The 521,465-nt window shown below is 41.6% G+C and overlaps 9 protein-coding genes and 2 non-coding genes across 19 annotated transcripts; 4 read left to right on the top strand and 7 right to left on the bottom strand.

Annotated features, from left to right (window-relative positions):
* Positions 1-15,257: 15,257 nt before the first annotated feature.
* Positions 15,258-42,867, bottom strand: DPP8 (dipeptidyl peptidase 8). 3 transcript variants are annotated; one of them, XM_068410145.1, is made up of 20 exons: positions 42,831-42,867; positions 40,450-40,719; positions 38,750-38,862; positions 37,641-37,814; positions 36,576-36,744; positions 35,230-35,340; positions 34,729-34,857; positions 32,672-32,733; positions 31,540-31,640; positions 30,230-30,407; positions 28,754-28,913; positions 27,209-27,288; positions 26,154-26,306; positions 25,726-25,861; positions 24,821-24,966; positions 23,829-23,975; positions 23,360-23,512; positions 21,132-21,274; positions 20,281-20,392; positions 15,258-19,685 (listed from the first exon to the last, which is right to left on the bottom strand). In XM_068410145.1, exons 2-20 carry the CDS (start codon positions 40,706-40,708, stop codon positions 19,563-19,565), a joined length of 2,649 nt encoding a protein of 882 aa, XP_068266246.1. In that variant the 5' UTR covers positions 40,709-40,719; positions 42,831-42,867; the 3' UTR covers positions 15,258-19,562. The 3 variants fall into 3 exon arrangements, with proteins under 3 accessions (XP_068266246.1, XP_068266248.1, XP_068266247.1); XM_068410146.1 differs by having other exon boundaries at positions 19,597-19,685; positions 23,376-23,512; XM_068410147.1 differs by lacking the exons at positions 30,230-30,407; positions 31,540-31,640.
* Positions 42,868-44,916: 2,049 nt separating this feature from the next.
* On the top strand, positions 44,917-53,575 carry HACD3 (3-hydroxyacyl-CoA dehydratase 3). The gene is made up of 11 exons (XM_068410144.1): positions 44,917-45,030; positions 45,113-45,155; positions 46,342-46,415; positions 48,071-48,235; positions 49,215-49,266; positions 49,658-49,768; positions 50,396-50,523; positions 50,676-50,788; positions 51,350-51,456; positions 52,250-52,381; positions 53,178-53,575. The coding sequence occupies exons 1-11, from the start codon at positions 44,944-44,946 to the stop codon at positions 53,252-53,254; spliced, it is 1,089 nt and encodes a 362-aa protein (XP_068266245.1). The 5' UTR covers positions 44,917-44,943; the 3' UTR covers positions 53,255-53,575.
* Positions 53,576-55,131: 1,556 nt separating this feature from the next.
* On the bottom strand, positions 55,132-68,159 carry INTS14 (integrator complex subunit 14). 2 transcript variants are annotated; one of them, XM_068410142.1, is made up of 12 exons: positions 68,132-68,159; positions 67,122-67,388; positions 65,638-65,745; positions 63,670-63,825; positions 62,219-62,337; positions 61,625-61,767; positions 59,590-59,682; positions 58,361-58,505; positions 57,976-58,109; positions 57,747-57,865; positions 57,299-57,364; positions 55,132-56,336 (listed from the first exon to the last, which is right to left on the bottom strand). In XM_068410142.1, the coding sequence occupies exons 2-12, from the start codon at positions 67,341-67,343 to the stop codon at positions 56,085-56,087; spliced, it is 1,557 nt and encodes a 518-aa protein (XP_068266243.1). In that variant the 5' UTR covers positions 67,344-67,388; positions 68,132-68,159; the 3' UTR covers positions 55,132-56,084. The 2 variants fall into 2 exon arrangements, with proteins under 2 accessions (XP_068266243.1, XP_068266244.1); XM_068410143.1 differs by lacking the exon at positions 68,132-68,159 and adding an exon at positions 67,828-68,093.
* A 2,972-nt stretch (positions 68,160-71,131) lies between these two features.
* On the top strand, positions 71,132-86,757 carry SLC24A1 (solute carrier family 24 member 1). Its single transcript, XM_068410141.1, has 10 exons — positions 71,132-71,305; positions 71,498-72,232; positions 74,323-74,385; positions 75,417-75,525; positions 81,330-81,416; positions 83,281-83,387; positions 84,055-84,261; positions 84,636-84,725; positions 85,591-85,757; positions 86,508-86,757. Exons 1-10 carry the CDS (start codon positions 71,132-71,134, stop codon positions 86,755-86,757), a joined length of 1,989 nt encoding a protein of 662 aa, XP_068266242.1.
* Positions 86,758-88,899: 2,142 nt separating this feature from the next.
* On the bottom strand, positions 88,900-142,714 carry DENND4A (DENN domain containing 4A). Of its 2 annotated transcripts, XM_068410974.1 has the most exons (33): positions 142,480-142,714; positions 133,888-133,973; positions 128,514-128,843; positions 127,643-127,892; positions 126,865-126,934; positions 125,114-125,283; positions 124,170-124,411; positions 121,833-121,899; positions 118,477-118,535; positions 117,649-117,793; positions 116,880-117,055; positions 114,921-115,021; positions 113,417-113,635; positions 113,025-113,170; positions 107,858-107,991; positions 106,852-106,987; positions 106,031-106,237; positions 105,797-105,925; positions 105,375-105,519; positions 103,133-103,252; positions 102,184-102,324; positions 100,199-101,292; positions 99,300-99,510; positions 98,094-98,188; positions 96,889-97,064; positions 96,638-96,784; positions 95,980-96,187; positions 95,475-95,729; positions 94,829-94,946; positions 94,654-94,680; positions 93,997-94,159; positions 92,977-93,041; positions 88,900-92,745 (listed from the first exon to the last, which is right to left on the bottom strand). In XM_068410974.1, exons 3-33 carry the CDS (start codon positions 128,819-128,821, stop codon positions 92,609-92,611), a joined length of 5,661 nt encoding a protein of 1,886 aa, XP_068267075.1. In that variant the 5' UTR covers positions 128,822-128,843; positions 133,888-133,973; positions 142,480-142,714; the 3' UTR covers positions 88,900-92,608. The 2 variants fall into 2 exon arrangements, with proteins under 2 accessions (XP_068267075.1, XP_068267076.1); XM_068410975.1 differs by lacking the exon at positions 94,654-94,680.
* Positions 142,715-161,440: 18,726 nt separating this feature from the next.
* Positions 161,441-161,512, bottom strand: TRNAQ-CUG (transfer RNA glutamine (anticodon CUG)). Its single transcript has one exon. It is a non-coding gene; the product is annotated as a tRNA-Gln (tRNA).
* Positions 161,513-161,778: 266 nt separating this feature from the next.
* On the top strand, positions 161,779-181,701 carry RAB11A (RAB11A, member RAS oncogene family). Its single transcript, XM_068409944.1, has 5 exons — positions 161,779-161,906; positions 170,181-170,376; positions 171,323-171,516; positions 172,491-172,571; positions 179,955-181,701. The coding sequence occupies exons 1-5, from the start codon at positions 161,867-161,869 to the stop codon at positions 180,092-180,094; spliced, it is 651 nt and encodes a 216-aa protein (XP_068266045.1). The 5' UTR covers positions 161,779-161,866; the 3' UTR covers positions 180,095-181,701.
* Positions 181,702-185,984: 4,283 nt separating this feature from the next.
* On the bottom strand, positions 185,985-397,842 carry MEGF11 (multiple EGF like domains 11). 2 transcript variants are annotated; one of them, XM_068409942.1, is made up of 24 exons: positions 397,736-397,842; positions 395,755-395,856; positions 394,098-394,198; positions 373,644-373,736; positions 291,283-291,529; positions 289,588-289,708; positions 284,767-284,903; positions 279,027-279,239; positions 270,873-271,047; positions 250,691-250,811; positions 248,946-249,109; positions 248,445-248,547; positions 233,618-233,764; positions 230,825-230,959; positions 226,555-226,683; positions 224,117-224,245; positions 223,272-223,400; positions 220,674-220,802; positions 220,309-220,542; positions 213,571-213,689; positions 199,659-199,725; positions 192,989-193,045; positions 186,680-186,886; positions 185,985-186,145 (listed from the first exon to the last, which is right to left on the bottom strand). In XM_068409942.1, exons 1-24 carry the CDS (start codon positions 397,837-397,839, stop codon positions 185,985-185,987), a joined length of 3,324 nt encoding a protein of 1,107 aa, XP_068266043.1. In that variant the 5' UTR covers positions 397,840-397,842. The 2 variants fall into 2 exon arrangements, with proteins under 2 accessions (XP_068266043.1, XP_068266044.1); XM_068409943.1 differs by lacking the exons at positions 199,659-199,725; positions 213,571-213,689 and having other exon boundaries at positions 397,736-397,788.
* A 92,025-nt stretch (positions 397,843-489,867) lies between these two features.
* DIS3L (DIS3 like exosome 3'-5' exoribonuclease) lies at positions 489,868-506,648 on the top strand. Of its 3 annotated transcripts, none has more exons than XM_068409937.1 (17): positions 489,868-490,033; positions 492,658-492,811; positions 493,438-493,566; positions 494,198-494,333; positions 495,339-495,515; positions 496,419-496,497; positions 497,448-497,627; positions 498,639-498,808; positions 499,605-499,766; positions 500,480-500,727; positions 501,041-501,133; positions 501,859-502,392; positions 503,231-503,385; positions 503,496-503,674; positions 504,155-504,300; positions 505,875-506,049; positions 506,129-506,648. In XM_068409937.1, exons 1-17 carry the CDS (start codon positions 489,904-489,906, stop codon positions 506,438-506,440), a joined length of 3,159 nt encoding a protein of 1,052 aa, XP_068266038.1. In that variant the 5' UTR covers positions 489,868-489,903; the 3' UTR covers positions 506,441-506,648. The 3 variants fall into 3 exon arrangements, with proteins under 3 accessions (XP_068266038.1, XP_068266039.1, XP_068266040.1); XM_068409938.1 differs by having other exon boundaries at positions 497,448-497,609; XM_068409939.1 differs by having other exon boundaries at positions 489,875-489,921.
* A 589-nt stretch (positions 506,649-507,237) lies between these two features.
* Positions 507,238-515,358, bottom strand: TIPIN (TIMELESS interacting protein). Of its 2 annotated transcripts, none has more exons than XM_068409941.1 (8): positions 514,848-515,358; positions 514,317-514,475; positions 512,981-513,074; positions 512,060-512,135; positions 510,907-511,029; positions 510,279-510,342; positions 508,272-508,469; positions 507,238-507,907 (listed from the first exon to the last, which is right to left on the bottom strand). In XM_068409941.1, exons 2-8 carry the CDS (start codon positions 514,447-514,449, stop codon positions 507,732-507,734), a joined length of 864 nt encoding a protein of 287 aa, XP_068266042.1. In that variant the 5' UTR covers positions 514,450-514,475; positions 514,848-515,358; the 3' UTR covers positions 507,238-507,731. The 2 variants fall into 2 exon arrangements, with proteins under 2 accessions (XP_068266042.1, XP_068266041.1); XM_068409940.1 differs by having other exon boundaries at positions 507,238-507,910.
* On the bottom strand, positions 509,273-509,409 carry LOC137669081 (small Cajal body-specific RNA 14). Its single transcript, XR_011049046.1, has one exon. It is a non-coding gene; the product is annotated as a small Cajal body-specific RNA 14 (non-coding RNA).
* Positions 515,359-521,465: the final 6,107 nt, after the last annotated feature.

Here is a 521,465-nt window from a genome sequence, read left to right on the forward strand (position 1 = left end):
ATGCTTAGGTTCTTTCTTTCCCAGGCAGGATTAAACCTCTCAGTCTCAAATACAGCCTTGCTCTGGTTTCTGACCATCTCTGACTCCAGATAGGTCTGCAACACCGAGGCTGTCATTTTATGATGGATTTAAGCTGTTCTAATTACCAGAAGAGCTGGCTGCTCTTTCCTTTGTGCCAGCATTAGTGCTTGAATGAACCTGGAGCTGCACAGAGGAAAAGATGGTGCTGAAAACTTAATTGTCAACAATAACAACAAAATCAGTCCTCTACTCCAGCTCTCCCTGCAATCACCCAAGAGTTAGTGCCAGCACAAGGAAAGCAATGGGAATATACAGACAGAGGCACGAGGAAGCGTTCAATGGCAGCACAAAGCTGGATCATCTCAAACTCACTGCAAAACTGCAACCTCGGTCTTCCCAGCAAAGGAGTCGCTCAGGGACCTTTACCACCAGGACTCGCTTCGTTGCCAGACTCCTTCTGGTCTGGCAGCAACTTCGGCACTAGAGAGAACGCTGACTTCCAGACGAGCAAAGTGACGGTAGCCTCCCGCTCCGTATGTGCGAGCAATGCCAAACAGGAGCAGCTGGTTGCACATAATAACATGCATTGTGTAAGTGAGCAACACAATAAGCAATTTGCTCGACAACCCAGGGACATCAGGACAGTTCTGTATAACAGAGAAGAAAGGAAAGAGGAAAAAAACATGTGATGACCAAGCCCTAAGGGAGCCTCAGTATAGTACACATTCATTTCATTACACTTGCTCTTATAAATATTTATTACACAGCCTATCTCATCATTCTTCCAGGAATGGGTGTTGTGTTATTGTTATACCCAGGGAGGGCTTTCCCTCTTCTTCTGGTCCTGCTGCAGGCACTCAGCAGTAGCCAAAGATAGATAGGGAGCAAGAGTGGGACATTAACTATGGAAAAGGCTACTTAAAATGAGGCTCGGGGGCAGATATTGGCAGGTGCATTGTTAGGAGGAAAACGAATGGAAGAGGAAAAGACAGCAAGTAATGAGATTCGGAAGCTTGTATTTAAAATATGTTCACGGCAAAGGGGATTTCTGCAAACAAGGGCCCTGGCCCTGCAGCCAGAGCCACGAGTGAGCAGAGACTCTCGCACCCTGCAGAAAGCTGCACGGATCCAGGATGGGGGAGTTTTGATTTAGCTGAGCACCAGGCTACGAAACAGCAGTGAGGCGAAGGGGTATTCTGAGTATCAACATCATCTGTCTGTCCACACGAGGAAAGCTGTCACGTTAAAGTAACATTAACAAATTCTAGCCTTTATAAAGCTTTGCACATAAAACTTGAATTGTTTTTTTTTTTTTTGTCTCTTCAACTTGTGTTGCTACCTGGATGTCCCCTGTGCCCCGTTCCTTGCTCTTACTGGGACTTGTCACCCAAGTGAGGCTTTGCAAAATCAAATGCTAACTTGCCTTACACAGAGACACGTCGACTGATGCATTATTTGAGATGAGTGACTTGGGTCGTGTTACTGACATTCTGATTTAGAAAAACACGCTGCGACAATCCAGGCTGGGTAGATTTTAGATGAAATGAATCTGTTTCATTTAAGCTAACCTCCCTTGCTGTCACGTGAGTCTTTTTTATACATATTTGTTAACTGGCTTGTTCACCGTCAGCTATAATCAAATAAAGACCCACTAGAAACATCCTGATGTGTTATAAAGCAGTTGCATAAGAACATCACTCTTGTAAACATGCATGACTATGAAAAATAATATTTGCTCATAAACAACATCTGCAGACTTCTCCCTACAGCAGTTACCAAGTACCAATAAAAGTTCTGATCCCTAAATAGTCTAAATTTTATACGCTGCTACAGTACCTACTAACCAAGGTTGGTTTTAGGCATAAAGAACACATGTAACATCAAGGAACACTGCGCAGTCGGGGCTGCCTTCAGAAACACCCGTCAGGCTCCTTTGTAGGGGGAAATGTGTTCACGTGCCAAAAATAAGGCTCTGTTCTGAAGTTTTATTAGATCTACAGAGCCGGCTATAAAATGCCACGCTAGAAGCAAACCAGCCGAAGCAGGAAGGCTGCCTGGTGCACATCATCCTGCCACCCTCTTGTGGCTAACGCCAGAAAATATAGCGGTGTGTGCCCAAGGACGCGGCGTAAATGCCACCGGGTTATTTTCGGAGTGCCTTGATCCACGTTGATGAGCACTCTGCCTGCGCAACCAGCAACGTCCACCTTTTAGCTTGGTGTCGGTTGAAGCTAGCTCAGGAGCAAAAAGCAAGGTTTGAATAATACCATTGCTGCACTTTGGAAAGTTTGGGATCTGGAACTGATCTGAGAATGGGATTTCATTCCAGTCCCACACACTGAAGGTCTGCAGATGTTCACGGTGGACAGATGTTTGACTTCTATGTCTCTGGCTATTCTCTACTCAGAAACTAAAACCATATACCTGCCTCTTTAGATAGTTTTAGCTATAAAATTCTGTCCTTTGCTAATATTTCACACAGAGAACCTGATGCTTTTATGCATTTCTATTCCTGCATCGAGAACCCTCGTTGCCCTTTACCCTCCAGAGAGCCCCACAGATGGGCACTAGGAAGGTGGCTGGGCAGCTCTCACACCCTCTGTGAACACAAGAGTTTTAATGCTGTTACTGTTTTACAGTTGGACTCTATGATCTTAAAGGTCTTTTCCAACCTAAATGATTCGATGATTCTATACTCAGAAATGGCCATTTTGCACCCAAAGCAGGTGCTGGCTTTCACAGCGTCCTCATTGCCCTCGTTGTATAATTCAGGCTATTCCCATCCATCCGACAGTTCTGCAAACCTAAATAGATGATGTATTTATTTATGGATTACTGACCACAAGAAAGAGCAGCTTTGCACTATTGTCAACCGTACAGCATTCGGTCTGCTATAAATAATGCATCATTGTTCGGTGTTGGTTTATGGTTTAAGTTCCAATGAGCAGCGCGGACCAGCAGACTCAGCAAAGATGAAGGCAGCACAGGGTATTAGTAAGAGAAATAGTACCATCGGACGAAGAGTATTAGAAAAACAAAGCAAAAATGTAATGTTCTCAGAGTTATTTTAATGTCAGCTTCAGCAGCCAAAGACCTGCTTTTACCTCTAGTTGAGAATCCCACAAATCTCTGATTATCCTCTGATTTCCACTCTGCTTTCTCCCAATTGCGAGCTAATTCAATTTCAGATAAACACTAATTAACACAAGAGGTCACCGCCGTGGCCAGCGGGCACCATTGCAACGTGGCATTCAAAGACACCAAGAGATCAAAAGAGCCTCCGCTGCTTCCTTTGAACTACCCAATTAAAATTTTCCCAAATAAAGCTATTGTTTTACATCTGCTTCATCCAGGAGGGAGAGAGGGCAGAGAGCTAAGAGATCATTGCCTCTAATTGGGCTGTTTCCCCTCTCTTCTTCAGGTTTCCTCTGTGTGGGTTTTTTTTCTCTGGACTGGTAGAAGAAAAGGATGTCCAGGCCACTTGTGATGCAGCGATTACACTGCAAGGCTACAGCAGGCTGAAAGCAAAGCCGTGGGGAATCTGATTTCCCTCTTGGGAGCAAAAAGGGCATCAATGCCTTTCTTGGAAAGTTTGATTGATAGCCTTTGAGAAGGACTCATAAAATGTGTCTCTCTCTGGCTATTTAGGCAATTCCCTTTTGAAGATGAAGGAGAATATTAGATTAATCCAACTGCTATAACAGCATTATCTCGTGCTTTTAAAGAAAACATGTTTTATAGTGTCTGTACCCTATCAGAAACAACCTGTGGCTGCACAAGCCCCGGGCTGGTGCTCTGCTGCTGAACGTGCTGTGATCTCCTTGGAAAGGGTTTTCATCCAGCTTCTGGTGTAGATACCAGACTTGTGCCACCATCCCACTTGGACTGCTGGTGGGCAACAGAGAAACCGAGGCTAGGGTGGACCACGGGGTCTGAATTCCACTCTTATCCATAGGAGAGCTCACTTAAACTTGGGATTAAGGCAAATTAGCAGGAGCACGGCAGCTGTCTGGGCTGTACAGACAGGGAACATCAATCTTGAGAGCTGTCAGCCCAGAGCATTCTGGAAAAAACTAGATGGAAACACGGGTCGAGTATCTGGTGTTATCTGTCTGGCAAAGGTTTAGTAACCTTCAACACCGGGCAGCAGATGGGTGCATCCCTGCAAGAACATATCCCCCAGGAGGGTGCAGTCAGCCCTCTATGCAGGCAAGGCATGAGAAAATCCTCACTACCATGATCCAGAATCCCGAAACATCATCACAGAATCAACCAGGTTGGAAGAGCCCTCTGGGACCATCGAGTCCAACCATTGCCCTGACACCACCATGGCAACTAGACCATGGCACTAAGGGCCATGTCCAGTCTTTTCTTAAACCCCTCCAGAGATGGTGACTCCACCACCTCCCTGGGCAGCCCCTTCCAATGGCTAATGACCCTTGCTGAGAAGAAATGCTTCCTAATGTCCAACCTGAATCTCAGAGGAGAAATCCTCTTGCTGGGAATGGAATTGTGGAGCGGGTATGTCTTGGATGGGGCACACCAACTTACCTCCACGTCAGCCCACTCCGTTCACCCGCCCTGGTCTGCTTGTTGACAGCGCCCTGGGGAACAAGGCAGGAAAAAATCAAGCTGGTGACCACAAAGGAGATCAGGCTGTGGGTTGTGCTCACTGATGGCTTAAACTCACCTTCTGGGGAATTCATTCGTTGGTGCCAAACCGTGAAAGAAGATCAGGACTCCCCAAAATCAGAGCAGTTGCTGTGAGTTTGTGAAGTTCAGCTGCTCGCCTGGCCCCGAAGCTGCGATGAGCTTTGCCTGGCTGCCAGGCCTCAGGGCAGAGCCAGAGAGCGGCTGCACCGCGCCTGCCTTTCGCACCGAGCCCCGGCGAGCGGCCTGGCTTCATGATGTTCGAAAGCCACCTGGGTTTGCATGTCCAGCGTCTCGTCTCGCACGCTGCGCTGGTTTTTGGGTTGTATCTTCTGCAGCTCCACTCTTGTACCTCGATTCACCAGCTGAGCCAACCTGAGCCGCCGACGAAGAAGCTGCGTTACCTTAAAATATTCCTTTTCCCTGTAACGTGCTCCTCGATGCTGCAAACAGTACACTGCTTGTCCCAGGGTTTAATCAGATTAATTAAGCCGCACTTGTATTAATTTCATTTACAAGTATCTAAGGGCTCAGCCAAATCAAGTGATTTATGGGCCATATCAATCTAATTAATACCACCAACTCTTAAAATAAAAGCCTAATAAATGAGTTTATTATACAGATGTAAGATCGACTTATTAGCTTTGGGTCTTTAGTGACACGGCCGATTTGATGGAAGTTTTATATCCTTGTATCTTCCACAGGGCAGGGAGAGGGAGAAACAACACAAGCTCAGTTATCAAAACACCAGCCAAGCCACGAGGTCCCCAAAGTCTTGCTGTACACAAATTGTGTGGCTTTTATAACTGGAAGTGCCCACAGGAGGATAGTTTTATCTGGCTTCTTGCAGGCAGAGCCCGCCCTGGTCCGCGTACTCACTGCTCAGCAGTCTGAAACAGTCGTCAGCCAGGGGATGGGAACAGAAGGGGAACGGGGAGAGAATTAACAGCTTCTCAGAAGCAAATCTGCGGCCAAGCGTGCCGTTTGAGGGAAGGAGCGGGGCTGCCTTGGGAAGTGCCTCTGTGCTCTCAGCAAGGTGACTTTGTCGGCCCTCGGCACCTCGGTTCTGCACTCACTGGCTTTTCAGCGAGATGCTTTTGCTTTAGTCCCGGAGTTCACGCTCGATTTCCTGAGCTGTAAGATTGTTTCCCTCGCTTTGCAAATCCCCCCTTGAAGCAAACAGCCGTGCATTGGAAAAAGGAGCGGGCTCCATCTCTTTACCCTTTGCTTACAAAATAAGTTTGTCCTATTGTGGTCAGGACAACAACCTGCTCCAGCAAAGAAAAGGGAAGGAACTGGGAGGGCTTTCTAGGGGAGAAAATGGGGCAATTTATGGAATAATTACATAAAGACACCACCATCCTGTGTGTCTGTCGCCGTGATTTATTATAGTTACACAGAAAACTGGCTGATTGGACCATAAAAGATGTCTGTGGGCAAACCTGAACCCCTTTGCTCTCCCGTTTTCAAGTGAAAGCCCAAGTTAATCCAGGAACGGTGTTAAAAGGTGTAAAATGGCTGGATGGCACAGAAACGTTTACATTTGTCCTTTGCTAAATGTTAATGGAGAAACTGCGTAATACAACCAGCCTCCTGCAGAAGGATCAGGGCTGGCCAATAAAGGGCTGAGAAATCAAAACTAGTTTTGTAGAAAGATAAAAAGCAACTTTTCCTTCAGTACTGGAAAGAGTTGGGTTTCCTTCTTGGACTTATATTAAAAAAAAAAAAAAAAGACAAAGCATTTTTACTTAGTGCAAGTTCATAGTCTGGCTGCCAGGAAAACTAAACCTCGGTGTAAATATAACGATGAGATTGGGATTATTGAAAACAATAATCATGAAAATCACGTCTGAAAGCAAAGGCAGCCCAAGGGGCTGATGCTCTCACAGCCAGTTTCGGGAGCAAATTGTCCCCCTGGGATACTTTGCACCCCGTTTTTTCAGATCTGCAGTGATCTCAGGTGCGTTTGCACACGCGTGTGGGCATGAAGCTGCTCCGGTCAGAACAGATGAGACAACCCAAGATGGAAAGGAGACGGGGCTGGGAGCCTTCCGGGGCTGGAGACGGTGCCCTGCTGGGACGGCGAGGCTCCGGGAAGGGGTTTACAGCGCAGGACCAGCAGCAGGGCCGTGCTGCCTCCCCCAGTCCCCGCTGCTGCCGTATCCAGCGCACAGCTGCGGCGCGGGACTGGAAATTCCTCCCGACCCGGCGAGCGCACAGCGGGGAAGAGCATAATCTCCGTGATTTACAGGCTGCGGCTCTAGTTTAAAATACATTAGACTCCAACGATTTAATTACTGGGCACTACCAAATCACGGAGACAGAGGAGTCAGTCACGTCTGCTAATGCCAACATTTATCATCCTATTTATCTGCTCCAGCTTCTGAGACCCATATCGAATCGCTTTCCTGTATTAGCTAATAACGTATGAGTTTATTCCTCGTACCTCTGGGCGGCCCTCGATGGATATTATAGCACTGCTGGCAGCACACATCCACCTAGGGAGAGATAAACTGGTTTAGAGCATATAAAGGATTGTAATCACCAGCCAAAACTGAAATCCAAATCAAAGGCTTTTTCTCGGCTGTCTCCTGCCCCCAGATACTAATTCACACCGGAGAGTAAATGCAAGCAGCGCTCAGGCTCTCTGTCCGGCCTCCTGCTATTTCTGAGAAATCAGGAAATATCAATATTTTATGGTTGCAGAAGGGCGTAGGAAAATTAAGCGGCTTTCTGGGAGCTGGGGAGAGGGACAGGGCGCTCTCAGGGCAGCAGTTCGCATCCCTCCAGTGACGTGCCGCCATCCTGCTCACACCGTCAGGGAGGGTAAAAAGGAGCTGGTACGAACACGGAGATGGCACCGGCTCTCGCAGGACCGTCAGGCACCGACTCAGCTGCACAGACACACAAGAAATTTAGTAGGTGAAGCAAATTTATCCATGGAAACATATTGGGTGTGTAGTGAAGTCCCAGTAAACCCAGCGTGGTCTTCCTCTGCCTGCTTTTCCCACTGAACACGATACGCCTTTTATTCTGCTTGCTTATGCTGCTTTCAATAAGGAAAATGATTTTAATTGCTCTATTTGGAAACTTTCAAGCAATCTCATTTTCAGAAGAAACACTTGGCATCCTCACAGCTTTGCACGTGTGTCTGGCCTCAAGCTGGCATTAAGAAGGAAAAAAAGAGGTTTCCCTCTTCCTTTCCCTTGCAAAAGAGCACGATAAAGCAAATGGCTTTTTATTCCATGGCAGGTTTTTCTGCTGGTGCCTTTTACTTCCATCTCTATGATGGTTATCTCATTATTGCTTATATATTACAGCCTGCCATATACATACATATATATATATATTAAAAATATATTAGAAATCTGGTGATTTATTATTAACCCTTATCACCCTCTATCTAATTCTATTTCCCAAGCAGGTGATCCTGCCTTTGAGACTGGTAACGCTTAGAAAGCCCAAACACCCCAAGCTCTGACCGAGCAGCCGTTACCAAAAAGGCAGCTCGGTAACAAACGGAGCATTTCAGGGAAATTATCTCTGGATCTTCACAAAGTCCTTCTGGAAGAGTTCAGACACGAAGCTGCCTTAATTGATAGCGCGGCCACTTAGGGGAGCAGTATCCATAGAAACTCAGGGGCCGTGACAAGATGACAAACAACGCTGTGAGGGCTTAATAATAGCAGAAATAATGAGGTGTGGCCAAAAAAAAAACCCAACAACAACAAGCGAGGCGTCTCGTGGTATCGAAGGGGTGGGCCCAGCCTAATGAAAGCCTGGCAGAGAACGGTGACGGCAGAAGGAAGGCGAAGCACAACTGGAGGGGGGAAAAAAAGAGCCGCTGAAGCTGGATGGGATTTCTGTCCTGGGGAAAAGCCCCGTGGCAGATGGTGCTCTTGGGGACACGGCTACAGGGCTATGCTCTCTGTATACGGCCATAAATCAGGAGCAACATCACCAGGAGCATCTCAAGAGCGCGGCAACGCCAGCGCAGGAGCCTGGTCGTGTTTTGGAAGAGTCACTCCATAGCACGGCCCTGGGGACAGCGCTTTGGCTGCCGGGGACGTCCAGCCAGGCTGGGACCCGGGGAGCCCTTGGGAACTGCAGTGGGGTGGTCTCAGCCCCTTTTCAGAGCCTCTCGTCGGGCTTTAATCCCCACTCGACCCAAGGAGGGCTCTTTCTGCTCGGCGCGGGCAGAGCGATGCCGCTCGCGGCACAACTTTCCCACGCGCCGCGGCGTGCGAGCCCATCGCCCGCCGGTTTGGGGCTGCGTCGCAACGGTGCTCCCCGGGCTCATTGTAGCACCGTAACTCATTGTTCGGGGAGACCTGACCTTTTTCTTAATTAGCTTAAAACTGCACAATAAAAAAAAAAAAGGAAGAAAAAGGGGGGGGGAAAAAGGAAAAACTACTCTGTAAAAGCCAGTCGCTAATCAAAGGAGGCAACAGGGAGAGCAAGCAATGTGTCACCACAAGTGTCCGAGTCAATGGAAACCTTGTTAGGTGGGGAACAAGGGTCTCCGCTAACAAGCTCTTATCTGTGTTTTTGTTTTCTATTGAAGGTGCATGTCATTAGGAGGAGTGTTAACAAGAGCTCTCAATAGCTTCATATGGCCAATGGCCTCTGAATATTCATGAAGGTGTGAACAGAATGTGGGAAAAGGGAGGAAGAAAAGGCGAAAAAAGCAGCAAGAGGGGTCGATTGTGCTGGGAAGAAAAGGACTTGGGGCTCTGTGGGAAAAAAAAGGGATCCTGAATCCCTCGAACAAGAGCGTATTCCCCAGGCAAACCCTGTCCTTCAAGCTGCGCGGATGGTATTGATGGAGCGAAAGACGGGGGATTTTTCTGAGCGGCGCTGGCAGACAACCAGCTTCTGTCATTTTAGGCGACAGCGGCCAGGTTTGGGGTTTTTTTAAACTAAAATCACTAAACTAAATCAGCCGCTGTGATTTTAGTTTAAAAAAAAACCCAAACCTGGACATCTGAGTCAGTATAAAACCCAGACATATTTCCCAGCCCTACTTCCATCCGTACAGCGATGCAAAGCACCTCTTACCCTGCACGTCCCATCAATCCTCCTGGGGATGAGCATCGACGCCCCGAGACCTGCTGCAACCTCAGCCATGGACGTTGCGACCTCACGGATGTTGCAACCTCGATATCCAGCGTTATCCCTGATATTAATGCACAAAACCCAGCAACCAGGCTGGGAGAGATGTTCTTCCTGCAGATGCCCATTGCTTCTCCCTGGGGATGAAGCAAGAACTTATTTTTGGAGCTGTGCAACCCTCTCTCCAGGTTATTGGGTCCCAGGAGGGATCCAGAGGGGAATTTTTGCTGGATTTTTGAAGTGGGGATGTGCTCGCACGGAATGGGAAAGATGGGAGGGCAAGGAGCACGTCTGGATTTTTTTGTGGACTTTTGCAGTCTACAACTACCTGAAGGGAGGTTGTAGCGCAGTGGGAGTCGGCCTCTTCTCCCAGGCAACCAGCGACAGGACAAGAGGACACAGCCTCAAGCTTCACCAGGGGAGGGTCAGGTTGGACATTAGGAAGCATTTCTTCTCAGCAAGGGTCATTAGCCATTGGAAGGGGCTGCCCAGGGAGGTGGTGGAGTCACCATCTCTGGAGGGGTTTAAGACAAGACTGGACATGGCCCTTAGTGCCATGGTCTAGTTGCCATGGTGGTGTCAGGGCAATGGCTGGACTCGATGATCCCAGAGGGCTCTTCCAACCTCATTGATTCTGTGATTCTGTGGATGCTGCTCCAGCATCGCTGTGCTCCCCACGCAGAGGGGAACGACTTGTCTGCACCCACACAACCTGCTGCCCAGCCCCTGCCTCCCCACCCACACCTCCCCGCATCCCCATCCCTAGAACCCCCTAATTTGCCTCCGTGAGGCTGAGCAGGGAAAGGAAAGATGCTTTTCCTATAAAACGCCTCTGTAGGTTTTGCAGCCGCTGCTTCTGCACGATCACAGGGCGAGGGATTTGGGCTGGGCTGTGTCAACGCGGAGCTCTTGCTCTGCTTGTTTCGGAGCAAAATTACACCGCAGAGTTGCCTCTTCTTGAAAGGCTCCAATCTCGCGTGTCAGTCCTGGATAAATAGTTTTCATTCAACAAATCAATGAAGAGAAACAAAGTAAGGCAAAATAATGTCAAGTCATTTCACTGATAACGACAGCTGCTGGGCTGCACTGGAGAAAGGGAGAAGCAGGAGGGGGGCGCGGGGGAATAGATTAAAAAATGTAAAAAGCAATGAATCACAGCTGGGGGGAAAATCGTAAAGCCACAGGCCACCGCTGCTCCCACCCAAACGTACACGGTATTTACTCATCTATTTCTAATGAAATCTAAAGTAGAATAGAAAAGGAGAAGGGAGGGGGGAACGGTGCAAGCAAATCGTCGAAACCATCCTCAGTAGAAAAGCAAATGGGCTTTTTTCTGGTGCAAAGACCCGATGCAGAACGCAAAGTAGCGCGGCACCGAGTGTGGAGCGAGTGGGATGCTGCCCCGGGCCCGAGCCCCGGCCCCACACCACCGCCCCTTCCTCCTGCACGTTCCTAACTTTTGGGGCATCGTTTGTTGGTTTTCCTTATTAGATGAGCTCTGTAGTGCTCATGGCTTTGTTGATGGGAAAAGAAGCTGGGGAAAAAACCCAGGCTGAAAAGGGTTTTGCAAGTCGGGAGGAATCACAGAATCACAGAATCTACCTTGTGTAGGGACAGGGCTCTGGCCGGACCGTGCTGGGTGTGATACTGAAAGCAGTCACCTGGGGAGGGAAGCAGCTGTTCCAGAGCAAATATCCCAACACCACGAACCCCAAACCAGGACCCTTTGTGCTCTTACACAGGGGGATTCACCTTGTGCCAGCCAGAGCGAGCGAAGGTGCCCTCTTGCCCTAAGGACCAATTTGAGCGTCGCATCACAGGCCGGCCACGACCGCAGCATGGCTATTAGCCGCCTGGTACAGGCTTTCAGGGTTGCCGCCGTGCCGTGGCCACGTGAAGCTCAACAGCAGCGCAGGGAAAGCCTCGCCGTGCCCAGGGCCGGCGCGGTGCAGGGCAGAAGCGAGAGCTTTCCCCAACACCCGGCGTATTTTCTAGCTCCCTCCAGCAGTGAGCAACAGAAACCACACATGCCCGCCAGCTCGCCAAACTGCAGATAAAACCCCCTCTTAAAATTTGGTGGAAAACATGTTTTGTTGCAGCCTGAAAAGGCTGCGAAGTGCTCGGGCTCCAGCTGCACCGATGCGGCGGGAGGGACGAGTCTCCATGGGAACCATGTGGTTATTCATCTCGAACAGGCGAGTGAGCGGCCTCGTCGGGTGCCACGGCTGACACCTCGCCAGGGGTGGGGAAAAACCGGCGCCGAAAAGCCCGACAGGGGCCCACGGCTGAAGGGCAATGCCATGGCCGTTTGCACCCGTGGTTCCTCGCCCGGCGGCCGAGGGGCTGGGACCAACTGAGCAGTGATGGGAAACATGTTTCCCTCTTCCAAGAAACAGGAAAAAATTTTAGAAGATTCCTAGAATCTCAGAGGAAAAGAAATTAAGCAAGGAAAGGGCTCTGCCTGCATCCCTGTTCACAGCTGGGCTGCTGCTGGAGCCAGAGTGTGAGCATACGCCAGGCATCTCAGAGCATTTTGGGGGCCACAGGCAAGCCAAATGCCCTGAAAATGATGCCCATGAAAGCTGGGATGGATCTTTCTACCTGGAACATGTGGACACCTCCCCATCGATGATGCCAGCGTGACATTAGAGCTACAGGCACACAAAGTGGGCACAGGCACCCACTGTGCCTGGCCAGACCCCGCTGCCCCGCACCAGCCTCACAGCAGGTCCCACCCAAAGCACCCGGCGGTGGTGGGGCACTGTTATTTATGTTGGTGTTCAGATGGGCAAAGACAGGACAAGCAGAGCTCACCGCCAGCAAAGTCTGCGATTTAAGTTAAAACCTCCTGGGCTGGTAGATCCAAAGGGATTTTTGCTCTTTTCCTGCTGAGCTCCTTTTGCAAACACCGAAGAGCTCCCAGTGATGCTGAACATCTTCCCGCAGGCTTGAGAAGGCAGTCAGAAACAGTCCAGCTCCTTTGGTGGCTCCTTTGGTGCACGAGAGGGCACGATAGTGGCTTTTATGTCCCTCCCTGCAAAATTAATTCAAAGCACACCAAGCCACACACCTTCCCCGAAAGCCACGACTGCTTTTTGGTCTAACAGGGGCCTTTCTTGTGTTTTAAAATCAAAGCGTGAGGGTTTTCACGGGTGTTTGCTCCTGTGCAAGGGGTGGCTAGAGACAGGGAGATGCAGAACTCAACAGGAGCCATTCAACCCACCTGCTGAAATACGCCGAGAGCGGTTAAACTCACCCGGGTCCTTGCATCGGGTTTCTGGCAGGAATTTAGTCTTTTATATAAAGCTGGAGTCTGAGCACTATCTCTTAGCTCATCAGAAGAAAACAATCACCGTGTGTTTCGGCACCGAGGCCGCCGCGTGTTGCAAAGGAGACCGGGTGCTGCAGCTCGTGTTTCTCTTGATGGGAGTGTTTTGGACTCCGGGAACGCTCGGTTTCACATCCCTTGTGCTTGGAGAGAAGCGATGGGGAGGGCAAAGAGAAGGGCCAGGTCCCTGCACCAGCTCTGCCCCATGCAGGGCTGAGCTGCTCCAATCACCTCCATTGCCCGTGAGCAAGGCACCCGATCCCAGAGCCCACCGGGGAGCGATGGAAGGTCAGAGGCAGCTCTGCCCAAATACCCGGGGTGGGCTGGGCAGGGAATTACCTTTTCTGTGGGGATTAAAGGGATTTATTACTGCCCTTCAGCTTGCAGGGATGGGAACGGGAGACAACGACCGTGTTGAGACAGGTAAAGCCGCAGTGGCCTGGAGCAGCTCGTCCCTCCCAGCCAGGTCACCTCTCCCCCATCCCACTGGCCTCTGCCCCTCTGCACGTCCTTCCTCCGCCGGATCCCTCCGTGCTGATCCAGCACTGCCCATGCAGAGCATCCAACATGGGGCTCGGCCTCCCACGCTTGGCAGAATCATAGCTGGAAAATAATCACCACCCAAAGGAGGATACTTGGCCGCAGCAGAAGGCTGTGGGTGCCTCGCCTGATGCAAAGCCAGAGCTTAAGAAACCGGTGGCTGTGTTAAGGCGGAGAGCGGGAGTGCCTAATGGCTCGAGGAATTGGTTTCCTCCTCTTCTGTGAACACAGGTTGATAAATGGTTACTTAAAAGACCACAACTTGTTTTCCAAAGTCATTTAGAATTAGAGGGATGGCACAAACGCTCGTTTGTGAGCGTGACGGGGAAACGCCGCAAGCTACTAAGTCGTCGAGCCCAACCTGAGGAACATGCCCCTGCTCACAGCGCCCGCGCCAGAGCACGAGCTGTCCCCTCTGCAGGAGAGCTGCTCACTCCTGGAGCTGCTCCGGGTCCCTGGCACAGCCCACGGGTGAGACCACGCAGCCTCAGACCTGTCCCACCTCCAGCCCAGCCCCAGAGGGCTGTGCCAGTGTGAGCCAGGCTCTCCGCTCTTGCGGAGCAGGAACATTTCATAAACCAGCAGGACAGCACAGACGGAAAATGAGTTTACAGTATTAACATTTCCAGGATTAAGACCCACTGGTGTTTCTAACTAGCACATAAAACTGTCAGAGTTTATATTAAATGATACTGCTGGAAGCTTGCCTTGATTCCTCCGTCTCCGGTGACTGTGGAAGGGGCAGCTGCAGGGCGGTTATAGCTCTCCTTGCTTATCCCACCTCAAACTGCAGGACATGGCGAGGCCTTAGGGCACCTGGAAGAGGACAGAAATGCTTTGCCATAACAAAATCCTCCAGGCACAACAGCACGTGGTGAAACCTCCCTCCCTGCTCTCTGGTGATGAAGACACAGCTACACATCTCGCTCAAAGGCACCAGCAGGTCCCACCACCAGCCACAACCCAAAAGCCCGTGGCCAGTTGCTGGTGTGACACTTGTGTCCTGGCTTGCATTGCACAAGGCTGCTGAAGGCTCCTGGGGAAGCTTTGAACTTGGGTGAAAAATCAGGAATGAATGAGTGAAAATGTGAATTGTTACTGCCCTGAGCGCCCCCAGCCCTTTTGGGGCAGCACTATGCAGAACCGGGGTGCCTGCAAAACCCACGCTGCTCACAAAGACACCCGTGAGGTGAAGCAGAAGAAGAGACATCTCTTCTCTTGGCAGAGCCCGTCTGCTACACACAGGTCCCTCTGTCCTCCTGCCTTGGCGCTGGGCCCAGCTTGGCCAGCGAAGCCACTGACGTGCTGTGCCCGGTGCGACAGCTCCGGCTGGTGGCTGCCCGGGGCTGCTGACAGCATTTGCATGGAAACATTGAGGAGAGGGAACATCGTTATGCCAAGCAAACGCCTGATCTTCCTGTTTGTATCAATCTACCTAAGCACAAGGGACAGGAAAAATCTCAGATGCTTTTGCTAAACACCCAACATGTACATAAAACGCACTCGCACATTTTCCATCATTGCTGTTTTCCACAGCGCAACGAGAGAAGAGATTTAATTACCCACAAACTCTACTAAATCAAGAAGAGAGACAGTTGAAAATAGGGGGGAAAAAACCATTTAATTCAATTTATTTAGCAGCATCTTTATTGCAACAAAGGTTTTGTAATAAAACGCAGCAAAACTAACGTCTCCACTTTACATGATTAAAAGCCATGTAGCCAGAAAGGTGGGGAGGGAGGGAGACCAATAAACCCACTGGAGTGAGACATGCAATTTCGTTAACGCAAACAGCAGGCACTTCATGTTCTAAAATTAAACACCTGAACTTCTACTGTGCAGAACAGCCAAGTAAAAACCGCACAAAGATCTCTCTTCCCCTTCCAAAGGAGCGGCCCGGCGAACCGTGAGGGGCACACAGAAAGTCTTTACAGGGTTCTGGTACTCAAGTAAACAGGCAATTCAAGGCAGTGTCCTAATCTGGCTGATTATTTATTTATACTCTATTATTGCCTCTTCAAAAGCTGAGTGTCACACCAGCAGCAGAACAACCTGCCTTCCACACGGACACACACAGCAGAAACACAACCCGCTTCTCCTGGCAGGGAATAAGAGTTGGGACCCCCAGGCTCAGAGTTTGTGAATTCTCTGCCATCTGCCACACCGGCTCAGAGCACAGTGCTCCAGGGTTAAAGCATCACTACGCCATCCCACTCACAAAGTATTTCCATAGCCTATTCCCACATGCCACTAGAAGTGGGGAATGCATTTTCCATTCTAATATAATGAAGTTAGCTGATTTTCAAAGCTTTACTTGGTGCTTTGAACTCGTTATTTCATTAACAAGTTAACTGAGTTTATAAAAATTCAGCAGTTCTGGGTAGTTACTAATTCTCCTTTGTTCTGAATAAAAAGAGATAATTGAAAACAAAGGGGTGGGGTAGGGGGTGCAACCCAGCAGCTTTGAGCAGCGCACACTCAGGAGGAGCTACTGGAAGCTGCCATAAAACGGGGCGAAAGAACCTCCTTCCACCAGAAACAAGCACAATCAGTTCCAGCCACTGCAAACGACAAGAAACTGCTGGCATCAACAATCAACACTCAACAACTCCAGTATCTCATCGCTCAGATCCCCATATTTCATATATTTTTTAAAATAGACAAAACATTCATCTCAAAGACACCTGTGCAACTCATTTCCACCATGCAGTGAAGGCTCAATCCTGCTCCTGCTCAGAGCAGGTCTCTGCTGAAGGGGGGACATACCAATGTCTGCTTTGGGATCGACAGGGACAGTTCCTCCTCACATTTTTGCTCCACAGACAACCTCCCTTGCACGTGTTCCCCCAGCATCTCACCAGTGCTGCTCAAAACTCACATTGACCAAGATAGTTTTTAACACGCAGGAAGCGACAAAGTATAATCCCAACTATCAAACAGGCTGGAAACCTCTTCTGGAGTGACAATACCATCTCCTGGACTGTAAGGTACCACTTTGTCCTGGAGCAGCCCACTCCAGCAGCACAGAGCAGGGCAAAGCCACCACTCTCCGTGCCAGCTCTGGTCCAGTGCCAGACCAACATTTGCCACACGAGGTGCAGGACTACTACTCCCCCCAAAAATACTGACACACGGTCCTCAGCACTGACACATTCCTACCTCTGCAGTCCCAATTGCAGCGGGCTTTGCCCTTCTTCCCTTGTCCCTGGGAATTTGGTCGTTGACTGCGTAGGGCTGGATCAGACCTCGTGTAAGGCATCTCTCACACCTTCCCCTACAAGCAGGCGTCTTTTGCAAGAACTACAAAAAACTCTGATGCTAAATCCTCCCAGCATTTCCACAGGGTAAGAGAGCATGTGGTCTTAAAGTGCTTAACTACTGTAAAAAGAAAAAAAAAATTGTAGGAAAGAAGGAAATACATAATTTATGTTGCAAAATAGACTACTTACAGTACGTTGTACTTGAATAGCTTTGATATATATATATTTAAAACAACAGAAGGATGCATTATTAAAAAGTTATATGTCAGCACGTATAATCACATCCTATGCTAAATCAAAACCTAGCCTGGTTTACTTGCATAACATTTAGTTCTTCAGTTCCCAAAAAAGCACTGTTTGATGAAGGCCATTTTTGTTCTGTTGTTTTAAACAAAAGGATCAATTTCATCTTAAAAAACAGATACATTTACATCCAAGGGTAATCACCTCTAGAAAAAGAACAAAAACACCCCAAAAAAGCAAGTTAATTTAATCTTGAACAAAATATAAACAACCTTGGAAAAGGTGATACTATCCACGTGTAGTTTTATACATATATGTATATATGAACAGATATAGATATATGTATATATAATACAGCATAAGGAACACAACAGAATCTATAGTAACAGCTTATACGTGTCTCTACTCACTGCCCTGACGTCCTAGTTCAAAGGCTTCAGCACACTGATCCATCTCGACGCCGACTATAGCACACGCCGTAGGGATGCTGCGGTGGCTTCAGTCACAACCATTAACTACTAAGAGAAGACATTACTGGAGCTGGGCTCCTTCCCTGCCACGCTCTTCCCCAAATAAAACTGTGAGCCTTTTATTGACCTGCTAATGGTATTTTAAGTGATCCACTTAAAAATCACTGTGAGCTGAAAAGCAGAAAATAGCCCGAACATCCCCACCTCGGAGGAAATTTGCGTTTTCTGCGTGCCTGTTTGCTTTGGCTGTCTTTTGTGTAACCCAAAAACCACATCCCCTTCTCCCACATGGATTTTACAACCGTGTAACCACACCAGCTCCGATAGCTTTGGTGCATACGCCCAGCAGCCTGACTGAAAACGACGCGGTTTGATACAATACAGCCAGATTGTGTTAAATCCCCGAGTTTCAGGATCAAGCTGAACAATACAACAGAGAGGAAAATACAAAGTTACAACATGTGGAGTATGGAGAGCGTAAACACTGAGAGTGATTCCAGATTTTTAGAAGATGAAAAGAAAACCATGCTCTGCTTCTCTCTAGCACCAAAACAGAAAGAAAAGGAAGTTCTTAGGTTTCTAAGAAAACCATTAAAACTTATAGGAGTCTCAGAGGCAAGCCCCAAGGGGAGAATTTCCTGGATTAAAGAGAATCATTTTGCTATGGATTTCTATCCTAAATGACCTGTTGCAAGTTAAAAGTGACTTCACACACTTACGATGCTTTTTAGCCAATCCTGCTGCTTAGTTAAAACCTCACTAGCAAAAACACAACTGAGATTGCATATCCTTTAGGCTTAGCAGGGTTACCTTAAGCTGTACAGAAGGGGGTTTCTCAAATACAGCATCATAATTATGCTAACCTGGAAAATAGTCCCTCAAATAAAGCATGAAATTCAATGAAACAGTTCATATTGCCTCACACGGAGTGTTTGTAAGGTCTCTCCTCACCAAATCCTCCGTAGACCTTTGAATTAGAGTACTGAATTTTAAAATCCTAACAGAATGCACATACCTATATCATGCTGATGTGATGACGGTAAGAAAACAGGATTGCAAAAGCAGCTCCAGAATGAACATGAGGCAAGAATGTCAATGAGAAACGGGCTGCACTTTTAAGCTTGTTTTAAAATTTACAAAGTTTCAGCGCTTTGACTTAAGTTAGTTTGCATCTCAGAATAAGAGATTGTTATGCCCATATCACAGTAAAATATCATTTCGTTTCCCCACTGAAATCAAGTACAATCAGGATAGGATCTCAAGCTGCTGAAAAAAAAGAAGAGTGTGATTTATCCTGGGGAGAGAAGAAATAATTGAAAAGAACCTGGCATCAACTCAACTGAATCCAAAATTTAAACTCTTTAGGAGGCAGCTTAAAAGTCTTTCTTCTTAAAAAACAACATCTAGATAGGTGATGTGCCTAACTTGTGACCAGCTTCTAAGGAGTAAGACACATCCCTTTCATGAAGCGTAAAAGCTATATGATAGCATTTAAAATACAAGTTGTAATACAAGTTGTAACCATTCAGGTAAACTCTTGCTGTGTAGTGAGTAAATCATCCAGTATTATGTAGTAAGATACCAAGGAACACACTGTAAAAATACATCAATTATGTCATAATGCTTTTAAAAAGTGAAGATCTGGTGCTGTAGAAGTACATTATTTTCAGTTTCAGCTCCTCCCCCAAGAGAGCACCCATTGTACTGCATTATACCACAAACATTTGATTTTATTTACATCTTCAGCTTTAAAGTTCCTAGGTCACTGTACTTTAATTTCCTGTATGGCACCAAATTTACTTTTAAAAAAGTGTCTCTGTGTGTGTGTGTGTACATGTGGCAGGCACCAAAATGCAACGTTCCATCCTATTTTCTCTAGTTTCCTACATCTCCTCGTTGGGTAAAGCAGCCAGTGGAGCAGAGCTCTGCAGAGGTCAGTTACACTGCCTTCAGGGCAGCAATGTGAGAGCCCAGATTCTCTTGCAGGTAATACAGTAGATGGAGTTCATAGTGCTCTCCCGACTCGGGTACCCTTATACTGTGTCTCTCCTGAGGGTAGATCTAAAATATAAAATAAAGTCATAAGTATCCACAAGAGTTGCAGGCATCAACATTTAAACCGGTCCCCAGAGCCACATTCAAAATGTTCATGTAATCTCCCTTCATTAACTCTGCACTTGAGCTAATGCACCCCACCCTCCATCGCCTGCACCCAGAGACAACCCACTGCACCCTCTAATCCAGCTACTGCTGTGCTGGAGGTGATCAGCCTGGCTGAACAGAGGCAGATCCTGTCCAGAGCCACCACGTAAATGAGCATGCTCCCAGCATGGTGTGGGATACCTGGGCTACATCTGCACAGAACCAGCAGGGTTTAATTAAATGCAGAACTGTTCCACACTGAACCAACACTGCTGTACTGCCTCCAAACCGCAGATCTCCTTGGGAGCAGCCTTCACTGCTCATAACTGCTCATTTGCCTAATATGTTTTGTTTACTCACAAAAACTTCCTTTTAAAAAAAAATGTTAGGCTCAAATACTACAGTTTTATCCTAGAATTCCAAGCTGCCCAGCACAGACATGTTACAAGTTCCAGTTTTGGACACCTCAGTCAAAGACAGACACGTTACCTTTCCATCCTGGTCCTGGCCTTACCTGTAAGTCATACGGTTTCCCAGCTCTCACTAAAAAGCTGAGCAAAATACTAGTGTGTGCAAAGTGAACATTCTCATCCAAGAATCCATGTAGCAGCAGCAAACGGTTTGGTCTGCGAAAAGCAAAAGACAAACATTTCTAGACAGCATCCCAGAACCTGCTGGTCATTCCACAGTCCACACACACCCCTTCAAAAACACTCAACAGAAAAAATATTTGCATTGAAGACAGTGATTTCATTATCATAAATCGCTCTGGATGGACATGTCTCCCTAACCTATTCTCTCCTCCTCTACAAGTTCTTCCTGCATATGCACATCATGGTCAGACCTTTTATCTGTGTATCTTCTTTACTCTCAGAAGTATTTCCTAGCTTGGACAATACAACAGCTAAACACTTGCTCAGAATCACTGCTGATTTTCTGCTCTTTGGCAAAAAAGCCCATGGTCTCAGCCTGCTCTGCAGACAACTCTGTGCTGGTACAGCCTTCGAGCATGCAGAGAGCATCCTGATCAACTAATTTTTGTCTAGTTTAGTGTGGGTCTAATGTGCTAATCATATGATTGAAGATACGTTTGTCATTTCTTCAGACATAAAAGATAGTATTTAATTACAGCTAGGATAAAAGGGATTACATGGAACGGCCTGTAATTATGCAAATGTTCATTCAAGTCTATTAAGTTTATTAGTGTTGGGTTTTGGTCTTTTTTTTTAAAAAAAATTATTATTTAATACTAGCATTTGTGATTCTAGGATTCAATTGCCAAGAACAAGGAGATAAAAATGTGTCTGTGGGGCGTGAACTTTCCTGGCAGGAAAAGTAGAAGGCAAGAGCCAGGACCAAACTTACTCAGAAGGAAACTTCTCAGCTTGCATGGCCACCGAACCGAGGTAATACCCCTGCTCGTTGTGATCCGGGTGGCCCATGTAACGCTCTGTGTAACCAGTGTCATAGAAAATCCACAGTGTGACAGGGGCTCCGGCAATGGCAACCTGCAAGTTCAACAGGGCTCTCAGCACGGGGAGGGGAATGACAACTCCTGACCCCCCGATCTGGGCCTGTCCCTCCCTCCCACAGCTCCATCCCAGTGCAACTAGAATTGTCCAAAACACACTGGTAAGTTTCCAGTCCACAGGCTGCAGTGGAAAAAGAAAAGCAATCCTCACTCTCCCTCCCACAGTTCATACATATCAGCACTGTTCAGCTACGACCTACACGTGCTGAAAACTAGGAAGATCCTACAGACAAATCAGAAGCAACATTAAACATATCACCTGCAAGGCCTGCTGAGGGAAGTGGATTTTGTCCAAAATTCAGAGTGCTCTGCTTTTGGGTTGCAAAACCTTTGCTCACTTGAATGTCTAATGGAAACTGGGATCGATAGCTCCTTAGGACTCAGCAAACTACCTTGCATAGCTACCACCAGCTTGCAGAAAGGCTTGTGAAAAAAAGACCAATGAGAAAAAAAACCACCAAAAAATCCTTTGCAAAGCAGGTATTTTTAAAAGTAAAAATGTAACAGTCCTTAAGGACTTGAGACAAGTAATTATTAAACCTCCCAGGAATATTCAGGTTGGACTTAGACAAAGCAAGAGCAGCCACAAAGAACAAAACACATCCCCAGAGCAATATCCAGCTCTTACTACATCTCTGCCTCTGAGAATTGCCCAACAGCAGTCTGACCATTTCTTACAGTGGTCTGAAGTCACGTAATCACAAGAACCTCTTTTCAGTACCTGTCCCCATCCCCAGGCTGCCCTCCTGGCTGCTTCAGAACACACAGCTATGAAGCAGCATGGGCAATTTGATCTGGGAATAGATCAGTCTGTAAAGGAACTATTCTCTCAGGGCAGGAGAGAGGGGAGGAGGAAGAGAAGGAGGTGTCATTTTTCAGCAGGATCATTTCCCTTAGTTGGTTCACAGCCCACAGAGCTCGGCTGACACAAAGCGGGCAACAGCTGAGACTATATAAGGTACCTTCAGCGTAGGTGACCCAAGACTGCTCTACCAGCACAGTTAAGTCATTGCAAGCTCAACAGTCCAACAGTTTAAAGCTCTCTGACACAGTTCCAGAGGGAATATCCTTCTGTGCACAGCTGAGTGAACAGTTGCTCCTCCTCACCCCAGCTCACGAGAACAGACTCTCAGATAATCCAGTAGAACTGGCCTACCTGAACAGCCCCGCACTCCTCTTCTTGAGAAGCACTGCCAGGCTTCTTGGATGGCAAGCGTGTTCTGCCCAAAAGCATCCTGCTTGCATTAATGCAGGAAGCCTCACGGACAACACCGCACCGTCACATCAGGTCAAGATTATGTCTGGCTCATGTGGAAGCAAGCACAGTGATGGTGCAGTCCCACCATACTCTTTGGAGTGGTTACACTTAACCAAGAACACCACACTGTCCTGGGGAGAAAAGCTGCACATTTGTGTGGAGACGGAGGACAGCGCAGCACTTAATTGCACAAATGCAATTTTCTGATTTGAGGCATCTCTGTTAGTATTAATTATTGGGGCTGTACCGGTATCACTGCCTCTGGAAAGCTGAGTCCCACAGCCGTACCAGTACAGACTCAATGCAAATACCAGTCCCAGACACCTCTCACAGCCCAACAGTGACAACAGGCTTACAGAAGAAGAGCATCTCACCCCCATGCTTCACACAGAAACACAAGTGGAGACAACTGAGGAGACAACCCAAGGTCACACAACAACTTCTAACTGCTCTTGCAATACCCCTCAAATGCTGGTTTTAAATGGGACTCTGGCTTGTTAGCATGCACCGGCTTTAAAGAGTGAATAGATTTTCAGATCTGTTGTCTGCAAAGTATCAAAAAAATAACCAAAGCCTGGAAGCCTAATTAGAAATACCGTGGGAGAAATGTCTGCTAGAAAACCAGCTTCTCTCTGAAGTCACCCAAATAGAAGAGTCTTGAGGAAAACAGCCAGAACACTGTGTCCTCACTTGTCTTGAGCAAGCCTAGAAGTCTTTGTGCTGTGAACACCCTTGGGAGGTTACAAGATTAAGGGAAAAATTCTGTCTGCACCACCAGAATAAGTACTCAATGTATGAACATACCCTGAAGATATCTGACCTCTGCATTAAAGCCATAAGAGAGAGGTAGCCTCCATAGGACCAGCCATGAATGCCAACACGATCCAAATCAATGAAGTCATACTGGGATGCTAAATACTGCAGCCCTTCCACCTGGTCATCAATTTCTATTTGCCCCTGGGAGGGGAGAGGAAAAAGGTTAAGTTTTGTTAGTTCCAGACAAAAGTTACATTCTCAGGATTTCCAAAGGTAACCACCTTCAGACCTTTGCTGCTTCTGCTTCTTCTTTAAAACCCTGACATTGTATCTTTCCCACAACAAGTGTCTTTCCTCCCTCAAATCCACACTGCTCAGCTTCCCTCCCCAAACCTAGGCAGCATCACACTGGCAATGCTGAGCATCTGCACCAAATCAGTGCTTCAGCTCAGGTAACACTGGGACTCAAACCCATCTCTGGCTGAAAACAAAGAGCCTGACTCGGAGTTCCACTTACCATTTTGTATTTAAAGGCTCCTTCAAACTTCAGCCCTCGGTGGCAGGACCCCCTGTTGTCAATGACAACAACGACGTAGCCTAAAGAGGCCAAAGTGTTCAAACGGAAATACTTGATTCCTTTAAACCGATTGTTCACGAGCTGTACCTGGGATAGAAGAGCAATGACACAACCACACATGTAACGGAATCCAGAGGTCACCTCTTGATTCAATTCCAGATTTTATTTATATTTACCTTCCTTTAAAATGTAAAGTTTTCAAGACCCTGCTCTCTGCTGCAGGATTCCCTCTCCCTGCTTGTGCTCTGCTATCAAATAAACTCTTTCCCCAGTAACAAGCCATTCTGCATCACAGATATGAAGAGCTGAACTGAGCTTTGCTGCAGCACCAATGGGCACGGAGCAAGAGGGGTGGCTCTGACTGCAGAACCCAACTCTGAGCCTGCAGCTCTGCTCTCCAATCTGTTCTTTCCCAAGAGAAAAATCTTTCCCTTCACCAAGTCTCACCCCAGCTGCCCTGGACCACAGCAGGGCACAGTAGAGTTGGGGGAACCAAAGCAGGGCTATGAGGCTCACCTTCTGTTCACCAGTGGGAAAAGGAGGACTGGGGAGCAAGCTCTGCTACGCACACCCTGGTAATGGCCAATGCTAACAGAGAGCTCCCCTCACATACACATGGGGGAAATGGAAACAAAGAAGAGGAGCCCCTACAGAGGAGGGGGAGAGAGAACAGGGAACAGGGACTATCTGCACTCCCCTTTCTCCCAGTTCCAGCTCTGCTACTCCATACCTGTTCTCAGACAAGAAGCACTGCTTTGATCTATGACCTGGAAATCATGACTGCTTACTGCACCCTCAGCCAAGCAGCTGCTCACCAAACAGGCAAATCGCTGCCCGCCATCCTCAGCACAGGGCAGGAACTGTTCACCCAGGAGAGCAGCGGAGCGATCCTGGCCAGCCCACCCCACTGCTCGCCAACATGCTGCACTCACCTGAGGACCTCCGTAGATGAAGAGCACAGTAGGGTACTTCTTTCCAGGTTGCAGATTGTGAGGTTTGTACATCATCCCGTAGAGCGTAAACCCCGTGGAGCTCTCGAAGGAGAACACTTCTGGGGGAATGTAATCAGGAAGAGGGCCTGCAACAGGAGGGAACAGAAAGTCTGGTTTAACAGGGAATGGATGAATAACACAGCTCTGCTCCAGCCCTGCCCCATCACCAATCTTGCTGCAATCCCAATGGGGCTCTCCCACGCTTTCCAGTGGATATGGAAGGGGCCAGGCAGAGACTGGGAATGCCCTGGCCCTAGGGGAGCTTTCTCAGTCCTACCACGTTCCCATCCCTGCTCTGCTCTGAACAGTAGTAACTCTTCTCCCCTGACACAGCCATTGCAGGTATCCCACCCCATCCCAACCCTGCTTAGGACTCACTACATCAATACATGGAAAGCATAGGATATGGAGTATGCCTGAGGGAAGGGGAGATGAAAGGGAATGGAAACACAATGGGAAAACAAAAGGCCAAGAGCTGTTATAAAAATAAAAGCCCAGGAACCCAGAAGCATTATATATGCTCATTAGCAGGCATATAGCACAAGGTAAATGACCACACTTAAACCCCTCCCCTGATGCTAAAACTGGCTTTCTACAGTTTCTGCTGGCTGTGGCAGTAAAAACTTCATCATTTCAACTCTTAATTCCTTCAGAGCCAGTGTATAGCCGTTTGTTGCTGAGCTGAAAATGTCACTCCTGTACGTCCAAGAACTCCTCACATAAGCATGAGTTTCAGAGACAAGTCTAGGCACCCACAACAGCAAATCTCAAGCAAGCATATTCTGGGATATCTTTCACTCTGTGATCCTAGTTGTCCTTTCCCAGTTCCTCATCCAGGCCGCTACCTGCTGAATCTAAAACAGTAGCCCAGAATTCCTTTGTCCTGTGAGCTGCATCATCTTCAGGTCCTGTCAGCCGGTAAAGCGACACACAGTGCGGGTTCTTCTGATTACTGTACTTGCTGATGAACATGTCACAATCCTAGGGAGAAAGAGAACATTACCTTGAACTCCTCAGTGCAGAGGCACAAGCGAAAGTGATCATTTCTTTCTGCATTTAGATCTTTCAGAAGATGCTTATGGACCAAATTAAACCAGGAAGTCTGAGCACTTGTGATAACAGCAGATAGACTCTGAGAAGCTACAGTCCTTAGCGAGACTCAGATATTAACACTCCAAAGCCAAAAATATACCTGCAAAACCAACAGTGGCATGAGGACCTTGTCACACATCCTCTGCCCTGCCTATACAGGGCCTCAGAGGCAAACAGGTACCTGGCTGACACAGCAGGCGTGAGAGTAACCACGTTCTGTCAGCCTCTTTGCTTCTCCAGGATTCTCGTAGTTAACAACATACAAGTGATGCTCTAAAGGCGAGTCTTTCGTGCCTTGGAAGTACACCAGCCTTTTGGCTTCATCAACATAGATCTGTCAAAACCAAAACAAACGACACATCCCTCAATACTGTTTCTTGCCAAAACAATACCCAGTTCTACTGCCTCCAAGTCTCTCTCCCCATCCCCCCTGCCCCAATTCCATAAAGCTGAGTTAGAGCCCAACAATCTGCAAGGAATAAGCCAAATGACTGGTCTTACTGTCCACAACTGTCAGTTACGATCCGCACTTCACACCTTGTTGCTCAGCTCTCTCATGCAGGTCCTTTACTCTCCCCACTCTCCCCTATTTGCCATGCTAAGTAACCCCCATTCTTTGGCACATCCCCACTCTTCAGACCCTTTCCCAAATCACATGTGATATAAACCATCCCAGAAGGAAGCCAATGCAGCAGTTGACTGTAAACCACTGCCATGTTAAATATTCCTCAGTTGTCCCTTCTTTTTGAGCAGGCAGAACAGATTCAAATGCAGGTCAACTTGCACACCTCATTCCCTAACCCCATTTCTAACTACCATTTCGGAAGGATTTCAAAGACCTTACAAACTCTAAACCAGTCAAACAGTTCTCCTTGAACTGCTGTTTGATTCAAACGATCAAAGAATTCATTCAGCTCAGAGCTAGAAGAGCAGCAGTTTGGGGAGCATTCCCTCCCTCCTTGTGCAAGCTCACAGGCTACAGGGAACATGAACACTGTGTATTGTGGCTAAAAAGAGACAGGGATACTAGATCTCTGCTGATCCCTCCAATGAGTGTGCAAGCACACTGCAGACCAAAAAAACCCATGTGACACATATGCTCAAACTCAATACCAGGGAGTGGCAAGGTCCACTCTTCTCAGGGAGCAGAGTCTCTGATTTGTGAGGCCCCAGAGACTGTCTCCCCACAGCGTGTGTTGCTTGCAGGATACCCATGCAGCAAGAGCAGAGACTTACATTGGATCCATGTCTGCCAAGCACTTCCCATTCTCCACTGGTAATGGCTATCTCCTCTTTGATGGGGCACTTGAAGTCACCTGCAAATAACCAACACACAGAGATTTTATACTTCTACATTTTACAAAACACGTGGTCACAAAAATACTTCTTCCTTACAAGCTTTTTTACTAGACTAAACCCAAGAGCAATGTGCTTTCGCAGAAGACCCACACCTCTGCCAGCTCCCCAGGTCTAGTCCTGTTTAACATTCTGTGAAATATATGTTAAAGGACTCACAGGATTCAACCTGAGGCCTGGACAGCTTGTTTGCCTTTTTGGTTTTTTGGGGGTTTTTTTAAAAGTATTTTGTCACTTGCACAGAAATAGAGGCTTTATACTGAAAAAATGGGTGTGCAAAGGGAGTCTCAGGTGTCAAAACCGGTGAATTTTGCAACAGGGTGGGCAACAACTCTGCTTTTATAAGACGGCTTAATTTCCATTAGAATGAGGGAGATTTAGCAAGAAAAAGAAGTTGGATGCATTCAGAGAAATTTAATCAACCCAGGATATAATGTTATCTGGAAGAAAAAACCAACAGCTGTATGAAACTAGGACCTCTAGTAAAATTAGGTGTATTTTTTTGTGCACGCAGAGCTCAGTAAGTGCTTTCAACACACACCAAGTAAATTAAGTATCACAGCATGAAACTGTAAATTAAAGAATACATGCTGTGGAAAAACCACTCCGGGAGCTTTGCACACAGCTATGTCATGCATCTTGGCAAGACCAAACCTTGACTGCAGCCCAGAAGCACATGGTCCTTGAATTTTTTTGCTTGAAATGATTCTTACTGCGTTTCCATTTGCAACAGCTGCCAGTAATTTTCTCCTACTAACACCACTGTCTATACAGCAACACCAGGATTGTTTTTAAGAGCAGAGAGGAATTCTCTGAATAGTTGTCATATTATGGGCTTTGCTGCCAAGCACACATGTTCATTTTAAAGGGACTCACATGTGGGCTCGCTCGGACAGGGAGGCCCTCTATGGACCTTTTCACAGTGTGTTCAAACTGTGCTCTCTGCCAGCCTCTCTGCTACCAATCTCCTTGTAAAGGCTGACTATGTTGGTTCTTCTTGCAAACCCAAGTCTTGAACCAATGTGCATCTATTAGATACATTGGACCCTGCACAGAGGTAGCCACGATGATTAACGTCTATAATGATTAACCTCTGGCAAAGTCAGCACACAAACAGCCCCGACATTGACAAGGAAAAGCCAACCAAGTGCATTTCACAGTATCACAGGGAGCTTGTTTCCCATCTGATTTTTTGCAACATTTCCCTCTAGTCCACGAGGAAGAATCAGGGTTAAAACCAAGGTATGCCAAATACAGAATAACCCCTGTACAATTTCAAGAGGAATGACTGTACAGTGAAGTGCTTTCCTGGACAACAGCAGGAGTTTCCAATAAGACAATGATTTATGTCACCTGGAAAGACATTTATTTCCTCACTAGTCAGCAGCAAATGCCCAATTAAAGCAAGAGAATAATTTCACTTACTTGGAGCAGGGAGGCCTCCACACGACCTTTTATACTTGCTCTCCTTCAAAACCGAGATGACTTTGTACAGGTGCCGGAATCCTGTTTTACACTCAGAGGCAAAAATGAACTCGATCTCATCTTCATGGGTTTGAGGGAAAACATAGAAGATATCATGGATCTATGGAGACAGAGCAGTGGGTCATTGTTATCAGCAGGACTTTGGCACTGAAGTCACACAGACTAAGCTCCTCTTACTGCTCAACACAAACAACACAGTTCACGCCAACAGGCTGCAGCACTGTCCCTCACTGGGAGAACCAGTCAAGCTTCTGAGCCAGGGGGTGTCTGCAGACAGTAGCCACATATGCTGCACAGCTCCAGGCTTTTTCCTAGTCTAAATTTTGGCCAACAAACTAATTAAATGAGTTTTTCTGCACCTGCCTTTCTAGCTTAGATACAGAGGTTGGTCCAGCTGTGCAGACAGCATATGAGAGCCACGCAGAGAAGCCAGACTTCAGTGGCCTCCTCTGTCCTGTGCTGTCTAGAAGCCCACAAGTGAAGGATTATTTAAAGAAAGATGAGCTGACATAGTCTTCCCACTCATGAAGATGCCAACTCTTGCTTCAAGGGACGATCTTTTGAGGGACTCAGGAGCATTTATCTGCACAGTATGAGCTTCCAGTCAAAAAACACTCCACCCAGTAAAAGTAATGGAGAAAGGACAACTCACTGCACCATCCTGAAACCATGCACTCTACTACTGAGGAGAAACCATGGTATCGTAGAGAGCACTCGCTGTACAGAGACCATACTGGAAGGCTTTGTGCAAATGCCCTCTGCTGAAAGGTCCAACTACCTGTCAGTGACTGATGTTCCCAGGCCGTCCTGCACCCTGGCACACCTCCAACGGGGTGTTATTTTAGAGACATCGATCTTTATCTGCAGAAGTGTGAACAGCACTTGTTTTTACATCATTAGACCAGGTGTCTGGTTTCACAGCACAGGCCCTAGGGCACACCTCTGAGAACATTACACACAAATCTATTTCACCAGACCATACGTAGTTAAGGAGGGATTTTAGTGACTGTTAGCAGACTCTCAGGACATCACCTAGATAGATCTTTGTTGGCTGAAGAATACTCCACCTGTTGGCACTGCTGTTGCTGAACAACTGGCATCAAGAACGCGGAGGGTGTCAGTGGTTAACACTGTGGGCAAGGGGCTGCCCTGGAATGCCAAAGCCCTGGGCTCTGCTCCTGGCTCTGTCTCTGACCACTGTGCAGTCTCAAGCAAAGCAGCTCTGCCTTCACATCCCAAATCTCTCTGTTTTCTGCATACTGTGAACTCTTTACAGCAGGAAAGACAGAATACGCACAGAACTTGTACAATGGGAAAATTCTCCTCTGCAGCACATCAACACTAACGTTGCTCAAGTGCTACAAATAGGGTCTGGAACAACAAATTGTCAGAGAAGGCTGAAATTCCAATTCTTACATTTATCCAGATGTCTGTTGTTTCTTCATAAATAATGAAAGGTGTAACAGAATCTGGCACAGCATCGATAAGTTTCTGTCTTTCCATTGCATCATCTTCTGTGGGGATGAATAATGCAGGAGGGATCAAGACTATCTGAAGCCGAGTTTGGGAGCGATCCAGTAAGATGGACCAGATGCTGTTGAGGAGACAGATATTAGAGAAAATAACATGCAGCCATGAGCATTAGACAGGTCTGAGAATCTCAACAGACACTCATTAGCACTAGGCATTTTGAGGGAGTCAAGAATGCTCAATTTCAGCTTAAGCACAAAGCCACATGTAAAACTTCACCCACATAAACAAATATCTTCCACAACACAAGAACTTATTTCACTTCATTTCAATATTGCATAAGCGCTGCCTGTTCAAAAGTTTAATTAATTCTATTCTCCCAGATCCCAGATTTTAACCGTGCTTTAGGGGAGAAAGAGAATAGAAAAATCAGCGGGAATAATGAAGTAGAAAAATTTCAATTGAAATTTCAGGATACTTGTGAAAATACTGATGTTTTAAATCTGTACCTGGCAGAGAATAATACTGGCACCTAAATGGACTGGCAGCAGACCCTGCCATACTTCTGATGACTTCACATGTAGCTCTAACAACAATCCCTCAAAAAGCAAGATAATGGAGCAAATGTGTCCCTGCATTTCTTCTGAATTTAGGGGCGAAAAAAAATAAATTAACAAGGTGAAAGCCATCTTTAGATTCAAGAAATGGAGAAGTGCAATTCTGGAGAAGCTTCTGGTGAGTTAGAAACGCTGTACTACATCATCTACAGGGTTAAAAATGACATGCAAATGTAAGTAGCACTTACAGCAGGTTTTCTGATCAGTAAGTCTGGTCAGCAAGGATGGTCCAGTGGTTAGGGCGCTAGCCTAGGGCCTGGGGGACCTGGGCTCATTTCTCTCCTCAGCCACAGACTTCCTGTGTGACCATGGCAAGTCACTTAGCCTCTCTGGGCTTCAGTTCCCCATCTGTAAAATGGGGACAATAGCACTGCACACTCTCTCACAGGGATGCTGAGAGGACACATACATCAAAGGCCGTGAGCGCCCAATACCAAAGCAGTAGGGCCAGGTACCAGAGAAAGAGACAAGGAGAACTCCGTTTTGGTTTTGGAAAAATTGTCCCCTTTGCACAAATAAGTTTGTAGAAATGTAAAAATGAAAGCAGGCTTAAGCTTGAAGAAGATGGAGACCACTACATTCTGCTTCTACCTGTATTGCCCCAAACCCTCTAAGCAGAGACAGGATTAACATACGCACTATTTTCCTTCTGGCGTCCACCCAGCTCTAGCAATGTACTCTACTCCTTCAAAGAGGATCTCGAAGGGCTGAACTAGCTCTTTGTCCACAACATCTGCAATCTGTTGACAAAGCAGCAATTCAGTGACACTGAGATGAACCCCCACAACCATTTTTCATGCACAATGAGAGTCTGGACACAGAAGACTTCTTCTGCGCAGCTCATGCACTTGAGATTGTTCAGCCTTTGTAATACAGGGGATTCAACCCCGTCTGTTGCCAGACACCAGAATAGTAGGAGAGCTGCACACTACCAGCACAGCCAGGGCTGGGACTTGAGAAATCTGGATGCTGCTCACAAATCCATTGCTCATCTCAGACAAGTCACTTGAACACTCAGTTCCCCCACATAAAGAGGAGGTGATCTGTACTGAGCTATTCTGTAAGGTGTTTTCATCGGTAGATGTTGAACATCCGGCATAACATCCAGTTATCAACGTGGTTCTAACTCATGATATGCAGTTCTGCAGTCTGTCCCTGCTGGGACTGGGAACAAGGCACAGTGGTACCCCAAGGGCCATGACGGCTTTCCCTGCCTTTGCTGGCTGATGTCAGCATCGCTATCCCTGCAGGTGACTGTTGATCAAGAGTAGAGAGAATCCCAACAATGTATGGCTGTTACTGTATCTGTTTGGGAAGATTAATTTCCCAACTGGCCGAAGATCTTGGACTGGGCTATGGACATTTCTGCATCTGTTAAAAAATCCCAGGGTGAAAGCAAAGTTCATCTCTTTCCATATGTTCATGCTTTTGTAAGGTGATATATTCTCTTTGCAATCAATTTTCCCCAATATCTGCAGCCAAGCAGAGATCTGTCACATAAAAAGGTCTAACCATCCACACCTAAAATATTCTGCTCTGCAGCTGAGTTCATAAACCAGTGGCAGGGAAGGAAAGCACAGCCTTGAGAAATACTGCTGCACACAAAGACACCAAGTATCTGCATAGGAATGAGCCAAGTGCACAGCCTTCAGAGAAGCCACTAAGCTATCACAACGAAGGAAGTTTACTACTGAACTGGAAAATGAATTTTACCAAAAAAGAATCACAGAAATAATATTTATTTGGAAAACAAGCAGAACATAGAACTTACTCTGCCTTCCGCATTGATTGTCACTTCAGATATCTTGAAAGTGACCTTTGGATTTGCTGTACCTATAAAAACAGATGTTAGCAGTCAGGTACCAATTGCTTGCTTCCAAGAGAGCAGACCTGAACTTATTGTGGTGTTATTCATACAGAACTGGAAAAGGCAAACAGCAGAAGGCTCTTTGACCAAACAGCCTACTTGCATGTGTGAGAGACAGCGGAGAACCAGGCAGGGAAAAAAGAAAGTGCAAACTTTTGAGGGAGAGTCAGTGGATGTAATCCTGCAAACAGATGTGATCAAGAGCCATGCTACTGTCACAGGCAGTTTTCTCTCCCACAGTCAAAGGATGCACGTTGGAAGTAAATGCTCAGGAGAAATCAGGATAGCAAACCAAGCTGTGGATTACTCTTTGGCTATTATTCTCAAGGTGGCACATAGGAAGTGATGCAGTACTAAAAAGCACCTGTGAAAATTAAACACTTAAAACCCTATTGCCATGACTAGTGAGGTTAAGATAATAAAGCTACATATCTGTGTTGAACACTGAAAACCTGAAGTTAACTCGTTACACAAAGCCTGCACAAAGCAACTCATCCTGCTGTGCAGCACCTGCAGTGCTAAATGCTAGGGCCTGCTCCACAGCAAGAAAAGGTAGACTATAAAAAATAAAGCCACTGCCAGCTGATCCACAAGAAGCCACATGTGGCAAATTCCATGTACTCTGATTATTCTCAACGCTGCTGTGAAGTACTCCCACTTCATCAACCTGGTTTATACACAAAAACTGACACACTGAGGTGGAATGACTTGCCTTGGGCCACAGTGCTGGCCTATTTAAGTACTTATCTTCTCCCTGGCAACACACTACCTCAACCTTTGCCCTCATAACAACCCACAGAAAAGGGCTACTGCCCCTGCAGCTCAGACTGGAAATTGATGCCCAGAGATTAAACCCTAGAATTTTTGTTTGTTTTAAAGGATTTAGGCTATGGTCGGCTCGTTTGCCTAAACTGCTGAGACTTAACACTGAACAGAGTTATGACAAAATACCCTCAGAAATCTGGGTGTACACAAACGACTAAAAAACACGAGGAGTCATCCCTCGCTGCCCAGGCTAATGCTGAGCCCTTCTTGCTCCTTGAAACAAGAAGTCAATCAGGATCACAAGTAGAAACTTTTGCCAGGAGATCAGGGAATCTGCAAGATTTAAAATGAGTTCTGTAACATGGGAAGGTCAGCCAAACAGAAGATATTTCTCCAAAAAATGCAGATTTGGGGAGTGACGAAAGGGAGTGAATCACTTAGTTAACTGTGAGCAACATTCCCTGCTGAAACAGCAAGGAAATCTCAGAGGAACAAGGGTCAAACTGTTCAAACTTGCCCCATGCACCTGCCAGTGAATCAGCCCTTTGGAAGGAAATGGAAGTCCCATTTCCCTGCTTCCAAAGGCACTCCACTTAATATGCTTCAAGCCTGCCCTCACCCCTTTACCTCTGAAGCCTCCAGATCATTTACTGTTCAAAAATATGACAACAGGAGGTTTTCCTGGTAGTCTGTAAACATGCAGAGTTTGTTGTTCAAAGTTCAAGAGCAATCATGGAGACCAGAGTCCTTCAGAACTTGAACTACCAGGGCACTGCCAGCAGCTAAACAGAACCCCACCCCCAAAAAATCAAAAGGCCATAATTCTGCAGCTATTCCCTCAGAGACACAGAGCTGTAATGAAAATCAACTCCTCAACAACTCAGATCTGCCAGGATCTGAGACAGCAGCTCCAAAATAGTGACAATCAGATAGGGTTTCTGCCAACTCCTGAGAGACCCAGCCTCAGAGCTCCTGGTAACCACATGGCTGGAATACCAGCACAGTCACCAGTGACTAATCTAACCTTCACAGCAACAGTTTCCCCAAACACATTTCCACCACTTGGACACCAACTCAAAGACTACTTGACTCCTCTCCAACAACCCCCTGCTCTGGGCTAGGAGAGTCACTGCTGTCAGGCACGTGCAATAAAATGTGTCCCCCAGGAACGGCGATGTAAGGTATCAGGGTCTCACCAGTTTTTGGGTACCGGAAGGAATCTGTTCTTCTTGTCTCCAGCATGGGCGATGTGACATGAATAATTTCCACCTCTGACTCGTCATTTTCTTCATAAAGAATTCGAAGAACTTTACCCCCATTCAGTGCTGTAAATGAATTAACGTTTCCTGGTCAGAACAGCTCTAATTATCAGTTATTGCAGGTATCGATATTCTCTCAGGAGCACAAGCAGTTTGGAAGGATGAAGAAAAATCCAACAAAGTCTGTGATTTGTGTTTGATTAAGCAAAACACTCTCAGACTCTTACAACTCCTACCACTGTTGTGAGAAGGAAAATCTCTTCCCCCAGTAACACCTGCTCATAAGGCCACTGTAACTTGCCCACTGCTGCAGATAGTTCAAAAGGAGCTACGAGTATAAGGTTCCCATCGTGCATAAATGCAAGTAACAGAATAAATAACTCTGCGCTGGACAGCACAGCACGGGGGCTACTACTTATGCCTGTCAGGCACACTTACTTGGCTGTGCCTTCGGGCTCCACCAGTAGCCAGTGTATCTGTCAAACTCCTCCTGCAGCACAAAAGTAGCCACACCAGCAGATTTTGGATCCTCCTCAACATTGGCCAGTTCTAAAAAAAGACACAAAAGAATTAGTTCATGTTGTACTGCAGAATCAAACCAGTTCTGCATTATCCCAAACACGGCCCAAGTTCACCCTCCAGGAACAATTACACAATAATAAATCTGACTTCTCAGCAGATTTGTTTTCTGCTTCCACCCTGCTCTGTTGATTTATTTAGGGAGGATCTAATCCTCTCTGACATGGCAGCTTCTTTGCTGCCATGACAAGCCATCCTCCCTTCTTACACCTACCCAATTAAGTCTCTCAATTTTCTATGTACTAGTCGAAGAAAGAAAATGTTCTCTACCTGAGCTCAGTGAATTAGAACCATAACTTTTAAGAAAATCAAAAGAAAAAAAACCCAAATCCAACCTTTCTGAACAACTGAAACTGAAAATATCAACATTCAGAAAAAGGAAAGCATCAGGATTTCATTCACTGTACAAACCAAAAGTAACAGACTTACATAACATCTCAACATGATGACATATCCATAGGGCTTCAATATTTTTCCTGTTACCCTGGAGGTAACTTAGCAGCACTCCATAAATAATTATCATCTGAGAAGGAGTCATTGCTACAGTTTATTTTTAATGTACTTACATAATATTTTAATATTTAACATTTAAATAAGCTAAAGCATTATTATAAAGTGTCAGAAATTTTAATTTCACTAAAATTTAAATTATATATTTTAAATACGAAGTGTGATTTAAATACAAAACGCAATCTATTTCTAAAAAGTGCTTTATCCACAATTTCTCATTTCCCTTCCTCCAGGACACATGTCTAAAACAGAACGGGAGAGGGTAAGCGAGGACCTAAGCTACTGTGTATGAGGGACCAGCAGAAGTCACAGTGCTATTCAGAAACTGTTGATATTGTTTCTAAAAGCCCCTGCAGCCTGATTTCACTGACAGAAACTTTCCTCCAGCTCTGTTCCACCCACAGCTCCTCCACACAAACAAGGCTGTTCCAGTAAAAAGGAGTGTGCCGTGTTTCAGGAGAAGAGCCCTTCCATATGTATTCAACAAATAACTCACTTCGCTACATTCCACAGTGCAGGGAAAAGAATCGTCCCACAGTATCTGCACTAGAGGAAACACGAAGAACGTGACAAAAGGTGGAATAAACAGTGGCCACTCCCCCAGATTTCAGAAGAACCCCTAGTGCCACTGCTTAACTCAGTCTAGCAAGAACAAGAGCAGAGGAGGCGCAGAGCTTTTAATTAGGATGCATTACCATTGTGCACAAACGTTAGCCTCCTTTCTTCTCTGGTTTCTATATTAGATATCCAGATGTCATTGCTGTGGATAAATGCAATCCAATTTGGATCAGCTGGACAAAGCTTGGGATCCATCCGGATATTTGGACAACTGGTCTCTACCAGAATGGGTCTTAAAGGCTGTTGCTGTTTGAAAGGAAAAAAAAAAAAGCCCAGTAAACAATGATAACACACGGACACTTACAGAAACTAAACTGGACTATCAGAAGGACCACAGTATTGTGGACACTGACCTCAAGTACACAAGTTTATAACAGAGGAATCTATCAATTTTAAACACAGAAAAATACTATGCAGATATTTTATAAAGTTCTACCATGTAGTTGTGCAGATCCCACCAGGGCCTCTTCCACCAGTGCTGAGGATTAGCCACAAAACAGAAGGCAGCTTGCCTAGAGAAGCCTGGCACACTCTTAAAAGCTGCACCCTAAAAAGGGGCTGGCAGAACATACAATCTTGTCCTCCAAAAGCAACTCAGGGTACAGTCAATTCCCCCTGACAACAAGGTTAGACATCAGGCATTTGTTATAATAATAAGATATGATTTCAGCTCTGAAGTCCAGCTTCAGCACCAGCAGAGTAAAGGCTGCTTGTTCTGAAAGTTACACAGCCAAACCTTCTAACACACACAGCGCTGACTGCTGAGCAGTGACCTCTAAACCACAGCCTGGGAACAAAAGCTGCCTCTGATGTGCCTTCTGACTACATGAAAGAGCACGGAGCACCACAGCCTTTGTGTTGCTTTTTATTGGCATTGCTACTTGTGAAAAATCCACAAAATCTGGTGTCCTGCCTTGCTGCCGTGGTTTCTACCATTTCTTGTAATTCTCCACCTGAGTTTCTACAACCACGGAAATGTATCCCTATGGAGGACTGCTCTGCATTTCAAGGGTTGTTAAGGCTACTTGCCGTGCTAGTAGAGCAATAACTGATGATCATGCTCTGCCTTTGCCCTAAGCCAACGGAGCTCCGAGCCAGAGGAAAGTAATACTGCAGAAAACAGGAGAGATGAGTAAACTCACAGTGAATCCATGAGGGCCTCCATCTTTTACGTGATAAATTCCACTCCCAGCCTGAAACAGAAATGTGCCACTTTCTCGGTGGTAGTCATAAGAGGCAATCCCAACGGTGCCAATTCGCTTCCTCTCCCGTAGCAACTCCTCTTCACGAGAGTACATCCCATAGTCCAGGATGGCCTGAATATGGGCAGAGAAGCACAATCAACACCTCTGCTCTGCACGTCTTACTACACTGTCAGAGCGCCTCTGCATGCCAAGCTTCCAGGAGCAGATGGCTGTGCAGACACCCTCCTCCTCCAGAATCCTGCTGGCGGCTAGAAGCCCGCTCCTGCTTGTGCCTCTGCCATCAGCACTTGTAGGTGCAGGCCATGATCAGATCCTACACAACCACAAACCTGACAGCCACTTCTCCTGTCGCAAGGCTGGCATTATTTCCAGTATTTACTGGTATAAGGAAGATCAGACTGAAGGTCTGTTATTTCTAGAACAAGCAGGAGAGTCTTTGCTAACTTTTGCAGAGATACACAGTGACTGGTCTGGTGGGAGGAGAGCACAGCATGAATGTTATGTCTGGCTGACAGCCTCAGGAAATAACATGGGAAAAAACACACCTAATTCCACATGGGGTTTGGCCCACCTCCTCCAGCCTGCCATGGTGCATGGGGTGGGACTGGTGCAGAGGTGAAAAAGGGACACACATCCCAGTGAGTGGGAAAGGGACCCTCTGCTCCAGCATGAGTCACAGAGCCACTGACTGATCCTCAGGGGGACTCATCACTTCCCCCTGCAAGACAATGATTATTGGAGACTACAGGCTCCTTCAGAAATCCCCAGGATCTCACAGCAGAGAACTGGATGCAAATTAGCACTTGCAATCTCTGCCGGCAAAGGAGGAATCATCCAGCACACACAGTTTTTATGACGCACAAAGCTTTAACTCCAAACACTGATGAGAAAGCTGTGCTTGTTTTTGAGATGGCGGCAGAGTTAGCCAAGTACAAGAAGAATCTTAAAATGTTTAAGATCAAACCTTAATGATGGCTTATAGGTGCAACCCCAAAGCCTGTGTACTTGCTACGCTGCCAAGAAGCAAGAAGGAAATCAGGACCCACCGGAAAAAGATCCAAAAGAGGCTTCCAGGAAAGCAACAGGACGGCAGCTTTGTTTATGGTTTTGGGAATTTCAGAGTAGAAGAGCGTGTTCTCCCTGTTCTCCCCAGACATTGCTATCGTGAAAGTGAGAAGAAAAAGAAAGTGTATTAGCTTTCTGTTAATAAACCAGACACTCTCAAAGGATACCAAGGAACAGTTTCACGGGCCCTTCCTACCACAGAAAGCACTGATGGTCTCTGCACTGCAGCCTTGCTCTGGGAATTCCCTGCTCCACAGAAATGCAAGTCACGAAGGCAGAGAACAAGGAACTGCACCCAGGCTTACCCCACACTGCCTGAAGCGTATCTGTGTCTTCCTGAAGGCTGGGGGCCCTTTTATTTTATAAGCTTTTAAAATCAAGGAGGGCCTTTCTGCTAATTCCTCTGGTTGGAACACAGCACGATGCAGCTTGTGTTTCAAAGATAATGCGCCTTTAGGAAGGTTTGAACGTCCCTTTCCTGCTCCTCTCCCTCAGTGCTGTTCAGGTTTCTGAAAGCTCCTGCCAACGCACATGGGGGTCAGCCCAGAGGGAGACAGATGTGCCCCAGGGAAGGCCAAGTCTGACCAATAGCTCAGGAAGTGGCACATAGGAAACCAGAGCTGAACCCAGCTGGGGTCAGCCTTAACCCACCCTCAACGTGTTTGAACTCAGCATCATTCAAGGATTATGACCCCCATCCTCTGAAAAGGGGAAAAAGAGACAGAGCAGCAGCTTTCTGACTATGTCACTGCACAGCACATGCAAAGACTCTGTGAATCACAAATCAGAGCTTAAGCAACTAGCCTGAGCAGCAAGCAATGGGGCTAGAATACAGTTCTGGCTCCTAGACCTTTGCTCCGGCCATTGCTTCTCCTCCAACCCAGCTCTTCATGGACTTATGTTCAGCTAGTGCAGCTTTTGACAAAAGTGTTCCTCTACCACAAAGCCTGCTCTGAAAAGCCACCCAGAAGGTTGCTCACAGTATCACTTACAGTGCCAAATCACTTCAACCGCAGCTGCAATTTAGAAATGCAGATATATCAGGTGAACACTTATCAGTAAAACAATGTAGAAGTGAGGCACTGAGGCCAAGAACAATAAATTACATTAAGTTCTTCATTATCAAGACAAAAAACGTTGAGAAAAAACAGTTACTCTTTAAGCTGCTCCTGCCCTACACTGCTATTTATTCCCTCCAGAATCCCTGGAAAAACTGCTCCATCAGTAGCTGAGGCACAAAGGACTTTCAAAATTCCATTTATAATCTCGGTTTTGGAAGAAAACTTTGAAGGAGAAAAAGGTTCTGCCCACTAGCTGAAAGGAGATCAAACTGACATAGCTTTTGGAGAGGGGATATCGTGCTTGGAGTGAGAGAAAACAGACCAAATAGACTTAACCCGTCCTCCCAGCTAGGGAACATGCCCCAAAGGACACTTCACAGTTCTTTTCCAGCTCCAAGAGACCTAACAGGTCACCTCCAACCACACCATTTCTGTGGCAGATTACATCACAAGTTTTATTGAGACATTACGATCACGATCATGACATTTGACCAGCCAATCTGGCCTGAAATCCGTTATGATTTAACTGCCAGAAACATCCAGCTCTCAAGAACAGTCAAACCCGAGCCGCCTCTGCAGTGACTGTTCAGTCAAGGCGCAGGCTGTCGCAGCAAGCTTACCCAGATAGTAGATCCTATCAGAATGAGGTCCTTCAGGATCATTTTTCTTCACAAACGTGAAGTCGTGAGGGGCTTTTGCCATCATGTACCCATGATACTTCCGCGTATCTGTGAGCAGTTTCCGCAGCTGGCTCCAGGAATGTCTCTCTACATAGAAAGGTTCCAGTTTTGGCTGCTCCTCTCTCTGGACCTGCTCCTCACGGCCCGCAGTTTCAAAGATTTCAAGGCCCGGCTGTTCAGTTTCCATGGCTGCTGCCATGTTGCATGTTTCTGGAAGAACAGAATAGCAGAGGTTCAGCCTTGCCTTCCAGCAGCCCAGCAGAGATTCACTTCAGACTCCCAAAACACACCACAGCACAAGTGCTATAAGAAAACCACCATTTCATGTGGGGAAAAAAAAAAACACAGCAGAATGAAGAGGACTAGGAAAAAGATTTCTGCTGTGGAAAACAGGCTGCCATCACTCAGCCTTTCAGAATGGGGCTAAGAACTTTGTAGAGCCACACAGATTTATTGTTGTTTGCCTTTGCCAACCCCCCTACTTATCAACTACTCATTCCGGTTCATGAAGTGGATAAATTCTTCCCTGTTGAGCTCCTACCTCCTTCTTCCTCCCTGTGAACTGCATGAATATCACCTCGCCACACTGGTAAGAGAATGGGGGATGATTAGGAATGTAGCAAGACCTGGGACAACCAACTGCTTAGGAGAAACAATACTGGTAGTTGATCTGGAACCACCAGGCCATACGCAACCATGGGCCCTTATTCCCTTTAGTTTCCTGTAATTTCTTGGGTTTGTTTGTATCTCCTTTCAAACAAAGCTCAGGAGGGTCTAGCAACAATCATCACTATTATATCATCTCAGGGATATAATTACACATATTGTCTGGATGACACTTTTCCAGAAGAGTCGGGTGATAACAGAAGAAAGGGGACACAGTGCAAAAAGCATTTTCCAAATAGATTTATCTGCAGCATAAGTCTTATCCTCCCAGACTGTTAATTTAGCTGATACCTACTCCTACAGTCAGCTGTGCTTTACAAAGCAGATCTGAGCTGGAATAAACAGCCCAGATGTCTGTCAAGAGGAAACCGAGTCTTTCCACTGTAAATCCCAGATCTGAGGGCAGCTCCAAAAGGATGCAAGCTATAAACTCCTGCCACGTAGCTCATTACCAGAGAGACCAAGGTGTAAGGATTGTCAGTCCTCAAAAGGAGAGGTTTGTTCTATATATAGAATGGAAAGGCTGCACAACTGTTCTGCACACTGCTAGGGCCGAGCTTGGTGGCCTGAGCCTGACAAAACACTAATACAGACCAAATAAAGCATTCCTATGGAGCAAACAGGCACTAAAGGACCACCAAATCTCAAGGTATGGGCTTGGCAGCACAGCTGCCCGAGGCTAAGTTCCCTGATGGTCTGGCTCTCCTGCTGCTCTACACAGCAGCTGAGATACCTCATCATGGAGGAGTGAAAAAGAGAGGAGCTACACCTTGGACCAAACCCATTTTAACACAAACTGCTAAAAGCAAAGCAGAACAAGTCTGGATTAAAAGTTTGGTTCCACCTTTGACAATACAAACACCGGTCTTTCTTTTGTGTGAGCTATTTACAACACAAAAATACAGCACGAGTTAAACAGCTCTGTAAAACTAGGAGAGTGCAAACCCATACACAGAACGGTGCTCTCAGACACTGTCAGAAACTTCAAGCCCGAATCAGAAAACTCTCACCTAATCTGCAGAATTCCAACAAAGAAAAAAAATCTCCTTTCCTCACCTAGACGCAGATGTTGGTATGTCTTGACCCGACCTACTTCTCACACTCCCATCCCAAGAAAAGCGAGAAAAAACGAAGAGCAGCAGACTTTAACGATCAAACAAGAGTGAGAACTGCCACCCGGCGAGGCGATGCGAGACCAGGGCAAGGCGAGGATCTGCCTCCCCGGAGATCACTGCGGGATCTCTACCGCAGCCGCCTTCTGCTACGTGAAGCATTTTATTTCCACCTTCCCGCAGCCAACAAAGAGAGACCGCCCCATCCCTCCCTCCAGCACTACAACGCCGTAGGACGTCTCGTATCCGCAGGGCCAGGTCGGGGTGAACGGCCACGGGCCTGCCCTTGCCGCCGAGGTCGGAGGAAGTGGGCAGACCCCAGGAGGGGCCCTGCACCGCGGGGGCAGCGGGCAAGCCTGGCCGGGGGCGGAAAGCCAGGTCGCCCCGGGGCAAGCGCCCTCCTCCTCCCACCCCACGGGGTCCCAGCAGCTCCCCCCAGGACGGAGGCGGCGGCCCCGCTCCCGGGAGGCCACCGCTCCCGGGAGGCCACCTCCCCCGGGAGCCCCGGGCCCCAGGAGGGTCCTCACCCACCCCGGTACTCACGGCGCTCCGCGGCGGCGACGCTGCCGAGCCGCCCCGCCGGGCCGCTTCCGCTTCCGCCAGGAGGGGCCTCCGGGCCGCCAGGCGAGGCGGCGCCACCTGCAGGCGGGGAGGAAGCGGCGCCAGCCGCGCCGAGCACCGCGCGGTACGGGCGAGGGCGCCGCCTGCCGGCCAGGAGGACCGGGCTGCGCGGAGCCCGGCGGTGGGACGTGCAACGCTCCCCCGCGCACCGGCACACGCGCGTTGCCCCGCGCACGGGGACCCGACACACACAGTACCCCGCGCACGGGGACCCGACACACACAGTACCCCGTGCGCGGGGACCTGGGACACACACGCACTACCCCATGCACGCGGGTCAGGTCGTGCAAACCCCCATGCACGGGGAGCCTTCAGTTTCAAAAATTGGCTTTTTTTCCCCCAAAACCCTACCACAGAGTCACAGAATCAATCAGGTTGGAAGAGACCTCTGGGATCATCGAGTCCAACCATTGCCCTGACACCACCATGGCAACTAGACCATGGCACTAAGTGCCATGTCCAGGCTTTTCTTAAACCCCTCCAGAGATGGTGACTCCACCACCTCCCTGGGCAGCCCCTTCCAATGGCTAATGACCCTTGCTGAGAAGAAATGCTTCCTAATGTCCAACCTGACCCTCCCCTGGCCAAGCTTGAGGCTGTGTCCTCTTGTCCTATCGCTAGTTGCCTGGGAGAAGAGGCCGACTCCCACTCCACTACAACCTCCCTTCAGGTAATTGTAGACTGCAACCACTTCCACACCGACAGGCTTCCCACCACAAAAAAACCCCAAAACCCAACTCCCAGCCACTGATGACACATGTTCAGCCCAGTGCACCCACAGGTTCCAGTGCAGTGAGACCACAGCTGAGTGCTTCTATACATTCGAATTTCCCTTTGCAAAGCCAAGCCACTTTTTGTAAAGCAAAGTCTTTTTTGATCCACTATAAACCAGAAAAAATAACGTTGCTGCAGGTGTCGCCTCATAAATGCATGCACAAGTAAAAGCCCCAGATCACGCATGGACCTGACGGCTGTTTTTCCCACACCGGCTGCTCGGTGCCGTCCCCCACACTGGGTTTACGTTCCAGAATAAAGCACCCCAGAAAGTACCACTGCAGCTCGGGGCTGGCAGAGGTTGGAAAGCCTCTGCTCCGAGGCAGGCTGAGGCACGGAGCTGGTGTCTCTTACCAACACGACACAGAGATTCACACAGAAAACCCTTTGCAGGAGCATGAGAAAGCCCCCTAAGCTGGGAGGGAGAGGTCGTGCTGAGCTGGGATGGAGGGGAGGATGGACTTTGCAGCAGTGTGTGGAAGGCCATGGGCCGGGTGCCCTTGGGTGAGCTGCTGAGGGAGCGAGGGGCGGCCTTTCTGAAAGCATCACCAAAATCAGAACTGTCCTTTTTAAGCGTTATTATAGCAGCAAGGTCTTGGGGCACGTAATAATTACGACATCAGCATTTTAAAACGTTGGGGCACGTGGTCACGGGGCAGGCTACAGATTTTCTGTATTTTTATCAGCCCCCGTGGTCACGGCTGAAGCGGTGAGCAGCGACCCGCGCCCTCGCAGGCAGCCACCCCTCGGCGAAGGCCTGTGGCGCGGAGGGAGCAGCACGGGGGTCAACACCAAGGCAAACTCCCCGCGGGTTCCAGCGGCAGCAGGATATGCCGGAGGGATTTGACGCCCATGCGGCAGAAAGCTGCTGAGGGGCGCTGGAAGGCAGCGGTGCCCGCACAGGCGGCACAGCTCAGTGAAACACCTGACGCCTTCCCTCACCCAGGCCGCTGCCACCGCGGCCAACGCAGCCGGCGCCGCTGCGGCGGCAACAGGAGGCCGCACATGGACTGGGGGGGACACGCAACGCCCAGAGGGGCCGAAGGGGAGAGTGGAGGCGCACCGGGGCCCACCGGAGGATCCCCGGGCCGCAGCTGGGTGCTCGCGCCCCGCGGCGGCCATGACGGCACCGCTCGCCGCTGCGCGCAGGCGTGGTAGGCCCCGCCCACGGCCGCCGGGGGGGGACGGTGCGCGCTGTGCGCAGGCGCGCGCGGAGCCCCCTGCTGGCGGGGGAGGGCAGCGGCGCGGGGCGGCGCGCGCCATGGCGGGCCCCAGCCTGCGGCCGCACGTGCACTGGGCGCAGCGGCACCGCGAGCTGTACCTGCGCGTGGAGCTGAGCGACGTGCAGGTACCGGGGGGGGAAGGGGGCGGGCACGGTGGGGGGGGAGCTGCGTGCGAGGGGCCGCCTAACGCTCCCTCTGCTCCCGCAGAGCCCCGACATCGCCATCACCGACAACGTGCTGCACTTCAAAGGTAGGGCTCGGCCTGCGGGGGGCGAGGGGGGGGCTCCTGCAAAGCCCCGGGTGTCCCGGGGGTAGAGCGCGGTGTGCCCGCACCGCCGGGTGCCCGGTCCCCATCGCCACCCCTGGTGGCAGCAGCAGCAGCGATCCGTGCTGGGCGCCGGGCATGTCCGGGTGCATCATGACCCGCACCCACCTCCGCAGCGTTGTGTCCCAGCCCTACTAACGACAGCAGGTGGTATCTTATCTAATACGAAAAAAACACCTCCTCACATTTACATACCGGTGACATTTCCATGTGTCGTTGCTGCCCTGTGTCAGCCGAACCCCGGCGATAACTCGCAGCAATTTTTCCTTTCGCAAAGACCCTGTTTGCAACCGTTATCAAACCTCCGCATCGGGAACTAGCGCTGCATTTGAAAGGTAAAGCAGATCTCTTCCTACAAGGTGGGTTTGTGTCAGCCGAGCTGGTTGGCTCGTCCAGGGAGCACTGAGGATACGCTGTAGCTGGTTTTATTTGGCCTTTCTCATTTATGTGGTGCTTTTCTTTAAGATGCGTTGTCTAGGAAGCGCTGCCTCCCTGGTGAGCCACAGCCAGGGCCATTCGATAGGGTGTCGTTTGTCGTTGCACATCGTGTTCACTTCAGGATCAGTTTACGGCGTGGAAGGGTGGAAGTTAAACTCAGCACGCAGGTTTTCGGAGCCCTTCCAGGGACAAAACCTGTGTTTGCAGGAAATGAGAGATGAACGCACCCTCCTGCCGTCCGGAGGGGACTCCCCACGTCACGCTCCTACGGACCCACCAGACACTGGCCTTCCTGGGTGCTCCTCATCAGTCTGGAGGCTGGATCCCCCACAGGCACAGGGGATTTCCAGTCGGATTCAAGCCAGCCGTGAGCAGCCTTTTGGGCCCCTCTTTTTGGGAAGCTCCTATGCTGCCTTCCTGCAAGGGAGGACCCTTTTCCAGCGCCATGCAGAGTTGCAGCAGCTTTCGCTGCCAGCTCCAGTGACAGCACCTCCAAGCAACATTTTGGGCTGTTTGTGTCTTCCCTGTTATCGTGTGGCTTCCTCTTGCCTCCCAGCAAGGCAGGGGGAAGCAATGACTGCTGCATATTTCCATGTATAAAGCATCTTTTGCAGGTGGGGTGTGCAGAGCTGGCTGCAACCTTCACGCTGACTTGTTAATTCTTGTCTTTTAGCTCAGGGTCATGGTGCCAAAGGAGACAACATCTATGAATTTCAGATCGAGTTCCTGGAACCGGTTGAGCCTAAAGTAGGTATTTTTACTTTTTGAACTAACTCCTGCAAAGAAAAAGTAATTTTTGAAAATCTTGAAGGGAAAATGGCTGTGCATGAAGTCCATAATATGCCGTTTATATTTTCCTGGTGACTCTGTAATTGCTGCAAACTAAAAGGCGTCTGTGGCAGACCTCTGTCGTGGTGCTCAGCCACCATCCTGCCTTAATGCAACTCACCTCACTGGTGATAGTGCTCACAAGGGTGTGCTTTAATAGAAACAGGCCTTACATGTATCAGTTGTTAAACAGTAGTTGTAAATTTTTTTAAGGATTTAAAGAAGCAAAATAATGAGAGAACCTGGCAATGTGTTGTCTGATAGAACCTTGACTGGAGAGCAGGGGAACGCTGTGCTCCGAAGTGTCAGTGTGATGTCTCCTGGCTGCTTTTGCAGCCCGACAAAATAAAGTCATGAGAACTCGTGCTTCTGGCTTGTGCAGATTTCTTAGGTTGCCAGTACAGATACGCTGCGGCTCCTGTTGCAAAATCTTTTCTGAATTGCTGTTGTAGTCCAGCAGGAGAGAGCTTGGCTGGAAGAGCAGCCCCTCCGCGTTACTCGCAGGTGGCTGTAAAGTCTGTCTGTACCTCTTGAAGCTGTTAGGGGCACAGGAAAACTCTGGGCTCTGCTCCCAGGGCAGGATTTGTGCTGCTCATTCCTGGCTGCCTGTTGGGGATAGCTGCAGTCGGACTGGGAGCCACCCTTCACCTCTGCTGCTTCAGCGAGGGAGGAGACTGCCGGAGGGTGAATTTGCAGGGTCTGGCAGCAGGCAGGTTCCTTGTGTGGCTCCTACCAGGTATTGAGTGGCAGACAATGAACATCCCTTGGTTCCAGGATCTGGTCACCTGTTTGTCATCTGTCCTGTAAAGCAGCGGCTGCCTGGTCCACAGCGTGCGGAGAGGTGCCCACCACTGCCCGCGCTTGTCCCCTGTGCTGGCAGAGACGGGCTGTGCTGTGAGCCAGGCCTGGAAGGCAAGCCCTTGCCTCTGCAGAGCAGCCTCCTTCCAAAAGTCTAGTCACTCTGAGTCACTGTGGAGGGGCTGGAGGAGAACTGACTCCTTGAAATCTGTGTAACTGCAGATGGTCAGGACTAGGAAGTATTGCAGTCCAGGGTTTTCTCTTTTAGCTTTGATGTGCACCATGAGTGCTGCTTGCTGGTGCCAGGCTGGCCACCAGCGAGAGATGGAGCTTCCAACAGGCAAGCACGGGTGTCGGTAGCTGTAAATTACAGCTACAGCCTTCAAGTGTCCCAGGAGCATCCAGACAGCCTTGAGAGAGCAGTGCTGGTGTAACGTGCACAGTTAAGAGCGCAGTTCATGGCTCTTCTGCATCACTTTCAGCTGGTTTGAGAGGCAGTCCCATGCAGAGCACTCTGGCGTAGGCTTGAGGGATGGAGGGATGCAATAGTGGCAATGGTGCTGTGCGCTTCAGGCAGGCTTTCAAGCTGCTTATCAAGTCCTGCAGCGATCGCAGTTGCCATCTTCAACTGGGCTGCCCTTTGCTTCCATGCCTTGGGCAGCAGAGAGATGCTTGTGCTACAGCAGTCCCTGTCATCCCTGCCTCGAGTATCAACGCAGTCTCAGAGCTTCTTTCTTAGGACTTTTGCTGATGTATGCTCCTGTGTCTGCCCTCAGCCTGTATGCAGGGTGACTCAAAGGCAGCTGAACATCACTGTGCAGAAAAAAGAGAGTAACTGGTGGGAGAGACTCACCAAGCAAGAGAAGCGCCCGCTCTTCCTAGCTCCAGACTTCGACCGCTGGTTAGATGAATCGGATGCTGAAATGGAACTGAAGGAGAAGGTCAGTCCTGTGGGCACGTGCGGCTTATGCTGCCAGCTACAAAGCAAGGGTAGCTGTTCCCCTGCACGTGAACTTGTGTTCATTTTCCTGGGTTTGTCTGGCATGCTGATTGTTATGCTATTTCATACAGATCCCACATAGAACTGGTTAAACGGCTCAAACTGTAAGCAGGAGTTCAGAAATAGGCACACTGCTGGCTAGAGAGAGCAGCAGCACGACTTGGAGCTGGTGGCCGTGCGCTAGCTCAGCGCTGGCCAGGGTCTGCAGCCGAGGGTGTGCACCCCTTGCGTGACACCTTCACAGCCCTGTGTCCTGATCCGTGTGAAGATCATGTCAATGTGCCACAGAGAGCCCAGAGACACCAGTCCCAGGCATTGCTTGTCTGGAGAGTAGGGATTTCTGAGGCTCCTTCCTGAGCCACTCGGCATTCCCACCGTCTGGTAGGGTCGAGCAGCTCTCTGCAGCGGGGCGGTGCAAGACCGTCTTGGAAAAGACTTTCTGCCAATTTTTTTTACAACAAATGCTGCCCCGTTCCCCTCCACAGTGCAGAGGAGAAAGCGCCGCTGCAGTGGCAGAAGCCGGAAAGCAGTGGTGAAGGGCTGGCGGAGAGCCTGGGCTGGGTGTTCTCAGTTCCCTTCAGGGGGGAACTGGTGCGTCATGAAATGTTTTAAGGAACAGCTCTAAGTAACAGCAATAACAGAGAGTTAACACAGAAAACAGCAGGCTTTTTCAGCAAAAGTATCTAATTATGAGAATAGAATACACAGCGAGGGCAGGATAACTGCTGAACACCCTCTAGCTTTTACTGTACCATAATTTCTGGATAATGAATATGCTGTTTTATGCAGGTGAAAATTTAAACCATCTAGCAACTGGCAGCTTAGCTGAGTTTTAAACCCACTAGCTTTGCAACAGTATAGTTAACAAATCACTTGCTAATTACAGTAACAGTCTTTAAAACCTTATTCTTCATCTTAAGGAAGAAGAAAAGATCAACAAAATGAAAATAGAATCCAGAGTCCCAAAAGACCGTAAGTAACCGTAACTTTTTAGCGTGTAAGGTGGGGTTTAGAGAGCTTCCGTCACTTATGTGTGAACCTCAACTCTTATGGAGCAATTTTGACTTGCTTGGTGCGTCTTGGAGGGGGATCTTTGTATACTGAGCTATTTAGAAATGTAATAAAAATGGACTGCAGTTTCCAAGGAATTTAACAAATCTGACTATTAAGAATTGAATTCTAGCAGATGATGGTAAAGGCTGGCAGAACCCACAGTGCACAGAGCAACCCTTTTATCACAATCAATAGTTTCCCTTTTTCTTGTAAGCTTTAGTCTCACAGAAAGCCTGGTTTGCGGCTGTACTCTTTGCAGAAGCGTTACCGTTGTACTCTGCTCACCTGATGTGTTTATTATTGATTTTAGCTTTCAAACACCTGAAGAAGGGATACTTAGTCATGTATAATCTTGTACAGTTTTTGGGATTCTCTTGGATTTTTGTGAACATGACAGTACGACTGTTCATCTTGGGAAAAGGCAAGTAATAAGCGCTATTTTATTTACACTGGGGGGTTTATTTTGGTTTTTTAGTGTTGTTTTTAATACTTTCTAAATAGGGAAATATAAAGGAAGACATATTTAAGAAACAAAACCACAAACGCATCACCGGAGTGCACAACAAAAGCCTCTCCAAAGCCATCACAGTGTCAAGGATAGGAAAATACTGTCCTCTTGTAAATCATGACTGCGTATTCTGATGAATGATACTTGTACTCTGCCAAGATTGCTTGTAAAGAAATCAGTTGGAGCAAAATGTCTCGCTCACTGCAATGTTAGTATTGTTGAAACTGAGCCGGGCAGAATATTTTGCTTTTGAAGCGAGAACGATTCATTCTATTGAGGTGTACAGCGCTAGCCCTTTTTTTGTAAAGCAATTACTGAAATAGCTCTTGATCCTTCTGTTTGTGAAAAAGAGCACTTGAGCAGTGTTTCTGGCCTAAGTGCTGTGACTTCAAGATAAGGCCTATAAAGAAGTTACATAATTACACATAATGTTTCTTTCAAATACAACTAGAATCCTGTTATCACAAGCTGTGCTGCTGCGCCGGCCTCCTGAAGGTGGAAATTCATTTGTTCTCTAAACCAATTTCCTGTATCTTACAGATTCCTTCTACGATACATTTCACACTATTGCTGACATGATGTATTTCTGTCAGACCCTGGCATTAATGGAGATCATGAATTCACTAATAGGACTAGTCAAATCACCGCTGATACCTGCTGTAGTGCAGGTAATATTTTAAGATTCTTCTCCTTGCTCTTCCCATGTTTAAAGTAAATCTTTCTCTTACACAAGTGTTGAGACTGTGGTTTTGACAGCAAGGACTTGCTCTTTCTTTTAATGAAAAGTGTGACTGTTCCTTACTTTGTTTTTCTCAAACAGATATTTGGAAGAAACTTTATTTTGTTTGTTGTCCTCGGAAGCTTAGAGGAAGTGCAGAGCAAACCTGTGGTGTTCTTCATATTTTATTTCTGGAGTATCATTGAGCTGTTCAGGTTTGTGGGATTTTTCCTCTGGCAGGTGTACACAGAACAATGTGGTTGTTCCCAAGAACTCTTTAAGGAACATTTTGATCGTTGTACCTTCTGGAAGAGTGGCTGTAGTGCCTTGGCCACAGAGAATAACATCTCCTTTAGACATGGACTAGCACAGCCTTCCTAGGTTGCTCCACCTGCCAAAAGCTGGGACAAGGCTGGAGTCCAAACATAATACTGCCCTGAACCTAGGGAAACCTGCTGCTTTTTTCCTTGAAGGTTCTGTTGCTTTGAATTTCCATTGTTAAGTGAGCTGCACTATGCTCTGTTTCTCTTTCAAAAGAAGTATTTTGAAAGGTTTATTAGGCATCCAGGAAGTTACATCCATCCATATGGTCAGAATAATAGCATTAGTTCTGTAAACTGCCAAATCATCATGACCCATAGGAACAATTTTTTTAATATTCCTGTGTCATTTGGGAATTACGTTGACTATACAGCATATACATATGCAAGACTAATTCTAGTAGCAGCTGCCATTTTAAACAGTGTCTGTTTCTTCTCACACTGAATTGGCTTTAGGTATCCATATTACATGCTTTCATGCATCGGTATTGAATGGAAACCACTAACCTGGCTCCGGTACACTGCCTGGATCCCTCTTTTCCCCTTAGGAACCTTGGCAGAAGGTATGGCCAAAAAAGTTTCATCAATAATGAATTCAAGTCTGGGGAAATATTTTTTTTTTCTTTGGCTGCTGGACTTAAAAATAATAGAATAGAACAACAGATAAATAGACATGTGCTTTGAGCTGAACCAAATGTTAGCATTTTTGTCTTTCTTACTGAATGAAATATTTTTTTCAATTTGATGTGAAAAGAAGTCTTCCTTTTGGGCACTGGAGAGGAAAGTAAAGGCAACAAAAGGTTACCTCTCTGCTTGGAGGGTGACTTCTCTGGGGAAGAAGCAGGCTCCTAGCCTTGCTGTACCCCCTCTAGAGTGGGGGGGCTTTACCATGAACTTTTCTGTCTTAACAGGTCTGGATTATTTTTAATTTTTATTTATTTAAGCAGCATATCGCCGCTCAGCTTCTAGCTGTAAGAAATGTGTTGTAATTGTACCTGGCAGAACCTGTTCGAGGCAGGAGTAGGCTTGGGCATTGCCCAACTCCAAGCACAGGAAAGATTATGGGTATTTCATTGCTGTGCCTATTTTGGCATGGTAAATAATACTGCTGGCGTGGGCCCTGCAGGCTACAGCTGTGTGCGAGAACAGTGTCTCACCAGGCGAGTTCACTTTTACAGCTAAACTGTGATACTGTCTGAGCTAGCTGCCTTCCATCATACTGCATGTTCTAAAAAAACAGCTTTATGTTGGTATAATTAATGAGAGCAAGCAAATAAGAAGGGAAAAAGTTGGTGTGGGCTGGGCAGTTGTATATTTTATCCATGTTTGATAACAATGCTGGCCTTCTGCTTTCAGCTGTCTGTATCGTTCAATCCATTCCAATCTTCAATGAAACAGGGAAATTTAGTCTGGGATTGCCAAATCCACTGAACGTCACAATCCAGTTTTCATTTTTGCTTCAAATATACCTTATAGCCTTGTTTTTAGGTAAGATATTTAATTGTGTTTCTCACTATTGAAATAAAAAAGCCAGTTTCCTCTGAATAAGTATTATTTTTCAAAGAAAATTAAATTCCTGCATCTTGGGGATCATGGCACCACAAAATTGCTTGAGGTTAAGCATTATCCTTGTTGCCTGTTTATGTAAATTTTCAGTAATGGAGGGGAACACACCTAATTAGCCCTGGTTAGTCCCCCAAGAAGGAGACCTTGGTAACAAGTTAGCATTATTATCTACTGATCACTTGGGTTAAAAGAATAATTTTTACATGTATTTATAACCTCAGTATACTTAGTTTCACCTTTTACATGGTATTTGAGCTTTGGAATGATTTAGTGGAAATCTAAACATAATTTCAAATTAAAGCAACATTTAATTAAACTGCATTATAATCACTAATGCAACATGAAGTCATGTTTTTCCAGGAACTAGAATTTTAACCTGAACTTTCCCTAGATTTCTCCCTTTCACAGATTAAATACCTTTAATTGAGTTTCACTCTGAAAAACCTGTTTGAGCCTTCCCCAGCTCTGCACAGCCAGTGTTGCAACTTTTAAAAGTCACAAACCAACCTGAGCAGCCCCGTCCCAAACAGCCTGTGCAGCAACTCCTGCCTCACCCAGCAAGAAAACACTTGCCTTATCTTTCAGTGCTATACACACCCTTAAAACATTGCTTTTTGGGGTGGTGGTTTGTTTGGTTGTTTGTTTGTTTTAATTTGGAACAGCCATCTAGCATTAAAAAGATGCAATAATGTCCTACCTCAACACTTCTCTTTTTCAGGGCTATTTGTAAACTTCCGTCATCTCTACAAGCAAAGGAAACAGCACCTCGGACCAAAGAAGAGAAAGATGAAGTAAAGGAGGACTGCAATGCTTTCTTATCTAGCTTCTCTCAATGACAAGATAAGCCTCTAATTCTTACGGTTTTACCCACTGTAATGTAAAGAATTTTGTAAAATTAAATGATCACGCTAGATTTCATGATTTCCTAGTGAATTCAGGTAACATTCCCATACACTGTATTTTGTTCCCTTTCAATCATGTATGCATGGCATTTACCACTGAACAGTACCATTTAAACTCGTATCCTGTCAACTACCATATTAGAAAGAAATCCTGTTATCTGCATATTATAAACAGTGGAGCAGCACTAAATAGAAATAGCGTTTTATCCTTTAATTGGGTATTTGCTCTTTCAATATTGCATGCAGATAGGGCTTCTGATGTCGGGATATACTATGAGCTGGCCCATGCTGTTCCCAGGGTGCATCTTGATGGCAAGAGGAGCACAGTCTGAGACCACTGTGAGCAGTGTTTGGGTGGTATTAACGGTTGGGGTAAACTTGCTCAGCACACACACCCCCCTTTTCTTCTGCAGCATTAAACTGGAAGTAGCTAATGTCGATTTAAATGCTACCAACTTCTGTTTCTAGGTTAGTCTTCACAGAATAGTAGCGCTGTGTGGATCCTGTAGTGACACATCCTTATCCAGTCATTAGGGAAAGGAAGCTGCCACTCTGTGACATGCTCAGAGACGCTTTCCTGATTGGTAATGCAAGCACTGAAACATAACAAACCATGGAAACATAGGTACCAGCTTTCTCCTAGCATGGGAACAAACCCCAGCAGAACTCCATCCCACCCAGGCAAAGGGAAAACGTGGAACTGTCAGGGGAGACCGGGCTCCTCTCATCATTCCTGGCAGGGCTGTAGCTCCTGTATTTAGAGCCTTCAGAAAGGCAGTAAAGATTGCTGTTCTACTTAAACTGAGGGGTGCAGCTGAGAGTTTGGTGTGTATGCTTTGTTGGCTGGCCCCTGGTGGGGTGGAGTAGTGAGTCAAAATAACCTGTGTTATTTTGATAGCATCTGTCAAATCTCAGTAAGGGAGATCCCACACAGGGTTGGAAGAGACCTTTCCCTCTCCCCTTGCTTCAAACAACAACAAAAAATTCCAGGTCATTTCCTCTCTCACCTGGAAGCCTTTGTTTCAGTTGACTTAATTTCACAATGCCCTTCTTCACACCTAGCCTCCTGTAGTTAATTGCAGATCCCTCTGGCCTCCTTAATCCAGTTTAAAAAAATGTACAAAAAGTTTGCTCCAAACCATATCATGATTATGAACAGGTTGCTTCACAGTAACTGCCACTGCTCCCAGGGCAATGCCAGCAATGCAGAACAGGCACTGAAGTTGAGATTAGCTTAGTGCCATGTTACTACTTATCTTTTTCTACTGTAAAACAATATGAATCCTCCAGAAAATTATTTTATATATTAAAGGTAACAAACAGTTTACTGTTGGCAATAGGGACCCAGTGATTGTTACTGTAAAGGAAGGGAAATAGCGTTATAAGGAGATTTTAACAAGGAACTGGTACAAGCTCCACGCTGCATTTCACAAATTGTGCTCTGTCAACAAGAGGCATGATGCAACTTCTCTTTAGGGATACTTGAGAATCCCGCTCAAAGGAGAGGGCAGCTTACCTTACTCAGGAGAGTTGAGCATTATTTACACACTTAATCACAGAATCACAGTCTGGTTGGGGTTGGAAGGGACCTCTGGAGATCATCATCTAGTCCGACCCCCTGCCAAAGCAGGGTCACCCAGATCCAGTGCTCTGTCACCCTCAAAGTAAAGAAGTTCCTCCTCATATTGAGACGAAATATTTCACTATAGCACATCCTGTCTTTGAAGTATGGCAAAGGATTGAGTTATCCGAGTAATGGAACAGCAAGGATCACTTTCATACTTTACTTTAATTTCTCCACTGGACATTTAAACTTCTATTATGAAATCCATATATATTCATACATTGTATTTCTCAGTGAAATTGTGGTACCTAGTGCAAGCTGTCATGGATCTTACACTACTGAATTTTAGTCCTTCAGGAAAGAATGTGTTTCTATTAATAAAGATTTACAACCACATGCTTTAGTTCAGCTGTTTGTTCTTTCCCTTTATGCGAGAAGTTGTATAATTTATTATTTAACTCTTGTGATGAACAGCTGGGAGCTGAGCCTTCACCAGGTCAACGTTTTAGGCCACACAGCCTAGTTGCTATGAAAATGGCACAAATCCAACTTAAATTTTCATGAAGAATTACTCTTTATTAATATTACACAAATAAAAAAACGTCTCAAGATTAAGTTACTTTCACAAGCACAAGCGCTGCAATGCAAATGATAACTCATTACGGCAGTGCAGACTGGCTTTCAAGTCGGACATAAAATTAGTGCCAACACCCTGAATTACCTGTGTATCTGATCTTGCACAGCGATTCTCACACGTGTTCTTTAGACTAATCAAGTAGGTGAATAAAGTATAGTAGCTGCCTTTTAGGATACTTTTACCTGTGAGTTCCATTATGTAGTAACCCCATTTTGGGGTTAAAAGCCATGAGCAGTCTGCTGCCTATGGTATTTTCTTTCTCTCTTAACATGTACTGAATAACTTCCACCCATCATCCAACACAGTAACTGAATTTGGGACGCTTTCCACAGTTTCCAGGTCTGACTAAAACCACCACAAACTAGCTAGATTTATTTCGAGAGCACTGATGCAGGTAAGGGACCCTGTTTGGACAGGAATAAGTTCTCCAAAGTGTAATTAAACAGGCCCTAGAAAGTAAAAAAGACAAGAAAATTTGAACCACTTGAGCCTTCATCTATAGAAGTTCCCAAAATGGAGACTTCACATTCTTTCAGTGCTGCTACTGGAAAAGTCTGTCTGCAGTGGAGCAATGTTATGATCATAGGCAGCATATTCTGATGCTCCTGTACTTGCCACTTTAAGCTGTTGAGCAGCGTGTGTGAGCTGAAACGCTGCATCAGGATGAGCCGTGTCAGGCAGCAGGGTGCACTCCCGCTCCAGCATGTCTGCCACGCCTTTCAAGAGGTCCAAAAACCCAAAGGCCAGAGCTGCCTTTCGTAAACGATTAAGTTCCTGCAAAGAAGGAAAATTCCTTTTAAAGCCACTGTAAACCTTTACATAAAACATGGTTTTCGTCTTTTTTTTAAAGGCAAGCTTATTCACTTAAAGGAAAATAACCTGAGTGATCAGTACAGCTGCTGGAAACTGCCCAGCTGCTCGTGAGATTAAAAATGCTTCAGGGCTGAAGATGATAGTGGCACAACTGAACAGTTGGTTTTCCCTTGATCCCTTCCTATAAATCTCCACTTCTTCCTTTTCCCTTTTGTGCACTCAGCTATTGTACCTGCCTGTTTTGTCTGTGTCCCAGCTGGGAGTGGCCTCCAATTTAGGCTTCACTGACTGCTGCCTTTAACCACAGTGTCCAGCAAAATGTATATATATTGATTTTTCTTCACTATAAACTGACGAGCGCTTATGTGCCTTTAGGCAGGGCATTATTTCTTGAAGCCTCTGGGGGCTACAATAACAAATTGCTTCAGCACTAAGCTTACAAAAGGAACAACAATTACCTCCAGCTACAGTCTAGATTATGGATTATTATGATGTGGCCAAATGTGCCTGGAATTTTGTCTTTCTCTGCTTCAGTTGTAGAAAAAATGTAGGAGACATTTTCTGACTCAGAACAACATCTGTGTTCCTACTCCTCTCTGATCCTTCAGTTTATTTCTCCCTGGACAACAGCATAAAATTTGCAAAGGAGTTCACTGTGGAAGTAGCAGGGATCATGAGGGGCACCTCATGAGGTCTGTCCCACCCTGCCAGAGAACGTGGTGGCAGAGAAATCAGACCTGCTTGTCTCACCTTAACCAGTCTGTAAAATAGACCCAGGATGTCTCCTTCTTTACAGAACCACGTATGTTTTTGCAAAGCCTTACAAGACTGCACAGAACATCCCACAGACAACAGACAGTGTATGTTCCTCTGTTGTACTATCACTATGGATCAAACTTGGGCCGGCCTGAAATGTTACTCACTTTATAGAAGGTTTGGGTTTTTTCTGGGAGTTTCCTTGCATTTCTCAAGATCTTCTGTACATCTGTCTGCAGAAAAAGAAAATAAAAATAAAAAATCTTGGCAACTGCTGGGGAAGCTGCAGAAAAAAATCCTCAACTATTTATTGTTAAATTATCCTGACGATTGACAAGCCTGCAGCTCACAAAGGCTGAAACATAAACGGTAATTATACTAAATCCAATAAACTAAGCCAGATGCTACACTGGAGACACAGCTTTCATGAAACAAGCTATGCTTTCTGATTGCATTTTAATCATGACATTTTAAAGAGCCAGTGTTTATAAAAACGAAAGAAAAGCAATAAAGCAATTACATTAAACGGACAGGACACACACAGGCTCCACTTTGCTGGTAAGATGGCTACTGCTGATCAAAGTCAAGCATCAAGTCCAAAACCTGTATCATTACCTGGAGGCCACTTGGTTTGATCCATACGGTAACGTTCTGTGCGTAACTGCGCTTGTTCTTGGGTTGCAAGGGGAAAGGGCTCTTATTGTCATCCTCTCCGTAAGGATTTTCTTTCGCATCTGGAGGGGGAAAGAAAATAAAAAGAACTTAACAACTAAGACTTGGCAAGGTCATTCACACAAGAAAACACTGAATGTGTAAGAGTTATTCAAATGAGCGTGAACAGTACCTGAAATAGGTCCAAGCTGTGCCATCTTCCCCAGCCACGGAAGGGGCTCAGGACCAGGTTCAAAGAGCGACATCATGAGGTTTGATTTCTTCTTGCTATCAGCTTGTGAATAGAGCATTCCATACCACTCTGGCCTATTGGAAAGAGCGAATCCCAAAGGCTGAAAACCTTCCACCCCTCTTTGCCTAGAATTTGCCCCCCTCACACTGTGTGGAGGCTCACTATTTGCAGTTTATACTGGCAGAAACATATCCACAATTAAAACTCCACAGCTTACTCGAGCAGTGCAGCATTCTGTGCAACTACAGATATAAATAAGCATAATTTATAAACAAAGCATAAAAGAGCAAAGTAAGATTTTTCAGGCAGACATCCAGCTCCATACCCCAACTGGACGACAGCCACCATGCCTTCCACTTTCAGGCTGCCATGTAATAAAACACAGAAGTTGGGGATTTTCCCGGCAATCTGATTAGCTGAATTCTCATCTTCGGTGTCATCTGTAATCCCAGGTCCCACCTCATCACCTTCTAGGGAAGAATGAATGCAAACAAAGAGACAACATAAGAATAAATTCAAACACATGAGTTCTGTTTCTGTGACAGCACCCTCTGTATCCTCTGCCATGCAAGAGTCAATTAATACTTTTGCAGAACGAAATGCTGCTAAATGAACTGTTTGGGCAAAGAGGCACTATAATGTTATATAAATATTCCACTGCATCCTACTCACAAAACCGAGTTACCAAAAAAACTGCAAATAAAACTTCAGCTTTGAAGAAACCAAAAGTGAAATGAAACGGCACCAAGAGTCTGGCAATGAATACACGTCTGCTTCTGCACCAAAAGCATCCTGGATTTCGAGTCCTTCTCTCCTATGCAATTTGTGGTCATCATGAGAAACTTACTACGTTTCAGCAGCTGGAATACAGCTGTGATTTAACTGTTAATATCTGCTCCGGTGAAAGGCCTAGCAGGGTAAGAGTGTTAACAGAGAGATTAAAGCGTATCTGGAGCTTTCATTCTTCTTTACCAAGAGAAATCTCACTTCCTCTTTGCTTCACTCCAAGGCCATGACAAAAGGAAAGGGGAAGTCCTCCTTATCACAGGCTGATGCACACAAGTAGCTGCAAGTCAGTAATACTTTAACCATCCTCAAAGCCTACACCAGTCACTGTATAGATACATATATATTTTGCCCCAATGAGCAGCAACTAATGCTCAAGTGCAACTGAGCAATCTAGTTGTGATTAAGATCAGATTTTTTACAAAACAAATAATTCCAAGAACCAATTAGATGCGGGCATTAAATATTCATCTTGCACCACATATTTCATGGCCCATAACTATTTTTACCTTTATGTTTAGCATGTTCTGTTAATAATGATGCTGTAAGAACACTGTTCCCTCTATTAACTTTCTAAAGGACACAGTATTCAAAAAAAGTAGGAGCTTGTGTTCAAGGTTTTAATTTTAATGTTACCACACAAACATGTCTTTAGAGACATTTGGCATTTTGATAAAGCGTGAAACTTCTGCATTTAGTCTAAACCACAACAGACATTACAAGGGAAGCTTAAAGCAGTTTTTGCTAAAAGAAACAAAACTTGCTCACCTCTGTTAAGTGCAATGGGCAGTACCAAGTGTCTGGATAAGACAGGAGGGCTAGAAATGTCAGCTATATCTACAAACCCAACAATTTCTAGATCTGTGGGGAGACAACAGGTTTAAGTTAGATTTGGAAATAGCTGAAATGTATTCAGAGTCAATTTAACATTACCACTTTTTACACCACTAAGTTTTCTGAAGCAGTGACAACAGGTAGCACATGAGAGCCCCAACCTTGACTGTGGTGTCTAGGTGTTAATAAGATACAAAAATTCATAGATAGCACCACGACACTCTTAAGATTAGAACATAACTTCCATCACACACATACTGCTGTCCACGAACTGAGCCTTTGACCAGCTCTACACTGGCAGAGGTGTAGAGAGTACCTGCTTTGTAAACTCTTCTCTACGCAATGCATGGTGACACATGGTGTGCTCTAGCTATGGACACAAACGCACTGAATTTCTAATTCAATGCGTTTCCAACCTGTACTGCAGCTGGAACCAGGGAGCAGAGTCTTCTCCTTGACAGCCCAGGCACTGGACCTGGCCCAAAGGCAATTCAATTGTTTTTTCTCATAGCTGAACAACGAACACTTGATTAAAGCCATGGAGGAATTCAGGGGCTGAGCACACCATACGCTGCATTTTAATGCACACAGAACAAAATTTTCTTCATGCCAAATTCCCATCTTTGGAATGACAGGAGGAACTCTAAGACTGAATGCAACACAAAGCCTCCCTCATGAAGACACACTGCATGCTCTTTGCTTTTGCTATTTCAGTACAGACACACTCATTCCTATTTAAACAGTTTGCAGCTGCAAATAAGAAGTGATCACACCCCAAATGAGAAATGTTTTTTCTCTTGCAGATTTAAAAAAACCCAAACAAATCAAGGCAATCTTGGTGGCAGTAATTTATGGGTTGCTGTTCACTTCCTTGCAAAATTTTACCACTATTATGTCCTTATTCACATGCAAACTGTGCACATTTTGTTGATGAACACAGTAAAAAAGGAAGTCTACAGGAGAGATCCTGGAAATGAAATTGCCCGTAGAGCTAGAAACTCACAAAAAAGAAACCATTTGATAGGACACCCGGGCACACGATCTAACCACCAAGTCACTCTCTTTGCACTTCCCAAATAGCACAAAGCCAGTAGGAACTCCCATCACCTCCCTTGCAGAGTTAGCCACGTTGGGGTGTCACTGAGGGTGCCAACCTTTAGTTCAAGAGCCACAGCACTCTACTGTCTGATTGGAAAGAACAACAAAATGCACGTGGCCAAGTGCACTGCTAAGGAGCTGAGAGCAATTTTGATACTCCAGCTCAAACCTAATTCTTAATCCAAAGCAGTGAAGTTCTGTGTATTCACTCCAAGAAGTGTGCCTAGCCACTTGCAAGTCACAGGCATGGGCTATCTACAGACTACCTGCAGTCCACTAACGGGAGAGCTGAGAAAGGTTTTCCTTGCACAGTTGTTTTTAAAAATAACCTAGTATTGGTAAGAAGTGCCAGGACAACAAACTATAAAGACAGAGATTACATAAATCTCAACCTTTACTTGTGCTGCCCCACCAATTCTTCTCGGCTCCACTCCTAGTGGATTCCTTGAAGAAACCTCCAGAAAGCTGCTAGTTTGTCTCACCTGATAATACAGAGTCTTTCTGACAGAGGCAACTCTAATACAAAATGCAGCCCCTTCGCCAACACACCTCCCCTATCCTCCATGAAGCTTATGAAGGTATTCATGGACAGGAGCCTGTGGCTGTCTTCCATAGTCCTTGCCACTAGAAATTGGCACCCTGAGCTTTGAAAGTGCCTCTACCCTACTCCAGCCCTTTCACCAGGTACACACGGCTGAAACGGGATGAGGTTCTTGTCCCCTGGTGCCACATATACCAAAAAATTACACAGCCAGCAACTGATCCTTGCAGAGAGAAAGTGGATGAAACAGTAACTACACAGGGTAAGAGGTGGTAGTGAAAAGGTAGAAATCAAATGGATTTAAGTAAAAGGCAATCAAAGATTTGTTACCTGTATTAATTGCTTTGGGGATGGGGTCTATTTCTTCATCTATAATGAAAGGTTCTGGTCTGGGAAATACTTGCACATCAGACGTTAAGTGGCCACACTTGAGAACAGCATGGAATGGTGTATAAGCCAGGTCTATCAGCTTTCTAAAACACAATCAGTTATTAAGGAAAACATAATACATATCAAATGAAAACAGTTTGTCTAAAGCACACTAACTAAGCTCCCCCAAATTTTTTTTTTACTACAATTAATTCAATAGTTCTAGCATTGCTAAATTACAAAACAAAGCAGCATGTTATCTCACTGGTGGCAAACTAACAATAATTCTGGATTATTAGTAAATTATTAGAAATTAGTATCTTCTATCTGCTAATCGTAAAGAGATGCTATGGTTTGTTACAGAATGATTAAAGTAACTATTGACCTTAACCAGGGAAGGTCAAGACAAAAATACAGTTAACAAGACTATTAACTAAACCAAAAAAAGGTTAATTACAACACTCCATATAATCAGATTTCTTGTTATATTTGTTTTCTTTAACAGATACTAACTGGAAACCTTCACAAACGCATATTATCTACAAGTCTACTAACCCAAACATAGATTGTACATTCTTCAGGCAAAGGGGTCCATCAATGGTGAAAATCTGCCCTTCCCCGTTGTTTAAATCTATGAGCCTTTCCAGGCAGTCTAAGGAATCTGTGCTTTGAAGCTGTAAAAAATAAAGTGGAATGTTTTTGTTAAGTTTTCTGTTTACTCTCTTTTTATTAACCAGAAAATACACACAACACAGCAAAAAGCATCTGACTGGATGCTATAATGATTTTTTGTTATCTCACTCTTTTCTGAATAAACCAACATTTTTGGTCTCCCAGGAAATTTACTCCTTATGTTGCATTTATATTAGGCCAGATGCAGCATTTGGCCTAGTAACAAATAATCACAGACTATCTATCTCGAGTTGGAAGGGACCCATAAGGATCATCGAGTCCAACTCCCAATACACTGTTTTATCCTGTTAGGTTCTGCTCCGAAAGCAGGTTCAAGCAACCAAAAATCCCAGAAGCTCTCAGTCTTCAAGCGCACAGGAATGCCTTAACTAGTGTAACATTTTATTGGTAATCTAACTTTCAGCTCCTTCAGGATAATATAATTTTTAAGAGGGAAGGCAGATATAATTCTTTTTGAGAAGTTCTTAGAGAATGCCTGTGAAAGCATCTAAACTTATCAGTAATAGAAGATTTATTTTAAACATTTTCCCAGTTATTCTGATGTGTAAACAATGCTTCAATCCATCAGCTTAATCAAGAGGATCATCCTTGATAGAGACCTTGAAGCTGAAATATCTATTGCATGCCTAAGCAGAAAATCCTTCTGTGATGGACAGAAGAATACAGGTGTCAATTCAAAAGCAATGCGATTAATAAAACCTAATCTGAGGAACTTCAGTCTATATAGGCTTCTTTTTAAACATTTTTTATTCAATAGAATTGTAACTACTGTGAAGACTTTTAAAGCTGGTACTGAGATTTACAAAGGTACTTGAAGAGAAAGAAAACAGTCACCTTTCCTTCAAAACTAAGGGAAGTTGGTTTGAACACTGGCTTGGAGACTTCAGGATTTTGCTCACTCACATTTCCACATAAAGCTATTGTTGTTTTAAGTGTTGAGCATCTTTGCAACAGAAGTAATCTATTCAAGAACTTAATTGTAGATTAAGAAAAGCCCCCAAAGCATTCAATGTAATTAATGTAGTAAAGGGAATAACATAAACAGAGAAATAAAAATCGCATAGTATTCCCCAGGGAGAAACCGACATGATTTATAAAGATTATGACAATAATAGTGCAATAATAAACTTTAAAAAAGATACTACAGTTAAATTTCACCAAATAACTAGCACTAAGCACCAGAATGTCAACTAAAGTTTAAAACTAAGCACAAGAACATCAAAGTATGCTTTGTGCTGACCTGATCGTTAGTTCAGAGAAGAACAAAAATTATCCAACGCAACAAAGAAGAAGGTATGTGTTAAAGACATCACCTCTTCGAGATTTGCCATGCACATGACATACAGCTTGGATGGGAACGGGAAAGGCAATGGAAACCGGTTGCTTTCACTTCGCTGGTTGTGAGTAGCTAGTGAGTGCCGCAGGGAGCCCCTGCCGATCCCCAGGCAGCCATCAGTGACAAGGACAACCTTAAATCAAAGAGGATTCATCAGCATTTCCACGACAAGACACATTTCTATCTGCAGAGGGCAACTACAAACCAACACATTTCAGTAGCCTTCCTAGCAGCATGTGCTTTTATACTGAAAATCCCTGCTCACACGGGGATTTCCTCTACTGAGCTGGGGAAAGAATTGTGAGTACAATTTCCAGGTACATAAATGAGAAATTGAAGATTTAACCATTGCAGTTTAAAATATGTACGTGGTAAACACACATTTTGTTCTAATCAGGCAATTGCACTAAAATATAAATTTCATAGCCAGGAAGACACCATGCTGTGCATAAACATGGCCATATTTAAGCGTACACTAGAAGAACAGTGACTATACAGCCAAAAAAAACCAGCCTGCTGCTGCTGGACTCAAGAACTTCAGGTTGATTTTCAGATGGAAGATAAACCCCATTTCTTCTGCAGAATCTGGAGGGCAACCCAACTCTCACTACAAGCCACAGAAGCCATACAGAATGTAGTATTAATTACCCTAATTCTTTGCAAACAAATGTAGCTGCAGTATGCTCACAATTTGCAGCAGAACTATTAAAAAAAATATATGCATTTTTCCACTCAGTTGCATGTCCAAAGTCACTCCTTGTAGGAACCTGCACTAATAGGTTATGCTAAATAATGGAACTATTTACACTCAGCTGAGACCCACTCATTTCCAGAGTAGTAAAATAGCTGCTCTTTCAACACTGCACAGCAACAGCGGGCATTATTTTTGGCTGAGAGGTAAGGAAAATCAAATCCAATTGAAACTCGATGTATATCTCCTACATCCAGATTTGTATTCTCCCTTCATCCTTAATCTCTTCTGCAGTCTCTTCAGTTACCATCTGAACTGTTGCTCACCTGTAACGTTTTTCACTATTACAAGATTCTGCACAGTACATTCCCCACTACCTTTCATCACCCCATCACCTGAAGTTCCAGTAAAATGAGCCAGGACACAAATGAGAGACCAAATTCTTGAGGTCTAATCTATGCTCGGTTTTCACATCTTTCTAGTTCTCTGCTTTGAATGTCTGCTTTTCCAAGGTGTCTTTTATCCTTATTAGATTATGAAGCATTGCCAAGGCAATAAACCACTACACTTTTTCTCCTTAAGGAATATTGCTCTGAGAGATCTTCCTAGTTCACCAAGCTGCAAAATTACTGAACTTAAATCTCAACCCAAAGAGCAACAGGCTCTTAAGTGTCTCAGAAAACCGGGGGCTAAAAGCAGACTTTGCCATAAGAGGCAGCAAATTCAGAAGGCTGAAAGCTGCAAGGGCTGAGCTGGAGTGTGTGAGCAGACGCATGCCAAACGACTCATTAGGGAAAGAAGACAGATGAAAACACACTCAGTAGTAGTCCCATGCTGTTGCTTGAGACCTGGAACTGTTACAAGCCCTGGAAACCATCAGGTACTGGAGGAGAGAGGTTACTGTGTGTGTGACTATACCCTTTTCAAACCAACTGAGCTCCTGGGACAGAAAATTGCATCCAGATCAAATGCCAAGCCTCCAAAACAGTACTCTTGGGTCAGATGTTATAATCCACTCCACTACAGTAACACATTGGACAGGAAGCAGTCTAGTTCTTTGCTGCTGACTATTTTAATAAAGATCACCTTCTGTTCATATTCCAGATATATCCAAAACAGTAATTCTTTGTCTTTCTGTAGCACCAGCATGCCCGAGAGTATTCAGATTTCAAATTGCATTTACATTTCCTTCTGCAGCTTACAGGGAGTACCAGGTATACACAAGATTCTAAGAATAATGAATATCAGTCATACCTGGCAAGGAATTGCTGCACCCCACTCCTGCTGGACAATATTGCAAACCCCCAGCAGCGCTGACTCTAAACAGGTTTTGTCATAATCATCCATATTACTTAGGGCTTCCTGTAAAGACAAACACCACTGTCATTGCTGGGTGACATATCACTACCAGGAAACAGAGAAAAGTTATCCACAGCTCTGTGGTAAGTCAGTATGTTTGGTTTGCTTTGCATTGTAACACAATGCAAAGTGCTGTGTTCTTATATATGACCTGCAAAGTTTAAAAAAAAAGAGAAAAAAGAAAGAGATAAGAAATAGTGAACAGTATCATGAGGCAACAATGAAAGCAGACTATGAAGAAACTATAGTATCATAAACACAGCTCTTTGAGAGGAAAAGAATCCTTTGCCATGTCTCAAAGAAACAGTAAAATCAAAATTTGAAGCAATGTCTAACACAAAACATTAAGCTTAGAAAACCCTCCCAGGTGTCAGAGCAACTTTAACTTCTTAGAGACTCAGAAAGCAGGCCACGAGGAGCTTGTCTCACAAAAATCTTTGGCAGAGAGAGTAACAGAATCCAAAACTCATATTCACATCCTGTTTCTATAATCATAAACCAGCTCTTCATAAAATGAAAACTTCACACAGCATCATAAGAAGGGTGCAGCTCTAAAACTAACATGCTAGAGGAGCTTGGCTGGATTCTTGGCTTTCAAAAATTCCTCAAACAAATTCTTAGGGAGGGGAAAATAAATCAAAGAGAACACACTGGCTTTCACCTGCTAAAATGCAAACATAACAGAGAATATCTTTCAAAATCGCTATGTCCCACAACTGACAAACTTAACACATGGTGCCCTGTAACAGTGACGTATCATTTCGTCCTGATATTATATATGATAACCAGATACATATGTACAAATTTTACTGGATTCAGAGACTTTCAGTGCCTTACTGCATTCATATGAAATTTCCTTCTTGGACTTCCTCCTTTCCATTTTCTCCCAACATCCCATCACATTTGCAGGGCCTAAAATCACTTTATTCTCATTCTCGCCCTGCTTCAACTGGTACATACTCTTAAAAGCACCTTCTCTCTACCAAATCACTTGACTCAAAACCTTTCTAAACGCTCCTGTCTGCTGCATCATTTATCAAGAGCAAATCAAAAACTACAGACAAAAATGTCAACGTCACAGAACCACTAGCATTTTTAAGAGCTTCATCAGGCAGCCCTCTCCTCCATCTCCACTTTTAACTTAATTAACCACACTCCAGAGGTTACCTGCAAAGGTATGATTTGTGAAGTAGCAAAATGTTTCAAATACATTGATTTCATCTATCCTTAAAATAAGGATAAAACACTCAATTCAGGACGTTGTGCACAGGATGATATGAAATCACACAATTTCACCATGATTTGGAAACATGTGAGGGGTTTTGTTGGGTTTTTTTTATTGTTGACCGCTTACTGCTTTTGTGTTTCACGCACCCTACCTGCAGTGTGTTGTAATCTCTCGTAAAGGGCACCATCAGCTCCCAGAGCGACGAAAAAACCACCAAGGCCGTGAACTCCAGCTTGTAGTTTGTTGCCATGTGCTCAAAGAGCATGGTCAGGCCATGGACCGCCAAGTGTTTCCGCTGGTACTCCTCCGAGCCCTCCACTGACACCGGCCGTGTCATGGAGAGCGACACGTCCATCACCACCACGGTCGGCATGATGAGCTGCTCCTCTCTGCTACCGTCGTGGAGAACAGTGATCCCCTGCATGGAGCGGGAAGAAAAAGGCCACACATAGAATCACAGAATCACAGAATGGTTTAGGTTGGAAGGGACCTTAAAGATCATCTAGTTCCAACCCCCCTGCCATGGGCAGGGTCACCTTCCACCAGACCAGGTTGCTCCCAGCCCCATCCAGCCTGGCCTTGAACACTGCCAGGGAGGGGGCAGCCACAGCTTCTCTGGGCAACCTGGGCCAGTGTCTCACTACCCTCACAGTAAAGAATTTCTTCCTAATATCTAATCTAAATCTCCCCTCTTTCAGTTTAAAACCATTCCCCCTCGTCCTGTCACTACTGGCCCGTGTAAAAAGCCCCTCTCCCGCTTTCCTGCAGGCACACGATTATTGAAGCTGCAGTTATGAGGCGATGTGCCTCGCTCCCTCACACTGACCCCACCGTGCGGCAGAGGAAGCGACAATTACCCTTTCGCCTCCCAAAACGTGGGATTTAGCACCGATTAAGCCAAGAGATCTGCTCCTGAACCACACATAGCGTCTCCAAGCGGCTGTAAAGGCCTGGAAACGGCGAGCGCGGCCAGGGCTGAGCCTCGATGGGGGAAAAGAAGCAGCAGGCGCACGCCGATGGCCGAGGGGAGCCCCCAGCAGGGAGCCAGCCCTCCCTCCCAAGCCCTCCTCCTCAGCGGGGCCTGAGAGACGGCCCCCGGGGGCAGCTCGAGGGGTCCGCGGTGAGTGAGGCCAGAGGGGGAAGGGAAATGGTGTCGCTCACCCGCAGCCCGCCGTGCCGCCATGGGTCCGTCGCACAAAGCGTCCCCCCGGAACGCGGCGGCCGAGGCGGGAAGGGGCCGGGCCGGGGCCGCGGGGCCGCCACACACAGCCGCGGCGGGCCCTGCCGCCCGGGGCCCTCCCGCCCGGGGCGAGGGGAAAACAGTGTTTTCCTCAGTAAAAAAGCAGGAGGAGCGTGTAATACTGCGTGCGTTAGGGAAAGAAGTTCAGTTAGATGGCAGTGGTGTGGAAAAGCACTGCCAGGGTAAAGACAGGCTGCTGTGCAGGGAGAAGACCTGATGAACAAGCGTCCCAGGTGGCCGCCGGGACTGTCGCCCTGCTCTGTGCCTGGGGATGAGGGTGGGGGCTGCAAAGCTTGGATATGCCCCTGCAAAACCGTCCATTCAGACCACAGTTTGCTTTAAAATCATCAAATCGTCTTTTTCTAATTCCCCTGCAATAGATCTGCTGATGGGATTTTTACGACCATGAACTCTTTGGCCAGGACTGTTGTTATTTCTGCCTTTGTGGAGCTGCACCTCACCACTGCCGCTCCCTACAAAACAGTTACCAACACCATCCTCAGGTTGCTCTGCCAGCGAGAGCCTGGGGCCCTGCAGCGTCCCTCTTCCTCCACGATCATGGTGCAGGAGCTGAGGGGTTTTTCCAGAAGAGAGGAGAGAGCTCCCGCTGGCATTGTAAAGTAGGTTCATCTTGTGGCAAAGGCCAGCAGAGCTGCTTGTCTGGCCTGTGAGCTGTACAAGATACCTCAAAATGAAGCTACGTGCAAGTTGTCTTGTTTAAGTGACCACTGCTCCATGCAGAGGAGCGGTGTGATTTACCTCAGTTGCTCCCTTCCATAGCTGCCACGAGAATGAGACATGTCTCACAGTTGGTGCTTTCCTCTGGTAGTTTGTAATGGAGATAATCATCGCCTGGCCTCATACTGAGAATAACCTGTAGTAGCAGACAAAGATATTGGCTTCAGAGATAGATCCAAATCTATGCAATACTATTTAATCTTCTTAGGGACTGCAGGTATTAAACTGGATTGGCTATTCCACCAGTAATATGTCCTTCACGCCTGACCCTCTCTTGTATTAGAACTCTGCTGGCAGAGGCATTGTGAAAATGGGATCATTTTCATCTGCGTTTCTGTGCAACAGCATCTCCCATCTGGCTGTTAAGTATCAAAGAAGCCTCCAGCACTACGCTCAACCTCTGGTACTCGTCTTCCTCTTGGACAGCATCTTTGGAAGGTAAGCTGTGGAGGTTTGTTTGATTGCTTCGGATGTCTTATGGCTGAGACAGTCCAACCAGTGAGAAAGGAGCTGATCAGGGGTTGACCTTGTAAGAGGCAATGCACTCTGGAAAAGAACTGCTAAACTTACAAGACTAGAGAAACACAGAGGCTGGTGGTCAGGTGTTGTGAAAGGCTGGAGAGCTCTTACCATTGATTCTAGCTTTGGATATGTTTCTGCTTGCAAAAGGTCTTTTAGGCAGCTCATTTTGGAGAGGAGTGGCTAAATGGGGGTGTGTACATACATCTTCTGTTCTCTCTGTGTCATTCTTTTTACTCTCTTTATTAGGAAGAGTTATTTTTCTAATAGTGTGCAATTTGTTATACATATTATATTATGCAGTTCTGCCATATGCATGTTCATGTTCTTTTTACATATGAAAAGCAGAGCTTATATCATCTATTCATCTAGGTACTCCCATGACCCTCTATTACTGTTGCCTTAGTGATCCTCCCAACTATTTAAAAGAAGATAATAATGCCTGTCTTGCAAGATATTTAGGCTGATTACTTCACTGGGTGTTATGCAAGAGGGTAAGTGTGTGCTAACTTGCATGAAGAGCTTATGTGAGAATGGCTTACAAAACTGTGCTTCACATCCAGCTCAAACATAACGTAACATTCCCACTCTGGGGAAAAGAAAAATAATCCGTGCAGAGTGATCTTCTGAGGTAAAACATTCAACCACTGCTGAAGGGTAAATTCTGTCCAGCCCCAAATCACTGTCTCCATACTGTCACAGCTGCAGGCTCTGTCACTCTGGCATTTACAATTTCTGTCCTTTTCTAAATGCTGTTCAAATAATTATGCAAGATATGCTAATTACCCCCTAATGAAAGGTATGATTACAATTCCACTTTGCCAGTTCTGATTTTGACAGAAAGGCTTGAAAAGATGTAGTCATAGAAACAAATGGATATTCAGCACCCTTGGTTTTACTAGAACCAAGTCTTCCTCCTGCTCTTCTCAAACTGGAAGACTAAAAGCTCGCCATTGCTTGGTTTGTATTCTGTGGGAGCACAAGGCTGGAGAGCCACGGAGCAGCAGAGCTGGGAACTACCAAGCAGTTTTCATCCTCCTGTTGAGGTTACTTAGGTGAACAACTGGTCTGTTTGGAGGCAGGTGTTAACACCCTGATCTTGTCTTCAGAGCATCATCTTTTCTAGCAATTTAAAGCAGGTTCCTTGACAGAAGCCGTATCCTCTCCTCCTGCAGAACACTGACCCGATTGTTAATGTGACAGAACAACAACTGGACTCAAGTAAAAACACAAACCTTAATAGCTTGTGGATATGGGCATTAGGAGGAATCAGAATTCAGCTCAGATTGGACTTTCTCGGCCAACTCCTCTCTGTATTAAGCCAAACCTATGATTATTAATCAGCGTAGCCTACAGTCATTAAAAAAAAAAAAAAAGAAGACTGAAGCCTGAATCTAGGTCTGACTTTACTCATTTAAATCAATTTCTTTTTATTGAAAAATAGAAAAGCAGTCGGTAAAGTAATGTTACCCAAATAAGTTGCAGTACTTTATTTTTTACACTAGACTTTCTTTTGCAGGATTCTACACTTCGTGTCATGCAGTTTCACTCCTGATGCTTAAGATCAGCTAGAAACTCCAATGGTGGATATAAGTGCAAACTGCTGATCAAGAGAAGTCTTCAGTGGCTTCTGGACACAGCTCTGGTTTTTGAACGTTTAGGAAATGCATTTACCACGGAGAAGGCGGCTACAACGGAACCGAATCCTTTTCTTTCTTGCCATAGTGTTGGTCCTCTCTGTCTATCAGCTCCAGTTGAGCCCCTCTGCCCTTCCACCACCACGCACAGAACCCCAACCCATGGACCCTGTCAGAGTGACCTCCAGGGACCCTGTCAGAGTGACCTCCAGGGACCCTGTCAGAGTGACTTCCAGGGACCCTGTCAGAGTGACCTCCAGGGACCCTGTCAGAGTGACCTCCAGGGACACTGTCAAAGTGACCTCCACGGATGCTGTCAAAGTGACCTCCAGGGACCCTGTCAAAGTGACCTCCACGGACCCTGTCAAAGTGACCTCCACGGACCTCCCCAGCAACAAGACTGCCGTAACAAACAAAGTCACAGCAGCACCCAAAATAAGGCACTGTGTGTATGTGGATCCTGAGCCAACTGTGCCCATCACTACATCAGTGGCTACAACACCACAGCAAGAAGATGTTGGTGAAAAGCCACCACACGAATCCAAAGGAGAATATCCCCAGGACCTATTCAGTGTGGAAGAACGCAGGCAAGGGTGGGTTGTACTTCACGTCTTTGGCATGATGTATGTATTTGTGGCCTTGGCCATAGTGTGTGATGAGTATTTTGTCCCTGCTTTGGGAGTGATCACAGAGAAGTTGCAGATCTCTGAAGATGTGGCTGGAGCCACCTTCATGGCAGCAGGTGGATCAGCACCAGAACTCTTCACCTCCCTCATAGGTGTCTTCATCTCCCACAGCAATGTGGGCATCGGTACCATTGTGGGCTCAGCAGTGTTTAATATCCTCTTTGTCATTGGCACCTGTGCCCTCTTCTCAAGGGAGATACTCCACCTGACATGGTGGCCCTTATTTAGAGACATCTCATTCTACATTGTAGACTTACTGATGCTCATCGTGTTTTTCCTAGACAGTATCATTGATTGGTGGGAAAGCCTCCTTTTACTGACTGCTTATGCCACATATGTATTCACTATGAAATACAACGTGTACCTAGAACAATGGGTGAAGGAGGAGCTCAACAAGAAGCTAAATGCTGTGCAGGCAGCATCAGCAGAGCATATACGGAAGGTTGGTGTCCTTATTGTTCAGAGGGCAAGTTGGAAATAATTCGTTCTAGCATAAACCACAAAGAAAAACTGCATCTCCTTCACAAAGTGCATATTCAAACAAAACCTCAGAATACAGGTACTGGTCAATAATTATGGTTATAAATGAGGGAAATGCAATCTAGAGAGTAGAGATTCTAAGCAGTTAGAGAACACCACTAAGAGGGAGTTCTACCCTTGCAATTAGTAAAGGTATCAGTTGTGGTCGCTTATCTACTTTCAAAGACGTGTAGGATTTTGCTCACTCGGTTGTTGTAAAGGAGTTTTAAAAAAACCACTTACAAGAACACATTGTTAGTCTGGGAAGATGATGGGACAATTCTGTGTTAAACCGAGGAAAAAAGGCTTCTGGTAAGAGGCACTGTCCAAGCCTCTTTGCAGATGAGAGATGTTGAAGGAAATTCTCTTTTCCCATTCTGAAGTTGGGTGTGTTGCTGGGACGCTGGTGATATCACTTGTTACCCAGTCTGCATCACAGAATGGGGTCTGGCAGCCTTTAGCAGCCACTGCCACCTCTCCCAAGCAGTATTTGGCAACAAGATTCAAGTGCCCCAATCCCATTTCCATGCAGTGACCACAGCTGTGTGTGCTCAGAGACACAGTTCTGTATGCCGCTGCTGCTCTGACAGGGAGGTTTTGCGGGGGTAACTACACACTCCAGATCTGAGACCAGGGCCCTTCACTCATTGCCTTTTGAAGGAAGAGTTGACTGAAAGTGTCCCCAGAGCCCATTCCCTTTTCAGACTAGCAGATCTGGCCAGGACATGGTCTCCAGAACACTTGGGGATTTGTCTTCTTGAGTGTGCCTGCCCACTTCTTCCTCCCCTGTCCCTCCCCAACTCTCATGCTGCCTCTTTGTCCTCTTGACCTGTGCTACTGCCAACTGTTGAGCAGAGACCATTAGATTTCAAATTGTCCTCTGGCATTGGCATGCTTTACTGGTCAGATGTGTGTCACTGGCACTCAAGCATGCTTTGCCCCTTCTGGTCTCAGCACTCCTTTCGTATAATTTAAGGAAAGAAAGGAAGAGGGGTGAGGATAGTTGAAGTGGTGCAGAACTGAGAAAGTGCTTTTCTTTCCTCCTCCTGGTCTGTCTTTCAGCCAGGGCTTGAGGCTGGGAGTCCTGAAAGCTCACGTGTTACATTCCAGTGGGGTACATGTGCAAGATACTGCAGCTATACCCATACGTCACTGTGGGCATCACCAATCATCACAAATTGAATTCAACCCTTCAGACTGAAGGGAAAAAAAAAACCCTGCACAGTGAGAGTTCACAGAGAACTCTCACTAGCGTATGGTAGCATGACAGAGAGCTGCTGGACGTAATCCTTGGGAAAAATAAATTACCTATATGGAAAGTAATGCTGATCACTACACCTTCACTCTGCCTCTGCTGGAAAATGAGTAAGGATAGAGATGTTTGGGGATGAAGTCTGGGGCTGCCTATATCGACAGGAATCAGATGGTAGAGGCTGTTTGAGTCCACCTCCGGGTACCTGCATCCTCACTGAGGAGCCATAGGTAGAATCCTGTTTCTTTTGGAGGCCACGTGGTTTTAAGGACAGTCTACAACTACCTGAAGGGAGGTTGTAGTGGAGTGGGAGTTAGCCTCTTCTCCCAGGCAACTAGCGACAGGACAAGAGGACACAGCCTCAAGCTTGGCCAGGGGAGGTTCAGGTTGGACATTAGGAAGCATTTCTTCTCAGCAAGGGTCATTAGCCATTGGAAGGGGCTGCCCAGGGAGGTGGTGGAGTCACCATCTCTGGAAGGGTTTAAGAAAAGCCTGGACATGGCCCTTAGTGCCATGGTCTAGTTGACATGGTGGTGTCAGGGCAACGGTTGGACTCGATGATCCCAGAGGGCTCTTCTAACCTGATTGATTCTGTGATTCTGTGATATGGCTTTGGCTCTTCCACTAGCATCCATGCACAGACATTCGTATTAGCTGTTCCATTTTCTCACAGACAGTAGCCTGAAGAGCTATCATTGTGTCCTGAAAAGCAGGTGAAGTGGGAGTGGTGTTCAATCGTTTTTGTTCTTGCTTGCATGCAGAAAAGCAGTGCGGCAACTGCAGATGATGGAGCAAAGAAGCCAGAAGATGGGAGGAAGCTGCAGGTAGGTCCAAGCAACTTTACAGGGATCTGAACTAGTATTTTGAACCCCTCCCCATGTCAGGTCGTGAATAAAGGTGTCAACTTCTGTGTCAAGAAACCTGGACCAAATCCTACGTTGTGCAAAGAACCAGCCATGCTTGGCACAATATCCACAGCTTACTTAAGAGGACATCTGGCTGAGTTGTGTCCTCAAGGGAATTTTTATAAAAATTAAGAGACAGCTCAGGCTTCCCAAGAGGATTTGACTAGCAGAGTGCTATTCATTCTACACTTTACACAGGCATAGAAAAATTCAGAGCATGACTTTTCTTACCTGGTTTCATGGCCAGTTTTCCTCCTGAGCTCCCAAAGCAGAGGCTGGTAGGGTCTGTCCTTCCCCATAGCGAACACTGAAGAGCTCATTCCTCTGCTCCTGGTTAAATTGTCTTCCCCATGGCTGGCCAGCCATTGCACGGAGAGGCCTATCTGCTGTAGTGGCTGCACATGTCCATAACATCCCAGGTGTTAGCTTCCTCATATGGATGCTGCTTGTTCCTCTGTGCACTTAACCTACCCGTGCTAATTAATGTTCAGTCAAAAGCTCATTAGGACGCTGGTGTTGACTATAAGAACAGAGCACCAGAGCTTTCGAGTTAAGTCAGGACACTTGGCATGACTGTAGCATTACCTTTTAGCAGCATATAAATGTAGACAGTTATTAACAAGTTTATGACTAAAAGCACTGCATGCGTTGATTACTATAATTTATAATAACATTGTGTTGATGTTGAGTCTGTGTGAGCCCATTGCATTTATCTAAGGACGGGTTGGCCTGCTGTCTCAAGAGCATGTCTCTTGCTGTGAACGGTCGGTACTGACAGCCATCCTGGGAACTTAAATGCAGAGGCTGTTTAAAAATCCATGCTGAGGCTGCTCCTTGGGTTGGGGAGATCAGCCTCCATATAAATGCATCCCCAGGGCAGAGGTGACCCAACGGTGGAGATGTTTTGAGGAGGAAACTGCTATTGACTGCTGCATTGTACCTTTCCATAGCCTGCATCAGCCTTACAGCGAGGCAGCAGCTCAGCCTCCCTACACAACACTCAAATGCGCAACACCATCTTCCAGCTCATGATCCACACCCTGGACCCCCTGGCAGATGGTGAGTGAATGCTCCATGTCTGAGGGACTCGGGTTTGCAGCCCTGAGGGCAGAGCAGTTTGACTGGGAATACAGCCTTTATATGTCGGGGTGTTGGGGAGCCTTGGAATGCAGCTGAGCGTCACAGATGATGTTAGGTGGAGGGAGCTCTGCAGCAGTGGGATGTACCCCTTCTGATCACGAGGATACCAAGGACAAACACCTCACACTTTGGCCCTGCTATATCTGCTTTGCCTGTGCCAAACTGGTTGCTGCTGTGGTGGCAGCTGTGCTGCTTCTTGAGGGAGGATGAGGGCATACAGAGCGGCTGTTCTTGCTGGGGTCCCTGCAAGCAGGTGCAGCGAACACGAGTTACAGGCTTCCTCCATCTCATAGCATGTCACATCTTCCTTCCTCTTCTTAGCTCAGCCTTGGAACCGCAGCATTCAAGGCTGACTACGTTTTTAAGAAAGAGCTGCTCAACTTATACCAGCCTCATTTATAATGGGAAAATGAACACAGGGAGAGCTCATGACCTATACACCTCCCCAGCTGTGCACACAGCCCCTCACAAGGCATAAACCTGAAAAGGAAAAATAAGTTAAAACCCTTGGAAGAATTATCCTTTTGACAGTGATTGAAATCCCAGCTGAGATCTAAAACACACAGCAGGTTCCAATTATGATGGTTAAGCCAATCTGTATGTGATTTAGACCAACACTGAGCACCTCTAAAAGCCCACCTGCACCACTGCAGTATCATCGCTGCCGTGGTGGACTGTGCCCACAGCATTTTGCAGCCAATGGGCCAACTCCCCAGGGCCAAGGGCTGATCAGCTCAGGACTAAGAGACACCTTTTAAACTGCCCAGGGTGCAGAGAAGCCACATCCCCAGACAGACCCAGGGTCTTGTTACATAAAGTTTTAACACGCTGCTTTGTATCAACTTTAATCTTTTCCAGGAAATAGCAAAGCATGTTTAAAAAAGACCATTTTTTTTTAGGTTTTCTTTCCTAGCTCAGCACATGCCCCGCCCTTCCACTGCCCTACTTGTTCTAAAGAGATTATCTGTTGTCCATTCAAAGAGAGATTGAAGCTAAGCAGATCAACGCCTCTCGTGTCTCTCACAGAGGTTACAGAAAGGACTCTCCAGCTCAGAATCCCAGCTGCACAAACTGATCGAGGGAACAAAGGAGGCTTGATAAGGACAGCAAGACAGATAAGGGTCTGCTTTGATAGATTTTTAGTGAAAGCAGCCATCATATTACTAACAGCAGCCTAACAAGAGCCAGACTCATCAGAGTTTGCTCTACTGCCCTTGCCTCCTGTCCCCTCTCCAAAGGTGTTATCAACAGCACAAGGATAAACCCAAAAACTTAGAGGAAGACATGCCATTGCCTTTAGCATCAAAAAGTACCAGACCTGAGGGACTGCTGCCACTCAGAGACCCTCCAGCACCCTCTCATCCTTCCTGCACCCCTAAATGTCTTTGTGCAGCACCTGCTCACCCTAGGCCAACACACACTTCTGGTCCAGGCTGGCGTCCTCAGCTTGGTGAAACCCTGGGACCTCAGTAGAAGTTGTAGGGGCCTGAGGATGCCAACCCAGGCCAAGGCGAGCGCTCCAGTGCTGCCCCAGCCAGCGCAGCCCAGAATACACTGCTGGGGGGTTCAATTCAGCTGTAAGCCACTGGCCTTGCTAAAGAGGCTATTATCACGATTTGTGAATATAGAATAAATGGGACTCGGGAGGCACTTTGGATCTTCTCAAAGACAACCTTCCCTCTCATTTCAGCCAGGCAGACTTGGAGTTACTCTCTCTGTATGCGGCAGCCACTAGATGGGAGTGTGACCATATGAACTTAAGCAAGTCTAATATTCACAACAGGGACGATGAGAGGATGCACTACAGTCTTTCAAAAACGTTGTTATTTCTTAGACTCTTTGCTATAACAATGCCACTGAGTTAAGGGCAAAACCTCTGCCCCAGGTCCATGCCTGTTCCACTCAACACTGCCGAAACAGAGGCAGCTCCTTAGAAAAGATAACGATAAAGAAAGTTACTGAGATTACAGCAGCACAGCACTCAAAATCCAGGAGCCAGTGTCCCAGGTGCTGTGTATCTAGTAGCAGACACTCCTTACCCTGATAAATTCACACCTAAAGAAAAGGGAGTCTGGAGAAAAGGAATCATTTATGAATAGACTGAGAAACCGAAGTGCCTTGAGGATCTTGGCCAAAAAGGTGACGTGACTTCCCCAGGATGACTCTGAAAAAGGATTTGAAGCTGAAAGGCATCTCAGGACTGCAAGCTCAGCCTTTGTGTTAATAGTACTGCAGCCCTTCGGTACCCTCAGGACAGCTGGCTGCCCAGTTCCCATTGATCACCGCCAAAGTCCTCCTCTTTGCAGAGTGTGCAGCACTGGCTGTACTGGACATGTTTCTGTAATTAGGTTGCAACATAAAAGATGATCCCAAAGCAATTTATCTTTCCTCAAGGGTCCTTGCTCCTCCTTGCCAATGCCTGTAGCATCAGCACTTAGAGGCTGTGGTAAAGAAAACCCTACAAAAGGTTGCCAACTATTGCTCAGCAGTTCCTAACTTAACCTACTGAAATTAGGATCTCTGTGGGGTTTCCTTCTTTATGCCGCAGTTGCGTTTTATTTGGGCACCACAGAAGCAGCTTCAGGGCAGCAAGAGTCCAAAATGTGGAAAAACTGCTGGCATTGGGCCTCCGAAACCTCCTGACAGAGGCAGAAGTCTTAGACATAAAGTATAAGTCCGAAATATAAACTTTGTTTCACTGTTCCTAATGCAACTACCCTTGTGTGAAACAAAATTTCTCCTTTGAGCAGTGGGTTAAGTTCAGAATGTTCCTATTTTCTTTTAGTATTAGCAAGGGATCATTACTTAAGTCCTTTTCTCTGTCTACAGGAGACTAGTGTTTTACTTTAGAAGTTCTAACATTTACAGTGCATCCTGAATTATATTTTTGATAGAAGCATTTATTTTCAAAGTGCCTTTTTTTTTTAAATGAGGGATTTCTACCAACTTTGGTCTTCCCCACTTTCTCTGAAAGTGCGTAGAAGCAGGGCAGGAGATCTTTTCAAGATCTTCCAGCTGTACACCAGACAGAACTGTTAGGGAATTAAAGGGAACAAGGATTTTGGAAAGATTGAGGAACCCTCTCATTTCTGAACCTCCAGTCTTACCCTTGGATAATTCTTTAAACTCTAATCATACAGAGAAGAAGACAGAAGCCTGCTTTTACTTTTGAATGAATGAAAAGGCTCCAGCAGCAAGGTTGTCAGAGCTGTCTACTCTCAGTATGCCCCAGTTAACAAGCTAATGATTTTGGAAATTAGACCAGAATAGAGCAGCAGGCAATGTTGCAGGCTAGCGTTGAGATAGAAGACTGAAGGCAGCTATAGTTTCTCCTTGCTTCATTACCCTTCAATCACTTGCTTTAAGCGAATCATGTTACAAAGGGGCAAAAGGAATAATGAGATTTTTTTTTTACTTGCACTTTTAGACAGCAGAATCTCCAAATCCTCCACAATCATGTCAAATTCTAAAGAAAAAGATCCTTCCCGCTGTTCACGTTGTAAGTTAGTCCTGTTAGATTAAATATTAAAGCCAAAGAATTAATTAAACATAAGAGCCAAACTCAAGGCAGAACCTCAGCTGCCACCTTAAGTCCAGCCTGGATGCTGTCAATCCATAGGACAGGAATCTTCCTGAAGAGCATCTCGGGGTCCCTGGACAGAGGCATGTCCCTGGTGAGGGGCTCTCAGACCTGGGGGCAGAGCGTTGGGGACCGCAGTCCTCTGTGAGAGGGCAGCCCAGCGCAGCACCGCACACCCCACCAGCTGAGCACGCTGCCCTGCTCAGCTAATCCCCAGCACTAGCAAGGGCCGAGCTGACAGGTATCCTTCCTCCCCACGCTGACCTGCGGATCTGGCCAGCTTATAGCCAGCTCTTCCTCCAATCTCAGTCCATCCTGCATGAAACGCGTGTCAGAGGAATTAACACCTTTTAAAATGAGGCTGATCTCATGAGAACGGGATAGTGGCCTGGACCTAATCTGTTTATCCTGACAGCGAGACGCTCACAGGCTCCGCTCGGTGCTTACAGCCCGCAGCCTAGGTGAGGGCAGGAAGCCAGGAGCTTGAATTTATATAATCTCTTTCAGGCTGAGCCTGACCGCCCTGACCCTGCTGACAGAAGCTTTTGCAACAGCTTCTGGGAAAAGCTGAACAGAAAGGCACGTTGCCCAGTGGTTAGAGGAGACTGGGAGCAAAAGGTCACCTCTTCGTAGCCCTGCACCGAGGGGTATGCTTGTGCTTAGCATCAGCAGAGGGGGAATGAAGCAAAGTGCTTCACATCCCCTCTGGCAGGCTTCAGTATTGACAAGCAGCACGGAAGAGTCAGGGTCTTTAGTGCCAGCCAGCATTTCAAAGGAGAAGAGCTCATCGTTCCATCTCTGTCCAGCCATTCCAGTGCTCAGTGGAAATCCCAGGTGGTGAAAAATGTTCTGTCAGATGGTAACAGGAATCACACCAGAACAGGACTCACCCCCAGAAGCCTTAACGTCCGAGCCAGTCCCAGGTACTGGATGTATACCAGAGTCTACTGATTTTCACGAGGTTCAGCTCACAACGGTAGATCTGCCTGCACGGCTGAGGGCCTCAGACCTGCTATTTCTATTAACTCAGTATCACGGTGATGAATAAAGTGTCAGAGCCCTGTCCTTGAGGCAAATGACAACAGCAGGTTCTGGTTGCACACTCATCAGTACAGCAGATTAAATCAGCGTGATAAAACTTTCAGAGGAAATTAATTTACAGCCTTGCACACAAGCCAAGCCAAGCATGGCCAATTTCTTGTGGCTACTGTCCATGTGCAAACCCCGTGACCCTCAGCTTAGCCATTGGGTAGGCAGCTCAGCAGAGGATATAGATTACAGCAACATGAGGCTTTTCTTTGAGCCGATGACTTGCTCGCTTTCAATGAGAGTAGGGGTTAAGATATTTGAGCACAACACCTAACTAGGGGGACACACAGATTCACAGTTCATTGTAAAACAATGACAAAGCAGCTCAGCTGAGCAGAGCATGGTTTAAAGTGCAAGAAGTCCTCAGCAGCCCCAGAAATACAGCACTGGACACTGCACTGCTGAGGATGATCTCTTGGGTAGCCTGGGCCATGTTGAACCTGGGTACCAGGAATTTAGATCAACTCCAGCAGAGGAGACACCCACGTATACTTAGAGAAATCAATCATTTTGCAGATAACTGGAACATAAAAGGTTTTTATTTTCCCTTACCATCGGGTCGCCAGGCTGCAAGCAGCACAGTAAAGCCTGTTCATCAGCCACGTGGCAGAGGGAGGTGTCATTTTTAGCCTGCACATAATCTAGCCTGAAAAAAATCATCAGTCTTTTGGGAACAAAATGATATTGCATCGAAACTCCTTCTCTGCTCTTTCTGCATTTGCTTTCTATGAAGTACAGATATCCCCTGTAGTACTGGACTGGAAAGGATCTCTCTTCCCCCCTAGATTCTCTTTTAAATAGGAAAGTATTAGTTACATGTCAAATTGCTGGCATAATTGCCATAGTACTAAGGATTTAAATATAACAGCTACGACCAACTAGCAGCAGCCAAAACGTAGGGCCACAGCCAGAAAGACAACTCACAAGCCAGTGCTGACTGCAATCCGTGCAAGAGGAACGGGGCAAGAGAGCGTGTGTGTGGTGGGGGGAGGCAGGTAAAGGGGGGCTCTGCACAGCTGACAGCTGCTGAGGAGTGTGTCTTTCTCATCCACAGCAAAATTTAAAGACAGGGTTGACATCCTCAGCAACATAGCCAAGGCCAAAGTAGAGACTCCGGCTGGCCAAGAATCAAAACCAGAAGGTGAGTGCGAGAAGAGTCAGTGCTGTTTGCCACGTTTTGCACTGCAGTCCCTCACCTTCCCAGCACTCAACACCCAAGGGCTGGCAAAGAAAGACTATGGTCTAACACAAAATTTCTGTTATTACTGGTCACAGATGGCTGCTATAATAATGCAGCAGAAATCAATCGATGTATGCTCACAGCGGGCAATAAAAGCCATCCCCACGGGAGTCCAGAAGAGGTTAGTGAGGTAGGATCCAAACAGAAAGTACTACAAGGATGTAGTGTGAATTGCCACCAGAAGGGTGGAAGAAGGGAAATTAGGCCATTCCAGACAGCAGCTGGGTGCTGCTGTGCTGCTGGTCTTTGGTAGACCCTGCAAATGAGATGTTCGTTAAAACAAAGTACTTTCATTTTAGCCAGGAAATTTAGCACGTTTGCAGAAGATCACGGAAGATTCCTCCAGAGAGAAAAGCTGCACTGACTTTGTCTCTATCATTCTAAGGGTCTGTGCATCCTCCCTTTTAATAGTTCGTGCTTTTTCTGTGTCACTACTGACACACAGGCTTTCTGAGCTGACCCAGAGACAGCAGCTGGCCTGTGCTACAACACGGGTCTGTCTGTCAGTAAGGCTGGAGATCTTTAAAAACAAGCCAACCTTTGTGTGGAAGGTCCCACCTCCACAAGCACCCTGCTGCAGTATGGTGGTCACCCGAGCACCTCACAACATGGGGCCTCACCTGTGGGAATGGGACAAAACTTGAGGAAAATACTGTTTAAGAAACAAGTAAATTCTCAGTGCGAGTTATCAACACCGCATTGACTTCACTGAACGAGGAATTTTCACGCCGGGACATGTTCCACAAACTTCATTGGTGCAGAGATAGAGCTGTGCACGTTCCAAAAGCAGGACCGCTCTGTCTCCTACTTGGGGCTGAAAGTGTCTCGTGTGAACTCTCTCAAGGCCTGGTTTCAGAAATCCCAATGGCACTCACTGAAAACACGCATTCCTGGAAATCTCCCCTCTAGCCTTGCTCCCTGCTGCAGTTGTGAGGCACTGTACCGGATCAGCACACCCAGGTCAGGCTAAGATACCCTGCAATGCCCCATCCTGGTACACGATCCTACTGACTCGATAGGCTTGAGTATATGGAGGGGATCCCTTAACCTAAATTGCAGCCATCTGAAAAGGGCCCTGGCTATGAGCAAGCAGAGAGCCAGGCACTCCCTCTCACCTCTGCTCTGCTTTAGCCACATTTCTTCACTATTCTGCACAGAGGTTTCTGTGTTCCTCTTGGCTACGCAGGTTAACACAGCACAGAGGACACTGCAGTTATTTCCTTGTATGTGTCAGCACTTTCCTATTTGCATTTGAATACCTACCAAATGATTATGGATTAAAGTCTGGCAGCACATAACAGTCCTTTCTCAGAGGCCTCGAAGAATATCAGTTCCCTGGAGAATGTTGCGCTCTGCTAGAAAAAAAGGGGAAGCAAAGTTTTACATCCTTTCTGGCTTTTAAGGATGGCTTTAGTAAGATCTTCAGAATTTGGACTGAAACCAAGAAACACTCATCAGTTGTAGATCAGATAATTAGCATTTCCCTATTGTTACACGTGTGCCTCTTACAGCAGTTTCAGATAGGAGGTCATAGGAGTATCAAGGTATCACTCTGTGCCAGGCGGGCCAGAGTCCACCCGGCTTTTACTGGTCACAATCCACAGAAGACAGAGAGGACAAACAGAAAACCTAGTCAGTCAGACTGGGTTCAACATGAGATGCCACACATCCTTGTAGGAAGCTCACACCTCCCTGCTGATCAAGGGGAAGGTGGCCACCTGATGCTAAGATGACTGAAACCAGTATTCCTTCTTATCGCTTTTAGCAGAAGAGGAAAAGAAGGCACCAAGCAACAACGTTCAGGTAACTCCTGCCAGTGACTCTGAACCCAGCAAAGACAAACAGAAGGCAGACGCACCGCAAGACGGGGAGGTATTTAAATGAACATCAGAGACAAGAAGCGCTCAGTCCAGCCCAGGCTTCACATGTGCTTTCCTTCTTCCCTCTCTAGAGCTTTGGGGAGGGGACCCAACCCATTTCCCGTAACTGGCAACTGTAAATAGACTGTGTGCGTAGTGATGAGATATACTAAGGTGTTAGCTGAAACGTTTCAGCTTACCAACACAGATCAGGTCCAAAATCTGACACCAGCTGATACTGTATAGTATTTTCTCCTCAAATGACTCTTCTGAGGTCAGAGGGGTACTCCAAGAGAAGGGAAGGTAGGAGTAGCTGTCTGTCCTCTGTTCATCAGCACACGTTTGTTTTGTTTCCCTAATCCCTCCTTTCAGTTGATGGAATTTGGCTGTTCTGACAAGGAAAAGTTTTCAAAGAGACAGTAAATGTTTCATTTGTCTCAAAACCCCCTCTAAAAGTTGGTTCTAGTTAACCAATAGAAATCAGTTAACATAATACACAGGCACTGAGGCAGGGTACGCCTGGGTTTTGTCCCACAGTAGCAAGATGTGGGCTGTGGCTGCCCTCAGCTGTGACACAAATGGGATCTCTGCCCAAGCAAGGCCATGGTGAATAAATGCTGTGCAGCTCCTTGTTGGTGGGAAAATGGATTGGCTTTTTTTTTTTTCCCCCCGATCTACAGCCCTCTTCAGGCAGCGATACCTCAGAAGAGAGCAGCTCCGGGAGTGAGGAAGACAGCGATGAAGACAGCACAGATGAGGATGATGATGAAAACGACGAGCCATTATCTCTTGAATGGCCAGAAACTAGGAAAAAACAAGCAATTTACCTTTTCCTCTTTCCCATCATCTTCCCTCTCTGGAGCACTATGCCTGATGTTAGAAACCCGGTAAGAACCCATCTTCCTTCTGCTACTGAATTCATTAACTGGGCTGTACATTTCTTCTCGGCAAGAGTCCCCAATTCTATTTTTCCATGTCCAGAGTCTTTACATACTTGAAGTGCTGATAACGCTGCAGGGACTGGGACAGGAGCCTCAGCTGCAGCCTAGCATAGTTCCAGGGACTTCATTTAATAATCCACAAAAGACGAGCAACCATCGGTCATCTAATCAAGCTGACAAAGCCAAATACAATTAGAGAGACCAGGGTCCATGTTAAAGCAATTGATTGCAGTGAAGCGTCTCAGGTGAATAATTTTCTTTGGGGATTGTTAACTTTCCTGAAATTTCTCCATGTTTTTTCTTTTCCAACTTGATTTTAGGACTCCAAAAAATTCTTTGTCATCACGTTTTTCGGAGCCATCATCTGGATTGCTGTATTTTCTTACCTCATGGTGTGGTGGGCTCACCAGGTGAGGGGTTTATTTTCTCTCTGCAAAAAGACCATTTCAGAACAAGGAGAGAGAGGGAAGAGTGTCACTGTGGCATTTTATCTGATGAATTACAGCTGCAGTCATCCATCAAAACAGTAGAAACTTTGTTCTGTTAGAACCCAAAAGGGAATTTTAAATTTCATTCTTTTCGATTTGACAAGGAATCATTCTTTTTCGAGGGCTTGCATGGGAATTTGTGCATCAGTGAAAGGAAAAGTGTCATCAAGATTTATCTTAATACTGCCTTTTCATTGATGAATGCTTCTGTGCAGAACATAATTATCCCTTACCTAATTACAATTCTAGGAAAATACAGGTTCTGATTCTGGAAGATGCTAAATGATCTCAGCTCCCATTGCCTTAATGTTCACCTGGTATTCTGGGAAATAATCTTTGTATCTTGCAGAATCAGACCCACAATTTGTATTTAGTGATATATTGCACATTCACAGTATAGCTGATCAAGCCATAAATCCAAAGTCTGTCATTTCCCAAAGCTCTTGGATCATCCATAGCTGATGTTAAATTTGGAGAGGGAGAGGTAGAAGCCATCCAGAAGAGGTGAACTTAGGACAGAAGAAGGAGTTGCACTGCAACTGACTTGACCTTGCTTGGCCTTGGCAACACTGTGATCAGATGCCCTATGCTACAGAGCAAATCTGAGATCAACATACACTATGAAACGTCACTTTTTATCCTACAGAGCAGAAATAATGCTACCATATTTAAGGGAATTAAAATATTTAAACTCAAATACAGCATGAAACCTAAAAGACTGCACAGAGCAATTAAATTCCATGTTCCAAAACTAACAGCCCTACCCCACTTTCTTTGTGTTTATTAGGTTGGTGAAACAATTGGGATATCGGAGGAAATTATGGGGTTAACCATACTGGCAGCAGGAACATCAATCCCTGACCTCATCACCAGTGTCATAGTTGCACGGAAAGGCTTAGGTGACATGGCTGTCTCCAGTTCTGTAGGCAGCAATATCTTCGATATCACTGTCGGGTGAGTATTAGTTCAAGGCTAAAAGATGCATTTCTTCTGAAATACAAAGCAAGCTGGTTTTATTCCAAACAGGCTCTTAATTAATTTCATTTAATTTCAAATTAATTTCATTTAATTTCACTAAATGAAAGGCAGCTGGACAACCAGTTACCTTTCCTTTTTTTTTTAAACCTAACCTAGTCAGGAAAGACCGATTTTTATACCTTAGTGCAGCAGAGTGAACATTAAGTTGCATAGTTCAGGTCATTGTTCTGCAGCTTAAAATAACGGTACGTAGCTGAAAGCAGAAGCACCACCATCTTCACCTAATTCTGAATCAACAGAAAAGTACTGATTTTTCAAGACAAAAATGCAACAAATCTTTGGCTAACACCAAAGATTTACAGCCAGGATACTTACCCAGTCAGACATTCAGATCCTATGCAATCAAGGCTCACTATCTGTGCTTGTATCACCCATCAACAAAGCATCAGGCCTCACTTCTTTATGATAGCATGCTGAGACACTTAATTCATAGGCATTATTTTAAAAACTCTTTTTAGCTTCTTGTATTGCATGATGATAGTGCAAGTATTATTATCCAAATGCAGGTTTTGACACAAACAGCATCAATTTCAGATTTATGCTGAGCTACACTGAATGCAATCATGCTTTTTTTTTCTGCAACTGTTTAGAAAAATTGCTTAGTTATGACGCAGAAAATGAACTGCCTTAAAACATTTATTTCAATTCCTTTTCCTTTACTTGCAGTTTGCCAGTTCCTTGGTTGCTTTACTCCGTCTTCAATGGCCTCGGTCCAGTTGCAGTCAGTAGCAATGGTTTGTTTTGTGCAATTGTTCTCCTTTTTCTCATGCTCCTATTTGTAATTATCTCAATCGCTTCATGTAAATGGAAAATGAACAAACTCCTGGGGTTCACTATGTTTGCTCTTTACTTTGTGTTTTTGGTCATCAGTGTGATGTTAGAAGACAGGATAATATCCTGCCCAGTATCTGTATGACATTTGGAAGCTTCAACATGTATGTTAAGCATACATCAAAATCAAAAGAGGTTTAAGGTAGCAATTGTTCTACTGAAAAAAAGCAACCAGAATTATAACAAACTTACTGAGAATAAAATATCTTTAACTTACTAAAAAAAAATAAAATCTCAATTGGTATGTCAGCCTCTGCTGTTTCTTCTTTAGGATCAGAAAAGATCAGATAATGAAGATACCAGTATCAAATAACATACACATTGAGGCATTCATGGAAAGGCCGATATGATATAGATGCATGAAGTTTATAGTATGGCTGATCCCCTCAATTAAACTGATTTTCAGCACAGAATGTTTACTCATTATAGTAATATTTGCAGGAACACACCCTAAGTTACTTAGTAAACTGCTCGAACTCACTGAAATCAATTAACTTTACTTCAGTGGGAATAGAATCAGCCATTTACTGCATACCTGTCCTGGTCTGGCCTAAACCAGGCCAATTTTCCTTTCAGTGATTTTTACTTTCAGCTAAGTCTCTTCTAAGTAACTGCACTTTCTGAAAGTAACTGCACGTTTTGCAGACAGTGTCTGCTTCTAGGACTGATGATAACGCTCGAAGTTTGTAGTTATCGCTGAGGCACCGGTAGGGATGTTATGCAGAAAGGCTCTTGCTGTACTTGTTCTTAGAGAAACCACGGTCACTGCTAAATTCCTCACTGCTTACGAGTGAAGAGCCGAAGGGGGGTCACACCTGCAGGGAGGAGCGGACAGGGCAGGTGACCCAAAATTGACCAACGAAGGTATTCCATCCCATACACGTCATTCTCAGTATAAAGCAGTGGGATCACGAGGGCCTCGGCCTGCTGTTTTTGAGGGCCTCGGCCTGCTGTTTTTGGGGGCCTCGGCCTGCTTGGGCTGCTTCTGCTGCTTCGGGCTGCTTCTGCTGCTTGAGCCTTTGGCCAGTGTCCAAGGAGGACTCTGTCTGTTTTCCTGCTGCCCCCGATCCCGATCTGTGCATCCCTGAATCCAGCTCTCGACCATCGCTGGGCCCAGCCTGGGCCTTCCCGGAGCCTGCCCTGCAGTGCCGGTGGTGACGTGGCCGACATCCGGGGAGCTCAATCTTGTTTTTGTACATATTTGTATATATTTGATTATTCCAATATTATTATTGTACTCTTTTTCATTATTATAGTGTATTAAAACTGTTTTAACTTTCCAACCCATAAGTCTCTCTCCCTTTTCCCTTTCGGGGCAGGGGGGAGGGTTAACAGAGAGCGTCTGCCACAGGTTTAAGAGCCGGCCCAGCTTTAAACCGTGACAGTACCCTTAATAGAACTACTCTGCTTAAAATCATTCCGTGGACACACATTCTGTGTCTCAGAAGTGAACTCCCTCAAACTGCATAAAAGCCACGAGCGCGGTGGTGCCTGAGGTTTGTGCTGCAGCGAGTTCACCGTGACTTCCCTGGGCAGAGGTAGTTTTCATCCTTTCATGAATGCCACCATAAAGCATCCACACCCCGTACTCTACACATACCTCCAGGAGAGGGTACACAGAACACATGATGCACTTCAGAGGAAATGCTTTTTCCTGGCCCTGTTAAGACTGTGGGAATAGTGAGGTTTTCAGGGAAAAAGCAAAGCAGTAAGAGAGATTTCTGCATGCAGAAGAACACAGGATTTGAGAGCTGCACAGCACTCCTGAAATCTCTCCACATGGCTCCTTTTAAATCTGTATCTGATCTTGCAATACAATCCCTCAAATTTACAGTAACTGCCACCAATACAAGTGTGATGCCATATAGATTTACATCTTATTGTAACACGACTAAATGGATCTGGGATTAGAATACCACATTACCACTAATAAAAATTAAAACCAGGAAATAAGAAATACACCAAGAAGTTGAACTGCTTGAGTTTTGTTTTCATCTTGACACTAATCTCTGAAATTTGCAGATTATTGTATCCAGCACTAATTCTTGTTGTTAGCACTGTCTTCTACATAACCACTACAAAAAAAAATGCCACTGACATCAACTATCTACAAACCTGAAAGGTTTATTGTTAACAATGCTTCACGTGAGCAAACAACATAGTTAAGAGTTGCAGACTTTTCTGTCATTCTAATCCATCTAATAAAATGTTAATGAAAATAACCAGAAAGATTTTAAGCTTTTTATTGACTCACTGTAAAACTTCTTTTTTGGATGAGACAGAAAAAAAAACCTTAACATTGTGAACACTGACTTGCATATTTTAAAGGAACTACAAACCAAAGCAAACATCCAACATACTGGTTTTTGGTAAATAAAATTTAAACATTACATATTTACAAATCTACAACCATTCATTTAAAAAGTGCTGCTTGCAGACTAACAAAGTACCATTTTTAAATCCCAGTGAGATAATATCCAGAAATACCCCTCTCTGTTATTACTATTTGCATCTCCCATTTGTTATACAAAGATTTTACACGCAGGAATTTCCTCTTTCTTGGGGCACAAATCATTTAATTTGTCAGTGGAAGTCTAATTGATCAGGCTGTAGCTGTACCAACAGCAAACCTTCTCAAAATGGGAAACAGTTAGCAGTGTCAGAGAAACAGCACAAGTTCTATTCACATTTCAGTAATTCATCTCCAATAATTATTCCAGTGGAACCATAAGTAAAGCAAAATATATATTGCACTGCAAATGTACAACTTTTGTTTAAGGTTTTTGACATAAGCATTATTTAGTACACAAAAGGAGAAAATTCCGTTCATACAAAATTTTAAATTGAAAATATGTCTCAAATATTTTATTTACCCATCTTTGCGGTATTGGAAAATATACTCAAATTGCTTTTCTAATAAAGGACAGTGAGATTTGAAAACTGTTTCAACATTGAATTGCATGATGCTTAAAAATTACCCACCTCAGGACCTACATTTTGAACATTACTATGACTCGAATAAGGAAAATTTCCCACTTAGAGTATATCACTATTCCAACTATGTTTTATTATAGTATTTCTACAGTGGACTGACTTGCAACAGACTTTATGGAACAATTCATTAAGTATAATGATTTCACTTGATGAACTACTACATGATACAGTAATTTAAGAGCACACCCAAATAAACATCAGCAATGCTTCAGGAGTGCTGCTCTGAGGATGCAAGGACAGTCAGATTGTTTGTCTGAAGGATGCATGTACAGTCCTTTTCATGGTACAGTATATTCTATTCTGATAACACTGGCCAGACTGTAGGTATTTGAATGATGTGGCAAACTTGTTGACTTTATGAGTCTGAAGACAGTTGGAAGTACTTACAGCTAAGCTGGGACTCGAACGGAGAAAGTGGGCACCATATTAGACGTGTGGCAGCTATTCCTGTGCTAGCACACGCCGTTTGCGGTGTTACGTCCTAGTAAGTGAGAGGTGGTTAGAGACCGGGCTCAGTCGCTTCTGCCAGACTATAACAGGACGCGTGAAGCTTCCTTCATAGCTCAGTACCTCTAACACACCACGGCAGCTCTGGAAAAAGCACTTGCCCTCCTTCATGGCTTGAAGGTCCTATAGAACAGTGGCTGCCCCGAGTGGTAAATGACATGGGAAACAGAACTGCAGAGAGCTGGGAACACTACCTTATACACAGCACAAACATGTAGGAGTTTATATACACAGCAACTACTGTCTGCAGCTTTTCCTTGGTAAATACAGTGTACCTACTGTACAGAGCAGAGCATACATGCACACTAATAGGTACTTACAATGAATATGTTAAAAAATAACCTGGTCTTTTTCACAATAGTTCAGAAGGAGGAAGGGGGTATGTATCCACCCTACACTAATACACTGTTTACCATCTACCTGGGTGAAAAAAAGTAGCTCTATTTCATGCATGAGGAATACTTTACGAGTGTGGCAGTACAAAAGAGAGCATCACAAATTGTTAAAATAAATTACATGTGAAAAATGTTGGTAAGTGTAGCATTGCTAGCTCCACCTCAGGGTGGGGGGATACTTTCAAAAAGGTCAGCTACATAATTAGCAGCAAATTAGAGAAGAGGTATTACCCAATGAAAGCTGTATCCAACAAGACTGCGTCTTGCAATTAGCATCAGCATATACCTGCAGCTCTACAAATTTTACATCTGTTCTCCTTAGGGCAGGCATCTTCTTACTACTCTACAGAGGTCTGGGAGGAGGTTACATAGAGCTTCATAGCAGCATTACTTCTCATTTAAGCCTCCAAGAGGCTCACTCTATTTCATTTAATAAAGTAAATGTGAGCTTTAAAGTTCATCTCCTTTCTGCCAACTAAATATTGCTGTATTATTACAGTTGCAAACTAAAGAGATTTTAAAAAATACCTGCTGGTAGGCAGACCGAAAGATAAAATCTAATGTAACAGCTGAATATTTAGAAGTATTATAACAGCAACAACTAAAGGAAATTAGAATTGGAAAACCATTAAGATTACTTAAAATAAAGCTCGTTGTTAAAGCATGGTTTAATTTGTTTAGGGTGTTTTATAAAATTCAATGCCTGTTTTCCCACCGCCATACAAGACCTGTGATATTTTCTCTGTAGCCTACCTTCTGGTGAGGAGCTGGATGTGACTGAGAGCACAGAACACTCTTTTTTAAATCTCTAGAACAAGAAAACATGAGTCAAAAGCCATGACTCCACCACAAGGACTGACATAACGTTTTTCTTCACAGAAAAAAAAAATGGTTTGCCTGTGAAATAGAGACCAAACACTCCAAGTACATTTAACTATGCACAATATGCCCCAATAAGTTACATTCCTTGTATATTCCCTGTAGCAAGTTTGCTGTATCTACTTGAGTTAAAAGCTTTGGATTAGCATTATGTACGTGCCATATTTAGTGTGTTTCAAACACATCCACCGAGACTCTGAACTTTGCATGTTTATGAAGAACCTCTTGCAGGCTGTCATTTGATTTGTAATGAGGTCACATTAATGACCTCACCGTAATGAGGTCACATTAACAAATGCTGACAGCTGAGATGGACTGATTCCATAACATAACCTGTAGGACTCTTCAATATGCTTTCTCTTTACTAGGGAGTGGGTAGTGAAGGGAACAGGAGAGGAAGAGATTTCTACAGAAGTGTCTTACAGAGACATCAGTGGGTTCATTAGTAGAGTTTTACAGAAGTTTACCATACCTTCCTTCTGATTGCTGTGGTAACACGTTTTCCACGTGTGCATGAAAGAAATCCTGTATCTAGAGTACTCTCTAGGTGAAGGTTAACGTTTTCTATTCTGCTTTAAAAACAAATTCTTCAAAAAGTAACTGGACAAGTTACTATAAATAGCAGTGTACTGCAAAAAAAATAAGCACTGTATTGCTTATGCAGCAAGTCCATTTAAAATTCACTCCAGTAATTTAAAAAAATTAAAAAAATATCAACTTACTATAAACAATTTAAAATATGTATAATACAACTTTGTATGCTCTTCATAACATCATGACTATTCTATGTAAACAATAGATTCTGAAGAATTTACTTCGCTCACATTAGTTTCAGTGCATTGTTTCTGTCCACCTGGTATTTAATTTTTAAGAAGGGAACTGTAATATGTTGTCCCAAGTTAAAGAACTCATTTTGTTTAGAATCTTCCTTTCTACACATTGATTTGCAGAAAGGACAAGGGACAGGGAAATAATATTTGGCCCATTTTTCACTCTGTCCATTTCTACAGCTGTAGATAGGCCTGGTTTTTCCAAGGCCTTCTGCCACAGTACATTCGTACGTACGCTCTTGAACGCTGAAGACTGAGATGTTCCTTGTGACTGAAGTGGTTATTTTACACAGGTATACATCATAGATATCACCTCTTTATCTAGGTATATTTAAAGATATGGTTCTCCAAAAATCTTTCTGCATTCCATCACTCCAGTACTTGGTGGTCTATCACAATTATGAGTATTCTTCACTTGATTAGCTGTGAGACGATCATAGGCCATTTTGTACTCTCTGTCAAAAGCATCTGCAGAAAGAGAAAAACAACTTCTATAAACCATGCCCAAAACCACAGCCCAAATACAATGACAGCTAGTATGCTTACCAGCAGAAAATAACTGCAAAGTCCTTTCTATTCAGCATTTACCATAGAATGGCACACATCTTATCTACAGGTTTGGGGTTTTTTTTGGAAGCTGAATAACTAGTTTGCATATATTCATCACCTATGCTTATTTGAATAATTTATAAAACTTACCTATATCAATGTTATCTCTTCCTAGGGCAACAAGTGAAAGAAATAGTATTTCTCTGTAAAGGCTCCTGAAATTGTAAAAAGAAATGTCAATTTATATACTGCAATAATGTACCACAAAACAATCTAAATTAAAACCAGACTGAAGCATTTAAAGGTAACTTATTTTTAAAAAGTCGCATTTTGAACATAATTCCTGCTTGCCACCTCCAAAATGTTGTCATTTCTGACCTCTGGACCCCCCACATCCACACATCACTCGTGGTAGGTCCTTAAGGCATCCACTGACGTGCTGGAAGTTGCACCAAGCGCACGCAGAGGGGAGCACACACTTAAGGCACTCAGCCAAACTCCACCAAATTTCACAAAAAGGAGGTTGCTTTTCTTCATTTCTACATTATCTCGAAAAAGCAAGCAGACAAGCAGCTAAACACTTTGTCAATGCTCCAGCTGTTGAAAAGACTCCTATGTATCCTATTATAAATAAAAATAAGTAAATTCAGGCAAGAAATATAAATTCATAGGAAATAATTTTCACTAATTCCACTGCTAATGGAAAAAAACTTCCTAAATGTGAGACTTAACCTCTCTTCTTAGCTCCTCTTCTGTTCTCTACTGGAAACTTGAAAAACAAAGAAAAAAATCCACCCATGCACCCTAGGAACAAGTGTAGGCTTTTTTATTTAAAAAAAAAGCCCCACTAATATATAAATAGCATTTAATAATGAAATATATACACATATACACACTCCCTACTTGATTTCCCATCATCCAGAGGTAAAAAGAAAAAGAGGTGGCTGTAAAGGGGAGCGGAAAAAGTGAAAATTCTCTAATTTTTTTCTAAAGTTTGTGAAAGTTATAACAAAAAAGAAGAATATTTACCAGACCGAGGGATAAATTTGCAAACACTGCTGCAAAACAGTGTTTTTTTATTAAAAAAACACACTAGGAAAATATAATTCATATTACAATAGCCTTATTGTTGTCCAACTTTGCTCCAGTTTGGCATGTTCGTATTCTTACCGCTGTCTTTTAATATGTGGCCATTTGTTCAATCTCTCCAATATTTGACTCATTGGTCCGTACACATCATTCATCTTAATGCTTTTCACCATACTTTTCAAGAGCTCCTGATTAAAAGAGTCATCATCTTTTTGCAATAAATGGACCATTGGGTACTTCTGGGCTGAAATACATTAGAAATGCTGTAAGAATAAATATATTCTTCATGCAGCAAGTAGAAATTGTTAAAAAAAAGGTGGGAGGCTACTGTGAAAACATTGACAAAGAACAATAAACATCAAGTCAAAATAATATCAACATAAGAAACACAAAAAGCACATAGGAGAAAACTCAGCAGCTGTAATGGGTCATGAGCTATTTTCAGGCGTGTGATCCAACACTAGCAACAAAATTCTTAGTAAGCAAATTCTAAAAATAAGAAAACAAGCTAAGTGGATGAACTGTCAATGTAAGTTCAGTCTATCACTGAAACGTATTCCCTCTTATTCCTCCCTTCCCAATGAAGAAAAAGCCACTGGAGGTACTGGTCAATGATTTGAAACAGATATGCTGGAAAACTGATGTTCAAGCAGCTTCCTGCTAAACATACAACCACCCTCCTCCCTCCCCAAACAAGTCACACAAACTTAGAATAGCAACACCAAACTTAACACTCACTCTCAAACAAAAGAGTACGATTTTGACCTGCAAGACAAAAAGCAGTATGATCAAAAATCAGTTATGTATCTTGCGTGAACTATCCACAAAGACATCTTTTTTCAAAACACATTCTTCAGTTGCTCAAAATGAAAATGGTTCTTTAAAAAAAAAAGCCACAAGAAACAAAGCTTACTCTGAGCATTCCACAAAATATACAGAGGCTGCCTTGGATCCTGATGCAATTTCATATTGTCCCACAGCATCTGAATAAGAACGTATTTGCTGTCCTCTGACATACAGTTTCGTGGAATCTGAACAGGAGAATGCATACATAAAGATATTTTATTACAAAGCCAAGACAGACGACTTTGTATTTAAAATATATCTTCACATCTATAGGCCTCATGGTAAAAAGCTTTAATATTAAAACTGCTGTAAAACCAGGGGAAGCTAAATCTGACTGGGATGTCAGTGACAGAGCAAATGAGTATTTTACGTATCTTCCTACAGTCCTAAAATCATAACTTCCTCTTCCTTCTACTGCTTAACTAGTCATCAAACTGCAATAAAACCAACTAGAAACTTATCTTCTTTGTAACTGAGGATCACAAATTACAGTGTGACTACTAAGAGCTAAACATCCCACACAAGTACCGCTGAGCCCAAGTTCCTCTTTTTCCACGCTTATTTCCCTTCAATTGACTCATTCTTTACCAATTCAGGACTGGGCTCAGCATATTGTAAGACACATTTCTAAGAGTTACTGAATTATCTAATGATTTCCTATATGGGAAAACAAGCATTCCTCATATGCCAATGTTTCCTATCTGATTCCATACCTTGGAGTTTTTATTACAGTGCTCGGAAGAAAGTATTAATCCTGGTAAGTTGCTGGGCAAGTCCAAGCGTCTGAAATACCACACCAAATTCCAGAACACAATAGGATGATGATCTACAAAGTCTGCCACTGTTATTGCATGATCCCCTTCATTTTCAAGTAAGCTCTCAAGCTCTTTCCATACCACTAGAGGACTGAGATAAGGAACCGTTATAGGATCAGGACTCGGTAAGCGCCATTCTAGGCCCAAGGAATCCTACAGTAAAAAAAAGAAAAAATGCCATTAGTTGTAAAGTAACTATCTTTACAAAGTCTTATGAACACTTTTGTTCCCTATGAGACACACTAACATCTCAAAGCTACAACTAATATTAGTTTAAAAAATAAAACCTAGTATTTATTGTAATTTGGGATGGGTAACTGTTCTCCCAATTAATGCTGTTTCATACTGCTCTAATCTATCGCACACTTAAAAAAATGACAGTTAAGGTAGAAAAACTACACACTGTTGGTCCTTGCAAAGTAGCAGGCAGGCTACCAGTAGGAATGATATGGCTGATCTTCTGGTTTTCTTTCTCTTCTTCCAATGGACCAAAAGTACTGATACTCCTTGCTACAGGGTGACTTGTACATTCTGACCCAGAGGTATTTTGTCTTCTTCCTGAGGGGATCTGGATGCTTCTGGCACAAATATTGTCATGCTGCTTAGATTTGCTGGGAGAAAGAAAAAAGTTAAGAATCTCAGGTTTTTGTTTTACTCTGAGTGCTCAAACGTGTACACAAATAGACAGAAATAAACTGGAAATAATCGACCTGACAACACAAATTCTACCTTGTCATTCACGACACTCATTCATACTACAGTGCAAGCTTTATTCCCCCTTGCACTGATAATGAACACAAACACCCTAAAAGGGCTCATAAAATTTGCAGAATTACAGATATCTACATGAATTTTTATATTAGGGATGAAATGGTAAACACCATGCTGAAAAAGCATGACATGGCCAACTCAGAGATAAGGGAGAGGCTGCAAGGAGATCCTCTCTCAAATCAATTTCTCCTCTCCAGACAGTATCTTATTAAATTTATTTCTGTTGATAAGGAATACATGCATATCCACAGAGAACCTGAGTAATTTCTATGCAGAAAATGCAGGTTTACCTATTTGAATTTATATCCTCTTGAACAGACATTAGGGATGTAGCAAGGCCAACAGTAGCTGCAGTGTTACAGGACTTGCTGCTCTGATTTGCAAAAAGTGATGGGAACTGCATGTTTTCTGTAGAAGGGCTGGGCTTCAGAAAATAACTGCAGAGAAAGCAAAAGTTTAATACTATCTAAAAAAACCAAAAACCAACCGCTACACAATTACAAGCATTCAAAATTGAGGAAAATTCAAAGAAGGTTATTACCGTCCAGGTCGCCGAAGATCTCTGATTTCTATGCTTAAAAAAGGCAGAAATAAATTGCCACAGAATGGACACGTGGTATTGAGATTTGAATCATCTGCTGTCCAACCTGCCATGATTTCTTCGTCATGAACCAAACAGTCACAAGTTCGACATCGTGAACAGCTTGAGATGAGGACCTGCATGCAGCAGATAACAGAACTCCACTGTAACACATCTCAAAACGATCCTTCTTTTACAAAGCAGTTAAAACTAGAGCCAAAATCTTTGCGCTTAGATGAATTCTGCTCACCACTTGCATACAAGTTCAGCCACATACCTGTTCCCCAGGCTTTAGGCTGGAACATTTGGGTTTAAACTTATGTACTTCAGAACTATTAAATATTAAATACAAACTGCATTAGCAGCCAGCTGATATGGTAAATGACTAGAATAAACATTGTCTGAAGAATTTATTATATACAGGTCTTTGTTCTATTGTAGCAAGTAGACTGGGATCTGGAACTATGCTCATAAAATAAATATACTTTAGCTAAGTGGGTCAGGTGATGCTTTTATGGCTTCCCAGATAAAACCAGCCAGTTATTCAATAATATTTTTCTTAGCAATAACATGTCATTTGTAATCTGTTTGCAAACATAATAGTACAGGAATATTTATGCAGCTACATAAATTATTCTTAGAATTTAAACATTCTTCTGTAGTGACTACCAGTATAATAGAAATTAGGGGAAAATAGGTGAGAATGACCAGTCATTAATCCAAGTTTACTGAGGGTGGGGTGGGGGTGGAGAAAAAAAGAGCCACCAAAACCCAGTGTAACAGTGAAAAGCAAAATGATCTTACTAGAAGCTACAACAAGAAACAGCTAGGTATCTACTCTGTATTTTTAAATGTATAGTACTATTTAAGGCTTGGTATTTTCACTTTACAAATTTAGCTGCGCAAGGGATTTAGATGCCTGAATTCAATGGCATCCTATTCTCAAACTCTTGAGAACTGCAGCTTTAAGGACCAAAGGATGTGACTGCAATAAAGACATTTCTAGAGTAGGATTTGAAATGAAACCTGCTCTGTCACAGAAATATTTATCTATCTTCCAGTGGATTAGTTTTAAGCTTTGAACTTTAACAGACATTCAGACAGCATTTATATTTAAAGACATATGCTTTTAGCGTATCAATTAAAATCAATAAATCATCCTGTACCTCCATAGCGTAGTTCTGGAACACACTGGTACTACTTGTGCTGCAAGAAGATATCAACTCTGATTTGTCAGGTAAAGGGAACTTTGAAAGAGAACCTATTAACAGAAGAAACCCAAAGTATTAGTTATTCAGAATATGCATTTTTTTAGTAAACTGTTTTTCTGGTCAAATAATACTGCAGTTATAAAATGTGTGATGGAAGATGCAAGAAAGCAGATAGATAGAAAGAAATGTGAAGCTGGAGCGTGAGGCTGCCATCTGTCCAGCACCAATACGGCAAAAATAAAATCTACCAATGTAGAATTTCCATATGTTCAGTTTTTTTCTTTATACAACAGTTGGTAGCTTGGAAACAAGTTTTACAGATTAAGTAATTTATACCCACACTTTCTGTCTGGACAAAAACTAGGGAAGCATAAGAGGTGCTGCTTGTGACTGCGGATGTCCCTGACCCTTCTCTTTGCCACACCAAACGAGCCAGGCTCCCCTCAGCCTCAGGATGTCCCAGCCCCTGGCCATGATGGCAGCCTCCACTGCCCCTCTCCAGTTCCTCCACATCTCACAAACCTGGGATCCAGATCTGGGCATGCTCTTCCAGGTGCTAAGTGGAGGGATCTAAGTAGACAGAGCATCCTTTCATCCTGATTCTGCTTAACACTGTACTCCATAATGACAGTTGCACAGAAATTGATATAACAGTCACTACCAATTATCCGGTGCAGATTAGGAAAAAAAATTACAGTGTCTGATAATCAGCTTCCACAGTGGCTTATAGAAAATGATAGCAATTTTCCAAAAACGACTTTTACTACTTTTAGAAAACAAAATCAGACCAATAAAGTTACCATTTAGAAGTTTTTATAGAAGTTTTCTGGAGCTGTACAGCTTACACAAATAAGATGATTACACGAATACTGATGGGCCCAAAGAGTCTCTTTTTGCGTAGCTGTAGCACCCAGAAACTTACTCAGGGACAGGATGCTACTGTACAAGTTATTCCACAAGAAAGAACACCCAAAACAAGGTTCTACAATACAAATATCCATATGAACAATAGTTTGCAGGTAGGAAAAGAAAAATTTACTTCTTCCACAAAAGGGACCAAGGACTAGAATGATCCCAAGCTGAGAATTATGAAAGAACAACTTCTAAAACTGGAATATTTTTGTTCAGATTGATCAATACAGTGCAAAAGCTGTCTCTTACCACACTGGTCAAATTGTTTTGATGAGCCATCGTGGGAGGCTGAGCTTTCTAGGCTTGTCCTGCTGAGGCCAATTCTCTTTATTTCTGATGTGGCATTCTCCTGAGGAGAAGCACTTTCAAAATCATTGCAGACATCTTCATCAGTTAGAGAAGTAGATTCTGAGTCCAGAGCTCCAAGAGATGAAACACTTGCTCGGTCTGAATTTTGATCCTGAGAGAAGAAAAGAAACTCCACTGAGAAAAAGAAAGTAAAAATATTTCTGAAAATAAGAGGCAGCCTTCATCATCTCAGTAAATTCAAGGCATGAACTTCCCTCCTTGAAAAGTCACTCAATTCACATCTGTATTCAGAACAAATGTGAAACAAGGTGAGTTTCGCTCAGGGTTAAATAGCTACACAAGGATTCTTTTTAAAGGTTTGCCAAATAAAAAGATCTAAATGAAAACTTAAACATTTTAATCCTTTTAACTTTTTCTCACCATTGCTAGAGCAGTTATTAGCAGCCATAGGAATGCATTAGGATAGGCAAGGCACCGTTGATACTTTAGTTAATTAGTCTCGGATTATTGTTTAAGTATTTTTTCTTTAGGTAAATGATGGAAGGCAGAGCAATCTTCTCTGCTCTGTCGACACACTACCATATACTTAGGTTTTCCCATGAAATATACTTTGAACCATGCAAAACCAAAATTTTCTTTGATTCAGGACAATAAAATTAGGGTCCTGGAAATTCAAACATGATTAAAACAACTTAATGCACACAGTCTACCATGATGCATGTCATTCAAATAGAGGATTCATCACGTAGGAGTCAGCGATTAAACCTTTACAAAGTTTTTTCCTTTATTTACAGGAACTTAAGTTTTGTGGAGGAAAAAAAAAAATTATCAAAATTTACCTTTGAGGATGCAGCATACATTGTAAATTTTGAGTACCACTTGCTAGCTTTCTCTGCAACTCCTTTTCCAGCAGAAAACATGCTGCTTTTTAGAACATCAAGCTTGGGTGTTAACAGCGTATCCAAGTTGAATGATGGTGAAGACACAAGTGTTAACGCACTAGTTGCATCCTGGGGTTGTTCCTTTGCTGGACTGTTTGGGGAATAAGCTGGAGAGGACCAAAGCCTGTCTCTTGGCCTTTCTTCATTTTTTCCATGATAACTCTTGGATTTGGTAAGACTGGATGGCCTTGGGGAGTTTGGGGGAAGGCTGGACCTCCTACAAGGTTGGATTACCGTTGGGCTCTTTTTATTAGCATTTCTGTCATCGTAGGGTTTTTGCAACTCAATGCTCGGGGCACGACTTGACAAAGGGCTGCTCATGTTGTTCATGTACATCACTATTTCTTCAGCTAAATCTCGCCTTGCAGATGGAGTAGAAACACTTCTATCATCATCCTCCTCCTCATCCTCTTTCTGCTGTTCTGTCTCAGCAACCAGCAGGGACAGTGGATCAAATCCAGTTTCAACATCTGTCTTTTCAACTGGCTTGACTGGAAAGGTGCTCTTTCTTTGCAGCCTTCTGGATTTTTCACTGGATGATTTCACTGCTGTAGATGATTCAGGTTCTGCATCCAGGTCTTCCAGATCAAAGATAACAGGGGACTCTGTTTTATCCGTAAAACTGCAATCAAAAGCTGCATCTTCATCACTAGATTCTTTCTCCAGACTTTCTCTCTTAGATCCTAAAGAGGAAGTTCTGATATTAAGAGTTTTTGGCCTTATGCTTTTCTGTAATGCACTAGATAGGATTTTGGCATCAGCTCCTAGTTTTTCAACAATTTCTCCAGGGTTTGCTTCCTGATTTATTCTATTTATCATGAGTCCCACTAAGCCATCTCCACTCAGCTTACGGTTCCTGCTTTCCCATGGTATCTCCCTTAAGTCAGCTTCTACTGCGCTTTTATGTCTCTTTCTTAAGGATTTACTTTTTATAACTTCTGCTTCACTGGCGTCCTCAAAAGATGATGTAAACAGCAATCCTACAGAACTCTCTGAAAAACAGATGAAACACGGTGCTTTATTTCTTGCTATGCAAGAAAACTAAACAAAATGAAAAAAGAATACACATTTGTGTCATCTTTCAAACAGTTTACAACACAGAGATGGAATTCACTCTGTATTGTGATAGTGGTTGAAAAGCTGAGTTGACCACGGTCATAACTTTTAGGAAGGGTCAGACAATAAACCATGTAAAAGGGAGTAAAATCATACAACTCAAGAGTACTTTGAGAAACACCATCAAGAAAAGTCTCAGATGTACTTAGTTTCCTCTTCTGGAGACATACGACATTATTAAGAGGTTTGAAAGCTAGGGACAGCAAAGTTATCTAGGAAATGGCAAAAAAGTGGACACAATTTCTAACTTATGAAATAGAAGTAGAGCCAACAAAAGGAGTTATTGTCAGAGAAGTCTCCATTGTTTTGCCAGAGCATAAAGATGCAGACTTTATAACCAGATTTGACATTACTGAAGACTTGGGAAAATGCCTGAAAGTTTCTTTTAATTGTACTGCGTAGAAACCTCTTGTCCATCCTGAAGGAATTTAGTTGTTGTTGGAGGTTATAATTAAAAAACAAGACCTGGGATTTTGTAAGCAGATGTTAACTATATCAAAAAAAAAGGAAACAAGAAAAAACACCTGGAAATGCAGAATATTCAGACACATCTCCCTGACACAGCATATGCAGACTCTACCCTAAACTCACTCCCACAAAGTTGCTCCAACAAATTTCATCGGCCACTGTCATTACACCAAAAAAATACTGTAAGTTTTGCGGACAACAGAACACAGGCACACTACTTAAAGAGTTCTTGTTAGAAATGGAATATATATATAGACAAAACTGCACAAGAATGAAAATCTATTTTCTCTTCCACTCACCCGTGCTAGCTTCTGCTACGGTATTGTCAACTGTACCGTTGAGCCGCACTATGCTAGAAGCTGCTTTGGCGTTACTTGAGTTCTGATAATTTAGTTTAGGTAGGCACTCACCACTCCCTTTTGTGCTCTCCACTTCGGACACTGTATATAGAAAAAGGACAGACAGTTCTTTAGAATCAAAGCAACTTGATTTAAATCACATTTTCTATTACCTGTTAGATGTTTTATGCAGGATTAAGTGACAGCATGTTATACATATCCCATGATGCATAGGCCAATATCTACTTGGGCAGAGGTTTTCAAGCTGGAACAATTGAACTATGGATATTTAATTCCCAATATTACTTTTATAACTGGAAGTTCCATAAGCTTCTGTGCACAGAGTCTAAGTAACCAGTACTTGCATATCAACATTTGTGGTGGTTGTGGAGACTAAGACCACCCTTGTTAACTTGCAAATGACAGGTGCAAGAGGTCCACAACAAACCCAAAGTCCTTCTCCTTTCTGATGCATCTCCTCAGTTTTGAGAATTCCAGGGAGCTGAGTAATTTAGACCTGCTCTCACAGACCTGTAAAAATTCAGCTGTTCTCCTCTTATGGGATTTATAAAGAAAACAGACTGGTAGAAAAGACTTTCCTGTAGATTATGCCTATAAAGCAATTTAATTTTTTTAAAAGACAAAAACATGAAGCTGTAATTATCATTAAGCCTTTGTATTACCATTATCACTTATTTGAAACAGAGGAGGGGAAAAAAACCTCTAACTTTAAAAGTTAAACCATTAGACATCCAGAAAATTACATTAGAGAAAAGAACTTCAGGCCTGTGCATAAACTGGCATTATCACATACACTCACTGTAAAAAAAATCAGCTGCCCCACTTAGTTTTTGCTGAAATCCCTGTTTACCCACAATGAACTAGATATCTGTATTCACAAGATACTTACGAGAACTGGAGTCACTCTCTCTCTTGTCCTCTTTTTGTTCTTGTATATCTTGAAGACAAGTTTTCCCTTGCCTGGCTTCTTCTTTGAACGATGTGTTATTGCCCAAGTCTGAAAGTCCCCCTATCATAATAGGGCAGTGACAGAATAAAGACAATTATGGTATTTAATAGCGTGACATTGTTAAACAGAATAAATTGAATATCCATGGTAATTCAAAGGCCTCTTATCAAGTACATTCCAATTAACAGGGAACATTTTACCACAAAAAAAGAAGTGAGAAAAATGATTGGCTTACTTTTACAGTATAAACATTGAAGCGATGCTCTACAGGATGAAATTAAAGGGGCAATTTGCAACATTTATTTTTAAATACTGTACTAAAGCACTGCTTGTCTTTGATTCTGTTGTCTGGTTTATTTGATCAAAATGTCACATCTTTTCATGAACTCTAAGAGGCACCTAAACATGGTTTCATTTTAGTGTAGTATGTTTCTCAGGGTTAATGCATGTAATTCTCATGGTTTTACTCTAGGAAGTAAAAAAATTGAAACAATGCAGCAAACTGAAACCATGAATTTGTTTGCAAAATAAGATTAAAATAAAAAGAACCAACACCACGCAAAAAAAACCCCTGCAAACATTCAAGCCACTATCTGGTCATTTTAAAGACAAAACACTGCCCCAAATTAACTAATATAGTCTGATTGATTGATTTCAAGAACCAAATTTAGTTAACACTAACATGGTTGTTCCTCCTCCAGGCTGTTATAAAGCAGCTGCACCAAAATAAAGCAAATTAATGAAGCAGATAAGAAAGTTTCTGCTCACTATAGATACTAAGTGAGCACTTCAATCACACACATTCCATGTCCTTTGTCCAGGTCAACCTGAAGTCTCCAGCAGTCCCACAGCATCTTTAGGGGTTTACTCTCATGCAGTTTAGGAGATAACAGTAAGCACCTGTCCAGGATCAAGAGGGTGTAACACGGCTGAAAATCAGCTGCTTTCCCTCTTTTCCCTGAAGATGCTGTACTGAATCTCTACAGAGAGGGTAAAAACCTTGTTGCTATTGTAGAGATAAAATAATCTGGAATTTATGGAAAAGTTTTGGGATTACCTGAAGAGTCAGAATGCATTCTAGCTATTCTCTAAAAATCAGATGATGTCAAAAGCAAATACCATTAATTATATAAATGACAGTTACTTAGTAAAGGCCTAATTACACTTCCTTAGTTTACATGGTCTGAGTTGCGACCAACATTGCCAAGCTCTTACATAGAGCTTTGCACAGATGGGTTTCAAAGAAGTGGTTTATCAGGAAGGTCAGCTTCATGAAGAACAGACAGAAATAAAGTAAATTTCTTCAAGGTCATCCAGAAGGCTAGTGACAGAGCCAGAAATAGGACTGTAGTCTCCCGAGTCTAGGAGAAGTACTCTAGCCATAAGGCCATCATATCTATTCTATTTGTCAGGGCAAAGATTTAATTATACATATTTGGAAACATAGAATAGCCCTGATTGGAAGGGACCTCAACAGATGATTCAGATGATCTGATCATACATTTGCATATGTGTATTTGTAAAGGTCTGCCAAGGTCAAGTACAGCTAAACTAACTATATTGCTGGTATTTTAAAAATGTACTATCTTGCCTTACTAGTAGTAAATTATAAATACTGTTCAAAGTAGTATCTACAGAAAACCACAAGCTCCAGGTAATCACCAGTATGGTAATATAGCCATTTTAATATCACCTAAATATTTACTGGAAAGAAAAAGAAAGAAAACCAAAATTTACAGCCTCAAATATCATACTTATATTCTAGATAAAAATAAATATGATCATTGCAGTTGGTACACAGAACTTGCAAACAGTACTACAAATTCAAGGACTAGTTCCACTTGCCTCTTGACTAACATCAAAAAACAGGGAAAACAAAAAAAAAAAAGCAAGGCTAGACAGAAGTTTCTGCCAGTTATGAGACTGGTTATTGTATGAACAAGGATAATCATCACAGTGATTTCAGGTTCATATTTCGTCTCCATGAAGAGCTGATACAATAAATAAAGAGCAGATTATTTTGGATTCAAAGACAAAAAAAAGCTGGTTTTAAAAAATTATGCAAGAACTTAATTTCTTTTCCTGTAAAACACTTTTATCATCAAATTCACAACAGAAAGCTTTTTGAAGTCATTTTCTTATCAGCATGAAAATAAAAAAGAAAAGGATGTGAATACTCTACCAGGAATGGCTGTATGTGAGGTACTTGCTGGTAGCTTTTTCAATGCTTTTTTAAACTGTGCTATTCCTAAAACAACGTTTCGTATTTTCATCCATAGGAAATAGCCACCTCGATTGCTTGAAGGCCAGGTACTTTCCAGAACGGCCTATTTTGGAAATAACAAAGTCAAATACAGCCATCTCAACGAACAGTCAGGTGTGAAATGATTAACTTAAATTTCAAATTGGGTTACATTGGCAGTTATAAAGTAGACTTCTAAACCTACAAAAACAAAGACAACACAATTATTCTGTCTTGTATTTCTTACAGTTACTAGAAATGACAGAATTACATCTGAACTGCTCCCTTATTTTGCTCGCTTCTATTTGCCTGGATAAAAAAAAAGCGTTTTTCTTCCCCCCTCCTCTTTCAAAAATACTTACCTTATTGTAGTAGCCATAAGTAATGGCATTAGGGTCAATGCCAGCTTTCTGCATTTCAAAAAGCACTCTCACTGCTAGCACAGGCTGACCATACTGTCCACACAGTTGCATGAGTACTCGGTAGCATACCTGAAAATACACACCAGTTAGTATTGTGCTTTTATAGTCAAACACATAATGCATTCAATAAAAGCCACAGGCTATTACTGGAACTCTGGGGTTGACTTATTTTACCTCATCGGGTGGATCTATCTTTTTGGTATGCATTTTTTGTAGCACATCATAGGCAGTTCTCAGAGCCCTGACTTTTGAGTGGCACACTTTCACATACGCAGGAAGGCAGATAAACCAAAGACCATAGCAGTGACGTAACAAACACCTGGACCACATCTGTGGTATAGATGAGTACTTCTTAGCAATTTTATGTGCAGATTTAATTTCCTGTAAAGAATCATAAAGATTATTTGTGTATATATTTTACATACACATTACACAAACCTACATGTTAAAAACTGAACTTGTATCATTGCACCTACAGAAACTGCAACATTAATATAAACAACACACAAAGTAGGAAAGAAAATGAAAGCAGAGCGAGTGATATCAAAACCAGCTGCTGTACAATACTCTCCTCCTAAAAACTTGCATTTCTTTAAATTTATGTCTATTACTTTTGATCTGCATTTTTTGTAAGAAGCATTTGAAAGTCAGAGCCCCTCTTAAAGCCCTGGACAGTGAAAAGAAATCAAAAAGTAGATGTGGAAGCCCAACAGCTTATGCTCATGGAGAACAGTGTGAAGAATGTGGAAGGTATAGGGATAGCCCAGCAAATGATAATCTGTGTACAGGGGCCCTGTACGATATGGTGTAGGCAAGAAGCACAGGTAAATATCCAAACAACAATTAGCATGACTACCCTATAGTTACTGTATCAGTGAAGAACTGTTAGTTAGGCTGCAGCCACTGCCAGTCAGTCTTTATAGCCAAACTGAAGATGAAGGCAGCAAGCTGTCACTTTCCAAAGCGCCTCACACTACAAGAATACCTGCAAGTACCTGTTTAGTTCTTCTGAACATTGGCGACGGGCTGTTGGGACTACTGGCTTTTGAGGACAGTTTGTTATTTGGTGCTGTGAGAAATCCTTCAGGTCGCTCAAACAAATCTAGTTTTAATACTGGAAATCCATTATAGCTGTAAAAGAAATGTGTCACAACTCCTGTAAGGCAGCTCCAAAGTAAACATGTCACATAATAGCAAATGACATCAATTACACAGTTGCGCTAGAAGCTACATAGGAAACAGAAAATACAAAAGTAAACCTTTAAAGACACCATTGACAAAATGGTTTAGTAAATCATCTGCATGATTTCACAAGCCTGCACAAATAGTCTCTTAACCTGTTATTTCAGTGTAAGCAACATAAATTGATAAATACATTTGCTTTCATAGCATTTTCTTTAATGTGCCAAATGCATTAGTATTGATTCTAGTTAATCAAAAAAATAATCTGTGTGGCTTAGTCCCTGGTGAGCATCACATGACAGAGGTTTATAAAAATCAATATGAACAATATGAAACTATCTAAAAGATTAAATTAGATCAGATTTAAAAATGTTTCTCAGAATTAATGAAGAAACCAATAGACAAATTCATTTGACATAATTACTGAATTAGTAACACCGGTTTTCAGTGATTCTTTGAAATGTACTCTTTCCAAAGAGGATCTGCAGCTTGTATCGTTATCAGTAGTAGCAGCAGGCCAACAGACTAGGTCCATTAATTTCAATTCTAACCTTAAAAAGTGTCAATAGTGAGCACAATGTAATGTGAACACACAGCCAGCTTTATTAAGTATTACTGCTTCTGTGTGTACACACCCCAAATCATTAAAACTTCAAGAGAGCTGGCACGCTGGGCATTCTGCATACCCATTTCTACTTGAGCAACACAAAGGGACAGAAAAAATCTGCATTTTGTGGCTATCACCACAACCTAGAAACTGAACTCTACAAAGGCAGCAGTTAGGATTTTGGCTAGCATCCTACCGTGTCCTCAGGTTACCTGTATTGGAGAGGGTGCTCTTCACCGTTTGGCAGATGAGGGATCTCAGGGGGTGTTATGAAAACCGTATGCTCGCTCTTGTATGACTCATCCAGCTCTATAAGTCGTGTTTCCCCAGTTTTGTCCATATCTACCTGGAGAAGTTATGTTAAAAGTAGTTACTAGTGTTGTACCAGGCAGGGCAAAGTCTGCATCAGCATCAAAGGATTGCATCTTAAAAGTAAGGATGCCTTGCAAAGTTATAATGAGATTATTAAGTGTTGCATCATTTTTGTAAACTTTACCCCAACACAATAATTGATGTTTAATGATATACTATGAATTGACTGTTTTCAGGTAAATATTATAAGCAGTTGTACAAAGAGGTTAACCTTTCTGAATGCAACCATGATCCCCGAGGTCTCTTCCAACCTGGTTGATTCTGTGATTCTGTGATTCCTGGAACTGTGTTTCCAAGTGTAGCAGTGACTTGAGATTTATTTTTAAATATGAAAATAAGAGCTATTTTTTTCCTCTATTTTAACCACTTAAAACAATAACAAACTTTATCCAATTGTTTGATGTATACAGAATCTACAAACAACACTATCTAACAATTTCAGTGACTTACATAGTCATTAAGGTCACAGTAGTTTGCAGAGATTGCAAAAATACACATGCATTCAAGAGATAATGGAATAAAAAGGTGTGACATTACTAAAATTAAAAGAGGATAGAAGTAACTTTGTTTTTCTAAAAAAGCAGTAATCTGAAAAGTGAAGGGTGGCTTCATGATTTTTTTCTCTTTCAGATAATTCAACAGTTGTACGTGTGACAATACAGCACATATTGAGTGGTCCTGTCCTCTCATAGCTAGGATAGAAATTCAGTTCATGGATAACAAAGGCAACTTGTAATAATACCATAATTAAGCATAAATTACAGTTGCACCTGTTTTGTTTTCAGCTTTGCAATGGCAACTTGACTGTAAATCTTTGCTTTGCTAGCCTGGCTGTTGCAGAGAGGAGGAGAAATGTACACTTCCCAAATTAATGCCCCTGCTTTCAAGACAGCAGCAGAGACATACTCCAAGGCTCCAGGCAAATTTCAAAGCATCAAACTGCAGGATCAAGTGGGAGAAAACTGTCCAACGATTTTACTGAAAGAATTTCATTCCATTGCTTGAGACAAAAGTAAAGAACCAAAGCAAAACTCAGCCACCCTAAACAAGATATTGGGTAACTATGAACTGTTTCCCTCCGAGAAAAAGAACAGACAAGCCTTTAACTTACAAGCTTCCTACTGCTACTGTTCACATTACAGAAACCACTAGGAACAGAGCAAATATAACATGTATTACATTCCACCTGAGGGCCTTTACTTGATATTTGTACTGATAGCTGTATTGCTTTGTCTCTGATCTTCTGTCACCAATTGTGTCTCCTCCAATCCCTCGTCAGCGCTGCTTCTGCTTGTGGCACGAGACGCGTCTCCATCTCAAAGCGTTAGCGCTATCGAAAACTATTTACTTCCTAGCACACAGAACCTGCTTTTTATTCACATATTGATAGCCTCCGTGTTCAGCTCAAATACTGTTACAGTTTACATTTAATGCCATTATTTAAATGGTTTAAATTACAACCAAATTACAGCCAAATGGTACGTTATTTCAAAGAAACGAATTAGCAACCTGTAGACCCCAAGGAAGCATGTTCTTCATGCCTTAAGAGTCTAGCAATAGAGAATTCATGTACAAAAAGAAGCATATTCCACAGTTCTCTCCCTCTGGTGAGGTGGAAATACATCAAGTAGTTTCAGTAGAATTCCTGAATATTTATAACTTGATAAACATACAAAGAGGTGTTCTTAATTACACATTTTACTGCATGAGACAGATGGAAAGTATTAGCAAATCGAACCAGCCAAGCAGCAAGCACATACGACTTGTGAAAAGTAGAAATAAATGAAACCTTACTTGCAATTTAAATACTTCTAAGGATGTAAAAACCCCACAGTTACAAGTTGCACCACTGAAACACAATAAAGCCAGTAGCTTAAACAAGTGTTGAATTGAGATGATTTTTGAATTCCTGGAAAAATGAAAACTTGTGAGACAATTACACCGTATCTTCCAGTAGACAAAATGGGTAATCAATTCCAATCTCTTCTGCTGCTGCTGTCTAGGATAAAATAACCTGTAGAAGTTTAGTGAACCTGTCTTCAGCTTAAACTATTCTTATAAATTATTTGAGGTAGGGCTTAGATTATATTTTATAGATAAATTTTATGTACCGTGAAATTAGTTATCTCAACCCAGTGGCTTATAACAACCCATCAGAAAGTGTTGTATCATCTTTCAACCTATGACATCACTCTTTAATGCATAACCTTTCAGGTACTGGTTCACCTAGTGAACGACATCAATACATAAATAAATATTCACTTTATTAGAATCATCCAAATTTGATATCTGGTCGAAGTAGAGCATATTGGCTAAAGCTCTAGCTCGTACAGCAGTCCTTGGTATACTTCAGTATTTTGACTTTGTATGTTACCGCTAAGCGCAGTAGCAGAAATGAGACAAATCAAGAGAAGCAGGAAAGAGAAGATGAGGCAAAAATATCATTATTCAAAGAAATCCTACATGGGAACGCACTCTCTCATGTCAACGAAAACCTAGTTTCACAAGCAATTCTAAAGCCACGGCAACTCCTAAATGCATAGTAATTCCAGTGCCTCAGTTTCCCCACAATTATCACTGGCATAGAAGTAGTTGTTGCATTAATAAAACCGAATTAAATCCTCACTGACAGAAATAGAGGTTGGAGAAGTACAATGTTTTCTGTAAAAGTTATTCTCATGTCACTGTCATAAGCATTTTTTTTATAGTGGAAAGAAGCTGCCCACAGCATCAACTAGCAAAATAACTGGCATTAGAACAGACGAGTCTCTGCTTCAGCTGTACGAGCAGCTACTTAAACCTTTTAGAAAAGGCGAAAGCTCCAATAGCTTCACAGATTACGTGCAGGCTGACAGTGGCATCACCAACCTAAGCATTACTTTTTCAGAAGAGCTGTTTGAATTCCCAGGCAAGATAACTTTAGCTAGGGCATCAACCTCAGTGCCCTCACAAACCATTCTATAAAATGAAATATAATAGAATTTGACACTTAGTCATTGCATTCTGAATAAAAATCCTATTTAACATCAGAGAACTAACTTGCAACACAATGGAAACGAAAGTACTGCTCCATAGTGTTTAGTCACTGGGGTATATTCCTGTTTTTAACCACTAACTGGCACACAGCAAAGCAAGTGCTACGTGTTGAAGGCTTTTTAACTGAACTATAGGATAATCGAGTGAGCATTACAGAAACATTTGTAATTAAATCAATTTACAACCCACGAATACCTGCAACTCATGCTGTAGAACTGTGAAGCACACTTTTGAGAACTACTACTAATAAAATATTGAGACTAGCAAAAGCTATAAAGAGCATTAAATACCATCAGACCGTGCTTTTATACTTCTCTCAAACCTAAACTTAACTGCTTTCAGATTTGGTTTCGAAATAACAACTCCTTTTAGCTCTTCTGCACTTTCATAGCAGAAATAGCCATAAATTGAAACTGTAAATAGCAGTTTTCATAGTCTTCAGTATTAATTCCTGTGAAACAATCAGCAGGTGACCTACTTCACAGGATATCTTAGACCACATGCGCATTACTTAAACATCGGTGTCCCAGAATAGAGTGTTATTGGTAGCCAGTAAGATGACAAGTAGGTGCAGAATTTCTTATAATAGTCATAAAAATCTCTTTCGTGTTACAATAGAAACAAACAGGGATATAAGATTGTAGGTTTCAGTTCAGTTCTTCTGAAAATAAAAACTAATGTGAAAAAAATTTCAAGCAGTCTCAAAACACTTTTGTAGATCCTCTTTGGAAAGACGATGGATTTTCAAAAGCTAGTACACCTGTACTTTTTAGAAAATTAGTTCTTCACAGTGCTCAACATTATACTAACATGGACCTTTCCTATAAATATCTTAGGATTTTTAAAAATCTGAGTGATACTTCCATTGAAGACTAGAAAAAAAAAAAAGAACTTTGAACTGGGAAATCCATCATTCTGTGAGCTCCAGTCCAGCAGAAACTCTAAGCTTATTTCAAGGAAAACACCAATTGTGATCGTGTTGTACTTTCACACTCCTTGCCACATAACACTTAACAATTGCCTCTCCTTCTCATTACAAACGAGAGAATAGCACAGCAACAGATAGCATGGTATTCCTTTACTGCAACACAAACATGACAGTAGAGTAACAGAACCCACAAAAAACATCACCTTACTCAAAGCTTATATGTGATGCACCATAATAAGTCTTGCTTACTTTAAGAAACCCATACATATCATGTCCATCAATATTTGGTAACAAGGTCATTAGAAAATATTCTTACCCAAGAGAAGAGTATCAATACAAGCAATGCATTTAAAATATTCACATCAGCAAGCTGGTTTTGAATTGGGGGGAGCAAGTGACAGCAGTATGAATGAAAGAAGAATTGATACAGATTTGTTTTAGTTATTTACTTTTAGTACAAGCCTTCTAAAAATTTTCTAAGAGTAACTAGAGAATTACTATGAGAAAGAACTGGCCAGCACATTGTTTAAAAAAACCTCAAGGAACCTTCTATTTATAATGATCAAAAAATAACGAGACTGCCTTATATCTTTTAGTGTGCTGCTCGTCAATCCCAGTCCTCAATAGCTGCATGAAGTATTACACAATCTATAAAAATTCTTGTAGTTTTACCTAAGGAATATAATTCTCTGATAAAGAACCTCAAAGTTGCTACTTTACAATCAGAATATTACACTTCTTACTATGGGCCAGTATTTCAGAAGCTTACACACACATGAAAACTAGCACTTCAGAAGCTTACATACATATGAAAATTAGCACAATTCGTTCTCACGATATTTTATTTATACTTTCAAGACTTTGAGGCAGAAAATGAAACAAAGCCCAAGAAAAAAGGAAAATGGAAGGCTGCAGTGCCTAGAAAAAAAGGAAGTAAAAGAAAAAATAGAAATAAACTTGCACTTCAAATATATTCTGCTTGTACTATATCGGACAATGTGAGCAACAGCAGAAGTTAAAAAAACACATGAAGACATGCTTACTTTATCTACGCAGTCATCAAAAAATGCAAGGCTTGCGTCCTTATCACTGACAAAAGAACACTCCTCAATGAAGCGAATAAACATCTGAGTTTTGGTCATCAGTGTGTAGAACTTCTGATGTGAACGATCTCGACTTTTGAGGAAACCTATGAAGTGAGATCAGAAGCATGTAAGAATGCCTAAAACAAACAAGCCCTCACTAAGAGCCAGCACACGTTCTACCAATGAGCACTAACCTTTCTGGAACCTTTGCCTCTACTATGCAATTTTTTCTGCACTTACATTTCTACCATCATTCACAACACTCACACTGCAAATGTGTTTATTCTTCAAATAAAAGAGAATCTAAAAGAATAAATTAATATACATAAAACAAGTTTATGACTCTTCACCTTGTAGTTCAAAGAGAGAACTTGCATCTGTGGCTGTTTCAGAGGGTGCCTCTGTTATTGGCCTGAGGTAAGACCTGTAACCTTTTAGTATTGAGGCCATGAAACACAGAAATGCTTCCTGGATCTCCAAATCTAACAGATGCAATTTCTTCCCAGAATTAAAGTCATAGTCATTCATTGCTAATTCCATTAATGCATCTTCTCTTGGTCTCTGTTGCACTGTGAACAAAAACAACATTATAACATTTTACTTTTTTTTTTTCCCCAATATTGGTAAAAAAAAAATTCTCTTTATCTATTAGATTCACTAATTACTGAGCTCCATTACGTTTGGAACAGATTAAAATATATGTAATTAAATTCAAACATGACACACGACAACGGATTCAGCTTGACCTTATACAGCTCTTGTACCTCTGGATAATACCAAAAGATACATTTACCTTTTCAGCTCATTAGTCACTACGGCAACAGAGAGAACCAATAGGGACAGAGCTTTAAAAACCCTCAAAGCAAGCTGTTTGTAAAAACATGTGAAAAATTTATATAAGAGCTGATTAAAGCAGCATATTTTAGGGACAAACACATAGATGGGATGTGTATATTACTCTTTTTTTAACAGTGCTTTTCATTTTAAAGTATTCCCAAAAAGCAGACTATATATATTAAGTACCTACATAAACAGAAAAACACCACTCAGATGCAAAGTGGTGGCAAATCAAAACATGACACAATGCAAAAGGCTGATACAGAGAGAATGCAGGCATTTTTTTTTAAATATCTAGCAAAATCCTTATTCTTAAAGCAGATACTTGTATCAACATTTTAAAGCCATCAGAACTCTAGCTAAGACTTCACTGCTACACACACAAAGTATGGCAACATTCTAATAAAGTCTCAAACATTTAGAAACCTAATGTTTATAAAACATTTGTTATTTCCATCTTAAAACGTTAGGTACTTCCCTTCATCAGTCTACCACATTCAAATATCCTCAAGACAAACCTGTAGCTACAAAAATCCTAGTATAGCCTTTTGGTTATTCTTTGTAAAGTAAAGGCTGGAAAACAAATATGGTGTAAAATTATTTACATGAATAAAGCAACACAGAATCAGAACAAAAAGTAGTATTAGCTTGCGTGTCAAAGTTGTCAAGACATCAGCAGACTTGAGAGCAGGCTTTGAAGAGAAAGCAAAGGTCTTTATTAGGTCCTGGCCTACTCTGCTTTGCTATTCCCTTCTCATAAAAGCTCTGCATTTGTTTTTTTGGTATCTATTAAGTTTCTATTAAGAACTGCCTTATACATATGGAAGTCTCCTCTACCCCAAAAGGCCCTAAATGGGTTCTAATCTCTAGACTTAAAGCACAGATTTTGCTGTTCTGTACTAAAACATTATATTTAGTGTAACGAGTGACTTAAGAACATATTTAATTAGCTATATTTATCTGTTAATGTGGCACACTATATCCAATGTAATTCTTACTCTCTACTTTCCCACTCACATTCTGCCAGTTGCTGATATAAGTTACTTAAAGTGTTCATCAGATTTTTACAAGGTTTCTTTGGTAAGATCTTCCATGCAATAGCTTTCTTATCTCCAGTTCTGGAAGAAAAAAAAAAAAAAGTATGAGTATACACTGGAATACGTGTGTATATAGGACTGTATTCAGAGGATTTTTCTATCCCACCAGAGAAATGGGAGAACATATACAACTTGCTCCACTAAAAGAGGACTGAGAAGGATTGAAAACCACCCAAGTCAAACTTGATTTACTATATGGAGATTTAATCGCAGTCATCCAACCAGTGCCCCCTATTTCAGGATGACTATTATGCAGCCACTCTCTTTGGCACTGAAATCAATCCACTTAGAACTCATGAAAGATGGATTAATAGTTTTAAGCACCTACCATCGCACAAGCAACCACCACACTTGCTATGTTCTGAGCTGTAATTACTTAAACTAGGATGGAGATAATGACTGGAATGCTCATAGTAACCAGAAATCAACTTGATATGGTAACTGCTTTGTGTTTAGTTTACATAGATTTGGACTTAACTGTACATTATCATGATGAAAAAAAATTACAACATTCTTTTGTCAACAGAGGGCACCAGCAAGCCTCAGAACCCTACCGGTCACAGTGTTCGACACATTTTTCCGTAGGACGAAACGGAATTAATCTAAGAAAATGCATAAAAAAATCAGCTAAAAGTAGAATGAAAACAAATAACTGGAAATAAATTATTTGCCATTAATAAATATGTAGCTAATTAGGCAAATACCAGAAGAAATGTACAAACATGTTCCTCTTAACCAAAATTAACAAAACCAAAACCGAAGTTACCGCAGCCTAGTTTGAACTAGTTCCTAAAAACTTTAGAGAGAATTGCTATACAAACTTGGTATCAGCATAAAATCCATAACAAAAACTTCTGTTTATAATACTTAACACATGTAAGCTTTTCTAAATCCACATACAACTACTGAAGTGAAAAGAAACCCACAAATAAGAAAATTTAGAAAGAAAAAACTTCAGTTAGGCTCAGTAATGCTGAAAGACTGCTACCAACAGGAGCGTGACACAAAAGAACACTGACCAAAGACTTTGGGAAGTTACACTATGCATATACTGAGTATATTAAACATTATACTGAAATAAAAGTTTAATTCTGAAACAGAAGATTAATTAATTTTTTTGTGTTTTAGAATCTTGAATTAGAAGCCTTACCCTCTTCTGTGAATTTTGCATCACATCTTCACAAGGAAATAAATAATTCTTTGTTTTGAATGTCATAACAATATGGACTGTTTCCCAATGGCTTTAACAGTGCACTGCTATCCCTTGCTAGTATTTTAGATACTGGGTTATTAGTATTACAGAAAAAATGCAGTACTCTACACAGTTCTGAAGGAGAAATAGTATAATACTGTTATTTCATTTTGTTAATAATGGCATGATTCTAAGTCTTATTTAAGACTCTCTCACCCATGAAAGTTCACATCTCAATCTCAACATGAAGTTCCTACTTCATATTGATATGGAGTATGATTTAATTGTTACAATTTTCAAGCAGATGCTCATATGAAGGTACTAGAATTTCTTCAACACTAAGAAAGCTGATCATGAAAAATGAAAATGACTATTCTCCTCCAGGGACAATGAAGTGAGACACAATATGGTTAATCCAGGAAACATGCCAATGTATGCAGTAAGATTTTAATGTAATAAAATAAAAGGCAATAATGTTCCATGAGGATTGTACCACCACTCTGCTGTGTCGAACAGGAGATATCATTTCTAGCATCCTCATTTCAAGAAGGATGATATATTAGAAAGTTCAGAGGTTTATAACAAACAAACCCCCCCCAAAGTTTTGCCAAAAAACTAGATTTTTGCCTTTCAAAACAGGAAGCAAAAAAAATTAACACAGAAGAAGAACTGTTAATATGTACTTACTGAGAAATTGTGTTGGTATCTAGGTCAACACAGCTAACATCTGGTGGAGGGTCATAGAGATCAAAGTATCTTGAATCAATTCCCACTATGAATGGGCATGGTGCACTTAATACATCTGCCAGTGCCAAGGGACAAAGAGGAATATATGGGCAAGGCCAGTGGAAGGGAAATATCATCTTTGAAAATATGCAGAGACAAAAACATGGGTTAAACATGTATAATAATACAGTCTATGCAAGTGTAAACCACACTTCACTAACTGCCACTTCAAAATTATTCAACACGGCAGATAATTACTACTGAAAATCTAGATGCAGATTATTAAATGAAAAATGCACTAATTTCTCTATAATTCAATGTGTTTAATTTGTAGGAAAAAAGCTCTTCAGTATAATAGACTGTATATAGTAGAGGTAGCAAAACAATGCTTAGTGAAGAGAGGCAGGAAAATAACATGCATTTAAAATTCTTCTGCAAGTGAGAATACAGAGCTATTTCAGAAAATCAGGAACTCTTATTCAGTGCATTGTGATGACTAAACAGCATGTTTATTTACAATATTTACACACAAAGAACCAACAACAGTTATTCCTCTTCTGTCTTTGTGGGATATCATTAGCAACATAATTTTTCTCTCTAATTATCTTTATTTTTATTCTTATTTTTAAGTAACCTTTAAGCTTAATAGCACTACTACTAATCTTAGATTTTATCTAAAAAACATTCTTCTTTCCATTTACAGGTGTATGATTAAAAGAATGTTACTTACAGAGACTAATGCCTCTGTCACACTAGTAAGGACAGAAGGTCGCAATGAATGGATGAGAATTTTATGTTCTGTCACAGCAAACACAAGTAGAGTTACTGCGTTTTCAGGTCCTAAATTCTGAAGTAGTGTAGAAAACTTGCCCCCACTGTTACAGAATAGAAACACACTGGTGAGTTACAAGGGACCATTAAAAAAAAAACCAAAAAAAACAAAAAAAAGTTGTTCAATAACAAAATAGAAAACAAGGCATCAGAGTAAGGCATTTTATAGACTTAAATATGCAAATCTTTGGTTTAAAAAAGATTGCAAGGCAGACTACTTGGTACACTTCACTGTTCAGAGAAGAACGGTTACTTCCCAATAGTAACCATGATTCCTTGAGACCCTTCAATCAGTCTAGACTATTTTCAGGACATGTGCATGATGATTTTTCTTTTGGAGAAGCAATTTACAGGGAGACAACATGCATTTCTTTAATCATTCTCCTGCACAGAGACACAAAAGTTAAGACAGTCACAGAACTCCCTCGATTACCTTGCAATACAAAAGCTGCACTATCTTGGGAGCCCAGGTACCAGCTCCTGGAAAGGGGATCTAACAATCTATATACTGCCTCAAGAACCACTAAAATTATTTGGAAAAACACAGATATTGTTCATTAAGTATGTATCCTTGTCAAGGCACAGGTCTAATAACAAACTTCAGACACACTATCTACAAAAGGCACCAGACAAGATAAGTTAATTCACACAATTACAACTCAAAGTAACAAATCTTTTCTGCAACGTAAGTCAGAATACATTTCACAAACAGAAGACTGTTACTTGCCTCAGTGGAAGGGGTGATGACACAGGTTGGCTAAGAATCAGGTTATCATGTGGAGAGAGCTGGAAAAAGATTTTAAAATACATCCTTTTTATTCTGAACTTTGGAAATATTTATTAGAAATTACACAACTATAACAAAGAGCACCTAAAAATAAAATTGAAACCAAGCTGAACCTTACACAGCCCAGTTGTACAGCACTGTAAGAAGTGGGGTGCAATGCTACACGTCGGTATCTTTTAGTAAAAAGCAGGCAAAGCACACTCCCTCCTTAGTCAGAACTGAATACATTGCATATTCATAAAGAGGAATTTAAACTAGCTAATACTGCAAAAAATTAAACATATTAACTGCTGAAAAAAATGAAGCTTTCTGTATTTTACGGGAAGTGAGGACCCACAGTTCATACACAGCTTTCAGGGGCTGGGGGGGGAATCTTTTTGGATTTAGGGGAAAAGAGATGGATAACATATATGATGGGGAGAGATGGCAGACCATAATATAAAGTAATACTTTCTCCAGAAGATGTAAGAATTAGGCTCTTAGCTGGTAGAAACAGCTCAGCTTTGATAGAATCTTTATAATTTGCATTAGTTGAAGATCCAAGACAAAGATCTTATTAATTCACTTCACTTTCTTACAATGATATGACATTAAATCATTCATATATTCAGCATGAATAGGAGGATTCAAATGAGTACAAGAATACAGATATACAATCAATTTATCAAAGCTCAGCTGACATTTTCAGCCACAGTAAATCCAAGGTAACAAGATACCAGTTAGCTTAATCCTCCCTGCTAAGCAGTCATGCAAGTTCAGACAACTTTTAGTACCATTTCATTTTTGAGTGTGTTTCACCTTAGCCCCCACTGCAGATGACCAGACAATAGAGTCAGAAGAATAGGTGAATTGGTAATACAAATGCTGAAGCACTAAGTCACCTAACGCTGTGCCTGGACAGACACACAAACTCAGGATGGTTCACACCAGCCTACGCAGTACTGCCTCCTCACATATTTCACATAACAGAGCTTTTGAAGGCTCATGCCACATTTAGCTTCAAAGACAAATGAGGATGGCCACACCACTCTACATGCTAGATTTGTCTTCAAGTAAGTCACCTTGTGACAACAACCACCATTAGCTTGTTCAGTGAAAGAATTCAGCGAACTCATTTTTCCAGCCTGAGGTAACCTTCATAAACTACCCCCTGAAAGGAAGCATCAGCCTAATCTCCTGTGACTTTTATGTTTCAGCAAAAGCAGATAAACACAATCAAGCATCTACTCAAAGAGCACATCTCCCTCAGGCAGAAGGGGCACTGACTGCCCCCACTCTTCACGTCTTACTCAATGTGCTCTTGAAGTTTGCAGGTTAGAACAGAAACATCTGTGTAATAAGGGGATGCAGGACATGGAGAACAGAATCTAGCAGATTTCAGATCAGAAACAACCTAGCAACAATGGCAGCTGGAAACTGGCAATCAGGAACACTCCTGAACGCTTTACTAAGGGCTATAATTTCTTTGAAACTTAAAAGTCAGACACATGCCATGTTCTCTCTCACTTGTAACAGATGCTAAGAAGGATTGAAGAACGGGTTACACATCCAGACTGGCGTACATGCAGTTACTAAAACATACCAGGTCTCATTTGCAGAAAGCATATAGGCACTTGCAAGACTTTCTACAGCAGCACATATTCAGAAGGATTTGCTATACTAATTATTTAGCAAAAGACTACCATGTTTTAAATTAACAAGCTTCAGAGAGAAATTACAATTTCTTCAATGAAATGGAATCCTGTTTTGAAGAATACAGGCATTTCTCACACTATTTTTGGGAAAACATCTTAGATGCAGTCACCTGTGATTTTATTCAGTGCAGTATCAAACACAACTCAACAGACCCTGAAAGCAGCTTGAAGGAAATACTTACTCATAGACCTCAACTACCACTGCCTACTTTAAAAGCATCTGCACTATCAGCTACTAAAGTTGTACTAACTTGACATAAACAGCACTTTGAAAATAAGGTGTAACATGTAATTTCACATCACTTACACCTAGGTCCTCAGACTTTGTGCTGGGATATACCCATGTATCCTTTGACAGAGTTGCCTAAAAGTTCAGCCTAAAAAAATAAATGTTTTTCTCTAAACTCACTTACAGTTCTCTGTAAATGTGTGTTTAGTGTTCCCTAGCACAAATATTTTATTGAAGGTGAATACAAAAAAAAAAAGATGTAAAAATACAGGAGTTTGAACTGAATTTTAAAATCATAATAAAAGTGACAGAAGTGTCAGATACAGTTTCAGTATAACTGTTCTCCAACCTCTTTTCAGTAACAGTAATAAATGTCACTTCTTTAGAATATCCAAGTACACTATGGAGGATCTTTGATGTTCAATACATTCAATAAAGACATAACCCAAGATTGTATTTACTCTGAAAGCCTTCACTAGCATATGGGCTACTACATTAACACTGAAAACTGTGCAGGGCTCTCCATATTTTATTTCTACAAGTAGTAACAGAGTAATATCATTTTGTAACAACTTGTTCAACACCACAGGATTAGTAGAATAACTACAACCAGAAAAGAGCTGCCTTTTCTCAGCAATAAAATTTTAACATGTCTCTACCTGTTTCACCTCTTAGGATGGAAAAAAACATGAAGATTTAATATCCCTTCCCTACAGAAACCTTTGAGATAGGGATTTCCTCTCTCCTACCAACAGTGACACAGGTGAAATTTCAAATAACAGGTAACCTAACCCTAGCAATTACACCATTTCACTCACACACAGTAAATTATGCTAAGTCTTGCAGGTAGGACAGAATAAGGGTCATATTTGATAAAGTGTGTCTCTGTTGAATGTGCGTGGCTCTTGCAGTTTTCAGTAAGAGCCATCCATTATGTAGAAGATGAAGAGCATGAAGCCCTTTGGGAAAACAGGTAACCATAAATATATTCTTCACATCTGGTTTTAATTTTATTTATTTATTTATTTTACATTCAGCTTTCATACAGTAGCAAGAAGCAAGCAGTTCAAAAGCTATTGCAAAAATCAAATCAGATGCCGACTTTGAGTAGTTCTTCATTAATTTCCATATACTCTGGAAAAAAAAATTAAGTTCTAAGCTCACTAAACAGTATCTTGTGATCTCTCATTAAAGTCCTTAACTAAACTGGAAACAACAGTGAGAAATCTGTAAAAATTAAGTGTATGAATGTAGGAAAAAAATCCTGAACAAAAAATTTGAACACAAAAATTACATTTTCCATTTACTAACCTGTTCAACAGCTGTTTTGTCTTCACTTAAGACATAGCTATTAAGAAGAAATTTACACTTACCTGAACTAGGATTCTTGGCCTCTGAGGGGATGGAAAAGGAACTTTATGCATGAAATGGGAAATATGTCTAGAGGAAAAGAAAAATACTGATTTAGTAGAAGTTATAAGCTTAAACTGCTTTACCTCAAGACAAAATTATTGCCAGTAAGAGAAATTATTATATAAAAAATGTCACATACTTATTCAGAAGACAAAGAGCAAAAAAAACCCCACAGTTCCCAAATCCTATAGGGATATTCTGACCTTGAAAACCTATTTTTCTATTACTGACAACCAAAATGGCAGGCCAGATTACCTTTCAGACTACAAGCTTGGTTTGTGAGACTGAAAAATTACAAGCAGCTTTTTTTTTTTTTCCTTAAAAAAAGGTAAAGTAGAAATATTGATGTTTGAGTATCACAGTACCATTTTACAATCCTGCTTCTGAGACTGGCTTGAAATAGCACTACACCTCAGCAACTAGCACTGGTTATTTGCAAAAAAATATTCACAGCTGAGCATCAAGGAGAGTCATTAAGTTCATTCCTTTTCTTCACATCCATTTTCTTCACTTCCAAACACAAAATGCTACGTAAGATTTCTGATGAAAAAAGTATTAGTTTTTCCATATACTACAAATACAGAAAAATGAATTTTAAATTTGAATAAGTTATCAGTTTTAGAAATTGAATAAAGTTACACAAGTTCTGAAAGTGTAGGAGTTCTACATAACACACACTTTCACATTAAAAGAAACTACATGCAATCAGTAGAAACTCAGGAAGAAACAAGTAATCCATCACAAACTGCATGCTACAGCACATACTTTACTGTGATTTCTGCAACTTTTATCATTATTATGACATAGAAAACCACCCAATTTTGAAGAAATTCAGAGAAACCCACAAATAAGCACTGATTTATACAGAAGACTCATGTTACATTTCTGATTTAAAGCTATATATTTCAAACATATATTTCAATGTAGCTGCATATTATGCCATTAAATGCATGCAAACCCCCCCATTTTTACTGTGTTTTTAATTTTGTGTACTCGTGCTAGGCTTAACTGTTTGTTGCAGCTCTATAATCACATAACCGCTATTAACCAGAAGCAGTCTTGTGCCTCCTCTTTGCCTCTCAATTGACCTCCCTTGTGTCAGCATCGATGTCTGTGCAGCCACGTGGCAATGGGAACAGGAAAGGAATCAGGCTGACAACGGATTTGGGGTTTCGTCTTTATTACCAGTGTATGAAGACGGTGGCAGAAATATGGAGCATACAGCAAACATCAAGGGAAAAGCCTGCTGCTTGCAGAAGCAGGGCTGACTAAAAACGTTCAAATATACATCTATGGCACAGGCAACCTTCATTATCATTAAAATAGCCAAAGAAACTAGGCTAGATACTATATTAATTTCATGCAAGACAGTGTAGCTATATTTAAATTATCCACAGTAAATTGACCAGTGAGTTTACAAACCAGAGAAATCAGAATAAGCAAATAAATATGTAAAATCGAAATTAATAAAACATTTATTATATTTAGTTATCATTTTATTCATTCCTGAAACTCAAAAACCAAGAATAGTTCTCAGCTTAAAAAAAAATAAAAATCTTTTCATTATCGGAAGTTTACACTATCAGAATTTTAAAACAAAGTAGAGCAGATACAAAGTGGAATAATGAAGTGGATAAACAATCACAAAAAATTCTTAATCCACCAAGTCAAAGTCTCATAAAAGTTAATATTGAAGTTTACTCAGAAAAAAGACTGATGTATAATAAAATAAAAAAAACAAATACTGCACTGAAATCTGATGCATTAAAAAGTTACGTTAGCCTAGAAATGTTAAATGCTATTACATATCAATTACAGATAGCAACCACTTCATGGATGTATTTCCTCTGCATTTTAAAAATGTTAAATCCTTTATGTAAGAAGGAAATTAAGTTTATTTATCACAAATAGAGGAGGATTACTAGTGCAAAAAAATTCAATCTGCTTTATTATCTCTCATTACACAGCAAATAGGCATTTGAAAACACGCAAAACTACATATTTCATTCTCCTAACTCAATGTATGCAACATTAAGAAAGGATTTATAATCTTGCTCCTCCTAATCATTATGTTAAAGGATGCAAAGCTAATTAAAAAAGGCTTTGAGATATCTTTGCAGGCACTTAAATCACAAATAAAAATCTAATTTTTTTCAGGAAGTAGGTAAAGATACATTTAATCAATGGAGAAAAGTGTTTATATTTATATATATTAAATTATATTTAATGTTTGATGACCAAAGTCAAAAGAGCCCCATCAACTGAAATTACTGTTATGAATTTTTGAAATTACTTACTTCTCAATGGGTAGGACATGTGGACCAGAAATGGAGTAACGATACAGAAAGGTAAGAAACTTCTTGAAAGCATCAAAGAAAGGCCAGTGAGAGAGCAGACAGATGCATTTATTTGTTTGAACTGTTCTGCATGTGTCTGACTTTCCATCAACAGCAGCTGCTAATCCCAGGTGAGATTTTTGTTTCTCTGTGAGATTCTCTTCAGGATACAGTTCATAAAACTGAATAGCAGCACCATACACCTGCACACAACACAGTTGATCTGAAGTCAATAAATCTGCCTCAACCTTCAAAGCAATCTAACAAACCCCAAACATGCAAGGAAAATCAAGTCTATGTTACGGTTTGAAAAGTTACATTAATGCACCAACTTTTGAAGCAATCTATTCCAGAATATTCTTATGGCTGTGAAAATCCAGACTGTCTATTATTTATTTAAAACACTTAATGTCATATGAGAAAGAGTAATTTATGAAACGATTTAAGTGAGAGAAAAGTAATGACTATACAGAATGCAACTACAGCCAACTGCTCCTACAATTACCTTTAGAGCTATTTTAGGAATCCTTTTATAAGCAACTCAAAGCAGTATTCCTCTGACATCCAACTTACTTTTTAGAACAAGTATACACATGCAAGGTTGTTTCCATGCTTGCAATAAAAATAGTACACTTGCATGTATATGCAGTCAGAATTTTTATAGCGCTCTAGTTTCAAAGGCTAACATGATTGGAAAGCAAAGGAGTACAGGTTTATATGATCAACAGTCCAGCAGTGAAATAAATGCAAGTCACTCTGTAAAGTAGTCTTTGAATTAAGCCCAAATGAATAGATTCAAGTTTGTCTATGAAAATACGCATTATCATCATCCTGAACAGATAAACAACCAAATTCTTTAACTTAAATTATTAAGAATGGGGTTTTTTTTTAAGCTTTCAAAATACCTTTTCTGCAGAAGCTCCAGTTAGTACAAATGTAGAAAAAACTGGGAGAGGGTATTTACTGTTAGGTGGCCAACACTCAATCGTTGCACCCATAGGTAGACAAAAAAGAGGCACAGATTCAGGTAATGGGAATGATTCATAATCTTCTTCGGGATATCTGCATATTAAACCTATAAAGGCAATTTGTAAAGAGGCAGTTATGTAAGGAATAGCAGAAATATATTTGTAATAGCTCATTCCATAAAAAAAATGCCCAGAAAAATCATATATGAGCATACACTAACTTCAAAAGTTCAGCAAAGAGAAGTTGTAAATAATCAGGCACAGCATGCTTCCAAGGCCTAAGGAGGAATAACTTACTAAAACATTGGACTGAAGACCTACTTAGTACTCCAGACACTATTCATAACTAATTATCTTTTTCTGTTTGCAGGTTGTGTGCATCTCGGCTATTATCATAATAGTTCACATTCATCACTAGTATGAGTAAAGATTTAAAATTTAGTTTAAAAAATGGTAACCTGAATAATTGAGAAATAAGACTGATGTTTTCAATTATGAAAGCAATTAATTCTTGCCAACAAAAGTTTCCTGAAAAATCTGATATGTTGGATATTAGATTATTTTTTAATATCAATAGAATTGAACCAATTCATTATGCTGATCGACATCAGCTGATGATGCAGCTAATGTGCTATAAGACTAACACATTTAGACTTCATTTTAAACATAGCTGTAAACCACAAAGTTCTCAAGCAGAGGCTCTTAACATACAGGTCTTCAATTACATCAGACAGCTGTAGCAATCTATCCTTTCTTATTGCCTACCTAGGGGACTCCCAACTGAGAACAAATATCGTGTGAAGGGATTTAGAATTTCTCTGCATTAGAAAACACAATCACTACACATTCTTTTCTAATATTCAGTGAAATATTAATAAGCAATAAAAACTGGTAATCGAGAAGGGCAGTGGTTTTTTGCCCCCCCAAAGAACAAAATTTTGTGCAAGCTACCACCAGATGTGGGGCCTTTTAAAATTTTTATTTATTTACAAATTTTTTGTCCACCTTTTAGTTAGCCCTAAACTACTGTTGTTTACAGAAAGCAGCATCTCAAAGGGATGTAAGTGAATTAAAGCTTAAGTCTGAATCATGCTCATGACTTGCACTCAAACAAAATCAGGGGGATAAAAAAAAAAACCCAAAACCAACACATTTCATCAGAGCCATAGAAAATCTAATTCTGTCTTATAAATAAAACAACAAACTAAAGATGATACACAATCCAAAAATACTTAAAGAGCTCAATGCCACTGATGTTCGCAGCAGTGTGGAAGTCTGCAGTATTTTTCAAAAGGTGTCTTAAAGAAAGTGATCATGAAAATGCATCAAATAATTTTTGCAGTATTTTCTTCTGCATTTATATATATACACACACACACATCCTTAATATACAGTTATCAGCAATAAAAACAGAGGTGGGAGACACACAGGTTTGTAGAAACCTATCAAAACACAACCAAGCTTCCAATTAAAAGTAAAATTTAAACCAAAGGGTCATGATACATAATTCTAAGGCTTATTTTAGGACATTATTTTAAAAGAATTCTTCAGGGAAAGACTCCTTTTTGGATAATGCCAAGACAGTGTCTTTGTCACATAATTCTTCAATAAAAATATGTATTACATTACAAATAAGCCTGTACATCCTGAATTGAAGACAAAAATGCTAAATAGTAGTAGTTACATACCAGCTTTATATGATATGGTGTTGGTTTTTGCCACAGACTTTTTATAACATAAATATACTGCTGAGCCCCACTGTAAAACAAAAGAAATTATTGGATTACGTGATGAAGCATAAAAAAAGGATGTAACAGAAAAGAGCGGAGGAAAACCTCCTCTTCCTTGTTTACAAAGAACCATAATTACTCATAAAACCATAGAGCATCAAGATATCAGTATTTTGGGCCTGTTCTGCAAAACAAAGTGCTGTGACACCTGTGTATTTTAGCAGGTCTAGCTTTGGAACCATAGCAAGCATTTAAACAGGCTTACAGTCAACAGCATCCAACATCACTTCTATGTAACTTTCTTCAGAGAAAAAGTCTGTGAAACTACTGAGAATGACACATAAAATAGCATGGCAGGTAACGGAAGAGTTTAAAAACAAAATAGAAGGTGGTTGTTAGATACAGAACTCCCATCACAACAGCAAAATCAGTGTCAGAAACAGCCACATCTGTAAAACCTCCAGTTACACACATGGTGACACAACAGGTTCTAAGGACTAATCCAAAATTGCTGAAGTCAGCATTCTAAAGAGACTATTTGCTCCAAGACTTCCAAAAAGACTTTGTTCCAAGCAGGAACAAAGAAACATAATCGTCCAACCCTTCCAAGATTTGATTTATCTTTGGAGAGGGCTTATCAAAATTTTTCACCAGGTACTCTGAGAGCTGTCACAAACACTCCACAAACATTACATCATAGACTATCAAGTGTTCAAAATCCAATTTTGAATCTTACCATACTATTATTAAGATTCTTGTCAACCTTGCAGAATGTATGTGGAGGCGTTTCTCCTTTACTTGGTATGATTATACATATATCCGTAACAGCCAGCGTGTTCTGTGTCATGTTTTCGGACGCTCTTCGGTAAGTGATGTACACTCTTTGTGATGAGGCACTGCCACTAATATTAGCAGGCCGACCATATGGAGTAGTTTGAATTATTTCACAACCTTGCTTTACTCTTTCTTTCCCATCATATAAAACCCTAGTTAAAATAGAATGAGCAAAAGTCAGAAGGCACATAATTTTTTTAAAATACTTTGAATACTAACACTATACTAAGAATTATTACTGAATAGTACTAGTTTAACAGCAGCTCTTGTCTCATCTCCGACCAAAACACTTTTACTGACAAGTTCAGGTCACATTATATCAAACTGCATTCCGACAGAAAAGCTTCATGATGAAACTATACTAGTTTTCCTCACATGTAATTGCTTTTAAGTGTTTTGTTTACTGCAAAAGTGTTATTTCCAATTCTATTACAGGTTCATTGCCTGATCCTAAGAATGTCATACAAGTCCCCTCTTTTCAATCTGTATTAAATATTTAAGCATCTTATCTCAACAAAAAATATATACATTGAAAATTATAAATGGCTTTGAAAACTCCAAAATGCAAAGGATTGCAGTTGTCACTAAAATCCACTCAGCATGCATTTTTCCGTACCATACTGGGTTATGGTATGCTCAAGACAACAAATATCTTCCTGTTTAGAGTTTTGCCTTATATTTTAGAAGTATGATATTTCAATAAACCTGCTTTATTTGCACATTAGTCAAATAAAACTGCCAAAATCACCTATAGGAACAGAAAAACAACTCACCCCAGATCAGTAAGTGGAGGCTTATCCCTTCCTCGGCGATAACAAAGGTATATTTGCGGTCCCACAAGACTGCCATTATTGAGATCTGCAGACAGTCCTGAGGGGGTAACATCTATACATTTATATCCCTGAGGAACTTCCTCCCCCAGAGATTTATTAATTACTGTTACATCTGTAATAGGTTCTTTTGGTTTAGCAATTTTATGGCAAGCATCATTGAAGTGGATTTCCTCCTCTAGTGGTTTTGAAATATCTGTTAAACCTGCGACAACAAAGTAGTCAGCAACACGAGCCCCTTTGTCTTCCATCTTCCATTACAAGATGTTATATCTGGCAAGAAAGAAATATATATCAGTGTTTTTGAAGGAACTTATAAGATATCAGAAATAATAAAGTTATATTTATTTTTAAAAACAGAAAATTTGCAATAATATAAATGAAAACGCAATAGAAGAATACAAAAGGAAGAGATCCATCATCAGATCATGTAACATTTTTCTTTTGTAATCACAATCTTTCCAATTTGGAATTCTGAGCCACAATCATGAGAGTTAATTGTTAAATCTTGGAATGGAAAACCCAAGTGGCCTCTTTTTGTTAACTTACACACTGGAGTAGCTGAACCAACAGGAACAATAACAGCAAAATACTGTGCAAAGTTCTGCAAATATTTTACTACTTAAAGCTCATGGCTGAGCCAAAAAAGTAGTTCTCATGTATTTTGCATATAGTCTATTACTGCACTCTGTTCACCATGACAATGGATCTTCTAAGGTATGATCTGCAATTAATTTGCTTCCTGAATATTAAACATCTATGCAAAGTCTGTCTTGATTATTCTAAAGATACAACTACAGTATTTGCAGCCATCTCACCCTATGGGATTTTACATCAGATACCAAGGCCAGATCTTCTTGGAGTATTTTTGCAGGCTAAAAGTTGATACCATTTTTTTTTTTTACAGTGTTTTGGGGCTCAGATCCTTGATATGCAACCCATCCACAGCCAGCAATATACCAGCTTTTATCCAAAACATTTAAAATGAGTCAACTTCAATGGACTACAGACCACTGGGAAACAAAAACATTCAAGACCACATGAAGTTTTGCATAATGAGAAGGAATACAGGCCTGCTGCTCCAGCCAAATTGTGCTGGGAAATTACATTCTTTCTTCTGGGAACATATTGATAAAAAAAATTCTTTACATATGAATTTTTTCTGCATAGTGTTTTTCTGCAGTGTTTGCTACCAATGTTGTAAATTAACTTCAGCACAGGACAAAGTAATATCTGTAGGATGAAAAGATGGCCTTGCAAACAATGCAGTGCACTACGTATCAGGAGATTCAGTTTCTCTTTGTCAGAGACTCTTGAATACCTCTACAAGTCACCTAAACCCCATGTCTTATTTAATAGCTTGATTCTGCAAACAAAAACTACTTTCTGCTCTTTCATGGCACACTGAGAAATGGGCTAAAAATGTTTATCTAAGTCACCAATATGTGCTGGAGCCTCACTACAGTAGCTTCAGGAAGTTTACTGTCATCAAGTTCCAGACTTTTAAAGCCAGACAAGTTATTTAAGACTCCCTTTTGTTGAATTAATTTTGTTTGGGTGTAAAATTTTATTGCAAGAGAAACTGTTACAACACTGGAGTTTCAAGAGCTTGCTAACATTCAGAAACTCAACAAACAGAATTTAAAACAGTTTGAATGGTTGGTACAAGACTTTAGTCTTCGGTTGCTTTACCTCCCTTTATTTTTTTGCTCTAGGTAGCAGGTATGAAGCCTTATCAAACTTCATACCGTCATGATTTACCAACAAATCTTCTTAAAACAAGTAAAATAAATTTGGATATCTCTCACTGGTAATTGGGGAAATTATATCCTAAGTTGAAATTGTGCATTTAATCACATTGTTCCAAGCTGACCTCAGGTTTCCAGCACCAGTCCCTGCTCAAGAAGGAAGAATGTCAGCCTGTGCCTGATCACCCCTATCAACCTCATCCACCAGTGTAAGAAAGGCAATTCCATCTTCCTGCACTTTTGTATGTTGGTTGTATTTTGCTGGAGTAACTGACTTGACCAGCTTCTGAAGTTGCAAGGAAATGAGTAACATTTTTTATTGTAGGTTTATTTACATTATTCAAGAAAATGCCAAGACAAACCCCCAAACTATCCAACCTTTATTTCTTTCTACATGGTTAATAAGCAATATGGGACACTTTAGAACACATGATTACTGGGAAACAATCCTCAATATACAGCAGTGTAACCATTTGTAAATAATCTTCAGCTTGTTTTCTGAGAGGAGACAGAATGCAGTTACAAAACTAAGCTTAATCTAAATTCAGTTATTTCAAAACATCTGGAATATGTTACTCAATTAGAAGTATATGAGAGTAATAACTACAAACTCAAGCTTCTCCTTGAGTGATACATCCAAAGACACACAAATTTCACTGGACATCTGGCTTCAGCAAATCCAGAATAGGCTAGCAACAAAGGCATAGCAAGATAAAGAAGTTTCATAAAGTATCTTTAAACTCTAACATAAGACCAAACACTAACATCTTTTAGCTAGCACAACTGAAGTTCTAAATATTTTGTAACATTAACAATTCTCCCTAAAACTTGACTATGGTATACTACATTTTAACTATCATGAAAACTTTCTATCTTTATCAACCAGCACTCACTCTAAACCAATGGATAAGCTGTAACAATTTTTTTAAAGCTACAATACACTGGGCAAGCATTTGCTTTTAAGTGAAGGGAAAAAAAAATATATATCAGCGTGTAAGCAGTTGCTTTTAAAAAGCATCATTTGAAAATGCATCAAGAAATATAGAAAGAAGAAAATTAATACTTCATAACATAGATCAGAAAAGAGCTATGGTCAAAGACTTCTCAGGAGATAGAGGGGGTTATATATATATATATATATATATATATATATATATATATATAAAGATAAAACCTGAAATATTCCTCAAGAACTGCTGAGGAAGAAAGGGCTGGCTAAGTAAAAGCTACCAACCAAGCAATTTAACCTCAACGCTTACCCCATCACGAGCTCTGCTGAAAAAGTTTTCCATTAAAAGAGTTTCGAAGAGAGAAGGTAGACCGAAAGCTGGCAAAGTCTTGCACTGTTGTGTATGAAAAATGCTCCATAACCACAGGCTCAGTACAAATCAGCAGAAACACTACAGAACTGAACTTTGCCTTAAAGAGTTTGAGTTAGAAAAATATTGTTTTATTTTGTTCCTTTTCTCATTAGCATTATTTCACAAAACTACACCAGTTTCTGGAGTGCTTCACAATGCCTTTTAAGTTGAAAAGAAAATAATATTTTAGTAATCAAAAATTATACAAACTATGACTGTTAAAATTGCAAGTAAGCCTCATAACTTCAGTGTATTAGCAGCACATTATTCCAGTTTAATTAGCCAAGACAGCATTGCATTACGAATAAACACAAAGATATATATATACATTATACTGAAGAATCATATCTATCTCACAATTTAAGCCCCACTATTAATTTTTTCATATTAAATTTATACCAAAAGTCTTAAATTCAAACATTCATTTATTCCCAAAAGCACTTTCAAGAAAAACTGGGACAAGCTCTCCTCATTTGGAGCCAGTTAAAATTAGAATCCCTTGCATACAAACACCTGCTATCACACAAATTTGCTTCCTAAGGTTATAGCAAGTAATACACAAGTCAGCAAGACTTTCACAATTTAATGCAGCTTTTACAGAAGGGAGGAAAAAAGGCCTAGCTGATGATGCATCATCCCTTCAGATCTCTGCCTTCTGATACAAAGAAACAATCAAGATAATCCTGCCACAGATGCACAAACTATTAGCTTGATTACTTTGCTGAAAGACAAAGGGTAAACTTAGTTTCACTGTTTATACAATCTAATTTTTTAATATAATCGTATTTCTTCATAAACATTTAGGAAATACTAATTAATAATTTTCGCTGTCACTGCTGTTGTAATTCATAGATGCTGCCATTTTAGCAACAGTGCAAAATAAATTAATCTGAAAAATCAGCTTTGTGATCTAACGCTATAGATCTATTGCTAGTGTTAAAAGAGAACCAGTCTGCTGCAAAGTGCAAAATAATCTGCTATTACAAGAAAGATGATCAAGATGTTTCCAGGAGTTCCACGTGGCCAATGCTTTTGTGATAAATAATGTGCCACATATTCCATCTGTGCAGCAGCAACAGGCATGATGCTTCATGAAGTACAGAGTTTACTATAGATGCACTACACCGTTTCCAAGGAAAAAAAAACTAATATAATTCATACAACCTGCTTCTACCCACAGACTTTTGTAGCGGTAACTTGTAAGTAGGCTGTAGACCAGGAGAACTGCTCTAGCAATGCCAGCTTCCTTCCAGGAGCCAGCCTTCCCAGACAGCAAAAAGGGTTTACCTGTATGCTTTTTGCAGGTGCAAGAGATACACAACCCGTGAAGGATAGCAGTAAGGACCACCTGACTCCATTAGAACAGTTTTGCCAGTCCACCTCTGGCAGACACACACACAACTGCTTTGTAATCTTTTCATCTTCTTTGTCTTCATTCCCATTCCTTCCTGCATTTTCCTTTGAGAGTATTAAATCGCTTATTAATTTGAGTTCCTTATTAGGTCCATTAGCTGTCTAAAGCAGGTGACATTTTACTTTGTTAGCCTGACTCCAAAGAGTTCTGTTTGTAAATAAGGAACAAATGTCTCCTAGGGTAGGCTGGAAACCAGTGCAGGGCTCTGCAACATACCTTTTTTAAAACAGTTCAAAGTTTTATTAAAAATGGCGATTTTTTTTTTTTAAAAGCATTCGTCATATAATCACATTCCAAGAACTTCCTTCCTTTGAAGGCGCGTGAAGAGTAGATGAATAGACAGACAAATCAATGACCAATTTTTAAAAATTGCTAGTAAAGTTCTAACAGCCCCCAGCATTTCAGTCTCATAGGTGTACTGCTGCATTACCCTGTTGAAGTATGCTGCCAACACACAGAAATGTGGCAGCTAGTCATGCAAGAGCAAAGTGAAGTTAACTGCATCAGTCAGTCCTGCTATGGCTACTCTGAACCATTTCTCAGCCATGACACCGCACACATCACATGAGAGCTCAACAGTCTAGACAACACGTGAATAACTGCAGTTACCCAGGGAAAAACCTTCACCTGCACTTCCAAAGTTGCCCGGCAAGTGACAGACAAGCCTTTTTCCCCCCAGTATTTTCTTCACAGCAAGCAAACAATTCTGAGAACAAAGCATAAGCACCTCAAATATCAGAGGAATTCAAGTCAGAACACAAGCTTTTCGAAAACTCTTTCAATGTGTTCCCTACCTTTTCATCAGGGCATTGCTTCTACACTTTGCCTCTCTTGCTGTTAGCCAGGCTTTAACATAGACTTCTTATTAAAGTTTCATTCCCTATGGAAACAGTAAAAACAAAAATTAAACAATGTATATATTTGTTGAAACTTACTTACTGCACACTCCCCTGCACCAGTCACATTAAATGAACATTGCGAATTGTAGGAGTCCCTTGCGAAGACAAGGTTACATCACAATTGTTAAAAAAGTACATGAAACCAGATTTTAAACTTAAGAAGCAAAATATCAAGTTTTACGCTGCATTGATATTTTAAGAAAGTAAACAACATAATACATTTAATGCTTTAAAGAAACAAAATCAAAGAATGGTTGAGCCAGCCACTTCAAATTTATTTCAACTCTTCCACTGTATCCTGATAATAATTGCCTTCCATGCCTATTCATAGAAGGTGTTAGCCAGCTATGAAAGTGCTCTTCTACCTCAATAACCTTTCAAAGTCTACTTTAAAACACTGTTCCTCTTTGCAAGAGTCTGATATGTAAGCAGATCCTTCTCACTCCACAATCAGCAATACACATGGACTCTTCCATCTAGCCACCTTATGCCAGTTCCCCACTCTTGCAGATACAGTCTCCTTGCCTTTTACTGTCACAATTCACTGTTTTTTTCAGATATGGTATACTTAGCTTGTAAATACTAGTAAGACCACTTTTAAACATTGGTATGACCACAGACAGCTTGAGCTTGTGTTTTACACCGAGGCACGTGCGAGCCAGGCAGCCTGTGCTACAGTTAAGCATTTTGAAGCAACAGCCTTCCACCATGGGACTGAGGAGAGTACCTCACTGGAGACACTCTCAGACGTCACTCTCCCAGAATGTCTCATTAGCATCAGCAACGCTGTAGTCAAAAATAAACTTTGTCTAAACGAGGCTTGTATTTGCCAAGACTTGGAGAACACTCTTAGAAGATTACTGTGAGAAGACTTCAGAAAACAAAGTGCAACATAAGCAAGACTTGGAAGAAACACATCTCAGGAGGGTTTATGCAAACCATGACTTGCTTCCATGCCTGAAGTGGAAAAATTTGGGGAAAAAACCCTACACTACATTATCAGAATTATATTTTTGGGAGCACAAAGTTCAAGGTTCTATTCATCACCCAAAAGTACAAGACAATGTATTTCAGACCATGCAGAAGCAATCAGCACTGTTAGTTCATTACTCCTACAGCAAAGAGTGGGGGGTGACAGCCTAGAGAGTGAACTCAGCCCCTGGTGCAAGTCTTTCTAATCCATACACCACTGTGGACAAATACCAGTTAAAGTCAGTTACTCTCCAGTAACTGACTTTAAACATTTTTACACCAGACTACAAAGTAAAAGAGCATGCAGCAGTAGCACTACACATTTTTGTCTAATGACTTGATCTGTACTACAAAGTCCAGGAGTGTTAGAAATTATAATTTTAGAGATCACCTGCAGACCTCAAGCACAGCTGCAAAAGGTCTAAGAAATAAGCAGCATTAACACATAAATAATTTCCCCATGGACCTTTCAAAAAAACATCTTTCCTAGTCAACTATTTGGAAAGACAATGAGGAGAGTTAAAGAAAAAGAAAAATACACATTTATGCATCACAATGAACACAGAACAGCTGCCAGTGTACTTGCAGCTCTATTTCATAGTACTTGCAGCTTGCAGAATGTATTTACAAGTAGTTTGTTGTCCTCCATCTATCAAGTAAAAGATCTACTTGTTCAAGAAACAAGGTGCAAAGGACCTATGCTATTACCCCAATACAACCAGAACTTCTCATAGCATTTTTGTTTCTTAGTAGGACATTGCCTATACTTTTTCTTCACATTTCCTATGACTACAGTTAAACAAATGACAGCAACAGAGAAAGTTGCTCAGAAATAGGGCTAAAGTGATCAACTGCGTTACTTTTCAGACCCGATTGCATACATCTGCACTCAATAACGTTAGACAACGCAGTAACTAACAAGCAGCCACCAGCCTCCACTAAGCTCCCTTTGGTGCTGCATCAATAGTAGTATTAGTAGCTAAGAAACATACTAGCATATAAAAAAAAACAAAACAAGAAAAAAACCAACATTGTTCTGGCCCTACATCAGTGGACTGGAATTGCCATCAAGTGTTTTGCAGACCCATTTACAACCATCTGTACCAACTCATGGTTAACATACTCTCATCCACACAGCAGAGGAGATAAATCAAGAGAGCTCAGCAAACTTGGTAACAAAGGATCTCTAAGAGATGCCCAGGAAACAGAAGAGTGCTGGATAAGAGTGCAGGTACAGAACACAAGGCTATGAGTTTGAGAGCAGAAAAGAGGAATGCAGGCCAAAAACAGAGGGACAAGCAGATTCGTTCAGCAACGCCTAGGAAGAAAGAAAAATTAGGCGTAAATCCATAAGCTAACCTAGCTTCAGTGGGATGGCTGCAGTCAGTGAGCAAGAACTAGCTGTCTAGAGAAGCAAAGCTCAGATGAAGAAGCAAAGTAACTGGCAGAGAGAAGGGAGGAAGGAGCAGACTTCACCCTGAGGGAGAGAGCAGGCATTTTCTACATCTTCTATACTTTCCACATCACTCAAACCATTTACTAAGAGGGTCTAACAAGGCACAGGCTGCTTCGGTGTTCATTACAGTTGTGCCACAGCAAAATCCCACAATATTCAACCCTGACTACAAAAATTCAAGGAAGTGATGTTCAAGTATCCCACGAGATTCACGACAGACAAATCTTAACAAGGCTGGTTTTAAAGCTTCCACTTTTCTCTCTAGATTATAGCATTTATGGTCAAAAAGCACAAAGAATGGAAATAATTTCTGAAGTACAACTGTGTTTGTAGGAAGGGATGCAGAAAAAATTTATAGTAAAGGAGGGGAAGGAAAGCCAAGGTAAGCACTATAAAATGTAAATATTACTTCATCCAAAGCACAGTTCAGGAGGGCAGCTAGTCCATGTTTTTTGTACAACTACTTATTATACAACAACTTTTTAAAAGGAGAAGTCCCCCAAACAGAGTGTTCTGTTTTCCTTGGCACAGCAGATAAAGGCAAATGAAAGCAGCAAATCTTCCAATATTGAGCTTCAAACCCAAAATCTGTCACTGAAAATGTCAAAGTGCATCAACCAAGACCGACAGAAGTGGCCTGCTTTCACCCATCCGTGTTTGGACACACATGCCAACCTCAGTTCAGTTTTGAAGCTCTTCTGTACTCAAAATTTTGAATTCATGGTGTGGTGAAGGGAAAGACAGGTGGGAATTGTTTCTAACATGTTTTGCTAGATCTAAAAATGTACTTTAATTGTGACTTAGAACACTGGACTTTCCTTTTTCCTCTGGCCAGCAAAAATGTCCTGTAAGCAAGAAAACTGGACCCAGCCATGCTGCAAATTATAGACATGGGGTGGATGACCCGCATAGATGGCAACTGCAGGGCTTTACAGCTCTTTGCAGATGATCTACACCACACTGGAAAGGTTTAATGGTGAGATAACACTGACTAATACCTCCCTCATCTACTAAATATCTACATCCAGTTAGCAAAATGTTCATCATCTACCCCACAGAAAAATAGGTGTGAATGTACTGCTACCAGCTCAGCTACAAATATATCTATCAAGTAACATGTGTTGCTGTGACAGTTTCCTAGCTAGGTTAGCTAGCAAAGCAATAAAAAGCAACATTAGGGTAGTGTTCCCCCCATTAATCACAGTAAATTAGCTGAAATGTAATGATATGCTAATGTAACTACTGCTTCAGGATTCCAGAGCCAGCTCAAAGTAGCTCTTTGTAACATAGAACAGACACATCTTAAACCCCCTTCCCCATCTTTTGGACCAAAATTATTAAATAACCACACCCTTAACAGAAAGGCTGAAGCATAGTGAGTCAGAGAGAGTCACCTTATGTGCTAAATATTATGGGAAAAGTACTCACAGAAGGGTTTGCCCCTGGTGCTCTATGTAACGAAGTCTCCCTGTCCTGAACAGGACTTCAGCATACGAGGTAACCACGAAGTTGTTAGAATGCTGCTCCTGTACCGGGATTTAACTGACTAATTTTATCAGTCAAAATATCATGCAGACAAACTCGCTGACATGCAGAAGCTACAGGAGCTGGACCAGATCCTGATGTTGCTTGTACAACTGAGAATAATTCCTTAGGCCCACAATTTTCTTCTGAAGCTCAAGACAAAACCAAGAGTCCGGCCCTCCTCTCTGTTTGCATAACACTTGCACACAAAAAAAGTGGCGATTTCCTCTTGGGACTTCTTCATTTGCATATATGTACATACAACCTATACAACACACTTACTGTTTGCCCACTTTTATTTCAGATAGCTAAACTGAAATAATTTGATTAATTAGTATTAATGATTTTTTCCTGACCCAATTTTTTAAAACTCAAATTTTAAAGTAAAAATTAAATAGTGAGGCTATAATTGGCTAACTTCTATCACTCCTCCTTACTCCTCGCATCCTATTTTTGTACCATAGTTCCTTCTTCTTTCACTCCCCCCTCTGTTATTGCTTACTTCAATTTCACTCTATTTTGGCCTCTGCAGTAACCCTGTATCTAACACATGAAAGTACACTTTGAACAGGTAAAAACATGCCATTTAAGAGAGTAGGGCAAACATTTTCTGAAGTCTTTCGTTTCCACTTCTCCTCCACAATTTCTTCCTGGTACCGTTTCTGAGCTCTTTCGGGAACTACCAATGACTACTTCTGCGTCATAGACTGCTACTAAAATGACTGCTATAGATCAAACCTCTCAGCATCCCTGCCTCACACAGCCTTCACTGTACGTTTTAATTTTGACTCTGTAGTCTGTGGGGGCACTGTATAAGCACACATACATCAGCAGAGTATTTCCAGATCAGCCATAGACCAAGCTTCCAGACCAGGCATGGACTAAGCCTGAACTGAAGGATAGCAGAAAACGTTCAAGGCTTATTATGCAATATACCAAAGAACCTCATTCACTTTAAATAATTACTTGGTCAGTACCACTGTTAAAAATAGCTGATTTTAAACAGTTGAACAGTGATGATGCATTCACTGTTTATACATATTCATCTCCCACCTGTTAGCTACCCTCAATTAAAGCAAGGCATAACTGGCTTTACCTTGCAGAGGATTTCCAAGGATTTGCTGTTTCAGTATAGCATAAAATTTCTATCATGATTTGTGCCCACAGTAGCAAATATTATTTGTATACAGAATTGATATATAAGGGAACAGATGCAGGGCCTTTTCTGTGCTCTTGCCCAAGACCACCCAGCAAGACTACAGCAGAAGGGTAAGTACAACTCAGCCCTCTAAACCATACCTCCACCCTCCTTTTTGCACAAGCTCATCCTAGACTTCCTTCAAAGGTGCTAAATCTTTACAGGGTTTGGTTTTAGGGGGGGATTATGAAGGAGGGAGCAGGCTGGTGGGTTTGGGGTTTTTTTTGGAGAGTCAGCATAAAAAAAATTTGAAATTTCAATACACCACAGAGAAGCCTGATTTAAATACTTTAACAAACAAGAGGATCACACTGGAAATACACCAATCCACATACATTGCGTCATGTTTTGTTAAGGCACTTAAATTGAAATGATTTTGGTGTCTTTTTTTTGGTCCTTTCCCCCTCCTTTTAAGAAGTATTACAGTTCTTTCCAGGAAACCTCAGAACAAATACCTTAAATCCACAGCTACAGAGGTATCAAAACCTGAGCTACTGGAACCCTCTGTCAGACAGCAAGATACTTGGAAATCACCAATACCTCAAACATTATATTTGAACAAAGTTACAAGGTTACAGCAACCTTTTCTTTTTTTTTTTTTTCAATCCAGTATAAATTGTGCAACATTTTAGCCTCCAACTTTCTGGTCATGCTGACACCATAGTTAAAAACTAAGGTCAAAGTTGAGTAAAGGACAATGAATGGAAAGAAGGCTTCCTACAAGTCTTCATTTCCAGGGATATTTAAGACTGAGAAAGGTTTTGGCTAAGTAGCTATTATACTATTCCCTTTCCACAACCTGCTGGCGTTTGACCATGAGTGCAACTGTACAGCCGCTGTTATAAAAAGCATTTCAACCTACTATGACTTGCAAAATGAACTCAATTCAGTTGCTAGGAAGTATGATGGAAATCGAAAAGGGATGTTGAATATTTAAGTGACGCTGCAAATTTCTTTTTCTAGTTTTAAAACCTCAAGATTTATAAATCCCATTACCATTCTTCAGCTTGATCTAGATATTGTCTTCCTCTATTGAAGAGTCACAAGACAGTTTTCTCTAGCTATCACACACTACAGCAGGAATTTACCTAGAAATTGGTTAACTCTTCAATGCAAAATCCTGCAGATTAAAAATTGCCAGACTGCTTCTGAACAGCAGTGCCCACAGCTCCTTTGTAAGAGTGACACAGAACAGGAGGATTAGTTAGACACCTTCCTGAGACAACCCCATTCTCTTTAGAGCACCAGCTAGGCTCTACTCTCTACCTTGTTACTTTCCCTTTGAAGCACATATCTTAACTAGGACCAGGTTATTTACATTGTTCCTAATGCTTGACCTGAATGAGCTACGCTCACCTGCGCCCTATAGTATGTGCCAGGCTATGTCAATATTTATACTTTTACTAACTAATAATTAACTCTGGCTATGTAACTACAAAATTGCTAATATTGCCATTAATGCATATAGAAATGCCATTAACCTCCATACCAGCGTTATACCCAAGTAAAGCGTGTAGAACAAGTCATTCACCAGAAATGTGGACCTGCAACCACACTGCTACAAAAGGTATGAAAACTCAAGCACATGAACATCCTTCATACTGGAAAAACTTTTCTAAGTAAACCTGTCTTTTAAAAAATGGTCCTAGTGCCTTTTGGCTTACTGCTTGCAGAACCAAATCTTATCTTCTGCACTAGTTTCTATTAAATTCACTATTTAGAAGAGACCATTGGGTAAAGGCTGTTCAGTTCCAAAGGCGAAGCAGCTACCCATAAACTTGAGGAAAGGTCCTCATCCAGCTGGACCCTAATATTTCTAGAATAAGGAAAACGTGTTCATCACACAAGCTCTTAAGGCTGTAGAGAAGCTTAATATTTTTTGTTCTGTCTTTAAGGCTCCATGCAATTTTCCCCTTCCCCAAAAGCTAACCACAAAAACTCTAATACTATATTTTTGATAATTAAACAATTTCAATGCCAAGTCACAATTACCCCTAGAAAACTCAGCTTCATTTACCGGAGATGCAGTTCCACTTTAATGTTCACTTTAAATGAGCTTACAGACTCCTCAAATACTCTAAAAGCAAGATCAAGTTTCACCAATACTCTAAATATATGAATTTTTTAAAAAGAAAAGAGAAAGGGAAGACTCTTAACAAAGTAAGACTTGTATGCTAGACACGCAAACCAGAAATAATCCATTTACTCCCCCTCGACCTTCCTTGGCTAGACTAACTCAATTAGTTTTCCTAAACCACCACAGATACATGCCAAGATTAAATATTTGTGTTTAATCATTCAGAAAGTGAAAGATTATGTACTGTAATGTAACGTAACACTCTTTACGGAAACCTCTAGTTGAGCAACAGTTCCAGAAAAAATTGTGAAATGAAGTAAAAAGCTGTCCAGAACACCACGCTTCTACTCAGTTAATTCAAAAAAATTAAACTTCAGAACTGAGCGCCAAGTCAAGACCTCATTTGTAGCAAATCAACATTCTCGGAGGCGGCACGTTTTTAAATGCAGCCCGTTTGAAATTACTCCAGAACAACCATCGCTAGGAAGTTATTAAATGTTATCATCCCCTGGCCAGCAACTTATGCTACATGTAGACATCATGAGAGAACAAAGATAAAAATATGAGGGCTAATTTTTATTATCGTATTCAGCGTGTGGCATTAATCCAGGTACACGGTAACCCAGGCTGTGGGAGCCAAAGGGAAAGTGGCCATAAAGATACGCAGGCACAAGGCTGAACTACCTGTGCCATTCCAGCTGACGCAGCGCACGCTGCATGGAAAAACCGCACATGTATTCGGGGAACACACACACACCCCGGCCGGTTCCGCCCCGAGCAGCTCCCCGAGCCGCCAGCGCGCCCCTGCCCTGCCTTTGTAACATGGCAGGTCAGCAGGCAGCGCCCGGCCGAGGCGCAGGCAGCTCCCCGCCCCGAGCAGCGCCGGGCCCCGCAAGCCGGGCCGGGGCTGCGCTCCTCCGGCCCGGCCGCCGCCGCGGCGGGGGGGCTGGCAGGAAGCGTCGGGCCGACGGGGAAAAGGAGAAAGTTTTCCCCGTCTCCCACCGCGGCCCAGCGGAAAGTTACCGCCGCCCCTGCGCTCCCCTCAGCCCCTCGCCCGGCCTCCCGCCGGGCCCCCTCGCCGCCGCTCGGCACGGACAGCCCAGAGCCGCCGGCCCCGCCGCGGGCGGGCGGACGCCCCCTCCCCGCCGGCCCAGGCTCGCGATAGCGCCCGCCCCGCGATACCTCCTCAGAGAAACACCCCCCCGGCGCCCCACCGCGCTGACAGCCCGGCGCGCTCCCTCGCCGCCCCGCAGCCCTCACCTCAGGAGGGGGCCGCGCTCCCCGGGACAGGGGGAACGGCCGCCGGCGCCTCCTGCCCCCGGCGCCGAGGAGCGGGAGGGTGAAGGGGGGTGGGGGGGGGCAGCGCGCTCGGTCCCCGCGCCCTTATCTCATCCTAGCGGAGCCCGACTCGCCTTCGCCGCCTCCCCGCCGTGTGGGCGTCTCAGGCGGGATCCCCCCTCCCCTCCGCGCCGCCTCTTCGCGCCGCCATCTTGGCTGTCACGGGGCGGGGGGGTGTGTGTTGAGGGGGAAGGCGGGCGCCGACTCGTGACCGCGGCAGGGAGGGCGCGGGAGGGCGCCCGCCGGGTCCTGCTGCTCGGCGGCGGGAGGCAGCCGCGCCGCGCCTGAGGCGGGCCCGCCGCCACCGCGCTGCGTAACGGCCGCCTGCGACCGCCCCGGCGCCCAGCTCGCCTCTGCGGACTCCCTCTGACAGAGCGGGCCTGGCGGCGAGCGGCCTCGGCCCGGCGGCTCCCGCCTTCCCCCCTCAGGGGGCGGCGAGGCGGCGGCGGCTCCGAACCGTGAGGGGGGAGCGGGACGCCCTCAGTGAAACCCCCTCAGCACAGCCTAAAACGACGCGTAGACCATGGGCTCCATTCTCTGTGTGTGTGTCCCCATTCCCCTCAGCGTCTCCCGCCCTCCGGTAGCACCTTGAATTTAAATAGAAATTAAATTTCCGGCCCAAATACGCCAGTTTTTCGCTCACCTGCGGCGCCCGTCAGCAGGACCCGGAGGAGGTGCCGGCTGTCTGGAAAACAAGGGAAGAGAAAACGAGGGATTTTCTGCAGGCTTGATGTAACCCGCACCAGGTTGTTGCATCAAAGACTAGAAAAGAACCCGAGACAAAAATAATCTTTTAAGAGCGTGCAGCTAAGATTAGTGCAGCGTGTCAAGATGTTGCTGAGCACAACAAAAGGAGTCCCTCCTGCTCGTACCGACACACAGAAATACTACTTTTCTGGCACCTTGTGTGCTGCAACCCTGGGTTTCAAAATTTTATACCAAAGTGCTATTTTTGAAGTGATGTTTAGGGATAGGCTCCAACCATACAATTTTGGCTTTGAATTCAAGCTTCTCTCAGTTCTGGATGCTTGGCTTGAGGGTTTAGATGTGGCTCATTATAAAGACAGAAAATTCATATGAAGTTCTGAATTTGGACTGTAAACACATATGTGCAAACCTACTGTATTGGTTTACCTCATCCCTCTGAAAAACCTGACCAAATAGGAGAATATTTTGTGCAAAAAGCACAAAATAAGACTTTTTTTCCCCACATGCTTTTATTAATATGACTGTTTATAGCAGAAATGCTGTTCCTCCTACCCCCCATGTAGGAAACAGCGGCCAACACAAGCCAGTCTCTACCCAGGCAGAAGCACCCATGCACAAGCCTGCACATGCAGACACAGCTTTGCGCTGCCAGGTTTGATATTTGTGAGCTGAGTCTCTCCTTTTTTTTCTCAACAGACAGCGTACTGACTAAGGAATGTGTCAAACCCCTACCCCAGGCAGGGACTACAAGAACAACATTGACCATTCCTTGTATTTCTACATAAAATGCATTTCTAGCCACACCCATAAAGATGTTTTCTCTCTCAACGATATACAGTGGAGTAAGTGAGAGATCAAGAACCCAGAACCTCAGTATTTTTTGCAGCAAGCTGGTCTGCGTTCTGTAGTGAGCCCTTAAACTATGTAGTGTGCTGGTAGAAATTTTTCTAAATCCTTTGACAGTTTCTGCTATATTTTAATCCTGGAAAAGTTTTTCAAATAAATAGCAATAATGAAGTCCATCTTCTGGCTCGTGTTAGTGATTTTGATATTCAAACTATTCTGTGCTCTCTGCCCTTGCTCATTTTTCATGTAGGCATAAGTTTTAGGCTTCAGCATTAATGTCCAAGATTAATGGGTCTGTTCCTACTTCTAAGAGTATTGTTTCAGCTGCCTGTATACGGAGGCAAAATCACTGCCTTGATGTATAAATAGCTCACCTCTCAGAGTTTAGGTTCATAAGCATTAAAATATTCTTGACTATTTCTAATGGAAACTTCGGTTCTACAGAAACCTAATTCTTAAACATTCTGTGGCAGTTTTCATAGTTTTCAGCTCATTTCATACGTAAAACTTTGCATAGACATCTTTGATTTGCAGTTAATTTGTAGCCTGACCTGGTTATTTCCCTCCACCATTTCTGTCCTTCTAGGACTTATCTGCATTTAATGACATATTGTGTCATTGCGTCAGGGACGCCCATCTCACCATGCAAGGCCTGATACAAACACCAAACAAATAGTTTCTGCCCAATCCTACCATCACAGCTAACACCATGCTTATCTCTGTCCTGTCCTTCTTGTTCTTACATCTCCCCCTCCTTCCCACCCTATTCCATCAAGCCTCCTCTGCTTTCTCTCCATGACCGACCTGCTGCTCACTTGCTCTCTTGACTGTGGCACGCTTTCTTCCCCACCAGCACATTTAATTGCAATGTTCCATTTCATTATTAGCTTGTCACCACCTCTATCAAGTCACCTTTCCTAACATATCTAGCCGGGAAGGTTTCCTTCATAGCTTGTCATCGATTTTCCACATTAAGATTTGTGCGAAAGGCTTTATGAAAAATGACTGTAGTGCTGTATTTATTTCTGAATAAAGAGCAGCATCAGTGAATAGTGTTACTGTACAGGCAGAGACAGACGTACTGAGTGCCCAGCTCCTGCAGGCTCATTGCACAGAAACGTATCTGTGTGTCAGTCAGACAAAGCCTTTCCCTTCGTGGGGACATTAGCGATCTCTAGGCAGTGCTCTCTGCACACATACGGAGACTGACCCCAAGATCATGAAGTCAACAGAAGTCTTCCTATTAATTCCACTTAGTGTTGGATCAGATTCTTGTTGTGCATAGGAAGCTAATTAAACAAGTTAACAACTGCACGTACTGCAGGTGGGCAGGCATCAAGCATGCTTAATGTGGTATTCCGCTGCCTCTCAAGTGCAGGGTGGAGCACCCTCAGCCAGATTTAGCCTCCTCACGAGTGTGGCCAGGGAGATGCTCAGGGTTTCTATGGACTGGCAACCACAGAACTATTTTTTTCCATGTTGCAACCCCAAATTTCTAACTTGAAAAAGTCATTTTCAAAGGATGGTTTAGCTTATTTTAAGTGCATTTTACACATGGGTAAACTCAAGCAAGGCAGAGGACAAGTGGCAGATGGTCAGTGACAGAGCCAGGAATGGAACGGAGAACTTCCCTGTCTCAGGACATGGTTTTAACAGACTTTGTCCCAAGATTGTGAGATTTGACTACTTAAAATTCATGAGGCTTCAGCAATGCTCAAAAAAAAAAAAAAAAGGCAAAAAAAAAAAAGAGCAGCTATTACTATTCACAGTATTTCCTGGCAGAGGCTGGCTTCCAGAGGCAAAACTATTTCAGTTTCTTAAGTAGGCAATTTGGGGCTTGATCTGTTCACTTTCTTACCAATTTTATTCCTTCTGTGCTACGTGCACTGCTCATTTACGTCTACAGGGGGGAAGAATGAGGCTCCAAAAGAACCTAACAGAACATCTTTCAGAGACACATCATATCTGTAACCTTGGTAAAAATAACTATAAAGATAACGATAATGGATAATTATAAACCATGTAACTGGCAAAACAACACTCTGCATTTCAGAGGGTGAATTGCCTTACCCTGTCCAGTAACCCACTTTATGGTGCAGTAATGGATCTATATCCGGAAGCTTATGCAGTGAAATGGAGCCTTTGGCAAGCTGGAATCATACTGAAAATGAAGGAACACCTTTGTGGGTTTTTAAATATATGAATATTTGAAAATCTGGAACTTATCCCCTTTGACATAAAGAGACCGTCCCTGCTTGGAATGATTAAATTCTAGGAGAGATTATGAAATAATAAAGTATTTAAATATTGTGATGCAGCAGTACAACAGTGCAGTTACCCTTCCTTTTACTGCTTCAAGTATAGTATTTCTGAAAAGCTTTTTGTACTCCAGGGAAACTACTGATTATAAACTATAAAAGAGGCAATAGAATATCATGCATGTATAAAAAAAAAAAAAAAGAGGTTTCAGACCCTTCTCTAGGTAAAGAATTTACTGAAGCAGCTAAAAATATGGGGAAATGAAGTGAATACAGGGCCTGATCCAAAGGCCACTGAACTCAGCAGCAGCACTGCAGGGGGGTTCATTAGGCATCAGTGTCTTGTATGTCATGAATTACAATTCACAAAATGCAAATAAAGAATGTTATTGTATATGAGTAAGGATAAAATCTATTGAAATGTCTAGGCATTCTTCTTCGATAAAGTGAGCAGATTTTTCTCCAGCAGGTAGACTTTCTCAGCAAGGATATTTTGCCAATATTTATGTGAGAGTTTGTAGTCCCAAAAGCACAGAAATGCTGGGAAACAAAACGGAAAGAAAACGTATCTGAAGAGGAGACCCAAATGTTTCCAAGTCATTTCTATAAATAAAAATCTGATGCAAACTCATTATCATTTCACTTTTCAGTCCTGATTTGCTTCCTCAGGATTTCAGAGTGTGCATCTGAGGATTTAGACTGTGCGTCATAAAGTTTCCCTCAGCAAATGCTAAAACTATTCACAAAGCATTGCAGCAACTATCAAATATTGAATGATAAGAGACCCACTGGATGGCCTTTGGTAATAATCAGCGAGAAAACATTAACGTTGTGCTTTGCTGTCTTGCTGGGGGTAGGGGTATCAAGCAAGTGAAGCCATACCTCTTCTCCTGTTGTTAGTAGGCAAATAAATATGTACAGCTGGAGCATATTTCTGGAATGGCTCTTCCCGTAGATACTGGAAGCTCCAAAACAAATATTTGCAGCAGATTTTTTGAGAACAGGGCAGTAGAAGGGTTGCTTGAGGATGGTCCAAGTCCTAATGCACGTACCAAAACCAACCTGTTGTCTGTTCCAGCACTAACCCGTTTTAAGTATTGCCCTCATCAGTAAAGCAAGATAACAAAAGCTTCTCTTTGTGGAGTAATATCAGGAAGGAAATTATGCATGCACATTCGCCAGCAAAAAGTATCACTCTCAGGCTGTAAATGTACACACTGGTACTGCTGGGTTGTTCCTATTTTCAGCAGCCCCTGTATCCTCAGGGGTGAGAGTAAGGGCTGAACTGCTACCGCTCCTGCTCATGCATCAGCCTTGAAGGTCCCATCTGGACTCACACTCTTTGGCCCATCTGGAGGTGATCTCTGCAAACAGCAGTCTTTTCTCTGAATCAGTCCAATTCATCATCCAGAGTCACACCACGTGATACTGTGGTGCTGTGGGTATCTTCTCTCACATCAGATATAAAACCACTTTCCTTCACGAGAGATCTCAGTTCCTTATTATTTGCACTTTTATTTACCTTCAAATCATGCCTAGGCCAAGTAATTGTATTCCACGTATCTAAACGTTGCCCTCAGTTTTGTCTGGCTAAGATACTTCAGGCTCTAAACTCGTGTGTAGTCCTGCTGTTTAAAGTTTTTGTACTTTGTTCTAGAGATCACTTATATCGTGATGGGTTAAGGGAAGTATATCTATCAGTTAACCATTTCTCAGGAGTACTATTAGGCTTAATTAATATTAGTAGAACACTATTGAGATTTTCAAGAGAAGCAGCAATAGAAGTGCAAAGGATTATAATTAATTTAAAACTACCTCATTTTTTGAGTAAATGGCTAAAAACACTTAAGCTGAGATTCTCCAAGTAAAACTAATTTATTTGATTCTTAGACAAAAACATTCTGAAACCTGGGTTTGCATTTACTACTACCACTGTACGATGCATTTTGATTTTTGTTGTCCTTTGATATCCTTTGATATATCCAGGCACATAACATAGCTTGCTTTAGTTCAGGAAACACTGTCCAACATACGTAAATCAGGTTAAAATAAAACAAACCACCAAAATAACTAAATTAATAAAATCAAAGACAATCCACATCGTCATTTGCCTTTAATATATTAAGTATTTGAACCATGAAGCCTGTAATTAATATTATGGAATAATTTCCATAATTATTTATAAGGCACCTCATTTACATAAATAGTCATTATCTGGAAATAAATCCAGATCATTAAAATTCAGAAAACTGACAAGCCAGATTTAGATCAGTCAAGATGTACCAAAGAGATTTGCTAGACTCCCTGTTTGAAACTGCTCTGAGGGAAAAATCTCTGCTCCTGAACAGGCTTAAACAGGACACTGCTTTGGAAATACAAGGAGTGCTTCATCCACATGACATCACCGAACAGAGCAGTTATTTTGTACGGTGAGAAAACATTGGGCCACTCTTCTCACTAACTGTCGTGGAGGGTTTCCAAGAAAATGCATCTGACACATCTGCACTGAAAATCTGACCCAGATTATAGCTGATGTTCTCATAACGCAGCTTTTCTGCTTTTCTGAAACTTCACAGCATTTCAAAATACTTTTCAGAACACTTCTTACTTTCAAAATACTTTCAATACTTCACAGTACTTTACTTTTCAATACAGTACTTCCAATACTTTCAAAATTTTGTGCCCAGTCAGATAACACATTATGCAGAAAAGGAAAAGACGAAAAAAAATGGCACTTCCATGTTTCTATTTGCAAGCTAGATTAATCACTCCTCAACTATTAGCTAGAGAGTCACGGGTATTTACAAATATGTCCTAGCTGACTAAAAGAATGCATCTCAGGCCCTGCTGGCAGTGCTTTTGCCATTCAAGATCCACAGTGTTCATTATTAGAATTTTTTCTAGGTAGAAACAAAATCACCGATTTTTAAAAAGCTACAGCTACAGAAAATATGAAAAAAAAATTGCATTTGCCCTGTTAAGTCAGACCTATGTCTATCCTTTTTCAGCATAAGATACTTCTTTGACGTGTAAGTGTAAGCCCACCAGAGTAAGGTGATACACCACCATCCACCCTGTTTGGACGATTTTCTTACTAATTCCTAGAGAATGAAGGTTGGCTCAAGTACTGAGTCATGAGGATTTCATCTCAATATAGATATTTTTAGTATCTGTTCTTTTATCTTGGGTCATTTTAAAATCTGTATCACTGCCCAGCTCCTCTCCTAATTATCTGAAATTCTTTTCTTCTGTAACTGCTTTGGAATGTTCCCTTACATTATTACAAATACTGGCCTTATATTGAATCCTAATTTTACTCATCTATCGATTCAGTTAGGTAAGAGTGTACTTGTTTAAAATGTGAGCAACTGCTGAGAAACAGGCAAAACAAAGTAACAACATTAAACCTCACCGGTGAGTCACCGTGAATATAGGTCAGATCAAGCTTCTGCCCTTTTCTGAGCTCTCCGAGGATTTGGTCCAGCTTACCCAAAGGAGCCCCTAACCTCAACAGGCCCCTCGTGCAGTCAGAACTCAAACTTATGTTTGTATTCCTTTCCCATAACAGCACTGCCACTTCAACGGGAAAGTTTAGAGGAGACAAATGTTTTCTTAGCAACTGGTCCACAACCTGGAGCTGACAATGGAGATGAGAGTGAATACAAACAAAAGCACCCTGAGAGTAAAATACGAAACCTATTTCTTTAACCCAAGCTGCTCCAAAGAGTACTATGGATCGGCTCAATCTCATCCACTTAAGTCTCAAAATCAATGTGCTAACAACAGGAGAGGGAGAATGACATATCTGATCTGATTGATAGCTGAGGGAGGCCCTCTGCTGCAACAGTCTATATAACGAGGCAGGCAGAGAGAACTGTGGATTAATTAAACTGCTTGATCACCTCCTTGAAAAAAGTATGACCAAATGTTGATACAATGGAAGTAATTCACGTAACCGAGTTTGAATTTGACTCATAATGACAGTACAAAACTATCTTGACGTACAGCAAATTTTTAAAATCACAGTCTGACTCTTAATACAAAAAGGAATACTTCCAGTGTAAATAATGAGATTGGAGGAAATGTCCTTGGCAAGTCAATTTGTTCCATGCTGCTGATGGTTCCTGTTGGTGACAAGGATTTTTTTCAAGAAGGAAACAATGGGAAACAGATGCAAAAGCATTTACCAGAAGGCCAGGCAATGGCAGCTTTTCCAAAATGTCAAGTGTGCAGAGTAGAGTCAATTTAAAAGATAATTAATTATTTAAACTGAATTAATTTGACTACAATGAAGCCCTGTTATGCCATCTCATCCATTCTGCTTCCTACTGTGCAACCCCTTACAGTCTAAGTCTAAATACCGACCTCTATTTTCAAATACTTGAACTGAAAAATCCCTTACCCAGTCACAGTACCAATATGTTGCTTTTGTAATATATTTACTGCAGCGGTTCCAGGAACTCACCCAAAGAATTGTGCTCACCTCTTCCACATTCCCAACTCATACGAGTTTAATCCCTGGATCCACTTTTTTCCCCTTTTCCTCTTTCAGCTTTGTACTTCTCGTGGTGTTTTCCCAGATGCTTCAGGCAGTTTCCATCACTGCATTCATCAAATCCATCTTTTACCTGCAAATCTGTCCTTTGCATAAAGTCCCTCATACCTTCATTTTCAATAACTTTTCTCTTTTGCTTCATGCATTGCCTTGTCATTTCTTGCCTTCGAGGAAAGGAAGGTGACGGAATTTCAGGTCTACAGCTTTCATATGGAAGCTCATTTTCTCAAAAGAATATCCATACCTACTTCCCCTGGTACCACTCATCCCAAAGTACTTCATTTCCTTCGAGGACGTGGGCCTTAATGTTGTAATACAACAGACTGTCACCCGTAGAAGGAGTCCTCACTGTGCCCACTATTTGCATTCTCCAGGTCACCACAGATTTGCACTTCTACCAACATTTTGAAAGTGGCAACAATGGTACCTACTGCTCTTCTTCCTTGATAATGTTATACGAAATGTGACAAACACCAGCAGAGCCACCGCTGCTCTGAAACCTTTTGTTTCCCAGCGAATATCCATAACCATGTCTACTGCTGATAGGCCAAAGCTGTCACTTTTGGCTTCCAGTTGCAACAGGGGCAGAGGAACCATTCCAAAACCATCCTTTTCTGCTACTGTTAAAAACTTAAAGCAAAAACATCTGTGCTGAGATTCACGTAAAGTAAATTTCTTTATTTCTTCTATTTAGCAGAGGAAAAAGGACTCCTGCCTATTAGGCAATAAGCCAAATTGCTCTGGGTTTTGCCTGTAGTGGGAATGTGTATCAACTTAAATGCATCCGTGTGAAAATCAGTCTCATTAAACTAGCTCAAAGCCCTAAAATAGAGAGAATACTGTTTTAACGCTTGCATGTAGTCATTCATATTAAAGCTATCATTACCAGGAGCTCATAATGAATATAAATAGGAATTAAAACAGCTGAGGTGCACCTAGATTACTCAACAAAAAATGTTTCATGTAACTGATTTTTAAACTGACAGTTAAGAACTCTCTTCTGTAGCATATTCAAGGCCTCAGAGGAATACAGTCGGTTGGGATATACCACTCCTCATTTCATGGTGTGCTAGAAACAACATACAAAATGTGAACACACTGAGACCAAACTAACACCTTCACTCTGCCCATTGTACAAAGGGATGTGAACTGAAGTCAGTGAAGAATTTCACCACAGAAATGTAACCCAGCAGATGCTAATTCACTTTTTTTTTTTAACCTAAACCCTGCAACTACCATCAAACACGGCATGTAACCGTTGTTCAGTTGGTGTAACACAAATGCGTTGCATTCACTCCCCTCTGACAACTCTCCCAAGCAAAGGGGCAGGTCAAACTGGAAAGGATCCTATGGATGGTCCAATGAGCAACAATTCATTAATGATATTTAAATTAATCTTTACAAAGCTGCAGTAATGTAGTATTTCTTAAATTATTTTGTACACTGCTGTTTTCTTGTCTTGCGAGGGCAATGACTAATGTACATATGGAAAAATTTGAGAGAGTTCTTACAAACCATAATGTTTTGCTTGATCATTCATAACCAAATACGTAAAGAACTGTTCACCGTATCGCTATTGCGCAGCTTGTATTAGATCTCCATAGTTACACTTGGCATAACAAGTACAAAAATGAAGTGTCTTTGCAGGGCTGATAAGCAGACAGGAAACGAGCGAACATCTGCTACAGCTTTAGATGGCTTTGCCTTCAGCGACCGCTGAAAAACTTCAGGCTCTGCATTCCACGTACCGCTTGCTTGGCCTTTGACACTAGCAGCTGTTGAACAGGAGATGTAAAATGTTATACCTACAGACAAGGAGGTGCATTATTTTCTAAAGGAGTATTGGGATATTTCATGGGATTTTTTTCTTTCCATTTTCTGGTCACTAGAAACGCTGGATAGCAGACACTGCAGATGGAGTTACCTCCTGAAGGTCAACCACTTCCTATTTTACAACTATTTTTTTCTAATGTTCTGTTTTCCTTTCCAAAACGGTTTGTTTTGGTTTGTTTTGTTCTGTTTAAACATCAAAAACAATTGCACCATATACTGAATAGTAATTATAATCATCATAATCATTGTAAGGAAACCATGTGCTTCCCTGAATCAGGGCTGGGGCTTCCAGACCAGGCAATCTGTCTTCTTGTAGCATAATAATACTTCTGTAGTACAGACAGCCAAGGAACAGAGTTACACAAAATAAATAACAAACAATTTTGAGCAAACTATGTCTTTGTTTAAAGAAAAAGCTGTTGAACATGATGTTTTAAAAATGAGCTCAGCCATACAGTGTAGATTCTCTGCTTGTGTATACGGAGGAAATCTCTGCTCCAGCCAGTTCAGCAGTTCTCCACTTACATCATATTTTTATTTCCATGGAAAACTGCTAACAGAGAACAACTGACAGCAGCGTGTTTCTCAGAGTATTGAGGCCCATGTACTGTAAATGCGTCTTTATGTACTTCCTCGGAGATTGTAAGTTTGCCTACGGAATTACAACAGTTGTGATGAAATCTGATCTAGCCATATATGGTGGATCCTTTGGGTCTGACACAATGCAATCAAAATGGGTTTCAGAGTAACAAGGAGAAAGAGGAAGACACTGCTTTGGAGTTATATAAGTGTAACTGAGAAGAGAATTTTGCCCAGAAATTCTGTGTTCTGTGCTTTGGAGTCTTATGCAGTTTTTTATATGTTCTATTCTTAAACTGCAGATGGATGCTGTTTGCCAAAAAATAAATGAAATACAAAGATGACTTCAAACATTTGCAGGAGCCATGCTGACACTCAAATAAAGAAACATCAAGTAACTTTCCTAGTGAGATCATAAAAGCAGAGACACGGTGATCAAAGCAAGAAAATACACGACACTTACTCCATCCCTAATGCAAGATGCTTTCTCTGTCTAGGACCAGGAGCTTACCTGGCATGGAGATGTTCTGGTAGTCTACAAGTACAGTATATGAGGCGAATACTTTGGCAGTATTTAATCAGTTAAATATGCAAATATCCAAATATTGTTAAATATGCAAAGACAGTCGATTTTAACCCTTGAGACTTGGCACATGACTGACTCAGGTTATTATTTAATAATAATATTAATAATAATAATAATAGTGATGGCAGTAACATATTCATTTTGGGAGAGCCCTACCATAATCCTGAATACTCTACACAGAGGAGCAGATTGCATTTGCTCTGAAGAGCGTACTCTCAAACAGGCAAGAAAAACAAGATGAAAAGTACTGAATGAATTTGTACTAGTGGCAAATATCTTAATAATTCTGTGATTTTGGAGGGGCTTCACTGTATTAAGCCAAAAGGAGTAGCTGGGCATGAAAACGGGCTATATAAAGCAGGAATGGCTGCATTATTTGCATGATCAGTTTGTTATTATCTTATGGATTTCACGGGGAACCGAATTTTTTAAACTGCATTCATATTAGAATAATTAAATATCTGTCTTGAGCTGTGTGCACACTGCATCTGACCAGCTTGGAAACAGGCCAAAACTTGAAGCAATCTTTAGGAGAACTGCAGAATCAATACATCAATTCCCATTAATTCAGTGTCAGAGGAAACAAACGTGTACCTGCCTGAAGCGTGTGAGTTCCCTGCAGAGATGTACTAAAATAAGCATCTTCTGTCTGCCTGCCTTCCCTGTGTCCTCCAAACATCAGAAACCAGGGTCAGAATGGGGGAAACCTGGTCTGGCTCCAAAATCTAATTAAGCCAGTTTTAGTAACCCAGTATCCTGGCCAAGTTATGCACAAACTCTTGGCCAGGTCCAAGCCATCAAAAACTCTACCCCAGCCACTGCACCGAGTTCCTTGTTGCTCCCCTGGTGCCCTAATCCCTCCAAAACACATCTCCACGCCAGGGCTGAGAACATCTAGGCAAGATGAGATGGGGCTCCTTTCTGTCTATCAAAGGCATAAGCTGTAATTCTGCACAGTGGTGAGACAATGTTAATGATTAATCATAACTGAGAGTGCCTTTTAAACCAGCCAGGGTTCTTGATCAATCCAAGCTCCATAAAATGTGCCGTGCTCCAAACATCTTGCACATCTTGCTCACTGCACAGCTGGCTACTGAGAAAAATCTTGTCCCAGAAGGTTTGCTGAAGCACATGAAACACATTTTTAGCATCCCAAAGGTGTGTGTACTCACAGAGCTGAGAGTGCAACCTGTCTGACAGAAGCTTTCCAGAGGAAGGGGCAGGAAAGAGATGATGGGGGATGAGATTAGCCCCCATGGAAGGAGACTCCTGCTTGGAATATCAACACATATTTTCAGTCTCTCTCATTGTGACTGTTTGTGCTTTTATCAAATTTTCAGTTTGCTTCTTAAGCTACGGGACCAGATGGCTCCCATGCATAATGCACTGAATCATGGCAAGGCTTGAGGTATTTGTTACGTGTAACAGCAAACACGTGCGCTGGACCAGGTTAAACTCTTTCACAGTTAGCATATGGTGCATACTGCACATGGATGGTACTACAGCAGGTATCTATATATACATACAGTCGGAAGATTGGAGTATCTTTTCTTCTTGCAGGTTGTCGGGGAAATGACTGTCATACCTTCAACACAAATAGGAAGAAATAGAGGCTGTGCAGTAACACATGGCATGGGACAGATGCTAGGCACTTCCCGTGATGCGCGATGCCTGATGGCAAGGAATCCTGATGGGCCAAGGACAGGAGGCTCCTGTTCCCCCTCTGATTTCCTCTTGCAGCTTGTGATTAACCTGGTGCTGACACTTTGCCCGGCGCCTGTTTGCACAGCCAATAGCCGTGGGCAGTATTTCTGGCCATGAAGCACCTAGTGAAAAGGAGATAACCTCATTGTTTGAGAGCATCTTTGCCTCCCGCATTTTTTAAATGGAAAACAGACCTGGTTTTCTCCTCACTTGCCTCACATAGATCTGGAGTAAATTCAAGACGTGGCACCCCTGTGAAACTAGAGTGAATGAGAAGAGAGTTTGTAAATGCAACAATCACTGCTCGGCGGAGGGTAAGACTACCGGGTTTGTACAGAATGTGATTTGTGCTTCAGTGACAACACCATAAAAATCATCCCTCACTCACATATTGCAAATACTAATTTCTGAGCACGGACAGACATCAGAATAATGAAAGGTGTTTTCTAGATACCAGGAGACAGCTGTTTCAGAGAAGTCTAGATTGCCATGCTGGGACACAGTGCAAGTAACAGATCCCAAGGCGGTTGAGGGATGTCCCAAATAGCACGACCTGATACAGTGTGTGTGCTCTGGGTCGCACAGCGAAGGAGCAACCAAGCAGCTGGCCACTCCCCGATGGCCACTCTCCACCCCAAGCATTTTCTGGGACAAAAAAATTATCCTTTGGCTATTTATCAGTCTGCTTTTCTTAGTACGTATTTGACATGCCCGCTGTGTTTGGAGTGACAGGACACCTCGTGAGCGGGTGCTGTGCTGGCCTTTGCAGACAGGCACGAGCAGCGGGATGCCCACCGGGGATGGGAACAGAGACCAGGAATGTCAAAACTGCAGCCTGTGCAGAGTAGCTCTGATGAATGTTAACGCATGTTGCCACCACCTGTGAGGTCAGCATTGGGCTCACTTTAGCAGTCCTATAAATAGATGCCCAAGGTTGACTGAGAAGAGGATTTGGCTCTGATGGATCTTCTTTAGCATTCCCGAGAGAGGGAGGAAGATTCTTGTCCTTTGTCTCTTCCACCCTCTAACCTTGAGTCGGTCTCTGTGGGAAACATTAGTGGCATTTGCCAAAAGAGCTGCCACCGTGAGCCAGATGTACTGCTGTGTCACGCAAACCCTGCGTACGCGTTTCTTCAACCTGCAAATCCAGACCTAATTCCACTAAAGACTCAAACTAATTCCTCACTGGCAAAACTAGGAAAAAACCCCAAACAAACCTGGAGCCTAATTGCCTGAAAACAGTAGGACACCTAGTGGATTTATAGGGAATATCGTTGGGATTATGAGCATCATTTTGTCATTTTCTTGGCAAAACCAACTCTGAACATATTTATAGAGGAATGACTGAAATATCAGGGTTTCTATTTAATAAATTAATCTTGTTATAGCTGTTACAGCCACCAGTTTGCCTGAAGAAGTTATTGCGCCCTATAAAAAAACAATGAGTATTGTTTGAATGAGTTGAAAAAAAAATTAATTATGGGGAACTGGATGGTTCCCAAGGCTTGGGAACAGGAGGAAGGGTATTCTGCCAGATCAAAGCCATCCCAGTTGTTCCATCTGACAGCTCCCTAATGATCTTAACGAGCAGTTTTATAGTCTCACCGTGGCTCCCTGGATAATAGTACAGCTTCACAAGAACCATGGCCGTGCTGAGCACAGCCAGCCAGCTCCGTTGGTTGTTTCAGCAATGAATGAATTGGTTGCAGAAATTAAACTGCCTTCTTCATTCCCCAGGGCTGATCTTTTGAATCCAAATTTGAAGATGATGGGACATGTGATAGTGCTTGAACTGCTGTCGTTGACATTGTACTTGTCTGGTAGCGACACTCATATTAAATACACCAACATCAGGGAGATTTTAGCCCTAGATAGGAAACAAAACCCTGTGGCAGGGTCTAGTAGGAGGAAGAAGATTTTGAGCCATGTCTCAGAAATTATATCTTGGCCGGCAATTATTCTGGAGCTGCCAGTATTATGTTGCTAATATGTCTCTGGAGGCAGCAGACCCAGACAACGAGATGTGTGTCGAGTCCAAAATGGATGCAGGAAACTGATGACTTCATTTTGACAGTTATCACAAGAAACACAAAGTCATCGAGTATCTTGCGTTTGATTCCTGTTCCCAAAGTGTGCTGAAAATCCACCTTCCTTTCTGCTTACCATAATATGGGACTAGCAAAAAAAATGGCTCCAGAAGATGGTTAATTTTTCTAGAGCTGCTGCCTTCCCACTCTCTTCAGTGCCGCAGAGATCCCTAGAGAACAGCAAAACCAGGATGAGGTTTGATTTTGGACAGGTCCTCGTTCAGATCCAGGTCCTTTTTCTATTCCAACTCCAGGGTTCGGAAAGAAAAGGCTGATTTATAGAAAATAATTTTGATTTGGTCCATTTCTTCTCATATATTCTTTTCTTTTTAGAACTGTAGAACTAGAAAAAGAATATAGTGGATGCTGGAATTCAAGTGAGTTATCAACAGAAAAATTCCTACCAACTCCATGCATTTTCATTGCTCCTACCTCTGTCATGGAATTACCTGAAAAACAGAACTCCTTCTACATCGTAGACCCTTTAATTTCATCCAGGGTTTTAAAAAGAGTTGTTTTTTTTTTTTATTTCAGTGCATGGATTTTATACTTCAAGTTTTTTTTCTGGCTGACATGTCAAGCTGGGGGTAGTGAGTGCTAAGAGTATGCTTTTCTCCAATTTAGCAACTGGATTGGAACGCTTGAATTACCTCTGCATAATTGCAATGATTCATGGATTGTTAGAAAATTGCAAAGTATTGATTGGATTTCCCCCTTAGGAAATATTTCTCCTCTGATAGAACAGAGTAGGTTCTGGCGCTTCGCTTTCGTCCTTCCTGCCTTCTGCCCCGGGGAAGCCAGTGGCTCCTTTCATCTGGGAAACAACAATTTGGGTCAACAGCCATGAAGGACAATTTTGAATTATTGCAATTTCCAAATCTTTCCCTGAGCATTGCAAAGTGATGGGCTTTGCAAAGTGTGAACAGAGATTTCAGAGCCAGAGAAGCTGGGACCAGCAGCAAATACTGGCCATCCCTGTTTCACATTCTCCAATTTCCATGTCAAACACCACTGGTGTATTCTGCAAAGACGCCTTGACCTTGTTGTGGGAATGCTACAACCATCAAAGTTGGTGGTAAATTTTCCCCTTTATTAGCCCAGGATTTCTCTCGGGGTCTCAGGAGTCGGTGGGAGGAGGGAAGTGGGAGAACGAAGTGAGAATCAGGCGTGGGGAGAGCCTGATGCACAGAGCCTGGGGCTGAGCAGCTCGGAGCTGATAGCTCTGACACACATCTGCACATTAATGGTGCTGCCGAGGCAAAAGCTGGGGCCTTTTTGGCAGCTGCTGTATGAATTTCCAGAGCAGAACCATAAATACGCAGTTATGAGCGTGACCTCTGCTTCTTTTCTTCGCTAAATTGAACACCCAAGGGCCAGCTGAGTGTCATTCCTTGTCTCTGCTCCAGTTGCTTGGAACGTGCTGCCTCCGCAAATGGTTGTGCCTAAGTACGAGCTGAAGAATTACAAGAGCGCGCTAATTCAAGGTTTGCAATGAATTTAGTGTCCCCGCAAGGATGACACTAATGGCAATTAATGCAGCAGAAATGCCAGTGCTGAATGACTGTTCTCGCATTAAAAGCTATCAGTCCCTGAGCACACAGTGCTCTGTTATTTCAGGCCTGACCTCTGCTTTTTGGCCACGTTTCATACGCACGGGAGGTGTCCCAGGCCATCCTGTAGCTACAGCAGCACGCTCTGGGAGGGGACACAAAGGAAGAGCAGAGCAGCCAAACCAGTCTTTGCTGACAGCGAGATTTCCTGACGTTTTCTATAGTCCCATCTGGGGCCTGCCTGAACAGGAACAAAATTAACCCAGGACTGAACAGAATACAAGACCTCATCTCTGGAGCTCCTTGTTAGTCCAGTGCTGTCTTCATGCCCTGCTGTCAGTCGACTCCTGTTTAGGTGCAAAGTTCTTTCTGCTGTTTCAGTTTTGCCTCTCTACACCATGAAGACCTGATTATAAACGATCAAAAGCATTTAAACAGGCTCGGCTAGGAATAATCCCTGCTGCTGCTCATATACATGGCAATTTCCAGAAATTTTCATGCTATAATGCATCATTAGTAAAAATGCTTTGTAATGTCTTAAGTTCAACAAGTGATAGCGGTACAGCAGTGTAGGGACCATGATTTTTAGCTCAGCCAGAAAAGGCATTGTCCTCACTTTGTGCCCTCAAGTCTTGCAGAGGACCAGTCAGTTCCAAATGAGGAACATCTGCAATTTGGTGCAAGAGGAAGTAACGCTTACGCAGAAGAAAAATGTAAATAAAGGGTGTTTCCAGGCTCACAAACACAAAATCCAAAACACAAAAAGGAGAACAGCTCTTACAGGAGGATAACTAAAAATACTTCATCTGTGTTATTTTTATTTTTTTAGAACTAATAGCATTTCTGGAGGATGAAACCAGGCCTGAGAAGTGTCAAGTGAAAATTAATAGCTTTTTAACAACAAAGTTCAATGGATAATTGCAAATAGGATGTGACACGGAAACCTTAACTACAGAGTTATAAACATACCCCAGCCTCTACACATACAAGTATCCATTATCAATTTTAATGCACTATTGAATGCAGTAGGTTTGAGAAGGGTGGCAGGAGCAGGACGAGCATTTTCAGACTCAAGATTTTGGGTGTTCTGAGTTCATCTGGAGGTAAAAAGGATGAATGCAAAGACGACGCAGACTCCTACAGCCCTCGCCGCTACACAGCCCGAGTGCTTTCTGCTCCTGCGAGGTCTGGCCTTGCAATGCCCTTACGGACCTGGCACATGCAATTATTCCCATGGGACACGTGGAACGGGGTCCTGGGGATGCGAAGCCCCAAATGCTCGGTGGGTTTTGTGCACCTGGAGGTGCATGGTCTGCCAGGGCACGCCAGAGGCTGGCGGCAGGACATGGGGTGAGCCCAGACCCTGATGCTCCAACCTCATCCTGGGCTCCCGCAGAGCCTCCACAGCCGCGCCGTACTCCTGTGGTGTGACACAGGTGATCACACGTCGTGTGTCTTTGTTATTAATGCTTTGTTTTCCCTGCTCAGAAGCTCTGAGGCAGCGTGAACTATTTATTTATAATCATGGAGGATCACGTTATGGGTCGTTATCGTTCCAGCAGCCGGTAACTGATGCCCAGCATCGCCGCCGATGCCCGGGGGTTACTTTCCACACACAGAAATGATAACACAGCCGCTGACTGCAGAGATGGTGAACGTACTGCTGCTGCTAACGGCAAGCTGGTGGAAAAAGGGCAGTTTTAAGAGCTTTGGTTTAATCATCTGGACGCAAGCGCTATTTTTATCCTCTTCTATTTAGGTCTCAAGCCTGCGCCAAGGGAAGCCGATGACAAAGCTGGTGTCTCCCACAGCGCAGGGGGAGCAGCTTTTGGGAAGGGAGAAGCGGGGTGGGCAGCAGTGGGGAAGGTGCCCGTGCTCATGGCCTCTTGGAGCCTTGTGAGCTGAAAAGAGCTCGTTGGCATCTCTGACACCTCCACCACGACCTCCATCGGCTTCACACGCTGCCCTAGGCCCGGTTCACAGGAGGGATCTGTGAGACCTGGGGCAGGAGGAGGGCACCCACACTGCGGCTGGTGGGCATCAGCCGAGAGGTGAGATGAGGTGTGGCCGGTGCACCTCTGTGTGTGAAGGAGCCGGGGGGGAGCGAGGAGCGTGTCTGGGCTTAATTTGGGCAGAGAAGGTCGGGAAAAAAAGAGGAAAAAAAAGGAAAAAATGTCAGGTTCCACCGAGATTTGAACTCGGATCGCTGGATTCAGAGTCCAGAGTGCTAACCATTACACCATGGAACCGCCGTGTTCAACTTTCCTCCCGGCGGGGGCTAAGCTGTTCCCCCCCACCACCCGCTCTCCCGCCACAGCCCGTCGCCGCAGCCGTGACAGTGACCGCGGCCGCCGCGTGGGCGATGTGGGATGTCCTCGTGGGCTCTGCGGGCGGACCACCCGCCCCGCCCAGCGGCGCCGTCCCTTTAAGGCCGGGGTGCGCGGGGCGGTGGCTCTGCCCCGGAAGCAGTTTTGCGGCACCGCGGCGCTGCCCCGGAACAACCTGTCCGTGGGCGGGCAGAGCGCGGGGGGCGGAAGCGCTGCGGCGGCTGCAGGGAGGGGTCCGGCTGCCGCTCCCACTGCTCGGCCTCGGCGCACCCCACCATGGGCACCCGCGACGACGAGTACGACTATCTCTTCAAAGGTAACGGCCGCGCCGCCTCGGCCCATGGTCGCCTTCTGGAGGGGGTCCTGGCTTTGGCTGGGGGTGGGGAGCGGCCTCCTGACGGCGCGACCCTCCGGCGGGGGGGCCGCTCCCCGCCTCAGCCGGCCGCCGCCCCGCCGCTTCCCTCACAGCCCCCGGGAACGGGCCTGGGCCCACAGGAGGGTCCTGGTGCCGCTGCCCTGCCGCGGCCGGGAGAGCTGCGGGGCGGGGGCGACCTACTCCGGCCAGCCCCGTGTCGGCCTTGCCCGTGCGAGGCGGGGGCTGCGGTTCCGCGGGCATGGCCTGGCCCTGCTCGGGTGTTTCTGGAGCCTGGCGGCTGAGGGTGTGCTGGGCGTCGCTGCCTCACCCCAAAATGTCAGGTGCGGGCAGGTTTCCGTAGCGGTGATCTGGTGTGTCTGCGTCTTGTCCGGGGCTTCTGCTCCGTGAAGAGGCTGAGGCGGTGGCCAGCCTGCTAGGGTGGCGAGCAAAGGTCATCAGGGAGGATGCCCAGGGTTGATAAGGGCTACTTCCTTTTCCAGTTATTAAATAGGACTGAGCTATATCCTCAGCGTGGCTGGATGATGCAGCTAATTTAATAAAGTAGTATTTGCTACCTTCTGTATTCTGAGCCCTTCATGAGGAGTGAACATAGCTGCTGTTTCACACCCAGAGATCTCCCATCCTGTCCTGGCACCTCCTGCGGGCACCCAGCAGAGAAGGGCAGGAATACTTTGTTTTCCAGGACGATGCCCCTCCACTCAGCCACGCAGGAGCAAGCTGGGTTAAAATGTTTCAGGTTGTAGTTAACTACTCAGTTCTCACTCCCTGTGGAGTGAAATACCAGCCTGTTGTTACAGGTTCATAAAGCATGCTGTGAACCGTGTACAGAAATGCTGATGTTCTGAAGTTGACTATCCAATTTTTTAAATCCTACTGCAAAAGCAAGCAAAGTATTGCAAAAAATAGCTGTTTATTGTGATATGGTATTGTAAATTTGAATTTAGGATTTAGAGTATTGCTTGTTATGTGGTAATGGTGAGAGACCCAGTGCTTCTCATCATGAAACTTGGGTAAGGGAAAACATCAGTGTTTTTTTTCTGTATCCTTAAGCTTCTGTAATAACTTTGAGGAATAACATTTTTTATCTAATTGCCATGTGGAAAGTGGCACTATTTCTACCTATATTCATCTGTACTGCTATTAAAATCAAGTCGGGAAGTACCAGAAGCACCTCTTGCCTCAGCTTGCAGCATTGGCAAGGGCCTTGCTGACCACTAGTTAATTGCATCAAGCAATCTTATTGTAGGTACTTATGTGTACAAGTTATCAAAACCATTGCATTACTTTTACTTCTTCATACAGTTCTGTCAGTTTGCTTATAATTAATGTTTTGGCTGTGAAGGCCTGGGAATATCAGTGATGCAGAGTTATTTGGGAGAGGTCGTATTTTTTATTAGACTTTCGTCCTTATATAGTTGGGAAATAATAAAGTTACAATCCTTTTATATAAAAAACTTCAAAGCTAGTTTAATTGCTTGCCCCTCCTAAAGCTTTTTGTGTTTAGGCTAGTTTATAGGAGCTGTTAGGAGTGCAGGGAATGCTGTGAAAATGGTGGTGCGAAGATGAGTGATTCAGGCTTTGCAAAGCTAAAGCAGACTGCAGGAAGTTGATGCAATGTCACATAACAGGGATTACTGTGGCAGCTGAAATAACATTAACAAATGCAGAGTAGTACAAATCGTGGAAACTTTTGTAATTTGGTGATGGTGGTTTTAAACAAGCTGTCATCGCTTTGGAATTAATGCGAGTAGGTCTCTGAAGTGAATGTCTCATTACCAGGTACTGGTCAAACAGGCAAGAGATAGGTAAAAACTCTTGGAAAAGGAAATGAGGACTCGGGGGGAACATTAGGCTGATGTTTGAATCTGAGACATGAGCATCTTGGGGAGATGTAGGTGGAACGGTGCCCTGGTTTCATTGGGATTTTGTTTCAGTTTGTGGCCAGCCATGGTGATCAGGGCCATTAGCAGCTGAATCCAGGGCAGCTGCCCCAGGCTGGCCCACAGGTGTGTTCTGTATCATTAACATCAAGTTCACTACAAAAGGGAGGGCTTGCTGGGGAGAGGTGGGGGTTGGTTTTGCTCTCCTCTCTTCTGTCCTCCCTTTTTCCTCGTTGCTGATGATGGGTAATCCTGGACAAGCTGCTGCAACTCTGTAGCTAAGTATACTTTTGTGTGTTTTGTGTTAAAGTTTATATTGGTTTCTTTATTTTATTAAATCCGTTTAATTTTAACCCACGAGTCTCCCTCTTTTTCCCAATTTCCTTCCTCGGTTGGGGAAGAGGCATTGGGTGAGCAAAAAACTGTTATTGTTTAGCCCTGGGTGCAGGCTAAACAAAGACAGACGGGCATACCCATTTTGAAAGGGATATTGTAGAATTAAAAAGATGGAGCAGGGCATCAAAATAATCAGAAGAGAGACCTAATGGATTCATATCCCTTATACTGAAGTGATGTACAACTTATCAAAATTAAAACAGTGAGTGATATGGGCAAATAAGGGAAGTATCTACCATTTGTCATAATTTCTCTGGATATCCATAATGCTTCTTTTATTGAGCAGCAGCTGAAAGCAAAAGGACATAAAGTCTCGCAGAATGTTTATGCAAATTTTGGAGTGGTGCATTGCCATAAGTACTATAAATGGATTTGAAAGACTGCATAAATTTATAAAGGAAGAAAAATGTCTGTTGGGGTGTTTCAGTGTGATGGTTACAGTGGCAAGTCTGAAGGTATTGCTTGTTCGAAGATGCAAGGGCTTGCTCGGACAAAGATTAGCTTGTTTGTTCTGCTACACGTAATGTTTTTCAGACCTCAGTTCCTGACAGGCAGACTGGGTGTTGGTCTCTAGGGACAGTTAATCCAGTAGGACAGTTCTTCTGGGTTTATGAGTTTGAAGGGACGCGGTGGGTTGGTTGGACTCAGTTCAGAGTTTGACTTGGTTTAAAATATTTGGGTGATATTCCCTAATCTAGCTGTCTTTTACTACACTTGAGTTAAACTTCGTGTCTGTTTATGTGAGACCTCTGGATTTGTCCTGTCAGCCTCTTGACTGCAGCTGTATGTCACAATCTGGCTGACCGTGCGGGTGGGTGTAAGCTGAGCCCACCTCTGCTGCTGTACAATTAAATCACAGTACCTGTTACAAAATACACCTCTCCTGTCTGTGTTGCAACGCTTCAGCATGTGCTGAAGCCTAAGCCCAGCTTGTAAAAAGACAATTTCAGGTAAATTCTTGTCCAGCTACACATGTCTTTGTATTCTTCCATACTCTTTGGGTTTAGTTGAGAGCAGTGCCTACTGTTCCCAGCAGTGCACTTGAGGAAACGCAAGACTGATGAAGTCCAGTTTGTAGAAATCTTGCTCTAATTTTAATGGAAGGAAAAGATAATGGTGATATAAGGATATTACTTTATTACTTAATAAATTAAGCCTGGCTTAAATGCAGGAACTTTTTACTCTTTTTGATTAAAGTAATGTACTGGCAGTAGATGAATAGTTATCAAAGTAGCCCTCACTTGTAGAAGATATCTTCTGTGTTTTTTATGGACAGAGCTTGAGAGGATTATGTCTGCACCTTGACCATGTGGAACTCTGGGTTTGGGGTCAGACTTCTCATTTCTGAACGTGGACCCGACTTGGGTGATATTCAGCTTGTCGTTAGGAAAAACTCCAGTTTCAGCTATCTGCTTCCTACTTTGCATCATGTTCATTTCTCCAACTTTTCCCTTTGATATTGAGGAAATGCTCTGAAACTGAACAAACTGGTTGGTTTGGGTTTTAGAAAACATTTTTTTCTTGTGTGTTTTGTTTAGAGAAATTTGGAGGGAAAAGTGGTTGCATGACAGCTGTTGGTTTGTACAATGGTAGCAAGCCCTGTGCCTTCACTGCGTTAGATGTGGAGGCACTTTTGTGCTGTAACAAACCTGCCGGCGTAGACATTTTACTACAGAGGCGTCTGGAGGCCCAGCTCTGTGTTACGCATTGTACGTACATGTAATGAACGACCCCTACCCAAAAGTGCCTTTGAGACACCAGTTTTATTTATGAACAGGAGTGGGTGAATAAAACAGGGGGGACAGGTGAGGAGGGAGACTGATGTAAGACATGATTGTTACATTTATCACCTACTACCTACAAGGTGTAGGATCAGGTTGTCTTCTTATTTACTTGAAACTCCAACTGAAGTGGGCAGGAAGAGGTGTTCATCAGCAGGTTCTTCTGGGGGTCATGAAGATGTGTCTGGGCTCTTTATTTATATGCCTTTTAATAGCAGAGCTCAATGCAGAGACAAGAGTTTTCAGACGTTGTAATGCCTTAGTGCTTGTGTACTAATTTTAAATTGTGGAATATGCAACTCGTGTAATAACTTTTACCGTAGACAATACAAGCTTGTGGTTCTGGACTTCCTATTTTCAACCTGATTAGGTGGTCAATAATATATTTCATGAGATAAGAGTATTTTCTGAAAATTGCAACTAAGAAGTTGTAGCAGAAATAAAAATTCGGTGAGTGAGCTGGAATGTTGGTGAAAAATTAATAATCCTTTCTTGACGTAGTTCTCTAAATTGCTTTTCATGCACCTTAGGAAATTGAATTCTTATTTTGGTCTTCTGTAGAAATAAAACTGGAATTACAGAATGAAATTTATACAGTAGCGTGGACTTCATACTTCCCCTGCCCCCCAAATGCTTGTCTTAAACCTTTGGGGTGATAAATGCTGTAGACAGTCAAATGCATTTATTTAAAGCACGTGGCTGCAAGTATTGAAGTGGCACATCACTAAACCAGTAAGAGCGACCTGCCGAGTAGTAGTCACCTGGGGCAGGGAGATCACTTTCATGACTTTCAGGATGTGCCAATACAAATCTCCCCTGACTGTGAAGCTTTCTAAGGTGCTGCTCCTGTCAGGAAAGTGCTGGTCTGCAGAAGGTTATTGATGGAGGTTTTCAAGAATAGGTCTTGTGGCTGAACTTGCTTAAATCTTTCCTCCAGATGTTCCTCCTTCCAGTGCTGATGTAGTAAAGGAATTTGCTGATGGCGTGAAGTTGGGTGGTACAGGAGTTGGAGCGCAGCACTGGAAGGGCTGCATGTTGGTGAGGACTGCAGTCCTCCAAATGGAGTGGGGTTCTGAATGTAAGGTTTTACGCCTGGGGACTCAGGAATTTGGTAAAGTAAGAGCTTGCCAACTAAAAGTGAGAAGAATTTAGGTCTGATCACAGGCAGGCTGAGCCATCAAGGTGATATGATGAGGAAGAGGTAATTCCAGCTCCAGGTATGCCCAGTAGAGATGGAAATATTAAAGTCCATGTACACATCACAGGGAGATCTCACCTAGAATGGCGTGTGCAGTTCTTGCTGTGTGGAAAAGAAATTGAAAGACTTGTAGAGAAGATGTTTTGGGAAATAGACAGTCTGTTTATAAGGAAACACTGGAGAGGTTGGCTTGTCTGGCTGATAGAACAAAGCTGAGAGAAGATGCAGTTGCTTTCTGTAAATATCCCACCGTAAACACCACTGGGAGAAGAAACTAATAAGCTAGTGGACAATGCTGGCACATGAACACCACCATCAGCTGACTGCTAATTTCTTCTGAAAATTAGAAGGCATTTTCTAACCATTAAGAGTGGGTTTCTGGAAGAAAAGCCCAATAAAAGTGTGTGTGCAGGAACAATTAGCTTTAACATGGAAATAGATAATGTCATTTCCCTCCCAGAAACTGTTGGCCTGGAATAGTTAGAATGGGACTCAGCCATGCAGGGTCATTCCTACTGTATTTCTATGCTAAGAATATACTACGTGGGAACGTTGTGTGGTATAAAATATCAGACTGAGGTGGTTTGATAAAGAAAGCAAAATGAAAATTAATAATACACTGAGTGGCTGTTTTGGCTTTAAAAAGAGTGGTGTTTGCTCAGACTGGCAGAAATGCAGAAAACGTGAGGAGCCTTAGGCGCCTGCTGACATTGCAAGCTGTTCTTGTGTCTGTGTTCAAGACGAGCTGCAATGGCCCAATTAAATAGAGGAAATAGCTGGCTTCAAGGAGGAAAGTCTAATATTTTCCCCTTTTAATTGGGACATATTAATCTGGTGCTGGAAACCATTCAGAACATAAGCAGCATGGGATTCAGGCATGGTAAAGAAAAAAAACCTGGCAAAGAAATTAAAATGATCTGTCTGTTGTTAAAGCTGTGCTTTGAAATATGCACTGAGCAACAAAAATATGTTTGAAGGGAATACTTTACAGGTATGTGATGCATCCTGAAAAGGAAATTATGTATGTAGATTGGTTTTCTGGTTTAGAGAAGTTTCCAGGCGCTGCCAGAGCTGGGTGATAGCGGGGCTGAGGTGTGCGAAGGGAGTTGACAACTTTTGCCTCCTGGGAACTTGTTTGTAACACGTCCCAGTGAACACACATATGATGTCATCTAAAACTGTGGCCTAAACTTGCCAGAATAGTACTGAAGAACTTATTTGCCAACGAAAGAGGAAAGCTATGGCAGTTTGCCTGGGGGTGATGATGCAATTAGGTGCCCTGTCCCCTGCACTAAGTTTTTTATGGGTTAAGCGTCTTCTGTGCCAGCAAAGCTGTTCAGCTGTGTCAGGGCAGCTGACACGGAACAGTGCTGACCTGTCACGTAGGAAAGCAGAATCCTATTTGCATTCAGCATGTGGGCTTGCCACCTACCTGTGCTTGTGATCTTCATAACCAGAAGTGGTTACCAGAGCCACTCTGTGCTTTGTGCAACTTGTGTAGCTTGGCCCGCTGCGTGCTGAGTCAGCTGGCAGAGGAAGCTGGGAAGATGTTTATTTTGATGAAGTGTTCTCCACAAGGCCACGTTGTAAGCTAGCGTTTGCTGCAATTTTCATTTTATGGAGGGTGTTTAAAAGGTGCTGCTCTGCCCTTGCAGTCAAGAGAAAATCCCATTTGGCAGAATTGTTTTGCATTGTTTTGCATTATTTAAATAGAAGAGTGCTGCTGTGTGGTGCAGCAGCAGATGGGAGTGTTTGCGCTGCTAGACTAAGACTCAGTGGGGGGTTTCTCATGTGATTGAAGTGTGTTTGGTGGACTCATTCCTCTGTTGTACCACACAGAATCTTTAACACTGTGTTGCAGTGTCTTCACCATTAAATGATGTATGTTACTGAGCAAGTATTTCCACTTTTTCAAAACAAGCATAGCCACAACATCATTTTTTTGTCACCTAAGCATGCACTTTTTGCTTTGACTGGCCTTGATTCCCTGCTGAACTTTAAGGTTATTTGCCATTCTTAAGGACCTTACTCGTCCTCATTTTCCTCCATTTCCTTCTATTACCAGTTCAGTACCTTATCTTCTTTAACGGCACCCTGAGAGGCTCCTGTTGGTGTGACTCAGGGGCGTGAATGTGGTTCATCCAGTGGCCTGCATCTTGGTAGTGAGTTTTAAGTTACACTTAAACTTGCACCTTTCAACCCTGCATTACAGGATATTGCAGCGAATCCTCGTGACGCTTTTCTTCCTGTATGAACTGGACTTTAAACCTCCTGTCAGTCTCTTGTCAAGCGTAGATGAAGCTTTCCAATTAGTTTGCCTGGCACTGGTGCTGTGATGAGTCAAGCTGAGCCAGGGGGAGTGGATGGTGGTTCTAATTCTGAGGCCCAGCAATACCCTGGCAGCATTTTCGAGCAGTTTCAGTGGCCAGGAATCTCGGCAGCAGTGAGGGACTGTGGAAGGGCAGAGTGCTGTGGCTCAGCTAACATTTTAAACTGTCCATCAGGGTGATGGTGGTCTTGTGGTTTTTTGGGTTTGGTTCTTCCCATTCACAAATTATTCTGCCCTAGTGGGGAATCTCTTCTGCAAAGGTATGAAGGAGTGTAAGATGAAGGCAGTCTGCTGCTTGCCCTGCATTTGGACTTCTTCAGCAAAACAGGTTTCAGTTGCAAGGTGTGGGGTTTTTGTTTTGTTTTGTTTTGTTTTTTTTTTGTTCTAGTGTTGTTACAAGGGTGTGAAATCCAAATGGTCCTCGACTTTTGCACTGACAGCCATGTCAGTGTGGCAGCTCTCATTCTCTAGAAATATCAAGACTTGAACAGTAGACCCATGACAAGGGTGGTGGTTTTGCCATTCTTTTTCCTTCATGCTTCATTCCAGAAAATAAATGTTTATTGCAGGTGATTGTTCATGTATTATCTACATCTGGAATCTGATTCTCATGTCATTTTTGTCTTGTAGTTGTACTTATTGGCGACTCTGGAGTAGGCAAGAGTAACCTTCTGTCTCGATTCACTCGCAATGAGTTTAACTTGGAAAGCAAAAGCACCATTGGAGTAGAGTTTGCAACAAGAAGCATTCAAGTTGATGGGAAGACAATAAAGGCTCAGATATGGGACACAGCAGGGCAGGAGCGATACCGAGCTATAACATCAGCGTAAGTGACAGCTTGTGTGGCTGAAGAGAAGCTTTTGCTGAGGAGGGTAATTTTGGACCCTTCTGATTCTTCAGAAACTGCAAACAGGGGGTGTTTGTATTTTGTTGTGTAATATCCACAACCTATGGTGGAAGGAAGCTTAAATATTATTCAGCCCAGAAACTTGATACAGTGTGTCCCTGCACAAACTGATGTACTTCCCAGTGCTCTCATGGTATGTGACTGGGCATTTCAAGCCTGTAATGCAAGAGCTTTGAGAGACTCATTCAAATGCAAGTGATTGATAAAGTAATATCAGTGTTCATGGAGGTTTTATCAGTGGTAACCTAAGACCAGAAACCCTCCTGTATCGGCAAGGAAAACTGCTCACTTTCATGCTTATTTAATTGGAAAAAAACAGCATAGCAAAAGCTGGATTTAAGTAAAGCTGGAGGTAATTGTGGGGTGGGAGAACACAGCCTGTTTCTTTTTGAATGTGTTACTGTGCCTCTCTGGTCTGAAAGGAGACCAGCTGGGGCCTTTTGTAAAGGGAATAGATCAGGTTGACATTTTTATGATCCAGTGACTCATTCTAAAGTCTATCACTATGGGCTGTGCCCATACTGCACCCACAGTGATGGGTGGGGGAGACTTTCAGGAGTGGATCAGAGGTTGAAGGTGACAGTAGCTCCCCACCAATTCTAGAGCTTTATTTTTGGGATGCAACGTTCTCCCCACAACCATGGGGTTTGTCTCTGAGCTGTCCTGGCTGCTCTGATGGTCCTGTGGCATAACCCTAGTCTGGATGCCTTACTTCACTACTGCTTTGAGTCCCACATAGCCTGCTTCTGGATATTTTTTGGTGTAGCTGTCTTAGTAATAGCTATTTCCCATTATTGCATGTTAACTTGTCACTTTAAATCATGATGTTTCTTGCAGGTTCTCTGACATGTCTCTTCACCCACAGGTACTATCGTGGAGCTGTAGGGGCATTATTGGTGTATGACATTGCTAAGCACCTTACTTATGAGAATGTAGAGCGATGGTTGAAAGAGCTGCGGGACCATGCTGACAGCAATATTGTAATCATGCTTGTGGGAAACAAGAGTGACTTGCGCCACCTGAGAGCAGTCCCTACAGATGAGGCCAGAGCTTTTGCAGGTTGGTGAACTCAAAATGATTTCCTAATGCTAATTGTCTGGGGATCTGCCTGTCTGGTCTTAGATACACGAGTGTGCTGGTAGGAGGAAAGAGTGCTGCTGGTGATGTTCCTCAGTGTCACATACTGGTGTTTGCTTGTTTTTAATTCAAAAGGAAGCCTTGTAGAACATGCATCCTGATGTGGTTTCAGGAAGCAGCCAGGGGCACTTGGAGATCTAAAATCTGATTTATTCTCTTGCCTGTGCATTGCTTCTCTCACAGAAACTGTGCCAGTGGCTTTACGTTTGAGTTTCTTGTATGGTGGTAGCTTTGCACCTGTATATTGCCTTCTTTGTACCCACTGATCTGGAGCCCTACACAGATGCCCATGGCTGAACAGACTTTCATTAAACCAGCTGTCTGACTCTTGTTATATAATTAAGATCTGTGAAAAATAATTCTAATTTCTGTAATTCTTGCCTTGTTTTAGGCCAAATTTCTCTCATCCAGGAGTGTTGCTAGGTTTCTTACATTAAGGCTTGCTGTAGCTGCATTTGCAGAGTTTATGGCCAGCGAGGAGCCCTGCCTGCAGGTGGAGGACTGCCATCCCCCCAGACAGGGCTAGCCCTGTTAAATAAGCTGCCATGACATAGCAGCAGGTGGGAGGTGGAGAAACTGGATGAGATTAGGGAAGCTTCCTCACACAATTCTTGAAAGTGCAACAAATTCTCACTTCCAGTGATGCAGGAAGATGTGCCTCAAAGTAACAGCACTGGACTGATCCTGGTGCTTGCGGAGGAGTGTAAATTCTAATGTTGGTGTTGGGTGGTGTTGCTTTCAGATCACGGTAGTGGGGAAAAACCCACAACTTTTTATACATGATACCCGTGCGCCTCATCAGGAACACCAGAAATATAATCTGGTACAGAAGTTCTTCCAGATGGGAAACAGATATGTGATGTACCCCTCTAATTATAGTATTTCTGTCCTCACAGAGAAGAATGGTTTGTCATTTATCGAGACGTCTGCTTTAGACTCTACAAATGTGGAAGCAGCTTTCCAGACTATTCTGACAGGTGAGTCATCTAGTGCTTTGTGTTTCAAGGGGGAAGGGCAGAAGGCTGCTCCGATATGATGCAAATAGGCATTTCTTTGCCTATAAAGTGTTTAAAATTTTGCTATTTAATCATTCTTCACAGCCATAAGATTTGGAGTCTGGTTTTGAAGTGTCACAGTTGAAAGGCCAGCCTTGAACTCAGGAATGAATGCTTGTTCACTTTGTTCTGCCCCAGGTTTCTAGTCAGCCTGCTTCATGTTCCAGTTTCCCCTTTGTGTATGGTATAGGGAGTGCCTATGGGTGGGAATTCTCTCATGCAAGTGTCAAGTTAAAACAGCCATTGTTTATCAGAGGAGAAGTCGGTCTGGTTTGTTTCCATCTTTAATGGTGACCATAGCAGTTGCCAAGGGAAGAGGGATGAAAGAGTAGAGATTCTTCCTTTGAACAATACTGGTAGTCTGAGACGTAGTGACTCCTGAGCTGCAGGGTAGTCACTGTTGCTGCATTTAATAGTCCTGGCTGGACTTTTGGCCTCTGTAACACGTGATGGCAATGAGCGCTGCATTTTTTTATGCTCTGAGGATAAAGTACTTCCTTTTTGTTTAAGCCTTTTTTTAGATAGGCAAAGCTTGTTAAGAGTCTGAGACATTCAACTACAGCTACATGGGGGACCTGAACTTAACCATGGCTTATAGGGGATAGGGTAGGAATTCACAAATTGCTGTGGAAATCACTAGCTATCCTGAGACTTCTGTATTGCTGTGTACCCCGTCAGCTGTAGCCAGGCCATAGTGGGACAGCAGGAGTGTGTGTGTGGTTTTTGAGCTTTTATCATTCCCAGCTTTGGCAGATGCCTCTCCAAATCTCTAGTCTGGGTCTTCAAAGCATCTGAGAGACTCCTCTCTCTTTTGATATGTCTCTCTCTTCTAGCTGCACCAGGCAATCTCTGTTTCTTCCAAGTGCCTCCAACATGTTTCCCAGTTGCAAATTTAAACTCCTTCCTTCCCAGTGTGGCACGTGCCAGGCTACATGATCTGCTTGGTATGAGCAGCGGCCTCACTTCTAAACTATGTGTCTCTGTTGATCAGATCTCATTGCTGTGACATTGGCACCTAGTTAGTTTCTAATTTTTTTTCCTCTTTGTCAGCTAATTTAGATGTTCTTTTAAAAACACACCAAAAAGCACTTGTTGGCCATACTGGAACGTGCAGGTGAGGAGGCAGCTAGGAAGTTATTTACTGTAATAAAAGAATAAATTCTGCAACATTTTCTTGAGTTGTTTGAAATGCTTGATGAACAGAGGGCTGGAGCACCTCTCCTGTGAAGACAGGCTGAGAGACTTGGGGCTGTTCAGCCTGGAGAAGAGAAGGCTCTGGGGAGACCTTCTAGCACCTTCCAGTACCTGAAGGGGGCCTACAGGAAAGCGGGAGAGGGGCTTTTTACAAGGGCAGGTAGTGACAGGATGAGGGGGAATGGTTTTAAACTGAAAGAGGGGAGATTTAGATTAGATATTAGGAAGAAATTCTTTCCTGTGAGGGTGGTGAGACACTGGCCCAGGTTGCCCAGGGAAGCTGTGGCTGCCCCCTCCCTGGCAGTGTTCAAGGCCAGGCTGGATGGGGCTTGGAGCAACCTGGTCTGGTGGAAGGTGTCCCTGCCCGTGGCAGGGGGGTTGGAACTAGATGATCTTTAAGGTCCCTTCCAACCCAAACCAGTCTGTGAGTCTATGAACACCCTAGCAGTGCAGAGAGAGAGTTGTTAGGCTGCTGGAGTATTACCTGCCTGTGTCCATCTGTTTCTTGTCTTATCCTTAGTTGTAAAAGGCCTCCGATAGGTTCTGGTTCTACTGTGTTTTTTACAGTGGGTTCCTAAGCAGTAGTGCTCCTGTCCATACACTAGCAAAAAAGTGTGTCCATATTAGATGAATAAACAGCTCATGGGGATGCTTGTCATCTCGCTGCTTCGTGCAATGCTGGGACTAGAACTTGAGTTTATTTCCTCTTTAGCTGAACCATGTGGTTCCCTTTTAACTTCAGTGTAGTCATTTGTTGTAATTCAACATCGCACAAATTAAAAAAAAAAAGGAGAAATTATGTTAGTTTATACATTTACTCCCTACATGACTAACTGCTAATGCCATCAGAGGGTGGATGGCTGAGGAGTGGATGAATGCGATGGTATGTGGGATGCCTGCTGGGCTTCCTGTTTTCTTCACCTACCTAAAGGCAAAAATGTTCATGAATTTGGGCATGGATTTTTCAGGAGGAAGATATTTTTACTGCTGACTTGTAACTGCTAAAACCTGAAACTTCTTCCTTTATGCATGTGTCCTTGGTAGCCCCTCTCAGGAGCACCTAGACTGAACTTTGAGGTCAGATTCTGGCCAAACGGGCTGTGGGTAATGTAGAACAGCCTTGCTGCCTGCGCTGTCAGTTTTCAGAGGGGATCAGGGCTCTCGGATAAAGGTTAGTTAATTAACTTTCATACTTGTTCAGCACCAGCACTAATAAAACAGAACTGGAAATATATCAGACATTGTTTATCCCCTACCAAGGTGGCTGTCAGGCTGTCGTAGCCAATATAAACTGGTCCCCTAATTGCCCCCATCTTCTGTTGGACCGTTCTGGTCTCTAACAGTGACGGCTAAAGAGGTGGAAAGTTTGCTGCGTGCCCTGGGCTGCTGCCTGACTTCCCCAGAGCTGTGTGACACTCTGACGATATACTGCTGTTGCCATGGGGAAGCAGTTCACCTCCTGGGCACAGGCTAGGCTGTTTCTTTATCTCTCCTCACATGCTTCCAACAGTACCTTTTATTCCAGAAGTTATTTTGGATTCTAATTTGTGGAGGTTTGATTTTTTTTTTTAAGTTTTTCTGTAGGGGAGAGCAGTCTCTAATGGGAGAACAAGCGATTAAAACTTGCCCTCTGTGGACTCTGACAGGTAGTTGAGGCGGCTGCTTTTTTACAAACATCAACGTTCCCTGCGTGTTGCTCTGACAGTGTTTTGGGTAAAGAGCTCTTGGGTATGTGGACAGGATCCTTGTTCAGGAGGGGCTGGTTCAACTGTGCTGGAAGAAATGCTTCTGCTGATTAGTGGGCATGTGGCTCGCTCCAGACAGGAGCTCCTGTTTCAGGGAGATAAAGATGAAGTAAATAATGCATTAGCAGCAGGTTGGCTCCATCTCGGCTGTGACTGGCATGCTAAGGACGAGTGTTCTGCCAATAAACTTCTCGATAACACTTCACAGCTGGCTTTTTCTGTTAATGATTTGCTTTGAAGGAAAGAGGGGAGCAGTCATCTGAGGAATGTGGTTTTCAGAGTGACCCTGCAGAATCGTGGAGAGTCTGTATTTGGCAAGGCTGCCTCCAAGCACAGTGCCTGCAGGGGGAATGCTCGCTGCCCTTTGAAGGAGGTTGGTAAAGCCCCCGGGCTTTGCCACAGGCTTCGAGCGGAGGTGGCTGACAGAAGAAGGGGCAGGACATGCTGCTGCACCAGCTCTGCTGGTATTTGTGGTGCTGGGAACTGCACTGCAGAGACATCCCAGGCTGCTCCCAATACCTTTCGCACAGCTGCTTAGATCTTTCCTGAACAGGGTGTCATGACTAAGGTCTGTAGCAACACTCCTTTCTTTTCTAGCCCTACTGAAGCTGGTCTGGTTGGGACAGCGCTGGAAACTCGTAAGAGTACTTCCCTTGGAGGTGTAGCAGGGTCCATGTGAAGCTCACCCACATCGAGATTCTCAGATTAAGCCGCTTTGAATAGATGGCTTTGGGCATGGGAGATAATGAATCCATTATAGTCAGCACAGCCTAAGTGAGTATGTGATCTGCTGTTGTTACAGGTGGAAGAAGGGGAGGAAAACTTTTCTTTCCTCTCCCTGTATTATAGAGGACTTTTAGAGGGGAGTATATCTTAAATCTAATGGGCTTCCTGTGCTGCTGTGGATTCCAGATGAGGTTTTGGGGACCTTTTCCTTCTGTGGCTGAGAGTAATGTGGTCCCTATCCAAATCCTTCTGTTGCAAGATGTCTAGACTTCAAGGGCTGATTGTTGTGCACACAAAGCTGCTTTGTATCATCTGGCAAATAGGAGAGGCTGGTATTATAATCCTAGCCACTCTGAGCATTCACAGTAGGATAAAGCATCCTTAAAGTAAACTGGAGTCTCTCTCCGTTCCCTGCCCGGCTCTGTGCTGTCTCTGTTCCCGTGCTGCATTCTGCTGCGGCTTCATCTCTAAGGAATCCCATCTCCAAGGAAACAACATCACAGAGCATTAACGTCAAAAAATCTAGAGATTTGCTTTTTTCTTAGCTACGTACACCTGAAAATGAATGAAACACTAGTGCAGGCTGAGCAGACAAGGACTGGACAAGCTCCTCCTAGGCAGCACTGTCGCTTTTTCCCAGCCCTCTTACAGTGCAAGGCCTGTCTCACACAGTTACCAATTATGCAGTGATGTGTTCTGCTGAATGCGCCCTTAATAAGGTCTCATTCAGTTACTGAGCAGAGCAAGTGTAGTGTCTTCATTAAAAAGCTCACGTCTTCATTAGCCTGGCGTTCCTCGGTGCAGACTAGTTTTAGTGTGGGTTTTGCTGCTGGGCATTTTGCCCTGGTGAGAGCAGGTTTAAGCTGTTCCCACCTCCCCTCTCACACCAGCACAGCTGTGTGTGGGGAAAGTGTGCAGCTGATCCAGGGAAAGGCAGGTTTTAGGCATCTAGGCTTTCATCTAGGGCAGTACGCTGTGGCTGCACGAAGGTTTGCGCTGCAGGGGGGGAGAAGGGGCAGTGAGCAACAAACTCGGGGCTGCTGCGAGTTGATTCAGGCACCACAGCTGCTAGATGTCCTTGCAGGATTGCTGGGGAGCCTGTGGAAGTGGGGATAATGAAAATAAGTTCCCTGAGTCAGAAAAGATGGACCCTTTATCAGCAGAGAAATCAATGCTGTTAAGATTGTTTTTAAGGCTTCAAGGCTGTTTACCAAAGATCTTTGCTGTAAGATGAGGGTATTATACAGAGGGCACCCTGCTGCGAGTCCTTGCTGACAGGGGTGGAGGAAGCGTGTGACAACTTTGGTTAGAGACTAGCATGGACTTGTTTAGGGAGTTCTCTGGAAAACTGAGAATTGCTGCTGCTGAAGGTGCTTTCAGAGAGTTTCCAGTAACGAAGGTGGCAAGAGCCTTCTCCTGTTGAATAGGAACGGGCAGCGTTCTGCACTTGGAGGTAAACTGGCTGTCTGCCCTGAGCTGGGGCAGGGTAGTGGAGCAGAAAACTTGTCCTGAAGAATGCAGAGCAGATCTCTTCCAGCTGCTCTCCTCCCACCTCCGCACACAGGCACTCTAAGCATCGCTGAGTGGCCTGCCACGGGGCGAGGCTGATCTTTATCTGCAAATTCCCACATGGGGTTGCAGGTGGCTTTAAAGGTCTGATTTTGTGGGATTCACTTAACTTGTGAAGTTGCTTATGTGTAAGACTGTTGGAAAGAAGAGTGAACTCAGGAAAGGGTGAAATCAGAAAATCCTTTTACGTGTGCAGCTCTTGTTTGGTTGCCTCAGTGACTTGATCTGTAACTGAATGTGTCTGTAAAATCCATTTTTCTGAACACTTTATCCCTATCTGAGCCTGAGCTGTCAGTTTGGAGGCCCAACAGGCAGATTCCTTCAAAGTGCCTCTTGCAAAGGTTAATGTTACTCGTACAGACCATAGATACAGCGCAGTGGCTACGTGAGAGGTTTTTATTTTGCCAGCAGCCCTGCTCTTACTCTTCCTGGGGAGCGCTTGGCCTCTGTTTGGGTTGGCAGCTTAAATCAGTGCGGCCTTGTTGCATCAAGGGCAAGGTTTTCAAGCCGTGTTTGTCAGGGATTCTTTTTAGCTCCTCAATGCCATCTCTTCCCGTTGTCATAAAAGCAGGCATAGCTGTGTGGTCAGCCCTTGGCAGCGAAGAGGACCTCTCTGCACAAGGTTGCTCAATTTCCAGTACTGAAATGATGTCAGGATGTGCACTAAGCAGCAGCTCATTAACATTCTGAACAAAGGCTACTCGCTAATGGCAGATTTCTGGGGGAAAAGACTTGTCTTGGTTTGGGGTCAGGCGAGGTGTGTGTTTGGACAGCCATTACCCAGCTGATAAAAGACTTCAGACCTCCAAAAGAACTTGGACTTTTGCGTTGGTTCACCAGAGTTGTTAGAGAGCTGTGCTCTTCCTAGCTTTGCTCTGCAGGAGGAGTGCAGTGCAGACACCCTCGTCTTCTACAGCCTGGGCTTACCTAAACCTGACAGCAGGGCAGTGAGCTGGAGCGTGCAGAGTGGTGTGGGCATCAACTCCCTTCTCGGGGGGGCTCTGCTGTTCGTTGCCAGCGCGCTTTTCTGTTGTGCAAGGTGGAAGATGTGATCTTGTCATTTCAGGGTCACCTTTTTGCTCAATCAGAAACACTTTCAGACTTTTTAGTTAAACTGAGGTTTAACAAGCTTTGCTTTTTTTTTTTTTTTTTTTTAACTAATGGTTTTAAAACTCAAATTTGCAAGTGAGTTCCCCATGCTCTATTTTTGGTATCCTTTATTTCCTTTCTGGGGGTGAAGTGCTACACATGCCCTACTCTTTCTTCTGTGCAGCTGAAGTAACTGCTCTTGTAGCTGCTCTGAGTTTATGTACAGCACATGCCATCGGCCACTAGCGAATCCCAGGAAACTGGGCAAGGCTTTTGGTGCAGGTGTGCAGCGTGCTGGGGAAGGCACAGGAGTTTAACCCGTGCTCTCGGATTTGTGCTGGAATGTCTTTGTCTGGAGTCCATATTTCTTCTCCATCGTTTTGCAGTTTAGCAGCACCGACACAGCGAATTTTGTAAAGGGTTTGTGTGCTGCTTAAGGGACTGGGTCTCCCCTTTTGGGCCCTGATCAACCTCTTCTGAAGATTTAAAACTGCTTGGACAATGGGCTGGGTATCGTACGTGATGGGCACGCTGAGAGAGAAGAAATTGCCCTTGCAGTCCTATCAGGGAGAGCAAGTTTGTGTGGTTCTTTTTAATCCTGCTGTTGTATGTGGATATGTTGGCAAACAGGCAACTGCTGTCCTCAGAGCCTTAGGAACCATCAGAAGGAATTGATGGGGCACATAGTTTCTGATTCCTGGCAAAAAAAATCGGTGAATTCTGTCCATTTACTAACTCTTATCTCTAGGGGAGTAAAACTTGTTAAAAAATTAATTTCTTTTGCAAAAATATAAATATTTCATTTTCTGACCATAGAAAGCATCACAATTGAACTCCTTGTGAATGCTTCTGTGCATTACCTGTATAGTTCCAAAACTATGGGAAATCTTTATATATTTCATGCCTGGTTTCCCCCAGGCTTAACTTTCTGAGGATGTTTTGCTGGTGCACGCGTACTCACTGGCTCTTTCTCACCTTCTAGAGATCTATCGTATTGTTTCCCAGAAGCAAATGTCTGACAGACGTGAAAACGATATGTCTCCAAGCAACAACGTGGTTCCCATTCACGTCCCTCCGACCACTGAAAACAAACCAAAGATGCAGTGCTGTCAGAATATATAGAATTGTTCATTCTTTCCTAAAAGGCTGTGTATATTCCCCAGGTCCAAGATTTAAATATATTTGTAATTCTGGTGGTTACTTTCTTGTGTTTAGTTACTGCTTACTCCTTCTGAATTTCTCCATGTCTTAAACACTTTGATTTCAGTGTTTATAAATCTGTTGCTTCTATGTGGCTGCAGTATTTTCCCAACACCGACTTGTCGGTTTGGGTTCAGTCAGTTGTTTGGAACTGATCTGATCTCTTTCCAACACGATGCCTGCTAGTCAGAGCACAGACACCTTTAGTGAGCACTTGAAGATGTTATTCTGCTCCTCGCAAAACAATTACTGTCAGGTTTACTGGGAAAATATCTCTGGGCAGGATAATCTTTCCTTCTCTTAAGGTGGTGTATACTGCATCTAAAGCTTGATGAAATGCCCGTTGCTCTGAAGTGCAATTTTAATGTAAGTTAAATGTTTTTGGCTACATCTTCAGATTGTCAAGTTGAGGATTTTTTTTTTTAATAGAATATTATGGAGGAGAAAAGAGAACTTCTTGCAAACAAGCAGCAGGGTTCTTACTACCTGTGAATGAGGTTTTGTGGTTTGGCACCTGCTGCAGAGGAGGGTGTGATGTGAGGCAGAGCTGCCAGGCGGCCGGCCGGGGAGACACTGGTGGGACTCTGTTTGAGGTGCCTCTTGTGAAGAAAGCAGAAGCATGAACTGATGAAGGGTCATGCTAATGCTGGAACTTGCAGCAGGTTTTTGTGCTGCCCGAGGCTTGGCCTTCACAGTGCTGGTGGTATCAGGATTCGAGGATGCCTGTTTTCTCTCATGGCACACAGACTTGAAGGGGTTGTCACGTATTACGTATCACATTTATTAATACATGCCACATATATTAATATATTCAAGTGCTTGAGTTGATGAATCACTAACTTCCACAGCCTGGTCTTATTTTCAGTTCTGCTTCATCAGGTATTTTTAAATTATTCCAGTGGTTTGGGATATCTTCTTTAATAAGAACATCTGGAGTAGTTTTTTTACTGGCTGTGTTTTTTCTGTGGTCTGTGGCTCAGTACAAATCATCTCTTCGATTAGCTTGTTCCGGGCTACATGAACCGTGCCTTCTGTCGCTGCACTCCCTGCGTGTCCCTCAGGATGTGCCATTCCCAGACACGTCGTTAATGCTGAGATTGGGGGGGCTGTAGGCACTGAATTCCTACGGTGTTTAAAAACCTGTGTGTTGTATAAATGCCTGCGGTTATTTATACAATTACGGGGAAGTAATTGATTGGAGGCGACACTTCTCAAACTCTGATATGACCCACTTGGAACATCCAAATCGGGGTGGGCACTTCTAGCTGCGTTTCGTACCCAACCTTTCTGTCTCGCGGTGCTCATGATGTGTAAGGCACACGGAAGGCATTGCTGTAGTCGGTCACTTGGTTTTTTTCTTTTTCAAATCCATTTCTCCTCCTAGTATTAGTTCTGAAGATGCTGGTTTGATCTGTTTGTAAATTACTTTGTATTTTATGCATGTACTGTACCTTGATTCATTATTTTTTTAGATTGATTTAAAATATATTCATCCATGATTCTAATAAAGAATTACAGGGGACGACTCAGTATGGTGTTGGGTGCACTTTTTGGGACAACTGGGATTTCACCTGGAGGTTTTTACTTACTGGGAGCTCCTGAGCTGCTTGGAACGGGCTGTGAGGAGATGCCGAAGTGGAAGTACCCCAGAAAAGGAACTGAAGGGGCCGTGTAACACAGTTGCCTTTTTCACTCAGCCCAGGCCTGCAGCTTTTTGAGACTGCTGCAGTGGATGCCAGGACACTCAGGCAGCTTCAGGAAGCTTTTATGGTCTGAAAAGTCTGTGGGTTCATTCCAGTCAAACCCCCGAATAGCTTTTACAAACCTGATTTTTTTTTCTCCACGTTGCCACCAGTCAGAAAATCCTGTGGGAGAGCAAGCTGCTGCCTAACAGCAAATAGTGTTCAGTTTTTGATCCCAGTCTGGTGTCCTGCTGAAGATGGGGTGCACAGGAGCCGAACTGCCCATGAGTGTGGTGGCCCTGGCTGGGGCAGCGCCAGGGGCTCTGGGGACAAAGGCAGCTTGGGGCCTTCTAGCGTTGGGGGAGTCTGAGGTGTAAGACTGGGCCCTTGCTGACTGTGGGAGCTGTTCTCACGGTGCTTTCTCTTGCCAGGCGGGAGGAGCATGTTTTGGAATTAACCAGATTACCGGGGCAGCCAAGTTCTAAATCTGTCAGCTGGAAATGCAGGATGAGTTTCACTTCCGTTTCCTTTGCTGGTTCACCTACGCAGGCAGCTCGACTCAGCTGGCACGTCAGCTGTGGGTTTGACATGGTTTGGTGCATGGTGCTTCCTTCTGCAGCAGATGCAAAGGCAAGGAGGGCTGTGGGAGCACTGTGGCGTTGCTTCTGGGCTGAAATGTGTCTTCTCTGCTCATAGGAGACAACCGATTATCACAGATCCTGCTGCTGGGCCCTGAAACGAGCTGAGTTTCTGGGAACTCTGTATAACGCTGCAAAATTGGCTTTACTTGCCAAAAGCTTTTGTTATCGTTTACATATTTGAAAGTCCCAACCTTAATTATGGAGCCATTCAGAGCATCGGTGGTTCTTGTGTCTGGTGGGAGTTGAGGTTCTGACTCTTATGCAGAAAGGACATGGAGCTGTTCTGATTTAAAGACATTTTTATTAAACTAGAATTACTTATTCTATCAGTTCAAACCTGATGAATTTCCAGCCTTAGCTTATCGAGGGTGGCTTGTCAAAGAAGATTACATGCTGGGCTTTAAGTTAACAAGATTTTTAGAAATATGAAGCACAAATATTGAAAAAGCTTCAACATGTAGCAGTCCGCTGCGTTGCCTGGGAGTCATTAATTCTGCAGGTGTTTCTGCTGCAAATCTCTGCTCGTGATTTATTGATTAGGCTCTGGGAGCACCGTCAAACTGCTGAGACGGCTGCCACGTGTCCTGTCCCATCCCTGCTGGGTGCATACAGTGACTGCTGGCCTGTGTCCCCCAACGCCCCCCTGAAGGCACGACAACCCGCTGGTGGCACCGAGCGCTGTCACGACATGTCCTGAAATGCATCGTGTGAAAATCGGAGCCCTGGTGTTGGCTCTCGCCCCAGATTGCTCTTTGCAGGTGTGCGGGAACGTGTCCGGCTGGGTTTGTGCGTCACCGGGGCCTCTCACTCAGACCCACTGAGGTGAAAGGGCTGGGGAACGAGAGCTGCCGGAGGAGCTGTGAGAAAGGTACGTACAGTGCCGGTTATGTTTTGTTTTAAAGCTGGGTCTTACTCAAAATTCGCTCCAAATTACAGCCTGAATCACAGCATTGTGTTTTCTGAGAAATCCTGCAACTTCTGGCTAATAAGCCTGGTGCCTGTGGGTTTTTTTTCGTTGAGGGGGACAGCCCCTTCGTGACCAACCCCATCGCCTGGAGAACTCGGACCTGAACGTGGGCTGGAAGTTTTAGTCTGCGAATGAGTACGTTTGAGAAATGCACACTGAGAGAAATTCAATTTATTTTGTACAAGGTAGGCTGCCTTTGCACAGTGAACAAATATATTACAAATCTGTCTTGCCTTAAAAAAGTATTGCCGTTTTGGTGCCTATTTCCTAAGCTAATGCTAATATACAAGAAGGTACTTTTTTTTTTGTTGTTGTTGGTTTTGTTTGTTTCCTGTTAAGCTCTATGCACATCCTTGCATTTGGTTTGAAAATCCAGCTTTGAAAAAAAAAAAAACCCACTGAGCACACCTCTGCTCTCTGGAGTCTCGCTGCAAACTTCACAGCAACACCCACACAACCCTTGGTCAGGCCAGCAGCTGAGGCTGCTTGTTGCTAGGTGGCAAGATCGGCTCTAACAAGAGTATTCCTTATCAAACTGCCTTTCTCTTGATATTTTTGAGGTAAGTCTTTCTATTCATGTACATAAAATAGATTCCTACTGGCCCTACAAAATAATTGTCTAGTTACATCTCAAATAAGGCTTTCCTGGAAAGTAAAATCCCTATTGCTGATCAGTCGTTGCCCCCATGCACGCATGCAGCATTCATGGAACTACTTATGCATTATTCTGCAACATGAAAATCTGCTGCTCTGGGAGCCGGGGGGTCTCTGGGCTCAGCTCGGCTGTCTCGCTGCACACTCTGGGTTTGCACAGAGGGGCTCAGAGGCAACCCGGCCACCCAGCGGGGTCCCGGCTCCTCCAGCAGCGCGTCGCCGGGGCTCCCCACACCCTGATATGAGCGTACTGCAGCAGCGAGCCCAGGGGTGCTGTGCCGGCTGCCAGTGCCTCTGTACCACTGTGCCAGGGGCTTTGATCCCCGAGGCGAGGGCTGAGCCCACAGGGACACGGGCTGGGTGCTCCGAGTGATCCAACGCCTGGTCTGAGTCGGAGCCGGGATCAAGCCGCTGCTGCCGAGCTGGAAGGCTCCTCTCACCAGTCCTCCAGACCAGCAGGTTACACGAGTGATCGTGCTTTGAGCAAACTGATGGTGCTGGTTTCGGTCTCTTCTACTCCCATCAGACTGGCAAATGTGCAACAGAACTTTTTTTTTATATTTAAGAGGCAATCAACTTGCTACTTCCACGTTTGCCTAATAAAATTACATACTTAGAATCAATACTATTTCATGCTGAAAATCTACAAGGAACTGCTTAACGGCAAGTATTCTACGTTCTAGGTCAATAAAGATTACCAAAAAGAAAAAAAATCATGGTGGCTTAGTCCAAAACTTTACCATGGGCCAAATCCTTGATAATTACTTCACAAACAGCTGCTGAAAAAGAAAACCCAGTTTCAGCTCACTTTAATGACATTTCAGGTAGAATCATCAAAGGATAAAGTTGCACTACATGGTAATGCACATCAAATTAAAGGGGGTCGTAAATGGCATGCTCTTAAGGGAGTCACGATGAGATGGTTTGTAAAGATGGTCTGGAGAAGCCGATGTGTCTTAGCTTGAGGAAAGGGAACCAAACCAGGGTTAGTCTGTGCAAACCTGCAGCGTCCCGGGGAAGCAAATGAAGGTGCATCAGTTTGCAGTGCCTGACAGATCTGGTGGGTTTATCAAACAAAACAGCTGTGTAAGGAAAATTAAAGCCTCTCTGTGCCAATCAGAGTATTTTATAGCTTGTTAAAAGTGTGATAAGCTGTATGTGAGAGACATTGTTGAAACTCAAGTCATTAGCAAAGATCAGCGGACATTGCCCGAGATGTTACATTTTAAAGACTGCACAGAATGTGTCTGTGTTAATATTCCTCAACTCAAATACCCTGGTACTGAAATAAAGATGAACATCTCAGTGCTAATACCAAGCATGATCTGCACAGGTTGCACATGGTGATGGCAGTAAATGAGGTTTCCAGACAGTGAAATGACAAGTTTCCCTGCTTTCGTTCAGAAAAATGTCCATTTCCATGACAAAGATGCAAAATACATTCCAGCGTATGCCTAGTCACCTTGTTCCTAACAGTAAAAGGCTTCATGATGCAGTTGGTAGAAATGTACATCTCTAAGTCCTTCTACTCAGCATGTTTTTGTGTTTTATTTTACAGCAAAGCCAGGGTTAGAATATACGCCACGGAGAGTTTTTGCCTGGAGCACGTAGACACCTTCCTGGGGTGACATACTCCAGTCAGCCGTGGAGGAGGCTCTCGTTAGTTCCCCTTACCCATATAAAAAAAGTCTTTATAAATAACATCATGCAGCAGCAGTTGGCCCAAGCTGATGTTGTGTTACGCCAGGTCCTTGCGTAAGACACTCTGAAGTCCCGTCAGTGTCCTGCAGCACAGAAAAGGATTGTCTTCTCTTTCGCTTCCTCCACGTTTGTGTTTGCAGCACAGTGCCCCAGTGAAGTTCATCCCTTTAAGACTGCTTGTCCCAAGAGGGCCCGTGCGTCGGGCTGTGCCTTACGGGGAGGAGGTCATAGTGACTAGGAATGTGACTGTTCCTAGGCAGGTCGTATGGATTTTGGAGGTAACTGGCACTCCGACCGCGGGCGTCTTGGACCACGCTGACAGTGGGCTCTGGGGAAGCAAGGAGAACTGGGTTAGGGTAACTAGCAGCCCTCCCAAAACTAGTTACTCTAGTCGTGTATGTTGTCACAAGCACAGAGCATCAGCTTCCCAAACCACCTCTTCCTCTTCCAGCTTTACTGGCAGCACATGGGGCAGCCAGGGAGAAAAACACCAACAGATCCAAGGGCAGGTGGTCCCAAAGCCCTGCAGATAATGTCTTCAAAAGACCAGCACTTCCACCCTTTCAAAGCCTTGCAGCTGGGCTTTGCAGCAGTTTAAATCAAGAGCATAAAGAGGGGACTGCAGCCTCCGCCGGGGCTGGAGGAGCAATTCGGTGCCGTACCATGCTCACATCCCCCATGGCAGCAGAGGCCCCCACTCCCCAAATCAACCTGCTCATGCACAGGCCATCCCCCCCCCAGCCAGTGCCTCCCTGCACTGTCCCGAGGCCACGCTACTTGTGTGGGGAAAGGAAAAAGAAATCAGCATCTCCAATCAAACCCCAACTGTTGGAACAGACCTTCTGCTGCCCGCCTCGCTTACCAACTTCGTAGATGTTTTTATTGGCTGTGGATGAAGTTGGCATTTCTGAGTACGGGGACTCCCTGTGACCAGGTGATTTCATTTCCATGTAGCTGCTCTCGGAGTGTTTGCATGTTAAAATGGGAGGGTCTTTAATGGTGGCATATGGGTTTTCACTGCTGTTCAGAGAACAAGTGCTGGAGCTGCACACAGATTCTTTCATATAATCTGCAAAACAAGAGCAGAGTGGGCATGTTAGAGTTGTTAGCTTGCTTGGGTTAATTAAAACTGAACCGTTGCAGGAAGGGTGGGGGGACAAGGGGGCAGGGGGTAAGGAAGATCCTTGAAGCATCCAGCACAGACACCCGACACTTGTGCTCTGAGTGTGTCCAGGCCATTGCATCCACACCTCACTAGCAGGAAAGAAAGAAAAACCTGCTCGATACCAAAGGTTTTCCTGTGAAAGGTTCTAGTTGTCATTTACTGCAATATTTAATTGTAGGTGGCAATCATTTCCCTCCCTCCCCCTAATTCCTACGGAGCTGCGTTTTAATCCCACTCTGCCAATCCATGCACATGGCCATGGTGGGTTGGCTCTGCAGGCGGGACCTTCTGCTGGCACTTGGCCTTGCTGGGCCAGCTACAGGGTCAGCGTCCCGGCAGCTTTGGGCAACAGCAAACGTTTGAATGCTAAACATTTCCAGCAGGCTCAGCACTGCATCAGTGCAGCGTATGCGCGTGTGTCCCCTGAGAGCTCCAGTTTCTGGGGTGTCCAGCACCAGGAGAAACTGACTTCTCCATATTCCCTCTGCCATTAAGACTGGGAGGAGGCTGCTGCTGCTAGCGGGGAACGCTTGGGTTTCTGCAGGGGGGACGAGCCTCTATCTAACCTCCCTTTTGCTTTGCTTCCCCCCTCCTTGCTGTAGACATCTGCTCCTCTCCCCTGGGCTGGAGAGGAGACAGTGACAGAGAAGGTGCTACATGGGGAGAACAAGGTTGGCGTGAGAGTTGTAACCACCAGTCTCCCCTGTTGGTGACCCTGGCTGGGGTATGCCAGCCTGCTGCAAGGTACAGTGCCAGTCTTACTTTAAAAATAATAATTAAAAAAAAAAAAACACAATAGAGAATAAATAGGTCTTAACATTGACATTCAAGAACGTGCCATTGCTGCTGTGTGCATCCTGCTGGGCAGTGCCATTAATTTAGAATTAGAGCGATGCAATGAAAGATGAGGCATTTTCTTGTGCTGGGTTACAGTACAAAGGCAGATCCTGGTATATATGAAATACTCCCGGTGAAATAGTGGGACTTGCAAAATAGCTGCAATCCCAGCTGCCCCCGCTGTCTAGTATGGGAGACAAAAAGAGAAATTCAGGTTAAGAAATAGACAGACAACAAGATATCGCTTCTCCTTTACAAACCTCGGCCCTGTGCCTGTCCGCCCCGGCCTGCCGACTCACTTGTCAGCTCTGCTTCGCCCCCTCCATCAGCTCTGGGCTGTGTCTGCGTGTGTGTCCGTCAGCCCCGGGGCTGCTGCCCCTCATCTTGGCTCAGCTGGGGACAGCACTGAGCAGGCGCCCAGAGCAAGGTGTCAGGTCGTGCCCTGTGGCCTCCCGCAAGCTCTTGTGTTTCTGCGCTCCAATTTCAGCGATACGAGCAAATCTGGAGAGGCCTCAGCTCTCAGGGTTAGTGAAACCAGCTTGGTAGGAAGCTCCACTGCAAAGCAAACCAGCTGGACCATGCTGGGACTGGCAGGGACAGGAGGGCTGGCAGGGGCCCTGGCACCAGTGCAATGTTTATTTAGTAATAAAATTATGAAGCTCCTTGCCTGACTTCAGCCTGGGCGAGGTTAACAATGCCTTTGCTTCAAAGGGGAAACACTTCTGGTTTGGTACCTCCCAGGAGACAGGAACCAAAGCAACACAAACATTCCCCAGGTGCTGGCAGCAGGGTTTGGCCCCCCCCCCAGCTTTACCAGCCCCATCCCAGTACAGGTGAGAAGCTGCCCCGTCCTGCCCGTCCCACGAGCCGTGGAGCAGCCCTGCAGGACCAAAGGCTTCTGCCCATGAGCGAGCTCCATGCTATTGGCTTGTGCCATGTCTATGGCTTAAATTAAGGTGCCGCGCGGTCTAGGATCCGTTAGCGTTTGAAGGTGAGGAGACAACAGACAATGCCTGACAAATCCTATAATAAAATGAAAATATTTGGGCTTAAAATACCTGTGCTATATGGAGTGGGCCCCATTCTTCAGTCACTGGGAAGGTTGTACGTGGGTGAACTGTCCCACGTGGGCAAGGAGCTGAGAGCTCCGGGCGCTGCCCAAGCTGACACCGGTGCAGGAGCACTCACCACTTCAGGGACATGGCCTCGATGAGGGGGAGAGCCTCAGCCCTGAGGCTTTTATGTCATTCTTAGCCATAAAAAGGCTCAGCTCCACCTGCCAGCAAGTTACAGCTTCTGGTGTCGACCAGGAGTACGTAGTGCTCCTCAGGAGAGCCTTTAATAAGCCAGCTCTAAATTTTGGGCCAAGAGGGCAGAAAGACTGTCCCAAACCTGCTTCTCCACCTCAAGCCCCGCTGCTGAGCAGATGCTCACAGGGCGAAAGGCAGGAGCTCACAGACGTGGGCAGCGCGCATGGGTGCGGGCGGCTGGCGGAGCCCGCGAGGCCGGGAGGGCAAAGCAAGCTCCACGCGAGAGCACGAGCTGCCAGCGCCCACCACAAAGCAGTCCCTGTCGGGAGCAAAACAAACCAGAGCTGGGTTTAGAGCTGTAAAATGTGGATTATAAAAGACAGCTGGGTGCTACAGCGGAAAAGGGGGGGAGAGCGAGCGGTCCTGCCCTGCGGTGCTGTGGCACGCAGGTAAGCTGAGTGGGTCGGTGCTGGTTTGTTTATGGAAGTGGGCACATCAGAGCTGGCACAGGCAAACAGCCCAGCACAGCAGCTATTTTATTAAGTCCAGCTCAGCTACTTTTACCTTCCTCAGCTAAAATTCCCCTGTACAGCTGCTAGCGCTGACACCACCTCCCAGGCCGGTGTCCCTTGGGCTGCAGCCGCAGCAGCAGCCCTTCCCTTCCTGGGGAGGACCAGGGAAATCCCGTTGGGCTGCCCAGACTCATCGGGCCTCTCCCAGGAATCGCCTTTTCCCAGAAGATGTTGAGAAACAGCACGCTTGGGAGCCGATTCCCGCTGACGTAAATGGGAGCCCTGGGTCTGGCTCGGGATTAGCCTCTGCTCTGGATACAATATAATTTACGGAGCACCAGCGTCTGTGGGGTAACGTGTTATACGCTGGGGAGCCATTATCCCACAGGACACGCTGTGCACAAGATCGCAGAGTATTTAACTCTAAAGGACGTGGAAGCGTCTGAGTTAGTTTGTTATTAAGGTAATTTGGGGATAATTAAAAAGTCTGGCATCAATTGTCAAATTTCATTTCATGAATTAATTTAACCCAGAAGAAATGCGTTTAGAAATTCTCAGGCCAGTCACCCCGTGGGCCATGGGTGAGCTCTGGCGATGCTGCCTTGGCATCCTCCCACATACCCAAGGGTTGGGCTCTCGTGGAGGTGCAAAGCTCAGCCTGGCCCGAGGCACAGCCCCCCCACAGTGCTGGGACTCGCTGTAAGCACTTGGTCAGCTGGACACACTAGAGAAATACAGGAATATACTGTAATTCTGCAGGCCCTGGCTGCTGTGGTGCCTGGATACCAAGCACCAGCCCTTTGAAGGAGGTTTTATTTTTGTTACCAGGGACTGGACATGTCCGTGTCCCTTCCCCAGACCATGGTCCTTCTTTGGCCCTGAATATCCTCTGGCGTACTAACGACAAGCCTCAGTACCTGCTGCCACGTTCGAAGGGCTAAGGAAATACGATGTACCTGGGTACAACACGCTCTCCTACTGGTCAATCCCATTTATGGCTGGCGTTTGGTGCAGTGGGCCTTTCTGTCTGCCTTCATTAACCTGGCTAACCTGCACTGCTGGGACCGTAGCGATAGCTTAGTGCTGCTTTTTCAGGGTGACACAGTCATGGGGACACGTTCCTGTACAACAAACAAATGACCCACACTAAGCCAAGCCCCAGGTCCCTGAGGGAAGTGCATTGGTGTTTCTAACTGCTGGGATTTTGCTGGGCATGGTGCAAAGCATAGGGGCTTTTTCCTTAAAATATTAGTGCCTGAGGTCACGTTATTCCACCATCAGCATTCATTAAAAAAAAAAAAACAAACCCACCAAACCCTAAACCCCAGAAAAGGACTCAGGTGCAAGGAAAAGCTTGGGAATGGTATCACTGAACACCACGCACAGGAGAGAAACTGCTTGGAAAGCCTTGTGACTGGTCAGCCACTGTCACTGCGTGCCACAGGGCTCAGAGCTGGCTCCTCGCTGCCCTGAAGGATTCCTGCCGCTTTGCCAGCGCAAGGAGCTGTCGGACACGGCAGCATGAGCTGGGCTCATCCCTGGGCGACTCCAGCAAACACAAACCGGCCGTCCCTAACCCCCTGTGCCTCCTCTAGCAGCACGGCCACTGCATTTCTAGTGGCAGGTTGCAAAAGGGCCTGATTTTCAATTCATAAGGAGATAAACATGTCAAGAAAATGGGTCAGTTCCTAAATAATAAACGAAACATAGCAGCAGCAAATACATTTCACAGCTCACTGTTACTGTCATTCTTTCTCTCGCGTTCACGCTGGTACCCCACTCTCCTCATGACTGTGTGTATGGATGGGAATCCCTACTGCGTGTGTTCAAAGCAGCTTTTTAATTTTGTAAACACAGTAATTTAGTTTAATCCTGAAATTAATAGTTCCAAGTAAAAAGAACAACGAACGATACTATAAGATATTTTTTTTTCTGAAAAAGGGAATAATTGAAGTAGCTGAAACCAGTGGATTGAGCCAAATATAAATACATAACCCGGTTAATATTTTAAATTTAGCTTTATCAAGAAAGACTTGGTCATGGATTATCAGTTTCCTTTGGTGATTCTGCGTGGTAAGGTGATGTTTTAGCAAATATGATATCACTTGATTTTGTAAACAGCAGTTACAAAGTGATTAGTGTTCTCTAGGCCTGGCTGTAACGCGATCGTTGGTTTTTATGTGGACCAGCTTTCAATATTCCGTGTTAGTTCAGATCTAAAGGTCTTGCTCTGTGGCACCTTGGCCATAGCAGACCAGTGGGCGCCTTGAAACCAGCTCTGTGGGAAGGTGCCACTTGCCCCATTACTGAGCTGACACCAGCTCAAGGAACGAGGCCGTGCAGTATTTACCTCCCCGACCGATGGAGGGACAGCCCAGCTGGTGTGTACAGCCACAACAGCTCAGCAAGGGTCATTAGACATTGGAAGGGGCTGCCCAGGGAGGTGGTGGAGTCACCATCTCTGGAGGTGTTTAAGACAAGACTGGACATGGCACTTAGTGCCATGGTCTAGTTGACATGGTGGTGTCAGGGCAATGGTTGGACTTGATGGTCCCAGAGGGCTCTTCCAACCTGATTGATTCTGTGATTAAGTCAGATGAAGGACCTCAGCCTGCAACCTGCCTGTTCCCGAGGAGACAGACTCCTTGCTCCCTATCCTGCACCACAAGTTGAGTGGTGCCAAACCCCAGCCCAGTCCCTCAGAAGCCTGTGGGGCCCACTGTGCCCAGTGTCTTGTAGGCCATATGGAACTGGAGGATTTTCAATGTAAACCTGGAGGACAACTGCAATGTAAAATCGCTGGGCCTTGTGCTCGTGACTCAGCTGTGAGCCCTTTTTAGACCTGCCCTGGGGTCAACGCCCGTTAATTGCTTCGTGCCAGCATGGCTGGCTCATGTAGTGCGTGAGGGCTTTTCTCAGGCTCTGCTATCAGTCTCCTTCGTTGAGGGCCACATAGCAGGGTCAGCTTGTTTCCCAGGGGCTTTATTTAAGCTCAGGATGGCTGAGAGCCGTACGGAGCCGCAACTCAGCAGGCAAATGCACCAGTCTCTCATCAGCAAGTGCCACCAGAAAGCCTTTGTAGGATGGCTGACAGGTCCTAAAAGAGCTTCCCTGGCCAGACAGCTCCACCTGCACCCCCGGCCCCACAGCAAAGCCCTCCCTTTGTGTCTGACGCTGCTTTGCCGAGGCAGGAGCCTACGGCCTTGTGAAGACTTGTGTCCATAACTCTTGGGCCCAGACATCTGGCTCGGGGTCAGGAGTGCTGCCAGCTGAGCCAGGCATGTGCTGTCGGGGATTGCTCAGGCCCTTTCTGTCTCTGCGCGGGCGCTCAGGGCTCCTATCTCACCTCTTCTACGACACCCTCCTCAACCTCTTTGCCAGGTGGCTGCAGGCACTGGATACCATACCTTTGAAGCTTTTTTCCATTATGTATGTGTTCTGACGTCTATCCATCCCACAAGCACCTGCATAAAAATGATATATAATGGAAAACAAATAAATATTTATGTAAATTGGATCGCTTTGACTACTGAGCAGCATATATTCTTTCCTCTAAATCGTACGTCAAGGCCCTCATTTAGGGAGGCTCTTAAGCACATCCTCAGCTGTAAGCGTGCACTCAGCTTCAGGGGGGATTCTGTGTACGCCTAAAATTATGCATATACTTAAGAGCTTCCCTGGAAGGGAGGGCTTTCCTGAAGCAGGGTGCGGCTCGTTACCAAGAACAGCTATCCGTCAGGAGAACAGGAAAAAAAAAATCATCTGCTGACAGGTTCATTAGTGAAATGCTGGGCTGGATTAATAAAAGAAGCCTAAAATATATCCTTTCAAATTTGGGTCTGCAGGTTATGTTACATTATGCCTAATTTTAGGCTTTGTTTCATTTGTGGCTAGTATGTTATTTAATTCACAGTCTGTGTACAATCTTTCTAAATTACCTTATATGACTTTGCATATAAATTTGCACAGTTCAATAACTGATGTGACAACAGTCCCTAAGTGGCTGCAGTGGTCTGAAAGTGCAGTAACCGAGAGCAAAGAGCTGACAGCAAAAAGAAAGACCACTGCCTTGTGCAACTCCATAAGTATTTGCTATTCCTTCCAGAGGCAGAGGTAGAAGGGGATGGGAACCTTTTCTGTTTTCATTACTGCAAATTATCCTCGATATCAATCAAAAGGAAAATCTAATGTAAGCCTTTAAATCTTTTAAACTATAGACTTTTAAACTATAGACTTATAAACTATATTATTGACTAGCAAAATCAACACAGATTTGGTTACTGAGCTAGAAATGGCTTTGTGGCTTATGGGATTCCCAATCAAGTAACTACGTTATGCTGGTAAAAGAGCCCTGCAAAGTGAATGTCCCAGAGGTCTCCCAGCTGTTTGTCCTTGCACGTCCTCTGGTCTGTCTGCTTGTGCTACATTAACGGTTGGACTTGATGATCTGAAAGGTCTTTCCCAACCAAAATGATTCTATCATTCTATGATTCTCTACAGAGAAAGCTGTCACCACCACTGGCAATGCCACCCCAGTCCCTTCTTCATGACAGCTTTAGTTTTCTGCTAAATACGGAAACCCCACTGAATTAGCCAATAAATGTGTTACTGGCACATGAAAGACAAAGCCCTTTGCTCTGATTTTCAGCGTGTCCATCCCTGAGCACGGGGAAAGGGCTGGTGGCACACGGCTGCTTCTCTGTGATGGGGCTCTTTCCCTTCTGGCCAAGCGTGAGCCCTTCAAACCGTTTGAGCACCTTCTACCTTGTTTTCCACCACTTGTCCTGAGCCACTTCCCAGACTCACCCCACCAAAAGACGATGCAGAGGGCAAGGCTGCTGGGGCGGTTTGGGCAGAGTGGGGAAGCTCTTTCACAAATGGTATTAGCTGTGTGCTTCTGTTCTCTCCTGTATTTTGCTAGAGCAGAGTCCTGAGTGAAGAGGATGGAGCTCATTCAACCCTTGGCTCACATCCCCAGGGCTGGTGCTCCCTTTCCCAGCCACGGGGCTCCCAAAGGCCATCCCTCGTGATCACACGTCCTCCTGGCAGGGCTGAGCAAGCCCCAGGGGCAGGAACACTCAAGCAGGATTTGGGCCAGCAGCGCGGGCGAGCGCAGGGTGCCTCCAGCAAGCAGCAGCTCACACCACACAGAGCAAGGCTGGCATGTAAGAAGCTGGTGAGCACACAACTGGGGTTACACGGTGAAGGGAGCCGTACCCACAAAGAGAGGGCAGCCACAGGGAAGGGAAGGAAAGGACACCCAGGCTGACCCATGGGGAGGTGCAGTGGACACAGCATTGCTCACATTGTGCAACAGCAACACTGGAAGAGCCTCTGGCTTCAGAAGCCTGGGATGAACAACTTTGCTCAGGACTATGATCTAGTCCTCCCCAGTAACTTTAAAATATTGACCAGCCATGTTGGAGTTAAGAGGCAAAGCAAACAGCAAAAACCACAGGAGTGATCCTGTAGGACAGTGTCCTCATAACTGCTGGGGATTAATTATATGGTTAGAATAAGGACCATGAAGCATAAGTGACTTATCGAAACAGGTTACCCAGGGAGCGGTTAGCAGAGTCCATCCTTGTCCAAGAATGTTGCATCTGTTCTGAGCATCCTCCTCAGATCCTTACAGAAATGTTCCCATTGAGACTATGAAGACCTGAATGAAGGCTGGAGCCTTGCGGCTGCTGCGAGGATGCACCAATATCAGCTGGCACCTTCGGAGGCTCCGAGGGGAAGGACTCCACCTTCTGAGCATATTTCCTCAGCTCAGCTCCATGTGAGCTCCTGCCAGTCCATTGGAAACGTCAGGCGCGTCTGGAAGGGCCTCTGCAGCAGCAGAGATCACTGTGCCTGCTCTGAGTAAGCCCAGACTTGCTGTGGGACCCTCCCGGAGGGCAGACTGCCAGATCAACACAGGGTTTGTCTGAGCGAACCTGACTTCTGGTTCAGAATCGGGTAGCAGGCAGGCAGTCCTTGCCCACGCTGAGCTGCAAGATAGCACATCACCACGCTTGAGCTCAGTGCTCACTTACTCCAGTGGAGCTGTAGAAAACAGAATCCTTCTTACGGGAGGATGGCTAAGAAAAGGTGGGATACACCTGCTAGGAAAGACACAGGTAGGGTTGGTGCTGCCTTGGGAGGGCTACACAACCCCTCAAAGCCCTTCCCAACCTATTCCCTGTAATTCTGCCTTTAGTCTTCTTTTATGTCTGTTATAATTCCGTGGGTTTTATGACCCATTTTTGTGTATTCATTGCATTCCCTGGGAGGTGACATGGATGATGGATACACTATTTTTTAAACTGCAAAAGTAGTTAATGTGGAAAAGCCCTAAACAGGCCAGGAATGTGGCACTTCAGGAAAGTCTAGGTTTAAGTTTGAAGCTAAATTGTCTGCCGGGGTGAAATCAGAGTCTCAGCTGGAAATATTTTTCCAACCTCTTGGCTTTGAGAAAAATGCAAAGTCAGCTCTGAATTAAACTTTGTGGCTTTCATCCTCTGGCATAAATGCAGCTTTGAGTCACTCAAGATGTGCTGCAAATCACACTTCAGTCTCTGCGTTGAGGACTGCTGTTAAAAAAACATTACAGATGATAAACCCATTTTTGTCTGCAGCCCGCTGTGCCCAGTACTCAAGCTAACGAGCATAATGACCTTTTCTGAACTCAGGAGGTGGTTTAGGCCCTTTGACTTGCTTGGAACAGGAGCTATAAGCTGGACTCTGCAATTGCTTAATGCAGACTGGACTAGAGCAAGAGCGATTAGTCACAGGGCAAACTGTTCTGGTTCTGCAACACGAGACAACAAGGAGAAAATGCAAAGACAAACCATTCCTGGAAACTAGTAGGACTAGGCTGCACTGAAGAGGTAGTGACACGCAGCAAAGGTCTTCTTGACACCACAGAGTCCCCACACTCTGATCTCTCAAGCACACGTCCATGAGAATTACTGGTGCAAATGTGCTCATCACTAGACCCCAACTCCATGTAACATCTATGATTACCTCTCTGAAAAAGCCTGACAAACTGATATTTGAAGCCCACAAGCAAATGTGCCAGCAGTAAAAACCCAGCCTTTGTTCTGCTCCTTGCATTTCCCAGTTGGGAAGCACACAAACCTGGCAACTGAAGTCCTGCAAAACAGGCAAAATACCCACAGTCTGTTAAGATCCATCATATGTGTAGGTACAGTGGATATACATACGTATACTTTTATATATATATAATATATGCATAGACATGCATACACATACATAAGACTCACGTTTCCCTACACAATTTTTTCCTGTCAGGCTCAAAGAGACCCCCATTGATATCAGAGGGAACATATACATTGACTTACAGAGGAGTTACATTGGGTCCTCAATCAAGACTAAATAGTTTTTCTTAGCAAACAACCTCTGGGCACGTGCCCCGCACTCTTCCCAGGGAGCTGGTGCTGGGTCAGGCTGATTCACTCTCCCGCTTCCTTGTCAAGTTTGCTCTGTATCTCCTTGATCTGAGCTGCTGTGGCAGTGCCTGGGACATGCCTCTGAAATAAGGACCATGGCAGACTCTGAAAAGGGCTGTTCCTTTGGCCCTGAGCCCCCTTGGTATGAACAGCCCTTCCTCTGCTCCCTCAGAGAGCAACTTTCTTTCTTTCCCTTTCCAAATAAAATGTCTGAGGAACGACTCCTGGCTCGACAAAGGCTGGTGATGAAAACTGTGAGCAATCAAAAGGTGTTTTCCAAATCTGTAAGACTGCAGCCTGCAAGAGTGAGAGCAACGAGGGGTCAATTAAAGCACTCATGTGCCCATTACCCGTGTGATTACCTTTATGGGATACACAAGCAAATGGAAAGTACATGGCATTCCCAGAAAGCATTCTGTTGATCCTCTTTTAGACACAGATATAGAGATATATCGCTCGGAAGTGAGGAGCTGTGGTGCCAAGCACACAGGAAAGGGCATGATACCAGCGATCAGCGGAGCAGTCGTGCTCTGCTTCTGCTAGGAACAGTCTCCTGGCTGCTCCTGAGCCGCCAGCTCCTGCTCCTGAGTAAGGCATCTTCTCCTTGGGAGCAGCTGCTTCTCCTGCTCTCCCTGAGCTGTGAGATCGAAGGGGAGTCTGAGCCCTGATCCCATGTGGTATCAAGCAGCAAAGTTTTCCCCATCAGAAGAGTCCCTGAATCCTTACATTCAGTCTGAGCCCAGCCATGACCCTGAAAGTGATGCTATGCTGCAGTTCAAATACAAAAGGTGTCAGCCTGGGACACGTCTGGATTGCATCCAACTCTGAGCACAGTATTTGAGCAGAAATGTATTTCATAGGTCAAAAAGAAAAAAAAAGAGTTAAGAAAACTCCTTATGATTGCAGGTTTTAGAAGATGAGAGTCTGAGTTAATTTTCATGTGGATATTCTTATGATTTCCTTTCCCCCAACTCTCATTCATATTTACGACACTTGCAATTCCTAACAAGCCTACAGACGTTCTTGTGAGCCTGATGCTGTTTCCCATCTGGTTGGCCCGAAGAGCCTGTTTGCTGGCTGAAGAACCAGGGAGGTGACCAGAAGAGCTGAGGGGTTTCCATCCATTCCAAATTTCTCTTCAATTTCCTTTTGAGTCCTCTTCCCCGCCTCTAGCTCTCTTACACATCTGCTGTCTATAATATTTCACAGGGTCACAACAGAGGAGTTGTCCACTTCTATTTTAACTATTTTTAACTGACTCCAGCCATTGGCTGCTATTCCAACACGTGAGCTAGAGCACCTGTGCCATAAAAGCTGAGGCTAATAGTGGGATGAGAAGGTGAGACCTCTCTTTACCTCTTCAGTACTTCCATGCATGATGTGGTTTCATTTTTGTGACTGTTTTGCTGGAGACCACTTAGCTAAAGTATTTATCATCACTTCTACATTATTCTTACTGCCAAGGCATTTAGCATCGCTTCTGCTAGTAAAATAAAATGCATGAATGCAGGACAAATGTGGCACACAGGGAGTCCAGGACACCGCAAGATAAAACCAAATACAGCCAGTGAGCAAAGCAGTAAAATAGTAAAAGGAAAATCAACTTGATTTGAGGAGCATTTGGAAATCCTCACCACCCCCAACTCTCCATGCAGATAAGCACAACAGTGGTTCTGCAGCTTATAATAGAGAAGAAAACATTAATGGCTGATAACGGTGGAAAAGGCTTTGCATTGAAGCTCGACAGTTTTGTGATTTTCCTGATGCAGGAAAGAGTTGGTCTTTGGAGCAAGGCATGGTGTGTGACCAAAAGAGCAGTGACAAGATGTGATGCCTGGTGGTACCCTATTCCTTTTCCACCTGAGCTGTGAGACAGTTGACCTTAAAAATCCTGTCATACCACTTAATACTGCACTTTCCCTTGTACTGCATATTTTCAGTGAGATATTAGTAATCCCACTAAAGGAAAGGGCAAATGCTTTCTGCCATTGACAAGCTGAACTCCAAGTGCTTCGATAGGAAAACAAATAGCATCCAAAGCACTAAATCTGGAGAGATGTTGAGATAAGAGCTGTTGAAAACACTGTTAAAACTGAAGCCAGAGAAAATAAACTCAGAAAGGGCAATTAGACTTCACTCTTGGCTTGTTTGCACTGGCTTTTGGTTCAAAATTGCCTGAAAAATGGCCACTGTGTGATTAACTGGGAAATAAGAGAGTCTATCACACACTCCAGCTCCCACCAGAGGCTCCACAGTTTTACCAAGATGCCAGTATTTAGTCCTAAACTTTATTAAGCATGAAAGAAAAAAAAATCCCAAATTTGAATTTTTAATGTTCTAAGTTGGTCTTTAAAAAAAACCATTTATAGATTAGACAGTGATTCAACTGAGCAATCTAGGAGGGGATACTAGAACGAATATTGACTCTGCTTTCCCAGTCTGTGGTTTGTGGTAAAGGAAACAACTTTCAATTCTCCATCTTTCACTACTGGCAATTCTGCTTGTGAAATAAAGACAACACCAATATTCTTCATTATTGTTAATGCCTTTCTGAAAGGCTGATTTGGATTTGGAATTGCTCTAAAGTCTACTAAAGTGATTAAATTGTTTAAAAATTACTGACCTAGTTCATTCAGATAGCTGTAGGGTCTCCAGTCTGCAGTTTCTCTGTCAAGGATTTTGTTACTGAGCTGTTCAAAAAGTATGATAATGGGTTAATGCTGAGATAAACAGACAGTTCCCACCCAAGACTTCAGCCCAATGATGACATGAATAAAAATGGGAGATGACTATTACTCTGGCCTCACCATTTCAGGTCTTTATCTGTATGAATTTGACAGTTGTTCACTAGCATTAGGGAAAATCACAAAGGAAAGTCACTTCACCAAGCAATGAACACAAGCATGCTGGAAAATACAGGGTTCCCTGGAGCAGCCAGTAATCACGACTCGAATGCCTGTGTACATGGAGTGACATGCTGGCAGCTGCAAAATAACTGATGAAGATGGATGGATCAAAACCACCTACATAAGCATGCAGACAGGAGCTGTTGGGAACAAAGGAGGTTGCTAATACATCCATATATTTAGTCAAAAGAGGTGTAACGGTGTCCTGGTTTGGCCTAAACCAGGCCGATTTTCCTTTCAGTGATTTTTACTTTCAGCTAAGTCTCCTCTAAATAACTGCACTTTCTGAAACTAACTGCATGTTTTTGCAGACAGTGTCTGCTTCCAGGACTGATAACGCTCGAAGTTTGTAGTTATCGCTGAGGCACCGGTAGGGATGTTGTGCAGTAAGGCTCTTGCTGTACTTTTTCTTAGAGAAACCAAGGTCACTGCTGATTCCTCACTGCTTACAAGTGAAAAGCCGAAGGGGGGAGCAGACAGGGCAGGTGACCCAAAATTGACCAACGAGGGTATTCCATCCCATACACGTCATTCTCGGTATAAAGCGGGGGGATCGCGAGGGTCTCGCTCTTGCTCTTCTTGCTCGCTCTTGCTCTTTCTGCTATGGCCGGTGTCCAAGGAGGACTCCGACTGTTTTCCTGCTGCCCCCGATCCCGATCCGTGCATCCCTGAATCCAGCTCTCGACCGTTGCTAGGCCCAGCCTGGGCCTTCCCGGAGCCTGCCCTGCAGTGCCGGTGGTGACGTTGCCGACATCGGGGGAGCTCGATCTTGGTTTTGTATATATATTTGTATATATTTGATTATTCCAATATTATTATTATACTCTTTTTCATTATTATAGGTTTATTAAAACTGTTTTAACTTTCCAACCCGTAAGTCTCTCTCCCTTTTCCCTTTCCCTTTCCCTTCGGGTGGGGGGGGAGGGTTAACAGAGAGCGTCTGCTGCAGGTTTAATCGCCAGCCCAGCTTTAAACCGTGACAGATTTATTGGCGCCCAACGTGGGGCTCGAGAGAAGCTCCAACAGGTTCCTCTGATAAGTCGAATCCCAGCTCCGGCGGGAGGAGACCCGGAGAGCTCAGCTGAGAGAGTATCAGATTTCTTCCTTTGAGATTTACGAGGGGTTGGAAATTAAAACAGATAGCGAAGATGCTGATGTCATTTTTGAATGCTGTGTTATCTCATCTCTTTATAAAGCCTTTTACAGAGTTAAGTGTAATGATACCTTACTTGCCGTATGCGCTGTTTGTTACTGTTTATGTGCAGTTTATCACTGCTGGGCACTGGTCAATGTGCATTGTTTTGTTATGGCGTTTCATACTGATTTATGTCGTGATAAACTGGGCTGTTACTATTCTGACCGCGGTAGCAGCGATTTTATCTGCGGGCTCCGGGCGTCCTTTAGCTGATTATGTTAATGATTACACTTCCAATTTTACTTCGGGAAATAGTACCTTCTCCTTTTCTGCCAAGCTGATTCCTCTAGATTTTGTGAAATTCGGATGGTGCTGTCTAGGTGGCATGCTTTTATTTTCGTTTGTCCTGAATGTGTTTCTGATGTGGGATAAGATTAAATATCGGTGCAGGGACAGTTGTAGATGTTGTGCAGCCACCTCAGATCCTACAGCGTGTGCTGCCGCTACAGCCACTAAATCCACTGAAACCTCGGCAGCCTGTACCACAGCTGCTACACCCCCCAAGATGGCCACTGCAGCTACTCAGACTCTAACGAGTCTCAGCACTCCCACGACAGCCACTGCATCTACTCAGAGTCCAGCATCTAACGAATCTGTACCAATTGCTCCTGTAACCAGGAAGAAATACAGAAAGAAATCAGCTCGTGAAGAGGAGGATGATGACTCAGAGCCTTCTAAGGCAGAGCCATCACAGGACCCAGGTGAGGGCCCTTCTCAGGCAGAGTCAGGGCCTGACACAGATGGGGGTTCCCTTGATCGTCATTTTAAAGCAGACCCATCACAGAAGAAAGGTCGTTCTAAAGCAGAACTATCACAGGAGGAGGACTCGGATGTAGAGATAACCTACCACTCCTTATCCCTGAAGGACCTGAGAAATATAAGGAAAGATTTCAGCCGTTATGATGGTGAGCCAATTATTACCTGGCTGCTCCGATGCTGGGATAATGGGGCAGATAGCATGCAATTAGATGGCAGAGAAGCCAGACAGTTGGGATCCCTGTCCAGAGATGGTGGTATTGATAAGGCACTTGCAAGAAAGTCAAACACTATCAGTCTCTGGAGGCGACTCTTGTCAGCTGTAAAGAGCAGGTATCCCTATAAAGATGATGTTATGAGCCACCTGAGCAAATGGACCACTATAGAAAAAGGTATTAACTACCTTAGACAACTAGCTGTGCAAGAGATCATTTATAGACACCCACGGGAAATTGTAGATCCTGTAGATCCTGATGAAGTGGAATGCAACCGATCCATGTTCCGGAAGGTTGTGAAGAATGCTCCACCGACATATACCCATACATTGTCAATATTAGTCTGGGGAGAAAATGCTATGGCACGACCTAGTGTGGATGAAATGGCTAACTGTATGCGACAGTATGAAGATAGTATTTCTTCCCCACTGCAGGCCCGTGTCTCGGCTGTGGAAAAACTGACAAAGGAAAACAAGGACTCATTTAAACAACTGTCAGACAAACTGTCCAGGATAGAGAATAAACTTGACTCTCTACCTACACAGGCACGCGTTGCAGCTGTTAAGAGAAAACGCCCTCCTACAGGACCAGCTCAAAGGAAACGGAACACATCACGAGGTATCCTGTGGTTTGCCCTGCGTGGTTATGGGGAGGACATGAACAGATGGCATGGACAACCTACCAGTACCCTACAGGCACGAGTACGTGAGTTGCAAGCTAAAAGAAATACCAGAGAGAATTTTTCTAGGAGGATGGCTGCTCCAGTTACCAGTGAGCAGGACCCCAGTCAGGGTAGATGGGCCTCAAATTCCTTTTTCCAAAGTGTGAATAGGAGAAATGAAGGTCCAGTCCCTGTGAGCAGCACAAATCCATTTCTTGATTAGGGGGGCCCTGCCTCCAGCCAGGTGGAGGAAAGGGACAACCGAGTTTATTGGACTGTGTGGATTCGATGGCCTGGCACATCAAAACCACAAAGGTATCGAGCCTTGGTAGACACTGGTGCACAGTGCACCCTAATGCCATCGGATCATAAAGGGGCAGAACCTATCAGTATTTCAGGAGTAACAGGAGGATCTCAAGTGTTATCTGTATTGGAGGCTGAAGTGAGCCTAACTAAAAATGAATGGAAAAAGCACCCCATTGTGACTGGCCCAGATGCTCCATGCATCCTTGGCATAGACTACCTCAAGAGAGGGTATTTTAAGGACCCAAAAGGGTATAGATGGGCCTTTGGTGTAGCAGCTGTAGAGACTGAGGACATTAAACAGCTGTCTACCTTGCCTGGCCTCTCAGAGGATCCTTCTGTTGTGGGGTTGCTGAAGGTTGAAGAACAACAGGTGCCAATTGCTACTACCACGGTGCACCGACGACAATATCGCACCAATCGAGACTCCCTGATCCCCATTCATAAACTGATTAGACAATTAGAAAATCAAGGAGTGATTAGTAAGACTCGCTCACCCTTTAATAGTCCTATATGGCCAGTGCGAAAGTCTGATGGAGAATGGAGATTAACTGTGGACTATCGTGGCCTAAATGAAGTTACGCCACCGCTGAGTGCTGCTGTGCCAGACATGCTAGAACTTCAATACGAACTGGAGTCAAAGGCAGCCAAGTGGTACGCCACCATAGACATTGCTAATGCATTTTTCTCTATTCCTTTGGCACCAAAGTGCAGGCCACAGTTTGCTTTTACCTGGAGAGGTATCCAGTACACCTGGAATCGACTGCCCCAGGGGTGGAAACACAGTCCTACTATTTGCCATGGACTGATCCAGACTGCACTAGAAAAGGGTGGAGCTCCAGAACATTTGCAATACATTGATGACATCATTGTGTGGGGTGATACAGCAGCAGAAGTTTTTGACAAAGGGGAGAAAATAATCCAAATTCTTCTGAAAGCTGGTTTTGCCATAAAAAGAGGCAAGGTCAAGGGACCTGCCCGGGAGATCCAGTTTTTAGGGATTAAATGGCAAGATGGGCGTCGCCAGATCCCGATAGAGGTGATCAACAAAATAACAGCAATGTCCGCACCAACTAACAAAAAGGAAACACAAGCCTTCTTAGGCGTTGTGGGTTTCTGGAGAATGCATATTCCAGATTACAGCCAGATTGTACGCCCTCTTTATCAAGTGACCAGAAAGAAGAATGATTTTCAGTGGGGCCCTGAACAACGACAGGCTTTTGAACAGATTAAACAAGAGATTGTGCATGCAGTAGCCCTTGGACCAGTCCGTACGGGACAAGATGTTAAAAATGTGCTCTACACCTCAGCTGGGGACAATGGTCCTACCTGGAGCCTCTGGCAGAAAGTACCAGGGGAGACTCGAGGTCGACCCCTAGGATTTTGGAGTCGAGGATACAAGGGTTCCGAGGCCAATTACACCCCAACTGAAAAAGAGATACTGGCAGCATATGAAGGAGTTAGAGCTGCTTCAGAGGTAATTGGTACTGAGGCACAACTTCTCCTGGCACCTCGATTACCAGTACTAGGCTGGATGTTCAAGGGTAAGGTTCCCACTACCCATCATGCAACTGATGCTACATGGAGTAAATGGATTGCATTAATTACACAGAGGGCTCGAATAGGAAACCCTAATCGCCCAGGAATCTTAGAAGTGATCATGGACTGGCCAGAAGGCAAAGACTTCGGAATGCCACCAGAAAAGGAGGTGACACGTGCTGAAGAAGCCCCACCATATAATGAACTACCAGAGGATGAGAAGCAGTATGCCCTGTTCACCGATGGATCCTGCCGTCTTGTAGGAAAGCATCGGAAGTGGAAAGCTGCTGTATGGAGTCCCATACGACGAGTCACGGAAGCCACAGAAGGACAAGGTGAATCAAGTCAATTTGCAGAGGTAAAAGCCATCCAGCTGGCTCTAGACATTGCTGAACGAGAAAAGTGGCCAAGGCTGTATCTTTATACTGACTCACGGATGGTGGCAAATGCCTTGTGGGGGTGGTTAAAGCAGTGGAAGCGAAACAACTGGCAGCGTAAAGGTAAACCTATTTGGGCTGCTGAACTGTGGCAAGATATTGCTACTCGGCTAGAGAAACTAGTCGTGAAGGTACGTCATGTAGATGCTCACGTACCTAAAAGTCGGGCAACTGAGGAACATCGAAACAACCAACAAGCAGATCAGGCTGCTAAAGTGTTCCAAATAGATTTGGACTGGGAACATAAAGGTGAACTATTTTTAGCTCGGTGGGCTCATGACACTTCAGGTCATCAAGGAAGAGATGCAACATACAGATGGGCTCGTGACCGAGGGGTGGACTTAACTATGGACTCTATTGCACAGGTTATCCATGATTGTGAAACATGCGCCGCAATTAAGCAAGCCAAACGGTTAAAACCTTTGTGGTATGGGGGGCGGTGGTTGAAATATAAATATGGGGAGGCCTGGCAAATTGACTATATCACACTCCCTCAAACCCGCCAGGGTAAACACTATGTGCTTACCATGGTGGAGGCAACCACCGGATGGCTGGAAACATACTCTGTGCCCCATGCCACTGCCCGGAACACTATTCTGGGCCTTGAAAAGCAAATCTTGTGGCGACATGGCACGCCAGAGAGAATTGAGTCGGACAATGGGACTCATTTCAAAAACAGTCTCATAGATAACTGGGCCAAAGAGCATGGCATCGAATGGGTATATCATATCCCCTATCATGCACCAGCATCTGGGAAAATTGAACGATACAATGGGCTGTTAAAAACTACCCTAAAAGCAATGGGGGGTGGAACCTTTAAAACTGGGATAAGCATTTGGCACAAGCTACCTGGCTAGTTAACACCAGAGGATCTATCAACCGAGCTGGCCCTGCTCAGTCAGATCTTTTACATACAGTAGAAGGGGATAAAGTCCCTGTGGTGCATGAAAGGAATCTGTTGGGAAAAACTGTCTGGGTTCTTCCTGCTACGGGCAAAGGTAAACCCATTCATGGGATTGCTTTTGCTCAAGGACCTGGATGTACTTGGTGGGTGATGCTGCAGGATGGTGGAGTCCGATGTGTCCCTGAAGGTGATCTGATCTTGGGTGAGAATACTTAATTCTGAACTGCATGATGTTAATTGCTGCATAATACTAACAGTGTTCATAAGTGTCTTTCAGGTTGAAGCAGTGGTGATGGGAATAGAGCTAGCTGCAAGTGGTGTCCAGTAACCTCCTCGAGACTGACATCTTTAACCTGCAACCCGTGGGCATGAACCGTGACAAAACTCATACCATGTCTCCTGCCCTGAGAGACTCCTAGCCAGATGGAAACCCACAATCCTGAACTAAATGAACTTGATGAACTTTTTTTTTTTTTCTGTATAGAGATGAATCATAAACTAATGTTATCTGTATATATTTTAAAATGAAAAGTTAGTGGTGATCTGAGTATGACGTGAATGGTATGGAATAAGGGGTGGAATGTCCTGGTTTGGCCTAAACCAGGCCGATTTTCCTTTCAGTGATTTTTACTTTCAGCTAAGTCTCCTCTAAATAACTGCACTTTCTGAAACTAACTGCATGTTTTTGCAGACAGTGTCTGCTTCCAGGACTGATAACGCTCGAAGTTTGTAGTTATCGCTGAGGCACCGGTAGGGATGTTGTGCAGTAAGGCTCTTGCTGTACTTTTTCTTAGAGAAACCAAGGTCACTGCTGATTCCTCACTGCTTACAAGTGAAAAGCCGAAGGGGGGAGCAGACAGGGCAGGTGACCCAAAATTGACCAACGAGGGTATTCCATCCCATACACGTCATTCTCGGTATAAAGCGGGGGGATCGCGAGGGTCTCGCTCTTGCTCTTCTTGCTCGCTCTTGCTCTTTCTGCTATGGCCGGTGTCCAAGGAGGACTCCGACTGTTTTCCTGCTGCCCCCGATCCCGATCCGTGCATCCCTGAATCCAGCTCTCGACCGTTGCTAGGCCCAGCCTGGGCCTTCCCGGAGCCTGCCCTGCAGTGCCGGTGGTGACGTTGCCGACATCGGGGGAGCTCGATCTTGGTTTTGTATATATATTTGTATATATTTGATTATTCCAATATTATTATTATACTCTTTTTCATTATTATAGGTTTATTAAAACTGTTTTAACTTTCCAACCCGTAAGTCTCTCTCCCTTTTCCCTTTCCCTTTCCCTTCGGGTGGGGGGGGAGGGTTAACAGAGAGCGTCTGCTGCAGGTTTAATCGCCAGCCCAGCTTTAAACCGTGACAAACGGCTACAAGATTCCTCTCAATTCAAGGAAAATAACATTGGCAATAACGAAGCGTAAAGCCCTGTGCAGGTCTGCCAGCAAAAGCGGAGAGGAGTCCAGGGCTGCCATCCAGATGCTACTGTTGGAAAAACACCTCTTGTAGCACAGCAGCTGGGACCCTCCGTGTGCTCAGGGCACTGCCAGGACACTGCGTGTGCCCAGGGCACAGCCAGGACCCTCCGTGTGCCCAGGGTGCAGCTGGGACCCTCCGTGTGCCCAGGGCACAGCCAGCTCCTGTGCCAGCGTGGCTGGAGAGGGGCAGATGGGCAGAGCCTGTGCTGCCGGGGTGGTACCATCTGGAGAAGGCTGCTATTGTGTTAAGCACACGTGTCAATATGCTCTTGATTTTTCTGCCATCGGTAGAAGTCTCACTTGAGCTAGGTGATGCTCAAGTGTCTGCAGCACCTGGCCCTCATTGCCTGAATCCTGCTGGTGGAATTCCATTGATTCAGGATGTAGAAGGTGGTCTGATGTGTTTTTACACCAAATATAATCTTCCCTGGCTTAAGCAGGCACAGGAGAGAGCATGGTGCAAGCACTGCAGAGAGGCACAGGAGCCAGCACGGACAGAAAAGGCTGTGCACGCACACACAAAATGGGGGGGTCTGCCTACAAGCAACTGCACAGCATTTTTAGAGCTATTCAGCTGAAGCTTTTACACAAATAGGTTGCATCATTTGCAAAGCACGTAACTGTGCCCCAAATGGGCAGAACTCTAGCCTGGAAGAAAGATTCAGGGCACACAATAGTGAAAATACACCACCCCCCCACACACAGATGCGTATGTGTATATATATATATATTAAAGAATACACACAGGCACACACAAAGATAGATTAATGCCAGCACATCAAAAGGAGCCCATTTCAAACCCATCTGAAAGCCAGGCTCTGGCTGAAAGAGACCCTGCTGCTGAGCCACCAGCACTGACCTTGAGCCAGGCATCAATTCAGGGTGGGCCTGTGCCCTGCGCTGCGCGGGAGGTGAAGCCAGATGATCACAACGGTCCCTTGTGGCCCCACAGCCCATGAATCTCCCACCAGACAGCACCAGCAGCGCAGCCATAGCTCTATCTATTGCCTCATCCTGTTCCTTCTCGCTTTCTGTGTCTCTATATTCCCACCGAGGTGACGTGTCACCAGCTCATTAGGCACCTTTGCACCAGCCGCTCTCCTCGAGGACATGCCCGGGGCATGCTGATAAAGCTGGTTGCAATATTTCCAGAGCAATCACTGCCCGAGAGCAGCGGCTGTGACTGCACATCCTTGCTCCTGGCCCGGGCTGCGCATCTGGTGATTCCCAGTTGCCAACACACGAGTCATTTCTTTATCATTCAGTTCCTTGTACTGCCCCAAAACAGGGCACAGAACCACTGACAGCAGGTACGCGGTACGGACGGACGGGGCAGTCGGAGCAAACAAGCAAGGTGATGGAAAGCAGATTGGTTTATAATGTGGTCACAGAGGAAGGACGCTGACGTGCCCCGGCACTGTCGGGTTTCATTAGGGGGGCCCACAGCTATTTTCTTCATTTTAAAACTTGCAGAAATAACAGAAATGCTGATTTTCAATCCAGCTGCACCGCTTAGATCACATTTATTAAAGTCTTTGTGTTTCTATTAAAAGCTGTGTTTTTGCAGGATTCATAAATCAGCCCACAAACCTAAAATTTGGCATGAAGAGCTATGGGCTAGAATTGATTTTATTTAATGAAATGATTTGGGGACATTTCGAAGTTTTTCAGAATGCAGTAATTACAAAGAAATGTGATTATAGCTGTCTCTTTGAGCTACTATCATTTCTTAACACACTATAATTTGTTAACTTTTTTTTTTATTTGAGATAGAAGATACTTCAATTTTTAGTGTGAAGCAAAATTGCTTTTCTGGAGGAAAAAATACTTCATAGTAAATTTATCCACTGAAAATCCTAGCTTGTAATTTTAGCAATTTGGTTAAAACTGCCTCATATCTGGCAACTTCCCTTTAAGATCGAGACACTGGCATGAGTAAAGCAAAGTCATTATCTGCCCATCTGGATTGATCACAGTGGCAAGTTGATCCCCAACACGCCCTTTGTTAATGCTCAGGTTTTCTAAGAAGTCCACGGTGATTAAGCAAATAAGTGCTGGCAAGAACCCATCGTACTTTGTCCTCCAAGGTAGCAATTGAGAAGAGTTTCGCCGTTACCTTCCCTGCCTACTGCCTCCAGGTTGCCGTGCTCCAAGCCCGTGTTTCTCAGTTGTAGATGGCCATCCTGAACACCCTGCATTTGCAATCTTCCTTTTCCTTGGGCAAGTTTTAGTCAAAGGCACTTTAACGATGCTTTCTGTGGTTGAATTCCTTTATATTAGCTGGGTGACATGCAGTCAGACCATTTCCAGTGACCTCTGTTTTGCAGTTTCTAATTTTATGTGAAGTCTTCGGTAGAATTTAGAACTTCCTTTAATAGATGTGAATCTGCTGGCTTTAAAAATTCAGGACACCTAATAGCAATTGATTTTTATGTCTGTAGAAACCAGCAACGCCTGGGCTCTAGCTGAGATGCTGTTCTTCTTTGGTAGAGAGTGAGGGGGGAATTAAGAGCTCTGCAAAAGAGCAAGGTGAGGATCCTCCATTTGCTTGTGACACCAGTGTAGCAGCCTCATGCTTTATGCAGACTATTCTTCACACGCTTCTGCAGCCTTTTGTAAAGGTGAGATATAGTCCTGCCATGCACCATTCAAAAATTCAAATACACAGCTGGCGTTGAAGCACCGAGAGTGGTTCTGTGAACAGTCACACCGAAATCCCTCTGAGCAAAATAGGTCCTCAGCGTCTGAAAACCTGGTCTCAGGCAATGAGAGCTCTGATGTGAAGGCACAGTATGGAGGTAAGCGTGTATCTCTGTTTATCTGCTTTGGAAAATTTTGGTGCAGGAATTCTGTGGCACAATTTCACTTCAGTTCATGTACGATGCTCCTTGGTAACTTGCAGCATCATTATTTGCTGCTGCACATCAGAATAATGGCAAAACCTACTTGTAGGAACGAAGGTCACACTTTGGCTTCACTTAAACTGATAGTAAAATATCTGTTGACTTGAATGGGGCCAGCGTTTCAGCCATGCTGACTTTGCAAGCTCCCTCACATGGGATGAGCATTTACGTGTAGCAAAGTGCTGGTAGTTAAAAACTTGCACTGGGCTGCACTCTGCCTCCTCCTTCACCCCAGAGATGCAGAGCCGTTCTCCTGGACCTGGCACAGGGACACAGCTCAGCCCTACCAGCTCCCAGGCGTGAGGGACACAGGGCTTTGATACCGAGTCCCTGAATCCAGCCACCTTTTACTGCAACCCCCCAGGCACATAATCCCTTAGATAGCTGATCAAGCTCCATTTTAACAGTAATCAGATTTCTTTGTCCCATTCATCTTACTGGGAAGCTATTCCAAAATCTCACTGATCTGATGGTAGAAATCTCATTTCCAGCCTCGATGCATTCATGGCCAGTTCATCCTCATTTGTTCTCGTGCCAGCTCTGTCATCTAACTTAAATAGCTCTTCTCCCTCCTAGTGTTTACCCTGTTGTATTTATAGATGGCAATCATACTCCCTCTCAGCATTCATTTTGCTAGATAAAAGAAGCCAAGCCTTTTTTTTAGTCTCTTCTCAGATGCTCCCCCTTATCCTCCCACTTGATTTCCCTGCCTGTGTTCCAGTCTGAGCACTCCACTCGCACAGCTAACCAGTCCTGGATACACCAGGAGGATTTTAACACCTCCACTCGCACTTGTCTCTCAGCAACGTCAAAGTTTTTACCTTCAGGACATGCATAGGGTCCTGAGCAGTGGCCAAATGTCTGCCTGGCAGAGGGGAAATGGGGAGGTGAGATACCTTCCCCCTGGTCCTAGGGGAGATGCAGGAAGGCTTGGCACTGCTCCCCTCCTATGAAGACAGACCTGTCTCACAAACTGCAGTCCTGGGGGCAATGCTGGACCTTTCAGCTTCTGCTGTCAGCCATCCCTGCCCACTTGCTTCCCCAGTGAAGTACCCAGGGGGGTCAGTAAATGCAGTGGACAGCATAGAACAGCTATGTCCTATATATACATCCTATAGTGCTCGGTGCCCTGCAGCCAGACTGACCCTTGCTGAGCTGGCACAGGGCTAGGAGAGGAAAGCAGAGACAGCAGGAAGGAAAGCTGAAAGCATACATGTATGGCTGGGTGAGAAAAGAGAAGAGGAAAATGGATATGGGAGGAAATGGGAAAGATAATTGAGAGAACGCCAAGGGAAGAGGAGAGAAAAGGCAAAATAAGACCCAGAAAGAGAGAAGGGGACAAGAGGGGCAGGGGGGGCACACGAGAGAGACAAAGCCTTCTCAAACTGGAGCGGGGCTGCATCTCCCTGCTGCCCTGCCTTGTCCCTTTGCCCTGGCTGTCTCTGAAAGCAGTGACAGAGGGATGGCTCCAGTCCATCGCCTCCAGGCACCATCGCCTTTGAGCACAGGATAACGCAGCCAGGGCTCTGGCTCAGCACCTCAGAGATTCCGCTGCCTTTTTTTTTTTTTCGTTTTGCATCTGTGCGAGTTCCTTTGTGACCCCAGCTGGCACTATAAAGAAATGAATCCTCCAAGTACAACTTGTGCAGATTTCCCTGCAGAAAGTGGGAATGGCACCAGACAAACTGATTTGGAAATGAAACTCGTTAGGGCAGCCATTGGGGGCTGTATATGCTCTTTTGTCGCACTTGGCTGGAGAACTGCATAAACAGAAGCAGCATATTTTTGGCTGTCCTCAGCTATTCAGCACTGCAAAGCATTCTCATGAATAAGTAAGATAGTGAGAGATCTAAAGGAAATATCAGGCCATATATTTTGATAAGTGCCCTGAAAATACCAGATCCATTGTTCTTTCTTTTTTGAATATCAGGACAACCTGCTGACTGATTACTGATAGCCCGTGACACAGCAGGGTGAACAGCTTCCAGGCTCGCCCAAAGGCATCGCTTGGGTTTCAAACCTTTTTGGCAGCTTAATATTTGAAATAACTCTGTGACAAGGTGGCACTGCAGGCTGGGAAATCAGGATAGGTGCTTGCTTTGACCTTTTCTCAATTCATTTAAATTACTGCAACAGGATTTGTCCAGACCCACGCTCATGGTGTTCATCCTAAATTTGACATTATGAGCGTTTACACTTTCAATTTGGGGAGCAGAAATGCATCATGCAAGGGGACCATCTACATCAGAAAACATATTTACACATCTGGCTAAACTTTTCTCCGAGAAATCTCTGGAGCCAGCCTTTTTATTACATTTTTAATGAGATTTTCTTTTAATAACCAAGAAATGACTTACAGGAGCACATGTAGAAATATTTTTGCACACCCTGTCTCGTACAATAGTGTCTTTCTTGCATTACTCTTGTTCTCATGGCTTTCCAGTTAGCAGAGTGACATTTGGATTAAGGTGACACAGCCTGCAAGTACCACCATTTTTAAAGCTGACAGCCTTGATGAAATCAGTTGCATTTCCTTTTTCCTCTGCTCCCTACCCTTTGCCCTACCTTGGCTCATTAAGGCTCTAACGGAAGAGCTGTCTTACCACTTACCATACCTAAATCTAATGGTAACGTGGTGAATTGAGCAATAGTGTAGTCCATGAGTGGTCCTAGGGAATCAATAGCAAAATGTGATAAGTAAGGGACTCCTGGATGCTCAAGCAATACGGTGTGAATAGCTCTGCTGGAGAGCTGTAAGTAAGAGCAGAGCTCTCAGAATGCCCTGGACGAGAACAGTGCTCAAATACCTTCCTGCATCTATGTGCTTGTCTGTGTCAGCAGGAAATTTGTGCGTCTACTGATCTGGGAAACAATGATATAGCAAAGTTAGATCGCTGACTTAATGCTTCATTGATTTACTTTCGTTATATTAATGGATAATTACAATTATCTAGTTATTTATCTTTTCGGAGACGCAAACATACCTTATAGTTGCTAAGACACCGAGACTTACTGACCCAGACAGCCATGTCCTGAAACTCCGGTTACCACACAGGGAGATTATGAAGATGCACACGGGGGAAAGCAGAGCTCTTTGTGTCTGTTAGAGCTCCGATGTCAGGAACTGCTAGTCTGGATTTTTAAATACTGCTGGCAGACAACAGGATCCAACAGGCATTGCTTTGGTTGATTTCCTTGAACTGATAAGAACATTGCCAGAGTGGGGTGGGATAATATCTACCTTACTGGAGCTGTTTCCATCCAGATTACTGGTAAAGAAGCGTGAAGTCACACCACATGAGAGAGTGTGGTAGCTTGGATTGGAAAAACAATGTACACTGCCGCTACCTTGAGATATATCTGGGAAGAAAACAAGTCATCACAAAATGCTTTGGAAGCCATAACGATTCTTAAGAAACTGCAAACATGCTAGAGATGATCAAGTTTAGAAAACTGTTAGAGTACTGGGTGTTATAGAGCATCTCCAGATGAAATCTATCCTGTATTATCATGGTGTGAAGCTCTTGAGTATTTGCATTAAATACAAGATAAAAAAGCAAAATATTTAATTAATACAGTGTTATCTTTTTGAAGATCTTCAAAAAGTAATTCCTAACAGTCCAGCTGCTTTGCAGGTGAAGGAAGAAATGCAAAACTCGGGAAATGCACGGTCTGCAATACAGTTTCTTCCTTAGTTTAAACACATGTAAGAGCTACTGATGAGAATAACCCTTGTAGTTATGAAACAATTAATAAATTTTTTTTTTGTTACAAAAAAAGGTAGTTAATGTTAGAAATCAAGGTGCTATAACCGTACCGAGGAGTCCAAAACATTTTACATAATTTTTTGTGCAAAAGCTTAGAAAAACAGAGAGCTGCAGCTCTGAAAGGCAAACTTGGGCACTCACATTGTTACGCTCAGAGACATTTTATCTATTTCCTTATTTTAACTTATGAACACATTTACCAAACAGAATAATTTACCAAGTAAGGCATCATATTCATACTGGCAGTTCTAATGAAAACATCAATCCCAACATGGTTCCAGCTTAATAATAAATTGATAAATATTTCAAAGTACCATCAGAAGAAAGGATGAAAAATTTAAACCGAAACAGCATCGTTTAAAGAGCCAAGCCCTGTAAGAAGTAAATGAATGGGTTAGATTTAATAACTTAAATGGTAGGCAGAAAGGTTAGTTGTAGGAAACCCCTTCACATGGAAAGGGGAGTGAAGTGCTGGGGTGGCTGCTTGGCCCCAGCGCCAAAGATGAGGGTACCCCGTCACCATCCCTCATCTCTCCTTGCCCTCTGCGTTTGCATCCCTGTGAACATGCACTTTGCTTTGCTGACATCTTGTGGAGATCTAGATTTGGCTTAATTTACTGCAAAATATCCCGTTTCAAGTCAGTGGCTTTATCTGCAGGGTGTCTGTTCCGTAAGCGCTGTGGCACGCAGCTGAGAGAGGAACTGCACACACACGTGTAGCTGACCGAGCAGTTGTTTTCTGCTGAAACATGCAGAGCAATTTTTGAGGTCAGCTCTATTTTCTAGTAAGTGCAGAGCCTTTTAGTTCTAGCTATTTTCTGTGGTTATTGCTAACAAAGTATCTCAGATCAGGGTGTGATTCCTGAAATAAAGTCTTGGCATTTAATTTCTTTCAGCCCCTGCCCAGCGCAGCAGCCAGGCTGCCAGGACGTTGCCATCTCCCCTACCTATAACTCCGTGATATTTGCAGAGGAATTAACAAGAAACAGATACCTCTGGGGGTGTGGAGATGAGAACCGGGGCTGGAAGCCAAGCACGGCGATCAGTGTACGCCCATCCCAAACACGGCTGCTCACATATAGCCTTGAACCTGCTAATGAGGGGTTGGCAGCTCAGCGGGGGAGCAGAGCTCAGCCACCCTGCTCACAACCTGCTGTCCCAGTTAAATATAGACCCTTGAATCCACGGCTTTCTGCTCTGTAGGTGAGTGTTGATGGCTGAGTCACACCAGCCCCCAGCTCTGCCTTCCCCCTTCCCTTATCTGTCGTGCCCTCGCTCAGCTGCGGGCAAGAAGGGCCAGCTCGAGGGAGAAGAGGCACGGTCCATGGCCTTTGCTGGGAGATAAGAGGGCACATAACGACGGTTACCGTTAGCCAGCTGACACATTACAAGTTCACACCCATCTTACGTGGCTGTAGGTTGTTTCGTGCACCCGAAATGAGCTGAAGGAGAAGTCTACCAGACTGCCCTACTACTTAGCACAGTGCTGAATTAATCAATCTGAGCTCGTACACAAGTCTGCATCACCAAAAGTCTTTTCTTCCCTCATTGCATGCAGCACCATGTGCTCAGAATTACTGCTTTTACACAGTTCCATTTGGTCGATACTTAAGTACCCACCCAGGCTGATTTACCTTGATAGCACAGTCCATTTTCTACACATTTATTCATGAAGCTCTTATAACTGCTGGCTGGAAATACATCAAATTCAAATCTAATGCTATCCCAGTTAAAAAAAAAACAAAACCCAAAACACAACCCACAAAAAAACCCTCTTCACAAAGACGAGAATTTTATTATTCTGCTCTGAACAGTAAGCAAAGACTTAAATGCCTAAAAGAAAGGGAATGAGTTAAATTAAAACAAACCAAAAAAACTCCAAAGGTTATGTTAATGTTAACGTGGGGAGATCAGCCCTGTGAAGGGATTCCTGATGGCAGAGTCCTGCCGGGAGCCCTTCAAGCCTGAGGCTGTGCTCCAGTGGAAGACCCAGGAGGTCTGGACGAAGGCCAGAACACTCTGTCACTTGAAAGACTGAGCTTCTGCTCGAGGCAGGGCTATGAGGTGACACAAAGAGCACTGGGCCCCATCCCGCAGCAGCAGTGGGACAGTGTAGTGTGGAGACTGGGCACAAGGCCAACCACGACAAGAGGGAATGAGCACTCTGCAGTAAATACAAACCCAGCTCTCTCAAGCTGCAAAATGGAATGGTTTTCTTCTTTCTGTGTGGATCTTCTCCACCCATACAGAGTGTCAGTGGGGTGGTGGCAGACTCCAAGCAGGAGGCTTCACTCTGCCACCTCCCACTACACATCGTCTGCAGAGCAGCTCTGTGAGTGTCTTGTCTAGGCTGCAGGACCCACGATGCTCTATTTGTATCGAGCTTTGCTTACATTTTGGCTCTCAGCATAGGATTCACCCATATCAGAAAGTTTGTTAAGCCCTTGGTAAGACCTCAAGCATCACTTGAGCCCACAACCAAGTCTTCGTGAAAGTCCTGAAAAGAAATCTCTGCTGCTCTCCAGCACTACCACGTAGTTTCCCCTTCTGTCCCCTTGAATTAATCAACCTGCACTTTAAAACCTTTTGTTGGATGCAATGTACCGTTCTCATGCTGGGAGCACCATTTTGATTTCAGGCTTATTTGGGCAAGTCTGCTCTCAGATCCATGTGCTGTGGTTAAGCTCTCCCAGCACGGGTGGTTTTCTGTCCCACTGGCTGCTGGGCAGAGCGTGTGTTTTGCTGCCACATCCTTCATCCACAAATGCAAAAGAGTCTCAGGGCTGCCCAGGGGGTTCCCCTTCCTATAATCTCTCTCACACACACGCACGGATTATCAGCATCAGAAGGGCTGAAGACGTGAAGACCAAAAACATCCTCCAGAAATAAATTAATGTGCTGGAAGAAATTACTGCCTCCAGGAACTAGGGATCTGCATATGTGACTCTATTCAGAAACACCACCACCACTACCCTAACAAGAGTAAACAAGCAAAATAACAACAGTGGTGATTCAGGGTAGCCATAATGTTACGACCCATACAGGGCTGGATACTGCAGTCACCGTTCAGAGGGAATTCCTGCCAAAGTCCATGGGTTTACATGGGATTATGTTAATTGGACAAGTACACCTGCGTAGTATTCTGCCCTTAATCCACGTACAAAACTCCAAGTGAAGGCTGAAATCCCTGTTACCCTTAGCTAATACTGCTGCCGTCCTTCAGCGTCCTCTGTAACGCGCACATGCACTCACGTACACACCGGTTGTTCTTGCCATCCAGCCATGCTACGAGCCTCTATTTCTTATTTGTGATCTTGTCTCAGTATCCATCTCCCCATTTTCTGCTGGGGAAGATGCACGTCAGCACCTTTTGCCGTTTCTGCTCTACGGAACTGAAAGGCTGCAAACAGCATTGGTAAGGCCAAAGCTGGGAAGGTTACTGACGGGTAGAAAGTTTCAGGAGGAGAATGTACTGGAGGACAGTCAGAATTTGGCAGGGAGCTTTCAGAAAGCCCTTGTCTAGAATTTGTAAATGCCCTTCTAAAACAGAGACCAAAACTTGAAACAATGCTGATACCTGCAGGCAATTTGTAATGAGATGAAGATGGAGCAGTGTAATTTCTAACGTCTTGGTCCTCCTCTGCAAGCCCAGATAGAAGAGTTTTTCAAGGGGGAGGCAGGAAGAAAACTGTTTCTCGTGACCTCCAGAAAGAGATGGCTGAGCCCACTCAGCTGCAGCTTCCTAAGTGATAAAATTTATATTGCTATAAGGACTGCACAAAGAAAGAAAGAAGAAAGAATGAAGAAACGGCCCAGTCTCTGCATCCCCATCACTGACTGAGATGAACAGCAAGGAAACATTATCTAATGTCTTTCTAGAGAAGCCCATCCAACACCACTGAGCTGGTGCTGTTTGGGATTGCGAGGACCTGGTGCTTCAGGTTTTTTACAAACTGAGCTGACCCAGAGCAGCAATGCCACATGGGCAAGAATTAAATTCACTGTCGTTGCCCAAGGACCAGAAGAGATCCCAGGTTCCATGCAGCTGATGGGTGTGATCCCTCAGATATTTATGATTTATTCAGGGATTCTGCCACCCCCAAAATATTTTTTTTCCTCAGGTACTTAAGTATCATGAGGCTTCAGGAGCTCTGGGATAGTTGGTTGCATCTGAAAGGAATATGAAGAACATTGTATAGGGAGATGCAACGCCCACAAAGACGTAACCTGCAAGGACAGTCCTGGGCTACCAACGTCTGCAGACGTAATGGCTTTCTCCCTGTGGCTGAGGAGGAAAGTCATCCGTCTGTGTTAACTCTGAAGGGTCAGAGTATCCTTTCTCAGTATTAGCCTTTTTTCAGACTTCTTGTAGAGTGTCAGACTGGGATACCATCAGGTCGATTAGGAAGTCTCCATTCGTGGTAAAATACGGAGAAAAAACAACCGAGGGATTTTTGTTCCCTTGTCTGAAAGGAGAAGCTCAATTACTCCAGTCAGGAACTCCCAACCTCAGCAATATTCCTCTCCTTATTTTGAAATTTGTAAGCTGTGCCATTTAAGCATGCTGGGTTACACATATATTAACTAGAAAAGCACAGAAATAAATGAGATATAGCAGGCTTTGTAAATGAATGGATAAAGTGCCAGTATGAAGAAATGGATCGCTGAAAAGTTCAGAACATTTTTCCATGCCAGCGGCTGTGATCTGCTCTCTCTGAACTCAGAGCCTCGCTGGTGCTGAGACGTGTCACAGTTTGCATGTTCATGGTCTGGCTCTTCAAATGATGTTGAAATGACAAATTTCAGGCCAAATTGTGCTGGCAACTAGCCAAGGATCAGACGAGCCCTCTCTGGCAACACTTTCATACATTTCTTACCCAAATAGGCAGCTTAAGCTAGAGCCCGCAAAGCTAAAATTCAAAACTAAGAGGCAACGGGAGGAGGTCCAAGGCTGATTTTTTTTCCCCATCCTGTAGCTATCAGAAGAAGGAATGCTCTAGTGTAGGCCTGAGTGGTCTAAATATGAGTCTAGGCAACGGTGTTCAGCAGACAGCCCCTGATAGCAGGAAACCATGCCCCTGACGTAAGGACTGAAGTCATGGTGCCATGGCAGAAGCTCCGTGATGAAGTCGTAGCTGTAGCCAGGCACTAATAGCGTTGGCTCCGTGGGAGAGGCTCCTTCCAGGTGCATCCTGGTCAGGGAAGTCTAGAAGGAAGCTTCCAGCCGTGACACCCCGAGACAGCACAGAAGCCAAATCAGAGCCAGTAACAAGTGGCTGGGCCTCGTGCACTTAGACCAGAAAGCAGAAAGCAAAAGGCAACGTAGGACTGGAGCCAACCTCTGCCTGTTTCAGGAGCTGGTATTTACAGTTTCAGCCATTTAAAGGGAAGTGAAGAAGTGAAGTGCAGTCAGAGGGCAGCAGCCCCGGAGGAGATCCCCACTAGAGACAGATCGGAGGAAACAAGAAGGAAGTAAAGCCATCTCCTGTCTGGCATCCTATCTGATACTGGCCATAGAGGGATGGAGAATGACAGCATTAAACAGGAGATCACATCCTCCAAAGTTAAGCCAATCTGTCAAAAAAAGCTGTCCTCCATAGCAGTAGCAGAAGATAGAAAGAAGCAAGGAATGTGATCTCAGTATGGCTTTTTTTTAATCTTAAACAGCCTTCCTCTTCCTCTTCTCTGCTTTCGTCAGCTCCTGTGAAGAAAATCCACCCCAGCTGTCTAGATGATGGGGATTGGTCTGCACACAGAAGAAAGTGACAACAAATAGGAGGCCTCAAATCACAAACTGCAACACAGACAAAAAAAACCCCTTATGATTGACCCAGTCAACCCCATTCCTCAAGAAAAAAAAAATCTTCTTCTAAAGGTTTCACAAAAGTAAAACTTATCTGTACTGCAACAGGAATGCAGCCGATGACTGAAAAAACATGGAGTTGATGTATTCCATACAGCATGTTTCTTGCCTAGGTATATCCCGTATCTTGTTGGGTAAACTTTCACATATAAAGCAGCTTACATCAGTTTTAAGTCATATTTGCTCTCCTGTCCCTGTTAAGTGTTAAAAGGTCATGGTATTCAGGGGAAGAATGGAAGTGCCATTACTTTTGAGGCTCAATAACGCATGTTATACATCACAGAAGCTTATATTTCCCCAACATACAGGCATATGAGTCTATATTTGATTAACATAAAAAGACCCTTACCAGAAAGTGAGTAATCTGTATTAGTCATCCTCATGGCTGGAGTATAAGATACACTTGGCATGTCATGGCCCTTCTCCTTCTGTTTCCGTCGATACCACACAAACAGTGCCAGCAAGACCATAATAATTAGAAGGAGAATAATAATTCCAATGATTGCTCCCACTGAGTGCCTCTCTGATCCAAGAGCAGGGCTAATTTTAGTATAGGGGTTTAATTCCTCCATCATAAGAGCCGCTGTTAAAAGTAATTCATAACACACTGTAAATTGAATTGTGCATTTCATTTTTGAAATACTGTTTTTTTAAAGCAAGTACATCATTGGAGGGGGGAGAGAGAGATTTTAGAGATATAGAATTTCACTGTACCTTGATCACATCGGATTCCTTTGAAGCCTGGGCTGCAGTAGCAAGTACCTGTGACATGGTCACACGTAGCATTATTCATGCATTCACATAGTTGTTTGCAACCATAACCAAACGTTCCTGGTGAGCACTCTGGGAAGCCAAAGAAAAAGATTGGAAAGAATTCTCCTTTTTTGGGGCATGGGTGAAATGCTTGCCATGGAAAATTCAGCAGAAAAGTTTCCCTGGTTTCAGTGTCTCTAGGACAACACCCTGGTGTTAGATTATTATTTTAAAGCAGGAGATGAATGTATTTCATGTACAATTTGGGGTATTACTTATTAAGCTGTAACTTTCTGGAAGAGTCATACAATACTTCACAAGGATGAAACCAATAATACATACAGAGACTTTAAAATCTTGCTATATATTACGGGTGTACAGAATTTAACAGGGCACAAGATGTAGGCAACATCTGGAAAGAGCATAGCATTCTCCATCACCTCTGCATGTTTTTTTTTTTCATGGGAGTAGTTGCAAAGAAAAGTTTAATGTACCTTTATATGAACACAATAGACTTTTACCAAACAAATCCCGCATGCTTTCCTACTTGCCCATACTAGTGCTAGAAGATGAATATAACTTTGTAGGTGGAATTACAGAATTGAGCATCTGAATGGTTTGATTTGCTCTGCTTCTGTATTAGGATTCCTAATATAGAAGGAATTTCTACGCTGTCTTTGTATTTCTATCAAAGAGAAAATGAGTGAATGTCCAGCTGAGAAATTTATTCATACAATTACCGTGATGGGCTATTACAGTAAAGCTGTAGGCAGCTTACTATACTTCTTGAGGCACTATTCAATAATAGATTGAAAGAAACAACTTCTGTCAAAGCCAACTTGTTTCTGTAGAGAAGACGCATTATTGAATGCATGTGCACTTGCTGTGATTCTTTAGAATACGTATTGCTTGTTTTGAGATGTGTCTTCTTGTGTGTCACTGCAAATGTTTTGCCTAGCATGACGATACCTTCCCAATGTCAGTCTCTAAGTAACTTCTAGTAGCTAAAATGTAATATTAATTAATGAACAGTAGCCAGTATCTGGATAATGATTTGCAGTGCATATTAAAGTTGTATCTCTCTTTTTCATCTGCAGGTCCCCAAACAAGGAAAAATTAATGCTCATTCTGATCCTTAAAATGAATAAGGCCTTAATTTTTGGACTGCACTGCAGAAACGATGTCTGCATTTAGGCATTTCATCTGCAATGCGGTGTGACTGCCCATCCAGCAGGATTCTGAGAAGGAGGGAGTCAATGAAGAGATATTTTCAGATTAAATAGCAGGAAAATAAACAAATACATACATTCGTAGTTTGGATGGATAGAAAAGAAAGCCTCAGGCTTTGTACGGAGGTCAAATTATAAATGTAGCTGCTTGTACAAAATCTGCTGTGATGCAGTTCTACTCTGGAACTTTTTAGTTTCCTATTTATGGTTGCAACAAGGATGTACACAAATTCACAGTAAGTTGGCCACTTAGAGAGTTGCAGTGGTGCCATGTGTACTCCCCACGTGAGCATGCAAATTTGGTCGTGAGATACATACTTTGCTGAATGCAAGTATGTGCAAAAAGAAAAGATGTTCATGAATTTAGTTACATGTACAAATACTTTCATGAAGATCCATGTAGTAAGCTACAGTTGGGAGGATTTGAGGCAGGCCTTTCACTTGCAAATCTAGCAGGAATGTTACTGTATTACCTTACTGCCAAAAAAAAAAAAAAAGGAAAGAAATCCTGTGGAATTGATGCCTTGGTAAGGTAAGACGGATTTCACCCTGCATTTAGAATCCAAGTAACTGTGTGAGAATTTTCATTTGATTTACTATACTGGACAAACAAGTAATTATTCAACTACAGCACATACAGTTTCCACTACCCTAATTCTTTGTTCTTAAAAGAAGCCATTTGGCACAGTGTGCTAAAGGTGCCAGCAAGACACTGACAGTAAGAAATGCCAGTACTCTTGCAAGGTAATTGAAGTTCATTGTTAAACACTTGCTCACTACTGAAGTTAAACGCAGATCCTTCCAAAAATGGCAAACAACTTTTTTTTCCCTTGATCTATTTTCACTGTAAAGATGAATCTTTGGTCCACATCTCTAGCACAACAGGCAAGGAAACCCCAGTATTCCTTGGAAGGCAAAGAGCAGAAAGGACTTCTTTCCTTTAACTCTTCCTTCATGCCTAGGGAAACCTGGTGCTGTTGCTCTCCACAGCGTTAGCAAGGTGTGATGCAGCTTGTGTTTTGTCATTAATTAGGTACAAGTTGTTCAGGAAGGCGACATCCAGTCAGCACTGAGTGCAGTGACTTGCTTTTATCTGACCTAACTTTAGGCTGGGAATGGAAAGGCCTGCTTTGCAGAGGATTCACTGTACTTCTCCTTAAGCAGACCAGCCAGCTTTCCAAAGATGCCGCCTTCTCCCTATGGATTATATAAGCTGCCTGGGGTTACTGTCTTGCTCAGACACTTCATTTAAGATCCTATTTCTGCAAAGAATTCTGAACTACACCCCCACCCTGGAGAGACAGAAAAATGAAGTCATGTTGCTACTTACTTTGCTCGCATTGTTTGCCTGTAAATCCAGTCCTGCACGTGCACTGGCCAGTGATGTGGTCGCAGTCGGCTCCGTTCTGACACTGACAAACATTGGCACAGTTTTTTCCATAAAAAGCAGCTGGGCAACCTTTCAGGAATCAGAATAAGGAAAGACTAAGAAATAAGCTGAAACACCAACTCTGATGCGTTATCAGCACAAAATATGTAGGCCTATAAATCGATGGGTTTTCAGCCTCTGTATATTTAATAACATTTATTTGATCATCTAAATGCAGAGATACTACGACAGCCAATTTTCTTGAAGTAGTGTTTCTCATCTCTTACAGAATTGCCTCTTAAGTGTTTTAGAGGAACGAAAACTTGACCCATCTATACAAAGTACATTTTTAAGAAGTGAAACAAGTTGGCTAAACAGAAACTTTCTAAAAGGCCAGAGATCAATCAATTACTTCCAAGTGAAAGGGCCTTCTTAAAAGGCTCACCAGAATTTGATCTCCTGTTTCGTACAGTGCTGATTGTTTGGTGCTAGAAGGATGAGAAATCTCAAACATTTTCCTAAATCAGACCACACACACTGAGGCTTTAACAAGCAGGGACACAGACTGTGCAAATTCTGACAATGAATCAATAATCTTAATGATCGGTCCCTCCTTTATCGAGTGCCAAAGGCATTAAAAAAACCTTGAAAAGCTTCAGGACTATTTTCTTCGGGGTGATGTGAAGTTATCACAAGTAAGAAGCAAGTGGTTTAACAGGGAAGAGTGCAGTACTTGGAAGAGACACGAGGTAGCAGCACATACTTTGACAGATTCCCTGGCCCAACAGTGTCTCTGAAAGGCTTACGCTGAGTGCAGTAGAGCCCCGTCCAACCATGAGTACATCTACATTCTCCATCGTAAGGGCTGCACATTGCTCCGTTGTGGCAGTTGCATGAATGAAAGCAATCAGGGCCCCAAAAACCAGTGGGACAAGCTATGAAAATAAAAAAGATTTGTCAGCTGACAAAAAAAAAACAATGATACTGCGTTAGTGCTGCGGAGGAACGGCGATAAAGGGAGAACCTGTGAGACACCAGCAAGGGCAGAACTTCGCATTGCAGAGCTTGGCATCGCTGCAGCGACTCCCCGACAAGGACCAGCTCTTCCGAGGCAGCGATCACTTTGCAAACCCAACCTGCAACCTCACCCATGCTGCCAAGCCCTGGCAGAAGGGATTTCTTCCCCGTGCACGTCAGGTTTTTGCTGCAGATGTGTGCTGAGACCCACTGGAACAGCGACCCTCGACACCACATTACTCTAAGTGCTCTAGCCACTCTCCCTGCCTTACCAGCATCATCTCTGCAGACAATTTAGACAGGGTTTTAAGATATGAAGGTAATTTAATGTTCTTTTTGATATTCTGGAATTCTTCCCTAATGAAGCACAGCTATTCATGGTTTGCTTTGCTATGCCATCAACTACTAAAATTACCACCTTCATTTGAAGCATAGAGTGCTACTGAAATTACGTAAAAATGTAAAGAAAACTTCTTACAGTATGAATTCCCATCCACAAAACCAGATTGCTTTTGTTGATGGGGCTAATATGAAATTAAAATCTCCAGGTCTATTATATATTTCAACAAGTATAATATTAATACATTTTCAAAAGTTATTGTAAGCCTCCCTCCAAAAATGAATGCAGTAAGTTACAGTTATTAGTGCCGGACTAAAAGATCCAAAATGATGATAACCCTTCAATATAACAACTATATTTTTACTTTAAAAAGCACTTTCCATTGCTTCCTATTAAAGACGTGAATTAATAAGGCATGGTTCCCAGGAAACCCGAAAGTACAGAAACCGTGCCTATTTCCATGTATGCCATTGGCTCCAATTCTGACGATAAATGCAAGTTTCTGGCAGATGACGGATGTCTCTAAAGCCAGAATGAATAGCAAAAAAACCCCTGCCATGACGTAAATCAAACAAAAAGTCACTGAACTCACACAATGTAAAGCTGAAGAGGATTTGGCCTAAAGTATTCGTGCTATAAGCAACCAGAAATACTTGTACAACGCCTTCGTAAGCCAGAGCTGCAGGGTCTGTTAGTGTCTCCAGAACTGGCTCTGGAGCTGGAGCTAAAATTATCTCCTGTGCAGCTCCGTCTCTCGGTCATTCCAGGTTAACCGGTGTGGAGGGAGGGCTGGCTGAAATAGCCCAGTGCCGGCCTGGGGTACGCGAGGCCAGGTTCCCACAGGAGCCTGGTGCGAGGCCAGGTTCACCTTGGGGGATTTACACTGTCTTTACAAGGAGGTAACGGAGGGAACAAAGAGGTTCCCACTTTGTTCATCCAAAATACAAGGTAGGTGTTGCCAGGTCCTTCTGCCTGCTAAACTGGGAATTGTTGCTGCTGAACTGGCCTGCCTCACTCTGTAAGAAAAAAATATCTTTTTTCAAAGTTAACAGAAACTAGCAGTAATTTCCCAATTACATGGCTAAAAATAACGAGGAATCTGTGGAGCTTTCTGTCTTTTTTTCTTTTTCTTTCTATTTTGAGTGACAGCAATATTCTGCCTGTGGAAGATACACAATAAAAGCAAAATTACAGCCGTCTGTTTTTATCCGATTCCTACTTTATCACTTGAAGTTTAATATATTTTACTCTGGAATGCTGTCTAATATGCTAGTTGTATCCTGAATATGAAGTAACATTTCTGAATGATAGGATATTGCTTCCCTCTGTGATCTACCTTCAATTAAGGGATGCTCTCAGGAAATGACACTTTGGGATCAGCAAATGCCAATCTTCTACCTGGGCAATTTTCAAGAAGAAATCCTCCATCCCTCCAAGCCCACACTGACTTTTACAATTAAATTACATTTAATAGAAATATTTGAGCTGCCTAATTTCTCAATTCTAGGGGCTTGGTACATGAAAACATTTACTGGTTAATACTTTCTAATGTGATAGCGGAAAGAAAATTATTTCAAAAAATAAATAAAAGGGAATTCAGCTAGAAATTAAAAGGGAGCATGGAGCTTTCTTTTCTGATAAGAGCTTGTGACGTCCCTTTCCTGTAATAGAAGCTAGTAACAGCTTCTGAAAATTCCAAATGCAGAAACTAATTCAAGCCAAAGCTAACTAAGATTAATTAAAAGAAATAAGCTATAAAGAGAGTAAGGCAGTGGCTGCTGTAGTACTTCAGGGATTTCCCGAGAATCTGTCTTTAACTTTCAGAAAAGACTAAACAGGAAAACATGTTATTTTAAAGCGGAGGTGGAAAAATAACACTTTGCTTACTCTGAGAGCAGTCCGTCCCTATCCAGCCCGGAAAACACTGACACGATCCATCAATGGGGTTGCACGTCCCGTTCTCGGTGCACTGACAGACCTCGGCACAGTTCTTCCCGTATTTTCCACTGGGACAGACTGTGAAAATATGAGGCAGTTTACTGAAGGCTCTTCTTAATGAATATGGGGAAGTCATAGGACTTAACATTTAGCAATTAGAGATAAAAGTAATTATAACATTTTTCTTTGCTGAAGACAAATGGGCAAAATTCTTGTGGAGAGAAGGAAAAGGCAGAATGTATTCCAAGTCCATTTTGTTTGCTTACATCCCAGGCATAAAAACAACAGGAAAAAGTCATCCCAAAATCCATTTTTCTTCTGGAAAAATGAATCTAATATAGCTAGATGATTACAATTATTGAAGGGCATTATGGAAGGATGAAAAGAGGAGAGACAAAACAGAGAAAAGGGGTTATGGGAGAGGAAGAGAAGAGTGAAGCTGAGGACAATTCAAAGAGTAGTATCAAACACAAGTAAGTGGCTGGAAGGGATTGATCTGGGGACTTGGCCAAGGGGGTCCCTTGGTACCAACCTTGACATAGGGTTCTGAGCTGGCTCAGAGGATTACAACCTCAATAATAAGAACAACAAAAGTAGGAAAGGAACATTTTAGGTTAAATATCAGCCTAGTGAAGAAGTCTCAAGAAGATGAAGAGCAATGGGGACTCTTACTTTCAGGTCTGTCACTAGAACCTGACTCCTTTGTATTGTACGACTGATAATGGTGGTAATAATGGACCAAGAGCTGCAAACCTTACCACCTGGTATGATGGTCATGGGTATACTAGCCATGGGTGTAGTACTAGGAGGCCAGTGCCCATGAAATGGCTAATGGCAGATAAGCCTGCAAGAAGAGGCTGAAAGAGCTGTAGTCCTCTCCCCTGCTATCCCCCTAGCACCACAAAACGCATCACGCACCATGCGGCGCTGCAATCGGGTACGCTGGAGTACCTACCTCATCACTGTCCTGAGGTTTTGGATCAAAGAGTGGTGAGAGAGGATGATGCCTTTGCTACTAAATACACTAGGCTTTGCTGAAGGTCAACTTTCAGCAGTGTTGGTGAGAAGCAGGCTCTCAGCATCTCACAGATCCAAACCATGCAAGCGGAGAGCAAACCAGGAGCAAGACTGCCACTTCCATGAGTACTTTCACCATATAAGTCTGGTGGAAGACTACACCCACCATAAAGCACATATCCAATTGCTGAAATGTCATGCTTTTGGCATCCGTCCACCCATTCCTCTCCAGTACCCCTTGCTGTAGTAAATGTTCAATTAGATTCCAAGGATTATATTTATGTTTGACTGAGACCCGTTAAACAGATGTGCTGCGTCCTAACAAAATCAGCATCTATTCCTGTTCATCCACCTAGCTTACTCCTGAAGTTGGAAGAAAAGAAACTCTAAATTTTTTTCAGAGTCATCTTATAACAGCCTAAGCACAGTGACATAAGACTAATAGACATGTAGATCTTCAGCCAAATTATTGGAAATCTTTAACGTTAAAGTTGATGGAAAGCTTTGCTCAGCAATGAATGAAATGTTTAATTTCTGTGCTCTTATTGGCCGTGTTCCCTGACAAAAACAGATGTATTTTCAAAACAAGATAAAACATACAGTCCATCTTTGCAAAGAATGTAACAAATGGAACTGGACTTGTATCCTGGTAAATAATAGTGATGTCAAAAAAGTGATTAAGGCACTTCCCTGAATTATGCAACTGTTTCACCACTTCAGCCACTCTCACTTTCTCATATGTAGTCTCTGCAGGTGACCTCAATCTATCCTGACTGTGAATCAGCCACAGATTGAAATCTTGAGCTGTGATTCATTTGCTTTTATACAATGTGCCATCCTCTACCCTTACTATGGCAGAAAGCTAAGAGTGTGCGTACTATTGTTTTCTGCATGCATTTCTATACGCTGCGGACTTATCTGTAGGAGTGGAGAAAGTTGGTTTTGGCTTTCAAATTATGTGCTAAACAGAATAGTTCTCTAACAGAAAAGCGATAAAACTAAACACAATATACAGATACAATGAAAAGAACAACACACAGACACAAAGAGAAGAGAGAGAAGGAAAGAAAAGCCCTCGTATCACAGAAAGAGCAAAACCAAAAATGATCTGTCAGCCTAGGTTCTCATACATGCTACCCCATTATTCAGCTCCAACGCTCTATGTAGAGCCGTTCAATGCAATATTTGTATTCATCTTTAAGATGGAGATAGATAACATCACTTAAATGAAGGCTGGATTTTGTATATGATGTATGAAAAAATAGTTCTCAAAAGACTTACTTAAAATAGGAGCTGACTTGCACTGCAACGTGGAATACTAATGAACCAGGAAAAGGTTTGTGATCCAAACACCAACGCTGACAAAGGCAACAGGTCATACTTTATAAAAGAAAAGCTTCGGTTCCACACAGTGAGAGCTAGCAGAGGGGTTCCTACTGTGTGAGCACCTCTTGTCACAGTGAAATAGCATGATGCCCTCCAGAATGTCAACACAGAAGGATGACAAAACCAATCCTGCCAAAATGGTTGTTCTCATTAGTTGAAGTCACCTGGCTGTGGATTGACACAGTGAAATAGAAACACTTTTTCAAGTGTCTCAAACGTTTTTAGACAAAACTGTAAAGTAAGGACTGATACTGCTTTCTTCAGGAGCAATCTGATTGTACAATGCAGATAGCGATGTTAATTAGCTATAAAAGCCCTGAAGTGGGATTCCAAAAGTCCCTGTGGGATGTCAGGTGTGTTCTAGCAGCAATAACAAGTTATTATCAATCCATCTTGCTACATGATTGTGAAAGATATTCATAAAACAGATGCTTAGTTGTTTGCTGCTCAGAAACCTTAGCACAACCAAGTCAACCTGTGCAATTTCAGAGGTTACACAGCTCCTCACACGCATGTGCTGCTGATGGAAGAATGTTCCCACCACCAGAAAAGAAATGGCACAAGACGAAAATTCAGAAGTGAAATCTTCGTTTCACATTTTTCTAATGGAAAACATTAATTAGCATTTTTCTTTCTACAAAATAAAGTTACATGCTAACTCATTATGACAAACTGCAACACAAATTGGTTTTAATTAGGACATGAATATTTTAAAATTAATTTGCTGGATAGATCAACATTTCAAAGTAAAACCAGAAGTGCTGAACATCTGAGCAAAAATAAAATAGTTTTCTTAAGAGGATAATTAGTCCTGGTTACGCTTTGAAATCTGGCTAACTTTTCACATAAAATGGACAAATTCATTGAAATATGTTCATTTTAATAAATTAATTGGTATAATGTTTAGTTGACTATACAGCACAGGAAAAAGAAAACATGGTTATACTTAATCTATGTTTAATGATTTTGCATAAGCGCTGTCTGCAATTTCTAACTTACTGAAAAGCAGGTCATTAAAAAGTGTCAGTTCAATTTTTACAGGGATGGTGACTTCACGAGGGCAGTAGCCATTACGAATAATCTCTTTTAAATCTGTACGTAGAAAACACCCCCAGTAGTATGCAATAAATGAGACTCTGCAGAACGCTGTAGCAATTTTGCAGGCACTTTTAGGATAAGACTGAAAAATGGAAGCTATGGTTAAAAGTGGACTAACCTTCAAAGGTACAGAAAGGTGACGGACATTAGGGGGAGTTGAAGCTACTCTTCACCTGTGAAAATTAATTCACTTTCTCTGCCTCATTGCAAATTTTTCTGTCTCCTGCACTTGCGTTTGGATGTGCATGATTTTAGCTATTCCCAGTCAGGTCCTAGACAGCATAAATAAGGTTCCATGCACTAACTGGGTGTTTGGGCTTGCGTACCTGAGCTGGCCTTTACCTTAACTGGTATCTACACCTCCTGCTGAAAAAGAGGGCATGAAGGTGCCATCGACATTTAGGATATGACAGGCTTAGCAGAAAGGAAAATGAAACCATTGGATGGCTGATATATTCACAGCAGGCGTCTCATTCCATATTCATTTTGAAACAGAGCTGCAGACCTGTTCTATTTACGAAAGCAGGAGCACATCATATTTACAAAAGGGTGACTAAGTACCTATTTGCATTTTACCTCTGAAGTGAAGAATTTCTTGTGATCTAAACTGCTGAAACAAGGAAAAAAAAGGCAGGAACCTTGTGATCGGTCTTGCTGCAAAGTCACAGACACAGAAACTTAGGAAAGGAGGTGGCACGTGGGGGTCTTGGGCTCTTACCTTGGTTGCAGAGAGCGCCGAAGAATCCAGGCAAGCAGTCGCAGTGTCCTGACACGTGGTGACAAGGCCCGCTGCTGTGCACACACTGAGGGCACGGCTGGCTGCAGTGGTGTCCATAAAAGCCCGGGGGGCAAACTGAAAACAAAACAAAATAAGCTGTCACAGCTTTTCAGAAGATTTCTCATTGCTGAGAGCTTTAGATTTCTCTCTCTGTCTTAACCCCAAAGCAGTATTTCCTAATTTAGAAAAACACAGTTTTGTGAAGAGCTGAAGTTATGAAGCCTGTTGGATTATTCCATGTCTAATAAAGTGCAAACTCTGAGTAAAACTGCTCCTGTGGTTCAAATATTCACACCATCCTACCTCATGTCAGTCCTTGCCTGTTTAATAATCCAGCTGAGCCCTCTCAGCAGCCTCTCTCTCTCAAGACACTAATTTGAATCTCTCTAGCCTGCCCCAGCTAAACTCTTTTACAAAACATGGGAGTTTAAGATGGTTGAGACCTCACAGCCCACTGGCAGGTGTGGTTAATACCTGATAACATATTCCAGCACTTTTAAGATAGGCAGGAAGAGAAACACTCGCACACATGCACAGACAACAGAAAGTCAAAATGCCATTTCCTCAGGAAATTAAGGTAAGGAATCAGAGAAGGTGTATTAGGAAACGCTCAATATTTTATGTCTAAACAACTAGGTCAAAAGCTGATTTCTAAACATATTAGGTGCAATACCTGTGTTCAATTGAGACAGTCAGTTTATACATGCCATTGCAGGAGCAGCGCCCATCAGTGATGAACAGAATCTAAAAATGCTAATTACGGGAACAGCATACAAAATCATCTAATTTGCATCAGTAATCATACCGGATAGCTGAGTAAACTTGTCATGAACTGTATGGTTGATTTGCTTAAAACCTGGATTGAAATTATTATAGAATTTGTCCATAGGGTATAGGGTGAAGATTATGGCTCACTATCTCTCATAAATGCGTATTGTTGCTTCTAAGCACATGTAGAATGAAAAACCATCCACTGCCCAAACATCCACTGCTACAGATCAGCACAAAGAAATGTTAAATTGCAGTAAGTAACTGTAAAAATGACTTTATATGTTTTTAGTTTTACTCCTGTGATTCTCTGTTATATAGTTCTGGCTCAGTGGTTACTATATCATGTCCGTTCTATTTTTTCACCGAATGAGAATTTTTCTCTCGGTCTGTACGTTCTCAGGGGGTGTCAGGTTCTTACACTACCGGAGATTTCCAGCTGGAACTTAGCTGACAGGTTTGTTGATGATGCACTGGCTATAAAACAACCTGGATCATTCCTGGAGACATTTCTACAAGCCTAAGAGCAGTAAACTATCCCGGTGTCTCATGTAATCCTGATTACACAGACAGAACAAGCTGGCTGAGTATCATCTTCAGTACTGCCCTTTACAGGCTAAATGCTGTTTCTAAATTAATTCCTAAGAGAAAAATGGCAATAATTCTGAGAGTAGACTTAGCAGGCTAAAGCTACCTTCACCTCTTCACAAAGTGGTATTGAGCCTGAATCCCACAGAAGAAGTGGGACCAAGCTGAATTCCCTGGACGTGTATTCACAGAGAGGCACTTCAGCAACACGAGGCAGTAGCAGAAGCATCAACAGAACCTCTCTGCTGTCACCCCAGTGGGGAGGAAAATTTGATCCCATTAGGTCCTCAGCAAATGTCCTCAGGGAGCAGCCTGATCACTCGAGTTGCAAGCTGGGGACATGGTTTGCCTCTTGTAGCCTACATGCCATCAGCTGATAAAACGAAGCTGGTTTTTTTTCATCTCAGAAAGGTCAGAAACTATTAACTTCTGGAAGTTTGGCACTCTTAGGGTTTCAAGTTTGTAAAACAATTTCTTTCCCAATTCCCTGAAGCTCTGAGTACCACATTTTAGCCTTGGAGAGAGGTTTTACAGCTACATAGATATGCTGAAGCACCTGGAAATTGGGGTTTATAATGGAAATGCTTATAGGCCATTAACTACAGCAGTGCTACAGGTCATCGTTATAATGGCTTTAAATAAAAACTGTCAGCTATAAATTATTTTGAGAGATGAGTGTGTTCTAGTGTCAAGTGTAACTGGTGAAATCAAAGGGGATATATGAACTGGGCATGCAGAATGTCTTATAGGAAGAAGAGTTGCTGCAGAAAAGAGACAAATCCATTTCTTGTTTACACAGGAAGATGGTTGCGTGTAGTTTGGATCAGTGAATAAGGGTCCCTAAGGGGCAAATGCAGCTTCCCAGGTAAAGCAAATGAGAGGATTTTTATCTCCTCGGCACATTTTAATATGTAGCAGCAGAGCATCAGACAGGAGCTATTTCAGGCTGCTGTGTTGCTTTTTCTGGCATATAAGAAAACATTGTCCTGTTATTTTGATAGCCAACGCTCATCACTTGTCATTATGTGACGGGCTGTAGCGGACTCTGCTTAATAGGTATCCTATAATTTACCATCACTTATCTAAATCTGGTTTTGCCCAGATCCTGCCAAGTTTGGTATGTAAAGGCGTTGCTCCTTGTTTCAGGTCACCTGTGACCTCCAGGTGCTGTGGAAGGCCAGAAGAAGAAACACAAGGCACGACTCAATGCAGCAGAGTCTTGACTTCTCAGTCAAGAAGCATCTTTTAGGCTAGCTTTTGCCCTTAGGAAGTCATGAGCTAAAGCAGGTCAGAAACCTGTGGCTCCGTCTGTCCAGTATCATAAATGAGCATTTTTAACCGCTTTGCTTCTGCCACCACAACTGTGGAAAATCTTACTTCTCTGGCACAAGGGTCCCCTGTATCCTGGTGCACAGTCACAGGTGCCGTCTTCTGGGGAGCAGGATCCCCCGTTCTCACAGTTACAGGAGATGGAGCAGTTTGGTCCCCAGCGGCCCTGCGTGCAGATGTTGTCACAGTGGATGCCTAAAGACGCAAAGACACACGTTAGGTTTCACACAGCTTACTCTGTTCAGCGATCAAAGAAATGTTTGGCTGGACAGATATCTCACAGTACATCACAGAGCAAACAAGGGAGCCTAGAAAGGAAATAGCTATCCTTTTATCTGCTTAATAAAGTGAAAATTAAGGAAATGTCGAAGAGGTGAATTCTGTAGGTGTTAGTGGGCTCCTGTTCAGTCCTTAGCACCATTAAAGAAACTCTGCATGTAATCTGAGAGATGAAGGTCAGGAATTGCTTTAAAGTCACAAAATATCTCAAATAACTGGTCTGGAAATAGGCAGTTGTTTGAAGCCTGATTACTTAACTGCTGAGAACTGGAAGACCAAAAGAAGAAAAATCAGGGTTCTGCAAAAACATGTCCAGTATTTGGATTCTTGAAGATATGTAAACTCAGTTCCACGCTGTGCATCGTTCAGTTCCTGGCTTAAAGCACTGTGCTCTGGGTTATTATGCACATACCCCACATCCACCCAGAGCTCCCAGAGTTCTGTGTTAATGAACCAAGTCCTGATCTAGCAAGCGGCCATATGTGGGCACAGGCTGATCATTTGCATGTTAAAAGGAGACTGAGACCTGCCAATCCAGCTCCCATTGATTCCCAGGGTTGTTGTTTGATATTTATTATTATGAAAAGCAAAGCTTGGAAGCACTGCAAGACGCACACAGCCAGAAAGCTTAACATGAGGCTGCTGGCATAGTTTCAACTGGTTTTGTTTTAACTGGTAACTTGTAAAAACAACCTCGTGCCATGGCTTGTCACATAGAAATGTAACCTAAGGATTGATCCTGCACACCACTGCTTGTCCGAGAGGCTCTTACTCCACTGGGATAAGACAGTACCAATACCTGCAATTAGCAGAGCTATTTGCATGATCAAGGGCTCCTGGGTTTGAAAAAGGTTTGTGGGATCAGGAAGTAAGAGAGACGTTCAGCACTGCCCGCTGCAGGGAGTGGCATTAGCAGCAGCGCGCTGTGGGTACCGATAACAACAGGAAAAATGAATCACAGGCTGGCTTGAAAATTTTCCTAACAACATTACCACACCGGGTGCCTTACAACTGTACCACCAAGATTTGATGGCATACACACGCCCTAGCTAGATTTCGACATGGAGACGTCCTTTATCATCCATGCACATGTCCCCCCTGCATAATGGGATCAATGCAGACAAGGGCTCCGAGAGCCCCAGCCGCAGCCAGAGGTTGGATTAGTGCATCGCTAAGGAGAAACACAATCCCAAGCCTCCGCCTCTGATAACTTCATCTGGATGCTACAGGTAATGGACTGTATTTGTGAAGCTGTGATCTGTACAGTCACCAAACTTTGAGGATTATTAAATCAGCTAAAAGTCATTATAAACACACTTACAGTGCAGTTTCAAGTTGGTTTTATAAATCTCTGAAGTTAATACAGTAAGAAATACTGCAGAGCCAAAATTTCCCTTTTCTGAAGATTAATCACACAATTATAATGTCCCTTCCTAGAAAATCTTAACCAAGCCTGGCAAAAGTACAGTTTGAAATGGGGTTTCTAGTAATACATGATCATAGCTTTATTTATAAAGAGGCACGGTCCAAGCTGTAGAGCTTAATAAAAACCACATTAAAATACAGTAAAAACATAATACAAGCTCAATCCTTTAACGTCTAAGTAAATAAATCTGAAAAAAAAGGAATGTAAAAAGAGGCAAGGAACATTTGTATTACTAAAATCAAGAAAAACAATTATTTTAGTACAGTCTTCCCTACTCCCTTTGAAATCAAATATACCCTTGGATTACTGAAACAATAAACGTTTTGTCTGTGCATTTATGTAATACATCTACAGTACTCTGTAATTAAGAAGTCATACAATAAATCCTAAATAAATAAATAAATGCACTTCATATTTATACACACATATATATGTTCATTTAATGTTTTGAGAGTCTCAGCGCAAGCTCCCAGAAATGAAATTCAGACACAAACGTAGAAAAATGTGTATCTTCTCCTCCTGACTGCAGTATTGAAAATACAATTCTCTCATTGTGAATGGGCTATTTATAAAGGGAGACAATTAAACAGCATTATTTCTTGTCTCTTTTGGCAAAGTTTGGGGAAGGCTGACATTGCCTCCTTTCTCTTGAAAGGTAGCTGAATTAGAATGCCACGGCTGTTCTTTGCAGCAGCAAAGACCTTCCTTTAGTAATGAATAATGAGGGATGTCTTCCCGCTCCTAACGAAGGCAATGAGTCATTGTGAAGCTGGTTGTTGTAGGGAAATGTAAAGGGGGAAAAGGAAACCTTCTAGAAGACACCGATACCCATTACAGCAGTCAGTTATTTATAAATTTTCACAAAACAACTGAGAAGCTGCAGTAATCAATTTTTATTACTTTATATTACTCTAAGTTAATTGTCATGGAAGACTTCACTTTTGGAGGCTCCTACACACATTGAATTGCAAATGTAAATGAGAAGTTAAAATTGCATCTGGACATGCACGTCTTATGGAATTGTGCTAAAAAAAGCACCTTAATTTTACAATTGCCTAACTTGACAGCATATGAAGGAGGAGTCCATCCCTCCCAGCTACTTCACAATCAGAGCCAGCGAAGCAGCAAGCTTCTTTAACGTAGAACTTTAATATTTACTTAGGAACTTGCTGATGAACATTTCTGATTGATAAGCAATTAGTTTTCAATTTCCAGAAATAGAAAAAACGCTGAAGTTGACACATCTCTCTATTCTCTCACGTTACAACCACAGATTCCTAATTTATGAACAAATTCCTTGTTTCACAAGCATGATGCAGAAATTAGAAAGACAACCATCAGAAGTCCTTGAAGCAGCAGGAAGGCGTTCTATACATAAACTCTATTGCCTAGATACCAGGAAATTATCTTACTGCCTGAGGCTGTAGTTCACAATTGCAGATACTGGTATGAAATTACACTTCCAAGACCTTCTTAAACAATGTTCTGGGGGTGAATTATAAATGAAATTCACATAACTTACTGACATAAAATTATAGTTATCCACTGTATGTGGGCAAAGGACATCTGCACTCTCATGCAGTAAGCCAGAGTCAAGGTAAGAGCAGAGTCTGCTGTGAAACAAGAGCCGCCAAACCTCTGTGTCCTGGCGTGGACTCAGGGTGCTGGATTTCTGCAGCCGCTGTCTGCTCTGCAGTAGGATTTCCACTGCTGTCCTTTGGACTGCCCCTTACATCGAATTTAGCTGACTGTCCCAGGAGTGGCTTCACTCCCCCTTCCCCACACCATCTTCCTTTGCACACACAGTGGGTAGGAAAAACAGGACCAAGTGCCTGAATTGCTGTTGTGTATGTTGTAAAAAACACAATCTGGAATGACTTAACCCACCAGAGCAGCCAGGACTGCACTCTTTTAAGGGACAACGACATGGGAGAGCTGTTTCTCCTTAAGCTCTTTCTCCTTAAGGGCCCTTCCAGGATAGTTTACTACCAAGTGGCAAAACAGCAGCTGTCTGGGACATGGGGAGTATCTGGCGTATCTCAAGCACAGGCTTCCTGAGGGTAAAGCAGTAGGGTTGTGTGGGGATCTTCCAGTGAAAATCTGAAGACAGCATCTTAGTAAAGGAAAGTGGCAGGGATAGAGGTATAGAATCATAGAATCATAGACTGGTTTGGGTTGGAAGGGACCTTAAAGATCATCTAGTTCCAACCCCCCTGCCACAGGCAGGGACACCTTTCCTCTAGACCAGGTTGCTCAAAGCCTCATCCAACCTGGCCTTGAACACTGCCAGGGAGGGGGCAGCCACAGCTTCTCTGGGCAACCTGGGCCAGTGTCTCACTACCCTCATGGTAAAGAATTTCTTCCTAATATCTAATCTAAATCTCCCCTCTTTCAGTTTAAAACCATTCCACCTTGTCCTGTCACTACTGTGTCTGGCAAGAGCATTGGCTGACGGAAAATCATCAAGTCACCTATGTTGTATGACAATAATATATATCATATATTGTAGTCCAGCTCTGCTGCATAGTGGCTAGAGAAGTGTGTGTCTGGTGGCTTGATATGATACAAGCTTGTGTCTGGCTTACATGGAGCAGCCTAAATTTTTACCAGATTTAGGTGGTCCTTTGTATTAAAATTTACAAATCGGGCTGTGACAAATTCAACTAGCATCCACACAACGAGCATGAAAAGGAACAGGAAAAAGAAAAAGGAAAAAAAATAAACCAAGCCATACAACTGGGATGTAAGGCATCTATTGAAGAGCTACTTCATATACTGCTTCCATTAATAATCTTCAACAGCTTCAATGAAAATTTGTCAAAGTAATGTGGATTTAGTACTGCCTGTAACTACATCACACTGAAGGACTTCAGAGGGTGAATTCCTGAAAGCCAGACATAAGTAGAATTCCCTTTTTTCCCTCTCCAGCTTACTTGTGCAATTGCACTCGGGCTTGGGGATTACGTCTCTAGCTCTTAATAAAGCCTGCCATAGTTTTTCTGCCTTGTCTCTAGATGATAGTTGGAAACTAATACTCCAGACACAATAGAAGCGCAAAAATGGATAGAATATATGAGAACCAGTCGCCTGTTTTCGACCACTGCCATCCCCTTGACAGTAGCCCCTGCAGCAGGGCCTGCATGCTGCCCAGCATCTAATTATTTTTCAGGAACGTAGGAATTTGATAAATTATAGGATGTGGCTCCCTTCCCCCCATGTACTTTAATTTTATATCTACCAGTGTACAAGTGTAATTATTTCTCTGAATAAGATCTTCAGCTTTTTTTTTTTTTCAATAGTCCCAATCTAAAGACAGATGCAACATCAATTAGCAATGACAGGAATGATTTCAGCAGACATCTGAATCCAACACAAACATCGTGCTCTCCTCCACCTGTCTTTCAACATGACATGAAGTCATAATAATCTCTTATTTCTGGCATTTGAATAGCTTTGGAAAGAACTGCTTTTTATGCAGAAATAGGCATTGGATTTATGCAGGCAATGCAGCGGGGCCTGACGTTTGGTGAGTCACGCTTGGCTTTGATCTGGGATGCCTGGTAGCTTTTCTCTCTGGCACTACTAATTCTTAATGGTGGTTTGTCTACCTGGTGACACAGCACGTAGTGGCAAAACCACAACAGCAGCAATATTGCTTCAACGGCAGAAAATAGCCTAATGATTACAGCTGCAAGGCTATTTTAGATAAGTTATTGCAGAAAGTGGGCCAGCAAGCACTTGATGGTACTGAAAAGAGGTATGGGAATGTATCACTGCATGTGGTCTCTAGAACGGACTGCTCCTTCGTGCAATACCACCCCTCTGGTCTCCATCACACAGGACGGTCCTGCCTGCAGCAGTAGCACATCTCCCACCCAGCCGTCACCCCGGAGGGGTTCCTGGGCACGTGGCTGTCCTGCCAGGGTCAGAGCCAGGGTCCGCTGGGGTCACCTGGAAGTCTTGCCTTGCCCTCCTAACTCGTGCATTTATTTCTGATAATGATTTCTATAATCATACGTTCACGTTTTCTTTAACCTCATTGTCTTCTCTTTCCCCAGTAGTCTCATTGCTGTTACACTTATGTTTTCCCTATAAATTCTATTTAAATCAGCTTTGTTCAGAAGGTGTTATGACAGCATACGAACAAGGGTTCACAAAGAATACTTGATGCTTTTCTATCACTTTTTGCATCTTCATGTTTAATCCTACCTGAGGCAGACCCTGAAGTATTTGATTCAGATCCAATGTCACAGCACAATTCGTGACAGCTCAGCATTTAAGGATGCTGAAGAATGAGAAAATCTGCTTGGGGAGGGCAGCAGATGGAAGAAAACATAAAGGGATCTCTCATAAAATTAAATGGAAACGTTAAGAATTGATGACTGCTCATCCAGTCTGCAAATAAGATATTTTTTGTTTTTATACGGTGAAACTATTCAACAGAGAGAACAGCAGCCACATTCACACTACCTATGAACTTTTGTGGTGCTTTCAAAATGCTTTTCTAACTGTGAATTTTTTTCAGATTGATGTGGTAGAGCCCTTACTTACCTGGTTAAGCATCATTCACCGGTGGGCTTCAGAGGGGTGACTCCTGTGTGTAACAGCCCATCAGTCTAAATGAAAGCTCCATGATCTGGTCCTAAATAATGAAGAATAAGCCTTTCCCTGCAGCCAGTGAAAAATTCTAAATTGTCTCTCCTCTCATCATTGCATGGGCGATTTATGCACCCATTAATGTAAGTGTTTTTCTGAAAGTAATATACTTACAGCCTAATACACCTCTGTGGAGCACTAATCGTACCCCTATTTTTAATTATCTAGAGAAAACTCCAGATATGAATCATCCAACTCAGGGAATTGATGCAATAAAAGCTTTTGAGGCAAGAGACCTACCTCACAAGAAATTGAGTAAGTCAAAATGTTTGCTACAATTAAGGATCATCCAGTTCCCTTTGCTACAGGATATTCCCTAGGGTGCCCTACTGCAGGAAGAAAAGTTGCCACTAGCAGAAAGGGCAGATCTGGAAGAAAACAGCACTAAAGGGAGTCAAGTCCTGTGGAGTCCTCCTTCACCTTTAGGATGTCCAACTAGCGATAGGACAAGAGGACACAGACTGAAGCTTCACCAGGGGAGGTTCAGGTTGGACATTAGGAAGAATTTCTTTTCAGAAAGGGTTATTAGACATTGGAAGGGGCTGCCCAGGGGGGTGGTGGAGTCACCATCTCTGGAGGGGTTGAAGAAAAGACTGGACATGGCCCTTAGTGCCCTGGTCTAGTTGCCATGGTGGTGTCAGGGCAATGGTTGGACTCGATGATCCCAGAGGTCTCTTCCAACCTGTGATTCTGTGATTCTGTAATTCTGTGATTCTGTGATGCTTCCTTCATGCTACTTCTCAAACTCTGGATATGGTTTCAGGCCAGGAAGGAAGAGAAACCTGGGAAAGATCCAAGCAGACCATCAGAAGGTGATGGACGGGCTTCTAAGTGGGAAAAAATATATGGCTTTCCTGACTTTCAAACGTTCAAGCCCCCAAGCTAAGCCATGAGCTAAGAACGCAGCTGTTGTACAACAGAACGTGTGCAAGCCTTTCGTGGTTCCTAACATTGACTGAAATTCAACCTTTTCTCCTTTGTGTACAATGGGAAGGAAGATGTTTACAACATTTGTCGCTGCAAACACTTTCACCAAAAACATATATATATATACACACCACATTTTAGCTTGCTGGCTGTTTATTGAATGATCTTTTGTGTTTCTTCTTTCACACACAGCACGCCAGCATCCAGTATTTAGTCTGCTGAAATGTTCATAAATAATTTTTCACTGCTTCTCGCCTACATTTATTTATAGGTGAATGCATTGTACACACAGCCAAGCTTATATATAGAATGCTTCCATATTAAAATGGAAAATTGTTAATATCTCTAGCACCAAGTTTCATTTTTTTAGAACCCGTTAAATTAGCATAATCCAGGACGCCATCCAAGCTATATCTTTTCACATAAATTTAAAAGCTGTCCTCTAATAAGTGAAAATAAACCCCCAAATAAGTACGAAGATAAGTGAACTCGTAACTCTTCTGTGTTTATAAGACTAATACTACAATCATTTGCATGCATGCTTAAGTTTAGAGGTAGGCTTACTGCAAATTCTAATTATAGTTTAAGGGTCTGGTCCAACTCCCACTGAATGAGTGGCAAAAATCCAATTGATTTCACGAAAGGTGAAACATATGCTAAATCTGGTGCAGGACAAACACAACTAAACCTCACTTAGATGAGAATCTGGAGCCCCCTAGATATCTGCCAAGGAATGCACAGACATAATTAATGTCAGGACATCAATGAAGTCTTTGATATAACTTCATAATTCATATTTTTTAAAATTAGCCCTATATCAGCAGGAGCCATACTTAAAGGTTCCTGTCAAAGAGAGAATTTTTAAGCACAGCCTAACATTAAAATCTTATCAACTCACTTGAAATTAAGTCAATGAAAAATTAAAGCTAATTTCTAATAAGCTTATGTTACATTCATAGACTAAAGGGCACTTGTCGAATCCAGGGAGTAAGCATACCTACTCATTTAGAGAAGATTTCCACATTCAAAAGGCAGAGGCCAGAAGAGAGGCTAAAATGCACCATTTTAGACTGACTCTAAAAATGTCTAGTTTTTCTGTCTGTTTAAAGCTAATGTAAGGATACAGAATAATCACAGAAATAAATTATTAATTTAAAAATCTGGGATAAGACTGCCAACAGTGATAAGCGCAAAATATGGTTTAGATAATGGGATTAGACATCTAGAAAATGCATGTTCAGTAGGAACTTACTATTGCTCCATTCTGATATTTTAGGCTTTGTATTAGAAACCATGAGAGTACGAAACAGTCTGACTTCAAAAAAAAGCCAATCCACGACATTATGAATTCTAAAATACTGTGGATCTCTTCAGCTAAAAACCTGTAGGTGCATGAAACAAGTCCTAGATTTTTTCTGGTTTTAAAGATGCATGGAAAAGTCACCAACGATTATATCCACATGCTCTTGGGAGTTGATCTATTAATGACAATAGAATTATTTTGGCTTCAACTTAGCACAGCTGAGGGCAGGATCTGGCGCTAAGGTTATAAACTGGATACTGCTGGAATGGAAGAAAAGTCATATTAATACAAATAAAATGCATTTTATGGAAAGCCAGATGGAAAGGTTCTTTTTTTTTTCTTCAAAGATATACCATCTTCTTGCAAAGAACTCAGAAAAATCGAAGTTAAAAATACCTTAGAGCTCAACTCCAAAGTGGTCACTGTTTCTTTAAAATTCAAAAAGGCCGTCCCTTGAGTAACAGCCTTATCAGTTTTCCTGAATTAATGTGTCCACAGGAGGGAAGAAACATGTTTCTGTGTTTGAGTGACAGTGCAGATGTCACTCGCAGCCTGCAAATTCTCACAAATGTGAAGTCTCATTCCTCAAAGCTCACCTTGTCTGTGACCAGCCGACGCCTCCTGACCCCATTAACTCGCTTACACAATCACACGCGGAAATCCCGACAACTCGAGACTGCCACAACTACTGTACAATATTTCTGGCCATGATAGGAGACAATTAGGGTTGATGTTGCTGGCAACGTATGAAAGTTATTGAGGTTGTACAGGACAGTGAAATATATATTTTTATTTCCCATATGTAACAGCAAAGAGAGAGGCTGCTCCTATGAGACATGAATGAAGCCTGAAGGTGAAAAGTACCAACGCAATGACAAGATATTTCTTCCTTACCACCACATATCATTTTCATACCTGTATTTGCCATCTGATTGATTAACTCAGGAAAATCTCTGAGGGGTTCTTTTATAATTAACTATGAGATGCACACTTCTATGTTTTCCATCTTACATCTACAGTACCATTCCCTTCTCCCCACACATTTTTGGGATGTTAAAATCTACTGAACAAACTTCAGCTTCGGATGTTCAGAAAAGCTACTGAGTGAACTACTTCAGTGGGTAACTGAGATAGCATCGCAATGGCAGCGTTCTCTGCAAACCAGAGCACGATACAAAAAAAAAGGAAAGACAGAGCCAAGATTTGGATAAGACAGTGTTTCAGATTAAAGGAATTCAGATAAACAGGATTTTAACTGACCTTAACATTTAAAGGAACGCAATACATCCCCCTGCAGATCGCTTCCTATTTTATCCCGCTGTAATATCTGAAAGGCTAACAAAATACACGCTGCCACAATTAACTTGAAGCACCTTGACTCGTTACAGGGAGGAAACGAGCTTGCTGTGAGCATCAGCCAGGCCTGTGGCTTTCCTTTCTGTAATCCGTTTGTGAGTGGGATGTCGGACGGACTCGGGTCTTAGAGACGGGCTGAGTGCTGGCTGCATCTGGCTTCCCAGGGACTGCAGCTACCCTGGCTCAGGCCAAGCACGAAGGCAGCACCTCCAGAAATTAGAGGACAGACCAGCAGCTATGACCAATTTAATTACTGAGGGTTGTACAGAGTGAACCAACCAAAGTCTGTGTAGTAACAACTAGTTGGTATCTGTGAGGCAGCCATTTCGGGTACGGCACATGCTGCCGGCAGCCACCCTGAGGAGAGAGGGCCGAGCTGGTGGAGTTTGAAGTTCAGCTTGCAAAACCCTGGATCTGTGCTTTCCAGAACCACGCAGCGTTACACCTAACACAGCAACGTTGCCTCCCCATGTTCTCCCTAGCTTCTGACTACCAGGGCAGCCAGTCCTTTTCTGTCCAGTTTCAGGTTATTTATTAAGAGGAGCCTAATTGAAATTTATGACCTTATCACTGTCCCTGAGCATCCAGGAGAGGCTGCATCTGAGTGAGAGACTGATGCCTGCTCCTCTAGGACCTGTTTGCTTGCAAAGGACCCCCAGGAAAAGCTCCACCACGCAGCTTTTCTGTGCTTCCATTCTCTCTGAGGACTCAGTGTGTGCAAGATCCCTAATTAACCAAAAGCAATTAGCACCAAAGCACTCCATTTTCAAGCATTTTCATTTTAACCTGAATGTACACAAAATACACCTCTTCCACAAATGACTAGTATGTTGGAAGCTTTAAGGTATCTGTGTGCACACATCCACACAGACATAGAGCTGCGAGCACAGAAGCGATGTGTATCTGAAATGTGTGGCAGATGTGGAGTAAGAGACACCCTTATTAATCTTTAGAAAACAATCAGTCAAGGCTTGATCCTGCTGGGGGCTACGCTTTTCCTTTTTGACCTAGCAAGAGATATGAACACATCTCCTTTTGATTTTAAGGGTACTATTTATGTATGTGAGGTTATGCATATGCAGTACTGGTGCAAGGTGGAGAACTCACAGAATCACAGAATCAATCAGGTTGGAAGAGACCTCTGGGGTCATCGAGTCCAACCATTGCCCTGACACCACCATGGCAACTAGACCATGGCACTAAGGGCCATGTCCAGTCTTTTCTTAAACTCCTCCAGAGATGGTGACTCCACCACCTCCCTGGGCAGCCCCTTCCAATGGCTAATGGCCCCTTCTGAGAAGAAATTCTTCCTAATGTCCAACCTGAACCTCCCCTGACAAAGCTTGAGGCTGTGTCCTCTTGTCCTATCGCTAGTTGCCTGGGAGAAGAGACCGACTCCCACTTCACTACAACCTCCCTTCAGGTACAACTCCATTCAACGCAGGGCTGAGCCCTTGTTGTTATTGCATCTGACATTTCCTTCACGTGGAGAAAAGTTCAGCTCTGCATTGCGTCAGCAGGTCACAGATCCGATTTTGGCTCATATTTGAACAAGTTTCACTTTGCTTGTATCACATGAGAGCCCTTTGCCACTGTGGTTTTAGTTTTTTAATACAGATGTTACGCTTGCCAGGCTATCTGCAGAGCCATTTGTGGCACAATGTGCTCGTGTACCTGGCTGGGTGATTCTCACCAATAACAACAGGGCACAATCATCTTTAGATCTGATCTAACTTCAGCCTTTGGCTGCACACGTGCAATTCCCCACTGAGCTTAACGGAACCTGTGCATGCACGTCTCTGAGCAGCTTGTTGCCACTGTGCTTATTTATGCATACAGCTGGTTTGCACAGCTTTGTGATCTCCTGGCTGATACGTGGGAATCTCTTCATCGTCTTCCCCTCTGCCAGGTACACTCAGCTCCTGAAAATTACCTTCCCCCAGCTGGTACCCATGGAAGGGCACTGTCCTGAATAACAGTCTTCATGGGTGGCAATCATAACATAATAAAAGGGTGGTAGACTGCTATTAACTTACATTGTATGCTACTCTTTACATGCCTTTTTTCTTCTTTTCCAGTCTTCCTCCATGCTCCTATCAGTCTCTGAAGGTTTATATCAGTAACATCTTGAAAACCACTTTAAAGAAAATGGGTTCAATCTTCCCATTGATCTTTACATAGAACACTGACATCAAGAGGGAGTCCCACGTGTGGGATGAACATACAGAATATGCTGTTTCAGATGAAGTTTTGTGGCTATTAGGATCAGAAAGCCACATGAATTCTCTGTCTGGTGTGAGTGGGCAGGAAAACCTTCAGATGTTCCATGATCCTGAACTTTTCTGATCTTTTTCAGGCCAGGCCTAATTAGTACCAAATTCAGAAAGCAAAAATTTAAGCCTGAATTATTTATCACGCTGTATTTATAAAATGCACTGCAATACACATCATGGCCCAGTTCACAACAACTACAGATAAGATTAATCTTTCACTGATGCCATACTCCTTAATATGAAAATATAATTATCTAGCTGAAGAGTTGCTTAAATTACATACCTGCAAACTAGTATGAGCAGAATTCATCCTTGTGTCTGGTGCTAAGCCAAGTGGAAAAAACATTGGAAGCAGAATTGACAAAACACACGCTGGCTCTGTCTATCAACATTTCCAGTGCACACCTTACATGGCCCTGTCAACATCTGAACCCCAGCCTGGTCTCAAATACTAACATAATATTTTCCTCAAATGTGATCCTGAAGAAGAAAGTTCCAGAACTGCAGGGGCACATTGAAGGATATACTGCTTAGTTTGCAGTAAGTCCTCTGCAAGTTAATATACATTTATCTTGCCCAACATGGAAATTAAAAAAAGAAGGATATCAGAAATTATTCTTACCTTTACTTGGAGTAATTTGTATCTGCATTTGATGTACATTTACAGATGTGCATGGGAGTAAGTACAGAGAATTTGTTGCAAATGCCTTTGAGAAAAAGCCGCCACCTTTAGTCTGCATTGTCTGCAAAGTACATTTTCTGCAGCTTCCTCTGAAATGCTACATCCAGAAAGATGTGTAATAAACTTTCAGAGTAAGTGTGTATAAATACATCTTTTTAATTTACTGTCCTTTTGAAAAACATTTTCTCCCTTCAAGAAACTCATAATGACCACAGGAAAGCCTACCAACTCTTTCTCTGATGATCGTCAATACTGCACAGTAGAGTTTTAAAGCCTGATAGATGGATATATTGATGGCAAAGAGGCTCAAAGAAAGATGAATGCAGTCCAGTGAGTGAAGAATGCAAGCTGGAGGAGGGGATAGTAGTGAGCTCACAAAATGGATTTTCTTGTGGGAAAAATGCCCTTTTCAGAGATGCTTGCACAGTACCTTTGAAAAGTAGCTTTGTTGTAAGCGGTGTGTAGAACTTCTATTTTTGCATTTTACTTAATTCTTAAACGATTTTTTCCATTGTATGTTCTAGGTATAATTTCATTGCTTTTGCTACATGCTTCTAGTAGCATCTGGTGATGTTCTCTCCCTTAGAAATAGAAGGCATGCCTTGGTTTCAAGCATAAATGAAGGGGTAAGGTGAGAGTGTCCCAAATGCTGACTCCCTGATCAGCCTGCCTTGCTCCATACATTCTTCCATTTCTTTGAAAAACAATTACATTTTCCAAATGAATTGCTGTTAATACAAATGCATTTTGATTGTCAGTGCCACTGGTGGTTCTGCAGTTATGGGCAAGAATATGAGTTTATTTCTCTCCAGGGCCTCTACAGAGAGCTGAGGAAGATTAACCAGTATTTTAGGCAGCTAAGTGTGAAATATGGGTTGAGTCAATAACTGGCCCCCTGCTGCTGTTGTGCTAGCTCGCAAAAGCTGGCAAAGACATATCAGTATGGAGGCAAGTGCAGGTCTGATTGTACCAAGATTTCCAGCCTGGACTCTCAGATGTCACTGAATATTCCTCTCTGCCTCTGTGTGATCATGAGAACTCATGTCAAACCACCCTTCGTCTGCTCTCCATAACTACCCTTCTGCGTGACAAGAAGCATGGGAAAAGCATAAAGACAACGTTTTGTGACAAATCTGGGTTTTGTATGATGGAGCAGCTGTAATGACTCAGCATTCAGAAAACACCTGTCTGCGTCCCCAGATATGATTGTCCCAGGATCCACCGCACCACAACTGCAACCCTGTGGAAAGGGCCATTCAAGGAGAAAAACTCGGCAGGATTTCCAGATGATCTGCATCCCTCCTGATGATTCTTTTCACAGAAGGCTAACATCTGGCTCCAGGTTTGGAGCCATCTTCAACTAATCTGAATACAAATTTAATGAGTGCCAATTATTGTCACCGTCATGAGTGATTTAAATATCATAGAATCATAGACTGGTTTGGGTTGGAAGGGGCCTTTAAAGGTCATCTAGTCCAATCCCTGCAGTCAGCAGTGACATCTTCAACTAGACCAGCTTGCTTAGAGCCCTGTCCAACCTGACCTTGGATGTTTCCACGGATGAGGCGTCCACCACCTCTCTGGGCAACCTGTGCCGGTGACTCACCACCCTCATCGTAAAACATTTCTTCCTTATATCTAGTCTAAATCTACCCTCTTTTAGTTTAAAACCGTCACCTCTTGTACTATTGCAACAGACCCTGCTAAAATATCACAGAATCACAGAATCAACCATGTTGGAAGAGACCTCAGGGATCATCGAGTCCAACCGCTGCCCCTACACCACCCTGTCAACTAGACCATATGGGTAAGTTCAGCTGATCTTGTCTCAGTCTATTATTTAAAAGTTTGCAGTCACAAGTCCAGTGCTATAACTGATGCAATAGTAAAGCAAAACAACCCACCAAAAACCCACAAAAAAACCCCAAAACAATAAAACACCCAAAGTTTACAAAGGTAATTGCTGATTTTACCTGTCCAGCCTGCAAGACAGCAGCAGTAACCGGTGACGGGATCACACCCATCTGCGTGGCTGCAGTCACAACGTTCACTGCAATTAAGACCATATGTTCCATCCTTCCAAAAATATAAACAAAAAAGTCTCTCAGTAATCAGTTTTTCATTCTAAAATGCACAAAATCATCTATCATGTCCCTCTTAATGCTGAGTCGCATTTTTAAAATGAACAGATAAGATAGAAACAACTCGGTGCCTAACATTTCTATATAGAACCAAATGAGGAATCGCTTTAAAAAATGTTGTTCAAGAAAATGTAGATAACACGGCAATAGCTCTGGTAAAATATAATGCAAAGCATAATACGTCTACTTGACTGCTAGAACCCCAATCTGTTATTTACATGATTTCCTTCAGATATCCACAGACAAAATGAGATACTGACCTACTGTATGTTTAGAAGAGCTACACGGACTATGGTTTGCAAGGGGATGCAAGACCATCCCAGTTGTACTTACAGGACACGGCTGGTCACAGTAGTCCCCTTGCCATCCAGGTGAGCAGAGACAAAAGCCATCAGCCGGCCTGCAGGCTGCTCCGTTGGTGCAGTAACATGTCTGGTTACAGTTAAGACCCCAGCTTCCACTTGAACATGGAATAGAGCAATCCACTCCTTGCCACCCTAAAGAAACATATGAGAGAAACAGCATTTGGGATGTTTTCACCAAAAAAAAGCAAGGTGGAAACAGCAAGAAAGGCAGCTTGCAAACTGCAGCTTTTTGATTCTAGGGCCAGTTTCCTCCTGATCTTGGTTTAAATTAAGACTACCTTGGGTCAAAGATTGTCCCTTTAATTATGACCTCCCAACTGTACATACAGAAGGGCGGCACAGGTATCACTGTGTTGGCTGTTTACCAGTTTAAGGTGTCTGATGCCTCTCTGGGAACTGCTCGGGCAGCAAGAGAGTGCAGCAACGCCTGCCAGGCTGCAGACCTGCTCATCAGCGAGAATGCAAGAAACTTGCCATTCGGTGCTGCCTGTTACTTCCCTCATATTTTTTTGAGAATGGTCTTTAATATAAAGAAGCTATTATACCTAAAAAAAGACCAAGGCCATCATTTCCAACCATTAAGGCTCAAATCTTAACTACCAGCCGCACAATGGCTTTCATTACACTGCAGCTGTATGTAATGGAGTTGAGCAGTAACTCACGGTTTATACACCCTCATTAAATGGGGTTCTACAGTGATCCATTAATTCATGTTTGAAATGCCAGATTTTATCGTTATTTGCCTCACTTCTGTTTTAGAGCTTACGTATGCCATACAGGCATAGCTCATGGTGCTGTTCTGGGGGAAGGCACTGCTACACAGGGAATGTAAGAAGTATGGTGCTGTGGGGCGGTACAAGATTTCTCAAGTGATTCCTGGATACATGGGTTATGCTCACTACCAGGCACATAAGGAAATTATGGACACGTGTGGGAAGAAAAGACAGCCTCCGGAGCAGGCAAGACTTCTCGTTTCTCCAGAGAAAGGACAGATGCATCCTGCAACCCCATGCCAGCTCAGGGGACAAAGGATACCTGCACACAGCTGGGGTGTCACAGTGTCAGGGTACAGCGAGGACAGGGAGCTGAGGAAGGCAACAAGGGCAGACAGCCAGAGCCCACCCCGCAGTCCCAAGCGTAGGGTTGGCAGGTGGGATCGGCCAGAATCGCAGCCCACCAGGAAAGCTGATGGGAATAAGCCCAGTCCAAGGTGGAGACAGGCAGGCAGTCTGCAGGTCAGGGGCAGGTCTGGTGAGGATAACCACGGCCGAGCACAGCCCAGTGCAATGGGCTAAAGAAAGGACAGGCAGGAGGCTGCCTCTGCTCCCTTGCCTGGTTGTGTCGCTCTGGGCATGGGGAGGAGAACAGGGGCTTTTGAGTCGTGGAAAAATGGGGCAGCAAAGTGATAGAGAAAAATCCCCAACAGTCTGGGGATTGCTTTGCATTTCCTTCAGAGAGGAGCTGTGGCTCTGCCAGCACGCTCAGTTCTGTGACCTGTTCTTGCAGCAGAGCAGCTAAGTCTGGCCCCTGTTCAGGGCAGAGACAAAACATACAGTCAAGCCCCTGTTGAGTTTTGATACTTGGGCAGACTGTTGGATTACCGACAGGCACAAGAAAATAGTGGAGTTACTGACTGCACAGCTGTGCCACTTTAAAAGGGGAGAAGCATTGATGCCAAATTGCAGACAATTGTTAAATCTGAATTTTGTTTACCTTCTTTGCAATAGCACAGACCATCCACGGGGGAACACGCACCATCGTTTTTGCAATTACAAACTGATGAGCAATTGGTTCCGTAGGTTCCTGCCACGCAGGTAACGGTGCAGTCGTCTCCCTGCAAAGCAAAAAAAGTCAGAGTCAGCTAAAGGAATCTGAATCGCAGGAAATTCCCATCTCTGCACAGGGAGGCTTTCTCTTTTGAAACAGTGAACAGAGTGTTATGAGTTGATTGCTGAGTCTTCAGCACTTCGGCAGTCACCGCTGCTTCCCATGATTATGATGCAATTAGTGCTTTGATTGACTTGGAGGAAAGGGACAAGTTTCTGGCGTTCATTCAGCAGGAGGTGGGGAAGTTACAAAAACAAACCTCCTAGAACAGATGTTAGATCATTAAGCAAAATATCACTCACGAAACACTAATCACAAAATATACAGTCTGAAACGGTGCAAAGATTGCTCTGCATTTCTTGGAAAACATATTCTAAGAATAGGGTTGTTAAAAAGCTAAAAGATCTCGTACGTGCTCATCTTCCACAGGCTGGCAGAGAGGAAAACTACATGGCAGGTGCATCAGACCTTTCTGATGTGTAGCTGGTACCTGCATTTGTTTTCAATTAATTCGCATGAGATCGTGCCTTTAGGAAGGACGCTGAACAAGGAGTGATGCGTGTGTCAGAGAGAGGAGGCACACAGAGCAGAACACAGAAACAGTCTCTGTCCTATTTCTGCCTTAGGTGTGGGGAAAGTGAGGGAAAGGAGAGTAAATACTTATCTGTTATAGAAATATAGTGTATTTCAACAGTAAACTATACACTGTATGCACTGGTTAGCTTGTGTGACTAAAAGCAGAGACACAGTTCTTAATAATGTTGTTCATCTGATGCAACAAGAGAGTTAAAATGTGAGCATGATCCCTTTGAACCTAATTACTAAGTCCCATAATCTGGTCAACATATGTTAGCACATACAAGGTATTTTTGCTCCTTTTTCTTCTATGTGTAGTCCTGACTTTCACATCACAAATTAGCTCCTAAATTTACTTCTTCAGTGAGTCAAACTTTAATAATTTAGCTCCATGTCAGAGAAACCTATCCTACTCCTAAGTTAAATAGAAACTCCATTGCACAGTATGACCTATACCATAGCTCAACGGAAAAGATATTGGTCAAAATGTATTTTTGCAGGTGAGAGGATTCACTGTTTGATAGGAGGATCCATTTATCAGGAGATAAATGCACAAAATGTCAGCTTCCCTATGCCATGGCAAGTACCTCCAGGAGCCTGTATATCACAGCATCAGACACTGATGCAGTAAAAGGAAATATGAACAGATTTCTGAGCACCATAAACGCCCATATGCTTGCTGTAGCAGTTCTGCCTAGCACCAGTATGACTCATCCTATTTTACACTAAAAACTTTGTTTTAGGAGGAAGTAAAAGGAACGGTTAAAATACGTACTGCTCAGAAGTAAATCCTACAAGCCTCTGCTTTTTGAGTGAAAGCAGTGTTTGTAAAAGATGCTATCTTTGACCTTGGTGGAGTAAAACAAGTTCCTCTGAAAAGGCCTGGCAGTAAAAGGTGCTGTCTTGACAGCCAGAAAATCCAGAGCATGCTGCCCCTCATTACCCTGCCAGCATGCCTACAGAACGAGCTACAGGAGCCCAGAGCGAGCAGGATGGCAGAGGGGCATTCAGTCTCCACGCCTAATCAATCCTCTGCCTTTCTCCTGAGTGTGACAATTAGACAGCCAATTAGTGTCACCTAGAAAGCCGTATCTCGTGTGAATGAAACTCCCAACTCATTTCATGTGCAACACAGAACTGCTGGTACTGCTAATAATTTCTATGACAACTGACCTTATCTGGATTTGAACTAGTGATCTAGAAGTAAAATAAAATTCCTTTGAAAAGGAAAATAGAACAGAGTGATGTGGAGCTAAAATAACCCCTTGGGAACCAGATTAGCTAAGACAGCATCTGGGCCACACGTAGAAGCAGAAGGTGGATTTTTGCGAGTCCAATGAAGGGCAACGAAGCTGGTGAAGGGTCTGGAGAACAAGTCTTATGAGGAGCGGCTGAGGGAACTGGGGGTGTTTAGTCTGGAGAAAAGGAGGCTCAGGGGAGACCTTATCACCCTCTACAACTACCTGAGAGGAGGTTGTAGCGAGGTGGGTGTTGGTCTCTTCTCCCAAGTAACAAGCAATAGGATGAGAGGAAATGGCCTCAAGTTGTGCCAGGGGAGGTTTAGATTGGGTATCGGGAACAACTTCTTCATGGAAAGGGTTATCAAGCACTGGAACAGGCTGCCCAGGGCAGTGGGGGAGTCACCATCCCTGGAGGGATTTAAAAGCCGTGTAGATGTGATGCTGAGGGACGTGGTTTAGTGGTGGGCTTGGCAGTGCTGGGTTAATGGTTGGACTCGATGATCTTAAAGGTCCTTTCCAACCAAAACGATTCTGTGATTCTATGATTTCCAGTTCTTCAGCTGACTCCATCACTAAGTTCTCCCTGGCCATGTGCACAGTAGGCTGGTGCACATTCACGGGTTTTCTGTAGACTTACTCAGCGTGGAGGGCAGTCAGACACAGGCTTTCTGGGTATCCCAGAGAAAACGTGCTGTATACAAGCTAAACATCAGGCTATTTCATCTTTATTCAACATGCCTTTGAGTTTTGGCATTTACTTTAATATACTAGACTTTATGGACTAACAGAGGTTGGTCATTCTGGCTGTCCACCTTCTGTGCACGCACTTTGCACGCAAACTTTAACTGAAAAAATAACTGGCTTAATGAGGTTTCTGTCCCTGGGTTTGACAAGTGAGACCTTCAGATCTCTCTGAGTGACAACTGCCAAATACACTTAACTTCTTAATTACATAAGAGGAAAATGCACTTGAACTATAGCACCGGCTCCAAGATTTTATTAATTATAAATGCACACCCCGTTATTAACATTTTGAACTTGATTTGGGAGAATGACCTATGATGCATCCAGGTACTGTTAAAGATATGTAAATTCCACCTCCTTCTCACCACCTGCCCAAGTGAATAATGCCGTGGTACATGTCTATCCAGTTGTTAATGAGTTATATATTCTAGTAAACTGATTTCAAATGGTGTGTATTGAATCTTCACTCTTGCAATATGGTACTTTATATTTCTATCCTATTTAGTAAAATTAATCGACAGCTGTGCTCCTTATGTTGATTATTCTTTTTTTTTATTAAGATCAGGAGGTTAATGAGAGTAGTGAAATGCGTGGATGTGGTATACAGGATAGGAAGGAGTAGCTAATTCAATCAAACACATACTCCTGAAAATGTTAAAGCTATATTAAGAAATCTAGCTATAAATAACTTGGTATTTTACATCTCTCTTTTCCAAGTCAGAATGATCCATATGGACATCACAAACTTTCAGAAGTGCTTCATTTTCTTCATCACTTTCACTTAGAAGGCCCAGTTTATCAAAATGAACCCCTGAAATCGATCCAATGTATTATTTCCTAATTTCAGGGGTCAAATCTGACTCTAACATAATCAATGGAAAAACTCTGGCAGTAATGGAACTAACACCACCTATATGACCTTCCATACCTTTAAGGACTTCAGAAATACTAACTGTTGCTGAAACTAAATGACAGACCTTTCTAGCACCACGAGAGGTCTGGGCATACAGTTCTTGTTATTGCTAATTCTCCCCTGTGTATTGAGGGTTAGGTCCGAGGAACCAAACTCCATTAATAACTCAGGCCGCCAGCTCACATCCATCAGCATCAAATATTAATAGACTCACGAGGGCCGGAGCATACATCTTTCCGGACGGCAGTCAATAATATGTCCTGTTTCTGTCCAGGGAGAGGGGAAGATTTTCTTCCACAAAAATTATTATTGTACAGTATTAGTAGAGCTTAAAGCCACACTGCTGCCGGAGGTGGTAGCTGTGTTAACAAGCTCTGGGCACTTCAGAAAGTGTTTTCCCTGGATTAATGTTGCCCTAACAGATTAGATTTCTTGTTTCTGTTAAAAATACATTCCTGCTGTAAACATTGACCAACTCCCTTTAAAATTCTTTTCTGATGTTCAATACAAAGATTTGTATTTATTCCTGTATATTTTGGATCAGGCCTTTAAATCGCTGAAATGCATTTTCAAAGGGAAAAAAAATGGTATCCTAGACCATAAGGGGAGTTAATAACCCAGCAATGGTCAACAACACCCAGCAAAGTCTGCACCCATACCTGGCCTGTCTCAAAGTTTGACTATTTAAGGACATGAAATTAAGAATTTCAGAAGTAGCTACCATCTACAGGAATAAATATGCATTGGAGGGCTAAAGCCTGGTTCCACTAAAGTCACTGGCAAAACAGAAAATCAATTTTTCAAGGCCTCTGCAATGCAGAAGACTTAACAGGGCTGTTATTGAACTTGGCCACAAGTTTGCATGATAAAGACCTATGTGACAGGTTTGTTTGAGTGTTCTTAAGGTTTAATCTGTCAAGGTGCTGAAAATCCTCAACTCCCGTGCAGGGGGGACTGACAACACTGCAAGGCAACATATTTGAACCTTTGGTAATCTGCAATGTGACTCCAACTAATCTGAGAGTTTTAACACGGCCTCTGATTCCCTCCCTCTCCCCCTCCTCGCCTGTTCTTGTGCCAGATGAATTAGAGGTGCAACACCTGCCACCAGCACCAGGGAGGCTGGATGCTCGGCTCTCAGAGCTCAGTGCGGGTATTAAATAGAAAGGTGGGCACGGTGCAGTGCCATATGTATGTAATGATAAACAGATCAGAAAGACAAAATGCAGGTGCTGTTTGTACCTGAGGTCTGTGTGTCTAGATAAGCTGATTGATATGGATTTGGTACATAAAAGTACATATTTATATGTACACACATTACGTGGCACACCAGTGTGCAGTACACGGTGTCTGTGCGCTGATGCAGATCACAGATACAGTTCTGTATATTTACTTATTTAATTGTGACATTTACAATTAACCCAAAGTGGTTCTCCACAAACATTCCCTCAAGGTAAACATATGGTATCCAGCAGCACAAACTGTCAGAACAAACTAATTTCCCTAATGGTATTCCAGTGGAAATTAATGTGCTCTTCATAAGCATATTAGCAGCAGTAGGAAACTTTGTACTTTTACCGGTCTTCTCCTCCACCTTAGACTCAAGCATTTATTCATGACCTTACCACACAGCATCTTTAGTTTTCCAGACATAATGATGTCCTCTGGCAGAATTCCTTTCCCCTCTGGGTGTTACTAATTACTCCCTGCAGACGCTATTATTGGTGCTAATGATAAAATGCAGAAAAAAGGTTGGGGAAGGATCTTGTGCCCCGAACAAGCCAAGCATTCAGTTTGCAGGTAATCACCGTTACTAAGAACTGACAAATCTTCCTTTACTCTGTAGCATTATATGGTGTAGCTATGCTAGAGTTTGATATACATCTGGAATGGCACAATGAAACCACTGATGACCTTATTCAGTCTCCTTTGCCCTTTCCGTGGGAGAAGATGGGGCAAGGCGGAAAGGATGGGAAAGAGCTTTCTTATGTTTAAAAAGTGACCTTACAGCTCGTGACTCATCCAAAGACACAACCATTGGCGGTCCCCAATGCCAAAAAGTCTTTCATTAAATCCCAAAGCACTTCCAACAGCCATCTGCAAAGCTTTCCCCAATCTGCACCTCTGTGGCATCACAGTCCTCTGAGTGTACTGTAAAACCTGGACACGCCATACGGACCGAGCACAGCTACCTTTGGGAGTGGGAAAACCTATCGCTTTGCTTCCTATCATCTTACAAGGATTTACAAACATTTATAAAGGGATGTCAGCACTTTATTTCACCTCTGAATTTGTGCTAATATGCTAATTCAAACAGTAAATTTCACTGTAAATGCCAAGTTCAAAGTTAGTCATCCTGATAATAATTCTTAAATTTGGTGTTTGATCCAAAGTATTCAGCAAAACATGCACACAAACAAAATGGAAACTTTATCTGTTATAAAGAGATTAGTAAGTAAAATTATTATAAATAATGTTAATTTTAAGTACTTATAGAACTTAAATAGTATTTAATTTCATTTTACAGGTTATAGCCAAAGCCTTTGTTACACAAAAGCAAAACTGGGAGCACGGACTGTGAGGGGAGTAAAAGTTACCACAAAGTAACTGTGGTTTGTTATTTTCCAAATTGTACAAAATCTGGCTGAACTTTGTGGATTCCTATTCCAGAAACCCAAACATGTTTGCTGTGGCCTGCTACAGGCTGCTCCTGGCGTAACACGCATTACTCCCTCAGTAAGGCCACAAAAGAACCTGGGCCAGATTCTCGTTTCCGGCCTGTTGGGCCCCTAGAGCCTCTCATTGCCCCATCTGGGTTTTTGTGTTTCCCTTTGCACAGCCTCACAACTGATCCGAGATACATTAACAGTGTATTGGGTTAATTTTATTTCCAAAGAAGGAGTACTCAGCCTGTGGTCCCAGGGCTGTATGGGTTTCAGAGCAACAATTATCCATCCGTCTTCCCAGAAGGGCCCTTCCCCATCACATTGACCAGGCGCCTTGGGAAGCCTTTGGCCACAGCTTAGGAAAGCCTTGAACTAGGACTTGGCTACCTGAAGAATAAATTGTACCTATCAAGATTGGAGAACTTATGCAGCCTTTCTGTCTGGACACCAGGTATGCACATGTAGAGCTGGAATTAACTGCACAGAGCTCATGGCTTCCAGCACAGTAAATCCAAAAGGAACAATGCTCTGGCACAATAAAACTGGTGATGAAGTGAAGCAGTACTCTGTAAGAATAAAGGCAGCAAATTCTAGCTTTATGAGGGTTTTTTTTGCCTCCATGAAATCAAGTGAAAACAAACACAAATAAAACTTTGATTAAAAAAATTGGATTTTGCATACTAAGACTCGTCAAACCTGAGTTGGGTTTCTGTCAGGGAGCACTATAATGCCCCTCACCACCAGCGAATAGTTTCCTAGTTTGCACTAAAAATATGCCCCAAATCAGTCAGTTATCTGCAATTAAAAAAATCCATTCCTACTGTTCAAGCCACCTAAATATGAGCATTAAAAAAAAAGAAAGAGAATTCAATAAAGAGAGCAGGCAAGAGATAGCACCCTCCTCCCTGCTTCCCATAACTCAGTGCAGCACTGTTGCTGGCAAAAAAATCTAGACTAACTTTACAACACTTGAATATCTGCCTGGTTTAGTATTTAGCCCTTAACTGCAGAGCACTTTAGTGTCAGCAAGGCAATGAATACAGCATCATATAATTAAATGTATTCACAAGGAAAGCAGTGTGGAGAGTGAAAAAGATTATCATCAACCTCTGAACAAGGTTTTTTTTATACAGTCAGCACTTTTCACCTAATAAAATATAACAAAACACATTTATCCAGAAGGGACCTCTCCAAAAATAGGCGATTGGATTTAGACTGGGTAAAACAACTCCTACATCATTTCCTCGGGACATTTCACCTGGTGAGACGGCGCATCATACCTGAGAGGACAGCCTCCCACGGGCAGCCTGTAATGGAGTACAAGCTACACAGCCATGCACGGTGCAGCAAACATGATGGAGGTCAGCGTTCAGCTACGCTGGATGGGTGTGCAGAACACGGCCAGCCCCAGCAGCCGGCTACGTGAGGGCAAGATACAGAAACAAACTCCTACTGCTACTCGCAGTGGAGCTGGGGAGATTGTTTATGGAGCAGATATTTCAGATGGAAATGAAAACATCTATAATACATGGGTTTAGATTTAGTTAATGGGAAGATATATTATCAAGGCAGGTCAATCGTCTCTATATCAGGAGGATTACTAATACACATTATGGGGCCAGCTGGATGACCAAGTCCTCTGTTTAGTTAAAGCAATTTAAATGTGGAATAGGGCTACTTCAGCTTTATTCAGGTGACGCAGGGAGTAGACTTTCACAATATTTTAAACTTAACTCTGGGGAAGCTATAAAGAGTCAAACATCTGTGGGGCTCCTTGCTGTTACTATAATCAACTTTGATCAAAAAAACATGGCCATATCACAATTAAATGTCCCAAAAGGTAAAATGGCCCAGGCATAATGTGCATTATTTCCAGTTAGTGGAAAGTATTTACATGCCTGAGACCTATATACTTGGTACTTGTGCTCTTCATGATGTACTCAACAAGCTACTCGTGTCCAAACTGTGGGAGAGAAGCTAGCTAAGTTTGTCAAAATACTAAATCACAGTCCTTGAATACTACTGGTAAAGACAAAAAAAGCTGTTTTCTTCTGCTTTTTTGAATGGAGGCATCTGAACTGGAGTTATCACTGTGGTAAAGGAAAGATTTTAACACACTGTGTGCAGTTCCATCATTTTCTTTCCCAGATTTAGAATAGATTAGTGGCTACCAGAAACCTAAACCACTTGGAAACATGGAGAAGCATTTCAGTGCAGTGAATTGTACTTCAGAGTGAGAATTCAGAGCTGGCTATGAAATTCTGCACCAGCTGTTTTATGGGAGTATCTTTGTCTGGAAATTAGAGATGGTTTCTGCTCTGTCCACGTAGCCTGAGCAGCAAACACCAAGATCTCCCTTGTAGAACAATTGTGGCCTCCTGACTTTTTTGCAATAATAAATTTGGGCGCTCACTGACAAGTCTGAACAGTTCTGCAAAAAAGGACATTAGCAAAAGCAGGAAATAAAAGGTATCATTTATACTTCCAGCCTCTCTGACATCCTCTGGCAAGAAGATCCACAGTTTAATTATAAATACAAAGGAGAAAAATTATCTTTATTTGTTTGCTTCAAATCCACTGCCTGATTTTTAATTGGGAAACTTCTTATACCGTGATAAATAGCAAACATGCATTCCTTCTTTCCCTCCCCTCATGGTATAAGAGACCTCTCACATATCTACCCTCGGTGACCCCCTTTCTAAGCAAAATCATCCCACTCTTTTATTCTCACTTTATGGGAGCCATTTCACAATTTAATTACGCATTCTGTGAAAAGCACTATCTTTGTCTTCAGACCTGCTGTGCAATCATTTAATTGGTTGCCCCTTGTTCCTGTGTTATTAGAAATAGTAAATAACCATTCCTTGTTCATGTTCTATGCACCATCCCCAGTTTCATAGATCTCTATCGTACCCCTCCTCAGGCATCTGTTTTCTGAGCTGAGTTCTAGCTTATCGAGTCACTCTTTGTATAGAAGCTCTTCCATATAAAAGATGATCTTTGTCACCATTCGCTACTTCCATTATATCCTTTGTAAGAAGGAACCAGACAAACTGTACGCAGTAATCCGAGATTTAGATATATTATGGATTTATACAATACCACAAAAATGACTTTTCCATCCTGTTTTGTTCTCTTCCTGATCATTCTAATGATTCTATCTGGTGCTCTGGGTTCATTTGGTTTTTGACTGGTGCTGAGCACTCATTTGAGTTTTTCAGGAAACTATCCACTGTGACTGCCTGATCTCTTTCCCTGAAAGGTAGGAATTAAATTAGAACTCCTCTTTTGTGTATTTACTTAACGTTATTTTCCCGTTGTTTCTGCATTTTTGAACACTGAATTTCAACCTACCCAGTCATTCAGTAACACCAAACCTTTCCTCAAATGCGTTACTAGCTTTATATTTGACAATCCCAATAGTTTTGCATTATTTGCAAATTTTCTTTTAGAATTCTTCTGCAGCTGTACTATACAATTAAGGATAATGTCCAAGCATAGCCTCGAATCTAAACTTCCCTACGACGCACACTGCCTGCACTCACCAGCGTGGTCACCAGCTGAGACCTGCATCTTTCTGTAGCAGAAGCTGCCAAACAAGTTCAGTACCTCAGTGCATGCCTGAACTCTCGTTCACACAGACTGGATGGACTGAGTCCAGGAGGAGTGAAACGTGCTGTACGCAGCAGGTATCCTCAGCTGGTCTCTTGCTAAGAGCACTGAAGCCCCAGAAGCAGCAATGTGCATGGAAAATAGGCAGGTATGGGGCTGATGATGCTAACACCTGGGGTTCACCTTGGTTCTGAGCTGCATGAGCACATGTGAAAGGATCAAAGCGAAAAAAAGAAAGCATCTAAAAATAAAAGCTATTTTATGGGATGGAATGAATAACATTCAGTGTCAACTTTAAGCTAATGGGGTTTGCAATGTATCTTCTGAAAAGCTGGTAAGTATCCTGGCAATCATACACAGGCAGATAAACAGGTAACCCCTTCAAACTTTCTCAGATCTCCCTAAAACCAAAAACCTGAAGCAAGAGAGTCCCAGATCTGGTAAAATTTCAGTTCCTCTTTGGCATAAGAAAACACACCAGGTATTTCCATTTATACATGCTTGATTGTAAAGGATAAAGTCTTTTCCTTTGACAGTATAGTTAGACAGAAAATAAAATGAAAAACTAACCTGTGACTTAAATCCTTTACTTAGGTGGTTTTAATGAAGTCAGTTTGTAATTTGAACTACCAGGAGAGTCAGCTGCCAACACTTCTATGCGTAGATCCACAGATAGTGTGGATAAAGATACATACATTTAGAAGCTTAATAGATGAAAGGAGACACTGCTATTGGCAAGCAGTTTATTCCTCTGCAAAATTCAGATCAAATAACTCAGTCTGAACAGAATATTGAGCTCCACTGTTTCTGAATGAGGCTACAGGAACGGAAATGCAATTTGACATAGCCACGTTGCCAATTAAGGATAAAACACGGGAAATATGTCAACTAGCAACAAAGGCAGAGGCATTCAGGCTTTCTACATGAAGTTGGTTCCTTTGGACCCACTTATGAAAACTTTAGAGTTATTCAGGTAAATAAAACTGCAGCAGAGCCCAGAAGTAAAAGTAAATATAAGAAGAAAGAGGAGGAGACATGGGACTTGCTCACAGTTCTTATCAAGTGATAGACACCGTGTGTGACTGAAAAAGTTCTCATTAGTAGAGGCAGTCACTGAGACAAACTCCACTCTTGTATATCTGGGACAATCCTACCGAAGCTAGCAGTTGTGTTCAGGTAAACTTGGGTTGACAAAGTAGAGTTTGAGTTGTCACAGACAATTTCTGGAGCTCGTACATTGATAAGAGAGCGAGCAAACAAAATGAAATAGAAATAGTTCATAAAAGGGTCTGAAAATTTCCATTGAATTCAAAGAAAGGGATGCAGTTTCCCCAACGGAGAGAGACCCGCTGTGTCTTGTGCATCCAGTGACCTTGTTAAATACTCCAGTACAATAGTTCACCTGCTAAAAAGCGTACAACAAATGCCCTGAAGTGAGAGAAGACCCTTCATTATGGCTCATGCAGCCAGGCGCTGACACGAACACTGTCAGGGTTTAGGAAAACACAGGCTCCTAAATGCTGTGGCTGCTGCCGCTCCCACAGAAATGTCTAATTGGTCAATAGGAGCTCCAGGGGAGACCACCAACAGGCCTAATAGGCACCAAGTACCTGGGTCACTGATAGAAAAATCAATAGGGAAGCAGCTTAGTCTGAAAGCCTGGGAATACACAGGTGGCCATCCCATAATGATCTTCCCTGTTGGGATATGAACATAGGATATCTTCTCCTGTAATACAGCAGAGCCAGAAGAATCCATTTGTGCTTTGTTATTGACATCCTGGGTTTAGCCCGCATACGGTGTCTTTGCATTGAGGTGATGTTCATCGCTTTCTAGCCTACACGCGGCAGGGCCACCTCAGCCGTGGAGGGACTTTTCAGAAGGTCACCTGCCATTTAAGAGAGATGCAGTACAATCCGTGTGCCTTGCAATGCTTAGGAAGGGTGCTGTTCCGAAAGCTCTGAGTACCTGTGCTGTTTGTCCCCAGAAACAGTCCTACAGGGCCTTTGAAATGGATCACACAGCCACGCCACCAAGCTTGACCTGAAGCAATGGTTTGTGAAGGTAAAATGGTGAAATGGCTCAGCCTGCCAGCAAATTTGCCAGTCACTGCTGATAGAAATGGGGTTGGTGATGTACATACTGATCCACACGGAGCTGGACTGAGACCAAAGTCATTTCATGCAGGCCACTGCACAGCCAAGAGAAGATAATTTTCAATCTGTACTGACCTGGCCTGGATCAGACCTAGTAGCCTAGGGATGCAAAACTTTATAGTCTGTTATTAGTCCCAATGGCCCACAAAAAAATAAAAGTACAGCCATTTTACCCACATAAATACGTACTTCTGTATGCATAGAGAAGTGGGTAAGAAAATTCAGAGGTTATCAATGAAAAGGGACAGCAAGATGCAATTCAGAGGTAGTTTTCTTCTGGTCTATGAATATGCAAAAATCCTGATAGGTACAAATTATTTCTAACCAGCTCTATTTATGTGAGGAAAGTACCAAAACTTTGGGCAGGAGATTTTTTGATTTATGTTAATAAACTCAGACCTACCAACATGCAGCCCAGCTGACAGAAAAACTTCTGTACAACCAGAAAGTGAGATTTCTTTGATTTCAAGAACAATTTTCCAGCTCATTCTTAATTAGGCTGTATGGAACAGAGTGTTTTTTGTTGCCCACTTCTTGTTCCACATCCACTTGTGAAGTAATTTGCAAGCTTAGAAAAAATTATCAATCAGATGAGTTTTTAGACTTATCTCCATCTAGAACAGACCAAGAAAATGCAAGTTTGAAGGAGAATGCATTCCTTAGAGACCAGAAGCAAGAAAGGGGGATCTAGGATGCAGCCATAGTCAGTCTAGAGGACCTGATTGTGTTATTGTGACTGATTGTCTCATAATTAATAGCATTTTCATCTTTATCCACTTTTCAAGCACCATGTGAATATAATTTTTAACTTTTCCCATCGTGGTTTCCCAGGGCACAGTTACATCTTCCATTTTTTAAGTTATTTTAGTTGAATTTCCCATATCCCTGTCTTCCATTTTACCCCAAGACCTAAAACTCACATCGATATCTGTTATCACAGAGACTGCATTTCCTTCTTGATGACTTTGACAAAATGATCTTCTCAAAACACTTCGAAACTGCCAGGTCCTTTTGCCGTTTGTTCATCTGCATCCCGCTACTCTCTTTGTATCCCAGCAGGGACTTGCCCTCTTGCACTTCTTCTTGGACCACCAGTAATAGTCCTCCTGGGTTGGTTTTGCCTTTCCAAACATCTTAAAATGAAGTCTACTAAGAACTTCTGAATAACTGAGAGGAAACAAAGGAAAAACCAATAGATAGGACAGAGTTCAAAGGCTGGGAACATGGGAATCAGTTTCTTCCACGTCATGACTTTATATTCAGGCAAAATCCTTTCCTTTTTAGGGAATGTGATAGTACTTTTAACCTGTTTATGCAGGGAGAGGATTACGTGAATTTGAGGTCCATGAGCCCATCTGGGTGTCCTTTGCTAGTTAAAGTGTCACAGGAGACCTGACAGAGAGATGGTGTTACTGCAGTGGGGTAGGAAAGGCCAGGGGATTAAGGATAGAGATCTGTGGAAAACAAGGCTCTTTTAGCTCCACTACTTATAGGCCAACTTGTTTTACTCTTATTATTAATTAATAATTCACTCATTGCCAGCCACAGCCTGTGCTCCAACCCACCTGCACAGTATGGATGCCTTTTTGTGTACCCATTGCCACTGCTGCCGGCCATTCACAATGGTTTTGAGACACTGGATTATGAATACAAATAGGAAACCAGTGAGAAGAAAATGCATCTTCCTTGTGCATCTAGGTAATTCATGAAACGAGACTGGGCAAACTATTTCTGTTGCCTGTAATACTCCGGTTAATTGGACAACTGCTGTGCCAGAAAAACCTTCTCCCCACCTACAGCAAGTAAAATTTATAATGGTGGTTGGTAACAAGAACACCTTGATAAAATGGTTGAATTTATTTTATACCTATAAATGAAAAGAGCTCTTAACAAAGGGGGGTAACTGATATGCTCGGTAAATCAAGGATAAAAGGACAGAGGCTCTATTGAAGATTTTTTGCCCTCGTCTTTTCTTTTTAAACCTTTTGATGAGGTGCCCTGTTGCTCTGAGATGAGCTTCCACTGAAGTACTTTTGGAATTATCTCAAAGAGAAACAGATCATTTAAATGAGTCAAAGTCCCCAAAACAGATCCACTGTCTCCAACCTTAGGTTCATTTTTTTTATATTAACAATTTTGTGAAATTTATAAAATAACTTTACTACTGAACCAGGGGCTTGTAAGAAAAACTAGTCTCATTTATTTTTTCCTGATTCTTTCTGAAGTGGTGAAGGATGATACATTTAGAATAAAGATGAAAGCAAATATGTAGAAGAGAGGGATTATTCTGATAAATTTGTATTTATCAACCTTGAGTGTATAGAAAACACCTACAGGCAATGAGTCTTCAAGTTCCTCCAGACCTACCTGGGATTTTGGTCCTTCAGGGAAAATTCAACAGAAGATAAGATAAGGTGTTCCTTTCTATTTACTTTTTTTTTTCTTTAGACAACAGAGAGAATTTTAAAGGTGTAGGACAGGAGAGCAGGCTTCATTTTTTTTTTTTTTATTATAGAGGGAAAGATTGTTTTTTCTCTCCTGTATGTTTTCTTCAGGGAACAAGAGAAACTGTGTGTGCCCGAAGGAAGCCAGTCATGGTTGGAATACTCAACAGACTGGACCTGTGAGTTCCTTATGACCTCTAAAGGTAACACAAAATTATGGTCCTCCTCATTTCTGTGGAAGGGTAAATTGCTCATTTTACTCATTAGGTAGGCATGGGGCAGACTAAGACTGGCCTGAGACTCTGTGTGGGGGTGTTTTTTTATGGAGAGATTATCCGTTACAAAGTTTGTTATACATTTGCTAGGCATTTGAATAGGTTTATAGCACTATAATATACATTTATTTTTACTAAGTGCTCAAGCTATTGTTTATTGTGTGTTACAGGGGCTGACTTTTACTCCAATGATGTAAAACTTGGAAGCAATTTGTACCCCGGTGGTAGAGAAAGCATTATGTCGAGAAACTCTGGCATACTAGACAAAATTAGGGACTCATAGACCCAGATTAAGCCTATGTTTCAGTCCTTAAGTGCACAGATTCCAACTGAGCTCAGCCAGAGATACATACACATAAGCACTTATATAAGGATATATTTGAAAGACATTATTTTATTATGTTTTTAAAACGCAATTTTGATGCAACGTCAACAGAAGATGCAAATGGCTATAGATGCACAGTACTGGGACATATCTTGGAAAGTCTTAGGGAATCCAAGTGACATTCTAAAAGCTGAAAAACCTTCGAGTAAAGAGGTCATCACTCCTATAGTTTCCATACTTTCCTGTACTGTGATTGGCTTGTATGGGATCTACCAATATAGTCAAGGAATAGAAAAATGTCAAAATGAATTCTTTCATTTTGGTGATGAAGTGCTAGCTTTGCTTGCCAGCATGCAGGGTTCAATAAAAGCAGACAGGTCTTCAAAAAATTGCAGCATAAATAGATGAACTCTTTAAAGTAATATAAGTTCTGTCATCTAGATGTGAAATATAGACCTAAGTGCCCGCTGAAGTAAAAGCTGACCACACATTCCATAGATAAGCGTTAAAGTTTTCTCAGAGTGTCTTGGGCTGAGAAATATTTTAACTATATATATCTCCTTGCCACAATAGACAGAATGAAAGCATTGGAAGTTAAATCCATTTTTCAAAGGAAGAAAACAAAGCATCCATAAAGAAACAAAGGCATATCACAGGATGGGGTCTCTAGATAGCTACTGTTTTTAAGAAAGTTGCAATTAGCTGTGCAATGGAGAAGGTGAACTTAGTTGTATTTCAATAGCATTTATAATGATTTCAGTAGCTGGAACACTGATAGGTACGTGCAGGGGGTTGGTTTCAAGATTTCCTTGTGAGACAGAAGGTCAGGATTCCTGTGGTCTCCTGTCATGTTTAATTCATATCCTCTGGCCTTCTTCACCACATTTATTGAATTATAGGAATGAAATTCAATGAACCAAAAACAAAAGAAGAGAGGACAGGGCAAATCCTGATTTCTTTTACATCCCTACTGCTCAACTGACTTCAGTGGGCTTGTAAGAGAGCATCTTAAAGCAGAATGGAAGAAGGGGAGGTACAAGTTAGTATAACCCCTCTGACCACCCCCATAATTGCATCCAAGTAATTTATTGCAAGGAATGTCTATTTGCATGTGGGAGTAAGGATCCAATTTCTACCAGTCAAGAATCTCCCTGTATAATTTTTAAGGCTAATCTTTGTGTACTCCCTGTGTTTGTGTTTAGCAGATTCCTTCTTGCCACAAATGTGGTGGCAGTAGAATGGCTTTTCAAAACTATTCTGCAGAAAACCATCACTGGCAATTCATTACATGAGTACTGAGGGGCAATCCTCAAGTATGTTAAAAATACCAGTTTCAGGGATTCCCTGCAATCATCTTAATTAAATTGATACCACCTTTATCCTCCCTTCACAAGTGAGATGCAATAAGCATTTCCAACAGGCCTGCAGTGTGGACTGTACTGCTGCAGCGTGTGGGGAGTAGCTCTAGAGATGCTTTTGGGGAAGAAGATTTGGTTGTGCCTCCTCTGCTCCTTTTATACTGTTTTTATTGTCCTGTATGCTGCTTCCAAGAACTAGGCTGTTTTGGGTATAACTGTGGATCACTCAGATTTCTCAGCTATTTCTTCAGTCAAATCTACACCCCGTGTCTGCACTCTGGTTTAGACAACCATACAGTTAAAATCGTGCAACCCCCCAGTATGAGCACAGTCTTATCAGTACCTCATACAAATAATCTGTACCAGTACCCAATAACACCTTTACAACAGTGCAATTTCTTTTTAGAGCGAGGTATGTGCAAATCTGGTAGTTGAGTCTGACCCAAAATATTCATCAAAAGAAAGACGACATAAAATGTTTTGAAATTCTATCCAAAACTGCAAGCTCACCAATATTTAGCTTTGGCATTTGAATTTTTGGAAATGTAACAGCTAATACATAATGTACTATTTTCTGAGCTACATGTACATTTTTTTAAAACTTGAATCTGCTTAACTTCCAAAAATTAAGTGCTCTGCTCACGTACATGTCAACCTATGGGATGGCTGCCTTTCCACTTAATACATTTAATAAAGGTGACCAGATGCTTTGTGTTTTTAATGGCTTGTTCTGCCTCCCAACAAAATGTCCCTGTTTTGGCTGCGATTGCAGATGATTCATTCTGAAACCCTGCCCAGCTGCCCTGACACAGCCGAGGCAGGGCGCAGTTAAAAAACAAGCCATCTGTGCAAGAGAAGTGGGCTGGAGGAGCGCTTTGTCAGGAAAAGACTGTCGTTTCTTGGTCACTATGTTTTCTAGGCATCCAGTAACCAGAAGTCCTATGGGTCCAACCTCTGCCTTTGCAGTTAGATTTTGCAATTATATCCCATGTCCCGTCATATTCTCCTCCTTCCCCCCTTGCTTCGAAACCCTTCAGCCTGCTCTGCTATGTAAGATCCTGTGTAGATCAAACGTTTCTGTGAAATGTCAGATGTTGATCCCACTTTCATTCTTTCCAATCGTATGGCAAAATTCCTGACCCTGTAGCTGCAGCAGCCAAGCCTCACGCTAGAAAAAGCAAACGGGATTAATTTATGGTTTTTCTGAATAATTAGCTCTGCCCAGTTCTGTGTTAGCATCACTCTAGCGTCAGCGCTGCCAAAGGAGACATCCTGCATTCACCAACAGGCGCGCCGCTCGCTTGCAGGCTAGCCAAATTCAAGGGCAAAATTCTACCCACAGGCAAAGCTCCCCGTTGCCTCAGCGAGAGGCAGGCGTGCGTATTTGAAGGCAAAGTCTGGTCTTCAGTGTGTCATTGAGATAAACCACTGCAAGCCTTGAGAGGGTTCTGGCCCCACAGCATCTTCCACAGGATCTGCAGCGCTGACACCTTCTCCCTGCCCAGCCCGTGGAGCCTGCAGCGGAGCAGCTCGGCAGGACCCCTCCGGGCCAGGGTATGCAGTCAAGGGTCCTCTCAAGCCTTCTTTACAGCCTGTGCTCTCTAGCATTTGAAAGAACCAGTGCAACTCAAGTCATCTGGCATGCATACGAATGACAAATATGCTTCAGAGGCAATAAATTAGCAATTTCAAGGCTTTACTTCCCCTCATGGACTAATTGCCAGAGATTATAGTATATTATGAGAGAGCAATGATACTAATGCCTAAATATGCTTCAGTGATTATAGAGCTATCCTCAATAACCAAGCTGTTTAAATGTCAATGCAAGAAAGCTCTTTATTATGAGATTAAATATTATTTTGAAGCTATGCAATAGGAACTTCCCAGGCTTCACGCCTGCAATAATACTGTCTTGGAGCAGCATATATTGGACAAACGATGCTTTTTACAAAATGTGTACAGTAAAGGATCCCAAAATATTTTTGTGCTGCCAACTTGAACAACCCGGAGAAGAAAGAGGATCTTGGTATCTTTTTATTTTGCATTTGTTACTAACATGCTGCTTCCTTCATTCTTTCCTCTACTTTGTATTAGTACTTGTGTATCACCACTGTATAGAGAAGATAAATTCTTGTTTTCTGTTAGTGTGAGTGGGGATTCAAAACTCAAAGCCCTTTTCTTCTTTTTTTTCCATCTCTAAATACTACTGTCTTGCACAGATGCTTTTGACATGCCTAAATAAATCTGTTTATACCCAGCATTGCGAGAACCCCTGGAAATTAGATGGAAGCTCCAATTTTCAAGTTCAGCTGTTGACATGAAGCAGAGAACAAAACTGTCTTTAAGCCATAACTCCACAGTTCCAGAGATGACAGTTGGTGAACACAAGCTCAGGTGTGAATTTAAAAGGGGGGGAGGCTAAAACGGCTTTAGCATCCCACTAATCTCATCTAGGACTCCCATACTATGTGATCTTGTCACACAGCTGTGCAGCCTTCCCTTACAGATGACAGTGGCATCTGACCCTGCAGAATACTGCAATGTTTTTTTCAAGAAAACCCCAAACACTGCAGTGGGCACTGATGGGAGGACGTGGCTGCTCTGCTGTCCGGATCCAACATGCCATTCCTCTACCATTGCTTATAAAGCTACCTGGTACGATGTCCATCATGTTTCATAAATGCAAATCAAAAGAGCTACAACATAGTCAAAGATCACATCTCCTGTTCCCTAGTATTTGAAGCTATTTATTGATCTCATTTTGAAGTTGTAACTTAAAACAATAGAGGGTAAAACTCATCTAGGAGGCTGCACATTTTAGTTGGCTGCTAAATGTCAGTGGAAGTTCTAAACATATTGGGAATGCTTTTGAATCTGAAGCTTGATTTCTAATAAACTTAATAATTATAACTAATAATTAATATAATAGTATAGAAAACATATAGATAGGCCTGTGGGGACAGATCACTTAAAATTAAGGACACAAATTACAGAAAGACAACTGCTAATGAAGTTGTGGTGGAATTGTCTCTTGAAAATAATATTTTTCTTTAGGAAGTATTGTTTCTTAAACATAGCCTGCAGATCTCTTCCATGGTGTGCTCCTGAAGTAAAGAGGTACTTCATATGTGGATGACCAGGGAACTTACTAGCAAGAGTTCCATTATGCCCAGCTGTAGCAGGACTGAACACCTGGATCCACGTCTGAATACTTTCTGCTGCAACCTGGCAATTGTTAATTCTGAAATTTTTTTGTTTCATCTTGGCTGATTTCTTCAGCCATTTTATATCTCATCTATAAAATGTAATGCTTGTTTACCTCAGAATGTCTGAAGCTCTTTCTGATGCTCAGGTAAAAGACACCTGCCATATATGCTCAGAAGAGACATAAATTGCTCTATCATTTGTAACATTTTAAAAGATCTTCATCTATTAAAATCACAGTGTGACTGACAAGGAACATGCTGAAAGGCCATGAGAATTCTTTTTCTGCTCTTCCAGGCAGACAATAATCTGACAACTTTTTTGTTATGTCTTAACTTAGAATATACGATGGGAAACCATGTCTTTATCCTTGTAACAGTAATAAACTTACAATCCTGATGTTGAGTAAATAACCAGAACTAATAACTAACACTGCTCAAAGGAGAATTATGTGGACTTATAATAGAATGGGGAAAAATTACCTGCATTTGTCCACATTTATGCAAATATTATTTGAAAACAGATTAAAATCCCCTTTAATTTCTCTCACTTACCATATATCCCGGTGCACACGTACACTTCCCTGTGATGCTGTCACAGTCTGCACCGTTCTGGCAGGGGCAGGTCAGCTGGCAGCCTTCTCCGTAGTACCCAGGGGGACAGGTTTCATTGCAGTAGAGTCCAGCCCAGCCAATTTTGCAGCTACATTCTCCAGACAATGGATGGCAACTAATGAAGACAGACAGACGTTAATGAGGTGTGGACATGAAAGAAAAATACAGTCTGTAAACAGCACTAGAACGTTTTACAGGCAATGCCAGCAGGAGTCACACTAAGAACAGAACAAACCTGAAAACTTTAAAGGACGGTGAACATGAGCAGCCATATAACTTAGGAAGTGAACAGGGAATATGGTGCTAAATACCAGCCTGGCACGCCACTTCCAGACATCTGGGAACAGCCACAGCACTGGTAATTTTATACCTTGGAAGTTTATGCTTTTAATTCTCAAATCAACGTGACTTGGATTACTGACATTAACCACAACACGATTAATCCATACTGTTGTATGACATATACATGCCATACTATCTGGCTGTAATACAGTCAAAGATGTTCAGGGTTAGGGGAAATTCCAATGGATGGAGAAATGCAATCAAGAGAGTTGTGAAGATAAATCTGAGTCCTGTGGCACAAATATTCTATGCTATGCTATGCTATGCTATGCTATTCTATGTTTTAAAAGTGAGTGCCACCTCAGCAGAACTTTTCAGCAGGGAGAGATAGAAAGGAAAGTGCTTTGGAAGGGAAAAATCTCCATGGAAAAAGAGTTTTGCAGGGAATATTCAGCCACAGAACTGATCACTACCCGAAGCCTTGGGATTTATTTGGGGCAGGAGTCAACAGGAGCCCTGGGACTACATCTCAGCTGTGCAGGGAATGAGTCAAGTTCTTTTATGCTGAATAATGAGCATTGCTGCCCAACATAGTCCTCTGGCTTTCATTTCTATTGAGACAATTCCACACTGTTGTGAGAGCACACAGAGAGAAAAGTAGAAAGGAGAATCAAGCCCCAAAGACCGGAAAATGGCTGGTCCTTCTGCATCTGGTGGGAAGACTTAACCCTTGGTTCCTCCTGCTATGAAACAGTTTATTCACCATTTTCTCTTCTACAAACAGAAAGAGCATCTCCCCGGTTTCCTCAGGGCACTGACTTCCCCCAGCAGGGGAGCCACGCTGGGGCTGTGGTTGGGGGCTAGGGAAGGAGGGGAAGGCTGGAGATGTGTTAGGTCCTGGTTTGAAGAGATGAGGCTTCAGGGGGACTGGAAGGGAGAGCACAGGGGGTTGTCTAGTTTGGGAGATGAGGTGGTCAAAAGAGAGAGCAGGGGGTGGAGAGGGAATCTGATCCTTGGAAAAGGACCCCATGTTGTCTGAGGCCAGCTGGGAGTGTATGGCTTCACTTGAGAGCTCAGTATGCTCTGGGGGCCTCTGCACCACAAGACTGTACCATAACAGCACTGTCCAGCCCTCAGTGAGAAAGATGAGAAATAATATTGCTACAAATCAGATTTTCTTTGTTATTCTCAGAACAAGAAAGAATAGAGTTCTGCAAGGTGGCCCCTCTGTATGGACCTGGCTCCATTTTTTTTTTGCCTCATAGAAGCTATTTATTTTCCTTTATGATCATTTATTGCTATAGTTTAAAATAGCAGACATGACTGAATGCATTTCTTTACACCTATAAAATTAATATCGTATATGTTAATTTTCAAGGTAGCCTCACAAAAAGTAATTTCCAAGTATGTTTCTGGCAATTGCTGGTAGAAGAGGTTAGTCACATACTGTTGTGCCTAAGAATGATCAGATTTTGTGAGTGTCATATGTTTCATCATAAATAGCGTTTTACTGACTAATTAAAACAATTCATCAGCTTAACAAACTGCCATCCATGAAATTCTTCTGACAAAGCAGTCCCTGAAATTATGGTTGTTCACAAAGCACCTCTTAACATTCAGATGAAAATAATAAAAGCTCGTTTTTCTCCCCTCTGCGTCTATTAATCATTACCTAATAGGAGCAGAAAGCTAAACATTAAAGAAATATTTTAAAGTGGATTTTTTGTTTCTCTGTTTTTCACTACTACTGCATGTATCATATGGTTCCACGAGAACTGCATCTGTTGGCTAAATTAAATCTTTCAAACGTAATATATGATCATGGCAGTTTGAATCAGTCTGTAACAATTCAATTGAAAATACTATAGTCAGTAAGAATTTCTACTCCAAGGTTGGCTCCTTCATCAAAATGGACAGCTCTTTTGCATGGGATGCAGGCTACATATTAAGGACTAAAAATCATCCTAACAGGCACTAAAATAAGAAGCAAGAACCAAACAGGCTTTGCAGAGGAGTATGTGGGAGACAGGGGCTTGGACTCCAAAACAAGGTCAAGTAGAAGACTAAGATCGTATTCTGCCCCCCTAAAGCCTTTTTCCACTCTTTCATGAGGCTATGACCTACGAAAAGCCCAATGCAGATGTTTGGGTCCCTGCATCCATATAATCTTCTTGTTGAAGGCAGAATGATTTTATTATCAGCCTGAGCATATCAGAGTGTTGTTTTTCTCCTAGGCCAATAACTTGTAGTCCTTCCATGCTTTGAAATACTTGTGTTTTGTTGTCTATAGGGTGCTGGCATTGTAGGGTTAGGAAAAATCCTCCACATTAAATTCCAGAGTTGTGGTACCCATAACAATAGTTCTGGGTAGGTAGCAACGGCTGGTGAATAGACTGTACAGCAAGGGAAGGGAAACTTCTCCTTGACAGTAACAGAATAAATCTTTCCAAAGCTTTTGGCAAGCCAAACATTAACACACACCCCATAGTGTTATAGGAAAAGGACCTCAAACCTACATAGGCACGTCTGAAATGAGGTTACAGGCTGTGTCTGGCCAGGGGACACAGGAGACTTGTCTCAGACGCAAAGAATGCAACGCCCTGAATCACAAACGCTTGTTTGACAATTAAGGTGCCCTGGTGCAGTGTTAACCTGAAGATGGCTGTGATTGAGATGCTTAACCAAAATTCAGAAGACAGCTGTTCTCTTCCCAATCCTGCCAGTGAATCTTGGCCATGTAACTTACTCTTTCTGCATTTCATCTTTCCCACCTGTAAAATGATGCTTTCTTCCTTTGGAAACCCTTTAAAGATCTGCAACTGATATCACTAAATAGTCCTAACTTTTTATTATTAATTGGTTTTTCTATTCTGGCATGTATGAACTATTCCAGTAATTGAAGTCATCAGAGTTACATACTAAATATCTCAGCAGATGTAGAAATAGTATATGTATGCATGTATGTGTGAGTTAAGAATACTTCTCTCTTATTATATTGGTATTCTGTAAAATTTCATATATAACTGGACATATAACTATAGCTAGGAAACTCATCTGTCATCCATCCAGCCATCTATGCATCCAGTCTATCCAGTGAACTACATGCTAGCTGCATTGAAGTTGAAAAGTTTGAGGCACTTAATGGCGAATGTGTGAAGGCACAGAACAGGAAACACAGTTAGCAATGGGAATTGCTCATATAATCCCTCCCTTCCTCTTCTGAATGAACCTTTCAAGGTCATGAGTCCAGGTAACATTTTGCCAGGATGAGGTGCAGCATGTGTAAGACACTTCATGCCACCAACAAACTGAAATTAAGAAAGAAAAACAATTTCTCTAGAGAAGGATCACTGAATGGGTGGGTAAGAGAATGTGAGGCCTACAAAAGGATCCCAGAAGGCAACCCCACCAACATTTGCTTTCCAACTGCTTGCTGGGAGCAGGAAGAGAACCTTGAGCTTGCCAGTGTAATACATTAGTATTTTGCATTGAATCTCAACAACTTTTATTTCTTCAAATCTCTCACATAACAGGAAGGAATGGTGTAGAAAACCCAGAGTGAATGCAAGCGGCCAAGGGTTTCTCTGGCGCTAGGCCAAGCAGAGGTGGAAACTGGAAGCTGTCCACAGCGCACAACATGGCATGAGAAGGAAACTGTTCCCTCACTCTTGCTGCAGTTTGGAAGCTGCTGCATGCTCCCTGGATTTTGAGCCACATTTACAGCAATAAAAGATTTATTTTTTTTAAATTTACTAGTGGAACAGAAAAACAGAAAGTAATTTTTGACCTTTACATTTTTTAAGCATCTCATTTTGAGGAAATCTGAGGAAATCAGGTATTTAATGTTCTTAAGGCAAATTGGGAAAAGAAATGCTTTAGACAGCACAGTCTGTTCCAAATTCTGAATTTATTCTCGACACATCTTTCAGCCAAAACAACTTCTTCCCAGTGAATTTCCTGGCTTTCTGTTTATACACTAGCAGCAGTCATCTCATCTTAATTAACAACAGCCCTAATCGTTATTTAACAGTATTTTCTGGGGTTTGGTGGCCATACTACATTCAGTCTCCCTTACTGAAATGCTCTCTTGCTTTTAGAGAAGTAGCCACAATGACACTGTAAGGCCTTCAGTCCAGGCCAACGACACTTCAGTCCAGCACGTCTTCAAAGCCAGCCTCATTCAAGTGCATTATTAATTTAGGTCAAGGCAAAACTTCATGTAAGGTTCATGGTGTTTGGTCCTTCCAAACTTTCCAGTGTTGAGGCAGTAATTAGAGCCTCTGGAGATCTATCCATTTCATTAGACTTTGTCACAGTAGGAAAGTGTCAAGGTTTAAGAGGTCTCTGTGTCTTCCTACGCTTCTCATGTCTCTGACCTGGGAAAGACATTACTAAAGGCATATGGCCCCACACGCTGACTCCACACCAGTGTTCAGAAAAGGTGGGTTGCTGACACTAGTCCAGCGATTCACTTCCCTCTCTGCTTTTCAGAGGAGAAAGCCAGGATTATGCATTTCTGACTATTATAGACTGTCTCAACATGGGCTTTTTGCATGGGGGAATTTTTTACAGGTGTATCCTTCCCCGTAGAAGGACAGTCCAAGTCACCAGTGCATTCTAAATACTTAATTTTGAGGTTGTTTAAAAGTCCTGTACAAAGTGCCTTTCAGCGTGCTTTGATGCAGAAATTATTGGATGATGTTCTTCAGTCGTTATTATGCAGAAGGTTAGACTAGATGATTGCACTGGTCTTTTCAGATATTAAAATAGATCTATGAAAACAGAAAAGCTGATTGTGTATTTCTTAGTGTTCCTCCCCAACCTGCTCCTCAAAGCCCCCAGAACTTTCCGTTCCAGCAAGCTCTCCAATAACCAGATCAAATGAGTCAAAACCACTCAGAAATAAACAAGCTTCCCTCACCTTCTTTCAAGTGTTTGTGTAATTATCCTACAGACTTAAGTATCGCAACAAGTAGCCAACAGTTTCAACTCTTTCTGGGGACAATAGATGGCTGTCAGTAAATGAATCACTTTGGAAGACCACAGTTCCAGTAATGATAAAAATTCAGGGGAGGAATGGGAGGAGGTGGGTGGGAAGACAAGTATGCTGTATGGGACTGGTTAAACAATCAGCAAAAAGGTTTGTTCTGAATATGGAGTGCCTTTGGAGAAGGGCATTTTCCATCAACTCTGACACTGCTCGGCTCAGAAATTGACAGCACTTTGAGAAGCTCATTGAAAAGTGGAAAGCTGAAATGCCATGGATGAATGAAAGAACATTTAGAGATCTACAGCTTGCTGGTACCTCTTTGTTCCATAACAGCAGTGATAAGATGTAGGAAAAGGGAGATTTTATCAATGGAGAGACTAGACTCATTTATTAAGGAAACGGAGATACCATCTTAGCAGAGGATGCTGCAAGTGAAGCTGACGGAGCAGTGATGCGAGAGAAGGCATAAGATGTGTCTGTCAGACAGCAGCCAGGTACAGGGCAGGTACACGGTGTGTAGGAATAACCACATGTCCAGAAAAGAGCTGTGAAAGGATTCAATCCTCCACATTTCTGAGCTCTCTCAAACTTGAGACCTCACCTTTCTTCACACCTGGATGGAGCTAGTCTGTTCTTTCAGGAAGGATCTTCTGGCAAACCCAGGTCATCCTTTGAGTAACCAGGATGAACTCTCCCACCCTCAAACCCACAGTCTTCCCCCACTTAAAAGACTCTTAATGAATTGAGCAGTTAGCTGAGAAACAGCAGCCAAGCTCAGCCTTGCCCATGGCCTGCAGTCCTTCCACTCTATTTACACCTTTATGGGAAAATGGGCACACAAACAGGTTTCTGCAGGCTAGGAGAGGGGGTGAGGACACACTGTGTCAGCTGCTGTCCAAGAGCCTATTCTCACCCTCCAGTACACATGAAGAACAGCTTTCACTGAGGAGCAGTTTACCTTATATTTACCACAGGTTTAAGTCACGCACACTGGCAGGTACTGCAGAGTAGTGTGACATGCAGGAATTTATACCTTAGCTCACTCTGCAGTAATTCTTGAGACATCCCCTACCCTCAGTACAACACAACGTTAACCTTTTGTGTATAATGCTCAGCTCATGTCTTAGGGATGTTATTTTTTGCAGTGATTTTATGATACGCAAAATAATCAGAAACGATAGAAGCCTGTTGTACAGAGCTACCTTTGAGGTGTCGAACACTTTGGATCCTCGCTGTCAAACCCAGTAGAGCTAGAGGTGTCTTTCTGTACAGGACTCACATCATCAGAATTACAAGGTTTTTAAATAATCCATTGTGAGCTCTGACTTTCAGTTAAGCAAAACCTCACCACCCACAGTTGAACTTGAATTCACAAGAAAGATCACCTGTTTATTTCCAAGACCGAGACAAATAGAGTCTATCTCAAGCACACAAACAGATTTGCCTGAAGTGTTTGTGTGTGTGTGTGTGTGTGTGTGTGTGTGCGTGCACACAAATTAGGTGGTACTGCTTGCATATGTAATTGAGGAGAGTGTTTATATTTTAGCAGGCTGCAAGATGGCAAGGTAGGTTTGTCATCATCAGCAAGACAGTCAGGTCCCTACCTGTCTGGTTTAAAATTGAAAAATGTCCGTATCAAGGGCATATTTGCTTGGGCATCCATTATCCCCACCTCCCTCTGAAGCCTACACAATCCTGAATTGGCTATGAATGATTAACAGTAATGGACAGAAAAAGGAGGAAACCAAGTGGGAGCTGAGGGGCTCAGTGTCTTGCAGGCGTGGTAAGGAAATGTGGGCACTCTAGTCCATCAGAATAGCTCAGGCCAGGGTGTTTTCGCTGTCCAGGCTCCCTTTACTGTATGTGAGGGAGTGAGGAACCTCCAAATAGCAATTTTTGCAGTTAGTAAACAAGACAAGGAGTTACAGAAGGTAACAAAGAAGATAATAGGGAAGAGTCTTAAATTCTTTCTTTTTTTCAGGGTTTAGAAAACTTATTCAAGCCTGCAACGGGAGAGTAAATTCTACCTATCCCATGTTAGCTGCTCAAGTCTGTGGCTCTAACTCTTAGTGATGAGAACCTCAAGAATCAGTTCCTAACAAAAGCAAAAAGGAATAAGACATTGAAAGCTGACCTTCTAAGTGAGGCTTATTCCATTTTAGGTATATGTCCCTGATATTTATTTTCCTGAATATTTCACGCATACACATACTGAATGAAGAGCAAAAATAGGCACACATGAGAAGAGAGATCTATTTTGACAATGTTGACTTCGTTACAGTTCCATAGACTGACTTGGGGATATTGATTTCAGTCTATTTATACATCTGCCTCAAGTGTTTTCAACAAGGTAATTTGCCACGAGACATAAACTGAAGCAAATTAGGTTTCATTTTGAAAGTCCCCTTGCTGTCTATAGATTTAACAAGAAAACCCATGTCATAAAAAGAGCCAAAATGATGGATTTGAGTAAATATATCTATATTTTTTAAACTTCAGTGGGCTATTATACATACATATGGGCATCATATGATAGTTCTTATGCCTAAAAGACTGCAGTTACAGCATAAGGCCATATGTCAGATTGTTTCAGATTTTAGCAGAACTGTTTAAATAGTTAACAGACACATGCTTAGTAGCTGGCTGGACTGAAGCTTACGGTTCCCAGCCTGAGCTTGTTTAAATCAAAGGTTGCAATCCAGAGGAACTGTGTTCTTAATTAAAACTACAGAGAAAAAGGGAGTAGGTGTAGCTAATTGAATTTTTTCCCAATGCTTTTATTTGACCAGTCCCTGCACTAGTTTATAATATGATGTACATACCTGAGCGTGTTGGTAATATTGCAAGGACATCTCTTGTTGCATTTGAGGCCATAAAATCCTTCTGGACACATTCTTTCTTGGCAATAAATCCCTTTAAATCCAGGGTCACACATGCATGCTCCATTTACATGGTAACACTTGGCACCATTTTGGCAGTCGCATCTTTGTGTGCACTGAAAGCCATACGTCCCGATAGGACACTCTTCTTGACACCTGCAATGAAATACGTGAGACAGGATCCAATCGAGTGCTATAGTCTAGTCTGCTTACGACTAGTACATGGGAATGTTTTTGTTAATGAATTAAGTATAAAATCATTGTCATTTATTTAAGTAACATACTGTGAACTGATGATATCATTGAGTGATGTGGTATCTTGGGCATGTAAGTTGCTGTTACCTGAAAGTGCATTAATCTCTGTCCAATTATATCCTGCAAAATTTGCATTAGTTAATATTACGTTAGTTAACAAAGTGCATTCTTGTTTCCTGGACCTTGACAATTCCATTCATCAACCATAAAAAACTGATACAGGATAAGATACTTCATAAAAAAACCTCATCTGTTTGCTTTCCCTTTATTACAGAAGGATTGTGCACCTCCTTTGAAAGCATACTCTCCTCTTAGTGATAACAAGGATTGAAAGGAAATGTGGTCTATTAAACACTATTGAGCAAAGTGTTCTCCAGCAACATATAGTTTTACTTTCCCTCTATGCTGTCATTGCACCAGCTTTACACCAACTAGGGGAAAATATACTCCTTGGTCTTTTGTGTGTGTTCTGAGTAACTAAACCTCAAATTTGCTTTTCATCTCTTACTCCAGTGATGTTCAGTGGTATAGATTCTCAAGATAAATCACTTTCATACTCAGTGTAGTATCTTCTCCAAAATTGCCAACATTTTTAATACTTGATACACATAAAAATGTAACCTACAAACACAATACACTGATTGTTTTAAATTGCACCTTCCGTGCACTGCTTAAAACATTTCCCTACTGGATACATTATGAAATCTGCCAAAAAGTCTGTTTCATTGTCCTGCACAACCAGTTTAAGTGCTCATAGTATTTCCTACTTTGAAAAGCTCAACTAAGGTCCTAAGGAAATCAACTAATTCTGTGCTTGACATAATTCAGTGGTTTCAAAATTCTGCAATAAGTCAGTACTACAGTTTACATGATCCACCGTGAAATACAGATAGGCCTTTTCAGTTAATAAAAAAAGAAAAAGAAGCCCAGAAAAGCCCAATTCCCTTATCACATGGATGCCAGATATTGGAAATTGCCTATCAGCATTATTTTAATCCTGAGCATTGATTAAAGTGTATACTGTAAACTCAGTGGATAGAGGCAATTGTTAAATATCTTTCTGCAGGTCATCTCACAGCTGGCAGGTGAGAGTTAATATAATGATCAGTAATAAAAGATTAATGTGTGATGCAAGCCAGGCAAAACTGCAATGAACACAGTCAGTATATAAGAAGAGCATCACTTTTGCAGCCTCAGATTATCACGTTTTACTAAAAATAAATGAACAAGGCAAAAGGCCTAGCCAGTGATTTAATTGCAGCAAGCACCAACACAGTTACTAGTTACACAATCCAAGTTCAGGAGTTCATGTGAGACCCAAAGAGAGAGGAGCTGGTGACGAACAGGACGGGAAAGAGCGCAGAGAATCACCAGCAGTGCTGGCTGCCAGCCCTGCAGCTCTCAGGGTAGCTCAGCTGCAACAGAAATAACCAGCAAAGAGTGGGTAACATCAGGACCGAAACACTTCAAGCAAATGAAATGTAATGAAGAACAGATTAAGATGCCTTGTGTCTCCATTGCTGTACTCAGCTCTACTAGTTAGCAGGAGAGCACTGTACTCAACGAGATGAATACTTAGTCAATAGTGCACTATATAATTCTATATTTATAGAAGATGAAGCATTACCTAGCAGGGAGAAAAGCATCTGGAAATGAAATATTGACGACCTAATCCATTTACATAATTAGCCTTTTTCTACTAACAATTTAACCAACTTATTTATTTGGAGATCAAGCAGCTACCACTAATGAATTTTATACAAAGAATACTAATAATGACTCCTCTGGAACATAAGAATAATCACAGCAGGAATTAGCTTTCTACTTAAACATCTTTCCTTTGCAACATATCAATCTAATGTGTCCATAGCACCATTAACAACCAGATACATTGTTCAATTAAATTACAAAATGAGCTGCTAAGCCCTAGTTATGTTTCTTGTTTAATTTACATTGCTTTCTGCCTATCTGGGGAGATTCGTATTATAATATCCACTGAACTTTAATATGTACTATAATTATTTGGGTTGGGATAGGATAATATGGCTGTCACCTGTAGAATTAATGGAAGCAATTTCACAAAATATTAAACATAAGACAGCCTGCTTAACAGATGAACTTGGTACATACACCTACATTTTTTCCAGAAAAATTTTTTTCATGGAATAATGCTGTAAAGTTTTTCGTGCTTTTCTGTTTGTTTGCTTTTGAAACAGTGATCACACTTAAATAGCACAGACAAATATTAAAAGCCATCCAAAATACACTAACCTGGAGATCGTAATTCTGTTGATAAAAGATACAGGCACAACCACAACAACAAGAGAATAAGTCTGCTCGTATTGTTATAACAAATGTGGTACTTTGTTGAGATTCAGCCTTTAGGTTTAATGGCAATAGAGAAAACAAAGCTAAAACAGTACGTTCACTTTTCCTGTCAGCCACTGCATTCCTAGACACCCCATCCCAGCTCCTAATGGTGCTTCTGCTATTACTCCTCTCCAGTTTGCAAAACATACTTTTACGTGACGTATCCCGTCATTCCAGCAGAGCACAAAGCTGCCTGGAGCTCTGACCAGTGCTCGGCAATCTCCTACGTACCCAGTGCAGTGCCACTGCCTGGCAAACAGGCAGGGAACAAGGTCCAGCCATTACTCTTACATAGACCTTTATGACCATTTCGTCTCCACAAATATTTATCTAACCATATGTTATCTTCTGCACGAGACAAAGAACTGTGGTATAGAGCACTTATTGACAACTAAAGATGATAGTAGAGACAGTGTGTTTACATTTTTATAGTTGTTATTCATAATAACTGTTATTATTCAGAAAATTTTTTCAGTGCCTTGTAAAATTTTAAAGAAAACACTATTTTGTTGTGCAGCAGCATTCTCCTGCTCTACTTGCAATCATACTCTAACACTGCAACAGTTGCATGAGATCCAGACAGTAAAACAGGCTTCAAGCCAAAATGATGCCAACTAATCTGTCCCACTGTCCATGCTCTATGAACACACAACCAAGGGAAGAGATTTAGACTTTTTAAAGACCTTGTGCCTGCTCCTGCCCTCACTGAAATCAACAGGCAACCTACCATTAGCTCAGTGCAGTGAAGAGCAAGGCGAGGGGTGTGTGCTGGCTCAGAACAGGGCATCACAGGCGATGATGTGCTGTCCTGGCCCAAGAGAGGCAGAACTGCCATGGAATGTAACGGGCCTAAGGTTTCACTTCCCTTACTGAAGGCTGATTAAAGGCTCGTAGATAAACGTGTTTCAACCTTCTGAGAACCCATTTCAAAGGTGCTCATTTCTAGGCTGGTACAGTTTTTCCCTGTTGCTAGAAGGGCTTCCTGCACTGCCTGTTTACCTAACTTTCTCCTCTTCTCATTCATCCTTCCACACACCTGCATTTCTGCACTTCTGCCTCTCCCTTTGCTGTCTGTCTTTTACTTCCCTGCTCCAGGGTGGGGCAGGTGAGCCTTTCCTAAGGGCTTTTCTTGGGTGCAGGTCCACAGTGAGACCATCCCTTGGATTCTTTTCCACCTCTTCCAGCTGATCATGCCTTATTTTCTCCCTCCCTGCTTCTGTCTTCCCAAGCCACATCTCTCTCTCGAGTCCAAATCTCTGTCACTTTTCTCCACGTAGAGATCTGAAGAGCCCACACCCCCACTTTGCTCAAGGACAATTCTTGTGATGTCTTGTCAGGCCTGCCCTGTAGTGCCTCCTCTGATTCAGTTTCTCCTCGAGCCACCTTTGTCAGCCTCTCTCTAAGGGGCATCAGCAGCAAACACCTCTGCTTTTGACAGCAGGAAGAACTAGGTCTTCTGCTTTCTACTTGCCATCTCCTTTCCTCGTCCCCAAAGGTCCTTTCTCTACTCTTACTGCTGCAGTGTGTGGGTGTTGCAGGCAGTTCAGCATCTCCATTGCTGTTCTTTCCCTGTGCCACATGCCTGTAGCAGCCCCAGCTCTCCTGCTGCTTGTCCTCCCTCATGGTTGGGGGCTGTATTGGCAGCTGAGCAAAGAAGCTCGCTCAGCTGCAGGCTGAGCTGGGAGCTCCCGACAGCTCTAACGCTGTTGATTCACCTACAGCCAGAAATCAGTCTAGGTCTGCAACAACCAAATGAGGAGACCTAGAGACAGAGGGCCTCTGTCAGCCTTCCCGAGCATGGCCAGGACTGGGGACGGCTTGCGACTGAAGTGTGGTCACCAGTGCAAGCGTCCAGGCAGCACAGTTGCTTCCTTTAGTGAAATGGTCTCCAAAAGAAGAGAAAGAGAAAGCTGTGGTCAGCAACAGCAATTATATGGTACCTTGTGGCTGAAATCACTGTCTCCAGATGGAAGATGGGGGAAGAGAGACACACTGATATCTTCTCCACTAAATTAATTTGAAATAATTAGTATTTCCACCATATTCAACCACATGCAAATCCTGACACAATCTCCAGAGCCCCCTCCAATTACCACTGTTGATAAAAAGGAAACAAGGAACTTCCACATTTAATGGGAAAGAGCATGGTGTTCTGAACCGCAGCACAGTGTCGGAGGTTGGTCTGTTGGTGTGCTGTAAAGACTTGCTGATTGTACAATGAAGCAAGAAATGAGAAATTCCAATGAGCTTTGCTGCACAAAAGTGTAACTGTAGCACATGTCAGTATACTCATACTAGCTTGTTCTAGCTAATAAAAAAAAAAGGAAGATATAGGAGAAAGGGCTTTAGCATAGCACACACTAGTGAGCTGTGCTCACAGTCTCTGGAAATCCTGGTGACACAGTCCAACCCCTAGTGAAACCTGCCTATGAAGCTTGTTCCACTGCAGCTTCCCCACCATTGTCAGCCTCGCCGGCAGGATTAGCTGGAGGGCTAAGCCAACGTGTGTTACAATCCCACCTCGACTTTGCTGCGTAGTCATTTTGCTAAATCCATGACACCTTCGTAAAACAATGTTATCATCTTCTCTGATCGATTTACGGGTGAGGGCTCTCGTTTATAGATTTTGAGGATTTATCACCTTTTGTTGGTGTCTGAGATGGATCAGTGCTGCAGCAGCACAGAGGGGCTGAGGGAAACATTAAACTGCTGCATTGCTTACTCTTGAGGATATTAATTTGTATAAATATAGTTCATTTACATATCTTGTAAACATGTAATGCTCTCTATTAAATTTATCACCGTAAATATCTAAATTAAATTTAATCCATTAAATTTTAAAAGTTATATTAAAAAAAACCCTTTAAATCCAGAGCATTGCCAATAAAAAGTAATAGCATTGCCACATTTATAATGCTCGAAGTACTTCAGAAGGATGAACCTAATTGGAGCAACAGAAACATAACACCATTTTTCAGAGAGCAAGATTCTCCTAGAAGGAATATAAATATTGCCAACCCATGGTTAAAATGAAAAGCTTTGGTGTTTTGATTTTTACCTGTCTCCTATATAGCCAGCTGTACAGATGCATTTTCCTGTCACGGGATCACAGTGTCCTCCGTTGTGGCATGGACAGTCCTGGCTGCAGTTAATTCCAAATGTTCCAGGAGGACATGGCTGTGCACACACCAGTCCCTGGTAAGGTTACACAAAGAGCAATATTTCAGTCAACATTCATAATGCAATAAATTTCTATATGCAGCTTGGATATTTATTGTCCTTCTTGCTAAAACTAGGCCTAAGTGTAGCAGCAATATTTTTTCTGTTTAAGATGGGCTAAAGACAGTCTCAAAATTCTGCTACCAGAGTAAATCCCTGTCTATCCTACCTCCAGGAGGGATTTTTCTCACCACTGTGCAGGCACTGGCAATTCTCTTCTTTGGATCTCCCCCTTAAACTGCAGTTGGGGTGGTAGGATATTCACAGCCCATTGAATAGACACAGGAAGGCTTGGGAGTGGTTAAAGGCAACCAGAGAAGGTTACAAAGCTGCATATGTGCTGGTGGGGTTTTTTTTGTGAACTAGAGTCAGAAAAGTTGTTGGACCTACTCTGGGTAAGTGTCACAAAGTGAACATTTGGGAAGAGGGGGATTGTTGGAAAGGCTGTGCTGGGAGGATGAAGTTCTGCTTGTTGTGATAGTCTATGATGATCTCCTCTATGATGATCTCCTCTGCTCAGGCAGCTCCACTTCATCCCTAGAAGACCAAACCCAACTGCTGGAGAAGTCCTCTACTACTCTTCACATCCTACTTCGTTCCCTCCACCCTTATCCAGCCCCCACACTCATCTCTTCAGGTAGTACAGAATGGCATCTACCAGTGCTTTGCCTAAGCCATGGAGGAGGCAGGATGGGAACAAAAGACTGGGACAGTTGCAGAAAGCCACCACTGATGACATAAAAGCAACCTAACTCTTCATACCAGCAGTGCAGCAGCCTTTTGGCCAGAAAAAAGTGCTTTTGCAATAGAAAATCTGCCTAATCCCTGAACACTGGCTGGAAGCATCATCCAACATCCTCCTAGCTCCTTATCCCCAACCTTGGAGATGTATCTCAGTCCCTGGCCTGCCTCAAATCCACATCTTGTTGGCTATCTCCTTCCCCTATTTTATGCTCCCAGCCATCTGCTTTATTTCAAATCCTCGTTGCAGACTCCCCTTTAGTTCTCTCCTTCATTTGGACCCAAATCCCCATGTCTGAGTCGTTTCCTCCTTCCCCTCCCTGCTTAACCATCCCTGAAAATGAAGAAATGACAGACTGTCGTTCTTGGTTGTGCACCCTGGCACTGCTCATCAGGATTGCTGGGCAATCCTTGTTCCAGCTGTTCAGCCCAGGGCAGAGAATGCTTACCAGGGGTTGTGTCTTTGGAGAATTTCTCTGCCAAACTCAGGTGGTTTTCCCCCAAGTATCACATAATGTCCCCTGCCAAGCATCAAGGCCTTACAAGGATTTCCCTAGACTTTCTTAGAAGTTGTATGAATGTTTTTTTATGTGAGCAAACATAAAATCTGAGGCTGGCATCCAGCTGAGTAACTTCAGCCAAAACCAGTCTGGCAGGGCTGTGATCTGAAGATGGGGTCCTGTAATGGAATATGTTTGGCAACGGTAGCAAGTGGTGCTGCTGCCAGTGCCATGCACAGCGCACCGTGCTTGACAGAAATGGTGGTTTTCTGTCCCTATTATCATTTCATTTTAATCCCTCAGAAGTCTTATTTCCCTGAGCAAGCCCCAGGGGCTCGGAGTTTTGAACAAGGCATATATTAGACAAAACTTACACAAAACATAAAAAAAAAGAAGATAATGGCTGTTTTCCCTCCTTGGGGTTCTTGTTCAACAGTTTGGGAAGTTTAGCAATATAAACAACCCCAAAGTGGAGAGGCTGCTCTTCAGTGTAATCATAAACCAGATAGATACTTCAAACCTTTCCTCACCAGTGATAGGTGGCTCCTTGGCTGTACAATAAACAGGTTGGCCTCAGTTCAAGAACATTCAGATTACAGTGTTAAAAACCTGGTGTCTCTGGACTTGAGTAATGCACAACACTATATATCAGAAATGTAAGTATCCATTTATCTTGATAATAAATACTTTCTCTCCTCACGTCTCAAAAGGAACAGGATTTCTATCAACAAATGATGAGAAAGCAATACTCTGTGATGCATCCCCCCCCGGAGCCCAGAGAATCTTTAGGCACACTTTTTTGCATTAATATGTACTAAGGGACTCCAAACCATCCCTCTCTGGAGGATCAAATGTCAGACCAATGTTTTCTGCTGCTTACACATCTAATCAGAAAAGTTCACCCCATCAGCACCTTTTTTAAGGCCCTGATCTCATCAGCTTCTGCTTTTGACAATATTTGCTATATTATTACCATTTTGTAGTATAGAAAAATTTTTTTCTGCTCCATTTTCTCCCACATCCCCATGTTTAAAATCCACAACAGAAAGAAAAATAGACAAAAATACAAATGGTAGTTGCTTCATAAAGCCCAGAGGCAACGAGAAAGACGTAATTAGCAGAATGTGTTGCATTAACATGGCATCATGATGCAGAGCCTTGAGATTGGGATCTGGGACCAAACAGGGTGTGTTGCCAGTGACAAATGTTCTGTCATGTAAGGAAAGATTGCTGCTTTCCTGAGCACGGAGAGCTAGTCCTTCAAGTGTTTCTGAGAAGCATTGTAAATGCTAAATTTAACTTCTCTCCCCACTTGCTGAGACTTCTTGGAGAATTTAATACTGCAAATGAGAAAGATGTATAGAATTAAACCTGTAAATTGTTAATGAGGCCCTAAAGCAACCACCCACTAACTCCCACAAAGACACAGAAGTCGAAAAAGCCCAACATCGTAATATGCTGGAAGCCACATTTTGTTGACTAGCTCAACAATATATGCTGTTAGCCATCATCCTCTTGCTGAAAAACCCATGGGACAGTGAAATCTCACAGGACACAGTTCATATAACTTGTTGTGCTTCCAGGAGAGTCTGCTTGGGGTGGGAGGATGCAGGAGGAAAGAAATATTACAAGTAAGAAAAGAACCAGGCTTTGAAGATGGCAGATCCAAGGAAGAACCTAACCCTAGAATTTCCCCCTGTTCAACTTATTGCCTCCCCTTGTATATACCACATGAAACCAAGCCCCTAAGGGAGCCGAGCTGCTGGTAATAAGCTACCCTACGAAAGGATAAAAGTCTCAGCTCATCCAGCAGCAATAAAATCCAAGTGGATTTGTGCTTGTATAAATCCAGGGAGAATTCTCTCCTTCCAACATGATGGTATATTCAATACATACGTGCGGTCTGAAGCCTCAAAATCAGCAAGTAAAATTCCTGATGTCAAAGAAAGACTGTCCATGGTGTGAAATAAAATGAATGCTGTCTAGCAATCCCATCTCGCTTGCTCGTTTACAGCCCACTCATGCCTCACTTTCCAAACCATTCCAACCACCAATAGTTAAAAATATAGCATGAAAAAAATATATTTTCTCTCTCTGTGTACTGAATTACAAGCTTTTCATTAAAACCCTGGAGACACTCTTTATACTTAAAATCTCAACTTCTACAAGCTGAGTGCTTTTACTTATAATTTCAGTTTCTTTCCCTGGAATACTTGATCTCTCTCTTCAATTTTCAGTTATGCTTGTTTCAAACACCAATTGTTAACTCTAGGGATTCTCTGGGGACAGAGCAGCCAACAACACAGTTTTCAGGGAAGTCTCACTGGGCCACTAAAAATGCAGAGAAGAAACTCCAAGCTGTAAGGAACAGGGCAGAAGTGGGCCAGAATACACGACCACAGATGCTGTGCAGCCCCAGTGCTGTGGTTCTTCTTTAGGGTCTATGCTGCATCCTAAAAGACCTCTAAAAACTTTCTGCTCTATTCTGATATTCTTATATCTCTTTAGTGATTTTTTAACTTTGCAAAAAAAGAAAAAACTAATAAAATACAGGTAAGGAAGAGTACAGCAAAACAACTCAGATCCTCAGAAATATGGGTGTGCAGAAGATAAGGGGAGGCGAAAAAAAGACCCTAAAAGTAACTTTTTTATGTTAATCACATTATCAATCACTTCTCAGGGGTAGTGCCAGAATGGACTGATAGGCCCTCAAAAGTATTTGAATTGCTTCCTTTATGCTTTAGCTCCAGCACTCTTTAGGAAAGAACCTTTTCTTTGTCTCCACCAAATGCCAGTTGAGGGTAAGGTGCCATATTCTTATTAAGTTTCCAAAAAGTTTTGCCTCTTTTGTCATTTGAAATGGAATAACATCATCACCACCTTTGCCATGGCTGGCCAAGTTAGAGAGAGACTAACTCTCCAGTTAGAGAGAGTCTAACTCTCCAGTTAGAGAGATTTTCTGTACCCCACTTCCACCAAAAATGTGCAGCAACGTTCTTCTCCCATGTTGCTGCCTGACAGCCACCCGCATCTGTTGGTGCTCTCTAACCAAAAGCAGCTGTGTGGTCAAATGGAGGCAGCATTTGCTGTACTAATCTGAAGGAACATAAACATCTCACTCAGCCCTTAGATGTTTCAACAGGTATAAGGTCCACATCAGAAGCCATAGTTGTATGATGATCTTCAGGGTCTTCCACGTGTTAAAATAAAAAGTAGCTACCAGTCATAGACTGGTGGCCTGTCTAAATGCTGTGCACAGGTAACAAAGGTGGTCTCAGTTTCAGAGTTGTTGGAGCCTCGTGACAAGAAACAGCAGATAGGCATCACGAGCACACATGGTAGGGGTCTGCTGAGACAGTGAACAATAAACCTCCTATTCCAACCTCTAAATGAAGGATGAGTATGAACAAACTACCCACCATCCATCCAGGAGGACAGGAGCACTCTCCAGTGATGTGGTGGCAGACTCCGCCGTTCTGGCAAGGGCAGCGCAATTCACACTGGGCTCCGTGACTGCCTGGGGGACAGCGTTCTTCACAACTTTGTGGAGAGAAAAGAAACAAAAACCAAAGAGATCATTTAAAAGAACTCACAGGAAACAGTAAATGAGGAAAATCCACAACACAGGTCATCATGGGAGTCCTTATGCAATTTATGGAACCTCCAGTGAGCCTCAGCTGGCATTACCAATTAGCCAAGATCTCTTTTATTTCTCCTGGGGTTATTTATGTGCCATGGATCCAGTCCTGTGAGGCTGATGCATGTGTGTAATCTTTATGCATGTACCAAATTCCACCCATCTCAACAGGACAACTCATAGCCATTAAAATAGCCCATGAAAGCACAAGTTGCAGGATGAAGCCCTCAATGTGAATTATGTGACATGGCAATAAAAGAAGCTGCAAATAGAATAGAAGTATGGGATTAAAATGCTTGAAATTTCTCCAGTCATTACTAAATGTTAAAATTTGCAGTGCATAAAGGACTGGCAAGAACTCAGCATCATTTAAAAGCTATTTAAGTCATTGGGTCTCTCTCAGTACTCATGGGGGGCCAGAGTGAGGCTAGTCCCTGCAAAAAACAGCGTCTCCTACATTTGCACATTGGTGCTTTTCAGCATCGCTTCTTTCTCTAATCCCAGGTTCTGAAACTACAGTAGGTTCTTCCCCTAACAGACACCCCTCTGATGAGGAGGTTCATACAACACATTGGTGGATGGCCCTGCTGAGAACTGCCATACTAGTATCAATGGGACCACTCCTAATAGTAAGCAGAGTCTTTAGCAGTGAGTGCTTCCAGGGCTGAGGTCACAAGTCTATGAGGAAATCAGGTACCAAATAAAATATTCAAAAGACATATCTCTTATTTATGAGGGTTAATATTGTCTTTATTTTTTTACCTTCCCCTTCATGCAGGTCAACAAATAATACTAGGCTGCAAAAGTATTAAGTCACCTGTAATAGATCTCCAACGGAATTCAGTGACTAAATTCTCTTTTCCCCTTAAATTATTTTGAAAAACTTAATTACTTCTGAAACTACTGAAAGATCTCTAATGAGAACTGATGTTACACTGTGGGCAATTTTAAACAAGGAATTATTGCTTGCTGTCCTAAAATTAATATGCAGATTTTGTGAATCCTACTGGTAAACTTTCAGTGTGGTGGATGGGGATTTAGCTACATGATTCTCGTTAAAGTTAATAGGAGTCACACCGCTAAATCCCTGCTCACTATGCTTAAAATTTACCCCCTAGATAGTAAGCTGATATAGTTAACAGTAATGCTTCCTCAGTTAGATTGAAAGTCAAATAAATTGGGGATGGTAAGTCCCATTTGATACTGCTCTGAACTCTAATGAGCAGAATGTCCAATTGCTTATAAAAACTCAACTGTAATTTGGATTGTATTCACATACTGAAATTAGGAACAGGTACAGTTGTTGTACAAGCTGGAAAAGATAATGGATTTTTCAGTTCATTTTACATGACTCCTACAAAGGAAAATGTGTAATATATAGATTGTGTAAATTTTGCCAATCACTCATTGCATTAAAAGCGGTCAAAGCAAGGCTGTTAAATGATGCGGAGTAAAATACACTTATCATTGCACTTACAATACCCCCGTGTACCCGGGAGCACAGTGACATTCTCCCGTTTTATGGTCGCAGGTAGCTCCGTTGTGACACTGGCATTTAAACTGGCAGGCCTTGCCGTAGCTCCCTGGGTCACAGAGCTCTTCGCAGCGCCATCCTCGGTACCCGTCCGCGCAGACACAGGCGCCCGTGATGGGGTTGCAGAGAGCGTCGTTCTGACACTGGCAGCGGTTGCTGCAGTGGGGTCCCCAGTGCTCGCTGTCGCAACCTGGAGAACACACGGGCGTTTACCACGATGATTAGGGAAGAACATCTCAAGCATCTCTCCCCAGCCTCTTCTGCTTTGCTTGGCCAGCAGGCAGAGACACTGTCAACACCAGGAGCTTTCTAAAGGGCCCTCAGACTTTCTGAAACTACCCTCCCCTGCCCCAGCAACGTACTTCAGCATGCAAGGAGACAACAGCACTAGTTATATACCTAAATTTGAGGACTTGTTTAACACTTTATTGGATCAGGACCTAAATCTTTTAATATCCTGTTTCTTAGTGCTTTTAGGTAGCTGGAAGGAATGAATTTATAGTGGAATTAGATGCAGAGGATCACATCCTGACTGCAGTGTAGTTAATGGCAGGTAGCATTGCCAAGCAAATCCTGCAGGTTTAATAATGTCATCAAAAATTGTTTCTTAGCACTGTTCCCATAAGATAATAAATATGATCATCTAAAGAAGGCTTTCTCCTTCGATGTTGGGTTGTGGGTTTTGTTTTTTTTGTTTGTTTTTTTTTTTTCTGGAGTAAAGAGATGGTAGGGAAGTAAATAACACTGAAGATGGGATTCCATGAGGCTGACCAAGCTTAGGGATGAAGGTATGGAGTGTGCATGTCAGGTAATTTCTGTGCTAGTAACAGTATGTACTGGCATTAGAGAAGGGCCCCAAACCCTAGGGCCATTGACACGGAAGGGAGGTTCCCTACAGAATGCACAGTGAGAACCCTTCACATGACAGTCCTGCCTGATCCCTTCTCCTTGTTTGTGGACCATATGCAGGATGAGGGAGGGAAGTCAGCATTACAGCAACACCTTGATCCTGATTTACTATAGAAACAGCAATCAGCCCCTGCAAAACACCCGTTTAATATGTACGCACGCTAAACCGACAGTTCAAAGCAAACACGCAGATGTTAAGGTTTCCTCAGGAAATGGTCAGCAGAAAACCAAGGATTTCTTCAGTAGTCCTACCCTCTGCTTAGCAGCCTTTCAATATTGCTATGTCAAGGGTGAAGAAAAGCACCATTCTATTCAGAATAGAGCTGCTGACAAAATCCCTGGTAAAGACGCAGTTACAGATCATTTTCCAGGTACAGTTGGTTGGGCTCAGAGAGCTGGTTTCAATTACACCAATTGAAGTGTAGAAGAGTTCTTCTGCCAGTGTAAAAATCCACTGCCATGCAGGGATCAAGTGTGTCAGCCCAGCAGCAGAGCTGTCTTCACAAACTCTTCTATTTGCGAACACGTAAACTAATCCGCAGGCGACGCTCGCTGCTTCTCAGGCCTGGATCTCCGTTTCCAGACTTAGCAAGGTAAATGTAAAGCCCACTTAAGCCTGAAGCTCTTGTCCTAGAAATTTCACAGCCCTCTCCTACGGTACATGGCTACAAACCAACACTGGATGACTAGATCTAGCAGTTGATTTTGGCAATGTTTTTGTCCTTCTCATTGGTCAGTCTGAGGATACTCAGCAGAAAGAGACTTGACTCAACTAGCATTGCTGACTACCAATTTACAAACTTGTGTTTCTTGAGCAACAGTGTTAAAGGCCAAAATAAACCCATGAGAAGATAATTCCAGGGTCTCCGGAAGGATCTGCAGGGTCTTACAGGATGCCCATGCGGAGAGATGGTTTCATGTCCTGCAGCAGGCAGAGTGTGCACACACCCCTGTGCGTAGTCCTGCCTGGGCCTCACACAAGGTATTTTATTGCTTTGCCTCATTTTTCCCACAGCTGTAAAGAGGGATGATAGTTCCTCACTAACACCACTGGGAGCCGAGCAAACAAAATCTTACTCTTTATAACTCTTAAATTATTACTGAGAATCTGTGGAAAGAGATGATCTGTCTCTATTTCACACAGACGCGCGCTAAGCCTCTGTAAGCCTTCTGGGGCAGGGAGCAAATCTGCTGGAGCTGATGGAGTTTCCCAGCAATTTCCATTCCAGAAACACTGATTTGTTTTCTGCAGAACTTGAACATCAAGGGATGCAGTCCCACACCTCCACAAAGGGTACACATCTGAACCACACAAGCATAGCCGATAGCCCTTTGCTTGGGGAAGTGGGATGCAGGAATCAAACATAACCCTGCCTGCCTCAGGGACTTCATTCCCACCTCACACTGAAGTCCTGACTGCCAGATTGTGGGTTGCTCTGGGCTGATATAATTCCAGCTGCAATTAATTTGCTTAAGATGAATAAACAACACTCATTAGAAAATGTGACTTATGTCCTTGGTCTTCCATGTCTCAAGTGAGTGCTCCAACCATCAGGTTTGTCTGCTCAGTTTGTGTTTTTCACTTTGAAAGAAAGTGAAGGAGAAAGCAAATCTTTTATAGGAAAGGAAAACCATTTCCTATCATCAGCTCAAGCATCTTGTTTCACATTTACAGTGTCTTCCCCAAACACAATTCCTCTTATGTAAGTCAATCTTACTTGAACAATAATTTACTATTTATATTTGGTCACATGCTTGCTTTCTCCCTGTACCAAATTTCACTCCACAATCTAGCCAAAGGGAAGAGCAAAATGCTGAAGTAAAGAGCACAAATTCCTCTAATAGGTTGTAAAATCATAAAAACCCAAATCTGGATAATAAAAGAAGCCTGCAGTGACCACAAAACTAGCTGGCAGTTAGACAGATTTTCCAAAGGCTTCTAAGTACAAGGCATCAGTGAGCACACATTGCAACGTTCAGTATGTTTAGCCCAAAGTAGCTAGCCGAAATGTTTTAATTATCTATGAAATAAAACAGCTTGGCATACCAGATAGCTACTAAGAATGTGAATTTCATGGGGATTTATTGGGGAGAGGACATAAAAATGCAGATTAAAGTACATCTGAATGCTCATGGAAGACACAGAAAAAAATCGAATTACAAAAAGATGGGGCTTGTACCGTGTCTCGTTTCCAATGCCTGATACAGCCTTTGCACTTGTTAGGCTTCCTTTTATGTTTCTGAAACTACCAGCAGGTTTTGACTACAGTTCTCCAGATGGTTTGAAACCAGAGTCATAGTATGTGTGTATAACCAAGGTGAACATAGTGTGTGTGTAAAACCAAGGTGAACATCCCGTTGCCTCTCTAGTGACTGGATCATACACACACAATGACAGGTTGACCTCTTCTGGATTTAAGTCTTTACCTCAAATGGTAAAGATTTTCTGCTTCTAGCTCTCATTTCAAGCCCTATATATGCCACAATGAGCAGAGCCATTTAATGCAATATCAGTTCATCCACTGCTGATTAATTGCAAAGGGAATTGAGTGAAATTCATTGGCAATGTGTTAGTGTAAAATTTGTGGTAATGAAATATCATCCTCACCTGATTTTACACTGCAGTAATCTCACTTGAAAATAAGATCCTTGTTGCTCAAAGTTTATCAGTCCCTGTTGGTTTTCTTTTCCCCTTTCCTTTAAGTTCCATATTTCAGTGACAGACTGTGGAGTCACAAGTAAAGTCTTTACCTTTGTGATTTCATTGGGACATTATGTGATGTTTATATTGTGGTAACTTGTAGATCTGCAGTGTGGTAACTTCTGTACCTTACAAAGGTAGGCAGGTACAGAGTTGCTAAGCTAAATCCAAGTACTTATTCGTACAAGTAATTCCACTGAGCTCAGTAGGAGCACTCATGTGTGAGACTACTGAAGGGCACAACTAGCTCTGGAATTGGGGTCTAGTAGTTCCTCCTAGAAAATTAGAAAAACAGAAGAAACCAATGACTTCAGCAACCAAGACATATTTTTTCTGTATACATCAGTGTGGCAAATCCTAGCTGGTGTGTGACAGCGATCCCAGTCTCTGAGATACTGGGTGGAGCAGCCTCAGAGCCACGGAAGCCCACTGCACTTCAGGAACATTAGCACCACTTCTCCTGTGGGCACAGAGAGACCATTGTAAAATACAACCCAAGCCTACACAGCCTAATCCTGCTCTTGTTGATAGCCTCTATGTGCTACCGTAATAGAGATAAATAATAATAGTAACAACATGTGAACAGAAAGCTGATTAAAGCTTACACAAGAGCTACACTGTAAATGCATATGGCATTAAAAATGTCAAAATGATACAGAGACTTTAACTGTACCATCAATAAGAAAAGCAACCTGAGAGTGGTGATGTCAGGGAGGTACAAATGCTCCCTTCAGACTGCATGTGTGGATGTCAATACCGTGAGAGATGAGTCTGAAATAGCTAGTGCTCTCTTGGGAGATGCTACGGTAAAGGCAGCTGCCATATTTCAGGTCACATGCTAACGTCCCCTGGCAAATGTACTAACTTACTCACTTTTTCTCCTTCAAAAATATGACTAGAGATTAATTGCCACCAATAAAAATGAATATAACTCTGTAAAGGATGATGCTGGGTGCCTAAGCATAATTACAGCTGTCTGCATACGGCAGTATGACAGGTGAAAGATGCATCCCTCGGTGGAAAGCTCGCTCAATACAGCACAAAGGGTTTTCTGCCTCTCTGCATCCCTACCCCCACCCCGAAGCCTCAGTGGCTTGTTGAAGTGAGGGCTAATTACAGCAGGCTCTGCATATCCCCCTCCAGAGCTGTGCGTGACATCCCGGTACCAGTTCTGTCCTGTTAGACACACAACGAGGACACTTTGGAAGTGCTGCTTCACTCCCAAATGGCTGTTTTCCCCTCCAGGAATGATTAGTGAATTGCCATGTTCTGGGTCAATAGAGCCACTGTCCTGGTTTTGGCTGGGATAGAGTTAATTTTCTTCCCAGTAGCCGGTATAATGCTGTGGTTTGGATTAGGAGGACAGCAATGATACACTGATGTAAGCAACGCTTACACTAAGTCAAGGACTTTTCAGCTTCTCATCCTGCGCTGCCAGGGAGGACGCTAGGGGTGCACAGGGAGCTGGAGGGGACACAGCCAGGACAGGTGACCCCAGCTGCCCACAGGGATATTCCTTAGGACATCGTGCTGAACATGATGAACAATAAAACTGGGGGGAGTTGTCCGGGGGCGGCGGCAGCTGCTCAGGGACTGGCTGGGCATCGGTCAGCGAGCGGTGAGCAACTGCATTGTGCATCACTTGTTTTGTATATTCTTTTATCATCATTATTGTTTTCCCTTCCTTTCCTGTCCTATTAAACTGTCTTTATCTCAACCCCTGAATTTTACCTTTTTTTTCCCATTCTCTCCCCCATCCCACTGCGGGGGAGTGAGCCAACAGCCGGGTGGTGTTCAGCTGCCTGCCGGGTTAAACCACACCACCGACCCAGTATCTACTGCAGCAGCACAAGTCAGACAAAGACGAAGCAAACACACAAGCTTAAAAACTTACACAAAAGGACTCCCAAGGAAGGGCTGACATTTATCAAGTGACTTATCCCAACAAGAGAGAGTCAGAAGTGCTCTTCCAGTGCTTTTCCATCACTGCACAGACACACTATTAATATGGAAACAGCATCTTCTATCACAGCAGCACCAGCAGCTGTGGTCTGAAGGTCTATCCTTATTTTGTTCTCATTAGCATAAGCCTGCATGTGTCTCTTTTTATAGCTAGTGACCAGCCCTGTATCCCAGGTGTGCAAAGCCAGTGGGACATTCATAAACATCGTGCAGAAGGCACAGCTGAAAAAAAATGAAGCGGTTGCTTTTCTTAGCCTAAGGACTCAGGACCGTATTTGGCTGGCAGCAATCATCAGTTAATACATGCTTTAAAGGAACTTTCTGAGAATTTGTTAAAGCACAGGATGTAGCTCATAGACAATAATCAATATTCTGGAATATTTCCAAATTCAGTTTGAAATGCTTCAATGAGATACCAGCTTTTAAAAAATGCAAACGGGGAATAAAATTAACTTACTAAATCTGGGAGGACGTAGTTTAAGACAGATTATTTTAGAATTTATTTTGAAATTAGGGCGAGATTCTACCCTTAATATAACTATGCTGGAGAATGATTACATGAATACCAATTTAGGTGAAATGCAGCCCAAACTCTGGGTGGGTTTTTTTGGGTCTAATTCAGTTTTGGAATCTGCCTGGGTTTTAAATGGTTGGCCCAGCTAATGCAAAGCAGGAAAAGAAACAGCAAAAGCAAAAACATATGCCTGGATGTAGTGAATAAAAAAATTAAAAGAATCAATTAGCTTTTTATTCCCTGTACTTAGTCCAATAGGAAAATTATAGTTCCTGTACTGAGCTGATGTCTACTCACTGTACAAACATGATTCATTTTGGCACAGCTCGACACCTTTGGAAACAGAAGCCAAGCCTGCAAGAGTTTGAAACAAGGTCCGTGAAGAGGGAATCCCCTCGCAAGGACAGTTCACAGCGCTCTGGGTTTGGCTCTGAGCAGCGCTGAGTCCCTCCCGCGCTGGCACTGCAGGTAGTACCAATACACCTCTAAAGGAGTGAGCCAGTGTATTGAAAAATCACTCGCTGATCTGCTTGATTCTAAACCAAAAAACCTGTTTATCTTGTAAAAGTGTTTACACTCGGAGTTTCCAGCACATGTTTGCGAACCATTGCTGTCCTCAAAATAACCCAGATTTTCAGAAATTCCCTTCAAAAATGTTCTTACAAATGCTTACAGACTAATATTCAAATTCTGTGATTTCAGAATGAGAAAACCTCATCCATACAACAGACACAGGGTCCAGGCAGATTAGGCCACACTGCTCAGAATGCAGCTGGTTTTCTTCTTCATAACCCTATCAAGATACTGCTAACCTACCATAAATAATCCTGCTCCAAATATAATGTAGATTATCTGAACAGTGTCACAAGCAGTTAGTTGGTACCATTGGAAACATCCCAGGTCAAGCTGGCCGGGGCTCTGAGCAACCTGATCTAGTTGAAGATGTCCCTGCTCATTGCAGGGTGGTTGGACTAGTGACCTTTAAATTCCCATCCAACCCAAACTATTCTATGCTTGTTCATTTTCCACTGTAAGATGCTTTATCCAGTCCCTGACAACGTCTCTGTTATGCAGAATTTACCATCTCCAGTTTCAGCTTCAGGTTCACTCAGTCTGCTGGTTTGAGGAATAGAGGTGAAGGAATTTTAGCTTAAATCAGTAAGCTAAAGCAGCAGTTTTTGCTTGTTAAAAGTACATTTTTATATCCTTTTCACTGACAAGCTGGGACACCTTCCACATACAGAACAATAGCTTGAAATCTGGCAGAGCACTGTCCCACACCCAGGAGTGTGCTCATGTGTCCCCAGCGAAAATCCACCTGTACCTGATCAAACTATAAAAAATGGAATCTGCAGACACTCAGTGCCACCCCTGGATAATTCATTACCTACATTCCTCAAAGATTTCATCTGCATTAAAAGCAATCTGCAATTAAAGGCTTCAGGGCTTAGCAGGGCTTCTCTTACAATTGCTCCTAGTAGCAGCCATGGGCCACTGGCTGTTTAATCTCCATGTAGTAAGTGGTCCACAGAGAGGGTGACAGCCTTCTACTCTTAGTCCATTACCCGCATGTCAGAGGTTTGTTCTGGCCCATGCTGATGAATCGTCTGTATATCAGCTTGATGACACTCTTGAAGGCATTTTTCATATTGTCCATTTGCTTTTTAAGGAAAACCAAACAAACCAGGGAACACCACACATAAATAAGGCATTTGACCGGTGAAGCTGGTGTGACGAAAAAAAGAAAATGACAGATTAAAGGTTGGAAGTGCAGCAGTAATTCAGTACTTGAGCCCATGAATTACGATATTTTCTTTAATTATGTGAGCACAGGCTACCGTTTACATGCCCTGGCATTTTCTGTCTTCTGAGCTCGTAACTTTGCAGCCTTGAGGTTCCTAAACACGGGTTTCTATGCAACAGCATACGCACTAGCGTTTTTATCTCCAATGCCAGACTTTCAGTCACAGCATACATAACTATGCTGAAGAAAACGCCAGTCTCAATGTTTACATCCCTAAGACTGCCCAGAGAGTACATTTTGCATATGTAAATATGCATTTGTAAAGCTATCCACCCAAAAACGACAGGTTAACCTGAGGCTGGCAGAACCTGCAGTCAATCTCATTTTCCAAGTTTATAGATCAGTCTTCATCAGACAGAAAGGAAAAGATGGGAAGGGAACATCAGCTGATTTTTCCCCAAATGGATAGATTATTACTCACAGGAGGAAATCAATCTAATTGTGCTTAGGTTTTTTTTTTCTTAGAGACAGGAGGACAGCTTTTCATCCTTCAAGAAAGATTGTGCTGATTCTCTCTGAAGTTCATTGTCTGAATCAGATAAGAAACATGTGGCTGATTTAGGTCATGATTTAATCTCAGATGATGATCTCATTAGTCACTGACTCTCCAACATGTGGTACCTAATTCAATCACAGCACTTTAGAGACCCTGCAGTTTATTTAGTATCCTCTGAGGAGACATTTTCTTTCCAAAGTAATCCTTGTTTAAAGAACATTCCTACAGTATTCTGTAGAACGCTTAGAACAGTTACCTGGTTGTACATTCTTATTTTGGATAAATGCAAACAAAATCACTCCAAGTCAAAGAAAAGTTGAGTATTTGGATGCCAGCCTTGTCAAATCCCATAATGAACTCAATATATTTTGGAAGCAGCAAAATGGGAGAAACAACTTCTACTCCTGACAGCTATCAAAGTGTTGTGTTTTCAGAATTTCCATCGTGAGCTATTTTGACAGAGGCTTCAAAAGAAGTGAAAATTAGAACACACAAAAATTCTGAGAATATTTCCTATTTCTTTTTGTGGAAATTGCTGCTCAGTTTAATGAGCCTTTAACTCTACTGACACTCTAGAAGGTACAAGGAGTTTAAAATCATGAAACGCTTCATAAAGGAGCGACAACATTCTATACAACACTGGCAGCTTGTCTTCTCATTATAATTTTTTTAGAGAAGATGCTGCATTCTTTAAATTTTTTTTTTAGTGTCATATTAATGGGAGGCAAAGTCTGTTCTTTAATTAGAATTTTACTGTGGTGAATTAAAAAAATACATGGGCAGAGTATCAAGAGTCTAATAAAACTAAATGAAGATACTGTCTTTCCTCTGCATGAAACCCAGCAGTCTTTGCTCTGGCAAAACTTCCATCAATACTTCATTATTATTGTCTAGGACAGGATTGTAATAATAACATCTGCAAGTAACTTGCTTTCAGATTCTGTCTTCAGACTGGGTAAAACATTCTCTCTCTCTCACATCATCTATAACGCACTTTAGATGTCTTCATTGACTACATCATGAAATTTTCCTGTAATGCCTCTGCACAGAAGTACGGCCAGTTTTGCCTGCAAGAAAGGGTAGAAACACATTTGGAGATGCCTAAAACATGGCAGGACAGGTATAGAGGAAGAGATCAAGCATCCTTCAACAATGAAGCATTGGGAGGCCACCGGAGGGGCTGAGGCGGGCGGCAGCAGCAGCATCACTCTAAGGAGATTCAAAGAAAACTACGCAGAAATACAGAGGCCTTTGTCACTGGAGATTAGGAGCTGCTGATACAACATCTGTGCCTGGTGTGAAACAGTTCAAAGGCTCATAAAAAGCCATGTGCAAGCATCTACATATGGCTACTTGCTATTCTGAATAGCGTATGGTTTTTAGCTGAGTGCTCAGCAAGGCAGAGTTGCCGGAGCAGACAGAAACCTCTTCCCCTTCTCATTTCGTTAACGCCAGTTGATTCTGACACAGTTTAGAGCAGATCAGAGGGCCAGTCCGGCAACTGTAGTAGGCTAGCCACGCTGGACACCCTTCGTCTGCATCCTCATCAAGCTCCCTGCAACTGGGCAGGAGAACATTGTCCATCACCTGAGGGATCTCCCATGCTGGGAGCAATCTGATCTGACCACTGAAGTCACCTTTCCACCTCCTGCGCCTGCAGAGTGGTGATAGCTGCAGAGGATCGAGTGGGATCAACCCCATTTGGCACAGCTCTCAGGGAGATGTGCTCAGCTCTTTATTTTTCACAGCACATAAACTGAGCGTCGGAAGGTCACCCTGCTGATATTTTGCCAGATATGCAATATACCTTTATTTGCAGTTAAAGCAGTGCTTAAAGCAGAAAAGCTTCTTGTCACTAAAACAGCAAGCATTACAGAGCATGCTCCTCCTCATTCCCATTCACATGCAGGGATGTATGTGTCGCTTCACCTTCGACAGGTCAGCATGCAAACTGACATGAGCAAAAAGATTGGCTGATCAGTGGATAAAATGGTACTATCAAGATAAGCATGTGGAAGAAATGCTACAGCTAGCTAGCCAGCTTCAAATCATACCATAAAGATTCACCTTCAAGGGGACGTATAAGCACATCCCTCATGCATAACATAACACACAGTACTGCCTCATCAGTCATTTTAAGGTGGTCAATAAGCAATTTATTTTATTGCGTTGATATTGAAACCCAAAATAAACACTGTAGATTGTGGTATTTGCTTTTATTTCCAACGGTGTAGCCGTAGAGTAAAAAGAACCACTTCTTCCCCTTTGCCACAGTCCCATCCTAATGTCTACTACCTGTGCACTGCTTTTCAGCCAAATAATATCAGCTTAAAGGATGTTCTGCCCCAGTAACTGAATCTAGGAAAAATCTTTCCTTCTCTAGTGTGAATTCTGTTACCTAAGGACTTCAGGAGAGAATGAGAGCAGCAGAAGGCCTGGTGGCCTTTGAAATAGGGGTGTCTTTTATATCTAAAACAGTTCAAAGGCTTACAAAAAGCTATGTGCAGGTACCGCACAAGCTACTTGCTGTTCTCTTTTCTTCTAGGCATACCTGAATCTTCACGTGGCTCTTTAATGTACCTAATGTCTTCAAGTTATCTTAAATATACTGCTGTCTTTCTCTTATAAACCCTTAATAGTAATGTCCCTTTCAGGCACATAAAAAGCAGCAGTTTTAAAAAAAAAGTCTTGCCCTGTGTAACTAGAAAAGTAAAAACCAGAATGTTCACTCATCAAAACCACATTGCGAGACTCAGCACAGTCTCTGCAAAACCTTTCTATATTTACCAACAGAAGATAGCAAGTCCGAAACTACTGGGGAAAAAAAGTGAAAATACAGATATACTAGAATATTACACCCTCTTTTCACTGCACTCAGGCACTGAGATGTGGGACATTCTGTTAATAAAGAGCTAATCAGAGAGGTAGACAAATACCGTGTAGCTTAAATACCCAGAGTCAGAGCATGGGTGGCTCTAAGTGGGCAGTGGGTGGCAGAGGACACACACTCCAGCACCCAGAGTTTTATGCAGTAAAATCCCAGTGTCCCTAAAGCAGCTCCTTGGACTGCAACACTCTGCAGCTCCTCTGCACCACTTCTTTAGGATGCTAATGCTGAGAGAGCAAAGCAGTCACAGGTCTCCTAACCTGATCCAGCAGTTTATAATCACATCACAGCCAGCAACAAAATGCACAAGCCCCAAGTGCTGAGCAGAAAATAAAGAGGACTCCACTGCCTGTCTCCCTGTGGCTTCCTCTACATATCGGTAGGGCTTCGGTTTCATTCTGGAGAGGTAGGTAGGAAGATAAAGTTTTGTCTCATAAATTATTGAGATTGGATGTCTAAACCTTGATATTTTATTTTGACTTCTGAACGTGTTCAAATGTTGCTCACAGAAGCATAAATTAATGCCAATTTCTAAACCAGAAGTTGTTCTAAACTGGGAAATGAAACTTCTTGTTATGATGTTAAAACCAGACAATTCTTAAACTGTTTTACATTTTGAAAAGGAGGATGATCAAAACTGTTCATCCTCACAATCAGTTATGGGTTTGCTGAACTGAAATGTTTTGACAAAACCACAAGCATATGGAAGCCGGTGCTTTCGGAACAGTTTCACCCATTGTGGATTACTGCAGTAAGCAATCCAATGTCAGGCAGGCAGAAAACAGTAAATCAGCACTCCACATGTTTTCTCCTCGTTGTTTACAAACAATGCGTTAGTGCCTCCAGCATTGTCTAGGGGTCAGCTCCAAAGAAACCAGGAACATTCACACAGCTGCTCAACGTCCCGGCTCTGCTGTGTCAGTTCTTGGAGGTTCAGTCTCACTTTCAGCAGTCCGAGCAACTGCCTATGTGAAACAGCTTTCTCTCTGGATTAATTTAATTTCTCTCTTTCTTAGTGACAACTGTCACTGAAAAGTAAAAAGCAAAACAGACATACGTGACTTCCTGGCTGGATGGCAGCAGGGAAGCGAATGGGATTTTGCTGGAAGAGAACACAGCGTCTGTGCATTAAGGGTTTTAAATGCCAGATTCCCTGTAAGGTTCAGATCTCTGCATTTTCCTAGTGGCAGCAGAGCTATATTTTAAAAAGCCATAGGGAAAAAAGAGAGGTTTTCAGATGAGACCATCATCAAAACTGCCCACTGACCATGCTGTACGGTGCCCATCACGAGCCTCTTGGACTCAGTCCGGTGCCCCTTACAGTCTGGGAATTTCTTTCTACTGATTTCTTTGACAGGGGCTGGCCATCGTGGGTTAAGTTAGTGCCACCTGCAAAATGATGTTGATGCCACAACTTTTCTGTTTCCTTTGCTAAGCGAGGTTCTCTGCTCACTGCTGAACATCTGAGCGGAACAAACACTGCATGCACGCACCAGATGCTAAATAATCGATGCAAAGAAAATGACATGACCTCGAAGTGGACCGTTCTCCTTGCTGATGAACAGAAACCACCCAGGGAAATGCTGAACAACGCCTGACACTTGTGTGGATGGTGATTGTGTAGTAGGTAGTGATTTAGGAATGCTGCTGACACACATACACAAATCTGATGACAGAGAATATTAGCATCCGTTCATCTCGTCCTCGCCCCCCTTCAGAAGAATTTACTAAATATAGCTCACCCTTTAAATATTTAAGGATATCTGCAGAATGTTGTTGTTTTTGAAAGGCTTCTTTCCTGACTGGATTTTCCTCATCAGGGTTAGTAATCAAGTTGTTTTATTTGGAATGCATAATTATTAGCTGAATAATTAATTATTCAGAGTACATTATTAAATGAAATTCAAAGTATGCCGGTATAATAAAAAAAAAGTCAATATGCAACAATTTGGGTTCTAAATCGTGCAATAGGATCACAATGTGTATGTTTGTTGCACATTTAATACCTCCATCATCAAAGTCCCATACAAACACTGACTCATTCTCATGATCCATTTATGAGCTAGAAAGTATTCCACAGAAGGGAAACTGAGACGGTCAAATTACAGTAAACTACAAAGCTACTCAGAAAGTAAGTGGTAGCACTGAGATAGAACAGCTCCAAGTTTTAAAGTCTACATTTGTGCTATAAATACTTTATAGTATATTTCTTCACTATGTTTATAGTTCTGGGCTGAATTAAACATACGAACAATGATCCTTTTATGTATACAGAGATTAATTTCTAAAGTATTTTTCTGTCTCTCATCAATAAAAGTGTTTAAAAAGTGTAAACTTGGTACAAACATCACTAGTGTGCAGACTGAAGTGGTGCAGGACGTACAGCAAGGTTGGCTTTAACTCAGGCTAGGCAAGAGTCACTTACATACCTGTGTTGGCAACCTCACTGGTAAAAGCCCTCGCCACCCTGGGCTTCGCTCCTACCCATAATTGAAAAGGATGGGTAGAAACACCAGGGCTGTCTGCTTGCATCGCCCCTCTGATTGCGAAGTGGATGCAACCTTAATAAATGCTTATTCAGCATAATGAGAGTCTAATTAAAGATGGCTAAAACAGTAATCACTTCTTCATTTTCCCTAACTGCCATCCCCGAGCTTCCAGAGTCAAAGCAGGACAGAGGTTGGATGCGCAGAGAAAAGGGGCACTTCTTGACCCAAGGCTTTCCCAGCTCTGAGAAGCCTACCAGCTTGCACTAGAAAACCACAGAAGAGAAATCGAAGAAAATCTTAGTGCCTTTCATTTACACAAGAAATATATAGCAATTCAATAAAAATCTTTATATGATTCTCTCTCCTGGTTTTACAGGTCCCAGCTCTACCATTCTCTTTAAGGGAATGCAGGATTCTCTGGCCACAGTTTGTTTCTCTGTATTTTCCTCCATCACCATTATCACTTACATTGTTTTTTACAGACCTGTGCTGATCTCCTCACTCACTTGAGCTCTAACAAAACAAAACCCAAGATAAGTTACACAATACTTGCTGCAAGATTTTCCACAGACTGCGCTGGGACCTGACATGTTTTGTTTCCCCGTTGATTGCCAGGGTCGCAGAATTGGAATTTTTGCAAGGCAAGGGATCCAAGGCAGTAAAACTACACATACAGAGACTGTTGGAGCTTCTTCAAATATTTGTTAATTAAAATTGTTAAATGTAAAAAGAATTAAGTTCGTATTGTACCAGAAGGACTTGTCCTCATAGGCACCTTGTAGCTAGGAAAGTTTAAATGCTTTATTGTTCTGTAACTCACATATATGCAGACTCCTCTATTTGGCACATCCTTAATTTCTGTCAAACTAAAAGAATTCTTACATTTTCTGTCAGGGAGCTGGTGTAAATCTTGAAGAAAGCTTAAAAAAACCTCTACTGTTGATTCATTTCACTCATTCCTAGGCAGATCTGAAAGAAGGAAGACTTGAAAGCAACATGATGAGCCCAAGAATTATCCTCAACTCTTGAAAGGCACACAGAAAATTAAATTGGGGGATGAGTATTAAGGTAGTGGAAATTATTGGGTCTGTGCACTTAAAAGATTAAGAAGGTGACTTCCCACTGAGACTTGAGAACACAGGTGCACATAATTCTAAAAATCTGCATTTTTAACCTTTTAAATTTGCTATCAAAGCAAGGAAGTTGTTGGGGAACTGCAGTAAACATGGCAACTCAATCAGCTTCTTCCAGACTACACCTTGCAACTTTACAATTCTTTAACCCAACAGCTCAGTCGATCGTTGAAAGACTTTGGCAGCTAGCAATACAGCAGCTAAACAGAGCTAAAAGCAATACAGGAATACTTTTTTAGCAACTGCATGATAAAATATCTTAATTCACTGCAATGGTGGCTCTGGTCACCAATGTCCATGGTCATTGTTGGAACCACTGTCCTGTCCTCTGCTCTTCCTCCTAGGAATTGCACAAGGACTTGTGTAAAAGAGCTAAAGCCAACTGTTTAATAGCAGTCCGGGAAAGGATTCATTTTTTAAAAGTCTGGTATCAGTTTCTGTACATTTTTTAAATACAGGGCTCTACAATCAATAATTAATGGGTGATAACACTATTTTTTTTTTAAGTTTCTAAAGCATGTCAGAGGTGAACATGGATTTCAAGGTGTTACTTTGCCTACTCCAGGCAAGAGACTTCAGGCTAACTCTTAGACCTATGGACTCAAAATAATTATAACTTCATAATGCAAATACTCTGAATTGCATTAAAAATCAAAACACCACTTGACTGCCAAGCAACAAGCAGCACATTTTATGCATAAGCTAACTGATTCCATCTTCTAAGCCTCTGAAAAAATAGTAATTGTAGCTCATCATAGCTACACCTAGGAAGATAACCCTGCAATTGATTTCTGTCTGCCCTCCAATTATGGGCGAACCACTGTGATGACTGTTTACATCTCACTTATGGCAACAGGACCCAGTTGTGGAGTAGGGCTACCATGCTGACAGCCGTTCTGTACACATAACAAATATTACAATAAAGACTTACAAAGCAGATAAGCTAATTAAAATCCTGATTCACAGCCCACTGAAACGAAAGCAAAGACACCACTTGTTTTCCAAATGTAGCCTTATAACCCAATTTATCTTCAGATTTGTTCTGGCAACAGCCCCTCTAGCTGCCACCCACAAAATATTGCCAGGTTGAATCTTAGCAAAAAAGATTTGAAACTGTCGATCCAAGCCCTTGTTTTCTCAGGTCTCAATTATTGTAACATTTTCCTTGTGGGAGATCTTTATTGCGTCCCATCGGGAGCACAGCTTGCCCGGAGCGGAGCTGCCAGCATTCCTCCTCGCAGGTTCTGACTGCTTCAGTACATCCACCTTCTTTTACACTGTTTACACTAGTATCAATGACAAGGTTTTACAGCTTAATTTTAAGGCACTCAACAGTTGTGCTCAAATATATCCGAAAGATCCTCCGTGCTATCCGTATGTTCTCAAGTGTCAGTGGGGTCAACGTTGGCAGCTTGCTCAGCCCGCCCGAGATACAGCCGTAAGTCTTTGGAATTAGGGTTTTTAACAACTCTGCTTCTCTTGATTCTTGTGCAAACCACTCAATCTGTCTTGGCATTTAAACGACAGACATTTTTATTTGCTGTTACTTCTGACTGTTCTTGGAAATATACTTCAATGAAATATTGTTATTGTAAAACACCTTAAAAAACAGTTTTAGGTCTAGAAATACTATATTAATTCACTCATATTAATCTTTTTCACTAGCACATCTGGCAACGATACTTTGATAATTAGTAATGATGTAAATATTATCGCAGTTAAATCTACAGGCCAGTTAATTTTAACTTCAAAACCAAGGAATGCTTAGCTCTGTTTTCCTATCAGCATTTCACCACCCCATTAAAGAAAATACTTCCTGTTTTACAAAGGCCCTCAGCCAAATTTAATTTATAGCAATGATAATCAAATAGCTGAGGGCTTTTTTTCCCCCTAAATATTTTAAGTGAGACATAGTGGAGCAGTTAAGATTTTTATTAGGTTTTGATCTTGCATTTTGTGAAGATTGGAGAAATTATTTTTTACTGAGATGAATTTCCCAGGTTATCAACAACAGAGGGAAAGGTATTCCTGAGAAAAATAAGGAGATTAAAAATATACTAATAAAGGTGTCAGAGCTAACACAAATAATGTCCATTACAATTTGCAGTGGGCTAATGAAAAGCCATTGTGCAACACTTGGAAAGTATGCTGTGACATTAGGAACTACCGGAGAGCTTGATGACAGCAAACAACAGCAAAGCTGTTCTCGGGGGAATACTTGCACACTCCGTTCTTAAATCTCACTGGTGTGGACAAATTTTTTAGAAAAGCTCAAATCTTGTATAGTTGGTCCTAAAAGTCTGCCATTCATAAGGCAGCATCTATAAAAACCAAAAATAAATGTCTGAGAAATCCCTAAAATAAGCAGAGACAAGGTTTACGTTTGTATGGACAGACTGGCTGCGGACTATTTACAGGGTAATTGCCTTAGATTTAGATTTAATTTGATTTAGATTTAGATTAATTGCTTTATTAGACATTTGTCTACCTGTAAGGTTTTCCACATACAAGATTTTACCTTATAAGTGACCAACTCTTTTTAACAATCAAATTATCACATGAGTTTGATATAATTGGGAAACTTGTTTACCATCAGTGATCAGTAAAAGTACACTATATTATACAGCACCACCTGTTACCAGTCACACATTTATCCTCACAGCCATCCTTTTTGCCCTCTGATCCTTTATAGGTGTGAAAGCCTAGAGAAAATAGTTGAGCAAACCACAGGAGTACGTAGACCCAAAGGATTCCTGCACTTGGATGCTGCTCTCCTCTACTGCAGGTGTGCAAGCAGAACAGGAGGAAGAAAACCTGGGATGGAAAGTATTAGACAGAGAAAAGAAAATCACTAAAACTAGGAGAAAAGAAGAAGAAAATGTATGTAAGGGAAGAACAAAGAGGGAAATAGGTTAAAAGAAAGAAAATAAAACCCACATAAAATCCAGAAATAACAGGGAGAAAAATAAACAGTTGAAAGGAAAGCAGAGCTACATTCCTGCTGTCCTTGCAAAGAGCATCACCAAGGACTCCCTGCTTTAGCGTCCCACATAATATGTCCCCGAAAATAATGAAGGTCACCAGCGTGTTATAGGAAGTAGGCAGCAATGAGTAGCCCATTGCAACCACCACAGAAATGATCAATTTGTTTATCCTCATTAACTGAAAAGGATGTGATAAGGGGATGGGCTACGTCTTGCTCCCCAAGGCTTTCGTTCCCCCCAACATGCACAGGACTCCTGCTTTCTGCTCTTGGATAGGCAGGGAATAATGACTAACTGTAATAAACCAAATAACTGCTTCTTGCACTTTTGACATCTAACGTCTGATTTCCTGGGAGCTGCATTAGCAGGGTTTTATAAGTCAATTTTTAAAACTCAGGACAGCATAAAAAACTGACAAATGCCACTTGGTCATGTCCATGTTGTCACCGTTATTGAGGCCTCTGGAGAGAGTGTCAAAGAAATAAAGCAAATTTCTTTTTTGCTTAATTTGTGTCAATTGATTTCCTATTTTTAATTAATAATTCTAATTATGATGCAGCAAATTTACCCAACAGACACAACTAGTTTAATCAGCATGTATTGATTGTAACAGTAGAATTATCCCAATGTTCCTGACACCATTGATTTTCTGTTGCGCGACTATAAGAAAACAGAAGCTGGACTGACTCTGTTGTCAGCTCCCTGCGCCAATGATCCCTAAGCTATGAATTGGTGCTCCTGACCTTACAAGTAAAAATACAGACATTATCTACTACTTCAGCACTTCAGAGAAGGAATCTGGTGATTAAGTTATGACACAAATAAGGGGGTTTAGCCATAGCAGTAGCAGCAGGACAATAAAGCTGGTAGGCACTGATTTGAAGTAAAAAAAGCAAATGGTAAGACAGCAGTTAGAAAAGTCTTTGTAAAATGGAGCTAAATAATTCGCTTTAAGTTCCTAATTTGTCCTCATTTTGGACAAAACATCTATTTAACTTGAAGCACACGCTTAAATATCTGTGCTAAGCACTTCAGTATATTTTTGAGCCCAAGTCCAGCATTTTTCCCTATTTTTTTTTCAATAGCTCACCTATGAAGCTGCCCACAGGGGCAGCAGGGTGGGCAGGCCATTGACACCTGCTTGCATATAGCCACTGCTCACTCTAGTGTCACCATATGACTGTCCCCACCAGCATCCCACCATTGCTGGCTCCAGAAGTAGTGTACTAGGGCTGAGAAAGAAAAGGGAAATTCAGAGAAGCCATAGTGTGGCCCAAGCTACTTTTTACCCCTTTTTTGCTAGAGCCATTGAGAATTCCTGCAATTCTCTGCTCATCAAGCTCCAAATCCTGCAGAAATGATGGAAAAAGCCACCTGTAGTGGCACAGAGAATTTTTAACTTGCAATCTGAATGCTGCAACTTTAAAAGTGTACAAGGGCTTTGCAGCAAACCTGCTCTCCGGTGTGCCCCGCACACCTCCCGGGGACCTCTGCTTTCCTGAAAAATGCCAGAGCACAAAGGTATGGCATATAAAATGCAATGGCATGAGCAACTAATAGTTCTCACCTATGATTGCATCATTTAACAACTTACTTGTAGTAAAGAAATCAAAGAAACCAGAGGAAACCAGCAACTTCTCGCCAGCAGCCCAGAATATGCATGTATGATGATACTGACTGTAACTGAGATGGGTTCGACCCAAACCTCTGGATCCAAGCTGTTCCCAGGTTTGAATGCAAATATGCAAAGAGATGTGAATGCTGGGCCAAATACCATTACAGGGTGGAAAAGAAAAAACAATGTGGATGCTACGGCCTGAATGCAACGGGAAGCAGAGACCTGTCGCGCCGTTCACCGTACGGAACATAGGTCAGAGCATTCTCTTGCCTGAAGTGTAGGGAGGAATAGCCTGGGATTGGGACCAGAGAGGTGTGAAAGGGAAAGTATGATTCTTAACCTGCTTGTTTCATTGCAGAGCTAATCATAGTCTAGCAGAAGATAATTTACCAGGTTTCCCCTTATTTGGTTTTTCACAATCATTCCCAATGCAAGCAGATGTAGCAGAAAAGCTGCTGTGGTGGAGGTGAAATCACTAGTCACAGAAAAACACAGTATTTCCTATAACTTAATTCATATTAAACATTTTCTGTTTCTGCTTACTCGAACTATAATGTGCCAGTAATACACATGTGATGATACTAGTTAGCTTTGGCTAAAATATTTGGAACAGGAAAATTGATAACAGTTATTTGTTCCCTGCCAAACCTGCAGTAGGGCACGCCTGCCTGCAGAGTTATGTCTTTTGAAGCACAAGAATATAAGCAGTACACATCATACACTTTGAATAACGAGAAAGGTTTCCTATGGCAGCATTTCAGAGGTAGAAACAGACTGTGGTTTGATACAAACCATATCTATTTATCTAAAATGGGGTTTTAATTGGAGCTATTTATCCCTGTGATATAAATGAGGCAATGAAAAATGATTGATGCACTCCAGTAATTATTGTTATACCACCTTGCAAACTACAACAAAAAAATCTTTCATGTACATAATGACTGTTTAAATTTTAGTAAGATACAGAACTGCACTTCAGTAGGCAAAATATTAATGCTACATTTTGGGTAATATTTATATTTAAATACAAACAATATTTAACTGAAAAATCAGAATACATGAGGAATGCTGGGTGGCTTTAAGTGATAAATAGATCTATTTTGGAAATATACAAAAGAAAGTAAAAAATGCATTAGCTAGTTATTTTTTTGCAGTGGGAAAGTACAAGCATGACACAGCATAAACTCATTGTCTCTGCAAGCATAAAAAGTGGCAGTGTGATGGCATAGATGTATCTGGTCTTATAGTAGTCACTGTTGCTGCTTCTTTATTTCTACTTAACAGCAAAGGTCAAGAGTGCAAAACCAGTTTCTGTGCATTATTATACAGAATGAATAGCAATATGAATTCTTAATAATTGGTATACCTGTGGGGGAAGTAAAGCAATTCTGGTCATTTAAATTAAATGAAAGTTGGGCACTAAAGCCATCCTTCTCCTCTTCTCCAGCTATGGAACAGCAGCCCACCAGACTGTAAAACCACCCCAGTTCTCTCCATCACAGGACTGTAAAACCACCCCGGTTCTCTCCATCACAGGGCTGTAAAACCACCCCGGTTCTCTCCATCACAGCTCTGTCAGACTTTCCGGAAAACTGAACAGCCAATAAGGCTCAAAGAGGCTATTACAGAGCCCAAGACTCGGACAGTGCCCAGACACCAAATGCAATAGTCCTATTACAGATAAATCTTCTGAAGATAGAAAAAAAAACCTGAGGAAGAGAGTCTGTCTGTACGATCAGCTAATGCGTTATTTGTCAGAAAAGAAACGTCTCGGCTATCTTGAAAAAAATGCCAAGAAGCTGCTTGTAACAGAGGAGTGTATTGAATAAAAGACCAGAGCAATCAAGACCTTCTGTGGTTATAATCTCATTTGTGCACTGACAGTATTTCAGTCAATAGACTGTCATACACTGGCTAAGGATTGTATCGTAAAAATGTTTGGACCATCATAGCAAATGTCAGAGCTGATGCCCTACAAGGTCAGAGAATGGAATCATTATTCTTAATAGGGTGATTGATCAAGCCACAAATCCAGCAAAATCAAATTTTACTTTGGTGTCTCCTATGAAGAAAAATGAAAAAAAAAATTTCAATTCATATGTATCATCATTTCTAGCAACCAGATCACATTGCTTCAGGAAAACCGGTGGCCTACTCTGCATATAAAGCATGATCTCGCTTTTATTGAAATCAATCGCTCTCAGGGAAGCAGGAGATAACGAAGGGGAGCAGACAGGTTTTGCAGGGGCTGGTTCATAACCACCCAACTCTGGACGCAGATTACCACACCCTGAATGTTCCTAATGGACCAAACAAATGCAAAAGCAGAAAAGGAAGCTTAGCCCGGCACATTTTTGTATCACATTGCAGGCTTCAGAATATAATCAAACTGTTTGGTTTTGAGTTCCCTTTCTATTGTAAATGCAATATTAATGAACCATATTGAGCTTCCCCAAACAATAACAGCAATACAAATAAAAAGAAAAACCCAACTCTCCTAATTCTACATGGACCTTCCTAACCCAGCTTTATTTAGCCACAAAAAAAAAAAAAAAAAAAAGAGGAAAAATACCCAAAGTAGAAGACATTAAGAAACTGTGAAACATGGATCAAGGGCATTTTTCTTAAATCCCTGATTTGATCAGTTCAAGATATGTCTCTCTTATATACCAGTAATCACCTGGACACAGGGTTTAGCAACTAACTCTAATTATAGAGATGTTGACCAGTGATTTCTTTAAAGTGAGGGTTAAGCTGAGAAGAGCTTCTTGACTAGAAGCCAGTGTGCTCAATCAATTAAATCATCATAAGAGAATAAGAATCAGACGAAGGGGGGGAATGCGAATGTGAGCCTGATCATTAGTACAACTGAACTGTCACCTCAGTGTAGGCTGGAATGTGGCCATAGAAGTAGATTGATGGATGAATTTTGCTCAGCAGAGAGCAGCCCACAGTGAATTGCTGATAAGATCTCAAGATAAATCTTACAATATTACCAGCCAAGGTGGAACTGCAGCCTCCACAGCCTTGCTGTAGCTCACAAGCTAAGCAGGTCCTTCTGTCTACCTACCCTCAGGGGGCTTTCCTGGTCTGAAAGAGGTTCTTCTCCCGGTGTTCCTGGGATGGTTGTACAGCGTTAGTGAGGTGTTACACGGCAGCTCATGAAAACTGCAAGTGGAGTGAACTCAATAAGCCTGGAAAGATTTGGATGTGTTTGTGTGAATCAAAGGTGCTGATTTCCCCTGTAACTACTGGTTTTCTAGATGACAACTTAATGTCTGCCAATTAGAGGAAGGAGAGACTCTGACTGGGACCACCACAATCCAAAGCAAAACGGCAATGGTGGGATGTAAGGGATACAAGGATTAAGCTGTCTGGCAGGTTGGTTTCTGAGTTCATAAAGGCTATGATAACTATTGAGCTGCAGAGTACGTATAAAGAGGAGATGGATGTCAGACAGCTCACTGATAAAGGTGTCTTCACCATGTTCAGCTATTTAAGTCCTCAGTATACAAGGGGCATTTTGGTTTAGGCTCCCTCCGTAGAAGGAGAGACAAAGAAACCACTGATCCTCTGGCCACATAGAGCCAAACCCTAAACAGAGAGTGGAAAATTCATGGTGAATTTAATAGGTGCCCACAAAGTCCTGAGAAAGAGGAGACCTGGACTGCTGTCATGATCCTCTGGCTTGCAAGCTACAATGATGTGACTCTGGAATCAAAAATCAGTGTATAACTCATGAGAAGATGTGTGAACTTCCTTCATTCCTCACTTAGAAAGTAAGTTTGTGCCGTAAGATATGCTAGGCTCATTCCTGGCTATTACACAACCAAGGGAACAGCTTTACAAATGATTATAAAAATCATTATTTAACTCCTGTGGGAGCTGAGACTCACAGATCTGCACTATTCTGAAAAGGCATGAGCTGTGAGAGTTGAAATGTCTCTTTTTGTCACTTTACTGCAAACAGAGGTTTATTGGAATAGGACAGCCAAACAGAGAGGTTTTTCCCCAAAACTATGTTCTAGATAAGATTTATACCAGGTGATTTCTGCCTGGCATGGACCAAGCTCCCACATCGCCCTTAATAGCATAGTGCACTCTAATTAACAGTGTGGGCAGTGAGTTGACTTATTATAGTGTGTAAAATCCATAAACCAAAGCCATTCATACAGCTGCCCACTAAACCTCACACCCCTTTAAAGGCATGGCGAGGTCTTCCCCAAACCATTGTAATATTTCTGTTCCCAGAGTTTTTAGTGTTGGTGATAGACGGCCAACCTGAGAGCAGGAGGAAGAGAGGCTCTTAACTTATCCATGAAGCTTGAGCTAGCACAAGGAGGAGTATAAGAGTCCTCATAGTTATGTGTCTCCCTTAAGGGTGACAGTCTCCATTCCTTAGTGTCCTTAAGCTGCAAGGAAAGAGAATGGTTTGTGGTATGCAGACGCAGAGAGCTACAAAACCCAATGTAAACCCCACTAAATAAAATAAAATCTTTCCACTGGCCTAAGCTGGCGCTCTGTTAACACCAAACCACTGAACTGAATTCAGATGCATGGAAATGAGGTGCTGATTTTTTTTCTGGAAATCATGCTGGACTCCCTGCTTCACTTCTGGGGTCTTAAAGCATTTGTGCATCCTCTCATTCTGCCCTCCCACCTCTGAGAGATACTTCATCAGCAGAAAAGGTATCATGACAGTTGTTTCTTCATCACTTCTTTCCTTAGAAATTCTCCTTTGCTGCAGCAGATGAGAAACTTGGCAGCAGGGAGGCAGCAGGTGTGCTGAGTGCTGCTCTCATCATCCCTCACACTGACTCCTCTGCCTCATTAGTTATAACTATATTGGTAAATCAACCAGCGTATGGGGCCAGTATTAGCATGTGACTGCCCAGAACACTCGACTGATATCACACTGTTAGGTCAGCGTGAAATAGCGTTTCTCCAGATCGTGTCCAGGTGCCACGCAGGGGTGGGCAGAGCCCAGGGACTAACCCCAATGGGCAGGTTGGATGCAGCCAGTTTGAGAGAATGCAAGATTTGAGCTGTGTGGACATGACCAAGGCTGTGCCAGTTAACCTCAGGGTCAGAAAATCACCTGGCAATGACATACCTGCTGTTTCCTTGGCTCCCTTTGTTTGGCAGACCCTGCCACCTCCTGCCTTGTACCCAGATCTTTCAGCTCTCAGGTTAGCAAAGTGCCTACAAAAAGCAGCATCACCCTTTGCAGATGCTATGGAGCTAAATTTCATCATCCCTCTAGAAATGTTAAAATAATTTGTCACATGCTTTAGATCACGCTGTATGAACGTTGTGTCCTCATCAATACTTGCCACTCTGCCAGTTTTTTTGTCATTCACAAATTTTATCTGCAGTGATTTTATATTTACTTCCAGATCATTAATGTAAATATTGACAGGAGTGAGTCTAATACCAGAAGCCCACCAAAAATACATTTGATGATTATTCCACATTGACAGCTGCTTTGTGAGATCTGTTACTTAGCTCATATTCAACTTCTTAATGCATGTTATTGATACTGGTATAGTGCTATTTTTTTAATCAGAAAATCCTTTAGAACTGAATCAAACATGTTATAAAAATGTATTATATTTGCACAGCTACCCTAATTAAACTAGTAACCAAACCTGTGATCTCAATGAGTGACATCAGGTTTGTGTAGAATGACCAATTTCTTGGGAAAAACTAAACCTCGTTTTAATTCCTATCTTTTAATTTTTCATTGATTGAATCCAATTAGCACCATAATTTATTGTTTTTCCTCCTGGAGTTAACAACATCTTGTCCAAAATATGCTTCGGATGGTGAAAATATGCAAGGTTTCATTTGTTTTTTATTAAAGACATTTTCTAAAATATCTTTTATTAAAGACATTTCTAAAATTAGAGGACACTCTGGAGGAAAAAGACTGAGAACTTGCGATAGAGGCATCCAGAACAGTGACTTAGTGGCTGGCATAACAAGGAAGCCCAGGGGGAAGGAGGAATATCTGAGTCATCCTCAAAACTCTCCCTTCTCCAGGTCTCAAGCACAAATCAAAGAGCAACAGGGAACTGTTCACATGCTGCTTCAGCGCAGGCAGATTGATTTCAAGCTGTACGATGTTACAGAGGCCTCTCGCTCTGCGGCGGGGCTGGTCGGGAGGGACGGGCAGACCCCTCTGCTCTCAGGGCAGGGCAGAGAAGTGACAGCGCAGGTTACTGCCAGGTGCATCAGCAGCAAAGCAGCTATTGCTTTTTTCTCTGGCTCACTCTCACTCAATCCTGTTTTCACAAAGGAATATGATTAAGATGTAAGTTGTTTAGATTCATTTTTAATATCTCCTGATCAAAAGCGGAAGCTTAAATAGCATGTAAGAAATTACTTTGATATCAAAGAGAGAGAAAGAAGAACAAATAGTTTAATTTGCTTCTTGTCTCTCTTGGCTTGGGATTTTGAAGCAGATGTTCACATGCGAACACAAAAAAAAACATCTTCAGTCCAAGTCTGAGCACATATCACATGGTTCAGAGAGAAGATGTATAGTGAGGACTACAGCAGCATGCCTCCTGCTTGTGGTGTCACGAGAATGTCACAGGCAATGACCTATGTAGATTGCCTGAATGTGGGACCAAAAAAAAAAGAGAGGTCTTTAAAAAGGACAAAACACTTGAAGTAACTCATAAAATATGTGTAAGTAAGCTATTTCAAGCATATCCATAGATCTGAAAAATAGGAGAACGGCGACTGAGTATTATAGTAAGATTTTAATGACGATCTTAAGAGACAAAGCCAGCAATGTTAAAAGAAAGGGGCTGATTTCTGGATCTTAAATTGATGAGACCGCAGACTAGCACACGCAAAGCCTCTGATTACTCATAAATAGGGGAAACAGACTCCTCGTATCACCAAAATTCAAAAGGGCTGAAATGTCAGATTTTCAAGAGGGTTTTGATTCTTTTTGGTCTGCGTATGTGTTGAGGAATGAGACGTGACAGCTGAATGGTGGAAACCCAAGCCAGACACTAGAGAAAAACCCAATCAGCAAGGAGTCAAACAGGAGGATGTGTGATGCTTCACACATTTACTGTAACGCATAACCTGAGAGAAATGGTCCATTGTAGCAGATACCACCAGCCTCCCACCTCCGCAGGAAGAGGCACACCGCTCGCCAGCAGAGCCTCCCTGGCCTCCCAAACTGATGCCAAAGCAGGCAGTGAGTCAAACTGCTTGGAAAGAGCGACCCACCTCGCCTCCCCATTGCCCAGAAAGAGAACTGGCAGGAACGCAGGCACAGGCTGAGAGCTTTCAAAGAGTAACCCCACCCCGTTCCCTTCAACCGTGGAATCATCACAGATGGACATTATCATTGATCCTAGTATTTTCTATGGGTTTATGATTTTTAAAATGTTTATGATTTTTATGCATTGAATCTCCACTTCTTTTACAAGAACCTCTGGAAGACCCCCAGAAAGACTTGCCAACTGTGATGAAGATGGAAGAGGAAGGGGAAGCAGACTGTGAATATTAACAAAAGACTTAAGGTTTGGGTATAAATCTGGGATGCTTGATCCCACAGCAAGACAGTCCTTGAACTCCCACCATTTAAAAGCCTGTTCATGTAAGCATGGCTAGAGATCCAGAGCACACAGGTGTGATACACACATGTGTGTATAACACATCCTAATGAATTTCAGAGGGATATTGCCAAACAGTTGTCTCTCTGGCTGTATTTCTGTGGATGTCAAAATGTGTGATGGAGATTTTTCTATCTCTTAGAGTCCAAGTACACCTCATGCATCGATGTCCTTAGACCTCAGAGGTCTACTCACAGCAATTGCATTCACCACCCTATCATGTTATAGGCCAAATACGTCTTCCATGCTCGCTTCTAAATATGTTCAGGTTTCCTCTGGGAAATGAAAACATTTTAAAATGTCTCTCTGTGCTTAGACTTGTACTGGTAGGTCAGAATTTGCTATGCATTAACTGAGCATTAGCTGAGGGCAAAATCTGGCCCTTCATACAATGAGGTATTTTTGGCATTGAGCCCAGATAAGAACAAAAAAAAATTGTCTGAATTTAATCAGTTGGTGTTAGTTGGCAGTGCAAGAAGTCTTTATGCAGGTATTTATTTGTCCCAGCAATAACAAGAATATTGGAATTTATATCCAGGAGATAAGAGAGCACCTTGTCACTCAAGCACAGCTGACAAGGGAATCGCTATTTGGTACAGACATGTAAATGCCAAATTCTTAGTCTGGTTATTATTGTAAATTCCATTTTTACAACCTCTCATTTTTAAAATGGTCTCTTAATTGATTTTTAATTATATTTTTCAATGACATTTAACTCCACGTGCTTTGTAAATATACCCACACATATGACAAAATATATTAAAGGAGCAAATACTGATACATCAGAGGTACTATCTTCACAGACTGCATTAACAAGAAATCCTAGTGCTCTCATTAGATGTTTTGCAAAAGGAAGCGAGATCAAATTCGTTCTGGGTATATGTGGGTGCAGTTCTACCACAGGCAGCTGATGCCAGCCAGTTTGGTCCTCCGAGTATTAACGATACACATCCACAACCCACCAGTACAGAGGTGCGCTGCTCCCTCATGCCAGTCATGGAAATGTAACGGGAAGGTACGTAGGGCAGCCACGGCAGGGTCACTAGCTCAGCCGCCACAGGGGGATTCAAAGCAACTTCTAACCCACCTCAGCACACAACAGCTGGGGGTCAAGGGTTGCTGAAAATAATGTACTATAATATTTTTCACTGACACAGTGTGTGTTATTTATTACAAGGGGCAAAATACAATGCCAAAGTCTTATTTAACCTAAAACATAAACAACACAGAGATTCTTTAACAAATGACTCACAGCTATCTAACTTGTAGATCAAGACAGCAGACTAAACCTCAGGAAAGGTAAGTGCCTTTTACAACCGAAGCTGAGGGATATGCTCAAGGAAATGTAAATGGTGGTACTTGGATTTGCCTAAATAAGGAGTGAGAAAAAAATGAGTGAAAACTTCCAAGTCTGGGCCCTGAGTGATGACCCAAGTTGAAATTTGGCCAGGACATACTGACCAAGTGCTGGTTTAATGTAAAGTTCCACAAGGTGTTTAGTGATCAGAAGAGGTCAGGACATTTCTTTTACCCGGGCAACACAGTGTTAGAGAAAAGCAGAAGGCGACGCATCTCGTGTCTGCAGTGTGGTGTTTTGGAGGCATCAAATAGCACAGCCTGAGCACCAGGCAGGACTGCAGCACACGGTGCAGCGTTAAAAGGCACAGCACTATAAATTGCATCCATCCAGTTGCCTAAAACACAGGTTTGGGATGGGTTTAAAAAGTTAACCCGGTCAAAAATAACAAATGACAAAATCCTGGGAAGCCTGAAGCACTGTATGAAACTACTCAGTTCCTTTGAGTTTCTGGCTCAGCAGCCCTCAGGTTTGGGGGCCAAAGGATTATGTGCCATTCCAGAGAGAAACCATGCACAGGGAAAGGCTGGAACCAGCACCCTCAGAGCCCACCACCCAAGGCACCCTACATTAGCCATCAGATTTGTTGGAAACCACTCACTGTTGTAGTTGCTGTTCCCACTAGTCTCCGCCGGTGCGGCTCTGTGCTCCCCCGGCCCTCCAGAGGTGGCCCTTCCTGACATGGCGTGGGGAGAAAAAGGGAGGAGATGAACAAGGAAAGGGAAGAAGGAGACATGGGAGGGTAAAAGAAGGGAAAGGGAACATCTGTAACCGAACTCTTCCAACAGCTTCGTTCCACATCGACACCGAGCACACCTCGGGCCTGTCACTGGCAGCTTTGCAGTGCTCCTAACTGGCGTCAGGTCAGCTGGGAAGAAGCTGTTTCACACAAAAGCAGGTTGGCACGAGGGCTCCAGAGCAGGCAGGCACCAGGGGTGGTTTTGCAGGCACAGGCAGCTGGAAATGTCAGCAAACCTGCACTACAAAAATTATTTTCCTCTTTTCCTTTCCATCGAAAATGCCTCTTTTTATTGAAAAAAACATGATTTCTGACTGAAAAATTCAATTTCAGGTTTTCAACAAGTTGATATTTTTTCTGCCAAAAGTAATTTTTTCCCCAAAAATTCAATTCCCCATAGGAAGAACACTATGACAAAATTTGTAAATGAGTGCTCTTGATAGATTTTATGGAAAATTGGGATTATACCTTATAAAATGCCACTTCCTGTGCATCTTTGAAAGCACTGTACAACCTCACTGAAGTCAGCAGGATAACAACAGGTAAAGGCCTGCACATTTTTCACTCAAACTTGTATTTGCTTACAATTCACACATATTTTTACATGGACAGGATGTCATATTGTTATTAGCAAGGCTGTAATTTCATTAACGTTTATAGAAGCAGTGGAAAACATCGGAAAAACAGAATTTAGTACTTATCCAATTCCCAAGCTTAACAATTATGGCAGAGGCATAGTGCTTTTGTTGGGGAAGGACCTGATTTCTTTATGTTGTACAACTCATAAAAACCACAGGACTGGGGAATGACTATATTGATCCTGGATAAGATTCACTCCTGTGCAGAGATCCAGCACAAGCCAGTATAGCACATAAATTGTGTTTAAGCCCCATACTGGGTATAAAGTGGCACGCAAATCACGTGTTATTGTTACAATAATGCTTTGTTCCTGAATATTGCTACTCCTGAGCAGACTACCAAATTCTTTCAGAGATTAGAAAAATAATCCCCATTCTGCAAAAAGGGAGACTGAGACAATGGAAGGAGATGTGACTTGCCCAAGGTCACCCAGCAGGGAAGCAGAAGAGCTGGGACACATCCAGATGCCAGAGTAAGATCTATCTTCTGTCCATTGCCCTTATACGCTGCACAGACACACAGTCGATGACAGCTTCTGCCCCACAAAATGTCTCATTTAAAATGCCTCTTGTAACGTCTGCTTGCACAAGGAGAGCTGAGCGTTCATCACAAAAGCCATTCATTAATTCATGTCATTTATTTTAATTTCAATGAAACCTGATTTAATTGGGTGTTGTATATGTTCTGCATAGATGACTAACGGTCTTTTTACTTTTTTCCTGTGGATACGTGTTTTACATGCTCTTTTTGCTTTCAGCAGCAGCTTTTGCTCACCCATACATCCTCCTATGGGATCTGAGGAAAAGGAATGTAACTGGCATCGCTTTCCACTCTTTAATGAAACTAGAGTTCAGATTACTGTCATAATGTGAAGTCTGGTAAAACATCTTTGCTGACAGTTTAAAACTTCCAGAACAGAGAAATTAAGCAAAAAATGAATTGGAAATCTCTGAGCCAGATTTCAGTAGACAGCAATGCACACTCAATTCATTAACTAACTCTGAAAAAATGCAAGTGCTGCATTTCATATGTGTCACAAACCCTTAAGAACAACAGACTTTGGGGGCAAAAAGCTAAACCAAGTTGCAGTGCACGCTGCACTTCTGTGTCTCAGCAAAAGCCGGCTGTAAAATAAACTGCGGACATATTTTAGGGAACTACAAGTATAGTTTAAGATCAATCCATTCCTGAACTTGTGCTGATGCTCAAAAGAGTAAGGGGAAAACAACCTTACTAAGGTTTCTTGCAATAAGGATAAAAACCCTTCCTTCATCACAGGTTGGCCCTCTTGTTTTCGGGGGAAGCGAGTACAGTATTGCACTGGGGATCCAACAACTCTTTGTTGCTTCTTTTTAAGTAACCATATATGCATCTGTAAATATGAATGGTTACTTTTTTATTGGGCCACAAAGTGCCCAGGTGGCCATTTAAGCACATAATTCCTCACCTAATTGAATAGCCATGAATATTCATGTAGAAATTGTAATTACAAATGCATGTTCATCGTGCATGTACAACCTTTGTTTTACCATTCTTAACTGCCAAAACACAAAAGGTTTCAAAATATAAGTGAACTGTTGGAGTCTGGTTTGCAAACTGCCTGCTCAAAGGCTGGATGCTAAGATATTAGCCCAAGGAAACGTGCAATTCCGCCTGGTGCTATGGACACTTAATACAAGGTAAGGCAGATCCCAACCTTGCTTTCCCAGTCCCTGCACACTCAGAATCCCACTGGTTCCCATTTTCTCGTGCACATGACCACAAGACAAATTTAACAACAAACCTCTGAAAGGGTTTTGGAATTCAGGTTGGCCTAACAGCAGGTAACAGTGAGAAATCCACTTCTCTTCAGACGGATGAAGTGATAGAAATGCAAGGTAGACCGAAAAGAATCAATTTGTCACGACCAGTAAAAGAGAGCTGAAGCTTATGTTTTCATTTCTGATAGCTAAACTGGCAAAGCACTTCAGAAGCTGACATTTATTGATCATGGAGCCTCAAAACAACACTGGTGAAGTTCAGAGCCCATACAAGCAAAAGACATGCATTAAATAAACAGGAAAGTTCCTAAAATTACTTTTGATAGCAGAAAAAAATGAGAAATAAATTCCATTTACAGACTTGGCATGTGTATGGGAAGCATATAGCCACTTTACCAGCAAGGATTTTGCTATTACATGGCTTTTTCTGACGTGTTGGATCACGATTTTGAGATGCAGAGTGGATGTTGTGCCTGTTAATGTCACTGGCCTCAATCATGCAATCCTTAATCAAGCAGAAATCCCTGCAGCTCTGCCCATATAAGAATTACAGACTTAGTTATAGGTCTTCTGGTGCAGATTCGACCCCTGCTGCCTCCCTGCCGCAATACAACTCCTAAACCCTTTTGGGTCATTACTTGTACAACTTGCCAGAGGGCATGGGAGTGCAGCGTTTATGGGGCTGCTTTCTGGTTTTAACTGAGAGTTGAGGCTTCATCCAGGGACTGTACCGGCCAACATACAGCAAGAGAAATAATCTAAACCAGATGCAGGGCTGGTAGGGATTACTTGTCCCAGAATAAATCACTCCACCAGCTCTGCCCCCATGGGAAACAACAACTTGCTAGTCCTTGTTCAGCCACTCTGTCCTTTTTTAGAACATAAAACCAGGCTTCCTTAATGGTGTAAAAATGATTATTAGGATTGTTTATGCTAAGCTCTGAAGTATATATTCAATTCTCAATTTGCGTATGTGCCTTTTAATTATATCAACACTGGTGTTCTGTCTTTGTAGTGGTAATGGGAAACTGATATAAAATCAAGACTAGAAAACAGCAAGCATGGCAGTGACTGGAGTTGTTTTTCACGGCATTTATCACCTCACTGCTTGTTTTTCGTAATTATATATCCAACACAATTCCCTTTAACGTACAATATTAGGTGAAAATACTAAACATGTTCACTGGCAGACGATGTCTATTTATCAGACAAGCACAATAAAACCCGTATCCTGCTAAATTCTGAGCCTGCAATTCACTAAATCACATAATTCAGCATTAGAGGAGAAGGAATATACATCTGGGAGATTTTGTGCAGAAAGAATCTTTTAAAACTTTGACAGAGCCTGAATGTGAACATATAGGAGACCAACGCAAAGAAAACTGTGTTGTGTGCTTGGGTGACAAACAGAATGTCGGTGGCGTCCCTCACACTGCACGAAGGAGGTAGTAGACAGGGCACAGCGAGAGAGGAGGATGCAAATACTTCTGTTCTGAAACACAAATAATGAGAGCTGCCCAGACAGACATACTAGTTGAATTTGTTTCTTGAAATGAGATTATGTGTAGGCAAACACATACACAAATGAGATTATGTGTAGGTGGAGAAGGGAAGGAGACCAAAACTGATTTCAAGGAGGGGACAGCCATAATCATTGTCAAGAATAGGCAATAGGAAAAGGAGGATGAGGGGGATAGCATTTGGGGGGGCTTGGCCAAGGGAGGAGTGCTATGCCAGAATGATAAGCCTGCGATTGCACTGGAGAAAAGGAGGTCCAGACAGCACCTGTAACCACGGATTGTGGGCCAGAAGGCAGCTGGCACGTTCATGTCTGCGAAAAGAGGCCCAGACATTAACAGAGATTCGAAGTCTTATCAAAAGAGAAAGAGAAGAGGAGCAATCTAGGCCAAAGCAAAAGTAGCTCCTGAATGGCATGAATGGCTTCTGATTTAGGACATGCCTCAAAGGGGAAGTGTGTAAAAAGGGAGATAATATCTATCTATCCATCTATCTACACGTGCTTGTAGTTTCATGACCATAGATAACTAAAGATGGACAGCCATGAGTACAAGCACACACCTATATGCACATAGGCAAGCACCTATATATATAAAGACACGTAAATATACAGGTTATAAAAAGTATATTACATATATATGTATGAAATACGTAAAACATACAGATGAAATATAAAATATATGTACACCTTATTAATATACAGTGAATGTATACGGTTTAGTCAGAACTGAAATATCCAGGTGTACATACGTGCACTCAGATATGAGATATTTACCTGGATAAAATTCAAAACTTCTTGAATTCTGTACAAGTATTCCTACAATGTTAGTGGCCTGGTTGTACACAAAGCCATGATTTAGACTGAATTTAAAGTCCCCATGAAATCAACAACAAAATTCTTCTGGGTTCTCATTTTCCAATGAAAAGAGGAAGTAAATGTTTAAAATTGTACCAGGAAACATTAATTAGAGACTAATTTAAATGCAGTATCCTCCCCTAGCCATTTGGCCTCAGTCCTGAAATAACAACTAGTGAGGTGTGCTCTTAGGTGCAACCAAAGGCCACTTTCAGGATGGGGCCTCAGCCTTCAAGTGGTCCGTGGAAGATGCTGTATATCAAAGCTGACTCAAGACAGCTGAAATTATTCTCCATTGAAATCCAAATGAACATTTTGATAATGACAAAGGCCATGCATCATTAGAGTGCTTCATTCAAGGTGCACTTCATGCTTTATTTACTATATTTTATTAGGCAATAATAATCGAATAATAAATGGAGAAAAATATGGGGTTTGTTGTCTTTGTTCACATTTCTCAGTGTGAGAGAGCAACATGTGTCTAATTTTTTGTATATCCTTGAACAGCCTGAAATGACAGATTGCCCATAATCTGTTATGAAAGCTCAGTGCCAGAACATGACAATAGACAGCACCATGGAGCGTCCTGGTTATCTCAAAGGAAATAATTTAACGCTAACCAAGAGCAAAAGGGTGACCCAGTTCGGAGAGGCCTGGAGAGAGAGACATTGCTGGTGGCTCCAACCATGTGTGGCTCCATGCAGGCGCAGTTAAAAGGCAGATTAATAGGCAGTCAGGTGTGAGGAAAAAAGCCAAGGGGCCCTGCTGCGGAACACACGGCATTTATCCTAGTTTGTAAAGCACTTTATGAATTAACCTAGGCTGGTCTTTTTTTTACATAGTGAGCATCCAAAGATTCACACCAGCGTTTCTCCAGCCTGATCTGTATTCCAAAGCAGCACTGCTCACATAAATCTCAGTGTTGTTTTTTACTAGAGAGTGAAAGGGAAAAAAGAAAAGCTGCCGTTAAATCAATAGGCTGCGTTGCTCACCACAGTGTATGAAAGTAATGGTGCTGTGCTTATCATTTGTGCTGCCACCAACTAATTGCTGCAACTTGCACTTCATTATCCTCTGTAATATGGTTACAATAATAGAGAATGACAAATAAGAACTGTTACCTTTCTACTGGCCAGTCTTTACTCGCAGGGTGAGTTCTCATTCATATGCATCTATCTGGGTGACTAAGATTTACCAGATTACGCATTGATTTAAAAGGTTTAATACAGGCAGTGATGGAGAGCTGCCTTAGGAAATATTTCCACAGGCACACTTTTGGGATCTAGCACAAGAAAGTCTTTACTGCTGCTTTTGTACCCACCATGGTCTCCCTTAGCTCTCCCTGCATTTAAGTCAGCAGTGCTGGCAGACAGAAAACCCGATTCCTATGAAACACTTAACATGCCTTATGTCTTCCCTGAATTAGGTCTTCCAGTCATTCACACACCAGAGAGGTGGTCTGATTCTTTTGATGTTAAATTAGGTACCATAACTAATAAAACTGCCTACATTGATTATCAAGCAGAAACAGGCGAAGAATATTATGGATAGGAAAAAAGACTTTGGGCTCTGGCAAGAAAGGATAAAAGTATCTGATCATTAATGTGTGTCCTAGTTAAAGAAAATCCTTTGTTGCAGCAAAAAAGAGGAACAGTAGAAAATCTGAATGAAACATCCAACACCCACATCATGGCCACCTGGTCTCTGGTGGTGTTCAGAAGGGGAGGAGGAGCCTCCCAGTCCTCTTCTGTTGCTTCTAAATTCTCTGCAACAGATCAGTTTTCCCCATTGGATGTAAACGATGTGCACAGTATCAGAAGAAAGGAGAGAATGGGGAAGCCATCATTACGAAGTCTTTATTTATGCTAATGATCCTCAAAAACTTCAGTGCTCCTATGCAAAGACATATGGACTTTGAGACACTGCAAGGAAAACTCAGAAGTTTCACTGATCAAATGAATGCGCTTATAAATGACATTTTTTTAATCCCACGGTAGCCTCACATATAAGTGTCTCAAAAGTCAGCATCTACCCTAGGCACACACACTCACAAATACCACTAATACTTGTCTACCACAAAAGGCCTAATTGCATTAAGGTATGCATATGCATAATTAAAGACATCCATAGGTGAAGAAGCATTAAGAAAGCATAACAAAGAAAAATGTTGCTGAGCTATTTCTTTTGGAAAGCCTTCCAACCCAAATTTGGGGTAACTAATTGCCCAATGTGTACTGTTACGACAGCAATTCCATAATAATGGCTGTGAGGTAGTTTCCATTCTTACCCTGTGCTGAGCTCTCCTTTAAACTTCTGCATTTTTCTAACTCCTGGAGGTTTTGTTTCTTTCTTTTTCTGTTTTAGGCACATAAGATGCTCTTTTTGTTTTCTGCTTGGTTACAAACTAGTCATGATCAAGAGTCCCTCTTAGAAAACAGTACTACATAAGTGTCCATAATTACATATAAATTAGCTCTAAACATTTAAGGACCACAAGAGCACATAAAAGTAAATCTAAACACGACCATGAATCAATGTCTCATTTGTATTATTTCAAATGCTCTGCTAGTTAATGATGTTTTGAATTGGTTTATGATTATTATAACCTCTCTGATCGTTAAATCAATCAAGTAATCATTGCTGTAGTTCATCAAATATACATCTCTAGAAAGATGGTACTTCCTTTGCATACTACTAAGGGAAACCAGCATTTCTTTATTACATATGTGATTAGTTACGCTTAATATTCTAGAAATGTGGTGAAATAGTGCCTTGGAGGTAATAGTTAAATATTTTTGCATATGTTTACAGAGTTTCTATTTTTCTCAGAAAGAAAGACATAAATTATACTGCACATGGTTATGTAGTCAATGGCATGTATTGACTGCAATATGTTTCTCAACACTGCTTCATCCCAGACATTTACATACACTTGTAGAAATCCATCCAGCATTTTTTTCTTCACAACCATGCTGTATCACACTGATTTTGCTTTTTAATTTTATTAAAGCAGTCTTTCAGAAGCTATTCTACATCTATGTGGATGCCAGCTTTCCTGTGAACAGCATTAAAAGGAACTACTTGTCTTAGCAATGCATTGACATTATCACGGTAAATTGCTTTAAAATATCACTTGTAACTGTAATATTAGCACAATAAAATGTTTTAAATTTGCCTGCTGTGTCTCAGAAATTGCTCTGGTGTTGAATTACTTCTCATAGTACATTAACAATTATTCTAATAATTGTCAGGAGCTGAGATGGACATTTTGTTCTCCTAAATGAAGGGAGACCGCAGCTCCAAGGACACAGGCAGTTTATTAAATTTCATAACTCTTGGCTTTCAGGTAGGTGATGTGGAAGACATACCTATATATCAATTACAAGTTTATTGTACTAATAGCCTGTAGGATTAGAGCATCTGCAAGCTACAGTTTTATGCAAAACTCAAGATCAAGGCTTCCCATGCAGTGATTCCCATTACTGCATAATAAAGATGAATGCAACCCAGTGTTGCTCAGAAAGGCCGTTAACTAAATGAAGAAAGCGGTTCAGTGAATGTGGAATCTGTACCGGAGCCAAATCGAACTCCCTCTTATAACTCGGAGATGCAACACTTGGGCAGCTGCCCAAGGAAGGAAAGAGAAGCAAAACCAAGTTTGCATGCATTTTTATTTCTCACTGACTATAAGCCCCCGGTTATAAAACCTAACTAAATACTTGATTTCTTTATATGCGCTGTTCCAGACTCTTTAACCCATGTATTCTTGATTATAGGAGTGTAATTGATATGCAGGTCATGCTAAACACATTATGATATCTTTGCAGTTAGGGATATAATATATTCCCAGTAAATGTCAGTATGATGCAGTCCAAAGTGAAAACAAGATAAAAAGAATTCAGAAGATGAGAACTCGGTGGGGTTTCATAAGCCTCAGCATGCGTACAGTTGAGAGGCAGAGATCCAAATGACCTGGACAAATCTGCATAAAGTTTTTTCAAAAACATAAATGAATTCCTGAAGTAGTCACTCCATCAACACATGGGATTGTATCTCCACCTCTCCCACTCTTCACTTCTGCTTGCAGAAGAATACTTGCATAATAAGAAGAAGCTGCATTTGCAATGCACTATTTTTTGAGCCTTTAGGATGAACACAGTTCAACCTGACTACCTGGTGGATATATTTAATAATGTATCAAAAATATGTATGCTGTGTCTGATTCCAAGAAGAGAAACAAGGAATGATAGTCTCTAAACATTAGTTTGTTACACAACTTTCAAAATATAAAGGGCTGGACACTAATGTAACCTCTGCATTGCACAGCTGAAGTAGAGAATTTGGCATTCACGATGCGTTCCAAATTTGACCCACCACTCTGAGGAAGGTTACCAAAGAATGCTGGCATGGGATGGTTAAGAAGCTAGCTTGGAAAGGAAGTTACATTTGGTAACCAAAAGTGAAATTCTGGTCAAGCTGAAACAATGATACACACATGACATGAGACACCAAACCTTCTGAAGAAAGAGACTGTGGTTATCAGAGCTGAAAGTGACTTCAAAAGCTGTTCCTGGGCTGCATGGAAGCACGTGACTGGAGAGAATCCTCTGGCACATACCGTTCGAGTACTGTTCTCTATAGTGGACTATACTGTCAGGGTCCTGGGTGCACTGATGGCCCTTGATAGCCCTGCCCAGCCTTCCCTGGGGCCACCACCCACAGCCCCTGCCCAAGGGCCCAGAGGCTCCATTTCAGCTCAGCTCTGGGCCTTCAGTCCCTGCCTGAGCTCTGCTGTAGATGTGTTTGTCTCCAGCTCTGTCCCAGCCAGGCCTCTGCCTGGCCATGAACCCTGTTGATCCCTAGCCCATGGAGTGATACCCTGGCCTGACCTCAGACCAGCCTTGTCCCCATGGACCTGCTTGACAGTTGTTGTACCATGGTTGAGTATCTCGAGCAGGTCTCCTAAAGCAGACTTTCAGAGAGCCGCTCATGAGGAGCAAGCAAAGACATGTACAAGATGACAATACGCCACTTTATACGTGTCTCTATGAGATTCAATATATTTTGATCAAAGACCTTCTGTAAATTCAGAAATCATAGAATCACAGAATGGTTTGGGTTGGAAGGGACCTTAAAGATCATCTAGTTCCAACCCCCCTGCCACAGGCAGGGACACCTTTCCTCTAGACCAGGTTGCTCAAAGCCTCATCCAACCTGGCCTTAAACACTGCCAGGCAGGGGGCAGCCACAGCTTCTCTGAACAGGGTTAAACTTGTACATTTCTGAAATAATGTTTTTTAAATCATAGGTCATTTGTTCATGATAATTTTGTTTGACATCACTCATGCTAATGTTAAACATACGGTCAAATGTAATACTACATTATTTACTGCTACATTATGTTACACAATCCAAGTGCAAAACACACACCAAGTCAAGAAGCTGAAGCCTGCACTTAGTTATATTAATTCTCTCAAGTATGATGATATTTCATTGCACCTGTTAATAGCCAAATCTTTTCTGCATCTCAACTGCTGCTTGGCAGTCTGGATAAGAAAGATGTGGGTGATCCATTCCTGTAGCTGAGATCACACCCTGCCTGCAAGTGCCTCACCAGATGGTCAGCATATTGCATTTTCCCCCGGTAACATCCTTTTTTCTCCCTGCATCTGGAACTCAAGTAGGAAAATACTTCTGTTGTTTCCTATAGTGCTGAAGGTAGGGACGTATCCTCAGCCATTGCTCAGTGCAGCTACCCATGTCTCCACAGTATTGTGCTTTAAGTTGAGATACACCTGAATTTTGGATTCTGATTTCACCCTCTTGCAGTCTGTTGATTCACCACTCAGGTAACTACTGTCACTTTGATCAAGAATTTCTACAGAACAATTGCTTATTTGATCTCAGGTGCTTGAAGTGTTGCTTATTCTGTTCCAATGCTGCTTTGAAATGGGCTTTTAATATTCATGACTTCCATCCTAAGATACCTCTATTAGTTGATCAAAAGGTTTTCTTGACCCCATTTAAAATTTCTGGAGCTCTTCCTGCCTATTGTCCCCTAATTAGAGCCACAGTCCCACTGCAGTCCCGAGCTGACGCTGTTTTCCAGAGAGGCTTGTGTCTGAAGAGAAAACACCGAGTCATACAGGAGGTTACTGGTAGCTTTACAGCGAGCCCTGGGAAGCACCAGCGCTCCACACGAGGTCACGAGTGTGAGATGATGAGGTTTTATTCACTTCATTGTTTCCTTGCTCTGAGCACCAAAGAATGTAATAGCTTTTTAAAAATCCTCTGTTTGCATTAACTGATAATGTGCTCTGGCTGAAATGACTTTTTTATGGTAACATTCTAGCAGCAGCTTCAGAGCTTTGAAAAGGCATCATTTTAACACGCACAGTGTTCACCTCCTCAAATAGCCGATACTTCTAAACACTTTTCAAAAGACTTAAAAATGTTCCTGGCAGTATTTTAGGAGTTCATTTCCAAGTGTTTCCAATTTCTTCAGAGAACAACATCCTGAAATCACCAATCATTCTGGAGACTATGCTACGATGATAGCTTGGCAAATAGTGAATTCAAATGTGCTGCCTTAAAAGCGACTGCCACTTTTTAAACTGGCCACAGCAGTCAAAGGGAAGATCCATGTAAGCCAGGGAAACAGAAATTGCTTACTTGCTTCATTTCTGTAATAAAAATTAGTTGCAGAAGAAAATCTTGAAAAGCTCTTCATATCAGGAATCTGAATCTTATTTTCAGAAGTAACAGCTTAAAAGCTGGCATATCACTGCCTTTAAGTGTCTAAAATGTTTATGCTGCAACTCATTAGTTATTTCTATGCTGGTCTAAATTAGGTAGTTCTGGCATTGCTGGCAGCACACACGGGGCATCGACAAACCCAGCGTTGACTTGTCAGGCCGCTCAAGGAGCAAGCTTGCAGGAAGCTTCTTACTGTTTCAACTGCCTTACTAACAGTATCTTAACTTAGTAGGCAAATCTGGCGTGTTTATGTGTACTTGTACTGTGATCATGTGTAGAGATAAGATACAGCCTACATCAATTTTCAAAGTGGAATTTAAGACTTCTGAGAATTTCACCCCCAGTTATCCTTTGTTAATGTCTCTAGATGAGGTCAAATTCCTCTTCCACTTTTACAAATTTGTAATACCTTTTTTTCTCTCCAGACCGATTTTGTTTTGTCTATAAACTATTAGCTTCAAGGAGTTACTCCAGAGTAACACTGATGTGTGAACAGAATATAAACCAGAGGGAACTGCCTGTGTGTGTTCTCATCATTCTCTCCTTTTCCCCCTTTTTCCATTCTCTCCTAGTTATCCCTCCCAGGCATCTTCCAAATCCCTTTATTGGTTTAGCATTTAACAAAGAAGCAATGAACCCACAGAATTCTCCCTTCATTACTAGAGCATTGTAATTGCACCTTGCTTTACTCATAAATAGTATTTCATCACAGTATCAAACTTGTTCCTGGGGAGCAGTATAGGGTCTATATTTTTATTTATAGGTAATAAATGATAATTTGCAATGAATTATTTTTAACTTGTTTTAATGATGTCAACACCAGCACCTCTAACTATGCAACTAGCACACACACATGCTCTGAGAAAGAGAAGGAATGTAAAGCCCTAATGTAAATGAAAACAAAATAAAATCCAACTCCATCCACCTCAGTGGTGGTCTACACATTAATCCACCTCCCCAGTACAGAACCAAACTCTTGAGTGTAGAGCTGCTGCCATTTCTGAGGTCATCCCACAGAACGACCTTTGCCCACCAGCCAGGCTACAGAAGTCCCCGCCTCCAACTCTTCAAAACTACACCTAGGTGAAAAATTGCCCTTTGGACAGCTATGGGGTTTCTACGCACGGAGAATCAGAACTGTCAACTCTCTGCATTGTGGGAAGAGAAACTCTTGGATTGTCAATGGCCTAAACAGCATATCAGCTCAGAGACTCAGTAAACTCCTGGCTAAGAGACTTTACAGCCATGATATTTTACATATTCAAAAGTACAACAATATCTGGAGAGCTTGATTTGCTTTAAGACATTTAAGATTCCTCTGATCTTTATTCAGAAGGACCGCCAGCATACCTAAATAAAATTTACATTTACATTTGCCAGGATATGGAAAATTGTCTCAAGAACATGAATTTAAACTCTTCAAAACTTACGTAAAATATTTTTCCTGTAAATCTAAAATAGATAATCTGGCAGTATAGGGTGAAGAGTTTCTTTGCATGCACTTCAGATGACCCACTTAACTCATACCTGGCTCTTCTACATCACTTACACATTCATCTCAGAACCACATCACGTAAAACCTTCAGACCATCTACCTTGTCTGGTAGGGCAGCTAAAGCCTCTTAAGGAACAATGACCAGGGTGCCATATCCCACTATCATTCCATACATGAATTCCTACTGAAGTCAATGGGATCTCACATCAAAAACCAATGTTGGATGTATCCCCAAGCAATATGTTTTCTTCAACCACAGGTTAAGTTTTTGGTGATGGACATGAGTTCTCACTACTGTTGACAATTTTTACATACCTAATTAATTCCCTGAGCTCCCTATTAAAACTTCATGCAGAGTCTAGCCACAGTCTAGAGGTGGCATTTTTGCTGGAGAAAATTCAACCTATTTGATATGTGTTCCTATCACTTTTTAATAAAACAGGAATTAATCTTGACATCTGAGTCAACGGGCATTTCATCCAAGAAGAACAGGATAAAGGTGACAGGATTTGATGGAAAGTAGTGGTTTTTCTATACAGTACATGGAGAGCTTGCATGCCAAGACAGCAACGTTGTATAAAAGCAAAGCAAAACTTGCTTCTCATTAATTTATACAATAAACTAAACAGAACTCTTGAAGGATAAATGAACATGTAAGACACAGTGATACAACTGTCTATTATTGACGATGATTTAGGCTGTGAATAAAGGCAGAAAGCCTACTGTCTAGGTCCCCAGGCTCCTTTGCTCTCACATAAAAGAGTACTCTGCATGGGGATGCTCAGGCATTACGCACACAATTGATAGGCTTTTCAAAAGTTGCTCATAATGACAGCACTTATTCCAGCCAGACACTTACCCATACGCTTAAATTTAAATGTGCTTAAAACCACTTCTATTCAGTAAAGCATGTGGTTAACTTTAAGCATGTGCTTGAAAGCTTTGCTGAACTAGCTTTAAGTAAGTAGACATTGTAAGCAAGGAGAAGGGACATAAAAGCGACCACAGAGCTGGAATCAGCCAAAGCCAAGCCGAGGCAGGTCTCGGGGGCCTGGAGGAATGGGATGCCAGCCTAACGCAGACAGTCCCCAGCACCACCACAGACTTGGTTTTCACACAAACGGCACAATGACAATGAAATGTTACAATCTGTTCGTTTAATTTTCTGACTTAATATGACCAGATGCTGTTCAGGCAGCAGTTCTGTACTGTAAACAGTATCATGGGGTCAGGTCCGAAAGAGTAATAAACACACCTGAAAGAGGATTCAAAGTGCCACCTTCGCTCCTGTGACTCAGTGTGAATCTTCCCCTCGCCTCCGCCTGCCCCCTTGTCCCACTTCCCTATAGTCTGCTTGTTCATTAACACTTTATCTCTGATTTCAGGGAAGTACATGTCAGCTGAAAGGGGTTTAGACCCTAACTCAGGGTTTATAGCGCTTTCCCCCTGAATCCAAGGCAGACCACTTTTGATGCTCAGTTATGCTTCAAAGCATGTTTGTGATAAGTTTTTTGGCGACATTCCTTCTGGAAAGTCCAGGTGACACCGGGGCTGATCCAGGGCCTGGCAGAGTCCTGGTGAACATCCCAAGGAGTTTGGTTAGTTGGTCTGTCAGTCTGTCCCAGGGACACTACAGGGGCCAGGGACACACTGGATGCTCTAACACTGAAAGGTGCTGCAGTGTGTAAGAGGCTCTGCCTTTTGCATTTCCTTGCAGGGAACAAAGAGGAGGAGCATAAAATCTTCCACTCAGTTGCTGAAGTCTTCGTTGTTGCAAAGATAAAGTAGCTGGATGAGAGCTGGAGCCATTTAGCAATTAACTGACATTTTAAAAAACAATTCTGTTGCAACATTCAGGCAACTCTTTTTATTATCTAGCTAATGGTAGCACTTATCGAAGCTAATTTTATGTGTAATAAAAATTCATTACTAGCCCTTCTTCTGAGAGAAGGGGTGCAGAGGACAACTGGAATAAGAAACATAAGGTTTCTTATTCTTTATCAGTCATATGTGTGTATATGACACATCACAGGTATCTAAAACATTCTGCTTGCTTTTTTCCCCTCCTTCTTTTTCTGGCTGCGTGTAACTGCTGGACTCTTCCATGTCAGAGGTCACCTATCAAATTCCACTCTTTTTTTTTTTTCCAATCACAAATCAATGATGAGGACAACAGAAGGTTAGATCCTTTCTAAAAATAGCCCTGGTGTTGCTCTTTGCTTATTCAAGGTCTGCCGAGGCTCTCTCAGGCAGAGGCTCCTAAGCAGCATGTTCCAAATCAGCACATCTGGGTGCTCGCTGACCCCCCAATGCGCCGCAGCCGAGGAAGGATGGATTAACTGTCTGCCCAAGCCGCCCTGCCCCAGCCTGCGCGTTCTTGCTGGGTACTGTCAGAGCAGCAGCTGGTGTTAAGATGCAAAGAAAATGACGGGTGAGGAGGGAGCACTGTCACAGCGAAAGGTGACATGATGACAGGGCTTTTAACCCTTTTTCAATCAACAGAGTTTTTCAGCTAGCCCAGATCAATTCAAGTGGAGCTGGTTTTCTATCCGTCATTTTTATTAGCTTGATAATTGTTATATTCAGAGAGAAAAAAGTGGCCGTATTGATATTTCATACGGTATGGATTTAAAAGCATAAGACTGAGATTTTATAAAGAAGTCACAGATTTGCAGAGTATGTCTATTATTTTCTAACCCAAAGAAAGGAGAGAGCAACAAACCTGAACTGGCTCTGCATAATAATCTTTAAAGAAAGCATGGGGGCTTCCTCAGTGGGAAAATTTCAGTCTGTATCAGATCACTGCATAATTTAGGTGCTTTTCATGGCTGTTCTGCCAGCCTCACCTCATAGTAAACAATGCTGTTTTCTACAGGTGAAGAGCTGCAGGCGAGTCGCTATAGGTTTATGCTTTAAGAAGTTGTCCGTTGACACTGCTGAGGCTCATCAATTGACACCCACCGAGAATCTGCTTGTACCACTTCTCTGGAGGCTCAGGCAAAAGTAGCTGGACTGTGTGGAAAAGGCACTTCTTAAAACACAAACACTTCTACGACAAAGAAAGATCATCTGGAAAGTGCTGGCAAAGTATGATTTGTTCTTTCCTTTTCCTATTTGTTCTAGCAGGACAAGCCCAAGTCAGCTGTCACTTGCAATGCTGCAAACAAAACAAGCTGGTGTAAACTGACAAAACTCCATCTGGGGTTGAAAGAGCTAATTTACACCGAGTGAGGATCTGACCACTGGCTAATGTTACTGGTGTTGCTCAGCTATAACCCAAAGCAGGATTTTTCTCTGTGTCTTTTGTTTCTGTTTAAGTTGAAGCGATTTTATGAGTATGTTTAACAATGAGGACCCCAGGGACAGCTTGGTAAACCAAGCAAGAGAGAGAAGAAAGAAATTATAGATCTGTTTTTCAGACATTACAGTGTATGCTCCATGCAGTGATCATGTCTTTATGCATACCATATCCTCACTGTACCAGGGGAATAGACACCTCCATTACTACAAAAGTCAAAGGCACTGAATGGAGCGCTGAGTCAAAAAAAACTTGCGATTTGGACCCAATTGTTTTCCATTCTTTGTAATGACTTTAACTTTCAACATCAGCTTTTCCTGGGAGTAATTCAGTGAGCAAATCAATTTCCCCTTTTCCTAGGAGAGATTCTGTCTAGGTTTAACTTTAGGAAAAAAATGTTACGTGGCGGGGTATTTCAGATGGGTGTTCTCCATCTGAAAACAGCTTTATTCATTATTTCAGCTGCAGGTATATTCTGTATCTATTTCCATCTCACCTTCCCCAGACAGGTATATTTACTCTGCCATACATGTGGTAGTGACAGCCTTCAAAAATACAGGGGGGAACTCAAGAATTTCAGCTTTCCACTGTGATATACAGAACTTTCTCCTAATCACGGGATGGCTTAAGATATAAAATCTTACGTTGAAATCCTTGGAAAGCAACTACAAACTATTTTAGGCAGGCATCGTTACTATCTCAGCGATCTGCACTGGTGGATTCATGACAACTTCGGTATCTGTAGTAACTCTAGTAAAATGATATCGCGTGTCTTCAGAACATCTTTGGGAGACACACTTCTGCTGAAAAGCATGTGGCACATAAAGGCTGTGGGGCAGAACAGCACAGAAGTGTGAAAGCACTCAGCTGGGGCAGCCAGAGGCTTGGGTTTCATGCCAAACTCACCCTGTTGTAGTCTTTTAGACCGTGTCGTAGGACTGGATGTTCCTTCATGCTAATTCGGTGCAGTCTTACAGCACTTGCTTTGCTTTAATCACATGCATATGCATATGTAAACTTGGCCTAGGATGTGCTAAATGCTTTTCTAAATATGGATGAACTTCTGAATTGGAGCCTTCTCACAGTCATATTCCCACCTTTGTGAAATGTAAGAAGCAGTAGGAGGTGGGTTTTGCTTTACAGTATCATAAAAATACAATGTTAAAACTGGCTTCGTGCCTATTGTACGGGAAATGATCTGAGAGCCCAGCATTTAAAGAGAAGTGGCTGACCTACTGTGAAACATGAATAATGTCCCACATTTCATGCCTTGGTCTGCCCACCAGAAGGCCTTCTCTGAGATTTAAGTATTGTTTTTATATTTTTTCAGTATTTTCAGAAGAAAGGTGCTAATGTCCCAAACATCATCATTAACTGAAATGCATTGCATAGTTGGAATATCTAAGACCCTGATGTTATCTGAGACACACTGAGAACTGTATTAGAGATACTTTACAAAAAATCTTGACATTTATGGAGCTGAAAGGATGATCTAAAAAATATATTTTCAATTTTAAACTAGACTTTTTAATCAAAGTGGTGGATTGCAGCAGCTACACCAAACCTAAATGTGTTACTCAGTTCCCGGTGAGGATGTTCTTTAAACAAATGAGCAAAGTTTCAGGCTAAAAAATGTCCTTACAATTATATGTACCTTCTATACCTACAAACTAGAAAGCAAACCTTCTTAGGAATGAGAATTTAAAGTATATTCTTTACATCAAATGGTGCTGATTTTTTTCTCTTCTTTTTTAGTCCTCAGTTTTTGGCCATTTAGAGCCCCTCTAGTAAGTGTGTTTATGAATTTAGTCTTAACTCTTGGCTTTCTGACTCTTGGAGGGGCCAATAATTGTTTTTTTTCCTGTATATGTTTTCCAGTGAGGCAGAGAAAAGAATCTTACTCAATGATCACTAGAGAGATGCACATGGTGTGGCAGAGTTGCTGCTAACACCTATGCGTTTTGTGCTATGTAAGGTCTATTTTTCCCTTCAGATTCGCTTCCAGTTATGAAAATAGTAGAAGGTTGGAGGTCTTGTTCATTCTCAGTGATTCCACACAGTTGTACATCACTACAGACTCTGCATTGGTGGTTTATGAGCTCAGGCCTTAAAACCTCATGGGAAGCCTTGACTGTGGAAGTACAAACTCTGGCCATCCTCCAGGCATAAGCACATGTTTAAGTCTACAGATTGGCTTTGTGACCGGTGTAGCAGCACAAGCAGCAACATAAGCAAACCAAGGTTCACCGTGTCCAGTTTTGACCCAATCCAGTGCCCTTGGAAGTCAACAGAAACCCTGCAGTAAGCTGGTATAGAGAGAGAAACAGAAAAAGCCCACAAAAAAGAATGAACTTCACTATCCCAAAAATGTGGTCCATATGGCGCTACCTATTAGTATATTTTCTATTACATACTTCATGACAGATAAGAGAATTAACTGTTCTACCAGCAGTACACATGGACACCCCACACCACCTCACACACGTAAGTTTCCACTGATTTCCAGCACTGGACTGGATCCTTCATCTGCCCTTCTGCTTCTTCCTGACAGTTTTATTTTCTTTATTCTTTCCTCTGTGTTACCAAGCATTTGTTTGCATACAACAAGAAGAAATTATTGAGCTCTTACTCTGGAATGCCAGAGCTAAAGAACATGAACTCTATTGTACAGTGTATCTTCCTTGTTTATGTAGCTGCTGCGATGATTAATTAGTTAATGCTATGAAATACTTGGAACATGAAGGTATATAGCTATATAAATGCAAGTATCCATTAATTATTATTATCTAATGTCAAGCAGAGGGCGAGCCAGCTAATAGAACCAAAACTCTTGCATGTACTTCCAAACATGGAGGAAAATTCACCAGATAAAACCAAATTTTCTATTTAATCTCTTTGCTAAATCTATCCAAATTTTATCTATGTTGGGAAACTGTACAGAACAGCTTTGCAACAGGACCACTGTTTAGTAGTGTCTTCCAAATGCTGACTTCAAAAGTGCTATTTTCCTCTGAGCAAAACACAGCTGATCCAGATATTTCAACTTTTATGACCCTAGTAGTCTCTTTCAAAATCATAATTGTTGAAACATTAAAGATTTCTACACTATGCTAATAGAGAGAAGGTAAGCTGGTGCTAGGCATCTGCTTCTTGATAATAATTATCACAGTAATTAAGTTTTGCCATAGCTGTTAAAATAAGAATCCAGTTTTGACATTTATAAGAGTGGCATTATGAAAAGCTGAACTCAGAATTATCTCTTTATCATACGACTAAAACAATTACAGATGTTCTATTGATGTATGCTGTGGTCCTCTTCTCAGCACAGTAATTATCTTTTAATGAGTCCACATTAATGTAAATTGGATTCATCAGGAAATAAATTTCACAATGAATGTGAGGCACTCTACAGGTAACCTTTCATGAAAGCAAAGCAAATACTAATCTCGATCATTTCTGGACTAGAGATTTCCGTTCAGGTATGAGACAAGTAAAAAAATCCAGGTGGATCACATTGTTTCCTTGCATTCTAGGCAACCTGAAGGTTTCATGGAAATAAATAGAATTTGTCACTTTTGTAAAATTTGCCTTTGGTGAAGGATGGACAATAATGCACATTTTATCTTGGTTCCTACTTCCATCATGCCCTTATTCACCTCAAAGTGTCATTTGTGCCATGGTACAAATAGTGGGAGTCGGTGCCGAAAGCTGCTATTCTTGGGCTACTCCAGCTACAGTGTTCTAGAAATACCTGCTGCCTTGCTGCTCCTGCTCCACTCCCTACCAGTTCTGCCATGTTCTTAAATGTCTTGAGTTCTCTAAAAATCAAGCTTCACTGAATAATAAATATCCACAAAAATAAAAAAGGAAAAGAAAGAACAAATTTTTTAAAAATCTTATGGATATATAAAAATAATAAATTATGGATATACCACCAGTAATTCTGGTGCTCAAAGCCACTTGACAATCTTAGACAAGCCAGGGTTAACAAACCTTCACAGAGAAAATCCAAATGTAGGTCCCTGCCTAATGACACTCTTCAATCTGTTTTCTGTTTTCATTTCGGTGGAGTTAGAAGATCATCACTTTGCAAATCAGTCAGTTTCAAAGCATTTAAAACTCCGTTTTGAATGATGTCCTGCTGCTCTTAGAAAAACTGATATGGCCAACTTGCAAATATCAAAACTAGTTGTTAAAAGCAAAAAACCATTTTTTTGATCCTAAAGTTGATTCACTATTAAAACAGTGAGCTGGAGAACAAGGAATGCCCACTGGTGGTGTCCTTCAATAGTCTGCTGTTGGCTCAACGGCTGCCTAATGTTGACAACCAAATATATAATATGTCAATTTTGGAAGAGGCTGGATAGTTTTTGCTGTAATTCTTCAAGCTAAGACCATAACGAGTAACGAAACACTTGTATAGACAAGAAGGTGTGTCTACTGGGATTCACTGGGATGGAACATGATTCTGTTTTCTAAAACCTTCTGTATTCTTTACCCTAAAAAACAAGCCACTGAAAGAAAAGACACAATTAAAGGTAAAGTTGGGTTTGTAGCAGAATACAGGAGAGAAGCAACTCCCTAAGGATTTGGCCTGGGGTGGATAGGCCTTTGCCCAAATTATGAAATGCTGAGTGTCCTGATTGTTCCCGCAGCCACTAATAAAGGAAAGGGCAAGCAAGATGGGGGCAGCTTGTCAGAGGAAATTCATCTTATTGTTAGTTGTGTTCTCCCCTGTCACTGGGCTAAGCATGACGCACACAGAGCTGAAGTGCAGGCTCTGTCACAAAGAGGTGACTATCTAAGGAGCCGAGGCTGCGACGCGGAGGTGTGAAGGCAACCTGCCCTGAAGTATACAAGGTAGTGCCCAAACTTTAGACATCGATAGCATTGTTGCACCTGATATTTCACCAAAGCAGGTTCATGCAGCTTATACTGAAACACCTGCACATCAAGAAATGGGGGGGGTACATGTATATACACACTCCTGTCACACCAATGGGCTGCAATGCAGACACACTTCTTGTCTAAGTCAGGAGGCAACAGATGGCTAAAAACAAAGAGAACAAAAGAGAACAAGGAGATGATCCCAGTCAGTGACAGGCTTACCAGTACATTAGATACATAACTGTCATCAAGCTTTTTGTGGGCCTTATCTCTGTGCCAGAAGCGAACAAAAGGCCTATGTATTACTTCAGGTCTATTTTGAGGACTGAAATATGATTTCATAGGTACGCAGGCTCATTTTGGCCTTCTGCAGAGAATGACTTTCCCTCACATTAGAGTATTTAAAGTAATATTCATTCAATTATGGTGACTGCATCGGCTATTTTTCCCCCTGAATGAAATGGCCCACTGAAATTCATCAGGATATAGATATTGAAATGCATGCAAATTGTGTACATACATTTACACCCTCACAGATATGGCAGAATTCTCCATTAAAAAAACATTCACTTTCTTACAGCAGCATTTGTCTGCAGATTCTAAATGTCACTATTATCCCCAGTGAGAAGAGAAAGGTGGCTGAAAGGCTGGTGGTTGTAGAAAGCTACTTGCCGTCCGTAAATTGGAGTTATGAACACACCATGCCTTCTGCGGCAGCGAGGCACAGGAACGCTGCGATTTTAGGTCCAGCTGCACAACCCAGAATTTACAGAGGCACACGTTGTATTACTGTGATCATCACAGGAAATGAATTCATGTTAATGAGAAGGTACATCAGTAGATTAAAAGAATATTCTTTACAATTTATTAATAATAGACCCTTTGAAATAAAATGGAGAAAAAGCCCTGTGTAAACCTGACTTCTACAGATCGTTCCCTGCTTTCATCAAGGACTTGGCCAATAATATATGAGTGCCCAGCACTAAAAGACAAGCTTTAAGTGATTTTTTTTTTCACATGTCACAACTAAGAAATAACACTCTATTTGAAGCAGCAGTGATCACCAATTTGACTCCATATGGCATTTTTGTTGCACATCAAAAATGGATGTTAGTCAGAAACTCCTTCCCCCATCTTCAGTGCTAGGAAAAACTGAACACTAAATTTTCTTTGGCACTAAGTCAACTAGTGGGTGGAGCAGTTCAAAGTTTATGCGTTAGATTTTCACTGAATGTCACCTGTGCCTCTGTGGACAAAACAAAGCCACAGAAATGCACAAGTGTTTATCCAAAATGGATGTGCCGTTGCCTTTATAAATAGCCCTTTATCAAAACAGTTTCACGAGGATATTTAATTGTAATTGATCTTGGATCTTCGCTACCTTCTTTTTGCTTTTTAGGTTTGGCTTTTTGAGTAGACTGCCAATAAATAAGTGATTTTTTTTCCACCAGCAGGTTACGCCTTGAAGACAGTTTTCTATGGATGAAGGGAGAAGGGATGTGTTGACAGTCACAGATACCAAGACCATATGCTGCCTAATCTCATCCTGAGCACATACTCTGAACCTCAGGAAAACTATGTGATATTTAAATGTATCTACACTACACAACTCCAGATCCATCAGATCTCTTGCTCCATGTTCTTGCTCCACACCTATATCCACTCTAGGTGTTCTACAATACTAGGTCCTGTGGGGTAGGTACTTATGACAGTTTGCCTGGTGGTTTCAGTGGATTTGCTGAGGTGTTCCTAACTCTGTCTCAGATCAGAGTTTTCATTTATCTTCTGCAACATTATACAAAACAATTCTAACAAGTTCTACCTTGTCTTACCAAAGTCGTTGGGCGTCCAGTCAAGAATCTGAGCTGAAAAGATGCTGAATTGAAAACACTACTAATGCAAGGTTTCTGGTTTAAAAGATCTCTTTTGTTTTCTTCTTGAAACAAGATTTATATTGTCACTGTGTGTCTGTGCTTGCCTGCCTGCCTGTCTCACATCCTCACCAGGAACTTCTTTTAACCCACTGGCCAATTTCAACAGCCTTTGGCAGACTGATAAGAGTATCCAAAAATACTGCAGTTCTCAGGCTGCAGAGAGACAATAAGACAGAAAAGGATGATTTTATTACTGCCCTGAGGAAAAGAACCCTCTTTTTAAGCATCAAAGGATGCATATGGGACTAATCAGTGGGAGGCAAAGGTTTGAAATTTTGTCTCCTGATAATACAATGCCTATCACAACAAAGCGCACGTTCCTGTCGGGGGCTGCAAAACACTGCTGTAAATATTAATATCAACATGTCCCTCTGTCTACAGACTAGGAATAGCAGAAGTGTGGTATCATTTAATAAAACAGCCTTTCAATAATTACAGAGGGATCACTGCTACAAGTGCAGCCCGGACACCAGATCTGCCTTTTGCCTCTACTGAGATTACAAGTGTGACAAGTGTGATTTGGAGAAACACACCGTGATGTTACAATTTCATGCTCAGTTTGCCATGCTTACAATCAGGCAACAGGAAAAAAAAAGCCTTCAACTGGTAAATGGAGTAAATTTGCTATGGAAATCACTGAGAGAAGATAAATATAGAGTCCTACAATGTCATTTTTACAGTCAATTTTCTCTCCGTAACAGAAGTTTATATCAAAAGAAGGGAAATTACATAAATATTTCATCTGGACTGTAATAGTACTAAATTAGGTGCTCTAGAGATGATTTATATAATGTAGATAGGCTGTCAGTGGCAAATATGAGAATTACAGTAACGTTGAAACAGAATCCTCCCTAATTCATGTACTGTAGTGAGAGCTTATGCAACTTTTAAGTAAACATTTTTTACAGATATTTAAAACAGTGTCAGCCAAGGAGTGTGCTGAAGCAATACAGTAGTTCTTCCCCCTCATACAGAGACTTTCTTTTGAGAAAACCTGGGGTACTTTAGTATTAAATCTTACATGATGTTTTTTTATCTCCATCATTTGGGTGAGGATGCTGAAGCACAATGTAGTAAACAAACTGCCACTGGTCCCACACCAGGTCCATGGTCAGAATTGGCCACTGGAGTGCAGGGAGGTTTCTCCCAGTCATGAAAGTCAGTCATTTGCTCCAACTACCAGAGACATTCCCTCACAAAACTGGGTACTGCATGTGCGTGCCTCGGGATTCATATCTTGTCCACCAAACACACAGCAGAGACATCAGCCGCTCAGTTCAGCTATCACCAAAGAGCAGTCATGTTTGTGTCCTTGTTGGGATTCTGAACTAGAAGCAGAGAGAAAAGGTGGATTTTCCTCTTTGACTTGCTCCCCAATTATAGCTCTGTTGAAGCAATGGGAATGAAAAACTCTTTGAAGATCCTTACCAGACGCGTTCTGTTGGTGAAGACACCAGCAGATGCAAATCTGCTAAAGCCAATGCCTCCTGTCCCTGCAAAGGGACATTTGTGGAGTAGGCTATGAAGAGGGACGGGACAGCAGGCAACGGCCACCTCCAAGTGATCTCAGTGGGAGCTAAACTCTTGCTTGTGCCCTGTGAATCGGGGCCCTAGAGCTGCCCACCTACCCAATGCCTCAAAGCAGTCTGGAAGTGGAAACACAGCCAGCCTTTCCTGGGGATGCACTGGCCTGGGGTGCTGCGGGGCCGTGCTGATGAGGGAGGCGGGTGCTCTCCTGCCTACTCTTTCTTACAGCTGTTAACTCACCTGGGGCAAATGAAACCAGCTGCTAAGCTACACAGTCTCCCTTCGGTGGACAGGACTGCAATGTATTCAATCATTATTCAGCAGGAAAAGTAAGGAGTTCTGTTACCTGCAGCCACAGAAGTGGCTGCAGAAAAAGCCCTTCCTACAGCCTATGACTCACCAAGTCGTGTTCTTTTACATTCTTATGTAACATCTAAAACATCTTGCCCCTATTAGCTGATATTGCAGTAGTGGCAGATGCACAATAAATAATACATTATACAACCGTACTTCAAAGGCCTGAATAGTGCAAGTGCAGTATCTTTCTTAGATTCAGTTTATTTAATGCTTTCCATAAAAAGGGTGTGTGACATTTATTTATTTATTTTTCAACTGAGTGCTTTGACTGTGCGTTGTTCCAGTTTTCACACTATTGCTTGATGACCTGGCTGCTCCAGTGAGTGCAAAGGCCATTTGAGAAATAAAATGGGTAGCAATACAGCTATTAATCAGCACAGCTTGCTGAAAATGAGCATGCTGCACAAGGCCAAGCCCCAAGGAAGGGAAAAAAGTCATGACATTTCTACGAATGCCGCTGGAAACTTTGTGGCAAATCTCTGAATAATGAGATGAGAAGGTAAAATGAATGTGGTTTAGGTGGCCTGAGGGGTTAAAAAAACATAAAACCCCGTCTGAGAGGGGAAACTGCCACAGGGCTTAAATGTGCATTCATGTTTTAAAGGAGTTCATAGAATCATAGAATCATAGAATCGTTTGGGTTGGAAGGGACCTTAAAGACCATCTAGTTCCAACCCCCCTGCCACGGGCAGGGACACCTTCCACTAGACCAGGTTGCTCCAAGCCCCCATCCAGCCTGGCCTTGAACACTGACAGGGAGGGGGCATAAATGTTCTCACAAAAACTCCTCTGTTTCCATTCAGTTTTGTCTTCTACTCAGATCTCTTCCAGAGTAACACCCCAGGCCCATGCCGTATGCCAGAGGGAACAGTAGAAGGCAAAACCCCAAAGCTTCACAAATGAGCTGCAGGGAGGAGGCAAAACCCAGCTCAAAGTAAACTACTAAAAAGGGACATACCGGGGACATCAAAGCACCGTCCACTTCTGTCACTGGCAAAGAGCTACGCTTCCCAGAGCAGTGGACTGGATTAGATGGGTTGAATCCCTCACAAGGGGCTGTACTTCACGTTACAAACTGGCCCATGAAGTGAAATTATCCAGTGACGGGACATTTAACTCATAAGCAAATAACTTGGGCTATGACCGCCCAATGCATGACTCTAATTTTAGAACCACGCCATGCCTTGAGCAAGACGTGGCAATTGCTATTGCCATCAGGTGCACATCAGTGCAGTAATTGTTTCTTCAACATCAGTCCCACGGTGCAATATGTAACCAATGTTGGAACGTGGCCCTTGCATTGCCTGCTGCGAGAGAACATTTCTAAACAACTGGCTGCAATTATAGAGGAATAACAATTTCAGATTAACAGCCAACTGACTTTACAAATCTCATGCCTACAAGACCATCACGTATTCAAAAGCTCTTGGAGGTTTTTATATACATATATACACACCTACAAAAATTGATTCCAATATTTAAACAAGTTAATCAGTTCACAACTTTAATGCACAGTAAATTTTCTTTACTGTATCAACTGTACACTGCAATGGAGATTAAATTAAGAATGTTGTAGCAAAGCGTAGACCACATTTTATAATAGATTTATAAGTACTGCATGGACATGTTTGTCTTTTCTTTTATTTCCTCATAAGCAATGCCATTATGGCTGCCATAATTCTTATTTACTCGACTTCTAGGCTGCTGGCAATAGCATAAAAATAGATTTTGAGAATTTATGTCAGACATGCATCATAAGAAAGCAACAAAAGAGCACAGGTAAGATCTATTTAGGTTTAGAGCCAGTGTTCTTCATATTCATTTTCATTATAACCCTGTCCCCCCCAACAGGAAAGTCAGTCTCCTCGCTTCCCAACGGGCTGAGGACCTGCAGTTCCCACCAAGCCGAAAAGGAACTGCACTGTAACTGTCTATCTAACTTTGGGCTTAGTTTTGATACAGAAATCGGAAGACAGCACAAATAAATTGCCACAGGAACGTTGCTGTATTCCCAGTATATTCACCCCCAAAACTGAGGAGCTCGTTTCTAATTCAAAATGTCCTGCATATGACAAGACATCTTTCAGCTCCACATAGGGGAGTTCATCTAACAGCACCTAGAGAAGGTAACACTGATTCTGAGAGGGAATCAACTTATACATTGATAAAGTATTGGAACTGCACCAGTGTGGGATCTGGACACCAGAGTTGAAAGAACTATACTTCAACTGCCATTTCACAAGAATAATATCACAGGATATCGTTCTTATTGTGAAGAAGTCTTGCAAGGATGGAATTTAATTATTACCTCTTTTCAAGAGTGTCCATTTTCAAAGGCAACGTCTGTTTTCACACTTGGCAGGTGCAGAAATGTGCACTCACAACACCCTAGTGAGTACTGCTGGTACCATTTATCAGTAGTGCAGGTAGGCCACCCGTAGAGGTCTGCAGAACTATGGTCAGTTGTGTAAAGTACTAACAGGGTGCAAAACCTGAACCATCATTCTACCCACTTCTCCTTCCATGCACACCTTTGTTTGTCGAGTGAAAAACAGGAAATATTCATTACCTTCATGTTCTGTGATGTTTGCTTTAAGAGGACTTTCCTTCCACCTATTATAAATGTTCATAAATCCAGACTGAAATATTCAATAAAAAAGGGAAGATTTGCAGTTCTAGAGAAGAGCTCAAATAAAGTTCATGGTTTCTAAGTAATGCAGCTTTCAATTACCATACCCTTTTTAAACTGTGAAAGATGTAATGTTAATCAAACATGTAATTTGCAAGTGTTTTTCTTTAGTAAATGTCATGCACAAGTAGATATTTAGGATGTACTGCACAAAGTAATTGCAGTTGGATAACTTTCTGTAGTAATATTTATTTACATCAGAGCAGACAGGAGTATTCCTGAAAAAGGAAATCAATGTTGGGCATAAAATCCTAACCCCACTGGAGTCAATTCCACAACTCCCATTGCCTTCCAGGTCTAGAATGTCACTCCTTATTTAATTCAGTATGTTAACTAATCCATTTCCTCCTTATTAAATAAGAGTTAAAAATAGAGTTGGCATAATGGAACTCAATGGATGAAATGGTCAGACACTCTCCACGGCAAAAATTACCAACTGCTAATGATGAAAAGTGCCTGAAAACCAGAAGAGTGGTGAAGCCAGACATGAACTCTGAAAGCAGAGGATCCACTTCAGGCTCCAGTTTGGTGACTATAAGCATATCATGCCACCTTTCAGGGTACCAGCACCCTTACAAATTCCCAGGATCAGATTTTCATGGGAGCTTATTATTCTTCTTCTATTCAGGCACCTTCATCAGGATTAGAGCACCCAGAAACTTCTGTTGGGTCACTCCAGCCCAGATATCTAAACCGTTGTCACAAGTCAGTCCTGATCTTGCTGGGTTATCCCTCCCACTGCTACTAGGTGTGAGCAATCATGAACTGTTTTCTAAGGCTAACAGGCAAACTCAATTTTTCAAAAAAATACATCTCTAGTTTTAATAAAAGTGTTCTTTACACACACCAGCTAGAAACTAACTGCTTTATCTAACATGCAGGGGTCAACAGGAGAGTATTTTAAGCTGAAATGCAGACTGACAGCAGTGCCTATCAAGAGAACTGGAGAACTGTCAATGAGATGAGGAATTGGATGCACCCAAAACGAAAACAATCTTTACATTCATGGGAAGTGGTTTCATAACGGGACATCCTGCACTGTGAACTGCAGCCTCTCAAACTGCCCATAGAGGTCAACTCGGTGGCTGAGTTAATACTTAAAAAGTAATTGTGAAGTCCTAAATAGGGGCTTTCATCAGAAAACAAATGTTCTTTCAGAAATTCTTTGCCAACGGCACATTTCAAACTTCTGCGACATCCTCTTAGGAAGACTAAAGGCTTGTTCTGCTTTCTGCATTTATATACACATACTCCCCAGCATCACCACCTTTGCCCTTCCCATATATTTTCCTAGAAGACATGTGCAATTTATTAGCTACAGAGCAGTCAGTAAACAAGATCATCCAAGATGGACAACTGAATCCTGGATGTGGGGGCCAAGGTTCACTTGAGTGCCAGTCCCACACACTGAGGAACAAGGGTTCCTCTTCTGGCATACAGTGACTATGGTAGAATGATGTAAACCCCAGCTTGGCCATAGATCTCAAACTGTATTCGCAAGTAGGAGGCAGCTCCGATACTGCACACAGAGTGTGGCTGGCTTCAGAGTACACGTTATGTGGTTCAGGCTGATATTTTCATATAAATAAACTGAACAACATTTTTCTCTTAACTTATCACAAGCTACAGAATTCATGGCAAGGCAACATTTACAGCCAGCAATTTGCCTCCACTTGTTTATGTTTACAAAGCATTTCCCACTGTTTCCTTCGCCTGGAAAATTGGTTATTTTATCAAAGAAGGCTATCTGCTTTCTTTAGTACTATCTACCTTAGATAAATATATGCTGTATTTTATCCCATTTTTCATTTACTTCTGGGCATTTGATTCTCTTATTTTCTTCAAAATATATTCTACGATGTTTATATTATTGAGATTGGAAAAACAGGCCTCTAGCTACACACGTTATTTTTCTACCCTTTTAAATGTAGCAACTATGTTTGATTTTCTTCAAGTACATGATACTGTGACCAATCGGTGAACTGCTACAACGGAAGAAGACTCTGTGGAGAGAGGCAAAGGCCACGTGCCCTTGAGGCTCAGGGATGAATGAGTGAGTGATTGACCACAGCGATTACAAAGGAAACTGAACTTCTCTCAACAAAAAGGGAATCAGAGGGTAGCCTTTGTTCTAGATCAACTGGCTATATCAGCTGAGGGGACCAACCACCTCTGTAACCGCTTTTCCCTGAGTTAATCAAAAGAATGCCAATATATGTCTTCCTGATTTAGCTAGACCATCATGGGAAGTATATACCCAGCTTGATCCAACGTGAAGTATAAAAAATGAGCAATGAAAAGAGAACTTTGAAGGGAGCAATGGGCTTGAACTGGTTTCAACCCCTATACTCCTTCCCGGCAACTGGGGATGCAGGGCACCGTGATGGTGAATACACTACGGAGACCAGGAATGAAATTCATGTTTGCATTATGATTCAGTCGTATACTGCAATTGCCACACTCTAAGTGCAATTTGTATTTGTACTGTAATTTAAGAGCTTTGCTGTATCGCTCTGCTAAATCAAAATGCCATGTAACTTCAAATAAGTAAACTCTGTATTAGGCATTAAACCCGCCACGTGTGCAATATCAGCAAGAACCTGGTCAGCACGTATTGGACTCTGACAAGTACCCCTTTCACCTTGGCAAGATTTATTAACAAATGCTCACTATCAGGTCAGATTTCATATGCCATTGTCTCAGAACACGGCTGGCAGATTATCTGCCTTCTCTTGTGTGAGCATACTAATGTCTTCAAATTTTGCTCCTACTTCAGTTGTGGTTATTTCTTTCCCCTTTACTCATCTTCTTTTTGACCCCACATTCATCATTCTTGCAGAAAACTGGAACAACAATCTGTCTAGTTTTGGTGACACCAGTGTCCTACGCCATTTCCACTCTCCCGTCCTTCTCTTCTCTCGTTTTACCTACGCAGCTGCTATTTGTTTTAATACTCTGTGCTAGGCATAACTCAGCTTGACTTTTGGCAAATCTCACTTTATCCCTATCATATCCTGACTTCTAAGACACAGTTTTGTCTGCTGTTCATTTCCTTTTTCTGTTCCTTACAGATCTCAACTTATTTCTACTCTCTTCTCCTTTGATGACTAATGTGAAATTGGCTCTAGGGTCTCCAGCTACAAGTTTCTGCCTCTTAAGCTTAAGTTGCTGATTCCCGACAGCTTTCTTAGAACCTGGACTTCAGGGCATCTATCACACAAAATTTCCTGAGTGTTCCAGGCCAAAAGACATTCCAAATGAATTTCCTTAGTTTTGAATATTTGTTTTATAGAGATGTGATTTTTTTCTTTTTACTTCCCTTGGATGTAAATGAACCACATGGTCATTATTCATTCTGACGTTATTTTCTATGACTGGGTCATTTATTCTATCTTCATTATCTACCAATACTACATCTGAAATAGTATTTTCCTGGTTCAGTAATCTGTTGGCAGGAATATCTACTATTTCACTAACACTTGTTCTCCAAAATATATCAGAGAAATTAAAGCTTGGAAACGATACAAGTCCTAGACGTATTTCTCTCTGTAGTAACATTTGACAGGCCTCTACATATAGCCAAGTCAAGTGCTAAACCTGCCAAACAGATTCCTAGCACTACACCACTCCAAACTTTCAGCAGCGTTTCCCGCAGTGATCTTGACCTAAACAGATGTTGATGTATCTTTACTATCGTTTATTTCTCTTAAGACAATCATAACGCTACAGCATAATGTTACCCTGCCAGCCTGTCTTTTATATATACAGTATAATAAAGTGGCTCTGTGCATTTTATAATCATATAATTACAGAATTTTGTACCAGAGTCTGTGCTTTCACAGATAAAAAGATGGTGGAGTCGCCATCCCTGGAGGTATTTAAAAGACAAGCAGATGTAGCGCTTAGGGATATCGTTTAGTGGTTGACTTGGTAGTGTTGGGTTGATGGTTGGACTCAATGATCTTAAAGGTCCTTTCCAACCAAGATGATTCTGTGATTCTGTAGTGTCTCTTTGCACACAGCATGTGGTGAAACCTTTACAACTACAAACCGAGTAAGAACTGAAGGAGTCTTGCCTTCCCAAGTGTTTGGGACTTCAAACAACAGCTCTGTGCACAGTGAGTTTGTCATAAACAGAAGGAACACATCAGATCCGTGGGTGCAGCTAAATCACACTGAGTTTTCCAGGCTGGGAAATCTAACTCTAAATTCCTCAATTCAGAAAAAGTTACTTGACTCGTTGGGTCCTTCCAGCTCTCCTTTTCCTCTCCAAACCCCCCCCAGGTGCAGAGAGGGGGCTGGCTGTATCTCACTGGTTGCTGACAGTTTTCCTAAAGACCTCGTGCTTATTTCCCATATGATATGACCAGACTCAAACCGGTCACATCACGAGTGTGGAGGCAGCTCCACCATGCCTGGGGAGGAAGCATCTGTTTCATTCACCTCATAGGCATACGGCTACTCCCTGGCAGCAAGAGTTTGCAGTGTGCACCTGGTTGAGGGTCTTACCTGCCATTGACTTAAGCAGAATCAACCTGAAAGGAGTTTTAACTTTGATCAACTGGGGACAACATCCACAAGAATGTTTTGATTAAATTATATCAAATTTATATGATTGCATAGTGCAACAGTTTATAAACATGGCAGGAAAGAATATTCGCTTTTTGTGAATGTAAATAAAACATTTCCATTAAGCCTACGGGAGATTTGCATGCACAGGAAATATAAGATCAATCTACTACAGAGTTTTGACATACAAGGACTTTATGTTTATGCTTTGGCTGATGTTTAGCATGCTGCAGTGCAGCAAAGAGAAAAGTGTAGTTGAGCTGTCATGTAAGATAATTGATTTTGACAAGACTACAAGTTAATTCGTCACTATTTTGCAACTTATTTGGAAATTCTTTGCAGCTATGTCCCAGAGGACAGCATGTAATCGCTTGTAAACTGAAATTAGGTCCAGAGTTAAATATCATTAAATCTCAGGTACAGCCAGAGCTCAGCATGTGACTACTAATGCGTTACCTTCCCTATTACATCAAGGACACAACTGTAGCAAAGGTTATGAAGATTATTGCTCAAGTTGCAAATTGCTTATAACTAGAGAATTAAGTTGAGATAAATTCCCAGGCAGCCTACAAATGGGTGTAAGAGAAAAGCCACTGAACGGACACCTTAAAATCATTAACGTCCCCATGCACTCACATTTTCCTGCATTTCTCTTGCACGCACACCCACACAAAAAACCTAAGTGAAATAAAATAAAGAGGATTATTAAAGCTCATCTTTGTACTAATATAACCAAATTAAATCACCACTGACATTAGCCATTCCAATGTTTTATTACAATAGAGAATGAAGGATTGGTAGATATTTTAAAACTGTATTGCAAAGACCATATTGTTTGACAGTTTTATTTGAGACCGTTAAATATTAATTGCTGAACAAAAGGGTGTATTAAAAAATTATGTTGGATACAAATAATTCAACTCCCTGCAACTAGAAAGAATATTTGCATATTCACCTTCTCTCAAGCCACAGCTAACGATCTCACTTTGGCTGGGTTTTGGGGGTCTTGATAGTAATTTCTACCAGCGTGAATGCACAACTGTGGTGAGCATTTGACTTACATATTAAAGTGACAGTAGTGGGCACAATCAAAACATCACAGACAGCTTTGTAATGGCAATTTAAGTAATGCCCCTCAACAATTCTAGCCATCTCAGCCTGAGACCACGGTCTCTTTAGGATCTTTTGGGGTGGTAGGAAAGGTATTATATCAACAGATACTGCCGCTATTATACACGCTGCTTCCTGGGACTCCCCACCTACATAAAGAACATGCTGGTTGCTTTCTGTCTTGGAGTGATGCAACCCCTCACTCAGCTGAAGAAATGGAGCTGCTTGAGAGCTGTTGTGATTTATGAAGTATTTGTGTCCTGAAATGGCAGCAGGGAGCAGCCCCTCCATGCCCTTCAGCAGGTTGCAGAAGCTACAGGCTCTTCTTCCCAAAGGCACGAACTTCCTCTACACGTGGCAAACAGAGAGACCTGTCCATGCATATTTTGATCTCTGACATGCAGTGTAAGCTGCTTTGCCAGGAACTAAATGGAGACTCTTCACCAAAATCTGTCTTGTTTTTAGACAGCACCTTACAGTCACAAGAACTCCTTAATTTCACTAATTACTTTCTAATGATCATGAGCAAACAAAAGACACTAGGCAGGTGCCATGTGCCAGGAGACTCAGTGCAGTATTCAGAGTCAGAAAACTACTCATCCCCACCTGTTCTCAAAACCTGCCAGCATCTGAGATTGGTTTGGGTTCAATTTCTGAAGAAATGGGGACTGTTCATTCTAATTAGGCTTTTGGAGCTCGGACACCTGTACTGAAAGCTATCTGAAAGTAGGCTCAGATGGTGACTATGATGCTTTTCAGCAACAATCACTGATTTTGCAGAAACAGTCCTCTGCCCATTACTAGAACTAAAGTGAATACAAATCCTCTTGTGTTTCATAGACTCTTATTTCCAACATTTCAGAAAATGCCCCATAAACCTTTATATATGTCTCTTTTTTTCCCCCCTCTTCTCCTCCTCCCATTTGACATTCAAATACTGAAGTACATTGCTCAAGTCCCCTGGGGTGTCAGCCTGGCACCCTTTGCAAACGTTGAATTCACGTAACACAGATTACATTAAGTAAGTGCTTCTGATTGCCCACCTCTGTTTTCCACTCTTAGGAAGAGAGAGCACAATGTGACACTGGTGGCACACTTGGCAGTTTCCACTTAAATAGTGACTCAGCTAAGAAAGTAACCACACTAAATAGTTGTTATTTGGATGCACAGCCTGAAAAGGCAGACTGTCATTTTGAGACACATTAAAGGAATCTTTCTGTGATTCAAAATGGTGTTGTAGACTCTCTTAGCCAGGCTACCTAAGCAGCACCAGAGCAATCCAGGGAGGACAGGGAATAACAGAGAACTCAAGGTACTAAAATCTTGCCACTGCTCTGCTTGAGAGCCATTTCATTGCTCTGTTGCAACATCTTACTGTGGGTAAAACAGTAGGCAGCTCCTTGAAACCCACTTTACTCCCTGCCTGGTGGATAACGTAATCAGGAAGGCAGCTCACCATGCGGAGCTACGAGCTCAGGAGGCCTCTACACAAACACGCCTGTGGCCTCTGACTGCCTGTAAGGCAGACTGGTGGGGAGAGCAAGGGCACCCGACTCTCCTCCCACGCAGGAGTTAGGTGGTATTAAGGGCAATAAGGGAGGGAAGCAAAGGAAAAGAATGGATAAAAGCAGAAAGCAAGAGAAAAATGAGATAGAAGGGAGATGATAAGAGACAGAAGGAAAGAACCATGGGGACAAAAGGCAGTCAGAGCCTGGGTCCAGCACGAAGGATCATCTCTTAACTTCAGCCTGCTGTGGTAGTAGCATCTTACGACCAGGGTATTGTAGGAACTGGTGATGCCTACCATGCCTCAATATAAATCCCAGTTCCCTTCCCAATAAGTTACCCAGGAAAAAACTTAGCCTGCTTTCTGTCTTGTATTTCTTTGAGAGATAAAAAAGCTTTAGTAATGTGACATTGTTCACTGTGAGTTAGTTTCTGTAATGAGATACAGGACTGCACTCAACTACTAAAACAAAGGAACTGATTCATGTTTAATGTGTCCAGAGAACCACTATGTTGAAAGCCTGACATGAAAGGGTGGATGAGGCAGGAGAAACCGGAAAGCCTCATTTAACATGCCATGCTATATTTACCATGAACTGTCAGATGTCCCTTTGTTAACAACGGGGGACCGCATGTAAAGGATTCCGGTAAGAGGGGCTTTGGACCTTGAAAAGTCTGGCAGCACCATCACCCAGGTGCTACACAAGTTGTCCCTTATGTAGAACATGAAACAATCCCAACTACATGCAAGGTTAATTTCTGGGATCGTACGGGTGATGTCAGTGGGAACACTGCAAGCAGACGAAGGACAGGGAGGAAGCCCTTTGCTTCATGGATTTGAAATATAGTTTCATTAACTATAGGTTAAGGCCAAGGCTAGTTATGCATTGATGTTACATATTTAGAGAAAAGTGGAATAGCTAACTCAAACAAACCTGTTTCTTTCTCGTCAAAACAAAAAATAACCCAAGTGTAACTTTCTCTGTCCTACACCTTTTTTTTTTCTGGAATTTAAAAGCTTTTACACATTTACAGAGCTCTAGTAGCCTCATAACGCTGACCTGCTGTGGAGGGTTTTGTTCCTTAAATCTTATCAAAATAGTGAATATCTGCAATTCATTTCAGAACTGTGCTCTGCATTAGGAAGTTAATGTACTGATTAACTTACCTAATTACAGTAAAACAAACAATCCTGCAGCTGAGGCCGGTCTGTTCACTTACTTAAAATGCAATTACACACAGCCACTGCACAGATCGAATCAGGTGCTGGATATCGGAGGACTGGGCCCCGATAAGATTTTAAACATTTCTTCTGGTCATGTTTCTGTTTCTCAAGTCTGTCTCTTCTGAACTATCAGAGACTAGTTTGACATTTAATTTCCATTTCTGTATTGAAACCAGGAAAATACATGGCTCTAGAGGAAGACACTAAGAGAGAAGTAAATATAAGCTAATCAGTCATGAAGTTGCTGAATGATAATGAACATGTTTCCTATGCAGAGTGTACTGGGAAAGTAAATTCAGTTTCTGTGCAGAGAGCTCACATCACATCAATTAACTACCGAAATCTCATTTAGGATGGATAGGAGCTGGATCTGAGCCCCATTTTGAGATCTTCAATGAAATGTAAGTGGTAGAGGATAACCTCATCATTCTTCTCACAGAGGACTGAGCGTCACTGTAAACGTTCAGTGTACAGACTTCCATTGACAAAGTAATTTTTTCACAAAGGTGCCATATCCCAAATAGAAAACTTCAAAACATGTGTCCCTCCTGAATCCCATTTTAATGAAGTATAAGAAGAAATTCTCAATAATGAAGAAAAATAGGATTTTTAACCTGATTTACCATAATTTTAACTTGCCTTTCTTGAATGTTATGAAACTCTCAATTTCATACACAAGATGCATGACTCATACAGCTGTGCTGATCATTGCTTATTTTATTAAAGAAAGGATTCAATTTCAGTAAAGAAATGTGGAAATTCTGTGTTGTGCAACAAGCACAGGAAGCATCATGGAAAACAATACTGACAGAGACAGAACATCTCTTGACCAAGACTGGTACCCTGCTCTGACATAGAGCTTCATCATTTCTATTTTACTTTAACATGCTGTACTACTACTTATATTTTTAAATGTGTGAAGGACTTACAGAAAAGGTAGAATTTGGACTTTTATCTGCAGCAGAGCACTGTGTGGCAGTCTTTAATTGCAAATTAGAGGTGAAGCCATCCTATATCTTCATTTGAGGAACTGTCTGGTTAAAAGACAACTGGAAGGAATGTCTTCTCAAAAGGCAGTCTTGTTATTGGATTAGAAACAATTCATTTTTATGACTTTTCTAAGAAAAAGTAATTAATATTAAAAATCAGTAATTTTTCTCCTCTACTCTTCAACTTGAGCAAAACATTTTAAGTTGAGAAACAGTTTGGTTAGTCCAAAATTCCTGTATCCACTGAGAGCCCTGTTTACTCCTGATTAGTCTGATAAAAATATAAGCATCCAGTGTAACAAATTCCTGAAAGTACCATCTGAATATTAGTCTGGTTTATGTACCAAGAATCAATGATCTTGGTATCACTGGCAAGTAATGTAACAAAACAACTAAGGAGCTTTCTCATGAAAAATTGAAAAGAAAGAAAGAACTGTTCCATAAGCTGATACTAAGAGAAGACAATATTTTCTTTACTAGTCTTTTTTTTTAAGTACTTAAAGTAATTTCAGTTTCAGTATTTTAAAATGTGCAGGACGTGCAGAGGGAATCTATCAGGGCACAGAACAATTTAGAAAAAAATTTAATTCCTTTTGAAAACACAGAGAGAACTAAAATGTTATTTAAGAATTAATTAAATGAAAGAAATAATTAGTATTGAATTCTAAAAGTTGTCCTCAAAAATTACCAAGGCAAAGACAAAAATGATACAATAGAATAACAGTTACACATGTAATGCCATATGGAAAAGTCAGCACATTTAAATGTTCACGAACCAGACTTTTATTAAAATTTTCTGAAGTAGCTGCAGAACCAATTCAAAACTAAGCACAGAAGATACTTGGATCCATTCATCTTGCAAGGGTCTCCACTGCAGAGGAAACTATGGAAATCTGAAAAGTGTAAATCTCTCTAATTTGACCTGATGGTTCTCATCTTGACTCTGCCCACTTATTTCATCTTAACTGAGCAAAAGGCAAAACAAAATGGCCATCAGAAAAGAGGATTAAAAGAAACCACATAACTTCAAGGGGAAGGAACTTCCTCGTTTGGCAGTGCACTGGCCACACAGTCACATCACTGGGATTTCAAAAACGTAGATGAAATAACATTTGCAAAGATCCTGAGAATCAGAACTGAGATTTAAATTTTAGTTTACATGGTGCAGCCTGTTTTCCTACAGATAGGTCCGTGTTGTTTCCCTGCTCTCCCATTATCACAACACCAGCCCAGTCTATAGAATTCCCAATAATTTCATACATCTTTGCGATACCTGCAGCTCCTCCTCTCCATGTCTCTCCCTTGCCACGCCTGCTCAGTATTAATAGACGCTTCCTCTGCCACCAAGGGGCAAAAGACAACAAAAAACCTGCTCCTGTTTGATCTATAAATTTCCCCTTCGCTGCGGAACAAAGGTGTGTCTCCCTGCTCTATCCAGACAACGCCTTTCACAAAACTTGCAGGAAGCTGATAACTTTGAACTCTCTACCAACCTGTCAGATCTGGGTGAATTGGTCAGTGCGGGAGACACGATGGGCACACATGAAGATCACCTAAGTCTCCTTCTGTAATCTGACTAGAATAAATTTCTGATGAGAATAGTTGCACCTACTATAAAGAAACAACTCAGAAATGTTAAATACTGAGTTTAAACATCTGACAATGGCTGAGTTTCTGTTGTCATTTATATGAATCCAGAATAACTCCACTTGTGTAGTTCTGTATTAAAAAGAATGATCAAAATGTGATCTAATGCTCTCCCAAGATGCAACATGTCCTCTACAACAACAAAGCAAATGATGCAAAAGAGAATGAAAAGTGAATTAAAAAAAATTGATCTTCCAGATACCAAACAAACGGGATAAATATTAGTACTGATTATTTCCTTTCCATTATCCACAATGTGTTTTTCCTCACAAAGAAGAAGTGGTTTAATACCATCTATCACTCATATAATGGATGAAGTGTGAAAGATGCCTTCAAGCAAGTTAGCGGCTTGGCTGTGCCTCAATTTGTCATAGTCATAAACAAAGAAAAAATGTACCTCCTAACACATTCAAACATGTTGCATCCTGGAAGAACAACCCAACATCTGGGCATCTATAATACAGACTGCAACTTCATGACTGCATGTCAAAGTAATTAATTACCATCATTTCTTCCTGCCAGATAGAACACATACACTCACTACAGAACACACGACATTTGATCTTACTAAATTAAAGAGAACACCTATTTCTTCTGCAGCAATTTTCATCTAGAAACTCGAGTATCCCACTCAAAGGAGGTTAGGATCACCATTTTATAAAACAGTAAATGAAACACTAAAAGGGAAAGGGGTGTGTCCAGAATAACGCAGCAGTCCAGAAACAGAGTTGGGAACAGAGCCTAAATTCCTGAACACGAGTAAAAAATTCTAGTATTGTTGAATTTACTGGTTTCCAAAATCCATCCTGTCAAGAGAATTTCCATAGCATTTCAGGATTTCAGAATAAGAATAACCACATAATTCTTTGGACAGGCTCACCATAATAAAGTTCTGCTCTCATATGGAGAAGATTCCCACAGGCTTTCAGAATACTCTGACCTGCTGCTTATATATTCTATGTTTTCTATCATATCTGGCAATTCAGTAAGCCCCTTGCTCTGATCAGAGATCACTAAAATTATAGGAATAAAATATTTCATAGAATCATAGAATTGTAGCATAGTTGAGGTGGAAAGGGCTCCTGGAGATCATCTAGTCCAAATCCCCTGCTCAAAGCAGGGTAAGGTAGAACAGGCTGTTAGAGACTGTGTCCAGTTGAATTTTGAATATCTCCAAGGACAGACTCCACAATCTCTCTGAGCAACCTATTCCAGTATTTAATCACATTTACAGTAAAAGGAAGTTTTTTAATGCTTAAATGATGAAGCAAAGGTTATTCTGGATTCCCAAGAAGTCATCAAGTTTACAGTCATGTCTCCCTACCTCCCACCCCAGCAGCAAACCTTGCAATCTCTATGGAAAAATGGACCTTCCATGCCAATCCCCATGTCTTTCTGCAAACCCTCGTCCTTCTGCAGTTTGTTTCTAGGCTTTGATATTTATTTAGGAAACTATCACTGCAATAGTAAGTGAGATAGGGCATCAGTCTTTGGTCCTTGGCTAAAAACTCTCCTGTAATCAGTTTTCATGATTTCCTAATATTGCTACATAATTGGAACACCTCATCTCTGTACAAAGGGTTCACAAGGTGAGATTTAAGCAGACAGCAGGGAGGGTAAGAAACCCTTACCTCTACTACCGCCACAAATGTCCGTTTTTTCATGTTTTAACTGTTTCTGCTAAAATTTGAATTTTGCAGGCTAATTTCACCCAATCTATCCTGCATTTGCTGCACGTATTTTTAAGCATACTTATACAGGCCAGCAGTCTCTGGCCTTTACGTGAATAGGCACTGTATGACAGGCAGAAAAGCTATTGAAAATGATGAACTGCAGAGAGTTTTTTGTTGAATGAACACCCTCCAAGATGAAAGAATGAGCGTTTTATCTCTTTTCTTCCTGGTTGATGCCCACAAAGATCTTCCTGATATAAAATACTCTTCATAATAATACACACATCATTTCTATCTGGCATTGTTCCTAATGGGGCCTAAATCCTTCTTGCTCAACACACACCAAAGCTGTGTTAAGTGGTTAAAACTTACAATTACAAAGTAGCTGTGGCTGGAAACCTTTCTCACATGCTTTCCCTTTTTCACCTTTCAGATATTCTGCTGGGTTAACACAGGCATGTTTAATAAATAAATAAATTCTCTGCATTGAATCAAGTCTTTTCAAGCTGTAAAGAAATGACTGGAGGATGGGCTTGCTGTAGACCACACAGTCAAGACAAGCAAATGGTCTAAGGAAGGGTTAAGGCTGAAGGTGTAAAGTATTTTCATGCGTACAGCAATACCAGTGAACTTCTGACTGCAGAGATTTTCCTTAATGTGCAAAATTTCGGGTATTTCACCTAACATTTCTGTCAGGAACAAAATAAAAACTGACTTGAAAACTGTACTTCCTTTGCTTGCACTACCCTTCCAGGCCAGGAAAAGGCAGTTTTGGCAGTTGAATGCACTATAACTTCCAGCATCCCACTTCAATACATCGTGTTTGAACATTAAACAGTGTTTATTGAAGCTATAGTGCCAATGACTACTATAGAATAGATGTTTACATCCCTTCATAAACACTTACATGGGATTCTTTGCTAGCACCAAAAAAAGACAAATGCCACTTTAACCAGAGCACCTCATCTCTAAATCCTTCTTCTGTCTGGGTATCACCACTGGTTTGCAAGCATTCGATTCTTTCTCACTTTACTGAATGATAACAAGACATTCTTTCCACATCTTGGCTTTTCCCATTTGAGACAATTCCTGCCACGATGAAGTTTGCCTTCCCTTTATCGCTGCTGTTCCTTTTGCTCTCTCAAATTCACCGTAATCTTCACCCTCATTGCTCTGGCTGTGGCATCTCCCACCAACATTCTATCCCTTCTCCTTCCACTTCACTTTCTCATTTTGACAAAATCTGTAATTTCTACTTGGTACAATCAGCCAGTAACTGTCTGCTCACGAGTTTGAAATTCTTGGTGCCTCACATGGAGCATAGTGTTCATTTTGCAAAACATCTGAATTCAGCTATTTGTTATCTCAAGTCTAGTTATCTGCCCACTGAGCTCCTTTCCTATCCCCAGCTGCTTCTGGCTGTCATCTCACCTTGCTTATTTTTCCATTTTTGCCCCCAAATTCCTTCTCTGTCATGTCTCAATCTTTACTTTGCACTGCTTTTTATTCCATGCTTCTATGTTGTTTAATATCTTCATCAATGACATGGACACTGGGATTGAGTGCACCCTCAGCAAGTTTGCAGATGACACCAAGCTGAGTGGTGCAGTTGACATGCCTGAGGGACAAGATGCCATCCAGAGCGACCTGGACAAGCTCAAGAAGTGGGCCCATGTGAACCTCGGGAGGTTCAACAAGGCCAAGTGCAAGGTCCTGCACCTGGGTGGGGGCAACCCCCAGTGTCAATACAGGCTGGGGCTGAAGAGATTGAGTGCAGCCCTGCAGAGAGGGACTTGGGGGTACTGGTGGGTGAAAAGCTGGACATGAGCTGGCAATGTGCACTCGCAGCCCATAAGGCCAACCATATCCCAGGCTGCATCACCAGCAGCATGGCCAGCAGGTCAAGGGAAGGGATTCTGCCCCTCCGCTCCTCTCTGGTGAGATTCAGACTAGCTAGAAGGAAGAAATTGTTTACAGTGAGGGTGGTGAGACACTGGCACAGGTTGCCCAGAGAGGTGGTAGATGCCCCATTCCTAGAAACATCCAAGGTCAGGTTGGATGGGGCTCTGAGCAACCTGATCTAGTTGAAGATGTCCCTGCTGACTGCAGGGGGTTGGACTAGATGACCTTTAAAGGTCCCTTCCAACCCAAACTATTCTGTGATTCTATGCATATCACCTTCCCCCTGCTCTTCTTAGATTTGGCCTCTGTTCATAACTGTATGTTTGTAACCGGTGGTTATGCTACAACAACCTCCTCTGGAGTGTCAGGTATGATGCTAGCACACCATCTGCTCATTTATTTCCTTCGGTCACAACACATTTCCTCATTTTTTATGCTTTTCCTTACGATAACTCTGGGCCCTCTACATTTTCTGCCAAAGCAAGATTAGCAGTGAGAGCAAAACGCTCACCTGCGAGCAGTGGTGTGAAGACTCTGTTCTGCCAAAGCCTGGATTTACAGGCAGATACGCACTTGTTAAGTCCTCTGCTATTTCATTATTTCTCTCCACATCACTGAGGCAGACAAGCTGTCAACAAACATTCATTTCATTGGGGACACAAGATACCTACTCCTGTGGCAAACTCTTGTTTTATAAGGACTACGAGTAAGTATCAGAATATCATTTGAGGGGTCTAGGAGGAACTTTCATGAGCGTAATTCAGGAGAACAGGATTTCTCAGAGAAACTCCTGAAAATATTTCACTTCAGAAGTATGCTATCATGCTTACAATAGCACAAACACTGGGTAAAACAAAGAAGAAAACTCCCTGAAACTTTCCCATTTTATACAAAGTGATTTAAGGTCATCATGGCCTACTCTTGGCACTGAGAAGCTACTAGAAATGCAAGTGATTGTAAGGCTATGGTAAAAAGAAAGTCCAAAGAAAATTTTTACCTAAGTTTTACCTCTACAATGGTACATTTATCTCTAGCTTTCACTTTAAAAGAGTTCTCTTATTCATACACAAATATTTTACTAACATGGAAATAACTTTTAAAACAATAAATAACAGAATGATTCCATATACTGTCATATACCCATTAGGCAATGGAGTAAATCAGCGTTATCATTCTCCCATTTTAAACTGTCATGTTGTATCACTTCTGCACACTCTTCTGCAGATCTGATCATCACATCTCTAAAGTTAGTAAAGCTGCCTTGAGGCTATATTTTAAATGCAACCCACCCAAGACACCAAGGCCAGCTGCACATTATAGCTTCACTCATCTTTAGCAAAGATACTAATTGATGGCTGAGCTCTTCCCAACACCACTGCAGTCTGCTGTCACCTTTCAGCTCTGACAAGGGCCCAGTTAATCCACATGATGAATATACTCAACTCCCACAGAAACCAAAAAGAAATAAGGACTCCCCACCTCGTGGAGGCTTATCTAAGATCACACCAAACCAGGGTGAGGTCTGAGGAAAAATTTTAGCATGTAACACTTTAATTTAGTAAAGACACTGCCTACATTAAACACCCCATCAGCGAGCAGGTGTAGGAAGGGAGGGGACACGAACGACATGGACTTCATTTTCGGAAAGCTGTTCAGTACAGTAGCCAAAATATAGTTGGCTGTTATTTTTTTGAAATCAATTATTTTAGTATCTTTGTATGTAAATGCTGGAATTTACAGCTAAATAAAGAAGCAATCACTAACAGGGAAAGCTGGGTATCTATGTACTTTCTCCCTGCAACCTTTCCTCCCATGTCCAGGGCATACTCACTGGTGCTATTCGAGGGAATTTACTGACTCTGCCTCAGCTCTCGGGTATCAGGACACAAGAAGCCTTGTACCTAAGGAATGCTAGGTGATGAATGACCGCTATTTTCTGGCAAATTTTACCTCCTGGGGGCCTGAGGTAAATTTAAAGTCTTATTTCTGAATGAAACCTTTCGTTTCCCTTTTTGACCTCAACCTTTAATCACTGCCCATAAAACAGTATTGTGACTAGGAAGAACAGCACCTTTTGAAAAAATCCTACGAGCACCGAATGGGGCAGTAGGGCCTTTCCCAATCATAGCACATGCCTTTGGAGACAGTTACCCATAACCCAGAAAAAGCCAGAGCAGGCCTGAGGTTTCTCCAAGTTCAGATGCCTGAAATAACTCCCAGGGGACTGTCTGATAGCTTAGTGTTGGACAGTGAGCTGAGCTCTGCCCTCTCCAAGCATTCCTTGAAATACCTCACCATACCTAACACAGCGACAAGTGGCTTAGAAGCTTTCCCAAGGACCACTATAGCTTTTTTCTGTTAGCAAGCAAAAACCCCAGGAATACTTTTGAGTGGGTGTCCACATCTGAGATTTTTGCCTACACTTTCGGAGAGGGAATTCTGCTCTTTTCTCCAAGTGACACCTCTTCAGTGATCAGGCCAGAAAATTATACCAGTGGTACCTTCAAAGCGATCTAAAGTCTGTTCATATCTGTAGTGCACATTTAAAGCCACATTATTGTAAGATGCTTCAGCAATGAAATTTAGCATCAGCAATTCAGTTCATTAAAAAGGATATTTTAGTAGGTTCTTTCTTTTATAGCTATTACCCTGTCTAAAGCGAGAAAAAACTCAGTCAAATTAATAAAACTAACAACTCGTCACGCATACGTTTTCTCTGAAGTCTCTTCTGCTCTCGCCAGTTCGGCAGCCAAGGCAAGATGTATGTGAGCCAAATTCCCCCTTGCATAACCACACAAAACCTGCACGGGAATGCATTTAGCCCATTCAGTACTAGTAACCATGGTTTCATTTACTGAAAATTATCCTTAAAGTGTAAAGTTTTAGTCAACCATCAAGCCATTCCCCAGCTAAGAGAACAGTTACATGATAAATTTCACTTCTAGATGTGGTGGGTGTGCTCAGAGGTCAGTGGGGCTCTGCTTTGGGAGGGCAGGCTACTCTACTCTCCTTTACAAACACCTCGTCACCTCGATTGTCTTGCTTGGGTACAGAACTTCTGTGTATAACCCTGCTTGCTCCCAAAGGTTCACACCCATGTCTCACCTCTGAAATCTAAATGTCTTTTCATACTCCCTTTTGAAGCATCAGTCCCTGACGTACTACCCTAATGACAGGCAATAAATAAGGTTTCAAACAACAAGGTTTGCCCACAGGTTCCCTCATCTTTGGTTTTCAGCATGAATTCAGTGTTGGATTCAGAGAGTCAGTAGACTGATTTTCCAGATACCCACCATATAACATTGCCTAATAATTCGGTTACATTGAACCCAGAATTTCCACACTGCTCATATACAGCTCACCAAGGGCTGGGGAGTTGGTAAATGTGAGATGATGTGCCCAGATAGCCATTAGGTCTTGACCCTGGCCTCTCACCTCCCGTTTGCAAGACATATGTGCCTCAAATCAATGTATATCTGTAATTATATCAAAATTATAATTCTAGAATTGTTGGTTATTAATTGTATAACATACAGAATTTTCAACATATCATTTATCTACATTAGGAAAGACCCCATTCTGTATGTTTTTTGTTCCCAGCTAAGCACTCGAGGACCAGATCAATACAGGCATGTCTGTTGACCACTGCAGCTGACCACATAAATCCCAGCAGCCCCAGGCTGGATCCACACAGTCCATTGCTTTACAGTAATATATAGAGAAAGTCTGTGTACATAAAAAGACTACATCAAGAGAAAGAGAAAGACTACAAAATGGTGTTGCTACCTCAGGCCAATTTAGAAGACAAACTCTTAGCATGCAGCAGCCTCATCAGCTGCTGCTCTGGGTACAGATGGGAGGCATGGTTTTAACAGCTCATCTGAATTTTATATGAATATTCACTCCAGCACGTAACTCATTATGGGCTTACCTCTTAAACCAAAGCAGCCAAATACAGAAAGAACTGGATGCTTTAACAGAGAAGACAATTGTGGTAATATTGTAAAAATTAAATATAATTGTGCAGACTTATTCTGATAACATTTTACATTTTTTTAAAAAAATCTTTATTAGACAACTGGAAGCCTGTTACACTACGTACCCAAATTATTTTATCACCTCTCTATCCTCTGGTAACCGCCTATGTGGTAGGTCAGAACATCATCTCTGTCTAGAACTAAGGAGTATGTTCAGATCACTGACCTGTGTATTGTGCTCTGCTCTGCAGGAGACCTGGCACTAGGCTTGAGTCAGTCTCTCTTGATACTGGTGAAGCTGACAGAGGTTTCAGTTCGTTGAAAGAAGTGCCCACCATTGCTCAGCCTGGATGATACTCAATAACTCTTGGTCCCTAAATGAGATCCTCATCAACCTGATTTTCCCCCCTCATCTCTTAAGTTCCCATCCAGATAATGACTTAAGCATTTATCTACCGTAAATAACATAGGTTGTTTATTATTGACTTTAAAATGACTATTCATATGCATGAAGTACATATTGCTATATCAAGCCTTAAGAGCAACGGCACGCACTGGAAGACAGAACTCCAGGGAGTGGAGCAGACAGAGTCAGGTCAGCTCAACTGACACTTCAAAATCATTCAAAAGAGACAGTCTCAAAGGAAGGCTGGGACTGCTGGGGGGAAATGATCTGTCACTACCTTGGCTTTAGATGTGACCAGCTGATTTAAGGAAGGAAGTCCTTTCCCACACTCTGACAGGGAAGACGAAGATGAAGGCGAAAAGTAAAAGGTCACACAGGGTGCTGAATTTCTATTTTTCACTCGTTTTAGTACAAGACTTAGGACAACCGGCAACTGATCTGTTCATCATCAATGAATCACATAGAAGAAGTACAGAAAGCAATTTCTTCCCAAAGCAAATCATGGATCGACTTTTCCTTTTCCAGAATGAACTGTTGCCCTTTGCTCAGCCCAGTTACTGTGGGAAAAGCCAAGGCCAATATGACTCTCACACCTTTCCATAAGCTTGCAGCACCTCCAAAGTGGTTAGCTCACGAAACCTTAGAGGATACTATCATGTCTCTAACAGAGTGAGAGGAAACCACCACAAACAATTGGGTAGATATTAATGGCTTCAGCAAGAGACAACATATTCCCACTGAATGAAAAATGATGGATTAGCCCAGTTTAATGCAGCCAAATTATCTGTGTAAAAATACATACAGGACATGCTGCTGTGCTACTAACTGCACTGAACAGCAGCTTGTGTTTACATTTTTATTCCCTGGTTACAGGCTGTCCTGCGTAGGCTGGGCCCACGAAGATACGCTGCTACAAGGACTGCTTAACACATGCAACCTGGGCGCGCAAGCCCAAGTGCGTGGGCCCCACATCCAGCAGAGGCAAAAATTAAACACAAGCTGTTTACCTGATTACACCAGTTCAGCAGCGGTTGAAGGGAGCTGGATATTTTTTAAGTTTAAGGAAGAGCAAATTGTTAGAACTGAAAGAGACAGAAATCAATTCCACTCTGTAATTGCTACGGAAAGATCCTTGTATAAGCCTCGTTGGAGCTTGTTTTTATACATTTGCCTCTCTTTGCGTGATGCAGTTGTCACTGAGTCTGCAAATCACATCAAGATTAAGCTGCAATTCGAGCTTGGCTTAAATGAAAAGTGTATTAAAATTTTGAAGTCCACACACTATGGATATGAAATTCTGTTTTGGCTAAAGCATTAATTAAGCCTGAATCCACACTCAAATTTCACAACTTTAAACAGATCTTTAGAAACTGCATGTAAACTCAATAGTTGGGGTGACAAATGAAATTCATGGGCTTTGGTGGAAACAGAAACATTGCACCCAGTTATGTCACCTCATTTGGCACTTAGATACAACAGTCACTGTGATACAAACCCACGGCATAGACAAATTCCTGTACAACAAACATGGACAGGCCCTGAATTGACGCAGTGGCCCACTAACAGTTTAGAACAGCTGAGGTCTTGCACCTTTGCACCTCTTTGGTGGACCTTGGTGGTTTCCCAGTCAATCCTATCCTAAAAACCTGAGGACAAAAAATTAACTAATGCTTCCAGCAGATCAGTCCTTGGCATTAGGCTGAATTTCAGTTGAGCTTGTATTCACAAACCAGGCATCTTTCCTTTGAACTTTATTTCTTCTTTGGAAATAGTTCAAAGCTCTTTGAGAACACAGAAGCCAAAAGCAAGCCTGAAAAACACCACAGACTCACTTTAAAACACTCTGTTTTTCTCCTGAGATTTCTACTATTGCTTTCCATAGCTTGCCAAGCAACCCCCCTTCAGATTTAGCAAAGTATCTGCAGTTCTCATTCATCACAAGTCTCAGAACTGAAGCACTCCAGCTGCTCTAGGGCTATACCCTTAAAAGTGATCTTGCTGTGATGTTACACCTGCCTGTTGTTATGACCTTGGCTATTTTTGACAAAGAGATAAAGATGAAATAGGTTCTTGCTCCTAATGACAGTTTGTACGAATCATCCTTTACAAAGAAGACTGTGTTATCCATATGTGTACATTCCTGGTCAACTTATGCCAGAGCAATATTACAATCTCTCTCCCCCAAGGTGACATAGTACGGAGAAAGATGGCTTGGCATTATTGTGCCAACATCTCTTTAATTACTCTTTGGGCAAGTACTATATTTTCTCCTGAAACTAATAGCAAAGCATACATTTTGAAAACCACTTTATTTTTTCGTTACAGCCTCTGTGCTTGTTTACTCTGAAATTTCTCAAACTGACACACACAATTTTGGAAGGTTCTTGCTTTTAATTCAAGGCTCTTGCTCTGAACTTTCTTTTTCCTACCTGTTCTCCACTGTTTTGTGAATCCCCTTCTAACCAGAAAGACTTCTGTAATCTTCCCCGCAATGAAAATCACTCATAAGAGTAAAATTGGTCTTCAATAATATTGCCTGATGAGATTTAGCATTTTGAGAGAAAGACCACCTCATTCCTTATAGAGCTCGTGAATTCAACGACATGCTTGTTTAGATTTCACTGAGGTCTCTCTAGCTGTTTCTTCAAACCTGACTCAGCAACATCCTTAAACACCTGCTTAACTTAAAGCAGATGAAAAGTCCTACTCGTGTCAAGTTCAGGATATGCTTAAGTGCTTTGCTGGATTGGGGCCTAACGGCTTGCAAATACAGATGGCTGTTATCAAGACCCAGAAGAGGCCAGGTAACCACCAACAGTCAATTATATTCCTACCAGAACTCCAAGCCAGTATATCATACTGTTTGAAGTTAATTGCTTTGAAATAATTGGACAGGTGAGCAGGTAAGTTCACACAGAGCATTTCCAATTTTGCTTTGTATTTAAAAAACCAACAGCGCAGATTGCATGGACAAAATGGGCATGATTTTAATAAAACACGTTAAAAGGGAAGGGAAACAGTATGGAGGTTCTTTAAAGACTTTTCCTTTTAATTTTTAGCATCACTAAAACCTTGAAAACATTTTATTCAAGAGCTTCTTTAGTTAATACCTCATTACTCCTCTTTTTATTGTTATGGTAATCAAGCCTTAATATATTGCAGCTTTATAGCATGAAATCAAGGCTAGGCCTGCGGGCATCGACAGATGTACAACAGCATGCAGTAAAACACAGGTATAGAGGCCTGCGGAGCTGAATATGGCACAGGGTTTTTTTATAATTGTTGAGCAATTCATCTGAAGTTATTTTAACCTTGACAACAGATGAACTCTAACATGTTCCATGGTCAGTCAGTGGGAAGCTGCACTGAATAGCAAGTTTTGTGATTTTTGCCTTACAGGCTGAGTTTTAGGAAAGCATGAAACAAAGTCTGAGAAAGATTATTAAACTGCTTGCATGGCAACTGACTGGAGCTGTAACTATTCAAAACATTTAACTGAGTGTATTCTAGTCAAGGCGGAATGGTAACACTGGGAAACTACATTTAACACCAAAACCTTGCCTCCCATAGGAAATTTGGGTTCAGTGTCAGAATTCATACCCTCTCCTGGCACAGGCAGTCTTTGTGGCGCATCAAAAAAGAAAAATATTTGCATCTGACTTCTGGTTTTGAAGTGACACTTGGACCTTGTGCTGGAGCTCTGCTTACGGATGAATTTCACCCATCAAACTAAATGAAAGTTATAAGTTATAACGGTCTGGTCTGTGGGGTGTGGAAATACCATCTCAGAAAGAGTGAGTGTTTTGGCTGGCGATCCCTTTCCCAGTAAAATAGTTTCAAATAGCCAACATTAAAAGCAATATGCCTGTGACTTAATAAAATCACTGATACTGAGGACCATATAGGAAAGTTCTATGGCCCCACGGGGAGTGGGGTGGCACGCATACAGCCAACAGCTCCAGTTTATCCAGAGCAGAGCCCTGCAGGGCCAGCCATCCAGAAACATCCAACAAGCCATATTTGTCATTGCAAACACGTAACCTTCGTAGTAGCTACCCAATATTAATGAAGTAATAGGAAGAAAGCAGGCACAGGTAATACATTATTCCAGTAGAAGTGAAAAATGTTTTCCACATTATTACTGGCTAACAGTAAGACATGACTCAGTACGTGGATCATCAACGTATCTGAAAAACCCAGCTGACCTCAGGCAGAGGCTCCCAGCTTCTCTCTTCTCTCTTGGAAATACTCAGAGTAACAATTGTACTGTATTGAGCTGATATCTGTTCTATACCTTTTCATTTAAACGAAGTCTCCTAACAATAAAGAGGCCAGTTATCCAATTTTCTAGTGTCAGGCATAAAGGTGAGCAGCTCGCTCAGCTGCAGTAAAAGCCACCTTCTCTGAGGCCATTCACACTTACAAGCATTACGTTGGACAGTGCTTGTTCAGATCAGACCTTAGGACAAGAATGCACGCTGCCCAGCGTATAACAAATGGAATAAAAGACAATGGGCACTATAGTCCAGTGAACACACTAATTATATTAATAAAATGAAAGCTTAAATTTTGAAGCTAATCCTGGGCTATCATTTATAAAAGTTAACAAGGCATATTTAATTTAGGAATTGGCTAACGCTTCTCTTTCCACCGCTGAAACCTCATAAATGAAATATACTGGATTGCTGCCCAGTGCGGAAATAAAAGTTATGAATAATGTTTCTATCTCAATCATTGTCAGTGCTTTAATATTCCTAATTACTTTAAAAAGCTAAATATTCAATATAGGAAAAACCTTCTTTTTCTTTTTATCTTCACTTGCAAGATTAGTGCAATTTAATAAGAGTCACTGGACAGTTTTAGTCCACAAGACCATGCTGTACTTTGACATCTTATCCTTTCCCCTTCATTATTACAAAGAAGGGAATGCTTGTTACTCTGTGTATGCACGTGTGTATAAATGCATACATCTGTATGTGTATGTCCATGTTATCGTAGCATTTTTGTTTCTCATTTTTTAACTTCTCTAAGTGTATAAATATTCAATGGCTGTTAGGTTAAACATATCTATTACTATAAATAACCAAAGGATAAAATGAGTTCCTGAGATTCTAGACAATATTTTACAATTGAAGGTACTATTTTTCTTTTTAAAGATATTGTTATAGATAGATATTAAATATGTTATGCTGCCCAATTTTTCCCTTATCTGCCTGTCAGGTAATCCCAAAAGGTTGCTTCAAAAACCAAAGCACGGCCTTTCTTTCTGTCCTTCCTCCCTGCTCTCTCCCTATTGCCTTTTCTGCCGTAACTGAGGAGATATCAGCAAAGGTGCAGACAAAACACCAGTAACTTGACCAGAGCAGAGTCTGCCCCATTGACTTCAGCCTCTGGAGGTGTTCGTCCCCAGTCACATTTAACTCCCATTCTCTTCTAATGCCTCCCTTTATAGATCCCTTTTCTGTTATCCTTTTGCCTGGTAATGATGCCTCTTTTTTAAGATCACAATCAATTTGGGAGAAAGGGAGGAAGTAAAAGCAAAATGAAATGTTCATTCAGTAAATGACTCACAGCATCTTTCTCTGTGCAGCTTTTACTTGCCTGACGCACAAACAGACTTCGTTTAACAAGCTTATTTCTGTTACGTCAGTAACGTATTGGGCCTGTGTTACGTAACATCTCTGATGGTTGTACTGGAAAGAACTCTAGCTGTTTCATTCCAGCATGAACTAATCACACGGACTTAAACTTATCATTACCAATTAAGAGAGTTTGACATACACAGCTTCTCCAGCTGAAAGAATTGAAAGCCTCAAGTGTGATTTAATTTCCTAGTAAAAGGTGTAGAACTCCCACCTCTACCTTTGCCCCTGCAGTATGGATAATTCAGGGAGTGGATTTCAAGTCAGAAGGTAGAATCTGGGCTGCATGAAGAGTCAATAGCAGAACTCCCCCTGGCTTCAACAGGACAAGGACTCTGTTTAGAGAGCATGCTTTCCAAAGTACTCCCAGTACTCCACAAAGTATTTAATGAAGAATGTGTTGTAGCAAAGATTTAAGAGAGAAAAATTTCATAATAGATCTATATTATCTATATTGGTATCCCAATAACAGGACTGAAAGCGTTAAAAGCATCATCCACTGTGTTTAACACTTCTTTGTAAAAACAAGCAAAAAACGTGAAAGTCATTATCAGAGGAAAGGGTATTATCATATAGTAATTGTTGCAAAATAACCAACTGACAACCTTCATTTTTCCACCTAAAACATTTAAGTTCTAAGGCCATTGTTTTATTTAAGGCCTTTTTTAATAGCAGCACATGTCTTTATCACATTTTTGTAATCTTTACTCACCACTAGAGCAATCAGTACCGCCCCATCCCGGTTCACAATGACAAGTGTCAGGAGAAACACATCTTCCATGCACACACTCCTCTGTGCAGAGTGCTGGTAGGAAGAAACAATACACAGCATTGTAAACACATTAAGTGGCTGGTAAACATACAGTAAACTATGCCTTAGAGAGCAATATTTTGTTTAAAAGTATTAAACAAAGCAAACACACAAAAAAAAGAATTACTTGCAAGATTTAATTAATACTGAGTGACCAAAATAAAATATAGGTCTCTTGACAGCGATAAACTCATTTGTCCCTTCAGCTCTTTGTAATGAAAAACTCTAACATCAGAAATTACTTTGGTTAGCAGTTTTGCTTCATAATAGAATTCTTACCAAACTGACACTTATTATTATTATATTACAGAATACCAACTTCTATTGCACTCAAGTTGCTACTGTTTATAAGATAAAATGGAGCTTGGTTTTGTAAGTATATTAAGATTCAAAATAGATTTGTAAAAAATAGCTCAAGGAGAAGAAATAATTTTATTACATGATGCAGTAACTTTAAGTGCAGCCTTGTCTTTTCAAGGGCATCAAGTTTTCCATAACTACAGTGTCCTATCTCTTATTTGTCCACTGTTGGATTATTGAAAGTTCAATATCCTCAAGGTTCAAACTACGAAAAACTGTTTTACTGTTGACTAGAGGGATACAGGGGAGAATCTCCTTATCTTCTCCCTGAGTAGGAACAGCTCATGGTTTTAAGACTTTTCTTCTCCTATGCTGCTTTGGTGTCTCACTTTCCAGTGTATGCCAGTACGCCCATCACATACAAAAAAACTTGGACAACACTGAATCACTACTTTAAAGGCTGAACCTTACTGCTTACTACCTTATTTCCATTTTACCACTTAGGACACTGCCAAAAACTCAGCGTGTCAGTGATTCAAATTGAATGGTTAAGTTGGAACATGTAATTTCCATCTAGACTAACATGTATGTGCTATTAATGAATATGATGCAGTGGCAATGAGATCACTATATTAAAATATATATACATATATATATGATATACATCGTATATAACCTATGTTTGTATATCCTGTGTTTTTATATCAGATGGGAAATGTGGGTATTGTGCTTACTTAACAAAGAACTGGCTGAAGCTGGACTACAAAGGACTTATTCCAAGACAAAGATTGATTCATTCCTGTCTAAAACAAGGGCAGGAAAGTTCATTTAGGAAGTAGCTTTGTGTTGCTGTACTGAAAACCAGGCTGAACTTCCCAATTCATTTTAAATCAGCCAGTGAACCTTCTTGAAGTTGCACTGGGTCTGCATATGAAACACCTTTTTAGTTCCCAGGTACCTCACAGGCCAAACGTTTTCTGCCAATGTCTTGTACATTCGAACGATTCCTGCTGTATTTGACATTCTGTTTGCGCTACCAGATTGGATCACATCTCGAATCTGCGCTCAGGCTAGCATCAAAGTTGATGGAAACATTTTGCTGTCTCTTCTGTGTGTGGGTCATTGCAGACAAAACCCACTAAGCTATTCACAATGTATTTAAATCCGACTTCAAATCATAAGTGAGCTTTGAGTAATCCTACGGGACAAATCTCTCAGCTCTTTATCCATTAAATCACACGTGACCAGTGATTAGAATGTTGCCTCGTTATAATGACTGCAAGATCTTTCTAGATTAGTCATTTCCTTTCTAGGTTCGCTGCATGTCAAAAGTGCAATTTATTCTTATTTCATATCTTGTGTTTAGACAGTATTGCAGGGGGCATGAAATATTAATAGCTAATTCTCTAGTCACTAATTGTCCTAATCTTTTGTGCATTTATTTTACTTGAGTTAGGTTTTCTGAAGACAGTGAGGCACCCTAATCTACAGCTGTATGATGAATTCAAGACAGGGTATTAGAAAAACAGGATTTTCCAATAAAGAAATATACACCTTCATGCAATCATTTAAAAATGGCTGGTTATCTATGACATGAAGTCCACATACAGAGCAGCCACAAACTTATAATTTGTTATTAAAAGTACAGTGTACTAAAAGGTATACAACACGGTGGGGTAGGGATGCTTTGAAAACCCTGCCCCATATAGCTTTTTCTAAGAATATGATTCTCATTGATGTAACTCTTACACATTAGTTTTATAAGAAGTATGGAATTCAAAACTGAGATTTTTCTGTTCCCTGTATGGACATTTACAATAATAAATCATTCTTACGTGTAAACTGTGCAATTTTTTTATCCTTTTAACTAAGCCAGGTTGTCAGGTCAAGGCATAATCTGTGAGCAAGAAGGCTGATGGCAGCCTATTGCTTTGCTCTTCCAGATAAGAAAACTCCTGCTCATTACTGGTCTAAATTTAGTTGATACAGCCACACAAATATATCACCCCTTAACTATGTTAACATAAATATGAAATAATAATGACTAATAAAGCTAATAAAGTTTACTCAATCACTTGTCTATAGAAAAGTACTATAGAGAACTGCATCTTTGTTTTTAGGTGTTTTGAAGTTCCACATAGCTGAAGATGACAATGTTTAGTGAGCAAGTAGAGTCAAGGAAGGTAAAGACACTCCTTGGAACTGCGGGTTCTCTCATCTCTGGTTTATTAACTTGCTAAACAAGCAGCTACGAGCTCACTAGCATACAGTCACTTAAAGCTGTGAAACTACACAGGAGTAATCCCATATGTGGGGGTCACAGAAATCCCCCTTTTTTGAAAGGGGAAGCTTTGCTACAAGCCATTTTATAGAAGGGGGGAAATAATCAGACTCCTGCACAGTCTGATTCAAATCAGGCCTATAAAGGTCCATATAAAGGTCATATTAGGGTACAACGCTGAAGTTTTACCATAGCAAATAAAGTATTGAATTTCCCCTATAAAAGGGAAGTCTTGCCTTGCTCTAATCTTTAGAGTTTAAATTAATTTTTCGTTCTATTAACATTCAACATAATAGGATACAATAGTCCCCAAGGCATTCTTCATAATATACTTTGTACAGTGGTTTGCAAATGATCTTACTGGTTAATGGAACTATAAAAATTACTCGCACATAAAGGTCAAGAAAAATAAAGATAAGTATATACTTTCTGACACTGCCCTGTTCAACACTCAGCTAAAGGCCCCTGGAGTAAAGAAAACTTGTACTCATGCAAGGAATATAATTCCTCCCAGTATAACAGCCCAAGCAGTTCAACCCTGGGAATTCCAGACTTTTTATGTCTGCATTTTCCCTTGACCAATTCTCTTGAACAATCCAGCACCTCATTGATCAGTTTATTATTAGCATTCTTGGCATGAGTTTAAGATCAGTTTGTAGTTTGATTCAGCCTGGTAATAAAATGACCTACATCAAAGTCCTGCCAAAATGCCATCTTTGTAGCAATGCGTTCAGCATGAGTTATTTGGCCATATTCAAGGTCGCAGAGCAACTGCTCCTTATCACGGAATAAAGTCAACAAAAGGATTCTGTAACAATTCATTTGATGCTTATCACTTACTTTATAATTACAAACAGTGCTTTTTTTAACATATAGGCTCAATCCTCAGGGAAATAAACCTAAAGATTAAACTCTCTCCACGCCTGAAATGACTGCATAGATTTCTCTAACACTAGCACTTATTTTTCAATTGTTGCCCTGAATTTGAATTCAGATATACTAAATGGGTTGTCTGTGTCTCCTGTCTACAAAGGTATGAAATAGCCAGGATATTGTTATTGAGGAGGACACTGCTAAGTGGAGCAGACTCTTCTGCCTGGAGAATACTTTCATTGCAGAGTTACTTCAAGTGAGTGGCACCACAGATACATTTTATCCCAGACAAAAGCAGCCACAGCCCAGGGATCCAGAGCTATTCTGTATGGACCCAAACTATGACTTTGCAGGGTTTAACCCTGCTGTACCACCCTGTTTTATACGCACTGTTACACCCTGCTCATCACTACATTGTCAACCTACTGACTACTTGTATTCCATTAAGCAACGTAACTAACACCTCCCACAACTACCTTCTTAGCCCTTTTCCTAGAGGTGAAAGGATATTTAGAGAAGAGTTTCATTCTAGGGGAAGAAGTATGGAGTGATTTAGCTTGGGAAAGTTTCGTTAGCTTGTCCAAACACATAACTTGTGTATTTATTTTCACAAAAGTAGAAAAAAATGTGCCTTGTGCTTGCGATGGAATGTGGTAACATTTGCAGTCGTCCTTTGAACCTGAAGGAGTTCACAGCCACTGACCCAGCGAGTTCCATCTCCCCCCCACTTCAGCTGGTGGGGCTTTGTGCCGGACAAGAAAAATCTCTTCAAAACAAAGACCAGTATAATTATAAAGTCTAAAGGAACCCAGCGTAGAAAGCAGAAAATAGGCTTCATGAAATGCACTCATTCATAGCAGCGTGTGCTGCCGAAGAGACGTGCTGGAGCGTTCTGTATGAGCGATAGTTTCCTGGGCTCTGCAGGCTTTCTGCCCAGGGATTGTAGTGCAGCCAGCAGGTGACAGAACGCATAAATAACTGTGGATACATTATAATAATGGAAAACATTGCTAAATGAAAATAGAGATGCTACTATATGAGAGCACAGGCAAAATGAGAAATTCAGGCACTCTCCTAGAACTACACCGAATGAACTGGTCTATTCTGACAGCACACGTGGCAAAAGGACACTGCCCCACGACTGCAAGTTCTTCAAAATATTTTTCTTTTCTCTGCCCTACTTTAGGCACTCTCTGCCAGTTTTTCTTCACTATACACTGATCTCGCCCAAACTATGATCGATTTCGTTTATTTGCTATGAAGCAAAGTTAGACCTATAATTTTTCTGTATGTTGCTGGTTATTTTAACTTCAGGTCATCTAACCAGTTTGCCTCATGCTTGATAGTTGTTGGCCTACACAAAGCAGAAATTTAATGGAAAAAGGGATGTTTTCCTTCCCAATTTAATATGTGTCCCTGGAACAATTTGGGCCATTGTAGCACATTCCTCCAGTCCCTCATGCCACTTTTAGGGGAAAGAATAACTTTGTCAGGTGAAATAGCAGTTATCTCATGGCGAATGGTTTCAGATAATGCAGAGAGGTCAAAGAAGATGAAAAAAGGTGAGAGAGATGCTTGCCCCTTATCCATTAGGAATCTATTCACTCAGGGCCACTGTGGTGTTTCCACCTTAATGTACTGGCCTGAATCCAGGTTGTGCTGAGTCTACGATATTAGCTTCATTAGATAAGCCTGTAGTCAGCTTTTGGCTAGATCCTCTTAGAATGTGCTTAGAAAAGGGAGGTTTGATAGTAGAAGAAAGATGACTACAGCTAATGCATCTAGGTAGGTTTTCCTCATTCTTAGATTATTGCTTATTTGTGGAACGGAAGATTCCCTCTGTAAATCACTGGCTTTCCGTCAGGAGTCACACTGATTAGATGGTTTCCTGCATAATTGTTTCAATGAAGTGGGATAATAGTTCTTTGCATTGCTTAATGTCTATTTCTGTGGTCACCACTCAGGATACATCCATTAATTTATCACCTTGGATAGCACTTTAATGCAGGGTTTAGCAATTTTAATAGATGAAGATATGAAGAGATCTCAAAGCCTGCTCAGGCTTTGAGGAATTTATTGTTTCAGTGTATGGCAACCCTTATTTTTCACATCCCTCTTGGTATCCAAATAAAAGTACTAACAAAAAAAATACAAAACCAAGGAGATCAATCTGAGCAAAGGAAAGAGGAGACTGATGCAGATCATATAATGGGAATGGGTCGCAAGATCAACTCCTTTTCCTGTAGGTGCAATTCCACTACATTTTTTTGCAGATTTGGAATTAGAGACTATGCATCTATGCAATCAGAACGGAATCAATGGTCTTTCTTGTCATCTGGGACATGGGGAGTCTCTGACCGCTGCCTTAGTGAGATATCGATCTGCTCAAGGTAGCAGCTAGGTTGTGTTATCCTCAGTCTTGACACCCTGCCAAGGCTTAGGGAGTAGGCTACGCCACAGATGGCTTGTGAATGTCTAAAGTAAAAGAATCGAGGAGATATAAATTTTGAGGATTTTGTTTTCTCCCAAGAGCTGAATCTGACATATGTCAGTGTCATTGACAAAGTATCAGTAAATCCCTGTATGAATCTGCTAGGAGGTGAAGATTTGTTAATAAGCATAAAACCTACCATAGTTTCAGCTCAGATTTCTGTTACTAGATAAATGGCAATCTGGGGCTCTGATGACCAGTGAGAAGGTGAACACAGGGACTCCCACATTCTTGTCATGGCTGAGTGTCCCAGGTGGATGACTTGGGCTAGTGTACAGGTCCTGGAATAATTTCAGCCAGCCTCAGTGTCTCTCACAGACTCTCAGGTCCCTCACAGGAGGAATGCTCACAGTTTACTGATTACTGGAGGATCTGGCACTGGTGAGAATCTAGTTTAGCCCACTTTGCAATCTGTTGCCTGCTGTAGGCTTTCCTCTAGGGAGTGGTTACAGAAGTAAACTGTGCCAGGGAAAGGTCAAGGTAGAGAAGAGACTGCCACTATTTCTACGTGCCCTGAGAAAAGCAAGACTGGTGGAACACTTATTGGAATGGCAGTCTGGTTGGTTCTGAGGAAAAGCTGAGCTGGAGCAGCACATCCCTGAGACGGGAATGGAATCGCATCAGTGACCAGAAAATAGTGCCAGTGACAGTAATAGAGGAGAAGGTTAGAGCCCTGCAAAAGGAGAGGTCGATGGGAGTCATACATTTAACAGACTCTTTGTGTCATTTTGATGCCCCATTGGCTTCATCTGCTCTGGTAGAGAGAGGGAATAGGAGACAGTACTTACCATTTAATAATGTCTGAAGGAGAGCTGAAAAGCAGCCTCCTTGTAGCAGCAAATGTCAGAAGAGCAGAACTGGGGTCAGTAAGCTGAACCGCTTTGTATCTTTGTCTGCGTGAATAACAGAAGAGCTTTGCAGTACTTCAAAGCACAAAAAGGGAATTGTGGGAAGGCACTGCAGGACTCTGAGCACTGAAGTGCATCTGCCCTCCAAAGTGGACAGATCACGAGGTTGGGTAAAAGCAACACTAATCAGTAAGTCTGTAGATAAAGTCACAACCAAGCTCTGGCAAGAGGAACGTGTGTAAAGACATGAAGGAGTTCAGTTTAAGAACCTAGGCAAGTTCTGCAATGAAGACAAAGCATCTGTCTAATGCCTAATTTCAACAGATTCATGACTAACATGACACATAAAGGGAAGACCTCAGACCAAGGTCACAGATGACAGTCCACACAGGGGTGTCTCTTGCTCACCTCCAGTGCTCCATAGGGATCAGGAGATACAAGCACCTGGGCTTGCTCAGTGGGGTGAAGAAATTCCACCCTCAGGTGAAATCCTGACCACTCTAAGGGAAGTCACACTCCCAAATCACTTACCATTTCTAAGGCTCAGTCTTTCTCACTGCCACCACAGAAAGTGAATCTGAGCCCACTGAGAACTCTTTGGAGATCAGCTAAATATTGATAACTGTGGATCATTTAAGGCTTGCAACTGATTTAATGCATTTTCTGCCATTGCTTCAACTAGAAATAATCATTGCGTTCTACCACGTTGAGAGAAAAGACTTTTCCTGAGATCAATTCTGCTGATCAATGTTCTAATACAATATTATTCTGTGGGATAATTTTCAGCATTTAACTTTTTCTGGTAAACGATTTCCCATTGCCTCACTGCAGGGTTCAAAACAATCATTATCACTAGTTCAAACTGTTAATGAGGTTAAGAGAGATCCTGAATCAGCAGAGCAGAATCTATGACCCAGGAAAGCTTTTTCCCCTCTGTGCCCTCTGTCCACTCTGTCCATTTTGGTAAATTGACCAACTCTATCCAGCAATTTGTAGAAAATACATTTTCACTAGTTAATTTTCTACTGGAACTTGATTCATCCAACCAGCAAACTTAATGAGAATTTGTCTGCAAATTGTGCTTTATATTGTACCTTTAGAAAGAGCACTACTATCTTTTTCTAAGTAATGTAGAAACATTAACATCTAGTCTTGCATACTGTCTTTCATTCTCTCGGTATATGATCTAGCAGACCTCACTCCACCCCACTAAATGCAGTCAAATAGTATTTGTCAGCAGGAGGCTCCAGTTTTTTTGAGGACAGAAGAGAGAAGAAGCAATTCTCCTGTGCTAAAACCAGTGGAAGAATTCCCCAATCATTCTGTTCTTAACCTCAGGGGAATTTTTTTTGTTGCCTGAGGGAATGAAATTCTTGACAGGCTGGGGAATAGAGGAGAAGCTCTTACCTAAGATCCCTGGTCCTTTCAGCTTTCCTGCCAACGTATGGAGAAGCAGCCAAACCTACCAGAAGAAGAGCAAGCATAACCTGACCTACCAAACTATCTGTGATGGCAGGTAGTATCCAACTACACTCAACAGACTGCTGAAGGAATGACTGGGCTCCACTCATAGGTATGGGGATCTTCATCTGCGGTCTGGGCTCTCCTAGGAGTTGTGTTGGGATGGAAAGCGAGCTGCCAGTTAGAAATTAGCTAAAAGTGCTAAGTCAGAAATAAAGAAACATTTCCATCATAAAAAGACTGTAGGAACATACAGTGTCCTACAGCTGAGGAATGTGATAATTACAGATGGACAGGTAAGTACCTGTATCACACCTGGCAGAACTGCATGAAACTCATCAGTTGTGGGATGGCATTTCTAGCCGAGTGAACCTCACTACAGAAATCTCGCTAGTATATTACTACTGCCTTGCTTCACTACCTCCGCTTTCTTACTATGACTGTATCATTCAAATAGACCAAGAATTTACAGGTTCTAACACAGACTGAGTACCTGTTTGATTTAAGCAGTGATAAAGGAAGCATATAGGATAATGTCAAAGAAAATGAGTTATTATCAAAACCAGCATTTATAACAAGGGCAAGATTCTCAGAGGTGCTACAGCAGATAGTGAGAGACATGAGTAGGACTTCAGCCTAAAGAGTCCAGTACAATAACCAAGCCGTCTTGCCTTGTTCTCCAGAAATCACCTCAAAATTACAGCATTTGCATATTTTGCTACAGGTTACCCCCTCAGGGCACTAAGTGAATTTCTTTGTGTACAAATTCCATCATATTACAGTTCCCGTGAAATATTTATTTTTGGATCTGGTAGTTCTCTGATTACTGACTTGCCCTGAATTGTGGGTCTCATGTCAAGAAAAATCCTATTTTCTGTCAGTAAATTGCACAGCTCCACTGCTGATTGATTTTCATAGGCAGAGAGTATGTGCTGTGTGTAAGAGGAGGATGGGTGCATCAAAAATGTTGTTCCTAAAAGATGAAAAGTAGATAGATCAAGACATCTGGACTGCATGATACTTCTGGCTGTCTTTGCTGAGCAATGCAACACCTAATAAAACTAAATTACACCAATTCCCCTAGATGAATTTTAGTCCTATAGCACATTGAATAAACTATCGATTTTTCAAACAAAATCTTTCTTCATTCTCATTCCAAATTTCATCAAGCCAATCTAACAAAAATCCTTTTCTTTGTTTCTCAACAAAATAGGACGAATACGGACAAATTTCTAAAGGCAAACCTGTCACTGAGGCCAGGCTATTAGATGGCATGGGCCCTAGAGGGCCAGCGCATTTCAGATTGCATTTCAGATCAAGCCACCCACTGCAAATGAAGGTCACCCTGATGAAATCCAGGATAGAAGCATAGCCTGTTTGAAGATCATGTTAATGTATAAGCTACACTAACATTCCTGGCGAGAGCATATTTAAATGCAGACACTTTTCACTTTTCTCACATTTCAAAAGGAACCATAGCAATGTGTTTCAGAGCAACTTACTGAAAAGAACTGCAGGAAACCCCAGGAAACAAACCATTGTATAATTATGGGGGTTGATTCTCATCCCAAGCCACTAGTATGAGCTTTCTGTAACCAACTCTAGATTGCAGGTCAGCTGATTTAGGATCAATTTCTTGATAATGTCTAAGAGTCTAGAGAAACTTTCTACTAATGAGACATGGTAAAATGTACTTTCCAGTTCCTGTGATTCACACTCTTGCCTGAAAATAGAAGATGGGAGGTGGAAATAAAAACTTTTACCTACATTATCAGAAGCTACTGAAGATGTCTATCCCTTCCTATAAGGTAAATGTTACATCACATTTGCATAAACAAAACTTACACAGTATTTGGTAAAAAAAAAAATCATTTTGGATACTTTAAATAATGCTTTTAAAAGGAATTCTATTTAAACTGTAGATTTTCCTAAAATATGACACCTGTGAATGCAAATGTAGTGATATCAGACCCTAAAATACGTACCAGTGACTTGCTTCGGCAGAGCTCATATATGCACTACACTGCTGTCACTGAAAGCCTCTTTTTGCTGCTTGCTATACTAAATAACAGGTTTAATTTCTTTACAAGTATGTTTATAACGTATTTCATACACAGTTTCTTATTTTTAACCAGAAGAAAATGTCTTTATTTGACTCAATTTACATACCTATGCTGTAAGCTTTTTCAAGTAAGGCTATCTTTTTTGCACATGGATTTTTGGGCATTACAGTAATAAAAGTAAACCATAATATTCAGAAAGGAAAAATCTTGATAAAAAGAAGGAAGGCTCTGGGGTTAAATAGATTGAAAATATATCTTGATTTACTGCATCAGAGAAAGCAAGGTTTGCTAAAGTGAATATCTATGTTAGAAATACTGATCTTAAGATAAATTATTCAAAAATGTTTTGTGATCAAATCTACAATAGACTGAAGTTTCATGAAAAATTTCCCTGGGGAGCCTTAAAAAAACCTTTATTAAAGTGAAAAGCATGTGCAACAATACACAAATATGAAGTGGAATGCTACAACCCCGTGACAGAAAGTAAAAGAAAATGCCTGTGTAAACAGTCAAAGAATTTCTGGCTCTAGAGGAAGTATCCATGGCTGGTTAGAAGAGCTCCGTCTCTGATTAGCCTTTTTGATATCTGATTAATACTCTTACCCTGTACTAGAATATGAAGTGTTAACAGATGCTTTTCAAGCTATCAGCTGGCATCATCTTCCTCTTTTGCAGAGGACAGTCAGGGAACCAAAAACGAACACTGATTTGTCAACTGACTCTACTGCAAACCTAAAATTGCGATCTATGTGCACTTGGGGCACCTTCAGTTCACTCCTACTACCCATTTTGCCCTATTACACTCTTTTTTCTTTTGCCCTGGGAAGATTTCATGCAGTTTCGCTTCACTATCACCCACTTCAATAAAGTAACTCATGCCAATATCTCAGGAAGGTACTTTGCTATATAAAGCTACAGAAATATTTAGTACATCCATATGAAAGCACAACTTAATCCAGAGAGCAGTTGTTACTTCAACAGCTGACATTCATTGTTGTTGAGGTGATAACACTACCTAGAAATGGTGCATATCCACAGGTCTCAGCCAAGTTGATGGAAACTGGAGCATTCAACACCTTTGAAAGCCAGGCCCCTGATGCAAAAGTACGGTTTCAATAGAAAGAAGTTACTTCTAAGTTACTTCTTTTCTAAAGTCTCATCTTCTGCACCATTTGGCATCTTAATATTTTTACACTTTGGTCTAAATGATTTACGCTTCAGAGTTGTAAGTACTTTCTATTTTAACATATGTGATGGCTTTCTACAAATTTTGAAGACTCGTTTCATAACAGACTACTATCTGTTTGCATTAAGCTACAGAGTAGCTGGCCTATTTTTATAGGCTATCACGTGTTCATCAGAAATGGATGCAGTTGCAAAAGCAATTGGAAAATCCACAGAATAATACATCTTTATTCCACCATGAGACACGGAATATGTGCCACACATGACAAAGCTAATTGGGAACAAAGGGAACTACAACCTTTTTAAATTCCCACCCAGTAAACCCACTCCCAGGTATTATCTGGCATTTGAGAAACCAACATCAATAATCACAACTAGGCTGGTATGGTATTTCATACAGCAGGCTCACGTGGCATTCCTAGTGTGGATGTCATCGGTATTTTTAAGAGGGACTGCTAAAAGGAGGTAATAATTACAGACACTCGTTCCAAAAGTTCACATAAAAGAAATGTACATTATGCACAGGAAGATGCTGCAAGCAAGATACTTAAGCCTAATGTGCAGCTTTTGGGCCAAATTCAATCCGCCAAGTGCTTCAGTCAGTCTCATTCCTGTGATAGAGGAGATGGGGAATAGCTGAACTGTAAGTAAATGCACCCAGGTAGCCAAACGCCTCCTCCTGCCTGCACAGGTTGACATATTTAGGGCATCCAGGGCTGTTGCTATAAATGGCTGAGAGACCAGAGGGTGGCAGGAACAAGGACCACAACCTTCAGCCAGCCCAGACAACTGCCAGCACTGGCTTGTCTTTTCCAAGGTTCTGAAGTGAGTGAAAAATATTTGAAGAGAGTGGTTTACAACAGCTTTCAAAGTAGTCCCTTGTCACTACTGAAACTAAGAGGTGGAAAGACAAAAAAAAAACCATAAGAAGATTTCACGAGGATCATATTGATGAGTATGTTTTATTAACTACAGTGGGGCTGTATGTATTGGCTGGGATGGAGTTAATTTTCTTCCTAGCAGCTTGGATGGTGCTGTGCTTTAGATTTTTGACCAAAACAACGCTGATAATGCTAACATTTTAGCTATTGCTGAACACTGTTTGCACAGCATCAAGGCTTGCTCTGTTTCTCACACTGCTGCCTCCCCCAGTGAATAGATTGGGGATACGCAAGAATCTGGGAGGGGGCAAAACCAGGCAGATGACCCAAACTAACCAAAGAGATATCCCATGCATTTTAACAGTAAGCTCAGCAATAAAAAGGGAGAGGAGCAGCTTTTGGGAGATTAGCCAGCTTTTGCTCAGTAACTGGCTGGTATCAGTCTACCCATGGGAGGTGGGGAGTGATTACCTTTGCATCACTTGTTTTGTTCCTCTCTTCTTCCGATTCTCTTTTGCTTATTAAACATTTTTTGATCTTGATCTACAAGTTTTCTTTCTTTTACTCTTCCTTTCCTCTTCCCCTGTCCCACCGTGGGAAGTGAGCAAGAGCAGCTGTGCGGGTCAGTGAGCGAGCAGGTACTGGGGGGTTAACCCACACCACTGTGCTATGTTATTATTCCATTGTATGCACTTCAGACATTCTTGTAGCAATATTGATTCATTTTTATTTACAGTTGCAATCTTATAAGATGCCTAGAAATGAGGAAGAGGCACAACTGGTACTTACACCTGGCATAGGTTGCAGTAGCTCTTTTGTTCAATCAACAAGGAATCTGCCTTAGAATGGTCCCCCACACCTGACTGATGGGTTCCCAGACACCCAGAGCTAATGTGTGACAAAGACTCTGGAACTGGTCAGGGGTGGGGGGTGTCACAGCCAGAGGAAACTACAACAGAAAAGAAGTGGAAAAAGATGCTATCTCAGATTTTGTATGTCCATCAGAAGCTCTTTTTAAAGGCCATCTAGATTTAGGTAACTTCTTTTCTTCTCTCTCCCCCCCTACTAGGCTTTTAAACTTCTTCAGAGCACAAGTGAAAGAAATCTATTAAACAGGAGAAGGATGTAAAGGAGAGGTCAGGAAAACAACTTCAATTTTAAACATGTGTTTCATTTCACACATCTGTCTTCTTCCTGACCCTATTGATTTCAGTAAGTTAACCCAGCTCCCCACACGTCTGGACTGCTAATGAACTTCAAACTCTTTTGGAGGGAAAAATCTTCTGGAGTTCTGTGCCTTCATAATTCAATAAATGGCAAATATCCTGTATATGTCCTCAAAAACAGTTCACTCATATGAGATGTACAGAATCTTGTTTTTATAAGTCTGTGCAAGTGAATGGATACCAGCAGCATAGGAAGGATTGAGCCATAAAGCTGTTGTGGATTAGCACTGGTGCAATCCACACCATTCTAGACCAGTGCAAACTAGCATTAACAACACTGAAATGTGTTAAAGCAGGAGGAGGAAGAAGCAGATTTTGAAAGGCAATTGAGACATTAAAGAAGACGTGGAAGTGAGGATGAAGTAACTGAAGATGTCCATTCAAACTTGCAGGATCTCTGCTGCTTTACAGCAGCTGGAGACCAACCTGTCTTTGCTAAAAGTGGGCAAATTAGTGGACTAAACTTTGCACGGGTCTTTCTTTGAATTCAACAATGAACTCACATCTATGATTCTTGTGTCTTTTTTTCTGATCCTCCTGAAGCTTCCAGGCATCCAGGCCATTAGCATGAATACTACAAGTAGCCCTGGATCCAGTCCCTCCTTCTGTTTCTCATTCCCAGTATTCTTTTATACTGATCCAACTGAGCTTGCTGAAAGCAGCCAGAAAAGCTTTTTTACTGCTACGCTAGCAACAGCCTAAATCTTTTTCTAACTATAATGCCTGCATAATTTTTCCTCTGATATTATTAAGCCTCTTGAGACATTATATAGCTGCAGCATGCCCTCCTTTCCACCTTTATGCTATTCTCATTCCTCTGTATGAACATTTTGTTTCTCCTCCTTCCACTGCATTTCTTCCAGAAGCCCTTCCCTTATTTCATTACTACTCCCCACCAGCATCTTTGCAAATCCATCAGCACCCAGAAGCTGACTGCAAATATAAAATGATGGATGGGAGATGAGAATTGATTTTTTCACCTTGCCATCAAAGAGGTCTCTCCATTATCTTTAGGCTAAATAGTAACCCAGTGTCTTCATCTATGCCACAAAATGAACTGACCTACTTATGAGGCTGGTCTCCCTCTTCCTATTCACATACACCTGCCTCCCAAGATGCTCAGAACGAATAAGCAAAGGCCTCTACTGTTTGCAGAGCTGTGGCCTGCTCCACTGTGTTCTGTAAAAGGATATATTAGACATTGGTATATGGCTCCTAGGTTGCACTCAGCAGTATGGTAGCAGAAGTTGAATGCAGATAACCAGCTCTGTTGCATGTTCCTTCTGTTGAATTCCTATCAACCCACGTGCTCACTCAATAGGAAACGGATTCCTCCCAGTCACCACACAGTGGTAAGAATGTTGCTGATACTATGACTACGACTACTAGAAGGAGAATTTCTTAATTCCTGTGCAAGTTTCCCCTCAGATGGAAGACAAGGATTCAAGTTATTTTCCCCATATTCTGCACTGGGAAAAGACGTAAGTAGTCATCTCAAATGCTTATAAAAGGAGAAATTTCAAAGCGTCTCCTACTGTAATTTCAACACTATAATTAATAACCTTATATGCAGAATGGCCTTCCACACCATCTTCTCACACTCATACATCCCAAATCAGAAAAAGAATGTCCCCTGATACAAACTATGTACTGCTGTATCATTTCCCTTAATTTATGTTGCATTATTGATGTACAGAACGCCGTACTTGAATAATGTAACAGTAAGGTTCTTACAGAAAGCACTAGCACCAGCTTTAATGTGTGTCTATAAAGATAAGAAAAATATATTTCCTAAGTCCAGCAGTTTTCAAACAATATATTTTCGAGTTACAGGAATGCTCACCACGAGGAATTTAAAATTGAGGTGAGAAGTGGAGGAACAACATTTCTTCTAAAATGTTAATGAGCTATTGCCTTATAAAGTGAAAATAAACAAATCTGACATGTGAACAAACACTATGAATATTCACGAAGTTTAAGCTGCTGATTCAACATTTTCTAAGAGTGTACAACTTTTGCACTGATCACATAAGCTATTAGTTTTCTTTTCATCAGAAGTACACTCTGCTGCGGTGTCGGTGTGTTGTTGTAACACATGCATTGAATTGCCAGTATCGTAATTCATCCAGATGGCAGGAAGCTCTGGAATTGTTACTCCTATAGTACAGATGTTTAACAATCGAGCCATATGGCTCCAATAAGGCAGCCTTGTCAAAGATTACAGAAACTACACTGGGTGTGCAGCCTTGTAAATGTGAGTGCAATCCTGAGGTATGAATGTTCTTATTGCTACAATATAAAAGCATCCATCATACTATGAAGCTGGCATGTCTAACGGAATTACAGAATTTATGACCCATTATTTAAAATCCTGGAAGGAATCAGGTCCCAAATTTGCATAATTTCACCAAGTCAGCTATTAAAAGAACATTCCTCATGTGTTTTTGAAATTCATTAAAGGTGTCAGACATAGGCTAGCTAAAAAGATAGGTAAATAACTACATGCAAATATAATAATGTCCCTAACCTCTGGCCTGAGTGAACTACCACTTTAGGTGACAAACAGATTCAACCAGTGAATTTTTCCATAAGAAGATTTGTCAAAGTCAAGAAGCCCTGATGACGGTTGTGGCATTTGTAATGTGGAAAGCTGAATGTTGAGAAACGATCTGAGATCAATAATATCTTGGCCAAGAAAGGAAAGAACCATGAAATGGTCAATCTATAACTCTACTGAATTTTGGCAGGTTTGAATAACAGATAAACGGCAGCAAATAAGATTGTTAAATCACTAATCCTGTCATTATTACATCCTGTCACATTGCATACATTTATTCATTAGAAAAAAGAGTGTAAGGCATGAAAGTGAAAAATAAAACTGTTAAAAGCTAAAATATCTCAATCTACGAAGAAAAGGTGAATTCCCAACTTTGTGTTTCATGGTTGTTTTTTCTGCCAAAAGTCAGATATAAGTAGCTGCTGCTTGCAGACCCATCTTCCTTTCTCTGATGCTTGGGTCTCTGACCCTTTGTTACCTAGAAGAAACGTCTCTTTTATATAAATCTGTAGTGCAAGAATAAGATTAAAATGGACAGACTGAACAAAGCATTGGCCTCTCAGACAAAAATGTATCCATTTAGTACACAGGGGATCTTTCCACCTGACATAGTCTTAAAGGGAAGTATTCAATTACCATCTACTCAAAGGGTAAAAATCACGAAAGAGCCATGTAATATTCCTTTTCTTTTTCTGTTTTTTGAGCAGCAAAGTATTCAGAGATGCTTTATCTACCACAGATACTAATCTAGGCAATATAATTTTAAAACATCCTCACGAAAGCCTTGAAGGGCAGTTGAACCCTGTGGTTGTTTAAAAAAAGATTTTTCTGCAGTTTATGCATTTGCTCTGCCAAAAGCTTACCTTAGGCATACAAAGTATAGTAAATCATCGTTGCTCTGATTTACTACCCCGACTCTGCTGTTTGTTTTCAGGGACAGCTCAGTGAAAAGCTATGTCATGTATAAGAACATTCAGAGAAGGGGAATTGTTTTGAAAAAACACCAGAATGATAAAAACCATTTCTAAGACATAAATGGGGAAAAGAAAAAAAAAGTAGATGTGCATTTGCAGCATTTTTCAGGTGGTGACTTTTGAATACCATTACAATCCAAAAATATTCCAAGCCCTTTATAGGCACAAAGACAACAATTTCATACCCCAAAACTGTTTAACCTAGGTACTAAGGGGCTGGCCAGATGTATAAATTACCAGACAACAATTGAAATTATTTGACCTTGTGCCTGAATTCCACATTTTATGGGGCAGTAGTATATGAAGATCTCAAAAGGGCAAAGAAGACACCAGGGAAAGAGTAGCAGAGCAAGAGGCTCTGGGTCAACCTGATCATTTAGAACTGAGGGTAGATTTTATTAGACCTAATCCATTTAGTAAGTCCCAGCAGGAGGACAAAGATAAAAACATATATCTGACATTCCTTTAAAAAATAGTAAATGAGAAGGGAAAAGATCAAAACCGTAGCTGAAAGCCTTCACTCCTGCTTTAAAATCCAAGAAACAGTCATTAATAGAGATTTAAACTCAGCCTTCTCTAGTCTAAACATGTCACCGTTAATTACAAAGCTATTTAACTTTTGCAAGAAATAAAGACTGCTATTAATGAAAGAAGAACCAATTAGCCTTTAATCTACACACTGTTTTTTAATCAAACTTTCTTTTGATCATCAGACTCACTGCGGGATGTATTCTTTCCTCCCCATGTTGTAGTGGCTTCCATGATTGCTAATGGAATAGATTTTTAAAGGGCTGGCTGAGTGAGGAGAACCTTCTCTGCAGGGCTGGACTTTCCTTCCTTCATGTCAGTGGGGCTTAGTGGAATCACGCTCCCCTCCAAACCATGCCACCCTACGACAGCATAGGCAAGTCGAATGATTCTGATGGCATCTCCCAACCTCTCTCCTGTAGCAGCTGCCATTAAAGGAGCAGGGACTGAACATGTCTAGAGGAACGTGGGACAGGAGTACTAGACTACCTTGTTAGGAAACAGCAGAGAATACCAGTTTAAACAAGAGAAAGAAATGGGAAAAGAAGGTAAGGAAAGAGGCAAAAGCAGGGAGGTGCCACCAGGAATGAAAATGGAATTCACTGCTGACTGCAAAGAGTGATAAGTGGGAGAATTTGCTTGTTGGTACAGGAACATATTGTGGAAAAACAAAAAAAACCAAAACTAATGGGACCAAGGCTTGATGTGTTAGAAACAAAGGAATGACATGGGAAAAGGATCACATTAGCTAAATATTGTTGTGCCTTCAAACTGTCAGTTGCAGGGTCAGAGAGTTTCAATGTTTTGTTTGTTTTGAGGGTTTTTTTTTGTTTGTTTGTTTTTTATTTCATGTAGCTACTTGTGGTTTCAAAACACTAAGATCAAATATCTAGAATCAATCATGATGGAGAACTTCTTCCTTTACATCATTTCTCTCCCAGCTGCACTTGCTGCTCAGATCTCCCAGGAAGAAGGATAAATAAAAAATATCCCCGAGGCATGCACTTTGCATTTATGACCATGCAGATAATGAAAGACCCTTACTCTTGCACATGTAAACAACAGAGAGAATGTAAGGATTACGTGCACTGTGTCAAACATGAAACTCCTGGTCTGACTAGACACATTCTATCTGTTCTGCATTAACAAAACTTTGGTGGATGGTGTATGCTGTTCTTTCTCCATAATATAAAGAGAAAATCTGCCTAGCAGCAGCAGCACTCTTAACACTAACAAAAAAGCACTTTAAAATAAATGTTAATATCCTCAAAGAATCAGAAAGTCTGCAGAGATGTCCTGCTGTTGCCACCAATATGGCAATCAAAAAATAAAAAATCAATACATTGCAGAGAGAAAAATGAAGACAAATATGTTCTGTGCCAGACAGGATTTTGAGACACAAAATTCAAGTTGGTAATAAAAGTATGTGGAACAACTGCTGAAATGATATTGACACTTGAGAAATTGAAAGGTAAGTACATACTTCAGATAGGAAGGATTTTAGCAAAGACAATAGGTTGCATTACTTTTTTTTTCATGACTTGAGTAACAGCACATCGCACTTCAGAAGATCAAATTATTACTCTCTGTGAAACAAGGCTAATTCTAATGCCTTATCTCAAAGGGCTGGTAATTTTTCCAAGTCCAAAGCTCCTTTCAAGTAACTCTTTGGCATAAAGGTCATTTAAAACGAGATTAGGGTCCATTCATGTTTTTGAGGTGCTCACATATTCCAATGTAAGTACAATATAGGTATTCAGATAAAAACACCAATAGAACTAGACAGAAACAGCTGTAAAGCACTCTGTCAAGACATTTAAAGTTAGCTGGATAACTGTATCATTTTCACTTCTAAATTATTCTATGGCATCTAAACCTGTCAATAAAATTTGGATTCTGATGCTGATCAAAACCCCCTTGTGTTTTTCTTGTGTCATAATCCCATTCTAACAAGATGTAGACAAGAGCTCCCCAGCTCCACTCTCCTTTTGAGCAAAGTGCAGCAAATGCATTCTGTCTCAGAATACTTAGCTGCAATACTGAGAACACGTGACATTAATGTACAGGTCATTTTTAATTAACAAAGCTCTTAGGTGTTGCTGAAAGATCCATTTTGCTTTTTGTCCCCCTCAGACCGATCTAACACACTCCAGAGCTTTTTATTTACTTATATAGTGCAATTAGGACAGTTCTTCTGACACTTGTGAAGCTTTAAAAAGAGTAAAATTACTGACAGGACCCATGTGAAACATAATGAGATTTTAACTGTTCTTACCTGGAGTAAGAACTTTCGAAGTTAAGAGGCAGAAAATTTACTCTGCTGCTTATAGTATGTAATTGTTCATTCCTAAGAGCGTTCTCATTTCCCTTAATTCTTTAACATTAGTGCATACTTGCATAAATTACTCCCCAAAGTAAGGTTTGATTCAAGAAAGTACTCAGGAACTTGATTAAGTCCCTCCCCAACGATTCAGCAAAATTTTACTTAAGTGCTTGAAATGCATATACCTGAAATGACCTGAAATGTTCAATATCTGCAGTTTGGACTGAAATCAGTGGGACCTGACGGTTCTGAGCAGCTCTGAAAATCAGCCCTTAATATTACTACTGCAATACTTATTTAATTTGTCCACAGCTCCTCCACAAATCACTTAATTGTCACATCTGAATCAAAGCTCTGTACATACGTATACAGTAGTCTCCACTTTCGTAATATCCAGGGCAGCACTGAGATCTTCGCCGATACATCGTTCTTAGTCCTCTTCGATATGCTGTTTTATAACTTATCCTAAATTGCAAGACAGAAAGCCATTTGACAACATTGAAAATCAATGCCTGCCGTTGGAATTATATTTGTATTAAATTATAGTAAGGATAGCATTCAATAATTATTTTAAAATGTATGAAAGCTTTTTATATTAAAAGCCACAATAAAAAAAAAAAATCAATACTTGTTTTGAAACTTGAAATATAACTTGTATTATAAACACAGTACTCATGACAGTCAGTCACCGTAGCCCTTCCTAGGAATGCTATATTAAAATATCTCCCCAGTCCTAAAGAAAAGGCAAGATGTTTCTTCAAGAATAAACGATTCATTTCAGCAAGGTGAGCTATCATCAATGGAATGAACAGAATCTTCTACGGAGACCACCGTGTCAGCGTGCTCCACAAGGAATTACCACAATGGAAACCGCTTTCGATACAGAAAATACAAAGTTAACCTCAAGATTTCTTCTTACTCGCTAACGCTTCCAAGGCATTAATGCCTTGCAAAAGGACATTCTAGTCCCAGTTCAGTATTTAAAGCTTGTTTTCCCCACCAGAATCTGTAGCGCACAGAAATTAAAAGGCATTAAGTATTCTGTAGCTTTTCTAGATTTATTCATAGCATTAGCAATGATATCACACTAGAAAAGGAATATTTAACAGAGAATATTTAACAGTGAACACTTCAAAACAGCTTTATGTTAGTTTATTTGAAATTACCTAAACTGAACAAAATCTATTGTCCCTCATGTTAGATAAATTGATGATTGAATTTCCTCTGCTGCGTTCCAAGCTATACAATAGCCCAGAAAGCTCTGCTTCTCTGTTCAACTCCATACATTGTAACACAGAAGCTAAAAAGCAAAACCCCACAGACAGAATGGGATGATGCTGAGCAATCCTTTTTGCTACTGAATGCACGAAGGTTAAGGTACCAATTAGCTTGCTAAAACTCCCTTGAAAGATTGAAAATATTAGTGGATGTTTATTAGGGTACTTTTCTACTTGGAATCAGAATGAATGTAACAGCGATATCTTGCAGCCGGGGAAAAATCAGCTGTTTAGTATCAGCTTTCACAGCTTTCATTCAGTGCTAGAAATGGAGCCATCCTCCTTTTACCCGATTTTCAATACAGATTCAGGTGCAGTATGTCAAAAATGGATCCATTTATAATTATCACTAATCTTCAAGTGCCTGACTCTTTAAGATTTAGGAGCTGCAAGAGCTTCCTACCATAAACGTGGACATGCACTGATCACTGGGAAAGGATAGTGGGTCATGTTTGATCATGCAATAAACATTTCCAATCATGTGGCAGGGTGAATGGCAAGGATACATACTCCTGAATGGCCCATAAGTGACTGACTACCATTGATCTTACTCAAACTTCATGCAAAAAAATCTCTCTACCTCAGTCAATGCCCTAGAATACCAAACATCCGGGCTATTGTACTAAAATACATCTTCCTGTACATATCTGTATTAGAGTACCACAAAAACTTGGATAAATAAAAGGTTATGTGAGGAGGTGAAAAGGCAAAATAAAACTAAAATATCTGGGGATTGGCTCTTACCTGTGTCTAGTGCACTTGAACCAGTTCAGTATGTCAGTACATCTTGTATAATAGATCTGATCAAAAGGATGAGCATAAGATTCCTGTACTGTCACAGCGTAGCTAGGAGTAGACAAAGAAAGAAAGTGAAAGGCTGTTTGTTGCAACATGAAAACTTCAGTCCCCTGTATATGCTACTTATCTAACTCCTGTATGAAAAATAATTAAATCAATAATCTGGATTAGAAACCACAGAGCTCCAACAATACTAAGAATTCAGCAATCTCCTTCCCAAAACACTACTTATTCATTCATCAGGTACTATATTAATTACTATGATTATATTTAAAGTGCCCAGACCTCTCACATGATACAGGAACACAAATCTCATTTACTTGTTAGTCTCAGTCATTTTAGAACATTGCATTGCCCTACAGTAAGTGTGTGCACTGCTCAAGAGACTCATAATTTCAGGTTCTGATCTGGGAACAAGCTCTACTTTATCAGATCTACAATATCTTTGGAGAATGATACTGAAATCATTCTAGGCAGGGTCAAGACCCAGGAATTAGATCCTCCAAGTCATTCATTATATCGATTGTCTTAATCATCCAAGTGATTTACTTCTCATCAATGGGAATGCTGATGTGATTAAGCCCTGTGAGATTGTACCCATAAGGGAATACCAAAATATTTGCTTAGAGGGTCTGATTGGCTTGAAATCGAAGATTGTACTATTACTGCCCTGCTTGTTATGCCCCTTCTAGACAAGCCAACATTCTACTAGATGTTGCTTTTGCCCTTTATCACAATTTGCTGGGTTTCACAATAATGTTTTTACTTCTACTAATGCCAAAACCTAAAATATTTACATTGCTCATTGTTAATGTAAAACAGTAACACTCACAAATCTTGATTATTATTTTATGATCCCGTTTGTTATCCAGCAATTGCCCTAACAATCTTTTCCCTTTGATTTATTAACATCTAAGTAACAAAGTCATCTTGGCCAGTACAACCAATCAATTTTGGTATTTAATTTTTGTTTCTCCTTGATTGGGTCTCTAGGTTGCTGACTTTCTTCAGACAAAATCAATATTTTATTCCTGTGCTCTGAATGCACTTCATCTCACAATGCAGACTGCAAAATTCTATTCCTGTACAGTCTTTGCTTTGCAGCTGCATTACCTACAAACAGTTAGTTCCCTAATTAAGGCTTCTAAAATCAAAACATAGTGCCATTAAAGTATGATTCAATTTTTTGCTCTTGTTAAGGGGTTTATTTTGCTAAAGTGTACAGTAATTCATGTTTGTGTGGAACTAAAACACAAAACAGAACTGGAAATTTAGTAAGTTAAACTTAAGAGTACAGGAACTTTAACCTCTGCGAACAGACACTGCATGAATGTGAACCCTATCAAAGCTAGTGGGTCTCTACGTACTCATAAGAACTGTCCTGCACAGATCCACTTTTAGGACAAGGACACTGTAACAATAGAGAGAATAGAATTACCAGGGCCTTTAACTCTCAGTGCTTTCATGCAGATACTCTTTGATGCTGACACAAATTTGGCAGATACAGCCACAAAGTTCAGGACATGCAGAATAACCCTGCACGTTGCAGCAGGAAGGGCTTAAAACTTAGTCCAAGACTCTAATAGTCTTGCTTAACAACAACCAGAAAAAAAGCTAGACAGAACAAGACCACCATTTCTCTAGGTCTCTCCGTGATAAGTGAAAATACTTCTGTGCAGTCCTCTAGCTGACACTATGGAGGAGCTTTCCAAAGCACAGCTTTGGTGGTCTATAGCCCTGGCTTTAGAACCAATTCTTTGGGGTGATCCAAATCCTGAAAGGCACTCAGAAGTGCTATTTCTGTCATGCAGATCCATGTTCTTTTGTAAGGCGGGATGGTATTTAGCAAATGATGGCTCTTATTTTGCCTTTTAAACGTAAAAATCTGAAACGGCTAGTAAAAAAAAATTGGCAGATTATACTTTACCTTTCCCAATGACTACAAACATTTGGATCATCTGGGTTTAGAGACAGAGTAGTTTCAAGCAGAAAAGACAGAATAAGCCCTTTTAGAATCCACCTGAACAGCATATGTGCCACCATGGTTGTACCTAGATAAAGAAAAGAAAGTATAACCATTAAAGACAACTTTGAAAAAAACATCCTTCTAGGCCTTTTCATCCTTGCTTCTGTGCAAAACCAAATACTGTGGAGTTATTTACAAACTGAAATACCTGAAAAAGCAATCAACTAAACAGTAAAAGTTAAAAAAAAAGTGCAAATGCATTCTAAAAGGATGTTTAAATCTACTAAAACCAATAAATTTGATGATTAAGCTACCCAAGATATTGATACCCCAATGATTCTTCCAAAGCGCATTTCTGATACTAATCATTTTTACAGCTGTCTGTACCAACAAAATAAATAACTGAGGTGTTAAAACAATCTATTTTCCCATCAACCTATAGGCAAATGGAAGAATACCTAAACACCCGCTTTGATTCATGTAAGTGGGTTTTACATGTGTCAATATAGTAGGCTAGATTTGAGACATATGCTTATTACATGAATGAAGGAAAATCAATTCACTTTTCAACTCTTAGATGGGGGAATCACTTAGAATGACAGAGGTCAACGTGTTGGGTCACGTTATGCAGAAGACTGAACATGAAATAAAAATATTTGCATTGAAGTTGGAAATAGATTGTATAAAATTCATTAGGTGCGGTCTCTTCATCATCTTACAGTTCATCTATTAAACTTACACCTCCTTATTGCTCACTTGGGGCTTTGAAACCAAAGTCGTGATGTTTGCCTAGAAACCCCCAATGACATCAGTCAAAACTGAAAATAGGAAATACGAAGCTGCTTTTAGATGTAACTGCATCAGAGGTGTTAATCTGTTAAATGTTAAATCAGTAAAAAATATTTTTAAATATCCATTTCAGGCATTTAATCATCACATAATCCACCATCCAAATTAAAAGTCCCATAAATTATTCCTGGCAACAAGACTGCCCTAAAAATAGATTGACTCTTCATATGATCATCGAAAAAACACATGGCTCATTGCCTCATGGTCCAGAACAGCAAAAGGGATGTTAAGGGGTTTGCACTGCATGGCACTGATATACAGCGCAGCACAAAGAAGTCATCACAAAGCAGAATGAACAGCAGAGGGACAGCCAGGAAAGCTGATCTGAAATTACCTCCTGATTCAAGGCCTTATAAGCTAGTTCAAGGACACCCATTGCCTTTAGTGGATTTGAAGTCAAGATCCCAATGGGAGTAATAGCTCATCTTTTGAATTATTCCTAGAGCTCTGCTAAACCCAAAGATAGGTCTTAAGCCATGTAAGTCATATTAATGTTAATTAACATGATTTAATGTTAATGTTCCCCATGAAACGGATTTAAGTCTGTAAGTGACCATTCTCTACCTGTGGGCTGTTTCAAAGTCCCACGGCACCAATGCAAAAGCTTACTCTGGAAATTAAGAGGGATGACGAGAGAAGGAGAGGGGGTAGTTCTGTTTATTGAGAAGACACTCGCTACACGTGTCCTAAACACTGCCTCTCCATGGAGGAAGTGTCTTGAACAGCTGACCTGCAACAGTTCATGGGACAAAAGTCCAACAAACCTAATGTCCAGTAACTGAGAGCTTGTTTGAGAGTAGAATTGAGCTTTCTTTTAATGTAACCTGTACCAATAATGTGAACTACCAAGTACCAGGCTCAACAAAAGGACAGCCAGCCCTTTAACAAAAATATCTTCAAAAGATGCCTTTAATGTATTACACTAGCTACCATTTGAATAACACCAAATTACAGAGGACAATTTCTACTGAGCACAGTATTTATAGGTTGCAGTTTACCCCCTTTGTTCATTCTCTACACCTTTGGTACATGGCAACACTGAACAAACAGGACTAGAGGAAAGCCTGCTTCTAACACACAGAAATGGTCAAAGCAAGAGCAAAGCAAAACTGCTTAAGGAAATACAACCCTTGAGAGGGGGGTTTTTCAATCAAAACATAGTTCTGTGCTCAGTTTGTTAACTTCTTGAGAACATCACCAGCCTGTGTTTCTCCTTAAATTAATTAAAGGCAGAAAGACAGACTGACTTCTCCCTGAAGACAGTGAGCCTTTGGCATTTGACTAAAGCAGCCCTACATATGAATTCTGTAGTTCTCAGAGATCTCAATTTGTTCTTAAGAAAACAATGTATCAGTTTAGTTTTTAAACCAAACAAACACCAAAGAATTATTTATAAAACTTAATAGCACACAGAATATTTGTTTACAATGTATTTGAAAGAAGTTCAAAATTGTTTTCTAAACTTTTAATGCTAATGCTATTTTATTATCTGTTTATAAAAGAAATGCTTTATGCAATTAATTTTCTATCTTTGTAAGTCAGATCGTATATCAGAAACACCCAACTCTCCAACTACAGCAGAACCCCATTCATCTCAAGTGTCTCTTTTTCTAACTCAAATGAAATATTTCACTTTGATCACTGCTAATAGAAAAGACCTCATACCAAAATGGAATGGTTGCTATTACAAGATTCAGAATAAAACTCTAAATATAGGAGCACATATATTAAAAACCAACATCAAAAAAGAATCCAGTAATGACATCTAATATGGGAGTTTTTCAGCTTTCATTGCTCAGTATAATATATACTACATTCCTGCATTGCATTTAATGTTTGGAACGTGTTCTCCAAGGAGGCAGCATCAGCCTTTCAGGGGAACAATGCCTGTAACCTCATTAAAGGTATAGCCAAATGATATAAACATTTTCAGTGTCTGCCACTCTCCTGAGGACAGGCAGCCTGTTGAGCTTAACAAGAAAACAAATGACACACAGGTCCTCGGTGCAATCCTTAAATGGACTCTGACTTTTTGTTTCTCCAGGCCTGATTTTTCTTTTCAGGAGTGAAAGAAGTCAATTGAGGTACAATTTGGCAAGAAAGAGGGTCTTTCAATCCAAAATACAATCTGGTCATTTTTCACAAATGTCTCAGTCTCTGTTAATTATAACTGATTAGGTTAGGTATCTGTTACTCATTAAGCCATTTTCACATACTTTGCTCCTTTTTGAATAAATTTCAGTACTTCACCTACAATATTGATACAGGTCACTGGTTCCATCACAAAAGAAAGGAAACACACTTTCACTGTTCAGCCCCAAATCGTAGATATGGAAAAAATAGTAGGTGGCAAATCATTGATTTATTTGTCTGTGGAAACACTTTACAAAAACCTTTGCTGAGGAAACTGTGCTGGGGTTTGCAAAGAAACCAGAAGATGCAGATAATCACTTAAATCAGATGAAGTACATGAGAGAATGGACAAAAGCTGGCTGTTACTCTCTTCAGCAGTTTATACAGCACAAGCTGAGGACAACAGTACTCCACAAGATTGAGACCTACATGCAAAGAAAATAAGACCCCAAAGAATCCTTGCTGGGTGAAGCAAGTATCCTCTAAAGCTTTCTCTAGGTGTTGAAGACTCAGCTTTGGTAAAGTTCTTGTGAAAAAGGACTAGTGTATACTTTAAGTGGCTGGGAGAAAAAAGAAAACCAAATCCATAGATTAAATTTCTTCTCTGCTTCCTTGGCTGACAGACTAGAAAATTTAACTAAAAATTACCATTAGAGACTTTTCTGTTCAGGGAAAGAAGTAGTGAAACATTTCATTTTGCCATTACTGTCATAAAATATTTCATAACATGATGTCTTTGTTTAGCCTGCACCCAGGGCTAAACAATAAGCAGTTGTTCTATCACCCAATGTCCCTTCCTCAACCAAGAAATGGAATTGGAAGAAGGAAGGAGACTCGTGGGTTAAAATTTAAACAGATTTAATAAAATAAGGAAAACAATATCAATGCTAATACAAAAGACACAAAATCATACTTAGCTCACAGAGTTGTAGCAAGTTCCTTCAGCGATCACAACCATTGAGAAGAGAGAACAAGAAAGAGGAAGGAGAGAAGAAGAAGAAGAAAAAAAACCCACAGAGCAAAGAGCCCCACCCCTCCCCACAAGCATTCCCTTTTATAGTGACCCTGACGTTAATGTTATAGAGCACACCTGTGGGCCAGCCTGGGGCAGCTGCCCTGGATCTAACTGCTGATGGCCTTGATCACCATCCCACAGCTGGCCACACACTGAAACAACATGGAACAGAAAAGTGATTCTATAAATTTCATCCCCACAAAGCCAGAACACACGACTTTGACACGAAATTCAAACAGAATATCCAGTCTATGACAAAGATCTAAATGGAATGCTTTTGTCTCAATTTGGGGTGAAATGAGTTCTGAACCTGGCAAATTTGGTGTCCAGCTGTAATTAGGGAGGACATTTACAGAAGTGTCTTTCATTAGCATGCAATATTCTTAAATCCTTATATACCTTCAAAGTTCATTCCTTTAGATGTCTAAATGCATATGCAGTCGATTAACCTAGGCTGAATTTTTCCCACAAACTTCCATGCAATGCATTTAACAAAGAGCTAAATTAAAGAGCCTTACCTCAAAGTGCTAAAAATTCCTAATGAATCCTGCTTTTACAGACTATCAGCACGTGAAGACACATGGCACATTAACAAGACAGCAGAAGAAAGCTCTTTGGAAGTTGCTTGGCCCTGTAAGCAATCAGTTTGAAAAACAGAAAACATACTGGGTCAAAGAAAGTGTGTTTGGGGGAGTGGGAACAAATTAAGACAGAAATGAGATAAACCATTCTATATAATTACATATCATAAGATAATTGTGCTATGTCAGACCAAAGACCACTATCCTGCTTTCAGCCAACAGCAAGCAGCTAGGGAAGAGCGTAAGAAGACGGCTGACAGTGACACATCCCTTTGAAACCCTTCTAGCCTCCAGCAATTTCCAAATTTGTGACTTCCTCAGCCATGACTGGTATCTTGGTGTTTAATAGCATTGGATGGATTCTATTTCAATAATTTGTCTAATCGTTTTTGACCGGTTAAAATGTAAATTTTGATCCCCTAAATTTAAATTTTAGTGTCAGCAACATCCTATGATGGTTTCGCATCTTAGCCATGTACTGTATGAAATACCTCCTTTGTTTTTCTGTCTGCCTCCTCAGTTTCATTTGACCCCTCCTTGCTCCTCTGTTAGAAATCAATCAATGATTCTCAGACATTGTCTCCTATCATTTCCTGTCACATAAACAACATTTTGTTTACATATAGACTTTTTCTTCTGTAATATCCCAACAAGAAAGTTCCATTTCTTTCAGGAAGTTTGATGAAAGACCTTGCAAAAGCCTTCTGGAAATCTGACTGGATCTTCTTGATCCACGTGTTTACTTGAAAGAGCATTAACAATTTATGAAGCCTTTACAAAGCCTTGTTGATTCTTCATAAATATAGTACATTTATCAAGAGGTTCTCTAATTCTGTTCTTAATTATAGTTTCTGCCAAAGAGGAAAATCTAGGTGCATCAAAATTAGAATGTATTCTAGTATTTGTATGTGAACGATTAAGGAAAATGCAAGAGAATAGTTAAGCCAGAAAACAAAAAGTTGGATTTCACTGAAGCAGCATTAAAGTGACTGAGGGTTTGCTGATTACACTATTTTAGTCTCTAAGTAGTAGCAAGCTTCCAGCAAGCTGCCCTCTGTGGCATTCCTCCTTCTCATCCCATCTGAAATTTTCATGATCGTTTAGGCAAGGGATCATTTAAACACACACTTCATTTGGCTCTACATCAGATTTTGTTAGAAACAAGCTGTTATGAAAGCTAAATGAGGCCACGAGTTTCAAAACTGATCAGGATTTTTTGGATGCCTCCATTTATGATTAATAACTTGAGATACCGTGAAAGGGCTGAATAATACGCAGAGCTCAGAATGCACGCTAAGAAACAGGTTGTTTTAATCTGGGCAGTCAAGAACTAAGCCACTCCAACTCACTAGTCACCTCTAAAAATTGTTGCCATGACCAACAGAAATATTGCCAATGACAAGCTGTGGTTTTGTTTTGTTTTTAAGGAAAATTTAAAGCTTGTTTAAACAGATAAACACTTCCAGGAAGGATCAGGTACTGAATACAAAAGCACTGACAATGTGATTCTTATCATCTGAGTACAGAGAAATTCAAGTGATAGAAGAACTGGCAGAAACACCAGACTGTGCACTGGGTTGCTGGGTTCCCTCTGCTGACATCTTACACAATTAATGCAGGAAGACAGTAGACAAGAAGCTGCCTCTGTTAACAAAAGATGATATTTCAGTTAACAGGGTCTATTTAAGCCTCTAGAAGCCATTGTACTGAGGGTAAATTATTATCCCTTACCTGCAGTGCAAAACAACTGGTCTATAATTTGTGCTACAAAAAACATGCTGTCAGTCACATATTCAGCTTTTCCACGTTCTCCGTAAGCACTGCTCTCTTCAAGGTTTGTGTGCATCTCTGCCCGTGATTTCAAGAAGGCAGTAGTGAATAGTCACTACTATTCACAAATATCCCTACCACCATTTCTAGACAAGCGTCCCGTCACCTGGAGGTGACATAGACAAGGGGAGAAACAGAGCTGACCTGGACAGCACAACTGCTTTTGACTTTCAGCAGGTTTCCTTTGCAGTGTCCTGTGAAGGCTCACGGCACAGGACCAGTTTGTACAGTTCATGGCTGAATCTACAGTGAATATTGGGAATGAAATAAATTAAACAATTACATGGTATTTTCTGTAATTAACATGACTTGGGAAATAAAAGAATAAAAGCAAAATTTAGAGATTTGCACAGTTTCTGGGGAAGTCATCAAGGAAAAGTATGAAGAGCTGCATCCTGAGACCTGTTTGCTTAGTCTTAGCAGCAGCCACCTCTGCTGCTTTATTCAATGAAGTAGATGCTGTTCAGTACGAATAAAGGAACCAATTCCATTTCCCAAGATGTAATTTTAAAGGCTTTCTTTTAAAGACTGGATAAATACACCCAGGTCCTAACTGCTAGAGTGCCATCATGATTCTCCCTTTTATTCTTTGAACCACAGTTTCTCTGTTTTCCAAAACTGGGTGGGGGGCTGATTTTAACAGGAACCGAGTGTCCCAATCTCTTAAGTTTTTTAGATTTCTAAGCTGTAAAATATACCAGTGTGAGCTGCAATTGCTACAGTGAAGATTGTTACAGTTCCATGGATGTCTTCTGAAGTCTGAAGATCTGCTTCAGTGCTAAGCAGTCTTATAAGCTGACTTCCACTGGAGTCATTGGGAGCTTGGCTAGAGCAAAGCAGGAATAAATAATGAAATAGGCTCTTCTCAATCTATCAAATGCTATTTTTGGAAGCTCAGGATTGTTCCTTCAGTGCTCTCAGAGGAAAACTGGATTAAAATGCTACAGAGATGTGCCACTAGGTAAGCAATCTAGGCAACTAGTTTAGTTATGGCTGATGAAATATATTTATCAAGACAAAGGCTGGTGTATGCGTCTAGGATTCAGTAGTCCTGAGTTTAAATCATACTGTCAAAGGCTTAAGGCGTAACGCTGGGCTAGCAAAGTGGGCTAGACTGAGGTAGCTCAAATTCCACCCAAGTTCTGCCTCCAGTATTTTCTGTAGGCTAGCTCTGAGCCTTCAGAGACACCTCACCACTATGCAACACCAGGCTTTGAAACCTCAGGTGAAATTTAGGACGTACAAGTTCTCAAAGTTTCAGTGTCTTCCACAACAAACGGGAAGAGGACTGACCAACCTGCCAGGTGCTTTAGGAATAAGCATATTACAAACTGAAAAGTGATTAGATACTGAAGCAACAATGTATAAACATATTTGGCATTATCCATCCACTCTGTGAGACCAACATCAACACACGAAGAAATGCAGACACTCTTATTTTATCAGTACTTACACAAACTCAACATCCATGCACAAGTACCAATCCAAAAAGCTATTTTTCATAATAACACTAAATTTCTTTTTCTTAAATAATTGAATAGTTAATCAATAGTCCAGCAGAAATATAATGGAAATATTACATTAACAACACCTAAAAACATTGCTGAAACAGTGCCCAACTCCAGATAATTGCTGGCTCCTTTTCAGAAAGGTCAGCTTGGAAAAAAATTATCTGTGATTTTCTGCCCATAATTTTGTACTTGTACTCAACTACCAGAGTAAAATTGGAAGCCAGCCTTTTGAACATTTGGCCCTTTAAGTTATTAATCCAAACTCAAGTCCACCGAAACGTTAGTGTTCCTTGTGTTGCCTAAGCCCTGAACTGGTCTTCCAAGCCCTGGCAGTTAGGACAGGGAGATGGCTGACACTCCACTGGCACCTTCTGCCAAAAACGAGTTGGCATTGGCAGGCTTCAAAGGCAAAATCCTGGTACCCTGCAGTATTTGAACAGAAAATGACCTCCTTCAATCTAAGAAAGCCTCCTGGGGCAGTCATAGCTGAACTCTCTCAATTAAAACATGGTAAACAAGGAAAGTCAGAGAGAGGCACTTTACACATTTGCCTGCTTAACCCTCCTGCCCTGATCTCAGCTCCTGACCCCTGCCGTAAGGGGCTGGCAGAGGAAGCCAGCCAGTGCTGCAGTATCCCCCGTACTGATCCCCGTCTTTTTGCATCGTGAAATTTTAAAGCTGCTGAAATTGTGTGGGCAGTCACATTCTCTACCGATTTAACAGTATATTTATATTCACTATCCCATGCATATTTCAATATTCCTTCAGATACATTACTTCAGAAGTGAAAGTAAGCTGACACACATCAAAAAGCTGATCTCCCGAGAACTCAAGTTAGCTTGCTTATATATAGCCACCCACATAATCCATGTTCAAGATGTCAAACAATTACAACATATGCTTCCTCAGACACTTAGAGCAACAAAGACCTTGTATCCCCAGAACACACAGGATAAATAAAGCAACCTAAGTGTTACAGGCATGCCCAGATGAGGAATAATATGTTTCTAAGTATTTAGCGAAAAAAAACAACCATTTATTCCAACAGATTTCTTTTACAGCATTTAAAGAGTGCACATGAAGTTGATCTGAAAATGGGAGTAACACGCAATGAAATATAAGGATGTTCAACGTATATGCAGTGAAATAAATTAAGTATGATTCTGCAAAAGTGCTGTGAGAGTCAGAAAAAAAAAGCTGCTTGAAAATGTAGAATATCCTTTACGGTTATATTTTTAAAAATTACTTCTATTTGTCAAGAACAATTGGCTCCTCATTTTTGTCTTCATTTATCTCAGAGGAAAATAAAATGAAACAAACAGCAAAAAAGTCCCAAGTACAGAGAACAGCTGAGCCAGGGACAGATTAAGTAACACAGATTGATGGCTGTTGATCTACAGCAGTACTATCACATCCCAATGCTACAGCTCATATTTCATTTAAAGACCCATCTCTCCTTTTCAAGAAAGAGTGCAGTATTTATGGGAGAAGCCTGATTTGCAAGCCTTGGAGCTGTACTGAGAATCCAGATTCAGTTTTTCCAATTTGCCTTTAAAGTTGGTGAATGCCTTGAACTTTGAAGGTAGTAATCCAAATAAAATGAAACCAAACACTGGAATAAAATGAACACATATTCTTTTCAAGAAGTGCTGCAGGCAGGGCAAAGCTTTTTATCTTCAGTTTCTTCATAAGACAGTAAGGAAATAATGTTTGCTTCCTCTGCATCTATATCTTTACTAACCCCACTGGTCCAATAGCGTATATCTTCATCTGTTCTCCGCTGGGTTTTCCCAGTGCTTTATCCTCCCTGGCATTCTCTGTTACAACAGCACTCAGATGTTCTCTTCCTGCACACAATTTCCCTCTCAGCCTCTTGAAATCTTAATCTAAAATTTTTTAACTTCATAGCTATTAAAAACATTGACTGGCCCATACAGAATATAACTTTTTTTATGAATGTCTGCTAAATATAAGATAAATGTTAAATCAATTTTTAGATTTCTAATGGCTTAAGAATTAGAGTGGCCACTTAAAAACTGCCAATTTTATTTGAAATATGAGAGGTTTCCTCAGAAGCTGCAATAATCCTTTCTGCTTTTCTGTGCCTCTTACAGGGCATATCTGGAACACTATCAATACTGGAGGAATGGTATTTGGTTCAATCATGTCAAAGCTAAAAGCCTGAAGTTAGGTGTCTGTGTAATAATCTGATTTTCAGAGCATGCACAAATCTCTGTCTATCTGAGAATCAAGCCAGTTACTTAGAATCATTAGAATGGTTTGGGTTGGAAGGGACCTTAAAGATCATCTAGTTCCAACCCCCCTGCCATGGGCACCTAAATGGTTATACGCTCGTAGTTTTGGGCTGAATAGATCTGCCCTTCTCTAGGACAGAAAGCTGCTGCCACGGAGAAGGTCATGGTGTGTGAACAACGTCTTTGCATTTACTGCTGGTCACTGCTATGAGGGGACATGCTGCAGAATTATTGCTTCAGAGCTATCCACCAGCTGGTCACACGTTGTGCTGGTGAGAAGGCACCTACTCGAAGTGCCTAAAGCCAGTCTCCCAAAACACCTCTAAAGGAAGCTCAAGATGCGTATCAAAACGGGAGGTCAGGTTTATGGCCTAGCAAAGGCCTGACTCCAAGTCAAGGCCAGACTCAGACACACACCAAATCCCTTTCCATGCCTGGAATCACCTGTGAACCCAGCTGTGAACCAGGAAGGAGGAGTGCTGTGCCTAAAGGGCTGGCTGCGGGGCTCAGGAACATAGGGCACTTCGAGAAGCAAAATGTCTCTGCAATCTAGACTTAGACTTGCATCTCTTGACCACCCACCGCTGACTGTAAACCTTCAAGCTATATAACCAAAGACAGGCACCATGAATTGTCTTCATTCAGCTACAGGGCAGTACCCAGCTGCACCTTCACTCAGATGGGTCTCCACGGGTTGAGATGGGCAACAGCAGCATCTGCAAATGCTCTTTCATAACATACAAGTCTTACACTTCTGTGCCTGTTTTCTCCTCTGTGCAGAGCAGAGAGAAGAGGAGACTGTGGCCAAAATTCCCAGCAGATCCAAACAGTCTCCAAAAATACCCTCACCTTTCCAGGAACCATCACAGACACTGTTAGAGCAATAACTGGAGAGATAAATGAGAACATGACCCCAGCCTTATTTAATTTTACATCACTATGCAAAGCTCTTGACTCTGCTGTCTCCATGACCTACTTTATCTATTGTTTATTTCTTCTTTTTTTCCAGGAAATTGTTCATTAAGGATAAGAGCACCTGGCTTACAGTAACAGGGCACTGTGCAAAATATCTGTCATAAAGCCGAGAGAGGAACATTCATAAATACATCAGATAGAGCAAACCCACAAAGAACTGAGGGGCTGCAGGGGAGTATCAGGTAGAATGAAGGCAAAGAAGATGTAAGGGCCAAAGCCTCTACTGGTGTAAATGGCTGATCTCCACTGAGTTCACTGTGCCAATTTGTATATGGAGAGAGTTTGGATCTACCAGCTCAGTCGTCAGATACAGATGGTACTGGAGCTACTCAGGTTAGAGCTAGCATTTTCCTTCTGGCAGAAAAACAGTAACTAGAAAAATCACTACGGACAAAACCAGATCTGAATAACTGGTGCGTGCAACTACCTCGGCTTCCTCTTCCGCCTCCTCCTAAAGTTGGCACTGAAAACTTATTTAGCTACTTTGAGAAATAGTTAAAAATTATAAAAGAGAGAGAGTTTATGGGGTAATTTTAGGGCTTGACTTCCATCATTTTACAGATGTACTAATAAAGTTTTTTTCCACAAGTTAAGACAAGTAGAGTTTTCTCTCTGTATTCTTCCTTCATCAACATCATACATGTACCATCTGCTAAGTCCTCTTACTGAGCCCTCTCCATAGCTTGTTCTCAGATCCACAGCACTCAGATGGTTGAGGAGAACACTTCCCTGCAAATGCTTTATTAACCCCTCTGCAGAGGCATAAAAATTGGAGCTTAAAAGTTGCTTACGCTGTAACGTAAGATTAATGCATTTTACTCTGTGCTAAACAAAACCAAACATAACAAAGTCCTCCTCTCCACGAAACAGGCACACAAGCTAATGGCTGGCAGGAAACAAGCAAGTTCTCCATTTTCCTCTCGTATCAGATACAATCTTGAGCACAGTAAAGAAAGCATAAGCTTTGAGACTCTTGTACGGTTAGCACCAAACTTGTGGAAAACTTATATTTGTAAGCATGAGCTAATCTTGGTCTCCCTTCCAGAGCGCAGCATTAATGAAGGTCTTCTAAGCTCCCCACAGACTGTTCATCTCCTTCCATCTGCCCCTGTTCTTCAGGTACATGCTGTGAGTCCTATTTCCCTCCTTATCCATTTTTCTGACCTTCTCATCATCTTCTAGGTCTTATCTTACACACGGCTGTCCAAAATCCACTCTGAATTACCCCATTTAAAATGATATGGGGACTTCTTCCCAAGATCAACAGCCACTTTCCACTTCCCCTTCACAAAACTCACTTCAAGCAACTGCATCTCTGTTTAAACTGCAACAAACTAAGTCCATCTCCAAGCCAACCTGTGCAGTCTCTAGGCTCTTAGCTACAACTTTTAACATCTGCTGGGACTCCAGGTATGCCATGTGTTGCAGGGTAAAGGGAAAAGATCTTATAATTTGATGATCCATACTTTACCACAGAAGAAATAACTTTTCTCTGTGCAGAAAAATGTTTAAAGTTTAAGTTTAGAACAGTGGAAGTAAGATTAGTGATTGTAAACTCTTTTCTTACCACTCATTAGAATCTTATTAGCCTGCACATTACTCTTCTGTCTTAACCACCTTTTCCTCTTCCTCCTGTCTTTCGTCACACACAGCACTGCTTCCTTTCATGGCATTCCTTTCTTCAGATATGGAGAAGCTAAACTATACCTTACCTCTTCCTAAACCAACACTTTACATGATTTACTACTGTTATACCTGTGACATACAGAGTTGAAGATGTTTAACAGCTATGCATGAGCCAGCTCCCTGGGACAGAGTAATCACTGCCCAATTAAAGAACAGCCAGCCACAAGGATAAATAGATAAATACAGCACAAAAATATTTGAAGAAATCATCGATTACTGTTTTACACGCAGGACTATTCAAATAACTCCTGAATTGCTCCTTTCACTGATTCTTCAGGACTGTGTTGATGATACACCTTGCAATATCCTTTGGATTTTCTACCAAGTGGACAAGAAGATATAGCAAGTACTGGCTTTCTTCACACAAAGGTGGAACACAGAGCTTGAATTTCCCTGCAACACCCGTGCTTCCAGGCTTGTGATTGCCACCCTGTTCTGAATCCCTCTAGGACAGTGGATTGCAAGTGAAAACAGTATGTGTGTCCAGACTTTTGGCCTTATGCTCTGCACCTTGGAAATTATTTAGCTTGTTCTGTCTCAAGGCATTCTTACTGTGCTATTCATTTCAAGAAAAATCTCTGATATGAACTAGGAAGAGAAAGCTAGTCTTGCAACGCAAGCACAAGAGCAGGAACCGACAGTTCAGCTCTCAGGTATTACAGTGATGAGTGCTAAACAAACAAGTAGAATAGAATAAAGCAGTATTGTGTACCAAGCACACTTGTCAACCAAGGGCCACGTGTACACTCTGAGCTGTCCTTGCTTCAGTCTTACCCCTGGTAAAATGGAACAAGTCCTTCTTCCCAACATCCCATTTCGTATTGTCATTCATAGAAGAAAAGTTTATGTAAATGCACAACGTAATGGTTAACTCGGTTTTAGTTATTTTTCATAACTCGTGCTGTCCAGTTTCACGTACTGAGGAATAAAACCCCCTCATCCTATGCCAAAGTAGACAACAGATACAAATGATTTATGGGGATTTGATGTGTTTTGCTTGTTTGTTTATTTGTTTAAACTTGGAGCCCACTCACCAGCCCAGTCACTCATTTTTCAGACTGTTTCAATGCTTTGATTTGCTAACCAGGAATTCAAACATCAGGTGGGAGCAGGAATGAGTAGGTGGGAACCAGAGCAGTCAGAAGCTCTTAGAATGTTATTCTGAGAGCTTGAAAATTTGAAAATTGGAAGTTGATTTTAAAAAAGTATAGTAAACAATTCTCATTTTTTCAGACACTTGAAAAAAAAATACTGTCTTTAAGTTCCTCCTCAGGAGGATTTGGTCAAAATCTCCCCTTCAGACCTTAAAACATCTCAATGAAAACAGGCACAAAAAGGCCAGTGGAAATATGAATATCAGTTTAGCTCTAAAAGATGTTCACACTTTACAATTTAAACAAAATATTTACTAGTAATGTATCACCTTATTATCATGAATTGAGAGTAAATTGAAATTTCATGCAACTGAATAGGCTAATTACATACACAGACACATGCTTTAAAAACTAGGCTTTTCATGGTCTTAAGTATAAGCAATTAAAGGTAAGAGTAACATTTCATAATCATGTCATTGATCTAAATTCCTTTTCATTTTTCTATGAAAGCATTATACTTACATAAGACACATCTGAGGTTGTTCCTGTTTCTCAGATCCGCATTTGTTCTAATCAAATATTCACCTCGTGACTTTTTTTTTCAGTTTTTGCCTTCACATGAACTTAAAATTTTGAAAGTCTGAATCTATCATTAACTTTGAAGAAAGTACTAAAAACTCATTTAAAAAAAAAAAGTCATAGGGAGCTATGGGAAATTCTGTATTAGGCTGGCCTACTAATTAAAATCAACTATGCCATATTACTTCCACTGTTCAAAAGTATCCGCCTACAGATCTAAAATCTTTTCAGAATGATTAAAATCAGGAGTAAAACATCCCAAATCGCTTTCCTCTTTCATGTGGAGCCACACAGAATGCACTTTTTCAGATTTCAAAGTCCATTAAAACATCACCTTTGAAAACAGATGCACAATCAGGCCCAGGAGTGATTTATGCAAGCGAGATGCTCAGAACTGCCAGGAACTATTCATGTTCAAAGTACCCCCAGCAGGCTCAGCTAGGTCCAGTTTGTATCACGTATAATTAGGATTCTTCAGACCATAAAATCAATAATATAATTAGTAAGTGGTATGTTATTTCCTAGAATCTTGCTACAACTTATCTGTCTTTGATCAAGCCGAGCTGACTGCTAACGACATTTAATGTTAATTAATGAAAATACATGTGATAAAAAGTTCTTTGGAGGATTATCTCATTATGTACCACAAAAAATGAAGTATGTAATAACTGTAATTTATGTTTATATCAATGACTATTGTTTAGGCTACTCTAAGAAGACATTAGGATTACAAGTCATCTTTAGCTCCACTTTCTCTTGCCTTACAGAAGCACTTTCTTGAGCTGATGTGTGTACAACAGATGATCCAGTTCATTAATGAGTTATGACTCGTTTATAATACCAAAGTCTGCACGTAAATTCTTCCTCAGCTGTGGGACAGCACCAACAGAATATTTTATGAAATTCACTTATCTTTTGACAATGGATGATTGACAGCAAACCATCACGACTGAAGTTACTGACAAAATAAATAACGGAACCTGCGGAGATTAAGGAGGGATTTCAAAAAAATGACCACAATTCTCAGAGAAGAATGATTAGAGAAGGCCAAAGTATTTCATAATCTCATAGGAATGCAAAATTTTTCTACCAATCACTTTGACTGTCCGAGACCCCAGCTATACAGGAACATTTATATTTAAAAATATTCCAATTTGATGTAACACATCTAAGTAAATTTTCATGATTGTCAGGCACATGGAGAAAGGTAAAATGAAATTTTTCATTAGTATAAAATGCCGTGAGATTCACCAAAACCATTGTATTGGGTTTAACATGTCTGTTTCTAAACTAGAAAGGAATGGTAGAATAAATGCATCATATTAACACCATAGGGCAGCTGCTACAGTTAATACATCATGTCAATTAGCTCCTATTTCCCAAGACATTTTGGCTTTGATAATATACATCCTAATGCTCTTGCTTAATATTAGCTACATATAGTAAATGAACCCCTGGGTTGGGTAAGACTATTCTAATACAAGAGTCTGAGTATACACCTCACTTGCAACAACTTTTGCCAATACAGATGTGTAAAAAAGGAACACTCTTCATACTAACTCACTTTTCTCTCTAGTAAACATACAGAGTAGCATAACAATATCCAGAAATTTTAAATATTCTTACAGCAGCTCTATTAATTTCACAACAACCCTGTTGTTCAGTGGCACACTATTGTCAGTATGAGCAGGGAACACTGATCTTACACGTAAGCTAAGGTTTTCAATGATCTAAATTCCTAGGAAAAATAAGAGCCATACAGAGGGAAAAAAAATAATCTTGCTGCATCTCTAGCAGTTCGGTTTAGTATGAAGGACGAAGTGTCAAAGTGCTGAGAGCAGGATGTTGGCTAAATAGGTGCCACTTGTACTGCCCCAGATGTGATGGAGCTGGCACGCTGTTCAATACAAAGTGATTAATGATTGCTTGCAATCAGCCCTAGAAATCAATTGGCATTGAGTGACATAATGATTCTATGACATCACACAGCCTCACATCCGATGCTTGTTCTTGGACACATCTCTCCTCGTGCTGCCATTTTTGGCACTGAGTGGGCTCAAAAAAATTATGGGCTTTATGATGTTCATGAATAAACAAGTTTTCACATGAGAGAGGATTCTATTTCTGTCTGCCAAATTTTATTTTTCTGTTCACTCATGACCCCTCCCATCACCACTCTTTGCTGTGTCAAAGTCAACTACATGAGCAGTGCAAAGGAAAAGTTATGTGTTTAAAGTTGGTCCTTTATTTCAATTAATAATTATGATAGAACATAGGAAAATCATATAATGAGAAAAGGAAAGAAGGTGCTAGTAGAACCGCGAGTGTTGTGAGCCATGCAAATCTCTCAATTTCAGCTGCACCGTTGTTGCATGAGCAGACCATTGTTTTGGCACTATCAATAACAAGTTTTACCAAAGTGACTGTTCTAAAGCAATTAATGGTTTTAAATGACCCCCAATGCCCACTTCCAAATGCATTTGAGGATGCTGTACCTTTGGGGGAAAAAAAAAAGAAAAGGAGTGACAACAGAAAATGAAGAATAAAGGGCAGCTGCTTTAATCTCTGTTCACATGTGATAGGTTTCTCCCTGCCCTAATGACCATAGTGGTCTTCTCTACATTTGCTCAAGTTTGTTTTTTTTTTTTTTTTCTTAAGGGGCACAGCAACAATACATAACATTCTAAATGAAGTCTCACCACTACCTTGTACAATGGTCCTGACATTTTTCTGTCTCTGCACAAAAATACCTTACTGAATCAGTCCTAGAACAGCATCGCACTCTTCTTAATGAGGAATTAGCTCGATGCTCATAATTGAATATATAAAAGTGAAAGTAAGCTTGATAAATCTGCTCCTGTATTTTATTATTTTCAATGTACTTCAGCATAAGTTGTACTAGTATAGACAACAGAGAATAGCTCCTGCATGATAAATAATCTGTGTAAATTTTACAGAAAAGTTCTTTGGTCCAGTTTGTAACGTGTTCTTCCAGTACGTGCATACACACAGCACGGGACATCAGCGACCGCAAACACGAGCAGAACAGTACAGGCTGTCGTGTGCTTGGAAACAAGGCATCAGTTGACACGTTTGAAGTAAATGATAGCTTAAATCTTAGTAAAAGATGGAACAACGTCGTAACTGTCAGAGCAATTTTCCACATCGGTGGTTTAACACCTGAACTATTGCTTATTTTTGCAACTGAACTATTCCCAGTTTCTATCTGTTCTACTCTGAATCAACATCAGTTCTGAGATGTGTCATAAACAATGTTTGCCTGAAAGAGCCAAATGTACCACCACCACGGTGGAGACTTAATGAGGAAACAGTAGCACTCCCCACGCCCCAAGAAAAAAAAAAAGAAAGAAAAACAAAATAAGATGGGTATATATAAGAAAATAAACATCTGGGTTGTAAATAACTGCAGGCTTCACAGACAGTATAACATTAGACTGCCTCTGACTTAACGTCATGAAGATTGAGTTATTAATTTTAATTTAATGCTGCCATAATTTTCAGTTTTGCATATGAATATAATCTTATCATGTTACCAGCTATCTCAGGAATGTAGCGGAACTGACAACATTCTTGTGTCTTCTACTTTTCACGGGAACAACTGGCTATGCATCTTTACTTGTCAGGCATTTTTAAAGGTTTTTCATAGTTCAATAGCAGCACACAAAGAAAGTTTGATTTCAAAATGAAAGAATGGGCAACTTCTCTAATATACTAATTTTCCAGATTCAAAACAGTTTAATTATTTCCATGGTCTAAGAGAAATCACAAACAAATTGTGAGGTGTAAAAGAATAATTTATTTCCAATGGTTAATCCTTCAAAAACCTACAGGGAAAGAGACTCAAGATGTAGAAATCATTAATGGAAGAGTGATTACTGACTTCTGTTCCTAGAAACAAAGAAATAAGGCCACAGCTGGCTCACAGAAGCAGGTACGTTCTGGCTGAGCTGCCGTGAGGACTGTTGCCCACATTGCAACTCTGAAAAGGCTCTTTCAGAATCTAATCATACCACTGTTGTGGGGAAGATAAAGTTCAACTACAGTTTTCTGGAAAATACTCTTTAAATGGTTCCAGTCACATTTTTCTACCTAATGTCTTTCTTCAAGCTATTTTGATTCATAACTATTTTCATTATCATAAAACTGTCCTTAAAGGACCAAGTGAATGTGTCGTTCACACCAGCTCTTCAGTGCCCAGTTATGGGTGGACAGCAGGAAGACAAGCAGGCAGTGAGTAGCTGACACCTAACTGCAAAGCCCAGGCATGTCGTGAAGATGCACATCCCACAAGGAGCGCACACAAGAGGCAGCAATCCCAGCCCCTAGCAAAAACTACTGGCAGCCACAAGGCAAAGAAAGCACCAACTGCCAATCCTACCTCTAAGAAAAAAAAATGCTCTTCCAGAAGCCTAAACCTTCCCACAGCTGTGCCTGTTGGAACCCATACCTACCTATCCTCATGACTGACATGGAAAATATGTTTACTCCATAACCTTGCAGCGTGTGGATTCTGGCACAGAATCTTAAGGACGCTGAGTGTCCATAGATTTGCTTGCAAAATATTATGCAGAAGAAATATAGCTATAATACTGGTAATATTAACTTGTTTTCTTTTACCTTACTAACAAGGAATCCTGTAGAGTATTGAAGATAGCAAGTCCACACGTATGAACTATTTCTTGTTCGGATGTGGGTGGTAAGCCAAAAAGTTATTAGGCACCAGGCCAGCAGGAGGAAACAGGGACAAACAAATGAATGAGAGTAGAGGTAATTGTAGCACTTATTTGGATTAGATGCAGATCACCAATGAACTCTTTTGTCACTTCTTTTCTCCTAAGGGAAATCTCACTTTCCCAGCTTTAATTTAATCATGAGAAAAATATGTCAAGTATTGATTATAACTAGAAACTAAAGTCCTCTACAAGCATGTACACATTAACACTATCACTCAGACATGACCTGGAAGAAATCCTCCGTTCGCCTTTCCTCATCCTGCTTCCCACTTCTTCTAACAGATTGTCTTATAGAGAACAGCATGTTCAAACTTGTAAACATCGGTTTTGGTGATGAAAAAGTCCAGGAGGGAATTTGTTAAAACCATTAAATTTATGTTGCTTGTGATGCTAAGCGTAACTAAAAGACATGTCTTCAACTATGAAAGCAGAATACGATAAAGCCTCAGAGGAAGTACTGTATATCAACACTGATTTCAATTTATTGCAGTTTGAAATAATACTCCAGTCAAGTCTAAAAGTAGGAGAATTTGGCAGAAACACTTATGAAAATCCTAAAATGGTGCTGTTTGTTCATGACCCTTGAGAAATAAAAAGAAATAAACAAGTGACACACATCTACAATGTATTAGATTGCAAAGCACCAACAGGAAATTAATGGATGGAAGATTTCTAAAAATGACCCTCTGCCGCTCCCTCCGTACCTGCTCACCCCAGGCCACACTCCTGCCCTTTAGTCTTTCGTCTGTTTTCCAGACCCTTGTTCCATTGAACAAAAAGCCAGCGTGTGATACTCCTTGTTTCACTGAAGACATTCAACAGCTCAACAGTTCTAGTTAGACTAAATCCAACTTTACACAGCCTGTTTTTATACACAGGTTCTACTTGATTGGGGAAAAGCAGGGATTAACAGCGTTATGCCTAAACCTACCGTTGGAAAATGCGATCTCTACTTTCAGTAGGAGATGCCTGCCAAGCCTCGTCGACAACAAAAAAAGTAGTAAGAGAGGGAGTTTCAGCTACTGCTTGGGTCCCAAACACAAACAGACAGCGAAGTTCATGAACCCACAGACTACAGCTGAAGGCTCCCTCTCTACTGATTTCAGTTCTTTCATGATGCACAATCTGTACATCTCCCATTTTGACCAGACTGCTCTAAGCAGACGGTGCGAACACAGCCTGGAAGCATCTCTCAGCTTGGGCTTATTGTCATAGAAGCTGCACTAGAATCTCTCCAACTACTTTCTCTGTATTTCTCTATCTGACTGAAAATCAGGTCACTGAGCACCTTTGCAAAATAACGCTCCCAGATAGTGGTCTGGACGGACACAAATTTTATGACATAGTTCATAAATCTAAGATGTCTTTGTACCTTTTTCTTGTCTCCTGGGTCAGAAACTCTACCATCATTAACCTGCAGAATTTGCTGTTGCATTTCCTCTCCAGTGCATTGTTCTACTACATGGGTTTTACGCTTCTGCTTGCTCCCGTTATGCACAGCAACACTGGTTCCTTCCAAAGCTGTTCTGAGCTTCTGCTTACAATATTCTACTCTTTCTCCAATCAAAACGCAATCTACATAGTCCTAAGATGTTCTTTATTATCCAAGTTTGTTGTATTTTGCTTTCAAACACACTGGATATCCAAAACAGCCCCAAAACATTGTCTCAAAGATACAAAATAATGAACAGCCGCAGTCTTATATTCTGATTTTACACAGACATACACTTGCTGAAAACCTCCTGGAATAACAAACATTTTTCCTCCATTCACTCCAGTCACCTATAAAAGGAAGAACTAAAGAAAGTTCCTGAATATTCTGCCCATGTTTTTGGTGTGAGTTACTGAGTAATGACATTGTTAGAGCATTTAATGTTGCAGCTTCACTGCACCTGTCCAGTCAACACCTGACAGAAGAAGATAAATATATTTATAATACACAACAAAGTGAATAATAAAGAGTTTATATAGTTGTCTCTGACAAAACTGACAAGTTGTAGCTGGCAGCTTTAATCAGCTCCCAGCTGAGCCTGGGAAATCAGAGGGAACAGAGTGCTGACCTTTCTGATGAATTTCCGAAGGAAGGTTGAAGTTCTGTTTACTTCTTTAATGGGAAGAGGTATCAAGTTCTAAGACCTTTGGACAAAGGAGGATTCCTGCATAAGAGCATTGTACACCATATTTAACAAAGTAACTATCGGTTCATCTAAAACTGACTTTTTCAAATAAAGGGATAAGGCCTAAGGTTACAAGGATGAAAATGCCTGTAAGGTTTAATGCCACAAATCACTGCCAGATGCTGAAAACGTACTAGATATGATTTTCGTGTCTCGAATGTGAAAAATGCAGTAGAATATAGTTTAAATTTAATTTTTACAGGTCAGTGGTGCTTAAAACCACTGATTTTTTTTTGCAACAAGTATTAACCTCCTACTTGTTTCATATGGAAACTGATTTTTCACTTGCATTTGCTTAACTAGAACCAAGAAGATAAATGCAAGTAATGACTAATGATTTGATCAGCTATTTCAAAGTAAGTTATAAATTATTATTTTGCAGTATATATAAAATCTCTGGCATTGGTTTTAAAAAATACTTAACAACTCTCTCTTAAAATTAAGCTCCTTGGAATCACGTCTGAGGATTGAGAGATCCAGCAGCACTTTTCCAAATGTGTCACCTTATGGTTTATACCCCCCTGCAGCTGCTGCCCAAACCGACACCACAGGGGACTTTGTTTTTCTAAAAAGCCAAAACTGTTCTCTGATTAACAGGATCGTACCACAAAAGTATCTGCTCTTCTTGATAGCTCAAGTGTCTGCTCTATATGAATGGCTGATACAGAGACCTTGCAAGAATTTAGGAAGGTTGGTGACTTGTAAATCAAGACCGATGAGAGTTTTGCAGTAAACAAACTGCAAACTTTTTGCTTTTTTATAATCTCATTTACCGATCACTTTCTGCCCACTAACTTTTAAAAAAATGAACCCATAGCTTTAAATCACCACCACACATATACTCACGCACCTCCAAAGCTGTTTGCTGAACGAGTTGCTATATAAGTCACTGTACAATTTTTCAAACAACACTGAAGGAACTTAAGTATTGATTTTTGCCAGAATAGTATAGGATACACTGGAATGGCCATCCAAAACACTTGCACCAGTAAATTAGTTCCTTGTTCCAGTTTGGTTTTTTATTTTCCTTACAGTTCTACTTCAACAAGTTCTGCTTGGCATCAGTGGCAGACATTGAAATTTGGTTACAGACGTGGGCCCTCCAACTTACACTCATTGTTCATATAGCACTATATGAACATCATATACATGTGTACTGTAGATACATAAACAGGAGCATGATACAACCAGTTCCTTCTGATTGACATCAGTGGAATTGTTCGACTGGACCATTTATTTACTGGGAAGGTAACAAAGAACCTCGCTGATGTAGGAGCGTTTTCATGATCATCACAACGGAAAGGTGCTGACTATAATTGCATCTTTTCTACTCTGACCTTTTTGGTTAAGAAATGTTTCAGAGACATATGCTTTAATGTTAAGGAATAATGTTTACTCTTCCCTTGTGACATAAGGCTGTGCTGTATTCCTACAGGGAAGGGATATGAGGATCAGGAGGTAACAGCATATGTAACTAAAGCACAATTCCTGCTGTTCCCAGAGAAAGGCCCTGCTTCCTCAGCAGCAGAAAACAGCGAGTGAATTATATCCTTATGGTAAGCATGAGACAACCCACACATTGGTAAAAGGTTTTTGTAAATTGTGATGGATGATAATTCTGTAGCTGCTTCCGTCCACTCCTGCTTGCTAGTACAGGATCAGCTCAAGAAATTAAAGGGGAATATAAAAGTTGCATTAGCAAAAAATAGATGTTTGTACTACTACAAAATTAATGTTTTGCCATTGCAGATCTATATTCTTATTTAGCGGAGTTACACTCATGAAAATATACAGACAATATTATTAATATCATTGTGGGATATCAATCAAAACTATTCCCACTACTTAGAGCGTAATAAAAATCAACAAGTTGATTTTACACCAATGAATCTTCTAAAGTGTGGGTCAGAAATAATTTATATCTAAAAAACATATATATATAAAATATATATAATTAATATGTAAATAATTAAGATTCTGCTTATGGTTGAAAGAATCCACATCCTGATGTAGAAATTCAGGAGAATGAGAGCTTTTCTTAAGCTGATAAAACTCACCGTATTGTCACCACCATTGCTGTTTCAGAGTAACTGTGAAATTGAAAATATTACAGGAATGCAAGGAGATTTTAAAAAGTTACATTTAGTCAAAACAGCAGTCCAAGTAGTTCAGATTCCTTACTATTTACATGCTAGAGGCATGCAAGAGGTCCAAACAGGAGATATTTTTTATCATTCATATGAATGCCTGATTTTTCATTTGAATTATGCCAAATGCTTGACCTCCGAGATATTCATAGACTCACAGAACAGTTTGGGTTGGAAGAGAGCTTTAAAGGTCATCTAGTCCAACCCCTGCAGTCAGCAGGGACATCTTCAACTAGATCAGGTTGCTCAGAGCCCTGTCCAACCTGACCTTGAAGGTTTCCAGGGATGGGGCATCTACCACCTCTCTGGGCAACCTGTGCCAGTGTCTCACCACCCTCATAATAAAAAATTTCTTCCTTATATCTAGTCTGAATCTCCCCTCTTTTTGTTTAAAACCATCACCCCTTGTCCTATCACAATGGGCCCTGCTAAAAAGACTGTCCCAATCTTTCTTATAGGCTCCCTTTAAGTACTGAAAGGTGCTAGAAGGTCACCCTGGAGCCTTCTCTTCTCCAGGCTGAACAGCCCCAACTCTCAGCCTGTCTTCACAGGAGAGGTGCTCCAGCCCTCTGGTCATTTTTATGCCCTTCCTCCAGACTTGCTCCAACAGCTCCGTGTCCTTCTTCTGTTGAGGGCCCCAGAGCTGGACGCAGCACTGCAGGGGGGTCTCATGAGAGCAGAGGAGGAGAATCCCCTCCCTTGACCTGCTGGCCACGCCGCTTGTGAGGTAGCCCAGGATACGGTTGGCCTTCTGGGCTGCAAGTGCACATTGCCAGCTCATGTCCAGCTTTTCACCCCCCAGTACTCCCAAGTCCCTCTCTGCAGGGCTGCTCTCAATCCCTTCAGCCCCAGCCTGTATTGACACCAGGGGTTGCCCCAACCCAGATGCAGGACCTTGCACTTTTGTGCAAGTGCTGTTTCACAACTTTCCTTTCCATTCTTATGTAACTTAAATTTCATTAGAGTTATGAGACAAACTGATCTGAATGTTTGATCCACATGCTCCAGACTGCTCATCATTTATTATATAAATTTATTATCCATTTCTATTCTAAGGTAAACAGTTTCTAGCTCTTCAACATAGTCTAAAAGGAGAGTTTTGCTACATTTCAAAGCATTCCTCTCACATCTGCACAACTCCTTCAGCTGCTATAGCAGCAACATTTCAAAACTGTCTTTGAAAAATAAATTTAAATTATTTTTAAAATAAATTGTGTTGTTCAAAATTCATCCAAATGCAAAGGACTCTGTGATTTTAATGGGACTTTTAAAAGTGTTAGATCTGCTCCTAAATCGGAGCATTACATGATATCCTTCTTACTTGCCTAAGGATGTGAGCAGATTTCTTGGATTGTTTCAAAGCTTCAGTAGAACGACACTGAAGCTAAGGATCTGAATCCAAGTGACTTACATTGCAAGAAATGCACTTGAAAAAGCTCTACTGCTGTAGTGACAGAACAAGCTCATGGTTTAATATAATATATTTACCAGCTTCAGACTGGAATAACCTCACTGACTGCAGGAGAGTTCCTTCTCGGTTAGTGAAATCAGGATCAGCATCAGCTTCCTGAATCTGAGTGTATGATGTATAGGTCACCTCATTTTTTGCATGGAGAGCATATTATATATATCACTCTAGTGGCAGACTGGGGGAACAAAAGCAGTAAAATATTTCCTCAGGGTAAAATATAGCTCCCAGGAGTCATAAAGCCTGAAGCAAAAGGTTATTTTACCCAAGATATATGCTGTACGTTTTATTATTCTTGGGGGGGGACACAGTGGTGGTGTTCTAATATGCTGGTATTCCAATACCTGAGACTTCATCCTACCTGCCCTTTACAGACCTTGGAAGAAAAACGTCCTTAATGACACCAATGGGAAGAAAGGGAAGTGAAACAGAGAAGTCAAGAAACCAGTGCAGAACCATTTCATGTTTAGTGAAGCACAGTGAAGAATGATGGATGTAGATAATTACCTGCAATTTATATCTGAGACAATCTTTTAGACAAACCACCACATAAGGTTTTAAAAGTCCAAGGTGAGATTCCAGGTGGTAGTAATTAATGATAGGCAAAGCAGTCCCTAGCTTAGATCTTTGGGGAGCAGAACACACAAGTGCTGGTCAGTATTTCAGGGTTATCTGTGTCAACACAAGATGGGGATGACTGTCTTTTAGTACAAGCTCCAGCCTTCCTCAAGACAGCTAACAAATCCTCTTTCTGCTTGAAGATCACAAACAGCGAGGAAGGAGAAGGATCACACAGGACTAAATCAAGATGAAATAAAAAAGACTAAGAAAGAGAATATTGAAATGGAATACTAGCGGAAACTTTTTGACAAGATCTACAAAATGTATGGAAAGTTTATATCAAATAAGCAGCACAGTCACAAAGACAAAACACTAGGAAACTCAGCAGAGAAGCAGTCCCCACTGTCCACAGAACATCCAATAAGATAACGTTTTCCTATTTAAAACTTGTCTTTCGAAGGACACTTGGAATCCCAGCTGAGCTGATTATCCCCAGCACCAGGTACTGTATAGGTATGCATGAATGGAGGCTAATATCTGTTACTTTTCCAGTAAAAAAAAAATCCATTGAAATATTGCTACATTCTCTTATTATGTCTAAACATAATGAATTTTGACATTTGCATCCGTGTTCCCACACTTTGCAGCAGATATTGCTCATAGGAAACACGCTGAATACGCTGAATGTTTTGGAAGGGAAGTCAGAGGAACAGAGTTGAGTGGACAGGCAAGCCTGAGTCAAGCCTGTTGGTTTCAAGCTTCAGGAGGCTGAGGGAAAACATTTACGGGCACAATTCAGCGCTCATGTACATATACTCACCATGTGCTACAGCTATAACAGGTCCCAAGGCATGGTGTGGTGCATTTGGCTCATCAAAAGTAAAGAGGAAGAATCCAAACAATATAATAGTCTTTTCCTCCCTGGGGAACTTTACAAAAAAATCAGTTAGGGCAAAGGAGAAAATAACAGCCCAAATATTTCAACCTTGGAAGTGTCCTATTAATGTATTTCCAACTTTTCTTTGTGTGGAATGTCTTGCATACAAAACCAACAGAACTAGATTCAGCTGCTTCTGAACACGCATACAGAGGTTTGGGGGTTTCCCTCTTTTTGAACAAAAGTAATGAAAGGACTAAATTTTTAGAGTTTTCTTTTTTTTTTTTTTCCTTTTGTAATAGAGATTTACTCACTGCCATCTGGAGAGCTTTTGACAGAGTCACTAGGATCCTCAAATGCAGAAATTACAATCTAGGTAGTAACAGGGAAACAAGGACTTGAATGCTGAGACAGGAAATCATACAGGTTCACAGAAACTGAAGAATGGAAGAATTTGATACAACACTTAAAGAGCGATGACTTAGGTAGGGTATAATCCAGGTGAGGAGGCTTATCCAGGATGAATTGCGTTCACATCTTCTCTTGTCTTACACACTAATATTCCTCATTCCTGGGATGCCGTACACGACAAACGATACCCATGCCTTCGGGGAAGATGCTGAAGTGAGAGAACATCTGAATTGAGAGGCTCAGATCCTGTTTTCAGCCAGATCACAATCAATAGACTTATTCCTGCTTCATTATTATTTATATGGTGTAGCACACAAGACTGAGGGAAGAGATGGAGAACTCCCGTGCTATGCAGTAGGCACAAGCACACTCACAAACACAGAAAATTTGTCCTATTAATATCAGCATGCCTTACTTCAAATGACCAACTCTGTGTTTACACCTACGTAACAGAAATAAAGGTCTATCTGAATTGGTGATTTTAAGATCACTCTGTTCTCCTTTGTCCCAAGGAATGCAAATTTTAGTCAGGGGGGAGAAAAAGAAGAAAAAAAAAAAGCAGGACTGGGTTGCACAGCTTAGATGCTTCTTCAGCTTGTTACATCCTCTTTCAATAGCCTTGAGCAACTGAGGGCAACTCAATGCCACAGAAACAAGAACACTGGTCTCCTATATGTGTTACTGTGAATATGAAGCACTGAAAGCAAGGACATCTTCAGCTCTCAGTGAGAGCACTTTTTTTGTTGAAATATCATTCCTCACTGTTTGGAATGAAACCCATTATTACCAATTAACCTGCTGTGAACCCATATCACTGGCTGAATTGAGCATAATTATTCATCCATAGTAATAGCTAAAGTAAATTCTGGCAATCTCGGCTAACATTGACTTCTCCTTTGGGAAAATTTTCAAAGATGCCATGTCCTTGGTTATGTTTTTAAACCATTTTTTGTGTTAAGCTGCAACTGAAAATGTATCATTATGACTCATTTCTTCTTGTTTTGTAATGTTTTCTTTTTTCTTGCACAAACATCTATAGCTATTATCAACTGAAAAAATACCTCCGCATGTTCAGAAACCTGATTTTTCTTAAACAAAGTTTTAGCATCAGTAGCCCATGTAGGTTGTCTAAAAATAAATTTTTAAATTAGTTGTTACTTTTCATAGCTCTTTAACCACACAGTCAGATGAACCACAGCCCTGTGAGCAAATGCAGGCATAAATCTTGGTTTGAATTTATTTCAGGTTGTCAAATGTAATTTACTAAGAGAACATCTGCCAAAAAAGAATCCAGAGGCAAACCTAAGTTGTCATCTTAAATTAAGTGTGGTTTCTTTTTGTTAATCTTTCTACATAAAAGGTCGTAAAGTAGCGCATTAAAGATGCAGCAGTCCTCTTTCCTAATAAGGCGGCAAAGGTGGAAAAACAGAATAAAGACAGCATGTTTCTCTAGCTGAGGGAACATGTGCTCAAGATGATTAGGTAAATGCTCACTTGCTCTCTGAAAACTGCAGTCTTCTCTTTATTCTTAGGCCACATACAATGTGGGAAATTAACAACCTGAACACTGAAGAGGAAGAATAGCAAAACGTCTGCATAAGCTTAGCACTAATTTTTTGCAAAGAAGAATTACTCAGAAGGGCAGGTAATACCTACTGTGATAGCCCAGCTGGCTGCTGGATATATCATGTCCCCTCCAGACTGCACTGGAACTATGGAACTAATTTCCTTAATGACAGGCTGGATTCTGGCTCTCACTGAAGAACCATTTTACTTTCATAGTCAAGAAACTCTGAATTATTAAACCATCTCAAAACCTTTGAATCTTTGCACTGGTACCCCTCCTCTCATCACAGTAAGGTTGTTCTTGCCTTCAGGGCCTGAATCAAGAAGTTATTGCTCTGTTTTTTTTTTCTTTTTTCCCCTGTGGGTTACTATCTCCTCCACATTATCTATGTCCCAAGTGTTCACCTTAACCATTGGCACCTCTTTGTATTTTCTCCATACCCTTCCCCTGCATAAAACTGTCAAAACTGACCCACAAAGTTAGTACCTTTCAGATCCTTCTACCACAGCTCCTTTACAATTTTAAGACCAAGTGAATGTGTAGTAGCAAGGAAAAGCTCCAGGTAATCTGGAGCAAGAAGCAGCAGGGTAATTACACACAAATGACCCAGCCGATACTTGAAAAGTGAGAAACAAGCAGCGTGTGCCTGGAAACACAAGCATTTAAGCCTTAAGTTTATTTGTCAGGGTAGGGCAGAGCTACAGCATTGCTAAGAGTTTGTGTCAGCTATTTGGGGATTTTTAAACCAGCACCAGCTTGACTTGCCACCAGTTAATCTGTTCATGTGTTCCAAGGCCTAAACGTTCGTGTGGAGTAAGGTAATGCTTGGGAACTGATTGCGTACTGTAACAAGGAAAATTGGCCACTCCACAAAATTCACACGAACGTATCTTAAAACCTTAGATGAGTCAAATATTCCAGCTGTGGCTGATCGCCACCCAAGCTATACAGGTGTTTTGCCTCTCTGCTTTACTGTTTTGTTTCCTAACACCCATCTTTCTTCTGCGTTTATACAATAGTGAACATTCAACATGGCAACACCAACAGACCTATTAATACATAGGAACTGAAAAACCACCAGTCAGTTTGACAGCCCTGCATTACCATGCCCCATTACATTCGGGTGACACAAATTTAAAAGAAATAATTGTTCTCTAAACTAGTTGGCTAAATATTATTTAATGCAATGTTCCTACAATAATGCCACTTTGGTAGAGATGAGGATTTGTGACTTTTTGTTAGCTCATCAATTAAACTTATTGTTTTTCACAAAATAAGTGGAAGAAAAAGAGGCTTGCTGGATTAACACGTACCATATTTTCCTTTAGGCCTACATCCTGCACCTTAGTATGTTTAATTATTTCCTGTGAAAGTGAGACCTCCATTTAAGCACAACACCTTCCACCAAAACACAACAACCCCACTCAAAAGGCTCCCTGCCCTCTAAACTAACCCTAAGGGCTCATTTTCAACTATAGAATTTAGGGACTGAATGCCAAAAGGGGACATGGATGGCCTGCAGCAATGCTGTAATTGCCTACGCAAATTGGGTACATGCACAGATAGTTAAAACCTAAATAATCTGCAAGCACGTACACCTCGCTTGTGTGTACCACTCAGGTAAACTTGTGTACAATTGGGCTAGGAAACTCCCTTACCAGTTTGTACAGCATGCCTTTCTCTGTGCCCCGTTCTCAGATTTGAAACTGGCCTAGGAATTCCTGGGGGCTGAAGACACTTCTAATAGGTTGGTGAAAGGTAATTAAGAAAAAACAAGTCTCCCATCATTTGACTGATATTTCCTATGCAGAGGTCCATACCTAAACTTGAAAATATCCAGGAGTCACAAACTGAGCCCAGTAACGCAGATTTGTTAAACCTTCTACCTACAAAGCCCAACTTTTTAGCTGAAATTCATGACGTGTGTTTTCAGGCCCACAGGTCACCCTTTGGGCCTTTAATATGACTGTCAGACATACTCTTTGCTGTTCAAGCACCTCGTTTCTCTGAGTAGGAGTTAGGGCCTTTGTTTTTGGAGATGGACCTTCTATATCCCTTCTATGGACAGAATTGTCACCAACAATATTATCAGTCACTGGGGAAAAATGAGTGTCCTACAAGACTCTTCTATCTCCAATGGTCTAAATGCTGGGGTTAAGCAAGTTAGAAGCACAGGCACTCTGGTTTTAGGCAGATTTATATGCACCTCTGCTATACCCTTGGCACTTTGCATAGATTAAAAGACAATATTCTACACAACCAATTAAGATCTTATCATATTAATTGAACTGCCATTATAACATTACCACTAGCCACCTAAGTAATCACTATATGATAACTCCTTATAAACCAGTTCATTGACCTGCCAGATGCCTGCAGAAAAGGCAGGTTTGGCAGTATGCCTTGAAAGCTCAGAATCTTGACATATAACTCCTAAAACAAGGGACCTTTTCCACCTAAATGAAGCCTCCAACTTATCTGTATACATTATATGAGAGGAAAACAGGCAGTTGTGGTTTTTTTTCTTTCTGAAAACATTTTTGAAGGTTTGAATAATACCTAGACACTGTAGGGAGGAAAAAAGAAAAAGAAGGAGCTGCTACACTTTGTATATACATAAATATCCATCATCTGAGATCAAGAGGAAAACTGCTTTTACAGGCCAAAGATCCAGGCTCTTATTTAGGATGGGAAAAAATCAGGTAGAAGCCACAGATCTGAACCAGGGTTTTGACTCTCAATCCCTCCCATTCAAGCTGAGTGCTTTAGTCCCTGGCTTAGTCTGCAATATTTTTTCTCATGTTTTAACCACGTGTTTCAGGAATCAGCATTTTCCTGTTTCACCATTCAATTCCCAATCAGCTGTAACAAGGTGAAGACTTACCAACATGATGTTAAACCTTCCCTCTTTTCTTCCCTTTACATCCTCCAGTTGTAATGTACTTTAGGGCAAATGGATGTATTTGTTCCAAGCTACTTCTGTCTCAGACACCCTGAATGAAAGAGGCCTGTTTATATGCTTTGAAAAATGACAGCTGATATCATGGGACTAAAAGCTACGCAGTATAAAAACCGAGGAGCCTTTTCAGAACAGGTCAGAGTATAGAAGCTCAGGAGGAAGTACTGGGAAGGAAGAGATATCCTTTATCCACTAAAAACAGGCGAACAGTAACATCAGCCAGACAATCCACCCTCATTTTGATGTAATGTGAAGTTCCCTCTTGGAAGAAGAGAATTAGGAAAGAATACCCTGGTAGACAGAGCATTGGAGCTGTTTACCCTCTACTTATCACAGAGCCTTACAGTTTAAGCCCAGCGGTTTCAGGAACATTTTGGCATGTATTGACAGTTACTGCAAAGTATCATGCCATGTTGCAAGGTGGATTACAGGTGTAGCACAGCTTAGTAAGCAGACAGTTATTTTCTGCTGCTTCCAAAGAGTTATGCACATTTCCAGCATCCTGTGGTGATCACTACTTAAATTAAGTGGTAAAACCAAACACTAAGATAATTGTGAAAAGCCCAGCATACAAAAGAGACGTTCTTTGAGAGCGTATATAAGCAACAGATACCTTGATTCTGTGGGATATTCCTCACTGGGTCATATCAGAACTACAGCAGGTGAAATATTTTATTTAAATTGCTGATTAGAGTACAGTCTTTTAATTTTTGGCATCTAAAACAATATTTTTTAAAAATAGAGGTGGTGAACTTGGCAGTGTTGGGTTAATGGTTAGACTCAATGATCTTAAAGGTCTTTTCCAACCTAAATTATTCTGATTCTATGATGCTATACCCCAACTGATGGCTTGAAGGTTTCTAAAAGCTGTTTACAGTCATCTTGCAACATACTGAGTTCCTGGGAAGATTCATGGAACTGAGACAATCTGAGTACTTAACACTTTCCAAGACTGCAAACCTGCAAAGTTTCTGTCAAAATCCATTGCAGCAAATGTGTGAGCAGCTTCCTCCAGTTTTACCTCAACCACACATACTGAATGCACAATCTTTTTTGTTCCATGCTGAACCACCAATGTTACTAGTTCTAATACACAATGGTAATGTCCAACTAAAACTCTTCAAGAAAGATACAATCTGACTGGCACCATAACCAAATATCTTATGAATGTCATTGAGTGATGAGTAAAATGACCACTGCATTTGCTTCCATCCCAGATTTTGTGTTGGCATCTGGCTTTTATATTATTCATAGAGTGGCTATTATCTGAATTTTCACTTATGCAGTACAAAAACTTAAGCTCTAGTCAAAAGCTGTCTAATTTACAATCTCAAGTCTGAGCCATTGATTTCAGGTCAAGTACTCCTGCTGAATAAGCCCCTCTATTACGAAAGTGACACACAGGAGACTTCACCAATAACAGATGGATAACACCGAGATCTATAAGGTCACAGTAATAATGCTATAAAGTGATGCAAATCTCAAACTTCTCTAACATAACAGAGATCAGGCTACTCAGATAACCTGTTTCTTCCCATCTTCTCCTAAGATAACAGCTTCTGCCCACATCTCTCCTCATGTTTTCTATTATTTCCCATTTTCCCTTTCCTCGCCCTGGCTCTGCTGTTCTGCTCCCTGCTTTGCACAGTCTGCCTGTTTAACTCATTAACCTCACAGAAAACTAGACACTTTTTTGTCTTCCCAGCATATAGTATTTTCTCAGTGCTCTGTCATCCGTATCATCTACCTACATGCAAAGGCTCCTGTACACAAATCTTGCAACGCACAAGGACTTCACAGTCACCTCCGCGTGAACGCAGAGGAAATCACAGCAGAGCGATGCAGGCCTTGCACCTTTGGCTTGTTCACTACTCAGCACAGTGTTGACATAGAAAGTATTAATAACTAACTTAATAAAAACACGGTTCTCAAAAAGTGTATAAATTACAGAGAACTGAACCAAAGATTAGATATTTCTTTTTCTTAATAAAATAATTCCTGGTTTTCTAAATAATTTGTGGTCAAACTCTACCCATAGCTGTAAACATACCAGCTGCACTGCCCACAGTGAGACACGCACCTCTCTGTGCCTCTTGAATACAGACTTTAATGTGAAAGAAGTTCTACTAACAATCCAAGTTAAGAAACTTGAAAAATACATTTTTTTCCTTAATATGTGTACATGGTGAGTCCAATAGCACTGAGCAGAACACAACCATCATTCATCTCAGCAGTTCAGCCTGTCACATGCCATGACAGAGGAACTCAGGAGGTTTGCAAGCAGTGCAGAAAACTTGAGACTGAAAAAATTTTTTTTTCTGCAATAACTCTCTCTCAACCCACACCAGTGATAGGAGACAAGCTTGATACGACAAGTAAAAGTTCAACGTGGAGCTGAAACAGGAAGTAAGACCACTAGTACATTAGGAGAATTATAAGAAAATTTAAGCTGGGTAGTCCCTAGAAGACAGTGTAATACCTGTAAATCCTATAATATATGTTACAGGTAACAGCTAAATTCCAGCCAGGTTTGTATTTCATTTTGTGCAGATTCCTCTTTTACATAATGCATGCTGTCAGCAATCATTCTCTGTTTAATATGCATAGCGATTCTTCTTCCGTGTCAGCTACTCAATAATTTGTCCCTTTCTACCAAAGAAAAGGAATGTGAAGTCCTAATCTTGCTCTGGGTAGTGCAGGCAGGGAGACGGGAAGGCAAGTAAATGCATCCTCTCCTGAAGAAACCCAGGCAAGCAGAACGCCCACAGAGAGCGTGAGGTACACTGAGGATGATAATGGTCTGCACTAGCTGTCAGTAGGACGGGAGTGCATTTGTAAGGGAACGAGCCACATCTAAAGCTGGTCGTCACCGTCATCAGTCATCAAAGTTACGATGCATTCATTACTCCTTACTTGCCTAATACTCTGCATGATACATGACCACAATTTCCTTCAGCTCCTCAACATCTCAATACAACACCTACTTTTGGAGAGACGGGAACTGATGAAGGGAATTTTTGTATTTATTTGTAGCTACAAAAACCGTTGTAAATACTGCCTGGCTGCAAACATGAGCTGTGATTCAATTAGATACTGAAATACATACCGAAGTACAAGCTCTTTAGTAGAACCAATGAACCCATTTTAAGTCAGGCATGTAGCATGACAGCTATGCTGAACCCAGCCCAAGAGCAGAAATTCTAGTTCAATTCTGAAGGTCATGGCCATTTCAGGGGTACGCTGCATTTCCTGCTTTGCTTTCACAGCTGATATTCTGGCTTATTTTTGTTAAAATAAATGTTATGATACTGAGGACTTGAGAGGGGAGTTTTTATTTCAAAAGCCAAGATGCAACCAAAAAGAACATGGATTTTACAGTTTGAATCTTTCCTTTAGGAGGAAGAGATTTAACATAAAAAATACCATCCAACTCTTCTATCTGAACATAGCAGATATTAGTAAACGTTATTGCGCCAATAAGCTAATACTTGTGAAGATAATGCATAAAAAGTTTCAAAGCTTTACCTCAGGACTGTAGGAAGCAAGAGATAACTGCAGCACAGAAAAAACAGCTATTGAGCTTGACACTTTTCTTACTAAGAACAGCCACTATGGAATTTTACTCTTCCCCTTCTTAATTTTTTTGCTCCCATAAATCAAAAAAGTCTTACATTAAAAAAATTGGCAAGCAATCAGTCAGAGTAGACTAATTGCTTTTGCTATTTAAAAAGAACCTAATTTTAAATGGCTAAAGTGTTGTGGTTTAAAGTAGCTATTGTACATGTGCATTAATTAATTTCCTAAGGATTTTTATTACATCTCCATGACACAGTCTAATTATCTGATAATGCTTTTTCCCATGTATATGAGAACGACATTGCTACAGCATGTACTTCAGTTGTACTCAAAGAGCCTGCAAAGTGCGAAACCAAAGGACTCAAGGTCTGCTTACTCTGCTAAATAACACATCAGGAAGCCCTACTGCAAAATCTTTTCATTCCAAAGGGATACAAGAGATAATCTGTCAAACATCATTGCTCAACTTATGCATTTTTCATACTCTTTCAAAGACACAAAGTGAGAGAAAGCGTGCACACAGTATTTCATTAAACATTTCCCTTCTTCTTGAATGAAAAATGTAAACACTGCTTTCTTAAACCGGTCAGCGTAAAGAATGCAAACAGGGCTGGCTGGCAGTCTCTTACCCTCTATTTCCATCTATTTCTAACACTTAAAATGCTTTATTGCTAAGTCTAACTCCACATCACTGGAGTGATGTTCTGTCAGGTTGTTCTCAAATTCAGGGCTAGCAGCTGGCTGTGTAACTTGTTACAACCAGGACACAGGGCACACCAACTTTCTTTCCCAAAATCCTGAAGTAATTTTCAGAAGCTGAAGAATTCTCACAATGAGTAGGAGAAATAATACAGAACATTGAAATGTAGCCTGGTCTCTGGAAAGTACCAAATAGATTTGACCCACAATATGCCATAGGAGTTTGCAGTTTTCCTCTGTGCTGCTATTCCACAGTGAATCAAGATAAGGGTTGGAAATCACCACAGTGAAGACCCATGCTAGGGAGAGGTTCCAGTGGGACTTTCATTCTTTACAATGCACTGAGAAGAGTCTATCCTCCATACTACAGGAGAGATGGTCCCAATTTGCAACAAACTGAAGGGTGTACACATATATACCACCCCCTGATTCAATTTTCATTACCTAAAAGGAGAAGTCAAAGTCTATCAACATCAAAATGAGAAAAATATAAATGTCAGGTTGAAAATAAGGCATAGGGAAAGGCTTAGGAAACCACTCACTGAATAAGTCTCTGTAGCTGGTAGGTGAAAGAGCTTGGATCTCAACTACAGCGAAGGCAATGGGGAACCCAGCAAAATTAATGATATATATAGGCCTCAGGAAAAAAGAACTTCTGTATGTTTTTTTAATTTTCATTCTGTTTAGGAAAAACTCCAATAAATTCAAATCTTGGCAATGACTTAAACTAACTTCAAGTTAATTTAGACTAAATATACTAGGTAACAGCAAGCGGAAGGCTTCCCTGTTAAACAGTAACTGCTACAGTAATAGGTGTGCACCTGGGCAGGTTTCAGTGGAAACCAGCTATCAAATAATGAGTCCAGTCTCACCTCAAACTGCAGCTAGCTTGCCTCATGTTAAATCATTAGCATCCTGTGTATATACTGAGAGACTCAACACTGAAAATACGATCTACTTGCTTTAGACTACAAACCAAGCCACAAATGAACATACCACTGTTGGCCTAAGCACTACAGAGACTGCTTCACTGAGTTTGTGTGGGTACAAATCAAACAAAATACTGCACAGCATATGGAATATAACCTGGGGGAGGGAAAGCTGGAGAGACAGCAAACTAATTTGTAAAGTCTAATCTGTGTTTGATGCATACAAGTAACTCCCATTAATGTCAAGTAATATCACACCAAAAAGAGACTACACTCCCAAAGTGGCTAGCTGCTGCCCACTACAACCCACTCCTCTGCAGTGTCTGCTGCGTGTTCTGCAGGGGCATAACCTCCTGCTAGCTGCTGCTGCTGAATTTAACTAGTTAAGCTCGTGCCAAAGACTGGCTTCAGGGTAAGCTTGGCATCGTTACTAGGTGAAAAATAAACACAAACATTCAGACACAATTCAAGCTCAGTTCTTGGCCTTCTTGGCCCTAACTTCCAGCTTAAAGAAACTTTAAATCCAGCAGACAAGTCGACAAATCATATCCCCAGTTCAGCAGTGTAAGGCCGTGCTTGAATTCCACACCTACCTTTTACCAGAGTGGGATGGAAAACACAGAAAGGAAAAGGAACAGGAACTGTGCATCATTTGTACATATCATCTTTCTGTTTCCTTATACTATGTGTGCTTGGCACGGACATGTGCCTTCTCTGGCAGGGAAAAGACTAAAGAGTGAATATGTGAGAGCAATAAAACATTGCAGCACTTTAGGGGAAACTGCAAGCAATTTCCATTCTATTGATCTTCTCTGGACATCAGTGACACACTGAGTTTACGTAGAAAACTAAATTCTAGAGCATGTTGCATGAAGATGCTCTAGTTAAGCTTATTTGACTGAGTGACTAAAATTTAATTAAATTTATTACATTTATTATTGCACTCTAAGATACAGCAAGGAAATACACATTCACAGCTAAATAAACATATAAATTGCCATACTTTGTAAATGTAGCATATAGACATAAAACTTTCTGGGATAAAAAGGTGCATTCTTTTTTAGTGGTTTATAAAACTAAAACTTCATTGTAAATTATTATCAAAACTACAGCATTACAAAATTAAATTTTAGCTAAGTTAGAATTCCCTTAATTGAAAAACCTCTAGGATTTGAGCACTTAAGTCATGCAGCAGCTTCAAATGCTATACAACACTTTCCAAAATATTTCCCCAAAGAAACTAATAGAAAAACTAGTATTTAAAAAAACATTATGTAAAAATAGATTTTTAATACTATCTGTCTGTAATATGAAAGTCCTGGCAATAGTAAAATCCAAATACTAATTTGCTTCTTCTCATAATGTACATTGCTGCTCAAGTAATTTTTACTGACAACAAAGGTGCCAAGGAACTTTCATGCGAGTTATTTTGAAAGAAGACAATTCTTATCTAGCTCCTTCACTTGCTGATAAATAAGGCAACATTGGCAGACATACTGGGTGTATCAGCAGTATTTGACAAGATTGCCTGGGCTCCCTTGAGTGGAGAAATGTCATGATGGCACAGGAGAAAATCATTACCTGATCCATAAATGATTATCTGGTGGTGGGATTTTGTCACTCTGTTCACCACTGTTTGCAAAATCTGCGTTTTAAAATAGTCCTGGAAAAAGCCATTCTGCCCTTCAAAGGATGAACGAGGAACCTGAATCAGCCTTTCTTGTATATGCACGTCTTCATTACATACCTTCAAAGTCAAGACTGTTCTGCTGCATCAAGAATTACACCATTGGTCTCTCAGTCCTATAAAACTTGCTTTCCAAAACACGATGTGGACTATGAGTAAGCTCTGGCTCATTACTTTTCATTGTAAGGCTTTATTCCTACCCTGCTGTAAACAGATTAGTTATCTGACATTCTAGTTTTCAATCAAAATTATTAAAAATTTTTAGGAGAGCTCCTGTCTTCTGAAATATGCTCCAAATTTTTCTTTGATTCTTCAGACTCCTGAACATTAAGAATATTTTTTTCTGCTTTTTTTATGAACTTCTCAGTTACTTTGTTGGCCTTTACAAGGAGATCCATGTAAAGTACAGCAGCACCTTCTTATTCCAGTTCTGCCTAAGATTACACTGACTATCCAAAATAGTATTCACATGCTCTTGAAAAGGTGAGCATAGTCCTTTTCTTTCTTCTCTTGCACAAATGCGTGTGCATATCAGTTCTGCTCTTCTGCTACTATTATAATGCTCTTCAGAAAACACATGTGTGATCAGGTACACAGGTAGGTGATGATTCCCAGGTATACCTACAAACCTTGTTCAGGGAGCATCTTGAATTCAAATTCTCCATGTCTTGATCTCTCCAAGTATGGCAGAGTTTAGATAAGAATACATTAAAGATGATGTATGAACCAAGGTCTGAATCTTTCAATAAGTATCGTTCAAGATGAGCAAGCTATTTAAATGGATTACTGTACAGAAGAAAAGACAATGCTATATTATAATAAATCTATATTTCCATGGCAAGGACACTGTAATTTAATATTAATGTTGTTTAGCTTCTATAGGCATAAGGTGCAACCTTGTCTCCTTTCAAATCTATATCTTTTCTACCTCAAGGAATAGGACATATAATTCAGAAGAGTATTGTATAGGAAAAAGCAGAATACTAAGCAGCAAACTGAAGGAAGTGCTTTTTACTAAGAAAAGGATCAAAAGAAATGGCCAGGAGGTACTTGACATGACAAGTAACAGACACTTCAATCAAGTGGTGTTACTTTTGTAATAATGCTATTTGAACATTAAATCAGTTGGCAAAACAAAATCTTACTGATTAGGAGCTGTCTTAAAGAAAAAGACTTGTTTTAGCCATTTTTTATCATCCATCGCTGAAGACGGTCTCACATATGCTTTAAGCAACTATACAAGAATATTCAAATACCTAATACAGCATGGTGAGGAAAGACTCCTCACCGGAATCTCCACAGTGGGAATGATACATTCTGGAAGAACATTTTCACACTGTGAAAAAGTGAAGAGGCAGAACTTCACTGAGCACAGGTTGCTTTTGCGACTCCCTCAACTGCTGATCGCTGTCTAATTGCTGGAATACAGGTAGACAAATGGAACGAGTAAGTGTCTTTATCTGCTTGACAGCAAAACTAAACGTACCTAAAACCACCAGCTAAGTTGTCCAACTTTCTGTAGAGTTAATACTAAGTTAACACTAAAGAGTATTAATTAATCCACTTCTGCTCAATTAAGACAGTGTCTTAGAGATAAGAGAAGTAATATGCTCAACTACTCTTAACTACATCTAGAAAGAAAGTCTCTCCAAGGCCTGAAATAAGTGGAAAACATTAGTCAGCTGATGGAAGCTGCACTGCTACCTTGTTCTTAAGCTGTTTATCCAAATTGAGCCTCAACAAATGCCAGATCCAAGACCATGATCTTGGAAAGTTCATAAGGACGTGGCCCACTGTGAAGAGCGAGACTCGTCTACAGCTGATTGCTATGAAGAAGGGATAATAAGGGCACCACATGAAAAAAAACTTCATCTCCTGGGATATCACATAACACGTGCTCTCAGTTGCAACCCAGCAAAAGAGAATAAATCCGTGGTCACCATTAACCCATGCAACTGTATGCTTTTTGCTCAATGTAAACCTGGGAAAAAAAAACACAAACCAAAAAGAACAAAACTTTTTTCTATAACAAATAACTTTTATTTCCCACTAAAATATCACAATCTGAAATGAATCCTTCCTTACTTGATTCTGTTCTCTCATCAGAGGTCTTTATCAAGGCATCAGCATGCTTGAATGGCCCACACAGCACGAGATCCATTGGCAGTTTATTAGTGGAATTAGTTTATTAGGTCTCTGACTGTACACTACTCAACCATCCTGAGTGTGGAAGCATGTTCCTTTGCTCAGGAAATTTATCATTCTAATCATGTTGCCTGCTTTCTTTTCATTGCCTTTACTGACCAGCAAAATGAGCTATCATATTTTAAACCTAAATTATTCAAAACCTAGCTGTATTGCAACTTGTTAATCTTCTAAATAAAAATATTAATTAGATACCTAATGAAAAAATCATTGAATAGGCTTTCACATGGGACGTGAAAAAAAATTTCGTATCATAATGTCAGATTTCACTATTTTCTTTTCATTGCTGTTTTGTTGATCTTCTTTTCTGTTTCCTTCATAGCTTCTTTCATTCCTTTTAGGTAGAATTCCAATGGGACAGATGGGAGAACTCTAGCTAGGAACTCAGTCAGCACAGGACCCACAGTACCCAGTTTAGCTCAGAGCAGTAGGAAATCCTATTGTAGTTTTTTCTCCAGTCTCAGGGGAAAAAAAAACCAAACAAACAAACCTAAAGCCTAGTCTTTCACATGTTTTCACAGTGTCTACTTGTGTCAGCAGAATTCACCACCGAGTAACTTACAATCTGTAACTTTTTCTTAGCAAGTTTGGCTAACTGCCATTAGACAAAATGGTCACACGTACAGGAGAACTAACAGGAAATTGCTGAGGAGACAGTTGAGGATTGATGATTGAGAAGACATTAGACTAAGAATGCCCATTTCAAAACTTAATCAAAGAGTGACTTTTTTTTTTAATGTGGTATTGGACTAGAAAGTCCTCTCCACAGCACTACCTCATGTTTCCAATGCTTAGAGGTGACAAATACTAGATATTAGGGATTTTATCCAAAACCCATTGAAAACAATGAAAATTTGCCCTTTGATTCCAACTGGTTAGCAATCAAGCCTTTAAGACAGTTTTTATACATAAGGGAAAGCAATATGCAAAAGGCAACACACTACCTGTACATTAGGGCTGATCTTCTTAAGACATGGAGCACAGATGCATGTCTTTCTGCCTAAGACCTTCCTGACAAAAATAAGGAAGCTGTTCTCCCCAGTGGTCAGTGCTAAAACAGAAAGTTCACCTTCCCTCCATGTATAGTGACAGGTCAGAGAGTTGTAGAGGAAATAAGGCCCCACTGACTGATCCATTCTGCAGGACAAGAAGCAGACAGAAGCTGCAGTAAATCTGCATTTCAGCCACTGCAGAGATGTGCTCCAGGTAATCCCTCATGCAGTCAGTCCGAAGTTAGGTCATGAATTTGCAGTGTCTGTTCCATGAGATCTGTGCAGCAGTTCACATGCTAATTCTACTACAAGCCTAAAACCCGTCCAAAACAAAGATTTGCTCCAAACCCTAAACTTGATAACTTACCATTTCATACTGTGTTCCTAGACACAAGATGTCGATGTGTTTTTATTATCTCCAAATATTTTTCTGGGTCCTTCAATATTGTGCACATGTGGCTACTAGATCATCCTACTCAAAACAAGCTTATGGTAGTATTAGCAAAAGAGCTGGGTCTCAAGAACCAGAGAAGATGACAGACAGATTTGTCTTCAGGAGGAAGAGGGAGAAGTTCATGCCACTTCTTATACCTGGCCAGTCCTCTGGCAGGGGCCTCCTGGCTCCCTCTTTGCTGTCACAGGCACTATTGAGTACGGTGCGTTTAGAACCTGAAAGGAACTGCAGAAAGCTTGTCCCAAGATAATTCTCCAGGCAGAATTAAACCACAGAGATAATCTTTTTCCTGCTCAGGGAATCTATTTTAAGATATTGGCATTTGATTTAAATAAAACAAAAGCTGTTTGGGATTCATTGTTCTGTCTGCTGAGTAATGAACACCAACATGATAATTACATCAAAATTGATTGGTTTAAAAATGTCTACTTTAATTAATTTATTATAATACCTACAGGACAGTTTCAGACAAGGCCTAATGCACCAAGGATTAAATGTCATTCACTTGCAATGCCTGGAGGATGGACACACCCATTTGCAAAGAACATCCCCCATGTTAGTCAATGAAGAATATGTTTGTGCAGGATTCTTCCCTTCAGGCACTGGTGTTGCTTCATGGGTCACGTGTGCTCAGCATTACAACCTGACACTAAATTCCCTTATTAAAATACACACGTATTAAAAACAATTCCTCCTGACCAATTTCTTTTACAGTGTTTTAGATTCATAATGTTGGAAAAATCCTGAAAGAACCAGCAAATGGTTATAGTTCATAGTCTCTTTGCCTCAGACAGTTCTTTGTCTCCAGCCAAATTTAAAAGGAAAATAGAAGCACACTTCAACAGCAGTAATGCAAAGACCAGATCACCTGTCAGAGAGCAGTACTTCCTTTTTTGCCACCTTGCATTAGCAAGGCAATAGTTTGCAAATCCCCTTCCAATTTCTTGTAACGTGCTAGTAAGGACTGTGGCAATCTCAGTCATGCTGACTGGCATATTTGGGGCATAAGAGAGGGGTACTTTCTCCCATTCTTCATGAATATCCAGTGCATCTGCACACAAGGGAGTCACAGGCAACCATGAACAAAGCACACAATATTTCCCTGGGAAGGTGATGGAACAAATAATCCTGGAAACCACTTCCAAACGTACAAAGGACAAGCAGGTGATTGGAAGTAGTCAGCATGGATTTATGAAGGGGAAATCATGCTTAATCAACCTGATAGCGTTCTATGACGAGATGACTGGCTTACTGGACGAGAGGAGAACAGTGGCTGTTGTTTATCCCAACTCTAGTAAGGCTTTTGACACTGTCTCTCTCAGCATCCCAGCAGGAAGTCTCCATCCTTGTAGATATTCAAAACCCAACTAGACAAGCTCCTGAGCAACATGCTCTAGATAACCCTGGGAGGTGGCTGAACTAGACAGTCTCATGAGGATCCCTCCAACCTCAACTGTTCTATGATTCTGTAACATCTATCATGAATGGCTTATTTACATCCAGTCAGAAGGATGGATGAGATGACCTTTTGACTTCCTTTTCATCTCTACTGACTTTATCAATATCTGAATACAAAGCAGCATCCGCAAAGAATATCACAAATCTTTTTTCCATTCCTTCCTTTTTGCCTAGATGAGGACCTATGATGTGTTCTAGGCATTAAAGAGTTAAGAGAAGCAATATTAGTAATTAAGGCTGCTACCCTAGATACACCGTTAAGTTTGTCCCCAAACTAAATCACTTTCTGATCCCTTCAGAGATGTCCTTCAGTAGTCTCTTTCCATTATCTTTAGGTAGCAAGACTGATTTGTGGACCAGTGTGTCATCTAGTGCATTTTCCAGCCTTATGTCAGTTACTTGACTTCCAGTTGTGTGTGAAGTTCTCTCCAATTCTCTGAGCAGGAATTAGAACTAGCTGGCTATTACAGAGGATCATGGCCTTCACTTGAAGTCTGCTGATGTTTGTATTTTTCAAATCACTGCAAACCGCAATTTTAAGCACAATTTGCTGGCTGAGGATACTTGAAGTGAGAAATAACTTACTTAGATGCTTAACATTTAGAAAGTGCTAAATGCTTATAAATTATGGCGATTTTTCCTGTACGAGCCATGTTAAAAAGTGAGTTGCCAAGCAAAAGATCCCAGTTGAGGAAATCCTGAGAACTCTTGCTACTTAGGCCAGATAGAAACAGGAGGTTCACAGAAGCAAAGCTGTCATCCTTCACTAGCCAGAGAGATGTCACAGCTCACAGCTGCAAGGAAAAAAACTCCATACTCAAACACTGAGCCTGGACTCACCTGCTACCTGTGAACCAAGCTCAGCTGACCTTGGCATGTAAACACAGCAATACTTGGCTTACACTTTCATGCTAATATGGGCATTGCAACCTTTGAAAGAACCACTGACATGAAACCACCCTAACAGTTTATGTAATTTCCAAAACAGGGAAAAATCTTTAAGATTAAGGTAAGATTAGGAATCAAAAAAAAAAAAAAAAGAAAGAAAGAAAGAAAAGCAGCTGTGAGTTAATAAACATTACAATAATGTTTTACTTGGTAATGGAAAGAAATCACAAATTAAAAAACACATTTAGAGATTATGTGAAATTTAAAAGAAAAAGCAGATGTTTAAAAACAATGGCAGTAGAAGCTGGTTGATCCAAATATCAGAATGGCTGGTCTGATCTAAAAACTGGAACAGAAAGATCATCCTCATGTTTCAGTTTTCCAGGTGGATGGAACTTCTGTAAATAAAACAATGTCCTATTTGCTAAGTTTTTTATTTAAGATTTTCAGATAAGCCTCTATTTTATTTTTCTTTTTAGAGGAAGCAAAGCAGCACATTGATTTTTAAAAATATGACTTTTTTTTTTTTTTTAATATCTTTTGTATTACTTTCAGAAGTCTTCAAGTGATTTAGGAGAGTACTACCTATATTAGAAATCACAGGCATTTAGGGAAGTGTTAATACCGGCATTTTCAAAGCCTCTACTTCAAAACTTAGAAGCCTGAAAAATAGGAAGTGTTCTCCTTTGCAACAAGCCATGAAGACAATGTGTGAAGGAGAAAAGATTTTTTTACAACACTTTCAATATATATGTCCTCTTGCAAGAGCAATATTCTTATTTGCAAATTTTCTGTTTCAAGAAAATATATATTGCAACAGATCAATCTGATAACACGAAAATTCATTGTGCAAGAACACAAATCAGTTTAACTTTTAAATTTCCCAATCCTTATTTTCTTTGCTCTTAGTATTATGTGAATGCATTTTATATTTAAATTTCTCCTTTGTTACCTTTTTTAAATAAGGGAAAAGATGAGATCTCTCTGAAATCTCAGCTCAAAATCTTATCTTCTTATTTTTTCTGCCTGACAAGAAAACTTGGCTAGGGATTTTACTGCTTATCTAGATTGTGGGAAGGACAGCTCTTCTCCTATGAGGTGAGAGTTTAGATACATGCATTAGCTAGAGAGAGAAAGATTTTTTAAAAAGGCAAATAATTGAAGCATGTTGATTTCTTAATTTTCAGATTACTTTGCCAAATAATTTAGGCCACAAGAATAAGTTATAATTTTTGCATTAGCATGTATGTGCTCCAGCTGTGACTTGATCACACTGAGCTAGGCTCTTCATAAACAAATACTTAATTCTAGATCTGAGTCATCAGGCCACCCATCCCAATTGCTGACATCGTAAAGATTAATTTACAGAGTATAAATACACACTTCTACTCAAATATATTGGCTGAAAAATATCAGGAAAGTGTTTTAACTATAGACACAAGGAAAAAAAGTATTAATCAGAATCCTCAGAATATTTGATATTTTTTCAGATTCTTAAAATAAAATTTGGTAACCTCTACTCAGTTTGGAAAGCTTAACTGCACAACCCACTGTGAGAGCAAGAGTTTTCTTTTTAAAGAAAGTCAGTTTACATTTCATCAACTGAACACAAGCTTTATTTCTTTTTTGTTTAAAAGCAGGAAAGCGTAATGCCACAAAGACCAAAAGCCCTCTGTTGGTATATAAAAAACTGCTGTGCTATTGAGTAAAAGCCTGGCCTGAGTTGGAGTCCATTAATAGCTATCTGTACTAGAAAGACATTCATGTATTTTTGTTTGTTTCTGTTCTCCAATTCCTACCCTCCCAAAGAGAGCCAAAGGCTAAATTGTGCTGCTTCTAGTAAAGATTAAATAGCAAGCAATTCAACTTCTGGCACTACACTTTCAAATACGAAAGGGGTTATGTCATGCAAAAAGAAAAGGGTTTTCTTTGGAATCGTGCATTCTTCTTCTTTCATGACATAATGAAAGGGAAGGGTTGCATTTTAAAGCTCTGCAACATTATCAAACTTGACTACAGTCACACTGTTTGAAAGATGCCCAGTACATCACCAAAGCTTTGTAGGTACATAAAACAATAATGAGAAAATAAGCACTAATTGCTCATATAATCCCACATAAATTACATCCATGTGTACAAATAAGTGCATGGATCTGCCTCATCATTTCATGCTAATGGGGAAAAAAAAAAGTCACGTTCACACACTGGTTGTTTACTACGTAGAGTTACTCAGTGAGCAGTAAGAAGAATCTGAGGCATAGCAAGTCAGCAAACAAATCGCAGTTGGCAGGGTTTTTATTTCAGACCACTGTCGTAAATTCAAATAATTCTAATGAAGTCAACTGTGCTGCTCCAGGCTGACCCACCATTAGGAAGTGTGGGACAATCGGAGGGTTAATTTAGCAAGTTGCAAAGCTACATTGAGCTATTTTTGCAGATATGGTGATATATAACTTACCACCTTCATTAATAGCTTCTATTCAAGGTATTTAATTAGTATTATGATAAAACTAACCAAACTGCATACAGTGCAAGAAACAATCTAAATTGACTTTGCAGGCTGAACAGTTATACCTCTCTGACAGCTATGTGACCGCTTGCAATTCTAATGGCTAGTCTAGCAATTAATGTTCTCTCATTAATCACTACTAATTAACTTCATTGATCCTTAACACTGGGTTTTCCACATTAAAGCATGCTGCATGAAGCATCACTTTTGTTATGATATTCAGAGGAAATGAAATAAAAGAAGCGCTGTGTCAGGGGACAAAAATACCATTTTGGCCAGGATGTTCAGCTACACCTGCAATTAGGCATTGATCGTAGCTTGCTTGTTTTTTAACTAAGGCTGCTCTCTTAAAAAGGAAAGAGCAACTACTTTTTACATGGACATTAGTATGAGAAAAAAAAACACACCAAGTTTAATGAATGGACTGCAAAGTTGCTTTGCAGATACACTACTCTTGCACAAACTCTGTCACTTCAAACACACAGCCTGAAATCCCCACATTTCCTGAAGTTATTGCTAACTATTGACATTGCAAGTCACACCGGGTAGGGTTCAGTATATCACTGTGCAATATACAACAGGAATAAGCAACACCACCACCATGGTCACTGTCCTGACTGCCACAGTCCTAGCTGTACTACAATAAAGACAAGTATTTGCCTCCTGATAACACTGTGAAACTACTCACTTACACACGGTTGACTATCAGCCTAGCTAGTGACATGTGGCAGTGAGTTGAAAGGACCAAGTTGAAGGTAAGTAACATCTAAAAGATATTTAATGTTCTGCATCTGTCAAATTGGGGGGGTGGGGTTAGGGGGAGATAAAGAGTTTGTAGTTTCTCTACCAGGTATCTGAACCTGAAATCATAAAATGCATATGAGAAGATAATATAAGGATTACAATACTAATCAGGCATGAAGACTAATTCTTTGAAGACAATGTAGCCAGTCAAGAAAGAGCAAACTATCAAAAGGAATTAAAGTTACCCTGGACTGTTAAACTAGCTTGTGCAGTTAGATCAATATAGCATTGGCAACATATTTCTATGCCAGGAACGTATAATAAAAGCACATGCTTTCATTGCAGTTGGATGTTCTCAATAAAATATAAGCTATCATAGTGCAAAGAACTGAAGGGAAAAATAACCATGCTCATTTCTTAAAACAATATTTTAACAAACTAATGACCTGAACTGATTCTAGGGGATCAAAGTGGTCCTGCTTGTCACTTGACACTGATTTACTGTATGAACTTGAGCAAATCACATTCCCCACACAAGTCTCAGGCTTTCCTCCACTTGTAAATTTGAAAACTGCTCTTAGAGATTTTTCTTTTTATAAAAGAGCTTGAGAAGGAAGCACAGTATTCAGGGTGCAGATGAGGACATTTTACAGCATAATAAATCATCAATAAATCCAAAAATAAATTGGGTGCGAAAAAAGTTCTGTATCTGGCAAACTTTTTGATCGTTTTCCACAGGCTAGTTACAGATGGTTTGAAGGTGACACCACAAAGCACATAAAAGAATATATTTTCTCCTGAACTTCAGCTTACAACACTAACTGAAAAAGTAGCAAATTCATGGTGTACAGGAGTCACTGAAGTTCTTCCAAATCTTCCATGAAGGCTCTTAGTTTTCTAAACAGGGGACATATAAAGAGGATGCACTGCATACAGAGCAACCCAGTGATGGCGTGGCAGCCAGAAAAGTCCAGTAAGAATTCTATGAAAGCAAACATATAAAGATTTTCAAGATCAAAAGTTCTTCATTTGTGAAGTAAATGCCCAGTATTGTCTCTCAGTTTCCTGCCTCATGCCTTTGGGTGACACAATCAACAAAGCTGCCTTTGTATTTTAAGTTCTGCTTGACTGTACATTAATGCACTAGATAGTATTGAATCATCTTGTCTGCAAGTGGTGCTGAGGATTTATAGCTCTACAGCGGGAAGTTAGAAGTGACGTGTAGGGGCAAGGTTGAAAAAAAGACAGACAAGGTCATCTACAAACAGTAGTCCTAAAAAAAAGGGAAGAAGTAATATTTTAAAGGTAATTAATTATGGGAAAGATATTAATAAACATATCACAGAGTTTCCATTATATTCTGATCATTAAAATTGTTATCAGGCATGGAATAGAAAGGTTTTGGTCTATTATCACTTAGCTCAGTATTTGGTGCATAATTTCAGTATCAATTTCTTTAGTGTCCAAGAGCTCAGTCATAACCTGCCCTCTTTCTTAGTAGGGCCCCAGCATTCACTGCTAGACAGGTCTGGGGAGTTAATATCTCAAGGCTGGATGTGTGGAGCAATGCAGTGGAGCTCTCCACAGTTCCTTTCGGTGTACAAGGCACAAAGTAGGGAACATGTTGAAATAAGAGGAATGTGAAGTCACAAATTAATGTCCTTTCAACATAAAAAGATAGAGAAATTTTGCAGAAAGCTGCTTTTTATCATATTGTGCTCAGGCAAACCAAGGGTAGATCAGATCCTGAGTATCTGTCTTTTGGATACTGTGTGTGAAACAAAGGATAAACAAACTTCAGCTAGCAGCGTGATGACACAGTTGCCATCATTCAGATACTGTGATGTTAAAGCTACTCCTTTTGCAAATCTTCTCTGTGGCCTTGGGATTTCTATGTGTATTTCAGATGGCTCAGCCTGCAAAGATCTCTCTAAAGTTAGATGCTGTATATATCAGAGTTCAGTTCAGGAGTTCACTTAACTTACAACACTTTTCCCTTTGAAATCAATGGGACTTATGGGTCTGACCAAAAATAAGCACATTTTTAAGTGCTTTCCTGTAGACCTACAGATTGCAAAGTATTGCCAAAAATTCACCCCAGGAGAGTCCCCTTGTTCAGGGTTCACACCCCTGTTTTAGTCACTCAGACTGGACACTCCTCAGAACCTGTATGGACTGATCTTGGACTGACTCAGTATTCCCCATTTTGGAATGGAGAATAAGACTGAGAACAGCTGCTGAAGAAGATAAAACAAAAAAATCACAAACTCACTTTCCTCTCTGGTTGTTCTCAGTTACACTTCTTCCCTTGAGCTGCTGCCTCAGTGCAAGTTTTGCCCCAATGCAAATGAAGATCCACTAAACCCATTTTTTCTATCCTTGTTTCAAGATAAACCTCATGGGACATCCTATCTGAAGGCTCATCCCAGTCGCAGAGATTCGTATCATATCCAGCCTGCTACACCACATCTGCATTGCTTTGGCTATTCTTTTGTTCTCATCAGAGGCACTTCAAGGTGGTTTCTACTGTAAAAAAAAAAATAGAACAGTGGTATATCTTTGACAGACTGGAAACCAGCAGAGGGTAGGATGAGCAACGCCTGCTAGCTAGAGAGGTGGACAAAACAGGAGCTTTTGCCAATTCTACAGAATGTGGTACATTTGCCCCAGGAAAAAAAGATGCTTCAAAACAACATAGTGCAATCTTTGTTGTGCAATGAACTGAATAAAGATCTGATATTGAATGACATTCCATCAAGAGCAGGAGAAGCAAAGAATTGACTTGCCCAGGCAGTGCCTACTCGGCCTTCTTAGTAAGTACCAAACATCCCTCAGTGATTACTGTCAGAGGAGGCATCTCTCTCTAACTCAGAATACTGTAAGACCATCAGCTGAATATAAAATGTTTCAGACAGTGTTGTTCTGACCTATGTCTGTACAACACCGGGTGTCACACTCTTCATATAAGTGGTTAAGGGCTCCCTCCACAAAACCTTGCTGCCTGTAGTGTTCAAGAGACACTGATAAAGGATGCTTTAGATACTAACTTAACACAATTAGCGACGTCAAAGAAGTAGCTTTTGGTAACGAAATAAACATTTTCAAGATCACAGTACAGCTCTGTGATATAAATTTCACTTGGATCTGAAATTATTTAAGAAAGTTGTCACGGGCAAATTTACCTTTGTAACAATACTCTGACCTTTGTAGTGTGCTTTTCTCAGGCAGCATCGATTCCTGATACAGATGTTAAAAAGGTCTTCAAAACCTAGCGTATTCCTACTGTACCCCAGCACTAACCACTTAAATTACTGGGTTTGCACCTAATTTCACAAGGTTCACAATCTAAGTCTGTATTTGATTTGCATATTGCAGCATAACTCTGTGTATGTAGAACATGAACTAAAATAGTTACGATTTCCAAATGTTAGAAAGAGAATTTTAAATAAATAAATAAGCACTTGCCCAAACTTTGTCTCCTTCAATCTGTTTAGATAAAGAGTTTTTTACCTACTTCTCATCAGAACTACACTTACATCTTTATCATCCACAATTTGCAACAAAAATTACCAATCTGATATCTAACTCCAATTTGTCCCCACCAGGCAGACAATAGTAGCTGACCATATCTTCTAAGCACTGGGTTTGCAACTTGTTGCAAATTAAATCAGTCATAGCACCTGGAATTGGTGCTGTCATCAACATTTTCTGCAGCAGAATTTAGTTTTATTGAGGCAAATGGTCATGAAGCATTTAAAGTAAAATAAAAAATTTACATCACTGGAGTAAACAAAAACATTTTTAAAGTAGAAAACAATTTGTTTATATTATTATTGTCAAAAGTTTCACTGCAAAAAGATGAGAATTTTAAAATACAGATCACTCACTATAGAAACGAACGGAATAACTGAAGAAATCCATCTGACAGTCATACCATATTAGAAAAAGAAATCATCTTCCTTATCAAAAGTGAAATTCTATTCATCATTTGCATTTGTTCACCTGAAAAGGGGAATGATATTAAGAATGTTTGGGGTCAATCACAAATATTGCAGCAAATCAAGACAGTGCCTGTCAATAAATATACACTAGATTCGTGCTTCATGAATAAATTTAGCTTATATCAGTGCCACATAACACAGGAACAGCATGGAAAAATGGTGAGAGGCATGTGAAATCAGGTAATTCATGACACATTTAAATCTGTTCTGATTCCAGTTGGGTCAAAAGAGTTTTATCACCAAAGATTTTGGCCCAACGCTGATATATTCAATTGGTAGAAGCTCAGAGCAAATGAGCATGTGATTTACAAATGAACTATAAAATAAGGTGTAAACATATTTGCATAAACTGATTTGTGTCTCTGAGTGATGTTAATTATTTTCTTTGGTGTTAAAAAAATACCAAACAAAAAATGTATCACAGCTAGCATCTCTGAAGAGCAAATATCACGAACATCTTGTATCTGGAAGATATTATTGCCATTCACAACCTCATGTCTAAGTCACAAACGGATTTCATATCTATGCTAGAACAACACTGCTAGCAAGGGAGGAGGTCACGGGGACTTTTGAAATGGTTGGAGAATACTGATTTCACTACTTCAGAGCAAAAAGCTCCACAGCTTATGAGAAATATATGAATATAAAAAAAAAAAAGATCTTAACTTTGGTTTACGTTTCTGTCTTATTGGAATGGTGATCAAGATGGGCTTGTATTGTGATAGGTGTTTAATATTACGTACTAATTTCACTACTTACAAAAAAGTCTTACATGATGATCCCTCAATGTCATTCCCATATGGTTTGCTGACAGTACATTAACTACAGCTGGGTGCAATATGCTTGCATGAGGGTGAACCCGAATGCAGTCAAATAACAACACATAAATTGCAAGGCACATTAACACATGGGTATCTGTTTTAATTACATATCTTGCCAGTGCAATAAAGATTGATTACAAAAGTGATCATTCAGGTTTCTCAACAAATTTTACACCAGCAATATTATTATTGTTTACATTTAATTTATAGTTCTAGTTTTAATGGCACTGTAGGTTAATAACATTAAAAGATATTATTTTCATTTCCATTCATGAAATTAAAAATAATTAAATAGAACTTAAATTAATTAAAAGCCAACATGCAGATTGATATGGCACATTATCCCGTTAGTTCACAAAATATAATGGAAATTATAATGTTTGCAACCATGTACAAAGAGGTGACAAAATAAAGAAGCATCACTGTAGAATATTTAAAGGAGAAATTCCAGGAAAAATTAGCGTGAGCTGACCCTGTGTAGTTTGCAAGCAATTCACTTCTGGCTGAGCATTTCATGAAGGTAACTAACATACCTAGGCTAAAAATTGTTACTGGTACAGCACAGATATCAGCGAAAACTAGCCAGCCTTTTTTTTATTTTTTCCCAAATAAACACAATGGTCAGTATGAGGAATACATATGAACACAGTTTTGACTGGACTGAGCTGCTGCAATTATCTCCTTTAGGGATTCCTTTTATTGTATGATCAGAACCAGCTCAAGTAATTAATTTATAGCTTTCTCTGCAACTATGATTAGCTTTCCTGTGATATTCAATAATTTATTCTGCCTATGCTCAAGACATGTTCCCCTCAAATAGATGTCCTGATCCTCACCTGTAATACACACAAGGACTTGGCATAGAATATACATCCTATTCCCATAATTAATAAGCAATATGAAGTAGAAAAATCTATCAATAAATACAAATATTCTATATCAGGCAGCCTAAACACACCTAAAACCAATGTTATTTTTGTTTTCTAGATTATTATGCCTTCCATAAAGCTTCCCATATTAATTAATAATATATATGTACTATATTCTTTTCATTCCCTTTTTCTATCTATCTATCTCCAATCTTATTGTCTTTTTTCTACATCTTCTGAAAATGGTCTGGTACTTACAAATTCTATTGCAAGGCCTCATGTGGTAATTATGACTTTATTTAATAGATAGGTGCTTTTAGGTATTGGTGTGTTTGGGGTTTTTTTGTTCTGCTATGTGCTTAGAAAAAGACACATGAATTTACATTAATCCTACAATTTCCATTACCTTTTTTATAAACTGGATACTGACCCAAAGATCTATAAGAAGCTGCTGATGTTCCACTGGCTCTCATGTATCCTGTAGCACCCAATATGTCTATCTAAATATATACCTATATGAACACTTTTGTTAGCAATATGGAAAAAAAATTGGCCTTTCTTTAACCAAAAGAAAGAAATACCTATGGAACCAAAACTCCAGAAAATAAAATGTATTGAATATTCAAATTTTATATATATATATACACACACATATACACACACAGAACTTCTTTTATATATATGTGTATCTACCTCCTATTTTCTCCCTAAACTCCCATGCTCACAAACCTGAGAACAGTCCTTCTAATGACATGAAGGACTATACAAAAGCACAACCTTCCTTAAGAATTCTCTCGCATAATGGAGGATTTCAATATGAAATAGTTCTTAATGATGACCAGGACAGCATCATTTAAAGTATTCCAAGGTTTCAGGTGATGGTTCAAAGATAATTCACTGTAAATTATCCCTACAAAATATGTTCTCATTTTCAAAAGAGAATATAAATGATGTAAATCTTATGTGCTCATCTTGTCAGTCAGTTCTACATTTATATCCAAATAACCAGTTGTTTCCTAAAAACAGGATGGTCAATGCAGCCATCAAGTACACCCATATATGGTTTGACTAATGCATTGTAAATGACTTGAAAATATGCTTTTTGATGTTCTGACAATGGATACATACATGTACACCTGCTACAGGAATGTATTTTTTAATACTCGAGCTGAGGCTTTGAGAGCACCGAGTGGTATATTTTCTTCTTGATGTACTGATGCATTAAAAGGAATTATGCATGTAAACTTGGCCACAGCAAGAAGAGACCTTATGTCTTATACTGGGCTGAATTTGATTATTCGGACAAAGTTTGTAATAAAATGAAAGTAGTGTCGGGGGGGGGAAAAAAAAAATGTAACTCCAAAGAAGAGCAAGGTCTTCAGTAATGACATGTTCCCTGAAATCTTACACCATAAGCAATTTGAATGGTCAATAAATTGCAGCTCTACCTAGTTCATAAATAGAGCACATGTATTAATACCTGCCTTTGTTTCCTTTGCCCTCGTACTGGCTTACAGGCATTTCAATCATTCAAGCAGAAGAACAAGGGTACCAGCATTGAGGGGGACTCTATTTCACCTCATCGTTTAAACTGCTACATAGTAAAAGGAGCCTGACAATCACATATTACAAACCAAATTAAAATACTGGTCCCACAACACTACTGAAATGCTGCTGAGAGTGGGTTCAAACAGCAAGGAGAAATTTGGGAAGGAAGTCATAGCCAAGTTGAGAAAGAAAGAGAGAAGGAATAGACTGATGGGTGAAAAGTGCGGAAACAGGGTACATACAAGTATCTGTATCACTACCTAGTTACAGGACCTGCTGTCAGATATACAGAGCAGGACTTGCTTAAGGCTGGAGTCATATTATTAGAAAATGACTGGGAGGTAAGTTTCTCTTTTCTCAAAAATGGTAAAACACATTTAACTTCTTCATTTCAATGAAGCCTTCCTTACTTTTTGTCCTAAATGCTCACTTCCTCTGTGTGACTGAACATGTCAAAAGTAGACCAGGGCAAAATCTGACTTGTAAAGAGCATTGTAATGCTGGGGGTGTGTGGGACACAAGGTGCCATAGCACTGGAAGGAGGAGCACCTCAAGACACAAACAGTATAGGAATACATACTTCTTCTGACAAACTTCCAGTAATAGACTGGGAATTCATATTAAAAGGAGACTAAAATACAAGGTAAAAACTAGAAACACTTAAAATGCTTTGCAAGCTTCTGTGAGAAAGTGAATTAAGAGAGGAACTTTAGTGTTTCAGATTAAAATTAGTGTCTTTTCTGAGACAAACTCATAGTATGTTTGTTCTTTTACAATGGCCCTTGTATGAGGCACAAAATTTCCTCCAGGCACAGGACATTCAGGGGAGGATGTTTCTGGCTATTTCTAAGTTAGAAGTTATTCAGATGAACAAGGATTTTGCATTTAATTTGAATCTGACTGGAAAATGTTATCAAGTTATCTCCTAACCAGACTGAGAACACAGCAGCAAAATCAAATCATGGGATGAGTTTCATGCTTTCTTACAGTAGTGGTTTAAATTTGCTGAAGTTAATGGTGTCTCTGTTGAATTATCTCAGCTTTTTAGCTCTAAAAGAACACACTAGTATAAACTAAAATATTATCAACTTCTTATCAGCAATCTGCTTTTCAGTGGCTGCAAGGCCAGAAAGGAAGACTATTGTTTTAGACACAGTCCAGTAAACCAAGCACACTCATACACTTTCAAGAAGTCACAAATGTCTTGGTACGCCACAGGCTGCCAGTGGTTTTGGATGGACTTCTGAATGCCAGTTTTCATGGTACAAGTCTTCAACAGTCCCAACTGCAGGTGTCTGAAACTATCTCTTCTGACTCAGTCGGTGCCATAAATCACAGAGAATTAAGGGCAAGAATCAGAAAATCTCTACATTTAGAATTCCACTTTCTGGAGTTCCAGCCAGCTGTAATCTCGCTGAGCAAAGTCTTTGCATCTATGCTTTCCACTATTGCCAAGCCCAGGTTTTCCCTGGTATTTATCCTTGTGCTAACTGCCTTCACAGGATTCCACACGGAATCAAGCAGGCTACCGCAGGGATTTGACACATATGGATGTGTGTACCCCAATTGTGGCACTACACTAGTCTTGCCAAAAGTAGAATGCCTCTGGCAATGCAATTCTTTAAGAAGTAAATTTGGAAGGAATAACAAATGGTAATTAATTGCCTCAAATAAATGGCTCTGGCCTGAGTACAAACCAGTTCGATTACATAACAAATAAAAACACCTTCCTAGGTGGTAACCCAATTCACAAAGTTTGGCAGAAAAAAAATTATAAACAAGTTCTTTGCTGTCCTGCACTCTTCTTCCTTGTGAATTGTATGTCACTCAGCCTGAGGCTTTAGCTGATTTATACATGCAGATTGACAAAAGCCAGCTGAAGAATACCCAACCTCCCCTACCTTTGCTGCAAGGCAGAGAGGAACAACACTGGAACCAATTGTCTTGTGCCTTTCAAAGAGGAGACAGAGAGATGCTCTTACCCTTTACTTGTACTTCACAATGAAAAAGGTTGTAGGAGTCAACTGACAAAAAGGAGAAAGCCTAATTCCTACCCGCTAAGTAACTGATTGTTATTGCAAGTGTTTGAAAAGCAGATGAACAAAGGAGGCAGTGGGGATTGGGTTTTGTGCAAATAAGATGGAAATTGAAAAAGTTCAACTGTCTGCCTCCATAGGCATGTTGTTACAAAGATTATTTAAACATCAAGTGTCACGTAATTCATGTACAGTTTGGCCTTCCTCACCGGCTTCCCTGGGGTTTTACTGATCTCTAAGCTCCAAAGTACAGTGACACTCTAACCTGACCACATGAATACTACATGCCATTGAATTCTGCAAGCAACTGCTGTACCCAGGCTAATGGCTCCCTGTGGTATTGGCACAGCGTGTCCCACAGATACAGCCTCACTTCCCCGTGTACCATTTCTCTGACACTGCATTAGCTTCAACGTGAGCGTCTGCCAGCCAAACAAGGGCTGCAGAAGAGAGCACTGACAACTCCTCACCTCTTTCCCTTCTATTTTCACCCATGCGATCCCAGTAAAACCACTGAGTTTACTCACATTTATGTAGAACAGAATTTGGCTCAATCATGTTCTTTTTTCTATTGAACATGTTTTGTTTTATCATAATAAATCAACACAGTGTGATGTAAACTAGCTGATCTTAATCAGAAGTGTACTAAATACCCATTTGACATCTGCATACATTGTCAGGCTCCTGCCTGCTCTGCATGTGCAATTTAATTAGATGAGTAATAAATGTGTTAAATTTATCAATGGTGTAAAACATTTGACTGCAGTGAATTTACAACCTTGATTTGTGCTGTTCACAGATGGCTTATTATGGCTAACAGTGTTTATCTATTTATCCTAAAGAAAGAAAAATAATCTTCTCTCATTTTCACTGATTTGTCCAATTTTCCAGGAGGGAAACACATTAACCACAAATAATAAGAAAAAATTCAAAGTTGACTGATGAGATGCTGGTTTAAGACACTCAGTCCTATTATGCTAAAAGCATTCTCTCTTGCAAGAGCACTTCCAAAATTGCAACAGGAGTAATGTGAAAACTCAACCAAAAATCTGAGGAAGGATTTTCCACATATCAATTTCCTCTACTGAGCAGTGATTGAGTATTATACACAGCCAACATCAATTATTTGTTAGAATGGTTTCCTTGACACAATAATGAAAAATATTAATAAATTCTTAATAAATAAATAATTTTTCTCAAAAGCTTTTTTTTTTAAAACAGAATTTAAAAACTTGAGTCTTAGATATTGCAGTGATTGAGAAAGTCATGCTAGTAAAAAGGGAATACACAAAGCCAAGCTCCAGTTTAAAAAGGCTGGTCTGCAGGACAACACACAATATCAGAGCTAGTCTTCTCTTCTGACTCAGCCACTGGAGCAGCCCCTCTCTCTCTGCACCAACTGTAGGAAGAGCCCAGGAAAACTAAATTAAGAAGCTATTCAGGGAAGTAGTGTTGTGGGTTTGCCACTGCTACGTGCCACAGCTGAAGACCCAATACTGGGCTAGAAGAGTGAGTGACCTGACCCAACACAGCCATTGCTATGTTGTTCCATTCTGGTGTAGAGTTCCTTAGTGGGAGATTATCTCAGTGAATTACCTCTTTCCTGTCTCCCCAGGTGTCAAGTTGTACACTAATATCTTTGAAAATCTGTGCTTAGGTTCCTAAAATGTTCATCCAAAACACAATAACTGAACAATTCCTTTGAAATGAACTGGGCTGGAATTAGGCCCAATAAACTTCTCTACTTTCAAAACTCATAATAGAGAACAGAACAGTAACAGCACCGAAGTTTATTACACAGCCACTGGACAGAAATGCATTCAATATAATCAAGTTGCTACTTCTCATATTTTAATTATAGGAAAAGCATTGTAAAAGTCAGACTTCCATTAAAAACAGGCAGTTTAACATGACCTAATAATAAAATTTTTATCAATAGGAATATTCAGAATTAACTTTCTGTGTACAAATTAGATTTTAAATAGCAGGTTCATTTCTCTGGTGATCTAATTTAGGTTTTGGTATCAAACAATGATTCAAACACATAAAAAACCTCCTATGGTAAATTTTTATCCCTAATGTTTTCCAGCTGGTCTCTAATAACTATACCTAATTGTACTTGTTAAAAAGTGGATTTATGAATCTCAATTAGACTGGTTTTACTTATCCTACAGCAATTTTCAGTACCGACTAAGACTATTTCAAGATAGAAAAAAAGTTTTATGTGGGTGACGGAATAATTATGAAAATAAAAAAGAAAATGCCTTTTATACAACTTAATTCTCAGTAATTCTATTTCAATAATCCCAAACAGAAAATACGGCATGTAATAACCATTTTGGGAACTTTGTTCATTCCACAAGTTACAAGGTACTTTTATTACTAGGATATTGAGCTTTGCTTGCGTGCCCTACTGTGAACATAAAGATTTACCTCATTCTTGCTGAATCTATTCTAATTTTCTTTGCAAACTTAATATCCTGATTCAGCAAAGTATTGAGACACAAGCTTACTCTAAGCACACACTGAACAGCTCAGTCAATGTAAATTTTCCTGAAATTCATGCAGGGCAGCTTCAGCAAAGCTGTTAAGTATATGCTTATCTTTAAAGTTTAATGTGACTAAATCTCCAGCAGGCACCCAGGTAGCCATTTAACTAACTATTTTGCTGACCAATGTCCAGTGTTGTGAAAGAAAAGTTACAGTACATCCCTGCAGAACAATGGCTTCCCTCCCATGACTAACACATACCCTAACACCAGTTTCTCACTTGGCCTCAGTATAAACATATGCTATACAAAATTTTCTGTCATCTTACTGTGAAACATATTCTTAAAGAGACCCTTTACACCACTTTAGCTGCAGGACTTAGGAGAGGGCATTGCAGTTAGGATTCAGATATTAAACAGTATCAGCCACATCTTTGCATGATTGCTATCCATCACCCACAGAAACTTAACTTAAGCAAAATTAATAAACATGACATGCCATGTTTATGAAAAAGCAAAGCTTCCACAGTTTAATAGGAGAAAAAGATTATAAATGACAAACTGTTTTAGAATAAAATATATCTTATATATGTGAAGAAACTTCTGCTACAAACACATTTTTTTGTTACAGCCTCCTAGAACTTTCCCAGATGGCCAGGTAGTGGCTATTCCTTGGGGGTCACCATATGCTCTACAAATAGTGAGTCATGTCTCTGATTAACATTCAGATCTCTGACAAATGCCCACGAAACCAGAGCTGGAGACCAAGACCCTTCTGCACCAAAGAGGGGAAAAAGAGGCTCTTCTACAGCAAATTTTGAAAGTCAAAGTCATTATACCTAATGTAATAGCCATGAACATTCTCCTTGAATACCACTTCTAGCCAAGACAACAGGCCAGATTGCCTTATTTCTGCAGGTTTCTATTCATTGCTAAGCTGAATATAGACACACGAATGCTATTTTTACAACACTACATTACAACATTGTCTGTTGTTGCAGCCAAACACTTTGGCTTGGAAATTTGACTTCAGATATGTGTTAAGTAATGTACAATAAATTCTCATCCAAAAGAAAAGAAGAAAAAGAAGTGCTAGAGGGCATGCAAAGCTGTGTTCTGGGCACAGAATAGTTAACACATGCCTGCTGTCCACTCCACATTTTCTTTAAAAGCTGCTGGGAAAAAATCAGATTTCTCCCCAGAAGTATGATGATTGAAAGTAGCAACTTGAAAACAGCAATGTTTTTATGGGCTCCTGTGAAGAAGATTCTCCAGTGCTCAGTAGGGCGAATCCAACCTTCTCAAAAATACTGATGCCATTATTCAGTTTTAGTAATTAAAATGTTTTCTAAATGATTGTTCCCCAGCAGGAGGAAATTGATTAATTTTAATGCATTATTGTATTTTAGCATGGAACAACTTTTTCTTTTTTTTTTCCCCTCCTCTTGTTCCCACCATTTGCAGATGAATTATTTAGATGTGAAGATTTGTCTACTGTATTTGACGTGAAGCTTTAGGGAGTAAGTGGAGAAACCCAAGGAGTGCCTCATCATTTGCAAGTTCAACTTCTTTCTGTTTGGATATTGATTAGCAGAGCATATATCGTGAGGAAGTGGCTTGACTAAGGGAATATAGATCTAAATGCAACTTTAACAGAATTTACATATTTAGAAATACATTTTGGGGTTTCATTATGTGCTGCTTTTTAAAACAAGTCGTTTGGTTTGGGCTTTTTGTTGTTTTTTTTTTTTTAATCAAGTCACAGAATCTTAGTTAATTTAAATAACACTAGGGATACCATTTACAAACGTAGTGCCTCTTATTTAGGCTCAAACTCTGAGTCCTTTAACACACACCCATTGACTTAAGCTGCTTTTGGGTTAGGCTGTTAATTACTCACAAGTGTTACAAAAGTTGAAGCAGCAGACACCTGGATAGCTAACTTCACTGATTCAAACCCAGATGCTGTCCCATCTGAAGAGAAGAGATGCATGTATCTTACAATTCTATCACAGAATCACAGAATCAATCAGGTTGGAAGAGCCCTCTGGGATCATCGAATCCAACCATGGCCCTGACACCACCATGGCAACTAGACCATGGCACTAAGGGCCATGTCCAGTCTTTTCTTAAACCCCTCCAGAGATGGTGACTCCACCACCTCCCTGGGCAGCCCCTTCCAATGGCTAATGACCCTTGCTGAGAAGAAATGCTTCCTAATGTCCAACCTGACCCTCCCCTGGCCAAGCTTGAGGCTGTGTCCTCTTGTCCTAGCACTAGTTGCCTGGGAGAAGAGGTCGACCCCGCTCCAACCTCCCTTCAGGTAGTTGTAGACTGCACTAAGGTCACCTCTGAGCCTCCTCTTCTCCAGGCTAAACACCCCCAGCTCCCTCAGCCGTTCCTCATAGGTCAGACCCTCCAGACCCTTCACCAGCTTGGTCGCCCTCCTCTGGACTCGCTCCAACACCTCAACATCTTTCTTGAAGTGCAGGGCCCAGAACTGGACACAAGCGATATTTTAAATTGCTCCTGCTCCTGCTCCCAACAATTTTTCCCTTTTTACAAAGGCTGCTCCATGATTAGAAATTAGAAGAAGGAAAGTCCATTATGATTTTATCAGACAATAAAAGTTTGCTCACATATCCAGTTGTATTTTCAAGCAGACGTGAGATAGATGAGAAAACTGATATATAATCAGATCTTCTGGAATGAAACTATTATCATCCGATTGCAAAAAATACAGCAACAAACTGGAACAGAACTAATTGGCTTTGGACTTAGTAGCAACGGACAGCAGTCACCTCCGTAAAATTAAGAGAAATGAGCAGGGTAGGCTGTTCCATAGCTAATGCAAGACTAATTCGTCTAGGGATGTACTCACAAGAACTTTGCACAGATCTTGGAGCACTCCACAAATATGTTAAGATTAAAAAAAATATCAGGAGCATTAGTATTCCCAGAAAATATAAGGCACTGATATTAAAGGCAGTCTTTGACAAAGCCAAGAACAGGCCTCACCTTTCATGGTTCTGTAACACATTTCTTTTTCTGGCACTAGATTTATCCAATAAACAACAGTAACCATAACATTTATTACTTAATATCAAATTTACTAAAGTGCTCAAAGGTCTCAAGCAGAACTATATATTATGTAAAGACATCCAAAGAAACTGTTTGTCCTAAAAAACTTACTGTCCTACATATCTCTGATGAAAGTCTCATCTTCAAAAGAACAACAAGACTTCAGTGCAGCTGAATATCCCAACTGCTGGCACTTTCCATCATTGTGGACTTAGTTTGAGTTCAGCTTTGAAATTCAGCTCTGATAGAGGCTGGAAACAATAAAAAGTGATGCTCTTCACACAGCAAAGTTATGAATGTCTGTTACAATACGCTAGTGAGCAACACAGAGGGTGCATTATATTTTTGGCACACGCTGTATAGATTTAAGTCTTGTATACAATTAAAAAAAAGAATATTACAGGATGAAGGAGAATGGCATGAAGACCACCTTATCCTATTTCCAAACAGTCTAGTATCTGATGCCTTTGAATAATTAGTTTTAGCTAGATGAGAAGAATTCTTTGTCCATTATGAATTCCTACATAATAACAAGCTATTACACTAATGCAAGAAAAAACTTTGTATTTTGTATCAAAGTATTGGGTTTTTTTGTGTGACAGACAACAGGCAACACAAGACTTAATTTAATTCATACACAGATGTCCAAGATGTTGGCCAAGAAGGCCACCAGCATCCTGGTTGTGCCAGCACTAGTGTGGCCAGCAGGACTAGGACAGGGATCGTCCCCCTGTACTCAGCACTGGTGAGGCCACACCTCAAATACTATGTGCAGTTTTGGGCCCCTCACTACAAGAAAGACCTTGAGGTGCTGGAGCGAGTCCAACGAAGGGCAACGAAGGTGGTGAAGGGTCTGGAGAACCAGTCTGATGAGGAGCAGCTGAGGGACCTGGGGGTGTTTAGTCTGGAGAAAAGGAGGCTGAGGGGAGACCTTATTGCTCTCTACAACTACCTGAAAGGAGGGTGTAGCGAGGTGGGTGTGGGACTCTTATCCCAAGTAACAAGTGATAAGATGAGAGGAAGCAGCCTCAAGTTGCACCAGGGGAGGTTTAGATTGGAGATCAGGAACAATTTCTTCACCAAAAGGGTTATCAAACATTGGAACAGGCTGCCCAGGAGTCACCATCCCTGAAGGTATTTAAATGTGGTGCTTAGGAACATGGTTTAGTGGTGGACTTGGCAGTGCTGGGTTAACGGTTGGACTTGATGACCTTAAAGGTCTTTTCCAACCAAAATGATTCTGTGATTTTATGTTAGCTGGAACGAGTAAGTGTAACTAGTAGCTGGGGTTTCAGTATGAAATGCAAACACTCAAGCACTGCTTGCTCTTAGAGTGGATCAGATGGTCTAAATGGGAATCACATCTGCTCACAAGATCTTTCTCACAGAATTTACCTGAAGTGACATAACTTTTTAAGACTGCATTCTTCACACTGCTAACAAGAATGACTCATGAGAGCAGATATACTAACCCTCACACATAAGAAGTCAAGCTTACAATTTACAACACAGCCTCCAAACAGGGATATTTTTATGCATACTGACTTACACAATTTCTCCTCCAGAACTCTAATGCAAAATTTAAGACTTTATACTACTTTTTATTTTTCCCACACAATGTAATAAACAAGTGGTGTGAAAGCACCCCAGAATATGGAAAAGAGCCACTTTCAAATGAAAAAAAGTAACCTTTTCATAAAAAGAGTCAATGCTCCTAAATGGATTCACTGAAGTAAATCCAGTGCTAACAAATGTATAATGCTCTCTGTTGGCAATGTCAAAAAGGAAAAAAAAAACAACCACACTAAAAAAGCCTCAAAACAACCCAGAAGCATTAATAAGAACTCTAGGAATGTCTTCTAGTGAATTCAGTGTCCATGAAAGAATACTGGGCAGGTTTGTTCACTTTTCAGTGCCAACCATTAAGTATTGAATTCATCCTAATTTCACACAATCACAGAATGGTTGAGGTTGGAAGGAACCTCTGAAGGTCATCTGATCCAACCCCTCTACTCAAGCAGGGCCACCTTGAGCCAGTTGCCCAGGACAGTATCCAAGCTCCAAGGATGGAGACTCCACATCCTTGGAATTTTTTAAGACTATATCTTTGTTTTGTATGATTAAATTCCTAGCTTTTTGAAATGTGTAAGTGCCTAAAGATACATCTACATACCCAAATATTGTCTTTTCATAGTTTCATGTCCTCCTTTTGTATCACATCCTCTTCCTGAATTAGGTTGAATTCCTTTCACTCCCTCCATTTATTCTCTTTGGTGCTGTCACCAATAAACTCCCAAACTCCCATTATTCCAAACACCATTGAGGATCTGATAGTCAACAGACACCTCAAAAAAAAAACAAAACAAAACAAAAAACTGGAAAGCCACAACTGAAAAGCAGCTGGGGATTGCACTGCTGAAGCCAGACATGGACAAACTTGGAGAATATCAGGCAAGTGGCAGCTGTCCACAGTGGAGTGGGAGCACACAGGCAGCGGGGTCTGTTAAGTTTACAATGGTCAAACTGAAGCCATGTTCCATCACGAAGTGGGACAGTAGCACTGAGACACCAGTCCTTCCCCTTTCTGGGTGCTGCTTCAAGCACAATTCAGCAGGACAGATCAATCAGATCCTAACAACGTTTATGTCTCCCTTCAGGTAAATACAGTGCGCTGTATTACTAAAATTTACACCACAACAGCACTTTTGCAAGCTCAGAATACATATTTGCCTTCACCTTCAGTAGTCTGCATATTGGCAGGTTGTGTATGAGAGTCAGAGCCTATTTCGATCCAGAGTACCTGTGCAAACAGTTTTCTTTTACAAAAGTCAAAAGAACTATGAGTCTATATTCTGCTTCCAGTGCACATTATTTTAAGCAGGTCTCCTGTTTTTTGAATGCCAGCATACAAAAGAAACAACCTAAAGTTAGCTCTCTACTACATAGAGAACCCAGACCCTAAAACTGTCCTCTGCTTAATGTTCTATCAAGCTGCCCTTCACGTGGAAAACTTAATCCTTAAACAAAGCCTAAAAGAATGCTAGGGAGGATAAGACAAAAGAAAGACCTGCAGGAAAATAAGAGAGCAGGGGAAAAAAAACAACTGCTAAAAAAATTAGGAGGATGCCTGGGCTATCTAGAAACCATCAGCGTTAAATGCTGGACGTTAATCAGTGCAGCAGCATCCTGCTAACTATTTCTCTTTCTCTCTCTGTTTCTCTTTCTGTCAAGCAAAAGGATTTTGCCCACTAACACAGATCTGATCCCTCACTTTACCATTCTCATTTAACTCAATAATTTCTGGGTGAGCTTTTTATCTGTTGCTGAATTTTATTTAGTTGTCTCTTTGTCCTCTCTTGTTTATTTTCCTAATTGTGTTTCTTTTTCTTGCTCTTTTCTGTATATAAGTGACTTTCTGTATCATTCCTACCCACACACCTCTGCCTGCTAAGCTGTTTTCCATTGCCTGCCTTGTTTAACATTGTTTGCCCTTTTTTTAGTGTTGTCACATTTTTTGCATTTTACAGATCAGAGCAAGAGGAACAAGCTCAGTTTCCAGGCTGCACTCAGATCATCCACAAACTATCCCATGGAACATATTTTGAGAAATAAATTTCACTTCCTTCTTCATCAGCCAAAGTGGTACAATATAAATCTAAAAGAAAGATTAAAAAGAATACAACTTTTCAAAATTCTTGTGGATTGGAATGGACGCAGCAGCTGCCTCAACTGGTAAGTGCTCCCACTTCATCCATTCGTTTGTTAACTGATACCTCGCTATCTTCTGCCCACAAACAGCAGATGGTATTTTGTCATTCGACAGACCTCAGCTTACACAAATCACAAGTCTTGCCCTGAAGAGTTTATAAGCCAGTGCTAGGTAACAAGTGGATGGATCCTCTCTGGCAACAGGCAGTACCATGCAAACGAGCCTCCTTCCATCTGCAGCATACAAATCTTTCTGTATGTTTGACCATCATTATTTACTATAAATGAATATTTTGTAAATATAATTTACCACTGTTGTAATTTCTGTGACTTATTCCCAGTAGCCCTCACTGCAGAGACTACATCTAATCAATCCTCAGTTACTATGCAAATACATCCTATAGGCTACTGATGTCTTTCCTTTCAAACATGTAATACATAATTAATGACAGCTGTAATGGCACCAAAGACTCCAAATCAAACAAACTCCTCACTGTAATTCACACTTACCACCACTAAAGAACTGATTTGTTGGAGTACTTATTTTTCAAGCTTTTTGCTTTCTTCTGGAAAAGTGATTATTAGTAGTTCCAGTCAGTGACTGCAGTTACTGTACTTTGCTCCTCAAAACAAAATCCTACATAGCTAAGTACAATGATATGTCCTGTTGTAACATTACCTGGTAATAGTTAGGGCTACATCCAAAAATCCCCATTCAGGGAAAGCTTAATGCAAAACAGCAAAAACATCACTATAAGATACTTGCACAGCTCTGTGCTGCTTTAACACCACAGCTATCAAAACCCATCATATGTAAACTAAAGCTCAGAGTTACAAATGATAACTTTCAAATTCGTTCATCCATTCATTTACAATAAAGTTTTTAGTCTTTTTACCTTTCTTTACAAGTAAAATGGGAACTAGGCATTATTATGAAAGGGTGGGATTCATCTCACTAGATTTGAGTAATCCAAAAGTTAGATGCCTGGCCTGGTCTGGTCTGCTCGTCCATCTTGACTACTAGCAGACTATGAAGGACTACCTTGATTTCCTTGGAGGACGGGGGTAGGCATCATATCCAGAAGGTAATTCATCCTAAAGGTGATACCATCTGCCAAAAACAAGCCTCCAAATGTCTGATCCCTTTGCAGACAAACACTGGTATAAAACACTTCTTTCCCTAGCGTTTCAGTGCATGACCAGTCACACAGTGTTTTGTAGAAGGCAACGCATAGTAACACTGAGAAGTAAATTTTCTGATGCTTGAACTGTATGTATAAAATAACTGATTGGCCCTGTTTGGTTGATAAAATACCTACCCGAAATATGCAGAAAAAAGGAAATTAGAAGAGGAGAAGGGATGACGAACATTGCTATACTGGACATTTTTACTGAGTTTGAGAAATGGTAGGTGTTATAACTCTAATGGTTTTGATTTGCCGTATCCATTTTAACACACAGAAGTTAATACAATTTCAAATTAATCAGCCAGCACTTCTTTAAAGTGATATTTACAGCTTTTACATTTAAATGAAGGCAAACAAAAGTACAATTTATGCTATAATAACGACATATAAAGTATCATTGTTTTAATTCTTTCATAGAATTAAGCTAGCTGTGGCAAGTAGATAAAACCCCTTTGAATAGTGAAACATTGCCATTGTTTGTCTTCTCAAGGCTCCTACTTCTAAGGATATTTATGATTTTACCATTCCTTGAGAACCATAAATGACACTGCATGTCAATGAGACAGTTTCAATCTCAGCCTGGATACTTCCACCCAGAACTGGAGTGTAATTCAGTCTCCATCCCCAGATAACCCCAGCCTTTCTCCTTACACTGCTAACAAAAGGCTTAATACTGGACTTCCTCCTGAGAAACAAATTCTATACCTTGTGCTAACCCCCATGACTTCGCCAAGACTGCATGGAATGAAAACGAATGCAGCATTTCATTTTGAATTAAGAAAGCACGAATCAGACCCCAATGTACAAAGTGCAATGGCAGTTTTCTGGAATGACTGCCTGTCAAGTAAGTACCAGACTATGATGCACAACTCATTTGACAAACAGTGTCAGTGAAGTCACCTACCAGCGTCCTATGCTGCTACCAAAAGCATGTTGGCTGCTAAATGACTTTACATTCTTTTTTCTTTTTCTACTGAGCTTATTTTTAGAAAGGTTGTATATCAATCTGGAAAGTGCTGTGAACATGATGTTATCATAATGGTACCATATGCCAGTCGACTACTTACAAATCATCCATGCTTCCCTCACTTGATAGATTTTAAAAGCATGATAAAGAACTTGATTCTCCTCATGCTTACACTGGCTTTATGTCAGTGTACTTCCATGTTTTACGCTGGCACAACAAAGGGAGAAATATTCGTACCAAACACTCTAAAAACCTTTAAAGGCTCTTAAAATGACTGTGTCAAATGACAGTTTTTATTATTCAAGTATTTGTCTCAAAACCAGATGTGAGTATTAAAGATTCAAATGCTATGAAAACATAGAATGTGCTCCCAAAACACCTTATCTAGCCATACAATCTATAGAACTAGGTTATATCGTTTAACTAAAGAGCTTTGGAGCTTTTACTTTACCTTCCCGTTTTGGCCCCTTAAGGAGGCAACTGTGAACACTCCACCTCGTAGTTTCTCTATAGCATTTTCCCTACCTTCATTGTTCCAGAGAAAGCAGATTTTCACGTGTTCACAACACTCCATAAACCTTGCAAAAAATCATGTACCGTAAGACTTGTGATAAAAACAGGAGGTTAGCAGAAGACTAGGTCTTAAAAGGAATCCAAGAAAAAAGCTTAAGGAAAACTTCAGCTGCATATCTGAACTTAAGAGAACCTGGACCCGTTTTCACTCATATCTACTAGTTAAATTAAAATATAGTACAATTTTTTAAAAATTATTTGTTCACAAATTTCACACTTGGCTAATCTTTAAGCTGTTCTGGCAGAGTTCTCTGCTGCCTTTTTAACTCTAAAATATTTTTCAGAGTGACTATTAGTGCTTAGAAGATGTGTTGGGTTGAAAAGCCTAGAAAATGAAGTATGTGAAGTTAGAGCACAAAACTATTTTCACTCGGCTACTGTGTCTTACTCCTCTTCCAGGCAGAGCATATCTCTAGCAGTGAATCTGATTTCAGGCTCATGCCTATTCATTCATTAGCCTTTATAGTTAGGCTGTTACTAGGAGAAATTCTCAGTGCCAGTTCTTATTGCAAAGGAAAAAGTCAGGCCTACCAGTTCAGGTCTTGTTTGCAATCTGCTGCAAGTTGGATGTGCTCTTCTTTCCTGCTGCATTTCTGTGAGCAGGCAGAGTGGTGACCTTCATCTTGTATCCCTCTCCCTCTCTCAGAAAGCAGCTTTCATACAAATTTCAATACTTTCCCTTTAGAGCAGCAGCCAGACAGAAGAAACAGCCTGAAGGGCTTAGCACTACTCTTCATATACAAGTGTTCGTAAACACACTTATCTTAAGAGAATTCTGGACTTGTGTTTGGACCTCCTGACTGAATACCTAAGATTCTCTCCGCTGTAGCCCACTGTTCTACAGACACCGAGTCTGATCTTCACAAGGGTGTGGAACACTGTCTTTTGATGAATTTGGTACATATCTTTAATTCCTTAGTTAAGAATCACATTTTGTAAACTCTTAAACGAAATTCCTCCTCTTTATATGCATTCACCAATCACATAGAAGTATCATACAGCAGAATTCATCTGGCAATCTTTAAAACTGATTCTATCTGGGATTTGTCTCCTTTGAGAGTAGCTCTTTTAATTTTCTACAAGCTTTTTCATCTCTCTTTCCTTAACATACAGAACCTCCTCACTGAGGTTTAAATCACTTTCGTGCAAAGAAAGGTACCAATCACTACTGCAGCATGGCCAGCCTGCACCGTACAGAACAATTCAGTTGAATATTTTTCCATCTTTTCCATTAACATCTGAACAACCCTTTCTAGGGGTAACTAATTTATTCACAATGGTAATTGTAACTATTTCCTTGATTCCAGGTTTTACGTATCAGTAATTTTTAGTAATATGTGAGACAGCCAAGGAAGGACTCAGTTGCCTAAACAGGGATCCAAGCACCATTTGAGACACCTGAGGAAAACCAAGATATCTGTATAGGGCACCAGATACGATATATGTCTCACAGGACAACTGAATGCTGGTGAAGCAGCAACAAGAGACCAGGTAGGATACCCTGGAGAACCTAAGATGACTGTGAGACCTGAATCGTACCTGCAGCTACAGCATGGTCTAAAGTCCGTCACCATCAGTGGATAAATTCCCAGTGCCTTCAGCTTTGAATTGGTACTAGACTCTGGCTCTTGCAGTGTCACAGTTTCCTTTGCACAGATATGCAAGGGAGAGAGGGGCAGTGTAAGTAAGCCCGTGCCTCCCAGCGCTGCCCTGCAAGATGCAACCAGAATTGATGTATTTGCATAAAATGACAATAAGAACAAAGTGTGTAAACAGGTAATTCAAACCCAAAGTTGTACAGAAGGATACTTCGTGGGAACCCACCACACACTCTCTATGCACCTGGAAGTACACGAAGGCCAACGGCAAGTATACATGTTACAATAATTAAAATGTAAAAACTAGTGCAGGCACCACACTTCCACACTCCCCAACGCCTGCAGCCCCCATGTTTCAAGAAAAAGAGCTTATAGCTTTTATACAAAGTAACTGTGAGCTGTATAAAGTCTCCATTTAAACACCCGCCCCAGAGATTTGCACAGCAGTATTGCAAAAAGTAGTAATCATATAGAAGCTTTTTAGTATGCAATGGTATGCCGCACTTCTCTTTTTAAGCTGAACAACCAAAGTACTACCATAAATATTATATTTAAATAGTAGCTCAAACCACATGGTTTTGAAAACTATAACCAAGCACATGCTTTGTAGGAACACAGAATTAGAAATGATTTCACAGAAAAGGATAAAAGGTTTGCAAGAACTGTGATCAAGCTACAGAGAAATAGTTTATACAGGCTGTACTTAAGGTACACTCACAGTTCCAATATAATTAACTGTTTTCAGAGATTTATAGTTTTGCTGTATGTATTTGCTTAAATATTAATTCTGCTGCCTAGAGTTTAAAGCACGATGGATTATTCAAAGTAAAAATGGCTGAATGCCCCATTCATAGTAAATATGCTTACAGACATGCAACTTACTAAAGAGAACACTGCCTTCTATTTGAGACTTTTGACTATTCATGTATTTCTAATTGTAAAAACAAGAGATCATATTAGTCCATTTCAATAAGTAAATAACAGCAGGAACATAATGCATTCCTAATATTGTATAGTTTACCTCAGCCAATTTTTTTTTTTTAACTAAAATTACACAATTTTATCAAGTAGATGACTGGGTGACTGGAAAGAAAGACAACATTGAAATTTTATGTTGAAAAACAGATAGTGACCACATGACCATTTTCAATGTTTCATAGGTTGAAATACTTTCACCATAAAACTTTTACAATTCTGTAAGAAATTTACTCAGATATTAAGAAGCAGCAGAATGAAAACTAAGTTCAACAGTTTGAATACTGAAGAAGCCCCCAGAGGTTGCTACTGACAAATAAGAATGCAGATACTTGCATTGAAAGTAATTTTGCAAACATACATCATTACCCTTAAACACATATGCTTGTTAGTATTTATTGCCCTAATGCAGAGCCAATTCAGGTGCCTCACACTAACTTTAATAGACTCCAGACCAGGTCCCATGAATGTAAACTTGTTCATAAGCTTTTGCAAGACCAGATCCTCAGTCTGTAAAAGATCACATAAAACCCAACCCTATGATGAGACTATTTGGTTGGTTTACTCACCTTTACTTAGCACTACTATAAGCAAGGCAATACACCTAAAAAAAAATCCATCAGGCATTACTCTGAGAAGGAAAACATGGGATTTAATAACAAAGTGGACATGTAAGGAAGGTCCAAACAGAGAGAGGGACAGAAAAGCTCTGGCTGCACTCTAAAAGAAGTCTAACAGAGCAGGAAGGATTCAGACTGAGGTTTGGATATCCCAGAAGAAATCTCCACAGAATTAATTAGCCCCGTAATGTGAAATTAAGCGACACAACATCCAATCACCTGGCTTGAGACTTCTATTACCAAAATACAGGACTGAGCACAACCAGGGAGTGAGGGTCTCCCCCATTTGACAGGATATGGAAGGCACACAGGCTCCTACATTCTAGTTAATTCATAATGTTACATATTTATGTTCTAAACCTGGAGGTCGTAAAGATACAAACCATAAACTTCCTTTTAGTTAACTCTGGACTTTCTTCCTGCTGGGGAGGGGGTGCAGGGGCTAACCCCAGCCTTCACAGTATTTGGTGATCACAGGGGTTATTTAAATCTCCAACCCCTGTGATACTTTGAGAGATGGCTGCTTTTGTTTCACAAAATATTGATCCTCTGCCCACTTCCCTGGGCCAACCAGATGCCCAGTGCTTGCAGATGAATATTAATAAACACAGGCACCAGAACTCTGTGGTGTCACCTGAGGATCTCAGCTGAGCATTGAATCTGGGAGCTGATGTCCTGACACTCCCAAACTTCTCCCTCTTTGTTGAGAACCACCTGGCAGGGTGGCCAGAGTCCTTCCTAGGCAAAAGAAGGGAATGTTTGGCAGCAGCGAGTAGCACCAGCGAGAGTGAGATTCCACCAGCTCCCCAACCTCAAGAAACAGGTGTCACTTACACACTCCATGCTACAACTTCCCCCTTGTGCCTCACCCTACCCCAAAGACCCTCTTCATCAGCAGACCTGTTAAGTACACACAAGGGAAGCCGCTACAACCCGAGCAGCGAGGCGCCAGCCCGAGGGGCCACTCGCCGCGCGGAGCAGCAGCCCGAGGACGGGGACACGCGGGGACCAAATCTGCCTCCTGCAACCAGAAGAAAGTTCGTGCCGACACAACACCCCAGTAAACCATGCGGGGGGGATGGGGGGCGGCTTCTGAGAGAAGCGCTGATAGGGGAGCGTCCTAATAAAGCCGTAAGATCTCACCCTCGCACATATCTCCTAGATCAGCACTTCCAAAATCACCAACGAGAACCCACAGAAAGATCGAGGGAAGGGACAGAAACGGGAGGCTGGAAAGAGATTGCCTGCCCCCGGCTCGTCCTGGATGCCCGGGCAGTTCCAGGCGGAGCAGCGAAGGGGGCATCCTCCCTCGCAGCCGGAGGGTGCGGAGGAAGCTCCCTGCCCCGCAGCAGCATCGCCAGGGACAAACGGGGCGTGCGGGGCCGCAGCTGCAGACCCGGGGGCTCCGGCGCCGCGTCCCCCGCAGCGCCCAGCCCCTGTCCCGGCTCGCACCTACCTCGGCGGGACCCGGGGCCGGAGCCCCGCCGTCGGGGCCGGATCCGTGGGGCTGCGGCGGCGGCAGCGCGGCGGTGCGAGAGGCGGCGGCGGGAGGTGGCGAGCGGCAGCCCGGGCTGCAACGGCCGAGCCGGGGCCGCTCGCACGGGTGCACCGCGCTGGTGCCGCTGTCCAGGACGGGCAGGCGATGCTGCTGCGGGGGACTCCGGGCGCCTCTTTGGCTCTGTTCGGAAAGTTACGGCGGCCACACGACCCACCTTAAACCCGCCTCCCCGCAGGACCCGGGGGAGGGAGAAGGAGGAGGAGGGAGGGAGGAGACGGGGGTGGGGGCTCGGAGCCGTTCATTTCCCGGCGCAGAACCAAGTCACAGCAGCATCTCCCGGGCTGTCGCTCCGGGATGCAGGGCTGGGCGCACCGGTACAGCCCCGGCTCCCGCAGGCGCCGGGCTCCGCTCCGCTCCCCCTGGATCCCTGCGCGGTACCACGGGGCCAGCTTCAGAGCGCAGAAACTTTCACGTTTCCTGCGACGCTGACGCTGATTTTTTGGCTTAGTCGTTTGGTGATGGGTGGTTTGGCACCTTGTTAGTTATTTAACCATTTGTTGTTTGGGGGAGGGGATCTAGTCCTGAAGCCTTGGGGTTTGTGTATGTGGTTCGGGTTTTTTTCTCCGCCCGATTCAATTAAAATACCTTAAACAGACTAAAAGGACAAAGAATGAGACCGACACCCCGGCATCCCAAGGTTGCCGCCCGAACCGCGTGTGGGAATGAGGAAGCAAACTCTATAGCCGAGGCAGAAACACTCGGCGGCTCAGCAGAGGGTAGGAGACGGGAAAAAAACAAGGCTCCCTGCCTCCTGCGGCTGAAAAAACAGGATCTCCAGAGCAGAGACCTATCAGACTCCACAGATGTGCTTAGCGGGAGATCGTGCAAACTTCTGGACCCGTTTCAAGGTGCCTCGGTTTGCAACTGCACGCACGCACGCCGTTGTAGGGGCATGCAGACACAGGCAAACACAGGCAGCTCTGACTGCCTAAAGCAGCCCCTGGGTGGAGAGAAGGTGGCTAAAGCTGATACCAAGCAAGGCTGAGGGGATGCTAATAGACAGAGAAAAGCGCGATGGAAAATTTACCTCTTCTCTAGCATCCTCTACCGTCCAGAGCATCTGCCCTTGTATTGTCGAACCGACTGCACCGCAGCTGCTTTTTAGGGTGGCTCAGTGCCACTGGGTGCTCAGAGAGGTATCAGACAGGGAACGAAATGCACCCCATGGTTGTCATTTTCTTTCTGAAAGATGTACCAGAAGTTACAAATGTGTGATGATTAAAATCATCAGACCATCAGACAGGTGATTTGAACAGCTGCACTAACTTAGCTCTTAGCCAGAAATCTTATGCTTGCGCAGTCTTTTCGAGATGAAATGCTCTATTTGTCTTATGTACTACTACTGATTATTTTCTAATTAGAATAATAATGTTGGCTGAGTTCCTGCTTTTTTTATCATCTCAGTATGTACAAAACATAAGACCACGTCGCTTTTTGATAATGTACCAAAATGGCAAATAAAACTTTTTTGTCATTGTAGCCACACGATGAATCCCCCCCATTGTACAATATTTTATGTACATGTGAGGTTGCCGGAATCCTTTGTCCTACACTCTGTGTTTCTTGGTAACGTGCCAGTACATGACCGCAGGTGATGGCAGAATTTCAAAATGGATAAAGATAGTTTGGGCCAGAATTGGTACACTGTTTCCATAAGGGACTCCCTGCAATCTCCCAGCCTCCTACAAAACTGCTCCCCTCCCACCACTGCTTTCATGCCTCCAGGTTCCCAACCTTCCCCTTGCTGCGTTGTCCTGGTTTGCAGCCTTCCCAAGACCTTGCACCAGCCACCTAAACCAGGAGAAGGGGGCAGTGGAGAATGCATGTGCGCTGGCAGTGACTGCTGGCTTCCCCTCCTCCTTTTTGCAAGCCCAGGTCTCTGCTCCCTCGCTAGCTCCAGAACGCTATTATTCTTCATTAGCTGTGGTTAAGGCAACCTAACCAGGACCTGCAGCACTGTTGGTGCCTGAGGTGAATCCATCTTTCCTGACCTGTTTTTAATTATTTTTACAAACATCCTAATAATTAATGTCAATAATAAATTAGCAGTTGTGTTTATTTATTAAATTATTTTCAATATTTAATACAATTTAATAGATCAAATTTGAACTGGATTTATTGAATAAGGATAATTAGGTTTTGTTGTTTGTATAAGAATATTAAAACCACCAGTTGCTCTATACTGATGGCATTGTTTATGACTCAGTTTTGTCATCAGTTTCCAGTTGGGGAACTAATTAGCCTCCCTGAATTTTCTTTTTAAAAGGTACGGTGCTGTCTGAAATGCACGGAGACAAAATCAGTCTGCTTAAAATAAATTAGGCCAGTTTGCCGCTACCTATTTTTTTTACATGTTTTTATTGTCTTTCAGAGTTCGCTTTAAAACTTTCCAAAGAAGTCTCCTGTCAAACTATGACTGCCCTGGACCTCAAAAAACCCCAAGATATTACACTGTTGTATGACTGTTTACAGCTGTTTGAGACACAGCATTCAGCCCTGCCTTTCTTTCTCATGTAAAATCCCATCCAGCTCAGTAATTTCATTTGGAAACAAAAGTATAGTTCTGGTATTCTCTGCAATATGATTGTCTACTTGAAGGGTAGTAGATGCTAGTAAATGTCAATGGATCTGGCTATGGATGTGTTTTACATTTGAGGGTGACTACTCTAACACTCATTTATTATTGGTCTCTATTTAAATGCAGCCCCTCTCTAAAAAGACATTCAGTATAAAGAGCGTTAGAATGTATCACACTGATTCTAGTTCAGTGGTTCTGTTTTCAAAATGTGCAGTTTACAAATAAAGATATAAAAAGATGGTTTGGCTTTTTTTCTTATTATTGTTGACTCAATGAGTCTAGCCTAGAGTTATAACTCTGTAAACTCAAGCTGAATCTTCAAGCTTAGCTAGATTCCTTCATAAATCAGAATGAGTTGTTGAAATTCTGAAGGACAAAATAACTCTCAGTCATGAGTGCACAGCCTCAGTCTGGTGAAATGGTATCTTTGGTCACCTCCATGCAACCTGAGCACCAGCATGAAACTGAGAAAAGAATTTGGAAATAAAAAAGCAAGAGTGCATTACAAAAGTGACTCTGCAACAGAAAACCGCTTAACAATTCTTCTGATCAAGTCTGAGCCAGAGAAGAATTCATTTCCCTGTCCCAGAGCTCAGCTGGGGTGGCAGGAGTTTAAAGAAGTGCAGCTCTTTCATAGAGGTGAGCAGGTATGTCCTTCAGTACAGACAGGGGAAGTTCACTGGAGTCACTGGGAGCTTTGCCATTGACTTTTGGGGGAAGCAGAATTTTACCCTGGGAGAAGATCTGCTGAGTAAGAAACTGCCACTTCTACATGCTTTCTCTTCAAAGTCAAATCACCTTTCAAGAGCATTTTTACGCTTTTATTTCCTTGCTTCTACATGTCCAATTCAAGATCAGTTCCTATCCACTTGCTCATTTTCCATATGTTCTTTTTTCTTAAAGGGGGAATTGGGCCTCAGAAAATAACAGCATACTGAATCATGTTACTGTTTGTGAAAGTATCAGATTTCAACACTCTAAAATTATTACACATTTAATATTAAAGCTCAAGAAATTAAATATGCATAATCTGTGTCTGAATTAATAAATTATTATTGAAAATAACACTTGAAAAAGAAAAACAAAGCTTTTCAGACATAACATGAATTTTAACTTGTTTTTTTATAAAACCAATCAGGGTTTTAGTTTATGCATCATTCTGTTCACCGCAATAATACGCTGTCTGTGCAATCAGTGATGATAAATGGTACATAATTGTAAACTTGATATTGGTTTTCAATATTGAATTCATCATTCTGTCCTCTTAACACATATTAAATACTTCAAAGAATTTATATATTTGTTTGATTTATCTGTGATTTTTTCCCAATATGTAAAATTTATTAGTTTTCTAGTTTTTGAGAAACTAAGAGTAGACAACATCATTAATAATACTGAAAAATAGCGTTGATCTCATTTATGCCTGACTCCCTTCTACCAATACAAAGTGCCCAAATCAAATACAAACGTACTAGTTGTAGGTATTGTAGAAAATACAGTCTTAACTAGAGCCAGTTCTGCATATGTTTTGTTTGACTTCCCTGATCTATCCAAATTATGATTGCAAGAATTTACTCTCATTTAGAAAGGCAACTCCTGCATTTGCAGGACTTGCATTTCACTTTATTTTACGTCAGAATTGTTGACCAAGCTACCAAGTTTGGAGAAGTACAGTGCCTCAATCCAAAGGGTGAAAAAGCCTAGATACCCTTCAGAGTTTGGGTGTGCTCCAGAGGCAACATTAATTTACCTTTTTACATATAATGGACTCATTCTCCCAGATATGAATGGGAGTGAATGTTGAGTGAATGTTCACTCAATTTGTCCCAGTATTCTTAATGAACAGGTAATGAAAAAAAAATCAGAAAATATTAATCCTGCATAACACTAGCAGAAGTATACAGAAGATACTCATCTAATTCAAACAGACACCAAGCACATAGGGCCTGATTCAATCGTGTCAATTGGTTTTTCCATTAACAGAGCTTTTAAGTCTGTTCCCCATACAATATAAAGGGCATTCAAAATGAGTTCAGAACTGACCAGTAACTAGGGGGTTTGTGTAAATCTTATCCTATATGAGGCCAAATTCTGCTCTTAATCCTGTGTGTATGACCATCATTCTTAGTAACTCCTATTTTTCTTAATCAAGGCATCTGAACTGGACTGGGGCATGAAATTATTCTTTGTTTAGTATGATGTAAATTTTAAAATAAAAGAAGGATTTGATAAGGCTGAAGAAAGTAATTATGCAATGATGCAAATGGAAGAATTAGCATTCATTCAGCTGAACTGTGGCTGATTACTTCGGGGAGAAATTTGATCTACTAAAAAAATAGCAAAAGAAATTCAGTTGTACACAGCTATTAGTCCTTTTATTATAAAGAAAACTGGATAAAAGACCAGTCTTTCACAAAATTTACGAGTGGAATTCCCTGCTGCAGGATAGCTGTGACAGCTTTGTTCTATAAAAAACTCAACTATTTTGATGAATAAGAATAGCCTAAGCAGTTAAAATAGCTTGGGTATATTACAGTCTCTGAGCTTCATACCATAAATGGTTTGCTATCAGGAGCACAGAAAAGCAGTTTCAGTGTGTAATTCTGCATGAAACGTATCAGGATCCCCAAGTAGATGACAACAAGAATGACATTCTGCCTTTATCTGACTCACAGGATACTGATAAGTACTGGAGAAGGATATCAAAATAGATTGACAATCACTCTAGAACGCCTAAATTCTTACTAATGTTAATGAGAGATGCATATGAACTGAGAAGCGAAGAGGCCCCTCAAAATGAAAAAAAATATGAAAAGCAGCATATATAATGCATAATTAATAGCAATGTCATATAGGTCAAGAGCAACTACTGTCTTTCTAGTGAAAATTCCTATGTGGATAGCCTCAAAGACTAGATTTTTTTCCTATCAAGAAAATACACGCTGCAACTGAAGCAAGAAACCCATTGCTTCCAACCACATCTTCACCTTCTGTTTTTGAGTTAGAGGAAAAATTATGTCAGGCTCCTGCGTGTCTACAGGACATTCCTCTTAGGACTGGCTGAGGTCGAATCAAGAGTATGGGAGGAATTTAACCGATTCTCAACTTTACACCACCAAACAGGCTGAACACTATCAGCTGTATTTGTAATTGGGTTAAAAGCTGCATAGCCTGTTACCAGTCTCTTGAGTTTGTTCAGTCATTGAGAGCACCATTACTTAAAGACTATATGTGTACATTTCCTTAAACTGAGGTTAGTCCAAATTAGAAACCTGCTGGCACTGCTGTAAAGCAGTAACACTGAAGAGGTCTTCTGTGAAGAAATGCAGTGATGTTAAACACCAGAATTTCTCCTTCACCGAAACCTGAAGGCTGGAACAGCCACGAGCAAGCACAGACCAAAAAAGGGGCATAGAATCAGCAGCTAAAGAAGAAGGCTGATTCAGTTCATTTGCCTAGACCAATGCAGAGAGATCCCCCAAAAGTTCTGCTCCTTCACACAGAAACCCAAGAGACTGCTCTCCCTGAGGAAATTCCCCTCTCGAGAAAGACGACCAGAATTACAAGTGATAGCAAACCAGATAATAAAGTTAAAATAAGGACTGAAGCAGATAGAAATTCATGTGGTTGGCACTCTGAAACAAGTCCATATGATATCTTCATTTATACCTTATTTACAAGTACTTCTAAATATGCTAGGGCAAATTTATCATCAAGCTTAGCTGGTTTTCTTCAAATAGCTGTCTCAAGATAGACATAATATTAAGGACAGAACTTAAATCTGTATGAAAAGTACTGTTACAGCAATTGGCATTATTTGGACACACTGTGGAACGCACACTGCTTTGCTACGTTTCTATCAAAAGAAACTGTGAGTTCATTGGTCTTGTATTCCATGAGGAATGGGGTTTATTACAGAAAGAAGAGACAAGCTGAAAGAAGCTGTGAATTTATCTATGTGATAGATTTCTGCATGAATTTTTACCTTGAAGGTTTAGGAACTAGTTGAATGTGGGCACTGAATATAAACGCTCTTTTAACTATGCCCCTTTGCTACAGATGTGAAAATTATAATGGATGTTTTCAAATTTTGGAATTTCAAGGAATTATGTTCATTGACATTTTAAATGTAAAAAGAAAACAAGAAAATCTAACAGAAATTCCCGCAAGTTTTATTTCAGTTTTCAAAGAAAATATAAGAAACTTGGCTCCAAATATTTTTTCTCATTTTCACCCAGCTCAATAGGTATTCACAGAATTTAAAAAGTCAGGATCTGCCAGAAGTTTATTCGCAAGATGACAGCATGCCGCAATGCATCTATTTCTCTGTTTTGCCACTTTACGAGGGAAAAAAAATGTATTTCTAAGATATTTTTGGTAATGTATGACTAAGTAGCAAAATTAAAACTAGGAAATTAATAACTACGTGGCATTTCAATCCCATCAACTCTAATCAACATAAATCCATTCTAATTAAAACCTGCAAATCCTAAGGAGACCAAACAGATAGCCCTCTGTTATAGGGAGATGGCAACAACAGGCACAGTACATACAAATGGAGAGCACAGAAATCTCTGAAAGAGGCAAAGATGAAGCAGTACTAAAAGTATTCCTATATTTTTCGAACACCATTAGCCCCCAGTAATCTCTAATTGGTGAAAACAAACATAAATTTGGTCCTTTAAAACTTAAAAAGCATTTTTTCAAGCTAAATGAAGGATCTGAAGGAAGAGTACAACTTCACAGGCTGAAAAAGGTTACTAAGTTTATCACAATCATCAAACCAGAAGTGGTACAGTGATCCAAAGCACGTTCTGATCAGCATGATGAATAACACACATCAGTTTAAATGAGAATAATAGAAATTATGTAATTGCACCAGAGCCTTTGTTTCAAAGTCAAAACATCTTAAGTCTTGACTCTGTCTTTAGGACTCGATCAAAAGCCCATGAACATTAACAAGAATCTTTGTGTTGACTCCCTCAGGCCTTGCATACGCCCTTTATACAGAAGTGGAAAGGTACTGCCCACTGGCTTCATGCGTTTTAAATCAATGCAGGAAGCTCCTCATCTCTCCTATATTCCATTCAACCCTGCACTTACAATTGGCATCAACTTTTAAGTACATAACAATGCATGTCAAATCTACCCGGTTCTGGTAAACTTTTCATGTTATATTGAGATCAGTATCTCTCCTCTGCTACTACTGCGCTGTCAGGTAAAGAAAGGGATCCGAACCGAGCCGGGATGTATGTTACTTGTGCACATCTATAGCAGCTAATACTGATACTTCAGGGTTTAAGGGGAGAACCCATCTTCACCCAGCTCTAAATTAGCTTTTTTAAAAAAAAGGCCTCTTTTGTGTATTGACGGTTTTTATCCACAACCAGCAGAGATTAAACAAATGCATTTGCTTGGCAGGCAGTGGTTGTCACCCTGCCAATTAGCTCAACAGGAAGCAAACAACCTGCTGACCTTCCTGGGCAAGCAGTCTCTCTGAGGCAAGCAAATGAGACTGTAGTAAGGGCTGTAGCTCAGACAGTTGTTATTATCATATATCATCACAAACTTACTCTACCATAGCCCTGGAATTACGGCAACAGTACAGAACCGCAGAAGTATAAAGCTGGAGGGAACCAAAGCTGTCATTATGTCTAGTGGTTTTCAGACTGTAATTTATGAAATCATAGCAAGCATTGTCTTTATTATGTTTTCAACGACCACTGACACTAAAGGGGTCTGGTGGTCTGTAGAGAATTCCTGAGAGCTGACAATGGTTTGCTAGACTAGAAACCCTGGGGATCACTGATTTGATTACTGTGGCAAGGAGCAAGATACACCTAGACTACTCCTAACAGACATTTATTTAACTTATTCTTACAAACTTCCATTGAATTATATTCCATAATCTCTTTATGCAGTGCCAGAATTTAACACAATGATGTTGTTCAAGAATATATAATGCTAGTTGTAGTTTCCTTTTCAAAACTGCAAATTGTAGTTTGTTTTGGTTTTTCCTTTTAATGGAATATAAGAAAAATGGAACATTACATCTATAAATGCCTGGACAACATTATATTTAGAAAAGCAAGAAAATAAAATCAATCATTCCTCTTCATCCTAGCCTATTGTGATGTTCACTAGTACTAGTTTAGTAAAATAACTACTCCCTCTATGTTTTCAGTGTGAGGCAACAGTTATAGTTAGGCTTGGCTTTAATATGGCATGCTCTGGAAGCAGTATCTGGAACAGCAAGAGAACTTTGATGAATAATGAGGAAGGCAGCTTTGGTAAGGTTCCTCAGCTATGAACACGCATACTTTTCAGGTGAAACTCTCATCTAAGTCTGCCCTGCGTGTCATACCATTGGATCAAATAAACAGGAGAAGCTGAAAAGTAGACTGAGATAAAAATGTGTTGGGATGCAGAAAGATGCTTTAATAGATAAAAAGCTACAGTCTCTTTTAGAAAGGATTTTTCCGCTTTGTAGTCCTATTGTCTGAAATCAGACCTGAATAGCAGAAGCTAACTTGATAAAATATAGGCAAAAAAAATCATATAAGAAAATAATGGAAATGCTGTTATGGACTTTTGTGAGTGTAAATAGTTTCAGAAATGAAACTGTCAAGCCTAGCATCTGAAATGCTGCAGAAATAAAGTTATTTTAATGGTCAGCCTGCTGCAACCACATAAACATTCTCTAGTTCCTTTCACAGCCTAGCATCTTGTAATTTTTTTTTTAATCTGACATATGGGGAGTCATTAGTTGGAGACTCAAGAGGACAGAATCTAACAGAGAAGCAGAAATGGATCAAGGGAAGATAAGGAACAGAAATCATCAATGGGAGATATTAAATTCCAAAAATGAAACTGAGGGATGGGACACACCAGAAGGAAAAAAAAAAGGAGGGGTAGTGAGATAAGCTGGAAAATAACATGCTGAACTCAATTTTAAGCAATAATATTAGACTGAAACAATCTGAGATTGTCCCTCTGCGTTCTTATATGCTTCTAAAGGTATAGGCTTTCATATCTGAAAGAGTATTCATGTCACCTGACTCCAAATTCAGAACTGTTCTGCTGCAGAATTGGGTCTGCTCTTTTGCCTTCAGTTTGCACCAGCAGAAAAACTTTCTCTTACCTGCAGCTGCACTCGGTAGTCCAGCATGTGGGACACCTCCTCACGCTGCTGCTTTGCACTTCCTCAGTAGCACACGCTGCATACTGGAATGTGGAATCAGGACTAGAGAAAGAGTGGAAAAATATCTAAAATAAGCATCAATATGAAAAATATAAAAAATCAGGCAGTCTCTCACTAGATTAAATTAACATCTTGGTATTTGATGGGCATTCTCATGTCCGTCATGTCCCCAGAAAGTTCCATATCATATCAGCTGCCACATAAAGTAGCTCCATTTCCAGAGCGAAACACAAAGTTTTCTGAACAGGATGTGTTGAAATGCTGCCTTATTACTGAACTACATTTATAATATCTTAGGCGATGTGTGGCAGCCTCTTTACACCAGGAGAGCACAAGCTCTGTTCAGACCATGCAGAGCAGCAGCCAGTTTCTTCCCTATGACCTGTAAAGGCAGGACATGCAATGTATTTGGCAGTCTCTTTACATTGTCAGTTCTACAGCTCTGGATTGAACTCTGGGTGGGAAGAAGAAGATCACTACAGAGTGGGCAGGGCTCTACCTGAAAGAATATTCACCCATTTCTAAGCACAACAGTCTTTCTCTTTGTTCACCAGAACGAAGCTAGGTCAGCCTGCCTCCTTAACTTTAGATATCCATGGTGGATTTTCCCTTTAGAGGTCATGGGGACAGCCAGAGGTGACAGACTGCCTGATTGTGCAACCCATACTTGTCACCCCAGGGAAACCCTGTATCCTGGTACAGACTGTTTAACAGAAGAGTAAACTACCGGTTCAAGGTTTAATTTCTTCCTCTGACAATATTTTTTGTATCTTTTTTCCCCTTAACTTTTTATTAGCCCATTAGACTATTTCCTCATTATAATGGCAGCTCAGTTTCTTTCAGAAACTTATAAAACATTACGCTACCTGCCTAATATCGTCATAAACCAGAATGAAATCTACTATTTACAGTCAAGGGTGATGAACCAGGAGAATGGATCTTTGGCTCAAATCCTGGCTGAGCCACTCAGTTGGCATGTGACCCCAAGCAAATAATGTGATCTTCTTTGCTTTAGTTCAAGCAGTTATAAATTTGGCTAAGAAGTAAGACCTTTCTGAAAAGCACTAGCCTTTGACCTCAGCTTGCATGAATAAATGCATCTCTAAAACCTCAGGCTGAACGATGCAGCAAATTCTTTTTCAGTTATCTACCCCTAGAAACCATGCAGTTGCTCAAATAACTTTAACTCTCCAACATAATAGGGAACTATGACACATAAATGTTGCACTATTTAACTATAGTACAAAGCTTATAGCCCATATTTTAACACTTCTTCATTCAGAAACTACAGCAAGCAAAGAGCACTACTGTAGGCTCCCATGCGAAAGCTATTGCAACTTGCTTTATTAAAAAAAAAAAGAGCAACTACTTATATTATTCTTCACCATTGGGCTTCAGATCAATTTTCTTTCTATATTTATATTGATCAATAATGAAAGTAATTCCTAACTGCCATCCAGGAGAACAAAAAACAAAAAATGTCTTTTCTCAGTTTCATTTTAAGTCCATCCCTCCAGAAAGTTCTAGGAGGTAGCTTAATGTATAATAATAGAGTAGCTAGGGCTGTTTAGTCTTGAGAAGAGAGAGCTCAGTGTGTATCAGTGTGTATACAGTCCCATCAGAGGGAGTAAAGAAGACAGACCCAGACTCTTCTCAGTGGTGCCCGGTGACAGGATGAAAAGCAATGGGCAGAAACTGAAAAACAGGAAATTTCACTTAAAACTAAGAAAAAACTGTCTTATTATGAGTGTGGTCAGGCATGAAGAGGTTTCCAAGAGAGGTTGTGGAGTCTTCATCCTCGGAAATAGTCAAAACCCAACTGGACATGGTCCTAGTCAACCTGCTCAATGAAGAGGGTCTAGAGACCTCCTGAGGTCCCTCCTACCCTCAACTATTCCATGAGTCAGCTCAAGGCGGACCAGGTGACGTAGTGAAGACAACACTGGTATGCATTAAGCTGCAGAATCCGACACCTTAGCCGTAGTTACTACCCCATCACGTGGCTAACTATGATTCAAATGTGATCAGAGAAGATGTCATCCCATTTTGTCAAGTATTAACAAGTAGCACTTTGGCAGTTGTATCAAATGCTCGGGACTTAGAGGATAGTTATTGATCATCTTACTTTCACTTCAATTAGACCTTGTGGAGAGAAAAGAACCTTAAACACATATCCTGCTCCCACGAAAGCAAGCAAAGAGAAAAGGTGCAACTTAGCATGTAGGAGCTCAGCATCAATAGAAAATAAACAGCAGTTACTGCTTTTTGCTCTCACAGTTGATGATCCAGATTCTCCCCATCACTAGGTAAGTATATTTTCTACACAGGCGGTTACAGAGGGATAACTAGAGTCCCTGAGGCTGGTGTGAGCAAGGCCACTGGAATGTCTCAGCTTTCAGCCAGGGATGATGACCTGAGTTTCTTTGACTCCACCACATTTAAACACAGTAGTTAGTATCACGACAATTAAGTTTTTTACTAATTTGAAAAAGGAGGAGCCACATGGTGAACACAGTCTCACCTAGCATCACTCTGACAGAACCATTTTAGCAACATCAAGACCAAATTTTGCATAATGACTGCAATATGAAGTCATAACAAAACTATCTAACATTTGTGATGAAAGCCTTAAGGATAATGACAAAGGCACCCATTAATAAGACTTTCAGCAGCAGAATATACCCAGTAGAGTTGGGCAAATACTGCAAACCATTTCTCTTGGATATTCATTTGAATTTTTAAATGGATTTCTTTTGACTGTTCACATCCCTTTTGTGCTCACTTTCCATGAATAGCAAATGAGCTTTAATAAGGGGAATAATCACGAAAAACACATTTTAAGCTTGAACATTTGCCAAATGAAAAACTCAAATTGCACAAGCATTGGTTAGCAGTACCTATGTCATTTTATGACTTTTACACTAAATTCAAAATATTCACTGTTGGTCAGTTTTCACATACTTACAGTGAGGAAACAACACCATTACACACAGAACTGGGCAACAGAGGTTAAAGTATTACTCTATACAATTAGTATACCTGAATTATTTGCTGGCTCAGACTTAGCTCTTGACAATAATTATGAGAAAATAATGTATTTGGAAATTTTGCATTTTTTACTTTGTAACAAATTTTTAAAAATAGACTAAACTGTTATTTACCCACCCTGCTAGGCAATATGATTTGCCAGAGGATAGAGCAGTTATGGGTATAAAATCTTTATTCATAGACTTTTAGTAAGAAAAATATAAAGCACCTAAGATGCACAGCTGCAGATCAGAAATACAGTATAATATATTTTCTTTTAGTTTCAATATACATCTCTGACCTCTCAAGGAAAACCTTTTGTATCATCTCATTTGTAGAGAAAATCACAACAGCAGAGTTCCCCACAGGTCAACCCCATTTAATTTCTTACGATAGGAGCCTAAGAGGAAATTAATCAGCTTCACCCAGAAACTTCTCCTTGTGATTTTGAAAGCAGGGGTAAAAAAAGTCACCCTTGCAATTCTGTTTTCTACTTACTGTGGCATATAAATAAATAAACCTAAGAGCATTATATTGTGCAGCACGGACCCCAGACTTGAGCTCGCTATACTATAGGGAGCAATCTCAATTTGGTAGTGGGTGGAAAAGGTGACCTGTCAGGTCTTTCCATCTCTAACTGCGATTGTCCTTTGAACCACACAGGACCTCCTCCAGAGGCTGAGGCACCACAGAGCGTCATTTCAATGTAAAGGCTCCAACCAAATCAAACACATTTTGATGACAAAAAGATTGATATGGTGGACTCCTCCTCCTTTGATCTATCTAAATTGTTTTCATAATTTCTAGCATAATGAATATAATTATATATTATGAAAGCAGAAGTACTGGAATCCACCAAATTATCATAATCTACAAATAACCTAAAACTCCTTAATCAGCTAAAGCTTAACATCCTAATGATGTCAGTATAAAGGCTCATTTCCTTTAAATAATATTTGAGATCTCTCATCAGTAAATATAATAAAAACCCTGGAATAAACAAAGTAAAGGTACAGAAAATAAGTGAAAATAGTACACTACTTTGCAATCCAGTGATGTAGTAAACTTTTGAACCGCAACCAAGGAGGAAAAGGGCGGTGGGAAGACAATCAAATCCATACCATAGTAAAAATCAGGTGTTGTGATAAATCAATTGCTTTTATGCTTCCAATAATAGCAAACATCATGTAGTTTCATATTCCTGCCATGCTTGAAAAGATCTGCAAGCTTTTTTTTCTTGTATTACAGAACAACAGCAGTCTCTAGTATATCTTGGAGAAGAAATTTGTCTAGCTATGTTATAAGCGACTTAAAGCAGTTTGCTCACAGAAGCTGAAAGGTTGAACTTCAGCCTATTAGATGCGGTAATGGAAGTAAAAGTTACCATTTCAACCCAAAATCAATTAAATAGTGTCTCCCAGTGGTGATAACCGGTATTGTAAACTTAAAAGCAGTAAAACGATTTATGACTAATTGAAATCCAAGGAGAAAATCGGAAAACACGAATACAAAATAATTTTATATTCACTAAAATAAAAAGAACATTAGCATGTTCGGTGTAATGTTATATAAAACAATTTTAAAGGGTAAATGGGATAATCCAGGTAATTATAGGCCTGTCAGTCAAAGTGCAATCCCAAGCAAAAATCACTGAAAGTCTAATTAAAATGGGATTCAATAAAAATAATTGAAGAAGGGTTATATAATTAACGCCGGTTGACACAGGATTACAGAAAATAGACCTTGTTAAAATAACTTGATACCTAGATCACTTCATAAACTGGGTCTCAGCAAATAATGTATATAGATATAAATGAAGTTAAAGTTTTAAGCTTCAAGCAACAAAGGATGTAAGCCATCCCCTAGATAATAATCCTGTCTAGGAAGTAGTGACTCTTAAGAATATTTGAAAATAGTGATAGATGAATAACTGAACCTGAGCCCTCAGCACAAAGCTAATACGAAAAAGAAAAAAAAAAGCCTAATTCTAAGATACATATATAGAAGAACAAGAAGTAGGAAGATTTTTACATAGTATCTGTTTCAGACCGTGGTGCAGTTTTCAATTCAGTGCAATGAGGACTTTAAGCAATGGCATTCTCTTCAGAAATAAAACACAAAAATATTAGAGTTGCAAACCATGAAAAATGAAGAGTTCGACCTGTTTCAGTTATCAAAGAAAAAGCAAAAGAAGTCATTAGATGACAGAGTAAAAGCGGAAAAGGAAAAGAAATTTGATGGGAGAGAGCTTTTTAGTTTTACAAATACACCATGAGGCAAAAAACAAGTTTGCAAATTCAGAATTAACCTTGGTACAGCTCTTTTAAGTAGAAAGAGATTTCCAACTGTGAACATTGCTGATAGAGTAACATAAAAGCATGTGCTACATCAGTTAAGCTGAGCTTCATTGACAACCTGACCATTCTGACATAATGGAATAAAATTCCCAGACCTTCAGCTGTGACATCCCCACACATTTTGTCACTCCTGCTAACAAACGCAGGGAGTTTTAATATGCTTTCTCACAAACAATGGCAAAGAATTCTACTTCAAAAGTGCAGCTACACATAATGGAGCCACGGATACTGATCGTGATTTTATGTGGTCTTCCGTTCAAAAAATAGAGGCAGCTTCTCTTATCAGCACTCCTTCGCTGCACAGTAGGAAGGAGACTAAATCTCCAGAAGACACTAAGTATCGGCATCCAGAGTGCAACTGGGCAAGAACTGTGCATTATACTTTTTTATGAGAGCAAGGAATGGCATATTAATCCTGATACCATTCCAGATGTGGGTGCTATTTTTACAATATTTGGCTTTTACTGAGCCAGCAATCTGGGAGAAGGACTCTCCAAGAGAAAAGACAGCTTTTATTCAGTTTTGTATGAGTTAGAAGCAGATGCTGAACTGCCAGTTGCTTCAAAATTGCTTTAAGAATGGAAGAACCAACTTCAAAGATATGCTATAAGATAATCAAATCTTCCATCCTCTACCTCAGTGATGGAGTGCTTGGAGAAAAAAAAAAAGGGCTTTTTTCAAATGGAAAGATATGTTTTCTATTGATTCCACAACTGTGTGGATCCCAGACTTTAATATTGTGTCTCTTGTTTGTGTTGCTCCATCTTTTTTTCCTTCAGACAGCCTGTATTAGACCCCATAGCTTACATAACCCCATCTGTAGGCTGTCTGCTGCAGAGTTGTTTATAAGCACGGTAGCCAACCAGAATATAATTTGCTCTATACTTTTCTATTTACTTTTCTGTCACCATCTTAAACACAAACTTGGCTGAGGAAGCCCAGTTTTTAGCTATGCAGCCCACCTCACACCAGGAGGGTGGGAGAAGGGTGTAATAACAGGCTTTACAAACGCAAGGAAGAAATCCCTTTGCAAGAAGAAAACCCAGGAGCTGCTTCACCAGGGCAGAAGTGAGGTGTATCAAAACAGGTATCTGTGTGGTGCCAACTGACAAATGCTGGTAAGCAGGTGACATTAAATGGTCAACAATGTATCATGCCTATACTCAAATACCTGCTTTTGCCTTGTGGAAGGAAAGAAGGGGGGAAACTGAGAATTTGTAAAATTTTCTGACTAGGATATTAGAAGTAAGCACGCAGCTACTCAACAGTATCAGCAATGCATGAACTTAGCCCAAAGGTCTTACATTTTTCTCTGTGAAACAGTGAACAAATGAGAGCAGTGATCTCAGTCACTTTCATTTAATTAACCCTCATTTTATTGCAGTCATTGAATGACACTGAGTAAGCACACTAGTCTGTGTTCTTCACTGTGTCAGCAACCAGCATCCACTACCTTTCAAACTGAATTACATGTCTTTTCTCCCAAATGTTGTGTTTTCCTTTCCCTTTCCATCACCACTGGTTATCTCATCTTTGTTCCTACCGAAGAAGAGCTCCATCATTTTGGTCTCCATTTCCCTTTTCCTCTCGCATCCTGCTTACATAATATGTCTAAAATCATCTTAACTACAAAAACCAAGTCTACACTTCGGTCGTCTCTCACTAAATTATAACACCTCCTCCTCCTCATATGTTTGAGAACTTGGCTTCTGCAAATCAGTTTCTTACAGATGGTACTTCCATTTACTGGCACCAATTGGTTACTTAGAAGTATTAGTCACTGGAGATACACATTTTATAAAACATGTGAAAAATAAGAAGTAGAATAAACAGGAACATACAGTGACATACTGCCTTGGCTCTTTCCCAGTCTTTTTTCCTCATAAGGACAAATACGAGAGAGTTTGCACCATGTATTTATGTTCAAGTGAGGTTATGATGTAGGCAATTAATTAATATTGCGAAAGTATTAATGCTTTTTTAATAGTCAAAATAACCACTGCCCAAATGCCATACTAACAGCATTACAGCCTTATTTACAGAGCACTGACTCAGACTCAGAAACAACGCACTGGACTCACGACCTTCTACTGCTTTTCTGTTTGATCTTGAGCTAGACTGAATCTTTCAGTGCCTTTATCTTCCCCTCCATAAATGCGAGGAACAATATTGGTGTCCACTGTAAATTAGCTGATATTAGGGCTTGCCTGCACTCCTCACACACCCTAGCCCCCTTCCCCACCTCAACTCCCTGAGTGCTGGCAGGTGATTACACAAAACCAGACGATCTGAGGAACAGACCTGGGATTTCTCCTGGAAGGTGCCATGAAAGACCATGGAGGTTCACACACATGCATTTATGCAGGACTACAGCTTAGGCACAGCAAGACAGTCTTTTTCTGTTCTTGTTCTTCCCTGGACCCTTTTCAATCCCCCAGTGTCTCCAACACCAAAAAACCTTATCACTGTCCTTGTAATAAGAAGCCTAAAAACAAACAGAAAACCCCCACATGTATCTTCACCATGACCACCCCAACTTAATGCCACTGCAGCCTAACAGAGTTTAACAGGTTCTTCTCATTTGCCTTCCATGGACGCCCCAGCCACCTTTTCAGCATTTTCTCCACTGTCCCCCAAACCTCTCGGTTTTCCCTCACTTTCAGGGAACCTGTCCTCTCTGCTCACCCACCCGGCACAAGCTAGGGCTCTCCCAGGGCTCAGCACCTCCCGATGGCCGGTCTCCCCCTCAGCCCTCACCTGGCCCCAGCCCCTCAGAGTCTTCTCTCAGCTGCGCCCTCGGTTCCCTCAGCACCTCCCCTGAGCTGCGCCCCCAGTTCCCTCAGCTCGCTCCCGCCCGTCCCTCAGCTGCACCCCCATTTCCCTCAGCTCGTTCCCGCCTGTCCCTCAGCTGCGCCCCCAGTTCCCTCAGTTGTACCCCCAGTTCCCTCAGCTCGCTCCCGCCTGTCCCTGAGCTCCGGCCCCAGTTCCCTCAGCTCGTTCCCGCCCGTCCCTCAGCTGCACCCCCAGTTCCCTCAGCTCGTTCCTGCCCGTCCCTCGGTTGCACCCCCAGTTCCCCCAGCTGCGCCCCCAGTTCCCTCAGCTGTGGCCCCGGTTCCCTCAGCTCGCTCCCGCCTGTGCCTGAGCTCCGGCCCCAGTCCCGGTTCCCTCAGCTCGCTCCCTCCTGTCCCTCAGCTACCGCCCCTGCTCCCTCAGCTCGCCCCAGCGCCGCCGCCGCCACCTGCCCGCTCTCTTCCCGCCCCCCCACCGAGGCCCTGCCTCATACGCTCGCGCCGCCCCACGCGCCACGCGCAGGCGCCCTGGGAGCAACGGGCCCGGCCGAGGGGCCGCGGGTTCCCGCCGTCCCGATGCTCCGCACGGAGAAGGTGCTGCAGCTGCGGGGCCAGCAGGGCCGCTCGGTGCGCGTGGTGCGGGAGCACTACCTGCGCCCCGACGTGCCGTGCCGCAGCGCCCTGTGCCCGGCCGCCTGTCCTCGCGGTGAGGGGGCTGGCGGCAGGAGGCGGGGGGTCGGGGCTCCCGGGACAAGAGGCAGGGGGGTCCGGGCTGCCGGGCCCGGGCTCGCCCGGGTGCTGAGCGGGAGCGGTGGGGAGCTTGTCCCCGGGGGCCGTTGTGCCTCAGCTGACGTAGGCCAAAGCTGGGTGCAGAGGGTGATCCCTGGGCAGAGGTGATCCGTGCGGCCCTGACAGGCGGGGGGGCCGGGGCGGGGAGGCCTGGCAGGAGCCGGCGGGACATGGCGCGGGTGCGGAGGGCAGCGAGCGGGACGAGCGGTGAGGAAAAGCGAAATGACGCCGGGAGAGAGCGGGGAGGAGGCGGGGGCCGGTGCGGTGTGCGGGCGGCGGAGGCTCGTCCCAGCCGTCGCCTCGGCCGTCGCGAGCCGGGCATGGCCGGTGCTGAGCAGCAACGTAAAGAGTCGTGGAAAAACCACACGGTACCAAATCAAGGATAGAGCAAAAGTACTGCTTCAGAGCAAAACCTTCCCGAAATAAACGAGGTGTTAAGAGAAAAAGGAATTGAGAAGTTGATTGTTACAGGATTTAGCTGTGAACAGATTACAGACAGTGATAAAAGGCTAAAGGATAATGCAAGTTTCACAATTCCCTTTTTTTAAAAAGCTCTTTTAAAAATACATTAATTTCTGCAAGGTGGTGGTTTATAGCATTAATTAAATTCTATACGTACCTGTTAAGTACTACAATGGGGCCAAGCCATTATCTCGAAGCGATTGTAATTCTGCATCAGCAGGTATTTCTGTTAAGTAATTAAATGTAATTGCCTGTATTATATCTGGCCATTTCAGACACAGGAAGACTGCCAGCCTCTATGATGTCTAGATTTGTTGTTGTTCTTACATATGGTGGTGCTGTTATGTGCATCATAGATCATCATGTGACCTTTGGTTGATATTTCAGGGTTGTTTTTGTTGTCGTTAAATAGCACAATTTATTTGGTGCAGGAAACTGACTAGCAAATAACTAACATAAAATCCAACCTACTTAAATCAACCAGATTATTTGCTTTCCTTAAAGAAAAGGTTAAGAATTTTAACTCATTTTCTTTCTTCTTCTAAACTGTGGTTGACATAGAGGTTGTCACTTTTTGGTCACTGTTGCAATTGAGGGCACAAAATAGTGTAGTATATACTACTGCTATCTGGGATGTCAGGACTAGTGATAGTTACTGCTCCCTAATGTACTACATTAGGTTGTGAATTCCTTAAGGATAAGCTACAGGCATATACCAGAAGAAAAGTCTTGCCTCTCTTGCCATGCCTAACTTCCCCTCTTCTGGACTTAAATGTAAATTGTGCTGTAGAAGAGTGTCAGAATATGTCCCTTTGTAATTATTCAAGGTAACTCAGAGGTGAGGTGAACGTTTGTTTTCATTCCTGACTCTACACAGTGTGCTGAGCAAACTTATTTCATGCACTGTGAGAAACTGCCTGCATAAATCACATCTACAGATACTTGTAACGGTGTGCTGTGCCTGCTTAGAAGTTAGTCTGATGTAGACGTATAGGTTAGGCAAGGATAGCTTAATATGGGCAGATTACATAAATCTTCAAGTGACATTTCACTTCTAATGCTCTTCTGAATTATTAATATTAGCTTTCTTGAATGTATTATGCCATCATCTGTTACATACCTTCAGTGTGAGGTGTAGCCATGTTGCTGTATGCAGAATTGTGCCTACTGCATTCACACTTCTAGTGATCACACTTAACAGACAGATTGTCCTGTGTCGGCTTCTAAGAAATACATGAAAATAACCTGACTTGTCAAGATCTATATGATTTTATTATATAGAATTTGCCTGCCCTACAGTAAGTTCAGCAGTTCAGTGTTTATAATATAATAAGGGGTAAACAGGCATTGAGAGAAAATACAGTGGAGATCCCCCCCGCCCAAAAGTTTGTTGTGTACTCTTTGAAATATCTAAAGCAATTAAACTAATTAATTTTGAGGTACATTTTAAGATGTCGTCTGTTATGGGTTGGTTGTGGTATTTTGATGGCGTATTCCTAAAGAACAGAGTCTCTTTAGAAAGAATTAGCAATGATGGAAGTAGTTTAGATTCGAGAACATCTTTTCTTTGCAGTAGTGTCACTTTTCTCAGTGTGTACCCTTATCTGTATTCTTTTATGTGAAGATATAGAACAAGAGCCTGCTGTAAATGGATAGTGTTGAATAAAGAGATCCGTGGGAGCAGTGTAACAGAAGTACCCGTAATTCTACACCCTTTGAAAATTCCATGAAAATATTTTCTGTGGCAGATGTATAATCTCTTTATTCATATGGAAATAGAGAAAAAAGGAGTGTTACTTGCATTCTTTAAGTTACATCCTTTTCATAATGAAAGTGGATCTTTTTCACTCATCTGGATGGCACTTGCACTAAATTTTGGCATCAGTGGATGCAAAAGGGTTCTGTCACAAATTTTAGAGGTTGTACCACTATGCCATAGTATTCATAATTTTGTTCATCAGAAAAAGAGATGTGTATACCTTTGAAGATACACAGCTGATTTCCTGACATGTGAAAGTATTTTTAAGAAACCAACTGCAACTGAAAGTTTAAACCTTTAAACTCTGAATTATATTTCAGATGGCAAATTGTTATCGGATGATGTTACGCATTACGTTGTCCCTGACTGCAAGGTTGTTCAAGATTACCTTGAGATTCTCGAGTTTCCGGAGCTGAAAGGTATTATTTTCATGCAAACAGCATGTCAAGCTGTGCAACATCAAAAAGGACGCAGGTACTTATCCTGTAATAACTTATTTAATTTAGATTGACGTAAAGATACTAACTTTGTAAAGTGTATGTTTAAGCACAATAACCCAAAGTCAGTGAATATACTGTGCTTAATTTGTTTTTAAGTCTTTCAAGTGTAATTTTACAGAAGGGAAAGAACTGTGATCTTTTGTGACCCGTGGCCATCAATGCCTGCCATAGTTTTCACTTGATAGGAGCAATATTAAACGTGTAGCACTATTAACTAATCAGATGGCTTGTGACAGGAATTAAGGAGACTTTGCAGTCACAATACATCGTATGCTGCAACTAGTTTATGGACGTGGTTTTGGTTTGCTGTATTAAAGATTAAGCACTTGTCTTTGGGGAGCAATTAATACTATTATATGATACTTATGTTACCAGACATTAACCTATGTTAACATATGTTTAAACACCCGAAATGGAAATTAGAAAAGCTCGCTTACAGATGATGATTTAGGTTTAATCATCAATGGTGTAATTTAATGACTGCATTTCTTTGTGCATGACAGTACTTTTCCTTGAGTTTTTCAGCTGTATTTTCACCTGGAGTTAAAATACATTATCAAAAGGAAGCACAAGACTATATTTATCTTCTTTGTATTCCAGACAGTACAACAAGTTACGAAATTTAGTAAAGGATGGCCGCCATGACTGTACTGTGTTTGCTAATGAATTCCACCAGCATTGTTATGTGCCAAGAGAGAAGGGAGAAACCATGGAGAAATGGCAGACCAGGTTTGTTTTAACTTATGTAGTACTATGCTGGACAACATCGTGACATTATATTTAGGAATATTAGCATGCATTGGATACATAAGAGTTCATACTCTTGCTCTTCACAACAACTGAAAGTCTAGATTGTCCTTTTGTGATTAAGAAAGTGTCAACATTGTTTTCTTAGGAAAATATATAAAAATGTTCTTAATTAAATTCAATAATGCTAAAAAAAAAAGCTAGATCATTTTAAAGTTACACAGCCATTTTAAATAATGCTTTAGCATACTAAGTGGATCACACATACCTTGTTGGACTGTTAGATGTAGTGTCTGATAGCCTGCAGACGCCATAGCATTGGAGTCCTGGCAGTTCCAACTTGCTTTTTACAAGCTTTCACTCAGAGGATCAATATGTTATGTTCCAGCTAGGGCACAGGTGGATATATTGGGGAGGAAACACTTTATTTTCCTCTTGGTGCTTATGTATGGCACAGAAAAATTTTTGTAGATGTAAAGTTTTTGTAGCTTCGTGTATATATCTCAAAAGTATGCGTGTTAAACCAAAATCTCGTTTATACAAAGCCTGTAAATGTCTTGCAAGTAGCAAATGAGATATGCCAGAAATCTTATTTCAAACTTTGCTTTTCTAGGAGTATTTACAATGCAGCAGTCTGGTATTATAATCACTGCTTGGGTCAGATGCCAGTTGTTATGGTAACAGAAGATGAAGATGCTATCAGGCAGTACGGAAATGAAACAGAAGGAGTGTTTGTGATTTCCTTCAAGGTAACATGCCAGAAAAATAGAAGAAGGTTTCCTTTACGCTGCATCAAAATGATGAAGCAAGTACATTAAAGCCCAATGTATAGTGCAAATCATTTCAGAGTTTACATTTAAGAAAACTATGATGCTAACTCATGTCTTCATTTATCAAAGAAAGCACAGATGTCAGTCGTGGGAACGTCATAAAAAATGGTGGCAGTGAGCAAACCAGAGAACCGCAAAGAAAAACAGCAGCTCTAATGTTAGAGGTCATCTTTCATAGGAGCCCTTTTCATTATTTTCCTTGTTTTTAAAGAATTTGGCATTGATGAACAATGATCAGTTACCTCAGCCAGCTGTCTGAATCTGTAGTGCAAGCAGTCCATAAATAGCTGTAGCCTAAATATCCATCAGCATTATTCTGCCAGTTTACTTTAGCCTTGACTACTTAGGATACAGTGATGCATGAGAAGATAATTATTCTTTATTTAGTTGTTGATCTCTGAATACCACTTGTATTCAGCGGGATATATGGATGGGATGTTTATGTTTAGCTGTGAAAGGATGTTGAGTAAAGCCAGGACCAAACAGATTTACCTTAAAGCTATATAAAAATGATGATGCTTGGGTTTTTTAATTGCTATGAGGCAATAGAAAGTGACCCAAATGTAGTGTACAAAATCATACAAAAAGTGTAAAAGTAATAGTGGGTTGCCAGTTTGATGGTTCTGCTGTGGCTCTTTGCAAGAAGTATGTAGCCTGGAGGGGGTGTATCAGTAAAAGTTTGTGAGTCTCTAGTCTAGGATGCTATCTTAACAGTCATGCCTCCTTTGTTGTGTTTAGCAAATGAGTTAGGGTGAATGTGGAACAAATCTGTGGTGTCTAGAGCAGACACATCCATTACCACTTTGAAGTGCTATTTGAGTATAGCATAGGAGAGAGCTCTTCTCCATTATGGGCTTTCCAAATATTGTTAAAAGAACAGAGACCTCTAAATACTTTCATGTTTGTTTGTATATGTGCATACAGAATTACTTGGATAACTTTTGGCCTGACTTAAAGGCTGCCCATGAACTCTTTGACTCTATAATTCAAGCTCGGCGTGAACGGGAGAGTGAAAGCCAAGAAAACAATGGAAAAGAATATCCTGAGCACTTACCTGTGGAAATACTGGAGGCTGGGATCAAATCTGGAAGATATATACAGGTAATTGCTATATAGAGAGCATACACAGAACAACACAGTCTTGTGCTTGGTCCCTTCAGTTGCCTGAATTAGACTGATTAGATAAAGAAATATTACTATAGTGGGAAGAGGGGAAGAAAACAAAAAAGCAAGAGTAAGAAGATGGAAGGGATTAGGCATCTCAAAATATTTCCCCTACTTCATCTTGTGAACACATGGGGGTTTTTTTCTCTTGGAGAAGGAGAACCAAGAATTTGTTATTAAGGGTCTTAAATTTGCTATGGATTTTTCTTCAGGTTGATATGTGATACACCTGTAAATTGAGAATCTAGGTGTGATATGAAGCAGCTATATCTCATTCTTAAATATAAATAATGCTGTACAAGGGCAGCATTTCTTCATTTGCATAGAGATCTCTCAGTCAGTGAAATTAATTTACGGTTTTATGGCTGTTTAGGGCCTTAATATGGATTGTTGGTGGACAAGCGTCCTTCTCTTAAAAATAATTTAAAGAATTAGAGGAAGTAATTTGTTCCTTTCTGAAAATTTCAGCAGCGAGGCGAGAATAGAATGTAAAGAGAAGGACTGAGGTTCTCCTTTCTTGTAGGAATAACTCCAGATTCCATATTAAGGCAGGCAGCAAAAGTACACTGCCTGTGCTTTGAATAAAAGGACTGTTACCAGCTTACAATTAAATTGAGCTTTTAAAAGAATTTACCATTCTTTTCCAGAAGTGAGTACTTAAAGTTCTGTATCGTACATTCTCTCCCTGTTGAGAGAATGGTTATGTTCAAAATAACCTACATATCAATAAAAACTACTAATTTTTCTAAACATAATTGTAAACACAAAAATTTTATACTTTCACGTTGGCTATTTAGAGGTGTGACTGTTTCATTCTGTTTATGGGTTATTTTCTTTTAGGGTACACTGAATGTCAACAAGCATCGAGCACAACTGGAAGCTTTTGTTCGACTTCAAGGATTTGGCAGCAAAGAAACAGGTGAAAAGGCAGTGGGAGGATTTACTCAACACCTTTTTGACACTGTCCACTTTTTATGTGAAGCCATGTAGGCGTATGTATGTAGCTGTTCAGTTATTACACAAGATGAAAGCTAAGATACTCCAGTGCTTGGGTTATTTTCATGGGCTAGAAAGGAGGCTGAAGGTTAACCCAGAGGATGAGCCTCATGAGAAAGAAATACCCTTTATGTCCTCCTTCCTCTTTCTTAGTACCTTTGGCCATGTTTTGGACTCTTCTACTAATGGGTTTCCCTAGAGCTTCTCTGAAGTTAAATACTGATGCAAATTGTTATCCCGGTGCTTTGGTCAAACTTCAGATGACCTCTCATTTGACTGAACTAACTCTTTGTGTAGGTGTTGGCAGGATTAGGAAGCTGCTCATTGTGAATATCATAGGAAAAATGCCTCTGGATCAGATTGGAACACCAGTATTGTCCTTCTCGTATGAGTTAGTAATAAACACCTTTGAAGGAACAGCGTGTTATCCTTGCACAGATGTATTGTCCCAGCTTTGACTAATAAGTACTTTCAAAGTGGCAGACCCTGGTGTCAAACCAGTGTTCAATATACTAATCCTTTTTTTTAAAACTTGTTTAATTCTGGACCCTGCCCAAAATCCTGTGGCAGTTGTTTCCACGATTTAACTGTTGTGTGTTTTTAAAGCTGCTGCCTATGAACCATGAACTCATCTTAGCCTATGCTGCTTTTTATCCAAGAGTTCACTTACAGAATTGCTTGATATCTCCCTTTAAAAAAATGAGGAAAAGTTTTTAATTTTCTTGCAATATTAATTACTTGCCCATAGTCCATTTTGGAAGAAATCATATTGCAAATGTCATTTTGTTTTATTTCAGCAGAATGCTGCCAAGAGTGTAGGGATTTCAATTTTTTAGCAGTTTATAGTTCTATTTCTTTCTATTTTAAATTTAGAGCTTCAAAGTGACATCCTTATTTATGGGGCCAGAGCTCGAAATCGTGCAATCCATGGTGATGTGGTAGCTGTTGAGTTGCTGCCTTTGCATGAGTGGAAAGGAAGGACTGTTGCCCTTTGTGAAAATGAGATTGAGGATAAAGCACCTGCAGACACCACAGGTGACCCTATGCCCACAGGTAAAATAGATATGCTGGCTAGGATTTTATTAAGATTACCTCACTTCCTTGGTCCAAGCTGTGTTGTACTCTTCATTATATAGTCCCTTCCCTCAGTTTCTGTGATTGTCACATTTTTTTGCACCACAGTAAATTCCAAGTGCTTATCCCAAATGAAAGCATTCTAACATATCCCAATGAGAAGGCCACTAGATTCTTTCTATATGTGAAACCCCCTTTTTTTTTCTCTTTAATTTAATTCACAGAAATAGCTGAATTATTGTAGTTGTCTTCCTAAAATATCGAGTTTGGAATACTTTACTACCCAAATGCATACTGTCACTCTTCACAGCTCTACAGGAGGAATGGCCATTCTAATACAAACCAGTTTACCAGAGTGTGCACTCGAGTCCTCCACTATCACTGTTGGTTATACAGAAAGATAACAGCATCCTTTTAATTCCTTGATGACAAATAATGTTCAAGATAAGAAATGTTTTTGTTAGACGAAGAAGTATCCAGGTCCCATTACAATGTGACATGCCTGTGTACCATAGGAACTTAGTGTCTTATTTGAAAATATTACTCTGCAGGTATAGCTACATCTTAAAAGTTTGCTGAGGTCAGAGTTAGAAGTTTTAGGAGGTTAATTCTCTTCCTGCAAGAAAATGCTGTTTTCATTTGAAAATGCTTTTCTATTTAAAATTTTCTATTTTTTTTTTCTAGAATTGGCCACATTTCAGTAGTAGTGGGAATCTCTCTGAATAATTTATGTACTGTATCAATTGAAATCTATACAATGAAGTTAGTCTCCACATAAATAAAAGCTCATTAAAATCTGTCTCTGCCAACGATAATTTATAACAAACTGGTATTGTTGTCTGCATACCATATGGGGTTAGCAATTGTAATACAGATTTCTGGACACAGTTCGTATTACAAAGCAATGAATCTTCTATACCTCCCACGTGTTTGGTTTCATGTTCCTGTTTAACTCTTTAATGTTCAGCCAACAATGTTCCTTATTAAAAGGTAAAGTTGTTGGCATCATTCAAAAGAACTGGAGGGATTATGTGGTCACTTTCCCCTCGAAAGAAGAGAGCCCAATCCAAGGCAGAAATGCTCAGAAAGTCCTTGTTACACCCTGGGACTACCGAATTCCCAAAATCCGGATCAGTACTCAGCAAGCTGAAGCATTACAGGTAATTGGACAGAAGCGTTTCTCTATTCTGTGTTCCTACAAAATTGTGTGGGTGTTATATGCTCTAATGATGTTTTCCTTGGCAAAAACGTGGGTAAAACTATTAATAAAGTTAAGTCTGTGAGAGTAGTTCAATTTCTGCTGGGAAGGAATGTGTTCAATTCCTGTCAGAAGTGTGTCACCTGCAGGTAATAAAGCTTATTTGAGTTGTGAATTTGGGCCACAGTCCAGGTACCCTGAGCATTTATATACGACTTGCTTTGTTTTTTTCCTGATAAATTAAGGTTCATATTAGGGGTATAAATTGTAATAGCCCTTGTGGCTTTATTGGATCTATGACTATATATAACTTTGATGAAAGTAGTAAGGAGAGCTTTTCAGCAAATAATGAATTATGATGATTAGCCTGACATTGCAGTAGGAAGGAGAAACGTGGTTTTGTTCACTCCTAGCAGCTCTTACCTTGTGATGTTAAGTACTACTTCACAGACAAGAAGTAAATTCCAACTGTCTTTTCTGGTGTAAGAATATTTGTGTACATCCCACGTTTGCTTTTATTTTTTATGCTTTAGGATAGAGATTCTCTATATAATGACCCCAGTGGGTCTTTGATCAGAAACTAAATGTAATTCTCAGTGTTTGTTTGGATGCTTCTCATTGTGGGTTTCTTTTTCCTTTCTATAAAGCTCTTAGGGTTGCCAGTCTCTTTGGACAGCATTGTTTGCCCCTGAAGGAGTATTTACAGTGATTGCTTGTCAGGGGCAGATTGCTCTTCTAACAGAATTGTCTCACTGCAGGAGTATAGAGTGGTCGTGCGTATTGATTCCTGGGAATCAACTTCTGTGTATCCAAATGGACACTTCGTGAGAGTTCTAGGAAGAATTGGAGATCTTGAGGGGGAAATTGCAGCTATTCTGGTGGAGAACAGCATCTGTGTTGCCCCTTTCTCAGAAATCCAGGTTAGTCTTTGTGTTTAGATACGTTCTGTTCTGGTGAAAAGGGTCTTGTTTCTCAAAGAGGGGGACCCTCTTACAGGTGAATGTCTTAGTTGCCAACAGGTTTTTGAAAGCTGAAAACTTTATAGTTTATTTTTCTGGAATTACTTTTGGATCAGTGGTTCTATAGACGCTACAGATTTTCAAGTCAAGAGTGATTTTAAGACAATATGTTTGCTATGAGGAGAAGATTACAAACTCTTAATTCTAATTTGAGGTGGACTTTTAAGATACTACTGTTTTTAATATGCTTTTATGGTACTGATTGTAAAGGCCTGGACCTACTGAAATCATGGTCTTAAATCCTTTTGTCTTGAACCAGGAGAGGAACCAGCTCTCATAGATAAGTATTTTAATTGTACTTACAATTAATTGAAAGAAAAATAATGTAAAAAAACAATATACAGTGGTGACGTTTGCTAGAGCTGCAATATCACCACAATAATATCAGTTGTTAATAATATGTGTAGCATTCTTTTCAATTCTGTTTCATACTTTCTATGAAGTAAATGTAATAGATTGACTTGGAAAATGCAAGGAAAGAATAATTTCTCTAGGATGAAAAAGTACACAAAACAAGTGAAAAACAAGTAGAAAAGGAAAAGCTAATTTAATTTGTTGACTTCTTTTTGTAGAAAAGATATAATTGTATGTTCCTCAATAATGTTTTTATACAGATGAGTGAAATGCCTGTGAGTTCTTCAAAGAATCCATGGAAGGTGAATCCAGAGGAGGAAAAAAAACGTCTTGACTTGAGAGATACACACTTGATATTCAGCATTGACCCAAAAGGCTGTGAGGACGTGGATGACGCGCTCTCCGTTAGAGCTCTGCCTAATGGGAACCTCGAGTTAGGTGTCCACATTGCAGATGTAACCCATTTTGTGGCAGCAAATTCTTACACTGATGTTGAGGCCAGAGCAAGGTAAATTATTTTCTAAAAATTAGACAATTTATGGAGCTTAGAAGTTTGTTGTGCTACCCTAAGGAAACATTGAGAGACACTGGAAGGAAGGAAACATTATTCTATACAAATAGTATAGAAGAAATTTAGAACAAATAGTTACTTAAATAATTTGATTTTGGTATTGCACATGTGTGGGTTCTGTCAGAATAACCTTTTAAAATCACACTGCGTGTCTTGTTTTGCTGAAGTCACGCTTGTGCTGCAAACTGCTTGGGAGATACACACCAGTGAGTCCTTGGGAGAAGAACAGTAAATGTGTTTTATTCCTCAGGGCAACAACTTATTATTTAGCGGATCGTCGTTATGACATGCTGCCCTCCGTCCTGAGTGCTGACATATGCTCTCTGCTTAGTGGAGTGGATAGGTAAGATTTTGTGTAGTAACTGCTCATGCACTTGCTCTTTGAATTATTTGCTACTATTTGTAAGGAAGTAGTAGGGAGTCACAAAAAGCTGAAATACAGTATTATACATGACTGTCTTGTTCTCCAATAATGTTTACCTGTACCCTTAGCAATTTGCTTGATATTTAAACAGCAACCTAAAGGTGAAGACATCTTTGTTCTTTGCTTGTCTTTTCACATGAGTTCCAGTCTGCAGTGCCTGCACCCATGTGAGCAGTCACCTTTTTCACCATTGTCCTATTCCTCAAACATGCTGTTACCCCATTTTATTACAATTTACAGGGTCAGTTGGCTGGCTGGCACAAGGATATGCAGGGTGTGTAGATATGTTCATTGTGGATGCATCTGACTAATAAAAATGGATAAAAATAACTATTGCAGTGTAGCTGTGCTTTAAAATAGATGTGGCCTTATATCTTAGGGGTGCTCTGCCTCATCAGGTGGATTGAAAATACTGCTGACGTAGTTGGTCCTCATTTATTAAGCTGTGATACACGAAGCTGAAAGGCGAGTGCGTTAATTAGTGGCATTGCTGAGCGCTGGTTTGTTTTATGAAGACGACGACATTTCCAGTAAAAAAAAAAACAAACAGAATGAAACCTGTAAATTTTTAACAGTTGGATGTGCTTGAAATGATAGCTTAAGTCAACCAGAACTATTTATAGAATTGTGATCTTATCTTCAAGGTATGCTGTAAGTGTCTTGTGGGAACTAGAAAAAGAGTCCTATGCAGTGCTGAGAGTCGGCTACAACAGAACCATCATTCGATCCGCGTACAAGCTGGTTTACGAAGCAGCACAGGGATTATTAGATGGAGACACAAGTGTTGTCAGTGATATCCTGGAACTGAAAAACTTGGATGAAAGAACCAGACAGGAGAAGGTGGCTGAACTGGTCTGGGCGATATCAAAACTCACCGATATAGCACGACACGTTCGAGCTGAGCGGGACAGTTGTGGTGCTCTGGAACTAGAAGGGGTAGAAATCCAAGTGCAACTGGATGATAAAAATAATATCCATGATCTCATCCCCAAGCAGCCGCTGGAAGTGCATGAGACTGTGGCGGAATGTATGATTCTTGCCAACCACTGGGTGGCAAAAAAGATTTCAGAACATTTTCCTCATCAAGCTTTGTTGCGTCAACACCCTCCACCACGACAGGAATTTTTTACTGAACTTCGAGAATGTGCCAGTGCCAAAGGTTTCTCAATAGACACACGGTATCTTTTATTACTTATCTTAAGCACTTTAATTAAAGTTAAGCAATTAACTAGTTGGCTATGTCACAAAGCATTACAGTTCTCAGTATCAATGATAATAGACGCTGCATAGCAATTCTTAAAAAAAAATTACCATAACCTTTCTGTAAGAGGGAGATGTTCTCAGCAAGAGAGGCTGCTGAATTCCGCTGGCTGGGCTGAAAGTGGCACTATCTGAGTAATTTTGGACATATCCAAAAAGAATTTGTTCAGTCTGTGTAGTGGTTAAGCTCTGTAATAGCCTTCTTTGCACCATATTTGCTGTAATAGTAGTGTAAGAGAGCACTTGTTTAAATCAGGTTAATTCTGTGCGATATAGTCATTTTAAATGACTCAAAATAATTCAGAATTACTTTGTCAAGATACTATGAGCAGGCTGTGAGCTTCATCACATTGGGAGGCATCATTTCGGGACACCACAGAGTGTAAAGGGCATCAGTAGCGTCTCCTTTTACTTGGATGTCACCTCGTCCCATTTGTGCTTTCCTGCTTTTGGAGCAGCTCACCATGTGTTTTGCACAGCGTAGAAGTGGGTGTTGCTCCAGTCCTTCTTGGACTGCAACCCAGGTTGCAGGAGACAGGCCTGTGGTGAAAACTGGGCGTTTTTCTAAACATTTTCCTAGAGCAGAGCTGTTACTAAACTGTGGTGAAAGTTTTAATATCATTCTACTTCTCATTCATGTTTTTGTATTAATAACTGTTAATCAGTTTTTATGTGCTTTTGCATGCTATTTTTAACTATAAGCTATTATGATCAGGGATAGCATAATTTTCTTCAGAATCAACACTTTTCTGACAGGTCTAACAAAGCATTGGCTGAGTCTCTGGATAAAGCAAATGACCCGCTGGATCCAATTGTGAATAAACTGTTGCGATCGATGGCCACTCACGCGATGTCTAATGCGTTGTACTTCTCGACTGGCTCTTGTCCTGAGGAAGAGTTTCATCATTACGGTATCTTGTCACTTCGTTTTTTATGCTATTCCTGTTACTATTTCTGAACTGTTGAGGGGGGCAGGTGGTTGCTCTCATTGCTCATCACCGCTTCTTTTTTTTATTTGTAGGACTTGCCTTAGAGAAGTACACTCATTTCACTTCTCCAATTAGAAGATACGCTGATATTGTTGTCCACAGACTCTTGATGGCAGCGACTCTGAAGGAAGCTAAAGGAGATGTTAAGGATTATGTATTCAGTAATAAGGATCTTCAGGAACTGTGCAGACACATTAATAACAGAAACCGGGTAAGATGGTCATTGTGCGCCTCTGTACATTTGTACGCTGCCCAGTGGAACAGGATACCAGTCCTGACGGGCTTTTGGGTACAACAACATAGTATCACTTCATTTTTATTTATAATGCTTTTGGGTTTAACGACATAATATCACTTCATTTTTATTTATAATGCTTTTGGGTTTAACGACATAATATCACTTCATTTTTATTTATAATGCTTTTGGGTTTAACGACATAATATCACTTCATTTTTATTTATAATGCTTTTGGGTTTTTTTACTTAAATCTCAGTTTTCTTCTGAGAGCGGCAGTAAAAGTGACTTCATACTTCAGCTGCACATGTAGGATTTCCTTTTAAATGTAATTTTTCTAGGGGACGGGTAAGGGAGTAAGTAATGGGAAAAAGAAACTGTGGAAAGCAAAACCAAACAAGGTCATTGAGATATTTAGGTGGTTTTGTCTTCTCTTTCTGGGGGGGGTGCTTGCAGGCAGCCCAGCGTGCTCAGAAACAGTCTACTGAACTCTTCCAGTGCATGTACTTCAAAGACACAACCCCCAAAACGGATGAGCGCTGCATAGCAGATGGTGTTATTTACTCCATTCGAACAAATGGTGTGCTTGTTTTCGTACCAAGGTGAGTGGATCAGAGCTTGGCCCAAGCTTAAAAATAAGACATCAGTGTTACCAGGATGCCATGAGGACACCTCTGGTCCTTGAGAAAGGAAGTGTTTATAGCGTGGCTTGGTGTTGACTGGTGACTGCATTTTAGATTTCTGTTGTAAATTATAAGCAGTGCTTTGGTATGCATTGACTCTGAAAAGGAGTTCCTATGAGGAAGTGGTAAGACTGCTGCACGCTTTGTATTTATGTCAAAACGTTAAAAGGCCAGTTTTTGCCCAGGCAGCTGCTAGGGCAGAACAATGACTGGGGTATTTTTTACCTTTTTTTTATTTTTAGCCATAGAAAGTGATTAGTTACATAAAGAAAGGGCAGTTCTAAATTTCCCAATCACAAAGCTATGCATTCCTCAGTGCTCTTTTCCTTCACTACTGACTGTGGTTTACACAGGCTAGGAGCACCTCTTGAACAGCTCCTCTGCGTAGGCAGCAGGGAGGCACAGAAGAAATGTTTACATGATGCTGTTTATAGCAGTTGGGCTCTTGTAAGTGCCTGTACTTCATCTCTGCCTCTGATTTATCCAAGTATAAATAAACTCTTTGCCTGAAGCTAACATTATGTTTTGGTTTCTGAGCTTTTAAATCTATATTTTAAAGTATACTAAATGTGTTCTGCGTATAATTTGACTAGTGAATGATGTAAGAGGGAACTGGTCACCACAGAACTGGAGAGCAGTGCCTCTCCTAAGACATGGCCAGCTCTTCAAGGTGGCAGGAAGAACACTACCTTTCCTCTCCCTTCCCTGCCTGCTCTGGACACTGTGAATTAGTTAATGACCTTCATGACCTTCATGTTTGTGCATTACCAGTAGCAACACTGTCTACTCAGGTGGCTAACAGGGACAAGAAATGTAGGCGTAAGAACCCTCCTTAAAAAAAAAAAAGAAAGAAAGAAAACCCAAAAAACATTCTAGAGGGATGTTAGGTAAAGCAAACCATTACATTAATACCCTGGACTTCTGCAAATACAGCCAGGGGCTGCTTGATCCTGGGCACAGACTGAGCTTGGATATAAACCAGCTTGGTGCAGGCCTGTCATCTCCAGCATTCCAGATGAGTTGGCTTGGATGCAAGGCTGAAGAGCCAGAACCTGCCCAACCAAGAAAGGCCCCTTCCAGAGCACCCAGTGCCAATACACTGCTGTTCTTTAAGTAACTTTTTAAATGGAGGACTGTGTCCCTGATGTCCTGTCTGGAATAACCTGTAATGCTGCTTTTCCATTATCAGGCCATTCCAGGCTCCACCCAACACCTAAGACAATGATGGATCACTGACTGTATTTTACTTTTGCTTTGCTGCTTTTGAAATGCTACAGTCACGGCCTGCACACTGTGTTCCTGTACTCCAGGGGCTGCTCTGACAATGCACATTGCTGTCCCTGAAGCAGGATTATCAGGGCACAGTGTTTGCCCCTTTCTGTTGCTTTTATATAATCCTAGCTGGCCTTCTGTTGGTTTCAACATTAAGAGAACCGATTGATAAGGGAGAAAATTGTTAGAACAGCTTCTGTCTGCTCATCTGCTTTCTGTAGATACGGAATCAAAGGTGCTGCATATATGAAAAACAAAGAGGGCTTAGTCATCTCCTGTCCAGGTGAGAGGGGCTGTGAGTGGAAGCCTGGATCACTTCATCGCTCTCAGAATAAAATTACTTCCACTACATCCACTGGAGAATCAGTTACATTAAGCCTTTTCGATCACATTACAGTGAGTATTTAATCTGAAGGAAGTAAAAGGAAATAGCACCATCAGAAATAAAATAACTAACTTGTATATTGCTTTTAAGGTGAAAATACTTGTGCAGACTTCCCGCTGCCACGCTGACACGATCAAGCTTGAAATAATCAGGAACGCCCCGTACCAGACTCCAGACACAAAGATTTCCCAGAAGAATTTTCATGTGGTGAAATCTGACTTGGTAAAAGCAGTCAGTCAGTCTGCAGAAGCAGCCCAGCGTGCCCAAGAAAAAGCAAGAATTGAAGTCATCGATGAAGACTATCAGGAGTACTGCCAGACCAAGGGAGCGAGCTTATACCAGCTGCTGGAGGAGATCAGGGATTTGGCTCTATTAGATGTTTCAGCTGACATTGGAACTTGAACTCTAACCTAGCAGCATCTGTTTGCTAATGGTCGCTTCTACTTGCTTTATATGATTTTTGTAAAAAGTAGTCTATTTAAATATTCAAGAGTCCTTTTAATAAGAAACTAAATATCTATTTTAAATAGGAATTATTTTTATCTGATTATGAACATGTATGAATTTTTAAAATATTTTATACATGATAAATCTCATCTTCCAGCCTGAAGACAGTGTGGTGGATTCTTTTAACTATCCTTCAGAAAGTTAATTTATGGACAACATGGGAAAGTAAGTTTTTAAAAGCTAAGTATTTCCTGCAGCTGTCAGCTATCTTCCACTATAGTTCAGTGCATTTAACTCATAGCTACAAGGACATAAAAAGCAAACGCCTTCACCCTAATCTAGAACACAGAATCTTTGTTTATTAAAATCCCCCAGCCGCAAATCTGGCATAAAATAACGCCTGTTGGCATGAACTTACTTATCTGCTGTAAGTGCTGCTCTTGTCTGAGTCCAGTGTCCGTTATGAACACCAGGCTGCCCTGCGCTGCTGGAGAGGGCTGGCTCAGGGCTTCACTGTTACAGGGGTTCTTGTTCATTCCACCAAAGGGAAGAGCTGTTGTGCAAGGAGAAACCAGACTGTAAGAGGAGGATTAAACAGAGCTTCCAGACAGAGAACAGAATCAGCCCAAGGAAGGTAGCTAACTGAACTGATGTGGTCAAAGCACATTCCCCTATGGGGATGTACTTGTCTGACAGGCACAAGGAAGGGGGAAGTTTGGAGGGCCTGGGGTTGTAACAGCCTCATACAAAAATTTCAGATTTGACTTTTGAAATTTAATAAACTTCCATTTTATAAGAACAAGATACAGGTACTTGATAAGCAAGTTAAAAAAAAACCAGGACACCTGTTCAGCCATAGCACTACCTGCTATGATATACACCCTCTATTAAAAAAAAAAACAACCAACTTTAATAGAAACTTTGCCTGTCAATATCCCAGTTAATTCAGTGACAGCAGTTGTAAACAAAATTCAAAGTAGGTCAAAAAACTGATTAACATTTCCTAAAGAATGTCAGGAAGGGGTGGGGGGAAAGATGTCTCAACTGCAGAAGAAGAACTTAGTTCTGTTTTGCAGTGTATGGAGTTGCTCATCTGCAGTTTCAAGAGAATAGTTCTGTCCAATGATACAGATGTCATGGTGAAGACTCCCATGAAGCTTCTGGAGTCAGAGAGCAAAGAGCCAGCAACATTTCAATAGCATGACAGTACTGTAAAACATTGGGGTCTTCCAGTCAAGAAAGTCATTCAAAGGATGGGGAATGGTTCCTGCTTTTCACTGGCACATTCCAATTCTGTATCTCCAGCTTCAGCTTCTGTAACAGCAACCTTGGTTGCAGTAGCTTGAGTGTCTTCAATAAGGTCAGCGGAATCCTGAGCAACTGGGGTATTAAACTCCTCTTCCACGTAACAAGCGGAGAGCTCTGCTGAAAAACAAACAAGCAATTTCCTACCATGAGAAAACACTGTTGCTGTGTGTTTAACTGCAGTTTCTATCACCAGAATCCCAGCCTGCAGGAAAGCCACCTCCAGAGATGGCCAGTAAATTGAGTTTCATTTCACCAGACAAAGCTATCACAACTTGGCATACAACAACTAGGGAGAGTAGTTCTGACTTAACTTTGGAGGAGTCTAACTAGGGGAACACAGTTTAATTTGAGTTACACATTTTGCTACTTACTAGAAAAGCAGTCACTACCCTTGCCTTTAACTGACTCAGCAGCTCAGGTGTCCAAGCTGCTCAGGCTGCTGCCCTAACACGAACGCCTGGGTTACAGAGCTCATTACCGTTGCGTTGCGACTGGCTGTTACACTGCATCTTCGCTTGCCTACGTTCCAAGGCCACCTGCCTGTTCTTCTCGATTCGCTGCTGTTGCTCTTCTGTGAGAGTTGTACCAGGCACAGAACTGAGTTCTTCTGCATTTCCAGAGCCACAACGTCCATCTTCAGTGGCCGTATCCAGTCCGTTGCTCTCCCCTCCACCATCTTGTTAAAAATGAGGGGGCGGGAGGGGGAAGAGGGGCAGAAATCAACACTTCAAACCCACAAATATCTACTGCTAAATATCTGTCAAGAGAACATTTTAAAAGCATTTCATGTTCTACATTTTACAGTTGTATTGACAGCTGAAGATCATCCTGTAATTTAGTTTTAATGGGCAATTTTCTGCCTAGGTCCACATATCTGATATTCAAAGTACACAAGAAATGCTTATCAGAGATCCCAAACACACAATAGCAAATACCTGAACGCAGGAAGGCATAGCTCTGTGTACTCAGGTAGCAATCCTGAGCTGTGCTTGAAGGTTAAAAAGAGACAGTACATTCAGGCAATCCTTACTGAAGGGCCAGATAATTTTCTCCCCACCCCTATTATTACGACACCTTCCTTTGGGAAGTGGCAGGACTAGTTATGGGAATCAAACAGACGTTGAATAGTCAGTTTTGAATCCCGTGTGCTGCTGTTATGGAATAGGTACTCATTTGCCAACATTAACACATGCAAATGGAGGCAGTCCAACTTCGTCAGACAAACTTCACCCACCAACAGAGCAGCAGAGCACTGTCAAGAGTGCCTAAGGCCTGGTATGCCTGTGCCTCTGCACCACCTTAGGCCTGGGAATAGAGAAGTTAGCTGACAACAAGGTTTTGGTTTTTAATACAATAGCTGCAGTTCTCATTTCAAAACTGTAAGATACCTACTCAAGTTTTTCAAACGAAGACTGACCAGTTGTAGCAGTACACTTGCTAACACAGTTCAAGAACAGACGAGCACCTCATTTAAGTACAAATGTATGGAACCATCGCACAGAAAAATCTGATAACTCTGCAGACGCTGTCGGCAGGAACCATTTGCTTTACTGTGTGTGGCTGCTTACAGCTGCATTCCATTTCTAGCAAATGCAGCCAACAGTGAAGACAGCCACATGTCACCAACTGCCCAAAGGTCGTCCCACAGGTGAGGGAAGGTTTTACCATCAGGTAACTCATCCACCAGAACACCCTTCCCAAGCACTGGCTTGGCTGAGGTTCACATGAAGACAAACTGGACAATGGGTAGATAACTGTTTCAAGAGAGACCCACAGTGCAGTGGCATTTCTGCTAATAAAGCTTCTTTTAAACTACCAGATGAACTCAGCTCCCTCTTTTTATAGAAAACCCTGTTTATTTCTAGTCTATCTCAAAACATCTGATTAGAAAAGACTCTTGAATTACCTACTTGTTAAGTGGCTGGATTTTGATATTGGAAGAAGAAATTCTCAACAGTAGCTATACACCAGGAGGGACACACAGACGTAACAGTGCCCACAAGCATTAATAAGTACGTTCCCTATATAGGACACTACACCCTGACTGCACTCTAACAGCCTGTAGTGTAAACAGTATCACGAGTCTTTGATTTCCACATTGAGATCCAAGAGCTCTTCAGACTGCACGCTCATAAGAGTACAATCCAAACCAGTATGTTCACTTGATAATTGCAGTTGTGGAGGTTTTTTTTTTGGAAGACTATTTCTAACAATGCTGGTAATACTACCCCTTTTCCATTTCCTTTCAGTATGCCATGCACTTTTATTTCTTTTTATATATATATATATGTAGCATTTTAATCCAAGTACCAGTTCAGTTTTGTAATCCTAAGTCTCATAGAAACTTGGTTTTAAAACAGAGGATCACTCAGCAATTTCTTCTACATTAGAAAAACATATCATGATCATTAACTTTGGTCAGTAGGAGGGGAAGTTAAGGAATTTTAAGCATTGAACTACTGAACAAACAGCACAATGAGCATACCTTCATTACTTGCAAAGTCTTCATGTAAAATAGGAAGATCAAGTCTAATCCGCTTTAGGCAGGTCTGCAAAGGAGAGATTAAAATACTGATATTTCACCTGTAACAAGATCTTTTGTGCAAAACTGACATGTTTTTAACACTACTCCCAACTTCTCTTTACACTTTATTACTCTGAAAAAAAATACTCCTTCCACTACATATTTGACACACAACTGCTACTGCTGTGGATTGTTTTCCTAGTCCTTCATCTATCACCTACCCAGATGAAGCAGCATTCTTCCTAAGTTTTCTTTTGCAGGGTCAAACATTAACAAACAAAACCCCAAAAAACAACCAGTTCCAGCACTCCTAAGCAATTACTTTGGTTAAAGATGTCCTGAAAAGTTGAAGCCAATTCTCTGAAGTACTAACTCAAATACAGAACAGTTGTATCTAAACGTAAACTTAAATATTTCAAATACTGGAAAGAGCTTTTTTAAAAAAAGAGAGAAATTAATTTAAATAACATTATACTCCTTAGCAGTAAGCACAACTCAGGTCTTCTTTTGTTACATAACTGCACTCCTAAACCTACCTCTTCCACTATTCAGTACTGCATGAAAAGAAACTGACAGGGACAATACATACCTGAACTTCCTTTTTGTTTCCCAAAGACTCTACTCTGTCAATAAAATCCTCAAACTGCAATTTTGGAAACAGTCTGTGAGCCCAGTGTTCCATATGTCGTATAAGTATCTTCAGGTCCTCTGCCTAGAGCATAAAACAAGGCATTCAGCTAGTAAGAGGTGACTGTCAGTAGACTGCAGAGGGAAATGGGTCAGTAACATTTCTGAAAACAGTAAGAATCTGCAGCTTGAAAGTCTCTTGAAAAATTAAATAATATGAATGGGTGGGGAGCCTTTCCTCCCACAATCAAGTCTGTAAGTGCAATTTCAAGCCATGAGAAGAACAGTGATCTGAGTTCAGGAAGAGCATTTCCATATACTGCACATCTAACAGGCTTCTGAAAAGTTGCCCTTAAGCAACCTAGGTCTGAACCCAGACTCTAAAAAAGCCCACAGGGGCACAGCTGGCATTTATTTTGATGTTTAAAACACACAGAAAAATGTACATCTAAATATCTAGTAAAGATTTTTGCTCAGATCAGCAGTATTGCCTTGTTTCTTTGTGCCTCCACTTGTACAGAGAAAATTTATTCCATGTATGTTCTCTAAAGCAGAGGTAAACAGGCGTCCTTGCAAGTATGCTGAGTCTAATGGTATTTAAAGAAAAATAAGCTTTGTACATTTAAGACAACGAGACAGTTTGTAGAGAAAATACTGCTTTCTCTTTGCTTAGGTGGTATGTCACATTTTTCTCAAATATTAAAAACTTTGGGATAGAGGTGTCATAAAAGCCAGAAGATCTTCACTAACAGAGGAAACTGATAATGCAGTGAAATGGCAAAGGTATTCCAGACCTAGTAGGCAGTCTTATAAGCCTGTTCCAATTTCAAAAACCTCTTTCTATGGACAATACAAAGAGTGACAGACATGATATTCTAGTTTTGGAATAGAGGAAACTAGTTTTAAGATCAAAATATGGATTTTGTTAAAACGTTCATTTTTGTTTGCTATTTTTTTAAAATTTGCAACTACAGACCCATCAGGGTACATTCAAACACTGTTAGAAAGCTGGCTAACCAGAGTTTAATATCAATCCTCTCCATATCAGAAGGGCTACAATCTGTAAAATCTAGATTAACCTCCCAGGAAACAAACAAAAGTTCACCATGTCTTACCTCATGCCCCTTACCCTTGAACTTTACGTTGTCAAACATGTGCCTCAGGGCTGGAAGTCCTCTTTCTGAAATTAACCTGTTAATAGGAAAGGGGCGAATTTATTTGAAACTCATACTTTCTTTTTCTAATTAAAAAAAAAAAAAGTCTTTTAATTCTGTACATCTTTCAAATTGAGCTCTGTAGCTTTAGGCTGTTTAAAGGAATGTGAAGGGTTTTTGCTTGTGTGGGGTTTTTTGTTTGGTGGGGTTTTTTTTTTAAATTCACTATACATATATTCCTAGTCCAAGGAGCTTTTTGATTTTGATTACATGCACAGAAAATTGGTCAATTCTAGTATCTGTATTGGCCAAGGAAAACCAGTTAGATGCGTGACGAGAGCATCCACCAGTGGTATCACTGACTAACTTCATCAGTATATTTAAAACAGAAGCTGAAAGCTCAGATTCTTTCCATTCCTTATAAAGAACTTACACCAGTTTTAGTGATAACAGCAAAAACAATATTAAAATCCTTTATCTTTATACAGAGTGTAAGTGTACATTAAGTAGTACCTTACAGTGACCATTATATGGGTTTTATTTTGAAGCACACTTTATTTAAAGAAATCTACAATACTATGTTTGAAGCAAAATAAAGAAGATCCAGCTGGAAGAGGCCTATGTATGAATAATAAACATCTCTTAAATTATTAGTCACGTACTAAGTCCCAAACAGACTTCAAGAAATTTAGACTAGTAATAGCCTTATGCAGGTAGGCCAGGAATAAAAAGGTTGACATACAGCACACAAGGTGCTTTTATCTCCAGAACTCTTGGTCTTTGACTTGGCTATGACCAAGCAGGGATCACAGTAACCTTGATCATTCCCCCACAGCCACATACCAAATTCATCACAGAAAGAAATAGTCTGTAAAAAATTACCTCTGGGCATCTAGTTTAGGCATTGGTCTTTTAACTGCTTTCCGTGGAGCTACAGCAGAATCCTTTGGTTGTGACTGCTGGTTTCCATCTGGTTCTAATAAAGAAAATACCATACTTTAATTACATAATCCAAATGCCATCAGCTAGAATTATACCATGTAAATTTTAAGTTTCTACCCTATCGAAAAGGCAGCATCACAAGCATTCCATTGCAGGTGTAGTACTCCAAACCTTGCTTCTCCCCCAAGACAGACTGGAAATAAATCCACCTCTTCAAAATATACCGAGGAATCGACTTTTCTAGCAAAGTAGGTTCATTGAAAGGGAAAGTCCTTATTTTAGAACTTTTATATTGTATTTCTGATGAGAAATGTATTGAGAGTAGATGCTGCTTCAAGAAGTTAAGAAACTCAAATTATCAATAAACATGATTTGATAGGTGTGTCCCAAAATTTCCACTGATCGATAGATCTGAAAGACAGACCTAAACCACCAGCATCACCTTCAAAAAACAGGAAGAGGTGACATGTGACCACAATCAATGTGTATTTTAAGAACTGAAGTCCATATACTTTTTGATTAAGGCCAGTATGTATTATTGACTGCAACAGACAAGGCACCACTGCCCATATCATCTCAGAGCCAGCAATTAGTTAACATACCGATTTCTTGGTTTACTTTTTGTTACTTTGAACATCAGGAATTCAGAAGTTGTCCTTTTCATGTATCAAGGAATGAAATCTATCCAAAATGCTATCTTCTAGTGAACAGACAGAGCAGGGATCAAGGAAAACGTACGTTTAACATTATAGGCAAATATGAGTAGAGGTAAACAATAGTTAAAATAAAATCTTTATAATTTCTATTAGCTTGTTCAGTACAGAGTAATATCTTTTCAAATACAAAGAATTAAGCTTTACTGTCCTGAAGTGTCTTGGATTTTTCCTAGGTCATATGCTCTACAAAATCTACCAACAACTCCCTGGAATACTACATTCAACGCTCTTACCTCTTCTGAAATCCACGGCATAAAGGGTAACTACAGATCACCACTGTATAATTATCTGTACTAACATTTTTGTCAGAAGAACCTGAATTTTATAAAGGTTAATTTGTATGCATATTTTCATGGAATCTACAAAAATAAACTTTTCCCACAAGCTCAGAAGCATAGAAGCTGTAACAATTTAAATTTATGACTTGCTTTCTTATCTACACAGGACTGTTTTTAAGCAGTAAACTCAAGGTAGTGAAGTACACGACCAATAATATTGATTTCACAGCATTTCATTGTCTATACTACAAAATGGGGTCTTTAGGGGTCACAGGTGTTCACCTCCATTAGCTTGAGCCCATTCAACATCATCTCTTCCTGGAGAGGCAGGAGGTGGAAGAGGTGGGAACGTTTCATCTTCTGTGTTCTCATAATCAGGAAGATCAAACAAGTTGTTCTCTAAAGGATCTATCATTGCCACAGATAAACTCTTCTTCCCTCCTGCAGGAAATACCAAATGCATTTAAGGAGAAGCAACAAGAAGAAAAGGCTGCCATAGAAGCACCTGAACATCAGTTATATACATCTACAGCTTTTCCAGAAAAAGATTCGCCAACAAGAAAAAATAGCATCATACAAATTCAGGAGCAGATACCATACAGATGACACAATCCATTCTCACTAGGCCGAGTAAAAGAAGGGTTTGTCATGTTTCAACTCATCAAAGTTACCTGGGAGTGGGTGGTACGGGTCATAGGAATAAAACAAAAGAAACATTTCTAACCAAAGCACTTTTTCCACGTTTTCCACTCACATCCTTGACTACCAAAGACTACAGTGGGTGGGGTGATAATCCTCTGAGTTACAGCTTACCCACTTGGAAACGCAGTCTGGAGGAGGACTCCCCTTTCCCGGCTCCTTGAGCAAAACTAACTCCAGAGACTTCAGCGCAACAGCACAGCCGGGTTTAGGATGACCCGGTCTCACCACGGCTTCAGGAACAGCTCTTTTTTAAGGGAAAAGTTGTCTCTCAGACGGTTTTAGCAGAGGCCACCCCCAAGCAGCTCCGTCTACACTGACCTCCGGAGGTGAGCTCCCTGCCTCCGGGCTGCCGGCGGCTGAGGGAGCGGAGAGAAGGCAGCGAAGGGCTCACCGGGAGCTGCAGGGCCAGACCTCCAGAGCCACAACCCGCCGGGCGCCACGGAGGCCCCGCTCCCCTCACACCGCCAGAGCGGCCCCGGGGCGGGCAGGCGGGCGGGCAGGCAGGCAGGCACTGCAGGGGGGGCTCTCCCCCTCCCTCAGGCGGGATGCGGAGATCTCAGGGGAGCCAGGCCCGCGCCGCCGCCCGCGCACCCCTCAGCCCGCGCGCACCGCGCCGCCTCCCCTTCCCTTCCCTTCCCGCCCCGGCCCGGCCCGCGGCGGCGGGCGGGCCGCGCGCCAGCGAAGCGCCGCGAGAACCGCGGGTCTCGCGAGCTCCCGGGCAGGTCGGCTGAGGGGAGAGGCCAGCCGGCGGCGGCTGCGCACCAAGGCGCATGCGCAGCAGGGCAGCGGCGGCGCTTTTGGCGCCAAAACCGACGGGGCGGGGCGGGGCTGCGCTGCTGAGGCGCTGCCAGGGGTGGGGCGGCCGCTGCCTCCGCCGCGCTCCGGTGAGCTCCGGGGTCACCTCCTTAGGCAGAGGCTGCTGGGGAGGAGAGTTTTACTGGAAGCATCTAAGGCTGCTAGGCCCCACGGTGAATCAGCCCCAGAAATGGGATTTAAAATAGTGTATATTGAGCACTTGCTTTCCTGTGAGGAAAGGGCTTCCAGGACAGGTGGCAGTCCCAAGCTTTTCTCCATACCGATGCCAGCTACAGCCTTCTGGTAATTTAAAACTAAACAGTTTGCAATTGTCCAGGCTGTAATAAATACACCAAGTGCTCTGAGATTTGGCAGCTGTGCGCATAAAATGCCATTTAAGGACTTGGACTGCAGAAACAACAGGAGAGAAACCCCACGCCGCAGTCTCCAGTGCTGTTGCATCTGAAATGGTTTTGTATTTTTACAGGTCAGTCCATAGAAGTGTTTCTGACTTAAATTACAGGCTCTTCACTTAAGCAAAATGAGAGAAATTCATGTCAAACATTAATTGATTTTCCATTATTTCTCTATAAATTCAAATTTGACATATAATGTTTCTGGTAATTTAATGTATTCCTTCTAATATGACAAAATCAATTGCAGTTACTTTCCAGTTAAAAAAAAAAAGTATTATCCTTTAGTCAGAATAATTTTAAGTTAATGTTTAAAATGTGTATTCCCAAATGCAGCAGCATCTTTTATAGTCAAGAATACATAAAATATAGGGAGAACACAGTAATGGATTTGTTCGCATTTAATCTATTTATCTTAACTTTTTAGATACGGCAAATTTCTTCAATTGACTGAGGTACATGCAGTATGAAAATAAACATGAAGATATACTAATAATTGTAGATCAAGTGCTGCTAGTTTTCAGCTCAAAACACTGTGAAGATTTGTGTCATATAAAATTACTGAAAAATGTCTATATGATGAGCTCTGCATTTAAAATAATAGTCACTCTTACAACATCTTTACAAGCAAATGAATTAGGTTTTAGGTGTAGCCTGAATATCTGATTCATAACTATTAGTGTGATACATCATTTCACTTAAATGTTTTCCTTAATATTTAATGCTCTTTTTTTTGGACTGTGAAGTAATTGCATTTTAAGTACTTGGCTAATGTCAACTGAACTTACTAGAGAGCTCAAGCTTTCAAAAATCCCTTAAGTCCCTGTATATTTTCTGGAAAATCAACTAAGTAGAAAAGAAAAAATGTAGTTGGGTTCTCTGAGAGCAAAGGCAGGGAGAAGGTAGTATTAATTTACATGAATTTACATATACCCAGGTCAACCGGTCTGCATAAGCAGAGCTCTGTCCTGGGCTAAGTGTTTTGTCTTTGCCAGAACAGGTAGATAACAGATATGAAAAAAGGTGCTGGGAAGGTATAAAAAACACTATACAAAGATTGAAGCAGAAGATCACTTACAATCTCTGCAGAGCACACTGTTATAAAACCTACCATACTTATGCAACTTTGATTAATCAATATTTTTGAGGAGTGTTTAATTAGAGACTGGACTTGATGACCTAGGTGCTTCCTTCTAGTCCTATGTCCCTAATTAAATGAAAACCATATCCTGGCAGGCATTGATTATTGTTTTTTTCCTCAGGAAATGAATAACCAGCCACATGCTGATAAAATAATAGGTCGGGGAAAAACCCCCATAGCTTGCCTCTATTCTAGAAAACACTTCTGGTTTCTAGTTTAGGTGCAACGGAGATATTTCTTGTTTGTTTCTGTATTGACTAGTGTCATTTCATTAGAAAAACTGCAGAAAATTAGCACCTTATTTTATATTTCTGTTTCATTCCCTGTTTTATGTTACACGTAATATACAGCAAAGAAAATCTGGAAAATGATAATTGGTTACTTCTGCGTTTGAAGGGTTTTACTCCTATGGGAGTAATACTTGTTCTGCAAAAACCCTCTAAGTATTACGTTGGCAAAGCTGTTCATGCAATAAGCCCTAGGCAAAACTGGTACCATTGTAGCTGTGCTGCTGGGAGATCACATCTTTGGATTGAGCAAACTTCAGCTATTTGTGATTTATACCTTGATAATCTAATCTAATATAAATTTTATATTATACAGTCATCTTAGATATTAATTTCTAAGCTTTTAGTATATTACTAAACATTTAAGATTGTCTTCTGATCCACAGTGTTCTTTTCAATCCCTACTTCTTGAGGAAAACAAGATGTGCAAGACAGGTTGTGGTCTCTGGCTGTTTGAAAGTTTGTCTGTCAGCCCCCTTCTAATAATTTTTGATCCTCTTGGCCAATTTCAATCAAATTCGAATCAGGCTTCTTAAATTCCATTGCTTATGGGACTAATTATTTCCTTAAATTGCTTTGTTAACCACTAAATAAATTAAGAAGTATTAAATCTTGCAAATAAGAGTTTGCGTGCGTATGTTTTGGCAGTAAAATATATAGCTTTATGTGGCAATTAAATTTTAAAAGTTGGGTGTAATTTAGTGATGCAATTAATCTAGATAGTAATCATGTTTTCCTTTTGATGCAAGAAACTAGACAAAATTAATTTTCCATGAGGGAAAAAAGTGGTAATGAAGACAAGCTTCTTTGTTCCATATCTATTTACAGAGACATATTTTAGTTCTATTTTTCCAAGCAGTGGTGGAATCAATAAATCAGAAAGTCTCCCTGCTCAGAAGTCTTTCATAGAAATTACACTACCTACTATTTTTTCTTCATCTTCTCCTCTGTGATCCACCTTCAGAAAGACCTGTTTGTAAAGCAAAACGTAGTTCCTTCCACGGAGAATATTCAGATTCCCAAAACATTTGTTTCGGCTGGGGAAATATGCTTAATTTTCAGTTGCAAATACACCGAAATTAAACCTATTTGTTTTGCAGAAGTTCAAACAAACCTACAACAATCTTGAAACATTTTAAATGAGCTATATAATCGTATAAAAGAAAACTGGCCATTCAGTATGCCTATATAGATCAATGTGACAACCATTATAAAAAATCAACATCAACAAAAAAACCCAAAAAAAAGGTGTCTTAGGAGGCTTTGAGCAAAGCCCAGAGGCCGCCCAGCCCTTGGGTCTCTCCAAGGTTCCAGGGGTACGATAGTGCCTGAGGAAGTCAGCGGTGGCAGCAGCAGTGACACAGAAATGATTCCTGCAGTGGCATCACTGCATACGCCCGTGACTTTATTTCTATATTCATTCACAACAAATACCTTTGTTTTAATGCTATAGGTCAAAGGGACTTTAAAACAGATGAGTGAGTTCAGTAATTTTTCAGATTCCATGTTTGCAGTGCAAGCATGAAGTGCTCCAGAGGAGGGAGCGCTCTCTTAATAGCTGGAATTGGATGGAGGGAGCGTGTCTTTGAATGGCAGAGCTGTTAATAATTATTTAATCTTTTCTACTTTAGAAATAGGTGAGATGTTAGGAACGGTATAGCATTTTTGCATAATATATAGGGAAGTTTGTTCATTATTTCATTTTCTATAAAAGCATTAATGACTACTTTGATTAAAAATATTATTTTACTTTTGCAAACCACGTAAAACATGGAATTCAGAGTGGTTCTTCATACAAAGTATTCACAATATAAGATTTGTTATGGAATTTACTCTGCACTTCTACTGTCAGCTGAGCCAGTCAATGTGATCCACACTTCTTTATTGCTGTGTTTCAAAGTTCTGCATACTGATTCCTCCGTTTTCAGTAGATATGTCCAGTCGTTCATCTGTTTGTGTAGGCTTTTTTCTGGTGGAGAAAAATAAACAATATTGCAAGGAGAAAAATAATTCAAACTTTATATGAAAATTCCCAATTCACAACTAAGATTCTTCTTTGTTCAGTCCAAATATTTAAAAGAAAAGACAAACTTCCTTGCAATAATCTGTTCAGAGAAAAAGAGGCCATACTTTGCAACATAGTAGAATAACCACAGTTGCGTAACTCATGGGCAATTACGGCCTAGTGCAACTGCAATTATACGAGGCATACGTAGTAATTGTGCATTCAATACCTGTCCAATATTTACGTGTTCCCTGCAAAGGAGTTCAGTGTTTCAGACAAAGGAGTCCTGGCATTTCTCCACACACAGTTGTGTAAAGAGAAAAACAACCTCAGCTGCAACAAAATGTCTTCTTTGGAAAAAAAAAAGTCTGATTTCAGCTTAGAAAGACTTGATACTTCATGAGTTACTGTAAATGTTAGTCATTCAATTTTGCTATAGTATCTTAATCCTGTGGCAAAAAAAAAGGAAAGGAAAATAACATATAATTAAAAATTCTCAAATAATGATATGAATCCTGATTTCTTATATTTTAATTTGTGGCTGAATCATCTCGTTGGAGTATTAAAACCTGCCCACAGTTGTAAAGCGTTTGTTAAGTGATGCATTCATATGTCTGCATTGTATATGAAAACAACCATATTGCTTCAAAAGTTAGGGAATCTCAGCATGAGTGATAAAGAGCATGTGACTGAGAACTGCTTCAGGAGATGGAGGTCCCTGCCTTTGCGCTGAAACCACACGCGTCGTGTTCGTTACGGGCGCTGAATGCAGCAGGAGCTCGTGAACGGTTCCCTCTCCTCGCCTAGGGACACACGCACAGCTCCGGAGCTGCCGCTGGAGCAGCTGCCGAGCAAGGAAGAAAGGCATTTCTAGCCATTGATCTTTTTCTGCTCTCAGGCAAAAGACATAAAGCACAGAAATATCATACCGGTTATAGTGGTCAGCGCTGGAACTGCCAAAGAAACTGATTTTTCACTCTTCTACCCAGTACTAAGCCATTAACCACCACCTTAGCACCAGGGCATTCCGTACTGCTTCAGTTCTTGGCTCGTGTCTGTCTGTGAGAGATTTCACGTACCACTTAAACAAATGTACGAGTAACTGTGGAGCCTTTTCTTCTAGATGCGGCACATTTGTTGACAGAGCACTGCACAGTACAAAAACGTACAGCAGCAGTGGGGAGAAATTCTCAGCTGTGTCAGAAAGCAGAAGAAATCTGCAAGCCCTTCTTCATGTATAACCTCTCAGGGTACAGGCCTTGCAAGAATTGTCATCTTCGGCTGGATTTAGACCATGAGAAATTAATCTTCCAAAGAAGCACAAACTTCACCAAACGTGTGTACGGCTGTAGTGGAGGCAGGGTTGTAATGTCACTCCGCCCACAAAAGTCAAATACATGCAAGTCCTTTTGTCTCTGGAATCTTATATGATTAGCATATGAATGTCATAGTTTTAAGCATTGCATGTGTGTAATATCCAGATTGGCTCTGTTGATCCAAACAGGGCCACTGGTAGTACAGGAATATTCCATTTCCCTCCCAAGATCTACAACTAAATAACAGGAATCGTTACATTTAAATCCTCCCTCTTGGAAAGAGAACTAGTAGGGAGGAACAGCTGCTCCTGAGAGAAGAAAAAGGATAATATGTTACTGTTAAAGCCATTTTGCCTACCCCAGAAGAGCCTGCTGTTGGGCTGGAGCAAGGACATTGGGTTGTACTTAGTGAAGGGTGACACACACCGCTGGCCTGTGAGCCAGGCCCGGGTTGTGACAGGCTGTAAGTGACTCTGGCTAATGGACCAGCGCTGTGTCAGCCACCCCGGGCACACCCGCCCAGGACACACCTGCCCTGGTCCGGCTGAGCTGCCGCAGGCCATCGCCACCCCACCATCCCGCCTGTTTGCCACCGCTTCTCCTGTGGGCTCCCTCTGCCCCCACTCCTAATGGTGTGGTTCAGATGACCTCTAGTATTATGTGGCAGACTTATCTTCTATAAAATCAGTACCTTATAGATGTGTGGAAGCAAGTTGATATTCAGGCAGTGTTCATCTTAAATCTCAATGTGGAAGTTTTTTTCAGCAGTAAA

This window comes from Nyctibius grandis, chromosome 11 (assembly GCF_013368605.1).
Source record: "Nyctibius grandis isolate bNycGra1 chromosome 11, bNycGra1.pri, whole genome shotgun sequence".
NCBI lineage: Eukaryota > Metazoa > Chordata > Aves > Nyctibiiformes > Nyctibiidae > Nyctibius > Nyctibius grandis.

Excerpts from the sequence above, each read along its gene's own strand:
- DPP8 (XM_068410145.1), bottom strand. The coding sequence starts at position 40,708 with ATGGCAGCAGCCATGGAAACTGAACAGCCGGGCCTTGAAATCTTTGAA. Across the intron at positions 30,408-31,539 it reads TGGACGCCAGAAGGAAAATA|CATCTGGTCCATCTTACTGG; the intron begins GTGCGTATGTTA and ends TCTCCTCAACAG. Across the intron at positions 28,914-30,229 it reads CAACAGACATCTGGATAAAT|ATCCATGATATCTTCTATGT; the intron begins GTAAGAATTGGA and ends CTGTCTCCATAG.
- HACD3 (XM_068410144.1), top strand. The coding sequence starts at position 44,944 with ATGGCGGGCCCCAGCCTGCGGCCGCACGTGCACTGGGCGCAGCGGCAC. Across the intron at positions 46,416-48,070 it reads TGGAACCGGTTGAGCCTAAA|CCTGTATGCAGGGTGACTCA; the intron begins GTAGGTATTTTT and ends GTCTGCCCTCAG. Across the intron at positions 51,457-52,249 it reads CTTAGGAACCTTGGCAGAAG|CTGTCTGTATCGTTCAATCC; the intron begins GTATGGCCAAAA and ends TTCTGCTTTCAG.
- INTS14 (XM_068410142.1), bottom strand. The coding sequence starts at position 67,343 with ATGCCGACCGTGGTGGTGATGGACGTGTCGCTCTCCATGACACGGCCG. Across the intron at positions 61,768-62,218 it reads AATGTACAATCTATGTTTGG|AAAGCTGATAGACCTGGCTT; the intron begins GTTAGTAGACTT and ends ATTGTGTTTTAG. Across the intron at positions 57,866-57,975 it reads ACAGCTTGGACCTATTTCAG|ATGCGAAAGAAAATCCTTAC; the intron begins GTACTGTTCACG and ends TTCCCCCTCCAG.
- SLC24A1 (XM_068410141.1), top strand. The coding sequence starts at position 71,132 with ATGCATTTACCACGGAGAAGGCGGCTACAACGGAACCGAATCCTTTTC. Across the intron at positions 71,306-71,497 it reads CCTCCAGGGACCCTGTCAGA|AACAAGACTGCCGTAACAAA; the intron begins GTGACCTCCAGG and ends GACCTCCCCAGC. Across the intron at positions 81,417-83,280 it reads CCAAGAATCAAAACCAGAAG|CAGAAGAGGAAAAGAAGGCA; the intron begins GTGAGTGCGAGA and ends TATCGCTTTTAG.
- DENND4A (XM_068410974.1), bottom strand. The coding sequence starts at position 128,821 with ATGGAAGACAAAGGGGCTCGTGTTGCTGACTACTTTGTTGTCGCAGGT. Across the intron at positions 126,935-127,642 it reads AGAATCTTAATAATAGTATG|TGGGGCTCAGCAGTATATTT; the intron begins GTAAGATTCAAA and ends TTTGTTTTACAG. Across the intron at positions 94,681-94,828 it reads TATTTTGTGGAATGCTCAGA|GTCAAAATCGTACTCTTTTG; the intron begins GTAAGCTTTGTT and ends TTTGTCTTGCAG.
- RAB11A (XM_068409944.1), top strand. The coding sequence starts at position 161,867 with ATGGGCACCCGCGACGACGAGTACGACTATCTCTTCAAAG. Across the intron at positions 161,907-170,180 it reads GTACGACTATCTCTTCAAAG|TTGTACTTATTGGCGACTCT; the intron begins GTAACGGCCGCG and ends TTTGTCTTGTAG. Across the intron at positions 170,377-171,322 it reads TACCGAGCTATAACATCAGC|GTACTATCGTGGAGCTGTAG; the intron begins GTAAGTGACAGC and ends CTTCACCCACAG.
- MEGF11 (XM_068409942.1), bottom strand. The coding sequence starts at position 397,839 with ATGCTGTTCAGGTGGATTCTAAAAGGGCTTATTCTGTCTTTTCTGCTT. Across the intron at positions 271,048-279,026 it reads AATATTACCAACACGCTCAG|TTGCCATCCATTGTCTGGAG; the intron begins GTATGTACATCA and ends TGTCTTCATTAG. Across the intron at positions 250,812-270,872 it reads CGTGTGCACCGGGATATATG|GGAGACGACTGCACCGTTAC; the intron begins GTAAGTGAGAGA and ends TTTGCTTTGCAG.
- DIS3L (XM_068409937.1), top strand. The coding sequence starts at position 489,904 with ATGCTCCGCACGGAGAAGGTGCTGCAGCTGCGGGGCCAGCAGGGCCGC. Across the intron at positions 498,809-499,604 it reads AGCAAGCTGAAGCATTACAG|GAGTATAGAGTGGTCGTGCG; the intron begins GTAATTGGACAG and ends GTCTCACTGCAG. Across the intron at positions 500,728-501,040 it reads GATGTTGAGGCCAGAGCAAG|GGCAACAACTTATTATTTAG; the intron begins GTAAATTATTTT and ends TTTATTCCTCAG.
- TIPIN (XM_068409940.1), bottom strand. The coding sequence starts at position 514,449 with ATGATAGATCCTTTAGAGAACAACTTGTTTGATCTTCCTGATTATGAG. Across the intron at positions 513,075-514,316 it reads ATGGGCTCAAGCTAATGGAG|AACCAGATGGAAACCAGCAG; the intron begins GTGAACACCTGT and ends TTTCTTTATTAG. Across the intron at positions 511,030-512,059 it reads TCAAGGGTAAGGGGCATGAG|GCAGAGGACCTGAAGATACT; the intron begins GTAAGACATGGT and ends TTTATGCTCTAG.